General features: G+C 37.5%; 7 protein-coding genes across 18 annotated transcripts; 4 read left to right on the plus strand and 3 right to left on the minus strand.

The window, feature by feature from the left end:
* Positions 1 to 458: 458 nt before the first annotated feature.
* On the plus strand, positions 459 to 11,753 carry DNAAF4 (dynein axonemal assembly factor 4). Of its 2 annotated transcripts, none has more exons than XM_075100318.1 (9): positions 459 to 733; positions 1,307 to 1,454; positions 1,864 to 1,997; positions 3,019 to 3,256; positions 4,011 to 4,156; positions 5,397 to 5,506; positions 6,212 to 6,365; positions 7,932 to 8,037; positions 8,900 to 9,316. In XM_075100318.1, exons 1-9 carry the CDS (start codon positions 506 to 508, stop codon positions 9,178 to 9,180), a joined length of 1,545 nt encoding a protein of 514 aa, XP_074956419.1. In that variant the 5' UTR covers positions 459 to 505; the 3' UTR covers positions 9,181 to 9,316. The 2 variants fall into 2 exon arrangements, with proteins under 2 accessions (XP_074956419.1, XP_074956420.1); XM_075100319.1 differs by lacking the exon at positions 8,900 to 9,316 and adding an exon at positions 9,400 to 11,753 and having other exon boundaries at positions 473 to 733.
* A 47-nt stretch (positions 11,754 to 11,800) lies between these two features.
* Positions 11,801 to 12,150, minus strand: PIERCE2 (piercer of microtubule wall 2). The gene is given in 2 exon segments (XM_075100953.1): positions 11,801 to 11,889; positions 11,892 to 12,150. Coding segments are annotated over 2 exon segments (348 nt in total).
* A 1,424-nt stretch (positions 12,151 to 13,574) lies between these two features.
* Positions 13,575 to 39,396, plus strand: CCPG1 (cell cycle progression 1). Of its 5 annotated transcripts, none has more exons than XM_075100317.1 (11): positions 13,575 to 13,794; positions 18,307 to 18,378; positions 24,547 to 24,661; positions 25,711 to 25,790; positions 25,980 to 26,187; positions 27,091 to 27,246; positions 30,293 to 30,547; positions 31,436 to 31,447; positions 34,112 to 34,233; positions 35,298 to 36,697; positions 38,646 to 39,396. In XM_075100317.1, the coding sequence occupies exons 2-11, from the start codon at positions 18,319 to 18,321 to the stop codon at positions 38,824 to 38,826; spliced, it is 2,589 nt and encodes an 862-aa protein (XP_074956418.1). In that variant the 5' UTR covers positions 13,575 to 13,794; positions 18,307 to 18,318; the 3' UTR covers positions 38,827 to 39,396. The 5 variants fall into 5 exon arrangements, with proteins under 5 accessions (XP_074956418.1, XP_074956417.1, XP_074956416.1 ...); XM_075100312.1 differs by lacking the exon at positions 13,575 to 13,794 and adding an exon at positions 16,293 to 16,384; XM_075100315.1 differs by lacking the exon at positions 27,091 to 27,246 and having other exon boundaries at positions 13,595 to 13,794.
* PIGB (phosphatidylinositol glycan anchor biosynthesis class B) lies at positions 38,412 to 48,166 on the minus strand. The gene is made up of 11 exons (XM_075100954.1): positions 48,025 to 48,166; positions 47,763 to 47,896; positions 47,029 to 47,133; positions 46,724 to 46,854; positions 46,270 to 46,410; positions 45,827 to 45,878; positions 45,169 to 45,380; positions 43,868 to 43,932; positions 41,394 to 41,604; positions 40,465 to 40,645; positions 38,412 to 39,879 (listed from the first exon to the last, which is right to left on the minus strand). The coding sequence occupies exons 1-11, from the start codon at positions 48,164 to 48,166 to the stop codon at positions 39,748 to 39,750; spliced, it is 1,506 nt and encodes a 501-aa protein (XP_074957055.1). The 3' UTR covers positions 38,412 to 39,747.
* A 2,200-nt stretch (positions 48,167 to 50,366) lies between these two features.
* Positions 50,367 to 84,408, plus strand: RAB27A (RAB27A, member RAS oncogene family). 5 transcript variants are annotated; one of them, XM_075100324.1, is made up of 11 exons: positions 50,810 to 50,919; positions 51,598 to 51,729; positions 62,630 to 62,756; positions 72,783 to 72,848; positions 73,315 to 73,351; positions 75,289 to 75,461; positions 77,200 to 77,285; positions 78,053 to 78,156; positions 78,913 to 79,036; positions 82,692 to 82,873; positions 84,111 to 84,408. In XM_075100324.1, the coding sequence occupies exons 6-11, from the start codon at positions 75,309 to 75,311 to the stop codon at positions 84,113 to 84,115; spliced, it is 654 nt and encodes a 217-aa protein (XP_074956425.1). In that variant the 5' UTR covers positions 50,810 to 50,919; positions 51,598 to 51,729; positions 62,630 to 62,756; positions 72,783 to 72,848; positions 73,315 to 73,351; positions 75,289 to 75,308; the 3' UTR covers positions 84,116 to 84,408. The 5 variants fall into 5 exon arrangements, with proteins under 5 accessions (XP_074956426.1, XP_074956422.1, XP_074956425.1 ...); XM_075100325.1 differs by lacking the exon at positions 72,783 to 72,848 and having other exon boundaries at positions 50,367 to 50,919; XM_075100321.1 differs by lacking the exons at positions 72,783 to 72,848; positions 84,111 to 84,408 and having other exon boundaries at positions 50,598 to 50,919; positions 82,692 to 84,024.
* Positions 84,409 to 96,154: 11,746 nt separating this feature from the next.
* RSL24D1 (ribosomal L24 domain containing 1) lies at positions 96,155 to 104,027 on the plus strand. The gene is made up of 6 exons (XM_075100327.1): positions 96,155 to 96,336; positions 98,495 to 98,608; positions 100,619 to 100,691; positions 101,426 to 101,489; positions 101,963 to 102,048; positions 103,616 to 104,027. The coding sequence occupies exons 1-6, from the start codon at positions 96,256 to 96,258 to the stop codon at positions 103,687 to 103,689; spliced, it is 492 nt and encodes a 163-aa protein (XP_074956428.1). The 5' UTR covers positions 96,155 to 96,255; the 3' UTR covers positions 103,690 to 104,027.
* A 124,727-nt stretch (positions 104,028 to 228,754) lies between these two features.
* Positions 228,755 to 472,886, minus strand: UNC13C (unc-13 homolog C). Of its 3 annotated transcripts, none has more exons than XM_075100328.1 (36): positions 472,721 to 472,886; positions 469,304 to 469,403; positions 465,786 to 465,880; positions 465,509 to 465,531; positions 463,394 to 463,517; positions 459,369 to 459,504; positions 428,943 to 429,009; positions 386,008 to 386,072; positions 367,152 to 367,230; positions 358,532 to 358,603; positions 353,197 to 353,416; positions 347,663 to 347,890; positions 342,579 to 342,720; positions 335,663 to 335,832; positions 333,452 to 333,567; positions 331,801 to 331,964; positions 323,261 to 323,411; positions 319,784 to 319,852; positions 318,314 to 318,403; positions 317,228 to 317,356; positions 306,238 to 306,371; positions 297,457 to 297,542; positions 283,105 to 283,231; positions 282,025 to 282,121; positions 281,428 to 281,571; positions 280,352 to 280,429; positions 274,634 to 274,711; positions 266,757 to 266,845; positions 264,373 to 264,522; positions 257,850 to 257,973; positions 254,367 to 254,423; positions 253,175 to 253,255; positions 244,587 to 244,734; positions 231,977 to 232,069; positions 231,125 to 231,284; positions 228,755 to 230,146 (listed from the first exon to the last, which is right to left on the minus strand). In XM_075100328.1, exons 1-36 carry the CDS (start codon positions 472,740 to 472,742, stop codon positions 229,861 to 229,863), a joined length of 4,194 nt encoding a protein of 1,397 aa, XP_074956429.1. In that variant the 5' UTR covers positions 472,743 to 472,886; the 3' UTR covers positions 228,755 to 229,860. The 3 variants fall into 3 exon arrangements, with proteins under 3 accessions (XP_074956429.1, XP_074956430.1, XP_074956431.1); XM_075100329.1 differs by lacking the exon at positions 472,721 to 472,886 and adding an exon at positions 471,727 to 471,763; XM_075100330.1 differs by lacking the exons at positions 428,943 to 429,009; positions 459,369 to 459,504; positions 463,394 to 463,517; ... (2 more) ...; positions 469,304 to 469,403; positions 472,721 to 472,886 and adding exons at positions 386,603 to 386,625; positions 402,622 to 405,944.
* Between the last annotated feature and the right edge of the window lie 19,161 nt (positions 472,887 to 492,047).

Here is a 492,047-nt window from a genome sequence, read left to right on the forward strand (position 1 = left end):
AGCAATTTGTCTCTTCATGGAAATGTATTTGGATAATCACAGCTGCATTCCTTCCTACTCTGCTTCGGTGTGAGTGACAAAAACCAGGACAGAGCCTTGTGTTGGCTGCCCCTCGGTCAGTCAGTGGGCCGGTATCTCCAGTGGGGTTTTGTCAGCTGAGCTCGCCAAGCTTTAGGAAGTCGGAGGCACTCGACGTTTGCTTGACTTCTGCGGTGTTTCCGTGAGCCCCAGGGACGGTTTTTGTGTTTTAAGCTGCGTGCAGGGCTTGCAGAAAGAGTGCTTCGCGTGGGCGGCCTGCCCTGCTCCACCGCCCCGCGTTCCTCGGCAGGAGCGCGGAAGGGAAGCCGCAGAGGCCCCGGGGACGCCCCTCCGGGGCGGTGGTGTCGGGGGAGGACTCGCGGTAGGCTAGGCCCGGCCCGCGGTAGGCTAGGCCCGGCCCGCGGTAGGCCCGGCCGCCCCTGGGGACCACAACTCCCAGCGTGCCCCGCGCGGGGCGCCATTGGCGATGGCCGGGGGTTGGGTCTGCCACTGCCTTCCGGGGGCAGCGCGGAGGGGACCGGAAGTGTTGGAGAGCACCGGAAGCCCTTCGGCCCCTAGCAACGAGCGCGCCATGCCGGTGTGGCTGCGGGAGTACATCTGGCGGCAGTCAGCCGCCGCTGTCTACCTCTCCTTGCCGTTGAGCGGCGTTCGGGCCACCGCCGCCAACATCTTCTGCACTGACCAGTACTTGAAGGTGGGCCGGTCGCGCCCTCGCTTGTCTGACAGTCGTGCAGCGTCGCCGCCTTGAAATGCACTGCACTCCCACTGCCTAGGGCCTGGCCTTACTTTGTAGCGCTGTTAAAAAGCACACGCTTGATGTACCACCGCAGCGCTGTCAAGTTTACAATCTTTTATTGTATTTAACCTGTAATCCCCCTTTGTATGCTGCAGGCTGTTAAATACCAGTTCCCCCTAGAGATAATGGCTTTGCCACTTTTCATTCTTCTCTGATCTTGCTACTCAGTAGGTGCCAGCTGCCTTTTCTCTCACAAATGGCCTGAATTATGCAAAACTGCTTATACCGGGAGTAATAATAATTCTAAATTTGAGGTCCACGGCTTCTGTTGCAGTGCTGAAGAACCAACTTTTTCAACCTCTTTTATCTGATCTAATAAAACATTTAACCTCCATACTGGATACCAGGCAAATTAGTTTTGTCAATAACGTGTTTCTTGAGGTTTACTGTATGCTTCTACTGAGTATGTTGAATATGTGAGATTTAATTAAAAATTGTAAATATTAGTAGATATGAATTATATTTTTATAGGTTAGCATCCCTCCCTTCTTATTTGAAGCCATTTTGTATGCTCCTATTGATGACACAAATAGCACAGCAAAGATTGGAAATGGAATAATTTTCTTCACTTTGTATAAAAAAGAGGTGGCCATGTGGGATTCCCTAACTCTAGAAAATGGTAAGTTATTTTCTGTGAAAAGTGGATAGCATGTAAGAAAACCAAACTATGCCAGAATTTTAGAGACTATAATAAGCAATGTGAAACTTCTGCTGCTAGATATCAACTAAGTTAAACCTTGTTGTTCATTGTTAAAAATACAAAGTATAGGAAAACGGACAAAGGACATCATCTGGCTCTAGTGCATGCAAGACAAAACAATGTTTCATGTAAAACATATTTTGTGTGTAAGCAAATCTTAGTTTTTCATTTTTAGAGCTGGGCTTGATAGAGACTGCTTTGTGGAATATGAACCATGTTGTGTCTTCCCAGACCAAGTAGCAAAAGGAATCCTGGTTTTATAAATATGGTACATAACAGTAAAACTTCAGGCCTAAATTACTAAAATAGTTTTTATTTGTTTTTTAAGCTAGCAAGGAGAAACTGCAATACCTAAGAGAGAATGCTGTTTTAAAAGCCCATGAAAATGCAAAAGAGGAGACAGACGCAAAAAAAGTTACAAAACAGAAACACAAAAAACATGCTTTGGAGGCCACAATGAAGGTAAGCTTAAAAGGAACTCTACAAGACACACATGTAAACAGTTACCAACTAATCTGGCAGTTGTTTGGTTAAATAAACATTAAAATGTATGAAAAGGTCTCATTTTTATTATAGTGATGGTGAACCTTGTTATTTCTTTGTACTTAAAAATACAACTATTATCAAATATTAAAATGATACAGAAAAAAAACTTAGAAGTTGCCATTTTCCATTTGTAATGCAAATGAAAAAAATTGGTGAGGTGCTCAGGTTTTTGTCAATTGAAAGGAGACTACAGTAATGTGGCAAAACTGTAATCTTTTGTGGCCTCTGCATCAGCACAAGTGTTTAGTCATTTAGCACTGTCAAAAATACTGATTTAAAAAAAATCTCATTTATTCATTGTTACTTTTTTATATCAGACTTGCTGTTCATTGCATTTTGTGTGTGTGCATCTGTCGTTCTGTGTTTTATGTGTATTTTAAGCTGTGTTCTTCAACATTTTTATGTATATAAAAAGTCTGGTCACCTCATTTGTTTTTAAAAGGATTTTTTTAAAGTATACAACAAAATTTTAAGATAGTGTATGCAATTTGGACCAACATGAACTGAAGTTAGTGACTTTCTCAGTAGCAATGTTGTACCTATTCTGCCTATGTAATGATCTCAAAAAGAAGAGGAGAAATAAGAAATAATGTATTAAAATGAAGCCATATACTTTACACTTCTGTATAATCCAGAGACTTATGTTGGAATATGGCTAGGATTTTCATTGTTTAAAAGTAAAACTTACTTCTGGATGTTTCTGATCATACCTTAGTATTGGTAGTAAAATAGTTAAAATATATTACTTTTAAAAGCTAATCAGAAATCTTTACTCTCCCAGTAATTTTTAAGCATCTTTCATAACTCTGCTTGTACTATCAGAGATAATGATGACACTATGCTTGGGATATGAAACTGGGAAAATAATGGTAACTTTTAATAAATCATCTTACTATTATCAGATGTTACATATCTCATAAGTTTATCATTCAAACAGCTAGAAGAAGCAGAAAGAAGAAGAATTGAAGATCTGAAACAAAAGGAGCGGCGGAAGGTCACTGAGGAGTTGCAGTTATGGAAAAAGCAGCAAAAAGATGCTGAGAAACAAAACAGAGTACAAAAAGAAGGGGAACTACATCAAGTAGAGCAATTAAAGGAGGAGGAAAAGGGAAAAATGGACAAAACTAGGATTCCTAATGAAGGAACTTCTAAGACCAGACTCAAACCTACTAAAGGTTGTATTATTTGAAGTGCATTTTATCATTCTTTACAGTGTGGGTATAACTTTACTCCTAGATATTTCTAATTCATCATTTATCTCTGTCTCTACCATACTGAACTAATTCTTTCAGTTTGCAGCTATTTCAGTGTCTCTATGTTCAGGCTATTTTTTGAGCTAAAGCATATGAGTTCTTAGCTCTTGTTTAAGTCTTTGGAAATACAAAGGCAGGTTTTGTTCTAAGCTTTAAAAAAGTAAAACAGAAAGCTTTTCTGACAGTGTAATGCAGACTTTCTGAGGGTGGAGTTCATGTAACCTTAAGTTACCTAACTGCTGGTTTTCATAGAAATAGGCAGTCTCCTTTCACTCTCTCTATCCCATGTCTTGGCCTCACAGACAGCCAATGCAGGTAACTAAACCAACAGAAAATATTTCATTTTTGTTTTGTTTGTGTGTTTGTTTTGGTAAGGTTAGTTTTAGCTCTTGCAATTGCCCTGTCAGAGAAGTATATAAGGGACAGAGATAGTGGTGTAAGAGGAGTTTAAGTTCATTTGTGACAGATAATGGAGCTAGATGGCAAGATACATGAAGAACAAACATTTATGAACCTTCCCTTCAAAAGAACAAGTCTAAACCTTTCTTAAGCTATTAGAGGTTTAGTTCTAATGTGCAGAATTTTTAAATTAGGTGTACTTTGGACTTTGGTAGAAGACCAGAAAAGGTCCCGTTTGCTTAATTTTTCATTTCCAGTGCTCCAATTCTCTTCATAGGTCATGGTTCCTGTAGTATGTTTTCAGAAAACCTAAAGGAAGAACAGTTACCAGCTCCTCGATCTGCTGCTACAATTAAAATCAACTTTACATCACGAGTTTTTCCCACAGCTCTGCGAGAATCTCATGTCGCAGAAGAGGAGGAGGTAAGGATTGCTCTCCGTTTTAGTATGGTGCTTCTCCTGTCTTCCAAGGTGTTCAATTATTTACCATTTATTCAGGAAGTTGACAAAAATGTTACCTGTTCCAAGGAATGTTACCTGTGCAATATTCTTATCTTCCAAGGAAGGCAGTCTTACTGTTGTGGTTTAGCCCAGTCAGCAACTAAACACCACACAGCCACTCGCTCACTCCCCTCACCCCTGTTAAATAGGACAGAGAATTGGAAGGGCTGAAGTAAGAAAACTCATGGGTTGAGATAAGAACAGTTTAATAATTAAAGTAAAAAAGTAATAACAACAATAGTAATATAATGAAAAAGAAAATGATGAGAGAGATATATATGAAACATCGGGAGGAAGGAAAAAACCCAAACAACAAATGATGCAACCACTCACCACCTGCCGACTGATGCCACCAGTCCCTGAGTCGTGATAACTGCCCCCCCTGCCAGCTCTCCCCAGTTAACACACTGGGCATGACATCATATGATATGGAATATCCCTTTGGCCAGTTTGAATCGCTCTCTTAGCTGTGCCACCTCCCCTCCCAGCTTCTTGTGCACCCGGCAGAGCATGGGAAGCTGGGAAAGTCCTTGACTAGCATAAGTACTACCAGCAACAATGAAAACATCGGTGTGTTATCAACATTGTTTTCATACTAAGTCCAAAGCACAGCACTATGCCAGCTACAGTGAAGAAAATTAATTATATCCCAGCTAAAACCATGACACTTAGATTTAAAGAAACACTTTAATATAAAAATTATTTTCACCAAACATGATTGTGCAGATTAATAAATAGCATGTTCCTTCTTTTGGGAGGAAAAAGGCAGCAATATTAATTGAATTCCTTGAAATACAAAATCTGAAATGTCTTTACTCTTATATTTAAGATTCTTTAAGTTCTGCCTTCCTAAAAAGAAGGTCACAGTTAGCCCTTTTGAGCTCTATTGAATGAACACAAAGAGTCATTTTGGAAGTTCCAAAACAAACAAGCAAACAAAAATGTATTAGTGATGCAGTAACCTTACTTCTCACATAGTAATAAAATATTTAGGGAAACTTGGAAGTGTTTCATACCTGACATTACTAAGTATTTCTCTCTGTCCAAAATATGTGGCAAATAGAATTCTTTTGATAGCATTGAGTGAATAGATGAAAGCAAAATCCTTTTTTGGATTAGAATTTGCCTTCAGAAATAATACTTGCACATTGTATATTTACAGTGGCTACGTAAACAAGCAGAAGCTCGAAGAACAGTAAGTGCTGATTTGTCTGAGCTGGACGATTTAAAAGAAGAGGAGAAGAATGCAGACTGGTTAAAGGACAAAGGAAAGTAAGTTAGATTCCATTTGAACATGTATTTAAAGTGAAATATTAGTTATATAGTGTGTGTCTATTGTTTAGTTTTGATATTTTCTATTTATCCTAGGCACAGATGGTGAATGTCTACATAGTAGCGAATTTATTGACAGCTTATGGGGTTTGAATCTGATAAAGTAACAAGATGCAATTCCTGAAGCTCATGATGATCAAAATCATTGTGGACACATAATGTGTATTTTTCTGTGAGGACAGTGAAGTCAGTGCAATATTATACCTTGGTGGATTTCCTTTCATTTGTACTTTTTATTGAGAGGTTAAACATCTGTCTAAAACAAACTCCTGGAATTAGATAAAAATATTGGAATGTTTTATAGCTCTGTGTTATGCAGAACTGTTTGATTAGGCAATCATAATCAGATACATAGCATTCAGAATTAATCCTGTGTCTGCATAGATGTGTCCACCTCTTGCTGTTCGTCATTGCTTTTAAGCAGTGACTAATTTTGTTATGTGTCTATATGCTATATTGTCAGCATCAAGTTTGACTGAACTTCACCTATGTTGTTCTCAGGAAAGGCTGTAAATGGCCATTTCCAAGGAAAAGCTGCTAAAACTTCAGATTTTTGAAAGCAGATTGTTAACAATAAGTAGGTATTTATTTTGTGATGTATCACCTTGTTTAAAGTGCATGTTTCACCTTTTGTTTTATACTTAGCAAAATGTTTGCAACGGGAAACTATCTTGCAGCTGTAAATGCATATAACTTCGCAGTGCGACTAAATAATAAGCTTCCCCTACTGTACCTGAATCGTGCTGCTTGCCACCTGAAACTGAGTAATTTACATAAAGCTATTGAAGATTCCTCTAAGGTATAAATATATAGGTTCTCAGACTGCCATCTTATACATGACTGTGATCTATTACTGTGATGCTTCTTTTTCAAGTAGACCTGTAAATACTTATTAGTGTGATTCAAAATGGATATAATGAAGCCATGGTGAAATATTACAATTTGATAGTGGTTGATTAATGAACTTTCAGAAATTTAAAACAAAGCAACAACAAAGAAAAATCCTGAAACCGTACTTCCACATGTTTGGGCTGAATGGCCATGTGTTGACTCAGTACATGTTTATTTACAGGTAAAATATTGTAGCAACATATACACTTGAAAAAAGGGACAACTTTGAGCAGAAAAAAGAAGATACCTGTCATGGTTTTAGCTGGGATAGTGTTAATTTTCTTCACTGCAGCTGGCATAGTGCTGTGCTTTGGACTTAGTATGAAAACAATGTTGATAACACACCGATATTTTCATTGTTGCTGGTGGTGCTTGTACTAGTCAAGGACTTTTCCAGCTTCCCATGCTCTGCTGGGTCCACAAGAAGCCGGGAGAGGAGGTGGCACAGCTAAGAGAGCGATTCAAACTAGCCAAAGGGATATTCCATATCATATAACGTCATGCCCAGTATGTTAACTGGGGAGAGCTGGCAGGGGGAGGGAGGCGGCAATCGCAGCTTCAGGACGGGCAGCAGTGGTCGGCAGGTGGTGAGCAGTTGTATCGTTTGTGTTTCTGTTTTTTTCCCTTTTTCCCTTTTCCTTTTTATTATATTATAATTATTATTATTATTATTATCATAATAATTATTACTATAGTTATTATTTTATTGTAATTATTAAACTGTTCTTCTCTCAACCCACAAGTTTGGTTTTTTTGGTGCTTTTGCTCTTCCGATTCTCTCCCCCGTCCCACAGGGGTGGGGGGAGTAAGCGAGCGGCTGCGTGGTGTTTAGTTGCCGACTGAGGCTGAACCACGACAATACCTTTGGTATTATGTTGTGGTTTTCTTCTTTTGGCGGGAAGAAAAAAAAAGGTGGTGGTGATGAGGAGGATACATCAAAAAAACCCGCAACAAACAAGACATTTTTAAAGAAGGGCTGTATCATCTCGATGTTTTAGCAGCCATTATTTGCGCAATGGAAGAGGAGTGATATCAAATGACACCTGAATAATTTGAAGACAGTTGTCCCAGAGTTGTTATTTTTTGAACTAATAATTACTTGAGGCTTGAAACTTCTTTTTTCTGCTTTAACACATGTGCTTTTTTTTTAATAGTATGGTATGTAATATTATGTATGAAAATAGAAGACATTATTTAAATGTAATAAACATTTAACACGCTATTTGTCAGTTTTTAGCCATGGCAATGAAACTGTATTTAGCAAACTGTAGGGTGACAGATACAAATCTTAATGACTAGATTCACAAGTAATATAGTTAAATTTGAATAGTTATTTTCTATTTCTATTTGAATAGTTATTTTGTTACCACATAATAATAGTAATTAGGTGGGAGAAGTGTGTTGAAGTGAGGAAAAAAATCCCCAAATGATGGAAAATCTACTTATAAATATTTTCCGTGTTTTAATTTTAAAGGCACTAGAACTGCTGACACCACCTGTTCCTGATAACGAGAATGCTCGAGTAAAAGCATATGTGAGACGTGGCACAGCGTTTTGTCAGCTGGAATTATATACTGAAGGTGAGACCTTGATTTTGTGAAAACATGCACATGGATTTATAGTGACATGCAAGTACTTCTGTTTAGCTCAGTGAGGCTGCCCACACCTATATTTTTTCAGGAGGGACTTTAAAGGAGGCCTATACAATCTATGTCGCTTTTTGTTATGAACCTTTATACCACATTCCTTACATTTGGTATATTTTTTTTTTAATTTACTGGATAATTGCAATTGCACTTGAAAAATCTTTATGAGTTTTAAGCAAATTGATTGTACTCCTAATTTAAGGAGTACAAATCAGTTTCTCCTTTGAGGAAAAGGCTTTAGTGAGTTGTGTATCCTCTGTTTGGTCTATTGGGTAATGTGTCTTTCTGTGCGTAATGACCATAGCAGCTTGGTGGCCATGGAAGGTATTAGCGAGTAACAAATGAGATGTCAGAGATGAGGTATTTGCATTGGGAAGCATTCAAATGTAGGATGCAAATTGACATGAAACTAGGTTGCACTAGTTTTGCTGTTCATGAAGCAGATGTTTTATTGGTTTTGAGATTATAGTTACAGTATTTTCAACTATAGGACAAATGAACTTAAAATAACCTGAAATAGTTCTAAAATATTTGCTTGAGAAGCGCTTAGTAACATATCTTTGTACAATGCTGTAGGAAACCCATATTGATAAGCAAAATGTTTCATCAAGTACGTGTGATTTTTGTGAAAATATCTGAATTAAGTGTCCCTATGGAGTTGTCTAAGAGAATCAGTTTAGCTTTGTAAGGCAAATTTACAAGTGGAAGTCGATAATAGAAAGTCAAGAATATTCAAAATGTTGATACTAATTTTTTCACATTGGTTACCTTTTTCTACCTTGTCATTTCCTTACAGCTTCATTTGCATGTGGAAACCTTACAAAAAAGAGAATTAAACAAGATTTTATTTTACTTGCTGACTCATGGTTTGCTTTTTTGTCCCCAAGCTCCAGTATTCACAGTTCATGTCTCTCTTCATTTGTTTGTTTTTGTTTTCATGCTCTTTCATTCAATTTTCCTCTCTTCAGCAGAACACTTTTGAACACTCCCCTCATGCACATGCGCAAGTATGTGTATTTATGTGAACAAAGAGGCTCTGTTTTCATGTTTCAATACCTAAAAATGTTTATGTGGTAGAGTGTTTCCACTAAAATGTTTTGTAAAATAATATAAACAAAATATAAATTTATTTACTGACAAAAGTTAAATATAATGTTCTGATTCCGTCTTGCTCAATAGCAAAACTCAAGATGAATACTTTATGCATATGACTAGGGAGCTGTTATTTCCAGTGAGTTGCTAAAGAGGATGCTCTTGCATTACTAATTGACATTCTTATTAATGTATCTATATTAGGTCTCCAGGATTATGAAGCAGCTCTCAAGATTGATCCTAAAAATAAAACTATAGAAAAAGATGCTGAGAAGATTCGACACCTGGTGCAAGGAACAATGCAAGATTCTTAACAAAAAAAAAAAGGAACTTTTTCAGAACTTCTTCAGAGGGATGTGTTTTGAGGGCATCAGCAGGAATCTTAGTTCTCTTCAATATATTATTAACCAGACATTTTTCTGTTTCACTCAGAACATCTATGGAATTGCTAAAAGATTGGATATATGAATTATTATTTTTTGATAGTATTACAACAAATATGATTAGATATATTTTTATATCATTTTGATACAAGTTGTGATTTTTGCTTTCTGTGAAATATTGGTGGCCTGAATGTTAAAACATGCTTTTGGTACTTGATTTAAAGTTACTCCTAACTAAATGAAATATTTGTCTGGAAGTATCTACTGAATCTAGAAGATGGGTTTTTAAACAACTTCAGTAGCTCCATATGGTCAACATCTGTTAACTTCTTATCTTTCTGTTCTCCATCAAAGCTGAAATGGTTGTGTTACATGGTTATGGTTATGTGCTTTCCTCTTTTCTTATTCTTCATAGTGTTTGGCACATCTGAAACTAAGACAGTGAATTTAGATACTCTGTCAGGCATCTTTTTTGGAAAACCTCCACCTGGATGCACAGAGGCAGATTTTATGTCATGTAGAACACTCTTTTTACGCTCTTTTTACACTCTTTTTAACATTACATGTGTACATTGAATATTTTCAGACTATTTTGAAATATTTGTTTGGGCTGAACAAACAAGGTAATTGGAAAAATTATAAACCTGTAGTGTGGTATTGTAGTGTAGTGGTAAATTAATCCTGTGATAAATCGTCCTATCAATGAATATGACTTACTTCCTCCATCCTACTACAATTAGTAACTTACAGTGTAGCTGTAAAACATATTCTAAATCAGAAACATTGTTATTTATGTGAGAATACGTGTATTTCTTGAGCTGGTATTTTAATTTGTACTCTGTTGACATTGGCCAGTGTCTCAGGAATATTGGTGTGATTAAAGATTCTCAAAAAAGGGACCATCCTGGTGAGGTTACAAGTGTTGTAAAATTACATGAAGCGTGACGCTGTGCTTTGAAGTCCTGCACCTGTTGTTTTAGGTAGTGGAAGAATGTAATATAGAATTGTATTGTGTTTATATATATTTATGTTAGCATTTGTATTACTGTGGCAACCTGAAACACTGGACTTGAAGTGGTTCTGTTCTGTTAGGCATTCTACCCAAATTGTGACCATTCAGTAGCAGTTTTAGCAGACTTCTGTATTTTCCACATCAGTCAGTTTCCTGAATACCATTTATGACTGATTTCTGCCTTTAGAACAAAATATTTATTATGCAGATATATGTTACTCTGTGTGAATTTTATACTCTTGGAACAGGGAGAAGGTGGCAGATGTTGCTTCCAGTTGCTTTACTTAGAGCCTTGAGAGCAGTGCTGAGGCAAGTCAGAAATGTCCAGGGTAGCTGCTGTTCCTTCTTTCCTACAGAAGGAAGGGGGTGAGAACACTTTACTTATAGCAGTTGGAAGGAGGGCAGTGGAGGAGTTTTAGTGCCTCAGTTGAGTGTAATGGCCAAAATATGGCTGTGTTCTGAGGGAAGTGGGGGCTAAGGAAGAGAGACACTGGCAGTGGGAAAAAAAAATGCCAAGGAGCAGACACTGGTTCAAAGTTCTTCATTTTCTTTTTAGTTACAGAGCCTATCAGAACAACCAGTATACACCTGTACAGGCTATTTGTATTGCAGTGATCTGTTACAGCTGCTCAAGGCTATTTTTGATGTAGACAGGCACCTTTTTCTACTGCTATGAAATAGAAATAGTGCCCTCTTTAAAAGTTAGGGAAGCAAATGTGCTTGGTGGCATAAACAATATCTGCCTGTTTCATCTGATTGTATTGGGAGCCAAATGGACATTAAACTTCTGACTTCAATACCTGAGCTGACGGTGTATACACCAGGTCAAAATCACATGCATTACATTGGTATTAGTGTCCTGAGATGTAGGAACATTGAAACTGACTTTCAAGTTTTAAAAACAGAAAATGCTTTCATTAAAGCAAATAAACCTTCAGGTCATCGTCTCTTGCACTTAACACTTTCTGTAAAATTAGCGTTCCACATTTACGATACCAGTTTAGAAAGTTTTATTTTTATGGGTTTAGGTCTGATTGAGAGAAGTGTATCATCAAATGGGCTATGTCCTTTTTGATACATCTTACCCAACCCAGCAAAACCAAAATAAGATATTGACAGTTATTCCCAGCATGACTGAAATAAATCAGATTTGTTTTCTTAAAGCTAAATGTCTAGTCTAAGTCTATGACAAAAAGATGGAGATGCATTTTTACAGAGTATGCTGTAAATTGGGATAGTCATCCACTCTACTTCTGTCAGTGGTGCTGTTTATATAACTATCTTGAAATGACCCACAAGTAAGTGTTTTGGAAAGGTTTGATCCACTGGATGATAACTACAGGGTACCAGCTGTGAGACAGGTGGTATAGCACTGTGTTCACCTGAAGTTGTTTTTAACAGCAGAACCTGAGGCTTTGCCAAAGAACTATTGGTCATGAGTATTTTGGGATCTGGCATACAGCAGAACACCAGATTGCCAGGATTTGCACAGAGAGACAGATGAGGAGATTGTTTTTGCTTGATGTTCAGACTTGATGGCAGTTTCTTGGCAGAATTCATCTTTCCTTACTAAGGAGACAGGTTTTAATTCAGTCTTTCAAATAACAGGGCAAAGTATTTCAAATTTGTTAAATGTTTGTGGTCAAAGCAAATGTTGCTCAAGATGTGTATTGAAATATGTGCATGGTGGAGAGTGAGGAACTTAACACTGCTGACTTTTGACCTTATTTAGTAAACTGTGGACAGTGATAAATGGACTCATGCTGACTCTGAAGTGTAGTAAAAAATGGAATTTGTGTCAATTTCTGCATGAGGGATCTTGAGCATAGAAAATAGTATGTGTCACAGAAATAATTAGTATGGACAATAAAAATATGAATGAGAATAAGAATATAGTGAAGCTTTATGGATAGTTTGTTTTGGTTTTGACTTTTCCTTTTCTGTAGAAATATGTATGCTAAAATAGAGCCCTAATCAAACCTGTAAATGACTGTACTTCCTCACTCATGTTCACATACATGCATTTTTTTTCTCTGCAGGGAGCAAATTAACAGATACTTCTTAGTATGTTAATGGAAAGCACTCTATGAACATAGATGTTGATGAGCATGCAGTTAAACTGCACTGAAGAAGGTACCTCCCGTAGTTCTGCTGAGCAAGCCACTCAAAAACATGCTGTTCTTCAGAGGTGCAATGAAATATTTTTTTCTTTGTTTCTCAATCATGTAAGTGAGGAAAGAAACATTTACGTTGCTAGCTTAGGTAAAACTCAGGTAAGAAACTCTGACTTTTCCTTTACTTTGTGTATCAGTGAGGCCTGGTTTTGTCTCCTGTTTATTCTTTGCACCAGTGTTAGAGCACTGCTGAGGCCTAAATCTCTGGGCTTTAAGATCTACTCTGCTTGTGCTGTGCACATTGATGAGATGTGGTCCAGGTGTGTGGTGGGTGTAGGATCTGCCATACCCCTGTCACGAGTGGCTCTCAGAGAAGGACAGCTTTTCCTGAAGCAGCATGGCTGCAGAAGCCTGGTTCCAAGTCTGTGCTCCTGCGAGATGTTCCAGATGGGTTAATTCACAGTCAACACAGTTTTTCCATCTGTCCAAGACTAGGACTAGAAACACTTGATCCTTCATTTACTGCACTTTTGATTTGATTGGGGGTGGGTGTGCTCTTTGGTGTTTTTTTTTTTCTGCTTTTTTTCGTTCCCTTAGTACAATCGTTATTCGCATGTAATGGAGCGCGTCCCTTCAGAGCCGCTTGTCCCTTTGCCTGGTTATCCTGCCATGACACCTGAGGAACAGCTCCCCCACCAGGGACAAGCGCCGTTCCCGGGCAGTCCGCAGGCCCTCCCGAGCCTCCTCGGCATGGAGTTCCCGCCCGGCTCTGCCAGGCCCCGGCCCTGCCCGCCGCCGCTGTCCGGCAGCTCCGCGGCGCGGCGTTGCCATAGCAGCGGCACCGCGCCGGGCGGGGCGGGGCAGTGGCCCGCGCGGTGCACGCTGGGCGCCGCTGTTCGTGCGGAGCGCAGGCCGAGGGGCTGCGGCGGGGCGCGGACTACACTCGCCAGGGTGCCGCGGGGCGCCGCCGCCCTGCGCAGGCGCGGCCCGGCCCGGCCTGGCCCGGCCCGCGCGGTCGGTGTTTTTGACGGCGTCACTGGCGGTGGCGGCCCCTCGTCCCTGCCGGGCCCCTGCGCGGGGTCGCTCTCAGGTAGGCGGCGGGACCTGCTGGGGGCTGGGCTGCCCCCTCCCGGCCCGGCTGCGGGGCGCAGCCTGCTGGGGAGCGCGGCGGCCGGCCGGCGGCGCGGAGGGGCTGCCCGGAGCGGGGCGAAGCCCGCGGGCGCTGGGGCGGCCGCAGTCGGTCGCAGGGGGCGAGTACCCGCGGCGATGCGGGGCGGCCGAGCGGGCCCCGTGGGCGGCGGCCCCGGCCGCCGGCGTTTGCTAACTTCCTTCTCTTTCATCATCTGCCTGTGTCTCTCCGGCTGATGCAAGGTGTCCTGTTTATAAACCGTGTTATTGTTGCCGTAACCGTTCAGGCACGGTGCCGCATCCTGTTGCAGGTGTGATGCAGCACCTGTGGGAGGGCAGCAGCGGGTGCAGAGCAGGGAGCGCCCGACCCTGGCGGGGCTGGCTTGTAGAAGCCCCGTTTTTCTTGCGGGAAATCTTAGCAAGGAAGTAGCCTTTATGGACTGTCAGATACACTCGCAAAGAACGTTACTTTGGGGAAGAAGTTTCACCACTTGATGGAAATAATAAACTTGCATGAAAACCCTGCAGTATAATACCACTGTAACATGTTTTTATTTCTGCTGTGCAGCAAAGAAGCTACTGTAGAAGAGAACCACAAGTTTTTACTTGGAATGTCAGCACAGCAAACTCTAAAGAACAGCGATTCCTATCAATGCCTTATTATTAATCTTTGTCAACCCTTATTGAGGTTTTTTTCAGTCTAGGAAATCCTCTTTTAAGATGGAAGAAGACCAGGGGTTTGTTTAGACTGGAATGGTTATTCTTTCTAAGACTGGTATTTGTTTTGCTTTACAGTGGATAAGCAGGGTGTGGTATCTCTTATTTTTATAGAGATACATGGGATAACTTGGTATTACATTAGCAACAATACATATGGCTGTGAACTTTTACACCTTATGCTTCCTGTTTGCATTTTGCTAAGGTTAAGGAAGTGGTTCACGCTTTGGATTTCCCACCCCTTTTCCCCTTTCCCTCCCCTTTCCCCCAACAAAAATACATAGAGGTTGAACTCTGAATATAACGGATATTTATTTTGTCTAGATAGAAGTTTTAAGAGCAATGTCACTGAGAGCATAGGACACCTGTAGCCTAGAATCAGCTTTGCAGTTTAAACTGGAGTATAGAAGAACTTGAACTATAACTGTCTTTTGAAGAATAGTAGCAATGAAGGTACTTAATGAGAAGCCAAACCAGGGAAGCTGTGTGTGGGCAGTGAGTTTTTCAGTCTTTCCTTCTGGCTTGGCCTGACATACAGGAGATGTGGAATACTCTACTGTATCCTCCAGTTACCTCTGCTGTTATTGGCATCATCTTGGTTTGTTAGGAAGTTTGCAGGCTTTGTGTCTGTTTAATTCCTCCCCAAAGCTACTTCTATTATTATTATTTTTTTTAATAGCTTGCATTTAGGAAGAAAGTGCTAACCATATCCAGCACCTTTCGGTGGGTAGGTAGGGCCTCCTGGTTCATAGTGGGTCTTTGTCATTTGGTGGTGGAGAATACAAGCTGGTGACGATTTTATGAGTAGGTCAGTTTAGCCATTGGGATCAGATTAGTCTTCTGGCATTCAGTTTCCGTAAGGGACTGGATTTGACCTCAGATTTAGTTATGACTCTGTGTTTTTTTTTAATCTTTTATGGAAGTAAGCTGTTTACTCTAGCTGTTGATTGAAGTTTAGGAACACTGTACTTGGGTACATTTTTATTAAAGCTTTTTAGGCTGTTTTGCTCTTTTAGAGCTAACTAATTTTAATTAGTAAAATTATTTACTTTTGATAACTGTTTTAGTCATGTATGTTTGCTGAATGTGCTTATAGGACTATAGCAACTCTGGAGGTGCCCTTCAGTCTGATGTCATGCTATCTATCTATCTGTCACCATTTTGATAAATTTAGTAGTTCTACCTATAAACCTCAAAGATATAGTAATTATTCTTTTCTGTTCCATTCTTTTACTTGATTCCAAAAACTTTTTTTGTTTTACAGATTGATCACCTGTATGCAATTAAATATGCAGTATTAGTAACATATTCTGGTTGAATACAAGATAAATAACTAGTAGCTCAAGGCCAGCAAGTAATAGAAAATGATGATTGTTTGTCTGCTTGTTCCTCTCTTTGTTTTTGATTATGCCAATACCCACATAGTTAGGTCCTGAAGCCTTTGTTTGGGAAGGGAAGGCAGATGTTTAATGCTCTGTGGAGCCTGAGGCAATGGTTGTGTATTCAGTAGAACTGGTTTTATGTAGTGCTCAATTACCTGTCCATGTGTGATCTGGAAGGAAAAGGGAACAGGATAGCATTTATGTTGAGTTAGCCAGAGCCCATGATAACATGCTGAGTTAGCTAGAGGAAGACAGACATTACAATGCCCAGCACAGTCTGCTGTTAAAACTTGCTCTTTGAAAATTTGTAAATGCACTTGTATCAGCAGATCTTTTTTTTTTTTTTAATCTATTTGCATTATGTGACTTCATTGTTTTTCATCTGTCACCGAGATGCACTGAAACGAATTGCCGTGTTATGAAAACACAGCCTGAATTTCTTCTGCAGTGGAGGTCAGATCACTAGTGAGGACTGGGTAGCTGCCTGAACTATATTTGCCCTGATCAGTGTTTTTTGTGGTTACGTAAAAGGCTTGGTTTTTGGTGACAGTAAATTTGGTACTCTTATGATCGTGCTATTCACTGAACTGTAGAATAATTAAATGGGAATGTTTTTGTACTGAGGAGAATTCTTAAAATATAATTTCAGATCATCAGTAGAGTTTTTGCATCATAGCCACCAGTGTTTCTGATGGGTGGCAAGTTCTGGTGCTGGTAGTTACCTTCCTCTGAAAGGAATGCTGCTACTGAATGCTTGGTCAAATTCGAAATAATTTAATGACAGCAAACAGATGTTATTGTTTCATGAGAACTCAGGAACGCAGTCTTTGCCATTTGGGCATTTGTTATTTTGACGATTTAAGTAGTATGACTTTAAAAAAAGAAAAGACAACTAAAATGTTGTTGATTGAATACAGTATGATTTAAAAAACAACAACAAAGTTTGATACCCAAGTTGATTGTTGGTGAATATTTTTGCTTTATAAACTGTAATTGCAATTGTTACCATTGCCTTTTTTACAGAGAAACCTCAAATATATTAGTTGAAGTTCATGAGGAAAAAGTGTTATAGTAAAAAAAGTATGATAACTACTGTATTGCAGTGATATGAGACAAATGTTTGCTGTGTTTTGTAAGAAACCTAAATGGAATTGGAAGTTTCTTATTTTATTGTGCAAATTTCTAGCCACACTGGCATATTTAGATATTCTAATTCAAGGTTTGTGTATCTTTTCTGTGTTAACAAACTGGGAGGAAAGACAGGATTGATAATAAAGTACAGAGAAAATAAATATAAACGAATAGGTGCTTTTCTTTGTTTTCTTACTAGAATAAATAGGTGTGGGAAATTAAGCAAATCTCAAGTTCTCAGAACTCTCTGCTTTGTCAATATAATCGTCACTTTATAGAAGCTTTATTGAACCAAGATTTCTTTTGCTGTTTTATTACATTGGATGCCTAACATTATATGCAGTTGATTGGAAATTGTTTTGGTTTTGGGAAGTTTGGGTTTTTCTCCCCCAAGATAAATCTGTAGTAAATTTTATTTAACAGCTTGATATATTTTTAAGGAACAAGAAATGCATTAAATTTCCTTTTAAAGTCTTTCTGTAAAGAACTTTAAAAAAAACTCTGAATATGTAACAATAATGAATACTATGTGTTCCTGGTACAGGAGAGAAAATAAACAGGCAGCTGCAGCCAGACAGCTCTCTTCTGAAAATAAATACCACAGTTATCTGGTGATATTGTAACAAATAAAATTTGTACTTGAGGTTTTTTGTTCTGTTTTTGTACTCTCCAGGAACTCTCTCAACTTTCCTCAGAATCAGGATATTTGAGGGTACTTGAAAGGAGTGAAAGAAACATGAAACATTGTTTTGCCCAGTAGTTGAAGAGCATTGGTTCCAAAAGATTTTAATTTGAGTCTTCTCAAAACCCCCATGTTTTTTCTTGAATAAACTATAGTTACTGTCCATTTAACAATTCAAAAATTACTTCACCTTAAGTGAAACATGCCTTAAACAATGATTTTACAGACAAATTTTAAATTTGATCATTGATTTATTGGCTAGCCTTATATGAGTTTTTAGCTAGTCTAAGAGCTTTTTGGATGGCTAAAGTAGGTATGTACCTAGGAAAGTCATATTTTCTCCAAGTATAAAAAAGATAGTAGGAAATATGTACAAAAGACTATATTTTCTTTCTAAACTTTTATTCTATTTTCTTTTCAATTCTGGAATAACAATTTTTGAGTTAGTGTACTGTTATGTAACATCATGATTTGGATTCTTCTGTTGTCTGTCTTTTTTTTTTTTAAGAGAGCAGTGAAATTATGTGTCTTGCGTGTTAAAAGAATCTACTTTTACTTGCAGTGTGCTTTGAAAATGTCTGAAAATTCCAGTGACAGTGATTCATCTTGTGGCTGGACTGTCATCAATCATGAGGTACCCAATGTCAAATTAATGAAGTTCTGTCAGTTTAAGACTAGCTATATGCAGTAAAATATTATTTCAACTTTGTAGGTTTTGTTTTGCATGGATCTTGCATATCAACAGAGAACATAGGAGAGAGACTTATGAGTTAGGAAACACAACTACTGTTTAAAATGTGTATACTTTTACTGCCGCTCTAGAGCTGATGTAAATTTTGATATTTGAAATAATAATTTTTTTTCTGCCAAAGTTTTGCTATGAAGAATTGCTAGAATTTTAGTGAGGTGCTCTCCTCTGTTCTATCTTTCCTGAAAACATTGTAATTCTCTGTAACTTGTCTGATGTTACTAACATACTTCTTTTCCTTCCAAATCTGCTCTCTGTGTGCTGTTCCCTCTGACTCCCCCACCCCCCCCACCCCCCCCCAAAAAAAAAAAAAAAAGGTGGGGAGGGAAATAATGGGCTGGAAAAATCTCATGCTGAAGGGAATGATTCCATGATTTCTCCAAGTCTTTTCTACCACTAAGGTATCTGATCCTAGCTTCAACATTTGCTGTTTAGGAACAGCCCTCTGTCCTAACATACTGTCTTTCCTATTATGGAAAAACAGGATAGAAACAAGCTTATGCTCAATGACTAGAATTTTAGAAGAAGGCATTTTCAAGGCTCATGTGAATGTTAAAGTTTTTTGCATCACTCACTGCTTTTGTTCCTGAGTGAAACAGTCTCTCTCTTTGACTTGCGCCTCTGAGCTCAGGAAGTCGAGGACTGTCATAAAGACTTCTGTGAGACGTGCTGCCTCTAATCTTTTGTATTGCCTCACTCTGCTTACAGAATGCATAGGCAGTTTGGAGAAAGATGCGCATAGGCCTGTTGGATCTTATTTGCACAATTTTAAGCAGTTTCACGTGTGTGGAATGCTGTTCTGCATTGAGAAGGAAAGGTGTCGGGAGTTTGGAGGGTCTGGGGTCTCGAAATCAACAATGTTGCAAAGGCTGGTTGGAAATCCCTTGGAGAGGGTTACGTTACAGGGAGTATGTAATTATTTATTCCATACCAAAGATGGTGAAATTTTCACAGGCTTTCTTGCCGCAAGTGGAACCTAGGGGAGGCTACAGTGAATGCTAACATTTTATTACGTTTATTGGGAAATAAAGGTGATGGGAGGGCAGGGCAGCTGTCCTTACATCTGTACTTTAAGGTCAAAAATGAGAAGTATAGCCTTCTCAGAGCCTCATATGATGACTACTGAGGGTGTGCCATACCTACTCTTGGAGTGTTTTGAAAACTTGTAACAGCCTGCAAGGCTTGGAGATAGTAAGAAATTCTGTGAGGAGGATTGAGTTGCGAAGTAGCTTTCCTTTGTGTTTTCCAGGGACTCACAGCAGCTTTTAGCACAAGTTCTTTGCAATTCATGTTGGAATTCTGGCTTTCCTTGGCCCTGTAATTCAGGCAGGAGAGTGCAAGGCATAAAATACGTAGAAATTATGTTGGCACCTTGTGGAGGAGGACTTCATATAGCAGCGCAGGACTGAGCTAGTGACAGCAGCTATAAGAATGGTGTTGGGCGGTTTTTTTCTTTTTCTTTCTTCTTTCCCCCCCCCCCATTAGGCAAACTGTCACTGAAGAGGTATCTTCCATGAGGAAATTCCCAAAAGCAATCTAATTATTGTGTAAGGAAGTTGCGATGGTAGATCGTGTGGCAGCAGGTGGAAAGAGCTAACAGACTGCGCAAGGCAAAGAACTGTTCTTGGTTCAAAATACTTGTTGTCTTTTAAGACCTATTCAGTTGATGTGTGGAGCTCTGTCAAATTTGTATGGCTTCAGCTGTCCATCCTTTGATATCTGCTATATCTTAATTTATTAGGAATACTTTTATTTGGGATTAAATCTAGAATTCCCTCATTCTTTGATCAAGTCTTGGGGTATAGCTATTTGTAAAATTGCTAGTATATCTGTGTAGCCCTGGTTTAATTTGTGTGTGTTTCCTATGTCCTGATGTTTGACTAGTTGTATAAAGTATATAGTATACAGTGTATAGTATAAATTGTAAAATACACAGTGGCTTTATTAAAACAAAAGTAATTTTTAATTCCTGGTGGAATAAAGCTTGAGACAAAAAAGTGAAGCAATTAAAGGTCTGTTGGGATGGGATTCACTGTTGCCCGTGTGTCTACAGGGTAGGCATCTCAATCTGATGTTGGTGTTTTAGTTTGCCTTGTATAGATTAAATCCATACAATCAGTGGAGTTTAGAGAGTGGTAAGTCTTATGCTAAGGTCAACAGTTATATTTGATCAAATGACTTGCTACCTTGACTCCACTGGCTGTATTGATTGTCAAGGTGCCTTCAACAGTTTGCTCACATGTAGACAATTGAAGTTAGGTAAGATTAATGTTTTATCTTACTTTCTCCTAGCAGTGAACAAGGCAGGCCTAACTTGCTCAGAAACTTTGAGAGGCCCTACCTCTGATATGTGGACCTCCAAGATACTTCTCTCATTTAGTCCTGAGATCTCTTCAGATCTTGGCTGGTGTGTGGGTGTAGTAGAGGGTTTTGGTTTTGTTTTTTTTCAGTACTTAGTATTGTCTTCTATAACCTGCTCAGTTTAGAGCCAAAATCCTCATAGCAAATGGGTTAACTGTTTTCCTGGAATGACACTTATATATTGTCTGTCTGTATCTTCTTTTGCCTGCCTCCAAACATTTTCAAGGAACAGTACTTGAGATATTTCATTCATAGGACGAAAATAAGAAACAATGGGAATAGATCATGGGTGATGATCAGCTGTTTCTCCTTTACTTCAAACTCCCCTATTTGCAGATTATAATGAAAATCTGGGTAGTACGAAAGGCAAGCCACTACAAGCTTGTGACTGTACTCAAGTTTTAAAAACTTAGTTCAGTTTCAAAAGCAAGTTTTTGTGGTTTTTTTTTTTTGTGGTTTTGAGGTTTGTGGCTTATAAATGTTGGGCCATGGTTTCATTTCTGTTGGCAGCAAGGTGCTATTTAAGAGATGGTTGAAACATCTTTTCCTTGTTTTGGGTTGGATGACAAGTTGGGAAGCCTCTCACCAAAAGAGAAACGGAAAACTCATTCACTCCAGTTCTCAAGACCATGTGGCATGCAGGAGTGCATCGGCTGCTGGACTTTACAGACTACTAATGAAAGTGGAAGGATTTAGGAGTTGGCTACAACAGTTGGGTTACTCAGCTGTGAATTACAGGCTGTATTTTCATACTTGGAATGGTTATTTTACCCTGTAACTGAAAACTAATTATGCAGTCTGAATAAATTAACATAATACAAGATTATAGGAAGGCAGGGATTTGTCTAGCCAAAGCAGAACAGATTTCTGTGATGTAGAAATTTTGTGTTCCTGGTTATTTTTCCCTGATTAAAAGGCATAAAATCATTCTGTTCAGGGTGGGAAAACACTCATGTTTAAGAGCTCCCTTATTGGCATTCTCCCAGCAAGACAGCTTTGAATCTGAGCATGAAGAAAGTAGAATGAATGGGGTGGCTAGATACCCTTTACACACTAGTTACCAGGGAAGGGGTGGGATGTGGACTACTGTATACTTTGGAGAAATTATTTGGTTATTTCGGAAAGGGTTAGAGCAAAGGATTAGACAATTTTGGAATACTACAGTATTGCTTCCTCATGTATTATTGTTACTTGTATTGATGATGACACAACAGAATCAGTTTCTGGATTTGTTTTGCCATTTACAAAGACACCAAGGTAAAAGGGGCAAGAAATGGCAAATGGCTAGATTGTGTTGCAGAGAGCTGACAGCAGTGTATGCTGAATTTAATATCTGCTTTGAGCAGAGAAGTGATGATGTTTATCGTCGGACTACTCTTAAGAAAGGACTTGCTGATTTTGTGTAGGAGTGTGGGAAAAGGACTGTAGTGAGGAGACATCCCTTCTTAGCCTCTTTGCTGTTACAGTGGAATGGTGATGGTGGCCTAGCAACAGATTAAGTGAATTGGAGGGTTCAGACATCCACACCAGACCGCACATGTTTAAAAAAGGATGGCTTACCTTGTACTCAGCTAGCCCAGTTTCTTGGTATTTAAGCTAAAATTTTAATCTGTTTTACGCAGTCTTCCTGATGTTTGCCTTGTTGTGGAGCCTGGGCAAGCTACATTTTTTGTTACTCTTTTTCTTCTTCACAACTTGGGAAATGAAAGTAATGGTTTTATTACACCAGAGAACAATTTTCACATAATAAATCTATATACTTACCTATAAAACCCAAACAAGCAAAAAGCCCCAAATAACTTAGCATTTTCTTTCCTGATATTTCACTCAGATTTTATTAAGTTACTTAGAATTGAGTGGTGAATTTCTGCAAAACATTTGAGATTAAAATTCTGATAATTTTGTAGGCAAAAGAGAAAAATACAAAGTATTTGTCGAATTACTGAAGCAGTTAATTTTTGAAGTCTTTTAGAGAGCAAGATAACTTTGTAATGTGATTGTAGAATGTATCTTATGCAACTCTTTTTAAGGTATCTAATCTTGAAGTACAGCCTCCTTTTAAAAACAAAAATATATATGTTTGAGTCCTGAAACGAGGCATCTAGGGAAACTGATCTCCAAGTACTACTACTACTGTAATTTCACACCTGCTGTTGCAAAAATAACTGTCTCTGTTTACAAAAACAGCTCAGGTTATTTATGCATCAGAGTGACTTAGTATTTTTCAGTTATGTTTTGCATGTTTATAGTTTTCTAACAACCTGCTATGGTTTAACTCCAGCTGGCAAGGAAGCCCCAAACAGATGTTCACTCACCCTTCCCCCCTGGTGGGATGGAGGAGAGAATCAGAAGAGTAAAAGTGAGAAAACTCGTGGGTTGAGATAAAGACAGTTTAATAAGTAAAGCAAAAGCTGCACGTGCAAGCAGAGCAAAACAAGGAATTCATTCACCACTTCCCATCTGCAGAGAGGTGTTCAGCTGTCTTTAGGAAAGCAGGGCTCCATCACATGTAACGGTTACTTGGGAAGACAAACGCCATCACTCCCCCGCCCTCGCTTCTTCCCCCAGCGTTATATGCTGAGCATGACATCATACAGTGTGGGACATACCTTTGGTCAGTTGGGGTTAGCTGTCCCATCTGTGTGTTCCCCCCCAGCTCCTTGTGCACCCCTGGCCCGCTTGCTGGTGGGATGGGGTGAGGAGCAGAAAAGGCCTTGACTCTGTGTAAGCCCTGCTCAGCAGTAACTAAAACATCCCTGTATGATCACACTGTTTCTAGTACAAATCTGAAACACAGCCCCATACAGGTTACTAGGAAGAACATTAACTCTATCCCATCTGAAACCAGCACATAACCTTACTGTGTTTCGTCGGTTCTTTTAAACAAAAATTATGATATGAAGATTAAATATTTAGAGTTGCCATTCATATTCCTTGCCTTTAATGCCCTGCAGTCTCTGGGCATTGTTTAACTTCAGTTACTGTTTTGCTCTGAGGTTGTTGCTGACTGGCAGCTGACTAATAACTAGGGCGCCTTTCTGGCTTAAAGAGAGAAATCTAATTTAGAGATCGTATAAATACTTGTTTTCCTGGTAGCAGGGATGTACTATTAAAACACACATTCAAATTTGCTGACATGAATTGAGATGGAGTAGAGGTAAACATATTTTTCTCCTGGTAATAGTACTTATTAGAGTTCATGGTGGTACACTTGAAGTTCCATTTTGCGGAGGGTGCGGGTATTTACATAAAACACATGGATATGTGTGCAAAAATTAGATCCCATATTCAGAAATTGTTTTACAACCTCCTGTGTTTCTCTAAATTCTATTGAATAAATAGGTCTAATAAAGCTAATAAAAATAGTTATTTAAAATAATTAGCATGGTTGTTAATTGATTCCTAAATTGATGCTTACACGCACCTCCCCCCCCCCCCCCCCCCCCCCCCCATTGTCCTCTCTGCCTTTTTTCAGTCAAGGTAGTAAGTATTACACACTAGCAGTTGTTTCCCTCTAGTTACTTGGTATTTCTCTTGCTTTTCTTTGCTTAAAATATTCTTCAATTTTAAAGGTTGTTATTCTTCTCTTCTGTTTTTATTATTAATGTTCTGGTTTTTTTGTAACCCTTTCCTTCTGCTTTACTGATGGAAACCCCCATAATGGTAAGCTCATTTAAAACTTTTCACCTCTAGGGTTCTGACATAGAGACAGTGACTTCAGAAAATGGAAGTACAACTGATAACCATGAGCTTGTTTCAGAAGAATACGTTTCTTTGCAAGAAGAGGAGCAACCAATTGATTTGCAAGGTAAGATATTAAGAGGAGCAGTTCCATAAAATAGGTGTCTGTTGTAGCTTTGGTACAAAATTAGTATTTTTAATAGAGTTTGTATGCTTTGTGGGCCTCTGTCAAAGTAGTTGTTTCATCAGTGTTATGGAAAATATTCAGTCTGAAATCGTATAATATCTTTCATTTCGTCAATACTTAGATGTGTTATAGAATAGTACGCACTTGTATTGCTGCATAATAGTTTATAGAAGTGCTATTGATAAAATAAAATTACTACATTAAATATTCCTTAGTAATGTTATAGATTTGGTAGGAACCATCAATTCTTTTACACCTGAAAATTAACATTATGGCACTGTGCTAGCACTTCTTGAGCGGGAAATGTAAGTCTGGTGCACATTAATGAAAATCTTTCCACTTATTTTAATTACTGAATTTAATACTCAATTTGTTTAATGTTCGTATGAGAACACAAATGTGACAGGTTCAGTGTGCAGTGGACTAAATTTGAGCTTGACCATGTTTCCAGATTCATAACTTCTCCATGTAGAAACAGGACTCACACGTCAATGACTATCTAGAAAATATTTTCATTATCCTAGTGTGCAAATGTACTGTGGTATCAACTTACAGTATAGCGTTGGTTTTATCTAACTGTGCTTTTCATTTATAGGTTACCTGCATTAAGATCAGTATGATCATTTGAATTCAAGTATCCTCCAAAACATTGTATTATAGAATCATTAAGGTTGGAAGACCTCTAGGACCATCAAGTCCAACCATCAGCCCAACCCTACCATGCCTCCTTACTCACGCCCTGAAAGTGCTGCGTCTACATGTTTTTGGAACACGAACGTTGCATCATGACAAATTGGATTCTGATGTTTGTTAGAGAGATAGTAAAAATGAGACTTAACTGTATTTTTAGAAAACCTTCCCTGAAATGAGTAGATAATAGAAATCTGTCACAATTATAAGTATTTTAGTATTATATGGGAGTGTGCATGATTTGTGGAGTTACTGGTTTTAATCCCATGTTTGTTTGTTTTTTCCTCTTATTTATATAGCTCAGTGCAACAGCGATAGAGAGATACCAGTGGTAGATAATACTCTCCCTGCTTTTGAGGAAACTCAGATGGTTCCAGAGGTAAATTATGTTATGCTATTCAGAAGGTTCTGTAAGCCCCATCTAACAATGCCAAGCAATGTTTTGAAGACATTAAAATAAAGATACTGAATTTTCCTTTCTTAAAGCATTAAGAATTCTTGATATTTTTAAAAAATTACTGTATATTGTATGAATCTGAATAATTTTTACATTGTCCCATTTCCCTAGGGAAAGAAAGAAAAAATCCCTGATGATGGGTCCTGCTTTGGAGCTATTAGTGATGATTCTGACATTGTTACACTTGAAGCTCCAAAACCAGATGAAACTCAAAGTCAGGAGGAAGCTCCAGCTGATGGTGAAGAAGGTCAAAGTTCAGAGGATTTTAACATGGGTTCCTCCTCTAGTAGTCAATATGCATTTTCCCCTCTAGAAACTGGTAAGAGCAACAAGTTACTAAGCAACTGTGTGCAAAAATGTCATGGGCGGGGGGGGGGGAAGAAAAACATCTTTGCTTAGGAAACTTTCTTTGTGTGGAGAGGAAAAAAAGTTGCTCTTGATGAGTACATATCCAAGTATTTGCAGTCTCTAGGATAACTCTAGTTGCCCTAATTCTAAAACTTTGTCCAAATGTGCGTCTGCATTTTTTTTAGTTGAAAGTGTTCTCTCCCATTGTGTTCACTATATTAAATAGAAAGTAAATTTCTAGCATATATTGGAGAATTAAAATTACTTTTAGTTCATAGAATTGTAGGTTTTCTCTTGGTAATTTTTTTGGCTTTTATAGAGTTGGCAGAAATAACTAGCAACTGGGAGAGAATTGATTTTTGGGGCCATGAGGACTAATAGCAGCATGACTACAAAAACTTTTTGCTTACCTTCATAGCTACATAGAATATGTATATTCTTTAAAGATACTCCCAGTACTTGTCAGAAATGCAGCGCATGATATTCAGGAGGAACAAAACCCAACAAACCCAAACATAAAAACTTACTGTTGTGTTACTCTTCTCTAGTTTTCTAGTCTTCCTTTTTAATTCTGTTTGGTTTCTTATTTGTAACTGATTCTGCTCTCTTTATTCTCTGTAACGTTTTTGTGTTATTGAGTTTTACCTTTCAAAGTAAGTTTATTACAAGAGCAGTTTTTTTCTTAAAATACTGCTTTATCTTAGAAGTAGAGTAAAGCATTGTTAAAGGTTCATGTATTTGTATAGTATTCTTTGGAATCAGAAAATCTCATTATGACCAGTGATGATTCATAACAAAGCTGTCGCCTTATTTAAGTCTTCTGGATGACTTAATTTTAAATTTAAAATTTAGTTGACTTTCTTTTTTCTTTTAGGGCTGAGTTCTAAAATTGTCCCCCGTCCCCCCTCCCCTCCCATGTTTTTGAACACAAAAGTCAGTTGGCTGGAGAAGCTGAGGAAGATTCCTTATTATGTAAGGGGAGGGGGAAATGAGGTGAAAGAGCATGCCTCTTGCAGTCTTCCTTTCCAAGGTGGTGTGATTAAATTTGATCCACTTGTATAAAGCTGATTGCTTATGGCTTGCATGAAGCGTTCTTAAAATTATCAGTAGCGATCTGACTTGATCTTATAGTAGTGATATTCCAATCAGATGCTGAAAGCCAGTCCTCACTGAAGAATTTGGCGAAGCTGTCACTGGTTTATTTCCTTTTTTTAAAAAAATGTTAAACTTACATGTAGATTTGGAATGGGCATCAGTCAGCTTTGTAATACATTTTAATATGTATGCTTGACCATTTAAATGAATGGTTCTTGCTGGATTCCAAATCTGTGTGTGACTGGCAAAAAGAATTTCTTCCTTCTAACTTAAGCTGATTTCAGCATGGTGTTTAGTGCTGTGCATTTGATTGACCAAGTATTATAGAAAATATCTGGAGTACTTTAGCATTTATTTTAAATGCCAAAGTTTTAGCAGTCAAAATTTTCATGACACTTTTTGGCAATGGAAATCTTTGCTGTCCACTTCTTGCTGAGTTTTCTACTGTGCTGGAAAAGGATGAGCTTCAGAATTTCCTAATGTAGATTCTAAAACGTTCTACAATGATTTTCTGCCACTTTTATGTGCAAACCAATTCCTGTTTAGGCTGTCTCCACCATGCAAACAGAAATGTTTTAGTATTGCTTCATGAATGAAGTTAACTAGCAGAAGTGCTCATATATTGAAATGAACTGCATCTAGGCTTGAGACGAGTCTGTGCAGAAATGGCAAAGAAAATCATGTTGACTGACATTGTTACTTCATCTGGTTTCTAGTGTAGATCTGACACTTCAAAATCATAGCAGAAGCTAGAATTTTTGACTGCTACTGTGGTCACACTTTGTTTCGCTTCTACTCCTTTTCATCCTGTGAGTGTTAGAGTACAGCTTTGTACTGAATTCTTAGTGCAGCTGTAAGGCAACATCATTCGTGCCTGAAAGTGTAATGCTGTTGACAACTAGCCAGTAAGTGCTTATGAATGGTTCTTAAGTGTCTTACAGCTTTTTCTCTTTGCTTTCTGATTTTCCTTTTTTTCTATTTTCTTTCCTGTAGTTTGCTGTCCAGTGTATATCAAAGAATTTCCCATTTGGCTAGAAGCAGCTTTTGTATTTGGCTAGAAGCACTTTTATATTCCATATGTGTAAACTTCTTTGCTTATTTGTTTTTTGGGTTTTTTTCAATAACCAGCAACACCTGCCTTACTAAATATATCCTGTATAATCCTTTATAATGTCTGACCTCTGTATTCTAGGAAGAATACCTCTCTCCTGACTAATTTCTGAATGCTTCTCTTTATTGTCCAGGATTAGGGAAGTATGCATCTACTTAAACGACTGATTCTAAAATAGAGTCCTCTTCTGCCAAGCTATATAAAGTAATTTAAGAATCTGCATGTTAAGTAGTTGTTTAATTGATAGGTCTTTATTGCAATGTCTGTTTGGTCAGTCTGGTTTGACTAATTGACTAAAATGGATTTTTTTAGTAAGAGGGGAAGTTATCTTTCATTATCTGACCGTGAGTCAGAAATTAGACATGTATTCCAGATACTAGTTGGTAATCTTTTCTGAGGTTGATGCAATCACTTCTGTGACGTTGGAATTTATTTTCAGTGAAGAATCTTAACTGGTAATGCTTTTTATAGGTAATGGCTAACACTGCTTGGCATTCTTTTCTGTTCAGTGATTTGTGCATGGCTTTGCTCAGACAATGATTTTCAGTTGTGAAATGTTCAAGGACAGTAACTCTGTATTTATATTTTCACATTTGAGTGATGATTTCTGTTACAAGTATGAACAACCATCTTTCCAGAAGGGGTATTAGCATTAGAACTGTCTGAGCAGGAGCACTTTGTCATGTGCTGGAGGCTTCACTGATCACATTGAATCTATTTCAGGCATGTGAATTAGGTACATGAACATAGATATTTCAGGCATGTGAATTAGGTACATGAACATAGATATTTGAAAGCTTCTTTTTCACCCTTCTACTGCTTCCCCTTGGTATTTGTCTTACACTTGAAAAATGATACTTTCAAAGGAGGGAGATTAAATAACCATTACTTATATACTGGATTATATAAATTTCTTTACAGTACATGCAGCAAGCATTTGTACCACTAATAGCAACAAGCAATTACAACTCTGTTTTTTATTTCCCCATTTAGCATATATGGGTTTTGGGCCATAGGAACATGGACATACAAATGCTATCATAAATACTGTTTTACAAAAATGTTACGGTTAGAATTTGTTCTTCAAATCTTGGCTGATTCAGTCTTCCAAAACTTCAGTCAGGTAATGGAAGTGTTTTAGATTCAGAGTGTTAGGGAGGGACAAACACAGAAGACTTGAGTGGTTCTTTTCCTGTGCAGTAGTGGCTGAAAATTACCTTTTTGAAAGGTAGGTGAAGATGTTGGTAGGTAGTGTATGGTAGATATTAAAAGTAAACAAAATTACATATTTAAATTTGTAATGCAAAGCTTTGCTTGGATAATACCTACATTAATGAAACTTTAACAGAATTTTGTCCACAGCTGCATGTAGGTCAGAATTAAGTTTTTTTCAGAGAATATAGTAAAACTATGTCTGTCTTTTAGAAGGCTTTCTTCTTAAATAGTTCAATCTCAAGATCTGTAAGAAGAGGAGAACTGAAATCATAATCTTTCTGCTTCACAAGAATTTGCAGAGGCAGTACATGTAGGTGCTTTAAGAGGCAGGACTGTCTGAAAGAAACACTTTCTAATGAATGAGTGATAAGTATGGGGAAGTGCCATAAAGTGTTTTGGTGATGATTTCTTGATTCTCTATCTTTTCCTCCTAAAAAACGAATTTTTAACTTTGGAGGTCAAGCATTCCCTGCATGATATCCAGCATAAACTATCCCATGGAGAATTTTTGTTTTATTAATGTTCTCCAAGATAAATGCCAAATACATTTTGCATAAATATGATGGATTTTGATACTCAGATTGTGGGTACTAACAAAAACAAAAACAAAAACAAAATTAATGTGTTTTAAAGACTGTTCTGTGTGTGTTTTCAGTTTTTTCGTCTCAGGCTAGCGATGATGAATCAAGTAGTGATGAAACTAGCAATCAGTCCAGTCCCACAGTACGAAAACGTCGGGCTAAGAAGAGGCTGACCTCTAGCTCTGAGGCTGAGGGTGGGTCACGTGCTGAACTGGAGTCTGAACCTCCCAGAGAACAACAGCACAAACACCAGTTCAGCAGTGGCCTTAACAAATGCATCATACTAGCTTTGGTGATTGCAATCAGCATGGGCTTTGGACACTTCTATGGTGAGTTTATAGAAAACAAAATACATAGAATCCACATCTTATATAACAAATAGCATTTATTGTGACTCTGATTTTTTTTTTTGTCTTGTTCTCTGCTAACAATCTAAACCTAAGAATGAGAAAAAGCAACTGCTAATGTATGTATAATATAGGGAGGCCCTTCAGCAGTGCAATTGTGTTTAATATACACTACTTTAAAACTAAAGTAGATAAAAAGAAATTGATTTTTGGTTGCCCTTCCAGACAGAAATTTCTTGTTCTTCTCATAATTCTTTATGTACCCTTCATGTTTCACATCTTTTCTTTAGCAATAAATTTGTGGTAGTGCTTATCATTCCTAACAGCATCCACAGAGTTATTTCAGGCTTTTGTCCCATATGTGCTCATCTGGTAAATGTAAGAGCAAGGTGTGTTTTTTACAGGAGTTCATAGTATCAATATTTTTCTTTCTCCAGTGGAGAGAAAAAAAATAAATGACTGTGGTTGTCCTTGCAATTCCAGAGTGGTTTAGGGAATCCAGGGCAGCAGCAATTTCTCTGTGTTCAGTGCATTGCCCAAAGTTAAGCATTACAGAGATTGTTACTACATTTAATAAAACAGCATAACTCATTACAGATCTAAATCTACATAGTGCAATCCGGATCTTCTAAGATACATGTGCTGTGATAAAAATAATAAAGGGCATTTATTTTTAATAGTAATTTTTCCTGAGTAGTTCTAGTTTTATATGAAAACGTGCCTTCATAAGAAGACTTGTGATTCAATTTGAGACTGGGAATATGATTCTAACTGGATTTGATTTTGACTGATTGTTAGAGGTCTAAATTTTGACATTTATTTTGAGATTTATACTTATTTTCACTTGACCCTGATTTTTTTTGTTCTTAGGTAATCCTGAAGGTAAGAGTCATGAGTGATGTGTTGTGGATGCTTGCATGCAGATTTCCTTTTTAAATTGTGCCTATGTGTACACACACATCCATATACGTATGCATACTTATATTAAAAAAAAATCAGGTCTTAAGAATTACTAGTGTATGCAGGATTATAGAAATAACTAATCCAGTTGTGTAAACTATTCTTTATTTAGCAGTTGCAGCTAGCAGTAGCTGGTGTAAAAACTGATGTATATTGGCATGCTGGAAGCAGAGAGGAGCTCAATGGCTAGACCAATCTTTGGTAGTGCTTTGTGGTGGTAACTTGAGGTTTCACTTCTGTAAATCATTTTACTGTGTTTAAATGGGGGTTAATGATAAATACTATCCTTTTAAAGAACTTTGAGATATAGAAGTATGAGGATTTGGAAATGTACTCAGGGTCATATCTTTAAGGGATTCACTTTGACTTGTTCATTCATTGAATCTGTACTTCTGAATAAAAATCGTCACCGATGACAGTGCTGACAGCACTCTCAGCAGAAAGAAGGCAACGCTGTGTGTGGCTTTAGTTTTTGCTTCTTCAAGTGAAAATTCTTCACAGTTATGTGATAACTAATCTTTCTACCACTACAAAGGAAATCAAACCCTGCTTTCCATCTTCCTTTTTTTTTGTGGTGGTGGTTTTTTTTTTGTTCGGGTTTTTTTGAACACAAACTTGCAAAGAAAAGTCCGTCTCCCTGGAGGACTACTTTGCATTTTTGTGATTCAGCTTGGAATGCATGTTTTCGACAGCAGTCTTGTAATGCTAATCTAATTTGTGTAAGAGGATTGAAAAGGGTTACTTTTTATGAAATGACTTTTTTTTTTTTGCGCGGGGGGGGGGCGATGGGATGGGATGTCAGTATCACGATAGCATTTTCCCTTTAGCTAGAGCTCCAGGGCTCCTTTAAGACTTTCAAAGATGTAGAAAGCAACTTGGATTAGGTATTAATCGGTAACTGTATCCTAATCAGTATTAAACTGAGTTAGCTGGCTTTATGATGCTCTGTGAAGGAGATCTGGAAGAGGGCAAGCTTTCCAGGAAAATAGGTAACTGTAAAAGCTAAAGTCAGGAAGCCCTTGCCAGAGGCGTGTCTCCTTATGGACATTCAGATTTTTCTTTTTTTTTTTCTTTAACCAGAATCTGCAAAAGGGAATATTGCTGTAATTCTAGTGATGTGGACAGATTAAGTAATCTGAAGGATACTGTGATTTAGAGTACCAGCTGGAAACACAAACCAATTACTGATGAATGTTACCTCATTATGTGCATTTTCAGCATCTTTGCTGCCCTTTCTGGTTGCTAAATGTCAGTCTTGCTTACTGTATCTAAATTATGATTCTTGGTAAGGAGAGAAACAGTTTAAGTGTTGTTCTGTAATTCAGCTTCCTCTTAACGTGAACCCTTTAAATTAAATGATTTTTCAGAGGCAGTCCTCAGATTCTTAGGAATGGACTTCTTCAAAAGTATCTATAAAACATAACTAAGAAAAACAAATCTGTCTGTTAAGTATACTGTCAGTATACTTAAAATTCCCTTATACAGGGAACTATGCTCCCACTAAGTGTTTATTGGGACTCTGCAAACTTAAAACCATTGCTGTAAAGACATTGCTTTACTTCAGCTGAATCGATCTACTGAGTTCAACTTGGTTTAATAGAACATTGTCTGTTTTTAAGTTCATACTTGACAATGTTAAATAGAAATTGAGAGCACAAAAGATTTCTCAGTATAATAGTATTTATAGAATTTCTTCTGTTTAATAATACACACACCCCCCTTTAAATATAGAAATAGAACTCTGCATATGCTGCATTGGTTTTGAAAGAAGTACCTAAAACTTGCTGTTGCCATCTGCTGTAGAGTCAATTCAAGAGAATCTCAAAAGCAAAGAAATAAAAACTACATGAGTGTTAGGACTTACAGAATGTGTATGTAAGTAGGGAAGTACCAGTAAAGAAGCTTTACTTGACAGAAAAAATTGCTGGCTAGTACATTAAAAATGTTTTTCAGAAAAGTAGTGTGTCTCAGCCTTTATCTGAAAATTGAAAGACAGGGTATTTGCTTACTCTTCAGCCTTCACTCGTGGACAAGGCAGTGCCTGCACCTACCTGCTGCTTCATGAGCAGTGTATAATAACTGTGTTTGGGCATGAAAATTTAAATACTGTGTTAAGAACCTCTTACTTGTGTAACTACTTAACAGTAAAAGTTGTAGTTCTGAAATGGATAATACCATAGGCTAATGGTCTCCCTTCTATCCTGATTGGCTTCCATGTTACTAAAAAAAAGACCGAAAACCCACACATATCCTTTCCTGCATAACTTCTGTTGGTTTGTATCTAACTTATTTCTGTGTAGTGTTCCAAAATTCCTTCATTTGTTATCATCAAATAAAAGACAGCATATTTTTGAATCTGTTTGAGAAATTGCTTATCATTGGAAGAAACAGAATCAGTATGTAACAGTCTGTTTTTATAATCTATATTTTGTTACAGCTAAACAGTTACTAGTAAGTACTGGGCAGAAAATGCAAGGTAAGAATGCTTTTGAATTTGCAGAGAAAATGAAGATGATGTTTAGGCTCATCTGTTCCTCTGACTACTTAATGTAAGTCAGACTATCAAAAAAAAGTTTATCTTTGTAGGTACAATACAGATCCAGAAACGTCAGCAGCTGATGACAAAGACACGTGAATTAAAGGATATGAAAGATGACCTTTACCAGTGCCAACAAGAGCAAGGAGATAAAGTGCATCATAAAGTGGGGGTTGGTATGAGTTTAGCTGGAAGTCATTAGGTTATTCTGTCTTTGTGTGTAACTTTCACAAAGTGAAATTATCACACAAATCCATTACATTTTTTTCTTTAAGTTTTTTATGAGAATGTAATTTTCTCTTTCCCCTGAATTCTTGACAAAGACTTTGTATTTTGATCAAACTTGCTATTGGAACATGTTTAAACATACTGGTTTTCATGTATATAGTTTAGGAGTTATCTGGACACAGACTGTCTCTTGCCTTATGACATAATGCCAGGCTGTCATTAATGAAGACAGCTGAAGTAGAACATGCTGGTAAAAACCTATTACAGGTTGAACCTACAGGTTTTGTGAATTTGCTTTCTAAATTGGCAATGGTTATTAATTTTTTAAAATACTTAACCTGTACTTTTAGGTTTTTACTGTTAGACCATTCAGAGAGAAGATTAGGGAATGCTTTGTGTATCCGTGTATTTTTTTTTCCTAAGTTTTCTTTTATGTTGCTGATAACGGCATTTATACATAATTCAATATGTTTAGTTACAGAGTTTGTCAAGGATGCCAAGAGGCTGGGGAAATCCATTTGTGCTAGGATATAGTTACATGAACACGTATTTTCAGTAGCAAATTTGGTTCAAAATCTGCTCCTGAATTTCTGCCCCAGCTGTTGAATGCCCTTGCTTCTGCTTACATATTTGGTTTCATAATCTGTAAACCCAGTTTGCTGAACATAAATCAACAGCAAACACACAGGTTTTAATTTCCTTTTAAGATGGATCAACTCACGTACCCAGTTTGCTATCCTTCAGCTAGTTAAACCAATACAAGTGAGGGGTGATGACTGCTGGTTGGAAGGGGGAGCTGCTTGCATGGTCTTTGTTGCCAAGAAGGTGTTTGTGTGTATATCTGAGATAAACAAACTAGCTCTATTTTTGCATCTTGCTGCAACATGTGTTACTGCATCCAAAATAAGTAAACTCTGTCTGGGCTACCTTGGTCTTCCATCTTTCTAGCTGAAATTGTAACAATTCTAACTGTAATATTTTTGCTTGTTTTCTTTTTATTTGCGTTAGTCACCCAAGGGAGATCTTGTCGCATGTTTGACCTCTACTGAGGTGGAGAAGAAATCCTTTGAATCTCAAAAAAAAAGTCTTGCTGCAGAAAATCAGCACTTAAGACAATCTCTAGAGAAGGAAGAAAAAGCTTTGGCCTCACTTCAGGAAGAATTAAGGAAGCTAAGACAACAAATTCGAAACTTAGAAGATAAAGGTACTAGCACTGAGTCTATTGTAATGGAAAATCAGAAACTAAGGGAACATCTGGAAGAGGAAAAGCAAAGAAACCACAATTTTCTTAGGCAAAAGGAAACACTCTTTGCAGAGGCACAGATGTTAAGGAGAGAACTGGACAAAGAACGTCATGTTACAGAAGCTTTTAAAAAAGAACTGGAACAGTTAAGTTCTCATCAAGCACCTGACAATGCTGATGATGATACATTAAGAGAAAATCAAGAAATAGAAATTCTGCGAGGAAGACTAGCAGAACTAGAAAAAAAGCTAAACTTTGAGCAACAGCGCTCTGACTTATGGGAGAAGCTGTATGTTGAAGCAAAAGACCAAACTGAAAAACAAGAAATGATTGAAAAGGGACAACAGAAGAAAGGTGCTAAAGGCCAAATTAAGGCTAAAAAGAAATCAAAGGAATCATTTTTTGGTTCGGTTAAAGAAACTTTTGATGCAATGAAAAATTCCACAAAAGAGTTTGTAAGACACCATAAAGAAAAGATTAAGCAGGCTAAAGAAGCAGTGAAAGAAAACCTGAAAAAATTCTCTGATTCTGTAAAGTCTACATTCAGACACTTCAAAGATAGCACAAAAAACATCTTTGAAAAGAAGTCAAATGATGATAAAAGACGTGAGGCAAACAAGAAAGCTCGCTCATTTTACCGAGAACATAACTCTTACGAGAATCTGAAGCACATGCATTACAGGGGACCTAACATGCCAAAAGAATTCAAAGATGGAAGAAAACATCAGTTTACAACATTTGAAAAAGATACAGATTCACAGAAATGTCCCAATGATCCTTTGTGTAATAGAAAACATCACTTTGTCCTAAAGGGCTGCTCTGGTATTTTTGAATGTGCTCATCAAGAATTCATTAGTCTCTTTAACAGAGTATCAGATCCTATCAGGGTGGATGAATTTAATCGGCTAATGAAAAAGTATTTGCAACAAGTTGTATGTAACTTTCATCACTGGAGAGAACTAGAAAATTTCATCAATAAGTTTTTTCATAATGGGCTATTTATACATGACCAGATGTTGTTCACTGATTTTGTTAATGATGTCAAGGATTACCTGGAAGATATGAAGGAATACCAAAATAATAATGAAAAGGTTTTTGAGGATTTGGACAAATACATCTACAGATACTACTTTCATTATGATAATTTACCCCAGTATGGACCCAGGTTTGTTTCCATGTTTCCTGAACTTGTTAATGCAATGAAGTAGTCTTTGTAAGGCAGCTGCTGTCCTTGTTACAGTAGGTGGTCTTCTAGTGTGTATATATACATGTATCCACGCTAGAAGACTTTCTGAAGGACTCAATGGACATACTAGATTGTGTTACATGAAGTAGATCTGTAGTACCTTATACATAAATTTTGTGTGTGTGTGATGTTAGTTTGCAAGGCACTACAGATCCACTGTACGTAGCACAATCTAGTATTTCTACTGAGTTCTTTAGAAAACTCTGTAACTGCAAGTAGGATTACTTTAGACTGAATGGCTAAGATTGCCTGTCAGATGGAATTAATAATTAGCTCAGAAGCATTAACTAGGACTTCCTTGTTCTTTCTCCAGACGAGAAGGTTTTTGGATATATTTGAGCAATCTCAAGGTCCTGTTCTGGCAGGTATATTCCCTGCTGGCTTTTCAGGAATTTCACTACTCTCTTGTAGCTTAGTATAGTACTGAGTTAGTCTGTATGCCCAGACTACTGTATGCCCAGAGCAGAGCTACTCAAATTGCAGGCTTTAGTTCAGATCCTGACCCTGACTACATTTTGTTCAGACTTGTTTACAAAGGTCCTTGGTGTGAATTGTTCCCTGTATCTAATGGTATTCTCAGGGCTTCTACAGAGCGGTTGCGGTATGCTGCCTGGCTGGCCCAATGGAGCTAGATATGGTGGACTGTTGCTATCACATAGACCTTGGTGAAAGAAAATTAAGAAAGCAGCCTTAATATATTGTGGGGAACTTGCTCTTTCTGGAATGCTTATGTATATATTTTATGTGGCTTTTAATACATTGCTATTTGGCTGTATAGTCTCTTTTACTAATTACAAGGTAAGGAAAAAATATAATACACAAGAAGTCCTTGTAGATATAACAGAACTTCTTCCTGTGCTGCTATTCAGTGCAATGCATATTTAGTATTTAGACCAATGTGCAGTTCTTTAGTCAGGTTTTTCTTTTGGACTGGTATTGTTTATTTCGTGTGTTTTATTGCAGCAGGAAGCCTGAATACTTAACTACTTCAGGGTTATTAAATATTATGTGAGGTACTATCTCTTATTAAAAGCTGAGCCATGAGGATGATACTTCTATTATCAGCTACCGAGTAGCCTTTTAATGTGTAGTTTTGGCAAACGCATGACATAAGTTTTATGTTTGTTTTTATAGTCCAAGTACTATTACTAATTTATTACTAAAATTATCTTTAATTTTTAAATGGTTTAAATAGTTGTTTTTCTGCAAAATGAATTGAAGTACTTAAAAAATAACTTCAAATTCATGTCCTGATGGTATTACACAGACGTTTGTATGATACTGAGGATGAAAACAGCCTTAGCAGAAGGCTAGAGAGGCTAGTCATGTAATACCATGTAGTATAATGGGGATGTTTGTATCACTGTGAGCGAGTGTGTTTTGTCAGTGCCCCCTCTCTGTATTAATGCACTTACTGTATATGAAAACCTCTGAAGTGTCTATGTTTCCACAAAGCATACCTTCCTAAAGGACTGTAAGGTTTTCACTATTTTTATAGAGCAGAATGTAATAGAATAACTGAAAAATAATCTATTTTTGAGCCCTCACTCAAGCATCACAGTAGGGATAATCAAACAGCTGTTTACATGGCTTCAGTCTATAAAAGAATTCTGGGCAACCAGCTGCAGAGCACTTTTATTTTTAGAAAGGATTTATTTCAAATACACAAACTTACTGGTGATTTAAACAAACAAGTAAATGCCACCCCCCACTTTGATTACAAGAGAAAGGACTACCTCTTAATACTAATTTTGGTTTCCATCAACCTTGGCATGTTAAAAGCTGTTATTGACGATGTAATTGTGTTTCAGAGTGTTTTTAAATACTTTCATAAAAGTAGTAATAAGCTTTTGTTTACTCCTTGCAGTCGACCTAAAAGGCCTTCTTTTACACAAACTGAAAATTCTAGACATGAAAAACAAGCTCAGAAGCACCACCACCGTAATAAACGAGAAGGTAAATGGCATAAACATGGTCGCACTAATGGAAGACACATGGCAAATCTTGAAATAGAATTGGGGCAATTACCCTTTGATCCAAAATATTGAGTAATTTATGGTAAAAATAACATTAGAATTAATAATTCTCATCCTCTGGAAACTAATGTTTTTTCAAAAAGCAGCAAGATGAAAGATTTTTCTGTGAATAATTTGATTTTTACACATTTTTATTAGAAGACAGAAGTCAAGCTTTCTAATTTGCATATTTGGCTTTAACTGTTCTTTGGAAGGGATGATAGTTTGGGTGCCAGCAGAGTTGTTGCAGAAACCAGGCATGCAATGACTTGTGTATGAAAAATATGCTTAATTGGCATTCCAGTAGTGTAGTTCAAGCTTGAGTCACGCATAATGAATCAATAATTAACTCCAATGTTTGCTGTACTAACTTCATCTCATCCTTAAAAAAAATAGGTCTACATTATGTATTTGCTAGTGTTTTGTAATCTTACACTTGCTTCTTGTCTTTGGGGGTGGTGGTGGGTGGTGGTGTTCAAGAGCCTGTTCAATTGTGAGGAATTTGCTGTGCTGCATTCTAATCAGCTTGCTGATTTAAGTACTTGAAATGTCTTGCCTATCTGCATATTGTAGAAGAAAAATAAAGAGACACTGTGGGTAAAAGTCTGTCTTTATAAAATAAGTCTAGCATAGCTGTATATTTCTATAAAAATGGTCCAGTCTTATCTAATTTCTTATTGTTTAAGTAGTAATATGGCAAGTTTGGTCTTCCTGATGTTTTCTAGTATTGTAAGATATGTCAACACCCCCACCCTGCCATACTGCTACTGGGGTTGCCTTCAGGAAGAGGTTTAGGTGTTTCCAGACAGCAAATGGCTGCCTAATCAGACTTCCCCATTTGACTTACCCAGTTTCAGACTCACTACTCTCTCCTTTCTGTAGTACAAGATCTTCTAAGCATAGTACTGCTATGCAAAAGTGATCTCCTTAGGTCTTAAGTCTAGAAAGTGATCTTCAGGTATAATTAATTTCAGTTTTTTTCCTGTAGACATAGATGTGGCTTCCAACTCGTCCTTGAGGTACATGAGTATGAAAGACAGTAGCCATTTTCTCATAGCCCCTTAAAGCTAGAAATGGTGATATTTCCTGTAAACGAACATATGTTAGTTTCCACAGCCAGAAAATGTAGTTGGGAGTATTAGAACAGTGTTCCAAAGCCTTCTGAAAACCATCAATTCAACTGTCCCCTGGAAGTTTTATCCTTTATTTTAGGAAAGACTGCTAGAAAAAGCGGTACCTATCCTGCTTGATCCTGTCCAGAGTGGATATTCACCAGACACTCTTTTAAGTACATTGGCTTCATAAAAGAATGGAGGGGGAAAAGGTACTATGACTGCAGGCAGTTTTGCTTGTCATTGTTGCTTACTTAAAAGTATGTTGTTCTGGGAACATTTGTTTTAATATGGCTTGAGGGGGGATTCCATATAACATTACTTTATGGCATATATAATTTGCAGAGGAGAGGGCGTATGTGAATGTTAAGTATGTATCACTGGAATAGTATTTGTACTATATTATGGACTACAGAGTTCAAAGAGTTGAATTTCAATTGAAGCTGTGTTCTAAAAAGTTGAGAACAACAATTTTCAAAAATCTTAACTATAACTCTCCACTAATTTATTTTTTAACTTGATCTCAAAACTAGTTTGTTTCGTCTTGCACTTACCATACCTGTTCTAGCACACTGAAGAAGATCAAGTGACTGGGTAATAATGTATCATTGTAAAACTCCTTATTAAGCCAGGCAAGTGGATTAGAGTAAAATACATCTGCTTCATCAATATAGCTCTCATTTCCAGTTAGGTCTGGGGGACACTGAAGGAATCTCATTTTTAGAGGACAGTGAACATGACTAGGGAGAAAAACAAAACAAACACTTCAGGATAAACTGACCAATATAAGATTTGAAATGGCTCATAACTTAATTTTGGTTTTGACTGAGTTATTTTTAAATAATTAGGTTTTTCCCCCCGAGGCATATTTCCTTCCCTTCTGTACTTCATACGAAAGCAAAAGTAGTACAAGTGGATTCAGCTCCAAACTGCTGTGACTGATGTTAGCCGTTTACAGAAGGCAGATTTATCTTAGTAAAAATACCATCTGCCTAACATCAGTTTCTTTAAAAGATACTTTTCCATATCGGCTTCACTGTTTAGATCAACATTTTGTTTACTTGCCAGGATCTATTGCAACCTTTTTGGAATAGTGACCTCAGTCAATGTATTTACATTTCTTTACTCTTCAGCAGAAATATAAGTAAAATTAATACAGTTTGACTGTAACAATTAGTCTTTAGTTTTGGTACAGAAGTTACCATAATGAAGCAGTAAAACTTACTTTCAGAAGTCATAAGACTTAGTGCATATCCTCATACAAAGCTATTACAAAAACTGAATAAATCTTAGATGCTGAATTTTATCTGTGGTATAAGCATTTGGCTTATTTCCCCTATTCATACTGTACTGACTGTATGAAAAACCAAAACTCTTCCTGTAAATGTTCATCCATCTTAATTTATTAAGTTTAGGGCAAAACCCCAAAATCTTAATTTCTGCTTAAGTGTATAGATTTTAATGTAGCACACTTAACTATTTTAATACCTGTAAAATGGAGTAGAGTGGCATGGCATCATGATGAAGACATAAGCTTGTGACTGGTAAGAGCTATTGCAGAGCTGCTGTATGTGACTCATAACATCAAGAGAGCCTCGCTGGTGAATCAAGCCTGTATACAGGGCTGGGAATAAGTTTGATAGAAGAAGGAAACTTGCTGCAGATTTCTTCCATGCTTTCAGGTGTTTCAAAGATTGTCCTAAAGAAACATCTGAGTAAGTTTTAGAGATACACAAACACTAACAGTTCCACACAGTATTTTTGAAAGTACTGTAGCTTACTGGAAATCTATTATTCAGCTGATAACACCACCTTGCTTTGAGGTATTTTGATACGGTGTTCTTCCAGTCTTTACTCTTTGAATGGTAATTCAAAGGTTAGACGTTATTGCCCTTACTATAAACTCTTGGATTTAACAGTGTAAATGCTAAGCCCATACCTGACTTTTCAAGTACAGAAGTACTATTTCAAAGCCAGTGCTTTATCTCTTTAGAGCTTAATTTTAATTTCTTGTGGGGGAAAATACTCCATTTGGTAGTTTGGATGAATGGTATTTTGCAACTTACTGATGTGTTCTGATTCACGCATGTCCAAGTAGAGCCAGAATAAACAGTAACTACATGTATTTGGGTACAGCTGTAGTATTCTTTTTCTCCAACATGCTGAAAGCTACAGCATTCTGTTATTCATTTTGAGCTACTATCCTTGGAAAAGCTCACTCTTCCATCTTTCCCATCTCCCATCCCTGCTTTCCTTGAAGAAGCTAATAATAGGAAAAGACACTTCTCCTGGTGGGAGATAGCTGTATAAACCTATTTCTCACAACCACAACTTAAATGAACCTGGCACAGAAGACAGCTTCATGTTGCAGCCAGTCTGGAAACCCTTACTAAGTCATGTACTTGCCAGTATTAGGAGATAAAAATATTTTAGGCAGCCTAGCTCTGTGACCACCTTTACTGAATCACAAGAAACAAGTTGGACAGGCCTGTTTCAGAAGTTAGTAACAAGTAAGTTATATTAGTCTTCAGTTGGTCTGTTCTGACAAATTGCAGATCATTATCTCAGAGGAAAACAAAGTGCACTAATTAGTCTCTGGTTTAAACATGGGTGGAAAACATTCTATTATAGGCATTTTTTTTACAGCTTTTGTGAATTGCTCTTTAAGTAGTAATTTCCAAGCATGATATTTATGTGGGGGTTTTTCTGCTTTTATTTATATTGTTTTGCGCAATTTAAGGACCTCTTTGTAATCACTGAGTTATCAGAAATAACTTTTGTAATTTTTTTCTTTACTGAAGTATCCACACAGATGATAAATCTCTCTTGATAAATTGTGTAATGATCCCATGCCTTTAGACATGATTGTTAAGAGGGATATTAACAAAAAAGTGATCTGATTGGAATTTATCTGCATCATCTGAAATATCTGGGTCATCCGAAATATGCTATTGAACAAAGCCAATACCTATGATGTATCTGATCTCAGCTGAGAGCAAAATTATTGAAATAAGATGTATTCTTGTTTAGACTAGCAAAACAGGTTGAAGAAAATGACAATGTTCATTGATTCATCTGTTTTGAACTTGTATTTAAACTAAAGAACTATTCATCTTCCTTTTATAACTTTTCAGCATACTAGACTTTACACCATTATTTTTATCTTCTACAGATTCACTACTGTAGTTCATACCTAGTTTTTGTAAAATATAAAACACTTCCTTATAAGGGTCTCTTCTGTGTTTTAAAAAAAACCAAAACAAAACACACAAAACAGGAAAAAAAAACTAACAGTAACTTATAAAGTATCCATTTAAGTATCAGCAAAATCTTCATAGCAAAAGCAATATGCTTTCAGTGTGAATTGTGGACAGATTCTTTTTAATTAATTTTTAGGTTAACCACATTAGTTTAGGGACCCTATTCCTGTTTTAACAAATTGACCTTGCTAGGCCTGAAGGAAAAACCTATCACATTAACTGCTCTAGAACTTCCGTGGGAAGTAGCCTCCAGCTGGTATTTAGTCAAGAGCAGACAGAAAACTAGCATCATCTACTAACACACCTGAATCTAGAAAAGGAAAATTTTAGGTTTTGATTACTTCAGCTTTTTGTTGCATACTCAAAGGCATTTGTCAGGGTATATTTGAGAGAACAGGTGGAAAAGTACTAGAAAGGAACCAAGGAGCAAAGTTCACTGTAAGGGTGACATTGCTAAAAAGTTAGGAGTTGCTGAGGCAATTTTCATATTTTTTCAAATTTTTTATCCATGCTAAGGATTCTCCATCTGTGTTTCAGTCACTTGCTGTGTTCCTCATTGTTTTTTCTTTTCCTAGCTGTAAGAAAAGGTTAGGCTAGTTCTAAGAATCCTTTGTCAAATACCTAAGTTGACTATTAACAGTCTCTCTTTAGGCAAAAATTATGTACAGCATAGGTTGCAAGACATTTGAAACCAATGCTTACCGCAAAAGACCATGCAAAATGGCAGTACTGGATAGATGAATCTGAATTCTTTATGGCTCAGCATGCTGTAATAAAACAGATATAATACTACAGCGAGAAAATTAAATACATTGGTTCTTTTGACAAAATGTGTTTTAGAGCATGGGGGACTGGAAGAAAAGCACTTGCATATACTAAAAAGCTTTTGGCATTGAAGCAGTTTAAAGTAAAAATCCAAATTGTTACTTCTTAAGAACATAACTAGTACATTCAAATTAAGATTATTTGGTCAGTTTAAACCAAGCACTAATAGAAGTACCTGGCTACTACACTACCAATTAAGCAGTCTCATTCTATGATTACTAGATATAACTTAGCTAGTACTTCACCAATTCACTTTCTGTAATAAAACACAATAAAAAGTGTTGATGAGAAGCTAATATTCGAGTACACATTTGTATCTAACAAAGTAACATTCACCTCTGCTAATACAATTTCCCATGGCAACTTTGGGGCTTTTTTGGGGACTACTGCAAGACTAGTGTCATGGGAACCAAACAGGTTCTTGCAAGACTAAGGGAGATAAGAAAGGCCTAAAACCACTAGAGCTACATCCAGTTTCAAGCTGGACTGAAAGAAGAGATGGCACGTGCAGCCTGACTGCTGTTTTGCTGTATTCTGTTACTACTGTTGTCTAATACCATTTATTACTTAGTATTTATTAATTTGCTGTATCTTTTCTTGTCTGAAAATGTGTCTCTCGTTTATATTTAATTCTGATGCTTTAGAAACAGCTTACCTTTTCTTCTACTTTTCAATTTAAAATGAGACATACAGTCCTATGATAAATGTTAAGAGCTGTGTGTAGAGTTGTGAATGGACTAAGTTTTATAGGCTGAGAACATCTCATCTCACTGGAGATGTATTAAAGAACCAAATGAAATTGTATTTTTGTTAACAGGCTTCTAGTAAACAGTTTTCCAACTAGTTCTGTTGTTGCCTAAACGCTGTTAGGTGATAGAGCATTGGGGTGGTGTGTTTTCTTTTTTCCCCATTTTCCATTGAATTTCATGCTGAATTATTTTATTCTTTAAGGGTCTAAGCAATTCTAAAAATACGTGTTCAGTAACGATACAAGAAGTAGTATTACATAAAATTCTAGAAACTATTGTATAATTGATGGCATTTCTTGGAATGTTTGAATAGTTCAAAGCTTCCTATCACTTAACCTGATTACTGTGCTTTTTTTGTTCTAGAGAGGACGTGAGCTTTGAAAAGAACACAACCAGTGAAAGTTAGTAGTTACACTTAGGAGAAATTACCTGTATACCAACACTGTCCAAATCACTGCCATTAGAAGGATGCGATACCGTTGTGGTGCCAGCACACAGCCATGAATAAAGAAAGGCAGATGGGTACCCAAGATGACTGGTAGTCCCTGAGTGAAGTACCAGTGCCAAGGTTGAGATCCGTAAAATGTTCCCAAATTCTGTAGCACGTTGAATTTCAGGAAGTTCAGCTGAACCAGTACCCACTGGGAGATTTGGGGCAGCATGAAGAGTTAGATACAAATCCAAAGTGAAAACCAACATCTAAATTGAATTACAGTCATCACTGGCCTTAAATGATACAGCGTTTTCATTTTTACTTTCGGGGTTTTTTCCTATTAAGACTTGTCACAGTCTTCCTCTCTTAAGCAGTTAAGTTACACACTTCTGTGTAAGTTATACTTACAAATAGTTCTAAGTTTTGTAGTTTTTTGGTAACTATTGATTTATTGAGGGCTGATCATACTGATTTTAAGTAACAGTCTGTCATTTAAAATAACTGAGAAGTCAGTGTTCAAGGGTTTACAGTTTAGGATATATTTAGAGATCATAGGCTAGACACAGAAATAACAGAAGCTAGGGGAGTCTGAAACAGCCATCCGCATTAAAATGCTAAACCCCAATCTTATAAGTCAAGTTTAAAACAACTTACCTCACCAAAAAACACACGGTCAATTATTAAAGAGGTTCCTATTGTGACCAATCTGCAAAAATGGAAAGTTGGTTGCACTGACACTGCCTGAATTGCTTTTGTATCAGATTCTACTGTTCTCCAAATAGCTGTGAAAGCTCCCTGGTTCCTTATCTTTTTTGAGATGGTCCATACTCGTGGCCAGTTGCTGTCACCTGGTATCCTTGGCACAATCCCAGATTAAGCTGGAATGCTGTTTGTGTCTCATACTCATGAAATCTCTCCTAGTGCTTCCTTGCAGTATATACATTAATTTAAAGGAAGATTGCCCCTTCTTTACACTTTTTCAAAAGGACTTCCCCCCCCCCCCGCAATCCACTTTTTTGGTTGTGTGCCTTTGCAGTGGTAAAATCAATCAAGATATAGCTGTGCACAGTCATAGTTTAAATTCAGAAAGAACTTACCCAACTGGAATGCAGTTGTGCAGGATAAAGTCTGCTTTCCTCTGTTCTTGCAAAAAATGACTGAAGACCAAAGGTATCCATGGGATAATAGCAGTGGGACGAATAACAACTGCAAATGCTATCAAAGCTAAATATTTGCAACTAGAATGAGGGAACATAAGAAAAAAGTTTATCAAATTCCAGTCTTTTAAAGTTTAAATGAAAATTTCCCATAAAGTGATACTTTGCATACAGACACTGGAGAATTTTACATACCAGCTATATCACCGCTTAAAAAAATTTTAGAGGAAATACTGCAATTGCTGTTCCTTCTGTGATCTAGAGCTCCTGCTACATGAATCAGGTGGTTTTGGTTGCCTTATATTTTAAGATAAGCATTATCATTTTATACAGCATCAGTAGATTGTTATCCCAAGCCAAAAATTATGAGTACTCTTAGTAGAAGGTTTCTCACCTGCTCCCTGTCTTGGAACCTTTGATCGGATAGTAGGAAAGAGCAAACATGGTAAGAAGAGTTTCCATGGTATTTGTTAGGGTTCTGGTACAGGAATACCATGTAAACCAGGAACACAGCTGGCAGAAGCACTGAAAATAATTAGGAACAACAGGATGCACAGAGAGAAATGTTAAAACAGTTTCTGTAGTTTTAAATGAAGGTGATAATAGTTCAAGGTATGACTTATCATTTTGCTGTCATTTACACTGTGACAAATGGTCGTTATTAACATGCATAAAATGGTTTTAAAGGCTGAGACTTACCACGCACTTTGCTGTTTCTGCATTTTCAAGGTGTCGCACTAATGAGTAAAGCTTCACATCAGCAAAAGCAGCCAGGACTGCCTGTACAACTCTAGGGACCCATATCTGTGTAAGCAGAGAGAAAATTTTACTTATAACAAACCTGTTAAATTCCAAGTTCGAAGAGATTACTACTGAATTAGTGAATGACTGTTCAGGTGTGAAAATAGTGAATTAGTGTTATATTCTCTACAGCTTTTAATGTGTTTTTTTTTTTAAAGAGAAAGTAAGGTCCTTTGTTAAGACTAGTATTTCTGCTAAAACACAGTCTAAAGTCCAACTGTGAGTATTCAGAAATTGAAAGTAGAATTCTTTGCCATTCATCTCCAATATAAGTCAAAAGGGGCTGTTGTTACTGAGTTTAGTACAAATATATATATTATTAAACACTTTGGAAAACTGAGCAAATATGCTGTAGTGGCATACGGTTTCGTATCAGTATGAAACTCAAGGAGAGTGATGGAGGCCAAGAATAATACTCTGCAGTTACAGGCATCAGTACTGTGACTGGAGATCTATGAACAAGTTATGCACCCACGTGAAACACTTCAGTGAGATGTCTGTGCTCATACATCTCTAATTGCCAGATTCAAGGCTTTGTATTTCTCCTAGACAGTGATAAAAACACACTGAATATGAATACAATACTTTTAAATTGAATTTTAGTAGCGGATGTGTGTTTTGACAATACTCACCAGCAGTTGGACATCATCCTTGGCCAGTAGCTGCAACGCTTTGTAGATGATCGCAAAGATCAGTGGGTAGGAATAGCCTCTTAAGCCGTTGGCCCACTCCCAAGTCAGGTAGCCATAATTATTAATATTAAGGATAGATCATGATCAACTGAAACAAGGCGCTTCATTCGAGCTGTGTTACTCCCCGACGTGCCCGGGCCGAGACAATACCCTCGTGGCCAAAAGCAGCGGGGTTCTGTGACCGGTCAGGCTAGCGCCTTACTGCCACAGAAGTCTCTCTCCCGAGCGCCGCTGCCCCTTGGGGCGCTCGGCCGTAGCCCCCGGTCGGGCAGGGGCGGTGGGGCGCCCGGGGAGCTGGGCCGTGCCCCGCGAGGCCGGTACCGCCAAGGATATTTGAAGACCATCCGATGCGCTACTTCCAGCGACTGCCAGTACTCGTCCGGGACGAAGCTGGTCCGCACCAGGAAGCAGTTCAGTATCCGCAGCGCCACCGTCAGCGCCAGCAGCGGCGGCGGGGCCGGACCGCTGGCAGGGCCTGTGGGAGGCAAGGTGGCCGTCAGCGGGACGCCGCACCCCGTCCCTGCTTACCGGTGCCTCGCTGCTCGCCGGGGACGCCGTACGTCATACAGCACCGACCGCCGCTGGCGAAGCCACCCCGCCCGGCTTACCGGTGCCTCGCTGCCCGCCGGGAGCGCCGTACAGCACCGACCGCCGCTGGCGGAGCCGCACCGCCTCAGTCCGCCGCGCCCGAGCTCGCGCCAACAGCCCACCTGCCGCCTCCATCCGCGGGGGCGGGCCTCCACCGGCGGCGGCGCATGCGTCAGCTCACGACACGCCGGTACACCCTTCCGGTCACTCTAGCGAAGGGAGGCCTTCCGCTCCGTGGTTTCCCCGTCCTTCAGGTGAGGGGTACCGGGTCCGGCAGGCGCCGCTCGAGGCTGTGGGGCGAGGCAGTCCCGAGGCGGGGAGCGCCGAGCGTCCTGCCGCCCTCACCTTTTCTCTCCCCTCCGGGGGCCGAAGGTGCTGCCGAAGAGCGCGGAGAGGCCGAGGCGCCTCCCGCGCGTGTCTGGGTGTGTGGGCGCGGGTGTTGCAACGCCCCCTGCCGGCATGTGGGGGCGGCTCCCGCTGCCCCAGGTGGCGCTGGCCGTGGCGCTCGGCGTGGCCAGCGGGCTCTACATCTACTGGCCCCTCTTCCAGCCCCCCGTGCCCCGGCAGCCCCCTGAGGGCACGGCGGAGCCGCTGTCGGACGCCCCACTGGAGAAGAGGCCCTGAAGAAGTGCGAGCCGCGCCGCCACCCTGGCGCCCTTCCCCGGCGCCGTCCGGCAGCCTCCCGTCCGAGGAAATGGCGCCCAAGCCCCTCACCCAGCCGGAGCAGTTCGTCGCCTGCTGGGGAACGTCCCTCCTGCGCCCCGCGCCAGCCGTGGCGGTGCCGAGCGGCCTCCTCTGCAGCCTGGCCGTGCTCTGAGGCAGTCCGCCACCAGAAGATGTCGCCGCATACGTGTCTGTTCGGTACCGGCCTGTAGGGACGTGCATGTGGACATCTGTGTAAAATTCTGAATGTTTAAAGCTGTGCCTTCATGTCTGAGTTTAAATAACTACCAGAGAACTGGAAAAAGAAAGACACTGTTGTACGGTTACACTTAATGGTTTTTTTTTGGCTTGGCTCTGATCTGATCCTCCAAGCGATAAATACTATTTTAATATACTTGTCATGGTTTCAGTTCTCAATGCTTCAGTTCTGTTGGGAATGGGGTTGTACTGAGGGCTGAGAAGGGACCTGCGCCCGACGTCGGTGTCCTGGCTTATATTCACACCTGTATATCTCTACATACACACATGTACTACACGTGTATATACGTATCTTTCATTCCTGAAGGAATGAGGCTAGAGTGGCTATTTGACAGATAAGGTTGCACTTGGAGAAGTACTTCAGCATGTAGCTCAGTGGGACAGCATTAATCTTGCAATAGGTGTGGCTCAGTCTGGCGAAGGGAACAGAATCTGAGACTCAAGAAAACGAGGTCACTAGATATTTCAAGACTTCAGTAAATCTAAAAAGAAACCAAAATCTGCAGATCTTGGGAGGAACTTTCAGATTTTTGTTTTAACACAGATTCCTGTTTGGACAGCATGAGGGAAGGAATCTTTTCCCTGGATATGCTTTTATTTAAAGCCAGGAATGATGTGACAGCTGGAGGCAGCGGATGGCCTTTACAGAAGCTAGGATGAGAGGGCGGCAGTAGAAGGTGGGCTGGGAGGCACAGTTGAGTGTGCAATAAATCTAGTTTGGACGTGAGGAAATGCCACAAGTCTGTGATGAGTGTAAACATGGAGAACTGCTGTGGTAACTCCAGCAGCTTCCTTTGTATACAAGACTGTTATATGTTGAAAGGCTTTTTAAAAAAAAAGCATAACTGAAGTCGAGTAGGCACTTTCTTTGTAAGCAAGGAAGTTTGCCCATAAAGATGGCAGTTAGTTTTAAAAAGTCTCCAGAAAGAGGACGTCTGAACTGATGGAAACAGAGAGTCTTATTGGTGCAACCGAGCTTCAGGCTGTGCTTGCTGAATTCTGGAGGCCGCTGGATTTAAAGTGGGTGTATCGAGCAGCTGTCGAGAGAGCAACGAGGAAGGACGTTCCTCTTGCCAGCAGGCGGTAGGAACAACTCAGTAAATCCACAGCGGTGGACATTACCTGGCTCCACGTATTTTCTCTTCGAAACCTTTTTTTGCCTCTCATGTATTTTTATTAAACGCCGTGCGATCTTTCAGGAAGGTGAGGAGGCGTGCGACAGAAGAGCCAGCCTGTTTGGTTAGCGATGGCCTCGGCAATCGAAGCAGAGCGAGGGGCGGGCGGCAGCGCCGGAGCCATCGCATCCCTGCCGGGCGGTGCTGCTCTCGGCCGGGCCCTGCGCGCCGGGCGCTTCCCTGGAGCGGCCGCCCGTTTCGGTGCGTGCCGGGGGCGGGGGTCCGAGCCGATCAACGCCGGGGCTGCCCTGCCCTGCCCGCGGCTGCCTCGCGGCCGGGAGGGGCCGTTCCCGCCCCTACGTCGGGCCTTACGGGAAGTGATGTTGCCTTGACGGAAAACGCACGCTTGCAGCCCAAAAAAGGGCAGGTGTGGAGGGACGCGGCGCTGCGGGAGCCCCGGTGGCGGCGAGCAGGTAGGGGGGCGGCGGGGCTGGGCTGGGGGGCGCGGGGCTTTCGCCGGCCGGTCACCGTCCGACGGTGTCGCTGCAGCGTCAGGAAACGCGGGGGGGGGCTTCAGAGAAACGTCTCCGCTGCAAAAGGAGTTAATAAATAATCTCAGGGCACGTGATTTTGGGCAGGGAACTCGAAATACTGGAGGGAAAACAGTGATCTCCCGCTGCTGCAGAGCCTGGGGAGCGGACCTAGAAAACATACCCGTCTAGCTATGCATCTTCGACCGGTGAGGCTGGCCGCTTCTCGAAACTAGCTGCGTGGGATTTTAACAAGGGGCCCTCATTCGTTAGATGAAAGGAAGAACTCTGAAGCCTCGGCCTTTCGACTGCCCGTGTGTGTGCTTAACTTTACAACTGCTGCCGTGCACACAACTGCACAAATAATTCTCTCAGGCCTTCACATGTAGCAGCTCTAGGACCTGCAAGTTTTCCCACTGATCAAGACGTGCGTTTCCTTTGTAAAAAATTGAAGTGGATTGCATGTCTGATTAAAAGAAAAAAAAAAAAGCCTTTAAAAATGGTAAATTGTTGAGGAAGCAATATAAGTGTGTTTTATTTGTTTAGTCAGAACTTAAATGTTGTATTTGAGCATCAACAGATCTGCTGCTTCTTTCTGAACACTGCATGTTTGCCTGACAGAGTCTGCTTGCTGAGAGGGTTCAGGAGGTCTCTTCAACCTGATTTGCAATGCTTGGGCTAAACTAACGCTTTGATCATCTTGGATCTAAAGAAAGCTAAATCCATCAGAAAAACATCTTGGTTTTTCTCTCTGTAAGTAACCAGATTATATTAATATATAAGTAGTATTTTTTTATGGTGGTAACAGACTATAAACTACAAAAACACCCAACTTTAATTTTTACCTCTCCTTAGAGATGCATCAGATGTAATTTGCACTTTCTGATCATGTGACTCCTCACTTTCCCTAATGATTAGTGCTTATGAGTTTTTCATCAGGAAAACACATGTGTGCTTGGAATTAGGAGTTTTGCTAGGTGTTATTGGCAAGGTGATGTTTCTCTATACTTACAGTTTTTATTGAAACTCTACAAAATGTTTATTGATTTCCATACATAAAATGCATTAGCAGGACTAATCAGTCTCCGAAATGTATTCTGCCTGCTGTTTCTTGGAAATTTATTCTTATGTAGACTTGTCTTCTCAGCCCTTGTTTCTTTTCATAGGCTTGTACTACTTTTGTGACTGTTCCAAGTATTTTTCAGCCAGGGAAATGCATATAATAAAATATGCATTTCAAATGTTCATACGTAGTTGTAGGCATAGTATTTGTGATACTAAATGGATGTCTCAAAAACATTGTTAAAAAGATGGGAAAAAACCCATCATGTTCCTGTGTTTCTAGTTTAGGGTTCTAATTTTACATCTACTTAATCTCTTGCGCAAAGGAGTTCTGGGTGGGGGAAGTGTGCTGCAACTTACACTGCTTTAGTTTTACACTTACTTAATAAAAATCCTCATCTGCAACCAGATATCTAAAACCAGCCTGTAAGTTTGTTTTCATCACTATCATTAAACATGGGAACACATTATTTTATCACTTGACTACACATTTCCTTTTCTTTCAAAGAGAAGATTGGTGAGATAAAAGAATTTTTAAGTAGCTTTTGGCATTTACAGAAACAAGTATTATGAGCAGTAATCCTTGTATGTCTTCTTTGGATTCCTAGTTGTTCTGTTGCTGCCAGGTGTCTGCTGTGCTGGCATAATGACCACTCATTAGTCTGTCAGTTTTCAGCATAACCCTGGACTTGTAGACCAAAGCCATTACTAAGAGCAGTCTGTCATAGTCAACAGAGGACTAGTAAGAATTTAGTGTAGGAAGAGGCAAAATTAGCACTAGAGATGGAAATCAGGAATGACAATTCTTTTCTCTCCTGTTAATGTCTCAGCAAATAATTATAACAAGGTACGTATTTTGAATGTACTAACCTTATGATTTAAATAGTTAATCATCAAATAATCTTTTCTGTATTAAAGTTATGTTACTGTCTCCACTGCACATGTGATCTGATCTTAGCCATATTTATGGCTAAGCATTTGCTGGGCTGGGTGTGTCAAGTGCTCAAGGACTTGCTTTTGCTCCTATTGTCTTGCAAATACCACTTATGCTGAAGATACAATCATGTTTACAGAACTGACTTCAAACATGGCTGAAAAGTTGTTTAAGTACAGCATGGTTTAAGAAATACTTACCTAAAAGGCAGCTTTTTTAGAGCAGAAACACTTTTTTTTTGTAGTTATATACATATATTTCCAACCAGTCTTCCTCTGGGAATAGCACTTGTTATGAGATTTCTTTTCCTCATTTCTTTTTTGGTTGTCTTAGTCTGAAAACTGCACCCCTATCCGGAGGCAAGGCTAACTTGAACCACATTAAATCGAGTGAGATCATACCCTTTTATCTCCAGTGGAGGTACAACCATAGTGAGTGATAAGTCCTAGCCCCTAATTTGTTTCCTGGAACATCCTTGTATTGTTTTGTTTCCATACATAATACAACAGAATTTACTTTTGATTATTGTAGTAAGTACTCTCAAAATCTGTGGTTTATTTTCCAATCTAATAAACTCCAAAGATTAAGTTATGGCATATAGATTAAAATATGACGTAATCAGAATAATTTTTCCTGTGATGTTGCTGTGGCTTCAAGGGCTTGAAAATACTCTGGTATATGTATAACTGTTTTGCATAGTACCAGGCATTGGAATCCTTTTCACGTACTGGCCAGCACTTTGGAGCTGACCTGACAAGTTCTTCAGTATTTTCAACTACTGCAGGGGTGGAAAGGAAGTGTCCTTGCTTTTACAGCTGTGAAGATAATATCAAAGTATAAACCAATGCAGTGCTGTTTTCCTGGGTTTGCAAACCCATTTCCCATAGCTGTTTTCTTTCTATATCTGATACTTTTGCTGATGAGAAATGGGTAAGACTAAACCATATTAGATAAAGGTGCTTCTGGAAGACAATGTGAAGATTGGTACTAAGGTAGGAAAGGGACAGGAAGCAGCAATGAAGATACAGGCTTAATAGGAGGAATACAGCTTTTCTACAAATTTGTGGTTTGCAGTGGAAAAAAGGAGTTGGTAGATATATGAACAGTGTTTTTATATTAAAAGTTAAGTTGTGGGCACTTGTAAATAGTATTTTGAAAATCACTCTATGCTTCTGCAGTGATTCTTTGTGCAAAAGTTATGTGAATGAAAGGACTGTAAGGAGTATACCTAGCTGAAATATTTTATGTGCAAATAAAACACTGGGTGGATATAAGGACAACTGCTACACAAATCAAGCAGCTGATTCTAGATTAATTTTGGAGTTTGCGATTGCAGATTTGCAGCTGGACATCTTACTGCTTGAGTATACAGCTATTAGTTGAAAAGGTGATAAAAGGATAAAGGAATAAATAGCAAAAGAGTTAAGTATTACTCAAGATTCAGATTTTGCCTTTCAGGTAAGGTGAGCTCCATGGGTAGAAGTAATGCCTTTTATTAAACCAACTTATGGCGTTGGAAGGGTCTAGGTGAGTTTTGAGGTATATAAGCCTCTTTCAGGTTTGAATTAGAAACAGCAGAATACAAAACAAAATTGAGAACAATTGATACACTATTTTTATAGTACTTCTGTTAAGCATATTAACCCATGGGGCAGCATATGTCATTAGGTGGTGATGAATGTTCTCTTACAGCAGTACTACAGCTTTAAAAGCATCCTCTCATTTCTAATTAAACACTTGAAAATGGCAGTGCTGTCACAGTAGCTGCATGAAAGTGAACAGCATGTGCTCTCCAAAGTCAACCAAGTATCACTTTGAGGGCCTATCTCATTATTTTCATAACGGTTGGATATTTCATTTGGTTCTGTTAGCTGCTCAAAGAGCTATAAGGAAACAGGTTGCTCTATGAACTGAAAAGGAAGAAAACAATTCTTTTCAATAACATCCTTGGGGGATAGGAATATTTGGACTAGGCTGAAGGCTGCTATCAGTGATAAGGACTAATAAAGCATATATGTTGGGTAGGAGGAAAAGAAACGTTCATTCATTTTATGATAAAAATGCGAGTTTTCTGGTTTCCTTGTGTGTCTCTGCCAGTGTAATGTTTCATACTAGTAGCTGCTGAGGGAAATTACATTCCTCCTCCAAATCCCTGCTGATAATTGCATGACTAATGTGGAGTTTAATGCATTTTGAGAACTTCAGGATATCATTCAAAGCTAGCAGTTGTGGGAGTTGCTTGTACTGTGAAACTGTTTTATGCAAGGTTTACACAAGAGATGAATTGCTGTTACAGTTAGTGCCAATGGGTAGTGCTTTCCAAGTCTACTTAGAAGCCTAGCTGACATTCAGAATGTGGATGATAGCAGAAAGTGTGATAGTTGTGGTTGGTTTTTTTTGTTTGTTTGTTTTTTAAATTGCAAATGTTAATCATAATTCCTCTCCCCCTATTTGTTTGGTTCGAGACCAGACTTTATGCATGACTGAATGTGACCCAAACTACAAGTATCCGGTTAGGTTCCAGCCCTGCTGGTGTCATCCATTTGCAACAGATTGTTTCTCATCAGCACTTTTAAGATCTGTGCATGTAACAGCACATGGTTCACTGACTTTCTCCTCTAACAATGATTCGCCTTGACAGGTCTTTTCTGCTGGGGCATGAACTGTCTGGCTGTACTTAATTTTTCCATATTCTTTCTTGCATCAGAATAGTGTCAGGATAGACATCTCTGTACAGAGATGGTGTCCTCCAAATTTGAAGAGAGTGCTGTCTGATTGTACTTCTTCTGAATTTGATAGTAAAACTCTCATAATTTTAGTTTGGATAAATGTAGCCCTAAGCTGGAGTAGTTAAAGTAGTAGTTTTTTTAATGTTCTTTACCTATGAAGTAGAAGAGGTCACTATAAATCTTTATTTGATAGTTTTCTGGAGTTGTCAGTTTGAATATAGCACCCAATGCACAGGACGGGGCCTGAGATTCTGCTGTGTGTGGTAGAAGCAGGCATTGAAGACCTATGAAAAGACCGTGCTGCAAAAGTAGAATCATGCCTTCTAGTAGGTTTAAAAACAAAATAAAACACAAAAGATCCAAAAAATGTGAATTGCTAATACAGTGAAACTTAACTAGTTTTATTCTATTAACTTTTTATTAACAGAAGTGCTTAAATTTAGTTTGCTTTTAAATAGAAAATGTCTTTTAATCCACATTGAAAGTAAATATAAAATTGAATGATTGTGGCAGTATGTGCTGCGGCTAGTCTGAAGCAACGCGGGCATAACTTGGCCAGCTAGTGGGTGCCCCTTTTAGAACTGAAAAACTGTAATGCCAGCTTTCAGTGGAGGCATGCATCTGACTCTTCCCTTTGTCCAGCTGCTAATTTTCCATAGAGTGTACAGGAATTTCTTATTTTTGTGCCTTCTTCCCCTCTGTGAAGGAGTGTTAAAACTGATCAACAGATTCAAGTGTTGGGGGAGAAGGCAGAAATGAGAGAAATTCAATGTCTCTGCCCCTTTCTCTAATAAGCTTTGTCTCCTTAGGGAACCAGGCTGAGCCATGTCCTCACTGCAGCTTTGTTTTTCATGTTGCAAGTGTGGAGCTTTGTTCCAAGAAGTCCTTATTGCATTCACAGTCTCCACTGTGGTGTTTTGAGCCTTAGGGAATTTATCTTCAGCCTACTATCCTGAGGGGATCACAAGGAATGGGAGCACTAACATTCTTCTTAATTGGGAGTCGCACAGTGGGTGGAATAGGGCCAGTGGAACTGAAAGACCTACTTTGCTAATGTAATCCAGAAGCATCACCTTTACAAGCCCACCCATTCCTCTTGCAGTCTCTGAAGGAAATAAGATCAACCAGTCAGGTTAGTCGTACTTAACTGAGAGAGTCACTGGACGGATGTGGAAATGAAGGAGCTCTAACGTTAATGACATTCATGGTTTAAGGAAGGGTAGAGAAGAAAAGTAGGCATCACAGGTGTTTAGTTAGGTTTCATGTGCTTCATTGCATGGAAGATCAAACAATAATATAGGATAAAAGTAATACTTTTCTGTAGCTCAGAAGAGGCATGCTTTATATCTGTCAAACAGTGCAAATAACTACACTTTGAAATTTTCTTCCTGTGAGCAAATTTAAAGTAGAAAAGACACTGTTGTCAGCTTATGGGAAGAATGAAGGGCCACTTGTCCTACTAAGTGGATTTGCAAAAGATGTGAACAGAGTCGTCTTGTGCTGGAAAGAAAGCCCAGCTGTGTCCAAACTGGAACTCTGCTGAGATCAGTTTTAAAAAGCAGTGTTTTTAACTTGTTAATGACATACTGGATGATGTAGCGCAAGAACAAATGCATATTGATTGAGGTTAAGCATGAGAAAAAAAATATCAAAGCAACTTTCAGAACTGCATTAATATTATAGGATTGTAAAACACTGAAAATCATTTCTAAGGAAGCTGTAGTGCACTTGTTTCTTTACGTTGGAACATCATCTTCCTGTAACGCTACTGTGTTTTTCTAATTAAAAAAATACACTTAGTCATCAACCCTTTTAATATGTAGATAAAGATAATTGATCTAAAATGAGATTTGTAACGCTTCAGTCTGAAGGTAGAGACATCAGATTATTAGCCTGCTTTTATAGCTTCTTACCAAAATGCAGGGACGCTTCTGTCTGTCTGCATTACTGTATTAGGTGCCCTCTTCATGCGATCAGGCACTCACCTCCTAAGTCCTACAAAATGTGGAACCAATGTAAGTCTCACAGAAGTGCTGTAGCATGTTGAGTAACTAATCCATTGTTAGGTTAAGTATTCTTCTTTTGAGTACAGATGATGCAATTTGAATAGCGTGAATGTTGCCAAAATATCGTTTCCTACATGCAAAAGGATCAAATTTGTTCATTTCAGTCAAAATGAATAATCATGTTCATTCTTAATACATTTTATTTTAAATATGGAACTTTTTATTCACCATTTTATGGTGTCTTACCACCTTGTACATGGACACTGTACTGTTTTCTATTATTTTCTTTATAATATTTCAGAACTCTAATAGGAAAGAGAGAACCTGATCCAGGAATTAAAAATCTTTTTTTTTCTTTCCCTTGTCTTTCAGGTCTGGAGCAAGCACCTACACTCTTCGCTTTGCCTCATGATAAGCTGTGCCTACACTGACATTAATAGAAAGTGATGTGGAGGCAGTAAACTTGTAGTTCACAGAATTGACAAATAAATTAGATCTGCTTGTTTGGGATAATTTTACTAGTCTTTTCTGAGATACTAACGGGTTCTTCAAATATAAGCAAATTTTATTTTGGGAAGCAATCTTTTGATGTTTTTCCTGTGAAAAAGATGACAGAGTTTGGTCTAAAGTTTTCCGAAGTGCTGATGTTGCGTGCCCAATTGCTGGGAAGGATTCTTATCTTTAGGCAGTATTAAGTTCCTTGAAAACAAAACTGGTGCTTTTAATTTGTCAATTATTTTAGTCTTAAGTTTTTTTTTATTCTTGAAGAGACCCTGGTAACTCTGGGAGTTAGTCATCTAGAGCCTCTCTTGGAGGGGACTATTTTTAAGAAGCTTTTTTCTGTGTAAAATGCTACTGACCTTAAATATACCAATACTTTTTCTCTTGCAATGCTAAAAGAAAGCTCCATCACCATTACTAGAAACTGCCTAGATTTGCCTATAGGTGAAAGAACAAAACATTGAAGTTTTAATCTCTAGTATTACTAAATATTTAGCAGATGTGCCTTCTGGATAGCAGGAAGGCCTGCCTGACCTGCTTTCATTTTAATCACTGAAGGGGTATTTCATGATTTGATGCTAGCAAAGGTCAGCTATTACATTTCTGGTGTGAAAGCTGATCTTCTGAGTGTGGGTTGCCTTTCTTTTTTTCTTGGAGGGATATTGGTGGGAGGAAAGCAGAAAAAATTCAATATAAAGGATTTTGTGTCCTCCTTTCAGGTCTTTTTCGTTCTGTCTTGAGGTATTGGCATGTTATTGCATTTATGGGCTGCTGTGGCAATAACTAGCAAGCTCGTTCACGTGACGGCTGGTCTGTTTTCCTTTGCAGTGCATCCCATCAGCCCCTCTAATTTGTTGCAGAGTGTCTTTTCATGAGAAGCTGACTTTCTTCCAAGGAAACAACTATAATTCTGTTTTACAGTTGTAGGAATCTGCCTGTACCAATTAATATGTTTGTATTTTGCCTATTTACTTTTTTCTCATATCTTCTTTTTGTGTTTTGTGGGGTGTTTCTCTCCTGTGAAGTAATTGATGTATAGCCTGTGCTCTGGCTCTTCCTTAAGTTTGCCAGCATATATATGAATCAGTTCATAGGCAGTGTGTCCCAGTGGCTACTTTTACCCACTCGCACTTTTTAAGTTTCTTCTCTGATTGCCAGTAGAGGTTTTGTGGCACAGGTAAGATTTGTGGATGCTAACAAATAATGTTACCCTTGGCTGCCTGCTGGTTGGTTTTCATTCCATAGTCTTGCAGATCTTCTGTTGAATGCATGTGTAAAAACTATGGCTGTTGGTAAGAGCATGGTGAATTTTTAGTGCGTGTTGGAAAAAGCCATTAACTCATCAGAGTGCTGAAGAGGAGACTGCCAAGAGAATTGGTTAACTGGGGGGTGGTGAGAGTGGAGGTGGTTGACGCTGATGTTAGGCAAGTTCACAGCTTTTGATTTTGAAAACAGAGATGAGTTATTCTGGACCATTATCTGAAATGGACTGTTGCTAGATCATCTTCTTCCCCTATTTCTGTCTCCAGTGGCAGTTGTTTTAATTCCTGCATGAACCATGGTCAGACAGGTAGCAATACAGCATTTTCTTCCAGAAGAAACACGTGCTGCAGGACAGTTCAGACACTTGCAGCTTGTCTTAAGAGCATGGAATGTATGAAGGCAGATATTCTGATGCTTCTCTTGAAGAGTACTCCAAACTGTCCACTGTGTTTGACTCCCAAATTTCTTCCTAAATTCCTAGGCCTGTATAGCATAGATCATTTTTAAAAGAAGGCCATAAATGCCATGCGTTCAGGTCATCTTGTTCATACAACCCATTCATAAAACTTCTTCATAAAAACGGTGGGAATATTTAATAACTAGATAGTTGTCCTTTTCTTTGTAAAGCTGTAGCTTTAAACTACCTTTCACAGTTTCAGGACATTGCTGGTATAATTTTGATCCCCTACATAAACTTAGAAAAGGTTCAAGCTCTTATAACCCCCTAAGATTTGTGTAGGAGTGAGAGGCAGCTTACCGTGGGCTGGCTGCAGTGGTTCCTGTTCCAGCTGCTGCTGTACCATTTGCGTGCACTTCCTGCCACCACAGTAGAGTTGGCTCAGCTGTTTGTGCAGTATTTTGCTGCAAATGTATTTGTTTAAAACCATACTTTAAATAACCAAACATTGATGTCCTCCCAGCTCGTAAACTGGGGCCCTATTTTGGTACCAACTCTGCAGTTTGAAATCAATGTTACTTCACCCTCAGAAAATAAGCTTTATTTCAGCTGTACCTTCCTAGCAAATCTTACTGGTTTGGTTTTATCCCTTTCCTGGAAGAGGGAAGTGGAAATTGGTTGGTATTCCTCACACCAGGTTGGTAAGAGGAAAGTTAAGAAGCCTCGTTTTGTCCTGGAACCAAAAGTTGAAGTCTGGAAATTATTTATGAATTGCTTTCCCCTCAAAGGTGGCAAAAATCTTACTGTGTTGAAGAGCTTGAACTCTGTTTACATTGCTGGTTGAGACTTCCAGACAGCAGTTTGTGTTCAGCATGTGTCACCACCGGCCAGGGCTGTTTGCAACATGGCAAAAAAGTTGTTGCTTTGTCTGTCAACACTCCTTATCCTGTTCCTCCTTTTGTGGTATACAGCAGTTACCAGAAATTCTCGGTGCTTGTGGTCTGAATATTTCTTCACAGTAAGCAAATGTGCTGGTATTGATCAGGGAAGCAGTTAAAGATTAAAAATGTTCTTGTTACTGAAAAGTGAACCAAACTTTTTTATTGCATGTGGGAGCAAAAAAGGGACTTCTGTATTCTTCTGAAACTGTGGTGAAATTTATAGAATATTGGAATGAGCCAAGAATGGGTAGAGTTTTATAAAGTATAACCTGTAACAAAATGTCAGATAAATGGGCTTTCCATAAATCTGGAAGAACGGTAAGGCACGGCATGAAAAAGTGTTCCACCACAGATAGTTGGATGGCAGTTCTGTGTAACAGAACTTAGGTGTTCACCGGGGAAAGGGAAATAAAAGTTGTCTTGATTTAGAATCACAAAATTGTTTAGTTTGGAAAAGACATTTAAGATCATCAAGTCCAGCTGTTAACCTGGCACTGCCAAGTCCACCATTAAACCATGATTTGCAGGAGCAAAGGCGGGATAGTTGAGACAAATGAATTAAGGAGCTTGTGGATCTATTTTTGTTACTGGGAGGCAAATGCATTAAGGATACATTAAATGTTGTAGCAGGCTGTCTACAACACTTCTTAAATTATAACACTGGAGAGTAGTCTTAGAAACCTTAATTTGCTTTCTTATTCCTCTGCTTTTGAAACACTGTGAGGAAAGAAACTGAGACAAGAAAGGGTTGTGCAAGGTGACCCATCTTCTGTAAAAGCTCACATCTGCTGAATCTTACATGGTGAGTGCAAAACTCACTTTGTCCACACCTTTCAGTCCTCTTCTGTTAGCACCTGTAATGCCAAGAGTGTTTGTGAGAGGGGATGAGGCCTTGTGGTGACCGCAGGTGGCTGTGTAGTTTCTCTCTTATCCCTTGGACCCAGTACAGGGACCTCTGTCTAGTGAGTGCCTTGGTGCAGACACCAGTGCCATAATGTGGCCAGATGGATTAATCTTGCTTGTTGGGCGTCTGTGTTAACAGGCCCTGATGAATGGACTCATTGTTGAGGAAGAGTTGGCTTACATGTTAAATCAGTAACTTTATTTCCTTGAAATTATTTAGATGTGTAAGATGTCCTCATATGTCTCTTAGGATTGAGGGAGGGCTTGCAGATTTAGCTGCAGTGATTCAGAAAGTTTCTGGCAACATTTTAACTCTGGTCTTTTGTTGGAGCTTGTTGCTGTCAGAAGTGGTTCAGCAGAAGGGGCTGGATGTGGATGCCCACAAAGCCATGGGTACTGCTGCCGCTGCCCACCTGAATCCTTCCAACACCTTCTCACGTGGTCTCACTAAGTGTCTTGGTCAGTTTTGTTATCCATAACTTTTTTCTGCCATCTGTAAAGGCATAAAATTAAAGCAGGCTCAAAACTGAAATTTTCCGTTAAATGAGCATTTGGTGCTCACTGCGTTTCATTATAGTAGGCTACCGTGTTTGCTGTATTTTATTCTATTTATTTTTTTAATGAAAAGTAGTGCAACTTCCCCTACCTATGACAAGGAGGGGGAGGGTCAGTAGTTCAAGCAAAGGCCCAATGTTTGTTACTTGGTTTAGGGAGATTTGGGTAACTATCTTGCTTAGTTTTAAAAGGAGGAAAAGGGATCGCTTGATCCGTCAGCAAGACCACATGACAAGCAGCTGAATGTAATTAGGTGGGTGGGGTGGTTGTGTGGGGCTGGCAGCTTTGCATGTCAGTGTGTATTTTAGAGCTGCTATTCTTAACTACGCTATTTTGGTTTTATTTTCTTTCTCTGCTGATAGCACCTGTAGATGAGAAATGGCTCTTTTTGCGTGACTGTTGTATTCAAGAGATCTGAACTGTGTCAGGAAACTCGTTGCTGAAGTACATTTGGAAAACTACAAATCCGTTTGCAGCTGTTAAGGCTCGGTATGTAAACACTTTCTCTTTTTTTATTTGTTTTAATTAGATTTATTATATTGTTTTCCTTGAGCTGACAGTTGTTGCATGCCAACTGTTCCTCTGTTAAGAGCTTTGAAACAATGTTGCTGTACTTTTGACAAACACTCTGAAATATTTTGATTTTGAGAGGCAGTTCAACGTTGCTGCATCCTTATGTTCTTAGAGAGAAACGTAATCTTAAAACTGGGAAGTATACTGGCTTATGTAAAACATAGGCTTTGGGTTTAAATGACAAAACTTCAGCTGTTTGGTACTTCTTTGGTAATTACTTTTTGCAAAGAAATCAGTCAGATTTAAAGACAAACATGGGTGAGTTTATCAGTAAGATTAAAATAAATGACTGTACTGACCAGTGTCTGGATTCAGTAACCATAAAATGCCCTTTTTATTCCCAAGTCATCAGCCTACATTTCCTTCTGCATTAAGTCAAACTTGTTCTACAGCTAGAAGGTGGAATTAGACCTTTGATAGTAAAGTGTACTGCGCAAATAACCTTACATAATACAGAACAAAATAACTCAGTATTGTTACATGATGCGCTGCTTGAACTTTTTCCTTCTCTATTTATTCCTGTGTTCTCCCTAACACATAAAGATAAATTATACTTAATAAAACAGTCCTTTAGAATGGTGTTTTTTTAACTGGGTCGCACACCAACATGTTTGACCTTGTGTATACTAAATGTATTGATGAGAAAAGGTATAAAAATGGTGTGTTGCACAGTCTGTTATTTTTAATTAGAAGGAACCATGAGAGCTCATTTAGTTCACATTCCTTGTTCAATCCTATAGTAATGGTTTCAACCTTAAAATTAATTATGGTAAAGGCAGTGTGGGAGTGGGATGTTATTACTGTGTTTTGTTTCTTCTCTGGAAGAAGCTCAGAATGTATGTGCCCATCTTACTAGGTCATTACTTGCCACCCCAAACATGAATTTGTAATCAGGCATCTTTTCTAGCCAATGTGTTTGCCAGCGTTTTTCTAATCATGGACCAAACCTCCAGTTTTTGCAGACTGTAAGTAACTGAGGAGGAGTTGTTGAGGGAATAGAAAACAGTATTCTCCTCCAGTTGTGTGGGAAGGTCACAAGTCTTTCCCAGGGTTTTAATTGATTTCTAGCATAGGGTATCTTAAGATGATTTTTCTAGTCCTGATTATCACCCCTTGACTTGTGTTTATGAGAAAGGAGTGACAAATTCATAAATGTAGTTAAATAAATATGTTTACGTGCTGTTTCCTTATAGACATCCTCAGTGTATGAAAAAGCTTATATAAAATAACTGGGAGAAGGGATTTTTGTAAACATTAATACTTGACCTAGTGGTATTTTCCTGTGCTGTGCTGGATGGATTGGTTGTTGTAGTTGCTTTGTTGTAATTTATTGTTACATAATACTTTTCACATACTGAATTTGTTTTTACTGGAATCTCATTACTAGATTTTTATTTTCTTCTATGGGAAATCATATGCACTGGTTTAAAATCAAACCAAACACTGCAAGCCAAAATCAGTCTTTTAATAGAAGGTGAAACAGCAGCGCCTACTTTAGTGAGTCTTTTCAAACAGAAACTCCTGTTGGACTGTACCACTGCATGCTCCCAGTTTCTTGTGACTTCTGCACAGAAGTGTGTAGCTGAATAGATTCTTTCATATCTACTTACCCTTTATATCCTGTTTTTCATTTCAGAGACTTGATGCCGTTCTCAGTCACAGTGTAGAATGTGAAAAATTGCAAATTGTTACATGAAGTTGGTTTGTCAGTTTGCATGAGATTTTTGGATTCTTCATAAGTATGCAAAGTTTTATACTTAGTGTTAAGTTAAGAGAGCAGTTGGAATCCACTGTGGTATGAAAACTACATATGCATTTTCTTGGTGCAGTTTTCTAGAGGGAACTTGCACTGCTTGGATCAATTAGAGAAGTTTGACTGGCAATTTATTTTCTTAGAATAACTTTATATATTCTGGAACTTGGGTTATAGAGGTGATTGTTCTGTAAGCTCGCTGCTGCTAAGCCATTTCTTAGCTATAGCAGAAACATTCTGAATAATAATCTTAATTGAAGACTTCTGAGGGAAGAGGTAGGAAATTGCCTGTTATTGTAGGTTGGTTAAAGTGAAACTTGAGTACACTGTATGTCTGTCTGAAATGTTAAAGAATTCTGCAGGAAGGCATCTACAGCATGAAAAGCTGACAACAGCTGCCAGTTTTCAGCCAGGGGTGATACTCTACAGCCATCTGGGGGCCCTCCCTCAATCTACAAATAAATAAAATTAACAGTGTGGGCAAACTGTGGCATTAGACTTGTAATTTTTTTGCTTTCCTTGCAGGGCTCATGCATACCTCCATGACAAGAATTAGCGTAAGAAATTCTAGTTTGCTGTGCCATTTATCTGAGTGGTCTTTGCTGTATATCAAGATTTAACTATCATTCATGCCATAATACAGAATTCTCATCAGAGTAGCAAGATATAAATAGTGTTGGCAACCTAGGTTGAAAAACAGTAGGCTTTTTGAATGGAAACTGTGTTGTGCAGTTCAGCCCACTTAATCAGCACTTCTTTTGAATTATCCCTTCCCTGAGGCTCTAGAAAAGAAGCTATGCTAGGATATGAATTGAAGCAAACATTTTGCCAAAGCACTGTCTGAAGTTTTGGCAGACTGCAGAGCCCCAATAGAAAGCTTGAACAGTGTTAATACATGCTGCAGTTCTGGAGCTGTTCAAGTGGAAGATTCAGTGACTTGTTGAAAGTATGAGCTTATTTTTCAATTCTTGTGGGACAAAAAAACTCAAACAAAACCCAACAAACAAACCTGTAGTTTTAGCTTTGCTTTTTTAGAAGAGTTTAAGAGTGATACTTCTGAGCCACAAGCATGCTCCAAAATGGCTGCCTTGCTGTCACAGATAGAGATTTCTGCTTTGCTGTTGCACTTTAGTAACTTCCTGAAAAGAACAGGTTGTGGCCCACTGAATGCTGCCTGGCTCTGTTTCGGGCAGAAGTGGTGTTTTGTTATGTAATGGACAAGTTAAATTATGCCCAGAGTATCCTCAGCAAGTTATTTCTAACCTTTTCATAGCATTTATGAAACATGGAAGCATCATTTCCAGACATGTTTACTAAAAATTCTGCCCAAGACTAGCTGAAAATATCTCTTTCAGACTGTAGCTATTACAGATGCTGAAATCAAAGGCTCAGTTTCTTTTTGAGATCTCTTAAGAGCAGATTATTCACGACTGACCCATCTCTCCATTTCTTTGAAGTGTCATGCTGCCAGCCTGCAGTGCTCTGACTGTCTCCACATTGCAGTGGTTGCCAACATGATCTGGAGAAGACCCAGTGAGCTTGGCACCTGGAGGGATGCTTCTGTCAAGATTTTATGATTTTAAAAGTTTGGGAGAAGTGAATGCTAGCTGTGAGCCTCAGTTTTATCAATCTAGATACGTCTTTCCATCTCTGTCCACGTGCACCGCTTCCCTGCTTAGCATCTCTGACTGTCCCATGTGTTTCAAGTCCAACTGCATTGGATTTGAGATGAAGGAATAGAAGGAATAACCTTTTCTAGTTACTAGACAGGGTTTTTCTCCACTGCCAGTTTCCCTTTTCCATGACATCTAAGTAATCATTAAACTTTTAACTTCCCGAGGAATAGCCAGAACAAAATTTAGGAAGTGTTAGATACTGTGCCCCCCGTTATTTATTGCTGAAGTAAATCAAGTAACTTGCACCAAAAATAAGAACAGATCACAATATTGTAGAAAAGCAATAATGCTAAAGAATGGTAGCAGCTGCAAAAAAGAGTAACTTTTGTTGCATCTTCCAATAAAAAAACAGAGTTAGCAAGGAACAGAGTTTACCTCCTATGAAAAACAAGAGAAGCAGATTTATGTTAGATGAATGATGCAGTTTTATTTTATAGTCCCATTTGTATCATATTTGTGTGGGTTTCACTGTTATCTAAGAGTGACTAGGAGGTATCTTCAGGTTGTCTGTTGCCTGACCTTCCTCATAGACTTTTAAATGACCTAATCATGATAATTTATTTTTGCCAGATTATTTTCCTCTACTGCAGCGTGTGTCTTGTGTCCTTCATGAGCTTGGTGGTGTGACTTTTGCAGAAGCATTATCTGTATTCCAGCTATCTGTCCTACAAAACAAGGTGGAAGGCAGCTGAGAACTTTCCTGCTCTGGAAGAGGAAAAAAAAAAATGTATCTCTTTAAAAAAGCTGCAAGTATTTTCCTCTGGCTGTTTACTGTATGTGCTTTAACAGGCTTAAACGAAGAACCTGGCCTGACTGTTATGTATTGCAGCCTACTGAATCACCCGCATAGACAGAGGATAAAAGATAGTACTTCCTTTAGCATGAGCATTTGCACATGTTTTCCCTGAGATGCTGCTTCATTCATATTCTAATTGCACAGAGGAAATTGCTTCCTTTTTCAGCTTTTGGATTTTTTTACCCTTTCTTTTGCCTTTTATTCTGCTTTTTCATTTGTCTGCTTATTCTAGCTGGCTGCTGGAGATTTTTGTTGTCTCCAGGAAAACCCAACCACTCCTTAAAGAAATGCTTAATTCTTATGGTCCTGTGTGATTCATATTGTATTCCCCTTTATCTTTCAGTGGCTGTTTCTGAGGGCAGAATTAAAGTGTTGTCTTTTTCCTTGCCCTTCTGGAGTTGGAATTGTTGCTGAATGGCTGGGTGGGCAAAATTCTGGATACTTCTCTCCTTCTGTGAATATGACTACCTTTGTGGGTGATATCATGGTGGTTCCTGTGTTGACTGAAAGAGTTCGAAACTGTATAAATTTATGTAAGACTGTCATTCATAATTCCTTGATACTGTCAAGAGCAGGTACAGTGTAGTGATGCATTACAAATGTTAAGGTTAGGCTGTGGGTAAGCTATGAGCTGGGTCCCAAAGAGGTCAGAATTGTCACATCAAGGAAGGATGCTGGGCATCACTCTGAATTTCCTGTTTGTAAGTTAGTGAAAAAGAGTGGGATGTTAACTTGTAAGGCATTGTGGCTTAATGTATTTATTAGAGGAACGGCTGAATGGTTGAGGAAGGAGCAAGTAGTATGGAGCTGTTTTAAACAAAAAAAATTATTTGCTTTATTTTTCTCAGTCTAGTCTGGGGTTTATTCACATGGTACAGCTGTTTGCTTCATTGCTACAACTTGAAAGCAACTTCTGATGAGAGTTCAAAGATAGAACTTGGGAGGGAACAGCTCTTGTTCCCAGGAGAGGGACAGGTCCTCTCAGGGAGTTCAACTGTCTTCATCAGATACTCTTGCAAATCTTTATTTATCTATAGTATTTTCTCACCATGAAGCATAAAAATTTAGAAACTGATTAGGGAAGAGAGATGGTGCTGTACTTTTTGCAGAGAAGTTGAAACTGGACAGACATCCTTCTGTGTGGGTGATATTGGAGTTATCACCTGTAACATTCCTGGTTTTATTTTCCATTGTTTCCAGTTCCATGCTGCCTTTCATTCCTTTATGTAACTGAGCCATTCTTTGAAATTCAGCCACCTTTTCGTTGGTTTGGTTATGCTGAAATGCAGATGTAGTTGCAAAACTAACTGTTGTTTCCTTTCCTGGCTTCTCTATTCCCAGTTTCCCTTGGCTGCCTGGAAATGAAATCCAGAACCTGCTGTTTCTTTGCACAGCCTGTTGTGCAAGGTTCTCACCACATCTGCAGACCTGTTATTTCACTTACCCCTTTTGTGCCCCCTTTCTGGGTAGGATCATGATTTTATGCTTGGCATCTCTTATAGCTCATTCTCAGAGTGTTTTGTGTGCCTCTCAGTTCTTCTTGCTCTGCAGAATTCAGCAGTTATAGCAATGCTGATAGCTGACCAAGTGTCCTAGAGCATCTTCAGCTGAGACAGAAGTGACAACAGCATTTGGGAGCTAAAGCCTCGTAGCCTATTTGTTTGCATGTATTTTTGCAGACTTCTATGTGTAACCTAAGCACCCTTAAAATTACTTAGATTCTTCAAAAAAAAGAGACAATTCCTAGACATTGATCCTACAATTCCTTAGAATTGCTCTATAGTTGAAACTAAAAAGGTCATAACAGTGAAATGTCAAGTAAAGCAATTGAGAGTAACTGAAAGATAAATGCTCAGAGCAACTGATTCTCTTCCCTTCATTTGTGAGAAGGGGTGTTTTCCTTTTTCGTATTTATTTTACAGAAAAGTCCCAGAAGTCACAGAAATTGTCATTTTGGTCAAAATTAAAGCTAGCCAGTCATATGCTTTCCTAAGAAAAAAAAAGCTCAGAATATTTCAGTAAAGTGTTTAACAACTCTCTTCCCCCAGCTCAGCAGTTATAAATAATTGTTGTCGTAATTTGTTTATATTACATTTGAACTTATCTGGCAGCTTTTAGCCAAAGGCACTTCTAATAGTGTTGATTAAGTAGGAACATTGTTTGACACTCTGTCCCTTGTTTCGACAGAGCTGCCAAGTGTCTGATGGTGACGAGTTTTGCAAGCATTAAGGTGTTACTGAAGCCTTATAGCAGGGTGAGGCTGTTGGCTATGCTTCACCCACACTAGGCGAGAATTTGGTTATTGCTTTGCTGTAGTGTGATGGAAGTGCTGGTATGACAGGATTAACGAATGTATTCCTTTGAGGTCCAGATCACTTTCTCATTGCTTCTGCTGTAACAGATCAGGTGATGCATAAAACAGCTATTGAAGTTTAACTCTGTGTAGTGCCTGGGTGAGAAGCTTTTCCAGTATGAATTTACTCGTACTCGCAGAATTATCAAACCTGTAGAAATGCATTATTACCATGTATTTTATTTCCACATTGTCCATTGAGACACCTGCAGTGTTTTCCTGTCTCTGTGGGATTTGGACTTCTCTTCCCCCAATGCCCATGTCAACTCTAATCATAAGCAAGCAGCCTCAACTGCTTTTTAAGAATAAAGCTGTATTTGGGGAAAGCTTCATTTGCAAAGCATTTTTGAACTCTAAGTAGTGTTGACTTTTTCATGGTATATTTACAAATATTGCTCGATTATATATGAATACAGTGGAACCTTCTTCAGCAGACTCCAACTTTCTTGCCTATAGCACAGTGCTCTTGCTGTGATAGATGCCAAGGGATATAAACCTTTGCTGTGCTCCCTCTGTCCATCAAGGGCTGGATCTCCATTGCAGGGGGAATATGCAGACTTCACTGCAGTTTGGCTTCTACCTCTAGGACGCAGCCTAGTGAATGTCCCACTGTTCCAGTGGGGTCTGGTTCTCCCAAACAAAGAAGGCAAGGCCAAGACACAACTTGCCTGTCTTTGTCTGTAAGATCGACCAGAAAGCTGAGTGGTGCTTGCAGAAGGTGACACTGTTAAAAGTTAACTGTACCTCTTGAGTGTCTGCTGTCCATCCCCAAATGGATAATGTGATGTGTGTTATCTTAAAATATGAATTAATTATTGGTCTAATAGCTGTGTTTTGGCAAATTTGAAATAGTTTGTCTCTGTATAGTTGTGTGGTATATCCTACCATGTTAGTGTCTGGCTGCACTGCAGATCTGGGCTGCTGGGGTGATGTGTGAGCCTGTGTACAGAGAGTCGTTTCTCTTAGTATTATGGGGAAGAGTGGGTTGACTCAAACAAATGGTTTTATTTGAATAGTTTCATACAGAACGGTGGCATTTTTGCTCTTGGGAGGGCTGGCTAGGTGGTATAGTGTGGGGAGGACCTTTCCCCCAACGCCAAACAGCTTCCTCTGGTAAATACGTATTGCTTCTCCGTGAAACGGGGTGGTGCTTCAGTTGTGGTCTGAAGTCATGTCAGATGTAATACCTTATGTTCTAGTCTTTACCAAAGAAAATTTTTTCTCTTCATTGGTAAAGATGGCTTTCACCTTGGTATCCATGGGGTAGCACAGTGTCCTCGAGTCTGTACAAGAGCAAGAAAGAAAACAGCAGGTTGCATTAGAGACTACTGTATCCTCCTCGCACCTGAGAGAGAAGGAGGTAAAGCTGTGAATGGAACTGAACAGCTGTGATCTATATACTCCATTGTTACTTCCTTTTTCCATGTAAAGACTCGTTAGGAGCAATGTAATTGTATTAAGGTGTGTAGGTGATTTAGCAGGTACTTTACATCTGCTTCTAGGTAGGTCATGGCCAAACTCTTCTGAAATGCTGTTTGCCTCTAGGAATAAGTAGGACATGGGAACTGTGTAATTGCTTCCCAGCCATGCTGTCAAGCAGCACCTTCCTTAGACAGGGAGACATGAGGCACACCTCTTTATCTCTGAGCACTCATCAATGTGAATGCAAACAGGTGACGTAAGCCTCTTGGCTGTGTGCTAAAGAGGTGGTGCTAGAAAAATACTTCTACTGGAAGTACTATCTCCAGTGTGCCCTAACTGTTGCTTTACCAGAGTTTGGGGTAAGTGGTATACTTTACTTTAAATTGATGTGCTTGAGGACTGTCTAATTAAGAGCATGTTCAGATTTCCCAAATTTTACACTGTGTGTATGTGTATACACATTTTTGTTTGCAGCTCAGTGTTTATTTATTCATCTCTTTGTGCCTTTTTGCAGTATTCCTTCTTCCCTCCATCAGCTCTGTAGCAGCAGGGGAGTTGCATGTTTTGTGCAAGGCCAGTTTGTTCAGAAAGCATATTCCCTGTCACCATACTTCACAGGGGGAATCCTGCATGCCAAGCAAATTTCCTTAATTTGTTCAGGAACAACACTGCCATAGCCTTGGATGTTTTATCACACAATAGCGTTGTGATATTCGTGTCCTGGAGGCAAAAGTACGAGCCTGTTAACAGCAATGCCTGTTAATATGAAACTACCTTGGACTAGGAAATCCACTGAACAAAAGCAGTACTTGCTTTGCAGAGCATGCCTTCTTGGCAAGTCACGATCTGGATGTGCGTGTAGGCTTCAGAGTGGCAGCTGTATGTATGGGCACAGCTAAAGGGATGGCTGTGGGGGTCCTCTCAGCAATGGAAAAGGCCAGTGGAGTTTTCGCAGCATTTGTTCATAGCCCCTACCCATCTGCATGCTAGGCAAAGTGCAAAGCCAGAGCTGAATGGGATGCAAGGAGGGGTTTACAAAACGCAAAAATCCTGGAGAGCTTGATGTGGAGTCTAAAACTGTGTCCATCAGTGAGTTTTTTTCAGCCAAGGAGTTCTTACTCTTAGAAGCGAGATTTGGAATGGATCATTCTAAAATGAATTAAGTTGGGTTGGTTTTTTTGTTCAGTTTTTTTTTTGGTGACCCGATATAACTGTATTATCATTTTTTTCTGATTCTTCCTTTTCTACCTCCCACTGTCTCGATATACAAAGTATGGAAATGTGGAAGAAAGGACTGGAAGGTGTGAAGCTATAAAGCCTAATTTAAAAAAGAAAAGCAAAACTGGAAGGAAAATATGGGATGGGTTTATAGTAACAGGGCCATGACTTTTAAAAACTCCACAGCAGTTTTTGCTATGAATATATTTTGCTGTGAAAATATTCTTATTTCTGTTGTGAGGAGCTGGTTGTGTCTGGGCCCTGAGACTGCAGGTCTCAGAAGTAGAGGGTGGAGATCACTTTTTAAATATTTGTACAGGGAGGAGGACAAGGCTTGAAACTTTTATGAAAATAGCTCTTTGCACGTCTCCAGGGATAGGTTAACTGTGCAGGGTTTCACAAGAACCACTCCTTGGAGATACTTGAATAATAGAGTGACATTATGGGGTGCAGTGAAAGGTGTGTGCATTTCAAAAGACTAAGGAGAAAATTTCCTTCTCAAGCAAATCCATTTTTATGCCCTTCCTCTGAAGAGCTTCTAGTCCTCTATCAGTCATTCACAAATTGTATTTGTTACCAGCCGTATGGAGAATTGAGGTTTAAATGGTCCAAACGGTGTGGTGTGTTTGTCCGAACAGATACTCTACAAATCAGATGTGACACTAGGAATACCTTTAGGTTTTACTTCCCCAAGGTCTAACCTTGACCTTTCTGTTTTAACCAGAGCTTTCACCCGGCTCTGTCCAGTGGAAGGGTGCAGCTGAACCATAACAGTTTCATACAGCTCCAGGTAAGAGCTGTAGCTCCCTTTCTTCCTCTGAAAGGCCTTGTGCAGGGCGCAAGCTAAATTAGCTTTCTTACAACATAAATTAGCAGTGATTAGGTGATACAACCATTTGTATCTTTTATTAAAAGCATGTTCTGTATCCCGATAGCTAGCTATCAAAATACCAAGAAGTCAAGGCAAATACTGTACAAGTGGGATAGCATAGTAAAAGACATGAAGCTAGCTTGTCTTCGTATAACACGCTGGTCCAAAGCTTTGCATTCAGGCCATTTTAAGTAACAATTAATTTAGGGATATTGAAGCTGAAAGAACATACACTTGCATAGAGGGGGAGCTTACACAGCCCTTTGCCCTTGGAAGACATTTGAGGGCAAAAGAAACACCATGTAAGAGATGGAAGTCTAAATGAAATCCAGTCTTTAGTAAACCTTCTTGTCTGCTTTTTAAAATACTCTTCCCTTTCTTCTAGAGCATTTGAATGAAAAGACCCTTTGCAGAGCTACAAGGTAGGTGATCTGACTTTACACTTTTTTTCCTTCCCCAACAAGGGCCAGGATTTAAAAATCAAAACCAAACCCAAAACCCCCTTTTGCTGGTGTGTGTGAGTGTGTCTAATGGATCGTGGCTTTTAAATTCTTCTCAAAATGTTCTTATGTTGCTGTGTAGCTGCATGTTCCACTTGCTCACTTGAACATGCCACTCCTTCAGACCTGTGTGGTGGATGCAGGCCTCCAGTTGCGGTGTATTTACGTAAAAAGTTCACTGATAACTATTACTGTGGGTTTTTTTTTTTCGTAAACTCTATTGCAAAACTTTGTGTTAAAACACAGCAGTGGAAAGTGAATTAGCTGGCTGTGGTGTGGTAGTGAGTGTGAACTCTGTCCCTTAATATCCCTTTCCTGCAAGGTTTTACTGTCATTGAGGGCATAATGTAAAATATGCCTTGGCTGGGGGAAGGGAGACTTCAAAACTGGAAACAGCAAAAAGGTGTCAGATGCTTTCCACTGACTCTTCAGTTGGAGAGTATCTGCGTGTGAATCTGACTGTTGTCTCTGCATTTGATCATGGTAAGTCCAGTCATGGCAAAGTCGACTAATTCTAGTTCTGTCTTGTAACCAAGAGCAGTACTAACACAAAGTTGAAGCTTTAAAGATAGTTGTGGTTTTAGCTCAATGATGGCAATTGATGCCCACATACTTGAGACACGGAGTTTGTTCCAAACCTCAAGCTGTGAGCTGCTATTCAAGAAATGAATTGGTGTTTTGCCATTGATGCAAACTACTGCAGTGTTTGACTTGAAAGTAATAATTTTATCTAGTTCAAGCTACAGATAGTTCCAAAAATACTTATTTACAGTTGAAACAGATTTTTTTGTTTGTTTTGTATTTTATTTCATCATCTCTCTTATTATTTTTATTTTGGTATCTATTTCCCTCCTTGATAAGAGGCAATTTAATGCCAGTTTTATGTTGCTTTTAGAATAGTTATTTTGGGCTTATCATTTCATGTTCATTTCTCTGAAAACAACATAAGGCAGCTCTCTGCTGTTTGTTTTGGGGGAAGAGAGGCTCAGTAGCTACTCAACAGGAAAGTACTAGTGTGCTGACATCGGTCTTTCTAGATATATGAAATTTGCCAGTGATTTTTGTTGTATGTTCTAGCTGTTGCTGCACTTTGATCAGACTATATCTAATATGGTTATTTTTTCAAAGGCACAAAAATGATAGAGAGAAATTTCTTACAAGTGTATGGGCCATGAGAAAGTATGTGTGATGTTTAATGGCAATTCAGTATCAAGATTTAGTTTAAATGATTAACTATCATCATGATAAAAACTTTAAAACCTTTGAAAATTGGTCCTCTAAACAAAACAAAAAACCCCAAAAACCAAACAACAACAAAATATTGCTTCGTTATTTTTCCTCCTGGTATGAAAATACTTTTCAAGACTGAAAAGTAACTATTAATAGAAAATGATTGACAGTTTTACTTATAGTGGGTGGTCCGGATTTTTTTTTTTGCATACGTTTATAATGTCACAGTGAACGTGAGGTCAGAATTGCATTGCTGGCATGCTTAAGTAGCTTTTGCTAGCTTCCATTACAGATCAAAAACAGTTCTGCAGTTCATGTTCCAGATATATTGAATTCGTTGACCTTGATTCTTCAGTCTTTCCTCAAGAAGTTAAAATTGTGTTGCCTTATCTTTGTAATAAGAGGAATGCAATAAAATTAACTATGCATTTTTTTCAGTCTCAGCTGAATTTGATATTGAAAATTGGCATAACTCAGGGTTTAAAGTGAAACCAGTGTAAAAGAATACAGAACTGGTCTCACTGCTGGATGCTTTGTAGTTCAAATAATGATTTGTATTTTAAACATTTGTCAAAAGAAGCCTTAGCAGAGTTGTTTACTAACTAATCCTTTTTGCTTTGTTTTTTAAGGTGCCTCCTGAATTCTCACTATGTCTGATGGGGACTATGATTACCTCATAAAATTTCTAGCACTTGGTGATTCTGGAGTAGGAAAGACCAGCCTTCTTTACCAATATACAGATGGCAAATTTAATTCCAAATTTATCACAACAGTGGGCATTGACTTTCGGGAAAAGAGAGTGGTGAGTTTTCACAAACCACGTGCTACTTTAAAATGGTATCTGTCTTGGTGATGGCTAGAATCTATTTTATAAAAATCTAACCTACCGATCCGTATGCGTAGGCATGCAATCAACAGTTACTGTGTACTTAATCTTGTGACAAGGAATGATCTCATTTTACCTGGTTATTTTTGTCATTGTTGGGTTATTTTGTCATTTTCCTTAAAGTAAGAAGAGCTGATTCCAAGCAACCCCTTCTTACTGCTCAGCAAGTGTTGATGAGTGTATTTACTCCGTGAGTTGTGCACGTAGTACCTGGAGTAGCACTTTTACTGTTGAACTCACTTCATGAGGAAGGATCGGGCTGTAGTAAAAATGTTTTTGCTGTTTGTGAACTGAAATGGCTACTGAATAATGACTGCAATGATGCTTTTTAAACTGCTTTAAAGCGTGTGAATGGAATGACATAACATGATAATGGAGCTGATCTGGCTTCCTAAGCAGTTACTGCTACCAGAGAATTGTGAAAAATACGTTAGGTTTTTTGCTGTTTTGTTTTGGTTGGTTGGTTTGGGGTTTTTTTTTTTTACCCCCTGAATTGTTATTAAATTAGGCAAACATACTTTTGACGTGAAGCCGAGTGCTGCATTATGATGACCATTTGGATGCTAGTCTTTACTGCACTGAGAAATTGAGTTGGCACAAGTTTTTTTCCTCCTTATTGTAGAAGTATTAAATGCCTTTCAGTGGAGTCTGATGATTTCCCAAGTGTCCAGAAATCTGGATGTTTTAATGGGCATTGTGCAGACCGGCTTTTGATGGATGATACGCACCATGGTAGCAGAAGGAGTAAATATCTTGGTGAAATGCAAAACTGGTCTCTTGCATAAATTAGTATTCCTTTTGTGGGATAGTAAACATGGTATGTTTAATTGATCACCATATTTGATAACTCAGGATAAGATTTAGGTTTTGCAACCTGAGTCATATAATCCACAAATTCAGCAAGTTTATGTGTCTCTAAAGGTAATGTTTGTAACTCTGGTGATCTTAGGTATGATGACAGTTGAAGGTAAAGAAGATGACCTAACATGAAGTGTTCTAAACAAGAAATGAATCTATTCTTATCTGATCCTTCCAAAGCTAACAGGTGCCCTTATTTATACTTCCATGCTGAGTAAACTCTCAGCTTTTATTATTATAATCCAATTTCTTTTAAGCTGTGATATGGTAAGGTCTACCTTCAGGTCTTTTTCAGCAATCTTTTGGCAGCTAGGAAAAGATGTGTTTATGAGTATATTCTGTTTGCTAGTGAGGTTCTGTTAGCGGTAGAAATTTATTGCCAGCTTACATGATCTTGCTTTTTTGGTCTTACATGATTACTTGCTTTCTTAAAATTACATTTTAATTTGAACATGATGCAAGATAATAGCAAAAACCAGAAAATCAAAATGCTAAATTAAGCTTGCCTAATGAAACTTAATGGCTGTTCTAAATAGCTTTTGGAGTCCATAGTTTATTGGATACTGTTTTTTCAGTTTCACTTTTTACCCTTATTTTTAAATATTCAATTGGATGCAAAATTAAAATGCAACCCATGTTAGTTTTACCTTATAATGCAGAGGAATTGAGTTGTAGTTGGGATCTTTGTATCAGCAGTGCTAGTTTTGCTGCATTTAATGACTTTAAATGTCAGTTATTTTGTGTTCTGTAGAGGCTGGGCCACTAACACTCAGTCTTGCAAATCTACCTTCTACAGGTGTATAGACCCAATGGGCCAGATGGCGTTGGTGGCAGAGGACAGAGGATACATCTTCAGCTCTGGGATACTGCAGGGCAGGAAAGGTTTGTACTGTTCCCCCACCTAGCAAGTAAGGCAACTGTCATCAAGCTAGATGCAAATGGAACTGAGTACATGAATTCTCTTTATTGATTGTTACATTTTAGTTGTATGACTCAAGATGGGAAAGTGTACTTACTTTAATTTTAACAGTGATGGAAAGTTTCCTATGAATACTCATTAAATTGCAACGTAACTTACAACTGTAGAACATTAAAACTGTAATTGTTGCTTCTTGTCTTTTGGAAACATTCTGTTTATTTTTTCATATCCAATGCATATAGATATTTTTAAGGCTTTTATTTTTTCAGTTTTCCTTAAATTTCTGTAAATATGTTGAGGTCTTGGGAAAGTCAGGTGAAATCACCTCAAAAGATTATTTTCTATTTGTCTTTCAATAGACTAGCATCCTAGTGGTTGATAGTCTTAAAATCAAGATCTGGTGTGTATAGGAGACAAATTCCTGTCCAGAGTTTGAATTTCATTCTTATTTTAATTTCTGAATCTGGATCAATTGTGCTTTATAGTAGAAGACACTATCTAAAGTTCTCATGCTTGAGTGAAATGTCTCCTTGACTTCCTTAGGCCTTGATTAAGCTGTAGTAATGTTAGTAATTCTTGTTATCCCGTCTCTACATCAGCAAAACAATTATGATTAATACTTCATCCTAGTTAATTCAGTCTTAAGTTACCTCAGTTTTATGACTGTATGCAGTTATATTTTCAAAGTAACTTGTCAGATGAGCCAACTAATTTCACTTTGCTGGTCTAGGTTTCGTAGCTTGACAACGGCTTTCTTCAGAGATGCCATGGGGTTTCTTCTACTCTTTGATATGACAAATGAGCAAAGCTTTCTCAATGTCAGGAACTGGATAAGTATGGCTTTTCTTTATTCCTTCTTTTTTTCTTTGCACAGGTGGGGAGGGAGATATCTTTGTGAATATGGAGTCTCACGGAGAAATAGAGCTGAAAAATACTATCAAAAACCTGGTTTTTATAGCAGTCTCAGTAAGGGAAAGTAAATGTTGCATTCATAACTGTAATAGCTGCTAGTGGTGGCTTCTAGCGCTTACCTGAAATTCAGCTTTACCTACTGAACTTGAATCTTAAACCTGTATAAAAGCAAGCTGAGAGAATGTCGTATCCCTGACTCTGGTGTATAGGTAGAAAGCCTATGCAAAACTCTTTCTGACTCACCTGAAGCTTTGTCAGTAAAACTTAATGGAAGACAAATTACTAGGCTGGTGTATGTAGGTGAAGGAGCTCCCAAACTGTGTCATCCATCAGGAGAGGGAAGTATATCATCTCCTGGCAGCTCACTGAAGATGCTTGGTGAGCATAACTCCCTAAGCTACGAATACGCAACCTCCATGCTAACTTTGTCAGGCTTCTGCTCCCCTGGCTTGTTCCCTGGCTTTTTCACTGAGTACATTACAGTGGATATCCACCTGTTCTCCAGCTCCTCAGTGCAATAGCAGAAGTCCTGTGAGATAACAGAGAACATACTTGTTTTCTGTCTTTCAGAGTAATGTTCCTGAAGGACTTTTTGTCCTTGTTGAAATGTAGTAGTGTTCTTAGTGAGCTTTATGTGTGACGGTAAGTTGTGACCCCTATTCGTGTTGTTGCTGTTAGGTCAGCTACAAATGCATGCATATTGTGAAAACCCTGACATTGTATTATGTGGAAACAAGAGCGATCTGGAAGACCAGAGAATGGTGAAAGAAGAGGAGGCTAAGGAACTTGCAGAAAAATATGAGTAAGTAACTTCCTTCCAGTTATTGCCGTGTTTAAAGCAGAATCAAATGTTTTCTGTAATGCCTTTTCTGTATACTGAAAGGTTACTGAGAGAATAAGCATTTTGGAATATGTTTTTTTTTTCTGTCAGAGATTAATGATTTCTGCGTTGCCTACTTAGTATTGCAAAAATCTTGCATTGGAGATTAGTTAATCTTATTTCCTTGGCAGTAAACAAAGTAAATTTTCACCAACGTTCTGGAAAAGAGATAGAATTTAGCTGGCGAGGCAGGTAAACGATGGGGGTCTAATTCTTTGCTCTTGCCTGTGCTGAGGCTTTCTATTGGGCACAGAAAACTGAGGTCTCTTACAAAGTGAAATCTGAAAGAGCATTTGGTGAGGTGATGAGAGTCACGTCAGATGTTAAGGAAAACAAAAATAATACCTAGCCATGGTATCCTAATTTACAAGCTGATTTGTTTTACAGAAGTTTGTTGTAGGTTAGCCATTGTCTCTGACATGGCCACGGAAACAAGCAGCCTCAGTTTCTCTGAGAGCCTCAGGACCCGCTCATTGGCATTTGGACAGTCTGCTTACAGAGGGGTACCCACAGAAGAGTAGTTCTGGTCCAGACCATGGTTCTGTACTCTATCTCCTCCCCATTCAATATTCCAACTGTTCAAGCAATTTTGTTAGGACTGTACCTTGGTTGAATCCTTGGTCACTTAGCCTCAAAGGGGACAGCAGTGTCTTTTTGCAGGCATCTGCACTCTGAGACTCCCAAAGAGTCTAAAAATCAAGTCAGACCAGCAGGAAGACAGGGTAGCATTGCTCTTCCCCTTCCCTACAGGTACAGGTCATGTGTTCCTAAAGGAACTATGTGAAATCTTTGTTCCTATTGGATACTAATTAATCCCATAGCACTCTTATACTCCCTTAACTCTTCCATGGGTCTCATCTCTGGATTACATTTGCATTTCAGTGTGGATCAGAAGTGCACTTCTGCAGCAAATCTTCTGGTCCTTTTATTGTGGTTTGAGTCACACAGTGGAGCAGCTTTCTAGCATGTGAACTGGATTTCTTCTCAGTTGAAAACTTAACTAGATGATGTGCTCCAACCAGTAATCTGTGTTCAGTCTGAGGGACTAGATTAGAGCTGGTCCAAAGCAAAGCCTGCAAAACATGCATAGTGTGAATGCTAGGTCCTCAGTGCTACCTGCCTTGTTCTGCAGGTCCAGTCCTGTTGTGTTTCCTATCACATAGTCACAAATTAGCTTTCCTTGGCCTTGAAGAGTCATTGGAGGCAAATCAGAAGAAACTGTCTATTAGAGACAAATGGGTTTAGTGCAATATTACTTTCTTAGTTTTTTCTTCTGTGAAAATGCTTGGTTGAAGTCCATGTCACATGCAACAGCAAGTGCATTTGGTACTTTAACCAGCTGCTTATGAAGGAGCAAGAACTTTTTAACAGCAGCAGGTGGCATGTAGCCATTCCTTAAAGATTTGAAAGAGATCTCTTTGGATGAGACTTCACCTTCTGGAAATAATTTATGAAATGTTTATCTTTGTGGCTGAAAATGTCAACTTAATTTAGGAATAGGGAACTAAGTCAAAGTTGTAGATCATGTCCAATCTGTAGATAGTTACAAAGTTCTCTGTCCTGTAGAAGTGAGACAGGATAGCTGCTAGGAGTCAGTTTCCCAAATGCTCCTGCGGGGAAGCAAGATAAATCCTGCTGCACCAGTCTTCTGGTAACAAAAATGTGAGATAGTGAATATCCTCTTTCTGTGGGAAGTTCATGTACTTCTAAGTGATGTATTTTGAAAACAACTGCAGGAGGCCTACATGCTGAGACAGTAATTTATTGTTTTTGACCACTCATGGAATCTTGCAAGTTAAGAAAGACTTAAAATTACAAAGTGATTGTTTCAGTCATTATTGGGGAGTATGCTAATGTAGCCACCCAGCACCACCCTGTAGGGAGCACTGAGTACAGAAAGTCAAAAGCCTACAGACCTGCCATTGAAACATCCTGGCCCACAATGATAATGAACTAAAATGCCCAGAAACCCTTTTTAACAAATCACAGAATCACAGGTTGGAAGGGACCTCAGAGATCATCTAGTCCAACCTTTCTGGGAAGAGCAGAGTCTAGACAAGATGGCCCAGCACCCTCTCCAGGCAACTCTTGAAGGTGTCCAACATGGCAAGTCAACCACTTCCCTGGGGAGACTATTCCAATGGTTGACTGTCCTCACTGTGAAAAATTTCCCTCTGGTGTCCAATTGGAATCTCCCCAAGAGCAACTTGTGTCCATTCCCCCTTGTCCTCTCCATGTGACTCCTTGTAAAAAGGGAGTCTCCATCTTCTTTGTAGGTACCCCTTAAGTACTGGTACATGGTGATGAGATCCCCTCTAAGCCTCCTTTTCTCAAGGGTGAACAAACCCAGTTCTCCCAGCCTATCCTCATATGGCAGGCTGCCCAATCCTTTGATCATCTTGGTGGCCATTCTCTGGACCCCTTCCAGCCTGTCCACATCCTTTTTGTATAGTGGGGACCAGAACTGTACACAGTACTCCAGGTGTGGCCTGACAAGCGCTGAGTAGAGCGGTATAATGACTTCTTTCTCTCTGCTGGCGATGCCCTTTTTGATGCAACCCAGCATCCTGTTGGCCTTCTTGGCCGCAGCAGCACACTGTTCGCTCATGTTGAGCTTCCTGTCCACCAGGACCCCCAGGTCCCTTTCCACAGAGCCGCTCTCCAGCCAGGTGGATCCCACTCTGTGCTGCACTCCCAGATTATGTTTTCCCAGGTGCATGACCTTACACTTCTCCTTGTTGAACTTCATAAGCTTCTTGTTGGCCTACTCTTCCAGCCTATCCAGATCTTCCTGCAGAGCAGCTCTCCCTTCTGGAGTGTCTACTTCCCCACTCAACTTGGTGCCATCAGCAAACTTCATCAGGCTACAGTTGATGCCGTTATCCAGATCACTTCTAAAGATACTGAATAACATTGGGCCCAATATTGATCCCTGGGGGACTCCACTTATGACAGGTTGCCACTTTGAAAAGGAGCTATTTATCACCACTCTTTGGGTGCAGCCTGTCAGCCAGTTCCCCACCCACAAAGTCACAGGTGGTCCGAGCAGAGGGATTTTATGGGTTTGGGTTTTTTTTTTTGTCTGTAAGAGAGACGTCAACAGAACAAACGACTTGTAGTGATTAGAGTACCACATTAGGAGTCTTTACTGCCTTGCCTGCAGGGGAATGCCTGTACTAGCTTTCCCTCTTGAAATGACACCCTAGCTGACGTAGATGGAAATCAGTAAGGAGACCACTTATGCACACGAGGCCATACAAAGCAATTGCATCTTTTGTGGGGAACAGAACTGAAAAAAACAGACCTTGGGAGCATAACTTTGGGAACTCATACTGACCAGTGCCTCTGTAAATTGTGGACTCCATGATGTAGAGTAAAGCTTATTCTTCTGCCCTACTTACAGTTGCAGCCATTTCATTAATTTTGTATTTCAGACCACTGTCTACTTAGTGTCTTTCTGCTATGGAGTAGCAGTAACAGTGTGTGATTTCTAAGTATGTGGCAGTAGTCATGTATTGCTTTTGCTCCTATGAATATAAACTGTGTGATGTAAGTTTGTGGGTTTTGTCTTCTGCAGAATACCGTATTTTGAAACCAGTGCAGCTAATGGGAATAATGTAAGCAAAGCCATTGAAACTCTGCTCGACCTCATTATGAAGCGCATGGAACGGTGTGTGGATAAATCCTGGATCCCAGAAGGGGTAGTGCGCTCCAATGGGCACAGCTCTACAGAACACCTGAATGAGGAGCAAGAAAAAGGCAAATGTGGCTGTTAACCTAGTTACAATTAAGTTTAATGTATATGCTAGAATATAGTACAGTTGCAGCTTAACTGTTTAACTTATGGAAAAATCACATTATGTAGTTATTTAATGAGCTATATTAATTCTTGATACTAAGTTTTGTCTTTGTCCTCTCAAACAACATTGACCTTTACTTGCAAGGTATGCAGTTTATTAGTGATGGGACAGAGGTTTAAATTTGGTGTAGCACTGGATATTATTCTCTCTGTTTTGGAGGGAAGGAGTGGAATTTTCATTACCAAATTCAGAAACATCTCTCTGTGTGGGCAATGAGAAAGAGTAGGCTTCTGAATTGAAAGAGTTTCAATTACCCTTTGAAGGCTCCATGAACTACATAGACTAGGCATTTACATTAGATATTGTGACAGCTCTTTGTCTGTACTAACAGCAAGCTTACCAACATGGTTCTTGGTTTTGAACAGAAACATGTAATCACTTTATCAATCAATAGCAATCTTAAAGAGCATATCCTGTGTTTTCCACAAAAGCCTGTGAGTAGCCTCTCCTTGCTCTCTCAAACCAAAAGTTTTTAGTCAAGAAAACCAAAAGAAAGCTATTCTATAGAGAATAAAAAACTGCAGAGGAACACAGGGCTGCATACGTAGAGCACTTTGCGTATGCCATGAACATAGAATCTACAACTGTACTATATAAAATATATCCAACACAGCCTATGAGGCCTCCTGACATAATTTGAATTTCTAGAACATGCATATACATATATTTATATGTAAATGACATAACTGTACATCTATTGTTATGTTTCGTTTATGTTACCACTCATGTTTTAATAGGAATGTAGGGCAACCTAGATGTCAGCAAAATTTCATCAGAGCTAGTGCTTTGCACTGAATTTGTTTTACCAACCACAGATTCTGAATGTTTCTTCAAATTTGAATTGAAAAATGCAAGATGATTTTTTCTGTCTAGATCAGTATTTCTATAAATTTATAATGCTCATTTTATTCTGCCAACCTTTGTATCTTGTACATCTTAGTTATCATATATTCATTTATGGCTTGTTAATTTCCTTTAGGTTTTATTTAAAAAAGAGTAGAGTTGCTTTTCTCTTCCCCCCCCATGAATCACATGAATATCAGTTTTGGTTTCAGTGAATCATGTTACTTTTTGATAATTTTTATTTATTAATACAACCTAAGGAATAATCAGTATTTTTTGGGTCTTTTTTCCAGGCTGATTTATAAGATGTGCCTACCAAACTGTTTTCTACCCTGGCAGAGGTTGTATAACTCTCTGAAGTTATTGCTAATTAAAGTCATAACATGCCAAATTGAGTCTCTTTACAGACTTTCCACAGCAGTTTATTTACAAAACTCCAAAACTATTGCTTGTTTAGGAATTATGTATTTATTTATTTAAGTGTTCTAACTACTGCAATTTCAGGTGAACATTGCTGCAATTCATGTTCACAACTGGCATCATAACAAATTTTTTGAAGGACCAAAAATGTTTCTAGAACAGGACCTAATTAAAAAAAAAAAAAAAATATATATATATTTGGTGTAGCCTCTGGTTATATTAATAATGCAAGAATAAGTGCTAAAACGTGGTTCTTAAAATATTTTACAAAGTAATGCATTGTTCTTTAACACACACAATGTGTAAATATTAGATTTTTATCACAGCCTACACAGAATATTTTAAAAGTGCAATAAAATTTGACTGCTCTGGGGCTAGGACAGAGATTAAAGCAATTTATATTGAATAAATATAGGGTTTTTTTCTACTATACAATACCAAGATTCTGAAATGCTTGTGGACCAGAGTTACTATAGTTTAAGTCAGAGTGCCTTTTGAAGTTACCATCATGTTTCTGACTAGTAGAGTATCAAACTCTACTGTAGGACACAATACATTTCAATGCACTTCAGTGTCTGAATTTCTTTACATGTAATTCTCTGCTTTTCAGAGGGTTGCAGTAGAACTTTGTCATGCATTAACTTTAATGGGGGGTTTTTGTGCTTATAGCTCCATCCAGTTTGTGAAAACTTGAAGGATTATTGCAGCCAACTACTGAGCTAAGTGACTACTGAAATGGCGTAAAAATACTTTATTTTGAATGCTTATGTTTAGATTGGAGATTGAATATTAAATACTGAAACTGTCATATTCTTGTCATGCATATTATATGTAACTATTTACTGTGTAAAGAGAGCCTACATAAAATTGTTTTGATGTCAGCCTTTGAAATGTGCCATAAGATTTATCTGTTTGAATTATTCTGTGACAAAACTTTTGTCCCCTTTTTAGCTCTCATAAGAAATCATGGTAAATGTTTCTTGACAGTGAATTACACTATTCTTACTTATCAGTCTAGTATTGGTTTTTAAAAAAAACCCAACCAAACAAAGAAGAATTCTGATGTGTTTAGAAACTGTTATTTCAAGAAAAGTTGTTTCCATCCAGTGTCAGGCAAAAATGTTGATCTGTAATGGAACAAAGTTCTGGAAAGGATTTCCACTGTGATGCTTTGTCTTGGGATTTTCTTATTAATATAAAATAGTTGAACATTCCTGATTTGAACCTTGTCAGCATTTGTTGAGCTGAATTGTAACATTTCCTGTTATCTCAGTTCAATATCAGCCTGTGTCCTTCCGCATTAGGGACCATGCAGAAGGACGTTGCATTACGTTTGGTTTTGGGTTTTTTTTAGTTCAAATGCATCTAAGTTCTCTTCTGTGGCCTAGGTACTTCTTGATGTTACCCTCTGGCACTGACTGAACCAGTTGGATTGGGGGCTGATGCATCCTGGGTGATGCCAGAAGGAGCTCAAACCCATAGAAGAAAATAGAGGCAACACTTCTATATTCATAAGACATTCAGAAAGCTGCTAATGTGAGCATGTAGCATGTTGAGAGCACAGGGAATCAAGCCATACATTTTGTAAAATCTACTGCTTCTACAAAGGTAAGGAGCTTGATATTTCAGAATAGCTGCTTCCATCAACAGCAGTGTAGATTACCAGGTTGGTTATGATAGCTGGGAGGGTATAGCTGCTATTCAGAGCTTCTTTGACAGGCAAGAGAAATGAGCTGAACTAAGCCTCATTAAGTTTAACAAGGGCAAGTGTGACTGGGTATTCCATCTGGGTTGGAATAACCCCGTGCAGTAGTACTGGCTGAAAAAACATTCTGTAGAAAAGGTGATGGGCGTTCTGTTAAAAAGCAGGTTGACCAGGAGCCACAAGTGTGCCCTTGTGACAAAGGCAACCAACTGCACCTGGGCCTGCATTAGTAAAATGAAGCCAGCCGGCTGAGGAAGTAACAGTTCCCTTATAGTCAGTAATTATAAGACTGCATTTGGAGTTCTGTGTCCTGTATTGGACACCCCAGTAGAAGAAAGACACTGACACATTGGGGTGAGTCCCAGCAGATACCACCAGTATTGGGTGCTGGAGCACATGGGGTAGGAAGAGAGAGAACTGGGTTTGCTTAGTGTTAAGAAGAGAAAGCTAAGGCAGACCTTTCTACTGTCTTGAACTATCTAATGGGAAGGTATACAGAAGATGGAGCCAGACCCTTCTCAGAGGGCACAGGGACAGGAAAGAGGCAATAGAGAAAAGTTGGTATATAGAAAATTCTCATTAGACATTAGGAAAAAATTGTCGCCATACAAGTAGTCAGAAATTGGAACAGGAGCCGAGGGATGTTACAGAATCTCCATCCTTGAAGATACTAAAAGCTCAACTGGATGTGGCCCTGGTGTAATTTTTCCTGCTTTGAGTAGGACTTTGGCCTAGATGAGCTCCAAAAGTGTCTTCCAGCTGACGTGTTTATATGCTCTGTGAACCTCACTCTACAAGTAGATGTGCCTGACAGTTGTTAGTTCTTTTATATGACTGTATATGACAGTTCTTTTACTTGTATTAGGAAACTTGGACAAGTATGTAAATATTTGCAGACCAGAGCTTTGATATGAGTTTAAGGTATTGAGATGTTTAGTGAAAAAAGCCTTGTTCTGGTAATCTGTGTCAAAAATCAAACAAATGAGCCACTCAGTTTGCTGCAAAACCTCTTCCAGTGAGGCTCTTTTTCAGCTGGATCTCTAATTCTGTCTGTGCGTAACTCTTAATGGAGTAGAAGTATGCATTTTATATTTTTTTAATAATTAATCTGAATTCTTGCTTCAGCAACCTCCAATCTTTATATCAGGAGTAAGCACTTCCAATCCACAACATAGTTACTTGTACTTGAAGAGAAGATCAGTGCCTTGATATGAAAAAAGGAGGGGGGAAAAATTCAATTGTAAATCATTGTATTATCACTGTGCTGTCACATCCCATCTGTCTGCTGGAGGTGTTGGTGACTGTCTGTAATCCACAGTGTTTAAATTGTAGAAGCCACCAAAGACTTCACAATAGAGTACTCTGCCTGGAAAAAGCTGTCTTCAGTGAAATAAATACAGCCATGGGGAAAAAAAAAGTCACATGGGCAGGAGACTCAAAGTAATCAAACTGAAAAAGAAGGATTGCAATTGCATATGCGAAAGCACAGCAGCCTTAGACGTGAGCAAACTTGATTACTATTTGGTTTTGCCTTTACATGTAAACTTGGTGTCTTCATAGTTTCCCTCATAAAATTGCTTTGTGTATGTGTCTCTACTACTTCCTCTTATCAGCCATCTTCTGTCACAGCCACAGAGCCTTCCCTCTGGCGTGCAGCATGCGACTAATATCCTGTACAGTCCTATCTTGCTCTCTGTGAGTCAGTTCAGAGCTATTGTTCCTTAAGATTGAGGGTGTGTACTAGTCACCAGTCATATGCTCTAGCCTGTGTCTCCTGCAATAGGATGTGGCTGAAGTCTGGTTTTGAAAAAGATTGGAGACAAGCTCTGTGCTGATAAGGTTAGTGACTGTACTGTGCTAAAGCATTTTTTTTTTCTTCCTTCCATCTTTCTTAATATAGCCTCAGGCTGACTGCCTTTTTTTGTTGTCCTAGAAACCAGAAAGCAACAAATGCCCTAAAGGTACGTGCAATTCAACACGTGGATTTATCATTAACATACTCTGATAGTTAATTTCTTTTAAATGGAGGAGCAGGATTGTGGTGGTAGTGTGTTACACAGTGAGGAAGATTTCAGACTCTGAGCTGGGATGTCATCCTAAGATTGAAGAACAGAGATCATCTCCAATTCCAAACAATTTAGGAAGGTACAGGGCCTAACATTTAGGTCCTTTCACAATAAACAGGCAACTCTGAAGGAGGGGGAAGAGGAGGAGTAATAGGTTCCTTAGAGCAATGCATGCATAGCCATTGATTTTAGACAGTACTTCAAATTTTGCTTTAAAAATTAATTCCCCTGTAGAAGACTTGGATCTTACAAATATTGAAATGGAGCAGAAAGTGATTTGCCTGAATTCTAGAGTAAATCAACTGTAGATGTTAAAATTTATGTCTGATTCCCTTTACTTTCCTTGGGTTACTGTCTCTATCCTTATGTTAATACTGAGCAATTTCAGCTTCATTCATTTTTCACACTTAGAACAAAATTTCACATTTATAGTGAGAAGCCAGAGGGCCTCAACCACAAGCTGGTCACTAAATCTTTTAATTTGTATTTAATTTCCATGCTAAGATATGAATATATGTTTCAGGGAAGTAGAGTTGCAGGGATGAATGTCTCAGACTCCTGACAGATGGTCCACAGAAGACCTTTATTGCCAGCTTTTCACTGCTTATATATTTTCTTGACACATTCTCCACGCGGTCACGCGCAGAGTTTGTTATTCGTCAGCTAGCTCTAAGCATGCGCCTTATGCTACATTCTAATAGGCTGTTCTATTCGCGTTACTTCATTTGTTTTAGCTTACTTAATTCTTTCTTGACATTCCCACACTCCTGTCTCTGTTTTTTACTGCTGCGCTGCTTCAGCCCAAGGACATGTCAAACAGTGCTAAGTTACTTGCAAATTCATCTCCTACATCTCCCCAGTTTTTATTTTGTATTAGCTAGGCATTTTTTACTGTTCTCTCTATTAATCGCTGCAAGCACTGACAAAAGAATGGCAAAATTAAAAGTAAGATTAGGAATATTAGGAATACTATAGCCGTTTTTGCTATTTCCTTGAACCATCCTGTGATTCCCCATCCAGTCAACCATGAGTCCCCACAAGACATGTTGTAAAGGGATTATCCGTGCTGGCTGGGGACAGGCGTGTCGACTCCTGTCCCGATAAGCTTACGAGGGTAGCCCTCACATTTCTTCATGGTTGGATGGAGACCCACGAATGGCAGAGGTTGACGATGGCGAGGAAGGTGATGAAGGCACAAGCCATGGTTTCACTCCTTTTGCCGGAATCCGTTTGGGACCACAACCTGCGGAGACACAAGCATACCCTCTCCCCCAAGTTATTAACGGATGAGGGCCTTCCCACAGGCCCGTGTTTAGATCTTTTATCATTACTAAGGGCTGTTCTGAATGTTCAATAGACGTTAGGGCTTTGCTTATGGATTTATAATGTTTTACTATAGGTGGGGTATCATCGTTTTGAAATGGTAATGACAAGTGGTTCATCATGTATAATATTTTTGCAGGGTTTCTTGGCTATCTCCCCCTTTTTGTTTTTGGAGCAGTTGTTTGACTGTGTGGTGGGTTCATTCTACTATAGCTTGACTGGTAGGGGAGTGGGGAATGACAATAACATGGCAAATACCCCATTTGTGAAAAAAGGTTTTAAGTGAGCTACTGCTATAGGCTGGGCCATTGTCGGTTTTAACTTCACTTGGGATTCCGAGTGCAGCAAAAGCAACTCAGAAATGGGCCTGTACATGTCTGCTAGTTTCACCAGTGGTGGCCATTGCCCATATTGCATGAGAGAATGTATCAACGGATACGTGAACATATTTAAGTAGTCCAAACTCAGGAATGTGAGTGACATCTGTTTGCCACAGGTGGAGGGAATGTAAACCTCGAGGTTCACCACTAAGGCAGGGTAGATACACAGGCCTGACAGTCTGGGCAAGTTTGCACGATTAACTTGGCGTCAGCAATGGTGATACAGAATTGTTTCGCTAAAGCCTTTGCTGATTGGTGGAAAAAAACGTGAGAGTGTCATGCTTGCTCCAATACATTTGGTATGGGAGCAGCAAGGGTTACATTAGTTAAAATGTCAGCACGGGCATTACCGTGTGTAAGAAAACCCAGTAATTGTGTGTGACTCTGAATATGAATTAAACAATAGGGGTGTTTCCGCTGTTCAATTAAAAAAAGTAGTTCTTTAAATTTTAAAAACAGGGTTTGCTTTATGTTATGTTTAAGAGCAGCTCTTTCTAGTCGTTGAACCACGCCTACTACGTATTGGGAGTCAGAAATTATATAAAGAGGGGCAGTACGCCAGAATCAAAAGGCCATTATGACTGCGTGCAACTCCACTATTTGTGGTGAGCCGTGGAGAATCTCGACTTCATGCTTTCAGACTCCGTTCTCTTCCCATGTTACCGCTGCTTTGCCTGACTTCCCTGATCCATCAGTAAATACCGTACGGCCATCGACCGGCTGTCTTTGAAACAATGGTCGATTTTCTATTTTAACATTATAATAAAAGGTAAACATCTTGTGTGGGGGAAGATGGGTATCTAGCTTTCCACTAAAACCCACTAAGGCTAACTGTAGTTCAAGGCTATTTTAAATACTCCAATTCAGATGAGTTTTTATGATAGGTAACACAATAAGTGTTGGTTCTTCCCCTGCAAGCTCTACTATTCTCTCCTGTCCCTTTTTAATAAGGTCGGCAAACATTTCTATTTGTGTGGCAATGGTCTTGGTAGGTTAGTGGGGTAAAAAGACCCATTCTAGAATAACAAAAGGGTCATTACGTTGTGGATCCCGCTGTCCAATTATAGCAAGAGGCTGCTCTTCTTGGTTACAAACAAACAGTGTGAGTGGGATGTCTTCACTGTGACGATGGCATTGTTGATTCGACAGTTTGTGGTTGATTATCTGTAGTGCTTGTTGTGCCTCTGGTGTCCAACTTTGTGGTGCGTTTATATTGGTGTCTCCTTTTAACAGGTCAAACGGGAGTAAGAGTGGCATTGTCAATACCACATTGGGTTTGAATCCAATTAATATTACCTAATAGTTTCTGTACATCATTTAAGGTCCAAATATTGGTGGTTATTCCCACGTTTTGAGGCTGGATGGTTTGTTCCAAAATTTTCCATCCTACATACCTCCGTGGAGGTTCTGTCTGTATCTTTTCAGGGGCTATCTGAAGTCCTGCATCCTGCAGTGCTTGCTTTAAGGCCTGAAGGGCCTCTTTGAGCACAGTACAAGTTGGCCCCGCTAACAATAGATCATCCATGTAATCGTAAATGTAAACTTTTGGATAACGTTGTCTAATTGGTGAATTGCCTTTGCAACATATGACTGACACATTGTTGGGGAGTTTTTAATTCCCTGAGGGAGTACAGTCCAGTGATATCAATCCATTGGCTCCCCCTTATTAAGATTTGGCCCTGAAAAAGCAAATTTTGGATCATCGTCTGGGTGCAACAGGATGGTAAAAAAGCAGTCTTTCAGATTGACAATGATTATATTCCAATTGGATGGAATCATTGTAGGTGATGGTAGGCCGGGTTGTAACGAGCCCATATCCTCTATGACTGCATTTATTTGCCGTAAATCATGCAACAATCTCCTTTTTCCACTTTTCTTTTTGATTACAAATACTGGGGAATTCCATGGACTGTTGGTTGGTACTATATGTCCTTGCGCAAGCTGGTCCTGGACCAGCTCCTGTAGGGCTGCGACCTTTTCCTGGGTGAGTGGCCATTGATCCACCCATACGGGGGTCTCTCTTGTCCATTTGAGGTGGAGTGGTGGTCACGCCTCAATGGCTGCTACCGAAAACGTTCAGGGGTGGAGATGGTAAATCTGCACTGTCCCATCACATCACGTCCCAGCAGGCTAATGGGAATCGGTGTGATGTAAGGGCGAACAGAACGTGTCGTTCCCTCTTGGGTCTTTATCGTGAGGATTGTAGGACTTTGAAATGTGCTGGACAGGCCTCCGACTCCTACTAATCTGCTAGCTGGGGATGTTGTAGGCCATGTGGAAGGCCAATCTTTGGCCGTGATAACTGTAACATCTGCGCCTGTATCTACTAGCATCGTGCATTGGCTCGTCTGTGTCTGCTTGGTAGGATTCCACAGGGTTACATGTATGGTTGGACGATGTTGCGTGATATCTGATGTCCAAAAAACAGGTGGTTGCCTTGTCAATCCAAACCCAGCAGAGCCGCGGCTTGTTTCACTGGCTGTCAGTACTATTGCTCAAAAAAGTATTAATTGCACAATCTGGGTTCCTTTTGCAACTGACAGCAGTGGGGCCAGTGTCCAGACCATAGCTTGTATTTGGCCACTATAATCAGCATCAATTACTCTGGGGAGGACAAACAGGCCTGTCATGGTGGTACTGGAACGACCTAGCAACAGTGCACTGCAGCCTCCCCCAACTGGGCCCTTCACATTCAATGGAATGCGATGTATATGTGTGCCCCAGAGAGTTGAGTCTTCTACTGTGGCGACATCCAGGCTGGCACTCCCTCAGGTGCTGGCAGAGAGGGTGCCCAAGGTGGTAAGCGGGGTGCTTGTATTCCAGGTGGAGTTGGAGATTGTGCAACCATCACATGTGACACTGTTCCCATCGGGGGGCCCTGCTTTGGTTCTTGTGATGAGGGAGCTTGTGTCATTGCGCGACCTCACCCTGTGCTCCGCCTCCCATTTCCCTGCTGGTAGGGGCTGTCCATCTGCATCATATTTGGATCTGCACTGGCTCACCCAATAGTGTCCTTTGGCAAAGCGTGGACGGTATGGCGGGTGTGCTAATGGGCTCCTCCTCGTCTTTGTTGAGGGCGCTCAATAACTAAATGGTCTGGGCTTCCACAGTGGTAGCACCGCTTCTTTGTGTCCCTATTCATTGTTAAAGCTGCTGCAAAGGCTGATGCTAAGGACTCCATTTGAGCAATAGAGCCTACACGGTTGCAAGCCTCTATCATTTGCACTAGGTTAGCATTGATTGGCAGCATTTGTAATATCTTTTTACGATTGATATTTGCATTTTTTACCGCTAATTTCAACAGCAATGCTTCTTTTGCTTCTCTGTTGTCTACCTGCTTGTCTAATGCATCCTGCAAGTGATCCACAAACTGCATATAGGGTTCGGTTGGCTGCTGTTGGACTCGAGTAAATGATAGAGACGGCTTTCTGGCTTCCGGAATTTTTAACATAGCTTGAAAAGCGAGAGTGGTAGACTGTCGGAGTATATTGTCATCCAACTGCGCCTGTAGGCACGGGTCCGCTATGGGATCCGTGCCCATTAACTGTGATATGCCTGCCCCTAAAAGAGGGTCTCCTTGCCGTCGTTCTAAATTTTGAAGGGCAGCTTGTTCACAAAGCTCCCTCCATTTTTGCTCCCGCAACAACTTCTGCGTTGGGGTTAATATCGTAGCCGCTATTGTGCATAAATCATAAGGACACAATAACTGCCCTGTCATCACATTTTCAAGCAAAGATTGGGAAAATGGAGCTGCAAGCCCCTATGTAGTTACTGTTTTTTCTTAATTCTTTTATTAGATCCCATTGAAAAGGGCCCCAGTCATCGGGTCCTCCATCTCTGATCAATACTGGAAAGACTAGTCCTGCTGCCCCTTCCTCCTTTATTGCATCTCGTTGCAGTTGTTTCCATTGGTCCCAAGGATCAAAGGACGCTGGCAGCTGTAAAACAGCTGTCACGGGCGGTATGGACGGCAGCGCCGTCAGCTTTAACAGGGGCGACGGCAACAGCTGGATGTCTGCGTCTAAATCTACTACATCATTTTCTGGCAGGGACTCCCTACAGGGAGTCTCACCACCCCTGTCCATGCCTCCGGTCACTGTCTGTGCAGCTATGATTTCTACCCTTTTCTCTGCTTGCCAGGACTTTAATGTTTCCAACACCAGCCACCAGGTGGTCATCACCTCCTTGGCAGTCTCATCCCCCGGGAGGCGGCCTCCCATACTATTGTCCCTGCTTCTTCCCAGGTTTTAACATCGAACACTGCTGAGACTGTTGATGGAGCCCCATGCTGTTGCAGAAATTTCAGTAATAACTTTACTTTAAAAGTATCATATTTAATGCCTCGTTTGCTCAATAACTGAATCAGTAATTTAACAATCGCCTCTTCTTTGGCAGAGAGATTAGCTCCCATGGTTACTGCCCCAGCTGCTCACCTGTAATATTAAGGTGATGTCCCGGGATTAAAGCTGTGGTCCCACCGTCAGCTTGATTTGTCCGGCTGGGGTCCCTGTGGACACTGCTCCTCAGCATTGCTCTCCCACATCAAGGGTCACCATTTGCAGGGATGAATGTCACGGACTCCTGACAGATGGTCCACAGAAGACCTTTATTGCCAGCTTTTCACTGCTTATATATTTTCTTGACACATTCTCCATGCGATCACGCGCACAGTTTGTTATTCGTCAGCTAGCTCTAAGCATGCGCCTTATGCTATATTCTAATAGGCTGTTCTATTATCTCTAGCTCTAAGCATGCGCCTTATGCTACATTCTAATAGGCTGTTCTATTCGCGTTACTTCATTTGTTTTAGCTTACTTAATTCTTTCTTGACATTCCCACACTCCTGTCTCTGTTTTTTACTGCTGCGCTGCTTCAGCCCAAGGACATGTCAAACAATGCTAAGTTACTTGCAAATTCATCTCCTACAGAGTCACTGGGAAAGAGAAAAGTTAGCTTGCTTTTCAAGATGCAGTATTGTTTCATAGTTAATCCCAACTTTGTTTCTGTGTATGAGGGGTGTTTTGTTTGGTTGGTTTTTTAATACTTAGTACAAGTATCTCTCAGCTTTCAACAGGATTCTCCCTGGTGAAATCAAAGGACAGACCACACTGTTGATGTAATGGATTGTGGTTGGCATGCATGTGGCTGATGTGTATATCTGGTGAGTGAATATTGCTGCTTTGGTAGATACTCTTCTCACCCTTTTCCCCCCAGTAACCTTAGTGTAATGGTTTAGAAATTGGCTTTAGAAGTGGATTTAGAATTGGCTCCAATCAGCCAATGAATGGAGCTTTCAAAGAAAGCACAGTAATGAGAACTTCCACACAAACTATCACAGAATCACAGAATGATAGGGGTTGGAAGGGACCTCTGGAGATCAGCATAGTCTCAGCGTTGTTCGTGTGGTGGCCTTGTGGCCATTTCTCATCTTTGGAGCAATAATCTCTTCCACATTTTATATATGACTGATCTGTTTTATTAAGAGATCTTGCTAAGACATATAAGTCTCACGGTCCTCCTTGTATTTCATATTCTGGTGGCTCTGTGGTGGGTTGTGCCTGTGCCTGCTGAGGACACAGTTTGCAGTTGTCACTGCCCGCATCATGGCCGGCTGTCGCTCTGTCACCCCCAGTAACTCCTGTCGGCTGGCTTGGCTGGAAACCCAGAGTGAGCACTTGCTTGTTCCCAGCCAGGTGCCTGTGTTGGTGGACCTGTAATTTAAAATAACTCCTGAACCAAAGGAAGTATGTTTAGAGAGGAGACATTGTTTTATTCTGCGCAGGGTGCAAAGTGGAATATTTCTACAAATGAAGCACACCCACCAGAGTTTGTTTTGACGTTTATGCATGACAGTTACCACACCACACCTATCTAATACATAATCATTGACCTGACTAAGCATCCTCATCTTCCATTGGTATCTTTTCCACTTAATTTTTAAGCTACGCTCTGATTTTAATTCACTGTGCATGCTCAAGAGGAGTGTGTGGGAGTGCTTCAGCAATTGTCCGATCCTTATCTCCACAGCAGGTTGTCTCCCGTCAGTCCTTGAAGTTCTACTGATTTGTATTCTTTTGAGGAGGTAGCCTTTTGTGAGGCATGCATTGCTAATACCCTCTTATTTGGCCTAAGCATTATTTACTACCTTATTAAATTTTTCAGGTGGTAGTTTCTACTCCTGTGACCCTTTCTTAACTCCTATGCTATTTCCATTTCATCCAAGAATAATACATATATATACACACACACGTTTGAGGTACCATCGGGGCTGTTAAAGCTCCTGACGAGCAGCAGCTGCGTGGTTTAACGGTAAAACACCGCGGACCAAGCGCCGTTCCCGCACTCCGGGGCTTGTGCGGGGCGGGCAGCGTCTGCGCATGCGCGTGCTCCCGCAGGGGGCGCTGTGACGGCCCGCGGCCGTCAGGGGACGCTGTGTCCGCTCTCGGGGGTGGCGCCCCGCCGCCTCCGGTCAGCTGCGTGCGCCCTTCCGGCGGGGCCTGCGCGCGGAGCGGAGCGGTGCGGTAGGGCCCGGCCCGGCCCGGCGATGCGGATCGAGAAGTGCTACTTCTGCTCGGGGCCCATCTACCCGGGCCACGGCGTCATGTTCGTGCGCAACGACTGCAAGGTACCGCCCGCCGCGGGGAGGGCGCGCCTGCTGCCTGTCAGCGGTGTCTCCCGGGGCAGGGCCCCCTCCGCCTCGCAGGCTGCCCGGCGGGGCCTGGGCCGGGGGTGGGGGCCTCCCCTGGGGCAGGCGGGGGCGGGTAGCCCTTCCCCCCTACCCCCCCTCCCCGCCGTGTCCGCTCCAGGCGCTCCGGGTGCCCCTCTCCTGGCGCGGGGTACGGCTGCTTGCGCCTCTGCCGAGCCTCACCTGCCATGCGGAGAGTCCCGGGGACGGCAGGCAGCGTTTCCCTCGCCGTGCCGGAGCCCCACCCACTCTCTGCCCACGGCAGCACGCTCCGTGCTGGCGATGGTTCGGTGGTGCTAGGTGGCATCACCCGCCGCCCGGGTTCACGTGCGATTCGTGAGCCGTCACGTGGAGCGGTGCTGCAATTCGGCAGCTTTTGTGGTTGTCAGAAGAGTGGGGGCTGAATTACTTGTTTTCAGTTTTTACTAAGAAGTTATGTACTTTGCAGAGCAATACAAAAAAATCTTTATCCGTTTATTTTCTGATTTTGGAGAAGTGGAGGCTTCAGATTAATAGCCGGTGGTTCTGAAGCTTTGGACAATCCAGATGACAGAGAACGTGCACTAAAGCTAGTGGTTTATGTCTCTCTTATGGCACTCGAAGTTGTAACTCACTCGATATCTGATGTGACTTACGCAGTTGAGGCTGTCATAACAGGATGTGCATAGCACTTTGGGCTTTACTTTATGGTGAGAATTCTGTATATAAAACACCATGTATAGTTTCATGGCCTCTGCTCTGCTCCTTATTGCTCCTATAGGGCGTTGGAGACCCCAGTGTAAAATGAAGCTTACGAAAATAACTTTTTTCTCATGCTCAGATGTCCAGACAGATACTGGCTCAACTGTATTGCTCATCTGAGTCACAGCTTTTGGGAATTTAGAGGTAGATGTGGATTGACACAGTCCCATTTAGTAGAAAATAGCCACAAGGTGTGTGTTTGGTTTTTTTTTTTTTTTAATACTTTCTATTTCTATTCATATTTTCTATTAGTTTGCTTTAGAAGTGGCTATTAGATGGGAAGAAGAGCACGGCTGAAGAAAAACAGGGTTTTCAAAAACTCATTAATAAAACATGTAATTTTGAGTATTCCTAAGTAAAATTTCAGCTCTGCTCTGGATGCTAGACAGCATCAAAGTGAAGTACATAGAGTAGATGGCTCAAAGTGAAGTACAATTTTTACAATTTTAGGGGAGATTAAGAACTGTAAATATGGATATGATTATGTGGTTCATATCTTCCCCCCCCCAATCTTACATCCATCTTGCTGTGTACTCTTTTTGACTGGAAAATGTCTGTTGGATTTGGTACAGTTTAAGATAGAGGATTGTTTTTCATCTTGGGCATTACCTACATAGTTTCAATAGTAATAAAAGGGAAATTTCAGGTATGGATAGTGAAGTTTATTCTATGCATCTTTAATGGGCCTGAAAACATCACCTGAATGACTATAAGGTGCTTCTGTGGTTAGCGCCTAAAATGAGTGTAGCATTCTGTAGAAAAAACGGAGCGGGGAGGAGGGGAAGGTCAGTAAGAATGTTTTGGCATATACTTTAACAGCTTTCAGTAAATTCAGTCCAGGACTTAACTAGAACTCCTACTGCAGGGTGATCTTTAAGGCTTAAAGCTACATTCCAGAAGGCAGACTTTTTTTTTTATATGTGTGTATGTGTATTGCATTCAAAAGTGTGAGGTGTGAGGATTTTCTGTTGTTGTCAGCATGGGACTGTATCTGAAAAGTGCTGACAGGTAAAGAAAATCGTTTATTCATAGTACAGGTTTGTTTTTATAGTTGTTTTTGCAGATGATAATTCCCACAACTCCAGTATATTTTATTTAGAGTCAGCTTAATTGTAAGTATTTGTGCATGTCCCTGACAGCTGTGAAAATGACTATAATGAAAAAACAAGAATAGTGCTTGAACTTCTTTTTGTTAATAGCTATATTTGAACTAAAAATATTGAAATTTGAAAGATAAATGTAATTTCCAATGAGCGGTATTGTTAGAGAAACTTCAATGTTTGATATCAGACTTGCAGTGTGGCGTGAATAATGTGATTTGACTGTAAGCTTCCCCATCTTTCCTTTCTTCTTTAAGATATTTAGATTCTGCAAATCAAAATGCCACAGAAACTTTAAAAAGAAGCGAAATCCCAGAAAGATGAGATGGACCAAAGCATTCCGGAAAGCAGCTGGCAAAGAATTGACAGTGGTAAGAAGCTGAACTGGTTCACACTTTACGTTAGCTCACTAAAAGGGCAGAAATCTGGCTTCTTCCAGCTGCAAACAGGTTAGCTTAGCTAGCTTAATGCATTATCATTTAATGAGATGAACAAAAGGAGTGGAGCATGTGGAGAAAAGAGGGTTTGTGGGAGAGGATGTGAGAGTTTTCTTGAGAGTGAACTATTCATTTAGCTTGAGTAGAGCTTGGAACTTCCTGTTTCAGTGTCAGTGTGGAAGCTAGCATGTATGGTGTCTGTGTCAGTAACACATTGTGGTTCTCAAGCCCAGGGCATTTTGGTTCCATCTTTAAATCTCCTACTCTCTGTACATATACATTTGGTAGTTGTGTTTCTGTACAATCAAGTGATCTGGGTTACTGGGTACCGCAGGAAGTCTGTCTGTGTAGACAGATAAGATTACCTTTTGAAGTCCCCTTAAAGCATACAATACATAAGTTTTTGCATAGATAGGAATGTTTCAAAAACAGCATATGAAATCTTAAAAATCATTTCAAAACAAAGTTACTTCAGTGGTAAAAATAATAAACACTCATATTTGGTGGGAGAGTCCTTAAATAAGTCAAGATTTACTGTGACTTAATTACCTGTTTTTTGACAGAATACTTTATTAAGTATTTTGACATAGTGATTTGCTGCCTTCTGTGGACCTTCCAAGGGGAAGAGCGTGATTTTTTATTTTTTTTTTTAATGTGACTCTGAGAAGCCATGATTAATTAGCATCCTCTTTAATTGTATTTCTTGCTTTCAGGTTTTTTCTGGCTAAGTTGAATTACCTTTTGAAAAGAATTTAAAATTGCTTTTTAGGAATGCTCTTTTTGCTGTAGTTGACCTCTGCGCATGTACGTTAGAAGACCATGGCCCTTTGAATATCTGTACTCTTATAAGACTTCTTTTGACTTTGTGGTGCGTTCTCATGATACAAAGCGATGTATATTATAAATATGTAAAAGCTGACACAATTTAGGATAAACTGCAGTGAATTGACATGGTACTGTGTCACGCTTGTCTAAAAACGAATTTTAGGTAATTTAAAAAAAACCCTTTTTTTGAGAATAAGAATGGCCTGTAGATGTTAGCGTGTGGTGTGCTCTACAGCTTGTATTTTGGATATTTTACATGATGCTATTCCATGGTGAAAACTAACATTCGTCTGCCAGTGGAGTGTGGCTTGTGAGTGTGCGTATGTGCCATTTGTTGCTATTCTGTGTAGTTTTTCTCTCATTGGCGCTGTCTTTAGCTCAAGGCAAGATTAGCAGCTGGTCTAATAACTCTGCTTTACCACTACAAAAAAGAACCTTTGGGCAAGGAAAAGCTAAGTATGCCTGGCAAAAAAAAAAAAAAAAGGAAGCTGTTTTTCCATCTTAAACTCTTGGAGGGGGAAAAAAAAACCCCAAACAAAACAGCAAAAAGAAACCCCACAGCTGCCCCAAACACCACAATGTCATCAATTGAAATATTTCACAATTTCAAATTATTTTATATTGCTTTAGTATTCTTAAAATGAAATAGTGTGTGGTTTTTTGTTTGTTTGTTTGTTTGGGGTGTAGTTGGGGGGTTTGTTGTGTGTGTTTGTTTGCCTTTTTTGTAGTAACCTTTCCAAAATTACAGGCTATTGAGTAGAATTTATTTGACCTGCATGAAATGCTTTTGACTCCCCATGTTTTCTATTTTGCCTTCCACCTGTCTAGGCTAGTCTATTTCCTACTCCACAGTGGTGTTCTCTGTTACTTTTTGTCTTGCTAAAATAAAATGGCTGAGGGAGATGTTTTGGTAAATAGTTCTCTTCAGACAAACCACTGTGGCTTCTGACACTTTGAGGTTAAACACTCCACTCTATTTTCTAAAGGGTAGGATCTGAGATTCTGAAAGGGAAAAAAATACCACATACAATATTGTTGTATGAGTGAATGCTATAGTTAGAATATATTGATCTAAATATGCTTTTGTATATAATCTCTGTTTACTTTTTCTTAATATAGGATAATTCATTTGAGTTTGAAAAACGTAGAAATGAACCAGTGAAATACCAGAGAGAGTTGTGGAACAAGACTGGTGAGTCATTTTAGAAAAAAACAAAATATGAACTATGGGGATTGAACTTTTACTCTACATGAACATATTTTCAGAAGACTTCATAAACTATTGACACTTTGTAGTGATTGTGTTTGAAATTACTGGAATCGTGACCAAATTCTTAGGTGTGGAGGAAGTTTGAGTTGTGAAGAGGTGTGGCATTTCACTTGATTTGATTTTTTTTCAGAAACTGATTAGAAAATGAGGTGCAGTTTCCTCTATTTTGTATTATTATCTTCAAAAAACCATAGTGGTTCTCCAGCTTTTTAAGAGACTCCCAGTCTAAGCCTTTTATACTGATGCAGTTGTTTCTTTGTTCCCTCATTCTGCTTCAGTTTGTTCAATAAATCAATTGCTATAAAATGGAAGAGTGAGTTATGCAATGAATGAACGCCACAAAAGAGAAGGAGGTAACTTACATCTGATTTCAAGTAGAGTAAGAGTCTTTTGTAGTGGTGGGTAGTTGTAGAAGGTGTGTGTAGGCACAAAAGTGGAAGAATAAATAAGTTTTAAAATACAGTTCATCATAGTTAGTACAGAGAATATTCCCCTATCCTGCTCTTTGAAGAATGCATAACTTCTTCTATATAGTATAAGAGTTGCCTATGATACAGGGGTATTACGGAACACTGGTAGTGCTGCTCTGCAAAATAGCATGTGTTTTCAACTGTAGGTATGTTAGCCCATATAAAATAACTTTTGCTTTGTTTCAGTTGATGCAATGAAGAGAGTGGAGGAAATAAAGCAAAAACGCCAAGCTAGATTTATTATAAACAGGTGAGAAGTATTTGTATTATGGTAGCTCTTGTAAATCTGTATTAGACAGTCAGTCTTTCCAGAGAAATGATGATCAAAAGTTTTAAATGGTTATTTGCTTTGTACGTACTCAGTCATCCAAGTGATGGGGTAAAATAGTTCAATTGGGCGCTACTGCACTACCAAACACTTTACTGGCTGTCCAGTGAAATGTAACTTTTGGACACTTGGTGATAATAGTTGTATTTCCTGGTTTGTAATATGGAGTCTTACATTTAAACAAATTTCTTAGAAGAGTTGATACAGTGCTGGCTTTTTTATTCTGGTTTTGTATCCAGTATATGCTTGAATTGGTTTTCAAATACTTTTTACCTGTATTTCTGCATAAGCATAGTTATTTACAGTTTACATATATGTAGCTAAAGATGTGTCATGTGTTAAAACAAAAAAAAAGTCTCCTCTTTGAAAGCAAATGTAATTTTCCCCCTCCTCAGATTAAAGAAGAGCAAAGAGTTGCAGAAGGCGGAAGACGTCAAAGAAGTCAAACAGAATATCCACCTTCTTCGTGCTCCACATGCAGGTGAGAACTTGCTTTACCTTGCTTGCTTAGGTTAACTTGTATACACAATTTTGCGATGAGTATTGTGGGTTTTTTTGGTATGACTAATTCTACAGATCAATAATCCTGTGCATTTTTCTTACAATTAATTTGACTGTTGAATATGGAGAATAGCTCTTGCCACCAAATACAAATAGTATCTTTGTTCTGAATCAAACATACCTTTTTACTTATCTAGTCCTGCATTCATTCATTCTTTCTTTTCCTTATTTGAGTATTTTAAACTGTACTCAATACCTGGTGCTCTATGAACTGCATGTTTGTTAACTAATACATTTATCTAAGTCTTCCCTTTGAATTGATTATTTGAACTCCACAGACTGTACCACTGATTGATATAAAATAAAGTCGTTAAACTCTGCTTTTTGAAATTGTTAGCTAATTGCGAGAGTAGGTTTTTTTGTAGTTCACCGCATATAAAAAAAAACTTACATGAAAATACTGTTCCTTCAGTGTAAGCCTAACATTTTTTTAAAATATCATGGTAATTTTACAAATTTTCACTAAAATCTATGCCTAGTTCAGATATAATGATGTATATTCTTAGTTAGTGAAGTGAGTTTTTCAGTTGGAGAAACCTCCTAAACAATTTTCTGGTTCTAAACTATTGCAAGTACTAGCTGGTGTTAGATGTTTATAAATAATTTTTACAATCCACTTCTATTTTTTAAAATACAGTTAATAGATTAGGGTAATGGAGAGTAGTTAAAAGCATTTCCATTAGTTATTGTTTTACAAAAATTACCAGTGATTTTGTCTCCATGGATGTAGGTGTGACATATTAGATGTTAAGTAGAAGTTTGTTCTGTGTTTTTTTTCTTCCAGTTCGCACTAACTATAGTCTAGTCAGGATATATTTAAACTTCAGTTTAATCTGTCCCTTGTTTTTTGAGGGAAGAAAAAGATCTGAATTCAGAAGAATAAACCTGAGTGTTTATTTCTTTTGTTTGGCTTTGCTTATGTTAAATGAATGATGCACAATAGGGTGTAGTATATCTGTTTGTCAAACAGCCGCAGTGTTTTGCAGTTACTGCTGGGCCTTAAAGAGAGCAGAATCAAATGACAGCCTTGTGGTTTTTTTCTGTTTTTTGTAGTATTATTGAGAGTTAACACTGTTCCCATCTAACACAGTATTCAGGAGGGCTTAAATCTGTATAAAAACTAATGTGTGAAGGCCATCGTTCTGTTAAAGTAGTGCATTTTTATAGTCCTTTGCAACGTTCTGCTAGGTATTGCCAGCTATATCAAAGTTTGTCATACTAGATGAACACACATATTTGACTGCATTGTGGAGTTTGAATAAAAACAGCATCAGCTTTTTTCTGTTAGAACAGCTCTTCAGTAGTTTTAGGTGGTGATGGAGGTTAGCAAGAAATACTTGTAAACTTGGTGGGTTTACTCCTAAACAACTTTTTAAGCAGTATATTTATGCTGTTTAACAAAGAATGAGCACATATATTATTCAACGAAGAACAGTTATTTGGTTTTAGAGACATACCTTGCGTTTAATTTCTTCTTTGCTTTGAAGGCACACCGAAACAGCTGGAGGACAAAATGGCGCAGAGGCTACAAGAGGATGTGGCTATGGAAGAAGACTCTTAAGATGCTTTTATTTTCTATTTATATCTCTTGAGCAGTTAACAGTTCCTTATTGCCTCACCTGATATAATTCAGAACTGTGCTTACAGTTGAAGAAAAATACATTTTAATGAGTCAGTTATGGTTTGAATGATTTTTTATATATATATAAAAAATAAGATGGATATGGGTTTGGGCAGTACTTACAATTGTGTAGTTTGAGAAAACCTTGTCAGCAGGATGGAGAATAAGGCATATTGTTTGAGGATACAATGTGCTCTTTAGAAAGTTACACTTTCTTTCTGGATAACTTTTCCCTAATAATTCAAGGAATAAATGATGTTGGCTCTGGGCTTTCCTTATTTTGTTTGTTATTCTTTAAGTGATAAAAGGAGGTAAAGATCTATCTTAACGGTTACAAGGTGACGCAGGATGTATTATCTTTTCATCAGTCCATTGCAGTCCAGACTTGCTTTCAGTCTTGTCATTGGGAAAATTTTTCAGTTTATTATGAATGCATATAGTGTTTGTTTTATCTCCTTTTTAAGTCACCTTCCCCAGGATTACATTGCAGTTGACACCTAAGCCTGGTAAAGCTAACACTGATGTAGGACTTGCCGCTGTTTGGAAAATAGTAGTGGTGATAGCATCCAGTCTGAAGTTGGACCTGCCATCCTCCTGACCTACTGAAATTCAAATCTGACATGTAATCAGGCTGATTGAGATGCTCAAGAAATCACACTTTTGACTGTTTTTACCTAAAACTCAGGATTGTTGTGATAGAAGATATTGTTGAAGTGTAGGTATTTTGCATATCGTGGTGGTATTTACTCAGTGTGTAATCAGTACAGAGATAAATACTCTGTTTTTTAAACTGTCAGCAGTTTATCTACAATGATGTGATCAGAGAAGCCTTTTAAAGGCGTTTAAAATAGTATTTACTTTCTTGTCAGTGCTAGTTATCCTGAAAAATAGTAATTTGTAGTTCTATTCCAGACTTGAATATGTGCTATATCAAGCACTGGAAAACTTCTTCAGCCTTACCACCTACATGTGTATTGTGTAGTTCAGAAAAGAATCTTATCTGAAAATATGAAAAGGGGCAATGGGGAGTGTGTGAAATAAACAGGCATCGTACATAGGTTTTTTTATCTCTTGATTTATGTTTAGATATTTAGAAAACTGGTGTATTTTAGTGAGATAAAAATAACTGAACTCTAGAAATAAGAACATGTAATTCCTTCATATTTTCATGGAATTAAAATTTTGTTATAAATCAAAATTTGCTGATAAGGTAATAGATGGTAAGTGTTTTAGATGTACAATATTAGTATTTCCCCTGTAAATTGTAATATAACATCTGAAAAGCATATGGTAAGTTGGCTGGAAAACGTGTCGATGGGGTGAAATCACTAAGACGCTACAGTGTAATCCTTGGACATAGTGAAGGGAGACCTTCACAGAATGTTAATTAGTATGTTTATGTGTGACTATACAAGTTAATATTTCAGCTTGGGAAATGTGTTTTTTGCATGGCCTGTTTTAGTGTAGTGTTTGATGTCCTTAATCCTTGAAGTGGGATACTTCATTTAAAAATCTTATTGCAGATTTTTTTTTACTGAGTTTTAAAGGTATGAGGTTCAGTGAGTGTCAAGTTTTAATATTCTCCAAAAATAGTAAATCTGTGCAAAGCAGAGAAAGGCGATGAATCACATTGAATGTTATGTAGTATTTATATGTAATCTTTTACTTAATATGAGGTTTTTTTAGCATTAAATTATTTATATTACATAATCTCTAGTTTTTCTGCCCACATATCTTTAAATGAACTGCAATACTTATTCTTGTGTACTCTATAAAAGTGTCTCTGTGGGGTTGTTAACCCTTTCCTATGAAGACCTGTAAGTGAAGTAATCGTGCAGCAGCTGAGAAGAGCAGTTTGGGGAGTACACTACAACCATAAATCCTAAAAATCCTGCCAGTTGTATGAGTTGCTTTGCCTGTGTACCTCATTACAGCCTGTATAATAGTATAACTGCAAGGAAGGGCTTTGAAAGTTAATACTTAAGTTGTCCATCATTGTGCAGGTGTGCTGTTTCCCTGAGAAGCAGGGACTTGTAGCCTGATGTGTATAGCGTGTGAGTACATAGGAGGTAGTTGAGTTTAAAAATCTGTCATGAGTTATACCCATTCTGAAAGTGTACCTGTGATTTTTTTTTTTCATTTTTTTTCTTTTTATTTAATTGCTATGGTGTCCTGTTCTCTTGTCTGGGTCAATTGGAGCAGGATGCTGCTGAGACAGCACATAGTGAGGGGGGAACAACTGTAGCTGAAGAACATGGGGCTATTGATTCTCCATCCTGCACATCTCTGCATAACTGCATGCAGAGACCTTCCTGAGGAGCTGCTGAGCTGCAGAGGAGTGGTGGGTTTTCTTTTTCTTTCTTTTAGGGGGCTGGCTGTCAAACCACGTTTCTAATAGGAATTTTTCTTATTCAAAGACATTTTGGTGAAGAGCTGTTATTTTCTTTGCTTGCTTAGGATGAAAGTTTTCAACTAAGCCAAAGCTGACTGAAAATTCCTTTAGCTTTTGGATGTTGTTTACAAGACTTGGAGAGAAAATGTCAAACTGAGCACTGTTCTGGTCATCATGGAGAAATATTGCATTCCTCTTTCCACTTGAACAGCTCTTGATCAGATGCTGGCTTGCAAAGGAGTGCGGTGATGTACAAGTGGGGAGTCCTTGTCTGCCTCCTGCCTGTGGGGCTGAGCAGTGCCCAATCCTTTGGGGAGGCAGAACCTGCCATCAGTAGCAAGTCAGAGAGATGGTATTTTATGAGCACACATCGTTATTCATTAGAGATATCTGTTTTAGTGTAGTGTCCAAATCGCTGATCCTGCCTGTGTTGAGATCTAGTAGGAGCGGAGCACAAGGTGCTGTGAGTGCAGTCTATTAAAGACAGGTGATGATGATGTGCCCATTTGATTCAATATTTAATCAGAGGAATAATTTATGAATAATTGGTAGTGCTTAATTCCAGTGTACATTCTGTCTTGCTTGGCATTTACTAGATCCACCAAACTCTTGCTGGCTTTTGTTTGTACTTTATGCCATTGGGAGCCTTTCTGCAAAGTATGATGGGCTCGATCAGAACAAATGTGATACTCTATTTTTAAGAAATGCTTTTTAGTTTCAGTTGCCGTCATCTTAGAAAACAAAAGTAGATGTATGTTTGTTTTTACAGATTTGACCGTGCAAAACGTGGAAATGTGGATTTTAATAGTGATTTATGAAGTGACTTTTTCCTCATATTTCCCCTTTTCCTTCTTTAATCCATCACTTTAATGATTTCAAGTTAAACACTGGCTTTGTTTTCCAGAGAAGGCTAACCTCGTGCTAACACATTTTGGCTACTGCCTCACTTCCTTGTGCTGCAGAGCATTGAGCAGGCCTGGGGCCCCTGTGGGGTTTACAGCACTGCCCTGAGACCCCAGAGATGCCTTTTAGAATCTTGTATCAAGTTTCATTCTTTTTCAGTATGTGATTTTTGTCATAACTATCGGAAACCTGCACAGTTCAGGAGTGCTGTGTGGGGAACCATTTCTGTCATGCCTGAGAAGCTTGCAGCCCATGCTCAATGACGCCATCTTAGAAATAACATTTGCTTTAGGTTTTGTGGGATGCTAAGTTAGTAAGAGAGAGAAAGAAATATTTATTTCTGTGTATTGAGCTGTGAATCAAATGTCCATCAACTGCCAAAGGTAGAGGAGCAGTGGTGTGGTGACAGTACCAAGCAAGCTGCTGGGCAGGCAGCGGGTGGGGCAGGCGTATTCCTGAGGTAAAAAAGCCTCTGAGGCTTCCCCAAAACAGCTGCGGTGCCCCACAGATTGCTCAGGTGTCATCTGTGGGCCTGTGCGTTTGCTGAGGCCACTTCCATGTTTTCATACGAAGTAAGACCTGGAGATAATTATTTTTGCCTTTGGTTGTGGGTTGGTTTTGCAATCTATCACTTGTTGCTTTGGTTGTCTGTGGAGTTTCTTGTTCTTTTGTGAAATTTTGATCCTGGGAGAACAACTAGAAAAACGATGTGGTGGGTTGATGGTGGGTTTTTTGTTTTGCTTGTTTGTTTTGTTTTGTTTTTTAAGAAAAAAAGCAAAAACATTCTCAGGTTTCCCTTTTAGTCTTTCTGTTGTAAGGGCTGACAGAATACAGTGCCTTCTGTATAATCAAATTGTGCTGAATTGGTGCAGATTTTCTTCATAAGAAATTGGGCTTTCCCATCTTTTTCAAAGATCTGACTTGTTAGTACTTGGCAAGGGAAAGATCTTTTGACATTCTGTGGATAACGGTAATCTTGCAAACTAGCTGAGAAACAAAAGGTGTTAGATACAGTAAACACATTTTGGAAATAAGAAATTTTTTTTCCCTGTAGCTATACTGTGAAAGCACACAGCTTAAAAACTTTGACCTTTTTTTCTAACCTCCTAAATACTAGATTTGGTTGGATGCCTTTTAAATATTGAAAAACAGTTCCTGAGAGAAACTTGGTGGTGACTGGAAACTTACTTTGCAGGAAAACGTTGGCATGTGTTGTAATTTATGTAGCTAACTGACTTGAGATGTTCCTACTCGTAGAGTAACAGCATGATGGAGCCCAGAACGTGTGCAAGATCTGTCCTTTTGCGACACAAAGAAACATAAATTGGTTCAATACGTTGATATGGTCATATGTGTCAATGGCTGGAAAAGCAAAATAGACAGCTGTGAATAGGTCCAGAGGCTCATGTCCCAGGAGACGATATTTCAACCTGCAGGCTGTTCAATTCCTCAATTACTGTTCTGGTCTCAAAAATTCAATCTACTTCACCAGCCTAACTTATTTATGGGTTGCACTGAACCGCAGCCAGGGAGAGCAGAAAGCCAAAATAAATCAACTACTGATAAAATTAAGTCTGCTTGTCATCTGCCTATTTTTAGATCTCAATTTTAAAAGGCCTTATGCAGAGAAATGCGTAGGATAACTTTCTTATTGGCATCAATAATAGTTAGTCTTCGTTGTTTGATAAATACAAAGAAGTTTTTTTCCTAATTATGATCTAATTTACCTGATTATACCATAGTGTTTTGAAAAAGCAGCGTTACTTAAGACCAGGTAGGAATAGAGGGAGAAATAAGGAGTTGTGGAGACAGCTGAGTTGGAAGACATACTTTGCTGGTTTTGGTTGTTTGGGTTTGGGGTTTTCTTTGGGTTCTACCCCCATACCCCCAGGTTTTTCATATTATATTTACCTTGGTAAAGTCACTGTTGTTTCTTAAACTGCTGTTGCTTTACCTTTTAAAAAGTACTTAGAGAACATTTTATCTTAGACACATACATATGGCAGTAAAGGTATGTACTGAGAAAAGGGGGTTATCAGCTCTGGCTCTACAAGCAGTGTGATTTATTAGTGACATTGTTCCAGTACAGGGTACTGACTCCTGAATGGATATAGATGTGTTATTTATAAGGCAATAATACTGTGCATCTGTAATTTATCACCTGGAATCAAGGCAGGGGTCTCTGCATAACTGAAAAGAAATTCTTATTTACAGTTATATAAGCTGTTTTCTGTAAAGCTCCACTGTACACTAAACTTGCTGATTAAGAGAATTGCTTTGGTAATCCACTTTGACTGAAGTGATTCCTGAGTGGAGAAATTGAGAGATTTCTTAGTACTCAACAAAATAAAAAGCTGTCAGAAATTCTCTCTTGTGTTGAAGGTAACATTGGTTACAGTATCTCTGTTTATGCAAGATGTTGCCAAAAGAAATGTTTTCATTCTTCTAGCCTCACTGCAGACATGGACTCTAAATAGCAGTACTGGGTAAGGTGAGTAGTGGAAAAACCAAATGGTTTTCTCTCATAAAACAACCATTGCTTGCCATTCCCACTGAGCGCTGAGCAAATTCAGAATGCGCTTCAAATCTTCATGTATTCAGGCTTAACATACTACTCCATGACTCAAAACTCGGGGACGGAGTAGTGCAGGCTGTACACGTTTAGCTTGATTTATAAGTGTGACGGACCTGAACCCAGCAGTCTTCAGACGCAGCTGTGAAGACAGCTTTTTCTTCTAACAAGCCTAACAAATTGATGATGGGTTTGGAAGTCAGAAAGAACCAGCCAGGCTGGTCCCCTGGCCTGCTCCCAGCTTCTCTGTTTGGTTTGTTGTGCCTGGGTACAGATGGAAAGTCGTTCAAGGTTAATTTGATTAGCTCTACCCAGCTTGTGAATAATCTCTGGGGAGAATCTATCTTTTGAAATAAAAGATACAGATATCATAATGTGATCTGAAGTCATGTGTGATATTTAGAAAGAAATAGTGTTTATCCCTGAGCTAGGAATAAATTTAGAACAATCTATGCACAAAGCATGCTCTAATCCAGGTTTCTTCAGGGTATGGCCTTGCTACTGCTTGGGATGCGTCATACAGAGGATCCCCAGGATATCTGGGGAATACTGTGATGCTGCTTTTAAAGAACTTGTGCTTTTTCTCCATAGATGTCTACCTCCATGTCTGGGGTTGACCTGGGAGGAGATTGTGTGTCAGATTTTGTCACTGGCACTGTCAGAAAGCTGTAATAAAAAAGTGACAGGAAGCATTCTTCACTTTTCACAGCTGATGTAGATTCATTTGTTTCAAAAGGGAAGGAGATGGCTCTCTGAAAATTGCTTTTACTGGCTGTTGAAGGCTTTCTACAGCAGATATATACATTTCAGGTTCTGCCTAAAAACATGCAGCTGTGAACACAGCAGGCATTCTTAGGTCAAACTAAAGGTGCTTGAGCAGTGTAAAAACCTGTAGGCCTCTAATAACAAATCTATTCACTTCCTCTGTTGATAGTAAAATAGTGTCTGCACACAGCAGTATTGCAAGCCTTTCCAGTGATCATCATGATCTGCACTTCACTCTGTTCTATTTGTTTTCTTATTGTATCATATGTAATGATCTACAGGAACCCGGTCATATGAGGAACATCTAGACTGTACTGTCCCTATTTTCTAAGGCTTTGCCAACTGTTGCTGAACAACTACTTCTACACTGTGTAGTTTTTTGGCAGTCATTTAAATCTGCTTTAATTACATGGGTTTCATGTGTTTGTCCAAAATTCGTTAATAGTTTTTGCACTTTTCATGACAATCATGTTGAGTCCAATCGTGGAAATCTTTAAAGCCTTTAGACTGAAAATAGAGGAAATTTTGTGCTGGTTCATATCCAAAGTCCATTTAACCTGGTACTATCAATGGTGACCAGTATGGCAGATCCTTTCAGAGAAGTATAAAAAAGCATGCATCTGAGTGACCTTTTCCATCGTTTATCTTCCCAAGGTCAAACAGTCAGTAATTTAGGGATTTCTTTGGAAATTGCTGGTGAACCAGTCTTCTACAACTGCATGTAACCTAATTTTGAACCCCTCTATACTTTCTTTAATGTGGTGATGAATACTCCCGTTTAATTGCTTATTGTGAGGAAGAACTTATTTGTGATTTGGGTTTGATACCACTGGGTTTTCTGTAGTTCTGGTATTGCAAGAAGCTGAATAATCATTCTCTTGTCACCCTCTCTGCAGCATTTCCAGAGTTGTGGATCTCCAGTTATCTATTTTCTAAACAAAAGGTCCTAATGTGTTATCCTGTTCTGTAGGAAGGCATCTTTGTTGCTCTTTCTTACATCTACTCTCCTTGTCTGGTTTGTAGGATGGAATGATGAGAAATTCTCACAACATTCAAGATAGGGATGTGCCCTGGACTTCTATACTGTTTCCCCTTTGTGCTTTGTTTCTTTTGTAATTATCTTTTCAACCAATACCCCAAGCTTTTTCCTGCAGGTTTTGCAGAAAGAAACTAACTTTGTTAATATTTAATTTGATTTAGAATTCTCCAGGTCATTCACTATGTTTTCTGTTCCTAAATCTTTAGTGAACAGACAAGTCCATGACTACCTGAATGCGTCAGACATCATGGTTAGGATTTTGCTTTTCAGAGAAGTGAGAGAGACAACATGATAAAAAAAATAGAGACACACAAAAAAGAACTGCAAAGGGATTAAAATCTGTCAAAACATAACATATGGGAATCTGCTGCTTTTAACAGGCCAAGAATATCACCAGGAATGTTATTTGTTCATGAGAACTGTGACTTGGAAGTGAGTGGTACTCTTGGCTTAAATGCTTGAGCATAGTTGATCATAGAGGCAGGGAGTTGTTCACTGGTGTGGAGTTTTTTGAATCATTTACCTCTTTAGATGTAAATTCTGACATCCTAAATACAGTATGCCATCTCCCCATGCATTACATGCAATAGCTGAGTGGTGAGTAGACGGATACAAGTCAGCAGATCTGAATTTTATTCATGGCTTTGCTTTCCTCGATTCAAGTTGCTCAGCTTTTCTGAGTCTTGTCTAAAATGGTCTACCTGAAGCCAAGGAGTACATTCCCTCTTTTCCAACTTTTCCATGCATTGTAAGGGACTGAAGTGGGTCTTACCCCAGCAATTAATCTTAATTTTATTTTAGAAGCCTACAGACTTTTTTTAAAATGTCATTTCAGTGTTACTTTCCCAGCTCTGAAACAGAGTTCCTTTCATTAATCCTTTCCATCTTTTCTTTTGATAGCTTTGTGTCACCAACTGGGGCCTCTAGGGTCAGGTTCAGCCATGAGACAGTTTTACTGGTTGTAGTGGAGGTCAGATGGGACTGTTAATGTACATGCCTGATACAAATCAGCATAACAGAAATCAGACATGGTGCCGTTCAGTAATGACTCTGTAGAACTGACCTCCAACACCCGACTGGGAATAAAGAAGCTCCCATGCAAACAAGAAGTTTACTGTTGTTTTACTGGATGAATGCCTAGGGTGTGGGACATCTTAGTTATTTCTGCTTCTTCTGCTGAAATTAAATAATTGGAAATTCTAGTAGATCTTATATCTAGCAACACTTTGTATTCTATATGATTTTTCCCTTAAACCATGTTTCAGAAACTCTGCTTATACGATTTGGAAATCCTAATAGACCAGCACTGGTCTAGTAAGCAACCAAATTTAGTACTGAAATCTCTACATTTATTACCACTAGGGAGACTGGACAAAAGAGCTGAAATGTTCCTAAACTATTCACCTAGGATATAGTCACATGTATTTAGTGATTCCAAGGTTGCAGATTTTATGATTTATAGCATGAAATGTAATCCAGTATTTTAAAATGTAATTTAAAACTTTTTTTCCTTGGCCCTCAAGCTTATGAAGAATGTATCTCAGCCAAGTATGAATGCCTTAAAGAAGTGATGTCTTAGTCTGCAGGCAAGCAAAACAGATAAAAGTTGAGGCAGATTTCCACTATTCTAAATCCAGTTTTAATTCTGAAACTTGGGTTGATCAAAATCAAAACTGGCAACTTCTCAGCTTGTTGATCACAGGAGCATTTGGTTTCATCTTGCTGTCCAAAAATCACTCTTACTACCTGACAATGCTGAAGGTTTTTAAGCTGAAATTGTTGGTGATGATCAAATTCTTTCTGGCATGTTGAAAATTCAGAGAAAGGCAAATTCAGTATTCAAATACAGAATACATGGGTTGCTATTCTAACTATATAATGTATTTTCGTAGATAATTCTTAAAATTCCTCATTTTCCCTTTAAGACAAAGCAAAGAAGGCCCCGTTAATTGGTGTCAGAAAACAGTGGAAAATTATGAGGGAGAATAAAGACCTTGGCTGAAATTATATTTGTATGGCCTGTGTTTTAGAAACTTGATCTGCTTGAACCATTGCAGCCTAAAGGAAATAAGTATCTTTCTTGAAAACTTGATGATGGCATCCCAGATAATCAGTAACCTAGGGCGTACTTCTAAGGATGCAGAAAATGCAGTCAGAAAACCTTTCCTTTCTTGGATGATAAAAACTTGAAGTAAGTCTCAACATCCAGTCATTAGCATTCAAAGCCCTAACCTGTCACAGAAATGTCTTTGTTCTGTGCTCAGCATTATTTTTATTAGCTGGTAAGAATTTGATACAGAAGATAGAACCTGAAGGTGTTCAGTGTATTGTGATTTGGCTGCCTGGCAAAAAATCTTGCTTTGGCAGTCCGCAGCTGATCTTGTGAAGTATTCCTGAGGGAAGGAGATTTTGTTCCAGAACTGTCCTCCTTTGGTGTGACCATCTGTCTCTATACAGTCATTTGGGCAAAAATATAAATTACAAGCAGGAAATTGCCCCGTTGCCAGATTAGCTGCAGAATATGCACTCTTGCTTTACTCATGGGGATTTAGCGCCAGGGTTCTTTGCTAGGGATAAAACACTATATCATATTTTCTGTTCCTGTCGTTGTTGGATTATAAACTAAATCCTGCTCATTTTACTTTCAGAAGTAGTCCCACAGGATTTTGGTGGGATTAATTGCATATGAAAAGCAAGTAGGATTTAGCATTCTGTGTGCTTTGAAAATGAAATAGAGGTAAACATTATCCAAAGCTTGAATTTACTGATGCTATTTCAGGTTATCTTGTGATCTGAATCTTTTCTGCTGAATACTTATTTAAAGATGCTCATGTAACTTCAGAAAAATCTCTTAAAGTCCTAGACAGCTAAATCTGTATGTAGGATCTCAATTCAGCAAAGGCTTGGAATAGCTACTCACATCCCTCTTCCTCCCTGAAGTTAGACACACATTTAGGTGCTTTGTTGAATTTGGGAGTTAACAAAGAACTCTACTCCTTTTTTTCATCAGAGTCACATTTATTTTTTGCTGTTGTTTTTCCTCTGTAATATTCTACAGCTTCTGCTGGGGAGAGGATGCGAAACACCTCTATGATACATTGGGGATAATGCCCTGAAAAAGCTTTTGTTCTATGGATTTAGAGCTTACAGAAAAAAATTTAATTCTGGAGATAGTGTGGGTGGATGTAGGGATGAAGAACTCCAAAAAGTAAATCGTACCTGGTAAACTTGAGACAGTTATAGCACCAATTGTCCTATATTTTATGTGATGGGGGAGTGGAAGAGGTTCTGTTGAAAGAGAACTAAACCATCTTTTTTTTACCCTTCAAATTTGTAATCCATTTTTATGGCTTTTTGGTGAGGCTATTTTACCTACCTCAGTCTGACCTTTTTGAGCTTGCCAATTTGTAATTAAGGATTGATTTATTTTTTTTTTTATTAATGCTGTGCAGAATCTGTTTCAATTACTTGTTCTCCTGCAGTTTAACTGAGTTTACAGTACTCTAGAAGGATCCTTTGGGGACGGTTGGCTTTCCTGGGGAGGGAATGGAAGGAATCTGGACGGGGGGGTCAGGGGAGGTATAATGTAATTTACCCAAATCCTTCAGAGTGCATGGACCTAAGGAGAAAGCCAGAGTAGCCTGGTTAATCCCACTACCTCAGGGGCACCATCAGTTTTCAGAAACTAATTTCAAGATCCTGAAGACCAGTAGTAATCTTGGGTGGAATCAGTGGGCTTGTGTGGATGCTGAGCCGTGGAGAGGGGAGGAAACACTGTTTGATACCCTGAGCACTAGAGCTGCAGAGTTTCTGTGCAACGGGGCTTCCTTGCTGCTGTTGTTTTTCTATCTGTAAAATTAAAGCTAAATATTTGCAAAGGTAACACCCAGTCTGTCTTGGATGTTTTGTGCCTTGGGCTAGAAAGAAGTAAACTGGATCTGGGGGCATCCCTAATTCAAGTTAGACTGACCCTAATTCAACTTAGACTGGCTTTTGTGCAGGCTGCGTAACAGCTAGAGAAAGAGCTTTCAATAAATAAGAAGTTTCCCTTGTTCTTTCTTGCTGCCCTGCAGCTGTTTTACCCCACAGGAGCTCCTTCCACACCTGTCCTCTGTCTCCTTCATGGTGGTGTCTCATCCTTTCTTAGTCCATATGTGCTGTTATGATAAACATGTCTTGGGAAATAGTAACACAGGATACTTCAGCTGCATTTTGAAAGCTCCATATAAAGAGTGCTCAAGTGAAACCCAAGTCCATGAATCCTGACTTGAATTTTTTGTTCCAAGGAAACATACTAACTTCCTGAATGAGCTAAAATGACATAAAGTGGCAGGGTGTGGCTTTCCCTGGGGGCAAGGACACAGTGCTCTACTTGTCTGTATCTCTATGTTTGCCATCTTACTTGGTTACCTCACATAGCGGCATCCCAGAAGTCTTTATGGGGGCATAGGTAATAAATCCTACATGATAACTTTCTTACTGTTGTTGCATGATCTGGGTGTTTTAATGCCACTCTCAGATGGTGACAGACAGCAGCATCAAACACTACACCCCAGGAGTTAGATGTGAAATAATTGCTATGGTGCTCTTTGCCAATAATTCCAGACAGAGGGGAGACCTGCTGCATGGTTTAAGCGTTGAAGTATGTAATGCATTTTTAGTGTTTTTATGGGAAACTTTCACATTGTGTTTAGGTACTCATCTGTCATGGTATACTGGTTGTTTATCAAGAAGTTCAAGAACCAAAGGCATAATTTCATGTAGGCTGATATGAAGGAAGCAGAGTGTTTGAAAGATGCTGGTATTTAAAACATTTTTGCCTTAATGTTGACAAGCTGATAAATAAGAAATTCTTGACATTGTTTTTCACATCCATTTTGAGCATGTCTTTTGAGTTATACTGATTTGATCTTAGATGTTTCCCAGTCTCTTTGTTTCAGCCTGTCTTCTCTGAATATTGATAGTGACAGATGAAAACAGAAGATCCAATTACTTAGTCTTTTTACACACACTTTCACTTTTAGCAAAGAAGCAAGGTGCAAGTTGGACCATCTTTTAAGATGGTTTCAGTCCTCATTTTTAGTTGCGGTACATACTACCTCTGTAAGAAGGAGCTGATGGTATGTACAGCATAACTACCTGAATGAAATCTATGTACTACATCTTTTAATTCCCCATACCTGCATGCTTAGTATGAAGAGCTTTTATTGGTTAATATTACTTTTGAGCATTATTAGTAGGGAAATGGGGAACATATGAAGAGGTTCTATAGGCACTGCAATATATCAGAGAAGCAAGCTTGTTTCTTCTATCCTTCAACAAATTACACTGTGTAAGAAAATTTTTTCATCTATGCTTTATTGATCCCACAGTTACTGCATTTTTCATTTTGTTTGCTATCAAATCTGCACCAGTCTGATCTTGTGGCATTGTGTTTAGATTTTGAACCACATCCTTGTCTTGTCTGTTAAATACCCTATGTCTGCTGAGTACTGTTGTGAGGCAGCTGCCAACTGCTAGCCAAGTCAGAGAAGGTAAGAGACTTTTTTTAATTACGCAGATAGGATGGGAGTGGTAGGGGACAGAACAGTGAGCGATTATTGCTCGGACGGTGGATGTGTCTCTTAGCCTGCAAACAGCATGCAGTCTACCAGAAGTGGCTAATGTGCATGCATAACTGCTCTTTGGAGATAAACTGAGGGAACTTAATTTGGGGGGGCGGCCTGTGATGGATGGGTGCCCAGCTGTGTGAGAAAAGTGGGCACAGAATTAATTTAATCACAAGTGTGGTAGCTGGAAGAAGCTGAAAACTCCCTGTAGTCTGCCTTCTGACCTAATGCATGCTGAACCTGTAGCTTCTTGCTTTGAAAAATGAGAAGGTCCATATAAATAATTGCTTCCTCTATTTTCCATTGATTAGTATTCAGGATAGGCCACTTTGGAACTGAAAATGAAGAGATTAGGTGTACATAACCTCTGCCTGTTAAATGCATACAATCTTCAGACCATTTTGCATCAACAGGTTGCTAGGTGCTTGCTCAGACAGTTTCCACAAGCAGATCTCCATTTCATCAAAGGAGACAGGAGGGAAGAGCCCTCAGCAGCTAAAAGCAGGTCTGGTATCTGGCTGGGACAAAAATCTCTTAAGCTTTAATGGGAACTTGTTCTGCTTTATGCTTCTTTCTGTACCTTTATGAGTGTACTTGGAAAGTAAATGGAATTAAGAACATCTATGGCAGCACTAAACTGAAGATCAAAGAGCAGAGCCTGTTTGCAGGGGTTGTGACTGCATAAAGGCTAATCTGGAGGTGGACTATGGGGGACTTACTGTTCTCTTAGAATTACTATGGGCAAACTGGGCATAGAGTAAATTTATTTAGGATATGGGAAGGAGGGGAAACCACCTCTAGGCAACAAGGCTACCTGCAGCAGTCACGCTGGGTCTGGGTCCTCTGAGAGCGCTGCTAACTGCCTGTTGTCAGGACCCTAGGACAGGGATGGGACTGGGATCCTTAAATTGTAGGAAGGTGATACATACACTGGGGTTGGGGAAGAGGGATTGCTCTGCTTCTGGCTTTTGAAGCATGATTATTACTCAGTTGGGGCTAACATTACAGCAAGAGATTAAATTTATGGGCTGGAGCTTTTCACAAGTCCTAAACTGTTCTGGCTAGGGTTTTTCACTCCAGCCCTGGCTCCACTAATTGGAGTGGTTTTAGTCAGGGGTTTCTTTTCCTAAAGAACTTGCACTTGTATGCTGACATCATAGAAATAAATTTAAAGACTGGCAAGAAAGTCTAGGTTTGTGTTTCCCTTTCACCTCAGTTCTGCCTTTCTGCCACCTCTGGTACTGAATGGAGCTGTAAATTAATGTTCTATGCTGCCTGGGCTGTGGGATGGCTGCAGGTGCTCTCTGCATGCCTGGTGGGGGAGGCCCAGGGCAGGCAGCACCCAAAGGGGAGGAGGAAGCCTAGTTTCTCACACACTGAGACAGTTGCTGGAGGTGTGGGGAGAGGTCCTTCATTTGTCAGTGCAACCTGGAAAGGGCTTGTATGCTGCCTACATTTTGGCTTCTGCATTGTGGGGTTTCCTGCTCAGTGGCAGTTCCTGTGTGTGCAAAACACTTAAACGCTTCATCCTGGAGATTTTTTCCAAGAATGTTGTTGACTTGCTGTTTAATCGAATGACTGGTTAAAATAAGGGAAATAGAAAGTATGCTATTGACTTGATTTCCTCTCTGCTGTGTGCTTCATTAGACTACACTAATCCGTACCATGACTTCTGAGAATTTTCTCTTATGTTGATGTAAATATAGTCAATGAAATAAAAACCTTACAGCAATTTAAATTGCTGAGTCATCTGATCTCTAATCTTGCTTGATTACAGCTGTGTTGTCAGAGCCAGGCTTCATGTGCTTCAAATTCCCAGATGGTTACTGAATTGTTTAGTGTGTAGCTGCATGCATATTTGCAATGTTACTGAGATAGGAAGTTACTTGCTAATTCTCAGTGAAAGCATTATTCTTGGCTGATCCAAAGGTAGCTTGTTAGAGAAATATCAATAAAATCTGGGGGCTTGATTATTTTGGGCTTTTTTTGATTTATTTTTTTTTAATGCAGGACACATATTTTCAGCATGGTAGCAGTTGGAAAGGCATTGTAAATGCAAGCTTCTGAGTCAGCAAAGAGCCATCCAGGTTAGAAATTTGAATGAATGGTAAAAATTGTTTTTGACAAAAACAAATGAATCTATAAATATACCTGTTTAAGCTAATAAATATTTTCATGGGTATTCATGCCATGTCCTGGTGTGATGCTAGCAAATACCTTTGTTGTTGAAGGAAAAATAGAGAATTTGTGTAGCTACTGGTGGTGCACAGTATAAATAATTTAGGTTAAATGAGGGTTGGGAGGGAGAATTTAAATGTGTCCTGAAATAATTTGTAATTCTGATTAATTGTGACTTGTAGCCAGAATAAGTGGTGCTCTTCTAGAATGGAGATGAACAAATTTCATGGGATAATATGCCAGGTATCATGTACAGTCTTGTATGTATGTTCATCTGTGTTGCTAATGTGAATAGGTTTCAAATGAGTTGTCTTCAAGAGATTTCACTCTGCTGTACAGTGGCTTGTACAAGACGATACTAGGGCTTAGACATTTGCATCTTTATCACTACTTAGAACCTTCTCAGTGTGGGCTCTGGTGGACAATAAATTAAATTATCTTTTAGTTCCCCAGGCCAATATTGAGGGAAGGCTGTGTGCAAAGCAGAAAATGGTGCTTGCTAGTATTTGCTGGCTAAAACCTGTAACAAATGTAATGTTGTTATTTTAATGTATTACTGTTATGTTCCCCTGTATATGGAAGGCCAGCATATGACAAATGCTTCCCCCCCTCCACCCCCGGAATATCTGGTTTAAAAATTGAAGTCTCCTCCCTAGATATTTCCAGTATTCATATGACTGGCACAGCCTACTCATTCAAGCTATGAACATATTGACGATATGCTTCTATATATCACTGAAACGTGCCTATATTTGTGAGTATGCTCCCTATGAACCTCACTAATTCTTGCTATGTGATCGTGAGCTTTGTATCCCAAGCTTCAAGAACGCACACAGAATTACAGCTTTCAGCTTGTATTGACACATTGTTAAATCACAACTGGTAGTTCATTGCTACAAAAGCAGATCATCCACTTACATAAAGTGGTTTTTCCCTGGATGATCAGATGCCCCTGTTCATGGGGTATGTGTGTGTATAGCTACCAGGCTGGCCTCCCAGGGCTGTCCCATTGCAAGGGCCAGCCCCAGCAGGGTGCCCTGGGGGCTTGGTTTTACCTGCCCTCCTGCCATGGTGCCTGGTAGGTTTGCCCAGTACCAAGATCTTCAGAGCCCCTTTCAGATGTTAAAATGCTGAAGTGCAAAGTTTACCCAATGGATAGGCAAACAAAGCAAGCATGGCAGAAAGGGCATTGATGGATGGTGCTGGTGGATGGGGAGAAATGATGCGTTTCTTTTGGCTGACACAGCAGGGGCAACTTGGATGGAAGTCATGGACACTGAAAGTAATGAGGTGATTTTTTTTTTTGTTTGGGATTCTCTACATCCCCATGACAGTGACAGAAGATCAGGAAATCTTTATAAGAGAAGCTTGTAGGAGAAGAAAAATACAGTTTGTATAGAATTTTAATTATAATTAGACAAGGGGAATAACAACCTTTAAGAAAAAAGCTTAAGATGTGAACACATTTCTAGAGCTAAGCCAGGATTAATTTATTTTTTTTTAAACAACATCTTTTTGATTTGTGGAACAGCCAAAAGATATTTTGGAGCAAATCCAAGGAAAGAAACCTTGTACAGTAAATAAGGTAGAGGTTATAAAACATCAACATTCTAGTGACTGCAAAAATATCATTAGCACTGTATCATTTGACAGTGTAATGAAGAAGGTCTTTTTTTAAAATAGTTTTTTAACCATACGCTCTCTCACTGCTTACAATCTGAATTTTAAAGTTGAAATATTTAATACACTATTGTAGAGATAATGACTATGCTTGTCCTCATTAAGGTCCTTATTTGGAAGAATAAGAGTGGATAATAAGTGTAGGTATCTAGACGGCAGGGTCAGTAATAAGAGTAACAATAGCCATCTGGTAATGACTGGGAGCTATACTTGCAGAAGGAGAAAGCAAACAGAGAAGCAATGGCGTCTAATTACACAGCTAAAAACAAACCCTGGCTCGTTGTTTGCAATCACTGCTGAAAGTATAATGCAGCTAGGGCATGAGAAGAGATAACCAGTAGGTCTGGTAAATGGGAACTGGGAATGTGCAATAAAGAAATACCACTCTGATATTTTGTTTTTAGTGATGCCTGGTTCCATACGCTCTGTAAAAATCTTCTGTTGACCCTGGGAATTCTGCCCACATAAGGATGCTGTCACCTGCCAAGGAGGCAAGTAGCTAGAGAAAAAACCAATTTCTTCTGTGTCTTGAGAGAAAATATTGATGTAACTTGATGGTAAATATGGAAAATGTGAGTGAATAATCTTTGGGAACTTGATCCTGCTGGCCAAAACTATCCAGTGTTACCCCCTCATGACTATATTGGTGGGTGATTTGCCTACTTAAAAGTGAGGCTTAGCAAATCTCCTTTAGTTTTATTATTGCTGCAGCTGCAAATCAGGCCTAAAAATCTTGACACCATATTTCTGAGTTTTAAGAGGGGAAAAATAATGTTTTTTAGCTTTTAGCATTACATTTCTAAGGACTAGGGAGTAGACAATGTGATTAATATTCAGAAAAGGTACTGACTTGTGTCAATTTATCAGTTACAAGCATATCAGCCAAAATCAGCTGTGGGGAAAATCTCAATAAAAATAATAGAGGTTTATCAAAGAAAAGTGCAATTTCATTAGAAACATACATTGGTTGACTGGTGATTTTGATTAAAAAGATAGTGTGATTGCTGGTGGACCTTCTCTAGGACAGAGCAATCCTTCTCATTTATCTTGCCTTAGAAAAAGATGTCAATAATCTTGTCGAAGAGTGAAATTACAAGCACAACCAGAAGTTGTAAAGGGAGAGTATGGAGAGGGGTTTGAAAGTGATGGGAGCTGCAGTTCTGTGTGCAGTTTTACGTGCAAACTGTCTTATTTTCATGTATAGCTGAAACACAGTTTTAAAGCGAGTTTGATTGCAGGGCAGAACTTAATATTGTGATATATTTAGGAAGATGTTTTCATCTTTTTTGCAGTGATGCCGTTCTGTTGAAGCAAATATATAGTTGATCACATGCTTTTGTTTTGCTTTACCCCAGGTTAAAGTTAAGATACTTTTTAGTAGAATCCCTTTACTGACTTGCAAATCTCATTGTAGCAAGAGGTTAAATGCCAGCAGTAGGAAAAATGGGAAGATTGGCCTTGATGCCAAGAGACAGCCTCTTGTCTGCACTCAACTTGTTTGTGAGAGAAGTAGTCAGGTGAAATCTCCAGTGAGGCACCTACACTTCACAAATCAGTTCCTGGATATCCCCCTGAGGATTTATACTCTAGCCCTGCACAGACATCCCAACAGAAGTGAAAAAATGCACTAGACTTAATTCCACCATCTCCAGACTATGCCTATAGACTCATACCATCCCACATTTCTCATGTAGACTGCTACAAGATTGATGTTCCCCATGTTTCCCTGTTTTTCAGGTTCTCAGCAGTTATTAGAAGTGGCTCTCATTGATTAGTATGCCTATCATCAGTCCTTTGATGGATCACATGCCTGGTGTTAGTGTTTGCACAACATGTTTGGTGGTGTCACTTGCAAGAGTTAACTGCTGTATACTGGATTTGAAACAAAGGGAACTGTAGTGATCAACACCAGAAAGGATATGTCCCATTATCTCTAGACTTGTAATGATTCTGTTGTAGTTTCTCAGCTGATGTAAACTAATTTACAGAATCCTTTATTTTTCTTAATTGGCTCATATTCTATGCTATTAGCAGCTGGTGATTTGGAGGGAAAAAAAAAAGCTTGCTTTTCTTGTGAGTGAAAATAGCAGCCTCTGTTTTGAAAGTGACTTTTACTGTTTCCCATGTTATCCACTACCCTAGCAACCATTCTGTTATTGTACCTTGTTATATCTTAATCCAACTCACTGTTTCACCTTCATGTCTGTTATCTCAGCTGACACTAGCAAATTCTTCTCAGCCAGTGCTGCAATAAGAGAGCTGGGGCTCCTGATCTGGAAAAAACTTGCTCTTAAATCTGTGCTTTTGCAGGGCATGCAGCTCCTATTCCTCTGTAGTGTAGGCCCTGCCTTGGTTGAATACTCAGCACTTCTGGTGTGTTCAGTCTTCTTTCTTCTCTTTCCTCCCTTTCCTCAATACACCCTCTGTTTCCTGTTCCAACAAAATAAAAAATCTCTCTGGTCTGTGTGCTTAGCTGTTGTATTTTTTCATTCCTAGATTTTTTCTGTTTGAAATCTTGGTGTGCTTGTTTCTGGCTGTCATGGTAGAGTGTGAATGTCTCAAAGAATCTTGAATGGGTTCTTGCAAAGCTTGCAGTGTGCAGATGACGAACTGAGGCACAGAGGAGAGTGACAAGGTCACAGAGGATTCATTGACAGAACTAGGAACTGAGCAGTGTTTTAGCCATGTGGCCATTTTGCTCACTGCATCAGGGAATAAATTCTTAATTTTCGTAGTAATATTTTTTAAATTTTCTTGAATGATTTGGGAGTTTGAACTGAATTCAGAGATATGTGTCCATTTCTTTTGACAGCAGTGATGATTTTGAAAGCAGGTTTGTTCTCTGGGCCTGTTTCACCGCAGGGTTTCCACTGACCACTGTCCCAAAAGACCAGAAGAGGGAGCCTGGGACAGGGGTGGGCAGCAGCCAGAATGAAAATGATGGTAGGGGCTGCTTATGCTAGAGCTGCCACTGGAAGAAATGAAATGCTCAGCACCTACACAGTGACAGGCCCTCCTTCCCTTTTGTTCTTTTAAAAATGATAACCAGTCTCCTAAAGTCTCTGCTAAACAAACTTTCATTTTCTGAATTTTGAGACCTCTTAAAATACAACTTTCTCCCTGCAAAAAGAATTTGCCTTGTTCTCCAGCCATTGCAAAGGATCTCTTCCCCACTGCTTACAGGAACGAGGGAAATCAGAGCGTGTGTAGCTCTGTGGGATGAAGGAGACTCAGCTCTCCTTTTGCAATTCTCCCTCAGCTTGTTTCAATAGCATACAAAGTTTCCTTGTCTTTTTGCCCCCTGTGAGGCCTGCAATCCCAAACTACGCAGCTGCCAAAACCATTTCAGCTTTGAAAGCAATTATTCTGCAAATGAACTGGCTGCAAATGAAATCAGGAATCTTTTCTGATTCATCCTCTTTGTTTATAAAGTCACTTTTCTTTCTTTTCAAGTCCCCATCCATGTCTTCCATGTTATTTTCTTTGCTGCTCTTTTATTGCTTTCCTCCCCCTCATTTTTTCCCTATTGTTGTTTTTACGAGTCCCAGTTCTCCTGTTTCCTTTCTGCATGCTTCCCCTATTTATTCTCTTCTCCTCACCATCACTGGAGTGCTATCTCCTTCCCTTATCCAGGATACCTTCTACTGATCTGTTCCTACAGAGTGGCAGACTCTATTCATGACTTTTGTTAAGGCCAGGAACTACATGTGGCATATAGCTAGTCTCAGTGTCTTCCTTTCTGTCTCTCCTTTTGCCTCTGATGGTTCAGTTCCTGCAGCATAGTTTTTGTTTTGTTTTTCACACAATGTGGCTGAGAGGATGGCTTTTCTCCTAGACTGAAATATGTAGCAAGTAAGTGTCACACCAGATGGGTGTTGCCAGAAGGACATACCACTGTTTCAACACCCTGATGCATTATGACATTAGAGTCAAGTGGAACAGCTGCTAAAGGATTTCAAAAAATGGCATGCAGACTGCAACTTGTATAATGTATCATCTGGATTTGTGAAAGTGCAAATGGCAGACAGTGATGGATACAGCATAAGAACATAACTGAAATAACTGTATTAGACTTTTGGGGTCTAGCAGAATTGGATTGCAGTGAGAAGGTCTCCTTCCAGCTGAACTGTGTTGCTCTTGTATTTCCAGTGTTAGGGGAACATGGAAGATGTGCCTGCTGGCACCCACCTTGAACCTTTCTGGCTACTGCCCTGTAGGCCTGGCTACTGTCCAGAAACAACCATCTTGAAAAATCAACAGTTGATTAAAAAGGAATTTATTATTGTAACCCTCGCCATTTTTTTTCTGTGATAAACCAACAAAGAAATGAACCAATGGCCAAGTCTTACAGGAAATACAGAATATGACTGGTTTTGATTTCTGCACTGTAGCAGCCCAGGGTGCGTATGAGACATCAGTGTGATGGAGTCATAAATGTATACAGAGAGGTTTCTGGAGGGGCATACAGCTGACTGTCTGTCATTCATGGGTGAATAACCTCAGGTGCAGGTGGACGGGTGACATTGTCAGAGATACCTGGTTTAGCACTACATGGATCTAGCTTGGCTCTGGCAGGATCTGTCAGCTGTGGCCCTGCATTGCCAGGATTTGGCTGTGCAGCTCCTGTGGCAAGCCTGAGTTAAGTGAACCGGTCAGCTGCAAGTGATTTAGTTTTATGCCTGGTGTCAGCCCTGCTGGATGCAGGCTGGCTCAGTGCCCAGCTGGTGCTGGATGGATGTATTAGTATGGGTGAGATGCTCTAACAGCACCGACCCTACTGATGTCAGTGCTGGAGCTGTGCTGTGGTAGGTCTGCAGAGCTAGTGGGGCCCCAGGTGTGGGACACTTGCCTGCTTCTCTTGTGCTGCCCAGGCATCCTGCAGGCTGGCATTATGCTACTGCTGCTACTTCTCCTCTCACCTGGGGTGAGGGCAAGTGACTGAGGGCCATTGCTCAAGTCCCGGGTAAGCCCTTAACAGTGCAAGTACATATAGCCCTTTTGGTGCAGGTTGGAGCCGGTGTGGAAGGTATTGTGAAGCTCATCAGGAAACACAGAATATATATTGTAAGGAAGCTTTGGTTGGCTCAGTAAAGCAAAGCCAGAGAATGGATGTGTTACGGTATAAATATGCCTAAAGAACAAAGCTCCAGGGAAAGAGTTTTGTAAGATAAACTTTGGCACAAGTAATAGGTGTAAACTGTGAGTCAATAAATTTGGATTGGAAGTGAAGTACCTAACTGTCAGAAAAATAAAACTCTTAGACAATGTATCTATAGCAGAAGCAAAAGGGGAGTTCAAGAGCAACTGTTTTTAGTTTAAGAAATGATTATCTGAAATGGCATGGTAGCAAGTTTTTGGAGTTGATACCAGGAAGCGCCTTAGTCCTGGGCACTTCATTTGTGAAGTATTAAGGGTCATTTTGTGAGCTCAGACTGGATAAGTATAATATTTGAGAGAGAAGGAAGCAACAAATAACCATGAAATGACAATTGTTACTGTTAGTGTAATGCTCTTCCTTTGTGTTGTAGTGAATATAGAAAAAAATCCAGGGAGAATAATTAAACACCTTCCTAAAGATGAAGTTCAAAATTAGAATCATTAGAGAATATAGAAACACTTCCAATTTTCTGTTCTGAATTTGTGACGGTTAATTTGAATTATCTAATGATTGTGCAGAATGCATTGGAAAATGCAGGTGATCTGGCTGAACAGCTTAAAAATAACATAACACGGACGGCTGAGAAAAAGTTAATATTCAGATGGTGTTTGGTTACTCTGCAAACCATGATGGGCTAAAGCCTTTTCCAACCAAGGGGCACCTGTACTCCTATGATCCCTGGGGATGTGTCACTGTTATGACCATTCTCAGTGGCAACATTAAAATGCTGTTGTCACAGCAGCTAAAATTGCTCAGGCAAGGAGAGAAGTTGTTTTGCTGTCACCAGCCTACTGGTGACATTCTTGGAGTTAGTGGTAGAAAAAGATACTCTATAAGTTGTCGGTGGGAAAGTCTCTTGTTTTCTCATGACTAAACAATAGAATCGAGCATGTGAGGCTACTGCAGACCGTTGCCATGGTACTAACACCTGACTCTTCTCACTTGTGTCACTCCTGGTTTTAGTCATTTGAGGAAGTCTCTATCAAACTTGTGAATTTTAATTTTCTCACTGTTTCGTCTCAAATCAAATTTATTTTCCTCCCACAAAATTCTTGTCGATGTTTATAAATGGTCAATGGATACCAGAGATCAAGCTACCTACCTTTAACCTGCTATTCAGAAATTCAAGCTTCCTTTAATTTCTGATATATTTTAGTATCTTGTGAAAATGACTACATACGGAACTGCTAAAACGACAGGAATAACACAGGAACTCAAGCCATTTTTGACTGAATAAAACATGCAAGAGTCCCATCAGATTCTTACTGTTGTCACCAAAAGAGACAACATTATGATGCAAGTCTTAGGCTCTTCAAGATTTAAGATCTCTGATTTTGTGAAATGTAAACTTTGAAGTTATTATTGTTGTATGGATTAGCAATTAATGCATGTCTATCCCTTGTTGCTAGTTAGTACACCAGAAATCTGCAGAGGGAATTATTTGCCTGATTTTTTTTTTGGGGGGAGAGAAATGTGCAATTGTTATTACCCCTTTTTCACTGACCGGTGAGATACCTACTTTTTAATCTGTTGAAAATCCTTGAAGATTAGCTGTGGCATTTAAAATTATATGGAAAAATTAAATGTTTTTATTTAGATGGAAAATCTTGATGTAGACCTAGGTGTTTTCATCTGAGAAGTATTCAAATCTGGATTTTGTGGCTGTCTTCTCATTCAAAGAGCTCCATACTGTCTGAGCTCTGTTTTTGTTGCTTTTTAATTTGATGTTGAAGCAGAGTTTTGTCCATGAAAACACCCTAAAGACTGATTTCTTGAAATTCTAAATGCTGTTCTCATTAAGTCAGAAGACTATGTTAATTGGTACACATTAGACCAAAAACGGAGGGTTTATGAAACAACTTTTCACAAGCAAAGTATAAATTGTGTTCAGCTGCCTGGGGAAGACAGGCTAGTGGCTCTTCTGTGTGCTAGTGATCTTAGCCTTAAAAGTAGATTTGCCTTTTCTTACAACTTGGGTTTAATTTGTAATTAAAACTGCAGAAAGACATCTGATTTTTTAGATTAAATGAAGCTTTGTATGTAAAAAAATATTTTGAGTTACTGAAAATAGATATTTAAAGAAGCTTCTCATGAGTCACTCTGCTGACACTCAGGCCTCAGGTACGATAAATAACACTTGAATATAAACCATTCATGATTCTCTAAAGCATCTCTATAGTTAGTGTGAAATTGCTACATTTACTGAAATAATTGGAGTAAATCATTACCCTCAGTATGGCCTTTACAGGCTTACCTATATATAAACTTGCTTTGATTTATTTAATTTGGTTGGAACTCCTTTGTTTGATACTCTCATTTTCAGTTTAGTATCAGCATATTCCTAACTGACTTCTAAAATCAAATTGCATCTGAATTAAGTTCAAGTCTTTTAACCTTCTATACTGAAATAATTAACTTGGTTAAAAAATAATTACACTTACTTTAGTATAGTGTGACTTATTTTGTGGACAAGCCGTTAACCTGAATAATCAGTCATATTTAGGCTCAGAGATGGTTACTAGTGAACAGTATATGCAAAATACTACTTTGTGCCAGGGCAAAATAGGTTTTCATCAATAACTACAAAATTTGTGCTTCTCAAGAGGGCACTTGGATGTGCTTTTCTGTCAGTGGATGCCATCAGCATCCAACTGGAAAGTCAGGCTTCAAAATGTGGTGTTCAGTGTACCCAAAGGAAAGCATAAACGTAGAGTCTGAAGAAGAGTCCACTGGTTTTGGCTGGAAACTAGCAGTTGTTTTATGCTGGCATTTGTGAATTCCTGTATTTCAAGTACAGAGAGCTAAGAGACATTGAGCTCTTGGGTCCCTGAATCACAGAAGTGTTATGAATAATTGTGGTATATGACAGCCCAGAATGGCAGGACAGGATTCTGGGAGTGAGTTATCTATTTTCTGTCTCATTAAAGCTGTAGACACAAGAAAACTGTCTTTCATTTCGTCTCACTTTTCTGGGTTACTGTGATTTGCTTTTTGTATTTGCATGCCAGCTGCTCTCTGGCTGCCTGTTGCATTCTGACACAGAGGAAAAACTATGATTCAACTTACCAAAAGTGTAATTTCAGAGATCAGCTTTTCTATAGAGATCAGCTTGTCCATATCCACATCCAGATTCAGCAGGCACATGTGAGGCAGGACATCTCCATATTGACAAAAAAATTTTCAAAAGTTCCAGACTTCAGCCTGGATTTTCCTTCACTTGGGGGACTGCAGAAGTAAGATCCAGCTCTGCCTTAGAGTAGTTTAGATTTTAGGATCATTATTCCTGTAAATTTGAGCTTAACTAATATTCCATAATTGATTTGCGGTCATTAGTTGGCTGGATTTTAATAACCATGGTGTAGTTTATCTGTCCCTACTGTACTCCTTGGAGAGGCTGCTCATGAAAGCTCACTGGACTCAAGCATATTGCAAGAAGTTTCTCCCTCTCCCTACCTACATTTCTACAGTCTCCAGATCAAAGTCTTCATACTCCTCTTTCCCCCAATACAATAATTTCCTTTGCTTTCCTTGATTTAATCTCCTTTTAATACCTTTTAATACCTCTTCCCTTCCTATTCTAGGAATCCCCCTCACTCTATTCAGTCAATCTTTCCATATTTGCTCCTTTCCAGCATGATACCAATTTCACTTATTAACTGGCTTACTACAAAATTCCTCTCTTGTCTTTTTAGTGTACACTATGCTGGTGAATTTAGGTGCATAATTTGGAGAGGGCTGGGATGACAGAGGAAAGCAAGCATTTAAGTAGGTGGGATTGTCATAATATGAGTATTGCTTAGACAAGAATAATACCTTGGATAAACTCTGATTTGTAATTACGTCAGTTACATTTTCTGTATCTCAGTACCAAGTATAAAAAAAAAAAAATGTTTGAAATTAGCTTTTTGCCCAAGTAAAAATATGCTTGTAGCTGTGAAGGCTGCAGACTATCCATTGAAACAGCCTTGCTGTTATGATTAGGTAAGGTTTAAAACCTAGTGGCTTCTTTCTTTTGGGGGCCATTTGGGCAAACATCTGAACTCTAGTGGAGTCCTGATGACCTCACTGAGACCTCATGTGAGTTCAGAGAACAGCTAATGGAGCAGGAAATGCATAGTTTTAAATCAGTTACAAATTTCTGTGTAGTGCTGGCTTTTATTTCTATGTACTTTCCATATTTTCTGTTTTTGTGACTGTTTCATATGATAATATTCTTTTTACTTAGGCAGCTGTTTGTTGTGATGGGGGAAAGGATCTCTGAAAATAAGTAAATATGTCATGTAAAGGATAAAATGAGCTTTATAGAAAAAACTTCTGATTGCACAAAACTCAAAGGTGAAAACAAGGAGAAACATTTTTTTCTTTCAATCTTTCAGTTGCTGAGTTACAGCAACACTGGAGTAAAAGAACCTTGGATATGAGTTATATATATGGGTATCATTAGCATCAAGAATAAGTGGTTGGCTTCTCAAGTCCTATATAACATGTTAATTGAACCTGTTATTTAGCACATGGTAACAACAAATTTTGCATGATGCACAGCTGTATTCTGTCTGTGTCCCTGTAAAGCCAAAGAACAGTGTCCTAAACGAAACACTTTGAGCAACTGGCTGCTATGTAATTGAGTTATGAAACCCGTAAGGAGAATACAAGCAACTGTAACTGAAACCTTTTGTAATGTGTACTTTTTTTGATTAAAAAAAAAAAAAAAATGTAATGGGGTATATCTACACACAACAAAGGATCAGCTAATTATATTACCTTCGAAAGCTGGTATTAAATTTATGATCACATTCTCAACATGGCTTATCATATACCTAATGCTGGTGGGCGCTGCAGAAGTCATGTCAACAGGCTATATGGCTTTTCTAATGAGCATTTTCTTCATTGTAAATTCTGGAGGAAAACCATGTAACCTGTGTGCTTAAATTCGGTGTGAATTTGGCTAAGAGTCACGGGGGCTGGGGGGAAGGTAAGTAGAAGGGAGAAAACTTAAAAACCAACCAAACAAAAGAAACAAATAGAGTCCTAGGGAGGCTTTGAACAGAGTTGTGGTGGTGTATGTGATGCCCAGACTGAATTACGGACAGAACATCTGTCACTGTGCCCATGAGGATTTCAGCAACTGTAGAGCAGTCTTGAGAACCCTTCTTGGCATGCAGCTCTGTGCTGGGTGCATAGTGCTGGTGGAAAATAATTTTCTCTTTCCCTGTTGGTAGAATGGGAATGGTAATACTCGTCTTGCTCTCAAGGAGACAAAAGTGGGGTTTTTTGTATGTCAGGATGCCTCAGTGAAAACTGCGCTTACTATGATAGAAGTTTCTGTTAAATGCATGACACTGGTATGTGAATGCTGGCTGTTGCGTCCCTCTGTCAGGTCCTGCTTGTTTTGAGAAAGCGTTCAGGTCTTTTCTATTGTGAGGAGGAAAAAGAAGGAGGGCAATACTGAGAGAGGCCCTCAAAGTCAGTGCTGTGACAAACAGACCAAGGGGCTCACCTGGCTTCATCCAGGGTTAATGTACAGAATGTAGGCCATTGGAAACATTAACATCTCTGTTGTATCTGCAGCAGCTGTGTTGAGGCTGTGCATCTCTGTGCTCAAGTAACAATGCAGAGATCATCAAAGATGCATCTAAAAAAAAATCCAAACCTGCAGTTCTGCCAGAATGCTGGATATTTCACTGATTACCAGGAATGAAAGTATGCATTTAATTTCCAAATAGATCTGGGTCTTTTTTCTAATGCATGGCTAATTCCTGATGAGCTTCTCTACTTGGAAGCCAACTAATTGTAATTTTTTGACTGCTGCCTGATCACCCACTTTGGAATTTCTCCTGTGACCAGGGACTTGGCTGGGAATGTTAGTCGGCTGCGAGGGAGAAATCAGCTTTGAGTGGTTCACTTGGTAAATTATGGGCTGTGCTACTAATTATAGGCACACACTTGTGGGAACATAATCATACAATTCCCTGAGATATATCTGGATTGCTGTGTCCAGATTTTGAAAGCTAGAGGGTAAGATATTGGGTTTTCTTTAACATTAAATTATGAAGTGAAAACCAGAGACCTGAGGCCACATGGCTCAATACATGCTGTGCTAACAAAATAATGAAAGCCTGCTTTGAAGTAAAGTAGGAAAATCTGCCTTCCCTATAAACATCAACCTGAGCATCAGAGCTGTTGTTTAATTTTTGAATCTTATTCCTTGTCACAGGGCAAGAAACCCTGGAGCATATCACCCCTGCAGTAAACTGTAATCACAGAAGATAGCTACTACCCTGAAATAACCTGGTGAAGGCTCCCATTGCCAGGAAGCATCAATGACAACACAGAGGGAAGACTGAGCTGTGTCAGTGTTTCATTTATGTAATGGATAACCTCCTGCTTAATGAATATCTGAAATCAAAACACGCCATTTTATACCAGTAGGTTTTGGGTGAAGCATCACTCGCTCTTCTACTGTAATGCAGTGTGTAAGTCTGCTTCTCATCAGCAGCACTGCAGACAAGTTGCTCTGTGTAACCTGTGTTTATTTTGCTGTTGGAGCTGAATCCTCTTAGAGCTGCAGTCAAGGAGCCAGTCTGTGCTGCAGCCCCTTCTCAAGGGGACACACCACATAACCAGTGTATCCTCTCACATGAGCTAGCAATTTGCTTCTCATGCCTTGCTTCCTGACATATTATCTAGTGGGACAATGAGGCCGATTCTGCTTTTTTCCCCAAAAAAAATTTTTTTCCCTGGCTTTGTGCAGCAGAGTGCTATTCCCCTCTGATTTAGTCTTAGGGGAGGTGGCATTCACAGACATGACTTATCCTTCTTGTGCCGACACTGGCTGTGTGAGAACAGCTGTCAGAAAAGTGTTACAGTTCTCATAACCCACTCTTGCATGGTTGTCCGTCCTCTCAAAAGACAATAAATAGATTGCAGCTTCCCTACTAGTGATCAATGATAACCTTCTGGTGTGTCTTGGAGTCTTGGGGCATTGACATATTTTAGACTTTTATGCTCAGAGCAGTTTGCAGCACCCAGCTGGTGATGAGATCTGCTGGGATAACAACATATATCCAGTTTCTTGTCTTAAAGATTTCTTGCTTGTTCTTCCCATCACGTTAGCAAAAGCAAGGGAGAGAAACCATGGATTGCTAGAGAGCATTGCTGGAGGCATTAAGCCTTTTGTGAAAAGGTAGAAGAATTAGTTGTTTTCTCTTAGGAGAAAATGCTATTGCATATTTGGAAAAGATCTAGATGGCTAAAATATTAGTGGAATGTTGCTTCTATTAGTGTTGAAACTGCGGAAAGGCTACAGATTAATAAGGACAGTATTTCCTTTAATCTTGTCTGCAAAGCCAGAGTCTGCTGGTATTCTTGGGAGGTTATAAACAGGTTCACCAGGTTTGCTTTTGGAGCACTGCCACTTGAGTTAACTCCATTTTGCTCTGTGGCTTGCCAGGGTGCCTTTGTTTTGTCTGTGGTTACATCTGATGAGCTAGCAGATGTCTGCTGTGCTCTTCTTGAGTTGTGAAATTCTAGTGAAATAGTTTGGGTGTATATTTAGAATGTTCCTCTTCAGTAGCTTAAAAAGAATTGCTACACAAAGCAAACTGACCATCATGTTTATTACACGTGCACTCACACATGTTTCTAAAATCCATATATCTATTTGCCATGCTTCTGATGCAGGGCATAGCTATCTCAACAAAAAATACTTTTTGCAGTTTTGAAACTAACTTTTATTGCGATGACATTTCCTCTTGCTCAGTGATATAATTAAAAGGGGTTTTCATGCCACTGAATAGACTGTATACAAAGGAAGGAAAATGACAACTTAATTTTGTTCCTTGCTTCTTCAGATAAAACCCTCTGTTTTTCTTTCTGGGTTTTACACATTCAGAAAGAAAGAAACTCCTGTCATTGTCATCAGTCTGTTTGCTGACAAAATTTACTGTGATATATTGCTGCAACATGGCTCAATTCAATATAAGTACTGAAGTTCAGTAAGTTTTACCTTTGCACTGAGTAGAATTTGATGTACTTTTGTAAATCCCTTAAAAGGATGCTAAACTCTCATGAATACTTTTTTTTTTTGGTAATGCAGCTAATGAAAAATAAATCATATCTGTTTCTTCTCTATTATTTGAAAAAACTAGGCCAAGGAACAAGTTTTGTCATGCTATATCTGAACTGCTTCATGCGTTACCACCTCTGAGTTTGTGGCTGTGTGCTTAAGTGTTATGGCCAAAGTGGTTATGGCTTTAAGTGTTTATCTTGTATGCATCCAGGTGCTAGGGAAGGAAAAGCTTTGTACAAACTGGAATGATGGGATTTAATCTCCTTTCTGACTTTCTTAGTGCTAATCGAGTTTACAATAATACTTGCTCCTGCTAGAAGTAATAACAATTAAACCAAGTAGAATTTCTGTAAAAATTATTAGCAGACTTTTCTTGCAAATACATGCTTGTGTAGCAGTTACATATTTACTATGCTTTCATTCAGTTCTATCACCTAGGCAGCAAATAATTTAAAACCGCATACTATCATCTGTTATAATTCCAAGATTTTTAGATAAATTAACAGCATTATTATTATTTTTAAAAGAGACTATTTCTGTTTAGTTTGTCTTCCTTTCATCTTACAATGCTTAGTGTTGCTTCAAAGATTAGCAGACAGAATTTTACAATAAAAATTCAGTTTATATTTCCATTATGGAGATACTCCAAGACATCTACTTCCTGGAGTTGTAATATAAGAGGAAAACCTGCAGAGGGCACTGTATTGTCTTAGATGAATTTGAAAGACTTCAGACTCAAAGAGGATGTAGCATTTTCTAGGTTTCCCTATTTTGGTAAAATTACAATCAGAAAATATTTTTTTTCATATAAGTTACAGATAAGTGATAAGTGGAGTTACAGATTGGATATAAGGATGACAATCTCTGTTTCTTACATCTTTGAGATGGAAGGGTATAAACCAGAAATATCATGCCAGGTTTTCAACGTAATTCTTGCCCTCACCTTCCTTTCTTCTCCAATGATTGGCTGAACATTTCAGCTGTGCAAGTTCTTGGGAAATTAATGTTGTATTTTAATAGGGTAAATCTGCCATGTGTCAGAACAGGAGACCTGAAAAACACTAATGCAAAGTGTGCAAAATTCACTTCCACCCATCTAAAGTAGGGCTCAGATTTCGGATATGAGCTCTCCCTCCCCATCAGGGGGATAGTACAATACAGCTTTTCTGTAGAAAACGATTCATGAATGGAAATCTCTGCTGACTGTGGTATTCCGCAGATTAAAAATTGCTCAGCTCCATTTATACAGACAAAGCATTTTTGATGATTATAGAAAAGTGATTAAAATGGTGTATTGACCTGTCAAGATATGTCAACTCTGTGTGCTTGCAAAGTGGATTTAAATTTCAGTGATTTTTAAAATGCAGACCACAGTTACTGCGTATCTCTTTGGGTGTTCTTGACATCATTGTTTAGATTAAGGGTTTCTCTGCGAGCCAGCTGGTGCCCCAGCATTACAACAGTCTGCTTTGTTTTTCTTCTGCAGATAATTATTTAGATTTGTGTCTGAAATACAGTCATGTCTTTTTAGGTATTATTGCATGCTCAGACTGGTTTTATACCCTTCACATGGACCATTAACAAAAGGGCTTGTTGCTTTAAAATTATCTCTTTTTTGTTTTGAGAGCTGAACTACAAAACAGACCTCAAGATTGGCCCTCATTACAAAATGATGCTTTACAGAGAACAGTGAACAATGACAAAGACTTCCACAGCTTGTGAAATGCTCAGATAAAAAAAGTACAGATTATAATCTGCCTTGACTTTTATCTTGGGTCTTCTAGGTTTTCATATTTTGAACCATCTATCTTCTAGTTCTGTAATTGGAGGATATTGTGTGATAATGCAAGATAGGTAATCCAGAAGCTCTATATCAGGCCACTTAGTATTTCCACTGCAGTTTAGCAGTTTTTTCTGCCTGTAAAATCAGGCAAAGGTGGTGTCCTACAGAGAAAAGGGGTTACAAATGATTTTTACCTTTCAGGCTTGTGGCGAAACATTCATCCTTTGATTCTTAGCCCAAATCTGACAATGCTTCCTAGCGTGCAGGAGAAAAGCTGATACTTGCCATGTGATCAGACTTTCCTGCAACTCAGCGTTTTAAAAAATGCTACTGTCCTAATGCATTTCTGTCAGTGGGACTCAAGGCAAGTGAACAGATTCTTCTTCCCTGATAAATTAGAATTATTCAGCTGTCAAGGGAATTTGGCAGAGGAGAGTTCCTGTTCAAGTTTTCTAAGGTTCATTGGGCTTGCACTTCCTGGTGAAGGGAAGTTTGTTTTTCTGACTGGACCTGCAGGTTGGCACCCAAAAATTGATTTAGAAAACATGTTGATCATTGTATTGCAGAGATGTGGGAGCAGCCTGTATGTGAAAGCCTTTACTGAGCAACAAGGAGACTTGATACCAAGTCTGTAGTTTGGTTCTCTGCTTCCATGCCCATGGGGACCTGTATTGGGACTTTAGTGGTTTCCTTAGTGCTGCATAGCTAGACCTCTCAGAACAGGGGTAATTGTCACAAAAATAAAAATTGAAAAACTGAAAAACCGATTTTTGCCTGTGATGCAAAATGATGGTGTCTATCTGTTTGCCTTGATCTGTAGAATTAAGTTAGAGCAGGGTAAGCTGTAAAGTCACAGAAAAGGCTAAAAGTACTGGCAGTACACAAATGTCCTTTTGGCATTATAGAAGTAGTAGGTATGACAGCAAAGAAAAATGCAAAAGATCCTGTATTTGTTCCTGCCTGTGGAACCTGTTTCCTTGATGCCTGCCTCATGTCTCCAAGTTCCTGCTAGGTACTGTGAGAGGGAAAGGTATTAGCAGCTCTGCAGAATGGTGACTAAGGACTCTGCACAGCTTTGTATTTTCCCTGCAAAAGAGCACATTTAATTCACATCCTGTAGAAGGCAAGGCAATACTAAAGCACTTGGAGAAGCTAGATTTATTCAGATCAATTGGAAGATGACTCAGAGCTTTCAATAGCCCTTTCTTGAAAGCCCCTGTGGACTATTGCCTGAAAGTAATTATTCTCTGAGAGCTGAATGACAATAATGTGTATTTGGCTTTACCTTGTACTAAGTCTGCAGACCATGTCACCCTGATACCAGGGTGAGTTGGGAGTTGAAAAAAAAAAGTAAATCTATCAGATAGTTGCTGTGGTTTGCTGTTCTGGCTGGCAAAGACAGTACAGATATTAAAGATTAAATTAATTGGACAGTCTGTACTGCCCTCTCAAGTCAAGGTTCAGGTGTGCTCCTATTTTTGAACATTCTTTCCCTTGAACTGGGAGTTCTGGATACACATTGTGGTTAAAGTGGAGATACAACAAGTATCAAGGGCAAGTTTTAAGAGATCAGATTCACTTGAAAAGAAAGTACTTGCATTTCTTCTAAAACTGCTCTTGCAAACTTGCTAATTAAGCTTTCCTACAGCAGAGAAACAGGGATATAGGTAGCCTATGCCAGTGCCTGAGATCTAGCAGCAGTGGTGCTAAGGTTTACAGGAGCCCTCAAGTCTCTGCCTGCCCACCTTGTCCCCAAAGTCATACTCCAGGTGAATGGCTGAGTGAATACCTCAGCCGTGAGGTATGGGCAGTCTCTGTATGCAGTGTTCTTATCTGAATGTACAAACAGGAAAGGACAGATCCATTTGCCTTAGGTCTTTCTAAAACTAATGACATATAAAATAATTTACCTTGCTAATGAGCAGCTGTCTCCAGGGTACACCACAGTGGCTTATTAATAAAGTCCACAATACTATAGATTAGATTACAGCAAGGATGAGCGCTCTGGCCAAATGAAACTGTCCAGAAAGGTTGTATGAGCAGGATATAATCTTTTTGGTCAGATCTAAGGCATGTCAAAGTCGTGACCACCTCTTAACCATAATAAAACATACCACAGAGTCTGTAATGGTCACAATACTCTGGATTTTTGATCTTGTCTGAGTCTGTAAAGTCAGAACACTCAGAGCTGTTCCTATGCTGTTTCTGTTTAACATCTGGTATGGGGATTATGAAGCAATATTACTTCCCCTTCCTTTTTTTTTTTAGCCTCTAAAAACCTAATCTGAAATTTTTTATGCTTTTATGCCATGTTGCATGCAGCCTGAAGACAACTTCTGTCATGTAGTTATAAACCTCTGTAGATAGGTTTCTCTACTGAGTTAGCTGACAGATTCATAACTGTAGTACTGCAAACAGTGCTCCTAATAAGTAGGAACAGAGATCCTGTGCATCCATCATTATGTATATGTTAAAATAAAAAACAGTTATTGTCTGGGTGTACTGATTTATGCAGCTAACTACATGGTATTTTAAAGCAGATTAGAGGAATGTGAACATGTTTATCTCTGTGCTGATTCATATGGGACACTGTCTTAGCACACAGCAATTATTATTTCACTGAAAAGGCTTTTAATATAGTAGATTTCACATAGTGACAATATAATGTGACTTTCTGAAATGGCAAACTGTATAGAAACCTGCTGGGAATATCGATAGCATAGCACTATCTACTGCATAATTAGAGGTGTATGCAGTAGTCTGTCAACTACTTTTCTGCTAACTGGCATATAAAGAAATGCAGAGCAAACAACTTCTTTAAGACTAGTTTTCTGTGTTCCGTTTGCATCTTCTGCAGGTTGCCCTTTGTGGTGGTTTAGCCCCAGTCAGCAACCAAGCACCACACAGCCGCTCTATCCCAGCTGAAACTGGGACACCCTAAACGAGCTAAGTGTGTGACCAGGGATTATATTTTCTTCCAGGAACAGAAAAAAACATTGAGTTTGTTAGAATGTTGCTTTAAATATTATTTTATCTCAGTTTGGTTTGGCTCATTTAGTCTTGTCTGAGGCCGCAATTACAAATGAGAGATTTTTATCTTTAAAGGCACACTTCTGACTCCCTCCTAGTGTGTTTGCTTGTTCTGTCACTCCAAATACTTTGACTGACAATTGTGTCTGGAGAGCACAGAAAGAAACTATATTTATCCAGTATTTCCATATAGTTCAGTTAAGACTGATTCAACAAAAATATTCACAATTTATTTTACTGAATAGTTTCAAGTTGATATGATGACAGCTTCCCTTCCAGTCCTTCCATGGATTATGTGATTTGGAATGTTCTTTATAAAATATTGTGTGTAGGCTAATGCTGGCATGGCTGGTGCTGGTATAACCATTAAGACAAAGCTAGGCGGAACTGGAACTTCATGTTCAACTAGACAAATAGAACCAAGAACAACCTCATTTTCCGGAAGTTTTAGTCACTGTTGTAAAACAAGGAATTTATTAACGATTTTTGTTCTAGTTATGTGTCTTGAAATCAAGCTACTTGAACAAATTTCCCTATAACTGCAAAAATTGACATTTCAGTTACTCCCCATTTTTTGAGGAAAGTGCCTCAGTTTGAAGATTGCAGATCATCTCCAATAGTAAAACTATTTTAAGCCATTTACAGTCTAGAGACTGAACTGAGACACAGTCTGATATATGATACGTAACTATCTTGGACTATATATATACAAATGAAACACTCAAGGAGTGATACTTGAACATTACCAATGTGTTGTAAATGGGGGTTGAAGGAAGAAAATACTCTAGTTTTAAGTGGCTTAGTCATTTGCATTTGTTGACAAAGAGTACCGGAGAATGGCTATTTAAACGGTTCTGTTGTAATGGCATGTATCTTTGATCTGTTTTTTTCTCACGTTTATTTATTTCTTTTGAAGTTGATGTAAGATAAGCTTTAAGGCTGTGGAGGCTTGTTGATTCTTCTCTTGGGGAAAGGGCGGCTTTAGAGACTGCAGAGCAGGTGAAGCGTGGTGAGGAGCTGGGTGTCTGCATCTTGGGCAAAGAAATTGCAAGGAGGAGCAGGGAGCACAAGGACAGACAGAACTGCCTGGGGACCAAAGGGAACTGGGCAGAGTTTGCTGCAGCTCAGAAACTAGTGAAGTGACAAGCCTGAAAACAAAGACCACTTGTCTGCAAATCTTGCCTCTGTCTTCTCTTCAGAGCTGAGTTCCATTTGTTAGTATAAGGGTCTTCTGGGTTTTTGCTTTTCTTTTTTGATTTTTGTTGAAGGTATAACCAGATCCAGCAGAAAGGTCTGGCCAACTTGAACTCTTCTCAGACTTCTATTTCCAGATGCTGAGCACAGATTGTTACTCCTGTATTTATAAAACATGTTTTACTCTGGAGAAGTTTCTACATTCTATTTTCTAGTGTATGACATCCTTGAGATTTTATATCCATAAAATGTAGAAAAGAAAAACCTCTGTCCTGGAGTCTTATAGCTGTGGTGGTTTGTTTACATTTTTTTAGAAATCCTTAGGAGATTAAAAGCAGCAGCTACTTTTGCATATAATTTTCCATCTTCTCTCAACACAAGGTCCAAATTTCTTCTTGTGCCAGTCTTAATGTTGTTATACTGAAGTTTCTTTCAGTGTTCTGTAGTGTTCAATGTCCTTTATTCTGAAGGATATTGAATTTTAAGTCCAATCAACTGGACAGTGTCAGAGTCTTTGACAGATTCAGTTGTCTAACATAATTTAATCCATGGTGGCATATGTAACACTTAGCTTTCACTGTTCCTTGGGCAAAACATTTTCTATCAGGGTAAACAGAATCTGTGTGTTGTTTATCATGAACATTATTACATTTCATGATGCTTATAAGTCTCTTCATTGGAGAGAAAATAATTTTGTCTTACATTGAAATTCATGTTGAAGAAAGAATTTACAATGGTGATCTTGGGAGCTGCATCAAGAGTAGCCTTACAAACAGGTATTTGAGAATGGAAACAACAGTAAGAAATGATCTACTGAGAACAGGCTTTACTGATACCTGCTGTCCCAAATCCTATGCTAGGGAGATGCCAGCTTTTTGGATAAGACAAAATGGCTGGCACTTTGCTCATAACACCTATCTTAATAGCTAGCTAATTAGTAATTTGCTCTATACTATAATATAAAGGAATGCATTTAGGGCTGCAGTTTGCTTTTGGGCTTCTGTTGTGCATTAAACAAATGAAAATTAACCGAAGCTTTTTTGACTCCTATGTGGTGCAGGCTAGCTCATATTATTAAGAAGAAATCTTTTCAGTGTAGACTGTGACTTGGTAAGATGTAGAAAAAGACTTCTACTCACTCGTATAAAAACTCTCAAAAACTACAGGAAATGTTAGGCTGTTTGCTTACCTTCCTTCTTTCCTTCCTTTCTGTGGCTGCATTTTAAAAAATTCACTGTGTTTCTGAGGTCTATGTATTCATCACCTGGGTTTCCACACTAAACCCAAAATTATTCAAGACTGACAGCATTCATATGCATCTCCAGTAATCTTTCCACCTCCAAGAAAGATTGAAGAATACAATAGAGCTTCAGGTTCAGGAGGAAAGCTTTTCTCAAACCGTGTAGGTATGATCTGAGGAGAATGAAGCTTGTATCACTGTTTTATTTAAAAAAGAAAATATCATGGGGAATGACTATGGTAAATATTGCACCCCAGAATTTTATGGACAGTAAGATCTGCCTAAAAACCTTCTGAGATTTTTTTTCAGTGTTTCTATTATGATATTAAAAGCAAGTTCAGAGACTGTGCTGCACATTCGTAGAAGTTCCTGATATTTTCTGAGGTGTACTGCATAGAAAAGTCATTAAATACTTTACTCAATATCTGCTTTTTAGTTCAGTTTATAATCAGAATAGAGAAGCTAACACCATATAATCTATAATTTCTCAGTAGATGCCCACAAGTTCTCTATAGTCTGGCATTTCTCTCTAACCCAGTGCTTGGGAAACTCTTCTTCACCTTGTTCAGAGTGTGCATTTGAGAAAAATTTCATATGAAACGTAATATAAGCATAGAAAGTCATCATGCCAAACACATAAATAAATTGGGGTTTTTGTTTGGTTTTTTTTTCCTTTTTGTTCACTTCCCAGTAAACTACAGCTGGTCTATGTGTAACAAGTTTTAGGGACAATGTTCAGCTTGGCTGAAGTTTTCTTGCAATTTTGTGCCATACTCCTACTTATAACCTTTGGTAACCTCTAAACAGTCTTCACTCTTACTGTAATGGATTGAAGTAATGAGTCATGGCAGAAGAGAGCCCAAACTGGTACAGGAATTCATTTGGCCCGTAAAAATGAGGATTTGGCCAGTGGTGCAGTAATTATAACACCATCATGAGTTTCTGAATAGCTGAGGACAGATATGTTTTATACTGCCTAGAAGGCAGGCAATCAGTGAATCAGTCTTTTCTGATGGAGCATTGGAACTAAGTATTGACTAATACTTCATTTTTCTTAGGTGTTTTTTCTCCAGCTGGGCATTATATGCATAAAAGTGAGATCAGTCTGGTTGGATAAACATCCTCAGTGCTGAAGAATTTTGCACTTAGTTTATGTTAGTAACAGTGTATTATAGTCTGCTTCTATATAAATGGCTATGGCAGTCCAGTAGTCTAACTAAAGAGAGGGGACAGAGACACTCAAAGCAGTTCATAAAATTTTTCCTTTGGTCTTTCTATAATTTCAACATGTTGTGACGTGTTTGTTCACATTTTGTTAAATGCTGAAGTCTTAAACCTTTCTATATCTCTCCTTCTCCATCCTTCCCTGCTTTGCAAAAGATAGGAAACTTTATGCTACAAAGGCAAGGAAGGTCTATATTTTCTCTTGAAAAGAGAGGGTTTTTTAGTGAGGTGTCCTTTATTCCGTAATGTTCTGAGCTGCAATGAAAATAAATTTTCTTCTCCAGAAAATGTATTTTATCACAAATGTTCTTTACTTAGTTTGCACTCCAGGGAGTTCCTGATGGTCAGTCTCAATACAAATTGCACCTATTAGTTTGCAATTTTGCCAAATTACTTCAGTTACAAATAATCCGACTTTAAGCAAGCTTGTGGGACTCCATAACCCAAACAAGTAGAACCAGTTAGGAATTTAGAATTACTTTTCTGGTGAAGCAGAAGGTAAAAGTAAATGGAATCAAAGATTATATGTGTGTTTTGGTTTTGAATTAACTGAATGACAGACAAGAGAGAGCTTTTTTCCCCCACCCCAAAAACTTTAAATTCTGAAACAATGCTCTACAGTATTTTTCAAGCTTATGACACTCTCTAGTAGGGCTAAAATGTGGCTAGTGACAGTTATAAATAATGCAAGCTGTATTAATGCTGCATACAGTGGTATAATTTGCGCTTTAAGGAAGACAAAACTCAGCTTTGGCAGGGGGGTGATTTTGAATGAAAGGTTCCAGAAAGCCATAATTTTAAAAAATATTAAATATCTGACATTATTCTTGTCTAAACATAAATATTCAGCACTGACAATTGTAAGCTGCTATAAAAACTCATTCAGGGAAAAATCAGTGTTTGTGACAGATCCCTGGTCAATAATTTAGTGTCACTTTCCGAATGCTCAGAACAGCTGCTCTGATTGCAGTTCACACAGCCCTGGTTGTCTATGCCCAAACAGCAGCAATAGGAGAAAGGGTGGGTGCTCACAGCAAGTAACAATTAGCAGAGTGGCTCTGGCCCAGGCTAACAAACAAATCCAATACTTTTCTGTGACCTACTGCAGTACTGAGTTATGCTTCAGTAATTTTCCTTGCTTTCTGACTTCCCTTAATACCGCCTCACAACAGCAAGGCCAATTCCTTTATGTGTACCCTGTTGGTCTGTCACCTTCCATCTAACTGCCTGTGTGCAAACTATTCTCACCAGTTTGTAACTGCCACACTAAAAGGACTATATTTTGGGAGAGAGAGGGTCAAGAGGAAAGGACTTTGTGAGGAACAAATAACAATTAAAATTTGACATATTGACAAAATTGACATTCCTTGCTTATATCTACTAACAGATAACATTAAAATTTTAAAAAAGAAAATTTTTTATTTAATTTTTGGTGTGATGGGGCTCCAAGACAGACAGAACTGTGAAATGGACCTGCCTAGACAGTATCCTGAGGTGCCCAGAACACCCAAAATGCTTTAAACCATGCTGTTCTAAAACATTTTATTAGAATTAAATTCAAAGCTTTAATGTTTAAAACAAAAACATCCAAAAAATCCCAGAGAAGGTAGAGCAGGAGTTAGAGCTTATACATGGTTCTCCAGCCCACTGTCCTTGCAGGTGTCTATGTGGTAAAGCTTTGTATTGTCTTACTCAACAAATTTTGGTGCCAGCAAACTCTGCTCAGTTCCTGTTAGTCCCTGGGAAGTTCTGCCCTGAGTAGCTCTTTCTTCCCTGTTTCTTTCTATATTTCTGCTTGGCTCTCTGACCCATTCCCCTGCCCCATGCATCACTCTGCTTTTCCCCAGGTCCTGTCTGCTTTTTCCACCGGGTTCTGCACCTTCCCAGGGACCGTGCATCTCAGTGAGACCACATGAATACAATGTTGGTTTTTTTTTGTGTGTGTTGTGTTTTTTTTCTTTTTTCTTTTTAAAGTTTACTGTGGCGAGGAGACACACATTTGTCTAAAAAGCCTGTTATGGTCTTCTGCATTTCCAGTTAGGGGGAAAAAACCCTTTTACTTTTTAAGAGGGTACAGATGAAATTCAGATGGTAAAATCCAGAGAGGACTGCATGCCTTTGTCTCTTGTGGAACTTACTGTTTTGAGTCTTTTTTTCAGTTTTATGTATGTATATACATATCTCCTGATGAACAAAATCTAATTGTTCCTGTCTGTGCAGCATACACTAGCTATTCAACTTCCACAGAAGCTTCTTTGTTGTACTTCTGAAATTACGTAACTGCAAAGAACTGTGACTGAACAAAGTTTAAAATGTGTTGGAATGTTTATGGAGTTTTCCTCCATTTCTGCTAGGGATTGAATTAAATATTTGCACAGAATATTTTATATTTAGCTGTTTCATTTTACCATAAATTCTTGGTTGTTTCTTATCTGAGAGAAGATGAAAAATAAAGCTCTGCAATCTGGATAACATGAAGATGAAGAACTTAAATTCAGATTCAGTTATAAAGTACAGAAAAATGCAGTAAATTTTATTTTCCTTATTTGTTATAATTTAATAGCTATGAAAAAGCAGAAGCCTAATAATAAAATAGGAGAAAAGCTTTCTTTTATGCTGAAGCAAGAGTGCTTGCAAATAAACTGGTGTTTGATCAAGTGATCTGTGTTAGACCTCAGTCTTTTCTGTTGCTACTTTTGCTACTTCTGACATTTTTGATAAATGCATAGTGCGTGTTTCTGAGATGATAATCAACTTCTAGAAGCATTGGGAAAATACTAAGCTTTGTAAACTGATTTCTCATCATCAGATGAAAAACCAGCTAAGTGAAAATTTATGCCATAAAGCTTCAAGTGCCTGGGTTCAGAGAATGTTGAACATGTATTTGCAATTAAACTAGGAGTTATTTTCATGAAACTGCTATTGGGTAAATGATGGCTCTTTCATAAGAGGTAAGATGACAGCATAGGTGCTCTATAAATCACTAAAATTAATGTTTGTCTTGCACTATTATAATAGCACTGTTCTTGATTAAATTGTCTGGGTTCTGCTCTCGCTCCTAGAAAAATCTTTGTGCTGATGGTGAGGTTGTCAGCATCTCATTCATAGAACAAACCACCTGGCTACTCTCAAAGGGTTTGCAGTTCTTACAACGAAAATAGCCCTTTCAACATAAATCAATACCCCAAAGTCATGGAAAGTTTGTAGGAAGGCAAATAAATAGTTGCACTAGAATATCCTTAGGTCCTCTTTATTCATTTTGGGCAATCACTGAAGCGCTATAAACATTAGCAGCTTCAGAAATAAATGAGAGAGTAAGTCGTTCAGTTAATGTAGTTATCTAATTAGGATTGGTATAAAAGCATGCTTTAGTCTCCCTAATTACCTACCTACTGGAGGAAGAAGAGTTAATAAAATTGTGTGAGTTATTTTCAGGAGGAATACCAATGCAAGACCCTCCTTTTCTGGAAAAATCCTTCTTGGGAGAGCAACTACTCAGAGCTGTGTGGATGGGGAACAAACTTAGTATTCAAAGGGCAAGTTATACAAACTGGGATAATTTAATCTGCATGAAAGTATGGTTGTTCATGCTGGAATAGCTGATCTTTAAATATGTTTTTTGTGACACCCCCCAACTCCCCTAAACTCTGACAATTTTAGGGACTCTATCCTTGTTATATGTGCCAATGTGAAGTAATAGAAGTTAGTATCTCAGGAAAAACCCAAAAGTGTCAATGTTAGTCCTTCTTTAAGCAAGAAAGTGAACTTAGACCTATAGAGCTTCCTTCTAAAATATATTTCTCTATAACAAAAAAAATGATATCTTCCCAAAGGTTTTTTCTGATGGAATTTAACAGGAACTGAATATTATTAGGGCTTACATTTTGCAGGTAGGTATTAAAATATTCTTCAGTTTTGATTTTTTTTTTGCAGGATATACAGGAAGCCAGAATATCAGCTGTCAGTGTATCTCATGAGTGCATAAAGGCATATATTGAGCGCAAAGAACTGGGTGAAACCAAATATCTGTGCTTGTGATGAACTGAGTAACAACAAAAAATGAGCAAAGCAGGGGCTCACTGTCAAGCCAGCACCTATTCTAATAGTAAATTCATTTAGAAATCTTTTTTGTACACATTTAAAATACTCTTCTTTTAATCAGAGAATCACCCTGAAAACAATTTAGGAGTTTTATAAGGTGCTGCAGCCACCCTGAATACTCTCTTCTGGTTGCATTACATCCTGATTCCCTGCTTTTATAGGAGGCACAGTGAAATCCTTGATTTCCTATAGCTAGTCAAAATCTTACTTAAAATAGACTGAAGTTAACATATACATTGTATGTGCAGTAAACCATGCCCTAAGCCTTGTGACAATAATAAAACACGTTCGTTTAGGGGGGAAAAAACTCTAATGTATTTCTCTGAATTAAATAATGTCTTCTCCCTTTCTCTTCTCTCAGTTGTGTTTCTCTCTCTCATCTTACTGGAAGAGTCTCTTCCATGAAAGAAAGTGTTTAGAAATCACTATACAAAACATCAATACTTCTAATTTTCTCTGTTTGCTTTTCACAGTTGTTAATGAAGTCCTGGCAGTAGCTACTTAGGCTGTAAACACATCTTCTAATCCTAAACATGTGTCTAATGAGGAAATGAATGATATCCTTAAGAGGAGCCCTTCCCTTCACTGCATATAAGCGCTCTGGGCTTTAATGTAATGGGAGATAGAAGCATTACTGAAGACATCTGGATACTCAGCAAGCTCTTGATTGTCTCTTCCAAATGTATGTTTCTATTAAAATAATACAACAAGAACAATAAAAATAGATGGAGACCCCTGATGCCTGACCTCCATGCAGCCTTGCAGGGATGACACCCTGGGAACCTCAGCTCAGGATGGCACTTCTAGACTGCCAGTTTTATTGCAGGAAACTGGGAAATGCTATGAAGACAGACGGGATGGCAAGGAGGCAGGCGAGTGGGCTGGAAGCCAGAAAGCTTCAGTCATTAGAGTTGACTAAACTGACTTGTCCTTGCAGAATTTTGCTGGATTGGCATTTTTCTGGTATAAAATTTTTGTCTATGTCTGTTGAGGAACAGTACTTCTTTTAAACGAAGACCACCTTCCCTGCCAGGCTGGATTTGTCACCTCACTTTCCATGCTCCTTGGAGTAGGGTTGCAGAGCCAAGGCAGGTTGCTGCAGTGAGGCAGCACAGTGGTCTCTGACATGGACTTGTCAGCAAAGGGAACCTGGTACCCTCCACTGAGACCCTGGGAGTCTATGCCAGGAAACCAGGGTACTCACAGTATTTCCTGCCTATGAAATCTAGAATTACTCTCACTCAGTTCTTAGCTAGACTAGACTAGAGTCTAGTCTATTGGTCCATTTTGTTGAGCTCATATTTTCTGATTTCAGACTGAAAATGCCTGAATTAAGTGAACAGATTTTAATGAATTAAAAATGTTTTTACTGCAATTTAACAGTACCCTGTGAGATTTATGCAGTGTGTGCATTGAAATGTCCCTAAAAATGCCCATCTTATTTTTGTTTTGCAAGTACCCACTAGGAATGGTATTTACTGTTACTCTCCATGACATTGTTGCCACCATTAATGAAGCCATCTCTTGGCCTGTGGGGACTTTAATCCTGTTCCTCAGAAAAGTTGCTTCTATTTATCTATTTTTAGCAGATCTAGTTATAGCAGCTGCCTTGCTTCCTTTGCTTTTCCTTTTAAGTATCGAATTTCAATTACATCCTTGTCACCTCTGAAGTATGAAAAGCCATTTACTGTATTGTTGACATGCCAGTTATAATACCTTCTCTTCTGCTCTTCAGAGGGACTATCAAGGGGGATTATATTTGAGGGAGGTCAAGTTTTTTTGATGATCACTTTTAATATAGGCAGATGAACAGAATTTTAAAATCAATTTTACTGTTTGACCCAAGGGGAAAAAAGTACAATATATACCATGATGGTTGAATATAACTACTCCTTACATACTTTTTTGTTGAGTTTGCCTCTCCTTCCTTAATATGAGGAAACTTACAGACAGTATATTGGTTTCTGCAAATTTTCCAGTGCAAATTATTTTTTTGTGTCATGGTTTACCTCAGACAATTTTCCAAGTTTTCTAATTGGAATTTGGGCTACTAACTAGATGAAAATATTCTTCTGTGTTTTCTAACTTAATGGACAGTGCTTCCTAACTGGCAATAGCAAACTAACAGGTAGAAAAGTAAGACTTGAAAACCTTGCTTGGACAAAGCAGGAGAAGGCTAGGATGTTAGGAGAGTGTCCTTTGCTCATTTCTCAACTATTTGTGCTCCAAACACTGCAATAGCCGAAGTGGACTGCTCATCCATATGGGCCTAGTTAGCAAATGCAGTATGTATCAGAAACATTGGATTTACTGCCCATGCACAGATCACCTGTGCCACATATTCACAGCAGGTTCCTGGGTGAGATTCCGTTCTGGGGGATATGCAAATGGCTGAGTTTGGACATGCTGTGCAACTCTGAAGTTGATATTTTTTAAAGACTTTTATCTATTAAAGATTTTCTGTTCCAGTCCATCTGTGGTTTGATTTATGACTTAGTCATGTATTAATCACTGGACAGAAAATCTGTAATATTTGCTTTCACATATGGTGCAACCACTGCAGAGCCTGAACTAACAGAAAAGGAAATCTTCTACCTTAAGTAGTAAAACGGAAAACCTTGGAGAGTATTGGGTGTTAATACAAGTAGTGTTACAGCAGAATGAGACATTTGCTGCCTTCCAAATAACAAGAAAAACGCAAATGAACAGTGATTGTCAGCAGACAATTCTCTGCTTGTTCTTCTTCAAAGATTGATTTTCTTCTGACAGATCAAAGAAAAAATACAATATCTTCACACTAACAGCTAATAGGAAAAAAAGGAAGCAACAGAAAATAAAGTTGCCAAACTTTATATACCTTTGGGATCAATGATCATTGGGTGATGCAAAGAGACATTGAAGCAACAGAATGTAGAAGTTCTCCAGAAAAAAATAAAATCACAGAGATTTATTTTTCTCCCATTCACAAGGTCAATACACACACTCTCCTCTACTGCTGCAGTGTAATTGCTGCCTGAGAACTGCTTGGTCAGGCTCAGTGAAACAAAGCAGCATTAGCTACAGTGTTATGAAAATATTTTTGCTTATGGAAGCATGCATTTGTCATGAGTAAATGTAATGTAAGTAGGCATAGTAGAATGATGTTTGTTGTAACCGAGACTGGGGACTGTACTGTTTTCCATGCAATAATGCCTTTTATATGGCTTGTGCTAATTCCTCTGTGAACATGTGGCCTGTACAGAAATGGGTGTTGCATTCTTTCTATTTCACTGTGGCATGTTTTCATGTGGCCATGCAAGTCTGATCTCTTCCCTGGGCTACAGCTGTGAGAGGTGCAGAGAGTAAGTTCAGCATTCCTACTGGCATCTTAGCATGGAGAGAGGGCTCCTTCACTGGATGATTTGGGAATTTGCTGCTTCACAGAGGTCTATAGAGCCAGAAATAATCTTTTTGTAGGTGTGAGGGATGTCAGAACTGCATTTATGGTGTGGAACCTTGTTCTGCTCAGGCAGCTTCAGCTGGGTGGTACCGGGAAGGCAACCTGTCCACCCCGTTGTGGCCCCATGCTGAAGGGTGAGTAGGGCTGTGGGGAGAGGAGACTATGCAGGGCAGGCAGGCAAGCAGCCCTGGAGAGAGGCACAGCCCATTGGAAAACTGCAGCAGGAGAGCAGTCCAAAGCCAGTCCTATGACTGAGAGACATAACACCTGCACAAGAGTTGTTTATGGGCCTGAGGAGCTAGTTGTAAATCAGGAAGCACTGAAAATTGCTGTATTAGAAAGCAAAGAGCAGTGGAAAGCAGCACTGTGCAAGGACACAGTAGGAAGGGAAAAAGAGGTTTGTTCTCAGGTCATTTAATTTTAATCTGTCCATCCCAGCAGGTCTATGTTGTCTTGCTTTAAGAGATTACCTTGGTCTAGTTTTTCATGTGTTTCATTTTAGTGAAACCTGACTTTGCAGATTGGAAGCCTTTGGTGCCTTCTGTCTTTGAAGTGGTGAAGCAGTTCTGCCCTGAGGTACTGGCCAGTTCAGGTCCTGTAATATATGGCAGTCAGAGGAGAAGAATATATATCCCAATATGTCCAGCAATTTAGAAATTCACTTCTGAAAAAGGAATGATAAAGAAGAAAAGCAGCCTCTGGTAAAAAGCTCCAAATAGCCAAAATATCTAACACCTTTCTAATTTTGTTCTGGCATATGATGGTGGGAGGTTCTAAGAGGTCTTATTGCTTCAGTTCAGAAAAAGAAGTAGCACAATGCAAGAGATCACAGAGGGGAAAAACCATAGCAACAGAGCTTTGGCATATGTAATTTTCTGTTTTGAAAGTTAAATATGACTAAACACTAGAACTGGGATACTCAGTGAACACAGACTGTCAGATTAGAGGAATGTTTCCCTGTAATCCTCCTATCCCAGGTAAAATAAGCAGACTTAGCATCCAGTTTAAATGTTTCCCTCCTACAAAGGAGATTCCTCACTTCCTTCTTGGGCTTCATAAATATGCAAGGGTATGTATTGAAACAGAAAAGCACCGTCTTTGCAGAAAATATATTATTTTTTTCAAGCTGTGACTGATCAATGGCATTGTCAATGTCATGGGATTTTGGTTTGTGCTGAGATTACCTGGCTGTTTTGTTTTCATGTTCTCATTCCATTTCATAAGAATTTCAAATGTCTTTCAAAATATTTGTCTTCACAGCTGTGTGTTTTTAAATTGGAACTGATAAGCAAAGTAACTGTTGGGGATAATGCTCGCATCAGATTTACCAGATACTTTAATTTTAACTCCATGCACCCACATTTTAAACCTACAACCTTCCCTCCTGGATAATACACATTAACTTCCATGTCCTTCTGGTTAAGACCAAAGAGAAATTTATCTCCTTCATATCAGAACTGTTTTGACTAATTATGTTACCCATGGACATATATTTAACCTCTTAGTATGGCATGAAAAGGCATGCCAATGACTTTTTCTAAATACCTACTTTATTTTGCTTGAATGTGTGTTAGAGTCTTTTGCTTTGCTTTGCATTCAAATAAATGTTATAAAAATGGGAAGAATGTTGATGGCATCGAACGTTTTAGCTCCAGGGTTTGACACTCTAAATCTGGCTAAAATCTAAACTCTTTAATGCGTCTTTATCTGAACTGACACACACACACACAAAAAAAAATGTGTGGGCTGAAATTCTAAATGCTCACTGAAATGCAGCAGCACAGAGATTTGTTTGCTTTAGCTGTGATCCTTTGTGTTTCCCTGGCTGTTTAATGAAAATAATTTTTGTCTCTCCTATAGCATTTTGAGGGCTAGTAATAGAGAACCTTTTGGAGAAACTGTGTAACATAGCAGGAGGTTATTCAGATCCTATCTTTAATTTTTTAAGTCCTATGGTTACAATTAATGACAGGTTTGGGGAAGGCTGGTAGGTGCTTTGTAGTTTGTCCTTCTAGCAAAACCTGCAGCGTCAAGCACTGCATGCCAGTATCCTAATCATAGGGGTGCGCTTCTGCAGAGCTGTTCTTATCATGTTTTCCTCCTGAGCTCTCATTCCAATAAGGAAAGTGCCAAGTACCAGATTTCTCTGTTGTAAACTAATGATTTCTGATTTGACAAGCAGAGATGAAAGTCAAATATCTTTTAGACAGCAAGGGGGTTTGACACCCTGCTTGTTTGATGTTACTGAGGCATCTTGCTTGTGGTGTTTCTGCATATTAGGTAGTCTAATGTGAAGAGGGTTGGTGAAAATCTAAAGACAATTTTGTTTATTTAGAATTGGGTCTTGGGCTAGTTATGGAGTGCCTTGCGCACCTGGGAAATGGGATGATTACACTTAGCCCTAGTGAAGTGCTTTGAGCTCTTTGGGTGGAAAGTGTTGTGGTTAATACAGAGATCAGCATTAGACTCATTGGGGCAGCGCAGAAGGAATGCTCTTGCACAAAACACATTGAGACTTGATCAGCATATGTCTCTGACTGCAAAGTGAAATCTAGGTCCTGTTTTGTGGTATCAATCCTTTCTTATTATCAGTCAGTTGCATTGAATTTGCTAGGTAAAACCAGGCAGTTTTAAAGTAACAAAATGGGGTTCAGAATGCTGAAATCTACATTCTTCTTTTTTTTGCAAATTGTAGCTTTTACTGGTAATAGTCATAGTGTAACAGTATACAGATGGCCTGTGCACTACAGATTTTCATAGAATACAGCTTGGTAATAACAAACACTTTAAATACATTACCAGTATTACTGCGCAGGGTTTTTTAAAATTGAAGTTGTTGTTGTCACATGAGCCTCTGGTGTTTTGCGGCAACAAATTTAAAGAAAATTATAATAAACCGAGTCCTTACAAAAATGGAAAGTTCTAGCAGAACTTAATTACTGGCAGAGGGCAACAGGAAGGAAACTGAATGTCAGATGAATAGCTCCCCTAAAGGTTTTAATTTTTAATTATAGATGAAAGAAAGCCTTTACTGCATTCTCTAGGATCAATATGAAATACAGATCATTCATTCACACTACAGTGCACTAGTGGCATAGTTATAAATATTCAAAAAGAAAGTGAAAGTAATATAAACAGCCCTATTTTCCATGGACAATTACTTCAACTTATAATACTTTCATATGCTGTGGCATACTGTAGACTATTCAAAAACAATGGCCATGCTCTACAGGTCTAGAAATATGCAACAGAAAAAATATGTAATTAACGATTGCATATATTCATCATGACTGAATTTTCCCCAAAGGTTCCTTCTGATGGATTTTTGCCCGTCAGGTGAGCGAACTGCATTGTTATACAATGACATTTTCAGAATGCAGAGTGTCTGGTGCAGCCCTGGGACTGTAGTTCACTTCAGTGCAAGAGTGTAATACTTTTTGTCTGAACTATAGCATTTTATTGCGTTCCTTAATTTTCTCTCAGATTTAGTTGCTAAATTACTGACCTTTATCCATTCTGAGACTGTTAGTCTGAATTTATTAAACTAATAATTAATGTATTGAATTATGATGTCTAATATAGCCAAACCATGGTATTCTGGATGAAAGAATGAAACCAGATTAGATTTTAATTTAATGAACCTTTGATACTTTTTGCATTCTGAATAATACTGAAACAGGTACGTTTATTTTAGTTTCATACTTTGGTGAGAGTATTGGGTTATTTTTTTTAGATACCCTTTCTTTTGACAAGTAAGGTAGAGTTATCTCCATTGACAATTTTCTGAAATAAACCGGCTGTAATCAAGGGAGACACCCTGATGCATGCTGGCTGCATGGCTGATGTGAGCTCTGTTTACACTGCCTCTAGGAAGACTTGCTCTTAACTCCTGGTGCTGCAAGCTAGCTCACTTTGTTGTCCACAGATTCACAGAGATGCTGACATGATAACTTTTGTTTTATGAAAGCCAAAAGGATGCAATGTTACACTGATGGGAATGAGGAGCTGTTTGCTGCAGATGCCAAAGATAATAAAGGGGCTTTCATTGAGCCTGGTTGTGGAGGTATTTAATTGACTATGTAATTGATTAGTTGCAATTATGTTTATAAGTCAAATTAACAAGACTACACCAATGTTCTTTTAGTTATCCATCACTCTGTCAGTACTGCTGGTCAGTGCCGTGGAAGTATTGTCTTTTATTCTGGTTTGCATAGCAGAATGCAATGTCAGAGACAGAAACAAACTGATGACTGAGCAGACTATACCTTTTAATAGTATTTCAGTTGAAAGAAACTTGACACCTGTGTAAGGCTGCAGAAGAAAATAGCTTCTGGCAACAAAGTCCTTGAGTGAGACTGTCTTAAAATATGCAAAAAGTCTTATGCGCTGATTCATGGGAATGGGTCTGATGGTACTGTCTTCAGCTTGTGGAGTCAGCAGGGAGAACAGGACGTGAAATCACATGAGCAGCACACCTAGAACAGTTGAGGTTACTGGCAGGTAATTAATTCTCTCAGATGCTCCTTTTTGGTGACCTCCCCTCCCCCAAATCTCTAACTAAAGCAGGTGGATACTAGGAATCCAATGAAAGATAACAGCTGTACTCTTTTCTGTATGGGAGCCCATAAAGAAATGTTGAGTAATGTTCCTTGTGTTTTACTGTGTAGCAATTTTAGGTGTCAAAAATGTGAAAGCTTCTTTGCACTCAGTACCAACACAGGGAGCAGTGAAGAGGGGGATTTGCTCTGCAAAAATGGTTTAAGTCAGCTATTTTGACAGATTTCTTGGTGTTGCTCTGTAGCTGTTAATATTTTCTGACAGAGACTGTCCAGAAATTTTCATCTTTCAGCAATGGCAATAAAAAAACTTTGCACAATAATTCTGGCTTAGCAGGCACACATTGTTTGTGAGCTCTTTTCCTCTTGCCTGCAGTTAGCAGAAGCAGGTATCTGGGCTGTTAACATTTCTGCTGGCAGTGTTCTTCACCTTATGTTGCTGTTTAAGAGCACCAAAGGTGGGGGTTTGGGGGACATACTTATCTCAGGTAGAAAGTTGCAAGAAATCCCAAGATTACTTTAGCACTGGGTATCATGGAAAAACATTGCTTGAGGTTATTGATGCAGGGGAATAAGTGAAGTTAAAAGGTGAAAAGCTAAGATATAAACAGTGGATGCAGCTGGCAGAAGTGTCCTGGTCACCAGCCAAAGCATCAGACTGCAATAGATAGTCTGGCATTCCAAGGGGAGCAAGTTAGTATGTCTCTAGCATTAGATAGCCACAAAGTGTGTATTCAACAAGGAGCATAAAAAAATTATTTAAGGATTTTTCTTTATAACTCTCTGTAACTGTATACACCTGAGAAAATAATAAGTCAACGAGGACACTTTAAGAATAATGTGTGACTGTACAGACACTCCTGAGTTAAGTATTGCCAACAGTGTCTCTTAATGTGTGTGTGTTTCCCATGCTTCTGGGAGGGCTGCATGGACCCCCACCATACGCTGTGCTGTTCTCCTGGAGCTTACTTCCTTTGGTCAAATGGCCTTGCCAGAGCACTCTGGTATTAAGATAACTGACACAGAGTTACTTGTTGTTAAGCAGTGTTATTGCTTCTAACTCCAATGCCCCCATAGAATGGCATTTCTGTCTTCTTGTTATGACTCATATTTTGTATGTGTATCATTGTAGAATATACACTATCCCAAATATTTTAGAAATTAATGTACTGTATCAATATTTTAAAGAGCTCTGAAGACTTGAATGTCATAGTGAGTGGAGGCATAGTCTGAAAATTAAGGCATAGGAGGTAGGAGTTGGAAGAAGTTTGGGCTGTCTGCCCATTTTAGTCACAATGTGCTGTATGACCTTGGCCAGCTACGTAGGACTGCTTCAAGCTCAGAGTCTTTCTTGTGCTGAGAGTAGTTCTGATGACTGCAGAGGAGACTCTACATACTGCAAGATACTATGCAAAACAGTAGCATGTGATCTTTGATATTTTTACTATATTTTTGTCTGTAAAGCATTTATTTCCTTCACAGAGGTGCTATGAATTAACTAAACTTCTCATATTCATAAGTGTAAGGGCGGTTGTTATAGCAAAGTGGGTTACTGCTGTGTGGAGAGGGTGACTTCCAGATCTCAGCAGAAGTGTTTCAGGAGTAGAGTGCTTTGCATTGAATCTAAGCAACTCCAAATTCACTATCTGCAAATTAAAATCTTACAGTGAAAGCCAGCAGCACATGGGGATTATCCAGGCCCTGCCTGTGATGGGGCCAAAGGACAAAGCGGAACTTCATGGTAATGCCTGGAGTTCTCTTTCTGCTTGCAGGATTTTGCATGACAAATATGTTTTCATTAAATTTAGTATTAAAAAACAAACAAACCCACAAGTGTGATAAATATAATTATGTCCAAACCTGCATGTATATTTTTTGCAGTTATATCTGGAAGAGTTTGGAGTTTTGATGCCAAAGCTCTCCGTACCAGTAGTAAGGCCAGTCTCTGTACGTGGATTTTTAAAGCAACTGTACAAAGGAGGCTGGAAGGATGGACAGAGGAAATACAAATATCAAAACAGTGATAGGAAGGCATAAGATTTGAAGAAAAAAAGCAAGAAAAAAAATTGCGCTATAACAACTGTATTTGCAGTTCACAGCCTATAACCAGCCTGCTTAGGTTACATTAGTAAACTGTTACTTGTAATTTGAGTTCACCAATTAACATTTATTAAAAGAGTATTTTCTTCCCTACAAGCCCATTGGAAGCATCATGGACATGGACTGAACTGAAGCTCAATCCTTTTTCCCTCTGCTTTGGAGCCCAACTCCTCAAGTCCTTCTTGCTACACCTTCCTGCTCTGGGAATTAAGCTTCAAAGATTTCAGAGGCTTTGTTTTCCTTATAGCTTCTTTCATGAGCAATTTAGAGTTCTGCTTCCCTGGACTGAAATATTAGGTGTAAATTTAACCTATTGCTTTAATGGAAATCATTTGAGTGTGACTGAGAGCACCTTTTGGTTTCACTGACACTCCATGGGTCATGTTGATGCAGGTTATGCATCAACAGATATTGTGGCCTTTCCAGTAGTGAGAAGGGTACAAAGCAATAAAGCTTATTTTTGATCTGGAAGTCAAGGTTTACAAGTCTGAATCTCCACAAAAAACAGAGATATTAAGCAAATAAAAAGTGGTAGGGATTTTGTACAAAGAACAGGAAGATATTTCAAAGTCAGAGGGGAATTTAAGCTGTTGGGAGTAATTACAAAAATTGGAGCTGGGCCAGCATGCAAGGACTGGTGTCCCTGACTTTTACAAATAACTCTATGAAATCTTAATGATAAGAAAATGTCAAGGCCTTGGGCTTTATTCCTTGAGCAGAATGTCATCTCTTGCATGTGTTCCTTGAGGTCTTGCTGGACTCTTTGTTCTCTTAACAAAATGAACCATTCCTATGAATCACTAGCATAAGCCCATATAACACCTCTGGTTTTGTAGAAGGTCTCCCTTCAAATTATTTCACTACTAAAGGGCTTGAAATCAGACATTTAAAAAAAAAAAATTGTACAATAAATATATGTGAATTTAGAAGTCTTGCAAAATGGAAGAAATATAGGAGTTGCCTTCATTATAAAGTAGCCTTAAAATGGTTTTGCAGAAAGCTTAAAACCTGTGGTATTTTCTAGAGTAAGTGTGAGTCTGTAAACTGTCATCCTGCTACATTTGTTGATCAGCTGAGAAGGGAAGCCAAACCTGAATTTCCCATTGTATCTTCTACCAATAGACTTGATGTGCGGTCTTACTGTAAAAAAAGGTCATTATCCACCAGCCTGTATGGTCCTAGGGGGAAAAACTTGCTCTCTGAAGAATGCTAGAAGCAATCTTTAAAGAATTTTGGAGTGCATAGATTTTTTATTAGGTCAGGGATTTGAAGATGTAAAATTAAACTACAGAACTTCTCAAATATTTGCAGTAATTTTTGTCATGTCTAAGCTGTCAGCTACAGTTTTGTCCAGAGATTTAAAGGAAATCATATAGAAATTATTTACTTTCTGTAACATTTTTTTCCCCAGGAAGCATAGCAAGTATGGTAACTACATCATATATTCACCCTACAGAGCACATATAAATTTAAATAAAAGTAATAGAGGTTAGGATGTGGTTGATGTCGGCTAAACTACTCAGTACATATTGACAAAGAATCAGGACAATTTTATAGGCAAATTCTGATCTATCATTTCCTCACAGACTACTGTCATATTAATGGAAAAATGTAATGTTTTATCTGATGAATTGTGACCCACGTCATAAGTCTTGCCTGATACATTTGTGACTTCCAAACTTTTTCCATTTGCCAACCACTTACATTTTTAAAGTGAAAGTTTGGGTTTCTGGTATTGCAATTTTAAACCTGCGCTCAATTACATATTGCAGACATTTTATAAATACTGTAAAGCTCCTACCAGGGGTCCACAAGTCACAAGGTTAAACTCCCAGGTTTACACAAACCTCTGTTGGATGGATATGAATATTTAACAGTTGTTTGTGTGACTGTGTGCAGCATTAATTGATTCATAAAAGAATGAGGGAATCAGTAAGTAAATCCTCACTCAACTTTTTCAAGCTAAACCTGTAAGCTTCCTCACCCTCACATCAGTTCTCTCCACCCAGTATCATCTACAGTGTGTATTTCTGACTTCTGCTTCCATAGACTCTTCCAAACACATTAAGTGGTTTAGAAGTGATGCCACCTTCATGCTTCAAATGTTGAATAAGCTTTCCACTAAAAAACCAGGAATCTGTTTTGGTCTGTGCATAAACATTTGTAAATAACTTTACCCCTCTGTTTTTAAGCTCTTATTCAAGAGTATTGCATTGTTACTTTTTATTGTGCTGAAGTCAGAAATCAGATCAGGCAGCGTTTGTGGTGGAAAACACTGGTTTATTTCAAGGTTTTGTGTGTGCTGAATTTTTTAAAGTAGTACAATTCTAATTACAAGCTATGGTTTCCAGGTCTTTTTCTCACTCAATAGCCTCTTGCAAGAGCTGGAGGGACAGCAATTTTCACTATTTTCTCTATGCACTTCCGGTTCTATGCACTTGTACATTTAACTCTAGAATATTTTTTTCTTAGAAAACAAAACAGGACATTTTAGACAAATCAGCATACACTAATAATTGTTAATTAATAGAAACTTTAAAATATTACAGGAGAGTCTTGAATTTCTTTCTGGTCATACAAAACAGGGTCAGAAACATAGGAGATAAAGGGTGGAAAAGAGCAAAGATGGAGGAACTGTATGAGGCTGTGTACAGTAAGTATATATAAGCTATAATTTGGAAGCTGCATGTGGAGCACTAGTTCTTGATTAACAAAATGAAGATGCATAATTTAATTGGAAAGGTTTACTGAGATTCTTTGCATAGGCAAAAAAAGAAGAGCATAAATGAGTGGAGAGAGTACAATCCCAAAAACTACTGACAAAATTGTCATTTAGCTTCCCTGAGAGGGAACACTGGCAAGAATGAGAGACAGAAAGGTTGGAGAAAGAATAATTGGAAATGGCTATTTATAGCCACTACTGCAGACCTCCTAGGTGTTTCAGCATATGAAAATGCAGACTAAACCAGAAGAAGTTAATGCAGGTAAAAAAGGTCAGGGAGATAGTCATTACTGAATGGCCTTACCTGGATCTTTGTGGAATTGTTGGGGTGGGAAAACTATTTCTGTATGTAGAGCAAATAGCTTTAGGAAAACCAGAAAGTATTCAGATAAAGACACTATTATACTTTTAATAATATTAGTTTTGGCTCCTGCATGAAAATATTTTGGATATGTAGGAGATAAATGTTGTAGGTCCATACCCTGTTTGCAGAGCAGAATTCTATACTGCCAATGGAGGTTGTTAATGAAAATATGGAGGTGAAAATGACTCTGAGGAAATCTCAATTTTATGGTCTGGGTTAAGGGCATGAAACCTACAACAATTATAAATGAAAGATCTTCATTGAAGGTGTTACTAGAAGTTATTCATTAACGAGCAAAGCAAATCCAACTTCCAGTTGTTCTCAGAAGAAAAGAAAGTTGGTTTACAAATATCAGTAAAGCTTGGGCTAAGATGATCAGACCTGCAGAGATCTAATACAGCCCTTCTGCAGGAAAGGCTGCTGCCCTTGGCTAACTCTGGGCCGCTTGGCAGAACAATTACCTTGTCCAGGTGGATGAGCTAGAAGAGGTTCTGAACTTTGAGAGGTTGTCTAGGCATGGTTGAATCAGGTCATCTTTCTTTGTTATTGTGGTGATTCCACACTGTTTTGACCATTGCTCAGAGTCACTGAACTTTAAAATAGTATTACTTTGCTGAGCTGTCCTGACTAATGGGCTTGTCTGTCTGTAGGAGGTACCAAACTCATTTCTCTCCTTTGCAACAAAAAGCTTATTTAAACTCTCCCCTTCCTGTCTGCCCCATGACAGTACTAACTATGGTAGTCTTAAAAGCAGAATTCAAGTCCTCACAGTGAATTTTCCTGTTAGAGCTGTGAATACCATCATTCATTTTCACAAACTCTTTGAAAGGAGTAGTATTGTACCCATTTTTGTGGACTTTTGATATCCTAATTATGTGCAAGCAATTCAGATCAAAGACCTTGTGGTTGAGTTTTTTCACTTGATCTCTCAGAGTTTAAGAAGAGTAATAAGTGATGAACTGGAAAATCTCACTAAAATTTCAAAATAACTTTTGAAGGCATTTAATCTTTTCATGATGCTTAGTTAGGATTTTCATTTGTGTCCACAGTGTCTGACTGTGATCACATCACTGGCAGAGACATGAAAAAGAAGCAGAGACAAACACTTGTTCTTTAGTTATCCATTTTGTGGGTGTGAGGTTTGAAGAGTCAATAAACCAAACTGTTGAACTGAAATACCAGTTTGTATCATTGGTGATATGGCACATAAGGAGTTTTTTTAACTGATACATAGAGTCTGCAAAGTAATCTTTGAACACTCCACCATCCCCACAAATTTGCTAGAGGTAAGCATATGGAATAATTGCAGGGTGTCCTCTCTCTGCTCAGCGCCCAGAAGTCTGGGATAACTATAATTGCAGCAGATTTTACCTCTTTGAATGTGTGTGTCTTTTTCATGGTGATTTTTTTCAGGTGGATTGTTTTTTTTCCCTCTTTAATTTCTGGGAGAAGACTAGATTAGTTTATATCTTCATAATCAGGCTTTAACTGACTGAACAAAAAACATAATTTCACTAATCTATTCTCAGTTACAAAGTTTTCCAGAATCATAAGCTTATAATTGTTTTTGCTGTTTGAATTCATAGCTACGCTAAGTTTATAAAATAGATTTTATACACATAGTACTACACAGACTCAAAGTTCTTGGACTACTTGAATTAATTCAAATTACCTTCCTTGAATTTTCCTTCATTCTGTTTCATTGTTTGGAGGATGTTATGCATTTTTTAAGTGAAAGAACAGACTTGTTGGTATCACACAAATTTCTTTTCAATATATCCCAAATAACCCCAGTGTAACTTTATGGAATTTTCTCTTGAATAAGGTTTGCTTTATTAAAAATGACAAGGCTGGCTGAAGTAATAAAGCCTTGGAGCAAATTTCAGATTAGTTTAACTAATTGGCTTCAATGGAGTTAGATAGGCAGCTAATATAAGGCATTTTTAATTTCATCTATGACACTGACATTGGCTTCTAGTTCTGGAGACAGTAAGCAAACTAGAAGTCAAACTCGAAAGTATTTGTCTGGTTTATCAGGAGTTTCTAGATTCCCTTTAGTTGTCTTTCTGACTTCCTAGTTCAGGAATCTTGTGCCAATAACTATGAACCACAATTTTCCGCTGCATGAAATGTTACTAATTTGTTGATTCATCAAAAGCAATTCAGTATTATTTCTGTTTATTTTGCTGTGATTGGCAAACGTGGGCATGTATTTTAACACGCATCTTGATATCCGGCTGCTGTAATAGTTCCTGTCTGGGAAACATGAATAACAATAATGAGAACAATAGTCCACGTAAGAAAAATTCATGATTTATATGCATATGTTTTTTTGACCATTCTCTTCTATAATAAAACTCAGAAAGTCTAAGTAGTGTGACAGAATGATGTAGGAAGTATGGCAAGGGCAGGTTACGAAATGTGCTGCTTTATACATAGTTTCTTGTCAAGGGTGCAGTACTACTGAAATCGATGCTGTTTGTGTTTTATATTCAGATTTTAGATTTTTTTAGATTTTTTATTATTTATTAAATTATTTAATATTTATTATTTAGATTTTTATTTTTATTGTCAGGTTGTGTACAAAAAGGTGTTTTGCCTTTCCAAATATATTTTGCTCTTTGTACTTTGCAAATTTTTCCTTGAACTGGCTTTTCTTTCTGTGTTAGAAATGATAGAATAAAAATGTGTCCACAGAGCAGGCAGTTTCAAGAAAGATAAACTATACTAAAATTAATTTTAATTCAAGTTCCGTCTGATGAACCACTGAAAGTCTAGGACATTAGGTGATGCTGGAGTATTTAGGAGGAAAACTGCAGTCCATGTAGGAACCTTTAACACTAGCAGAGAACACTGATTTACAGAAAAGCAAATGAGAGGGATGAGAGGCTGGAGGACACACAGAATGCTGCAAAGTTTTCCTATTTATATTTTTAATTTATATGGGCTGAGATGTAAAAATCTAAGTGCCTTCTGGTGAATTTAATTAAATGTGAGAATTGTCTCAAAACTAAGTGGCAGAAATGTTGCAAGGGAAAGATCAGGTATTGAACTATGTGATCTTTCCAAAAGTATCTTGTGCAAGCTCATAAGAGCTAAAAAGGATGCAGGAAAGCATGACTGCAGACAATTGAGAAATTTGTAATCTCCATTTACTAGTGCTGTAGTAACTTTGAGTGTCTAATTCACACGAAGAAAAAGTTGAAGTATGCACTATGAACTATATAGAAGACATGCCTTCTAAATAACAAAGCTCTTTCTTTTGCAGAACTACATGGTATAATCCACTCATAAAGAAAAATGTTTTGGTGTCATGTTAGCCATGTCCAAGACAGATCCAGTTCATTGTTTTGTTTGTTTTCAGCTATGTGAAAATGTCTGTCTTTATGTTACACTTTGTGAGCCTCCAGATTTCTTCTGACTGCTGAAATCTGTCCTTACAAATGAATTTGTTGGATAAAAGAGCACCAGATGCTTTCCAGAGATGCTGGTACTTTTCTGTTGTAGTTTTATGGTTACCACTTCAGCATTGAAGAGGCAAAAAAATTAAGTCATAATCTTCCTTCTGTAGATCCAGTTTTAATCTTCCCCATGCATTTCAACTTTGTGATTTTTGTTACTTTAGTGCTTCCAATATGCTACTTGCTAACAGGTTTGGTCAGTCATTTGGTTGTCTCATAGTTTATTATGGTTATTCTGTATTACCCAATTTTCTGCCTTTCCTTTCAGGATTGATTAATGCACTAATAATGACCTTCATTCTTGATGACTTACTGAAATTAATTATAACATATAAATAATTTTGATTAATATGATTCTATCGTATAACTCTTGGTGCACTGAATAATGTTTTAAAATATTTTCTCACTCTCTATTTTTGAATAAAACTCTCATCTCTATCTGCCATTTAACATTTAATGTTCAAAGTGAGTTAATTTGATAACTAAACTCCTTTAAAGCACAGTATATTTTGAGATCGGGTGACACTGCTTATGAAAATCAAATATTAAACAGGCTCTGAAAAGCAGTAAAACAAAGGCAGGAATGGCCATAATTAATTCATCTTCAGTGACAATATTTTCAATCTTATTCTTCTAAAACATTAGAGATCTATTGAAATATCAAAATCTAGGTAACAAAACAAATGGAAAACTGTCAAATCAGTGAAAAGTATTTTCACTCTTATCCTTTGGAACATTATAACTGATGTGGTCAAATGGAGAAAATTACATTCCTACCAGTAGCTGGACATAGAGCTTTGCATTTTATTGTCCTGTTCTAGCCTCTACAAATTAAAAACTCAATGGCAGGAAAAGGTCTTTTCCTTGTAGGGGCTAAATTTAAATAAACAAAACAAATTGTCATTGAAGATGTTGTGATCATGGCACTGCTTGAGTATTTAAGGCATAGAAAGGCTAAGGCAAAGCTATAGCTTTTGTTCTGCTGGAAAATGTCACTTTAAAGGTAAAGCTGTCTGAGGAATGATTGTTGCTGTTAGAATTTTTACTTCAGGATGGACCTTCACAAGGTGAGAAAGAGGTGAACAAACCTAATAGCTGCATTAAACAAAATGGTATCTTCAAGGTGGTATTATAATAGGCAGTGTGCTGGGATATTTCTCTTTCTGCAACAAAATTTTAAAACAATTTTTTTTTCCAGTGTGAAACTAAAATTTCTATATTGCTGTATTCCTGAGACCGTCACAGTAGAAAGGTATGTTCCCTCATTTTAGCAAAATAGCCTAATTCATAAGTAATTCTCTTTAGGTTAGAATTCTGCCACTTACAGATATTAAAAACATAAATGTTTTATTTCTTTGTATATGGAAGCAATCAAATGTGCAATAGATTATGAGTCTCATAACTCCACTAAGGGCAAAGATATTAAGAAAGGGTCACCATGTATTTGAGGCAAGATAAAATTTTTAACAATTTACAATAGCAATTTGAAAACAATTTTTTCCTCTCTAAAGAAAACTGCCTAGGCAGAAATGATCTGTGCTCTATTCATGCTTTTTCCATTGCTGTATGTTTATGCAGTGTTAAAATCATGTGACTCATTTGAAGATAAGGCCTTCTGGCTGTGCATGGGACCTAGTGCTTTGCCACACCTGTGAACTTCCCAAGGGGCACTCCTGTGCTCAATGGGAAAAGCACTACTTGTTGCTCTTCTGTGAGAACACTATGTGTGGGTGTTGATGGTCCACCCAGCCCAGAGTTTGTTCTTTGTCAGTGGCAGCAGGAAATGTGCTTTAGGGAGGCATTGATGAACTTGTTAATACGGAGAGAGAACCCAACCCAACAAGGCTGAGAGAGTAATGGATATTATGAAATGTAAGTCTTGTCAAAACTTATTTAGGTGAAGTAGACAATAACTGAGATAAATGACTATGCACCTCTTCCTCCTTTCCCCCCCCACAACTATAGGGACATATGAACGTGCTTTTGCTTTTTTTGTGTTGGCTCTTTGTCAAGGTTAGCATTACTTGACTTTCTGATACTGTGTTGTAAAGCTCTAGTCAAATTCCTTTGATGTCGTGTCTGGAATACAAGACATGACTTCTAGGGTTTCTCTTAGTAACATGCACTAACTGACTGGAAGCAGTTGCATGCATTTCAAGAAGTGCAACCATCTGAGTGGTTTGGAGTTCATGTGACTGTCATGAGAAACAAATTTCTCCAGGCAGCAACCAGAGATTCTCTATAGCAAGTGGGAATGCTGGAAAACTTTGTATTGAAGAATATAATTTTTTTTTTGCAAAAGTTTTATAAGGGTTTTTTTTTTATAATCTATTTCAATGTCAGTTCATTAATGTTATGAGACTTGTCTGAGCAAAACCAGGAGATTGTAACTGCTGGCATCTGAGGAGTCATCCCTTAATGTAGTCTCCATGCTGGTTACATTGGTCACTTTGTGCCCCAGGGGGGTGAAGGCATATGGGACTGAGCTTCCCATCAATCTGATTTCCTGTAGTGGGATGCCCTTGATAGAGATGAAGTCAGTATTACAGGCAACCCTTTTCTTCCCCTGGAGTGAGAGAGGTGACTCTGAGATGGCTCTGTGAGCATGTACCTGTCCAGAATTTCTGAGCACTGGTTTGAATAGCTAAGAAACCCGAAAGTGTCTGATAGAAACACAGCTAACTTTCAAAGGAGGAACTTTTTAAAGTCATCTTCAAGAAAAATGTTGTAAGGATTTATCTACCAAAATGACCTGATTTAGAGAAAATTCAACTGACTTCTGAACAGTGCTAGATTTGGGCTCTGACTTGGCGATGCTTATATAAGTAACTTCCATAGTGGCAGTTACTGAAGCGTGTTTTAAGAACTGGAGTCATGGAAATTGAAGTCCATCACTTAAATGGAAAAATAAATACATCATAGTCTTCTAAAATAACTCAGAAAAGCAGCAGGTTAATTTTGATATGTAATACTGGCAGTGCATTGGGGGAAGCTATCTGCTACTATTTCTCAGCATCCTAAAGAAGTTGAGTCAGTACTGAAAGGAAATGCATACTTGTAGCTGGGAAATGGTCTTTGCAGCTGGGCTTCTTTGGATGTGGGGCCCTATTTACTGGTGCTTCCCTTCCCCTTTAGCTGCAGTGTAGATGTGTGATTTATTCAGTTGGTTTCTCCAGCCTGATGTGCCAGTTAGTTGTTTGCAGATGTGCCACACAGGACTGGGAAGTCTGAGGCCCTGTGGGTATCTGTGGGAAAAGGTGGAAGTGAGTTAGCTGTGTGAGCTTCACACTGCCTCTGCTGTGAAAACAGATGCCCTTTCTAAAGGGCATGTGAATTCTCTGCTAAGTGATTGAGCTCAGGGACAGAGAACCACTTTCTTCAACACAGCCAAACAGAGGGCTCTGTAGATTTTCATTGCCAAAAATGCCAAATTTTCAATGCCAAAAATTTCATATCCAAAATCTACTAATTAATTTATGTCCCCACTACACTTTGAACTTCCTAAGAACCCACTATCCCTATGCATGTTGTCTTAAACAACTCTCCATGCCTTATAAAGCCAGGCCCTAGTGCTGTCTCCATTCTTCCTCTGCCACATGGTTACCGTGCTCCTTACTCACCAAAACTTCTGCATTCCCATGTCCTGACATACGAGGTGTGCCATCATTAGGATAATCCTTTCTAGGATAATCTGCTAACTCACAGTGCTGTCAGAGGACCCAATGCTTTTGGGTTGTCTGTATGGGCTTCCCAGAATCAGCATCAACCACATCCAGCTCGAAGCTATGCAATACTGCAGATGCAATACTGCAGAAACCAGTGTAGCAAGAGCCTCATCTAAATGTATCACATGTCCTCAGCCCCTCCCCCACTTCCCTGTGAACCTTGGTGCCAGGGAGCACAATCTCTGATTGCCAGCCAGCAGTGTACACAGGATCCCCAAAATACAGCCAGAGAAAAGAGCAAAAGAAATTTTCCTGGGTGCTGCAGAAGGGGAGTGACCAAAGGTGAAGTCTGGTGGCTGCTCTGTGTCTTGTTTCTCACAGAGATGTGTCCTTCTTTGCTGACCATGCACTCGTGCTCTGTAACTCCTGACATACAGCCCAGCTTGGATCCTTCCCTTGGGCACTGGGGGCTGAGAGCAGGGGGCTGTTCAGCAGTGCTTGGCTTCTTTGGAGGCCTGTGTGGCTTGTGAGCTGTGCGTTGGCCACCGCTGCACTGCACCTTCTCCCCAGCATGTTATGCAGAGAGGGGTTTGTCCTTCAGTCCTCAAGATGATACCTGGTTTCAATCCATCCTTATTGCTAAATCACTGTGGCAGAAAACTTTATTTACATTTCATAAGTACCTCAAAGTCTCATTACAACAGACACCTGGTACTTGCAGTTACAGTTAAGGTTGCAAAACAGTTTCCATAGCAACAGCTGTCACTGCACACCATAATTTTGTACAGAGTTTCCCTATTGGCTAAAAAAAATCCACAATTGCTTTCTGTCCAAGGTTTAATTTTCCCATCAATCAATTCTGAATTAATTTGAGGTGAAAGAATATGTTACTTTCTATTAGAAAAAAATACCCCCAAATTTCTTCTGGGATAAACTATTGCAAAAATAGACAGCCTGAGGTATTGTTTGGGCTGAGAAAAAAGTTTGGTTTTAATTGAGTTTTAATGAAAGTACAATAATACCATGGGTGTATGAGGCAGTGATTTGTTTTTGACCATTTAGTTGTACTTTTGTCTGTCTGTTCTTTTACTTGACTAGCTGGCCAGTTTTAAATACTTAAACATTTTTTAAGAAGTAATAGCTATTTTCTTAAAGATTAGCTTTTTGGGCAGATATTGTACTTTGAATATTAGCTGTCCAAACAGTAAAAATGACCTGGTGTTTTCAGACTACATCCCTTTCATATTAATGTATGTGTAACTTTGTTAGAATCCATCAAAGCTAAAGCCATGCTGGGAGATTTGAAGCCTCTAGCTTTGAATTTGTCCGCTCGGTCATGAATCACACCCAGGATTTGCTGCTTTAAATATTTTTAACTTAAAACTAGCAAACTGATTTTCTTCAGACTTAGACTTGTACTGATTCCTGAAGAAAACTACAAAGCAAATCTAATTTGAAGACAAATACCATTTTAGTTCTAAAATTATTTGCATTTAACAAAATGAATTGAAAACTGATATTACCTCAGTAATGTTGTTTTAGATCTCATTCTATCCATGTTCAACTATTGTCCCTTAATTTTATAATTCTTGGATTTCTTCAGTTTCTTGAGCTTTATGAAAACTGTGTATTGCCTTTTTGGAATATTCTGCATGTTATGCTTTATTAAGTTTGGTAAATTTTAATCAATATTTTAAAGCATTTGAAGGATTTAAATTGTGGGCATTTATAAAGACCCAAATTTGGGGGATAGCAAAATGTATTAGGAATCAAGAGATATTTGTGTTCCTTTTAACAGTATATATACTATGAATATTAATCTGGAAATGCATGGTCAGCTGTCAGATTTATTAACAGTTTCTTGTGCATCACCTTTGTGTTCACAGCAGCTGCAGCAGAATTACAGGCCCCCCATTGCACTTTCTGGTGCCTAACCATTCTGTGCATAATACTTCAAATGCACAGCTTCCCCAGTGCTTAACCCCAAATGCTCTTTTATCCAACAGATTACAGCCCAGAAGTAGTCTTTGTTATTTAAAAAATGCAGTACAGGTTAACTGCACATTCACATCTTGAGAGATCAGAGGAAAATAATATTATGTTTAAGTGAGTTTTATTCTTTGTGTATATATTTTACAGTAATCTTCAATAATCTGAAGATATCAGTTTTATTGATCTCACAAAATAACTTCCTATTCAAACTAAATATATATGTACCAGTTTTTATACTACAATGATTTTTGTGTTAGGGAATGACTTGATGGAAATTATGTATGTATAATTAGAAAATTAAATGCATTGAATTACATACAAAAAGGTTGTTATTAAAAAACCAGTGCAAAAAGTCTGAATAATAAAGCTGGTAACATCAATGTGACATGACCACATTTTGTTCATTTAGCATCAAAATTTATAGCATTGCAATTCCAATGTATTCAAAATAATAGGCTGTAGAACTTGGACTGCAATTCTGAGATGGATTCAGTGTATTTGAAAGCTGTTAAAATAATGATAGAGGTTTTTGGAAGGAAATATCTTATCCAAAATACCTGTGGTCTGGGAACAAATTTTGCTCCTAGGAGCACCAAAACACACACTGACTTCTAAAAAGACAAGTGGTCCAAATCTTATTTGAACAAATAGCTCATCAATTTGCCATTATCATGTTGTAATGGAATCAATGAATGGCTTATTTTGGACAGTTGCATTACATAGGAAATACTTATTTTTCCCATTTTCATTAATGAATATATTTTATAAAGTATCAGAGATATATACTTCTACCAAAATTTAATTCTTTCCACAATTTTGAACTATACCACTTTAAATTGGTAGTTCAGCAACAGATTTGCAGGAAAAGGCACATTTACATTCACTTTTTCACCCTTCTTTACATCCTCATCTATCAAGTTTAGACCTTCTGGGGTTTTATCATGTTTTTATTGAAATGTTAATGTATAATAAGAGAGTGCAAAAAGGCTCCAAGAAAATGTGGGGGGAGAAAAATCATAGGCGTCTAAAATAGCATTTAGAGTAACTGAAAAGAGTACGTGGATCTTTTGCTGCTTATGTTCAGATGCTGGCTTTTAGAAGTTGATAATATTCCTAAACATCTGCTGAATGTGTCTATTTCTTGAGCCTGGTGGGTTATTATTTTTCCATTATAACTGAGTTCCTGGACTATAACAGTAACATAGTTTTTGCAGTCTGGCACAGCAAATTATGTGACAATATTAAACTATCTTTACTCTTGGTATTTGAATAACACAGGTCAATAAATAGATGAAAGTTGAGGTTTACAAAGACAGGTCTAGCTAGAAAGGCAAAATGGTCTGTTTCATATTCAACAGCAGGCAGAGTATTCCTGTGAATATGGATATCCAGGTATGCCTTTGTTAATGAGAGAGGACATTAAATTAAACAGCAAAACAACACATTTTTCCTGCAAAAGAAGTAATTTTCCTGGGTGTGTAGGCAGCTTCTTCAATTCCCTTTAGTGCTTTATCATTACTACATTTTTGTGTAGTGTATTTCCAAACACTTTTTATAAGATGATTTCTCTTGGAGTGACTATCCATTAATGTTTGGTGCTTGACGTTAGTGTTTGATGTTTGATGTAGTGGGACCATCTTCTAACAAAGACTTTTGAGGAAGGAGAATCACTTCTATAGTACTTTTTTAAAAAAATAGCATTTCCCATATAGTCAGAAAAAAACCACATTCTTTTGATTTTAAAGCCAGACAACATGCTGACCTGAGTATACCCTTCTGGATGATTATTTGCTATCTATATATAGGTCACTTCCAGTATTTTGGACAAACTCTCAACTCTTGATCCAGCCCTTGTGTGTGCTAAAGAGAAGGGTAACTGGAAATAAGCAGAAAGAGTCTCTCCCGTTTGGGAGGAATCTGTGGCAGGGGCATAACTAGTACAACGAGCTCAATGCCACCTTCTTTGTTGTTCTTGATAAACTGGGTTTTGTTCTGGTTTTGAGTATCCACTACGGTGTGGGAAGAGGAGATGTTGTGAAGTTTATTCATCTTATGTTTTGTTGGCAAAAGCCATTCAAAGAGTGATGTGAAGCTAGTGCAGATCTGAAACAGCCTTGGAATTGCTTTGATGTACACTTAGAGCAGGAACAAACCAAACTGGCTTTCTCCAGGAATGAGACAAATGAAAACAGCTGTAATATAATTCCCGACTCCCTTAGATATTCTGATGATAATTTGAGGAGTTTGCCTCAGGCTGCTGAAGTTAGAGATCAGATTACATTCTGTTGCGTTTGTTGTTAAGTGTGATTTATATCCACAGGAGAAAAAAAAACCAAACTGGAAAAAAGTTTTCAGTCAGGGGACTGTAATTTTTGCTTCACTAAATAAGTGATGAGTTGACATACAAAGCATTTTTGCAATGGAAATGACTATAGCAATTGAAAAAGTCTTATTTTCATTTCACATTGTCCTGTAGGAAGCTTTGGGTCATTTCTTGTATCTCTGCTGAAAACACTGTCAAATTTTTGGCAGTGACTGGAAACATGTCCCTGTATAGAGGCTGTCTGAAGAAAGGAGGCAGGTCACCTGCTCCATCGCTGCAGGATTTACAGCTGGGTTTTATGCTAGTGAGACATGATGTGAGCTATACTGGTGGTCTGCCTTTACCTATGCACTGGGAGATCTCTTAAGCAAATTTTAAAAATATGAAAAAGATTCTTTTCAATTCTCCACATGCAAGCTTTTAATTTTAAGTCAAGTACCTCGGAGAAGCCAACATTGACTGCACTGACACAGCTGTATTTATCAAACTGCTATGCACCTTTCTAAAAAGAGAACAGATTGTTTTCACAGGACCAACTTGCTAGGAAAACACCAATTATTATATTTTAACTCTTGACTGGCATTGATGATATTTGAATCTGTGTTGCCAGTTATAAGTTAACTGTTCATAAGGCTGACCAATTTCTAGTTCCCCAGCCACCACTTTTACTGCTTGCAACACTGCAGTAATGCTGGGAACTTGTACTTGAGGATTTCCTTAGATTTTTAGGTTTGTTAAAAAATTGTTAGTAGTTCAGAGAACTTCTCAGCTAATTATCTGGGCCTGTTGATTTGAAACTGTTAAATTTTTCCAGATGCTGCCTTGTATCTTCTTTTATTACATGTCATGAAATTCTGTTTTGTTCAGCCAGGTAGGATGAATATATCTTTTAGTGCTCTGTTTTAAACATAGCATAAAAAATTAAGAAGGTGGTCTTCCTTTTATGAATTTATATTTGGTTGTACTACCTGTATAAAGCACTGAGTATATGCTTTGCTTACAAGTTCTTTTTTTTCAGAATTCGTTTTTAGGAGCATGTTCTTGATGTTTGTGACTCCACTGGCTATTTGATTGATTCCTTCAGTGTCTATTATCAGACATTTACATTATAAATCTTGTAACATGGACATTAACCTTTTGCTTATTACCTTTTTTTTTTTATGCTAGTATATTTTATTGATGGTTAAATTGCAATTCTGTTTTGTTTTCCTTGTTTTTAAGTCTGCTGTATTTTAGGATGTGAAAGAAGAAAAAGGTTTCATGAGATGGATACTTTATAATTCTTGGGGTTTTTTTTATCTTTTTCTAAAGAAATAAGTTACAGAGTACAATGATACTGCATTAAATAAAAATAAAACAAAGATATACAAAACGAAAAAGAAACAACTTTCATATAAAATAAATCTCTGGAAAATGGGCTGACTATACAAGAGAGGTTTTATTCAGGAGGAAAAGAGTGAAGTCAAGATTTTTTTTAAAGTTTTTATTTTAAGTTTCAACTTTCTAGCTAAGCACAGTCATGTAAATGAAGGAAAGGTGAAGCAAGTTAATCCTTTGAAAGTGAAACAATATGTCTCATCTTAGAATCGGAAGGGAATTCAAACAACTATTAGTATAGACTCTCAAGTTTATTAAATAGGGTTTTTCAATTTTTGAACTTGCACTGGAAAAAGTTCTAGCTGGTGTTAAAACTATTTGCTCTATTTATGACATTGTGGTTCAGCTTAGAGACAGTAAAGGCAATGTCACCTGATTGAGAGCTCACTAGAGTGGTTTTATTACATGGATTGCTATCTTGTGTTTTGAGATCTGTGGAGAGCAGGACCTGCTAATTATGCATATTGACTTAGATTGGAAAGAAATATTGGTAACACTTTTACCAGAAATACCAGCTGAAGTGTTACAAAAAGCAGATTTAGTTTGAATCTTAAGATATTATGTGCTATCAGCAAGCTTTCATTGCATATGTGTGGCCCAGATAGCAATGCAAGGAATTTATCAATATAAGACAGGAGCACATGTAATGTATTAGTCAGACTGAAAGCTCAGTTTGTTGTTCCCAACATTAACCCACTGTGGTTAGGCTTCTGGAAAACAATTTGGTCTTCCTAAGCTGACAGTTGTATATGAACTAGTGTGTGTAATAGCAATTAGCAGACCCATTTCTTATATAATTATATAATTTGGTCTTATTTCTCTAGAATGTACCTGCCTGGCCATGTTTAAACTGGCTACAGTTTAACTGTGCATGGTGTAAAAAATGGTCCTTGCCTTTTGGCTTGCATTGGCAAGTCATTCCCTGTAAACCTTCTCAGTGCTATGTGGTTTTCATAGAATCATAGAATCATTAAGGTTGGAAAAGACCCTTAAGATCATTCAGTGCAACCGCTAACCTATCACTGCCAAGTCCACCACTAAACCATATCCTCAAGAACCACATCTACCCTTCTTTTAAATGCCTCCAGGGATGGAGACTCCACCACCTCCCTGGGCAGCCTGTTCCAATGCCTGACAACCCTTCTGGTGAAGAAGTTTTTCCTAATATCCAATTTTCTCTGCACCAGAATGGCTGTCCTTATGTTCTACCCCATACCTCACTCCTGTCATCTCTTTCTAGAACTGAAATTGTGTCCTGTGGATTTTAACACTGGTCGTTCTCATCTCTGCTGTTCTGAAAGGAAGACAGATTAAAATCCTCATGGTAAGTTGCTCAACAAATTTGTATTTGCATTTTTTTTATCTTTTAGAGGAAAATTTTCTGATCCTAGTGATTTCCCCCTCCTTTTTATAATTTGTTTACTTCTCTGTGCATTAATTCTAACATAATTTCTCATGTTCTTCCTTTTCAAAGAATTGAACTGTTACAGGAACCCTCCAGATGTTCACTTCAGTGAACAACCACACAGATAATTCATTTAGTTTCTCTGCTAACTGAGTCCATCTAGCTTGCTGGTTTTGCCTCTGATCAGACACTTCCCTGTCCTTGTAAGAAGGGATGAGACTATGCATCCCACTATACACAGAGCTGCAAATCACTGCTGCAATGTCACAGGTGTTTTGAAACTGACAGAGATATCTTGCCGCTGAAAAGACAGAACCCATAAGTTAACGTGAAATTACGCAACTGAATTTTGAGGAGTTTATATACTTGAATACACAGCATTACAGCAGTGCTCCAATCTAGAAGCAGAAATATTGCATTTCTTCTGAAACTCAGGGAGGTAAACACTTGTTCTCATAAATATGTTCAGAGAAAAAAATTACCCCATTTGGTATTATGTGGCTTACATGATTAAGGACTTTGAAACTTACTGTGAAAAGGAGTGGAGGCTTGTGGCTCACTCCTGCCCTTCTCCGGACTAGCCCAATGTGAATCCAGCCTGGTTTAGAAGCAAGCTGGCCTTGTTAGAGTAAACTAATAAGTTTTAGTAAGTTCCTAAGCTAATACAAGGCACTGTAGATTATCTCAATGTCCTGCTAATGCAACCGCATAGCTACATTGCATTGTGAGTGAACTAAAGCCACCTCCCATCCGCTTGACTTGGAGCATAAGCAAAGAAGTGTCTACATGGTTTAGGGTAGACACAGTATGAAGCATAAATAAAAAAGGTCTGAATGTTTCTGGAAATGTAGGCTTCTCAAGCCACTTAAGCTTTGTGTATTGGAGCTACATCTATATAGTTTTAAAAGTCTCAGTCTAAATTCATATGATGCAAATGAAATACCTAATTGGAAAATACATCATTGCGCAGTCTTCTGATCATGAATTATACTCTAGGAGAAACTCTGAATAGTCCTGGGAATAGAAAAATGGAAATGTTTGTGGCTAAATTACCTTCTAACTTCACTCTTAAATTGTGTAAAGCTGAATACTTGGTTCTTCTGTTCTTTTTTTTTTCTTTTTGGCTGATTTTGGAAACAAATCACATGCAAACCATCTCCAATTAGTAAGTAGTGTAAAGTTTTACAGTGTGACAGAAAAACTGTTTATTCTGCTATTGCGAATAGCAGTTTCTGTGTTTCATTGGTGGGAGATGACGTTTCAAAACATGCTTACAAAGACTCAAAGGAAAATAATTCCATTTGCTAAAAATTTTCCAAATGTAATATTCTTCAATAACTTCATGCAATTCAGTAATAGAATGGCATGTTTGCAATGGGCTTAGGAAAGGAAATTTTTTTTGGAAAGCTATTATGGGATAGCTGAAAGAAGGAGAGCTTGAGCCGGTTGTTTGGAGTAGATATTATCTCTGAGAAATAAAAGCATAAGGAATGCCATCTGGCCCATGAAAATATGCCATTGAAATGATTATGGTATTAAAGAAAACAGTCTACTAACATTTAGCAGTCTAATGAATATCATTGCTATAACTTTAAATAGGATGGCAAAACTGAGGATTTGGTAGAGCAAGAAAATTCTCCATTGTGAGAGGAACGAAATTCTTCTATGTCATTTATGGCCCCTGGTCACCAGTTTAGATAAACTCCTCAGCTGATGCAAGACTGTTAGCAATGCAAAGCTGGCGCTGAATTCACATTCCAGCTTCACTTGTGATGGAAATGTGTGTCTGCAGCTGCAAATGTAAAACCTCCTATAGATTTTCAGTGTTCTGTTCCTTAGATAGCTAATGTTTCTCTTGGCACTTAAAGAACCCTGTATTAATCTCTGGAGATATCAAAATATTGATTGTGACAGCAAGGCATATATCACAAGCTGTACAAAATGAATTTGTGTCACGTCACCTGTAGAGCCTGATAACCATACTGATCGTTTCCAACTGAAACGATCAGAGCTTTTGTGCTCTGATGTGAACAAGGAATGCCTGGATGGTTTGGAAGTGATTAGAAAATGGTTATCTTTTTACAGTGCAAGGCTGGTAGCTTTAAATTAGCCTGCTGAATGTGTGTTTGCCTCTTTCAGAAACAGGCGATGAACTTTAACCAAAAAGAACATGCCAATTACTTACACTAGTCCTACCTGGATGATGCATTTTTGGCCAGGAAAGCATGTAACTGAATCATTCTCTGCCATTTACAAAGTCATTTCAGCTGTACATACAGAAAATATGGGAAATAAACAAAATTGTTCTCACTTATTGATTTCATACCGGACTCTGGACAAAAGAGTGGAGTTCCTGTTTACTAATGTGACCATCATTTTTAGGTCCTCCACACTTAAGTTATCTAATGCTAGCTGCTTGCTTTTTCTGAACTCAAGAATTGAACACCTGCTTCTTCTATTAACTGCGACTTAAAGTACACTCTAGATTTGTAGAAAAAATGTCAAGTAATGAAATCTGAGACGTTTTTGAAATATGATTTTTAATTTCCTGCAATTCAATATCCCCATCTGTACAATGGCCATCCCATGTGGATGTTGAGGAGGCTTGCCAGTTTACCAGTAAGCTGGAAGGAAGTCATGAGTACTGTTCTTAGATTGCACTATAAAAACTCAAGAGAGGAAAAGTCCATGGCAATCCTTTTCCCCTCATGGAACTTTTTCCTTGCTGCTCTGTCAGGGGAAAGACTGAGTTTCTGTTGCCCTTCAGTGGGCTTCCCTCTAAATCTCACAGATATTGTGCCCTCTGCAGAAACTCTGAATCTCCACAGCAGTTATGTGCCACCAATGGCTGTGTAAATCTTGTCAGCACAACCGTAAGGGCCCTCTACTGTCCACTAAGTGATCCAGTGGAAACGATGAATATTTGCTCACACTGTACTTCCCCAGCCTTTTATGCCCATCCACAGCATGTCTGCAGAAAGTAGGGAATACGTTTTATTAGAGTGGCCTCTACTCAAATAGACACAGCTGGGGCTCTCTGTGGGGAGCTTTTGTTGGCCCATATCTATCCCCTACAAAATGGTTGTGATGTTGGCCACTCAATGTCTACTGTATATACAAAGAAGTCCCACTGTAAACTTGCTAGGCTGGCTGTTAAATACATTAAACTCTTCTAGTTGGAATGTTTGCATTGAATAATAAATTCCTGGGTCTATATTTACCTTTGCAGTGTCTAATTAACTCCCTGTGAGAACTGGTCATTCAGGCCTCAGGTTTCTAGGTGCTGTGAACCAATCCCTAATTCTCTGTTAAATGCAGGGCGTTCTCATTTTAAAAGTTGTCTTTTCTGTGTTGAAATTTAAATAATGTGGCAACCAAATAGGCATTGAATTTTACATAATGTACTCCCTGAGCTCTTATAAAGCAGTGAGCCTGCACAAAAGGTAAAATTGTCTAGCTGACCAGCCTGAGCAAGCCTGATTTTGAATAAAATTTTCTCTTTGCTCACCAGTTAAAACTTTGTGGAGGTTTTGATGATACATGTGAAAGGCACCTTGTCTGCACTCCAGAGCAGCTCACAATCATTTGCTGGAAACTGCAGACTGAGGCAGATTGTTGTGCAATACTGGACAGCTTCCAACACATGTCCTTCTGTGCACCTGTGCTGCAGGTAGCAGTGACCCATTCTTTGCCAACTTTTATTTAGAGTTATTTTAATTTATAGGAAACTCCATTTATGAAGGTTTTCAGACCCTTGACTAATCAGTCTCAGATCTCTCAGAAGTATTACGTTCTTGGTGACATATCTGCTCAAAGTCTCACAATAATAATTATAGATTTTTCTATCATTAATAGCTTCTGATTGACAGCTTTGAATTTTTGGTGGCTAAAATAGCCTAAATTTTAAATTTCTGAAATTTTCAAGCTATGCTAGGGAACTGCATGGGGAAAATTTTCCACTTCTAAGATAGGATTAATATAGAAAAGGTAAACCAAACCTAAAAACGATTTGATCTTTTTTGTTTCTAAGTAAGGTTCTGACTAATTTACTTAAAAGAAGAGTATAATACTTGATAAATAGAAAAAAATTTGAATAGTAGAAGTAGTTGTCTTCTTTTATATTACCCGTTTGACTTTATTGCCTGGAAAATCATAGCAATAAGAGAGCAATACCAAGGGCGGTTTTACACACATTTACTCTCCTATGTACAGTATCAAGTACACTTATGTTTAGTGTAGCTATTCTTTGCCCTTACACAAGGCAACCCCCACCCCCCCTCCATTTGCAGGTGACTGTGATAGTTCTTCCTTGCTTAGTCACTATCAATGGGGTTGTTCATTAATTTCCTACTAAATTTCATGAACTAAACACTGATAAGAATAAATGTGCTGCAACTGGGATGTAAAAGGAAACATTATATGCTTGATCCTGCTTATGCACTTTGGGGTAAATGAGCTCCAGTGGGGTGGTGGAGCTGTACCCACCAACTCTGACTATAACTGGAGATACAAAACAGATAATTAGTGTCATGATAATTAGAGATGTAAAAACCCCTCCAACTGAGGGACATAATTAAGTGATTGTGTCTTTGGCCTCTCAGTAAGGAAACTGTACTCGTTGAAAGAGGACTGTATTTTAATTACATCCAATTTCTTAAAACCAGAAAAAGCTATTTGTCCACCATGGAATAGAATGCTGTAATTTCTGTTCTGGGGAAAACAATGCTGCATTTCATATATATATTTGGATCAAAATCTAGCACCATTTCCACCTCAAAACTTAGTTAGGTGCATACCCAGAGTAGCAGCAACGAATCTACTGATATAAAGAGTTACTATTTTTTATGTTTCCATGATATTAGAGTTATTTCAGGGACAATATAATGTGGAAACAGAGACACTGTAAGTGGCTGAGAGTCATAATGGAGGTACCAGTTAGAAAAAACAGACAGGATTTTAAATATTGCATTATATAGGACATTAAAGATGCTCCCTAACAGCTTCACTCATGAATACGACTCTCTTTTTTAATAACCTGTGGGCCTCTGAAAAGCAATGACAACAGTGTGATTGTTCTGCAAGTATATTTCTAGGGCAAAGTATAATGACATAATCATATAGCATTTTCGTAACACAGAAACAGCAAGACTATGTTCTGACCTACTTGTGGAGCTGTTCTTCCCCCAGATAAGATATGAATGAATGAAACAATAACACCACTATTTTTTAAAGGTTACTTCTGGTTTGTATAAGCCAAAAAAAGGTCTTTTATTTTTTTTTTAATTTTTAGGACTAGTTCAAAGGCAGTGACTATTGCAAAAAAAGTTATGATGGGTCAGTGTCCCGTTTATTCCATCTGTGATTATCAGGGTATAGAAAGGTCATTCTGAGTTTAGGCAGGAAAAATTTGTATCCAGTGAAATCTGCATGGAGATTTGCATTTTATAAGTAGAAAAAACTAAAACAAAATCAAATATAGACTAAGAGCATTCTTATACAAGAAATCTGTTCCAAGGACATCTCTCTGTTGCCAAGTAAGGTAGCAAAAGGACACCACCAGTTGCAGCTCAAGTACTTATTCAGGAAACATTACAAATGGCAGAACCTATTGAACATGACCTTCTGCTTAGACTGCCAGTCAAGCTTGTCTAAGGGTAGTAAAAATGGGAGAAACAAGGCCTGAATTAAAGGGATGGCTTTATTGAGCAGTTGCAGTAGTTGGTTATCTTATACGAAACAGGTACTGTAGGTGGATAAAGACCTACAAAAGAGTGAATATTTGCAGGCTATTTTGATGCTTTAGGGATGCCTTTTCTTTTTCTTAGTTTACACATCTTTCTCATCCCAAATGTTAGTCACAGAAGTAATTTTCTAGATGTTTTTCTTCATTCCTGCCTTGGATGAATCTCTAAATATTTACATGGAAGATACATTGCATGTAACTATTTAGATGTTAGAGGAAAGCTTGTCTGAAACATCTTTACAGAGAGATTCCTTTGCAGTAGTAAGATAAACCTTGTCTCTAGTTTGCAGAAAAAAATTAATGGAACTTGTTTGCCTAGAAGATTCAGATCTGGAAAAAACTCAAAGATTTTTCTGTGTAAATAGTGCGCTGACTGTGGTGTATACATTAGTGTAGATCTGGAGACCTGCTGTATGTTTTTATGTCTTTCAGGCAAATGTATTCATTTTACAAATAGACAAATCAGTCAGTTAAAAATTTGTTTTACTTTCTGGCTTAAATCACTCTGAATGGTGATTAAGTCTAAGTTATGGCCCTTGACTCCACTGTCTTGATGCAAAGTTTGTGCTTCACCTGTGCAGCTTCATTGCCTTGAGATTTTGCCTGGCATGGAAAGGTGCTGGAGACCAAACCTGGTTACTGATTGTATGTGATAAGCAGGGTAGAAATGGGCTTTCACTCTGTGTGGCACTTGGTCTGTAAGCCAGTGAGAATAAAAATTAACAACATATTTTGAGCCACTCTTCTCTTCAGCAGTACCCTGGAGATCACTGAATATCTAAAAGCAATTATACTGAATTATAGTCTTAGACTCCAAGACTTTCTTTTAAGTACTTTTTAAGGGAAATGTTGCTATTGGAACACAAAATAATTCACATTTCCAAATGGGAACAGTTTACATAAGAAGGTCCTTCAGACCAGGACACTGTCTTGCATGTCTGCAAACCATTGTGCAGGCAAAGGTTTCCCTCTTAATGACCACTCAAGGGAACTCTCATGGGTTAGTTCAGTCCTGGAGCAGCATAGTACTTACAAATGAGGGTAATTCAAAGTTGCATTGCCTGTCTTATTGCACTCATAGTTATTGGGAAACTGATGTTTTGCATATTACTAAAGCAAAAAACACCTGGTTGTGGTGTAAGGAAGGCAGATCACTGGCCAACCCAAACACATTTTTTGCTCTGAAACAGCATGGAGTCACTGGGATCTAAGATGCAACACTTAAACTTGTTGCGGTTCATTGCGGGATGACAGTGCAGAGGGCTGTGTTGATTTATATGGCATCGTTCCTAGAAAGGCAATCTTTTGAAGTAACTACTTTTTTTCCAGAATATTTAATTCACTAAGTAAGTATCAAATGGCATCATTCATTGTAGGAAGGACAGTTAAGGGAGTGGATCCTCATTCACACAACTTTGATTTTTATATCAGTATATATAAAGATCATGAATCTTTACCAAACTGCTTCATTCACTGAAATACATAACTGGTTTTTTTCACCATGAGACTTGTGCTGAAAAATCAATTTTTAGCATCTGAAAGCAGAAATCATAAATCACCTATTTTACTATAAACTCTTGGGATTTTAGTAACACATTTTTAAAGCCTGTTGGACTAATTTTACATGAGGGGCATATCTACTTATTCTGCTGCAAATGTTCTTCTCTAGTAAAACCTATGTGTGCAACTAGGAGAGGTTTTACTTCTTTTGTTATTTTGTTTTGGCTCAAGACATTTACTGGCTTTTATTAAAATGCAAAACACTGGAAAAAATACATTAAGTGTACTATTTTATTTGGATTTTTTTGTTTATTTTTATGTAGTGTTCTGTAAAGTCCTTAATGAAATTCAGCATTTACCTTGTGTTTGTTTAATCAGTTACTTAATTTGCATTCCATTCACTTTTAAATACCTTGCTTGGAGTCAAATCTCTACTATATTAGATGCTATGAAAATATAAAGAAAATGTGGTTTTACCATCTGCTACTTGGTCTTGTGCATATGCACTTACATGGCTCATTTTATGCAGCATATACAATTCCTGTTTTATTAAAAGTAATGTTTGCCATGTATTAACTAAACACATGTCCTTGCCTGAAGTTTCAGGGCTACAAGTGCTGGTTGAATAGTTCTTGTAAGAAGTTGTTCTCAATATAAGGTTCTGTGTGTTTTTTTCTGTCTGTAAGAAAGAGCTGAAGGTTAAAACACATTTTGGGTAGGAGCAAAAGAAAATGACAGTTACAGTGCCTATGAATGTAAGCTAGCTTCATGTACAGCTGGTTAGTTTGTTTCTCTTCTAACTCATGAACTATAAAGAACAGATTGTATAAGATCTACCTACTGCAGAATTACCTACTCCATATTAGCTGGCTTCCCATGGGTGTTGTGGTATAAGGTCTGTCCATACAGTTCTGCCACTGACTCAAGCATTCATTAGCATGCTTGCAGTGGTTTCAAGGTTTCAGTGCTGCACACCTTTGCTTTTTTTGTTGCCTAAATTGGGATGGTGGTATCTTAATTTGGTGTATCATCTGTTAGTGAAAATGAGCAGATTTATAGGATTTTGCATAATAGCAAAAGATGCAAGTTGCCCATGCTCCGGAATGGGAAAAGAGAGGTTTCCTTGTCTTCTGGTTCAGCTTGTGTGTCCACAAATTAGAGATTACGCTTAACCTTGCTTTGTGCAAGACTTGTAACTCCTCAGATGATGCAATTCCCTAGGATTATCTGCTTCTTTAATTTTATAGGTTATTATTTTATTTTACCCATGCTTCTAACAAAACAAAGTTTTACTTTCCAATAGAGTTCAAGTTACACAGCAAATCCTTAAACAATATGGATATCAAAAGTTAGTTATGCAAATAATTCAAGTACTCCACTGAGACCTTAGGAAACTCAGACTCAATTAATGAGTAATAATTGAAAGCTTTTAGTGCTTATTGTGTCTGTTTTTTGTTTGGGAAAATAATTTTTGAATGAAAATGGCAATTATTTAATATTTTGTTTCTAATTCCCCTACAAGCATAATGTACCTAGCTAGGAACTGGCAGGCTGTGAATAAGCAAAACCAACTATGAACTTCACTAGTCTTAAAACTGAATGGCTTACATATTCATGAAGCTTTATGACAGTCACTGATGGATAACACTGCCATTTTATATATTTCCCACCTCTCTCTATGAGTCTCCAAAGTCAAATCTCTTGTGATTTGCTCTATGGGATACAGAGAATGCTTGTCAGGTGCAATGAAGAACAAAGACTAATAACTAGCCCTTTATTTATTTGTCCCATTGCAATGTCTTTCAAGCAGGCTCATAAATGTCGGTGATTTACCAGCTACATAACACATTTGTTTTCTGAGGATTAAGCTTAATAGTGGGAAAATGTGTTTTCTGATTAGTTTACAATCTGCAACCTATAATTTCAGGCGCTACACTCATTATAAAGAATAATAATCTTAAAGCCCTTGAATAGACAGCATCAGCTAAAAAAGTAGTGTTTTTCTGAAGTCAGTATTAAGCATCATTGTTATTTAATGCAAACCATGTATGCTCCAGAAAAGGGTTAATGAATGAAGCTGACTACAGCCACCACTAGCTACAGTGGGCTAGGGGTCACATTTGAAAGTGGAAGAGAGATTATTTGTAGCTGAATAGAAGGGAAAGCAACATGTCAGCAATTTTGCATGTGTCATGATGGCAGTGGGAGGAGAGGGAGGCCTGGGGATTTAGGAATGTTTGTCAGGTTGTGAGGAAGACTGGCTGGTCCCTAAGGTCAGGGAGCTATTCCACAGCTGGCAGGGCAGAGATCTCTCCAGCTTTTTTTGGACTATACAACTGACGAAAAAAAATAATCTCTATCATGAGTAGGGGTTATTCTTCAGCTTTCTCCCCCTACAGCTCTGACATTTTACAGGTGAGGATAACAGGAAAACCTTCAAACTAATTGCAGTTCTGGACGCCACATATCTTACCACTGTCATCATGTCAATCCTAATCGCTCCTGCTGCGAGTTCAGGAAGTCAGTGGGATATTTTCATGACAGGGGCCCACTGTTTCTATACAAGTGGAAGATTCCTAGTGTACATTTTATTTGCATTAATTTAGGCTTATTTTTGGTAACACTGAGCTTTGCAGTAATCCACAATGTTCATGATATTCAAAGTAGGTGCTTGTTCTTCAAATGATTCAGAAAGCCAGAACAACACATGCAAATTCACGTTCATTGTTCAATAGAGAATGCAGGAGAAGGTCTGAAATCAGACTTTATACTTTACAGAAAGTAACAGCATATTTATTGAAACCAAGAAGCTAGAAATTACTCCTTTCAGGCTGGTGAGTCTCTGACCTGATACTGTATGACAGCATGCAGGGTGGAGCCACTTCTACCAGATGAGTTGCCTTCTCTCCAGTCTACCAGGCAGTCTGGAAGAGCTCTTCCTTGGGGCTGGGAGTCCTAGGCTCCAAAATCCTCACACAAAGGAAGGAACTGAAGTGTACAAGTACCCTACCCACTGAATTACTTTTTATTTCTTGAGAGGGAAGGATCCTAACAATGGTACCGGCCCATTACTTTTCTGACTAAATTTTCTAATTATCAGTCCTGAAATAACCAGCCCCTCTGGATTGCCTCTGGGTTGACACAATAAGAGAGACACAATTCCACCACCTCATAGAATGGCTGAGATTGATTCATGTAAAGGAATGCACCACTCTGCCCAGATTGGAAATGTTCTGCAGGATTGTGGCATGTACAGAAATTCCACATTGAAAAGTTAGCCACGTATGAACTTCAGGTACCCCATGGAGGTACCTGAAAGCTTAGTAGTAGTTTTGAGTATTTCAGTATTTACTTCTGTTGCCTAGATCCCTTTGGAAGTATATTCACACTGTATCCTTTAAAGCCTCTTTATTGTATATGTATTTGTCTCTTTTCTATTCCTCTATATGCAGCATTGGTGCTTTTTAATAAACAAGATGTGAATTAAGTTAATTTTATGTCTTTGTGACTCTTGTATTACAAAATGTCTTCACTGTCTGTATGAATAGCTTTAGTAAAAATATTTTGAGGTGGCTTGTAACTTGTATTTCAAGTTGATATTTGAGAAGTGCTAAATGTTTATTTAGAACAACAAACAAATTGAAGAATCACCAACTGGCAAAACAAGCAGTATTAGTTTGGTCTTCGTGATACCAAAAAGACCCCACCCAGAAGTGTTGTTTCCATCATCCGTCAAGATGAGAAATGAAATTGAAACTTATCTGGAAATGACAAAGATGATCTTGGAGATGAAATCTAATGAAAATCCATCAGTGTGGCACAGGAAGATTGTATTTCAGGGCAGTTGACCTGTCTGAGCTCATCTATAATGTGGCTGCTTCCAGAAATCTCTTGAAGTTTGGGTATCTTGCAATCAGTGGACTTTTCTTTCACATAGCAGTAGTTAATTGTGATCAACTGTTATCTATAACTTCAAACTGAATGTGTGTAGTTTCTTTTACACACAGGTATGTTCTAGTGTGAATGGAAGGTTAATCATAGAGTCATATTCAGTATGATAGCAACACTGCTACTAAGGATGACAGAATCTACACCATTCCCAAAGGCTAATTCTTTTCTACATCTCATTCAGAAAAAGCTCATGGAGCCAGCATGTGGGAAGAAAGTTTGAAATTTTGGAGGGGTATGCTAAACCGAACACCATTCTTTTAAATGAGCAGACGCTGATCAAAGTAATTGAGTATGTATTGGTTATCTTTATCATTGGAGGTTCATGGCAAGGCCCTTTTCATCTCACTGCCTCTTCCACATTTTTGTACAGCTACCCTATGCTACTTAACGCATCTGCAGTTGTTGCTCATAGTGAAAGGTAATATTAAAAAAGATGCTCATGTACCATATTTGCTCAGAGATTGCATGGTCAGACCAGAGAGGCTGGAACCATGCTCAGCTGGGTATCTACACAGAGCAAGAGTAAGTAAGCTGGGTAAGGAAATAAATTATTTATACATATTGGGATTTCATAGGAGTATGACATGTGTATGTACCTGAAGCCAGAGCGAACAACATACAATGGCAGTTGGTATAAAATTATATTGACAGACCCTGATAAAGGATATTTGCTCAGAGGGATAATTCTAAAATTCCGTATGTTAACAGGAATAGAATGCAGTTTTAACACTGTCCTTATGCAAAATTCAAAATCTGTATTTCTCATTGAGTAATTTTCCATTGCATTTCCTGCTGTTTGCCATTTAAGAGCCACCACCCTGCCCCAGCATCTTCAGGTTAAGTAATAATGTGGCAATTAAAATTCAGGATGCAACAAAGCTGGAGGTGTGTGCTCCTGCCCTGTATAGTGACAGTGATTCAGATTCTTCTGTTAAGTCAGGGTGGCCAGGTTTTCTCTCTTTCACTTTTTAAAAAAGATGTTAAAGCTAACAATAGGTCTCACCTGTGTCTCTCATACAGGGTGGAAAGAACATTGAAGCAGAGGTGAAAACAGTCTAAGTAATGTTTAAAGCTCTAATAGTGTGAACTTTTCAGCATAGACCCTGTGAAAAGCTGTAAATGTATTAGCATGCACTTAAAGTTTGGAACAGTGCCTTGCTTTGTTAGGCACACAAATGAATATGCATGTATACTATCATAAATAGATCCAGGTGAATGAGGTAAGAATGCCACATCTGAAAGAACCTGCACAAACTGTAATTTTGATGTCACTTTTCTTCAACCTTGCTAATGTTTCTTTTGTGCTCACTCTGCAGGTGTATGTATGCTCAAATTCGGTAGCACAATACTAAATTTCATAAAAAATAATAATTATAATATTTGATACTTAAATAGATGGATATCTGGACAAATGATTTTTTTAAACATATGAATGTCATCAACGGATATACTTAAATGTTTGTGTGATGGCACACCTTGATAATCATACTTTTTCCTGCCCAGGAACAACAGATCATATTCAAAATATTCGCAGTCAATTCTTGGAAAAATGTATTTTAATATTTTAAGACAATATGTATTGAGTAATTTGTTATCTGCTTGCAGAGAGAATCTTAATTAGTTGAAAAAGTGTATTAATTACTCATTCAGCTCTAAAGTAAACACGCTTTTACAATATAGGGATTTATACTGATTATAATGGAAATTGTGATGGCATTGAAGCCATGCTCAGATTTAAAAGCTAATGTGATGGACATGTAAGGTTTAATCTTAAAAATCTTACTTCTTAATATTTTCATATTTAGTAATTTCATATTTAGTAACTACGCTTATTCCACTGGATATCTTTTATTGTAGTTTTAGGATTTCTGCAGGGGTTGTGAGCTGAAAGTATAATTTGGCCTTTAAGTATAATATTCTTGATTTCTTTTGCTTGGAAAAACAACTATTCAAAAAAAAAAAGAAAAAGAAAAGTAAGGCGTGTCCTGAGGTTCTTTTTCATATTGAGGATTGTGATAAGACATCCCTAGATATATAAAGTTTGTTTTGTATAGAGTAGCTTTTTCCTGTATAAGTAGCATTAGATGAGACATGCTATCTTGGATTTACAGCACACATGTATTTAAAACTCTCCTTGATTCAAACTTCACACATGGTATCTACAAATAATGTCACATTTAAATCAATTTATTTCCTTTCTTGTTTTGTACCCATGCTTTCAGAGACTTGTCCTTTCAGAAAAAGAGTAAAACATTCTGTTGGGGCCAAATTCTGCACTCGTGTTAATTGAACAATATAGTACAGGGCAGTTATGTGACTTTAACCAAGGACACAATTTGATGTCATTTTCTGAGGATAGCTGCATATCAAGATAACAGTAGAGTTACTGACACCTGTATGTTTTAAAATCATTGTTACTTTATTACTCTGTTCTATTTATTTAACTTTAAGACTTCCTAGCAGTTAGACACTTGAAACACCATGTGTCCCAATAGCCTTTGTGTATACAAGTGATCAAGTAGAAATGGTAATTTTATCTAATAAATAAAGACTGGATACAAATCAATCTAGACAACAAGTTTTAGTGGCAGATATAGCATCAAGGCTATAGCTGTTTGGATGTGGAAGTTGACTGAGAAAACAGAAGTTGTTCAAAATTCTCCCAATTTTACCTGAACGTTCTTTGGCTTTTACTTGATTTTAAAATCAATCCTATTTCTTTCCTCCATTTCCATGCTTTTTTCAATCTCTCAGCAAAATGTCTAAGACTTCTCTCTGCACGCCTCCAAATCGTCTGATATGCTTTAGATTGATATCTGTATTACAGGTGCATTTACAAACTTTGTCAGCATTTTCAAAAGTGGGTACCCAAGAGGTGAGCAATTCTCTTGGATGCACCCTGGTAGAACTAGCCTGAGTTTCAGATTAGCTGAATTTCCTGGAATGACTCCAGCCATTTTCAAATGAATGTACTTTTATCTTAAGGATTATATTGAAGACTTGGGTTTCTTTTACTGTATAACTGAAAATGAATCTTAAGGGTTAAATTCTAGAAGCTTTGGGCAACAAATGCTGGCTGAAATGTCTACCTGGCTACTATTTTGACAGCTTAGATGCATTCCACGCTTCTCACAAGGAACTAACACATTAATTTCAGTTAACTTATAGGTTTCTTTAATTTTAGGTTATAATATGTCTTATTTAGATCCAGTATTGAAATTCAGTTAGTATCAGCTTTTAAAATATCTCTCCTCCAAACACTCTGCAAGTAGCTACCAAAAAATATAGAATTTGAAACATGAACTTAAAAGCAAAGCAAGGGAAAAGTTACAAAGTCCCACTTGGTGAGTGAATGCTGTAAGAATTAATTTCATAACTATGTCACCTGGAACTGAACTATGATTAACACTGACTGAGCTCCATGCCTGAGATTCAGTAATGTCTCTGTTTTTTCATTTCCTGATGCCATCCCACAAGATAGAAAGTGCTCTGGTTTTATTCCCATTTTAGCTTTAACCCTTTACATCTCATGAGATGCTTGTATCTAAAATTCTCCTTCCTCACTAGTTCACAGTTTCTGAATGTGAGCAAAAGTATTTTGTGATTAATTTGATTAACTACTGACCAGCCTTCTGTCACACTGACATTTCTGCATTCAAATCACATAAAATTGCTGCTGTTTAATTAAACAAAAGATGTGTAAGCACATGCAAGTGCAAACACATAAATTACCCAATAATGAAAGCTGCATTATGTTATGAGACGTGTTAATTTCATGTTATAAAATAACCAAACACATTTTATTTACTAAATGAAAATGAAGGGTAAATTGAAAAAACCTGTAAAGATGATGAAAACTATTTTTGATTTAGAATCATGTCTGACACCTCCCATTGTAACATGGTGACAGTAGCATTTCCCAGTAGCTATGTTAACATATAAAATCTAAATGGCTGTGTAATAATGTATGAAATCAGTAAGTATTATGATGACAATCTCCCATCAGTTCTATCTTTAAAACCTAATGCATTTAATGTGAAGTTTCTAGATTCAGATGTAGTAACACAGATTTTTTAAAAGTCATTATTATTTGATTTCTAGAGTACAAAAACTCTAGACCTAGGTCTGCAAAAGGCTGATGGGTGCGTTGTAATTTTGGCTTCATTGTAATTAGTTAGTTGAATCCCTGTATCTCTGCAAAAATCCTGGCCATGACAGATAAAAGTTGAAAAACTTTGTATTTGCACTATTGATAATGAAGTAAAACAAGTAGAAGACTTGAAGCATGTAGAATGAGCTTTTTGCATCAACTATCCATCATACTTTGCTTTGTAATTATTTTTCCCTACTAATTTTTACTATAGACAATGTAATATAAGTTTTTAGTGCATAATGCCATTGATATCCATTACCTTCTAAAGTGCATGTAACATATGGAAGTCCTTTAAAGCTGTAAAATAACATTTGTGTCCATATACTGTTTTGGGTATGTTTGATGGCACAGCAGAGCCTTTTTTTTTGCTTTCATTATTTCCCCCCAAAAGCTAAATTCCCTCTCCTTATTCTTTAATATTCCAGATAGTGGCTATATATCTAATAGAGTCTATAGCAGTAACTAGAATAGTACTCTCTGGTTGTAGTTTTCTCTCTTGTGTATCTCCCTCAGCTCAGTGTGTGGGCTTGATAATGGTGTTTAGGCTTGTACTTGTGGGACGCTCAGTGCCTTCCTCCAGGTTGGGTGTTCAATACGTGTAGGATCAAGGCCAGGATAAATACAAGAACTGCGTTCTTCCTTAAAATAAATCATAATGAATTCTTGGGGGAACTGATGATTCACTAGTGTGAGAACACTAGCCTAGAGAGTTGTGGATCTGTAGTAAACACAGAACCCAGAACTCTAAAAATGTTATTGATTTCCTTAAGTGAGAAGGATTCTATACATTAACAGTTCCCACAAGAATTTTAGGGCAAGGCTGTCCAATCTTAGAAATTTCTATTCTGGATTCATGGTCAGACACTGTATCAGACTACGAGTACCACAAGTGCTCTTTTCATTAGCATGGTGGTTGGATATCTGAAGGTGAAAGGAGACAGCATGTCAAACTGTTGTTTGGAGTGGAAGATTCTCATCTGCTTTAGGTATGGAGAAGGGAAGATTTTCTGTTAAAAATGTAAATGTTGAGGAAAAAGGTGAATTGGGGAGCTCATTTTCTAACCCAAGCATTGTTTTAATGTTACAAAAGCAATAAAAAGGTGATGTTAACAATGATTAATACTGTAGCCATTGATCATGATAACATATTGCTTTGATCACAGACAGCTCTGCACATCCAAACATGCAGTATTGATTTTCTTTGTATTTTTAAAAAGTTGTTATAATACTCTTTAAACTGAACATTTTAAAAAAGAAATATCTTTTTCTTCCTAAATCTTAACCTCATTATTATATGTGAAAAAATATAAAGAATCAAATATGTTTAAAACACTTTTTAAAGTCTCTTTTTAAATAATTCAAACAATTTTACAGTGTCAGTGTCTGACAATCATAATAATAAACAGTTTCCTGCTGGAAATAATTCATTTAAGAATATGCCAGCTACAGTCTAATAATTTTAGAATCTGTTCTGCAATATATAGGATATTGAGAGTTAATATAACCTAATTTAGGACACTGAGATTTAATAAAATCTAACTTATTGAATGTTTCATCTTTTGGAAAGCATTTTCAGACTTTTCTGGGACTTGCTTGAAATATTTAGTAGTTCCTCAGACATAATTTTGTACTTTTGATCAACAGCATGACATGTGAAAATACATCTTTTCTGTATATGTAGGAACGATATGCTTTTATTCAAAGTAAATTACAGTGTCTGTAAACAAAAGGGAATTGTATTTATAGTTCTACAATGAGTGTCATGGAATACTACAAGACTAGTTTACGTCCACTTCATATATCAGAAAATACACAGTAATTTTATGATACAATATAAAATTGAAGGACATGGAGCCCTTATTAATATCATGGTTGTGAAAGATCTATAACTTTCTTCATCAGTCAAGGGGGATTAAGTGTATTCCTAATTGTGCTATGCCACAATATATTTCAAAGAAATTCCCTAATTTAAAGAAACTAATGTATGTAAAGGAAGAAATATAACCTTACAGCTGAAAATTGCCTTCAAATGCTTATAAGACTTCCATCATACTTAATAAAGGTCTGACTGATGGCCTAACCAATTTGAAAAGAAAGTTGGGATAAAAACATTTACTGAAATTGAAAGGGATTGCAGGAATGTTTAGTGAAAAGCAGCTTTTGTGACATATTGTTCTTCTGATAGAGATAATTGTGTTTTATTCTGGAATATACATTATACAGGGATTGATAATAAAGTGCGGTATTGTAAAATGACCATCTTACAACTTTTTAAGTAGAACTGTTGGCTCCTTGGCTCTGATTTGTCAACCCATCTCAGTAGGATAGGTACACTGGTATCAGGTTTAATTAAGAAAATTGTGTTTAGAATTATGCAAATGTGTATAACTGCTGTATTGAAGACCCAAACTGAGAAATTATATTTAAAATTTGAAAAGTACTGGACCCATGTCTACTGGTTTAATCCTCTGTAATCCTGCCTTGGTAGGGTACATACAGAGCTCAGTATTTCATAAAGCAAGAAAAGTATTTTCCCAGCTGAGCCACCTAAATTATTTAGATATAGATAATGTAAAAGGAATTCGGTGCAATTCTATTCTTCAGCATTAAACCAAGCACATGCCCATTATTTTTAAAGTGCAGATTCAATCTGGAAAGTTGTCCTCTCTCATCTGCTTCTGGCACAAAGTTGTTTCTAATCAGACATTTTAAATGCATTTGTAGTGAGAAGTAGTCAATGTGAGCATTCAAAAAGGAGTAATGGTGATATGACCACATTGTCTAAGAAGCTTTAGTATACAAAAAATCTCAAAAAATTCTTCTGCCCTTTCACCTGAATATTTTCTTATCTAAATCCTTTTGTGTATGTCTCAGTTTAACTTCCTGAGAATATTTAAAATTCCAGTCCTCTACCTTACTATGTATCTGAATCATAAGTGTGGATGATCCATATATTTTTGGTGAAAGTATATAGAATATTTATTGATTTCAATTTTCCATGACCATCAACATTAGTCTATTTAGGCTCTGAAAGCATTATATTGGAACATACATTGCAAACAAAATGTAGAATAAAATGAATGTGTGTTTGTATGTGTTGCATACAGCAAAAATAATGACATTAATCTGCAGTATCTGTGAAGGGTTGACTATGCAGACCATTTTTATGATGCAGATGTAAAACTTGCTGCCGATGGTTGTTAATGATGTAGATAAGGCCCAAAACCAATGAACTGATTATTTGCTGCAGACATAACACTGGATTTCATGGTTAAGTATGCATACAAAGAAGGTAAAATGAAGGGAATATATAGGGAAACTTCCTATTAATTTCTTTTTTCTTTTCAATTTTTTTTAGTGTATAAACATGATGGTGTCCAGATATAAGGGCGTGTTTTTTACATAAGTATTCTGTTTATCTTATACAAAGGACGTCTTCCATCTATAGTTACAGTCAATTGTTAGAAATACTTTCTTATTGTTGCTTCTTCATTATTTTGTAAATATCTGACAAAAAATACATCTCCTGAAGCTCTGTGTGTTCCAGAGTAGTAATCATACCACTCGCTGTCTCTTGGGTCAATGCTCAGGCCTTTGAAACTTGACCTGTGGAAGACACACTGAACTTGTTTCTAAGAAAATAATTTGAGGGAAAACTCCTTTTTCATTTTGACTGAAGTGGACTCATTAGAAACCTTCACAGACCAGAGAATTAAAAAAATTCCAGCCTGTTTTCATAGGACAGGTTAACAGAAACACTTAAAATGATTACATGTCTTTCAGTTTAAGATAAATACATAATTTTGATGTACCTTTAAGTAAAAATACATTAGAAGCTTTTATTTTTAGGTAATCCCTTGTACAATCTGTCTTTCATAGATTTATGTGCGCAATGTAAATTGATCCCTACTGAAATGAGAGGATAGGAAGAGAAAACATGTTTATTCTGACAGTTCAGTGTAATGGCCAAGAGAATGACTGTTTAGTGGGCCCAGTAATTATTCCAGGTGACACTCCAATTGACATCCTCTGTTGAGTTTTCAGACCCCAAGAAGCAGATTAAGGCCAAGTGAAAGATCTTTGTAGACTATTCCTAATTAATTTAAAATATTTGAAGACTCGCTTTAGAAATAGGTGATTAAGTTCAACTTGTTTTCCACTGAGCAGAGAAAGCAAAAAAAATTCAAATTATTTTTTGATTTCCATGAACTTTTACATGCCAACAAAGTAGTGGTGTTTGGGTTTTGGTGGTTGTTTTTTTTGTCTTGTTTGTTTGTTTTTTTTCCCTTACCTTCTTTTCCCTGTTTCTATAACTAAAGCCTTTTAGATGTAGAAGTATGTATGTCACCCCATAGAAATGTAAAAGACAAATTCCCAAATGAAGTGGTATACCAAAACATAGTCATAGGTGGCAGATTAGATGGTCTATTTAATTTAAAATAGTAACATAATACAGAGAAGCAACAGTAGGAAATTGTTATTGATTTCCATGCACGATGCACCACAGGATTGTGACAAAAAACTGATTACAGATATCCTCTGCTGAAGAAAACATTCAAATGTTCTGCCTGGGGCAGCCTCATAGATGGTGGTCAACTGTGTCACAGCCTTTGTGTGAGTACCCAGACAGAGCTAATGAGTGGTGCATGTGCTGCCACAGCTTGGACAGACTATACATTAACTAGAAGTGTTGCAGCTGCCTCCAGTCACAGAGTTGTTTTTCTTTGAATTGCTTGGGATGAAATTGGCCACAAGAGCTGGTAGGAAATTTTCTGATAAAATAAAATATCCAGCAGATATTGAAAGTTAGTTATTTCCTTTGCTGGATGAGACCAGTGGGTCAGTCCCATTCATGGGCAATAGAAATTCTGGGTCACAGCCTGTAGGGGTTTTGCATGACAAGTTTGCTCCAGAGATATGGGCCCTGAGTATGTTGAATTCAGTCCTCAAGGAATGAAGTGACCAAGGCCACTCTGTCCTGAATCCTGCTGTACTTCAGAGCGAAATTGTGTTAAGGTTAGGGATGCAAGGTTCCTTGCTCCTTGTAGTCCTGGGGTTCAGCTTGTGTGAAGCATGGTTGATCTGCTCAGGGAGCAGTATTGGGGGAGCCCTACCCTGCTGTCATGGTCTTCTGTGCTTTGCTGGTCCTATGAGCAAATTGTCACGTTAATTTGACATGACCCCAGGACCTTTTGTTTCAGGAATACTTCACTTCAGTGGTTTTAGGGCAAAATTTTCTCAGAATTTCTGGTTCACTGAAAATTAAAAGAGACACTGATGCCAAACCAGAATTAAGTTGATGTTTTTATGAAACACCTATCCAGCCTTTAAAGCCAGGTTTACTAACCAGAGGGAAGATTCAGCTCCTAGAATTCTGTAATTCAGTTGGAAGACAGTTATAATATTTGTAGTGTGAAGTATAGTTGAAAGGAGGTCAAAAAGAAAAACTGATTTTTCATTGTATATATTCCTTACTAGATAGGTTTTCTTCTAATTGATTGAGGTGTCACCAGGTGAGCTATTTTGGTGGTTTTCTCTATCCTTATTTACTAGTATTTAGATAACTATATATGCAAGCAAATACCAATGTCAATTCTCAGAATGCAGTAGAGTAATCCCATTTTTACTCTGAAAGTCAATTAGCTGAAGATGTAGCAGGAAGACAGCAATGTATAGTGTGAAAGAGAAGTGGAAAGTACTTATAAAATCACTGCCAAAGGGGAAACCCATTTATGGTTGTGTTTTTTCAAAAAACTTGTAACTTATTTTTGCTCAGATATATAGTTGAAGATGTGAAACACATTTAATATCCTTCTGAATCTGAAACACTTTAGTAGCTCTAGTAGCTAAGATTGAGCTGCTTTTGGCAGTCACAGATATGGCTGGTTGGGATGTTTTGTCAACCCAGACCATTCATCAGGCTTAGTCTTGGGAATAAAAAAAAATGTCAAAGTTATTTGAGAAAGTTCAGGAGGAGAGTGGAGGGTCCAGGAATTGCCATTAAAATATTATGGATGTGGTTCCAAATGACAAGGGGACAACCTTGCACGAAGAAGTCCAGACAGAACAGGAGAACCTTTCCAAAAAGACTGTAATTATTTTGACATATGATATTATATGCCAAATTGAAAAAAAAAAAAAAGACCAACTCTCAAATTGTCATAACTAGTGTCAGGAGAGATTTTACAGTTTGTGGTTGGTGGCATTTCTCACGGTAGGGGCGACGGAAGTGGTAAATCTCTCTGAGACAGAGAACAGAATACAGTAGATGAGAAAACTTTCTGGTAACTTGCTTCATACTTGTAGTTTGATCCAAAAGGATTTCAGTACATTGCTGAACATGTTCAACATTTTGTAAAGCAGTAGCAGAAATAACAAAAAGTCAAGTGAGTCAAATTCTGTAGCTTTACACATTTACATTTATTCCAGTGTATGTAGTCACTTATTTTACTTTGAGGGTGTTGCAAAAAACATTTTAATTTTATCTTAGTTTTTCCTCCTAGGAAGGAGGAGATAGTAAAGAGACGTTTTCTCTAAAAGATAATACTTGAAATACCTTTTCTTTAAAATACCACTACTAGCACTTCAAAATGAAACAATTGTTTATTCTTCTGAGGCACTCTTCTAGCAATGAAGAAGATGCATCTTTTCTGTGATAAGCACAATTTTTTAGGCTACCTACGAAGAACTTCAGTGTAGGTATGTGTGCTTGAATTATGCAATACTCTGAAGTCAAAGCAGTTTATTCTGAATTTGTGAGAATAAATGAAAATTCCCAAGGTGATAATGTACACTTTGTAGAGAGTTTCTTAGATTTTATCTTGTTCTGTTTCTGTCTGTTATGGACAGTATTTGATTCCTTTTATGTTTTTTCTGCTTGTAATAACATCAAGTTTCTCTAAGAAGATTGGGTGGAACTGAGCCTGCCTGGAGAGGCGGTTATGAAAACTGCACTGGCAGCAAGTGAGAAGGCCTGAATTGGGAGCAGCCAGCCTGGCATTAAAGGGGATGGAAGGAACTTCCTAAGGACGACATGAGACTAGGTAGAGTTTTCTGCAACTCAGAAAATTAATGAGCTGGTTAAAATCAACTCTAGGAACAAAGAAGTGCCTGCATGGACAGTAGGTTGGGGAGAATTGTGTAAACAGTATTTTTTATTGTATTCTGCTTTCACTTCCCTTTTGTGTCTTCTGTTTCAGAAGGCAACTCTTCTAGTTTAATTCCAATGAAACTTGTCTCTTGGGAGTTTAAAAGCCTTTCAGTATTCTTTTGGGAGCTTGCTAGAATGAAGGTCTCTGCAGATGCACTGCAAAGCCCTGGCTGCCTCAGGGCCACTGTTTCTGTTAAATTCTGAAATAATTGTGCTTGACCTTGAATCCTGCATATTCTTTTCTTCTCTATGGCTTTTTCAGACTGCATGAACAGAAAAGGCATTGTAGCTGACTCTACAGTGTTTTTATTGCTCATCTAGAGAAGCTTTAAACACTGTAGCTGTGTTCCAAAGAACCTTTGGTATGTATATATTTGTATTATGTTGTAAAATATAAGCTTCATAATCAGTTGTCAAGTGTTAAATTGGTGTAACCCTATGAAACTTCAATAAGGATGATGTGATTGTAGATTACAACAATATTTGAATTAAATTGTTTTGCTTACAGTTAATGTTGTGAACATTAACCAGTACTAGATTTTCCTGTGTCTCTAAACATTAACTCCCAAATATATAGACTCATCCTGGGAGACCATGTTCATTCTGTCTGTAAGATGTTAAGCCAGTGTTTTCCAAGAAATGTATTCTTTGTAAAAGCATGAACATAATAATTGTAAACAGGATGGGCTATGCAGGTATTCAGTCATGAGCCCATTTTGGAAAACATAGTCGTTTTTGCCCTGAGGGCATAATTTCTTTGCAATGTGGTAAAACATCCCTGGGTTAGTTCAGTAGAAGTTACTTTGAAACTGAAGCTCTGCTCAAGGGAGTTAATTCAGGTTGTCCAGTTAACCTGGTTCCACTGTTTGCTGAACTTGCATTTGTGTCTCTGTGATCCTGTGTGGTCTCTTCCACATCTGTCTTCAAGTCTTGTTCATTTCTGCTAGGACTTGCCATACTTGGAGAAAAGAGGGACCATCAGATAGGCTTGGATTCAGTTTGATCCCAGGGCTTACGTGTTTCTGTTCCTCAGGAAGAGGAAAATGTTTGGTGATGCTTTTAATTGTACAAACAAAATACTTGGTCATAATGATGCTTGCCAAGGCGTGAAAGTTCTTCAGCCTGCAGTGGTAATGTCATAATTTTCTTTGCCGTTTGACTTGTTTCAAGATTCAAGTTTTCTCCAGGCAAACTCAAAATGATTGGGGGATAGATGCTGAGTAATGGCTAAATAGCTGTAAGCTGCAAATCAGCATAACTCTTGAGTAGTAGTGCTAATGCTGGTGTCATCAAAGATGATTCTTTTGTTAATCTACATATTACCCATATTAAACAGAAAGGTGTTTTTTCTACTAAGAAAATAGTAATTGCTGGCAGAAATAGCTGTATTATCTGGAATGCTGTTCTTATTACTTCTAGGAGTAACAAGAGCAATAGATGCATATTTGGACAAAATCAGCAAACTTCCAAGGGGTTCCCTGAGCAGGAAAATTAACGCAGTCTTTTAAAATTATTTGTTATTTGTGTTGATTTCTTTTCCACCAACATAACATAAAGCTTCTAGTACATTATCAGCACACGATATAGCTCCCCAGTACAACAGTTAGAGGACCTTCTCATTACCATAGAGCTTTATGCATCTGCTTAATATGTCCCTGGTATCCTTTGTTTTTCCTTTAGCTCCCTCCTATGTCACTTACACATCTGACTGGTCAAGAGACAGAATATTTGCTGTGGCAGATTTAGAGCTGTGCACATGCTGTTTGGCCGGCTGGCTGCCCTTTCTTCACACAATACTGACCTCTACTTCTTTCCTTTCCTGCAACGGCAACTGGCTCTTCATTGGTCACTGCTTCTCAAAAAAACCTCTAAAAGCTGTTTTTGAAATATTCACTGAACTGTTAGATTTGCTTGGAATTGGCCAAAAGTGGAAAGAAAAAAAAAATGCTGGCAGAAGTTCACAGGTTAATGGAGTTTAATGACTTAAGGTGCCTTTTTGGTTTTGGTTTTTTTTTTAGGGTGATTGCTGTCCATAGCAAGTGAAAGAACACCTTGTTTTTACTGTAATGATTAGTAGAATTAGAGCTCATAATGAATAAACTAGATCCTTCTCATTTCTCTTAATCTCTAGCTGGTGTATTTGAAGCTGCATAAAGAGAAACTGTAGAGTTGTTATGAGTTTAAAGTAATGGATTAGTAATTAATGTCCTAGAGTTCCTTGACTGGAAGGAAGAAAAATACAAACTTTATTATTTATTTCAGCATATTTTGATAATAGTCTGCAAGTAAGAGCTATAAAAAAAGATTACAGAGGAACACAGAAGTTTCAAATAACAATAATTAATAAAGTGATTATATAGAACAGTACTTGAAACCTTTCCAAAATTGCAAAGACATTTTTTGTTTCAAAGCATGAATTCTTACTTTATTTTAACTATTCATCCATTTTTAGAGAAGAATGATTTCAACCTAGAGTCCTGATAAAATATTCTAATCATGCATATACTCATTCTTTCCCTGAGGAATGATTTAGCTTATGGAAATTTGGGTGTGTATATAATGTTCTGATATTCTGGATATACTTTTTCCAAGTTCTTTGATGAGAGGTAACACATTAGTAGGAAAAACATAAACTCTGGAAATAATGTCTCTGGACTATGAGAAGAGATATCACTGTGTTTGGAGTTTAGCAAACACTATATTATAAATAAGGTTTCCTGAGTGGTTTTAATAACCACTTGTATGAATTCACTATACAAAAATATGGTAATAGTAATACATTATATTAAGTATATTACTACATATTTACCAATTACATAATAATAATAGAATGATGCACATTTTGTTATGTATTATATTACACATAATTATGTATTATATTTATTGACAATTATTGTTACAGTAACCTAGTAATTATCATAAACACAATATCTGCAGAAAAGCAGATGATACTGTTATTAGAACTGTGGTATTAGTAACCTTTCCAGTTTTTAGTAAGATCATACGAGTACTAATAGTAAAAAAAGTCCTCAAATGTGCAGGGCAATTTGTTTCAGAAGCTGTGAAAAGCTATTGGAGCAGCCATTTTAGATTAGCTTCTAATTAAGAGGGGGAAACTAAGAACCTAAGTAGAAAGCGCAAGGTAAAAAAGCTTCATAAAAGACAGAACTGAAATTCCTATCCAATTTTATCAAAAGACACACAAGAAAACAGGTAACAGGGCTAGAACTAAAAAGAAACAGAAATATATTTCCACTACTTAACAGAAGAAGCATAAATTCCCTGATTCAGAGGAGGTTAAATTGTCCAATAACTTTTCTGCAAAAATGCTTAGTGTCTCAGTATTTACAAAGATTCATGTTAACAAGGAAATGGAAATTTAGGTCATTTAGGTCAATTTACCTAAGGCAAATGTTTTGGAATACTTCAGGGATAAATGTTCAAGTTGGCAGGATCTGACTGAATTCTCTTTCCAATACTTTGCAAAAGGGAGCTGAAGTCTCTTTTTGAACTCTTTATGATTACCTTTTTGAAAGAATGCAGCCTGCTGCTCTGCAGGAGTGTCAGTATAACTACACTCGTTGATCTGGCCGATTCATACTAGGGAGCAATCATCTTCCCTAGCTCCGAGGGAAGTCCTAATTTAATGATCTTTCATATCAAAGGTTTTGATTCAGTCTACACAGACAGAAGTAAAATACACAGTTCCAGTCTTTGTTTGGACTTCCCCCTAGATTAAAGGTGGTTCAGGGAGTTTTGATTAAGTCCTAAATCTGCTTATGAGGGACAGCTGGTTGATATGCAGCAAAGAATGGACTGCACTTGCCTCCCTTAAGCTTTCTAGCTAATGTTGTTTGTTGTGCTACCTTGCTACTTTCTGGAAAGGCACTTTGATTTTTTGTTAGTACAGCTATTAACTAACTCTCTCTCTCTCTGTTTTTTAAGACATGGAAATATTTATTCTAGCAATGAGCAATATTACAAGTGTGTTAAGACATTTTTCATTGAAATGAACAGGGGAAGAAGTAAAATGAAGTCTCCAAGTTTTTAATAATGATGGATGTAGGAATCTTTGGTCACTCCTGAACATGAGCAAATTCACTGGTCCCTAAAACAATAAATAAAAGTACCAACTAGAGCAGAATCTTGTTTTCATGTAAAAGGGTCATTTTACACAGGAAAGGTGAAGACAAGTTGGACATTAAATATAAAGCTTAAGAGTGAGTTGGAAAGCAGCACGTAGTTCAGCACGTTTTTAAGGTATATATTTGTGATTAGAAACAAAGGAGGAGGATCCGATGACCAAGGATAGGGACAGAGGAGTCAGCAGGAGTTGGAGTGGTGGTACAACTAAGTGTGTACCTAGTTCCTGCTGATGCCTATTGCTGTAAGTTGAATGCACCATGAGATTCTAACTGTATTGCAACAGAACCTCATCTTGATCTTAGCGCAACTGAAGGACTGTATGTTAAGTAAAACTTAAGAGAAGGAATTGAGCTAAAAAGGGTTGAGACAAGACTGTACTTTGCAGCTTATAGAGAACCTGATCTACAATGAGCTATTACCTCTTGGTAATTCTTTAGCACTAATTTCCAACCTTTTACGTGTATTTGTCATGTGTATTATTTCTCTTTCACATAAATGTTAACTGACATACAGTGTACTAAGCTGTAGAAATGGTAGGACCAAAGCACTGGGCTTTTTTTTTCTTTTGTATTGAGTGTTAACTCTCTTTAAATTACTTTAAAGCAATTGAATAACTCACTTGAAGTTGTTCTTCCAACTGATTGATTTATTTTTAAGGCAAGGCTAAGGATAAAGGAGGAACATGTCACTGTCCACTTTTTCTAATATAATCTTACTGTATAGCTGACATATAAAGTTTCTCCCTGGACTAAAACATAAACACATAGTGATTTTTTGTTTTCATTTTGTTGCCATGAATATGCATGCTTCTCAGGACAGAAAGTCATATAAGGCATGAAAGCAGAGAAGGATATAAATAGCCAGGAAAATACTGATATACTTCTGTTGACAGAATGAGGTTATTAGAACTTGACTGGATAGTTCTGCATGCCATTTTACTATTACTAGCATACCATAAGTGTCTAAGTATGCTGTTATTTATCTCTGTAGCATAGTAGCAGGCTAGACTGAGAAAAAACTACCAAAGCTATGTTAGGGCATTTTCAGAGAGTAATACATAAAACTTACAAAAGGCATAGCTGTTTCTACTGATAACTGGTGAAAACAAAAAAAGGCTAAGAAACAAGTTCTGAATGTATCTCTTAAAGACTTTCATTGAATCTCTGTGGAAAAGCAGAAACAAGCTATGCACACACATTTGGAGAGCACATGAAGCACAGCAAACTGTTTTCAACACCTTCATTGTGCTGCCACGAGAAAATCTTTGGAGAGCCCTATCTGTTAAATCTACTCAGGAACAACAGATTAATTTTTAAACAGATCTTAAAGCATGTAAAAGCTCCACTACTTGGCACATCCCACTTCCTCGCAATTTATATTTTAATTATTTGGGTCTTACATATTACTAATAAAAAAACAAGAGATGAGGAAATACTGAAAAATATTATTATTTTCCATTTCATTTTGTGGTGTTTCTGAAATCTGTGTGCGTTATTTAGATCAAAGGACACCAACAAAGGACATATACTAGGTTTCTTATCATGCTTGTATTCTGCTTTTGCCTAGAATTGAAGCTGCCAAAGAGTCAGAAACTTTGTCTGCCATTATAACTAATTGTATTTAGATTTAGAAATAGTGATTAAGGGCAGTGTCAGACAGTGCTGAGTCTTCAGAAGTGTGCTAAATGTGCCTGAATTCAGCTTAGTGGGATGGTCTCCGACAAAAATATGAGTTGTGTTGTTACATTGCATCTTATAAGGCCATACTCTTTCCTGTAGATTAGCATATAGGTGATTGAATGAGAAGAGCACTATGTCACTGATCTGAATATCTCACTTCATTGCTTAAAAAGCCCTCCCTGTTGCATGATGATTGACCTTATTGTATTGTTCACAGTAGTTATACTAAAATGCAGCTTGTGCTTTCAAAGTGCAGTTTAAATTCCCACTTTATTGAACAATAAATAGTCTTGCATATTGTGAATAGAGCAGGAAAAAAAGGACTGTGTCCTGATATTGCCCACATGCACACTGGAGAGATGGTAAGAAGATGGTAAGAAACGCTGCTGGAAATTTTTCTGGTTTCCTATTAAAATAAATGATTTTGACATATCTGCTGAAACATCTGCAGGTACAATCCAGTCAACACTGAGACTTGTATGTCCTTCCTGTCTATTTCAGAAAAAACCCTTTCCTTCTGACTTCTTTGTGCTCTGTACTCCTCACCATCATTGATAAGAAAATGAATATGAGGTGAACTCTTTTGTTTATACACGTTTTAGTGAAAAGTTTTAGCTTTGGGCTAATCTTTTCCACTTGGCGGGCCAGCCAGCTTTTCTTCTGGGACCTCTCTGGCAGTTGCTGTAGTATTTGCCATCTTCTGGCTCTGTAAGGTGTAATGGCTAGCTTTGGATTTTCTGTTTTCTTCTGACAATGTAACATATGGTGGTAGAAGTGTTATATATTAGCCTTTTCTTCTTTTGAGGGGCAGTGATGGTGACAGATTAACACTAATCACATACATTTGTAAACATTTCTACTAGAAGTAACCTGAAAAGCAAAGCAATTATTTCTACTAAATTTCTCCATCTATTCTTTGACATTATAACGAAGTCAGCATGAAAATATTTTCATTCTTCATTTGAGCAAAAAGTGATGCAGTTCTGTGTTAGGTATCTCGTCATGACCTATTTCCCTTGCAGTCAGTTCACCTGTTTTCTTTTTCATTTATTTCTTGGTGTGCTACATAAAATATGAATGTTCTTTCAATGCTGCACATAGCGTGAAACATGCTTTTTTGTACAATATGTCAAGATTTTCTGCCCTGCATTTGCACGTATTAAAGTGAATTTGAGTTGTAAAATTCTGAAGTCGTTATCTTTGTATTTCACATAATGTATGTGGAATTTTCCCGTAACAGAGTGACTGTTATGAACTGGGCTCTTTGGCAAGTATTTTCATGCTGAGGAACCAGATGGACAGGCACTTGAGTAGAATACCTCCTTATTTAAAATTACATCAATGGGAGACCATTTTGTGTTAACTGAATTAGTGAGGTCAGTGAGATCTTGCTATTAATTTTGGCCTTTGCATAATCTTGCATTCTTATAACCACTTACTCTGAATTTAAGAGCAATGTAATTGTCCCTTGCTAAGAACTTCAGAAATTTAAATGTTGAAAAGAGCATTTGTGATGATACAGCAAGTCTTTCTGGAATTCACAGTTTTTGCAAAAACTCCGATCATTATTTTAGATGCACAGGCCAGCTTAGTATTTCCTGGAATTCAGCTTTGTGTTTCTCAGGTATTATTTAATACAAAATAAACAAGTACCCCAACTCCTCTCCTCAGACCAAACCTCAATTCCTCTCTCCCCCCATTCTGACATCCCCCAAAAGCTAGTATGGTACTACTTAGAAGTTTGGTTCATAATATTCCCATGAATGGGAATTTGGAAAAAATGCATGGGGTGAAAACAGTTGCTTTTTTTCTCTTTGCATCTTGTGCCGTATGTTGTTTTATTCTCCTCTCAGACCTAACTTTATTTTATGAGCTTACCTTGTATCTTGCTCTTGGTGAGGATTTTAGCATTATAAGTGTTTAAATAATGGCATTTGCCCAAAAAAGATGATTGTTTTCAGGACAGACCAAAAAAGCAAAACAAAACTAAACCGAAAATATCTTTAATGAAACAACTTTTGAGGTAGAGGATAAGTTATGGTGAGAACTTGGAAATGTTACTTGATGTTGAGAGAACCTGATCAGAAGTTAACATACAATAGCTTTTTAACTATTTTCCATTGAGGTAGCTTATGCAGTGGAGAATTACGGAGTAATGCAGTGCACCTATAAGAATAGTTCCTGTTTTTAAGGGTGCTGTTACAAGCAGAGCACTTATTATTCCTCTGAGAAATCACTGTAATTATTTAATGAATTTGACAGAGGTTTTCCACACAAGCTACATTTCTGCTATATTTCTAAAATGTACCTGTGAGAATTAAGTGCTGTTCATCTGTTGCCATTGAGCCTTAGGGTCACCTTCAGGCAGTGCATGTGTAAGGCTAGAAAGAAACCCTACAATTCAGAAAGAAAAACAAAGCCCTTTATAATTATATGCTTTAAATTGTCCAGACTTCACAGGAAAACTCACAGGATGTCTGTAAGAAGGTCACCTAGTGGGATTTCAATACAAATTATTTCTCAGAGGAATTTGCTCCAATCTTCCAGTGTGAAAAAGAATTTGTACATCCAGGCTCTAGAGTAATTACTGTTCTTTCATAGCACAATTCACATGGAAAGATAGTTTTGCAGAGTGAGTGGGAAACCACATTATTACAGAATACCACGCAAAAAGCTTGGCAGTGGTTTCAGACAACCTTAATTATATTTCCAATCAACAGCAGCAATTTTAACATTATTTGACATGCTGCACATATATTACCTAAGCAGCAGCCCATGCAGACATCTTACTGTGAATTTTGACTTTTTTTTTATTTTTTATGTTGATTGAGTTTTATTCTTTCCTTGGTTATTTATGAATTCCTTAGAGCTAGAAGTAACATGAGAATTGGTGTTTCTTGGCATGTCAAACCCCTTGTGTCAGACCAAACCCAAAGTATAAATTAAAAAGAGATATTTGCATGGACATTCATACCCTTTGATTCCTAAGGCAAGCTGCTAAGGGTGAAGGCATCAGCAATGAGAAGGTAATTTTAGATTAAAACAGTTTGTTCTGTTTCTGCCAACACTAGGAGTTGTTTTTTATAGCTGCTGAAAATCAAGAATCCTTGTGAAGCGGTTTACTTTGGGAATTCTATTGAAATCAAACCTGCAGGGGAAATTGTAAGGGTTGTAAGCTGATAATAAGTGAGTGTAATCATCTCCTGCACATCTAGGTGCAGCAGAGAATGCATTTGCCTTACTTTAAATGAGTGGCATGTTGCAAGTTTTCCCCATGGGTGGTGAGAATGGCTCAAAACGAACCTAAATCCAGTTGCACATCAGTAAATTCTGGCAATGTAATTTGCATTTTGCATGTAGTCTATAAATTTCCTCAATCTAGAGCCTGTTGCTCCCTCAACACTGCTGGCCCTTTGATTATTAAAGGATTTTTTGCTGGTGGAAAAGAACAAAGTGACAGGCTGTTACTTATGGTGACTATCATGTAGGTGCCTGAATGATGCCTAGGGTTTTCAAAACTTATAAGTTCCTAGGTGCCAAAAAATCTCTTGTTTTTAAAAGCTGAGCTTTCTAATTCTGGAATATAAAAAATATAATCTTGCAATTTACATCACAAGATCAGCATTATTTGATAATATGCATATATATTCTTCATATAAATCTTTCTGCATTATCTGAGATTTTTGTTTTCAGTGTATGCTGCTTGTCTTCATATACTGAGCTTTTACAATTGCATTGTATTATTTTTCTTTGCTCTCATTTTCAGACTTAAAAAAAAGGCAAAAAACCCCCCAACTGATGTTGCTAACTAGAAATTATTGTTTTCATGTGATGGGGGAAAATATGAATCAGAACAAAAAGACATAGTTTATATTGGCGAAAAGATATTTTAGGTTAAAGAAATACAAGTGATTAATTGTATTTGTGATGTTCATGCAGCACAACTACACCACAGCAAAGCAGTAAAGTGCTAAAATTCTGAGTATAAAACCCCAAAAACTATAATTCCCTGCCCCAAACCAAATATGTCTCTTCCTTCAGCTCTGAAGTTTTGATGAGTATGTGCAGCTCAGACAGGGAGGGTGGATGGTCTAATTACTGTTCACAGCTTGGCTAAAATGAGTTAAAAATAGGGAACACCTGTGCCCTTGAGGCTGTGGAGAGGCAGTGAGGTGAGTCCTGTGTTACTAGTCAGAGGCTGCAGTTGCTGTGGGGAGCCTTACTGAGGGGTAGGAAGGTGAGGGGAGCCCTGCCTGGGGGGTGTTGGGGTGGGGGGACCCCTGCCAAGAGGTGGCAGGTGAGAACAGGTGGAGGGCTGAGGGGAGCTTCCCTAGGCAGGAGAAGAGAGGAGAAGGTTCTGGAGCCAGTAGGGTGCAGTTCGGGAGTGGTGGCGGTTGCAGTGGCAGCTGGATTTTCAGGGCTGCAGGTCAGTTCCTGGGCTAAAACTTCTGAGTCCTGTCCCTAGGCCCTCTGTGTCTTCTCCACTTAAAATGTGAAATCTTTTCTGTCTTGTTAGGGACTTGGTGCAGGAAAAGGTGTCAGCAGGCCACCAACCATACTCTGTCTGGCTTGGGGCTTCCCATAAAACAGGAATGTGTCCACTAGGATTGGGATGGGTCCTGAGAGAGAGGGAAGAGGGTGCCAGGGGAAGAACTGCCAGCAGGAAGATGGTGAGCAGCTGAGGAAGATAGTGGCAGAGAGGAAGAGGCAGCTGTCCACTCTCTATCTTTTGGACTCTGGTAAGCCAAAGATTTCCTTATTTCTATTCTCCATGCAGGAGAGGAGGGTTCTAGGAAATAAAGGAAACAGGACCTATTTTCATGGTGTGAGTTGTTCTTTGCTGGGTTAACCTGATGGGAGCAAGCTCCTTTGTCTTCAGGGAGAGAGGGTGGCATGAAACAAAAATGAATCCCATAACCACCAAAAGGTTTGTGTTACCGTGCAAGTTAAACCTCTTGATGGATTTGTTTGCGGTTCAGTAGCTTACTGATGGAATTATTTATTTAGAGCGCTACATTTTCTAGCTTGAGTCCCTGCTCGTGACACAAAATACCTTGAGTGCTTGTGAACTTGGGGATAGTGAGGAGCAGGGGAAGTCTCACCAGACTCGTCAAAGTAACTTTTTTAGTTCTAAGTTCTGATATAGAAATAAATGTGGCAAAGATAGTGGTAAATCTTTAAGTTCATTATAATGTCTAACCATTGCAATTAGTGTGGGAAAAGCATTTCTGAAATATTTTTCTGTTATCAAAAGTAGACACTTGGTTTGAATCAATTATTTCCCTGAAATTTCTTGGAAATATTTGAAAATGTGGAATTGTTTAACCTAAACAAGATGAGATGTAATTTTGTAAGCAGAAGTAGCTAATGGTAGAAAAATGTAAATGCTGGATCAATTTTTCAGATAGTGTTAATTTATGCATTTCAAAGGAAAACTAAAGCTACCAATTCTCACTCTGATGTCTCTGTTCAGCCACAAACATACAGTATATTAAGAATATAATCTGGAAGTATCACTACTTTCCATCTCTCTCTCCCCAAAATAAGTAAAACTTTGCTTCTGCCCTCTCACCCTTTCTCATCAGAATTCTTTTAGTGATGATCTTAATTGGATTTCTTTATCATAATTTGTGCTGGATTCATGCCTGCTTGATGTGCTGCATCCTAGCCATATTTTCCATTAGCCAAGGAAAGAAATGTAAGGATAATGAATGAAGGTTGTTATGGTCTACTGGGAGAGTATCAACCTTAGACACTTGTGATTAGAATCATCACCCCTTAGCTTTTAGCTGATCTTAACTTTCATTTCTAGAAAGTTAATTTTCTTTTTTTCCCTGGAAATTTGAAGTGGTTTCTGGGGTCAAACTATTATTATCTTCTGCTCCTAAGATGCTCTCCTTTATTGATATCACTCTGATGAGTAACTGAAATATTAAGTATGTAATACCTATTTAGGTTCCAGTTGACTGGCTGTGCTGTATGGTTAATAGTAACAAAAGAGTGTCAAGATGAGAGAATAATCTGAAGCAGTATTTGATTAAAAAAACCCAACCCCTAAAACAATAATGATGGGAATTTTGCTGCTTTTTCTGTGAAATCTGTTCTCCGATTTGGTTGCTTTTTTGGTTCCGTAAGAGACAATTCCAAAAAGTCTATTTGCATCCATATCTAACTGACAGTTTTAAAAGTTAGTTATTTGTTGTTGTCTGTCAGTACAGTCAGGCAGACATTGTGGAATCTATGTAGAGTGTATTTACAAATGCATACAATTTAAATCAGTAGTTAGGCTGTCAAGTGTCTGGAAAGGTACAGATATGTTATCTTGCAGGCATTAAATCATATGAATGATGGGTTGTAATATACCGTCAACCTTAAAGGAATTTGTGCTTCTCAAATTAAGGAAAGGTGGGCGGCCTCAGGAAGCCTCCTGTGTTGAAAGATGAAGAATGTGAGGTACTGATTCTTTCTTTTGTCCAGGGCAGCCTACTTTAAAAAAAAATAAAAATTGTGCAAGACCAGACACACAGTTTTCACTTTTGAGGTGTATAATATGCTTCTTAAAGTGAGGTTGTATTTTTACTTCTCAGGAATCTCTTGCTTCCATGTCTCTTGATTTTTTGACAAGATTGCTTTTAGGAGTAGAAATGATGAACTTGTCTGGTAGGTTTCAAATATATTTGAATATAAAATAAATGAATATGAGCAATATTCTTAAAAGTGCAGAAGATGTTTATATATTAGTCACAACATTTTACATCCTTTCTATTGCTGTAATTTTATTATAGATATATATTATACCAATTCAGTGTGGTTTTCATTTTATAAGTAATTTTATTTGCTAATTGCTAATAAATTGTAATATTATGTCTACTAAATTTATCTATTTTCAGAACTGATTCCTCCTCTCTCTGATGTGAGGTTTAACTAAATGACCTATCATTCCCCACTTGCCAAAATATTAGCTGCTGATCAATCATAGCTTATAATGCTTAGAATGAAATAAATTCTGTTGCAGAAATGTGATTACAGAATGTTTTAAAGCCATAAAATGTGTATAGACCTCGACATTGCTTATCAGAAAAATGGTCTGTTTAGCTGTGAAAATAAGTGTGCAGGTTTCAGCAGAATAATTGATCAAGTTTTCAGCTTTTCACTTAGTTAATGAATATTTCTGAATTTTCATTGGCTATTTTTCGTGGTCCATTGAGCCCAAATTGTACATGACATAACTCCATTTAGTGTCACGGAAAACTAGTTACTGTTTTCATAATATAAATCAAGAAATAACATCACATTTTATTTAAAAATAACATCTGACCTTTAAAGACTTCTTAGACTAATATTTTTATAAAGGATGAAGTCAAAGCTTAATTCTTACCACTTATATTGGTGTTTCAGTTCTCGGGGGAAAAAAACCCACAACTTAAATTTTGAAAAAAGCCAGAAGTTAATTTTGTAACACTGCCCAACAAAATTCCCCACTAAATGGGATCACTCGCCTCCTCAGTTTGGTGGCATATAGCCGAACAGTTAGATGCAGGAACTGATTCCTGTAACAAAGGTATGAGCAAGTGGTAGTGCTTTATTCTCTTAGAGGAAAATAAATTTTTGATGTTGATGTGTACCATACATTTATAGCACACATCATCATGAACCTGAATAGTATTTCTTTAATTTTAAATTTAATCTATTAAATCTATAGATTGCAACTGTTTGCTTAAACTTAATCTTGTTTCAAGGTTCTAGTATTTTGCATTTTTTAGTTAAAGCCAAAAGATTTTTTTTCTTCTTAAAACAATGATACTGTATAACCTGAAGACTTCTTAAGTACTTAGAATGAATGTTAATGACAATCCCTTGAAATTAATGCTTCATTATAGACAGAGTATTAAGCATTCATATTTATATAACTACAGTATTGTCTTTCATGAAAAAAGAAGTTTAATATTACAAATTTTGCCTGGAAAGAACCATTATTAGTATTAACCTTATTTGAGCTGCACTCACTTCTGTTAATTCTTTTTCCTTCATCATGATTTCTGAGAGAACTTCTGCATACCGTTTCCCAGTAAATACCTGGGGCATGGTTAGTAATATGACACAGGAAAAAATTACACTAAAATCTACAACCGGTGCAACTTAAACAGTTGTTTTGTAGCTGAGCTAAACTCATTTACTACTTTAATTCACCTTGTGGGATCACATGATCTCTTAATTTACTGTAGTAAATCTTTGTTTATGTAACTTGAGAATGGCCATCCAATTATTTGGCCAGTACTGTTGACATTCCTTCATTTGAAAGCAATTAGGTTAGAGAATAGCTAGGAATCTATTGCTAATTCATCTGACATTGGTTTAGATTAAGCTACTGTACCCAATTGTTACTGAAACCGATCTCTTGGAAGTGAGGAATGAGGGCATTTTGGAAATCAAAGCTCTTACGTGTTTCAAGTATAGCATGCTAGCATGATTTTGTAAATAGGAATTGTCACTTCTGCCAACAACAGTGATAGCATTTTGGTATCTTATTTCATTGTTTACTCAAAATCAGAGTAGTGTAAAATATCTTGAATATATAATTTACATTCTCCTCCATCTGTGAGTGCACAGAAACAGTCTTGTTCTCCATCTGTCCCTTGTTTCTATCATATAGTTTATTCAGTAAAACCTATGGGTGTTTTTGGAAGAGTCTCAAACAGAAACTGAACACAACTAATTAGAATTTTTAAGCATATTGCTATGATTTTAATAAATTGTATTCCTAATTTTAGTACTAGTGATTTAGATTTTAATAGTTCTGAGTCAAATCCTGAATATAAATTGAGGGGTGTGTGTGGGTTTGTGTTTTTTTGTTTTGTTTTTTTTTTTTCCTTTCTTTCTAGGGCTTTTAAATTTTTTTTGTTTAATACCTTATAAAAAGACATTGGGTCATGATTTATTAATATGTCTGAGTGCTTTGAGTCTAAAGTAGCTGCACAGGTACTGGGGATTCAGTTAATTTTTTAGCAATAGTGGAAATGTGTTCTATAACACAGAAAAGAGAAAAAAGCTCAGTTTAAGATTTAATCATTATTTTCTTAATTTAACATATTTTGCCTGTAGACAACTGATTTTTGTTCACGAAGGGAACTTGCTTTAATACAGTTGTGTCTAGAAAAAGTTGCAAACCTTGGGGTCACTTATTCACGAGGAATTCTGCATGTGATTCTAGCCTATCTCTGTCCTGGTTATTTGTGTGTGTATTTCCACTAACGCGTGGGATGACTGATAACTCTGGAGGCTCATGTAACATGCAAGTTAACACCAAATGTTTACGTAAGTCCCATGAATGAAATTAGAGAATAGGATTCTTTTTTTTTTGGCTACGTATCTGGCATTACTGGTTTTACTGCAGACAGTTCTAATTATCAGTGGAATGACTAGGAAGACAATTTTTCCCACATCCTTCCTCTTTGTAAAGTTTTCACATGTAACTTTTTTAAAAATGGTACTTTCAAAGGCAGGTCTTAATAGGATGCTAACCTATACATCTTTAATTCCCTATTATTCCTTTTAGTGTATTCTTATTTCTCTACTAGTTTCATCATAATACAAGATGTTAAACATTGTTTAACGCCTGAGGAAATAAGGTTGTAATATGCTGGAAAATGTGGAAGGTAAAACATAAATATATTCACTGATCACTTTTCGTGGACCACATTTAGTCTACAGAATATTTTTGGGTACTAAACATAATTGCATTTAAAATTTGGAATAAAATTCATGAAGATATCAAAAGATGGAAATGTCTTCTTGGTCTACAATTATTTCATTACAATTGGCATAATTTTTGCACTGAGATGTCTTAATGAATAATCAGCTTTGTCCTTTTTAAAGTTTTGAAAAGACCATATTATAATATCCTGTTTCATGTAATCAGATTTGGAAAGTCCAGTAGCTGTGTTTATTTTAACTTTTTTTTTCACACAGACTCAAATCAGTCTTTGCTTAATTGTTTCATGATAGGAACTGCTCTTGTTAGCATAAGGTTCCTGTCTGATGCTTGTGTTTTGCAGAGAAAAAGCAGTTTTTCCAAGAATGGTGTTGGCTTATGTGGCAGGTACTTGGTGTGACATGCCCTGGTATAAACTAGTTCTAAGTAAATTTTTTTGTATAATGAGCTTCAAAGTGGAATTCTTGTTCCAGAGGGCAAACAAAAAAATATAGGGAGTTTAAATGAGTTTTATATGGCCTGTTTTCATTATAATTATAACACACATTTACAAAAGCTGTTAATTTTGATGAAGTTGCTATGGGTTGAAGCACTGATCCGTACTGGAGAGCACCGAGTGATTCATTATGTGACAGATAATTGTGACTTCAGCTAGCATGATGGGCAATGCTCATAAAGAATGTGCTGGGAACTGGAGGTGAGAAGGAAGATGACATGAAGTTCTTTGTTCCACTGCTATCTCAAGCACTAATCTCTGTCATAAACTTTTGCTCTACTCTGAATGTTGTTAATTTTGTTTGGGTGTGTTGTTTTTTGTTTGTTTGTTTTCCTTAAGCGTATTGATTCCTAAGTTTTTCCAAAACCTCACTGTTACAGTGGTTTGAAATCTTAGAATTTCCTGCTGAATTGTTTGTGTACATTTGTATACAAATGCTGGTATTGGCATGTAGTTTGAAGGAATCCTTTCTCCCTTTGAGTATGGACACAGAAGGTTGTTTACCCTTTAGCCACAGTTTTGCTGGATGAAAAGGTTTTTAGTCTTTCCTTCTTTGATTGTGTCTCTAGTCCACCTCTGCATTTTACCCACTATGAATTGGGAACACTGTCTTTATTGAACATGTTATCAGAATTATATAAGATGTGCCAAAAACTTTGTTATTACCTTGTACATTTTCATTAATACATCAGTATGTCTCCTAGAGATGTCTGACCTCACCTTTTCTAATCTTCCTGCTGTGCATATGACATTCTGTCTTCTCTTTTATCTTATCACCTTTCAAGTGTCCTCTTAGAATGGGTTTAGGCTTTACAAAACTAAATTTTGCTGTCTCAGAGTTACGGTGCTGGACCATTCTTGGCATAGAAAGGAAAAGAGTTGAACTGGGAAGGAATGTGGGGGAAGCAGCTAGAGAGTCAGATGGGACAGCAAGTGCTGTGTTGGTGAGGGAGGAGAAGGGAGAAAAAAAAACAACCCAACAACAAATTTCACAGAGGAATGTCCTGATTCAGAAGAGACTACGAGGATCAAAAAATCCGACTCCTGATTCCACACAGGACAACCTAAAAGTTAAACCACATATTGTCCCTTCATTAGCAGTTGCTCCCAATATTCCAACCCCTACTGTGTCACCAGTAGAGCCTGTTTCAGTAGGTAGTGCATTTAGTCACCTGCCTGGGCAGGCGTCTGTATTGCTGTCTCTGACTTCACAGTCCTTTTGTGACTACTACTCCTTCTATGCTGCTTTGCCAGTCACTTTTTATCCTGCCTCTTCTTTGGTTTTCTAGTGTTGTTGGAATTGTTCCTCAACTGTATTTCTTCCTCTGTGGTTGCTTCTTTTCCCTGTGGTCTGTCCTGTTGACATAGCTCAGTGGATCACTGTCATCTTCAGTGGATGCCTGCCAAGGTTTCAGCTCAGCTACTGGCCGGTAATCTTAGCTATAAATATAACCCCCCTCTTTTGACAAGCTCATAATAATGACAGAAATTATTATTTCACACGAATCTGGAATTTTAACCTGGATGTTGTACATTAGGTGTTTAGAAGCATAAAATCCCACGTTGGAAAATACCTCTGAAGAGCTGCTCCATGAAAAACTTGTAAAAGTGCCCTTATTTTGCCTGTCATTGGTAAGTAATTGGTAAGTAATTGCTGATGCTTGTGTTGTATAAAAATATTTAGAGAGGCTGACCGTTGTGCTTGTTGTATTTGCTGGAAGTTTAGCATAGCAAAGCCTCAAACTTGTTGACCTGTACATGTTATTTCTGTAAATGGTAAATAACAGGGCTATGGTAGGTGTCAACAGATGGTACATGCAGTCTTTCAAGAAGTTTTTTTCCTTAGCCTATGAGCATATGTTCAGTCTCGGGAAGACATGCTGTGTTGCTGTTAGCTTTGGCTATGCAAGTCTTGGTAGAGTGACAGGACTTTTGGAGAGGGCGTATGAGAGCAGAGGGAGAATTTGCTCTCTCCCAGGTTTCTGATTAATTCAAATTCTTGAGGCAGAGCTCCTCTTTGAGAACTGCCCACTGCTGTTGGGTTTATTATTGAAGGAAGAGATTGCCTAGAGGCAATTTGATAATTTCTAATGCAAGCCTTGAACAGAGGTCCTGCATAAATGGAACAAGTTTCACTTAAATTATAAACAGATTTGATGTTACCAGTTTCTTTTCCATTAGGAAGCTGACCTGCAAGGACCCAGACATCTGTCATCATTTGGAAGAGCAGTGTCAGAATAAATGCTGCTGTGATTAGAAAGGGAAACAAGGAAAAAATATTTGACAATATTATATACATTGTCTATGGTATTTAATTCAAATTACCTGTTTGACAAATTCCATGGACTCTACTTCTATTGAGGGAGAAAGCAAAGAAAAAATAAGCAACTGAATATATGTGTGTTCTGGCAAGCAAATTGAATTTCATCATTAGCCTTTGGTATAGAATGGCTTGGCAATACAGATAAGTAGGTTCTTTGGATAAGAGGCATAGATATTATTGAAGGAAGAAAACATGCCTTGATGTTTAAAGTGCATGGAAATCATGCTCCATGTTCACCTGTACTTGTGCAGCCTAACAACAGTCCTTTTGTTAGTCATGTCTGTTGTTCTGTCATGCCTGCTGTTCTGGTATTGTTAGAAAGTAAAGGTGAAAATTAAAATTTTGGTAAGAAATACAATTATTCCACAGGTTTTATTTGGGGAAAGTCGTGGGGTGTTGGGTTTGTTTTGGATTTTTTTCATTTCTCATTTTCAGTTGGAAAATGCACAGTGAAACTTCTTGCATAACTCTCCATTTTCCTTGACATCTACAAACATTGTAAAGAGAAATCTCAAAAGACACAAGAGGGCTGATCTTGCTGTGTTCCTGACCTACCATTTAAACAAGGAACATTACAAATCTCAGAAGACTCACAGGTGTCTTTTCTCAGGAGATTTTCAGATTGATGCAGCTCAGAACTCCTGAAAACAAATGTTCTCTTATCACAGCACATTGGGTCTGTGGAGGATAAGGATTGCTTATTGTCACAGCAGTAAGCAACAAATTGTTTGTACTGTCTGTACAGTAAATGGCTGGAGCTGGTTTTTTAAGGGCATGAAATAGAGTTCTGTATCAGAAAGCAGGGGGAAACTGAGTCAGATTATGTGAGCATGTCTTCCATTCATCCTCAGACTTTCTGCAAACATCAGGTCAACTATATACCAATGAATGGCAATGAAAGCAGAATGCGTTATTGTGCAGCATCATAAAAACCCAAACCCAGGCGCCTGATGTGACTGTTTTTCATTTATGTCAGAAGATAGCTTGCTTTTTACAGGGATTTTGTGTTACAACACAAAGCATTATTTTCTGGATATTACTTTTGTCACTAGCACTGCAGCTAATCTCATCAATGATGTCCAGTTCCATCACCTCTGTGTTGCTACCTTGTGTATAACTACACAGTATTTCTACTGTGCTGCAGGAGAAATGTGACCTAATTTTCCAGAAATCAGGGCTGGTTGAGGATAGGAAGCTAAGGTAATGACTGCGCATTCACTTTAAGGTGGTTGATTGAACCTAGAAGGACTGTGCAACATTTCAGGGCTGCCCTATAGTGATACACCTGCTCTAAACTTGGAAATGCAAAATATACACATGGATACCAAAGTCAGCAGAGGTGAAATTGTCAGCAGTAGTGAGATAATTATGAATATGTTTCCTGGTATAGACGAATCTTGGGTAGCACTGCTAAGCACCATAGATTCCAACTGTTAACAGAGGGACGGCATGCATAATTACTGATGAGACTGACAGTCTGTGTTGACTAATTTATATCTTTTAAGTGTAGGTAAAGTGCTTTTGTGCAGCTGAGCCAGAATCTAAAGCCCTTGTGAAAACATGGGAATGCTTTGTTGTTGTGATTAAAGGAAACTGATGCATGACCTAACGGCACCTTAGCTAACAAGACATGATGAACCATTTCTTGTACTAAGCTAAAATCCAACAAAAGGATAACTTCATGGCTAAAGGCTGTAGTGGTTGATGTGTGGTTTAGGTATTTTCTAAACAATCAGGAAGTAAGTATGTGTATTGCTGAATATTTTGAAAGGGTCAGGGAAATTAAAATGTCACCGAAATGGGAATAAACCTCATAACACCAATGTAGTGTTAAACACTACATAAACACTCTCACCTCTATGGCTTTTGATTCTGATATTAGTAATTTAATCTCTCCATCTTTAAAAGTTATTTGTGCATCTGATTTACTTAATAGATCTCATCATAACAGAGGTAGTGGGCATTCAGGCATATACAGAAACTGGTGAGTTACCCATTGTTTCCCCAATTTAAACTTTAATGGCTCTAAGAAAGGCCAATTTTCTTTCTGCCCTGTTGCACCAGCAACATCTACTGATTTATGACTAAATTTCCCTTTACATGTATTCAATACTGAATAAGTGCCCCCTGTACCTACCAAAAATTCTATTTCTTCATTCTCTAGCTTCAGTATAACCAGAGGTTCAGCTAGGGTTGATTCCTCTGGTCTCCTTCATGCCAAGTTACTTCAAGCATTTTACCCAACTCTCTAGGGCAGGTCCTTCCAATTTCTGAAGTTTCTTTCTAATGTCTGAGGACGATTGACCCATGAATATAGAGGCCAATTGAATTGCTGCTTCTGGTTTTTATGAGTCCAGATTAGTATATTTTCTGACAGTCACCTTCAGTCTTTCCATAAAGGCTAAAGGGGACCCATTTAATTCTTGTCTCACTTCATAAATTTTTGATCAATTTATTGTTTTTGGCATTGCATGTCATAAAATCCACCTCTGATACCTAGTCAACATTCCCCTGGGTCCCAGTTGATTAGGGTCCCACTTGGGATATGTAGTTGGAAGATTCTGGTCCACTGTTCCCTGTAAATCCCCATTAGCGTGTGCCTTCTGGATGTATTCAATACCATTTTCTTGTCAGTTTCATCAAGCAAAGTATCCAATATCACAAGTAGAACAACACATTTTCAAGTTCTCACCACATTTTTTTTCCTTTCAAAACCATTGCCATATAATTTTGTGGACATATCCCACACTGTTTCTGCTGCTTTGGATGATTCCACAGTGTAAAGAATAAATCAACATATGCCACTTCCTCCCATTTACCTTCCCTTTTTACAAAACAACAATTGCAAGATGGTATTATATTACAATGTCTCATTTTCTGGCCATTTCTCCCCACTTCCCAATAGATATATTGGCCACCAATGATTGCAATAGTCAATTAATTGTTTATGTGTTAAAGGATCACCCCCCAGATCTTTCCAATGTCTTAAGATACAACCCAAAGGTGTCTTTTGTGGGATGGGTTTCTTGCTTGGAAAAGTTCCCATCTTCCCAAGAGACTAGTGGTTGTGATCATGCACTATCACAGGCACTAGTCAGAGGGACCCCAACGCCTCTTGAAGCTCCCTCTGGGATTCCAGCCTCGGGGCCTCAGCCTTTTGCCACAAATTCCCCCCTAACTGCCCGGGACTCTAGCCCAACCCTGTGAGGCTTTCTGCCATGTTTTATAGGCAGGTGTTACCTGTGGGGCCTCCTACCCCATAGAGGTACCTCTCAACCCTACTCTGCGTAGCATTCACCATGTCTTATAAGCAGGCTGGTGGGCCTTGCCCACATTACTCCCTTAAAAGAATGCCTAATTACCTTTCCAGGAGACTTGCTCAGAATTGTTCGGTCCGGGGATCAGAGGTTCTCCCTGAGGATTACTCAGTGCTGGCTGGAGGTCTCATGATCCCATGGATCTGCTGAGATTCAAAAGTTCGGTCCCATCTGGGTTGCCAAAAGTGTCACTGAAATCAGGAATAAACCTCGTAACACCGATGTAGTGTTAAAAAGCAGGCATTCTTTATTCACGGTGCCGGATGCACATGATCTACTAAAGAGGCAGATAACTCTTCCCTACTTTTTCCTAGAGGAAAGTATTTTACATTGTTGTCTGTAACTTAACTTAATATTGGTATAATCATAGGTCAGACAGCATGCTAGTCTGATTTTTAAAACCTTGATAGCTTTGAATTTTAAATTTGGATCTCAATTTGCCCTTGTAACTTAATGAATTTAAATAGTTCCTTAAATATGAAGAGTACTCAGCCTTTTGGGATATTTGAATTTTTGCTTGAACTTGCCTTTTGGATATCTAATGATAGCAAGTATAGAAGTATTAGAATTTTGCCAAATGAAGTAATATCTGAAAATTACCTAAAGCCTTGTATGTTTTGTGGTTTTTTTAAATTTGTGAACGATTTTGCTTCTGGGAAAAACTCCCGGTTCCTTTGATGTAATGAGATTTCATTTTCACACAGGACTGTTTCAGCTAGGCACCTTTAAAATAGCTGGGGTAACTGTTGTAGACCTATGTGACTCTCTAACTTCTAGATGAAGCACGGAGCAAAAGCTTAAAAATACTATGGCATGTGTGTAGATTTACTATATTTTTTTAATGGGGAATTTTAAAAATGTATTAGTGAGGTAGTGAAATAATTAAATACTTGTGTAATCTTGTTATTTGTGGTTTAACAAAAAAATTGTTAATTGTCTTGCAGGAATTAATGACAGCTGTGGTGCATGCAACACCTTTTAGTTCCTAGCAGTAGTACTTGCATTTTTAGCTGGGAAAGGGCATAAAACTGCTGAATAACCTCTTTCAATAAAAGAAGTTATCTCCCCTTGAGTTGTGTGAGAGAAATTTAAATATTTGCAGATGATGTGATGTATTTTTTCATAATAAATAATTTATTTAATTAAATTTAATTATATATAGAATATATATAAAATTATATTTAATTAATTAAACAATAAAAATTTAGTATTTCAGAAAACATAAAGGATGTCTGCTTTTAATGGTGAAAACTCAAGTATAAGTCCCATTAATTACCTTACTGATGAGTGGTGAAAACAAACATGAACTGGTCATGTATGAATTGTACCAAGAGAAAAATTAGTAAAAAGGATAATTAATTTACCTGGGTTTAAACAGCACTAATGCCTGATTCCAAATGTCATTTCTTAGTGTCAACCCTTGTATTACGGTCAAATTGCAGGCAGCTCTACCAGATTACAGAAGAGGAAATTTTATTAATGATAATTGTCTGTGGGTATATGGTATCTTAGCTTCATTATTTAATAGAAACCTACTAGCTTTCTCTTGCTAAAAGACTGAGTATAAGTGGTAGTTGTAGAAGGTTCTGAACTGAGACAGATTCAGATTTTACTTTTCTAATTCATCTGCCTGTTCAGTTGTGTGGCTTCCCCAGATCTTTTTTTTCATTAAGGACTGCCTGTGCCTTGGTTGAGCTGTATATTTATGTTCACCTCCAATAGTTTGTGTAAAGAGTATTCTCAAGTGCCTCATGCTTTTGCTCTCACTGTAATCAGGATCCTAGAAGTTATATTTATTATGTTAACCATTTGTCCATAGTACACAGACAGGGTTAACAGGAGTTTGACTTAAGGTATGTGTTAGTTGCACAGTATAGCTGTAGCTGATTGAGATCTCTTTAGGTCTTCAAAAATTGGGTTTTTGTTTTTGTTTTTTTTAAGCAAATATTCGATATATAGGTAAAGAAGCATTATGAAATATTTGCCAATGATAACTTTTAAATTGTGAATTAATGGTTTGCCTCTGAATATTGATACACTCACTACAGTGAAAATAGATTTATTTTTCATATTGATATCTCCCTCTAGAAATTTCAAGGAGTTGGATTATTCATGGGCTTAGTTTTTTCACTTGTTACTTACAATTACCAGAGGGCAGGTTTGCTTGATAAGTCAGTTGAAGTCTTCCTACTTGGTCTAATAAAATCATTGAAGCACATCAAACAGTAAACACCTGTAATTATAGGCAGAAATAATGACATACCCCATATTGTGCCTCAGGAAAAATACAAGGTACAGTGGTTAAAGAGTAAATTTGGAAGCTAAGGTTGCCTTAATTTCAATTCTGATTGTGTCACTGGCTCTCCATAGTTTAAACAAATCCTTTAATCCTACTCCCTCAGTTTCTCTGTGTGTGAATAATAATGATGGGACATTGCTTCCCTCAGAAGAATATCATCATGTATAGGTTAGCAGCACAGGATGAGTGCTGAGAGGTACTTACTGTTCTTGAAATCCTGACTTGTGACCTTTGGCTCACTGATGGCCTAATCAGAAATCTGTTCTTATAATATCTCCAAGAAATATGAATTAAAAAATAAGGCTGCATTTTTAGAGTAATGTACACATCTGTAGTGAAGACTTTAAGTCAGTCTATCTATGGGCCTATGTATTATCTTGTTCTCTGGACGCATCTGCTTTTATACAAACATGCTTGCACATCATGCTTGGCACATCTGTTAGGGAGAAGTGGGAAGTACACTGAATTCAACAGGAAAAAAATGTTGTTTTCAGTGGGATATGAATCAGGCATTTGTGAATGCAATTGTACTGGTGACAAACACCGTATTAATAGTTTATTTCATCAACCTTCCCCCCCTTTGTTTTAATGATCTTGATTTTTGCAAAATGTGAATCTGCTCTTTCTAGACTGTTCTGCAAAATAGGTCTTCAGAGGCAGGCTTTGGTACAAGGTCAATATTGCTACTATTGACATATGCCTTTTTTGATGGTTCTTTAAATAATACAGAATCATGTATAGGGTTACTTTCAACTGTAATGATAAAAAATGGGCAAACGTCCTTACTAGAGATGTAATCTTGAACAACTTCCCCAGATTTCTTTTAAATGTTGTACTATTGAGATTATCTTTCTGAGTGTGAGCTTATGCATTAATTTATACATTCCTTTGGAATACAAGTTTTGGTTCAGGTAGTTTTTGTTCACAGTGCTTATGGAACTGCTTACCTGATTATGATTGCTCCGTGGGTACTACTGATGTAGTATGGATATTACCATAAACTGTTGAAATTCTAACACTGGAGAAAAATTGCCCTCTCCCAACTTGCCTTTTCTAATGTAAATGGTGGGCTAAATACAAAGAGTTAATTTTAGGTTTGAGACAAAGAATCCACCAGTAAGCTCTTTGACTGCCATGCTACACTGGTTACTGCTCAAATCTTTGGGCCACTGCAAAGCTCTGCTGTGCAGTGAATTGTTGTTAGCCTCAACAGCTATTGCATTTTCTGTGCATTAATACTGGGGGACAAATAAAATAAATTAAGAACCCTTCTTCAAGCAGGCCCAGAAGCAAGGGCACAAACGTTTGGATTCCCAGGTTGAAAAGTCACATAAACCCAAAACTTTAAGCAGTGACCCAGTTCCTGCAGTCTTTAACAGGTCTCCTTGCTCACGTGGTACACCTTTAGCTCTGACTGGACAGAGTCCAACTTGTAGTAATGGTTTTGTGTGGTATTCCCTTCTCTGGTGTCTCCCGCCCCCCCATTTTAGGTTATTTTTTCTGATATTATGGCATTGTCTGACTATAATTTTGCATTGTAAAAGGTGCTGTGCCATGCTGTGTTTGTTTCTACTGAGTTCAATAGCCTTTAAAAATTTCTATTCAAATAGTGCTCTGACAATAAATCATTCATGAGCATAGGGTGTGGGCAGAAAGAATGGGAGAAGCCTCTTGTACCACTTCCCTATCATATATTAACCAAAGAAATACTGAAAGTATATTTGGTACTTGATAGAAGTCTAATAAATTTTGTTCTTATCATGAAATCTCAAAATGTATCTAGAACTATTCATCCTGTTAGACCTCCCTTACAATATGGTCTGAAGAGATTTTTTTTTTTCTTTCTTTCTTATGGTTACTCACAGTCACCTTGCTAATTATCCTCTGTCAGTCAGTTGTCTAAATAACAGTGTAAAAGTCTCAAAGGACTTTCCAGCTGACAGGTCTGATTTAGAATTGCACCATCTTTGTCATGCAAAAAGACCCTTTTCTTTCAATGTTGCCCTTTGTTTTATTGCAATGTAACTTGTTTTTAGTATCTTTTTTTCAGTGATATTTTATTTGATACTGTCATCCAGATGCAAACTGCTACTGTAAATAATGATGTTCTTCCAAGATTTCTCTTCTGTTTGGCAAGTTATGGTTTCTAACGTCCTCATTTCGCTCTCTGCATAAAGGCAGATGTTATTCTCTAAGTATTCTAGCTAATTGTGGTTGCCAATAGAAACAATGTATGAAGCCCTGGATTTTAACACAGTTCTGTGTTTCAGTAACATGATTCTAGCCGTTGCATTCAGCCAGATAGGACTCTCTTAGCTGGTGTTAACTTCAATAGCTGACTCACAGCATTCAACAATGATTTAACCCCTTCTCACAGATTATTTGTCCACCCAATCTAAATAATAGCATTTGTCAAAATTGCAAGCTGTTTATGAGCACTTTGTAAAGAGAACAGAGATTCAATTCATGCCATAAATTTTGCATATAAGCTTTTCTTACTTTCTGTGTGACAGTGAAGAATATATATTCCGTTATACTCTTAATTTTTTCCATCCAATAAAAATGCCGTAAGCAAATGTTAAATGTAAACAGTATTCCTGGTTTCTATTTTTTTTTCTGCTGTGGAATTTCTCCCCCATCAGGAATGAAATTCTCTGCAGTAGAGAGGTGATGTGCTGCAATTATATGGTCTATTGAACATTATAGAGCTTATTTGATAGGAGTTAAGTTCACTGCTGCTACTCGTTCCAGCTCACCTCGGTGGCTCCTGCAGTGTTTTGCCTCTAATGTCAAGCTGAGTAGGGGAGAATGAGGGACTTGGCCTAATTTTATAGTGGTCATTGTGTTGAGGAGGCTCAGTCTGGCACATGAATTACTCACAAATTACACAGGAAAAGAGGATAGCATTTTTAAGGGCATATTGATTTAATATTGTCACCTAGGTGCATGTTGATACATTGATGCATGCAGGTTGCCATTGTTTCTCAAGCTCCTCAAGAGAATATTCCACCTAGTTAATACTGTTGGGTATATTATTCAGGGGAACAATCTCTGTAGACTTTTTATCTCAAACTTGTTTGTGGTGGCCTCTAGTCTGGGAATATATTTGTCTTTTTGTAACAGAGGGTAGAAATGCAGAACTCATGTATTCAGACGCCACTTAGTACAAAAGGAGTGGGGAGACCCCCTCAGGGATAGAATTCTCTCTTGTACCTCCACTGAAATTGCAATCAACAGCAGTAATTCCTGGACTAGACTAGAACATGACAAAAATACAGAGACAGATCTACCTTTCTGTGTCTGTTATATTGAAGTCACACTTAGTGTCTTCTGGTTCTGCTATGAGTTAAGGAATGCAATCTGAGGCCGGACTGCCTGTCAGCCCCCTTCCACATGCATCCCTCTCTTTTCTTCCTTTCCATCTTTTCCTCATAATGTCTCCCCATACCATTGGAAAAACACAGTGAAATTGACTATGTAAAAAGATACTTCACTGGCTGATTATGTTATTTCTTAATAATCATCTTTGATTGTATTTCCCTCCCTTATGTCTGTAAAATATCTCAATACTCATGCCATTTTTACCCTTCACCTGTAATGCGATTCTCTCTTCCTGGCACCCCTGCTGAGACTCCTCTCTCTTTCTTAGCAACTACCTCCTTGTCTTCAGGGTCTTTCCTTCTGCCTCAAGAGCAACTATCACAGCTATTCATTCAAAGGACCCATACTGTGTCACTTCAATTGTAAAGCAAGGCAAGGTCGTGGTTTGCATTTCCATTTCTATTTTTATATATCTCTCAAACGTTAAAATATTGGTCACTAAGAATTTTAAAATATAACAGTGCAGCTATTCTCTGTATCCAGTTTACTTGTATGTAGTGCTTTTTATGTCTGACTGCTGTGTAATGCATATAAACTCTGTGTGGTTTTTATGGACAAAGCCCTCCCTTGTGCTGAAAACTAATATCAAGCTAAAATCAAGTAGGCACTGTGTATGTATAGTGTCTTCTCTGCTTAAAGAAATCTGGAAGACTGTTATCTAGAGGAGGGAAATGTATTCACTACACTGTAGTTTTCCATTAGCATTCTACTGTTCAGTGCATGTTTTGGCAATTCCTTTTCATTTTTTGGTTCTGCTACTCAGTCATTGATGCTTGTTTTCTTAATGTCATGACCTCAGGCCTGGAGGCTTTACTCACATTGCAGTCAACTGCCATCACTCAGCAACAAAAAACTTCCTCCTTAAATGTGTAAACATTATTGAACAAAATGTGTGGGGCCTCTTAGACTTCAAAGGAATGAAAGTTTAGAGCTGCCTCAGTAACTATCAGAGGACCTGCAGTGAGCCAAGAGCAGTAGTTGTCAGCAAGCTCTTGTACATTTAATCTGTGCATTTAATCACAGGGGGCGAAAGGATGAAAGGTCTCTACAAGCAAATTCTGTGCAATCTCTTTCTTACCATAAAATAGTAAGTGTTAGAAAGTCGATGTACCATTTACAGCTGCCTTTGGAGAGCTGTGAATTTATGGAGAAATTAAAACCAAAATAATAATTATATTCTTGATTAACATTAACTGTAACGATTAAATCCATAAACTCAGCCATGTTCTAATTTTGTTACATCTTGTTTTCATAATGAAAGATCTTTATACAGACACCCTGTACGGATTTTGTAATTATCACTATTAAAAGTCAATGACGCTAATTTTGTTAGAGGCCCACCAATGTCATTAGCCATAGAGCCATGGAAGCTACTGTTTACATGCACTGTTTGCCACATGGCAGAGCTATGATTGAGCTAGTTGTTAGACTTTTCTTAGTCTAATTGCCTCTATCTCAAGGTGTGAAACCTGAAGTTACATCTGGTTTTGCAGGTCTCCATCTAACAGCCTGGTTTTGCTGGTCCAGGTTTGAGGTGGACCAGATGCTCGCCAGAGGTCCCTTCCAACCCAAGTTATTCTGTGATTCTAGGGTAGGCATTTGGCACCTTAATCCCTTCTCTTGTGTAAACCTGTACTGGTGACACAGTCTTGACAAGACGTGTTTATCAAAACACATCCAGCACTCAGAGGAGCAGTTTAACTTCCCTCTGGCATGTATGTCTATGTAAGCCCATCTTAACTCTCAAGGAGTTCCAAAATTTAATTCACCTATGAACTGGAAAACCATATTCTGAATGGTTACAGTAACTCAAGCTAAATTGCCCAGTTTGAATGAAATGACCAAAGACAACCATTGGACAAAGCTCCCATTACTTCACTGAGCACAGATTCCTGTCTACTGGTGTGTCCTTTTCTGGAAATAACAATGATGATAAAGTAAAGCAAGTCACCTTCTCCTTTAAACATGAGATTTATAGAGGCTAACAATTCCTATTAACAACTAATGTGAATAAGTTGTGTAAACCATTTTACTTCATAGGGGAAACAAATATAATAACTTATAAAGCTTCTTGGAATTAACTCTCCTTTTAAGTGTGGAATACTTGTATTAAGTAAGCTTGTGTAAATGATCTCTTTTTAAATGAAAATGCCTGTGGAGAAGCTGCACAAAGAAAATAGTAGTTATGAATATGCTAAAATATGTGTATGGGGAATATACCTAGAGTGATAACTAAGCCAAATGGTAGTATTTGCACATGCATTTCTTGAATTCTTCATAAAGGATCTCGTAATTCTTTCAGGGTACAGAAAAACTTTTTACAGTTATTTACAATCCGGTAAAACATATCTTAGGGGGATTTTCAGTGATGGAACATATGCAACATAAAAGGAGATTGAGATCTTACTGAAGTCTAGATGTACTTGCATAGAAAAGATTATAGGTAACAGCCAATAGTGAGGAAATAATTTGAAAAATATTTTCATAGTTTGTTGCTGGGACTTATTGAGTCTTTTGGTGATGGCCCAAGACTTACGTATTTATTACTTTGATGCAAACTTAACTGCCCAAGAGACATAAATAGTATGAAGACCCATGCAGATCCAGTTCCATCTGATAGGTGTTTCCATTGTATTTTAGCAGTTTCCTGGATTCAGAGTCCCATATGAAAAGGCTAAAGGCCAGTTCAAGTCCTGCGTTCTTAAGGCAGGCATCATGTAAATGGCATTAGGCAAAATACAATTATTTTAGATAAGTTGTTTTAGATTTCAGAATGCCTGCTAGTATTAGCTTCATCTTATATTTATGTATTTAATTCACACATTATTACTGCCTTTTTTTGTCAGGTGTTAGCTATGAAGCACATTGAGGAAAATGTAATTCAGTTTCCTATATTTGGGTATTACATTTGCACCCTAGAAAACAAAATAAAAAGGACAAAAATCTCGCTCTCAACCTTTAGTGAACAAAGTTATATAAAATTGTTAGTTCCAAGGATACTGGTTAATTTGAAAAGCTGTCGTATGCCAAGCTTCTCTAAACGTATGTGTCTTTTCCAGGTGCACAGCAAATGGTTTCCATGTAGTAACTGTTCTTGGAACACGGAAAACTTGTTCTCAAATTAATGTTGCTGTTCTCCCGTCTTTTTTTTCTCCTTTATTTCCCTACAAGTATGTATTTATATTTGCTATCTTAACAAACCAATAATGGAATTCCAACTAGTTTTGGTTACATCAGTTGTTACTGAGGAGTGAAACTGCAGAAACAGCTGTCATTTCAATGAGGTTAGTCCACAGCTGAATTAAGATGATGTTCTCGTAAATTGACATTCAGTGATCTTTTTTTAGTGGAATATTTACCTCCTTACAAGAGAATCATGGAATTATTGAAGTTAGAAAAGACCTCTAGGATCATCAAGTCCAACCATTAACCCAACACTACCATGTCTCCTAAACTATGCCCTGATGTGCCATGTCTACACACCTTTTGAACACCTCCAGGGATGGTGACTCCACCACCTCTCTGGGCAGCCTGTTCCAATGCCCAACCACTCCTTCAGTGAAGAAATTTTTCCTAATATCCAATCTAAACCTCCCCTGATGCAACCTAAGGCCATTTCCTCTCGTCCGATCACTAGTATATATAGAATAGAATATAGAATATAGGTATATAGAATATAACAGCTTTTAAAATAGCAGAGAAACCATTTCCATATCAATAATGTTTACTACATGAAATGTTTGAGTTGGACCTGCTTGTGCTACACCATAGCATATTTTGATTCATAACATTGTTTAAAACAGCCCTGTGATATAGAGTTAAAGTACTTCTTCTCATCTTCCACATGAGAAACTTTGGTGCAGAAATTGAATATTTCTCTGTAAAAACAGTGAAAAATTTAAGTGTACTATTTAAAGCTGTAGATTATGAGGGGTTGCTTTACCAGGTTGCCTGATTACTTCTAGTGTGGGCAACTGAGGGAGACCACTAAGAGCAGTAAAGCAGTAACTGACTTCCTTGACAAGTTCAGCTTTTATTCCTGTTATTAGGTGAATCTCGGGGATAAATAGTTAAGTGGGTGGTGAATACGTTATGCACCAAAATGCATGCCATTTTACATGGAGGAATGGCTTTCTGAAGTGATCAGTTCAAAAATGTACCCATCAAAATCTCCCTCTGCCATAATGTATTCTGCACTGCATAATTATCAGCAGGATATACACTAATAAGATAACTTGGGTCCTCCACCTCCCTGATCTTAATGAAGAATTGTTAACTTTTTAAAGGTTGTGCAGCTTTTCTCTAAATGTCTAAATATACTTATGGCGAATCTGCTTTTTAGTGTTCAAGCAAGAGGCTTGAGGGTGTTGAAAGACATCCTTAAAATCTTATCTAAATTACTCACAAAAGGATATTCTGGAAAGAGTCCGGTTCACTTACATGGAGTCGTGTACTACATTTTAAAAGACTGGCATCAACATATTGGTTGTACGTCCTCCCTCCCTATTTTTATCCTAAGCAAAGCTGAAAACCCGTCTTATTAGAAACCCTTTTAATGAAAAAACAATGACAAATACGTGTATTACTATAGAACATTATACTGTGTGGATATATATGCCTACCTCATTTATTATAGTTTTTTAGGGCAGTGACATAAATTAAATCTTACACTAATAAAAGAGCAAAATGCGAGACACTGGAAATCTTAGTTCGATACATTATAAAGCTGTATTGTATGCCCACTGATAGGGCTTCACATGTACATAAAACCTATAGGTACATAAATAATATCAAATGACAAAACTAGAAAGCAGTTTATTCATACTTTATTTTACAACTTCTCACTAAATATATATTACAGGACATGGAGTTTGCTTTAGTGCAATACATAGTAATGTTGCATAAGTACAAACTGTTGAACTTTTCTAAAGAAAATAAAGAAATAAAGCACTTAGCTGATGTTACAGCTAAGTATGTAAAGCAACGTTAATAACTGAGTGAAAATGCTAACAGCATCTTTTCTTTTCATAAACAATTTCTAGAAACAAACCACAAACCAGCATTACATATTCCAAACTACTAACCCTTGTACAGTACTCTATCATTTAAAAAAAAATGATTTTTTTTAAAAGCACATATACTGTACTGTATGGCAGTCGTCTTCTACAGATACTAACTCTTTTAATACAAATATGATCTCACCTTGGCAGTTTTGAAGAACAGTTATCTCAAGATATCAAACATCAGTAACAAACTCTGATAAGCACAGCTTCTTGAGAACTTGCTTTAACAGTATTTCTTCACAGTGATATTTATGAAAGGTTGGAAAAAGATTAGCATAAAATATTTCCACCCTTTTTCAGTTTTTATGCAAAAATCATTATATTGGTAATTATAAAATTACAAACACTTTCTATAAGTAACTGCATCTGTAGTAATGATAGAAAAAGTTATCGGTAAGATACCTAAAATGAGGCTTGCATAAAATGATAGTTTGAAGAAAACTAGGTATATCTTTTTTAAAATAATAGTAAGGGAGGTAACTTAATTTAGAATAAGCAACACGGTAGTTTAACAGAGACAGCCTATTAATTAATTAAAAAGGCTAATTATTAGTAAGTGTTAAAAAACAAGGGTATTGTGATGAGATGAAATCAACATTTAAAAAGATATGATGAAACATTTATTCTTAATCTTAGTTTTGGCACTTCATTGGAACAATTACTTTACCAAAGACCAAAATATGTATAAAAGATATACAGCTCCTTGACATACCTTGCAAATATAGTACAGAAGTATTGGCAAACACTGAAAACAGAGTTAGTTAAACATTCCCACAGATTTTCACATGCATGCACTATTTGGACAACAGCATTGTATCTATGTTCTTGGTGCTGACAATCTTGCATTACTTGGGTATTTTAGGCCATTTCTTCAGCAGATCTTGTTTCTGATTTAAGTCTTACAAATTCTTTAGCAACTTCGTCATTGGTCCTCTGAGAAAGTATTCTAAGAATTGTTAACCCAGTTTCATCTACAGAGATGTTTCTCAGCAAGGGGTACCAAGATGCACAGCTACCTTTCTCTGTTATGTTTTGCAGCTGAATAACTGTCATTCCTATAACACGATCTTCCCTAGCAAAGCAGTAATCTTTCACTGAAAGGTGAAGCTCATAGGCTCCTGGCTTGTCTTCATTACTCAAAATGCTGCAGAGATTAAAAATATGAATTTGAAACAAGGAGTTCAGCTTAATTCCCCTAAGGAGTGAACGTACTATAGAAATCTTGTAAAAATTAAAGTGATAGTGGTAGTTTAATTTTTGTAGTTCCATTTTGTTGCAATAAAATACCATTTAGTTTTTAAACCTCCTACCCAGGGAACCTTTCAGATGCTACTGATGATGTAGCCTCTGTTCCCACTGACCTGAACCGAAACAGAGAATTTTTCATATCCTCAATATCTGAAACAAACATTGTTACCTTTCCCTAGAAAGCACCTAAAATGTTGAGCTAGTTCCACAACTATCATAACCACATCTTTAAATCAACTGCAAAAAGTAAATCACTGGCAGCAAGACTCAAAAGGAGCTTTGTGGTCAAACACTGAGAAAATGAACTCTGTCCTAGTCAGGGTTGGGGTGTAAGGGGAGGAAAATGAATTGGTCTTAGTTATGAAAGGGAAGGAGGAGTAAAGAAGTGAGAGGTGCTGTGAGAAGTACTACATTTAAAACTCCGGGTTAGGTGAAAGTTTCTTATTGCTTTAAGGATTAGATGAGACAGGTAAATAATACCATTAACACATGCACAAACCTTTACAAATTCAGATATCTCAGCAGTCATAAAGGCCTAGATATCTAGCAGTAATAATTAATGCTTCAGTTCAGATAACTACTCAGGCAAATGGTTTCCTAGGTATATAAATGGTTATTCTTGTGTACATGAATTGGACATTTTTACCAGCTTTTGTAAGACTGAAAGCTTAGTGGTTGTCATTCATCCTCACATAAAACAAAGGTACAAGTTACTAAATAATTTTGAAGTGGTGCATCTATGCACCACACACGTGTGGACTTTGATGTATATAGCAGTGTTAGGATGCTTTTTTATGTTATTACTGGTTTAACTATAAGGAATTCTAACAAAAAGTGCACAAAATATGCAAATAGCAGACAAAAAAAGACTTACAATTGGAAAGTTTCGTTGTATTTTGGTGACCAGGTGTTGCTCTTTGTCTTGGTTCCATGTTTTCTTTTCTTGTCACTTAGATTAGGACCTAACACGCAGACTTCCACAAATGGCCGGAACATAGCTGTTGTTTGCCAGTTTAGATTATTAATTGCTACAACTATAAAGAAACAAAAGAAATGAAGTAAAATAAAATTCAATTGGAAGAGCTACAATTAATTATCCAGTATGACTTTGTATAGCCAAAAGAGGTGACCTGAGAGCTTCCCTATAGGATACCCATACCTAGCAAGCCTAGGAAGACCTTTGCCAAGTAAGACATCTGACTACTTTCAGTTACAACAGTAGCAAATATATATTTTATAAACGCTTTACATTAACAGCTCTTTTGTCTGTTACCTTCACCATAACTAAAATGTCAGCTTATATTAATCTAAATGACACTGGGTTTCCCCTGGAATTTAGGTTGTGCAGAACAAAGGCATTTTGTTAAAAAGGAATGATTTAAGTCTTAGTGCGGTCATTCAACACCCGGCTTCGCTACAGCTTTTGGAAAATTAAATTATATACAAGCAATTCAGAAACCTAATTTGGCACATTTGAATTTATAACTCCATAACTTTGTATAATAAATTATAAATGTCTACTCAGAGAAGCATAGACAGTACTTACCTGCATAATCTTAACTTCTGCTGATGTTGAGCAAGGAAAAAGTATGATCCTAATCAACTGAAGCATACTCATAGCTTTACAAGTACTGTGATACTTAGCATACGTTTTACTTAGGATGTAGCGCTTGTGGGTTTTGGACTTTGTTGTTTTCTTTTTTAAAATTAGCTATTTGAGACTTACCTTTTACAGTGACTTTATGCTCACCAGTTCCAGGATGTGTAGAGACATCCACCTGTATAGATATCTCACCGACTGAATTATTAGTGATTTGACCTGAAATAACAATTAGTAGGTTAGCACACTTGGCTTCTCAGTACAACAAGAGAAATAGGCAGTGAAAGAAGTTGAGCAACATCTTCTGTCAGAAACACTTAGAAGTTTCTGACATATATTTCACATTTAAGTGGGAATTGGTTACAGATTCATAAGTGATTTTGCCAGAAAAGTACCTAGCAATTGCAAATGCCTGTGTAAGATGCCTCAGTAAAATAAAAAAGTCCTTTCATCTGAAACCTTCCATCCTGGTTGTCATTAGGTGTGCTTGCATCTTGAAATGCAAAAGTTGGTGGTTTCATCAAACTTTGCATGTGCAATCCAAGGATCTTATTGCAAGTATGCATTTGGAAAGTTATTTCTGTTATTGATGAATACTTTGCTGGGGGTCATGTCTAAAAACACTACTGAAGTTCTGTACTAGCACAGACACAGGGACTTAAAGAAAAAAGGGAAGGTTGTAAGGACATCAGAGGAGCCAGGAACTTAATTTTGAAAGTTTTCACTTTTGAGTACCAGCGCAGGTTCTAGGTCAATTTGCACATAGTGATTCCTTAAAAGGACTCTCAGCACAGCATGTATTAAAAGGTCCTTTAATATATCAGGCTATAACAGTGCAATACAAACAATATAGGATATGTTCACTTGTCCTTTAATTGGATGACTCTGAATGTTCGGACTCTGAATGTTTAACTCTGAAGGTTTGGACCACTACTGACATGTATATAGGCAATTTGTTAGACAGCAGCTTTTTAATGATGAGAATTTTAGTTTCAATGGCAGCCATTAAACTTCTTGTTGGATTTGGATTATTACATAAAGCTGCACTATACAAGATCTCTGAGTTGCTGGATCATTCTACACCTTGTTCACAATAAATAATACGTTTTTTTTTTTTTAAGGTGTATAAAGAGAGAGAAATAAAATGGACTAGAAAACTAAATAAAATCAGTAAAGCAGCTTTATTTAGAAGACTGAAACTATGTATTATCTGACTGTACAGTACAATTAGCTTTTATTTAGGAAGAGAAAGGAAACTCTCATTTGCTCAAGGTCATAAAGTTAAAGCTGATTTTCTTTTGCAAACAGTATATTTAGAATGTGTAACAGTGAGTAGCATAATATTGACACTGAATTTCTGCTGCTTGAAATAATATTTATGAATTTTAAAAAATAATTTATTGGAATGCAGTGTGCTATGTAAAATGGTTCTGTCCAGAAAAACAAGATTTTTAAAAAGACCTAATTTTTATTATACAAAATGTGGTGTTTTTAATGGCGTTACATTTAACCCAGTGTGCTGACTTGAGTGAAAACACCTTCCCTTATATTTATGCGAATTACTTAACATGAATTAAATGAAGACAACAAATTTTTTTAAACACCTAAAATTCAGAAGGCAGCTTATCTGGGTTAGTACTCCAATACCAGATATATAATATGTGCATACATAGGTTATTGTTATTGACTTTCTGATGTTGTAAAGTAAATCAAGGAGAGTAGAGACTGGAACTTCTAGAGCATTAATCCACCTTGTTCTTTCATATAATGAAATTCCATCTTTTCAAATTGTTACATACTGCATGGAATTCAACCTTAACAGGTTCTTTTTGTGGTGGTAGACCTTTTTATGAATGATGCTTTTGATTCCACATACAGCCATCTTTGGTTATGAAGTTTGAGTTGAACATACTGTAACTCTAAGTCATTAATTTTGATTTTGATTAAAAAGTTTTCATTGCCAAGCTGGAGAGGAGAAGAAAACCAGGAATTTACAATATCTAAAACATAAGAACGCTGAATGGATAGGATAAACTGAATGTACTGAGAGGGAGTAAGAGAGGTTCTTAAACTCTCTCCCAGTCAAAATTAATAATAATTTACCACAGACTGCAGTGGAAGGTGGTGAGTCAGGCTGACCCTGAATATCACTGAAAATATCAGCCAGTGCCAATTGCTTGTTTTAGCCTTTAGCTTAAAAAAAAAACCCAACCCCAAACCCCAACCAAAACCCCTTTAGGAGAAATCAGGAATGTTTGAAAAGAAAACAGTTAGCATTTTTGTTAGCTAGCTTATGCAGCAACCTGTGTGTGATGGTAATAATGGAGCGTGCTGTGTTAACATGCAATAATGACACATTAGATCTTATTGAGACAAAATCTGTGGATCTACAAGATAAGTCTTGTTCTGTTTCTCCAACTCTTTTACTAACTACGCAAAGTATATCCTTGCAAAGGTGTCCTAACTGATCTTTTTCTTTCCTTTTCCTAGTAGTCCATAATTCATAACAGTGCTCTAAGTATTGCCACAAATATATCTAGTAGGATTAGCCCTGTATGTATAGTATTATTTGAAACAGTTATAAAGAAATCTGTGTAAAACATCACACAGTTTTATATTGAAAACAGCTGACATAAAAATGACCCTACATTTCACTGTTACAGAGAAAACTTCCTGCAGCAGAACATCTCAGCCAGCAGAGGCAATTTTGAGTGGATTCTAGAATATAAGCTTTGGTTCTTTCTGTTACCACCCCATCCATCTTGCATTTGTGCCCCCCCCCCCGAACAAACTAGAGATATCATTCTAGCACATTCAGTATTTGCTTATAGCAGCTTTTGTTGATGTTCACAAACTATGGCACTTCATTTTAAAGTCTCTGATTTGTATATTTCTTCTATTTTGTTTCCTTTCTTGCTACCAGTTCTTGTAAAGTCACACCAGGCATTAGTGATCCTGATTGCACTATAGAAAGGTCTATTTATCTTACCACATTCAACAAGTAAGTTTAACTGACAACAAATATCTAGCCCTGCACTGCAGAGGGTGATTGCACTTCTTCTTTAGTATTGTAATATAACTCATTAGAAGCTTAACACACTTACAAATAATTCTCCTTTATGTTAAAAAACCTTATGGTTGCTTATTACTGCTTCCACTCTAAACTCTGCTTTAGATTTTATTTGTTAGGTTTTTATATGAATCAAAATACTGCATCCTCTCATAGGTGAGTTTTAAAGTGATCACCTGCATTTAAACTGCAGTCACTCTATTCTGGCAAAAAACCTATAAGGGATAAAAAATTCCTCTGGCCAAAGATGTTTGCTCCTCAGTGGACAAAAAGTCCAGAACAGTCAGGCTTTGATTCCCTCCTTATTTAGCACCTGGAATATCATCAATCTGATAGTTGTTATAGCCCTAATGATCTCGACAGAAGACAGCCATTTTGGACTAAGGACCCTGTCAAATGTTTCTTAGTCATATTGGCTACATATGCACACAGAAACGAATTCTCTCTTTTCTATACTTTAGCAGAAGGTCACCTTTGGAGAAGTGTGAACTTGTGGACTCTAGTAGCGAAAACAGCAGAAAATATAAGTGGAAAAACGAGTCATGTGTATTTTGTAAAAATAAAACAGAAACTCCTTATATTCTTTAGAATAATATTCCTGCTACAGGTAAGAGACTCCTACGGAATCAGTCTGTGATTGTGCATGAAAGTACATTTCTGTGAAAGGTTTCCTTTGTCCTGCTTGAATCCTTCAGCAGCAAAAAGTTTTTTAAAAAAGCTTTCCTAGCAGGAGGCCTTTGGAAACTAACTTTGCATGAAAAAAGAGCGCAGCAGAAATAAATGGGATTCGCAGAAAATGAGCTAGCATAAAATTTAAGAATGGGATTTAAGACCTTGAAAAATCCAAAGCAGTATCTCTGATGGAGTGTACTTTCCAGGTGCTCTGGAAGTTGGGGCATGGAAACTGTGAGGTTTTCATAATTTATTGAAAAAAAAAAAAAAAAGGAAAATATTAAGGGAAGTTTGTTTTGGGGGTTACTAGGAGCATTAGTGTGCAGCATGGACCTCAACAAGAGTTGAAAAACACATCTGAGAAGCTGAGTTAATCATCAGACTGTTCCTAGGTCTCAGCTCTGGCTCTCCAGCTACCACAGTTGTTATGCTGCTGTGATTATTTAAGATAGCAGAGTTTGTGTACATAATTACTAAAACCAGCATTGTAGCTATGCCCAAATATATTATAAACATTCGAAAGTTTACATAATGATGCAAATTCTCATACAGAAGTATTTATGGAAAATAAAATTGCTCTGTCTGAAAAGGTATTGCCTGGGATATCTGTTAACAAAATTTTTATCCGGTATTGTATTTAGACAAATGCTATCATCAGTCTTGCCATTGCTTCTATTTACAATTCAGTATGGCAAAATATGGTGGCTATAAGAAAGTGAAACAGAGCAGTCTTGAAAACTGAGCAGTGAAAAAATACTCAGACAGAAATACATACTACAGAGCCCTAAGAGAAAACTCTGTCCCTGCACTCAGCCATGCAAGCCTTTTCTTTCATCAGCTCTGTGCCTGTAATACAGAGTTTGAAAATGGTTGTATAATCCTAGGTTAATATATCATTTCATGATGTGGAATATCAACTATATTATGTTCTATCTTATGATAGCAATTCTAGCTTTTGAAACTGCTTTAAGATCTTTTGGTATTCATCATATCTTCCTGCTGGTGGTTTCATGTAAAATCTTCAAATCTGGAGGAGGCTTTATTTGAGGGTCTCTCACAACATGAAGAAGAAAAGACAGTAGCAAATTGTGTGTCAGAGAGGGAGAGGGATATTAGGGGCATGCTTGCAAAACAATAATTCCTTTTATGCTGCAAAGTCATCTAGTAGCAAAAAAGAATAATAATGGAATGGTTTTAGTTTGTTCTTCAGTTTCATCCAATAGCAGCTACAGCTTTCAATAACAGCTTTAATTCTTTTTTTCTTGTCTTTTAATTTTTATTTTGTTTTAACTGTTGGACTCCAGAAGCATTAATTGTTAAGGTGTTTGTGGTCTGTGCAGTGTCCATTCTTGTTTAGTGGTGCTTGCAGGGACATTCTAACTATACAGTCATATTGTAAAAGTAAGACTCGCTTTTTTGCAAAATATTTATGAGGACAATATGCAGATGTTCTTACGCCTTCCATTGTTTCTGTGAGCCTTTCCCCAAACTTGCATTGCATTTGCAAAGTTCATAGGACTTGTTTGGAAAACTGTGTTTTTATTATTGAAAAGTATCTGCTTTTTTTTTTTAAATCTCAGCAATGAACAGGGTGGATTTTTTTTCCCCATCTGCTGCCCAGTTTATAGATCTGTTGAGCCTGAAGTGTACCGTTAAATTGTCAGAGTGTCTGCATAAGAGAGGGAGTTGAGACATAAGACAAATAGGCACAGTCAAAACAGGAGCTTTTTGAAAATTCAGGCAAAATCCAGTAGAAAAATACAGGTTGGATTTCGTCACCAAACTAGCAGTTGAGTGTCCAAAACCTGATGTGGATCTAGATTAATTTTTGTTTTCAGCTCAGGTACCAGAGAACTCAGAAATGTGCTATGTCCCTCTGCTAATTCAAGAAGTTACATATCTGAGGAGAGAACTGGTTCAGTTTCTGGATGCTGGAATCTATTAAGCTGTCTCCAAAAGAGATCAGTGTCTGTTCTCAGGTGTTTGAAAACAGAGGCACTATTTGTATTTGAAAGGCTTTTATACTATCTGTAGCTATTAAAATGTAATAATCTATTATTTGCTTTGAAAGTAAAGCACCAAATGTCAGACTTTATTGAATATATAAAATATATTGTCAGAATTCCCTTACTTGAATTTCCTATATGTTTTTCTTCTCAAAATTATATTCCCCTTTTCCATATATTCATATTTTCTTACATTTATTGAAGGGCTGAAATGACCCCTAGGTTGAGAAGGTAAACATGAATTAAGTATTTTACTTTATGCAAAGGGAGTGCTTCATTAAACAGAAAAGGAATCTGATATTTACCAAACACCTGTCTGACTTTAAATACTAATGTGTTTTGTACTGAACCAATCAGTGCTTACATAATAATAATAAAAAGGTGAGATGAGATTTGACAAAATTTTTTTTTTGTTCATCTTGGAATGTCATAATTTTCTCATTTCTCAGATTCATAGTACGATGTTGGTATCTGGTATTTCTATTCTTCCAGTCAGCATGGATCTATAATCAACTTCAGATTATTCACATTGTGCCTTTCTGCCCTACTTGAGCTCTTTGATTTCCCCAACTTCCATACCAGATGGGAGTGATTCTCTCCTACTGAGTTTTTTTCCACCTTTCCCTTTACTTTATACTTATTTGATCAAGTCTATATTAGTATGTCTACACTGCCTCCTTCTAACATCCAGGGTTCTTATATTTTTATAGTTCTGGGGTTAGATGCTTTTTTAAAGACTCTTTTCTTCCTGGACTGTTGTAGCTCCTTGACTTTGTCCTCTTCTCATCCAGGCACTCATAAAATTGTTCCAAGTTTGCCATATTTTTGCCCCAAAGTAGTCAAAGATAAGCTAAGCTCTGAAACAATATCTATAGCTGTATTAAAAGTTCCTAAATCTATGGAGATTTACATTTCTCTCTTTTTTTTTTTTTTTCATATTTTACTCTGGCTTTTAGGATTCAGGAGTTCAAGACCTTCTTTACCTCCCTGAGAATTAGAAATCTAGTTTAAAAGTAAAACAACTACCTGCAAGCAAATCATCATGCATGACATGGTTTTAGTACCTGAGACTTAGAAAAGCTCACTAAGTACTGTGTGCCAGGCAACAAAACCAGCTGAACTGGCAGCATTGCCCTGGTGGTAACCCTATCTTATCCCATTTGCTACCTAGCTTCTTCACCATAAATCTGACCATTTATTGAAATATGGGACCTGTATTTGGACCATATATATATAGGACACAAGAATGAAAAAGTTGAGCCAATATTCGAGCTTTCACAGAGCTCCAGGAATTACACAAGCTATAAAATCAACATTTTACTTCAAACATTTTTCATCTTCTGATTAATGATGCCAATAAAATACATATATTTGTCTTGGGTTCATCTTCTAATTCATTAGAAGACAAAAGATCAGTGTGACTAATCCAGTTATTTTTCACAGGATCCTGAGGCTCTGTAATTTAGAGGAAAATCTTGAGTGCATGTTTTAACATTTTTGTTTAATACAAACAGTAAGTTAAAGCTGAAGTGTTAAGAGCTGGATGTTGTAAGCTAAACGATCTCTTCTGTATGTACGTGTCTTAGAGAAAAGGAAGGCATGCAGGAAAACCTGCTTTTTAGTAATGATAACCATACCAACTGCAACACATGCTTTGCTTTAAGAAGTGTAAGCTATGCTTCATATGATGAGGACTGGCAATTGCACAACCCCATTGTGACCCTCCGTTCTCTGTAGCCACTTGTATGGCTGTATGGTAAGAAACCAGGGATGAACCAGCTTTGATCTGGGAGTTGAGTATCCAACTAACATCATCCATCCATTCATGTGAGTTACGTGTGTGTATGTATAGATATACTGTCCAGCATTTTAACCAGGCAACATACAGGCAAGTATAGCCTCCCAAGTTAAGAGGTTTAAATATGTAGAGAATGCTTCACTGATACCATTAAGAAGTTATTTTTTTATAACTGATGGATACCAGTAGCTTGTGTTCATTTTCTTGAAGACTTAAGAGAAACTGTAATATACAACTTATTTCTAATTTAGGTGCTTTACTATGTCAGTTAAGGACTAACCAAGAAATTTTCTATTGTGATAGCCTCTTAAGTGAATGTTCTGTAAAACCCTTATGCTTCACCAGCAGCCTGTTTTTTTTTTACTATGTGAACTTTAAAAATATTTCTTTTCTGCCACTATTCTGAAAGCATTTATTTTGATATTAGCATATGCTAGAGTATTCTGTTAGTCATAATTCTGCAAGTTTCTTAATTGTTCTTATGTTTTCTGTTGTTTGTTACTATACAGTCCTTGCAATTGTATGCCGATATCTGCAGCTTATAATGCAGGTCTTTCATGAAATAAGGTTGTGTAACACATGATTGTGACCTCAATTTGAAACTACAGTGGATGAAGCAGGGATTATTTCTTGGGTTAAATTCTGTCTGAAGTACAGGTTATGAGAGAACTGAAAATGCTCTGTAGGACTTAAAATTCATGAGAGAATAGAGGTATAGCTTTCAAAATACGGCCATTAATAATCAACAGTTTTGACATGCAAAAGAGCAGAAAAAAATCTTTCCTTTTTCACTTATAAGAGCTGCTAAGTGATTTTTATTTTTTATAGTCTGATGTCATCTCTCTGCTTGTCTAAAGTGTAGTATGTCTGCTGTTTTCTAAGTTAACTGTCAGTTTAGTATTTGAATCTGCTGCCATACATTTAAGAAGATAGAAGATAGTGAGGTTCTGCTTTGCCTTGTACTGTTAACAGGTTGCAAAGGAACACAGAACTGAATTTTGGCTTGGCAGTTGAAAAGAATTTCACTTCAGTTTTGATCACATTATTTCCTTCCCTATGTTGGTAGCTTCACAAGATTAGTATGGAGTTACTGTTATAGTTACTCATTCTTATTAGGTACATACTTTCAATTCTGCTTATTATCTTTTCATGTTTTCAGATGCTTCCCCTTTTAGCTTTCAGGTGCCCAGCATAAGAATAAAGAAATCCAATATAAATCAGCTGATGTGAAAGAAATCCTTTTCTGCAGCCATTTGAATGCACAAGAAGGGATTGTAGTATGAGCTCCATGTTACTAGATGAGTATTGATTTTTCTACTGAAGTAATACGAACTCTTTAATGTCAAGCTAAAAAATATACTGCAGTCCTGCAACTATGGATTTCTATGTTGTATACCTTACAATACCAGTGGCGTTCTCTAATGAAGTTTATAAACCTAAGCTGCTGTAAATTCATAAGAAAAAATATTTCTCTCAATATTTCCAACAAGTAACCATTTTAGATGCAATGGTGGCATTTACTTTGGAGAAATAAACAGTAATAAATGAGAGCAAATTCAGCAAATGAAGCTGCTGTCTTTTTATATAGTTTGATAAAACCGAAACCATATTTGTCCAAATGTTATTAGAGTTGATGCCGATCAAATGTAAACATTCACAACACAGGTTACAGTTCGTGAAACTACTGAGGATTTAAGACAGTTGCTAAACTAAATCACAGCCATAAATTTCCTTTTAATTTTGATACCCTTTAAGTTGTCTAAGAAGTGAAGGTATAATTCAGTTCAATAAAAAGGTGACTATCAGAATGAAAATTCTCTCCTCCTTTTAGGACAGAATTTTGAGAAGCATCACCAGGACTGGTCTGAGCTTTGAGTAAGAGTAAGTCAAATATAGCATAGAGTAGGAAAGTTTGTACAATAGGTCAATAGATACGGATGTAATTTTACTTCAGTGTTCTGAGGCTATTCCTTCTCTTCTGAAATACAGAAGTACATTAAGAGTTTGTCCTTTGGCTTTTATAGTTTGTCTTGATTGCAAAAATGTAGTTGAATTTACCTCAAGTTTAGTTAAAATTAGCTTGTCCTGCCTGAACTGAAATCTGACATTTTGTCTAGAGCTGATGTAGGCTGACAACCTCTATAAACATATCAATGTACAAATACATGTTTTTTTTTTAGAAACCTCTGAGCTTTCCTTTATGATATTCTGTGCTGGCTTGCAGGCTGCCATCCAGCTGTTAGCCAGCCATGGTGTGTTTAGCCATACAGCACTGAACCTCCAAGTCCCTGCAACTGAGCAGGGTTTTATAGGCAAGGCTTGGCCATGAGCTGCTATTTTACAACTGATTCATGGTTGGCACAAGTGTAGTGTGCATAGACAATTGTTTGGCCACAAAAGATTTTGAAAACAATCCATATTGTAGACTGAATTTATGCAAAAATGTTATCCTGTAGCTGAATTTAGAGGAGAAAAGAATAATTTTTACAGTACGAGCTAATGTGTATTATTATCAGTGCCCAAACTACAAGTGGCAATTCACAGCTGACAAAAAGTCCAAAGGAAACAGTCAAGGATCTGAACCCCAGGGGATCTGCTTGGTAATGGTGTACTGATGCTATGAGATTCTCACCATATGAAAAGCTTTTAAAATTATGACTTAATCTCAGGGGTTCAGAGTTAGGAATGCTTCTATTAATATTGCCTATGCAAATTGCTTAGTTTCCAGGAAGCTTTTCAGGAATGTTAAGGCACAAAGGCTGGGAATCAAAACTCTGGGTCAAGCAGTCATCCTTGTTTAGAAATGGTGCAAAAGCATATTCTTGGATGATTTGATTATTCCTACAGAACTTGACCCTGCATTTACATGAGTACAGGAAGTATCAAGGACCATAACATATACTCTTACATAGCTATTATGCTCTTGGTGGGGGTGGGAAGTAACTCCCCCTCCTCACACCAATCAAACAGATTTTTGCCCTTCAGTTTCTTAAAACACTGCAGTTGAATCATGGTAAATGAAAAAGTATCTTCACCTTTGCTTAAAAGTAAGCCTGATTATTTTCTGATTCTAGTAGTCATTACAGGAAAACTGAGCATCCTCTTATATCTACAGTCATAGTTAATATTCAATATACTATTTATTTTAGATTTGAAGTCTTTTTTCTGTTGTTTTGAGTTTAATTATACCCAACTATCTATTGATTATGGATTGGTTACCTGAACAAATATGAGGGCAGATATAAATCTAATTATACTTCAGAGAAAGTGTCTGATTTGCAGACAGGGTCATTTTAACTAAATGCTAATGATACAGCTACAGTTGTGAGGCTGGAAGTTGTAATAGATGATTTTTTTTAGTTTGTTTAAATGAGACATTAAAGGATGATTAAAAGCTATAAGTCACTTTTCCTTTCCTCTCATTCCCAGTGGCTACACTTCTGATAATACTGGTGTGCAAATATAGGCATGTTAATGTGTGCACAGACCTCAGGCTGAAATAATGATGAAAGTCAGAAAATTTAAGCTTGTGGTTCAGGACTTATAGAAATACCTCTGCTCATGGCCACAACCTGGATACCATTTTTTTCCCTGAAGTTATAATGAAAGTATGCATAAGGAAAAGCAAGATATACTAGTTAATTAATAATTTTCTGCCTAAATCCATATTGTTAATCTTTTTTGAGAGGGAGGAAAAAAGAGTCTATTCCTTATATGTTACAGTTTTATAGCAATGTACTCACTTGTAATATATGAATTATTAACAGAAATCCCCAGTCTAATGTGGAAGCTGCCTAGGAAATAATCCCTTGGAATTAATCTTGGGGCAAGCTGCAAAACTAATGTTTCATGCTTTTTATACTGTAAGCAACATACTGTGCTGCAGAGGTAAAAGCAATTGATTTCGAGCTTAGTTGTCCAATTAAAACTTCTGATTCTCATGAGTGGGAACAGGGTAATTATTTATAGATCAGCAAATTGTATTCCTTCCCAAAGATATTAAGTGATGGACAGGCCATTTTCACAAATGCCTGTTAGAGTCAAAAGAAATCTAGGAAAGATGACTATACCACAAAAATTTACAATTTCTCGAATGAAGAAGCCATTTGGCTTGGAACATAATGCACATTATTGATATAAAAGCAGTTCCTGTATGTACTGTAGAAGTATGAAAACACTATCCTAGATCAATAAGAAAAATGTTACGAAATAGCTTGTTTTTGAAAATAGAAGGAATCTTTGCCTAAAAGTATAACCACGAATTCTTGCCCTCGTATTGAAACCACAGAAAGTCCTCTTCTGAAATACACCATTCATGAATGGTATATTTATTTTAAATGAAGAAGACTGTGTTTCACTTTTTTTTGGTCCACCATGCCAAAATTCTAGAACAGGAAAGAGTGGCTTCAGTGTTGCTGATATCCAGATTCAAAGTACACCTAATATCATATTCTTGCATGTTCTCTGCCTTGGCTTGCTTTTGGGAAAGTATCAAAATTTTCAATTTTGATAAGTGGGCATAAAAAATGATGTGACTTTTTTAGCAGGACAGTTTTGAATCTAAATTCTGAAATGCACAAGGGAAAAAAAATTCTAGACAGGGAAAATAACACTTTATTTTAGCCTACAGAAACCTTCTGTTCCTTTTGAATTCACAGATGACCTGCTAGAAGAAGCGTGGGTTCTATAATGTGGAATCAGTGTGCTACGTTAAGGACACATTGCTCACAATTTATTGTTCTTAATCCCAAAAGGAAATCTTAAGGGACATGTCATGCTTTTTGCAGTTATTTGTGATTAGTAATTAACATCCTCCAGCTCTGAAAGTGTCTAGAACTGCCAATGTACTCTATGAATTTACTCTGTTTCTGCAATAATATGCACTCTGGTATGGCCTCTGCAACCCTGTTTGTGTGTGGAATTATCCTACAAATAATCCTGATATTCAGTGTTCATATAGAGCTATGGGACCTATTCTTCACGTAAAGTGACAAGCTGATAAATGCATTGCCCTCAGATAAGCTCCATTGATTGACAACAGCAGTTGATACCAGATAACATCACATGGGTAAATTTGTGACAATAAACTCTAAAACACCATAGTGTTTGGAGAATGGGATTGGCAACCAATGATGTAAAACATTCAAAATATAATTTGACATACTTCTATCTCTCTAACAGGTCACTCACTTTGAGACGTCTGAGTGTCTATGAACTTCTTTATCAAGGCGTCAGTAGTTTGTGTGTAAAGGCTAAGAGCATGCCTCAGGGACTGCAGGTCTGGGCTCTTTTCCAGGAAATTCTTTTTCAGCCCACTTCCTCCAGCATGGAAGTATTGCTAAAATGAAAAACAAATATGGTCATTCAGAGAAGCAAATTATCTGAGAGGTGCCTCAGTTACAGACATACAATTTTAAGTAATATTCTTACACAAACTCTTAAAAATAACACCTGGTATGTGTAGCTAGATTTACAATTATAGTAGTTGAGATAACTGTTGCCATCTCTACTACAGAACTTCTTTCCAAAGGTAAAAACTTAAGCCTTGTGCAAGGGAAAAAATATACAAAATTTTTATTTTGGTCTTCATGATCTCAAATATTTATATGTCAAAACTGGATATATATACATATTTGTAGCGTTCTTTTAGGTTGTGGAGAGTGGAATAATTTTTAATTCTTTATCTAAAGATAATTTATTAAATTGAGGCACAGTTTACAGCATAAATAAAGAATATATTTGTTTTCTGATGGAAGAGGGAATGGTTTTAAAATTTTTAAAAAAGAGAAGATCCTAGAATATGAAGCTTTGGATTAGCACTGCATTGTAATTGTGCCTGAAATTATGGTTATGATTTGGGAAATTATTAGAAATTCTGTGGAAGTTTCCATGGTTATTATCTTTTCTGATTCCAATTTTGACCTGTTTTGTTTTGGATATGCAGAAAATGTGTGTCTCGTCCTTGAGTGACCGCGTTAGGGTTTCCTGGAGTGTGACAGGAAGAGGATGAAAAAGAAAAGGAGCTCATTGGTTGGTGCTGCCCTTGAAGACAGGCGTACATTTCATCCTTCAAAAGAGGATTTCCTTTGGGGCAGAACAGCTGTGCCCACAGTTCTCTTGATGCACTCCTATGAATGATGCAGCAGTAAACCACACCAGTAGTGCTTCCTGCAAACTTAAGAGGGGTGCAAATCTTCACTCTGGAAGCAGTTGCATCAGTGCAGAGATTACTGCCAACTGTTCATCAAGGCCTGCTTATAAGCCAACATCCCTCTTTTTGCTGTCCCACTTACACTGATAATTTGAGTGCTCCCTTCCTTCTTCCATTGAAAAAATAAGCTAAATTAGCACAAATACTTGAAACAAGAGATGACTCCTGACCTCCTGGCATGGCTAGATTTAGAACAAAATATATGTTTACCACTTTGATGCCATGCTGACTACGTAAAATATTGCAAGTATTATGTTTCTAATCCTAAAGCTGAGTTCCAAAAAATTAGGACAGATTCTTCCCTTCTTCCTCCCAAAATGAAGAATTTCCCCTAATGTTTTATACAAGACAGTGGTTGAAGAGCTAATACACTTAAGCTACAAAGAAAAGATACATTGGCTACACAAGTTTAAAAACCAGTTTTGTTCAAACAATTTGCAAAGCATTTTGCAAACTACATTACAGTTCTAGGTCTCAAGATTGATATTAAAGTTCCAGTTAATGGATAATTACTAAAAGCAAGCACTGTTTTTCAGGAAAACACTGTGACTACTTGATGACATGCAGTATTGGTCCACTCAATACAGGGAGTGTTGGGAACTTGTAGTAGAATCTATTCTCCCTGTGTTTTTGGAGTGTTGCCAAAGGAATATAGTCAATATTTATATTTCCATTCAAATGCATGCATACATACTAAATACTTTAAGCTAAGCATGTCTGTGACAGAGTAGGCCTACAGCGCATACATGCCCACTGCATGTTAGTCTACACAGTTCACCTTGTGATTCTCAAGATTTTTGCAGGAGATGAAACATAAACGTACTTTTGGGGAAGAGTGGCTGGAAAGCTGCCCTGTGGAGAAGGACCAGCTCGTTGACAGCCGGCTGAATATGAGCCAGCAGTGTGCCAAGGTGGCCAACAGCATCCTGGCTTGTATCAGGAATAGTGTGGCCAGCAGGAGCAGGGCAGTGATCGTGTCCCCGTACTGGGCACTGGTTGAGGCCACACCGTGACTACTGTGTTCAGTTTTGGGCCCCTCAGTACAAGGAGGACATTGAGTTGCTGGAGCATGTCCAGAGAAGGGCAACGAAGCTGGTGAAGGGTCTGGAGAGCAGGTCTTAAGAGGAGAGGTTGAGGGAACGGGGGTTGTTTAGCCTGGAGAAGAGGAGGCTGAGCAGAGACCGTATTGCTCTCTACAACTACTTGAGAGAAGAGTGTAGTGAGGTGGGTGTGTTGGTCTCTTCTCCCAAGTTACTAGAGATAGAATGAGAGGAAATGTCTTCAAGCTGCATCGGGGGGTTTAGATTGGATATTAGGAAAAATTTCTTCACTGAAAGAGTGGTTGGGCATTGGAACAGGCTGCCCAGAGAGGTGGTAGAGTCTCTATCTCTGGAAATATTTAAAAGACATGTAGACATGGCATGTCAGGGCATGGTTTAGGAGACATGGTAGTGTTGGACTGACAGATGGACTTGATGATCCTCGAGGTCTTTTCCAAACTTAATGATGCTATGATTTTTCACAACAGAGCCATTATTTACATTTTTGTGTTGACGGCTACTGATTGTTACAGGGAAAAAGATCTGTAGAAGCAAAACAAAGGATTGCATCAGGCCGAAAAGTTTTATACTACTTTAAGCCTATGTGGGCAGTTGGTGTCAATTTAAGAGGTTCTGACTAAATCATCTTTATATCTTCTCATCATTGCATATTTATATGAAATTTGTGTCTTTCCAAGTGAAGTATTTCATACTATATGTTCCAAAGAAATCTCTATTGTCTTAATTGTGTAAAAGTGTATTTATGATTTCACTGAAGACCTTAACCAATTTATAAGCAAGTGCTAAAATCTGTTAAAATTTCCTGCTGTTGTGACAATTAGCATGATTTCTTTTTTTTAGTTGTGTTGCCCAGTAAAGAAACAGGGACACCTGACCCTAATCTTCTTCAGTTTTTACATCTTTTTGCTTTTATCCATAAATGGTAAGTTTTGCATGCAAACCCACTAATATGACCATATCATTACTGCATGGAATAAAATATAGAAAAATAATGATTAAACAGTGTTTTGCAGATTCAGTTGGCCATCTACTACCCTGTTCTTTAGCGCTGTAAACCTTAAAATAGTTCACCTGCTACTCATGCTCCAGTCTGGAGGGTTTCAAGGTTTATAGGTGACAAATAAGTCTTGAAAAATCATACTGACAAATGAAAGGTGTAGCCACAAGTGCATAATGTCAAGCATCATAAAATTATAGAATGTCCTGCGTTGGAAGGGACCTACAAGGATCATCAAGTCCAACTTCTGTCCCTGCACAGGACAACCCTAAAATTCACACCATAGCTCTCAGGGTGTTGTCCAAGTGCTTCCTGAATAGTGCCAGGCTTGGTTCTGTGACTGCCTCCCTGGGGCATCTGTTCCAGTGTTCCACCACCCTCTGGGTAAAGAGTCTTTTCCTAATATCCAACCTAAACCTCCCCTGGCACATATTCCTGCCATTCCCTCGGGTCCTGTCATTGGTTGCCAGAGAGACGAGATCAGTGCCTGCCTCTCCTCTTCCCTTTGTGGGGAAGCTGTAGGATGTGATCAGGTCTCCCCTCAGTCTCCTCTTCTCTAGGCTGAACAAACAAAGTGATTTTAGCCACTCCTCATATGGTTTCTCCTCTAAATTTCATGGCCCTTCCCTGGACACTCTCTAGTAGCTTTATGTCCTTAATGTACTGTGGTGTCCCAGACTGCACACAGTGCTTGAGGTGAGACTGCACCAGCACAGAGCAGAGTGGGACACTCAACCCCCTCGCCTGGCTGTAATGCAGTGCTTGATGCACCCCCAGGACACGGTTGCCCCTTTTTGTTGCCAGGGCACACTGCTAGCTCATGTCCAGCTTGCCATTGACCAGAACCCCCAGTTCCCTCTCTGCAGAGCTGCTCTCCAGCCTCTCAATCCCCAGCCTGTATGCATATCAAGGGTGGTTGTGCCCCAGGTGTAAAATCCAGCACCTGCCCTTGTTAAACTTCATACAGTTGGTGATAGTCCAGATCACGCTGCAGGGCCTCTCTGCCCTCGAGAGTGTCAAAAGTTCCTCCCAGTTTTGTGTCATTGGCAAACTTTTAGTAGTCTTTGAAGTCCTGCATCCAAGTCATTAACAAAGAGATTAAATAGTACTGGCCCCAAGATGGATCCCTGCGGAACCCCACCAGTGGCTGGCCGCCAGCCCAATGTAACCCCATTTATTATGACCCTTTGAGCCCGACCTATTGGCCAACTGCTCACCCACTGCATTATGTATTTATTCAGCTGTATGCTGGACATTTTGTCCAGGAGGATACTGTGAGAGACTGTGTTGAAAGCTTTACTGAAAGCCAAAAAGCACATGTTGACTGGCTTTCCTTGGTCAACTGGATGGGTGACCTTGTCATAGAAGGAAATCAAATTTGTTAGGCAGGACTTTCCCCTTGTCAACCAATGCTGGCTGGGACCAGTGACTGCATTGTCTTTCAGGTATTTGTCAATAACTTCCAGAATAATCGTCACCATAATTTTACCAGGCACAGAAGTGAGACTGCCAAGACTGTAGTTACCGGGGTCATCCCTGTTGCCCTTCTTGAAGAGTGGGACAACATTTGCCAGCTTCCAGGCAACTGGGACCTGTCCAGATTCCCAAAAGCATTGAAACATCATTGAGCGAGTTCTTGCTATGACTTCAGCCAGCTCTTAAAGTACCCTCGCTGAATCCTGTCAGGGCCCATCATCAACTTGTAGTGCGCCAGCTGGAGCAGCAAGTCCTGCACAAGTTCAGGGTTTATTAGGCCTTTATCACTTCCACAGTCATGTTGCTCTAGCCCAGGGCTCTGGGCTTCCCTGAGCCCACCATCGGTGTTGAAGACCGAGGCGAAGAAAGCATTAAACGTCTCTGCCTTATCTATGTCCCTGCTTGTGAGGTGACCATTCTCATCAAGAAACGGGCCAGTGTTAGTTTTAGCCTGCCTTTTGCCATTAATGTATTTTAAAAAGCCCTTCTTATTGGGCTTCACAGTACTGGCCAGCTTCAATTCTAATAATTGAGCTTTGGCTGCACGTATTTCCTCTCTGGAGTGGTGAATAGCATCGCTATAGTCCTCCCATGTCACCTGACCTTGCTTCCACTGGCTGTATACTTTCTTTTTTCTCCTTATTTCAAGAATATCATCCCTGGTCAGCCAAGCTAGCCTTTTGCCTCGCCTGCTTGACTTCCTACACTTTGGGATTGCCTGCTGCTGTGCTTTTAGGAGGTGGTACTTAAAAAGTGATCAGCACTGATGGAACCCAACACCTTCAAAAGCTTTTTCCAATGGGACCTTACTAAGTAGTTCCCTGAGCAACCTGGAATCTGCTCTCCTCATGTCCAGAGCTGAGGTCTTGCTGGCAGCTTTCCTACTGTCACTACAGATTTTAAAGTTGAATGCTTCATGGTCACTGTGGTCAAGGTGGCCCTGATCTCCACTACACCCACGAGGCCCTCTCTTAGTAAGCAGCAAGTCAAGGAAGGCACCTTTCCTGGTCAATTCCCTTAGTACCTGTACAAAGAAGTTGTCATCCAGATGGTTTAGGAACCTTATGGACCTGTTTGTCACAGCTGTGCAGTATTCCCAGTTGACACCTGGCAAGTTGAAGTCCCCCATGAGGACAAGGGCAGATGACTTAGCGGCATCCCTTAATTCCATAAAGAATAAGTCATTGATGTCATCCTCCAGGCTGGGTGGCCTATAGTAGACTCCCACAACAACATCTGCTTTATTTGTCTGTCCCTTAATCCTTACCCGCAGGCTCTCAACTGTGCCATCACCAACCGCAAGCTCCGTGCATTCCAGCTCCTTTGCTACATAAAAATGCCACCCACCCCACCCCCCACCCCCCCGCTCCACCTCACCTGCCTGGCCTATCTCTCCTAAAGAGGTTGTAACCATCAATCATGGCACACCAGTCACAGGACTCATCCTACCAGGTTTCACTTATGCCAATGATGTCATGTCTCTGGGACTGGGCCAAGGCTTCCAGCTCCTCTTGCTTGTTCCTCATGCTGCGCACATTTGTGTAAAAACACTTCAAGTGTGGCTCCTTGTGCCCATTGCCACGTGTAGCAAGCTGAGGCATCTCACTAGGAGGTAGCTCCTCCAACTTTGGCACATCTACCCGTTGCTTATTACTGACTAGCTTGGTACTGCCCCCCCTCCCACTGCCAATAAATTGCAAATTAAGCTTTTAAAAAAATTTGCTAAGGTTCTTTTTACAACATACAAAGACTGATGATAGGCTGTATATATTTAAGAGGAACAATTATTACTTTATTTTATGCTCTTCAAAGCATTAATAACACCATCATCTATTAAATTATAATTGTAAGTTGATCAGCAAATTAATTTTTGATACTAAAAATCAGACTAATGAAAGGAAAAATAGACTGCAAGCACAGCAATACTCCTCCCCACAAAGCCCTTCCTTAAAATAATAAGTTACTTAATTTTTGAAGCCAGTTTTTACCACTCTTCTATTCTTATTTAGGCAGCCTTTTTTTTTGCTTTTAAATAAACCATATTTATTTAACGTTGCTAAAAAATTGTATATTTTGATCATTAAGCTCATGAACTGCATTCTTACACCGACAAAATAATCTTTTTTCTTGACTTAACTCACAAGGTTTGCCATTGTTCACTTTCTAATAATGTAAGACCAACTTCTGCAAGATCAAGAGCATTCACTTAGTATTTCAGAAAAAAAAGATTTTGCCATTTCATGTGCCAAGTACAGTAAGCAGGTTATAATGCCGTGTCATTGCCTTACAATTTGAAAACAGGTTTTTTGCTCATTTGCTTATTTTGCTCAATTTATGAAGGTAGCACACAGAGATAAGAATACTGAATGAATAGATGATTTTCCCTATTTCTGTTTCCCTCTTATTCTAGACTTTTGTTTAGTAAAATGATTAATATCTATCGATGACTCTTAAGAGTTTAAGCACCAAAAGTTCAGGCAAGGTTAGAACTTATATTTTTCCCAACTTTTATTTATTTATAACAAATGCTTTGAAAGGAAAAGAATTAAATTTACATACTGAACTGAGGACTCCACAGGGCTTAATTTGGGAGTACACAGTACTTTAGCATTTTATTCAATTTCTGTTTCCACAATATCAGTAATCCCCAAATATTATTTTTAATTCTGAAAGAAATGCCAATTTCACTGCAAATACAAAAGATGACAATTAGGAGTCCTCTTGCATACTTCTTGCTTGTCTTTTGAGACATAATTTTGTAGAGCAAAACTTGATCATGAATGTCTTCTCTTATTTATGTCTTCAACTTTATACCTAAGTAGCTGCCTCCTTACCTTCCTGATGTGCCGTCTATTCAGCAGCAGAAACGAAAATATGCTGTTATTCTATAAATGGATTTCTTTCAAGTTATTTACCCCCAAATGAAGATCCAGGCCAATGTGAAAAAGACTAATAAGTACATTAAATAATATTCCTTAATGGTTTCTTTTGACTTCAAAAACCTGATCTGTGAAGACTGTATAACAATCTCCAGTTTTTTATTAAAAAAACCCAAAAACGACTTCTGTTAATCTCTTTACTTTGACATTTAGGCGCATAATGCAATAACCATAAAATGCGTGAAAGTGAAAACATCCTTTCATCCTTCCAGAGAGGTCAAATCCTAGCGTTACTTTATCAATTGTCAATAAATTAATGTGTATTCCTAGTAATAAAATTAGCACCAGGTAAGGTTGGATGGATTGTCTGTAATATGGCCCCTTAAAAAATCTAATATAAAACATTTACTGCAATGCTAAGATTTTTCTAAAGTCGTTTTATGCATTACCAACACCTGCATCAACAAGATGTTGGTAATGCATGAAAATTAATTTATTCAGAAGTGTTTTTTAACAGGAGTGTGATGAATATCTGTTTTTTTTCTTCACTGAAAAGGTACCAACATGGAGAATAATTAAATAGCATCTTTAAATTTAAATAAAATTTAGGAGTGACAGTAAATTAGGTGGTGAATGCCAGGCGGCACAAAGTTGATAAATTCAGCTGGACATTGAATTTAAAATAATGCACAGTAATGCATGGTATTAAGAGCTTTGTTTTCTGGTGTGCTATAAAAAACATGTGCCATACATGTTTGCAGGAGAGTGCAGCTAGGAAGAACCTCACTTTTCAGGCTCAGTGTCTCCTTTGTGGGAGAAAAAGATGCAACATAATTAAAATTTAGCCCAGCTTCTTCAGCTGCACTAACTCTAAACTGGAAAGGAACAGAAGAATTAGATAAGCTTTGGCCACCATTTCTTTTAACAGAACATGTTCTGTCTGCAACTGGTAGAATAATTTTTCTAACTTTTCTGCAAGCAGATTATTAGACGTTTGCTTTCAAGTCAATATAAGGAGCTTAGGACCAAATTGTTCTTGACATATTAAAGGGATCTTTATGATTCTAAGGGACCATTCTATATTAGAATCTGTTGTTTATGTCAATCATGTTCTTGGTCATTCCAGCACAGAACAGAAAAACACAAAGTTGTACCTTTATAGTAGCTAGTGCTACTTCCATTATTGCACACTGCCTCAGGTTCAGGCTTCTGGCTTCCTCTCGAATCACATGGTCCTGCAAAGCAAGTTAAGACTGCAGTTGACTTTGAAAGAGAACCACTATTGTGGCCTGTCTATTCTTGGAAAAACAAGCAAACAAAGCCACCAAATGTGCCCCAAACAGCTGTGATTGAGGGATTAATTCAACTTCAGACTTTTATAACAAATTATAACCTAAAGCAATCACGTTGTTTATTGAAAACATAGGATTGTAGGGAAAAAGAATAAATGTTTAATACTGAACATCTTTGTAGCCATATTTCTTTTCCTAGAATGTATTATTTCTCTGTTCTGGGAGGTGGGAAAAAAGTTAGATTTGAACTTTAAATAATTGTATTGGATGATACTGAAAGAATGAATTTTACTACGGAACCTGACAGTTTAACTAATGTTTGTTAATGACCCATGTAGAAAAAAAGAAAAAAAAGGAGTTTCATATAAGAACATAAGTTAGAGTCAGAAAGCGGCTATATTCCTGTGAAATCTTTGTCTAAAATAAGCACCCTGTGATTTTCTTAGGCAACATTTTAACTCCTCTAGCAAACTGAGCAAGTATTCACAGAAGCACTAACTATCACACTTCTGCCCAAATCTCAAATCCTAATGGCAAACAACTGATATCAGTAGCAAACGTCTAAGCTCTTCAGCAGGTGTATTACAGACCTCAATAATGTAGTGCTGATGAGTTTATTGTCAAGGAATGTGTTATGTTTCAATACATACCATAAATAATAGGCAGAAAAAAATTACTAGTATTCCCACCTTAGAGGTTTTTCAGAACTGGTTCCAGAAGGGAACACAAAGAACTAATTTTTTGGTGTTGGGTTTTTTTATTTTTATTTTTTTATTTTTAATGCTTATAAGGCCTAGTTATGCAATATGGGAATGACATCTTCTTGACCCATCTAGTGATCACTTTACCATATAAGCATAGTCTTTTATTCTTAATTTGGTTTTGATGAGATACTGAAGTCATTACTCACCTATGAACAGTTACTGCCATATTAAATCTTATTACAGTAAATAAGCACAAGAACGAGCCATGGGGCTTGACCTCACAGTGACTAATATTTCATCTATTTCTTTCATTAAAGCAAGCCATTCACTGCTTCATTTGGCTCCATTACCTTGAGTTTTGACAGTTGTCCAAGATCTTTGGCTGCACTGAATATCATCTGAGGCCCCTGTAATCACATTGAAAATTCAGGAAACAGACTCACTACAGTGTGTTTGCTTTTTATGTCAACATGATCTTGTTTTCTGCTAGAACATTCGCCAAATTCACTGTTTTGCAAAACTAAATGAAAATTTAAATTACACATGAGACATATTTTCATTCAGTTGATACAGCCAAGTAGTTGAATGCCTGCAGCATGACGCCTTCTGGTATCCTATGCTTGATACAAATACTGGGTATTCTGTTGATAGGGGTTTTGTGTGCTCCTGTCTGCTACCTCATTTTATATTTAATATTTTTAAGCTAAGGCTGGGATTGTTCTTATACAGTGTATCAATGACATATTTGTCCATAATCCTAGCTCTCAGGAGCTGTGCTAATATAAAGAAAGAATCATAATGTTCCCAACTATCTACAGTGAAATCCTCAGCTGAGTAACACAAAGCATAATGTTATAGTGTTAAGGCAAAGCCTTTTTTTTTTTTTTTAAGAAAAGATACCAAAGAGTTATGAAGTTAAACCAATATTTTACAATAGCCAAACCCTGGCATGGTACCAAAGGCTAATGCCCACATGTTTGTCTTAAACAAGTAGAATCTCAGTATAATTCCATGCTCACCTTTTTAATCACAATTACTCCAAGAAATAGAATTGCTAGTGTAGTTACTTGGCAGTTCAGCAAAACACAGTTCCAAATGCCTGGTTTTTCAAGGTGGGGCAAAAAAAGTCAGTCCAACTTACATAGCACAATACAGAAAAATTTTTCAGTATTTTTTTTGTTCCAAAAGGTTTCAGTTTCCAGAAATAACTTTGCTTCTGTATGGTTCAATTGCAAAAGATGTAATACAGAACCACCATTTAGAGTTTCATTATTTATTAGCAGTGAGAATGGTAAGATAAATATGAAAATTAAAAAATAAACCCTGCTTCCAAATGTCTGTGCCTCTCACCCTTCGAGAGAAAGTAATCAAGGCTGCAAAAGGGAAACATCTCTCTTACAGTATCCTACTTTTCATTTATTTTGTTTAATTAAGTGTTCAAAAGTAAACAGAAGTAGCAAAATAAATGCAACTAGCTATACACCTTTCACCATACCTGCCAACTGTGACACTTTATAGAGGCTACCACTACTAAAACCCAACAACTGATGAAGTGTAGCATACATGTGTGATACTGCAAGCAGTCTGAAACCTGATCCAGTAATCTTTGTACCTATTTTTTTCACATTCCTTCATCATTACAGACTATATATTTAAGGTATTTTTATCTTCTGCTAAACAAATGCTGAGCAAAATTTGGAAAAAAATATGCTGCAGGCAAGTTCTAGTCAGGGGTTCATGGTTAAGTGTGTGTACAGAAGCAAGGGTTGTTTCAGTTTTATGAAGAATGGAGGCAAAGCACTTGTGGAACTCCCAGCTTCCACCATTTAAAATTATCTTAAATAGTCTTGAATGATAGGTGCAGTCTCTGCCTTTAATCAGTAACTGGCTGATAAACTGAAGTTTTCTTACCTTTGGCCACTAACTAATCTAAAGTCCATCCAGAAGACACTTCATTCTGGGGGAGGAGGGCTCCTTGTCTCTGCTTCTTCACCACCCTTTCTGTGTTCTGCCTGAAATGTGGAAGTTCTGCACTCCAGATGTACACCCATAGCTTAATGAAGTATCAGCTTGCTAAACTAATGATCAGAACAAGCTTTTTTGAAATGGACTATAACATCAGTGTCACAGCTTATTGCTTAGTGTGATTTCTGAGCATCAGTACGGACAAAAGAGATGCTTGCAGATTCAGGCAGATGAACTGAAATCTGTGTTCAGTTGACAGTGAAAGGTTATTTTTACTATGGTTGAATGACTAAAAGATTTTTATTATTTTTTAAATAAAGGGCTACATTCAAACTCTTGGGGGAAAATATTTCAACAAATATTTTACTATCATAACTAACTGAAACATATTGTGCTATTGTCCAAGTGGGCTTTCTGAGTCTTTTGATAAGTAATTCTGTATTCCTGGCAACCAATCAAAAAAACCAACAGAATAACCCTGTAACTCTGAACTGTGCTGTTCTATGATTCAGAGTGTAACAACTGATCCTGCATAAAGCTAATAAATGCTGCTAACGCCTGATGGGAAATGCAGTTACCCAATTTAAATGCTACTTATGTATTTGCAGATAAAATTTGCACCAAAAGGTTTGAAAAGCAAATTGAAAATTTGAGAAATATAAATTTGACAGAGTCACTCAATGAAAGAGAGGTTGTTTCTAATTATGCATAGTAAACAAGAGCATTGTAGTAAGTATGAACAAATTCAGTGAATGGAGTCCTGGCTACCATCTTGTGATTAGCTCTAGTCTAGAATTTTTAATAGCTCATCTTATTTCATTATACCTTAATACTATTTATGCATGTTCTATTAGATTTCCTTTTGCCCCTCCAGCAATATTCTTCCACGTATCTTTAATATATTATAATAAGGTTTAATGATTTGTCTTTAGCATATGGATACCGACCAACAGATTTTTAGCAGCTTAACTGATATCATAGGATGTATACAGTAAAATTGCCCAAAGGCACAATAGGGCAATGTCATGATTAACTTGTCATAAAGATAGTGAATTTATTCTAGACAAGATTGAAAATTAGAAGAATTAACTGTTGTGTTATCCTAGTCCCTCAAAAAAGCAAAAAGCAATTTTAAAAAGGCACTCCAAGCCAGGCTCTTTTTCTTTCATCCTTAAACAGAATAAAATTTTTACCAGTGCCCTCAGCTCTGGCACCATTTGGGGTTCATGTCAGCCCATCACCCACACTAGTCTGTGTGTAGCAGCACTACTTTCCATATTAACTTAGAGTTTCTTTCTCTCTGCTTGTCAGGCTGTAAAGCAGTCCTTTTTAAAAGAGACCTCCTATCACATCTGCTCTTAAAATACCCTAAAATTGGCTTAAGCTTCCTGATGTTAAGTAAGTGTTGCCTCAAGTGAGGAATGGCACAGCAGGCAGGACTGCAGAATGGGCTGGAGCAATTCCTGCCTTTCTGGCAGCTGCAAAAATGGAAGTGATTGAATTCCTGGTGCAACTGGGAAGGGGAACGAACGCTCATGGTGTTACTGTGCATGATGAAGTCAAGAGAAATTAAACTTTAAAGCCCTTATATGAAAGCACACTACAAAGTCAGTGATTTGCCTTCTTTTGTACTACTTTCATAAAAACTACTCTGAGTTGAGGCAGGCTGTATATTCCTCACTGGCTACAGGGGAGAAATCTAGCTACACTACTTTGAAATGCTAGAGAGCAACACACTGCATATAGTCAATATATTATTCCTTCTGGTCAAGGTACAGAAAAAGGTAGTATCAGACTCCTTGGCAAACACCTGGTTAAGCACATTATTACAATCCTTTATGTGTGTGAACTACTGCTGGGACACTTACGGTTTGGTCCGTCAGTGGTGGGAGCACAATTTGTTTTTCTATTTTGTTCAAGACTAACTTCCATAGCTCTTTTAAAACCCGTTTCAGAACTGTCTTCTCACAGATTTTCGCAGAGACACTTAAACTGCAATAAAACAAAACACAAACCGGTCTCCAAAACTAGCATTAAGACTTCAGAGGTGCTGTATCACTGTATGCTCAGATTAGTGGCCATTATGGCTTAGATTTCTCTACCAATAAGGATTTCTCAATGGCTTAGTTATTTTGCAATATTATCAGTAAAGATTTTTGGTTAAAAAAAAAAAAGACTTGCAGATTACAAAATCATGCAATCGCTACCCAATTTATGGGTTGATAGACTACTGATACGTATTTGTCAAAAATGCAAAATGATGATGAGTTATAAAGTTTTATGTATGATACAATTTAGCACTCTCAAGCTCCTAAATTGAAGCTTTGGTATTTGATTTGTTTCTGTCAAAAATATAAAACAAATATCTTCCTTACTGTCTTATATTTCTACTGTGATGCAGACGTAGGTGTTGGCAACTCATGCAAATTCAGGGCTACCACTTGAAAGCATTTATTTGTATATACTGGCATATCTGTGAAATCATACTATCTATTACTGACAGTAAAATTAAATTTTTGGAGGATCTATATACTTAGATTTGTTTTCTTTACTTAAGAGTATATTCATAAACCATCTTGTGTGTATTGTCAGGAATAAGCAGCATCAGGAATAAAGTGCTGCATTTTTCAGGCACAGGAAAAAATATTTCAAAATAATATCACACAAATGCACATGTGGGGAATTTTACAGAATTATGTAAAATCTATTAACATAAAACAAGATTAGTGTAAAGACGTTATACAGGTCACATCATAAATATGGCAATTCAAATTTCTAGCATCTCTTACTACTCTTAGTAAGCATATAAATAAAAGCATAATTAAGAAATAACTAAAACCCAAACCATATTAATATGACCCGTTTATAATCCTATTATAAATATATATTTGCAAGAAAGGTGACATTTTCTAGCAGTGCGTTTTGGATTTTTTTTTTTTTTTTAATTTCACATCTTTATTCTCTGTGCATGGGTTTAGCATTTGCTAAAATTCCATTTAACACTTCTGTGGTGAGGAATATTTTCTATTCAGACAGAAATTTAAAATCCATTTTTGTTTCCATGATGTCATTATTCAATTAAATCTCAAAGAGGCTATGAAGATGGTTTTGAGAAATGGCAATTTCTGATTGAAACTGACAGACAAAAGTCAGCTTACCCAGTTTTTTAAATGACGAGCTTAGGACAGCATTTGTAAGTGTATAAACACTTTTGTCTTTTCTTCAAGACTTGTGCTAGGAGTAAGGGTCTTGACCCAAATATAATTAAAATTTAAAAGCATACCACTTGAAAGCAACACATAGCCCTTTGCAACTTAACACATAGGACTAGGTAGGTTGCTAAAAACAAAAGGCTGGCACATAGATAAAGCACTTAAATTTTTTTCCAGGCTAGGATTCCAGGAACTGCACTTGATAGTTCTGCAAAAATGGCCAAATCATAGAATCATAGAATCATTAAGTTTGGAAAAGACCTCGAGGATCATCAAGTCCATCTGTCAGTCCAACACTACCACGTCTCCTAAACCATGCCCTGACGTGCCAAGTCTACGTGTCTTTTAAATATTTCCAGAGATGGAGACTCTACCACCTCTCTGGGCAGCCTGTTCCAATGCCCAACCACTCTTTCAGTGAAGAAATTTTTCCTAATATCCAATCTAAACCCCCCCGATGCAGCTTGAAGACATTTCCTCTCATTCTATCTCTAGTAACTTGGGAGAAGAGACCAACACACCCACCTCACTACACTCTTCTCTCAAGTAGTTGTAGAGAGCAATACGGTCTCTGCTCAGCCTCCTCTTCTCCAGGCTAAACAACCCCCGTTCCCTCAACCTCTCCTCTTAAGACCTGCTCTCCAGACCCTTCACCAGCTTCGTTGCCCTTCTCTGGACATGCTCCAGCAACTCAATGTCCTCCTTGTACTGAGGGGCCCAAAACTGAACACAGTAGTCACGGTGTGGCCTCAACCAGTGCCCAGTACGGGGACACGATCACTGCCCTGCTCCTGCTGGCCACACTAGTCCTGATACAAGCCAGGATGCTGTTGGCCACCTTGGCACACTGCTGGCTCATATTCAGCTGGCTGTCAAACAGCACCTCCAGGTCCTTCTCCACCAGGCAGCTTTCCAGCCAGTCTTCCCCAAGCCTGTTGCATTGGGTGGGGTTGTTGTGATCAAAGTGCAGGACCTGGCACTTTGCCTTGTTAAACCTCATAAAATTGACCTCAGCCCATCAATCCAGTCTGTCCAGGTCCCTCTGTAGAGCCTTCCTACCCTCGAGCAGATCAACACTCCCACTCACCTTGGTGTCACCTGCAAACTTGCTGAGGGTGCGCTTGAACCCCTCATCCAGCTCATTGATAAAGATATTAAACAAGACTGGCCTCAAAACTGAGCCCTGGGGAACAACACTCGTGACTGGCCGCCAGATGGATTTAGCTCCATCCACCACAACTCTCTGGGCTCGGCCATCCATCCAGTTTTTTACCCAGCAAAGAGTACACCTGTCCAAGCCATGAGCTGCCAGCTTCTCTAGGAGGATGCTGTGGGAGACAGCGTCAAAGGCTTTGCTAAAGTCCAGGTAGACAACAACCACAGCCTTTCCCTCATCCACTGGGTGCGTCACCTGGTCATAGAAGTAGATCCAGTTGGTCAGGCAGGACCTGCCTTTCATGAAACCCTTGTTGACTGGGCCTGATCCCCTGGTTGTCCTGCATTTGCCTGTTGAGCTCACTCAAGATGTACCGCTCCATAACCTTCCCCGGTACCGAGGTCAAGCTAAGCCCTGTAGTTGCTGGGTCCTCCTTCTTGTAGATGGGTGTCACATCGGCAAGCCTCCATTGTCTGGGACCTCCCCTGTTAAACCACAACTGCCAATAAATAATGGAGAGTGGCTTAGCAAGCTCTTCCACCAGCTCCCTCAGTACTCACAGGTGGATACATTCCAGCCCCACAGGCTTTTGAGTGTCCAGGTGGAGCAGCAGATCATAAACTGCTTCCTCCTGTATTATGCAGGGTTTATTCCACTCCTCATCCCTGCCTTCCAGCTCAGAGGGCTGAATACCCTGGCGATAACTGATCTGAGTGTTAAAGATGGAGGCAAAGAAGGCACTTAGTACCTCAGCTTTTTTCTCATCCTCAGTGACAATGTTGCCCTCCACATCCAATAAAGAATGGAGATTCTTTTTGGTTCTCTTTTCGTAAAAACATTTTTTGTTATCCCTTACAGTAGTGGCCAGGTTGAGTTCTAGCTGGGCTTATGCTTGCCTAATTGTCTCTCTGCAAAACCTAAGGAGGTCCCTGCACTCTTCTTGAGTTGCCTGCCCCTTCTTCCAGAAGCGGTAGACTCTCTTTTTTTTCCTGAGTGTCAGCAGAAGTTCCCTGTTCAGCTAGGCCAGTCGTCTTCCCTGCTGATTCATTTTGCAGCACTTGGGGACAGCCTGCTCCTGCACCTGCAAGGCTTCCTTCTTGAAGAAAGCCCAGCCTTCCTGGGACTCCTTTGCCCTTCAGGACTGCCTTGCAAGGCACTCTCCCAACCAGTGCCTTGAACAGGCCAAAGTCTGCCCCCCGGAAGTCCATGGTAGCGGTTCTGCTGATCCACCTTCTTACTTTACCAAGAATTGAGAACTCAATCATATCATGGTTGCCAAGCCCAAGACGGCCTCCAACCAGCACACCTCTCACCAGTCCTTCTCTGTTTGTGAACAGCAGGTCAAGCGAGGCACCTCCCCTGGTAGGCTCACTTACCAGCTGCGTGAGGAAGTTATCTTCCACACACCACAGGAACGTCCTAGACTGTTTCTTCTCTGCTGTGTTGTATTTCCAGCAGACATCTGGTAAATTGGAGTCCCCCACTAGAACAAGGGCAACTGATTGTGATACTTCCTCCAGCTGCCTGTAGAACACTTCATCTACCTCTTCATCCTGGTTGGGTGGTCTTTAACAGACTCCCAGCAGGATATCTGCCTTGTTGGCCTTCCCCCTCATCCTTACCCATAAGCACACAACCTTATCCTCAAAATCGCTAAGCTCTATGCAATCAAAGCCCTCCCTAACATTTAGAGCTACTGCACCACCTCTCCTTCCTTGCCTATCCCTTCTGAAGAGCTTATAGCCATCCATTGCAGCACTTCAGTCATAAGAGTCATCCCACCATGTCCCTGTGACGGCAACTAAGTCATAGCTATCCCACTGCACAATGGCTTCCAGCTCCTCCTGTTTGTTGTCCATGCTGCGTGCATTGGTGTAGATGCACCTGAGCTGGGCTATGGGTTTCACTCACAACCCTGGCATGCCATCCCTAGGCTCCTCTCTATTGGGCCTGGCTATACCCCCTTCCCCTTTCGAAGCTAGTTTAAAGCCCTCTCGATGAGTCCTGCCAACTCATGTGCAAGAATCCTTTTCCGCCTTTGTGATAGGTGAACCCCATCTGCCACCAGCAGGCCTTGTGCCGTGTAAACCTCCCCATGATCAAAAAACCCAAAATTCCCCGATGGCACTAGCCTCTGAGCCACATGTTAATCAGATGAGTTTTCCTTTTCCTTTCAGTATTATTCTTCTCTGCCACTGATGGAATTGAGGAAAACACTACCCGTGCTCCTGATCCTTTGACCAGTCAAAGGATCTTATCAAGTACATTAAATAAGCATTTGCCCATTGCAAGCTGTCATTGAAATTCATGTAACTGCTAAAGCCCTCAAAAAATGAAGCCTAGAAAAATTAAACCCTCAAAGAAAAAATAAAATCTCCTTCAATTCCCTCCCCCGCCCTTATGCCAATGACTTTTAGACTTTGGTTATGCATATGTAACCGTTGGGAGCTGCGATCCTAGTCGTGTTTCTAAGATAGCAAGCCCATCAGTCCCATTTTTAGAAACAATAAGAATGTGAAGTAACGCCCTGCAGAAAGATAAGGCAGTAATAAATAAATTCTTTAAATCAGCCTTTGACTTGGTCTTCCTAGTCCCAACATCAGAAGCCCGGAGAAGTGTTCTGCACCTCCAGTCACTAACTTCAAAATAGAGTCTTACTGATCATAGATGCACAGCATAAAACCAAACCTTCACGGGGATCCATGACTCTGAAGAAGTTTCAGTTGGGACTGCAGGCCACCACCAGTAACACCAGATAATCTTACAGTGCAGTGTGGAGTAACATGATTTGTACAACTTTGCAATGCAAAAGACGAAGAAAGGCTCCTCATCTCACCCTCCCCCTTGAGTATGTTCTGTTTAATGGGGGCAGAACCTGTGGGGGTTTGTCAGGGCTAGAAATGTTTGTCCAGAGATGAGTAAATGGCCAGAGCTGGGAGGAAACAGATCCCAGAGGATGCCAGGAAAACTGAGCCTATTCTACTACCTCTTAAACACTCCAGACAGGCATCTTGCAAGACAGGCATCCTGCAAACATGGGCTCTGCATTGACATAATGGCTTCTGGAAGCCTGTGGCTTCCCTGAGCCTGCTTTCTGCCTGGCTCAGTCCCTTCCTCATATCTTCTCAGCACAACCACAGCCTTAAACCCAGTCCTGCCCAGCCACTTCCTCCTGGCTATGCTTTTTGTTCTGCTTCAAGCAAGATTCTCCCTCAGCATATCTTTTCCACCTTCGCTTTGAAAATATCTGGCTAGGATAAATATGCATAGGTACCAAAAGGTTAAAGGTTATGTAACTCATGCATGTATGACCGGAGACCTGAGCTGTGGGATCAGTGTCATGCTCTTTGTTTTCACAGTCACTTTCAGTAAAAGGCCCCTGCTGTTTCACAAGTACCAGTAATGACAGGACCAAGGACAGTGAGGTGCTTATAGACGTGCCTGTGCTGCACATGGGCTTTCAGAACAGCTGATCCTGCCACTGCTGGATGATGATAAGACAAGATACCCTTACTTTCAGGGCCCAGAGTGAGTTTGAAGGACTATTTAAAAATTTAGCTTTTTACTGACTGAAAAAAATCAAGCTACTCTGTAAATCTTCAAATGGTGACCAGGTTTTTTGTGACACAGAAGTGCATATTTATAAGTAGAGGGCACTGGGGGCCAGCCTAGAACAAGTGCCAGACAATTTCAGTATAGGGAACTGACTTTTGTTCTTTTGTTCAGTGCAATCTTCTTTACACCACAGCTTGTGGAGGACAGACTGTACACTAGCTCCTTTGTAATGACTCAAAACATGCCAAGAAGTAGCAAGGCAAATATGTAGCTTATGTAGAAATTGCTTAGTAATTAAGTAGTGTAAACAGGTTAAGCATAGTATTCAGCACACATGAGAATACTACAAATATTAAAAATACTACGGAGTGTTTCTAGGTACTAATGATGCTTCAGGGTAAAATTAAGTATGCTTGACTGTAGCATCCAGTTCCTAATCTGCCACACAAACCAGTCTGCCACACTTACGTTTTGTCCAGGAGATCCATGAGAGGCCGAAGCACAATCTCAGCATCAACAGCTGCACTGTTCTTATTGGCTGCTGCACTCCCATTTCCTCTCATTTGATTCAGTTCATTGCTCATTTGTCTTACACAGTCTTCAATAACAAATTGGAAACTACAGGATAGGGAAAAAAAAAAAAAAGAGAATGAAAGAATTCTGAGATAGAAAACACCATTTATCATTCTGCATCAGGGTTTTCATAAAGATTTAAACCTATTCTTCAATGAATAGTTTACAAACAAAAGATACTGCAGGTGTTACAGACTGAAAATAACTCTTCCTAAGGATTATTGCTCATATATCTAATTAATGGACTGTTTTTATTATTTTCCACTTGTTTCCGTTCTGTCATTATGCTTCTCATGCCCTTGTAGTGGTGTTAACTAATTATTTTCTGAAAGCAATACATGTACCAGAATCTGTAGTTAGGGTATGACTGACTATCAGCTAACAGCAGCTTCTCAAGATTTTGTTTTTGGTGTGAAAGGACAATAGGAACAGGTGACTATAAATTATTTTTCTCCTGATGGTTAATATGAACCAAGCTTTCTTTGATATTCTTATTCAGGACAAATAGAAAACTTCTACTGTTTTTGCCCTGCTTGGCTCAATTTTACTTTTCCCCAGGTTTCACACAGAGCCAGTGCCATCAGAGGCTTTGCTTAGTTCTTTGCAACTAGACCGAGCTGAAACATTTGGACTCTCTAAAATATTCTTTTGCAAAAAAAACCCCACTAAGAAATAGACTTTTCCTCCTGGAAGGAATCTTTTCCACTTCAAGGTGAGTGTAAATAAAGTCTTGCTCCTCAAGTTGTATCTGTTCAGCTTTTCTGAAGACTGCTCTTTCCTAACTGATTTGGTTAAGCAACCTCTCTGAGAGTCCTGTAGTGTCATTGATGTGATACAGTCTTCAGTCAATATATTTAAACAATGCAGAACAGCAATTAAATCAGGGTCATCAGTTCAGAGGCAGAATAAGGCTCTGCACACATGGTAATTTGGTTTATGAATTGATTTATGATTAATTGAATTGGTTTAGAATTAGTTTATGAATAGAAATGCAAAACAGAAGCCATAAATATACCAAGGCCTATTAATGTGAAAAGATAAATGGCAAAAATAAACTCAGGAAAGTGAAAGAGAATTTACTATGAGAGAGAAGGAACATTATAATTAGGCAGTAAGCTTTTCCAGCTACATGGCTAATCATAAAAAGAGAATGCAAATCTCCATGTAAAAACACTGGAAAAATTAGGAACTTTTCCAAGTACACATACCTACACTCTTCAAAGCCCTAGAAAAAATCTACATGAAGCTGCTATTGAACCTGCTCATGTAAATCCTCTAGACCTGTCCCTCCAATAAAAGCCAAAACAATGTGTTGGCTTTTCTTGACATTAGGCATCTTGCTAACATTGTTAACTTCACAAACCCCAGCAATGAACTGACCTATGAGAAATGTTCTATCTATCTGGAGCATACCCTAGACTGAGCTATTCCTGGGTTTTCTTTTGCAGAAACCTAGTTGGCTCATTCAGAGAGAAGCCCTGGAAAGAAATAATACTCAGGTACTGTCAATGATCAGAGAACCAGGGCCTGGGAGCAAAAATAAAACAAGACAGTATGACAAACTAAGCACACTGAAAAGTGAACACTGTTCACCCAGACAGTTCATTGATGGATTAAATAAGCAACTACAGACTTTGCTTAATGAATACCACTACAGCACTAATCCCTCTTTCTTAGAATCTAGTCTAATTTGAAGCAAAAATAAGTTGCAGCTTCTCATAGCACAGGCACTGCTGGCACAGCATCATACTCATTCAAGGCTGCAGTGTGCACTCTGATTAATTAAAGATTTTGAGAGTAAGGCTCAGTAGACAATTTTTGCAGAGCCACAGGCAAGCAAATGACCCATGAAGGCCATTCACAGTGACCATCTGAAGCAGGATAAATATAGGCAGACATTCCTGGTTGGAGCCGACCACTTGGAAAAAGCTGTCAGTCTCAGGAAGTAACATAAACATGGTCAGAGAGAAAAGTTTAACACAGCATCAGGCAAGAACAAACCAGCAATTTTTGCTTTCCAAAAAGCAGAACAAAAGTCACCAGCCTCACCTCTGCAACTTGCATGCCCACACCATTTTCAGTTTTCTTCACAGTGAGGTTATTGCTACATATTTCAGAGCCTAAACACATACATACACACACACAAATGCACACCACTTCATCAGGGCAGAAGCCAGCTGTGCCTCAGGACATGCAAGCAACTGCCCAGACTTAATCAACCAGATAGATTTTTGAACAGGAATATTTTTCTAAGGTTTGCATTTAAATAGCTTTGTTACCTTGTAACGTATGTTGCGCTGAGTTCATCCAATACATCGCTAAGTTTCACCTGAAGTTCTTTTAGAACAATGCTCGCTTCAGGATCCAACTGCAAAGAGATAAACAATGTTATATTTTACTTATTCACCATGTTTTTGGGTCTTCTGTTACAATTAATGAATTATGAATTATATGCAATAATACACTGCACTATGGAAAACCAAATGTGGAAACACCTGTTACAACACAGGATTGCTTTATTAGGCCTAAAAATCCAATTACTATTTGAAGGAAAGTATTTGACCATAATAGTGAAGAATTATATTGTTAGAAATCAGAACTGTGCCATTAAACAATGGCTATCTATAGGATGGTGCAAATTGTGTTGGCAGCCACAAGAACAGAGTTATCATTATCAGGCAAATGGTATTCACAAGGCATACCAAGAGAAGGATGCACGAGAATGTGGTGTTTTTGTTAACAATACTGCAGATGTTTTAATCTTTTAAACTTTTATATACATTTCACTGCCATTGGTAATTTTTTTTGTTTGTGTAGGAGATGTTTCTGTATTCCCATTAACGCAGCATAAAAGTAGAACAGTCAGCACTGGAAAAGATGGCTTGAAGGCTATCTGTGCTGCTTCTACTTGATACAGTATGAGGGAAGGAAATCTACTGAATTTCAGTACTTCTGTTTCTAAAAGCCATTAAGACATACATAATTCAAGCACAGTGCAGCACATTCTGATGCACAGGGAAAACAGCTCCTGTTCCTCCAATACAGGCTTTCTAAATACAGGAAAAAAGAGAACGCAGGGGAGAAATACAACTTTACATTTACAGGGATGGGAATCCATGCATAGATATTTAATCAAAAAGGTACAGTGTTAATATTGACCAGCAGCTTGTTTATTTGCGATGTATTCTTTTTCAAATTAAACAAAAATGACTTTTTCTCTCCTTAAGATTTTAGCATTTAGGAAAAATAGTTACAGTCCATTGTGGGATATGATTGATGATCATCAAGATCAACAGCTGAATGTGAATTAATAGCTGATGTTCCAGATGTTTCAGCTATCTGCATCGCAATATAGGGGATGATTTTAAATGATAATCCTCAAATTCTGGGCTCTGTTCTGCAGTAAGGTCAGATACAGATCTTCTGGCAATTTAAAAGGAAACTGTGCATTTAGAATACATAATCAGGTCTGTCTCTATTTGCGTTTTCATATCTTTCAACTGCATGAGTAGTGTTTAGTGCTTATTCTTTATCTGATGTTTTAGAGTACTATGGTGCAGTAGGTCACCTTTTAATCGCACTTCAGAGACAAGGGGAAGCTGTGTCCCAGCACACTGGATAACTTACATGAGACTACACAGGAATTCTAAGGTGAAATAAAGAAAAAACAAACTCTGAAACACCCTTGAAGTTCTACTGTGTTCTAATCTTAGACCATCCTTTCTCTCCTTAGAAGTTATATGTGGTTTAAAGGCATAGAAAATTTAAGATTTTCTTTACAGTTTTTGAGAAAAAATCTGAAATATCTGACAAGGGGAATTGCTGTACATTCCTTAGAAGATATTCAGTGATGTGTAGCACTTTTCTAACCTGAGAAGCTCATATTTTAACACTGTAACTACTTACTGATTTAGTTTTTAATGACTTTGCATTGACAGAAGTCCTGTTGCTTCTCCCCTTCATGTCTTAGTAGTTTCCCTGGCAGATACACTCTGACATTTCATACACTTAACATGATTCTTTTCCTTCATATGAAAAGCAGGGATAAAAAAAGCTAATTTTGCTGAAATGTCTATATTTGTTAAGAAAGAGTTTACTAAAAAAGGCAATGATTTTTCCAGGAAATACATTTCACTAGGGAGTTATACTGCCTTCTTTTGTGGGATACATATAGAACACAAATTTAAGACCACTAGAATATTAATATTTAACAAATACTAAACACACAAGCATTCACACTGAATGTGGTACACATCAGAGAAAGCACAAAATACCAGGCAGGCACAAGACTCAAGATTTCTTACCAGACCATGCACAAGCTAAAGAATCACCTTGTTACTGGGACTACAAAGGCCAATGTAGATACTTCCTATCAGAGGTTGTTGTGATAACCAGAAAACACAACATGTTTGCTAAATTCACCTGGAATTGCACTTAGTTTGGCCAAAATTGTATTAAATACTAGTATAAGATTGTGGACAGAACACGCATTATAGAAAGGTGCATGCAAGCGCTAGACATTTTAAGAGAGCTTTGTGCTCACAAATTGCATGAACATGTTTGTGTGTGCACAGCTGGAGGCACCTGGCAGGACACCCAGCCTTGTGTGTACACATGCTCATGCTTATTGATGCAGTGTCATAGGGAGGAGTGGAGTATAAAGAGGTATGCAGACTGACCATCCAGGTACTAGACACCTGGTGATGTGATGACTAAGAATATGTTAACAAGATTTTTAAATGCTCTTGGTTTTTTTGTTTAACTACTGGACAATATGGCAATTTGAGTGTCTCACCAGGACTAAAATGTGCACTTTTCATTTATTTTACCATGTGCCCTCTATGTGCTAGTGAGCGTCCAGGGCAAATCAGAAGGACCTCAGCATTCAGCCCTTCACTGGCATCTTCCAGACATAACACAGACATGACCCACTTTTTTTTTCTGATATGGTACAACTAAGATGGGAACTATTATGCTGGTTCTATACTATGAGATTCTGGGGGGACAATTGGTAAAGATGGTTTTAGGAGGCCTTGAGCAACAGAGATAAGGTAAGTCAGATTTTGGTACCTCTGCACATCACACACAGTAACTATTGTCGGTAATCTTCTGTATATCTTATCTTTTATGTATAAATTAATCCACTGATCTTTTAATATGAAAAATATGTTCAGCTATGATGCTTTATTTAAAAAAGAAAATATTTGGAAAAAAAATATTTCAGTGGAAGTAGTAAGAGTTACTGTCCCCCTCTTAAATATTCTAAAAGACTGTAGTTTACAACATTACTACACTTGCAAAAGCATCACAGTTTTGCAACAAAAAGCTCAAAAAGGAATTTTATTTGTGCTTTAGAAGGATCTATTATTTCATGAATGGTCTGAACAACTCTTGCTAACACATACCAGGTTTGCTTATTCTCAGGAAAGTATTGTGTGGTAAATGCACTATAGCACTGTGCAAATGGTTTGGCTTAATGAGGTTGACAAGCTGCAAGATTTATGCAGGTGGACATCACAACACTTACTACTTAGGACAGTAACACATGGTTCTCTAAACCACTATGTTAAGGAGGTAAGTGTCCCAGTGAGGCAAATCGGTGATGGAGAGATTAATCCATTTATCTAAGGCTTTCCAGTGACCAAGAGGAGGAGTCCTCAGCATTCTTGACTTGGCTGAAATTACTTACTAGCAAGGGAGCAATGATTAAAAAAAAAAAAAATCTCTGTTTCATGAGCCAATCTGTTTCTGGACAGTGCAGAGTTGTTATGGGAAGGTAAGTGCATAAAAACTCAGGGAAATGCAATCTGTAATTCTTCATACTAGTTGTACTGGTAGCAGTTTAAGTAGATACAAACATGCTCAGTTGCAGAAATCTCAGCCACCCAGATGTGGCTAAATGATGAATTACAGGACTAACCTAGCCCTAATCTGGCTGCTGATTACAAAGTAGGGGAACAAAAGGATGAAAGTGAGGCAAAGGCAATGCTGATCAACATCTGAGAAGATGTCATATAGGGATATGCAGATAAGAAAATGAAGCAGCTACAGTATTGGGGACTTTTCATTTTTGCCTCGAGTCTCAGCTGCTCCATAGATTTTGATGAAAAAGGAAAAAAACCCCATAGCTGAACAATTTTTCAGGAAAATAAAAGAAAAAAAAGCCCTGAGCAGTTTATTGTCGGGGGGGAGAAGATGAGTATCATGTGCCATAACTAATTTAAGAATTAAAGGAGAAAAAAGACCATTTACCCCTTAACTTCTTGGGTTCCATTTACAGTTCACAGCATGTGTGGGCTAGTCTTAAAATATATCAGTAGGCTGCTCAGGTGTCAAAATCTGGATTTTTTTTAAGGAGCAAATTTATTTTCGTAACCTGGTTTTAACCTGTTAATGTGTAAATCATACATTTCTACCAATTCTTATGTTCATAGGTATTTCTGTTATTTTACCATCTTCTTAAATAATAGAGTTAAGTTCTACCCATAACAGAACATATAAATTTATTGGCACACTTCATCAGATCTGTTAATTATGGATTATTAAATAGATAATTAGAAATTCAACTTTTTCTGAATGCTAACCAAAAGCAGAGAATACTTTTGCTCAACAGCTGAAAAAATAAGAATTATCTGAACATCATTGTTTCCAAATGTTACTTGTCTAAAACTGTGAAATTTTTTATGTATACAAGCATCAGAAAAGAGTTAAAGATCTAATGAATTTGGCTCCTTTTGACATAATCTGTCAGATTGAGCTATTCCATGCTGTAATTTAATGTGTCCTAACATGGAATAATCTTGTTAACTGCAAATTTGGTAATGTTTCTATAGGAAACCACAAAGATGCACATTACTTTTGCATGAGTTAAATGGAACCTCTTTAACTGGAATTCCATTTCTCTGCAATTTCACAGGTCTAATTGCTTACAGTTTCCTAATGGGACGACTGGGTTACTTCTGTTCAGAAAATAGTTTTACATACTGTATGTACATCTAGGGAAGATAGAGGTATTTATCAGATCTGTCCCTTTAGTGATTCTTTTTGTCTCTGACAGACATCATCCTTCCTCCACCCCCTCACCAGATTATCTAGGTACAGTGAATCCCATTTTGAGGTATTTGGCTGCCACTGCTCTAAATACTTAGGCCCCTGATTTAACAGATTTAAAGATGGATGTTTCAGAAGTATTCTGCTTAATCTTGGGCCTCTGCCACCCCATCAAAGCCTAAGATGGCATACAGATTCCTATAGGAATTCCTAAGCATTACATGTAAAGTTGGAACTCAATTTACTGGAGTGGAAATGTGATTTACCTACAGTCAATATAACACTATTGTACATAAACAGCCTGTTTTTCCTTTCCACCTTTTCTGTAATCCTAATTGCTGTAAATAATTTCTGCCATGTTCTGCCATCTGGTGAAAAGCAACACAAGCGTTAACCTTCTTTCTTTCCCTTTTATCAGGTTCCAACTTGTCAGACATGAAAAAAAATATTTAGTGTGAAAGTATGCACTCCTTTTGGGTGAAACAAAAAGGAGCTAAACCAAAATTCTACATTATGATAATCTATTCCCATGATGTTGTACTTGATTTTTTTTTAAAAAAGACAGTGGGTTGGATCCCACTTTACTACTCTTACTTTATTATGGCAGACTGATCTCATTTATATAGTTTTTTAAGTACTCTTCCTGCTTGGCTACAGCAGAAGACAGTTAATAAAGAAATCATATTGTTCAGACTATTTTATTTCAATGGCAGGAGAGCCAAAAGCCCAGTTTTTTCTCTCTTTATAGAGCTCCCTGTCCTGCAGTATGCAATAGGCCTACTCTGAATACAGGACTGCGGCTTGATTGCGGCATTTTTGACATCATAGTTTGAAAGCCATACTGCTCACAATGTGACGCTGATGAGATTAACAGCATTTAATTTTTCTTAGAATTAGTTTTGCTTCAACTGAAAGAGGTCTCATTATTCAGCTGAATATTAAACTGTTTTCTCCCTGAGAGGAAACTGCTTACAGATTTTATTGCTGGCTTTGTTTCTTATAAGTACGAGTTCAGTACGGCAAAATGGCCATTAGTGCTTATATTCTTGGAACAGCTAGGGGAATAAGTGTTGCAGTTTGAGGACAAACATTTAAGGCCACTTTGATATGGGTGGCAAAAAATTGAATGTATTTTTCTTCAAGAAATTCCTCTAATGAGAAACAGACAAAAGTTTGAATGTATTTTTAGATCTTTTTTCTTGGACCATGAATCAGACATGCACTTAAGGTACCTAACAAATGGATTTTAGAAAAATGTCTCCGAATTCTTTCCAAGGGTTGCATGTTGCACCACGTTTGTAGGAAATGTTGCTTTGATACTGCAATCCCCTTAATAATTCATCTTGATTAACATCAAAAGGGAAAGCAAAAAGAATGAGAAGTGATAATGGGAGCTTTTGAAAGAGAACTGCTATGAAAAACCCTAATTATTTTTTTTAATTTTTTAAAAATTATATAAGCTATTGGGAGCAAAAGGGAAACTAATATTTTCTTGAGGAAAATGGGACATTTAGGAGATTAAAGAAATTATTCTGATCTGAAAATAATTTGATAGATATAGACATAAAGTGCTACTCAGTTTTCCTCTGCCCTTGTCTTCATCAGGATTTGTGGACACTTAGCTTTTTTTATGATTGATGACATTCAACATGTAGGATTGGATCCAATACCTTAATACAAAAGTACTTTGCACAGAACATAAGAGCATTGAAGACAAGATTATTTGTAATATTCAGAAAGGGGCTTAACAGTAACCACAAAAACCATAGCCATGTCTGGATGATAAATATATATATATATATTTTTAAAGTTTGAAATTTTCAGTGGCGGCAATGCTCCAGAGATTTATTTCACATTCTCTGGAGCAAGAATTATTTTTGCCATGGCAGCTTCAAGAAGCTATTACTAACTTAACAAAACCTCCTCACCATGGAGTTAATATGTAAGTTCATTTGGAAGGTGTTATTCATTGCGTGACATGGGACTATCCCACCTCTGCAGTGTCCCACGGTGGATGGGGAAATATGAAATATGTATTTTCCAATTCACCCTATAGTGTGGTAACATTAGCTCAAAGTTTTGTGAAATTACAGTCTCAACAAGAAAAAGCTGATGTATATGTAACTACTTTTTTAAAGCCAGCTACTGATAATAAGGATAATATATTCATGATCCAAACATTACTTTTTAACAAGAAGACAGGATTCTGTAGCTTGAAAAGATGTTAATTTCTTCATTAGCTTTCAGAACAGTCAAAGACTACCATTAACAATGTATTGAAACACATGTTGATATCCTTTTACTGTTGACAGGACTTCAGGCACTTCTAAGTCTTCTGAAATATAAAAGAAGATAAAGCTAAGCATGTTCTGGACTGTTGAGTAGTATCTTTGGTGAAATGGTGCAAAATCTTGAATACAAGCAGGTCCTTAGATACTGAAAAGTGCACTTAAAAATGTTTTATAGATTTTTTTAGAAATTCTGAAAGACTTTATGCTATCTGCCTAGTAAAACTTTTCAATTTAGAGTGTCGACTGAATGCCCAAGCATAGCTCTTTTTGATCTTAGATCTTATGGAATTACACAAATGCATGAATGGATATTTGTAGGAAATATAACTGTTCTTAACCTTAGAAAATATGGTCAGGAATAATAAAAGATGCTTACTATTACAAACCTCATAAAAGAATCTCTCTCCTTCTTTCTTCTGCTCAGTGGATTGCAAGTCAAAGGCATTAGACAAAGACATGACACATTATAGACAAAACACAAAGCACATATTCTACAAAATTTTCAGATACAGGCAAAACATACCAATACATAAAAAGCGCAAAGTATAGCCCAATACAAACATTAAAATAAAGCTGGCACTACAGATTACACCACAAAACACCCAGTGTTGGTTGAACTTTACAGATCATTAGCATGTTTCTGTAAAATAGTGTTAGGTCTTTCTAGTATTGTCAGGGCATTAAATAGTTCTTGTAGACTTTAACACATTTTGATTTTCTTTGCAAGCAGAAGTAAAGGATGTGACTAGGATGAAAACATGATGCTAATGATCTCTAAGGAACTTTGAACAAACCAGGAAACAAATATGACTCACCTCCTTTCCTCCCATGGACTCAAACATTTTCTCAAGCTGGACTCTTAATTGTTGAATGTTGTTCATCAGGATACAGGGCTACAAAGAGAGCACCAAATATGAGAATGTGCATGTTATGTTCCTTTTATGTACGAATATATGTATTCACAGCCTCTGGGCTGAAGACCAGTTCTCCAGCAGCCCCTACATTCATGCAATTTCATTTTTAGAGAAGGATATCAGGTTCCTGACCACTGCTGCCTCCCCTTCCTTCTTTAATTCACACACCTCTGCCCAGACAGCAAACCCGCTCAGCCTGTGACCATGTGTTATGCCCTTAAGATGGTGTTGCCCCACAGGAAACCGAACATCATCTAACCAGCTGGTCAGTTTTCAGATCCCAGTACTTCATATCCTGAACCTTATATCCCATGTAGTTGCTAGTCAACTTAATATAACTACATCTGGTGGATTAACACAGGTATTACATTATTGTCTCTCTGAGAGTAGACACAATAATGATCAAAGTACTTTGGGAGTGAAAACAGACTGGGAAACAGAGAATGCCAGATTGCTTTCTAGACCCAGCCTTTGCAGAAAACTGTGACAGCACTGTAACCCAGATAATGGCTGGTGCTTAAGTATTTTAATAAATCAACAGGCAGTTCTGTTAATAGCAGAGTAATATTTCAGAAATGTATATTTTGCATTTCTTGAAAAGTTGGTGAATAAGGCATAGAATTTTGTAAACATATTATTTTAGTCTAAAAATATTGTTGTTTAATCTCATTTCTTTAAGGCAGAACACAGAGCCTCAGTGTAAAATACAGCAATTGCTGGATAAATATAAACATCTTATTACAAAATTATGGAAGAAAGGTTCTTTTACTAGAATTTTGTGTACTCAGATGACATTATATGCTAGTTCGGCATTGTGCAGGGGAAGCAATAAGATAATACTTGCTAAAAGAGTTCTGCCTTGTCAAGGTCAGTGTGTTTTAGTGTATGATTAGATTAATTTAGACACTGAAGTAATGCATTGCAATAAAACACATATACTTTTTTTCAGACAACAAGAAGGTGATGGAATGATTACAGTGATTGATACTCATTTGTACCTTTCTAGTTAGTAGCATATTCCAATGTAGTGCTGAAACATAGTGGGATTAGATTTTGGTATTCAAAAATCAATAACATAATTTAGCTTTAATTAGTTCTACATTACTGTCAAAGAAATTTGGTGTCAGAGTCCTCCTCAACTGAAGGGAAAAAAGAAAATTCATCTAATTTCTTAATACTTACATTACTGCTTCCTAGTAAAGCACGCTCTCTGGCCTCATGCGAAAGGCATCTGGCCTGGTGTAATGGTTGAAAAGTCACCTCTCTTCCTGTCTCTTGAAAAATCCACAAACCCTACTTCTTCTATTTGTTCATTTACCTTCTATTAATTTGTGATAACTAAGTCTGTGCCCTCCTCTCCTGTGCTATCTCCTCTCCTCTGACATATTCATTATTCTGGAAATTATCTGCAATATCACAAATCAGTGATTAAGTTTTCTGATGGGGGAACAACTACCTGAATATAACATCTTCATTCTTTTGTTCAAAACAAGTGCAAATGCCTTTGGCAATATACTGAAGCTATGAGATAAATAGTTCATACTGAGGCAGTTTTCAAAGTTTCCTTCGAGACTAGCTAAGGTTGCTCTTTCAGAGCCTAAGCCTACCTTGGCTCAATGGAAAAACTTCTGTTGCTGTCAGTAAACAGCAGAACCAGATCTTAAAAACATCATCTTATTATTTCATTGTCATCTCGTCCTTCAGAATACTCTTTGCAGCAATTTACAGGAATCAGCCAGCCAGATGCAATAACACATGAAAGTGAGTGGCAAGTACAATACATAAACCCAGGTTTGTTTGTAAACTCTGACAGGAAGCAGAAGATAAGAGGATGTTTTTACATTAGAGTCATGTCTTTATGAAAAGCACCTTTGATATGCTTTTATTTGAACAGTTTATGGGCACATTTTATAGTGTTTAATAAAAAGAGTAGAAGGATTGACTTGAAAAAGAATGCCAAAATCTAACTTCAATTGTAAAAAGTATTTGTTTTAATCTCTTCTAATCTCTAATGTAGGAGATAGAATTTTATTATAATTGAGATCATCAGATCAAATGGTCTTTATTAATCTAAAAGTATATATTCCATAAAGGTAGCTTCTGTTAAAAATAAGTTATGTCCCCCAAAGGTATTTGATATAATACTTTATATCCTAATGAGATTAATTCAATCTAAAGCTTTAGTAAAGGCTGGCATACCAGGGTGACTTCAGAAATCAATCACTCCAACAATTAGAAAAAATCCCATTCAACCAACCAAAAGACTATACAAACAGTTTCACTCGATGTCTCAACAGTATCTATTAAAAGTAATTTCTTCTAGAAAGCAGTAAGGTTTATTTAACATTAGCACTGGGTTGAAAGAAATGGAAAACAGCTACAAAATTTATTTCTTTTTTATATTAAATTTTGAGAATACTTATTACTTATAAATAGTCAAATAAAGAGACAGATTATTTTAGATGAAGCTTGGTTTGGACTGATTAACATTAAAGTAGAAGGCATGTAATGCGTTCACTCCTCTGTACTGGGGAGAGAAAGCGTGGTGTTCTTTTCAGCTCTGTATTTGCCCTAGAGGGGAAAGAGGTGAGAAATATGTATGTAAAAGGAGTACCTGTGAAGTTAAAAATGCATGAAGATTTACATCCTGATAGATTATGGGGGAAAAGCCTGGCAATATGGTGTACTGGTCTATCATATACCAGCTGGCATCCAGTGGCAGGAGACACAGGAATGGATCAAAGCTGCATCAGGGGAGGCTTAGACCAGATGTTAGGAAGCATTTATTTACTGAGAGGGTGGTCAAACACTGGAAGAGGCTTCCTACAGAGGTGGTCGATGCCCCAAGCCTGTCAGTGTTTATGAGGCATTTGGACAATGCCCTTAACCACATGCTTTAACTTTTCATCAACCCTGAAGCGGTCAGGCAGTTGGATTAGATGATTGTGTAGGTCCCTTCCAAATGAAATATTCTATTCTATTCTATTCTATTCTATTCTATTCTATTCTATTCTATTCTATTCTATTCTATTCTATTCTATTCTATTCGCATGCTTTCTAGTGTTTCTACAGCTATAAGACTGATTCTCCATACACAATGATTGCCAAACTTGGCCTGGTGCTGAAAAGATGTGTGGATATCTAGTAAAGTGAGTCCTTCCAATGTGTTTGCTGCAAAGGGCTTCAAAGTTGAAATATCTGAAGTGGGAAGTAAAATCTGAGACATGACACATCTATATAAATGAAAGTCGCTCCTCTGTAAAAGCTGTATATAAAACTTCTACTTTACAATAAAGTTTTGAGTTTGCTATTTCTATTTATTAATTCTGTTTTAGACAAAATTATATAGAGGAACAGGATGGTATAAGTCTCTCCTAGCAAATGTATCTGTGCCCTGAATAATTAATAATTCTAGTCTTTTGCAATGTTGCTCGTAAGAACTACCAATAATTGATATTTAGATGCAACAGATGCAAAATAGATGTCTTTTGGAAGTCTATTATTGTGTATGATGCTGACCTCTAGATTATGTCACTGTCTCATGCTACAGGGAGCACTGCAGGAATGAGCGTGTCCTCAAGCCATGCACAGGGATGTGACAAATACAACTGAGATCTGTATATGAGCTAAATAAGGGCCGTATTTTTAAAGATTAATAGTATGAGGATGGTGTTGCAATTATTTATTTAATTGTAGACTGATACATCTGTACAACATACTACTAAATAGTGCTAAATGTTGCCTGCCTTGGGAGTAGTAACTTTGATTATCAATGATACTGAAAAGTCAGTTTACAAAAATCGTTTTCCTTGGTCATGTTAACCTATTGATAATGTCTTCATTTGCTTAACCACACCTTTAGTGTCCATATATCAGGTATTTCTGAGTCCATGGCAACCTGGTCCTTCATTAGGGAGTTTCTTGTAAGCAGTGAGGCAACAAAATAGCATGATTTTCTTTTCACTGCTGCATGGATAAAGCACAGAGAGTGAATGGTAGTAGCAGAAAAGTCTGCACACACTCCCTGCACAGGGAAAAATTATCTTATAAACTCTCTAATGAATAAATAGACAAAGAGAAGCAAGCCGTGCAAAATGAAATCTCAGACAAATTTTTTTTTTTTTGAAAAAAAGATGAAGATATATTCACCATATTCACCATTGTGTAAGGCTGTTACCCAGGGAGTGTTTTCTGGCCATCTTGTAAATTTTTGTCTACCTTAACACTGAAATTATCACACAGCAATGTAAGCAGCTATGAAAACATGCTGCCTGACCAACTGGATCTACTTCTATGACCAGGTGACGCACCCAGTGGATGAGGGAAAGGCTGTGGTTGTTGTCTACCTGGACTTTAGCAAAGCCTTTGACACTGTCTCCCACAGCATCCTCCTAGAGAAGCTGGCAGCTCATGGCTTGGACAGGTGTACTCTTTGCTGGGTAAAAAACTGGATGGATGGCCGAGCCCAGAGAGTTGTGGTGGATGGAGCTAAATCCATCTGGCGGCCAGTCACGAGTGTTGTTCCCCAGGGCTCAGTTTTGAGGCCAGTCTTGTTTAATATCTTTATCAATGAGCTGGATGAGGGGTTCAAGCGCACCCTCAGCAAGTTTGCAGGTGACACCAAGGTGAGTGGGAGTGTTGATCTGCTCGAGGGTAGGAAGGCTCTACAGAGGGACCTGGACAGACTGGATTGATGGGCTGAGGTCAATTTTATGAGGTTTAACAAGGCAAAGTGCCAGGTCCTGCACTTTGATCACAACAACCCCACCCAATGCAACAGGCTTGGGGAAGACTGGCTGGAAAGCTGCCTGGTGGAGAAGGACCTGGAGGTGCTGTTTGACAGCCAGCTGAATATGAGCCAGCAGTGTGCCAAGGTGGCCAACAGCATCCTGGCTTGTATCAGGACTAGTGTGGCCAGCAGGAGCAGGGCAGTGATCGTGTCCCCGTACTGGGCACTGGTTGAGGCCACACCGTGACTACTGTGTTCAGTTTTGGGCCCCTCAGTACAAGGAGGACATTGAGTTGCTGGAGCATGTCCAGAGAAGGGCAACGAAGCTGGTGAAGGGTCTGGAGAGCAGGTCTTAAGAGGAGAGGTTGAGGGAACGGGGGTTGTTTAGTCTGGAGAAGAGGAGGCTGAGCAGAGACCGTATTGCTCTCTACAACTACTTGAGAGAAGAGTGTAGTGAGGTGGGTGTGTTGGTCTCTTCTCCCAAGTTACTAGAGATAGAATGAGAGGAAATGTCTTCAAGCTGCATCGGGGGGGTTTAGATTGGATATTAGGAAAAATTTCTTCACTGAAAGAGTGGTTGGGCATTGGAACAGGCTGCCCAGAGAGGTGGTAGAGTCTCCATCTCTGGAAATATTTAAAAGACACGTAGACTTGGCACGTCAGGGCATGGTTTAGGAGACGTGGTAGTGTTGGACTGACAGATGGACTTGATGATCCTCGAGGTCTTTTCCAAACTTAATGATTCTATGATTCCAAATAAAGCAAAGCAAAAATCCCTTCCTCCGTTCATGCTTCTTCTCATTCACAAAAGTGATTACAATTTGCAAAAGTACAATAAGTCATTGAAAGGTAATTTCTGAGGCAGAAGCAAAATTCAGCTTTTTACTCACCACATTTTCTTTATTACAACATGAGCTGAAGTAAATTGAAATAATTGCAGCATACTGAAGAAGCACTTTGTTGATAGTCTAGGAGAGGAGAAAAATCTTTTAAATAGTAAATTTCATAATGTAAAATAAAAATAATAAAAAAACTCAAAAAAGGAGATTTATATTGATGATAGATTTTTACAGGTGCTTACACATTTAGTGTATAGGGTTTTTTAGACATTACATAAACAATCCTATGATCATATTTTCAAATTCCTGCACAACAGATAGTTGTGGATGTTCTGAATGCAAAGTAATTTTAAATAGCAGAGATAGTTTAATTTTAGTCATACTGTTTTTGAGAAGCATTGAGAGCTCTATTCCTTGCAATGTGCTATATACTTAATGGAACAGTAGCCAGTTCAAAAAATTCTCTAGGATGACAATGCATAGATTAAAAATATAATGGAAAAATAAGACGAAGGGAGCACTGTCCAAAGCCTGGCAATATCAGCTTACCTTACAATAATCATGTAAATAAGAACTTTGTTTAGAACTGGAAAACTTGCAATTGAAGAACAGAAGTAAATGTAAATGCAAACTTTTTAAAAGCCATCAGGAGTGTAATGGAAATCTAAAGCCTGTGAGGAAATGTTACAATCCAAATAGAAAGCTGGCCTAACAAAGTTGAGTTTATCAAACAACAAGTGAATAAGAACTACAACTTTAGGGCTTCAACTGACAATTCTTTATTGCAATACCTTGAATTTTTCCTTCCCTTGCACTGACTGATTAAATAATTACATTTCACTAAATTGCTCCATTCATGGAACTGTAATCAGTGTTTAGAAAGAATAACGATTGTATAAAAAACATAAATAAGAAATCTCAGAGGGAATAGTACTTCTCAAAGTGGTAAATAATTTTGACAAAGTAGATGAAAAACAGTCATAAGGCACAGACAGCATGTCTTTCTAAGGATCCCAGTGAGAGATAGAAGAGTGATTCTAAACAACATTGGAATTAGCTTTTAAGTACATGGCAACACAATGGCACTTCCTCTGAAGCTTAGGTGAGATGCACTGATTTTAATTTACCTTTGCAAATCTTCTCATTAAATGAGACAGTGCTTCTGGATTAGGACACTCCAGTTTCCTAATAATCTCAAAGCTTTGATTGAGCTGTGTGAAGACATCAACCACAGAACAAGAGAAGAGGGCATGATCTGATGTTTGCTGAAACTGGAGAGAAACATTTAAATAATTTCATGCTTGTTAGAGATCAAACCTATATTTACTGATTTACTTACCCTTGAAATTCTTCCTAAAAGAAGTCATAGAAGAGTCACAAAAATAAATAAAAAATGAATTAAAAAGAGGTCTCACTGATAATACTGAGAAATGTGACTTCTCACATTGTACTACTTTCAAACCTCTTAAAAATAAAACCAAAATTCTTTTTCATGACATCAGTATCACATCAGAGTTTAGAGAAAGCGTAGACTGAAGTCTATGAGGAATTTAGGCAGATGGAATTAGGGCAGGAACTTGTCCATACGGTTATCTTCCAAGGACTGTTATATCTTGTGAGGTCTAACAAGGATAATGTGAGACCAAACATACTTCTGGTTTTGCAGTGCTAAATAACTGTCTTAATACCTTCTTTATTCTTTTCTTTAAAAGGTAAAGGCTCACCCCATCTTTTTTGTCTCTTTCTAGTGCTCCATGAAGAAATTCCATTGAGACATCCTCATTTTCATCCAGCCACTGCATGACAAATGGCTCAAACCACCTGAAAATTAAAAACAATTTTGTAAAGAAAAGTAAGTACATTTCATAAAGATCCTGGGAGGACAGATGTCATACTACCCAGCAATTTGGTACCCTGTGTCTTCACATCTGTTCTAGTTGATAAAAAGTCTCTCATCCTGGGAAATTTTTGTCACCAAAGACACTGTGACTACCAAAATGTTGTTCAGGCCTCAGTTTCACAATACTCTAACTGGTCTACCCCATTGACGCAAAATTAGCAGTAGCCATCAGAGAAATGCATCCATGTTTTGCAGGGGATTATATTCTGCACATTTTTTCTATTTTAAAATGTGTCTTTATCAATATTGGTTCTTTACTAACATTCATTTTTTTATTTGTATGTGAAATAACTTGGAGAAAACTTTGCTTTAATAATACATCATCTGTGCTTTATTTTTCTTTAGTTTATTTAAAAAAAAATTAAAGCAATATTAGGCCCCAAACCATCTCACAAATCAGGAGACTTACAGAAGATTAAGGAATGAGATGAAGGATAGCTCATATAAAAGGACAGGATTGAATGTATCAATTGCAGGAGAAAAGGTGAAAATGAAAACAGCAGCTGAATATTAACCCAGCTCAGTAAGAATGTTTTCAACAGTATACCCATTAGCATTGTAGCTTTATCCAAATTCGGGTATGAACCAAATGCAGGGGCCTGTAACTAATACTGCTGCTGTTCCCACATTTCATACATTCCTCAGGCATTTTCTGACAAAAATATTTTGTCATCTATTAAGAGCTGCATTTACAACAGTTGGTTGAAGAGTCCTATGAAATAGCTAACAACACTTTTAATACCTGCATTTGCTAGAATGAAGAATTAAAGAGGAGGAACAGCAAAAAGTAAAGAGTTGTCAGTGCTACGCTCCTTGAGATCTTGCACAAACTTGAGCGTAAATATTTGACCAAAATAAACCTTGCACCAAGCCCAAACTATAGACTTCCCTTTACACGACTTACAGAGAGTATTCAGGGACTGCATCCTTGAAAGCAGAGAGTTCTCGCACATATTCATTATAAAACCATTTCACTTTGAAGTGCAAATTCATATAATCTGTGCTTTTGCATAACCGCTGCTTTTCATGTTCTGTAATAGAATGATTTGAAATAAAAGCATTTAATAGCATTCTAACAATAAATAACATTCCTGTACCTCAATGCACTAGTGATGTAATAATACAGTACTTGCATTTCAAAGCACAATTGGTTTGATTTTTTTAGAGGTAGCAGTACCCACAGTTTCAATCTTCAGGTTCTGAGTACCCTTAGGAAAACTAAAACAAAGACCAGACCACAAGTTAGGCTTTTCAACTCTCTTCACTGCAGTGAGAAAACCCACAAACTTGCTGACTTCCTGTTCTTTAGATTTTTCTTTGGTTGTTACAAAATGGTTAAGAAGCTGTGTCAGATGTCAAGTTAGAAAAGACAACTATAGCTGTGTAGTAGCCAAATGAAGTAACAACTATAAATGCCAGTCCTATATGAAGCTGTGAAACCTACATTGGTAAATGGGCTGCATTTATCACATATAGTTAAGAAAAAGAAAGAAACAACAACTCTGCAGCTCTACAGCCATTGGATTTACACATGGCACAAGTAGAAAAGCTGGTTTAATAAGGTATTTCTGACGTTTTTCAAATGGGTTTCTCCACCTTCTCAGTGTCCTCCTGTTTTCAACATAATGGATATGCAGATGGCCATGGATGGCAGGAGTCACGGAGCCACCTGTAACCATGAAAACATGGTTCCTTAAGCAAAAGACTAATCTTTTTTCCCAGCTCCCTTAACAAGTGACCAAATACAGATGCTTAGCAGGAATGACATTCTTGTGTAAGTAGTATGTATTAAGAACTCACCTCTTTAAAACGTCCTTGTTACTCCTTCCTTCTGCTTCATCATAACATAGCATTACACAAATTTTTCATAGTATTTGCATGTGAACCTCATTATATATATAATTTTTATATGATATATGTAACAGTGGGAGCATCCCATCCTCTGTCATGCGCACACATGAATATACCACTCAGTTCTCCATCAGTGCAAATGCAGTATGAAATACACATTCTGTGTTTCTCAGATCTGACCCGGTACACTAACAGGAAATTTTTACTTTTATTATTATATCAAATCGGCACTCTAGAAATATCACCATGCTGTATAAGAAATAAATGTTTCAGAAGCAGATTATGCAGTGAATTACTAAGTTCTGTGGGAATCAGCTTATGAAGTGTCCCTGTGGGCTTTTATTGCCTTTTTAGCATTGTGTTAGCATTTTCACCTTCAGCACCTTTTCATCACACTCCAGAAAAATCAGTAAATCAGTTTCTGTCCAAATGTTGCATTTGTTCATGCCCAATTACTACTTCAGAGTACTACAAATTGTTCCTAACTAGTATAATTGGTTACTAGCCTTAAATAGAACTACAGAGAAACATGTATGCTTACTCTCATGGGTCTTACTTTCTAGAGAACTGAGGAATCTTTTTTTTTTTTTAATTCTGGTAGGAACTTTTCCACAATCTATTATTGTAAATAGCTAGAAGACCAGATATTTGCTCAGTAAGAGGTAGTTCTTAAAAGTGATACCAGTCTTTGACTGAGAACAATTATCTTGTTGCTGTCAGACTCAGTGCACATCTACTGCTTAAGTCATTATTAAAGAAAATCTGTCTTATATAGCATCCCAATAGAGTGGAAATTCTGAAATGAATAGCATTTTTTCATTCAAGTGTTGCATGAATGGGTTATTAGGTTATACTATGCAACTTCAGAATATTTGTTATGGTATCACAAACCAAGCAAATGCTTATTTCAATTTTAGAAATGAGCTGCTGCCAATGACAGGCAAACTTGTCCAGGAGGGTACAACTTACACAATACCATTCATTTATATTTTCACTTTTAAGTTAAGATCTAAATAATGACACATTAGAAATGAGCACAAAAGTAATTAATGAATAACTGAGTTTTTTTTCTCCAGGCTATTATGCTTTAGAAAACGTATTTCAGGAGTCTCCTAGGGTATTACTTGTAGCTAGGTATAAGTGAAAAATGCATCCTCAATTCCTAATATTAACCTATGAGAACATCAGAAAATACTTCACATGACCTATAAAGTAATTTTCTATCCATGCACATTACCTCTTCAGTTTATATAAACCAAAGAATGGAGAAAACAGGTGTTCATATGAATCAACCCATGACAATTTTAACTGGGTGATATTAAATGGGTTTATCCACAGTAACCATGGATTTCTGTAAGAAAGCATAAGAATACCACTGTAGGCACACTAAATTTAGATTAAGACACATGGATTGCTTTCTTAATTTCTGAAAATCTTGCACAACTTAATGCAAATGTGAGACAACACAGGATACATGATGCAGTCTGGTGATCTGTGTCTTTGTTTTCTGGAAGGAATGTTGGCACTGTATTTTCCTATACAGATATATCCATTTTAGACTTTCTGGAAGACAGATGTAGTAGCTGCACAATACAACTCCTTCTAAAAAAGTTCACCCTTCCTTTGCAAAATTATTATAATACAGAGTCAGCCTCAAAGTAAACCTGCCAATTGTATGCTATGCAAATGTGCCCAGAAGAGATTATGATGGAAATACTAGACCTTTCTCATAATTGATTCTAGATAAAGAGAATCTCCAGTACACTAAACGTAATATTATAAGTCTTTTTTTTGTGCTGCTACTTTTATGAAACTTTCTTTGTAGTGGGGGCAAATTTTTATAAGCAGCAATTAATCTCCTGAGTTTCGTAACATGGACATTTGCAGTTCCCATTAGTGATAATGGCACATTAGTCTATATTACCCTATCATGAATCAATGAAGAAATCATGATAAGTTTTCTGTAACTTGTAAAATCTGTAAACTGTAATCTGTTTGTATGGGGAACTTTAGCTGCTTTTATCTATTTCAGTTTCAGTAAGAACATCATTTTTTACATATTGATTACACTGTGGGGTTTCTTTAATGTCTCCGATGGGGTAGTGCTCTAATGCACATATAGTTTCCATTGGTAGGTATTGTAACTACAAACACAATGAAAACTGTATGAAAAGTCATCCCATCTCAGTGGTACAAATTACAGTTAGAGTGACACCTTTAAGAAGAGTTCCAGTAAGCAGAAGCACTGAGGGGAAAAAAAAAGTCTTCTGTTCTGGTGCTGTTTGTGTAACCAAGAAAGAAGAGATTTTTTTAAAAAAAGTCTATTATGTGGAATGCATTAATATATGCAAAAGTGTTTGGTGTGTGATGAAATCAGCCACTGACCTGGTGACACTCTCTAGCAAATAATCTAATTGCAGACAATTGTTCTTTACAGAATAATGTGTAAAAAGACACTGTAGGAAGGACTATAATCCCAGGTACTTTCCTTACAGGCCTGTGACCAAAGAGCAATACTTTGGAATCCTGTTTGATTTCTTGCTCATTTCCCAGCAATTGTTAAAGAAAGCTGAGAAGATTTTATTAAGGCTGCAAGTGAAAAGAAACTGCAATACAACTATTACATTTTAGTCTGATGCTTGTAGTGTCATAGTACCTTATCAATAAAGTAATAATGATGACTTATTAAACAAAACCTTCTACATTACACTAAAGACATAATGCCATTTAACAAACTAGAATAGAATTCAGTTCACTACAGAACACTTTTTCCTTTAACCTTGAGATCATAACATCACTCTGAGTATCTATGTCATTTTTGATAATTATTAGTTGCTGAAAAAGGAAAAAGGGTAATCTAACAACCTTCACAAAAGGTCTATCATAAAAGATAAACATTTTAAATATTCAGATAATCAATCTGATATTTTGTTCAACTGTAATTTTCCCTTATTTGGGTACAAAAGCTGAAAGCAAATTTTCTTTTCTGCAGCAGTTTCCTGGCCACTGTTTTTTTTTAACATACAGTTAAACTGCTTGAGGTGGTTTTAAAAAATATTTAAAATCCTTATGAAGAAGAACTGCAAGAAGGAAAGTTGTCTGTAAAAATGAACAAATTGATAAGATATATGTAAATATATATTAATATCTAACAAAAAAAAAAAAAGCTTGTCCAATTTCCAGGCTTTAAAGATAATATTTCAGAGATAGATAACTACTACAAAGAATATTTATGTTAGCAAATTATATCACAATCAGTTGGTTTGACTGTTGCATACATGCTATTCCATTACATTTAATTAAAATGGAAATGATTGAGACTAAGTATAAGGCAATTGTGTTTGGATTAACTGCAAAATTCTCATCAAAACTCAGATGCTATTTTCAAACATTGTGACATAATTCCATATTATTTGCAATAATTACTTACTAGACATTCTAAAGACTACCAGCTGCATATTTTGTCTATTTCTTTCAGAAGTGCTGTTTCAGAAAACCTGCTATTTCCAAACTTTCAGTCCTGTAAATAGGAAGTATATGCATGGCACAGACTAAGTATGGCTAGTAGCAGAAGAACTCTTCAGGAAGTCCTATGAGGAAGTCTATTGACAGAGTATAAATTGGTTTTCCTTCCTCTGAGTCACTGTGGAAACATTAAACCAGTATGATGGACCTATGTTTTGGTTACTTGATCCCAGTGCAATTTCCTTACAGGACAGGAGTTGGTTGCTATGCCATTGCCTCTTTTAATGTGGGTATTATGCTTATAGTGCTCTAGACTTAATCCCTGTACTGCTGAAATGAACTGGAAGACTCTAATTGAATGTAACATATTGGATCAGGCCACAAATGAAGAAAAATGTGAACTCAAAGTTCATAACCAATTTAGAAGGAAACATTACATTCTACTAGACATCTCATTGCAGGGTTCTTGTACTTTGCTAAAGGCAATGGAAGTCACTGGTTATTAACTGAAATACACAGCAGGGCACAACTAATTGATAATTATGTGTAATTCACATTGATTTTGAGAATGTGAAATACTACTGGTCTTTCTGAAAGGGCTTTTATTACTGTATGTAAAGGTACATATAATAAACTGAAAACTGAAAAAATTCTGTCATTACTTCCTCTTTTGCGTTGCACTTACATGTAAAAAACCCTCTAATTGTCCTTTTAAAAAGTGTTTTTAAATCTTTTGTCTACATTTGCTTGGAAATTTTCATCAAAATATCTTTGAGCAGTTTGCAAACATAATGGATTATACCTTGAACATCTCTGATTATTATTTTACAAATGGGAAACCAAGGTATGAAGAGATCAAGTGAATTTACTAAGGGAACATACATGAATTATGAAAGGCAGTGTAGATCTTGTTCAAAGATTTCTTAACCAGAAAGTCATATTTCCTCACTGAACAGACACCAGGGAAGGAAGGCAGACTGTCTCATTCAGAATTGTAAGAAAAAGATGGACTTACTATTCTTTTTTGTCTTGCCTGCATTGGAAGTGGGCTAATCATTCTTTGACTTAATACATTACACTTTAAAAGCTGATATGACATTGCCCTTTATATTCAAGGAAGAGCTCTCAAAGTGAGAGGCCATTTGCTCAGAGTGCTCTGCTTGGTTCAGGTTTCTCAGCAGGTACAAGCGAGTTCAAGGCCACCTGCTTAGCATCTGAAAAGGCAGAGCTGTACCTTACTTTCTGGGAGAGGTAAACTGCTTATGGGAACTTCAAGGGCATGAAATACCAGTGCATCTAAGAGATGCAACATATAATATCATAAGGGATGTGCAAATCTGCTGCAAACAACACTATTTTTGACTACAAAACTTTGCATTTGCCATTTTTTACCTACTGTGTTATATTATATTGCCTAAACATTTCAAATTACTTTAGGCAAATTAACTTTGATATCTTTTAACATTACTGAGTTACTTTTTTGACTCCTTATTGAAAATTTAGCATATTATTCTCATCCATTACTACTTCACAGCCAAATACTTCCAGAAAAGTTCCAGAAAAGTGGATAGGTATATCACTGACAGAACAACTTCAGATGCAAGACATGCAGCTGGATTAAGCATAAACTTGCTTTGTCCTGCTTGCAACTAAGACAAAGAAAAATGTCAGTACAGAAAATAATTTAATAAGATCAACCTCAGTATGGCTTTTATCCTTTAATATAACAGCAGAGTGAGATTTAGGTACCATGAGAGCTAAACAGATCAATAATATTCAAAGAACAAATGCTCCGAGACAAAATTCTGTGTTTGGATATACATGGCTACTATTGATTACAGAAGGAAATAAGCACTTGCTTCCAAGGACTGAAATAATCTGAATTGTGCTTTTTTACTGTTAGTGGAATTCTTGCTTTGTACCTGAATTGACCATGGAGAGCCTAAGGAAATTCAGGCTATGAATGGAGCAGAAGAAATGGTCCATCCTATCTGATATGAGATCTGTGATAATGACTAGATCCCATCATATTCTGAAGAATACGATGGAAGTTTCAAATACTTCCTACTGAAGTTTCAATGTTTATTCGAAGTAATCACATTATCAGAAAGTAATAAAAGAGGAAAAGTAATGTTGGTATATAAATCAAGTTTACATTGACTTTGGCTTTCATAGATCTCTAATATGTATAAAAATAGCAAAATAAAGAAAGAATATACAGGCTTCTTGGAAACCACTACTTCTTGGAAATGTGTTATCACATAATTAAATGCTATATTGTAATGCTTGAATCTGGGAGGGAAAAGAGAATAAAGGCAGCCTTCATTGTATTGGCTCTTAACTGCTGAATACTCAGCTTTGCATCTTCAGGGTTATTTTTATGACAGGTTACTTTCATTTACTTATTGCTTAATTTTTTAAGAACGTTTCTTTCCATGAAGGAAACATTTAGACTTGATTCTCTGCTCTTTGTCACAAGAGTGCCAAGTGAGCGTAAAATATTACCAAATAGGCATTTTATAAACAATTAATAGAATGAAGTACAAAACAGGAATAATCAGGCAGCAAGATAAATGTGAGGCTGTGCTTTAATAATTACCTGTGTTGTATCTGGATCTGCCTGTAAAGCAGGAAGAAAGGCAAAAACACAGAGGTGTTCTCTAATTTTTACCCAGCAAACTGCACTTAAGACTTACTAAAAGATCATGTGGAAACAAGCAGTTTTAATGGATTTATCCTATTCTCCTGGGGCTGCTGGGACCAGTGTCAAATGTTTAGTTTAGAACTAATGCCCCTGCCTGTAAGGTGAAATTTACCTGTGTACCTATAGGAGAAAAGAAGACACTAGTGAAATTCCATATGTGAAAAAGTCCTGAAAGTAAAAGACTGAGTCTTGAACTTAACAAAACACAAGTTGGGAGAAGAACAGTTGTTTGCTGTATGAGGAAAGCTTTTACAAAGTACCTTAGCATGAAGTTTAAGAACAGGCAGGATTAAAATAGCATGCAGGTTGCTTGTTATTTTAAATTTTCTTTTATTCAAATGCTTTATTCTAGTTGATAAAAGTATTTTGTTTTAAGAAATCTGTCATTGGTTACTGTCTCTAAAAGGAAAGAAATCCAAAATATAAGTGGATTTACAGGGTGATTATCTCACAGGATTCATGAAGTGAAGCAGCGGCTCAGTTCCACTCCTACATTGTGAGCGTTATGCAGCTGCACTCTAACAGAGATAAGGAGAATAAAACCCTCAAGAAATAGGACAGGAAAACACAAGCCTTAGCTGCTGGACTACATGGGTGTGTTAGGGGAATATCCTGTAGGAGAAAAAGGATGAACCTTTTCTCCAACCAGCAGGTGCAGAACTGCACTAAACAATGCAGGTGGTTTAAGTGACTTTCTGTGGGGACAAGGTCACAATTTTGATTGATGTCCTTTTTTTTTTCCCCCAGCCATAAAATTATTTCAGAAAGAAGACATAACTCAAATTTTTGTAAAAAAAAAAAGTGAGTTGCAATGAAGTTGTATCATCTTACTGGTGAAGAACAGTAATCAAGGACAAGAATAAAGAAGCAGCAAATTATTCTTCTAGGCTGAGCTACCTAATAAACTACAGAAGTCTTGATTGCCCCTTGGTATAAGAGAGAGCTCTCTTCCTGCTCCTGTACGTGATATATAGCCCCTTTAGCTGAACAGAACACTTCTCCCTTACTTGGTTTGTGGAAAGGACAGGGCCATGTATGCTATAAATAACCCCTAATTATTAATCAATGTAGGGCTCATTTACATCTAATAGTCTATCTACCATGGTAGTACTAGTATAAGTTGACTAGCAAAATTGTGCTCACAGTTAGGGAACGCTAGAAGAGTTTATATACAAATGTTTTACAATCAGTGACTGACTGGCTAAGAGCTAATAACAATGTTTCAGAACAAGATTAATATTCAGTCATTAAAAGAATATTAAATAAGGCCAGAACTTTCATTATTAAATATATAGGGCACTATACACTGCTATTATTGAGTGACAGCTTTAAGACTAAATAATGAAGTCAGATATTCACTGGTGTGCTACAATTTTTGTAGTAACATCTGGCACCACAAATACACCTACAATCAGAAGGAAGCTCTAATTCAGGTTTCTGTAGAATTGCACTGCAGTATAAACACTCCGTAGTACTTATTGTTCTGATTATGGTTCAGTATGTAAAATCAAAGAAAATGGGTTAGGGAATGACCAAAAGATATAGTGGGCATGCCCCGTGGTATAAGGTCATGCCGTACTAGAGATCTCTGACATAGTTCTAAGTGAGATGACACACCGATATAGCACAATATGATGCTGTGAAGAAATATTAACTTAGCTCCTGGGAACAGTTCCGTCCACTTTAACTGCCTTCATTAGTGGGTCTAATTAACTTCAAAAAAATAGTGCCATTTGGTATGGCTACAGTACTTTTTAGGCAAGCCTGGGGATCTCTGCCTTACATGTGGTAGGTACTCAGCTGGATTCTCATACTCAAAAAGCTCAGCCATCCAGTACATTACTGCATGTAACTGCTGTTATTAACATCACTGTTTGTTAGGCTGACCAAAGAACATTTCTAACTCCCCTCTTCCTCCAATCATGTCACATTTAATCTTATTGATTATCTACCAAAGGAAAGTTTATTATTAACCCCAACCATAGTCTCCTTGTCTTTGCCTTTACAGTCTCTCTGAATCCCCCATGAGACTACATATGTCTATTCCTCAGGTCTCTGGAAAAATGAGGACGGAATACATTTGCTGAAATGTGTGAATGAAGAACAAGATCCACTAAAATAGAAAGGTTACATATTTTCATACCCTGATGAAACCTTGCGTTCTGGTGGATGCTGCCCTGATCTCCCATCCGTAACCTTAGCCCCACCTCCCCAGGTCTGCTCTGTGGTCTCCCCCTAAGCCAAGGCTATGTTCTGTCTTAAGGGGAACTTTGTAGATTGTAGAGTTGTAGTGAAAATAGACTTGAAATCTGCCACCAAATGGCATGACCTTTCTCTGGGCAGCATTAGCTTTTTTGGGTTTTTTTTCTATGCTGTCTCTGTGCTCACCATCAACTCACAGACTTGCCTCTTCTTTTTCAAATCACTTTATCAGTTCCTGTTGTGAAAGAGGAATCTGTCAGAAAAACAGTAAGATGATGTCTGCTTATGCATTGAGGACAACAGCAAACTTAAAAAGAAAACCTGCATTAAATGCATAAAATGGTGCAATGACTTTCTTGTTCTTCTATTTTTATAAGGCCTGACACTTCAGAATCTTGGCTGTGCAGGATCGAGACTGTTTATTGCTGTGTTTGCACAGCAGCTAATTCATTTCTGATGAATTCTGATCCTGGCCTTGATTTCTGGCCACTACCAGAATTAATTATGATAATAACAGCAATTAGAATGTTCTCTTTCTAACAGACTGGATAGCTTTGGACATTTGATCTGACATATTCAAAAGTTAGAGATATGAAAGATCGGAAAAAGATATTTCCGAGGACATAGAGTAAAAGATACTCTTGTAATTGTCTAATTTCAGCGCATTACTCTCTCATAATTTTTTAACTACCACATCATTATGCTTGGAAAGGAAAAGGCTTCTTACTAAATGAAGTCAGTAACAAATCACTTGCACTGCTGGTGGAATTCTCTCTCTGTTCTCATTTGTTTGTACCATAAATACAGAATAAATTGAGGACCACACAGTACAAAAATATTACCACCCTATAAGCTTGGATATGTTTGTGTCAACTAAATGCCAAACAGTAGTGTATAATCTATTATGCAAATCATTGTTGCTTCATGAACAACCTGCAAAGAAAAAAAAAAAAAAACGGACCAAATCTAATAAAGTGAGTTCTCAAAGAGAAACATGTGATACTTCCATGCAAAATCTATACATGAAAATAATCCCAAGCTCCTTAGATCAGAAAAAAATTAGAACTGGTGTGAACTTAATTTGTTAAAGCTTACATAAAACTTTTAATACTATGCAAAGGCTAAGCATTACTATTAATTTAAAATGGAAGAAAATCTAGAATGAAATGAGGAACTCAATACCAGATTTTAGTACAGTTTTGTTTGAAGGCACGTCAGCTTGGCACAGTGTAGCCCTGATCTCAGCAGCTGTGGAGACTTGAAATGGGCTTTGGGATGTCCTTTCCTCCCTCACCCACAAAGTGAACTGTTTCCCCCAACAACAGCCATCTACCCTGTCATATGCAAATACGCTGCCTTGGTATTCACAGTGACATGCAGCCAATATACTCTTCTGTAGCAAAAGGCCACTGCTATGGAAGCTGCTGTTCTCTCTATCTTCTCCATGTCACAACAGCAACCTCCTAGCTAGACTATCCTGGGCAAAAACCAAGGGAGAAGAGAAGGCAGAGGGATGTAATGGCTGCTGGTGCCTGGCTTACAGGGGCTATTGGCTCCTATTGCAAAGGAGGTAGGCAGCACTCCTGAAGAGCAGCAAATCTCCCCAGCAGCAGCAGCAGCTCCATACATCCCCTGAGCAGACACAGGAGGCATTCAGCTGTACAGTGAGAGGATGTGGCCTGAACAGCCATTCTGAACTGCTCTCAGGAATAAGGAGTGTAAACTGGATGTTCCAATATTGGCCTTCTGTTAGAGAATGGAGTTGTGACATTCATTTCCTGAATGTAAGCTGATGAGAGTGGCTGGGTATTTCTGGGAATACACATAAGGTGGGAAAAACCAGAAACAGGATCTTGGATGACCTAATTTAATCTTTTTATCACATCAGCAATCCTTTTGCAAACGATGTTGAACTATTTCATTGCTTCTTGATTGGATGCTGAAAGGAATCAACTTTATAACACAAAAGATGCTGCTTCAGGAGATTAATACTAAGTTGAACCAGGAAAAGATTGCAATCACAGCCCTGGACACTACATATGAACAGATGGTAGCCTATGTTAATAACTTGGAAGGCAAGACTGGCTTGGCAGAATGCAATGCATTTTAATGAACTCCATTAAAACCATGAGTATTGAGTGTGACCATATTTATGGGCTTGGTCCTAATCTTGTAGAATTCGAAGTAAAAAATTTTATTGCAAGTAACAACTGGAGAATCAAACTCAGTTTGTAGAATATCCATGGAAGGAATTAGAATTTATAAAATAGCAAAGCTGGAGAGAGAAATAGCATGCTGATCTATACTTTGTGACTAGATTTATTGAAGTTCCTGTTTAGGAATGAAACCATAGAAGGCAAAATTATGTATATTTCTAATTTATGAGTAATTCCAATCTCCTTTAATTATTATTTGCACACAGGAACTGTTTCACTACTGATTCTGGGAATGACTGAATTTCTAATGACAAAAATGGCATTTACTTTCCTCAGAAAGACAGTATCCACAGCAACACAGAGGTGACACCATACGCAGGGTCTGGTTTGGAATAGGCAGAGAAAGACAAGTGCCTCCTAATGAGTCCACTTATCTCTCTCTGCAGAATTAGGATATTAACATTAATATTTGCTTTAAAGTCCTGATCCAGCCCAGCCATCCACAATTTGTACATTGTAAAATTAACTCTTCCTCAAGGGCTTCTGTTCTATTCTTTATAACCAAGAAACAAACCACTGCTTGATCTGAAGCTGCCTGTTGAGTGATCAGTACACTTTACTTAGCAAATAGAATGAATTATCTTTTGCAAGTTATCTTGTTGCAGTAAAAAATGTTTATAGTTCCATGGCTAAAACACTACAAGCACTGCGGTGCTCAGGGATGTGTGTGTGCAGAGCATAACTGTACATTCAAAATTATGAAAGCATGACAATATAATGGCCATTAGAAATTCTTATTAGTCTGTGTTAGCTATCTATAAGTGCAATCACAACACTGAATTGCAGAACAGCCATCTTCCAATACTTGTTTCTGATTTACAGCCTCTCCACATACAAGGTTGTTCTCATGGACGTAATCAGGAATACGTTCTAATCCAAAATAGTGGCTTTGATTTGGTCTTCATGCTTCTAAGCTCTTGGTATCTTTTGGCTTCATTAGTCACTCTCAGAGGATGATCTCCTGACATAGGCTTTCTCAAACCTGTATTTCTGATTCACTCTGACATGAGTATAGAACATCACCTTCAAATAGTAGTTTAAACATCTCTTCCGCCCACATCTTAGATTTGATTTCTTCTGTTGTCATTCTACATATTATAATCACTGCCCCTGTAATTCATTCCTTCCTTTCTTCCTATTTTTTAAACCTGCTGTGCTTAGTGTGCAAATTCCACATTCAAATGATATAATTAAAAAAATAAAGTAGCACAACAGCAGGTGAACAATTCTTCCATTAATAGCCATTCCAGTCACTCACCTTTTTTCTTTATCATCACAAAATTCTACAGTATCATCAATGTACCACCACACAGATATTATCACATTAGACATTCAGGAGCAAATAATACAGAAATTACTCTTCAAATAGTCATTTTTTAAAATCCTTTATGCCTGTCAAGTTGCATTGTTGTTGAAATCCAACCTCATTCTTACTTTCACCACTGGCAGACTGGCTCTGTAGTTAGTAGCAGGGCTGATCAAAGACAATGTGAGTTCTGCTTACCTAAAAATCACAATTAGCTGTTTCTGCTAATGTGGAAGTAAAAAACAATTGGTTAGCACTACAAACCCTTTGTTTCCCTGAATAACAATTTTTTATAAAAGGATGAGAAAATGTTATTTTGTTTTTAAAAAACAGTCCTCTATATTATAATTTCTTTCACATCCTATTGGGTTGACCATGAGATTATAAACTGCACCGACTGCTTTATATTATAAACTGGTTTCTGATATACCTTTTCTTTACTTTTTTTTTTTACCTATTTTTTTTCCTTTATGGAGAGAAATTCTGTAAAGGTTGTATATGTACAAGACCAACAGAATGCATTTTATTACTTATCCTGCCATGCAAAAAACTAGTTTACTGATCAAATTCAGGTTTGATACATTTAGTTTCCAATTCATCTTAGCTATGCTCTTGATGTCAGATGGAAACTAAGATACCCTTGCATTTCTCTCACATTTAAACCTGAAATCTATTTAATAGGTAAAGAAAATCAGTGAATATCAGCTAATATCACCATTTTTTGTTCTGCAGAAATAAATACAAGTTAGGGAGAGTTTGCGGAACTTATTTTCAAGAGTAATGACTTTAATAATGATCTAAAAATTCATGTGAATACATGTATATGGGCTGGCAATATTTCTATCATTAATTAAGACTATTTCCTTTATTCCTTCTCTTCAGTATTTTTAAAAAATGTTTCGTGCAGGTATTTTTACTTGGTTTTGTGCAATAACCGTAGTTTAATCAGTGGGTGTGAAACCATTAGTTGGAGATTATCTGCTACAGAGAAAAAAAATTATATTTTACCTATGGTTAACCACAGTACTATCTTAAAGAATAAAAGGAAACTGCATTTGACTCTGTTGGAATTAGAATGACTACAGCCTGCCTTTTGAACACAAAAAGGTTTAATTATCTGTGTGTGTTTTCTCCATAACTTCATTCTGTAAATGTTTCTTACGGGCAAGGTAGCAATATTCAGCTAGTAAGAAAAAAAGGAACGCCTACGGTGTTCTCTAGCAAGCATGTTTGTGGTTCTTTGGACGTTGCCGATTTTGTCAGATTTAGGTAATATAAAGTTGTGTTTCAAGTTACAGTTCTTTTGTCTCCTTCTTCCACAGAACTTCATACAGTCGCAGTGAAAAGATTTTTTTCCTTTACAGTGCTTTTTTCTCACTAACCTATGAAACACCTTAAACAAGTATGTCAGAAAACTCTTACCACCCACGAAAATCTGATGCCAGGTGTGATTTGCAGTGGCAACCAGTCTTGGTGAACTCTCTAGCATAATTGATAGTTTGTTCTAATTACCTTCCAGAGCATATTTCATGTCCTGGGCAAATAGAGTCCACATGATTTCGGCACTGATTTTTCCCATGTTCAGCTCTTGAGGGAATCTGCAATCAACCACATTACATCAGTTCACCCACCAGTAGAAATTATGCTCACAGCTGCACAGTAGAAAGGTAAATGTTTCCACAAAATAATTCCCCCAGTATGCACTGACTGTATTTTGTATTTTGTACAATTATATGAACTATCCAATCTTCAGATAAAAATGTCCCTTAGCCTAATGTCAGGGGCCTAACTAAGCAATTAGTTGAATGTTGCACCAATTCCCTCACATGACTTTTTAAATCAAGAAACACCCATCTATCTTGCAGATAACTCCTCAACTTCAGACAAATCAGATGACTTATGAAAAACCTGAAACTGTTGGCCCAGATGTTTAGCAGCTACAGGGTTTCCTTAGTTCCCTTATTACATTGGAAAGCCATGAAATTGTCTGTGAAGCTATATTGGTTTATACTAGTTGAATCCAATCCACTGTTTGAAGACATCTTGAAGTATGGATAAAACAGGTAGAAAAATGCTTACTTTTGATTAAAACTTTTGTTTTTGGTCTTATGCTTCATGTCATCTTTGAAAAACAGTCCTTTTTAGATATTTTTTTGCTATTATACAGTAAGTACTTTTCCACAACTTTTTCATAGATATCAGCTGCTTCTTATTCTATGTAAAAGAAAAGCTTTAATCTTTCAGTTACCATCTTCACTGTTAAGTACTAGCAAAACCTGACTTTTTTGTGACAGATACTGTATATTTCACATCATATTTCAAGAGAGCTGTTTGTCTGTCCTTTTTTTTTTTTAAAAAAAAAAGTCTGTCCTTACTGCACGTGTGGGACCGACATTAATATGAGCAGTTCTCAAGGCACAGAAGTAGACCAAAGCAGGTCATGCAGCTAAAGAGCAGGAGTGCTGCACAAAACCTCTGAAGGGTAAAACAGTTGTTTATACTACAGCAGTGCATTGAGAGTCATAGGAATACGCTGCAGTTCACCACAAATACATAAAATCATCAAAGGCCATATTAATGAGGAAACACACAGAGCTGTGTGGCTTTTGTTTTGAGTTTATTACACTACGTTACACAAGCAGAGAACTTGATCCAAAGTATTTTGACCTTTTATTGAAGCACTAATCAAATTCAGAGAATATTCTGTAATAATTTTTGTAAAAATATAAGAATCTTTGAAGTTCTTATTGCCAAAAAAAGAATGAGAATGATGTGCAACTTTAAGGTGATAGCAATATAACCTAAGTAATATATTCTTTCCAGGGACATATTTGACCTTGATCATACCTGCAAAAAGAAAGTACTTAAACAGCTCATTAGCTCTTGTCACTTTAATATTAAACAATTGCTAGCTCAGATCACTAATATGCCTTCATTATGTTAATGCAGCTCAATTAAAGAACTTGGTATTAAGTCTGTTAACATAAAATTAATTGTTGTTCAAAAGCTCAAATGTATTCTAACTGTCTCAATTTCTTCACCTCCAGCCCAGTCTGAGTGCTCTCTTAGCACCACACTTGAACTATGAACCATGAACCATGTTGCTCTGATGAAATATTTAAAAGTTGATTTAATATTGATACTGTCTTTTGTCCATCATGCAAAGCTGGCCAGAATGCAAGGCTGAGCCTGATAAAAATACATTTGTTTGATTAGTGGTATATGTATATGTATACATTTCAACTTGTGAAAAAAACATGCACACACAAACTGCAATTATCTTTTCACCATGTTGCTTAAATTACTGTAGTTCTACACAGTATCCTCAATTCATGCCACCTGATTTCAGTTAGGTACCTGGAGTTGACACCCAGAGATATCCGCTTCTGTGTCCCTGAGGAATATAAACTTGATGAATAACCATCAACTGGACATACTAATGAAACCCTTCCACCAAGTAGCTACAGTATGGATATTTGCAATTTTATCATTACATGGATACATTTTTGTATACGGCCCTGCAGGATTGACTGCCATTCTCATACACCCTGTGTACATTTTATCCGACACAGTGACCTCTTAGCAGGAGATTACTGTGACAAAAACAATCATACAACAGAAAGCCCACTGCATTTTATTATAAGATTTTTACTTTTCACATATAATGAATTTGCTTCATGACAACTGTGATACCTCTAGGTGTATTCATCAGAGACTGAAAGAATAGATAAGTTGTCCAAAGTAGGTTAGTAATGTAATGTGGACAGTTAATCTAATCGACATTTTCAGCCAGTGAAATATATTTAATGGGCTAATGAACTAGGTACCTGATATACCTGTAGATCTCATTGTCTTGCAAAAAGTACACTTCTCCAAGCATTAACACGCTTGGAAATGACATCACATAGCTTGCCAGGGTTCAGCTAGACTTTATTTCATGAAAGTTTCCTACAGTTTAATAGTTTGACTTCCAGATAATTTAATCCTAATTTAGAAAGTAAAACTACTTGCTTATTACATTATAATTACAGAGCTCTGTCTTCAGCACTATTCGAGCCCTTCCTCTGTGCAATGATACAATTGCTTTTCCAGTTTTTGCATTTATGAACGATACTCATACCAGAGCTGGTGGTAAGTGGAATCCCATAAGCAAAGTAAATTTCTAGTTTTCAACACTGCAGGTCCACCCAGCTCAGACAGGTATGCACAATGGAAGCCGTGGCAAACATTGTTTTGCCACATCAGAAATAACCACTTCAAGTCTGATTCCTGGCTTTCTTTTATCCTGTCATTCATATGAAACGTGTTGATACAAGAAAAGAAGCTTTATTCCATTAGTCTGCATTCCTTATCCTGTTCACTGATGTACAGCAATTTGAGACAATACAACATCTTGTATCACAAAACTAATTAGCCACAAGCTGCTTATTAAAAAATTACTAGTTATAAACATATTTCAGAAATAAATAGCTGTTACCTACTATTGTTAAAATTCCTTTCATTTAGGTACTAAACATACATTATGGTTGAAAACTGAATTACATGGAGACATTAAAGCTGTACGGTGTAGACAATTTGATTTTAAATTTTTGAAGTATTATTAGTTTACAGAGTATGGGACAAAGATTATCAGAGTGCAATTGATATAACATTTCTGCATTAATGACATTTTCTTAAATGGAATATAAAATCTAAATAATTTTAAATTTTTCATCCAATTTCTGCATTTGCTAACATCAAAATCCTGGGATTAGCTTTTCCCCCTTGGTATATATTTACATTTAACTAAGTAATACTTGTGAGTATTTTCAGTTAGCTATTCTTTTAGTGACTATTGTACAAAGTGTACAGGATTGACAGACTACATCATGCATTCAAAAGATTTGCTGCAAACAAGTATCACAGAATTGTGATGGAGTAAAATTTTGTCCTTAATTAGACAGGCTATAATATTGTGGCTACTATTTCAACCATTATCTGGCCAGGAGAGCAATGATGACTGCGATACACTTTCTCTAGGCATCCAGTATTGACCACATGAACAGCAGACTGGATGTTGTTTTGAGCTAATGCAGCTATTTTTACAGAATTTTTGAACAAATTAAGCTGTAATGGACATCTGAAATTCATCTAGCTCAAAGCAGAGAGAAATTCAAAGTTACATCAGGTTTCTCAGGGCCTGTACACCAGAATTCTGACTACTTCCAAAGATTAAAATGACACAACCTTTCTGGGCAACCCCTCTCACTGTGGAATGTGGATTTGCTCCTGTATAGCTAATATGAGTTTCTCTACCTGATAATTGTGCTCATGCCTTTTACTGTGCACTTCTGCAAGTGGCTTGGCTCTGTCTTTTCCTTATAACATCTCATTAGGAAGTTGAAGAATGCAATCAGCACTGCTCTTAGCTGTGTCTTCCTCAGGCTGTACAAACTGCTCTCTCAGCTTCTCCTCACACACTGTTTTCCATCCCATTTCTTGATTGTCCTCCACTGTAGTTCTCCAGTTAGACAACATCTGTCTTGTAGTGGGGAATCAAACTGGAAACGACCATCCAAATGCAGTGTCACAGGTTCCGACTGGAAGGAAGCAATCACTTCCTTCAGCCTGTGGGCTGTGGTCCTCCTAATGCAGCCGAATATGTTATTATGCAAAATATAACTCACTGCACTAACAGCTTTACTCATGAAGGTAGCAGGATTTGGTCTTTTCTCAAGGTCCTTAAATTGCTAAAATGGTAGCTGAGCTTTTCATAGTACTGTGTTTTGATTAACATTCCTCTGTTGCATAAAATTTGTTTTAGTAACAAATGTCATGGTTTATAAGAGCTCCTTCATCAAAGCCTGAAAAGATGCGATTAAAAACAACCTTGGAATTAAAAAAATAAAATAAAATATTTGAGATCTCCATAGATTAAAATAAAAAATTGAAATCCAAATGACCTCCTAATTCCTTATTCAAATCAATAAATCACTTATGTATTTTAAATATAAACCCAAGATACTATAAACCCATCCATTGAAATAGGCATTTTAAAACATGTCAGATTATCCACAAAAGTCTCAATTATCCACTTCATTTCCATTTGATAGAGTTCTTACGCAAGTGTGGGCACACTCAAATAGATCTCAAGAAAGCCTTACAGAACTTCAAATAGGCAAAATTTTTATGTACTTTGTTAAATGTAGAGCATCAGGAACAGAAGCTCCCTTCCACATTTCTCCCAAATGTGCCAGAAGTGAGGTTCTTCATTCAGTTAAACCCACAGTATCTATCAGTGAGGCTGCTGCAGTTTCACCAATTGTAGCAGAGGTGGCAACTTTCAAAAAATGTTTTAGATATCTTATACCACATCCCATACCTTGTGTTGATGGGCATAGAACAAAAGTCTATTGATCTCTGTGCTGCTGACAATGCAAGATATCTTCCTCTTTCAGCTACATGACTGTTAGGACTATTTTCTTTAACACTGATGTATATTTCATAACTTACTGACTCATAGGTTATGGTTATGCTGTTTCTTCAGTATAAGTTACTATCCTTGACTTCACGGATTCATTAAATGTTCTAGCTCCTGAAGCATGAGGAAATCTGCTCATGCAGATTTCACGTGCCAGTTCTTCCCACAGTATGGAGTGGGGAGGGAGTGCATGAAACCTCTTGGAGGCTTGCTTTTACAGCAGCTCTGATCCTTTCCATTTCCAGACACTCAGTGTCAGTAGCCATTCTGTGTTGGCATCAACATTTTCAGTTAGGTTCCTTGCCCTGTGTTATCCTCCTTTAATTTCTGAATGCCCAGATCATAATTCAACTAAATACCGTGTTCACTGCAAAGGGAATTCAGTCTCATTGTATTCAATTTTCCTTTTGTCTCTTTCTTTTGCAATGTTTAATCTAACTTGACTTTTAAAATTTTAAGCTAATGCTTTCTGACTTCCAAAATTTAACTTTGTTACTCATATAACTTTTTCTTCCATCTCTTGTAAGCTCTGGTTTTTACCCTACCACTGTTTTTTTGAGTTGGTTATTGCCTATGTCTTCTCCAAGAACCTAGTGCTAACATTGCTCCAAGTTCTTATATCTACCTGCAAATACAAGTTCCTAACAGATTTTGCAATACTATTTCATGTTTGAATACTTTTGCTAAGTATCTTTGATCAGTTCTTCTAAAACACCATTTATGCTTTCTTTACCCAAATAATAAATGGTATCACTTCTTGGTTCTTCAGTGAATAAGACAATTTTCTGGGTATCCAACCCTGGTAATCTCAGACAACATTAATAGTGTTTGTTCTTTAATAGTAACTATGATTTTTATTTTCCTTTCAAAATGTGATTTTTAGCTACCAGATACAGACTGATAATTTCAATCGATAGCTAAGCCAGTATTTCAATATGCTCTGCAGAAGTCACTGAAACACAGTACTAAAAAGTACTAAAGTAGTACTAAACTGCTAAATAAAAGTATGAAACACACGGTGTTCACAGAGGAAAAGAAACAGATCCTTACATTGCAAAGATGCAACAATTAGTAAATAACAAATTTTAAAGCCCCACCAGAGCTGTCTTTTTTCTTAAATTTGCATTACAACACACAACTGCTCTGAGTATATGTGCTATACAGTTGAATGGAAAGCTTTTTGCTAACGATGTGCAAAGTCACAAAGTTTAGATCTTGATTTCCAAATGCACACGCATATTTCAGTTGAAGAGTTTGTTCTTGATTTTTTTCCTTTTAACTGAACAGATATTTTATTTTTATAAATTTTTATATTTATTTATAAATATATAAATATATTTATAAATATTTTATATTTATAAATTTTTGCTGTCTTGCAGTGCATACAATGCATATTCAACAAGTTCCGGGAAGTCCTAGATTTGCTTATGAATCAGCTTCCAATCACATTTTACATTCTTTTATCTAGTAGAATGAGAATTTTACAACTTAAATACCAGACTTTATGTTTTTCCCTCAAGCTTGTCAAGTTTCTTATGCCATAAGATCTGCAGGTTGCCCCCACAACTCCCACTGAATAGTCTGGTATTGTCTTTCAGTTGCTGCAATGCTTGCTGAGGCAATCATGTCATGTTTCATCTGGATTCATCATCTGATGCAGTTCAAACTGCTCTATCACAGCATCTTTTTTGCCTCCAAGGTAGATATGAAACTAAGGTTTCCAAAACTGGTTGAGGAAAAAAATTCTGAGCAATATTATACCGTTGTGAAAACTCCAATCAGAATGCTTGGAGCTCTCCTAGGGATCTTCAGTAACCTAATTTCTAGAACAGGATTCAAATGGATGTAGGCCTGAATATTCCACTGAGACAATGCATGGCCATATATTTCTGGTAAGGAGTAATATTTTTGCAATATTCTTATGCATTCAACTTATATTTTCCTTTCATCCATTTTTCTTTTCTGGGGTAATCAAGGGGGAGAGTTTGCCTGTCATTTTTCTCAAGAGTTTTTATATGCTGCTTTTGTGTTAGGAGAAGCTTTTCTTTTTTAAAAAAGGTATCCAAAGCAACTCAGAACAGTTTTTCAAGTTTTTCCACCCACAGCCTCTTCATCTCTTGCTCCTGATGTCTCCTATTTCTCAAAGACACTATTCCCTGTGTTCACCCTCCCAGTTCCAAAACAACAGTGAAAATGGGAGTGAAGTCACACACACAAACTCTCTCCCTTAATCTGTCCCAACTCAGTCCACGCCTGGTTCTTTTTTCACATTTTACACAATCACTCACTGTTCTTTAGGGAATCTCCTAATCCCCTCAGATGAACTCTGTGCTTTATTCCTTTCCTTTCTCCCTCATGTTTGCATAATAATATAGCTAGAACAATTTTTAGAATAACTAACCCCCAATTGCTCTTGTTTAATTTCAGTGAAAAGACTGAAATGAAACACATGTATGCATTTGTTCCAGTTAGATGTTTTATAATAGGTGTATTTGTTATACAGACAGTCAGACAAAAAATTGAGCTTTCCTTAATAGAGGAACTTCACACCAAGTTGTATAAATGGAGTAAAGAGGGAAAGAGTTTTGTTTCCTCTGTAGGGTAAGAACTCATTCCTTAATAAGATCAGTGCAGGAAACAATTGAACAGAGATGTTTATTATCCAGGACTGAAACAATCCTTCATTTATTTAAAGGAAAGGAAGGAATCAGAAGACAATGAAATACCTTCCAACTTCTGGTTATCACCAGGAGGTTTCTTTGGTACTTATACTCTGGGTCCATAAAAAGTATGGTACCTTTTATCAACAGGCAAGCACATGTCCATGTACAGAGTGCCTCTCAGTATCTACCCTATTTTGGCTGAAAGAAATAGACTTGCTGTTGCTCCCCTTCAGACCATTCCTTTAAATGGCACTGCAGATACCTCTATTAATTGTTTAGCCATAATTTGGGTATGTTTCAATTTTAACCTTTACATAAGTCATCACAGCTAGACTATGCCCAGATTTTCTAGAATCTCTCTGTAAAATACCTCCAAAGAGCTAAAAGAGCGAAAACTTTTCCCTAGGCCCTCATCATCTCACATTTCAGTTAGTGCGACATATGTTTCTCCAGCCTTAGTAAGTGAAATATGTTCCTTTGCACTCCTGTATATTTAATTTTCAAACCCCAGTGCTCTATCTCTTCCTTCTGTGTTTTTATATTGGCTCTCTCTTCTTTACTAGTGCATCAACCTTAAGTTATCCAACTTCTCTTTGTTATTGATTGTACCTCCCTCATCTGTTACATCTTCAATTTTGAGAAGTCAACCTCCACCTCTGGTAAGCCCAGGATATTGGTCTCCACTTTATAAATTTTCAAGTCAGCGTGGCTAGGCTTTCTCTCTAGCCAATCATAAACTGGGAGAGGGTATTTCTGTGAAGTTCATTGTTCTTTTACAAATACATCCCTAAAACTCTATTATAATGCCTAAAAAAGTCTCAGCCTGATTTGAATACCTTGTGTGCCAAGACACTATCATAATATTAATACCATCACACTATTTCACTAATCTTTCTCTTCTATCTGTTTAGTTCTCTTGCATAATATTTTGCTACTTAACTTCTGGGCATGGTTCATATACCACGTGTCTTTAGTGTTCCTAAAACAAAAGGTTCTCTTTCCATGATCACAGCACTAAGTCTTTTATCAAACTATGTCGATTTTATATTTTGTATTTTTAAAAATCTCCAGCTAGGTTATATTTAAACAACTACTGATTCAGGTGTATTTCTTGTCCTTATTCTAATAAATCCATGATTCTTAGCTTTTATGGGGAAAGTAATTACTTACTGGTTCAAGACAGGTGTATATGCTGTTTTATCTTCATCTATGATGGTGACCATCAGAGTAATAAGCTGTGCCCAGAAATCCAAATTCTTTGTTGTTGGTCCCTGTTCTTCTTTAGGAACTTCTTGTTTCTTACCCTGTTAAAACAAGATTGGATCTATTTGATATCAGAGAAATTAGAGAAATTATTATGGGATTTCCACCTACAGACTACAGAGTGACTGACGTATTAAGAATCTTCAGAAATTTTGGACAGACTGTCTATCCAAATTAGAGTAGATTGTGTGACAGACTGTACCTGGCTATGCCCATATATCAAAAACCATACATAGTGCAAAGACAGCCAGGTCAAAAAAGATCAACAGAGAGTAGATTTTTAGTGCACACCCACACTTCAGTTAAATACATTCTTAAATTTTCTGTTGTGCTGAAACTGAGTGCAGGTAAAATTGTCTGCTGAGGCAGAACTTCTATACTCTACACAATAAATACTGAACAAATCAATGATAAGGAACAATTCTTGTTTCGTTTTGGATTATACGCTGAAGTTATTGGGCCTAACTGCTATGCTGTTCACTCTAAATGAAACAGCGCTTAAATATCCCTTTATGTTTTAATAGCCAAAATAAAAAAAAAAGCTATTGCCCGAAGTATTCTGCACATTTTCCAGGAACTCATAAATTGACTGGTAGAACCACAAAGCGTGCATTTAAAAGAGGCAGGGGAAAACACCACAAAGTAGGAAGGGAAGAAAAAGAATCCCTGGACACACAAAAATACTAGGAAAACATACGTAGAAATGTCCAAAAGAGAGATTTCTGAAGGTATTACCTTATCAAGGATTTTAAAGCTGTAAGCAAAACCACTTTGTTGTGTGATTACTTTTTTTATCCAGGGAAACGGGATTTTTGTACACTCCTTGTAAATTAAGAGGACTGCAACCAGTTTCACATCCAAAGCAGAGAACCTGAGATGTCCTCTTACATTTTCGTAATAATAATGAGGAAGGGGAGGAAACACTGATACATCAGATGGATTACCCGCATGACTCTCCAGTTATTAATTAAAAGTTTGTAAATAAAGCAGTGTTCTTTTTCTCTTCTCCACTGAAGCCTGCCTTTTGCACCTTTTTATATAGTTATAAGTATGTATAGTCACATATATATAGTGTGTGTATATATATACTATACTATATAGTATAGTATAGTATAGTATATAATAGTCACAACTTACAAATTTTTCTTGAGAATTTTATACTTTTTAATCTCACTAAAATGTGCATTTACAGCTAGGTTTTGTCTCTACAGTTTCTATTTATGAATTCTTAGCCTACAGTTTCCTAGACAATAGTATTTTTCAGTTCTTCACTTGACAGAAGGATCAGATTCCTTATTAGTGTCCAATAAATTACTTAATTGCAGAGAACCAAATAGGAAAAGAAATATTCTTACCTCTGTATGGACACACACATACATACACACATAACTTCTGCCACACAGAGGTACGTCTGCACATCCTAGGTCTCTTCTACACAGCCATCAGAGATAAAAAGAGGTCTTTTCACTCAACTAATATATCAGATAAAATAAGCAAGCCTATTATCTTGCAAGTTTAAACATATATTCCCTGTACTTCTCATTTGTAGTCCAAATATGACCACTTCAGTGGACCCCCTACCTCTTTGAATAGATATGACACTGTATTAGTGACATAGTGAATGAATTAAATGTTATCTTAACCTCAATTAACTTTTATCTATTAGCAGCATTTAGAATGGCAGAAAGGGAATTTCAACAACACTTAATTGAAATTGTTTTCATAGTCACTGTGGAATATTTTAGAAAAGTATCATTAATCACGCTGTTACATACACAGCTGATTTACAAATGCTACCCCGTCAGTGTCTAAAGCAACTGAAATAAAGGTAAGGCTGCAAAGCAGTTACAGTGGATGCTGTGACTAGTATCACTGGCAATTTACAACCACACATGCAAACAAGAGTGCTTTTCAAAACAGAAATGAATATTGGAGAGTTAATATCACTCACAAGGGCTTTCCCTGGCATGCGTTATACATTTACTAAAAGACCTTGTTTCTATATCAAAGATTTATTTCTAATATACCATTTTTTTTCACAGAAGCTAGTGCCTGTTTAAGCCAAACCAACTGAAAGGCAGTTGTAGAAGGCAAAGCCAGTTCACTTTTAGTCCAACATCTTATCCAAGAGCTGTGTTTCACGGAAAGAACCTGCAATACCATGTAGCTGAGACAGCTAGTCATGATTGTGAATTGCAGAATATGAAATTCTGCTCTTTAATATAGATAGCAAAAAGTAATTAATTTACAAACTAATAGTTGCACAAGGAGGTGCTTTCCACAAAAATTCTCTGGCAAAGAAGTCTTTTAAAAATCAAGATGATCTTTTCAAAATCCCCAGAGAAGGTTTTTTTTTTAAACGGTCTCATTAACAGATGTAGTTTTATGCTCTGAAATGAAAGTGCATACTCTGCCCATGCCCAGTTGTAATTTCTATTTTTTATCCTAAAATCTAACTGATGGGTTAGAAATGCTCAGAATCATTCAAGTTGTTTTTACATTAATTGTTATTATTGCTGGCATTATTATTTGTTCTATGCGGTTTCTGGCAACAGATGCCTTCAAAGAAGCATTGTAACAAGGTAAAACAATGTCAGAAGTTTGATTACATTGATTAGTTGCAAACCTGCAAAACTGACAGAAGAAAATTCCATCTTGGAATAAAAATTAACCTGAAACAGAGCTATTTTCATATAAAAAAATTTCAGTGATACAATTTACTCGGTTTCAAAATGTTCTTATTAGCATAACTGAGAGGCATAGTAAACTGCATAACAGTGTAGAAAAAGTGAGTGGGAGGACAGCATCATAACATTATATTTTAAAATTTTCTTAATGAAATGAAACACTCTTTTAGAGGCACTGAAGCTTAATTTCTATACTGCTTTGTTGGAGCCTGCTTTGGTGACATGGGTTTACCATTAGCACGTTGTGAACAGTCAGTAAGAATGCCCTCTTAGTAAATGAAAAAACAAGTTAAGTTTTTCCTTCTCTGTGGTCTCAAAATAAATTTATCTGCTTTAATTTTGTAACTGTGATGATAAGAGCTCATGTCTCAGTCTTGTGGTTTAGTCCCATATCCAACCAATTCTCAGTATCCTTTCGCTTCAGGAAACAACACCATACGCACTTACATGGCATAGTGTATTTACAGTCTATGCAGAAGTTGTGGAAAGGCCTTTTAAAATGCCAAGATTAGATTAGTTTGTTACATAAGCAAAGTATATGCTTACAACAATTTACACACACAAAATTTCTGGAGTATAAATGTGGTTAACTATATGGTCTATTAAGTGGAAAAAGCTTATCTTGATAATAGTAACTTTCTTTTTTCACTCAACTTATATCCATTAGAAAAAAACTGCCAGTATAAAAACATGAACTAAATACCCGATATACCCAATTGGAGTCAGATTGGCACAACTATAGTGACAAGATATATGAGACACTGAATACTGCTTATCATTATAGAGGATGATACCGATAATGAGATTTTAAAAAAACACACCTGAAAAGTTCAAGAGTGACATAAATTCTCAATATATCAAGATGACAAAAATCACTAGATAACAGATACTGTTCATGATTCACGACTTTTTAAAAGAATGATTTTCTGAAGTTGCCTTTCATTTTTGGTGCATACACAATTCACCGGACAAGCTAAAAATCACAGAATGCTCCTATAGCAAAACCAAGAGACCCTTCAGGAAGTATTGATACGAATGAGTTAACCAGTTAGCAGAATCACTTTCTTTTTCACTAGCCTTTTCATTTAGGAAAGACTACTTAAAATATCTTGACCCCCTGTAAAGACACTTGGGATTGTAATGGTGTCCGCATGCACAGAACCATGAAATATCATAAGAAGGTACTGTAGTAGATCCTATACTTAAAAGCTCAATAACTAACTGGCCAAAGGCAGAATAGTGATATTCCTAAAAGGCATCTGCCAGCAGATCAAATAATAATACCAGATGATGTCTCACCATCAAGGCATGAGAATAAGTTTGTATTAGACAAAACAGGTTTCTTATATGCTCACATTAATTGACTTGGCTACTTCTTGCCCTTAGGATGACTCCAATGTTGTAGCATACCATACATCCTTTACCATACAAAAATGTCAAGCAACAACATAGAACTGGCAAACTTAAATAATGAAATATTTTAGAAAATGGACTACGTGAAACCAGCATGAGGAGTAAATGTGATTGCTTGGGTACTAATGAATATAGCTGTTTGCCTGATGCTGCTTTTAAAGATTATATGTTCTCATCACAGCTCAGGACTGCCAGAATGGGAAATTTTTGGTTGTTATACTGAAGTTCACTACTAATCATTTCCTGTCCCTTAGAAAAGTTTTCAAAGCAATCTGTTGTAATTAGATTTAGATTAGGAATGTATTGCTAAGGATCCTAGATTCCAGATGTTCCTTAAATTAAAATCTCTCTGGTTATATAAAATCTCTTTGGGTTTGATCTCAGCCAATGCTCCTGAATTATACAGAAGCTATATCCAGTGAATTTCTCAGTGGATCATAAATCTGATTGCCAGGCATTAGATTTTATGATGCATTCTTAAATGGTGTGTCTTTTATTAACTCTTTGTCACAGGGAATGCTGTCTTTTCTGCTAATAGACAGTTCTAATTCCTACAACAGTACATTAACACTAAAGACATGTGAAAACTTGGTTGGAACACATGAAACAGGGTAAAATCCAAACAGCAGCCAATGGCAAGAATGACAGTGCCTTCAGTGGTGGTCCTACATCCGTTGGAAAAGAAATCCCCAAGAACATCATAGGACTAATGTAAAACACGATTAATTCCTACTTTGTATCAAGTGTACTAAGGTGTTTTGGGAAAAATTTCAGACAGTTTCAGGGAAAAGAAGTTCCAACTATTTTGCAAAGCTACAGTAAGTTAGATCACAGAATCACAGGTTGGAAGGGACCTCAGGGATCATCTAGTCCAACCTTTCTAAGAAGAGCAAAGGCTAGACAAGATGGCCCAGCACACTGTCCAGATGACTCTTGAAAGTGTCCAACATGGCTGAGTCAACCACTTCCCTGGGGAGATTATTCCAATGATTGACTGCCCTCACTGTGAAAAATTTCCCTCTCACGCCCAATCGGAATCTCCCCAAGAGCAACTTGTGTCCATTCTTCCTTGTCCTCTCCATGTGACTGCTTGTAAAAAGGGAGTCTCCATCTTCTTTGTAGGTACCCCTTAAGTACTGGTACATGGTGATGAGATCCTCTCCAAGCCTCCTTTTCTCAAGGCTGAACAAACCCAGTTCTCCCAGCCTATCCTCGTATGGCAGGCTTCCCAGCCCTCTGATCATCTTGGTGGCCACAGGGCTTTCAACTTCTCTCATCATTAATTTTACCAGTTTGTAGGACAAATGTATGGCTTTATTTTGCTTTATTTTTATTTTGTTATGTTCTCTGTAATCAATACACAATATCTGTATGGGTGCGACTTTGATAAATCCAATCTTATGACTTCAGAAACTAATCTGTACGAAGACTGTGTCTGATGTGAGCCTCAAGCTAAGTTTCAGAATATCATGTTTTCTAGATAAATAATGGTAGAATGGATGCTGAATGGAAACTAAGGCAGTAGCTCTGATTTGTGTGAAGCTACAGAGTGCAATTTTATAGACCAGACTTAGATGATGAAATATTACTTTTAATGGTACTTCTGTGTTTTTAAACTGCTCAGTTAATATTCTTTAATTTGGGAGAGCTTAAGAATCATCAGGGAATATACAACATGCACTATATATATAACATACACATATATAGACATTTATATGTATTACACACACCTATTTTTAGAATTTTATATAAATTTTTATACTTTAAAAAATTTTTATGTATGTAAAGAATGAAAAATTAGCTTTACAGCATTACTTGGAGAGGCTAAAGGAAGAAACTGCAGACACTAAAAATGCATTCAAAACATATGACAGATTTCACTGAACAGTGCTACTGCATAGTAACTCCTAAACTGTTTTCATATTTGAAAGAGAAATTATACTCCATTTATCCTTCCCCATTACCAACTGAAATGGAATGGACTCCTTTTGGGTAAATTCTAATTAAGATTCTTCATGCCTTTTCTTTGAGGACTGGCACATGAAAGGAGCCATTCTAATTTTTCTACCCATTCAGGGCAGCATATCATGCATAGCTCCTCTGGAGTGGCAAGCCAAGTGCTACTCTGGTTTTATTTGCCCCACCTTCCCAAAAACACTATGCTTATGCAGGGAATAAGTAGAGAGAGACTCAGGTGAGCCCCTCACTTACTGAAAGCTCTTTGCAGCAATCAGCATAACCTTCATACTGCCCTGAAATATCTACATTGCAATCTTTTTAAGAGTGTGGAAGTCTAATTGTAATAATACCCTACTCTCTTCAACATAACTACATTAAAGGACAACTGTGGTAAAGAAGGAACGATTTGCAATAACATCATGCATCTTTTAAAATATATTATATATTATATATTATATACTATATATCACATATTTTAATATATGGTTTGTTATGTAATACATATCACAAATTGAAAGGATAGAAATGTTGCTCTGGAAGACTGTAAAACCCAGCTTTTACATTTTTAAGAAAATCTATCAACCATTGTAGGCCCTTTGCTTTTTAACTGCATAATGTGCATGGGGTTTGAAATATCACAGCAAAAATGCATCCTTCTGCTGTTCTAAAGTACTTTATCAAAGGTTTTTCCATTACTGTGGCTAACATGCTGCCCTTTAAATACAATGCTATAACATAAGAGGAGGTCTCTAAGTACCTTCTGCATGCCAGATTTGAAGAAGTTAGAACGTTTTCAGTGCATCTGAAGCAGTACATAAATGTAACAAAGTGCCTCGCAATGAGCATTACTTGGCACTGAAATTTGCATGCCTGAAAAATAGGACTCCCTGGGGTAAACAGCTTTCACTACTGCACAACTTTATTTCCTGCTTCATATGTTTGAATGTGTTTGCAGATCACAGATTGCATGCTTCATGATTCAATCCTTACAGTGTTTCTATAAGAAATCAATAATCTACTAGTTTTTTGTCATTTCTACTAAAGAAAAAGAGGTACACCTTCAAAAGCAACTAAGTGGATTGGGTTCCCAAATCCCAACTGGAAAAGTGACCAGGGACTCACAGGTGAGTACAGCAAAACTGAGCCATTTCTCAAACCATAGATCCATCCACATGCTAGTCTACAGCATCTTGCTAATACAGAAACTCTGATTCCCAAAATCTAGGATATTATTAGTACATTATCAACCTGACCTAAGGTGTTATACTTCTAAGATGAGATAAATCGCAAGGGACGAGCACAGTGCTGCTATAGCTGTGTAACACCTGGCTCCAGAACTAGTTAATTTGTTGCTAGCTCCTAGCCTTCTGCACCATGCTTCACCATGACAACACATAGAGCAGAGTAACAGGCAAAGAAAAGTACTCCAAAATCAGGTAGAATTTCAATATTCTTCTGCTAAGCCAGTGTCAAATAGGGAGTATCCTGGTGCTATCAATCATCAAATGATTTTACTGATCAAGAGCTCTTCAGAGAACAGGAAGAGTTTGATCTGCATTTTATTGGTTTCAGTCAGTGGAGAAGACTGCAAACAGAATTATTGAAGGGATTTCAGTCATTGCAGGTGTCAGCAAGATTTCAAAATGTTGTTGTTTTCTTAAGAAAACAGAATCAGTGACAGATTTGTAAATTGAGTCAGAAAGTTATCAAAGTGCTTCCTAAATTACCTTTTCAAGGCATTTTTTTTTTTCAGCATAAGGCAGCTAGCTCTTCACTCAGATCAACGTTAATTAAAAAGAGAAAATACTACATCTGCTGCATAAGGAATTAGGTAGTTCTTCATCAGAGTGCTTTGTCTTAAATAATGAGGACAGTAATATCCGTGTCGGTAAGACTGTCAAGATGTTATGCTTTAATACCTGTAGTACTCATTTGTTTTTTGTCATCAGCTGTTCTTTGCATTCTGATATGAAACTGTATTATGACATTTTTGCACACTGTTAGCATTTATCATGCTTCACCCCATGAAATATTGCTGCTCCCCGGGGGTGATATTTTGCTGCAAGGTATTTGCTTTATAACAGTGACTGTGCCTCTGACATGAAGGTAGAGAGTAATAAAATGAGAAAGCAGGAATTGCTGAGCATATTTTGTGATTTACTTGTTACTCTGCTTATAGCAATAAATTTCCCCAAACTCGAGCACCCTCAATTTAATCTTTCATTGTTCTGTTTTCACCCCAAAATCAGACAACTACACACATTCAGACATTAAATATGTTTTTTCTAGAAATATTGTGGCAGGCATCTTTAGGAATTTTAGGTTGTAGACAAAAGCACCTACCACTTTTGGCCAGATGGAATAAGTAGGCTGCTTATGCTCCACTTTTTCATAACATCATCCACAGTATGATTCAGACAAGAAATGAACCATGGTAAAACCCTGGTCCTGCAATGGGCCTTGATAGGACAACAGCTGCCAGTCTGTCCCCTGAGTGAGAGCAGGTGGTGACCTACATATGAACCGTTTCTTGTTGCTTTGGGGTTCATCAATTTCAGTTCTCACTACTCACAGATCAAATCTCAGCTGGGCAGCTAAAATATGAACCTCCTGTGCTGCACCACCATGCTAGGATGAACTCCTTTCCTTCCTCTGAGAGGAGGCAGCCTGATCTGATGGGGAGGCAAGCAGAATGGTTAATGAAGAAGGCCCGAGGGTGGAATCTGGTGTAATTGGACTAAGGGGTTTGGACACAAAGTTAGTGAAATGTTAATTAAAGTATTGGTTACTGTTTCATTATTATAACAGTGATATCACAAGCTGGTCTGCAGTGCACCTGGATTCTCTAGAAAACCTCCAGAGCTATAGGTTCCAACAAACTTTATACTTAGCTGTTCCTAAAATTAAATGCACAAGCAGATATATTGGTGGCAAATTTAAGAGGATAATGCAGAAGGTAGTTTCCTTGTACAATGCTAGAGTTGGTATAAAAGTTAGGTAGTAATTAAAATTATTTTACTGATCTCTATTAAAGCAAGATCAGTTAGATTATATTTTTCAGAATTGCCTCCCACCTGCTGTGAAACAGAAAGTTTTAGTATCTGTTATTAAGATTATATGTGTTTGTTGTTTGATTACTGTTAGTGATGAGTTATTTTGAATGTTTGAATAAAGATTATTTATCTTAATTTTAAATTTTTCTTTTTGCACATTTTCTTTACATTTTCTTGTACTTGCTATAGACCATATCTCTATAGACATGTCTCTGCTTTAAGTTTCTACGTACAAACTCACCTGCTGGAAATCTTGCTGAAAAAGAAGAGGCATACAAATACAATGAAATGCAGTTAATTCAGTTTTCCACCTCAGTAAACATTTGTGGATTTATTTTTTTTTTAATTTCAGGACTTCGTATTGCTCTATCATTAAGTGGAATTGTGTAAGAGAAAAATAATATAATGGTATTGCCCTTCCTTCTGCTCAAAAGAATTTGGAGACAGGCATCACTTTAAACTTGCTTTACCTTCTCTACTGAACAGAAAGGATATTATATACCTGCATTTTATCTACTAAGATAGACAGGTTAAAATATTTTATGAATAAAGTAGTGAACCATTTTAAATGCAGATAAGCTTTTGCAGGTATGATGCTTTGCAGAAGTAAGGTTACTTCACTTCTAGCTGTTTACTAAAATGACCAGCATCTGCTCATAAACTCTGTAGACTTATGCAATATCCAGTCTAGCAACAGCTCATATTATATATAACAGACAAGATCAAATTGCTGCAGAGTAAATGTTAGCAAGAAAACAGTACAGTTTATGAGGCAAATAGATGTGATGTCTGAAGCTGCTCCTTCTGCTCATTTATACTGCTACTCAGCTTGTAATATAATCTCTTGGAGCACAGATACATACATATGCTTTCAGAGTGTGGAGTGCCTATGGGTGCTGGTGAGAAATTCTTATGTTCACAACTTGGGAGCTAGATATAAGTTTTCTCACATAACAGTAATGCAACATTAGAAAACAAATTCTCATTTCAGAAAAGCTGAATACATAGCATGTACTGCCTCTCCTGAAATACAGGAATTCATATTTTGGATTCAAGTGAAATGTGTTTTCAGGTAAAATTTGATGTCTTATATCATGTGATATGACTGTTCTTATCTATTATATACTACACAGCAAATGTGCATTCACCAAACAACTTAATTCATCCTTTTCAAGGCAGGAATAGTCACTGAAATACCATTTTTCCAGTGTACCACCCAGAAGGCAAAAGTAAGGAACAAGAGGTAATGTGATAAAGCAGTGATGTTCTGTTAAGACAGTTGTGTAATTTTAACATTACTTATCAAATAAACTCTGGCCACATTATAGGGGGGGAAAAAACAACCCCAAAACATTCTCAAGGCTTTTGCATGGCATTTGGGATATGACAAATGCTATGCTTATTTTGCATTGACAGTTCAGCCTGACAGACTAATATTAAGAAATGTTATATCCTCTGGTTTCTTGAAGCAGAGATCTAAGCTTTAGTATCATAGGTGTTAAAATATAAGACTGGGCAGAGAGTATGTATTTTTCAGCAATTTATAATGTTTCTTTTCTAAAGCTACTGAAGTGAAATATTAAATTTTTAAAAATTATTTTCCAATTATGGATCTTAAGTGAACAGTAATCAATCTAATGCCTCCCTAAAGCCCCTGGACAATTTTTACAGTGATGTCCCATGTGATGACTAAGTTATAAGTTAACATGTTAATTTTGAAGCTCATCTTGTTAAATATCTTAGAATTCATAGAGTTCATGAGAAACAAGCTCATGTTGGCCTTACCTGATCCACTAACTGGGAGTAGAGATCATAGCAATTGTCAAAAATGTATTTATAAGTTGAGTCCAGACAGGCTCTTACACAGTCTTTCACCACAGTACTAGCTCGAGGTGGACTCTGCAATTCAAGGACCTAATAAAATATTTCATAAATGGTAGAATGTCACAATTAGACTGAACACAAAAAAATTCAAGTTTTGCAATGAACAGGTCAAAAAGTGTTGAAATATAATAATCATTAAAAAATTTAAAATTGTGTTGACTTAAAGTAATCTTAAAGATGCATTAAAATACACACTTAAGCAAGCAAGTAGACTGTATCACTAAGAAAGAGGTATACATGCCCAAGGGTTTATATCTAAAGTTTTTCCATTATTTAGGAAATAATTAAACCATATAATTATGTGCTTTCCTCTGAACGAGAATATCAGCCAAACAGCTCTTCATTTTTTTAAAGCAAAGGCTTCAGCTTTCTACTCTATTTTAGGATACATTAATTGGGACTTCAACTTAACGGATTATTTTAATTCTTTTTATGTAGTACCTAACAGAGTAAAATCACATACTATTGAGACAAACGCCATTTTGTGTTTCTGTATTTTCATCCAGTAATATCAAGGTGTACCCTTCCATTCTAAAAATATTTCAGAACTTGACCACCTAGATATCAACATCTGGAGTGACTAAAGCAAGTAGAGATATCAGACCTATTTTGCTGTTTGACATGTGATATTATGATACTACTAGGAAAACATTACTTTATACGACAGATGTTCCTAAGGAGTTAAACTTAGTTTGCTTTACATGACTTGACTCTAAACCAATTAAAAAGGTAAAATTTTTGTTTTCTTCAGGAGGTGTTAAAATAAAGGAAAAGATAGTTGATTATTTTTCAAAGATAATGGCTTTTACCGCATTGTTAATACAAATTATGTATACGATGACTTTAATGATCTTCAGTAAGTTTAGATATTTAATATAAAACTGAAGGAGATTAATTGATTGAGTACTAAATAGAGTATGATTTTCCAGGAAAATAAAAGAAAATAGCATATTTTTTAAGAGTCATTGTGCAAATAAAGGACAATACCTTCATTCGAAAAAAAGTAATGCTGGTAAGCAGGTCCACAGTTGATTTCAGATCCTGGAGTCTTTCAGAATTGCTGGCAGGAAAATTATCCTGGTGAATCAGGAAGAGAGGAATCATGTGAGACTGGAATTACAAGTAAGATCCTTGGACAGCTAGGAAAAACATCCTCTAGGAAAACAAAGATGCTTCTTGGAAGGATTAGAAATGTTCATGTGTTACCCAAATTCTGCATGTGAGGATGTCAGTGATGAGTATCCCTTTGACATGAATAGGAACACTTCTGATAATACCTCTGTATTTGCAATATGGATGATTTAAAATACTGTGATATTTTCAAAACATTAATGGAGTAAAAAATACTACAAAAAGACTGGAAATGTTACTAATGAAAATAATTTCTGGGTTCTCCATGGTACATAAATGACGTGTAGGCATAAATGCAGTAGTAATCTTAATGGAGAGATTGTATATGAAATATTTGCTCTGATCTCTAAGTTAACAGGAAGACTGATGGGAAGTAGTGTTATTTAAATATCTTCATACTAAGGAAACATCAGCCAAATATCCTTATGCTCCAATATTATCTGGATAACATTCTTTAAAATTAAAAGATCCTAGGATGAACATTGCTGCATGAAGGATATGGTCTTAACAACTGAGTATATACAACTTGTGCTACCTCTGATGCCTTGGGGTTCTTTTAAATATTCCTGTTTTCCTTCAGTTTTAGGAAGCAGGCCAGATGGACAGAGAAATTCCTGAGTTGGAGGCTGCTATTCCTCGAAGCTGAAAGCAGAGCTATAGCTGATGGAGCCCTAATTGCTTATATATCATCCAAAAGTTCATGAGCCAATAGAATGGAAAAGGAGAGCAAGTTCAGAATGATATGATAACTGGCAGGTATTCTATGCAGGCTTTTTTCCTGAAAGGCTTGGTTTAGAGCATACCTCAGTGGAAGGAGCTTCCATGAGGCAGAAAAGAAACTGGAATTCCTATCACGTAGAAAAATGAGGAGTCAAGTCTCTTTCAACATTCCTAGGATCTTAGCATGGAAGTTGTAGCAAAGACATAAGCCTCTCAGAATAAATACAGCAGTAACAGCAATTTTTACTACATGAGCCAGTGAAGGTAATTCCCAGATGAATTAACTTAATCAAGTCATGGATTAATTTAACCAAAGCTGTTGAATCCTACTCTTTCTTGAATGTCTGCTCATCCTTTGACCCATTCGTAGCTTTTGGAAAGAAAAGAATAACTTTTTTCAAATTGGAAAAATATTGTTAAACTGCTTAAATTCTATAAGTTTTTGTTCCAAATAATTTGGGGTCTTATGTCAGCACCCAATATTTTCAGCTTCTGTGCCACAAGAGGGATTAATTTCTAAAACTTCTTTAAACAGATAAAGCACACAGGAATATTTACACGAAAAAACATTTGAGATTTCCTCTAGATAGAATACATTGCACATACCCTGTATTTAGACAAATCAATCCTCAGAGAATTGTGCAATTGATCCAGCAGTTTTATGAACTTTTCCCTCTGTAAAAAGAAAACAAGAATATTTTGCATAAGAATTTGCAGGTTCCTGTAATTGGTGGGTTTCAGAAAGTTGCTTTCCATTCTTAACTTCTTTGAAAAATAGATTGCTTTCCTTTATTTCATGTAAAAGTTCTAATCTGAGATATCTGTGTTTCAAGGCCAGGCAATGTATCTTTTATCACTTTATTTTCCATTTCTATCCTATATTGTGATTTACCTGGTATGCACTCAATACTGTGCAGCTGTGCAATACATGAGTGAGGTGACATACTTTCCTTTCTTAATGACTGATGCTTTGTTAAATAATCTCAAACTCAAAAACTTGAAAAACCTAGAAGTTCAGAAGCGTTGCTGATGTCGCTGACTAAAAAGACAATAACAACATCAATTCAGTATGAAGTCCAAAGTTTTAATTTATGTTAACAAGGCTTATTAAAACAGATAAGCTTTTTGAATTTTTATATTTGCCTTGTAATTGCTTACACTCTTCAAGAAAGCACCTTCTCTCTCCCTTTCATGTGTAGGAAATGATGCTCATTTACAGCAGAATTTGATGTAAAAGGATGATTGGAAATTATACTTCAGAAATAGTGGCTTTTATAAGAATAAGTTAAGTAATACTATGCAGTTTTAGTTTTCCCTTTCAAATGTGGAGATTAACTTGTTTTCCTGACAGACAAAGGTGCAGTGAAAACATTTTGCTGTGAGATACCCAGCTGAGCTGTGCCATTCTCAAGTAATACTAGTGAGAGCTTCTAATTAGCAATCTTCATGTTAGAATATATGCCACAGACCACTGCACAAAATTGTGCAGAAATCCTTGCCAGCCTATGTGAAGGCAGCAGGCTTGCGGAAGTTGCAAGATCTGAGAGCTCTCAGAATGCATGACTGTATCCACACCAACCCTGAAATATGATTGGCACTAATACAAAAACAGAGTCCTTTGTGCACCGTCTCTCATCAGTGGAGCACTAACCTACACCAAAAGCCACTAATTTGGCACAGTTCCCTTAAGGGATCAATCAAAATGAAACTTTTTTTTGTCATGTTATAAATCTGTCCTGAAATATTCAGTCAGCCAAATCCTTCCCAGCTGTAGCCTGAGGACTTGAATTTGAGATGTTCTTTTTGGTGAATGATGTGCAGCTATACACTAACAAATGCCTTTCGACCCAGGAGAGAAAAATAATCTCATATTTTGCCTATAAGACAATTGTTTTAAAAAAGAGCTGCAAATCTCTTTTAGTGATGCTTACTACTATCTTTCCATCCATCTGTTGAACCATGAATTGGACTGGAATTTACGTCAAAGGTAAACTGGCATTAACATCAGAGAGAGGACTTAATCTCTGTCCAATCTGAGGGTAAAAGTAGTCCTGATCATTAGAAAAATGGAAAAGGAAAAAAACAAAAAAGGAAAATCCAGCAAAAATATTCTGAATTTCAAAAGCTGGATCAAACTCAAAAGTCCAACAGAGCTTGAACATTGAAAGAGTAACCTTTTTTCAACAAAGATACACAGTCATCCCATAATAAACCATCAGTTAGCTTATAAAAGAAGAGCTCAGTAAGAACAGAGCAATATTATGCTATCATGGTAATACAATACTTGGATCATAAATATTCTGATAGTGCTTTTCATCAACAAAACGTTTTTACTTTATAGTAATGAAGCAATGTCAATATTCCCCTTTCAATGCAAACCACTAGCAGCAGGAGATAAAGTTCCAGTTCAAGAACATGCTGTCTCCAAACTAAACACCCAGCCCTAGGTACGTTTATGTGTGAGTACTTCAACCAGACTTAATGTTTAAAAGAAAAAATAAATTGATATTTAGAGCAAATATTTCTCTGAAAAAAATTACTGAATGCACCTGAAGATGACTACTTCATGGATTATTTTTTTTTTAACAGACATGACATCCCTTAAATTTGAAAATATATTAAAGTTAGTACTACTTTAGGAGTATTTAGAACTAACTGTTGACTATGGCTGTAAGCAGTAACATCAGATCCTAAGAACATTCAGGATTCAGCAATAATAAGAAAAATCAATCTTTGGTATTATTACTGCTACACAAAGTGAATTTTACAGATATAAGTTCTATCTCAAAGCTACTTGTGCATGAAATGCAAACTAATATTTAGTTTCAACTGTTTGAGGCCCTGTATGAGCACTGTTTGCTACAAATCAAAATTTGTTTTAGCATCTAGAGCATATTTTCTTTACAAAACTAAACATTTAACACTTTTTTCTAGGAATTGATTGAATTACTTTACTGAGCATAGTCTGATAACTGTGTTTCTAACTTCTGATAGGAAGATAAAAGCAAGACCGGAATTAAGTCTTTCCTGGTTTACTAGTCCAGACGTATAATTTCATAATGTTGTCTTGAAAATCCTGAAATTCATAATGTTTCTATTATTCTTAATACTGGAGAAGAGCATTAGTACTACTAATGCTACTTCAAACAACTACAATTTGTATTTAATAAATTGTAATTATGTTTGATATTTTATTTCATGTCAATAAATGGTATTTTAGAAAACATTATAATGTTTTCATAGGTATTGTTAAACGAAAAATGGCTTTGATATCAGCCATACGAATAACAGCCATACAAAAATAGAGGAAGGAATGCATTTTTCAGCATTAGGTTGTGTTCATCTCTGACTATATCATGTGTAATAGTAGAGATATGAAAGCAACCTCTTTGAATTATTGTTCTGTCTTCCTGCTCTCATCTCAGGGTAGGTGAACAAACTAGAGTACAAAGTGAATGTATCTTAATTTTTTAGCATGTTCAAAGACTAGGAAGTCCACACTGAGAGATACTTATCCACAGATGGAAAATTAGCAACAACAACAAAAGTACTACCACATCCTGAGATGTTGATGTTCCTCCTAAATTTTCTGATACCTTAATCCAGGACTTGGACAATGCACTGTTATTTCAGCAAAAATAACAGTCCAACGTTATAGGTTCTTGTGAGAAGAAGTAGTATTTATGGCTAGATCCGTTAAGTTAATATGAGTTCACTGATGGCACACAGCTCAAGAAAGGAATTGCAATCAATACTTAGTCTAGTGCAGTTAGTAGTTTGCAAGCCCACTGCAATAAAAACAAAAACTAATTGTTGAAGATTTTAGTACTATGCATGTGTGCCAGTACCTTCTACCCTATATGCCCTATATATCACTATATAAGGAACTGAATAGTATCTTCTCTAGCTTTTATAGTGATTGATTGTAAAGACTCAGGGCAAAATTTTAAAGTTAATAGCAACTCTTATTCTTTAAAATGACTAACTTTTAAAAACTCTTCGAATTTAAAAGTTAATATGGTACCATATATTAGAAAAAAAATATGAAGACTAGTATTCTATCAAAATAGAAAGTCTACTTACCCCAAAGTTAGTAGCTGCAAACCGATCAGAGGCAGATACATTAGTTGCTGCTGTAGTATGAGCATAGAAAGCATTTATATTGGCCAACAATGTACTCATAACTGCTGGAACACCAGGGCACATGTATTTAGAAGACAGACAGGAAAAGTGCCTACAGTTCGAACAAACTGACAGTTATTAAAGATGCAAAGATTCTGTTCTTTCTCTCATCTCAATTTCTTTTCAGCTCCCATGACACAACTTTCAAGCTACCTCATGGACAGGTACATGATAGCATGTATAGATACGTGGCAGATACACATAAGGATAATGCAGTTTAATTGCCACTTGTTGCACACTGATATTTTCAAACCGAACACATCAGATTCACATTTCCTTCTTACGCTGTTAATCCTAAATATAAAAACATGATTTAACTATCTTAATTGCTATTTAGCAAAACATTTGTTATTAAACACAAACTTATTATCATAAAAGGCTACAAGAAATCTACACTCTGGTAGAGAAGATTTAATCAGAAGACAGCATCAAGCAACTTCTAGGTTCACTTTAATTTGATTTAGGCCATAACTGAAACTATTCCACCTTGATTCAGGCCAGTAAAGTTTAGGTAATCAGTCTGTCAAAGCTGAACTATCTTCATATTGGGAAAAAAGCATTTAAGAAAAGAGAAAGTCTGTCACTGAGCCCATTTGGGGCTTCAGAAGAGAAAAGGGTTTATCCCCCATTTCCTGCAGAGTCTGAGGAGATTTACATTCTCTCACAAGCCTTAACTACCATCCAGCTCCCTGATCTGGACTGTATTGATCACAGAAAGAAGCTACAGCACTGCCAGTCCTGTGGCATGGTGCTTGGACTAACAAGGGAGATTAAAGCCATAGCATATCTTTGTGCTGCATTCACACACCATAGAAATATGGGTACTTATACAGTGAGGTATACTACTGGAATAGGGCAGAAGCTGAGTGTGATGAACTCAGTTGGCTATTGAAGGGTGAAGCTGGCAGTAGAGTTAGGAGAAGGAAAAAAGGTTGGGTGACCCTTGTGCTCCCATTAGGAGCAATTCAAATAGAGCTGTTTTAAGGCACTTTTGAGATCTGGCGCTGAGCAGTTTCCTTCTGCGGTATGTAATGCTGCAAAGGTCAGAGTACAAATAGGAGTGCTTACACTCACATAATGTTGAATCCCTCAGTAAGAAAAGGAAGAGGGGAAAGGAAGAAACTGCCATGCAAGGTTGCATGGCACAATGCAAGCACAACTAGTCTCCAGCCTGAACATCATCTCCCTCAGGATGCCAGCATTTAGCCATTCCAAACTTTAGAGCTTCTACCTGGAAGCATTTTTTTGAATGGAGTTCCGGCTTGTATTCAACAGAATCTTGAAAGTAAGAATCTGGGCTGAGTGCTGATCACAGACAAAATAACAGCATCAAGTGGTTTTCTATTAGGTTTTGAATACTTTTAACTCCCTGACTTGCTAGTAACCTTTCTGTTTCACTTTTCTTAAAGAAACCAGAGACCATTACTGCTCACAGCTCCTCGGGTAAGCAAATGTAAGAAAAAACCAACACTGAGTTCCACCCAGGTCTGAGTGTATTAAATCAGCTCTGATTTTTAAGCAGTCTGATTCATGGGCAACTAGAGTTTATTAGGTGAAATTTTAACACTGCTGAATCAAGTGAGCATATAAAGTCAGGTCATTAAAAAAACCATAAACCTGTTGTCAATATACAGTATTTGAAGTGGGAAGACATGTACAAGCAATTTTTTTTTTAAAGTCAGAAATATTTTATTTATTCTTTTTGGTTTTTTAGAGTACTAAAAATGCAACGACAATAACTCATTTAGAGTAGGTCATATGTTTTATTATTTTACTAGTTCTTAAAGCTCAGAATCAGCAAAGCTTTTAGAATTATAACTTTAATCAGATTCAGATTCTTAAATTGAAATGAAAATTGATGACATAGAAATTAAAAGCCTAAAAAACTTGCTGTGCTGCACCAGCCAAACCCAGAGTTGCAAAGTAGCAGCACAGTTTACTTGTTTAAAACAACAGGAGACACCTGGTTATAATGTACAAAGAGCTTATAACGTATAAAAACATGAGAAATACAAGATGGATGAAAGATCTAACATAAGGAGAGTGAACACTGCAAAACATAAAATTCTAATTTCAAGATTTATAGTTAGGCAGGACTGGGAGGAAGATAAAGGGATAAAGAATAAATGTATAGAGATAGGAAAGAGAAAAGGGGATTAGGCAGAGATGATGATGGTGAAAATGTAGAGTAGCTCTCTGTATGTCTGAAGGTCCTGATTGGGCAGCATGGTCTCTTAGCTGGAGTCTCAGGCTCCTCTCTACTGATTCTCCTTAGGAGCATAAGGCAGAGCAGCATGCTGGTTCTGAACCACCTGAGTCCTAGTGCCCATCCAAGAAAAAAAATTAACAAAAGGTCAAACTGAACACAGTTCTGCTGAACTTTAGCCAAGTACCCTTAACTGCTGTCACTGCCCAAATAATCTTCCAACCATGTCATTCAAGATTATTTACATCTTGTATTTGGATTCCTGTGCCTAACAATATAAAAAATGAGCGCTCTGTACTTTCTTGCAAGTCTGCACACAAAGTCACTTTAACTACATTATGCTTTCTGATACCCTTTCATTGACTCAGTGGTCCTCTAAATTCCTTCACCCTGATACCTGCCTCATGCTCTTGTGACTGACCTTGTTCATCATATTCCTGCTTTCTGATGTTCCAGGGCTGCAGAAACTTGCTTCTGCTGAAGAGACAACAGTATCTTTTCTAAGGTCTCCCACACTGACTTAGTATATTTGCAGATAACTTAGTATACTTGTAGATGCCTTTTCATAACCCTTTGGAGTAATCTGCAATTTCACATCTGCCAAACAACTCTTACTTCTTCTGTTAGCCTATATTTTTTAAAAGGGAAATTGAGGGAATGGAGTGAGTCAGCAGAAGGCAGCACATAAAATCTCTCTTGCTTCTGTTCTTCCAGTACTCCCCTCTCAGTGCACAGACTCTTACTACAGATGCTCATCTACAGGCTCAGAAATGGGCCTAAAAAAATGCTCTGGGCTGTAAGTACCTCACATCACTCCAAACCACGCCCTCTCCAGCACTTCCATTTACTTTGCAAATGAGACATCTAAGTGGTAATGTTTACTTCTGAAATCTGTGTCAGGTCACAGATATGTTAAAAAAAGAAGAAAATTCCAAAACTCCCAAGTGTCCAGGCTTAGGAATCAGTCTTCATTAATATACCTGGTATCACTTCAGTACCTAGATATCAGAAATGAACGCCATAAAATTATTTCTCAAACTGCTTTCCTCAACAGCCTTAGTCAATGAAACAGTCTACAGAACCTGGTAAGATATTTAAAATAGAATCAGCTACTTGCAGTAAGGTAAATGTGATGCTAAACACATCCACCTATCACTACAGTCACATGATCACTATGGTCAACACAGGACAAAAGTTTTGGAATCATCTTAGATGTAAAGTGTGTTTTAATTACTAGTGAGTGCTCAAAACATGTGATCTATACATTACTGTATTTACAGTACACTGTTCCACCTGTAATTTGGTTAGTAAAATCCACGATAAAGCATCTGTGTCAAGTGACAGGTTATGTGATTCTTTGCTTCTCTCCTTCATTTAATTAAAACCTGTAAAGTTCATAGAACCTATGAATTTTATCACATGCAATATGGGCCATGACTCTGAGAGTGCTGATAACCCAGGTAAGAAAACTGCAAGCCACCTGGCTTCCTTTTGCTTGCTAAAATAAATGAATCAGAGGAAACTCTCTTCCTTGTTTTTGTAGGTCTCTGAGAACAGCAGCCAATAGCATGAGTTATTAAAAACTTCTAATGGACACATGATGTGACAGCAACCATTGCCAAGTCTCACATATTTTACATTAATATTGCACTGTTTAAGCTCCAGTCACATGCCTAAAACCAGGCCTGCTTGCTTCAACTTTCTTACTATGTAATTTCCTGACCAAAATGCAGTGCTTGTGACTCTTCCAGTCTTTCTGCTAGTGCAAATTGGCAAAGAAAGAAGGCTAATTAACGTGCTGCACTCAGTAAGCAAATGCTATCAATGAAAATTACTTTAATGGGTGATTTGTGCACTTTTTGCAATGCAGCCACATTAATTGAAGCCTAGCAGGAGAAGAAGATGGCCTAGTTAATGCCCATTAACCTGCTGGAATGAGAACTATGTCGCTGATTTAGAAGCATTAGGTTCTACCTATGGTGACCCTTGCCAGTAAGAAGCGAAGGTCTTAACAGAGCTTTTATTGCACTTGGCTCCACTACACAGTAAATCCACGATGCTGACGTTATGTATAATTTCAGTGTCTAGTCAAAAATTGTTTCAATACGTGCTCTGCTTTTTGCCTTCTAAAGAGATATAAATTATGTTGAATGATCAATGAGAGGAAGAAAATGATTTTTTTCTTAGTGGTGGAGAGTTGGCTTAATATATGTAGGTAAATTAACTTCCAGTACAATTCCTTCAAGACATTGAATTTACAGCATAAATCACTATCCATCACTGCAGTCACCAAAATAAAGGCTAGCTGGATCACTGAGCTGTTTTTCTGCTTTTGTTAATCTGTTTTCTGTCATATCTATATTCTTTCCTATTCTCTCCTACATACGTGCTTTCGTGTAGCTAACAGCTACCTAAGCTGCTACCCACCAAAAAAAACGACCAAAACCAAAACCCTCTTCTGACCCATATAAAAATGGCTCTAATTGTCTTTCATTTCTTTTCCCAATACAGACTCCATGAGGAGTGGAGGAATGTAATAATTATAAGAAAGAAGAGTGGATTATGGAATCTATACAGTCAAGACTTTCCAAAGAGCTGCAGTTACTGCAACACAAGCAGACTTTTTGTTGTATTTTGGTTTTGGGACAATGGTTGATTTTCTATTCACATGAATTCCACATCTGGTAACGTACAAGCAGATTTTCTTGCTTAGGGACTGGGCAGTTGGAATCTGTATCCTGAGAGTAAGACACCACTTCTAAGTGGGCACCCTTTAGGGAAGAACTGTCTATACTTAGTCTTGTAAAAATGTGGATATGTCTGTCTCCAACAAGAGGTGCAATGACACTTGAATTCATTCTCTTTAAAAGTTTAATGAAAAAGGTCCCATTAGGGACAATGTGATATCTTTTGGTTTGATATCCACGTTCTAATACGTCTTCAGTGGTGCACAGGTAATCTCCTTCTGATCTAGAATCAAATACTGACTCACACATTACGTATTTTAAATCACAGAAAATGCAGAATTTCTTTGATGATGCTGGTTGAGAGAGGAAAAGAGCTTGAGCTTTATGTTTTCAGGACTTTTAGTCGGTCACCTACTGGCTGATTTTCCACAAAACAGTCAGGCACTGAAACAATAAACTGACCTAAATTTTTGTTTATCTTTGCTGAGTTGCCACAGTTGTGGTTGATGAGTATACTCTGTGTATTTGGAAAGTCAAGAGTATTCTTTTGAATTATTATTTCTGTTCTTTAAAGGAATGAATATAAATAAATATTAATTTGAGAGCCAGAAACAAATCATCAGGGTCTACTAAGAGGATCATAGATGACAAAGCCACTGGCATGAAACTGAAATGATAGACAAATGGGGTGGTTTATTACTGTAGCAGAACAGGATAAATTGTTCTAGGAAGTGGTACTTTAGGGAGGCTATTAGATTTATGCTGTGTTCAGAAATGCGTGTGCTCCAGCATATGCTGTCTACCCATACCTAAAAGGGTCAAGACTGCCTAACATTAAGTGGCACTGAAACTTTAAATAACAGGTAATTTTAAAACTGTGAACAGTATAAATTTTTAAAATTACATTCAGACAAAAAGAGCACCTCATTAGCAACACCCTAAAACTCACTTGAGTCTAATATATAGCACATAAGAAGCATGTGGATGCTCTCTGGGGCCTGGATCATGGGCTATGAAACCACAGTCGGTTTTACATTGACAAATGCAAACATTTTAATTTACAGTATTATCTGAGACACGCAATAGAAATATTCTGCAACTAGATTCTTGAGCATAAAATGCTTACACAATATTCATTTGGGCCAAGTGATTACATTCAAATTCTCTCTCTGTTGTATGGTAGAACATCACTTTTCTTTTAGTAGGAACGCATCATTACCAAATGGAATCTGACCATTATATTTTCCAAATCGAGATGATGCAAATTTTCTCCCAGCCATTAAAGTTGTTCCAGGAGAAAAGGTGATCTCATAAACACAAATAAAAACAACAGATAATAGTACAAAAGAAAATTCCCCATGACAGATCTAGTGTCTTCACTACTCTTCTCCTGAAAGTCTGAATGCTCTGAGAGACATTTCTGCAGATGAATCAGCAAAATAATGTATATGAATATATATTCTCCACGTACTATTTGAGATTACATTCATTACTGATTTTACTCCTAACTTAAACAGGATGTGTTAAACAGGATGTGGCCTGCCCCTCAAACAGGGATTGCTCATTATTAACATGCAACATTTTAAAATGTAAATGGACAAGTGTGTGGGGGTAATGAAATCTTAGATTTTATTTCCCATGTAAATTACCTGACTACCAATATCAAATTCACTTTCTTATTACACCTGCCTTCAAATGCTTGGTTTGCAGTCATCAACAGCAAGGAAATTGGGTGGGAAAGGTACAGAAAAAACCAAGTATAAAATGAGGACAAGCTGAAGTAACTAACTTAACCTAAGATGGCTTGCTTAGAATTTTTGAGTAAGGATTCCTGAAAAATATGCTGCAGTACCTCCCAGCTCCATGTTAGATGTTCAGACTAAATTGACTTCCTTTTCATGAATATGTGTGTGTTATGTTATTTACGGATATAAAAATAAAGCATCTTCTTTATATGAAAATATAACCTGTCCATTTCTAACACTATTAAATGAAAAAAAATTTTAAATACTCATATGTCAATTATATTGCTATTTTTGCAATTCTGATTTTTGTTACATTTGAATTTCTAAAATCAGTTTCAAACTTTCTCTGGAAAATTTCAGAGTACTGGCATTCATCAAGAGATGAAGGACAAAAACCTCAAAATAATTTTTCAGCTGAGGTTGTCCATCAAAAATACAGCCATGTTGTACTGAGATAACCAACCACTGGGGCTATAGTTAAGAGAAACACTAATGCTAAATCAGTCCTGCTTTATTCCCCAAGGAAACCAATAATAATAGCCCTCCCTTGGCATTAATAGCTCTTGAGAATTAATCTCGTATACATACATGATAGATACAGCAGGAACAACTATCATTTTAGATATTAATCTTTTGGTAAAAATGACATATCGATTTAAATCAAGTTATAAAACTGTAATACTATGCTAGTTAATAAGTAACATAACTTAATCAAGTTACTTGGTTAAAGAGAAGCTAAACATGAAAACCCAAATATTCATGAAACTCAATGCATGAGTTCCTCCATATGTAGTATAGATATACAATACCACAGGGGAACTGTCAAGCTTCATTAATTCTTCTGTGCAGTGTTTAAGGTCCTTGGAGCAACAGCATTAAAAATGTACATATTACAAATACATCCTTCACCTTTCTATTAGATGTACAGCACAATAATTCACAATAAGCTACATAAAATGAACATTTGCATACATTGCAGTAGCAGATGGTGTCATCATATCCTGCAATAAAAAGAAAACTTCTCATGTTTATGTGCCTTCATATTGGAAGATAATTTTTTAGGAGGTACTGTAAAGAGATGGAGGAAATTAGATATATGTTCTGATTAAAAATTCCATAATATCAGCTTTCTATATGAAAAATATTCTAGGTTTCTTTTTAGAGGACTTATTTGGAGTCGTCTGCTTTCCTATGGCTGCAGTAGGAGCAGAATATAGTCCTTTACACTGGCAAAGTTTTCACTGGACAAATTAAGAATACATGGTGGAGCTCTTGTATCCCAAGGCTTCTAAGCTCAGTGGTGCTGTGTTCTAAAGTGATCAGACAGCTACTTTAGTACAGACGATGTAGTAACAGGTTCTAATACAGTTAAAAATGGTTTGCAAGAATTATTTACATATACTATGGAAGTCTACTGTAGCCATTGCTGGTGTTCTATGATGATTTCTGTACTCCTTTTCAGGAGTACAGGGCTTGTGAAACCCTGTTCTACCATCCCAAAATCCCATCTGGAACAGTGGAAGTCTTTCTGATCTTGGCATGTATCAGTATCATAAGGATTAAGAAATGCATTAGTAGTAATACAAGTAACAGTTTATAATATAAAATGCATATTAAATATCTTAATTCCACTGTAGATGAGAAGCACTTCAATAAGAATCAGATGGACAAAAATGATACCAAGTATTTTAAATCAGGAATGGGACTGAAATGGAGAATGAAAGCGTGAAGGCTTGGAACTCCTCACATCCTTCAAACACTTTCTTGACAGTAGAGTAGAAAACCAGACATAATAATACTTACGTCATAGCTTGATAAATATATTCAATTCCATAGCGCATTGCAAATTCATCTACAATTTCTTGTGCGGTGTCATCAAAGTACACCTTCCAGGCTTCATCACCTCTCACTTCAGGGATTTTTACAACACCATTAGATTTAACTTCCATCAAGTAATGGAATAGGTTCTAAACGTAAAAAAAAGTTTCAAATAGGAATTTTTGGCTTTTAAGTGGCATTCTGAAAGTATATCCTATATAATAGTTATCAATATGTTCACTGTTATTTTGGTTGGTCTTTTTTTTTTTAATTTTTTGAAGACTGGCACTAACTAGTGCAGTCATCATTTGGTAAACAAAAAACCTGCAAGACTCTAAACACATTTTTTTGCAATGGAACTCTGTTAGTGCTAGGCTTGTGATTCAGTGCATTGATCTATCTCCTTGATATAGGGTCATGTTAGTTAACTGGCAGCAAGACTGCAACATAAAATTGTGCAGAAACTTTCTCTTCTCTATTATACGCCTTTGCTAATGAATGAAATAATGATTTTATAATGCTCACTACCATAGTTCTTCAACTTTAATTGGATCTGTGACCATTACATTTCAAATTCATTATTTAAGAATTGTAAGTTACAGGAAACCCATCAGAAATATTACAGAAGCCTCTCAAGTAGGGAAAGACATGCAATAAAGTTTAGGTTTAGCAACCTTAGGACCAAAAATACTACTTAATCTGATGTTAATGTCACAGAATACTTCTCAGATTACCTAGCTCCATATGTATCCACAAACTCAGCAGCAGATTAGATTTCCTATTTTCAGTGACCAAAAAAACCCAAAACTTTGAAATAATTTCAGTTTTGCTAATTAGCCCATAACTGTATTGTGCATGATCTTAAAGTAACAGAATTTTGCCATTTACTTCCCAGGACAAAACATTTGCAATATCAGGTCAAAATCTATGAGCACAAATGCCCTGCACATTCAGTTTTACAAATGGTGAATAATGGGATTTTGTGGCTACATACTAGAGCTGAAATTTCTACCGTATAATATGTATCAGCTTTCAGAAAGTACCTATATTTTTAGACTAGAACTTCAGTGTGTGTCACTGAGGGAAGGGGAATCAAGTACAAAGAAAAACTTTTGAAAGGCACACTGGTTTATCAGTGATGATTTTTTTCAACGCTGACAAAAGCAATTTGGATGATAGGAGAACCAAATTCATGTTGTCTGTGCTCTCCCGCTTTTTCTCACTCTCTCCAAAATATGAATTAATGTAGCAGGAAAGAAATCCTTTGCAATTAATAGCTGTATTTCTGTAATATACAGAAATTGTTGTATCTTCTTGATGTTAGCAAACATATATGGAGCATCAAAATACTAAAACAAAATACGGTATGGGGAGGACTTAGCTGACTCCACATCATCTTTTTTCTAACTCCTACCAGCAGGCATGATCTGTTGGTGTTACATTGTTCTGCCTTTGACTCTGAACCTGATATGCCATCAGCAATACAAAGTGGGAAATCTAAAATAAACTTGTCCTGAGTTCTAGCAGCAGTTATTTCTTTCAGTGTTCTAATATTCTGTGGCCTTTTCTCCTTATCCATGCAACAAATGAATAGTAATTTCTGTATAATATGCTTTCTGTAACTTCTCCAACATACCTCATGCAGACAGGTGTACTGCACATGGTAGGGAGCAACTTTCTCCTCTCCTTTTATTTCAACATTGATTTTCAATCTAATGGCACCAGAGACAGCCGATTTATCTGTTCGCTTTTCTGAAGAGTAGAAAAATAATATATTACTATCAAGAACACATATATGTCATATGAAAAGCTTTCATAAATCATTCTAATTAATAAGAATGTTTTTTAAAGCCAGAAAGTCCTGCTGTTGAGAACAAGAGGATTTTTTTAATACCTCACCTATGGTTCAGGCCATGAAGCAGAATATCAAAACTATGAAGTAAAGAATCTTTCTTATTTTATCTACCAAATTCAAAGCAGGCTGCACAGCATTTCATTTAACGCTTTTCCCTTTTCAATAGAAATTATTTCCTTTTTCTATCTGGTATCTGTACTAATTATTTATTTTCCCTCGATTATGAATGAAGACTTTAGCAACAACCTGAACTACTTACTATGTCTGAGAGAAACTCAAAATGTTCTTAGCAGAACTCAGTTACAGAGCTAAGCTGAATCTTACAGAAGAAATTATATGAAGAACTGTTTACACTATCTGTACTAGTCTGTTTAGTTGCTGTCACTCATTGTGGAGGTTACTGATCTTCTTCGACTCCAATTTTCACTTTTCTAATCCACTCTAGCAGTATAACTGAGTCAATAGGTATTACAATTTTGATGATTCTTTCACGGTGTTATGACGTGAATGGTGATGAACAGTATAATTAATAAGAATTATTAAGTATTAAGAATTATACGAAGTATTCCACAAATCCAATCTGTATGATGTGACATACTGCAGTTGTGTCAATGTGTGTATGTATCAGAATAAAATACAACATTCTTTTTAGAATACTAGAATTATCATGAGCTGTTGACCAATATTTCTTTTCAGATGCTGAATGAAAGGTTTTCATTCTAGATTCTTCCTTTTGCAGAACACATAGATTTTCAATGTTATTATTAAACTGCTTCCGGTCAAATCAGTTCAGCAAGACTTGTTTTAAAAATCCATTTAATAATAATTTATATCAGTATTTATATCAGTTTAAGGCACTGATATTTTTTTAGGAATAAAATTCAGAATTCATAACAATCCAATTATCTTACCTTTAAAAAAATCTCATTATAAATAGGAAACAAAGCAAGGCTTTATTTTCTTTGTCAACAAAATATCAAATAGTTCCCTGACACATCCATATATGTCACTGAGAAACAAAACACTAGACAGGGAAACAAGGACTGTTGATTAGGAAGCAAAAGCTCTACAACTTCAGGAATTATGTCACATAATTCACCCGAAGTTTTCACAGAGCAGGCAACCTAAATAAAAATGTTACTATCACATTTTTCTTACCAAATATAGGAGATTAACTTTTAAAAGGCTACTCCAAAACACTTAGTGCACCCAAAGATATTTTTACAATTAAAGAACAACTGTATGCTTAGATTTAGATAAAGGAAATATTTCAGAGACACACATTCGTTGACTTATTTCTGGTTTAAAGAATTATACTTCTTAAGACCTGTCCAGACAAGAAAGTGCAGTCATTAAGGACAAGAGAGAGCATTTTGAGCTTCACCAGGCTGTCGTCAGTTAATGACTCTGCATGTAAACACATTTGACATTTACAGAACAGAAAACTCAAGCAAGCCAGTTTAATGAAAAACCACAGTGAAGAACAAAGATCACAGAATCACAGAATCCCAGGTTAGAAGGGACCTCAGGGATCATCTAGTCCAACCTTTCTAGGAAAAGCGCAGACTAGACAAGATGGCCCAGCACCCTGATTATGCCCAGAATGCTGCATAAATAATTTTTTAATATATGTGATAAAATGAATGTGGACAACAAGCAAAATATTTGCTAGATTATTCTATGTATCTTTGTAGATGTATTTCCCACTGAATGCTATGGTGAATGGACTAGTCTGAGATGTTGGGGTTTCTTACACATTTGTAATTCTACATTAAAAGGAAATATTTTTCTTTGATCTTGTTATTCATAGTCTGCATACTGTAATTGTCATAATTCTGGGCCAAAACCAGGAATGTGTCTTACATTTTCAAATCAACCTGTAATATTTTAAAGTATTATATTGGTACCAAAACTATGTATTTCAAAGTCCCAAAGCTACAGATGCTGAGATTCTGCCTAAATTTGTTTTTAAAAAATCAGTAAGAATCATACCTAAATTATACCATACATCCATTTCTCCACTCAGTGTTCTTACTTCAATGATTGTTTGCCCAAGGAAATCATCTGATTCCTTTTTGAAATGTTGTTTTACCCTAGATTTGATGTCATCATCTTCATCCCATACTCTCACTTTTATTCTGTCTGTAGAGTTATGGCATTCACTGCAAAAATAATAATAAAATTAAAAATGTGAGTGATACATAAGCTACATAAATTTGTATTGCTGTCTATATTCAATGTTCTTGATTTCCATACACTTGCTTAACTGCATAAAGTGACAGAATACAAACTATCTGCAGCATTCAGGAGGCTGTACCACATTGCCAGGGACAAAACTACAATTACTATATATAAGAGGAATTAGAGAGATTGACTTGACTGAATTATATATATAGATTGCATTTAGGAATGTAATGAACTCGTCATTAAAATTATTAATTAATTTACAATGTGTACATCTCAGTATTATTTTACAAGTATCATAGGAAAGGTACATTTAGATCAGGTTTATTCATTTAGGAACACTATGTAGTATGTACAGTAGACGACAAAAAGAGTAGCCTAGAATGTTATAACACAAAAAGTGACAAAATCTTAAAATAGTATTTCTAGTACACAGCAGGAGGTTTTGGGGAAAAAAACAACCAACCAAAAAAAAACCAACAACCCGAAAAACAGCCCAACAAGTATGCACAAATGTCACAGCAAGACAAGACAGGCAACTGGAAAAACCTAGGGAAGTAAGTAGCTGCTTTCTTTAAAAGATACATTACTTTTCTCCAAGACCTCCATTCCCTGGTGAGGAAGAGTAGGGCCAGACTGCTATATACTAAAAAATTCCTTGCAAATTTAAGTGGCTTACTAACCACTCATGAGTTGAGTGGATTAGAGAAACTACTGGATGTATGAGAGAGTGAGGTGGCTTCACTTGGAATATGCAGATTTCCCAGTGGATAACATTTTTTACTCCCAGCTCCACCCTACATATATTTGTACAGAAATGGAAAAGAATCTCTACTGCTGCTTATTCTTGTAAGCCACAATGAGGTCTGTTAACTATTGGTCAGTGTTGGCTTTTGATGACTTGATTGGAATATCCTAACATTGACTGCAGAAGTCTGTGGTAGTGAAAAACATTCTGATGACATTTAATGGTTAGTACAGACCTGGCAGCCGTCATAAGCCATGTCATACTCATACTCATGCATCCGTGCTAACCAGGTTTTTTATATTCTTTCAGTAATACTACAAAAATATTTTAAACATTATGTATCTTTCGTTATCTTTAAATACTGCTTTAAAGTGTAACAGCAAATTTTCATCTTCAGCAAGGTCTTAGTTTGACAATACGTTAGGAGTTCTTACTTGAATTCCATGTACTATCACTGCTCAGAGATTTCCAGCATTGTGCCTCAGTGTCTCAGCATTTCCAGCATTAAAACAGTAAATACTATAACTCATCTCCCAACTGACACCCCTCAGGGGTGTTCTAAGAATAAATTAGTTGTGGTAATGGGCTTTAGAAGTATAAAGTGCTTTAAACGGTATTATTAACATCAAGGCCAATCAGTCACTAAAAATGGCATGCACAGATTTTATTCTGCCTCACTGTGACACCATTCAGTATCACAGAAATGCCTGTGTCTGTCAGTATGCCAAATTTTAACACTGCAGATATTACTGGTAATTAAAAACCACATCGTTCCGTGATTAGCAAAACTAATGAAGCCTAGCTTCCTTTTGTCTTATGACTGGCTTCCCTGATATTTAACAAAGTGCAATCACCTACTGAATCTTCTCCTGTAATTCGGATTTTCATAAGCTATCCCTTCATATGCACTCCCTGGTGTCTATTATGGGGTGAGCTCATAGTGAGGACACTGTTAGTATCTCATGTCTGTCTGACCACCTACTTTCACAGAACATGACGGACATAGTATTAGGCACTCTGTGAAATTACGCTGACCACAAAATTCAAAAGCTATTGGCAAGGACATCTAAAATATAGGAAGACATAGGTGGATCAAATAAACATATTTGCCTTAAGAAACTAGGCTAAACCCAGCCACCACATAGTTTTCCTGAAATGTAGCCCTGAATTTTTGCTTAACATTGCTGGAGTCTTGAACTGCATTTAGCTGTGCACCCAACAGAAGTATTAAACAGGGGATTTCTACAGTGACATAGGGAGATCCATCATTGGTGAGGCATTCATGTGACCCTCATCACCATATCTGTGTTATTAGCAGAAACCTTGTTCCTGCTTTGCTTCTCAGGGAGATGCTGCATATAATAAGTCATTAAATGGTACTTCAGTACAAATACCGTATTTTTGTTCACTTGAGACAAGACCAGTTTCCTTCTGATGTATAATTAGCTGATTAAGAAATGTTTATTCAGATGGTCAGGATGACTGCACTTTTCCCTGATGTCTTCATTTGTCCCTCCCACATCTTGTTCTCCTTTAACCTTAGGTCAGTGAAACATGGCAAAACCTATCACAAACAATGGGTTTACTCACATGTTCATCTTCATGTCTAAATCTTTAGCTTTGCTAACTGTCTGTAAAGTTCCTGTGCAAGACTCCAAAACTAGTAAAGATTTGTGATACAAGAATGGAAGTGGATGAACATGTATTTCCACTGACCTGCCCTGTGGCAGTGAGAGTTCAGGGAGATTTAGTCTTAAGGTTACAGAGCTGTCTCTGCATCATTCTACTTATCTGCCCAGCCTCTGAGAAACAACACTATATAATGAGATGCATATTCTGCTTTAGTCACTGGTAACATCTGTGCAGAAGCTCTGTGGCTTTGCAAAAAACATTGGATAGAATTCCTGCTTCTGCTTACTCTGCCCAGCAAAACCAGCCCAGGGAATTCAAGGCAAAAACAACCTATGCTGTTTTCAGTGTTTCTCTTCCAGCCACTCTGCTTTGTATGTTCAGTAAAAGTGTTCACTAAGGCGTGACATAGGAAGGTGAGAAGTGAATTGTTCTTTAGCACACAGAGAATGAAGATACTGATGCTTTTGAAAGCTGGAAAAGCCGTGGTATATTCAGAGATGCTAGATACAAGAGATAGTTTTAATATCAACAATCTGGTGATGCTGCATTACTTCCGCATTTACAGAATGCCGCACAGACATGAAATAATCCTCACTGCATTCCTGCTTATCCTAATGTCTAGAGTAATAAAAAAATGTAATAATAAAATATCTTTACTATAGTAGCCCCATCTAAATTTAATATTAGGTGCACTGGCATGACATGATTGTACACCTCATCCAAGAGATCTGCACCCAGTGTTAAAATAACAGCTAACTGATACTATGTTACTTTCAGTAAAGAAATAAATGCAGATTAGTAAAGAAACTGCTAAAGAATGTACGGAGACTAATTTCCCACCCTGTCAAAATTAAATACATTCATCATAACAGCGTTCTTTCCTTGTACTCTTCAGTAAAACCTTTTACTTCCACTAACAAATTTGCTATTTATCAGAGCCATATGGTGGCCTAGTGACAGCCAAAATAAAAATAATAAGTAATGTAAAATAATAATCCAGTTATATGAAATACTTCTGTATTATACAACTGCATCTGAGGTGTTAATGAGTAGTCAGAGGAAACATGATACCTGCAAAGTTTGCAAGGCAACTCAGAGATGTGTGCTTGCTAGACCACACTGCCAGTAAAAAAGCAATTTCTGTATTTCAGCAATCAACTGTTGAAAATGGTCAAGAAAGAATAAGAGTGGAGATGAGTTTTATTGTAGTGTATAGATCTAAAAGTTTGTACAAAGCTGAAAACTACACAGCCTAAATACCTCTTCCTTGTAACTAAAAAATAAAAATGCAGCCCCTTTCCCATATCAGATGTCACACTCAACCAGAAGAGTGAAGGTGACAGATAGCTGCAAGACTCTTCTTTTCCTCTGGCACTGAAAATACTTTATCACTGTTGTTTTATAGAAAATATAAAAACACCTCTGTAATCTCCTTTCTAATAATGCCAATAGAAAGGATCAAAGTCCTCACCACCTATATAACATTTATTAAAGGAACATTTGCTGTCCGCTTTACTTCTCTATTTTGTGTACAAAACATTTAAGGAAAGATGTATTCTTCCTCTGATAGTCTTGGCTTTTTACTGAGATGTGTGCAGCCGTACGTAAGTGCTACTTTACTTATGTTTATGAGTTTCCATGTTAAAATCTATGCCAGTATCCCATGGTCATTTAGCAAGGGCTACATTATGTTTTGTTAGAAACATTGACTCTCTGCTTACCATACAATCCTATTAGGTTTGTGTGTGAGCCTGCAAACTCTATCTGCTATGACAGAGCAAACACACAGTGGGGAGCCAATGTTTTTTTCCAAGTCCTTGTTTTGGAACAGATGGAGAGATTTAAATGAATGTTGTGGTATTGTGAGTAAATGTATGATTGTAAGATTTTGAGATATGTTTTATTTCTGCAATTTATCATTTAAGAGTTATAATGATGCTTAGTATTTGATTTTAAATAGGACTATCAAATATCACTAGTAGAGCCTAATTTAAACAAAACTTCCTGAGTCAATGAAATAGATATATTGAACTATAGATTTAATCTTGTGGTTAAACATTTTTAATTTGCTTAATACACTTCAGAAATTCTCATATACTTTCAATTGAAATCCAATGCATTAAATAAGTCAGGGAGATAACTTTATTTTAGAAAGTACAAGCGCTATAAAAATGATTGAAAAAGTATTCAGTTCAAAGTAGTTAGGAGATTTATGCTATAGTCGGGTTTGGGATTTTTTAATTAATGTTATTACTAGAGCAGCAGATGATACAAAAACTTAGTGCTGGGTGAAAGTAATTATCTTCTATCTTTGGTTAATCACAGTCATTCAATGAGGTATGACACTTCAACTCTTACTGGAGTAACACTACTCAAAAAGAAAATATGTTCTGTATATGGGAAGCCTGTAAAAAGTTTCTGAGTGTGTGTTTTCTCTGAATTAACTATTTCTAGTACTGGCCTTTGAATCTGTGAAAGGAATGGGCATACATTGTTTAATATAGTTGGATTAACTAGCACCTTTTCCAGACAAATAGAAGCGACATCTTGGGTCATACCTTTTTCCAGCTCACCGGTGAAATGATAACCTCCTCAACAATAAGGTAGCAGATTTTAGTCAAAAAACAGGGAAGAGAATATAGCTGTTGTGCTACATGATAAGAAGGTAACCTTCTCGTGTTATGACGCTGCACCTTCTTGAAGAAAACAGAGCTCTATTTCAAATGCCTGAACCCTAACAGAATTTTTTTCCATGGTTTATGTAGACAGAAATAATTACAACTGATGTCTTCCTTATTGGAGGAAAGGAATACAAGAAGAAACTGAACAATGTTATAGCCTGAAGACAATTATTTTACACTGTGGTCAGCGGTTATTTTGAAATTGTTGCACATGGTGACTAACTAGAGATCCTGAATCTTGACTGGGCAGTCTGCAGAATCCTGAGCTGCTCTGCTGCTGCTTCATAAATTCAGGGTTGCTTATAAAAATGACACATCATTTTTATCATCACTGGTACAGGGTTTCATCAAGTTGTATCAAATTAACATCCAAATTTGAGTAGCACTATTAGGCATAAACATACTGGACTTTTAAAATGTAGTACAAAAAGATTAGACTATTATAACATGTGAACACTGTGCATATATTCTCAGTAAAAATGCAAATGAAACTGATGTATTTAACAAAGACTGAAATTGTATATTCTTTTTTATTATTATAATTTATCCTTTTCATAATTTACTATACTAGTGTTCTCACACAGCTTCCGTAAAATACCTACTAACTTCATATGATAATACTCTGGTAGGTGCTTTCAGGGCAGACTGTAACTTTTATGAACAATTTAAAAAATCTGCCCAAATAAACAGTTCTCTTTCACTTAAAATTCTCCAAAAGAACTCTAGGATTTATATTAGCCTTTCAGAATCTTTAATTGACTTTAACACTAGTAGTTAAGTGCACATCAGATACTGTGGCATGTAGCAATCAAGCTGAGAAAACAATAAATGCTGAAATACTTTTGCTACATGTAGAGGAATAACACTGAGCAAATTGATACTTTTATCAGATTGGTCACATTCTCAGTCAGGATCGTGTTGTATCCTAATGCAATATTTTGAGGAAAAGAATGGCATAGTACCTGTGAATTGGAATTTCCTGTACTGCAATATGTCTTTCTGAAAGAAGTTCTAGGAACATTGCCAGAACTAGAACTGCCATGAAATTATATTCAAACCTTAGTCAACATATTACAAACTGAAACATCTACTTTGCAGTCAGGGTTGAACACTGACAACAAACTGTACCATATTCAGTTCAAAGGCTGTGGCCAAAGAAAGGAGACAGGAGGATTGCACCATACTCTCCAGATCAGACTTCTGGACAACACTTAGTCTTGGAAAGGATAGACATTACAAACAGCCCAGCCCAGAGCCTGAAGCATACTAGTTACTACCAAATTCCCCCGTTTCACCTAGGAGAATTGTAAGGTTGAATAAATGCATTTAACTTGCATGGTCAGTATTTGAGACATAGGAAGGCATTTATAACAGCATGTAAGGTCAGAGTCTGAAAACTGTCACTTAAGTTCCCTAACAAATTAGAACAAATAGACCACCAAAAGACATAATTATGAGCTGTATGACTACTACATGATATACATGATACACAATACACTACTATGCTCTCTCCATTCACAACTTGCTAATTTATTAATGCTATGAATGTGCATAATACAGACAAAAAATAGTTTAAAATTAAGTAATTATTTCACTTGGTAGCATTATATTACCTAAATGTAAATTTAAAAAAGCAAGAAACAATAGTATCTTCTATACTTACAAATAGAATTTTTCATCCCATACAGGATTCAAATTTCCAAAAATAGTCTTTGTTCTCCGCTTGGTTTTGCCAACTTGTACAGTAACATATGGGTCACTTGAGCCAGTTTTGTCCTTAGCCTGTAAGCCCTGAGCACAAAGAACTGCAACAAAGGGAGAAAAATGTGCTTTAGCCCTCATAGCCTTCATTGCCAAGAAATAAATGAGACAGTGACAACAGCAACAGGAAACAAAGCCCTCAAACCGAGGGCTCCTGAAACAAAGCTTTCTGGATGAATTTTCCCAGTGTCTGTTACTCTGGAGATAGACAAGGCTTGTCTAACTATCCTTCTGGACTGTATAAAATTTACGAATATGTTTAATAGAGTAATAAATTTAAAGATTCACTATGGAGCAGAAAATATATACTTCTCTTGCCGTACATAAATCAGGTACTCTCGAACTTTGGTTTAATCAGCATGGCAGGTAATACAGTGTTGTTGTATAACTTGGCTTAAGCGTAATTCCCTGAAATTTCCATTCCCACCCCAAATAAAAGAATAAATAATGATTTCCAAAGTTTTTCCAAAGATCCAAACTAAATTTTCCAAAATAAAACCTCCAATTTTCAAAAATCTGCACTGTGGATTGTAAAAATAAACACGAGGGGCATGGTTATGACTTTGTCATTTGTCTTCCTCATGTGCGAGATGAACCATGAGGTTTTTCAGAATACTTCCTCTATTCTACCACAGACAGGGTGACAGTTCAGATCAAGTATCATTAACTGTTTATGTGTTTGTCAGCCTTTCTGACAGTTAAGGTGGGTGAATAGTTAATGTATATGCATTTTGTAGCAAATATAAATACACACAATTTGATTTTCCATCATAATTCATAAAACTAGAAATCTCTGAAGACAGAACTGCCAAATAGCAGCCTATCAAACCCAGACAGCTGCAGCTAAAACATTTGCCATGGCTCCTAGCATGAGCAGAACTTGGTTTTATTATTTTGCACATATTATTTAAACCATCTCAATTATAACATTTAGTTAACATTCTCTAATGTCAATAATTTTGGATAATGAAGTTCCCTCAGTGTGCTCAGAAAATTGATTACATAAAAATGTCACCTTCTTACTCAGCAGATCAGCTCCTGGTATGGGTTAGTCATATCTGTTGACTTCAGCGAAAAAAATGTAGGTTTCTGTCACTTTTTTACACATCTCATTCCTGAAAAGACTAATGCTTAGGAATGAACTAGACAGTCCCCAAATTCAACAACTATTCCTTTGAGCTTCATGCACTGTCCCATGACCTTCAGAATGGCCCCCTTTTTTCTTAATCCATCTGACTCACTGTCTCAGATTTTCCCTAGATTCCTTCTGGCACACATCTGCTATTATTCAGCTCAATGTACAGTCTGCCCCAGATGTGATTAGGCTTTAGTTTGGACTACAGAGCTACATGTAGCTAAAGACATGCCTACCAACTCTCACAAAGGAACTCATTCATGGTCCACTTGACAAATGCTTTTCTCCTTCCCCTCCTGAACGCTAGCTTTACATTTCAGCAATGGAAATGCCAGTTCCATTGCTCAGTGGCCTTTCCCCGAGATATAAAAAAATTGCTATGGAATCTAAGAGTACTATAGTAAAATTTTTTGAGCATGCAACCCAAATACATTCATTTATTTATTTACAAATTATATACAAGTACCACCACTGTACTAACACATTATGTACTTTATATAACATATAAATGCAGAAATTAAAAAACAAGATGAGATAAAGATGAAATAATTAATATTTTAAAATATTTTAAAAATGTTATTATTATGATTGAATATGCATTATTTTTAAAAATATTGTTTTAACACTCTGTGATACAGTGATTTTAAGGTCTGGGTCAAAGTCCAATTATAATGGCTGTCATAGCTGAAAAACATACCTCACAAAGACACGTAGATTTAAATGGAAGAAGTCTATGATTGGCTGCACTTACTAAATCACTACCCTAATTTTTTGATTCCATTTACCAATTACGCAAATTTTTTTTCGAAATTCAGCTGGTAAATTTCAGTGCCTGATGTCAACCAGTTGTTCTTGCAAACTAATTGGAAACTGTTGTATTTTTATATTTTTAACAAATGTGTTCAAAACCCACTAGTACTCCTCATCTGGAAGATTTTTAAACGAGGTAGAAAATTCCATTTCCAAGTTTATTTAAGTGTACAGATTTCTGTAGGTAACAGACATTGTTTTTGGCAGAAAAATCACATAATGATAGATACACTTCCAAACATCTGTTTTCAAAATGTTGTCACCATAGCAAAAGCCTTTTAAGAAAAGCAGTTACTTTCTCTCTCGTTGTTAAAATGACACCTTTACCTTGAGAGAACAGTTTAAATGTGTCTATTTTTTCAAAAATACCTGCTAGGTAGCATACTACTGACAGCCACTTGTCATTACAGAAAAAGTCCAGAAATTGAAAACACTTGTCTTTTTGTAAGAGAAAAATCAGTTGCTCACCTTTAAGTTCAACAACTCTTTTAACACTTTGCCACAAGAAAACCAGCAAACCTCTGTGCAGCACAGAGGATTTTCATGGTCACTCCCCATCTTATTACTCAGTATTGTAAGGACTATAAAGAAGAAACACTTCACAGTACCCATCAAGTTTGACTGCAGCAAACACCTTGCAAAGGAAATCTGGAGTAAATGCAGAGCAAAACTCTGATTATTTTTTTTTAATTTTTTTTTTTTAAATCATGGATAGAACATGATGTCCATCAGGGAAGGAATTAGCAGTCTTTTACAGCTTGGGACCCAACATATACTAAGCTATTGATGAGGAAGCACCCATCTCTAAAACACTAGCAGGGAAAGACTACTACTATTCCCTATTAAAATTTTGCTCCTCAGGAAGTCTGGATTCTCTTTCCATCTTTCTCTAAGACCCACCAATTAGCTTAGGTTTGTCTCTAACTTTACTTGGTGTGGGAAATTATCTCATAGAGTCTTGCATTCTGTCTTCAAGGTATACTGAAGGAAGTGTTTATTTGCATCAGTTTGATGCCTGTGAGGCCATACCCAGATGAAAGATTGTTTCTGCTCTTGGAAGCTCCCCAGTAAGAGAGACTGACAAACTGGAGAAAGTCAGTGGAAGGTTGCCAATTTCGCTAGGGGATTGGGGCACATGACATGAGAAAGGTCTAAAGGTGTTGGGTTTTCTTACCTGGAGAAGAGGAAGGCTAAGAGGAGATCAGGCTGCAGTCCTCAACTATCCAAAGAGCATGACACAGAGATGATGAGCACCCGGACAAGCCCATCTAGTTGAGGATGTCCCTGCTCATTGCAGGGGGGTTGGACTAGATAGCCTTTAAAGGTCCCTTCCAACTCAAACTATTCTATGATTCTATGAAGCCAGACTCTTCTCAAAGGCACACAGTGAAATAATAAGATGTAACAGCTGCAAGCTGCAGCAAGAGAAAGCGCAGCTGGACGTAAGAACAGTTTTACAATGTGAGTGGGTTAATAACTGAAACAGCTTGTCCAGCAAGCAGGACATGTTTCCCAGAGAGAACAGGGAATCTCTATCATTGGAGGATTTCAAATCTAGTCTGGGCAAAGCCCTGAGCAAGCTAATCTAACTTTGAAGTTAGCCTTATTTTTAGCAGAAGGTTTGAATATACCTGTAGAAATCCCTTCCAACATCACTTCCTAAATTATTCTGTGATTTACTAGGTCATAATTCTGCAGAGCTCGAGTTAATATGAGTTTTACTTCTAAAAAAGAAGAACAAAGCCATTCAGTAATACAAGTGTTTTGTACCAACACTAGTAAAGTGATGTTTACCCAGCAGAGAGTCTGAAAATGTTTGCACATTTACTGAGTAACTTGCTAAAATAATGCCATCTATCTGCTCAGGGTATCCTAGTCACTTGTTTCATAAAGAAAAGAGTAGTAAAGGACATTCTGTACTTTTTTAACAGTGTGCATGTGTTTGAGCTTACAGGGGATATATGGAAAATATCCTGTGAAATTCATAAGGAAAACTACCATATGTACAGGTGTGAAACATCAGGCACCAAGATCTGACTTAAACATACCTTTTATGCAAGTTGCTGTTAAGTAGTGAGGAAAATGTGTGTGTTACTTAAGTACAGACTATGGTTTATTTCAAAAATATAGCTTTTGTTTCACTTATTTTTATCAAAACTGACTTGTAAAAGCTAAAAATAAGTTCCTAAGGTTTATCTCCTTATCCCCTGTAACAGGAATAATGAAAATCCTGGAGAAAGAGAAAATATTTAATTTACTTTTAATATCAGAAGAGGGCTTATGATCTTTCATAACATTAAAACGAAATTGAGGCTAATTTAGATGTGAAATCTAACCAGAGTTCCTTAATGTTTCACATTGCTGCCTTTCAATTCTTTGGTCTTTTAGCTTAATCTTTGTCTCTAATCCAATAGCACATAAAGTCAGGTTGACCTGTGTAGTCAGCTGAGCTTTTATTTAGATTTTCTATGCTGAGGTTTTAATACAGAAACTGAAATGTCAATTTCAGAGGACCAGGAAATCTTTATGAGCAACCAGCCTAATGCAGTTGGAAGCAATCTCAAGTATGTTCTGGGTGCACAGGTTTTCGTGGCTCAGCAGCCCTAAACTGCAACACACCCTTAGTCAAACAAAAAGATTGGATGATGATTTTCAAACCAATGGGGTCTCGAATGGCAAACTGCAGTGTTCTTAGCATTGCAGCCATTAAAACCCATAAACACAACTGAGAACTTTAATTCTTGCAATAGGTGGCAAAAAGTTTAGCACTAGCACAGGAAATACTGGTTGGAAGTAGAGGAGATGTGACAAGACTGTTTGCTTATCTTCCTTCCTAGATCAGTGGAATATAAAGTAGCTTTGCCAACAGCTGTAACTTAAAACTCTTCCAGTTAACATGCTATAAATTCAACCATTTATAGATGCACCAATTATGCAGTTGAACACACAGTTCCAGGTCTAATTATAATAAATCTTATTCCTGAACCAGAGGACTAGGAAAGAAAGAGCTGTTAGAGCAAACAGTTCAGAGGAAAATTTACCTGTGATGGTTATTTTCGCCAACCATTTGGATGTTCCATCCAAAACACTCTGCTTTGCTGCTTTTTTATATTGCACAAAATCTTCTTTGGAAATATTAAACATTTCCTGGATCACCTCAAACACCTCTGGTCTATTTTTCTCTCTAATCTTCATTCTTTCCTTCATTGCACTAATAATATTCTGTGTTTTATCTTCGGCACCATGTTTGGAACTTTTCTCAGCAGCTCCTGAAATGAGAGAAAAGGTCAATAGTTTTTAATAAACGTTTTTATTTTAGTGCTTTGTCTCTAGAGTCTCCAGCCAAGTTTGGTACTGCAGTACTCAAAAGAGATATGTATTTCATATGGGTAATATCAAGCCTTTTATTCTTTGTGATACCTAAAATTATCAACTGATTAGTGTAACATGATAGGTTAATATTCAACTTCGATCAGGTATATGTTATACCTAGAAATATATATTGAATTCAGAACTGATTAGTACTGTGAAAACATCCAAATGTGAGTAAATTTTCTTACATAATTAGGCATACTGATTCTTCCAGAAAGGTGTGTAGAAGTGTTCAGTATCTGGGTCTGTCTGCTCTGCCCTTTGCCCCTGTTACTAGTTAAACTTTAATAGTGCATTTATGAATAATTCTTCAAATGATTTCTTTTCTTTTCTTTTTTATAAGTTAGCATGATATAACATGATATAACTCCTTTTGGAGTAGGACGGTACAAACCCCCATACTTGGTTCATTAGGACACACACACACACACACCCCCCCCCCCAATTAATAGAAACAGTATTTAAACCAGGTAATGTTTCCACCTCATTTTTCAGAGGAGTTTTATTTTGACAGTAAGGAGATTAATCTAGACTCCTGCTATTGTTTCCCACAGTGGAAATCTAATGAACAGTAGAAAGAAATAGGCATAGCAGCTTCAGATGCTTTCTTTACTTCTTCCGGATACATTTCAATATTTGCTGATGCTACCTGTATTCATTGAAAGTTTTTCATTCCTTCCTGGAAGAGTGTTCGTTAAAAAAAAATGCTAAGTAATAATAAATTCATTTAATGAATCATTCAAAATCTACTGAACTTAACCATTCACTGGATTTAAACATTTAGATTAGTTTGGGATTACCCTAACTGTTAAACAGTTGTGTAATGCTGACTTGACATCCTCACTCTGGCTCAGTAGTGCACTGTATCCCTTCTTTAAACATTATGCATGAACAAAGGAGCCCTTCATGAAGCTCGATGTTAACAGTGGAATCTTCTAATAGCTATTTAAGCCACTCTTCTATGCCCCGTCTCCCAAAGAGTAGACATGACATTATACGCAGGTTGCAGCTGAACATATTAAAGGGAATGTTTTTCCAAGAACTCTAACACTGGAATCACCCAGAGAATTTCTGCAAGGAATGCTGTGTCTAGTAGACACAAAGAAGGAAGAGAATGAACTCTATCTCAGCTGATAGAATTACCAGCTTAGTAAAGTAGGAAAGCATAATGTCAAGATTGGAAAAGTGTGGGTTGAGATACCAGATAGCAGTGATTCTGGACCATCAAAAGGCTGAATTATATGGCTTCTTCAAGGTGTTTTCCACGGCTATTAAATCTTGAGAAATCCTGAAAAATCTCTTGGCCTGAGTACCTAATTTTTTTGAATGCAGAAGACCAAAGTTCTGGTGATTATGGATTTTCCACACAGAAAAAATCAGGAAATAGTAGAAAAATAATTAAATCCTACCATGAAAACAGATACCAGTTAAAGAATTCTCCAGTGATTTTATCACAAAACATGATTGCTGAACTGTGTGGAAAGCGTGACGGGTGGTTCTTGCAAGATGAAGGAAAGCAACATTTTTAATTTTACCTTATTTTCTGTGCTTCCCTAAAAAGTACACATAAAACATCATAATGATATACCATGGACACAATCCAGATGGCAATAACATCGCTGTTGAAAACCCTGCTGATTTTTTTGAGATACTACAGATAAAATTGGAATATGCATTAAAATACAACTTCCCTCAAGTTCTACTGAAAAATCAGCATATTGCCTTCCATTTATACTAAATTATTTATTGCAACTATTTTTACATCCTCTATTGCTGACAGTATATCAACAGCTCTTTTCATGCAGTATTGATCAGACTAATTAAGACAATATTGTAAACTACATTGCATAGGAAGTTAACAAGCCTTTTCTACCCTACGGACTGATACAAACTCAACATGACTGAAATAAATTCTGATCTAATGTTGCACCTACTAGATAGTGCTATCTTGTTGAAGATGAGAAGTCTAATGAATGGACTATGGATTTTTTTAAAACCTAATTTAGAACAAGCTCAGATATTGACCTTAAAGAGCTTGAGATGTTAATTAATTTCTACGGTCTACATTAGCAATCATTACATTAAAAAAATTTTTTTAAAATCACAGAAGCTTGAAGACTATATGTCCTAGTGATTATGAAATGGTCAAAAGGATGCCTGTGATAAAAATAACCACAGTGAACCTCAGACATTTCATCTTATGACATTGTTGGCATCAGCTTTCTTAGAAACAGAGATTTAACCAGCTGCACTGGTCAATTCATTTTTTCAATGGAACTCTAAATATTTTTAAGGTAAATGAAACAAAGTACATGAACCTCATTTTCAACGTAGTATAATATTCAAACTCACTGAATAATTAATCTGCTGCAAAAAAATATGACAGGATGCTTAAAATCATTTGTGTACTAATAGGAAGATCAGGACCCCTTAGCAGTGTCAAGTATTTTTTATCTGCAGTTTGCCTCTAGAGGTTACTCTTTCAAGACTCCGTTCAATGTCTCCAAACTGTTTACACCACAGATGACTGTCAATCCTATTTATTTTTTGCAGACTCTCTCTCAACTTCATCATCAATCTATTTGTAAAAATTCTTCAAAGGCAATATGGTGCTTGAACCATTTGTTATATTTTTCTGGGGGGCTGGTGATATGGGCCAGGGAACCTCTGGGCCAAGTTTTTCTTCAGAGAAGTGAAAAGGAAGATAAACAGGATACTTTTACTCTGTGTGCCTTTTGTAGCTTTTCAGTTTTATCCAAGATTCAACTATTACAGGAATGGATACATCTGTCATACCACCTGCATGGTTGTGGCACCCTGAAAAGCAGCTCAGCTCTTAGAAGGTTAGAAGCAGCTTATTTCCTTGACAGTGGGAAGGGTAGAACAGAAGTGTGGTCAGCATATAAATATGTGAAGCTGTTTCACCACACAGGGAACTGATTACTGATTTTGAGTGGCACTAACAGCTCAGCCCCTCCACAGAGACATGACAACAAAAACACTTGCAACCAGTTCCTGTAGTCTTGCTCAGAAAGAAATGAATTATGACCAAATTGGAGGTCATGCGAACAGAAGTAAAAAGGTATTACACTCAGGCCTAGCTGGCTTGAATGTTGTTTTCCATTGTGTATAGTGACAAGAGATTTCATCGCATCTAAGAAGCCTTAGAAAGAACAATCTCTCTAACCATCCTCTATTGTGAGAAATCATGGACTAGTTGAGGATTGCAAGAAACTCATAACCTTGATATTGTCAGGGACATGACCTTGGATCTTGCTTTCTCACAATGCTTTTATAACTGAGCTATAACTAAAGCTTTAGTAACAATTCCTGTTTGGACTGTGACTCTCTCAAATAGCAGAATCAGATTAAAATGCTATACTTTATATATACTAGCTTCCACAGGCATCTGGGAAGTTTTCATTTTTCACTCTGCAAACTTCTGCATTAATGAGAACACAAAGATTTAACTGCTATTTTTTCTGATAAAAATAAATCCAAATCCTAAAGTTTAGATCTAAAAACTCTTAAAATTAGGGGGGATTGGATGTGAGATAGAATGTGCCATTTATCTGTGTTGTACTGTACTTGGAGTGCACTACAGGACAGAAATAAATGCCATTACCATATCAAACTTCCAATACAAAAAACCTCCCAAATCCCACTAACATAATTCAAAAAGGAACCAAATGGCATGCGGTAACTAGGTTGGGAACCCTGGTGGAATAGACGAGGGTTTTCACAGATGTTTGGTGAGACAAGAACCATGCAACTAACAGCAACAGAAAGGCTCCTTCAAACAGAAAGGCATGGTTACCATGCTCATAACCACTTGATCGTTGCAATACTTCATTGCACTACTGTTAAATCAAGATGTCTTGTCTGTGTTTCACCGACAGAGTCAATCAATCTTGATTTTCTTAAATTCAAAATATTTTGGAACAATGTGTTAGAAAATCCCTTTCTGATAGAGAAAGTTTCATCTATGCCTTTCTTCTAGACTGTTATGTATGTAATTATCATAGGGGAATTCCCTCAACACAGTATAGAACATGTGATAGTTATCTCTTTGCCACAGAATACAATCAGCATTTTCAGGGAGCAGAAGATGAGAGTCCTAGCAAAGTAGCTCCAAATGCACTAGTAGCCCAATTCCTTGAAGAACGTGCAGAGAGTGAGCTTCAATTAGATCCACTGTGATCCATACAGATTTGTTCTGAGGCCCTCCCAAAAAATTAATTCCACATTCCATTTTGAGAATATCAGAATTCAGTGCCCCTCCTCCACGTTCTCTTCCTCCTATACATAAATAGTGCTAAACAAGATGTGCATAAAGGGAGAGATTAAATTTAGAGATTAAATTTAGAGATTAAACTTAATAAGCAGATAGTTGGCAAGTGACTTGCAGATATCCTGTTGCCAGCTCATTCTTTTAACTCATTTTCATGCCTCTTAGTCCAGGTAATATAAGCCAAGTGATTCCCAGCAGAACTAGGCTGTCAAATGACTACCTAAAACAGAGATCAATGGGCAGATATGGAATTAATTATTTTTAGCTAGTCTTAAAATGTACCTAGAATGAAATGGAACAATTAGTCAACAAGAGTGAACAGGAATCACATTATGAAAGCATCCCTTCTTTTGTTACTGTCCAGTTAACAGAAGTTATTTGCACTTATTGAAGAAGCTACTAATGAGTATTTTCTTTACTTTATACACTCTTGAAAACTCACCACCAACAATCATATTAATGCTGCACAATATACTTTTATAATATTTGATTTTCAAAGCAAACATTCTTTTCTCGCTTGTGAAACTATGTCAAAGGCTTAGCTGTCAAACACAGCCCAGTTTCAACCATAGTGCAGAATCACAATTAAGCAGTTTGATTTAGAAATTTGTCATTGACTCCACGGGGTCAGTTGCTCAGGAAAATTGTGATTAGCTCCTGAACAATATGAACCTTGGGAATCCACCCCTTATGACAGCTCCTCACACAGAGAACACAGTGGGAAGAAAGAAGACCTGACTAGAATATCTGTTTACTTTACCTACATGTAGAAGCTAGGTAAACCCTCAGGAACCTATCAATAGTGAATAATATGGAATAACTCTAGAGTTGTAAAAGCCCCTTCCATTACAAAATCAGAATAACAAAAGGTGTGAAGTACTGCAAAGCTTTAGCTGTCAGGAAAATACTTACTCTGCAAACAGTCAGCATTCAGGAGGTCTTGGCACTTCTCATGGCATTTGACACCACATTCGGTGCATCTCATGCCTTGTCTGGCTATGCCCCAAAGTAGGCCTTCACATTCATAACAATATGTGGGAGTTGTAGCTGTCCAAACTTCAAAGTTATGAGGTGTAGTTGACGATATTGGATAGATCAAAGCCTGCAATGTCTTCTTGAAAACATGCATTTTCTGTTGCATAAGAAAAAAAAAGAATCAAGGCTTCAGCTGAAGTATTGTTTAATAAAAGTGAACTGGAGCCAAAGTACACATCATTACACTTACAATGTTAGAAAATATCAGAATATACGTAGAAGTATTAATTAATTGGCACAACAGTTTTGCAGATTTACTGATTTTACCTTGCACTTTAAAGGCAAAAGAACACTGTCTGACTGTTTTGACTGATAACAGAAACAAGAGAGTTAAGTTGGAATCAAGTCAGTCAATTAACAGAGTCCTATATATATTTTTATATTTTGAGGCAGAAATTTAAAAATTCATTAGCTACATTAGATACATTTTAAGTAACTACCTAAAACTTTACCTCTGAATATTTAAATACTTCCTACAGGAACTTAGACATACTCAGAGAATGTACTTTGATTTTATGCCGTGCTATCCTTTAATACTTAGTGTCTATATAACCTCCTCATCAAATCAAAGTGGACTAACTTTATAGTTTCATTTTGTCTGTATTCCTGTAATAGCATACTTGCTACTTCTTTTTAAACACCAAGATGCTTCTTACCTATAAACAAGAATGATCCATACTTTCAAGAATCCACACCCATTTCTTGGACTGTTTTGCCCTAAGACCCATCACCTAGCATGGGACCCATTCTTTAGCAGGAGAACAGTGATCAGCTTTTCAGTAATTAGTACTGCAAACAACCTGAATCTCTGCTCCTTAGTTTGTAATAAGGGGAAAACAAAGTAGTCCCTGAAGTGTTCTACATAAAACATAGGCTTATAGGGCCACAATGATCTAGTTGGTTTAGTCAAGCTTTGTTTTCAGGCACCCAGATAGAAATTCTAAGTCCAGTTGATTTATTTGGAATAAGAAAAACTCAGCAGCCTGTAGGCAGCACTCAGCACCACACAAAAATTTGACCTTGGATGTGGGTTTGTTTTTTTTTTCCCCACTAAATACACACATGGCTGCCATGAATGTATTCGAAGTTCTAGGCTTTTTCCTCTACTAATGAATAAATTGTTTCTTTTAGAATGAAGAAACCATATTAAAAGAGATAGCACAGGGGGAAGCGGGATATTTATGAAAGTCTGTCCTGCCATCTCTTCATCTTGTGTGCATATAATGAAAGGTAGCTGTAATGCTGGTTGTGTAGCTGTAGCAAACTACGGGACAATATTTTGTAATTTGTGTGGTTTGTCCATATGAGCTTTAACATCACTGCCACAGTTCGGATAGTATAGAAAGCAAGGCTAACTTAATTCAGTTAATTATTTGTTACCATTCCCATAAATTTAATATTCAGCTGTGGTAAACGGCATCAGTTAAGTATATGTCAAATACGTGATATTAGCCTCTCTAACAGCGCACTGACATGCTCTTGGTTTTATGGATCTGCATCTCAGCTCCAACATGTAAGATATTCTGCTAATATTAAATTGTCTGATAAAAATAATTTTTTGTGTGTGTGCATATCTGCATAATGTTGCACAATCAGAGCCATCAACCAAAGGACTTCTGCTACCACAAGAAAACTATTAGCATGTAGCCATAAATCTACTGATTCGTAGGTTCAACGACTACAAATAACAAAAATGTTAAGTAGCTTAGGCTGCAACAGCTTTTATTGAAGTTCATAGTTACATGCTAAAAACATCTACCCTGTGAAGCCTGGCCAAACAAATGTGGTCAGACATTTCATGGATGTTTGATCCAAACACCTCTGAGAACACTGTAGAACTGAACTAAGAAAAGAAGCTAATACAGCAGGAATGACTAAAACAAATACTGAATTGCTCTCCAGGGTGCTTTCTTAGCCTATCCTCCACAATTAGTCACCTAGTAATTCCCCTGAAAGCAAGCAAAGGTCTGCACCAGTTTGATTTGGCAGACCCTAAGAGGGACTGGACTAGTCATGGCCACCTAACTTGCCAAACTTCATCTTTGTGCACTTCTCCACCCTCTGCCTCCCATGTCACAGCTTACCAGCTACAGGGATCAGAAAGAAAACTTCAAAAAGAATCCCATCAATGCAGATTGTTGAGGAGTCATGGTTCTCAGAGAACACCAGGACTTTGAAGAGTCCTTTGCAGATTATACTTTCACACTCCTGAATCCTAGGAGGATCAGTACCAATCTTGCCCTCTCACCGTGTTCAGCTTCACTGTTTTTTCACAGTATAGATAATTTTAGAATTTTGCCAGTAACTTTTATCTATTTCTGAAATGGCGTTACATAATGAAATGGCACAGCTCAACAGGCCTGAAAATAAACATCTTAGGGTAAATGAAGTTTTCATCTGAAAGACACAATTTGTAGATTGGTTTCGCTGCTGAACATAATCTTTCCCCTGTTGTTAATAAAGCAAATTACAATTGTAATGAAGAATTTTATTTATCTTTCTGTCTAGAAGGTTTCATTCCTAATACCCTCCTCTGTTTAAGTGTATCTATTATATGCATTCATTGAGATCTGGGCACAGCAAAATTTACCACTGTTAATACATAGCAGGATTATTTAGTTATCTGCTTATTCCCCAAAGTGAACTTTCTTTCTGTCATATACTACTTGAGATATTTTCTCAATGTCATGGATGTATTATTTTCACAAACTTGCAGATTTGTCTCTTTGTTCAGCAAAGCAATTAAATGAAGGCCCAAGTGAAAGCATATGTTTAAGCGTCACTGAAGTTAATACTTTGACACTGCTTGAAATGTCTTCGGATTAGTGCCTGGGAACATACAAACTCACTGTGCCATGAATGTCTTATACCAGAAGGATAGCAACGTTGGGTGGCAAAGCTCAAAGCATTAATTTTTGGAGTAAGTAGCATTTGATTTTTATTAAAAAAGCATTATTTCAAATAATTTTCATACTGAATCTAATCAGCCAAATAACCTGCTGCCATCAGAGTCACTAATATTCCCTCCAGAAAAAGTTGAGGGAGAGTAAAAGACAGGAAAGCCTTAATCACAGGAATAACTTGCCCAAAGGGATTTTCTTCCTTAACTCTCATCGGTGACTGCACTACTTCATCTAGTTCTGTGGAGAGTATCCTTTTATGCCTGAAAATGTCTGCTCTTTTTGTTTTCAAATCTTGCTCTACTCAGTTTTGATGATGTCTTAGGGCATTAAGTTCTGCTGGCTACTTACTGACCAAGTAGAAAAGTGTTACCTTTCACTTCCTTTAGATATCTTGCAAGGGCTTTTACTGGCTGCACCATCACATTTATCCTCAAAAGAGTACCCACTTCCCTTTAGTATGTTTGTGAGGGCTGGCATAAGACAGGCTTCTCTTATTTGCCTCTCCTCTGATTTAGCTTTTTACATTTTCTCATCAAATGTACTTTTATGTATCTAAATTATATTTGTTGTCTGCCTTTGGACTTATGCTTTTAATTAAGGTTTTCTTAAGAAAGATCTATTTCTGGTACACAATTTTTCATATGGCTTGGTTCAAACTGAAGCCAAAGAGTTAATGGCATAAAAATACATTCAACTTATTTTTTCCTTTGCATTTCTCCCAAACCATAGTTGGTTAGCTTCTCCTGACTGACAGGGATCATTGGAGGAATGTTTGCATTGAGCTATCTGTTGGGATTTGCTGCCTTCATTTTCCTGAACGGTACCACTTAAGTCAGAATCTATAAGTGCAGTCTAAATTATTCTTTCTTGTCCTGCATCTGTTGGCAATTAATATTATTGACAAAACTTGCACCTTTAGCCCTCCAAAGTCACAGCCTGGTAGTTGTTGCATGAGGGGAAGCATGTAAACGATAGTTGAACCTGAATTTATTGTCATAAATGGTACTAATAATTATAAATGCTTTCATTTGTTTGTTTAGTAGGCATCTTTTAGTAAAGCATAGGGAGTATCTTAGGGTCTTTTCTGAACTTAGACATTTTTCTAGCAGCTATAACACAGATGTAAAGAAGTCTTTAATTTGCACCAATTGCACGGCGTCTGTTCTCTATAATTTTCCCTCAGCCTTTAACTTCTTTTTAAGATTCCATAGTTCTCCTTCATTCTAACCAACCTTTGTTGCTATTTGGAGATAGCAGAACAAAATAACTACTGCTCCTACTGAAAGATCATTTCAAACACCAGTCATTACCTACCTCATCAATCCATCCCTGAGCACTACCAAATTGTTCCTCTATGATTACTATATAGGCATAGAAAGTTCAAATGAATCAGAGAAGAGTGATAGATGTGTGTGTACTTGTGCTATAGGTTTCAGTTCCCAGAATATATGTCAACATATTCTGCTCTTCCATTCTTCTACTATAGAGCTTAACAACAGTGTAAGAAAAATTCAATATTTAATTTTTATCAATGTAGGATATATCCTAGAAGGCTATGTTTCCACTAACAATTTAAGGAACAAAAAAGGGACCTTTATTCCTTCAGATTAGTCCTTTTGCTTAGTTCAGCCGTGTAAATCTGCTTGCATCACGCTAAGTATTGCTGAAGAAAATGGCACCTGTTGTGTTTTTGTTTAAAATAAATGTCTTTTGCAAAATGTAAGTGAAGTCAATAATGGAAAACCAAAACACACAGGTTCTACTAGCTATGAGAATATGATTTTTGAAAATAATTTCCTGGTTGCTCGTTGTACAAATTAAATATTTCTTCATCTATAATCACGTGTTGTTAGCAGGAGTTACATTTACAAAATCAAATAACATCCCAGCCACCTATAAGGGCTGGGAAAAGAAGTAATAATATCACAGAAACCTTCTTGTGGAGTCCTGTAATTCTAACTGTACTCATGGTGTGATGAAGAGAGAAAGATGAGGAAAGACTGCAGGTAAAGCACGGAGCAGCTGGACAATTTAAAATAAAAGGTTTCACCAAGTAACTATTTTGTAAAACAAAGGTTTCTTGCTTAGTCTTTTCTGACTGTCAGCAGAAACAAACCTGGTCTTGTCACTGTGGATCAGGCAGCAAATCCTGCTCAAGATCCCCTAAAGTTCCTACACAATGAACAGAATGCTTATATGCTCGGTTTTATCCAGTTCGGAGGTCTAAGGCTGAAATAATTTCTAAACAGCTTTGAACAAAGATTTCCCTATTATTTAAATGTCTTAAAACTGTCATTGAACACACTTACCATTTCATCATTGTTTATGGAGGTCCGGATGAGCATGGCCATGGAAATACCAGATTTTCGAGCTGCAAGTGTCTGTTTAAAGCAAACGCAAAACTTTAAAATTATACTAGTAACTCCAATTGTTGAATCTAATGGAAGGCAAGTATTACTTGATTATGCTACTGGATTTAAGCAAAAACTGTAGGGGTTACAAAAACTTTTGGTTAATCTTTGCAGCACACAACTTTTAAGGTTTCAGTACATAATGGAAGCACAGTTCCCATCCTCATTACTGTTTCTTTTAACACTGCCTAGCTGAGCTGCCATTTCTAATATAAAACCTGTTATTCAGAGGTTTATGACTCATTTGTTTAAACCACAGGCTGTCACTGTTTTTCTGCTTTGCCAACCAAATTAATGAGGTACAAGGATAGGCATCCTGCCCTAATTTGGAAGCTCTCTGTGCCTGCAGCAACATGGGAGATCATTTTGCAATAGTCTTATAGTTCAAATTGACAGTCTGGATAATTTTTTGTAAGTCACTGAGCATTGTTAAACTGTAAGTATGTATGTATGTATATAAAATGCTACTTGTCTCAAATAAAATGTCTTTGGGAAAACTTTAAGTAATTTTTTCATTAAGGACAGTATTCATTCAATACTATGCATAGCTTTTTGGAGAAATATTCTGGTTCTTGGAAGGAGAAAAAAGGCTGGAACCGTGTCTCAATCTGTCCTCTTTTGCCCATGTGGTGTTAAGGGTATATGAACACCTCCCAGTTCTGAAGGTTACATCTTTGGTTGTAGAGACAGTTTCATACAAAGGTGCTCAAAGCATTTTTAATATACAGTAAACAAGGAAATTTTATCTTCCTTAGTGCAGGATCACTGTAATTTAAACGGTTCTTTGAGAATTAATTAGAGAGTATAATGAACAGAAGGAAAAAGACCCTAGGTAAAAAAGTCCTGTGTGTTTTCCAAATAATATTTCAACTCTGAATATTGCTTCTGCTACCAGTAGTCCTTTTGGCCTGACAGAAACAGATAAGATTTATTCCACTGTACAAGATATTAACCAAAACAGTGCTATAATACTGTATTTTACCTGCAAAATTGGGCTCATGCACCCTTCGCCCATTCTAAATCATTCCAAGTGCACCTGTATACTTGTTCTTTTTCTCTGCTCTTCCATAATCCAGTGTCTGCTTTGTCGTATATTGCTGCCCTCATAGACTAGCAGTGTGAGGATGATCAATTATACCACCCGCTAACCATAAGTCTGTTGTTGCCTTTGTTGTGAAGACACAGATTTTCACCTTACTGTGAACTGGGTCTTCTGTACTCCACCATTACAGAGCTATTACAGCAAAAGTTTCAATGATAATTTTGCACATGTCATTCTTATCTTTGTGAAATACATGTTAGGTCAGAAGCAATTCAGGCTTACATCAGCAGAGGAACTGCATCATTAACCCTTGGATGGAGAGACAATTCCAATTTCTTCCCATTTTATAATTTTAAACACTGCCATAACTTAAAAGGATTTTTTTAATGTAGGGATATTAAGAGTGTTAATTCTAATTTTAAATGTTTGCTTTCCCCTGAGAACATACCCCTTCAATTTTCAATAATTTTCCCTTGATAATAATTAAACTGGCAGAGAGACATAAAATTATTAATCTTGTGAAACTAATTATAGTGTAAGAAGTCAACCTTGGCACAGAAATATTTGATTTGATTCATCACTGTCCTATTACAGTTAATATGGGATGCAAAGAACGTCCCTCTTTTTTTTTCCTTTTAAACTCTCAGCAGTTTACCTAGCCTATGCCATTAATTTGCTATCAGCTTTCCCACTTTGTTATTAATAAGTAAATAATTCTGTTTGCTTCTTTGTGACGATCTTTTCCTTCTATTTCTGTGAATATGGGAAATTCCATCAGTGTGTGCCAGTGAGACTGACAAACTGACAGGAAAGATTAAACAGAGCTCAGGCTTTATTTTTTCAAACTTTTTGTGACAAACCCTGATGCTACAAAGTGAGAAATGGCAAGCAAAAGTGTGTTGGGAACATTAAGAAGAAAAGAAACAATTTTCATAATCAGTAGAGTTTTAGGTTTTAGAAAAATTAATTTCAAATGCACCCATCTTCTGTTCCCTCTTGAAGCATAGGTTTCTTCTCAGTCTTGGAAAGTAGCCATTTACATTTACTTCCTTGTAGTATGTTAGTTTTATGGTTTTGACCTCTAATGTTCATGTCCCTTATACTTAGAAAGTAATTTGATCCTTTTAGGTCTAACATGCACAGTCCTAGCCATTCCAGGCTATAGAGCAAGGCGGACTACTTGTCAGGTCAGGAAAACAAAGGGCCTAATGACACAAACCTTGAATATAGGGTAGTGAATAATACTGTGTTCTGTCCTCCAGCAATATATCAGTCAAAGTAGATAAGCCAGCAGGAGAACTGCAGTTTCTTTCTATCAGTATAAGAGTCTGTATAAACAGACACTATTTCCTGTGAGAAAAAGGAAAGTAGGGAAGCAATTTTGATACTGTCACGTGTCCTTGATGCCAAATTCTCCCAAGGACTATGCCTGGAATCCTGTAGCTTAACCATTTTGTTCCTTAATCAGAAATGGGTTTAAAATCACAGTATAGTGTCCTATATAAAATAACAAAGCCTAATAGGAAACATAATTAGGCTGTTCTTCATAAAGTGTTTGTCATGTTGGAAGGATAATAGAAGAATGTGATAAACCAGTAAAGTTAACAGTCATTATGGATTAAATTTACAGGGATTTTAGTGAAAAAACTCAGAACTATTATTTCCATTTATGTATCACTTTCAGAATAAACTGCATCTTCAAGAGAAAGCCCATAAATAAAATGCTTCTGTTCTGAAATACTGAGGTTGGTGATAATTCAACAGCTTGAAGCACTGAACAAACACAGAACAGTGTCTGCTCTTAAGGATGGAATGAATCAAGGAGGTGTTAGTATTTTGGGAAGAGGAAGGGAAAAATGTTGCCAGACTCATGGGAAACAAGGTGACAGGTTATGAACGCAGCAAGAGAACTTCCCCCTACTGCCCTTCTGTTTTTAAATAGTAGCAAGGAAGAAAGGTAAGTGCAGTTAATCATCTGGAACCTCTAGGAAGGAAGCCCAAATTGCCAGAGCATCAAAAGAACACAGTGAGCAACAGGAACCTGAAGCCCTTCCCTACTCTCCTTTAACAGGACACAAGACTTGTGCAGCAGTTTGCACTTGCTTACCCTCTCAAACTGACATTCAGATACTACCTCATGTCTTTCCTTACACAAGAATTTGACCTGCAGAGTGTAAAGATCTCAATGTAGGTACTACTACATCACGAACATGCAGACAAATTTATTTAAAAACCAGTGATGATGATAAAGCCGGACATAATCTATTTATTTTTAAAATGTTTTTCCAAATCCCTGATACAGGACTTAAAAGTCCTTTTAGAACAGTTTATAACTTACATCTACACTATCTTATGTATTTGCTTTAGCAGCTTAAATAAATAAATTAATATAATTAGAAGTCATTCTAGCAAAAGCATTGAAAAGTGGTAACCATAAGTAAAAGAGAATTAGACTCAAGCTAAAATTAAATGCTAAATGAAAAATTGTGTGGGTGAAAAAAGAGCTACCTGCCAAGATAAAATAAAAGAAAGCTGTGTTTTGAGCAGCTAAAGTAGCAGGGAGCAGTCAAGCTAATATTTTGCAACTGTTCATGAATGCTGGCTGTGCCGCAATATTCATTCCTCTGTTTTTGCAGAGGGTTTCTGTTTTCCTGGTCATCTTTTCCTTCACAATCTTTTTCATTAAAAGAATCTATGACTGGTGATAATCAGGAAAAAAATAAGTTGAAGATAAAGTATTTGTTATTGCTTTATAAATATTATTATATTTTTAATGCAATGTAAAAGTTACCCAGTAGAGGTGAATCTGTAAAAAAATACTGTTTTCAGTGTTTAAAAGCTGCATGATTTCAGAACTGGTTTTTTTTGAGCAACTACATGTAATTTATCACTCTAAGGATCTCAACTTCATTATTCTGGAAGACAGATTTGTATTCTGTTGCTTGGGGGTGAGGGAGGCAGGAAGGAGGAAGAAATTACTCAAAAGGAGACAAGATATTGTCTGAAAATACTTAACCCCTTCCCATAATTTTTCTTTTTAAAAAGTTGATGCACGCTCCTGAAATGTTCAACAGAACTGCAGTATTAATCCCAGAAGACAATTTTAGAAAGGAAATGGCAGCTCAGCCCAACTGCATAATCATTACTGGACACCACTGTAATACCATTTACTTTTTATTCATATTTGTTTTCATAGCACAGACACAAGAACATGCCCCACCTAGCCTCTAAGATCATTCTGAATATTGAGGTTAGTCAGAAATGGCATAGAAAACAACAAAACCAAACAAGTTCATCAATAATTTCTTAATTTCCCAACAACTAATCCTTAATTCCTGGAAAACACATGTGAAATAAGGAATAGAATCATATTATTATGATTTCCATTTATTGGAATTTTAAAAATCCAACAAATATACAAATACTGTTTGATTATTTCTATGGTTTATCTCTTTAATGTATGAATATTAAAATATTTAATCCAATTTGTCTATTAATGATTAAAGGAGTTGAGAAAAGGGACTTCAAATAGCAGATTTAATGTAAAATAGTCCTGACAGTAATCATTAGATAAAAGCTAAACCTGACAATGTACAAAAACTGAGAATATGGCAGCTACAATTTATATGAATGTCTTCAATCTTAAGAGTTTAAACTACCATAACCGAGTTCTAGAATCTATAAATGTTTTTGTTGCGGAGACACTTACATAAGAAGAAGTATCAGCGGATTACAGTTTTAGCTGAAATGGGCAGTTACTTCACCTGGTGTGTTCGCTTTAACAGTATAAACCAGTCTGTTTACAGCAGCAGAAAGGGTTCACAAATTATTCTTGTGTTCTTATAATCAAATTATAAAGCTAAGTAATAATACATTTTTGAATGATCAAAAGAAGAAATATGTCTGATTGCAGTGATTGTACAGTATAAAGTCATCTTTCAATCAAATGAAACTGGGAATTTTCTATAGTTTTCATAACATCTGAAATGATGACATACATTAACAGAAACAAAGACTAAAACATAGTGAGATAGAAAAACAGAGCTAACTGCCTTTGCCTATGACTGGGCAGATAATGACACCTATTTGGCCATCGTGAGTTACATACTTCTAACCTCCACTGTAACCATTGCTAATTCTCTCCCTGGTTGTAGTCCCACCTCAGATAGACACTCTAACTGGCATAAAACACGTTTGTTTAAAAGTAGAAGTTACAGCAACTACATCAACAAGTGCACTGACTTTTTTCTGGCTCCACATTAAACAGAGGTCTGTTCAAGCTCTTCGTATTGTTATTCGAACAGCCCTCTATATTATTACTCCACTTAAATGATCACTTCTTTCACTGTCTTTCCCTCCTGTACAGATACATTCCGCTAGAGCTATAATAATGACCCACAGACCCACAGTGAAACTCATGACTGCAGCAGAGAACTGTTCCTGTGGATGGATTTTGACTGCTTGTTCCTTTTTAATGACTCAATCCAAAACAAGCAGGGAAAGCAGAGTCCCAGTGCATTAGTAAAAAAACTTGTCTTAGAGATGTGGGAGAAAGAGAACTAGTAAGGCTGCTTTTGAAAACTCGATTTTTCAAACTGTGAATTTATGGAAACAAATAGGATTCAAAGATATCACCTTAAGATGATGTACATAATTCTGATAAACCTTATATTGAGATACCATACTGAAAGCAGGAAAACTAATGCAGAGAAATTGGAAGTGCAAAGGGACTAGGAAAACAAGGAGGGAACTTTACAAGTGCCAAAGTTGGTGCAAAAAGAAAATATTTCCATGAGTTGTTAATTTAGTTATTGGAAAAAATTACACCATAGTACCTTAGAGTCTTTATTTGCTTTGGGAAATTCACCTTTTACAAGAGAGATCAAAGAATCTAGTTGATTGATACAAGATGATTTAAAAAGTAGGGAACACTTTTAACTTCTCTTTACCTAGGTATCTAAGGCTGTTCAGTTCCACAGGGGAAGCATCACGATTGGGTCCTAAACAATCTCCTTGTATCATTAGAAAAGATATTTGGAAAACACACATAACTCTTTAACGTAAACTTTTTCTAATAAATTTGGCATATATGATGCAGAGGACAAGACATTCACATAAGGCACAATAGAATCATAGAATCATTAAGGTTGGAAAAGACTTCTAGGAACATCAAGTCCAACCGTTAACCCAACGCTAACATGCTTCCTAAACCATGCCATGAAGTGCCATGTCTACACGTCTTTTAAATACCTCCAGGGCTGGTACCTCTGGGCAGCGTAACCCAATACCTGGCCACTCTTTCAGTAAAGAATTTTTTCCTAATATCCAATCTAAACCTCCCCTGACACAGCTTGAAGACATTTCCTCTCATTCTATCGCTAGTAACTTGGGAGAAGAGACCAACGCCCACCTCGCTACAACCTCCTTCCAGGTAGTTGTAGAGTATGATACAGTGTCCCCTCAGCCTCCTCTTCTCCAGGTGAAACAACTTCATTTAGGATTAAATTCTTGGCCATAAAATAGTTTTTCTATTTTCCAATAAAAGATCACCATAAAATATGACATTCATGAAATCCCTAAGAGTTATTATGAACATTTTAGAACATTTATCAGTATAAAAGCACTTACCATAGCCTGAAATATCCAGCCGAGATAGGAAAGAAATTAAAAGAATATGAATAATTTGTTGCATTTATTACAACAACAAAAATATATCAAATTATATCTATTTCATTCAGTGTCAAAAGAGTATAGCACTCAATTCTAGCAGTATTATTTCTATATTTCTGAAACCTTCATATAAGTAAACACAAAAAAGAAAATTTACAATGTATCAAATCTTACAAGGACTTGAGAATTAAGTTACTGATTTAAATGAGGTATTTTGGAATTCCTTGTAATAGGAATCAATGTACTACAAGCTCAGAGCTCACAGAAGATTGCTTAAAAATGCACATACCTTCAAATACAAATAATCCTTCAAAGATGAAGATGATCTACACTAAGTCTGAAATAAGTTCCTCTTAAGTTGATAAAATTGTTTTAGGTTTACAGCTGCAAAACTGAATTACAATACAATTTACTATTTTAAGGAAGTATATAGTTAAAGAACATAGAGCTAAGAGCTATACTGTAAGTTCATAATGATTAAATTGCAGAATAAATTTCAGTTTTAAAACTCTGCAACTTGCACTTATTAAAGGTAGAATTTCTTCAAAAGGAGTATCCTCTAATGATTGGACAGTGAAACAGTAATCAGCACATAGTAATTATTGACATATTACATTAAATAAAATTAAAGTTATTCCACCATTCAAAAATGTGAATATTCTTTTTAGTTCCACTTTGATAATTATTATGGTTTTCAAAGTGAATAGTTAAGATTCTAATGTCTGAACTCATTCAGAGCAATACCTGTCTGTAAACAGCTCCAACAATCAAAAATAAGGCAAAAAATAAGGCAAAGTGTTGTTTAATATGCATAAAATGGTGATAATGTGGCTGTAAATTATGCTTATGTGTAATACAACTTACAGTGCAGTGGCTACTACCAAAAAGATAGTTTCAATGAATGCAGGCTCTCCTATGTCAAAAGCTGCAACTTTTCATTGATTTCAGAAGAAATTCTACTGTGAAACAGTTGCTGTGCTTCCTCTTTGTGACCCTTCAGGTAGCGTGCTAACCCAACAGGGTAGCTGAGAATACATTAAGTGATAATTTGCCAAAGATTGATCTTTTGAAGACAACTATAGTAATTATTTACTTCAGCTGACTCCCTTTCTTTACAATGTGAAACTCATTTGGGGGCTCACTGCCACCAGAGACTAAATCTGTATTTTATTGAACTATGAATTCTACACTTCAGGAAAAGAAAGAGAGAAATGTGAATGGGACTTAAAAGTCTTCAGAGCAGAGAGATTCTACTTAGTCTTGTTTAGGCTGGAAGTCAGAATAAATCTCAAAGGAACTACCATTCTTTTCACCTTTCTGAGATTTATTTGCCTAGATTATTGTTGTCTGCAATGACTGCTAAAATAACATACCTCATCTTATACAAAAGTATGCAGAAATCTTTAAAACATTCATACTGAAACAGGGTTGCTTTTTGAAAGGAACTTTCTTCCTCTTTCCTATACTTCTATCATAATAAGTCAAGCAGCATCCCAAGCACTCAATAACAGCTGTCTTCGTAAGCTAATTCAACATTAAAATGAGTAGTTTATTATTGCATGAAATGAACATTATTTGATTCCACAAGTAATACCTAAATATTTGATGGGGTATTCAGACTTATCTAGTACATTATAACAACTGCATCATCAACTTTTACTGGCCTCAATTCATTCTCTCAAGATACCTTTTTTCCATAAAACAATTGTTGACAAACTATCATTCACATGCACAATAGTAATTACAAGAAAGATCTAGACAACTGACAAATGACTCAACAGTTTCATGGCATCAGGAGTTACTTACCACATCTCGAACAATGGGAAAAGATTTTTTTCTACGCAAGTCTGGCATGCTATCAATTCCATACAGCCCACGGCCAGCACTGTAGGAGATGAAAAGGCAAAGAAGAAAATAAAAACCTGGAGGTTAAAAGTTTGCATCCTTAAGAACTGCTTATAATATCTGTATTCACACTTAAAATCAAAATTAGGAGTTATCAGCTAAAGAAGGCAATGAAAAATTAACGAGAGTGTTCTTGGTGCGGCTGACTTTTTCTCCTGGCATTCACCCAAAGCAAAGAGTAGCTGAAAGGTTGCTTATTACCTCCTAAAACTTTTAACCATGGATTTAGAAGTTAATACAGTAGCTTTACATCAAAAGGACTCGTATATCTGGTAGTTGAGATGGAACCCAACATTGTACAGGATATCATTGTTGTCATAAATTTAATACAAATCATGAAATATCTAACTAAATACGTATTAACATCTTCTCATATATGTGAAGGTGGAAAACAGAACTTGTCACATTTTAAGATAATTCCATGGTGACCATTATTATTTTCTCTTGCCTGGTTTAAGCTTTTTCATCAAGCACACATTTAAACCCATATTAAATCTTACATACCACTTCGAAACAACAGCAAAGAACAACTTGGAGCCTCTTCAAAGAATAAAAGGCTGACACACCAATGGGACTTAAAAGAATACATACTGATCTGGTAACCATATGCCTTATTCTCCCTGACTTCAGAATAGGTAATACAGCTATTATCCTCCTGCATTTTTAACACAGTCAGCATTGGAAGACTGCTGCGTGCCTTGTCAGATCTAATTCAGAGATACTTTGAGATTCTCACAGAAACTGGGATACCATATTTTTCAAGACCCAACATTTTCCCCTCCATGCTCCTTCTGTTTGGCACTGTCTCACATACCATTTTCAGTAGTTCTTATATTTCTATGTCTCTATCTGTAAAAAAAGTACGTGCCACAGCAGCTTCTCATCTGAAAGCCCTCATTTTATTTATACACCTCACAATTACTGGGTGAAAAGAGACTGAAATTAGTGACAGAATCTTCACTTCCTTCCAAAGGGTCAGTACTTTGTCCCAAATACTCCTCTGCTGACCTGAGAATAACAAGCCCTTGCCACTAGTAGAGATGGCAAATTCCATGTTTATTTAAGCCGAGACTCTGGCTGATGAATCCAGTTGGATATAGATGTTACAGTTCCACAGCTGCAGCTAAATCCAGATAGAATTATGAATCAGGGACTTCAGCTGCCACAATTTACAGCCTGGCATATTGATATAAACTGAAATCAATGCTGGATTATGCTAATATTCCAGACTGTTCAGGAACAGACATATCCCTCTACTCTGATACCTCTACTACTATCATCTTCAATATGAATCAACTCAAGCCAACAGAACTCATAAATCAGAACTACAAATGATTTAAGAGAAGTGAAATACATTAATGGGTGTTACAAAAAGGACACCAATTTTGGTTTAGGCAATCTCTGAATTACAAACTATTAGAAGAAAGGAAAGCTAGGAGAGTATCCTAAGGAAATATCATCTTATGCTATGCTTACTCTTTTCTGACAATATCCTAGGTATCTGCTTTTGGCCACTGTCAGAAGCAGCAGGATGCTGGGCTAGAGAGACCTTTGACCAGGCTCTGTATCACTAGGGAGTTTATTTGTTTGGTTAGTTGGTTGGTTTGTTGTTGTTGGGGTTTTTTGTTTGTTTTGTTTTTAAGCCAAAACCTACAATCATTTTTATCTCTCACTTGGAATAATATGTGGTTCTATTTGGTCCCCTTATTATGCCACAGGCTTCTGGAAGAAATGGACACAGCCATGGACTGGCAGTATTTACTTCCATGCTTTCCTTTCAACAGATGTGCAGCAACAAGTTTACTTTCTTAAAGTGTGCTTCATCTTGGGTGAAGCTTAACTGAACTAAAATCAGAGGAGAGGAAGGTAAAATTGCATAACAACATTTATATTTTCAGAGGTATTTGTTCACCCTCTGTTCAATAATTCCCATACTTTGAAGTTCTGGTGAAACTATCTTTGGCAGTATCAGTATTATGGACAGGTTCAGCTTCTGATCTGCAGAGGAATGGGGTTTTTTTCTTGTCCAAAGACCTGTCTCTAAGATATGTGAGACACAAGTGACATTACACAATAAAAGTGATTAAATTAATTGAGAAAGTCTGGGCTAATAGATTATGTAGTGGGCAGCTCTCCAAGTGGAATAAATTGCAAAAACAATGTGAGAAGGTATCCTTAAGGTCAAAGAGTACTTTTACATAGCAGGGGACAAATCCCTAAGATGGAATAAAAAATAAACTTACGAAACCATGAAGTGGAAACAAACATTTGGGGCAAAACTAATAGGTATTGTGGCATGGATAACACTGAAATCTGTGCAAGAGATCAATCAGCATCAAGGAACTGTTGACTTTTAAAGCTAATGCTAGAAACAATGAGTCAGAAAATACTGCTGCACACTCCAGTCCCGCAGACTGTGTTACGGTGATGAAGCACTCATCACAGCTGCCAAATATTAAAACTCAAAAGTTAGATGTTATACACTGCGAGCTGTTGATACAGATAAATCCCATAAAGGGAACAAAGCCTGTTTCTCATCTCCTGTAATAAACAAAGACACTCTGAACACTGTTTCTCATATGGATTTTAAAAGATTAAATATAATGTTTAGGATCATTTACACATTCGTTTAATCTTGTAGTTCAACATACCTGCAAAGACCTAGATAAAGATCTTCTAATATTTACACTGATATACACAAGAATAAACTCCCTAAATCAATGGGCTTAACTTTAAAAAACCCTATGGGGTCAAGAACCTTTCTCCACAAATTCAAATAGGACAGACTAAATTCTAAAAGCCCCATGCCCAGCTCTCCCAACACCATCAATCATTTTGACTTCAAAGATCTTTCCTCTGTTATAACAACTTAGTATTATTTTTCATATGGTGCCAAAGTTAGATGATTAAAATTAAATGCCTTTTTTTTTTAAATTCATTTTAATTGTTAAAGTTTTTCCAATTATTAAAGTATCCATTTTCCCATTAGTTAAAAAAAAAAATCACATTTCACTATCATATCACAAAGCAACAACTAGTTTCACATAGCTGGTAGGAAAGTAAATTATATTTCCTAGTCAGAGAACTTCTGAGCTCCTCAAGCATTAATGTTCTGCAAGGAAATCCTGTTTGACAATGAATTTTCACCCTTTCTCTTGAAAAAAAAAGAATAGATATTTTCTCTATCCCCCCAGGGATGGTGACTCCACCACCTCTCTGGGCAGCCTGTTCCAATGCCTGACCACACTTTCAGTAAAGAATTTTTTTCTTAATATCCAATCTAAACCTCCCCTGATGCAACTTGAGGACATTTTGTCTCATGCTATCACTAGTTACTCGGGAAGACAGACTGACACCCAGCTCACTACAACCTCCTTTCAGGTAGTTGTAGAGAGCAATAAGGTCTCCCCTCAGCCTCCTCTTCTCCAGACTAAACAACCCCAGTTCCCTCAGCTACTCCTCATAAGACCTGCTCTCCAGACTCTTCACCAGCTTCGTTGCCCTTCTCTGGGCACGCTCCAGCAACTCAATGTCCCTCTTGTACTGAGGGGCCCAAAACTCAACACAGTGTTCAAGATGCGGCCTCACCAGTGCCCAGTACAGGGGCACAATCACTGCCCTGCTCCTGCTGGCCACAATATTCCTGATACAAGCCAGGATGCTGTTGGCCACCTTGGCACACTGCTGGCTCATGTCCAGCCAGCTGTCAACGAGCACCACCAGGTCCTTCTCTGCCAGGCAGTTGTACATCATTAATTGGCATTTTACTTATGGGGCGTATTGTGGATAATACTCTGAATACAGAAAAGAATTTCCTATTACAGAGGCTTAATTAAAGTTGTTTTAAGGGGTGCAAGTTGCTATTAAGGTACTAGTTTCCAAAGCAAAAGCTTGGAATAAACATGACCTTCTTATACTCTCCAGAATGTATATCACATTTAGCTACAGGACAAGGCCTAAGTTCTATTTTATTGTATGATCATCTGTTGTTTTACAGACAAATTATTATTCTGCAAAAGTTGAAAGTAATTTTTGAGACTGAAGAAAATTTTGCAGATTCATTTTGATCCATATTGCAAAACCTAATTAAAGATATAAAAGCACTATAGGGGAAGAATGCATTCCTTGTTCTAGGTTCTGAAAAAAAACCCCTTTGTACAAAGGGGATTATTTAAAAAAATTTGAAAAACTAAATCTTAACCTGCAGTCTCTAAGAGAGAAAGATCAATAAATTCCTCAATCCTAACAACTATGTGACAACAGTATTAGGTATTTGTCTTGTTGAAAATCCTTTAACTAGAAAAGAATCCAGAATGTTCTTTCATAATGATCCTGCTCTAAATTGTTAATATTATTGCTAGTACTTCTGTACAGGAACATAGTTTTGACATTAAATTAGTCACGGTCATTAAAAAAAAAATGTAAGCAGTTGTCTAACAAAGAAGCTAAGTTTGAAATTATTTTTAAAATAATCTTTCAGTGATAGAAGGTCACAGTATTTTTTACCAGTGCAGTAAGGAATGGAAGACTACAAGCTGCCTTCATATCAATGGCCTTAGAGTGGATTCATAATTTCTGAGCTATTCACTGCATTGAATAAAAGATATGTTAACAGCTGTCACTGACCTAGTAAAGGTTTCCTGTACAGCATGGAGCCCTGTTCATCCAAGGGAAGGACAAAATAATGTATAAGAGATATAAACTTGTCACATAAAAATTGTTAATTTTTCTAATTACTGCAAAGAATTTAAAAGGAACAGTACAAATATTCCTACACTTTCTGGAACCTTCCAGTTTTGGTGAAACAACATTGCTTACCTTTAGCCCATTAGGACATTTTTCTCTATACTCAAGTGAGAGCTCAGAGCATGCATGATACACTATGCCTGAAATACTCTAACTGCTTGCAGTGTGAACAAGCTAGCCAAGACAGCAGCAAGAAGTTTTTCCCTGCAGTTGATAGCTTCTGCTTCACAGTCTTGAGTGGGGCTTGTATGGACCCATTTTCCTTTACTTTCTTTAGATATAGTACAGAATACAGTTATATGTTAGGTTCACACACAAATACTTAACCAGATAAGCTGTCACCATACACTATCAATTGGCTTCACTCCATCTCTGCCAGTGACTAGACAACAGACAGCTAATTATTCTAGAGTTCTGCCAAGTCAGGACTCACCTCCTAGGGAATGGATTTTTTTTATTTATTTGTAACTAAACTGAGAGCTGGTAAATGCATTAGTTCAAAATGTCAGCCAAAACCCAACAAGATATGGAGGGGAGAAAAGCATAAATACATTTTCAGTGCAAGGAGAATGTAGTTCTGGTGTAATTTTCCAGACAACTGGATCTGCCTTATCCTAAATTTTGGTGTCACATGACATTTTAAGATAATTTGGGTTACACTTGTCTGTACTTTAGTTATAAAGAAAAGTTTTTTGTAGAGATTCCCAAATATTTGGGCTGTTAAATTCTGAAGAAAGTTAAAATAAGTCACATGAACAGCTTTAAAACATTACAATAAATAACTTCCACTTAGTCACAGCAGCAACAATAATACCCTATTTAGGCTGATCCTGCTAGCATTCATCAGGCCCGCATTGTTCATTCAAGTTAAATTATTCTTTCTTCTTTACTGGAGACAATCATAAGAGGTGTAAGCTATAGTCAAAACACTCAAAATGAACTCTGATGAAAAGAATCACTTCCAATAAAATCTGGGTTTTTTTCTAGACTGCCAGTTTAGCATAGCAAATCAGATACAATTCTCAATAGTATAACATGTAATAATTTCTGTTCTGTAACTGGTAGGTAGTCTGTATGGTGAAGAACATGACAGATGATCTATATGTATGCATATATGTATGTTCACATACCATGTTTGTGCAGATGAGGACTTCACAGAATCACAGGTTGGAAGGGACCTCAGGGATCATCTAGTCCAACCTTTCTGGGAAGACCACAGTCTAGACAAGATGGCCTAGCACCCTGTCCAGATGACTCTTGAAAGGGTCCTATGTGGCCGAGTCAACCACTTCCCTGGGGAGATTATTCCAACGGTTGACTGTCCTCAATGTGAAAAATTTCCCTCTCATGCCCAATTGGAATGTCCCCAAGAGCAACTTGTGTCCATTCCCCCTTGTCCTCTCCATGGGACTCCTTGTGAAAAAGGAGTCTCTATCTTCTTTGTAGGTACCCCTGAAGTACTGGTACATGGTGATGAGATTCCCCTCTAAGCCTTCTTTTCTCAAGGCTGAACAAACCCAGCTCTCCCAGCCTATCCTCATATGGCAGGCTGCCTGGTCCTCTGATCATCTTGGTGGCCCTTCTCTGGACCTCTTCCAACCTGTCCGCATCCTTTTTTTATAGCGGGGACCAGAACTGTACACAGTACTCCAAGTGTGGCCTGACAAGCGCTGAGTAGAGTGGGATAATGACTTCTTTACCTCTGCTGGCGATGCCCTTTTTAATGCAACCCAGCATCCTGTTGGCCTTCTTGGCCGCAGCAGCACACTGTTTGCTCATGTTGAGCTTCCTGTCCACCAGGACCCCCAGGTCCCGTTCAACAGAGCTGCTCTCCAGCCAGGTGGATCCCAGTCTGTGCCACACTCCCAGATTATGTTTTCCCAGGTACAAGACCTTACACTTGTCCTTGTTGAACTTCAAAAGGTTCTTGTTGGCCCACTCTTCCAGCCTATCCAGATCTTCCTGCAGAGCAGCTCTCCCTTCTGGAGTGTCTACTTCCCCACTCAATTTGGTGTCACCTGCAAACTTCATCAGGCTACAGTTGATGCCGTTATCCAGATCACTTATAAAGAAGTTGAATAACATTGGGCCCAGTATCGATCCCTGGGGGACTCCACTTGTGACAGGTTGCCACTTTGAAAAAGTGCTATTTACCACCACCCTTTGGGTGCGACCTGTCAGCCAGTTGCCCACCCACTGCACAGACCACTTGTCTAGGCCATAACGCATTAATTTCTCTAGGAGGAGACTTGAGCAACTGTGTTTTCCTTTCAGCCCATATAAGCAGACAGTTCTTCTGCTAAACTATTCAAAACTCTATTTGGAAATAGTGATTCTGAGTGTGGTACTCTTTGCTGTATACTTGATATATTTAACTGACCAAAAACTTGCAACATTTCCCCCCCTCCACATTTTTTCCCCCCAATTCAGTCCTTCGTTTTAGAGGACTAAATTACCAGGTGAGAGTTGTGGCACTGTATATATTCACTAGTGGTTCTTAAAAAATTACAGTTTACATTATAGTAACATTACAAATATTTAACAATGGTAATTTTATGAAAGGCATCAATCTTATGACACAATACCTGTATTTGAACAAAATAAATAACTGCAAAAATGTTGGTATTTTTGTCATTAAAAATTGAAACATCTCACTATAATAAAAAGCGATTTTTACTTTTTCTTCTTTTTTTCATTCCTAGGGATAAAAAATTTGGAAAGAATCACAGCCGCTCTCTAAGGTCTGTGTAAGTGAGTTTATTTCCAGTTGAAAATAGTGACAAAAATGGAGAGGTGACCTTTCACTGTTTTGCTTTTTAAGATCACTCAGTATTGAGCATATATTTAAGTTTACTGGGATACTTCATTTTCTTGAAGTTCTTAGGTTTATAAAATATTTCAGATTAGATGAGTCTATTTTATAGTGCAATTAAATTTAGGGTAGTTAAATGTGATAAATAAAACACCTAGGCAGCTTAAAAAAATTAAAATGCTGGTCTGATCTTATGAAGATTGAACTAGGGGTTGAGGGAAAGAAAGAAATGTATAATTGCTGCATATTATAATCACAAAATATAGTCAGTGGCTTTAGCAAAAACATAAAAAATGGAACCATGCAAGTTAATGAAAATAATTATGAGACAGCCAACACTGTCTGGAGAACAAATCCACGCTTGGGTAGCAATATATAATTTTTGCTGGAGTTGAATACTGAGATTGGAGATTGTATATGAATACCAGCAGAAAATTCCAGCATTATGAAAGTAATCATAGGACTGGATTTACAGCTTTTCCTGGTCCTCGGTACATTAAAATGCCACCAAAGAAATACCTAGCACTTTCTCTGAAAATGAAAGTTGTATTAAAACAATATTAATATGAGCTAAAAGTATTATATTAAGAAATGAAAGAAAAATGAGCCAAAACCCTCCATAGAAGAAAATCTGTTACCCTAGCCAATTCAAGGAGCTGCCAGAAAATTTGGGGGTAGACTATGCTATACTAAAGGACTATATCCACTCAAATTTTGACAGACTCTTTGCTCTAATGAGTATGCATATTAATGTCATGAAAATTTTGAAATTTAGAAATATATTTGTTAATCTTATTTCTATAGTAAAGATATTAATCCCATATTAGAATTTATTGACAGATGCTCAGATTCTGGCTGAGGCAGCAAAACAGACTTTGTGACTACAGCTTTGAGCTTCCCCCTGCCACCTTCTGATCAGAAATATGTTGAATGCTTCATCCCCAGGTATAAGCCAAAGCAGAACAGCAGATACTCTAAATTATGCTAACATGCCTCTGAGGCCATCTCAGCTTTTGGGAAAAATAAAATTGCTTGCAAAGAAGTTGTGACCTCATTTCTCTTTCCTGTCATGCTTCCTGTCACATTACAGGGAGATGACGCTAGCCAACTAAAGAGACTCTATGCTAGCTCTGGGCGATGTGGCCTCAAAGCACCACCCTTTCAACTTGTAAACTTTTTTCCTTTGTTTTTTTCAATATTTTGAAAAAACTCCCAAAACACCCTCCCCCCAAAAAACCCACTTAAATTATTTCCTAAGGCCCAAACTAAAAAAAGCTATTAAAAACCAAGCATCAGCAAAACAGCATTAAAACTACATTTGCTGATATTCTTGACCTTACACCAGAACAGATCAGTAGTAACACTAATGACAGAGCATTCGCTGTGCTGCAAAGATTGTCTAGAAGGAAAATCTGGTCTCAACATTTACAGGGAAGAGAAAAATCTGAACATCCTTCTCAAAATTAACACTCCCTTAGCAGAACTGTTGCAATAATGTAAAACCAAGGACTCATGAATTCCCTCTACTCTCCTTGAAGCCTATGTAAATTATTTCCTTTGTATCAACATGACCAAAACAAAAAAAGACCAACCTGGGAAGAAAGAAAACAGTTTGCATAAAGCTTGTGAGAATGTATATAAGGTGGAGGTAGGAAGTTCTACAAGACAAATTCATGTGCAAAACCAGAATGGAGACCTTCCTAGAACCAGATGAGGTAATAACATGCTGCAGTTAGTTTACCTTTGACAATAAGCATTTCTGTGGTTGTCATTGTCATAGGATCATAGAATCTATTCAAAATAAGCATATAAACCTCCTGGGGCAGAAAGAGATAAAACAGATTTAAAACAATACTGAAACATCAGTGACACCCTAATGAAGGTGGTGAGACTGTATCTTACCCCTCCCCGTGCCCCCCCCCCCCAAAAAAAAACCACCAAAAATACCCCAAACCAAAACAACCCCCCAAAACCTTAATTTCTCTTTTAAATGAAGATATTTATGTAGCTGTGAACTTTCAGCATTCTGTATCATCATGGGATCATGGCCAAACATCTTTATTGCATTTCCACCTCTGTTAATTAATAATTTCTGCAAAAGTGATATCACATGGATTTAGAAATACATCCACAGGAATATATAAGTAACTGTTCCCAGCCTATACACTTTTGAGTCTGGGTAGAATCCAAATTAAAACTTCTTTAATGACAGTCAAGAAAATTGATTTCTGCACCACATGCTGGATCAGAAAGTCTTTCATAAGGTAGTTAAACATAAGGTAAGGAGAATTAAGTCAATATGAAAAGTGCAGAAAAGAATTGGAATCTGGGAGGCTGTGAGTTCCTTATGGGTGTGGATGACAACTAGAGCACACTTCATCTGAGAGTTAAAAGGAAGGATATTAAGTGGAAGAAGTGGAGAAATCAGCAAAAGAGACAGATCTGAAACATGGGAAACAAGAACAAAACCTTGAAAATGCAGATGACGAGTAGTAGCTACTAAGCAGCTGAAAAGAGTCTTGAACCTCTCAGAGTAAATCTAGACACATCATTCTTGACTTGTACAATTTCAAACAGGGATTCTTGAAAAGCTGAGCAAGGAGTAAGCAGTTCTACTAACTTCAAGCTACTGCTGAAGTTTAACAGGTACACAATGATAGATAAGAGTCTAGTTCAAATCCATTTGTGTAATTTGGACACTTACCCTAACTCTTATCCTATAAATTTAGGAGATAATCTATTTCTCCCATACCTCCTTCTGATGCACCTGCACCATTCTTTAAGAAAGAATAAGGGATTCATAGGCTATTTATGCATTTCCTTTATGTTTTTACATAAACACACTTTGGTGAAGGGTTTTGATGTCAGAATTTTCTTTTCAGGAACAAAAATATTAAGGTAGACCCAAATTGCAACTTGCAGGCACATCTACAAATCCCAGCAAAAGTGTGATAGAGATAAAATAACATTTCTGAGGTTGTAAAAAGCAAATGTACAGACACTAAGAGATAAACTCAGAAACTCTGATTCTCAGGGCTCTTTTTTACTCAGGAGCAGTTCCATCAGCAGTGAGTAAAACTCATCACGTGTATAAGGCATTCTTATGCCACAAGGAGCTACTTCTGACAAGCATTGTCTGTAAAATCACTTCCCTCTATTATTCTGCTCTATAACACAAAGTATGATTAAAATTGAGGCTCTTACTGAACTCCTTTTACTGATAACTAAGGACTAGCATATAGAAAGGGAAAAAAATTCAAATTCAAGAATGACTAATAGTCTTATCCTGGGAGAAAAAAAATTATGTCTGAATTAAAAATGATGATGACGATGTTACCAAAGAGAGAAAAGGACAACATGGCTTTTGAGGGAACAGGAAGAATGACAGAATCAAGACAGATGACTATATATATTACAAAGATATTTTATTATGACATTAGCGGTGTAATTTATGCTCAGTCAGTAATTCGCAATAACTCACACCTCTGCCTCTTTAAATAGCTTAGTTTTCTGTTCAATCTGTACTTCCCCCTGCAAACTTTTCACTATGATTTCAAGCTCAAGTTCAGCTTAAGAAAGTGTCTAGGTTTGATTTTTTCACCTGTGTTTCCGTACAAACCACAAATATTTGCTTAAAATTTATCTATGGTCAAAAAGTCCCCATTTTGTTATTTAAAAAAAAGTATTACTAGAATTCATTCCTATTATCATCGGCAAAATATTAAGGACATTAAATATTTTGGTTTTAAATGAGCTTCACCATCTCTTCTGACAATACTAGAGCAGTGCTGTAGCTACTGTCAAGAAGTTTATGTATTCTATCAGCTGGTTCTGCAACTTGTCTGCAACGTTTTTCATTGCTGAAGGATGGCAATATCAGAGAGTTCTTACACATACTTATTTGCCTGAATACTTTTAAGAGATTAAAGAAACTAGCCAGACATCAGGGCAGAACTGCTATTTTGACACTGCAGCTTAAAAGAAACTATCTCCTTTCTTTTGTGCAATGAATCAATGACCAGATGAACTCATGGAAGACCATAATACATCCGCCTCTTCTTCATTCAGCATTCAGTCAGTGAATAGTAAAGATCATTAAAAAATTTGAGACTCTAAGGCCTTCTTATGCCTTTACTGGTTTCAGTTCCTACCACAGAAAAGATGATTGTTTGCTTTATATCTGTTACTTTTTACAGTGTATTTTAAACTTATTATACTGGGAGTTTATACTAATTCCACCTCAGTATCTTGTTGGTCTTTAGTTGCCATATCTGGGACAAAATGTCAATGTAAATGAAGTCTAAGTTTTACCTACTTTATGTATTTAAGGCAGCTCTATTGCATACTGAAGAAAAGTAGGTGACTTTTACCTCAAACACACAGTTAACCAGGGCTAGTCCTTCACTGGATCATTCCAGAATCTATTTCTTTATTATTATCATCACCAAATGTAAGTATACCTTTTTCTTATTATCATGATTCATTTTAATGAAAATGTCTAGAAATCTCAGCATACAAAGTGCTGTAAAGTGGGATGTGATTTCACCAACCATATCTTGTCAGACAGAGTACAAAATGCTTGATCAGTGAATGGAAAAGCAGCCATGTAATCTACCAGCACACTGAGCTGAAAAAAATAATTTTGCTGTTTGAAAAAATTCAATTCCAGCTGAACTAGACAAGAACTCTTACCTGGACCCAAAAAATGGGAGGAAAACTGAACATTAATACCATACAGTGGTATACTGACTATTATCTGTAGAAGCATTATCAAAAAGAAACAAACAAACCCCAACCTTGCTACTCCTAGTCTTTAACTATCTTGAAATACAAATAACACATTAAAATCTTTGCTCAAACAAGAGAGGTTCCAGCCATCAGAGATATGTCAACCAGGGGAAGTTTGAAGCCAGGCTAATACTAGTTATTGGCTAATATTTTCATTGCAAAACACTAGGAATAAATTAGGATCTGAATGCACTCTCTTACTTCGTTAATACTGATAGAATACATACCCTGAGGAGAAATAAGACAACTGTGGAAAAACTGCTAGATGTGGTCTGGTATCTAGTGTGTTTCTGACAGCTATATTCTAAAAATCTCTTTATGTTTTTTGCACCTGGCATCCACAGGTTTAACAGTCATTCTAGGTTAGTATGTTCAAAGCTCACTTCCAATTGCCTTTTGATTACCAGTAGATATTTTAACAGATCATCTTATAAGTGATAAAGGAAGAAACCACAAGGAAAGATGTTTCCAGTTGCTTTCATCATAAAGGGGTACCCATCTCTGTAAGAATCTAGTGAAATGATAATAAATCCTGTTTTCTTCATGAGAAATTAACATGTTCCTTATGGCAATAGTCACCTAGAATCCAAGGAATTATCTGAAGCAGTTGCTTTACCTGAAGGACACTGAAGCTTGTATTGTTTAGTAGTCAGTGTTCTGTATTTTGACATATCTGAACATGTTCTCGAATTATCTTTCTGGAAGAAAAACTATACCCTTGTCTCCTACTTGTCTACTAACTCATGTGGACCCTGGAGCATCATTAATTGCTCTCCTTGTATTCCTGATGTGATTAAGCATAGTTAGAGGCAAAACAGTTCTAACAAGAAAGAAAAAGAAATAATCAACCAGCAAAACATCCAACAAGACCAAGGATCCAACCCCCCACTAAAACCTCACATCCAGCAGTGCTTTAATTTTTCAGAGTTGTTCTCAAGTTATATTCCACTAAGGCTATATGAATTCTCACTTTATGAGGGAGTTATGAAGCTTTTATCAAGCTTCGAATTCATCTGGGTCCAACAGCTGCCTCTCTGCATAATTTGGGATAAACAGTGACTCCTCTTCTTTTTTTTTTTTTTTTTTTTTTGACTGGAGCAGGTAGCAGTGGCCTTGCAGACGTTTGAGATGTCAGGATTGTTTGAGGCGTGGGGTTCAAAGGAAAAGAACAATAACAAAGACCATATTTTTAAACTTAACCTAATAGTATGAAAGGCTGGAACAAAGGAGCCTGGAGCAGATATGAGCCTGTGTATCTACATTTTGGTGAGAAGGAAGGTGAGAGGGAAAGTGCATAAACATAGTAGTATCCTAAAGAAAGGCTACGTCAGAAGTTCTGATCACTGTCATTTAGGCTGAAGACTGGTAGCCTGTGGATACAGGCACATATAGAAGGATAAAGGCAGTAGCCACTGGGCTCCTGCATATATTGAGCGGTGGGGGGAAGCAATTGGGGGATCTGCAGGCAAGTTATTTGCATGTTACTCCTGGTAGTAGAGCAGCTATAGCATTTTATATACTTTTTTAAACATTTTTAAATGCTGTTAATTAGCTTTTTCCCCAATATAAATATTTAGTTAGAAGCACTATATAAAGGAAAGAAATTACAGAACTAATTAAAACAAAAAAGTCATTTCAAGGACACAGAGAAAACTAAAAGGTAACAGCACAAAAGGGGATTGGTGCACAATATCTGGTAGAGACATGGGAAGGCTGACCCACTAAGCTCTTATATCTTACAGATAGATAAACAGTAAATGTACACTTGCCTCGTGTTTTTAAGTAGAGAGTAGGACAATCCACTGGGAGATCCAGTGGGATAATACAGTTCCACTAATATGTATATGCACTGAAAACACACAATCTGACTCTTGGATATTTACCACATATTTAGTACTTATTCTTGCATCTTTACTGAAACAGCCCCGACTTTGAAGGTACGAACTAGAAATTCTCCTATGCACAAATTCTCTGTACAAGAAAAAATTCAACCCTTCTAATAACACTTAAGAGGACCATAAGTATGCAAAATTGTTGGCTATCAGCTTGAGGTAAAGATTAATACGCTGACCTGGATTGTGAGATAAAATTTGGTTGACAAACAGGAGAATAGCTACATTATCAGAACTAACAAACTGGGCAATGCTGTATTGACAGTGAAATATTAGTCTTTGTGCATAGTCTTTGGAACATTAAACACTACAGCCATAGACAAACTAACCGTTCATGTTAGGTAGGTTATAAATTGTCCAATCCCCTCCCCATCTCTGATAACAACAACCCAGCAACATCCTGACATAGAAGATGATGAAGTTGAAGGCACACAAATTATCGTTCAAGGCAAGAAAAAAAAAAAACTGTAATGTTGACTATTTTTTGTGTGCTTCTGAAGATATGGTGCATAATGATCATCTATTTGGATTTATCAGACAATTCAAGAAAAATAAATTTGTTTTACCATTGAGAACACACCACTGAAGGAAAGGAGTAATCATCTGCATGCAGCACAGTCTGTGTACCATTAGCAAATTTCAGAATGAGTTAGGCCATGTGGTAAAACTATCAGTCTCTGACATCACTGCCATCAGGCAAGCAGTGAATTAATACAGAACAAGTCTTCAGAAAAAGTAAAACAGTACTACCCTAGATTCATATACATGATGAAAAACCCAGCTGACCTCCATGTACTTTTCAAAAACACTGAAAGGATGAATTCTGAAGTGTCTCATCTTCATGATAAATGAATAAGATGAAGAAGAAAAATAAAATGAAGATGACATTATTCGATCCTGGCGTGGAAAGAATAGGAAAAATTGAGTTTTGCCTTTTAATAGAGAAGTAGCATGAGAAGCCCCAGGAAAACTGTGTTTGGTCTTTGCCTTTCCTTTCTCATCTTGGCTTTGGAGATCATTGTAGAGAATGAAGAGTTGCAGTCTGTGCCATGGACTTGGGCTGTGCTGGTGCATGCAAGGTGGGTTCACAGCATTGTGCTATGAGAGAGAGGGAAAAGTAAGGGAGGAAAGAGGCAATTGAGATATTTCTAAATGGATAAAGCAAGGTATGAAGGGTTGTGAGGGATAGAATCTTCCCCTCACTTCAAAAAGCAACTCCTTTTGGGAAGAGTAAGAGGGAAAAGGGGTCAGCTAAGGTTGCAGCCAGTTATGCTGGCAGTGAAGAGGCTAAGGGTTTCTAGAATTTAGGCGTAGTTTTCGCATGCAGGAGCAGAGTGGAAAGTGGGATTAAAACAGAGCCACAACAGTCTTTGAGATGTCAGGGTTCTTCAGCTGAATGAGAAGTTAAATGAAAATTGTTTTCAGGGAGGCCTAGTGAAGCTTGCACAAAGATACTGCAGATGGCACAGGGAGTAGAGGCGTAGTATAAACTTTGTCAGCAAAAGAAGTAAGGTTTAATCTAAAAACATAAGCTAGCTTTGAGCTACTGTCAGTCATTTGAAGTACTCCTATGCAGTGGTTACAGGACATCTATACAAGGGGTCAACACACCTTTTTCTCAGAGCATTCAATATTTAAATTTATTCACCTGTGAATGGAAGAGAGGACCTAAACAGAGCAACTTCTGACTTATAGTCCTTTTCAGTGACAAAAGCTCTCCTTACTTCTGTGAGATTGTTTTTTGTGTGCAACCCACAAAAATTAAGAATTCTATATGCTCTTGTCCAAGTCCTACACCTATTAGGAAACTGTAATTAAGTAATCGGCTATTGAAAGTAGGTAGTGCATACAGCAAAACTGTATGACCACATGCAACTTTCCTGCATGCATAGATATCAATACTTGATTGTCAATACCTACACTCACAGAGTCTGCTTACAAAATGCTATTCCTAAACTACACATTAACCAGATGTTAAACTGTTTCTTTTCTGGGTTTGCAGATTGCAAGCAATATGACAGAATGAGCTCTCTCTCTTTAAGCTTACTCATGGTGGGGGTGGGGAAAGCAATAAAAGGTAACAGAGCAACTTAGATTACTTAAAGAAGGGGAAATCAGGAGAAAAAGAAAAATCACATGAAACTGAAAATTTTCCTTAAGATTTTCATTACATTAAGAAACAATACTCTAGCTTAAGCAATGAAAGCCGAGCCACATGCAGTGATCAAAACTGGGTCATTAAAAACCCTAGATGATAAATCCAGGACAGTTTTGGACTAGCTTTATTTTCAGTCTAAGATTTCTGATTTTTCTAGAGAAAAAGAAAGCATTTCTTCTTATTCTAAGAATACAGCATTGAGTGTAATAGACAACTCTGCACTGAACAGCACCCATAAAAGTAGCTGAGAATGTCAATTTCTGCACTGTATTTCAAGAATTTGAATTCATTTTGATGTTAAATATTGTTCTCTTACTAGTTCTGAAAACTATGCAGTGACTTATACATGAAACTTCTCAAAAATAGTTGGTGAAAGGTATGTGAAAGGTATGAACAGCTTTTTTTTTTCTTTAATTAAAATACACAAGCCCCAGAGTTTTGTGCCAGGCTTACATACTGAGAAGCACACAGCTTACTGTGTAGTTTTTAAGATGTCAAATTCTTGCTTCTCAGTGGTGAGGTACGTTACTATTTGTGGTGCCTCAAATCATAAATTACTCAAATCTGAGGACAAAGTCTATGAGTAAAAATGTATTGACATTTCATAGCACAGAAGAGAAAAGAAGGATATACCTTCTTTGTGGATATGACAAAGAGAAATTGAGGCACATATCAGAAGCTGCCTTTGTGGTGCCTTCTGGTTCTGATACGCATTCATTTTTTCAATGAAGAATTCAACATATATAAATTGTCATACATCAGATCAAAAGGTTATTGTCATATTGTATTGGCACATCTGCAATGTTCTGGTGAAAGCCTTCCAGGATTCCTTTAGAAGAATAATGTGAACACCATCAGAGAGGTTTAGTAAATGTTTTTGTGGTTAATAGATTGCTGAAAAAGTATTCAAATCAGTAATCTAATCAAGAGAAACTAAGTTGCTTCAGATGTGCTAGTTTCATGTTGAAAAACAATATAATTCAAACAGAAATACTAATGTCTTGCATTTGGAAGACAGGAAAGAAAATCCACAGCACTTATATTGTTCTAGTTTTAAAACGCAGAGAGATACAGTACTTAGAAAAACCCATTCAAAGGAGAGTATTTGTTTTGGTAGAGTAAGAAAGAGTGCCGATCAATATAAAAGGCAAATAAGTTTTTATTCTTTTAGTAATGAGATACTTTCAACCTTTTCAACTTTATGAGAAAACTGCAACCGATCAAAGTGAAAGCAATGCATTGTTTGAGAGCAAGAGAAGTATACACAAGTTTATTCTAATGCTAAAGAGCAAGTCAATAGAAAACCCACATGAATGATCTCTCATAATATTTAAAACTTTTCACGTTGCATTCAGCAACTAACTGTGCACAATGTCACATATGGCCTTACACTTTTACAGCAACTCTGAAATTTCTGTGAGCTGGAAAAGGAAGAAATACAACACACTGAGGTATGACAAACTATACAGAAACTGTAGAGAGGGAGAGTGCTCTTAAATTGGTTTATGGTTTAGCAATAAGTACAAATGATACCCTAACTATACCCTTCACAGCAGCATGTGAATTACATTAAGCAACTTAATACCATTAGTACCTTTTAGGGAAAACACCCCAAAACATAGGAATCTAAATGGAAAAACTGCAGGGTCTATATTCTGTTGTATAGAGTTTAATATGTACAAATGAGATGATGGACAATAAATAAGATAATTTGATCTCATCACCTTGTCTTTGTAACAAACCATAATTATAGCAAACAGTACTTATATAGTGCACCACCAAGAGGAAAATATCCCTTTTCAATAGCTAACTAATATAACTGATAAATTTTACCAATTACTTTTACTTTTTTTTCCTTTCCCAAGTGAATATTAGAAAGGTGTTCGAAATAGGAAGCAGAGGTTTTCCTCAAAGGAAGGAATCTCTTGAACCAGATGTAAGATAACTCTGTCTGGAGACAACCAAACAAAATGTGCATGTTTCTGCCACATTAACTCTCAGCAGCTGGAAGGCTTTCTTCCCTTGACTTTTTAGATTTCAAATATTAGACTGATATTATTATATGACTACATATTTACTCAAATGAAGACATAAAATCAAGCTAGAGCTTCAAAGGGCATTTATTTTGTATGCAAAGAGGTAAAAAATTTTGTCATCCAGTTGACCAGTGCAACTGAATTGTTGTATTAATTTCTTCAAAATTAGGGACTTAAAAAATTAAATGGAGGAGACATATATAACGAGACTATCTTTCTTTTAAAACAGTTTCTTATAAGAACAAAACTTAGAAAAAATACTATAACATTAGGAGACTAATTTGCAGATATAAATAACAAAGTTCACAGTCATATTTGTACTTACCTATTAAATGCCTGGACTGCATAAAGCTTGGAAATATCCAAGGAACTTCCACTTACCATCCGAGCCTTTATAAAGACCAAAAAAAGTACAGTTACTCAGTTGCTCTTAGTAAGTCTTGGATAAAATTTAACTGCATCAAACATATAACACCTAATATGGAAATGCTTAGCAGGGTCAGCTCCAGGCCAAAGCTAGAGTAACTATTGCTTTGGAGTAGATTTTGGTAGCATTCAGCATCTAGTGAAACACACCGGATGAACCCGTGGGAAGATAAGATATTGCTTCCCAAATATTGTTGTCCTTTAAGTCCTGTAGCGTATGCAGTGCAGATGATAATTAGAGGCAAAAATCCCAGATATCATGTTTGACAGTAGCAGACCCCTGTGTTGACAATTACAATAAGCACAGCAGTGAGGGTTGTCCTGTTTATAAATGCAACACATTTGCAATACTCTCAAAGGAGAACATAATAGAGGAAAGCTGGGAAAAACATGCAAATTTCACAACTAAAATGAAGGAACAAAACAGGTCAAATAAGTCACAAACAAACATCAAGAAAATACATGATCCCTATAGTAAATACATGATTTTAAACCTTTTCATCCACAGAACCGCTATCTGAAAGAGAATTGGGAAGAAGGGGAATACAGGTTAGACAAAACAGTCTATGAGAAAATATCTTATGTTATAAAACACTGTCACTGTTTTAACCTCCTAATGCAGAGCAGATCCAAGTAACACCTGTACTTAGCTATATCATTGCAGCAAGACCACTGTCGCTACATTTTGAACAAGCAAAAAATACATTTTCAGTAAATAAGAACCCCTGCCACTTATGCAGAACTGTGTGGATACCATAATTTATATACTGTATCCCATCTCCACATGATTTTTAGGCACTTCGTTTAGTTCTTAAATATATTTTAATATTAATGAATATATATGTAATATAGTTGCAATGTTCAAAAAAAAAAAATGCTCTATTTTCAAGGAAAACAAGTGTTTCCACTAAGGATACATACTTGAAAAAAAAATAATCTCCTGAACTATTAGTATTCTATCACAGCTATTCATATAATGTCAGAAGTTAGCCCCCAAATGCCAATAGAACTAAAATTGTGAAAGTATATAAGATATATATATATGTATCTCATATATTGATTAATGCAAAAATGTAATGCAGTCACATTTACTATCAGACAGAAGATATTTGCTGACAGGAAAGGCTATCCTTATTTTATTGCCTTGTCAATTTTAAAATACAATTAGATTAAAAATTTGTTTTACACACTCTTCCACCAATAAGTGTCTTTTATTTTTTTGACACTTTATAGTACAGTGCATACATGAAACTGCATTGTTTTAATTGTCAACTTGCTGATCTTTCAATTTTTCCTCCCCAGATGGAGCACACATTCTACAGGCCCTTTAGGTATTCAGGTACCTAAATTCAGGTATTTGTAAGATGTTTGGAGATATCCCACATTTCCTATGCTACAAAATTATCATTTATACCTTAAACATGTTTCATATTTTATTTTTAAACCAGTTTGCCTACAAGAATATATCACATTAAAACATATATATGAAAAATATATTGGCAAATATAAAGGTGTATACAGTGCAGTATCAACAATCTAGGGATCCAAAGGGCTCTTTTGTGCCACTAATCTTAGAGGCTACTTATGTGATCAAAGCAAAGCACATGCACAAGAACAGGTGGAATAGAAACTGGAGATAAGTTGTCCAAAACTTGTTTTACCCATCAGATTATATCTGATTTTGTATTATTTAAAAAGGTTAAGGAGGACTGAGCTACCTGGTATTAGAAACATCACAAGACCAAATTTGATTCCACAGAAAATCCGACCATGCAATTTTTTGAGACCACAAAATTTGCCATTTCCTTATTCTTGACCATAGATCTTAGTTTTTCTTTCACAGCTATTGTGAACAAACCTTTTAGAGAGAGTATGCCGAAAAGAATGAACTATAGTTTATTGTCCCAAGGAAAACTTATGGTTTGAGTTATACAGAATATTAAAGCTATTACTAATAGTAAATTCCACAATTTAGAAAAAAAAGAGTAAGCACGTCTCTGTGCACCAAGAGTATCTGCTTGCAGTGAATTGATTCTTTTCATAGTTCTTCTCCTGAATATATATAAATGGATGTGGCATAAATTTTTATTTTTATGTCTTAGAAAAAATCTATTAAGGTATTTTTTCTGCTGGGACATGAACTATTCTGAGGTTCAGAAATACGAACATTTTTATTTTGCTTCAAAAGTTAGTTCTTGACTAAATTAAGCTATAGTGTTTTAGTTGTCAAATTACCCTAATTTGACCGAGTAGATTTATAGGAATGAATTTAGTCTGTACATTTGCTTTTTACTTATTTATTTGTGAAATGTATTTGATGACATCAGATACAATTGGCTACTCTTTCTCCACAAGCATATAAAGAAAATTTGGATGACCATATGATCCTACTTTCCCACTCCAAAATTATTGCGGCATTTTCATAAGCAGGGTAAGAGCAGAGTCAGGAGTAACTAGATGACTGTAAAGCTGGGCTGGCTGTGGAAACAAAATGGAATATGCTTTTATGAGGGCTAAAGGAAATAAGAGGAATACTTAAAACCAAAGTGCTGGAGCAGCATCTGGACAGGTGAATGAGAGGAAAGGCAAGAGAAGATATATCAACAGGACTCTAGGTAGGAGAGACTGAATTAATTCTCAAACTTGTAAAAAAGGCAGAGAGCAAAAGGTAAAGAGAAATGTGGGGACCGAGGGAAATTCTAGGCAGGGCATTGCTTTTAAGGTAAGAAGCCTCATCATAATCTGTTCATGCAACCTACACATCCTTTCTGGAATATCTAATCATAACAATATTTGTAATATTGCCATTTAAAGATGCTTAATAAGTCTCAGTATTATTTATGTGAAATACAATTTTTAAATAGTTTGCAGGTACTTTTCTACCAGCTGCCTAAAGAACCACACAAAATATATATTTAATTCTGTTGTTTAGAAAGTTAGATTAAAAAATATGAAATTGTTGAAACTTACCTTCCACCTTAAATGGAATTTTATATTTCAGAGCATGAGAGATGGACATACTAAATTTTCTTTACCTCTCTTGGGTTTCAGCCAGCTTAATCTAATTTCACTACACTTCCTTTACTGGAACCTAATTTTGCCTAAATTTAGGAAGGAGAGCAACAATCAAAAATTAGGAAGGGAAAAAAGTTATTACATGTTTGATTTCACTGGTTTTTCTTTGCAGTTGCTAGTTTAAAAAAAAAAAAAAGCATCAGTCTAATGGCCTCTTTTCTCAATAGAAATTGCATAAAGCAGACAACTGAGGTAAATTTCCCAAATTGAGATTTTTGAGAGCTTCTATTTTTTGTAAGGAGTGATTGCATCATCAGAGACAAAATCAGTTTGAAAACTTAATTGTTTATTGCTGCTTCTGAACTCACCATGTGTGAAATAATCTGAACCATGGAAGTGGTCTCTGTTTGTGTAAGAGCACCAAATCAGGGAGTGTACAGTCACCAAGCAATTCACTTTGGTAGTCATTAGGCTACCAGAATAGACAGCAACATTCCTTGATGTAGATCAGAAATGAGCTGTGCTCCAGGTAAAAGACCACTGAATATATTTTCAAATCAGGGATATAAGGCTAGACACCTCAGATTATACTGCTGAATGACAATGATTCACTGAAAAGAGCTTATCTTCATATAACTCCTTCCTGTGGCAAACAACTAACCTAAAGAAGTTATGAATGTACTAAGAACAGTGTAAATGCTGGTTCATTTAGTTAACCCTATGGGATGCTTCCTATTTTGTTTCAATTAGTCTGTTTTTCCTTACATCTTTAGTCTATGTGAAAATTCAGTACTTTACAAAATACCAGTATAGCCTTCATGTTATGCCTCTATACCATATACCATTTTAGAGGGTGTTTTACTGGGATTATAGGAAAAATCCATGGAGTAATATTGCTCTGTAATTGTAACTATTTCAGCTCAGTGCATTCCATATACATACCTGTGTAGCAGGATGATGAAGAGGAGGATGGTCATCGAGCTACTTACTAGTGAAAATTATATTTACAAATGTCAAATATTATTTTATATTTTAGGCAGTCTGATAGTTCCCATCTCAATTATATTTAAAGAGATAACTGGTAAAAAGAGGGAAAAAATGTTTTAACTTAGGTAAGGATACTATAGTGGTACAAGGTTTCTGTTGTTCATTTAAATTTATATAACAATACAAAGAAGAGGAAAAGGTAGCATATCATTAATGGGGGTGGGGGAATGGAGTGAGGGAGGCTTATTTGGCATTCTTTCAGCCCCCTCAAATAAGCCTCCAAGTTATTTTCTGTCCACGTATCAGTTTAAAGGTTTTGAGAAAGCAAAGTAAAATTTTCAAGTGTTTATTAATGCTGCATAATTACTATTCAAACTCAGACTGAAAACTAATTGATCTTATAAAAGTTGAATTTTACAGTGTTGTCAATGGTTTTCAAATTAACACATAGCTTGATTTATACATTTTTAATAGCAATATTGCCACCTGTAAATTACCACACAACACAGGAATTCATCACATAAGGTTTCTACACCCAAACTTCCTAGGAAAAAAAAAAATTCTAAGGATGCTGAAATGGCAGATTCTTCAAGCACGAAAGATGAACTAACAAGGAAGATACAGAAATGAAGACAGACCTTTGCTTTTGTAGCTTATGATACCATCAGAAATACAACTGGACAATAGTCACATCAGTCAGCTGAGATATTTATATCAAAGAGCTTCAGAAGATTCCCCCCCATCAGAAGCATCCTTCAAGCCTTGAGTCTGTTTAATATTTGTATTTTTCTGAGCAGAGTATCATCCTTATACACTTATCTTTCTTTAATGATTGCAAAAATTTAGTTCACCACCCCCCCACCATGGCACAAGAACCACAATAAGGTTGTAAAAATCTAAACTGTTAGGAAACCCTAGGGTTAAAATGGTATTATGTATACTATCTTGATTTTCCACTCTTATAAGTGTACCTAATAGTATAACACCAAATTGGGAAAAGATTTAAAGTTCATTATTCTCTCAAAGTATCACTTTAATCTTTAATTCTGCAAAGCGGTTGCAAGAATGTCAAACTGACTGATAATTACGTCATTCCTGGAAGAAAACCCTTTAGACATAATACTTCCTGGAATTAGACAACACTATAGCTGCCCCATGAAAATAACGTGTGTAAAGTATCCATAGTCAGAAGTATTTTGAGGTTTGAGCTGGACAATTCTAATTAGTATAGATTGCTAAGAAAGGGAAATAAATCATGAGAACCAGGGTCAAAAAAAGCACAACATATTAAAGTAGTAGATTGTCTGTCCAAAACAATTACACAAATTAAGCTATGCTAAAATAATAAATGCTGTACCCAGAAGCTAATATTATCACTACAGAACAAAATATTACAGTATGTAAGCCTAGAGGATGTTGTGTTGCTGAGCATATTCTAGGAAGGTATACTGTAAAACACTTGAAAGATAATTTTAAAGCTAGCACATCATAAGACATGAGTGATGACTGTCTGACAAAGAGAAGGTCAAACTTAAATAAAGTTTGGTTGACAGGAGAAATAGAATTGCTGCTAGCACTTGACTAGCAGTGATATAGAAAAATTACTAGCAGGCACATCAAGAGCCAAAACAGGTCAGCTTGGTGAAGATAAGAACTGCATTTGTCTTTATTAGTAAACTGGTTTGCAAATCTGAAACAAGAGAACATGCTTTAAAAACATCTCTGGTGTTTAGAAATTATTCCATTAGAGTTCTAATAGGTCTTGTTTTCTATTGTCTTTCAACAGCTATTAGATACTTCTATCGACTTCTGAAACTTACTTCTAAAAGAATAAATCATTGACTGTCAGGAGATCTATTTGATTATGGAATATGGTAAGATACTAGTGCTTCTTAATTTTTGGTGGTCTCAAAAAACTACAGTCCTCTTGAAGGCTGGGCTTTCTTGACAGTCTCCGGCTTGTCAAAGTGATGGTAGGGAGTAAAATGCAATGTGCATTTTAAGCACTGTATTTCAACCCCAGAACACATCAGAATGGAAAAGCATTTACCTCTCCTGGGTTTCAGCCAGCTTAATCTAATTTCACTACACTTCCTCTACTGGTACCTAATTTTGCCTAAATTTAAATTTATCCCTAAAGGATAAAGATGTATAATTTAGCTCTTTTGGTACAAATGATAATAGTAAATGGAACCCAGTAATTAATTATAGCTAAGAAACCAAAGAGATGATTATTGCAAGTCTTTCCATATCACACAGCCAACATCACCACAGAATATTTGACTTGGACTACTATGTCATGGTCTTACTTGCAATCTGAAGTCCCATTGTGTTTTTTCCAAAGAAACTGAAGGGAACACCCACTTGATTTGACATCAACTGTGAGAGTAGTCCCTCAGAACTCAAACAGAAGCATGTTCCTTGGTGCTTCTTACACCAAACATGACAATTTCACAGAGACATGGAAGCTAGTTTGTGCTAACAGCATAGACAAGAGTGACAACAGATCAAGAATGTTAAATGGCTGCCTGGCACACAGGAGTGAGCTGCTCACCATCTCGGCCAACAAAGAGTACGCGTGCAATAGCAACTAGTTTAGTCCCATAAAAGCAGATCAGAAGGTCAAAGCAGTTGGTGCTGAAGACCCAAGTGTCCACATCACAAATGTTTTGGTAGCATTTGCTTCATACCACTTCTATTTCTGGCCCTGGGGACTGAAAGCCCATTAGATGTTGAGCACATAGGGTGTGAACCTGAAGAGCAAAATCTGCCTTGGTTGCATCAGTAAAATACCTAGAACACACCCAGACATCCAGTGGTCAAACCAAATGTGGTGAATCTGGAAGACTCAGAGGTTTGCTTTAAAATTGTACCCCTGTTGTAAAATAAAATGCTAATGGTGGCAAACCTGTAAGTCATGTAAGTATTCTCCTGTTGAAGACCAAGAACGATATATACACCTAAGATCAAAAACAAAGGAGCAGAACATAATGTCTGGGAGGCAGTCACATATTTCACAGGCTGTGAGGTTCATAGCTGCTGGTGGCATGAAGTTGTCTCTTCTCCTGTGGAGTTGTACTCAATTCCTAGCTAAGATTTAAGTAACTACCTAAAATAGTCTCGTTAAAAGTTCTTACAACTTTAAAAATTATCTTCAAAAAACCCAAACTAGGAGGCTAAAAAATTTAGATAAGTCAGACTAGTTTCAAGATTTACAGTGGTGGAAGAAAAAAAAAGAGTCAATGTATAATTGCATATAGAATAAAAAGATTACATCAGCTAATGTTGCTTACTGAGATAAGACAAAGAACTCGGATTTTCTTCTGTTGATAAGCCAACTGGTGTAACTGATATGAGAGAAGGAAAAGACTTAGAGTACCAGAATGTTAATCTGATTTTTGAAAATTGTTTTTCATTACATTCCCTATGTAAACAAAATGAATACAGTAAAGGTGAAATTGGTAGAAAATAGGGTACAATTGTATTGGGATATTTGGGAGTAATACTTTTGGCAGAAGGAACATGTGGGGTAGCAACCAATATCATACAGGTTGATTTCAGCAAATGTTCTCAGCAAGCTGGATGAACAGAATTTCATGGACTCTGTAGAATCCATTCCAATCTGGAATGGATTGCAAGTATTTGAAAGGGTGGAGTTAGAATTCAAAACGTTCTTCCCATATTCCTGAATTCACTTCACTGCCTTGACACTATTCATGTGAAAACTAGTTCTACATTTGGAAGAAAAAATAAAAAATGGCGAAAAAGTTATTAGATAGCAATACAAGGCATATCGCATATTTGAAACTGAAAACATTGTTGATGTAACGTTAGTGCAAAAAAGGCTACTGTAATTCTGGAAAGTATTAGTATTTGTCATATGTGAGACATCACTCAGCTCTGAGTCATTACTCAGCTCTGTAGGCACCCATCGACTTCAGCTGAAGTTGCCTTTCCAGTTTTTGGAATCACACTAAAAGTAAACAAATTTAATAGAAAGAGGATGACAAAAGTCAGAACAAGCAGAGATTCATGAAACAATATGTGAAATAGACTGAAAGGATTTGGTCTCTTTTGTCTTACTGGGAGATAAAACTAAGGAGGGAGGTGGTGACAGTACTTCAAATGCATTAGAGAGTAGTAATTCTTTTTTTGTCCTCCATGGCTAACGATGTTAGTTACATATTAGATGCCCAAAAAAGGCAAGAATGTGTGCATACTCACAATTACAAAAGATGCTGATAACATTCAAGTAGCAAATACTACAAAGCTCAGCATACTTTGTTCTGTAATGTAATTACATTTTTTTAACTGAAGCAACTCAAAAAAGTCTCAAGATAATTCTCATGAAAGTTAAATGACTGGCCTTCTTAACAAAACACACGCACACAAAAAGGTTGTTTTCCCCACTGTTCGCTTTTATGGTATAGGTAGAAACCAAATCATATTACACGCTGTTTGTTTCAGCCCTGCTTGAAGGTAAGTTAGAATAATTATGCATAAACACCAAAGAGATGCACAGATGATAAGAGCCATAGACTAGTACACTGGAATTCAAAACAAGACCTTTTGTTCTATTTTACTTTCTACCTGACAGGACATGCATAAATCCTTCTGAATTCCACAATCTTTTTTTATAGTTAATAGGAAAATGTATGTCTTCTTGTCCTCTGCTTTTACTTTTTAAAAAAGAACATTTCAACCATCATACCTTTTAAAGTTCCCAAACAAAATTCCACTGCTTCATGCTTGTAGTATCTTCCCTGCCTTATGGATGCAGAGAAGCATCAGCTCTATCCTGTTTGTGCTAAATGGAACGGTAAGAACTACAGGTTAAATTAAAAATTGCTTTAGTTCTTACTCACCCCTTTTACACATATTATTCTCTCCTGGTTTATTTTACATTTGATAAGAAGTTCATCATGTCTCTTTCTCTCTGTTCCATCTTGTTATATATGCAGCTAATGGACAAGAATTCCTTTGGTGAGGCTGCAATTACACTGGTGATACCTAGAGCTATACAGAGTTTATGAATCTGCGATAGCATTTGCAAAGCACTTGCTGCTGTTTGGCCTCTGATCAAGAAACCTCATTTCTCAAAGAGAAAAATCAGAGTCAAAAAGATGTTTTGCCACATCAGATCTCTGAGATTCCAGTGTAACATAAACAGTTTCAACCAGTTTCAGTAGTGAGCTCCAGAGAAGCTACTACCATATCAGTCAGCATCTTGCTCTTTACCACTATTTGCTTAATGAAAACAGATCCCAGTCTTCTGTGTTCAACAGGATTTTAATTTCGTTCTAGTTATTTGTATCTTCTTATACACCATATTCTTTATCACAGGAAAAGGTTTCATCAGTTTCAACAATAATTTTGCATCAGCGGGAATTGGAGAGCTTTTGGATATTTTCTATTTAGAGTCCCAGGAAGACAAAACCAAGTAGGTGCTCTAGTGATCACCAGGAAAATGTGCATAAAGAAAAAGTCTGGCACCTGTCCCATGAAAGTAGTCAGAATTTTGCTTTGACAGCAAAGAAGAGCATCGCTTTAGTTTCACACTTTATTGTAATGTTCTACTTCTATCAGAGGAAGATTTGAGCACGTTTATGAACTTATGCTTTCCAAATCATTAAATTTTTTAAATGCACATCTAGATATTTTTTCAGCCAGTTGCTTTAACAAGATTCCTTTTATCCTGAAACTGCATTATAAAATGATGCAGTTATTTCTGCTTCTAAAATACAATGATCTAAAGAAAAGGCTTAAATGTTTTAGAAGTGAAAATAGAAAATATTTCTTAATCTTGGTCACAAAATACTGATTTGTGTTCAATTCCAAGTATAAATAAATCCTTGGAACTGACATTCACACTCAGGTTTTCTCTTAGCTCTAGCAAACTTATTTTAAATCTGTTTAATCATATACAAATAGAATCATCCATAAAACCACTATTATATTTTCTGAAAGACATAGTAAACTGTTTTTTAAAGAACTTTTTCACTTGAGGTTTCTAAAACTTGGAATTTTTTTTAACAGATGTGGGGAAAAAAAGTAACTTCTTGCTAATACATGCTTGCTTTTATTTGAATGGTAAAAGTCTCTAAGATGAAGATCACTACCCTCAGTATAATTTTCTTTAATCCTTCTTTTGACGGACTGAACATGTAGTGGCAGCAGGCAACTGATGCAGATCATGCTTCCATGAAGTCCTAACTTTAGAGTAGGTGGCAAATGTAACCACTTGCTCTTTCTTCACAGGCAAAAGATGGATGTATCATCTTTATCATTAACTGATTAGGTTTCCTCACATAATTTTTCTAAAGCAACATTTCTACAATTCTACAAGGTGAACGAACTGCCATTTACTGTCTTAAATCTCTGATATCCCTTTTCCCCATGAAAGGACAGAAGAGAAGCAGGAAGGGAAGGGTATAAATACTTATGCCTGACTCCAGAGTGAAACCAGTGGCAAGAAAAAAATGCATGGACTCTTACTTGCATGAAACAAGCATATGCAAGGAAGATTCAGTCAAATCAATATATATTTCATCTGCAATATATATATATATATTTCATCTGCATATATATAGTTCACCTGCAATTTCTTAATTGAATTTGTGGACTTGTTAATAATTCTTTAGAATGCTGGTTTACTTCCTGTAGTATTACTGGAAGATTTGCAGAGTGCACATATATGTATAAAAAAATAGATAAAAATATATATGAAAAAAGATTTTCTAGAATTTTAGCTACGCAGTGCAGTGCAGGAATATATTGTATTTATCAATTCCTACTCACATAATCTGAAAATGTATTTAGTTTCCTCCCACTTCAGCTTCTTATCCCCCCTCCCAAAAAAAAAGAAAAAACAAAAAGAAAGAAAAAAAAAAAGAGTTAAAGGTATCCATTTTTGGTTTACCTGACTGAAAGGCAGGCACAAAAGGGAAAAAAAAGAGACAGTGTGAAAAACTGGATTATTAAATTCTGTAGTTCATTGTCATCCCCAACACAGCACCAAAAAAGATTCCTTAACTTGTAATAAATCTTGTTTCCTCAGTACCATACATCTTTCCAAGTGTACAGCAAGGGTATCCATTTCGTCCCCAGCCTGTTAACACATCTTCTTCTGAAGTGAATATGGAAGGGAATTTACACTGATGAAAAGCTTCTGTAATCTACCTGTCTACATTATTTACATATGAAGAGAGGAATCAAGTTTTGTTGAAAAGTGTTGTGTCCCCAAATCCAGCTCTTTATACCTCATAGATTAGGTGAATGTATATTTATTTATTTTAGACATTGCATATCAACCACATCAGCCACACAGCATAAGGCGACTTAGTCACTCCAGGTTAAAAAAAAAAATCTATTAGGGATATGGTAGAATACAAACAAAACCTTGTATCACTGAATAGTGTGGTTTCAATATTTTGAAACAGAACAGAAAATTTTGGGACTTGGTATTACTCTTCATTTTTACTAACTAAAAGTGTTCCTGCCTGGGTTATTCTTTCACAATGATGCAAAGACTAATTGCAGTATACTAACTCTTAACTTATTTTTCCCATTAGACTATGCCTGCAATTAGAAAGATGAGAAATGCCATTAGTGAAGAAAAAAAAGAAAAAAACATCTCGAAGATCACATAAAAAACAAAGGTTCATTATTTTGTACAAGGTGATGCTAAACTCAAACAAAACTTAAAGTGTAGCCCCAACTCTGCTTCAAGCCTTCCAGTAGGAGGTTTCTGGTAAGTGTTTACAGTGAAGTACACCTAAAGCCATAAAAGGTGTGTCAAGACCATGTCAACTTAAAGCTGCATTAGCTGAAGACAGCTTGTTTAGATTTAATTAGACCCGAGCCTTCAGTAGTGCCACTACATCATTATTCACTAAAGGATAGGTAAATTAAGTTTGTATTTAGATTTTTAACAACAAAATACTTGAAGAAATGAGGTGGTAACGACAACAGAGGGGTCTTACAGATTTCAAAGAATTCCTGCAAGACAACAAACGGTTACCTTCTGTAATGACAATGGCGGACTGATTAAAAAGGAGAAAAGATGACCATTATCAACAACCTCTTTTACACTGTGGTATAAACAAGACTGACTGGCATTAGCTGTTACTACTGGTCAATGAAGGAATTAGCAGCTTAGTTTGTCATAATATATACACCTACACAAGTGTATTAAAAACAAACATGATGGAGGTAAGACATAAAGGAAACAAAAGCCTGAGTACCACAAGACAAGATTAGATTAACTTCTAAAGCCTATATTAAGGAAATTACAGCTGATGCAGGCAGTTCCAGCAAATAGTTATTACAAAAAGGCTAGAAAAGCTGTCAAAATAAGCAAATATATACTTGTTTCAAAAGAGTGAAGTTTGAATAGATTGAGTTTGAAATATGCATTAGTAATATACTTATTTTGATGACAGCTTTTCTCAATGGAGAACCAAATGACCACACTCCAAGGGAAGTGCAGTAATACATTACTGATTCCTTCGCTTTCAAACGTTAGCATCACATTTCCTCCTTCAGGCATTACAAAATAAGGCTGTATGGATACTGATCTCTAAGTCCTGTTCTTCAGTCAGACACCATTAAATGTAATGCAAATCCTTCCTATAAACCAATAGAAAACCCACTTTCATCCACATGTTAGAGGCAACTCCCATCCCCAGCCCCTGTAATCTGACTTGCCATTGTATGAACGTATAGAGTAAGATGAGTTCACCCATCTTGACAGCATAAACCTTCTACAGACTATTTTCTACAATTTTCTGTGACAAAATTGAGACCAAAGGCTTTTTAAAATCTGACCAGTCACCAAATTATCAGTAAGATCTTAATCAACTAGATCAAGAAGCTATTGCTCATAAACTACCATTCATAGAAATAGTCTACGATATCATTAAAAGCAAGTCAGAAGAGTGCATGCAACACTGGAAAATGATCCAGAGTGAGAGTTTCATTCAGAGACAGAATGATGCTTATTCTAAGGCACTTGTAAAAGATAAAAGGTAGGGATGGAGTGAAAGAAGCCACTAAGGAAAAAGAAAGCTAGAAAATAACAAGTGAGGACTGGAACAAGAGATAAAAGGTTAAGTGTTATACTCAATTACAGCATAGAAAAAAAAGAATCCACTTGTTAACTTTTCTCCAATATTTTTCTAAAAAGCCATCAATCCTTCTATTAATATACATGCATCATCACATTGCCTCTATGTCCTTACAGAACTTTAAATCCGAGGATTACTCATGTACTGCTCATGTCTCCTCTCATCCATATACGCTATTACTTTCACGCCAGTATGTCTCCAAAAACATGTTGTAATAAATAATACATAAGCAATCAGCCCTAGTGTATTTTTTCTCCTTAGCTAGAGACAGAGACTAGGACTACCTGATGGGGCTCTTGTGCACTAATAGATTATTTATGTACCAAGGCTTCAATGTCCTTACTTCATGTGTTACTAGAATGAAAATAATAGCATTCTAAACCTTTCTCTTGTAATAAATTAGAGAAATAACATTACTGTATTATCTACCTATATCTCTGGTTGGTCAGATTGCAGTCTACCTGCTCCTGCCTACCTAGAGAGATGAATAATTCATTAAACAACAGATCATGCTTTGGTTATATAACAAAGATTAATTCAAGGAACTTGATCTACAGCTACTACATTTCCATCTGCAAATAAGAAGTCAGAAGTTGACTGTGATCAGTTATAGGGTAAGAGTGTAAAAAAGTATTCATAACAGTAATGTAAACCTTAGATCAGCTATTAGTCACTTTTCTTTAAAGCTATTACTGCTCCTGCAAATGTTAAAGGGAAGAAATAATATCCCAAACTACTATTTGCTTAAGTGATAAATTATGTATTCTCTGGACATGCATGAATCCACATGTAAAGAAGAGGGGGAGGCTGAGAAAACAGAGAGGCTACTAACTGTACATTTTTTATGCTTTGTATAACTCCTTTAAGAACTGATTTACAAAATTTTGTTTCGTATACTAAATAAAAATTGCTGTGCAATTCAAGCAATAAACAGAAGTTAATAATGTTTTGTCTTAGAGGACAAACTGACATTAATACATATTTCTTTAAATGTTGCATACAAAGTACTAAAGAAATGTATTTCCTTATCACAGAACAGTTAAGGCTGGAAGGGACCTCTCTAGGCCTTCTCATATAACAGCCCTTCTCAAGCAGGGTCACCTAGAGCAGATTGCCCAGGACCATGTGCAGATGGGTTTTGAATATCTCCAAGGATGGAGATGCTGTCTGTGGATTCCACTATCTGTGAATAGACTGTCTATAATATCAGTCATCCTGCTCACTGAAAGTAGAATCAAGAAAGATTTGACTGCAATACTACTTCATGTCCCTCAGAAGTAGTAGTTTTTCAGGTAGTGTATTCTTTTAGTAGAGCACTCCAACTAGGAAATATATTCTGAAAGTTTTAAATTCTGAAGGATTGTTAGGTGTTCTGCAGATATTAAAAGGTAAAATATGATATTCATCCATTAGGTATAAAACATGAAAGACTGGTTAATAGGTATTGCCAGGTATGCTACAGGGCCTGAAGGTACATTTGTAACAAACCAGTTAGTGACTGCTGAGGCAGAATCCCTGACGTGTCCTCCCTGCCTGTGTGGAAAACAAAGTGTAAAGAGAAAACAGAACTGCTACTCTGTAGTCACTACATACTGTTTTGAGAACAGTCTGAGAGGTAGTGTTGTAGCAGTTCATCTCTAAATTCCCTTTAACATCTTGCCCTTCTTCAGAGGAAATAAAAATAGAGGTCCTACTATGACATCTTATAACCGTGCAGACACTTTATGCCCCATAGATTACACCCAATACACATTTTCATAAACTGGCCTTTGAGTAAGTTGGCTTCTCTGTAAATATAGTATAAGAAATGCTTCAGTACTTCAGAAGAAAAAAATGTCTATAGACTAAAAGATTGAAAGAGGTCTTTCAACCTCTTTAAGGGTTAAAGGAAGAACAAATACATTTAATTTATGGAACTGATTGCATGAGATGTAACACCAAAGTTAGTTCTCATTTTCTAACAGCCTATGTTATCTAATAACATACACAAATGTACAGACTTTAAATAGTGGAACCAATTTGGGTTTCACTGTTTTGGATCTTCCCTGTATGCTTTCTTTAATTAGGTCCTCAGACCTTTATATTCCTATCGTGCAACACTTACTAGGTAAAATAACTGTGGTCCCCCCTCCCCAGACCTCATAAAATCATTAAAAAGTCATGACAACTACCTGTTGCTAGCTGTTTCTTCATACACCCTCTAGTGTCTAACACAGTACTGTAGAAAAATATCTGCAAAGTGTAGCTCTACAATCTAGAGTCATTATTTGAATGTAAAAATAGAGTTTATTTTAAACTTTCATATTGGCAATATTTAATTGCTTGTGTAACATACTTTCAACTTGACTATACATTTATTTTAAGAGTAGTTGTCCATGTACAAAAGAAACTTTACAGTAGCTCAAGCTTTGCATACTCATTACTACTAAATACAATCTTTGGCTAAAGGCACAAGTCTGCATCTTCAAAATGAATGTATCAGATTATTATTTTTTGAAGGCAGATAAAGAAAGCAAAGATTCTGTCAAGGTGACAGTTACCATCTGGCTAGCTATGGTAATTATGTGCTCCTAATTAAATGCACAAGCAATATTATAATGCTAGAATTACAGTGTCTGTTAATACTGAAAATCACTGTATTTGTGTATTACTAAAGTTACGTATATGATTTTCCACTTTGAAGTCTGTTAACACAGAAGATAACGATCATTTATTAAAATCTGTGTCAACACCCTCTGTGAGTTAAGTTCCTTTCTACCACATTTTCATACATGGATGCTACCATTTACACTTCTCTTTCATCCACACCCTCCTCTTCCCTTTTTTTGGGACTGACTGCTTGTTTGAGGGCTTACTGGGAGTACAACTAAGGACAGAAATAAAATCAGTTTAGACTTGCACTCTCACAAGTACGTAACAAGTTATAGGATGCATACAGGATGCAGAACACTGCTCATCAGGATGAATATAGAACCAAACGTGCCTTCAAAACTGTTAAAGGAAGCACTGTAATATCAGAACACTCAGGATTACTCCTGTGAATACATTTATAAAGCTTTACAAAAACTAAGAAGAGTGTACTGTTTAGTTCTTTTTATAGGATTTAAAGCTTGTGAAATTTAATTTTCAAGTTACTGAAATTCAAAGCAATACAATTGCTTATAAACATGTTTGACAGATATATTCAGAAAATTCCTTCAAAACAAATTTGTAAAATTTTAGCCTTTTGACTTCCGTGGGACAATTTCACCCTATGTACAGAACCAGGCATAAGCAGAATTTTTGTCACCAAATTCCATGGAAAGAGGATCAGGTACCGTACAGAAATTAATGTCTAACTCTAAGAACAATGTTTCACTTAAAAGACAGAGTTAAAATACTATTACCTCCAGCAAGGATCTTCTCTTCCAAATCATTCATTCGTTTCTTGTATGCTTTTAAAGCAGCTTCTTTAAATGATGGTCGTATTCTTTTTTTCTTTGGAGTTTCAGCAAGAATCTCTGGGACATTCTGATTTTCATCTTCCTTTACATTTACGACAGCAGCCATGCCACTTTTGACTTCCAATAACTCTTCACTGACCACACTGTCAAACTGTGTGTCATATTGCTCCTCTGGTAGTATTGCATATGGAGTTTCATATGGAGGATGCCCCAGTTCATATTCTTGGACCTGCTCACTAGTTTCACTACTATTAGTTCTATTTTCTAGTTTAGCAAGGACTTGCTCCATTACTTCTACATAGTCTGTTTCATTCTCACCAGGTGGTTCAATTAAGTCGTCTTCATACTCTACTTTGTAGCAATAAGGCTCAGCATAAACATCAGAATCAAGTGTTGTACTTGATTCATTTGCAGTAGACTGAGATAAAGTTCTAAACCTTCCCATGAAAGATGATCCACTGTCTTCATACCCGCTTAAACTCTGTGTACTTTTATTCCAGACTACTTCTAAAGCTGACTTGGCACGTTGAAGTGTAGATTCAAATTTAGGAAAGCTGAAAGTCTTATCAGAAAGGTCTATGCTTAATCGGCTATGCCATGATTTAGGGGCTGTTTCTTCCGAGTCATCACTTGGTAGTTCACTCTGACTTCGGTACATCATAGGCGATCTGTTTTGATTCTGATATGGGTAAACAGAATTCGTTTCCTGATAATCATCATATTGCCCAGTCCACTGACTTTGCGTTTCACTATCAAGGCCTGGACACGATGGAGAAGTACCATCAAGGGTAAAATCATAGCTTTCGGCATCATACTGGAGGTCAGAACTTAGGCACTTTCTAAAATCTGTCTGTTGATCTGACGGGCTGCTCATATCATACATGAAAACTTCCTGTGCAGATGAGTCTAGGCCCAAATCCGCGCCTTGTTCCAACTGATTCCAGTCTTTCCATGGGGAAAGATCATCATGTAAAGAAAGCTGGGAATCACTGTAGTGGCTTCTGTCTCCAGATGCACGTATTATTCCATTGCTTACTCCACTGTCAACAGTTTCTGTGTTCTCTACTTCATTTTGCTCTGGATACTGTGGCATATCTTGGACAAAAGTTTGTTCCTGGGAACCGCCATACCAGTTTGTATAATCATCTTGCCTTCGCTGCCAAAGTTCTCGATCAGAGGAAGACAATAGTGAACTGCCGTTTGTTCTGCTAAAATACTGATTTTCTGAAAAATCGTCAGAGTAAGATGGACACAATTTTGAGAAATCTGACTCTGAATGGCTAAGTTTTGGTGTTGCAAAGTCATTCTGTAAATGCCATAGAGAAGTCACGTCTGAATAATAGGTCTTCGATTGTTTTTTCATATTATCAAATTCTGGTGACTGATTGTCATAATTTCTTCTGTTTGAAAAGGTGCTATTGTCAGCAGATGTATTAAGGTCTTTAGTATTTGGGGATTCAACACTCCCTTTTGTAGTGCATGTTTTTATTTGAAGTGCTGATTTAGACATCTTTGCATAACTGTTCTTATTTATATCTGATTCCAAGTCTTTACCACTGTCAGGTGACTCCCAGTCATGCATTTTAGATTTTGTCTCCACAGTTAAAAGCTTCATATTCATACTCTCATATGTCTGAGAGGAAGGTAGTCCTCTGTCTTTTATGTCATTGGAAAATATATCTGTAGAAATTCCAATGCCAGTTCCCTTAAGTTTATAAGACTTCTTTAAAATCAAATCTCTCTGTTGTGATGACTCAAAGCAAACAAGAATGGGTCTTGGCTTTGCATTTGGACAGTCTCTTTGCTGCCCCAGCCTTTGGGCAAACTCAATTTTAATTGCACTTTGTGCCTCTGAAAACCCCATTCCATCTATTAATATTTTGTAAACTATGCTTTCAGTCTTTTCAAGCCTCTCTTCAGGCACATTTAGAAACCTAAGACTTGCTTTGTTTCCTGGACGGCCTATCTGCTTAATGTAGTCATGTATGTCCCGAGTTTCTCTTCTGGACTGTACAAATCCAGTTCGCAATTGCTCAATTTCATTTTGTACAATTTCTACACTACTAGAAATTTCATCAATTGATTGTTTAAGAGCATTAACATGCCCTCTTAATTCAGAGAGTTCTGTTTCAATTTGACTTATTCCCTGAAGCTCTTTAAAGATCATTTCCATAACATCATGGGTTTGACTAATACAACCTGTTGAACTAAAGCCAGGTTCAAGAGTACTTGATTTATGGTGACGGCCAGTTCTGTCTAGAGATTTACTTCTTAAGCCCCATGTTTTCTTCCATGTACTTAGTTCTGAGTCTGATGAAACACATTCTTGGCTCTTCTTCCATTTCCTTAGTTTTCGCAAAGCTCCCAGCTTCAGTGTGTGTAAAGTGCGTTCTCCATCAGAACTTCCATCAGAGGGTGCAAGGCTGCTTAAGCTTTTTCTGTTGCGTCTCACAGGCATTGTGTGTGATAAGTATTTGTTTTTCTTGCTATTACCTTTTACTTCACTTAAGGACTCAGAATATGAACTATCATTTGAAGACAGATCTTGAATTATATCTTCATTATTATTGTTTGTTACAAAAATATGCTTTTGCAGTCCATTGGCAATAGCAACTCTGTAACTGAATGTTGGAGAAAGTGAAAATTCTCTGTTACTTTCCTCTTCTTCAGCTGATAAGTTGCGAGCAGATGGACACTTGGCAATCTTTTTAACAGTGCTTTTCAAAGTATTCGAAAACTTTGGATTCTTTGTTTGTCCAATCTGAGTTAAGTCTTGTTCCTTTTTGCTCTGACAACTCTCTCTCCTTTTTGTACTATTTCCCGATTTCTTTGTAAACATTCCTTTGCAAATCTTATATATGTAAGATGAGATCAGGCTCTTTAGGAACGCAGAGACCATGGAGTGTAATTTATATTAAGCTGTTTCCACAAAACACAATTTTTGATTCAAACAAATATTTATATTTCCAACAGGATCATCAGCAAACATTTAAGCAACAGAGACTATAGACATATGAACTACTCATGTTCTGCTATCATTTGACAGAAGGGGAAAAAAAAAAAATCACACATCTTGTTCAAAACCAAATCCTGAAGGGGTTTTGTAAGTCTTGCAAAGTCTCACTCTGTGGCTCGTGGCTTCTTGAAGTGTCTAAAAGGGAGGGAATAACATTACAACAGCTGCCAAAAACTTATAATTCAATAATTCTGATGATGTTTTAACTGGATTACAATGGAAACACAGAGCAGTTAAGTACTTATTTATACTTTCCCCAATTGTCTGAATAGAATTGTTCATGAAGAATTGAAGCTGAAAGCAGTTCTAGGCAAATATTTTTAACATAAGTTAATAAGCTATACTTATTTACAGGCTTCTTTGCCCAGTTTAATTCTCTGACTTTAACTGAGATATTTGGTATTAATGCTATCTGCTTTCATTCAGAGTAATGACATTTCAATTTAGATCCATATGATATACAGCGGTTAAAAAACTAACAGGGGAACAAGTTAGTAACTAGTGAAATAGAAGTAGAAAGGTCTCTCTTAGTTCATCTTTGGAGCAAGGTATGATTCTGTGCAATGAATCAGTATTGTGTCCATGAAGCGCTGTTCTATGTTGAGATTGAATTATGCATGTGACTATGGTTTGAGAAATAGATGCTTTCTTTTTATACCAGACTTTAACACATGTTATGGTAAGCCAGGACTTATAGCAGACATACCTCTGGGCTTTCTCTTCTTTAGGAAGAAAAAGAAAACTATAGAAAATAACAGAAAATCATAATGACAACCAATGGAACATTCTCACCCAGGTTACCATTTTACATTGTGCTGGTCACCAGAAAAAAAACCCAAAACCCCTACACAAAACAAGAGGAAGAGGGAGAAACAAATATGATTTACAAGTCTCAGGACAAAAGCAGATGCCATTAAAACAGGAGAGCAATTTGATCTAAAATATGGAAGAGTAAGAAAAGATTTCATGAGCTACCTGGAAGCTTCTGTTCCAGAAAATAAAAGCCTGTATTCCATAGAAACATAGTCAATGCATTTTAAACATATAAATGTACTTTTTTATATCAGCTGTGGAATAAAAACAAGATGAATAGCTCCGAAAAATCCAACAAAGAAGTAGTTCTTAAAATGGCCATTTCCATTTCTAAACCAGCCAAAAATTCTTTGGCAGAATAAGAAGTTTATTTAGATACAGGGTGTATGAAGGGTTAAAACTTACCCTGTGGTGTCTTAAGAGGAGTAAAGGATATGAATGGTACTCCTTGTCTGCAAACAGCATGGCACTGTATGAAACGTTATAGTCCCCTAATACACCTGAAGATCTGGTCTTTTCATTACAGAGTTTGTCTTCACAGCCCTTACTATTATACTCATGTTATGTTGAAGAATAAACACTAACTACTGATTCATACTGCAGCAGCAAAATACACCATGTTGAACAGAGCCCAACAAAGCTGGTAAATGCCTGGTTGGCTTCTGCAGTCCTGGGACAGAGGATGTAAACAGACTTATTTCTTTTCCAGTTTTAACAAAATTAGGTTACAGCACAAGAGCGAGCAGAACAAGAATAGACAACATTCTTCATCCTTCCCAAAGTTGATGCCTCTTATTTTATAAAAGGTGAAATTTTGTGGAATATGTATCACATTTTTAACATATATGCATCAGCATAGCTCCTGTGACTTCTTTTTCGTCCAGGCTTATGCCTGAAGTCAGAGTATTAGGAGTGGATTAAAAGCAAGCAATGTTTGGAAGCAAAAGAATGCTCAGAAAGACTGCATGCAAATTTCAAGGCATACAAATGGCATCTCTCAGAATATTACAAAGCTCTCACTAGAGCCAAGGCTGCCTTGTTTTCACCTATTATTACTAGAGGAAGGAACCATCCTGGGACATTTTTCAATATCAAAGGCATGTTTCGACATGTAGAAACACTTGTTAACCATTCAGCTCTTACACTGAATGTTTGTAACCATTTGTTGAACAAGATTTGAAGTGTGACTGCCTGCCTGCTCTGCCCACACAACCATAGCTTAAGTGCTGCCTTATACAAATTTCACTTAGATGACTTGGGCATTCTTCTAATTGAAAAGACTTTAAACCAACAATGTATAAACGATCTAGAAGGCTTGTTTACTGGCCCAGCCTATAAAACGTCAAGAAATAATGAAGTTATCACAGAAACCTGGAACATTTCCATTCATTTTAAATAAGGCTTAATTCTCCTCTGTAGAAGAATCCTGATTTCATAGTCAGACATATGTATGTTTTATCCAATGCCTAGCCTATGCTTTTTTTTAGTGTTATAAATAGCTGCAAATTCAGTACTCAATTTATTTAAACCCAGTTTTTGGCAATACCATGGTAAATTAAAAGTTGTACTGTTACAAACACACACACATCTGCTAAATGGAGCAGATTTATGTTCTTTCATGCGAGTTCCATTCCATCTCTGCTGTACTAGTCATATGATCCGTTCATCAGTTCGCAGCCTACTATTGCTCTGTCAAATACTCATTTTCTAAAATTGTATATTTAAACATGGAATCAAATTCGAGTCATTATAGGTCTCATCATCTCTTTTTGTAAAGATTTGCATTAGGTTGTTCTTACCATTTTAAATCAGTGTAGGTTAAAACTCTAGGAAATAAGGAACAGTCTTTTGAGAAGCACATAGGACTAAGTTATTTGAATGAGCTGCAAGTTGTTGTTCAGTGATATTCTGGATTTATCCAGGTCTCCCAGTAAACTATCGTGACACAATTTTTTAATTTTTACTTTGCTTGTTTATTGACTTAAATCAATTTATATATAAAATTGAACACAGATGGGTTAACCCATTCTAAACAGAAGGAATTAAGTTGAAATGTTACAGCAGTAAAGTACAAACTTTATGCTAGATGGTTATAGAGCAGGAAACTGGAAAGTGTTATGGATTGTGAGATTAGAAATAAAATAAATTGTTAACGGATTCCTTCTGTAAAGAAAGGACACAATGACATTCCCTTCAATGTTTTACCCATAGCAAGTCTGAATACAGACTTTTGTCAATCAACTTGATGGTGAACAGGTAATTTGGATTTATTTCAAGGATACTGTTGATAACAAAGCATTGTCAAAATAGTATTTGTCAGCTGGAACCATCAGATATAAACGATCTTATTCCTAAGTCTAAAATTAACGAGTCAGGTAGGAGGGGGATGGAACAGGCTGGGTTAAGAATGATAGCTTTTAAAATAACGCAAGAAGAGTATTTTAGTTACATGTCTGAACACTGATCCTCACAGATTCCTTTTTTTTTTTAATTATTGTTTTATCAAATCCAGCCCGCTATTTTTACAAAGAAAGAAATTTGAATCTTCTAAAAAATTACAATTCAATATTTAAAAAGAATGGCTAGATCACTGCTGACTTTCTGTTCAGATCCCAGTAAATGAAGCTGTAAGAGCAGCATCCCTCTCCATTCAGAGGTAACTTTGTGGATGCAGACTACCCCACCAAAAAAGCAAGAAACAGGCTGGCAGAACCATAGCCCTGCTTAACCTTTACAGTGTCCGTTAACTACAAGGGGCCTGTGTGTATTGGAAGGGGACAGGGAAGATGATGAGACTAAAGTGCAGTCTCCCTCTGTAAAAAGGCATACGCAGTTCACATTCACAACACCAAGACAGTAGGGGAAAACAAAGCAAAACCAAAAAGTCCTTTTCTTAAGCAATACCACTCTGCAGTATTGCCACAGTAGTCACTACTGCCTATAGGCAGCAACACCTATTTGTGATTTGCAAAATGCTTCACAGAAATTAATCACACATGACAAACAAAAACAGTAAATCCACTTTGCAGCTGCAGAAACTGAGGCTAAGAGAGGTTCTTTTACTATCAGGAACATAACAGAATAACTAGAATTCAGATCTACAGATTTCTCAAGTATGGTCTTTGACTAGTCTTATGGTCACCTGGGGATGTTAGCCTGACATAATTGTACCTATCAGCAGTGTACATCTGTTGCGCGAAACATACACTACCTTTCTTTAGACAAGCATAACAGTGTATACTCCAGATTGCTTCATTAGTTTACTGTAACAGTAGCATTATACTGACAATCATCTCAAATGACCTGATTCAGAAGAACTTAATTTGAAATAATTATCTGTTCCTTTATATTCTTCTTAAATTCTCCATATATTCTTAAATACTGACATTTTTGATCTGTGTTATTATTGCGTCTTTCGAGGTAAAGTGATACTCATCCTAATACTGCACATGCTACACAGATGACCTGCTGCAGACCTGGCAAAGACAAGGACAACAGCATGAAGGTAGTTCTGCTTTCTCTTTTGTATAATTATTCCTTGATCCAGGAATTCCTCAGGTTTTCACCAGCAGAGTTTTGCCCTACCCTACCATACCCTCCAACATTCACATAAGAGCATTGAGTGCTGTCAGCACTCTCTCCTTTTGGCTATAAAGTTATTCCTATTGTCTGTAAATATAATTTGGAAAGTTCACTATGTCTGCTTATTTATCTGGTGACATTTCTTTATGGACCCTGCTATTAATAGATCTAACCACCATTAAACATGTTGCCTTTCTATTTATGGGGAATGTTACCAACACAACTAACCACAAAACTGCTGTTTCAAACCCCAGACTAAAGAGACTGCAATCTGCTTATTTTTTAACCCACTAGGCCTGCTGCTGTCCAGAAGAGCTTGCACATGTACTCATCAAGTACACTGTGGAATCCAATCTAAATATTTAGTCATCATACTGCAAGACTAGTCAATCATAGGTGGTACTTGACTTATCTGTTCTTTCAGCATACAACCTAATCAAGTTTAAGGATAACAACAGATGCAAGCATCACACGCTTAAAACTGACTTTGGCTCATTGTAATTTACAACTGCATCTGAAACAGAAACCATATATAGAACTTCGTACATTAGTGAATTAACTCAGTGGTTTAACAGTTATTTGCAACTAAACTACTTTATAATATACAGAAGCATATTCCTTTCAGGACAGCTTAGAGGAAAATGTTAATTCCCAGCTAGCTAGGATAAGTAATTATTCTAGAGAGAAAAGTCATCTTCACTGCTCCCCTACAGCTATGACAATTATGGGAAAAGAGAGGAGTTTTTTGCAGAGTCAAAGATCCTTTTTCCTCAATTATTGTTGAAGACAGACCTGAGTAGAAAAACCCAAACTCTTATTTTGCAATAATTTTCTTACTTTTTTAGTTAAACTGTTCTCCACACCTTTGTGTGTATTCATAATATTTGCATTTCTCTGAGAAATCTTGTTACAGCATCTGTGAGGCTAAAGTTGCCAGTCTATTATTTATGAACTACTAATAAAATTGTTGAAGACATTTAGATGACTCTTTATTTCTTTAGAAACAATTCTGTAGTATGGTATTACAAATATGAAAATTATATTTGAAGCAATTGTCCTTAAAGGTCTTTAGCCTTGACTAGTACTAAAAACAAAAGGAAGAGATTTGCCAAATACAGTAGATTAATACTTCAATGTAATGAGCTATTGAACAGATTCTGAAACTTAAAATGTGCTCCATTTGGAGAGCAGCAGGTAGCTTACTACAATGTAGTTGAATATATTAATGCACGCAGGGTTAAGAGACTGCAGATTATTTGGAACACAGCTTCAATATTATTTGGCAAAATGTACTAACCTTTTTTTCTTTAATGTTTCTAGTTGTTTCCTAAACTTTTTTAAATGAGAAGAAAAAAAAAAAAAGAAAAAGAGACTGTAGTGTATAACGAATGTGGCAATAGTGAACCTGAGAGTCCTTTTACAGCTGTATTTATGACATACGCTGTCCTACAGAAACTTATTTTTATTCAATACTCTCACATTAAGAGCTGCTAAGATTTAGAGACAATTCCACTTAATAGGCCATTCCTATTTAAATGCAGGCTACAAAAGGAATGGAAAACCTGGAGAGGGAATAGTTATTTGCTGACAATATGGCGATAATTGTATTACTAAGTCAGCACCAAGCATATTAACTTCTGAGTTAGACTACTACACGCATGTTATTATGTCAGATTACCACAAATATACAAAAGATTTAGTGTATGCAGAATAACAAGAACCTATTTAATGCCTTTAAAAAAAAGGAAGCATTGACATATATTTGACCAAATCTCAGCTCTGTCCTTAATCTTGTCTGTGTTTTTAATTAGGAGTTTTCTTTAGACCATTTTAGACTGAGAGCCCAAGTGATTTAATTTACATTGAAGCACAAAACATATGCAGAGGGTTTATTTACAGTATACTGAGTGTACTTTCAAAGTCTCATTAATACTGCCATTTTAAACTTTTTAGCAACTTTAAACAATCTCTATAATCATTTGGTCAGAAAATATTTTAGAAAACCCTCCATTTTCTTCCAGGTATAGAATGTTAATCCTCTAATTGTACTGGTCTGAGCCTTGGGATTGGCAGTTCTCTGCCCTGAATTAGCTCTCTTCTGGACAGAGACCACCATAGAGTCTGTGACCATGTGTACACTACATCACTTTATATAACACAGATTATCTGAGAGCGCTGTGATTGTTTTTGTTTATTTTTGGGGAGGGGGTATTTTTTTCTTTTTAAACTACTTACAGAAATTCTCTGTTACATGTTTAGATGAAAGAAACAACTTTAAATGAGCAAAATGCCACTTGTAAGACCTCTGGATTCCATCCTTCCCCCACAAAAAGGGTTTTAAATATTTTCTAAAATGTAGCTAACTAGTAATTCCATTAAATTTTTAGAAAACAAAAGTATGAAAGGGACAGTTTTTGAGAAAGAGGTCTTTCATTCAATAAATGACAGCAGTCATCTGTGACATTTACGTTTGAAATATGCCACAAGCACAAAACACCACAAATACTGTTGACAGCAACGTATACTAGGATAAGTAAGCACACATAGATAGGAGACACGCTTGCTAAACACCTGAAATGACATTAATTAATAAGAATGGTAGATATTAAACATAATCTAAAATTTGCGCAAAAATTTTATATGAAAAAAATCTCTTTCTTTGCTTCAGTATACTGATAGCTGTGGAGTGATACTTAGATTTCCATCTGAAAGTAAGAAACTCTGCTTTAGAGCTGTCAACCTAATTGAATGACACAGATAAGATGAGAAAAACGAAACCTGTACAAGAACCTTCTTAGGTGCCAAAGAATTTTTATGCTTCAGATCTTCTGTTTTACTGTAACAGTCTCACAAGACAGACTAATATACTACTTCACTCTTCCTAGATTTTCACAACACTACAGTTAAAAGAAAATTTGGAATTTTCAGTCGCCCTTGATACTTTAATGAATTGGGAGATATTCTGAGCTATCAGTCTGCTCCTTGATAATGCTCTGGAATCCCAGTACTTCATCTGTGATTCCCTAAGCATTTCCACAGCCATATAAGTCATTATGGTAATGTTGTGCTGACATCACTGCGGGATCAAGCAAATGGTATAGTGACAGAAAGCCTTTATACAACTCTCCTCAGGTTGTGTAAATTCCACTGAATAAAAACCCTCATTTATCTTGCATTATGCCTTCTTTCTATAGAAAGGTCTTTGACATGACAGTTAACCCTAATTTCTATCATAATGTCCTTTACAGAAGTAATTTATGATGAACAAAAGATGTTTTAACCTTAAATACTACTTTTAACTCTTAATGTTTTTAGACTCAACAACATTCTCTCAACACTTTTCTCAGTATGTTGATTTATAAGGTAAGAATTGGCACTGATTTTTAGAGCACTCAAATGTGTCAAGTAACCTTACCTTTTCAATTGTCAAATCATAGTTATGTATTACACTAAATAAAGGCATCTATTTTATATAATCACCAATGCTTCATTCAGGAAACAAGTATTGTATCACCTCCTCTGTGAAAAATCACTACAACTTTGTGAACAGAGTTCATTTTCACATCAGAAAAGAATTAAATAATGTTAAACCAATTAATGCTTTTAAGGCACAAGAATTCCTGTCAGCCAAGGGTTAACGTCAGTATTAAGATCATTTTTGTATCAGCATGTTATTAAAAAATCTTACTCAAAACTGGATTGCATTCAAATTAGAAATGCAACAGAATGCTTTAAGAGATTTCAGGACTACTAAAATGTTTGGGGGTTGGGTTTTTTTATGTTTTTAACATGCTTTTCCTAGACATGCCCATTATAAGACAACTATTAGTGTCCTTATTTTAAGGGCACATAGCTTTATGTTCTATTTCACTTATTACATACAATCAGTAGTCTGCTGAAGGAAAATATTATTAATAAGACAAAATAATGCAATATGAACCAGGTGACTGAAGCAAGTTGGGGGTTAACGAATACATTCAGATTTTTATATCTGCGTAATTCTTCCTCTTAAAGGAAAATGAACCATTAATCTCATAGTAAGAAATTAGTTTCAGCTACTATTACTTGGCCTCTGGAATTGCAGAAGGCAAAACACTACTTTTGTCTTCTTGAACCTAGAAGGATGGACAAAAAGGTATTAAATAGCTACAGGGTTTGTTTAGGTTGAGGATTGGGGAAGGTACATGTCAGAGGGTATTCTAACACATGGGTTTAGCTGTGGAACAGAACCAAGCATGTATTCTAAGCAAGCTGCCTCTTCAAAAGAAAGCTGCAGGGTGTTCATCTTGAGGATTAATCAAGACCCAGAAATATATAAGCATCTGTAAAGCTCAGTTTATTACTAATCCTATCATGAAATTGGAAAAAAAACACTGGCAGACATAAGTGAAACACTATATTTTCACCATGTGTTCATATATCTAAATTATTTATCTTTTCATACCAATTAAAAGGTTCTAACTCATTGTGAAATCAAATATCATAGTCTTACTCATTGTGTAAGTTCGCTTATATTGTAAACTTACCAACATTACAAAATAAATCCCCCACTTTTTAATGAAGTGTTGATTCTGAAGTCTACAAGCCCAGACAGTTTTGTCAACATTGTAGCATTAGAAAGCAAATCAGTTACAAATCAATGCATTCATTAGCTAGAACAGTGGGAGGTACATTCAGAATGAAAATAAGGAAAGGAAACAAAGGAAACAGCAAAATGTATGTAGACTAGATACAAAATACAAAAAGGCTACATACCTGGATTAAATTCTTCTTAAAAATAAAACACAAATTACATACCACCATCTCTATATTATTTTCCATTTATGCAGAAATACTGTACACAACTCCATTACTATTTTGCCGTTCTTCCTTCAGCCTTAAAAATGATACAATGCAACATGAGGCTGCTTCGCAGGGATTCAACTCAAGTGCAATCAGGCATGCTGTTAGTCCGCAACAGTATCTGTTTTAAATTCCACTGTATTCCCTAGGTAACATAAATGGGTTTTTTTTCACTCCCTCTCGGTTTTCTTTTTTTCTCCCTCCTACAACTGGTGCTAACAGCTAAGAGTAATCACTGTGTTAGCTACTAATTCATTCTGCAGCTCCCTTTATTTCTCCTTTATAATAGCAAAACAGGAGTCAGTGTCCTACTCCTGCTCAAATACAACATCAACATGAGAGAACAGTATTTATCCTGATGGTTTATGTGCTGGTAACTTCACCCGTTGCTGTTTTCTCCTGCCACTGCTTCTGAATGCAGTATTCGCTGCAATAGCCACAGCCCTCCTGCGTGGAAGGCAGCCCCTCTGCTTCACAGATAAAGTAAAATAGGCTTATTGAGAACCTTGCTCACAGAAACAACACAGGCAGTGCATTGTAAGAGCTAGCAGGTTCATCAGTGGCAATGAGAATAACAGTGTGAGATAGTATCACTTGCTTGGTAGGGCCATGTTTAACTAACCTTTTAGTTATCAGTCTGACATGACCCAGGGAATCAATTGTACAGCTATTTCTTTCAGCAGTGCTTTCACCAACAGCTGACATTTTTGGTAATGAATCAGCTAAATAGATTAATAACTGTTATCATTCCATTATTATTTAAGGATGCTCCAGATAATAGGAAGCGTATCGCTCTGTTTTCCATGAAAAGCATTTTGTATGTCCCCAATTAATACACCTAGACAGTAGGACTCAGTCATTTGTTTACTGGGATTCAAATAGCAGAATGGGTTATTACTGTGCATGCAGTGTATAAACAGTCCTGTACAGAATACAGTGGGTGCTTTTTCAAATGTTAAACTGATTTAACAGTGTGCGTAAGGTCACATTCAGCCTTACATATATTGAAGGTATATTTAAAACTGTCACATGAAGAGCTACAGATATACATCCAGAATTATCCTGTATTAAAATCATTCTATGTACAACGTATACACATAATCAAAGTGTAGAAGTGTCACAGAACGTGTACATACATAAAAGCACAGTTATACTATTATCCCCTTTAATTTTGGGAGATAGCAGCACTGAAATGGCATATAAAGTACTAAGTTTTCAGCTAGTAAATTATGTATGATTCCTGTATAAAAAGAAACAGAACTTTGGACTTTCTGGTAATAGCTGACACATTTGTAACAGAGAAGCTTGTAATTCCATTATTTCCTTCAAAAACTTATTAAGGATACCTTGAATAAAAGGTAGCACTTAAAAGTACTTCACAATTTCTAATAATGCTTATTTAAAGCTTATTGGTTGTAGATTTCACTTTCTGCAATCCTTATATTATTGTTAGTAATGAGATCTTGGAATATACTACTTCTTAAGTACAATTTATAAATGGAACAGTTCTAGAATACAACCTCTTACATACAGTGGTAAAATAAATATTTTAGATTTTTTGTATATCATCATAAAAATAATCATGGACCATTATATTTATTATGTCCTGCTGAAATGAATGCAAACTACAAATACTCCATTAATTAGATTTATAGTTAAGAATCAGATGAATGAATGCTTTATTATTCAAATCTTATTGTAGTTATTAGCCCGTGGCAATTACTTAATATTCTGTCTGAACTTAAACTGATGCTTCAAATCTGCCATGTTGCATGCCAACAAAGAATACAATAAGACTTTTATATATAAGTGCACAATAGGAAATATTCTGCTGATATCAATACTCAGTGATATAGTCCTAATGACATGAGATGTAACAACACCTCTCAAAGGCAACACGACTGCTCATGTAAGGATTAAGAAAAACAGAAAAATCAGGCAGCCTAATCAAGCACGGCCACCCACAGTAGATACACACTTACAACAGAAACAAATTGGTTTTTTATCAAGATTAAGAAAATGGTCTTCAGACTAGAGACAGTAAAATCAGTAAATATTGGGAATGTCTGGCAAAAATGTAAGGTTTTCTCATTTAATAAAAAATGGTTTGCAAATAATGTTAACCCATAACACTTAGATTAACATTGTCATCTTCAAGCAAGTTCCTAAGTACTGACCCTGTTTATACTAAGTGGTTGCATTACCAGATGGTGAATGTTTCAGTTTGAAGCCACATATTTGATAGCCCAGCATAAACAGGGAATTTTGCTCTGCCAAATGTATCATTCAATTGATATATAAGAAGGAAAAATAAAACCAAAAGAAAACAGAAAACAATCCAAAAACCTTCAGAACTCATTATGATTCATCTTCCCTCAAATTAAAATTCCACTTAGAACTTGCCCAAGCCAGCAAAATGCTGACTTTGCTTGTAATGATTCTGACCAATCAAGAACCTAGTTTCATGTATAAATACACACTAATTACTTGCAGCTGGAGTTACCTAAATTCCTCCTCACAACAAAGTTATGTTAAACCTCTGTTCACGTGACCCTCACATAGATATGATGTTAAGAACTTTATATAGTAAATGTATGAGCAGAGGTTTTAACTCTGTACGGTAGCTAAAATTCTCAAGTTCTGGTAGCCCAGATACTTGTAATCCAATGAGTGGAACGAACCTACTGTGCCTCTTGAAAAGGCATCCCTGTCAGCCTTCAAAAAACTAACACAAAGGAGCAGTTTGCACACGTGGGCTATTGGTGTTTTTGTGGTTACTTGCCAGTAACCTCACGTGCTGATGAATCTGGTTGTAAAGAACCATATCTTTAAGGGTTCACACCAACTGCACTTCACAAACACAGCGTTAAAGATGTGGCTCCCACATGTAGACAGAGCAGGAGAAATAGTGACTATGTACAGAGAGATGTTGCAGTTTGTTACACAATTCTAGTGAATCCTTGTAGTGGAGAAAAACAACAAAAACCCACCACACCCAAACACCAGCACCACAACCCCCAGAAAACCCAAACCGCACCCCAGACAAAAAAATCCAAACCCTAATGGGCATCTATAAGCCTTTGTGAAGAGAACAACTATTCTGCATGCCTATTTCCAGGATTATGTGACCACGGCTTTCAAAGTTGATTCTTGGAATTCTTAGGAATAAAAGTCTGTCCAGTTAAAATATTTCAATAATTTCTATCAGTACTTTTAAGTAATAAAACTAGTGTTACATAACATATAATTATTATAGATATTATTTTACTATTTCTATTGTTTAATACTTCTATTGAAATGGTGACAATTATAAACTGATGGAACAACTTTGAAGTAATATATATTTCATGATGGATTTCAGCCTGAAAGTTGGAAAAGCTGTCGCAGAATTAAGCTATCTTTCTCTCACCCTCCACCTCCCCAGTCCGCTTACGGGATGGATATTTCTTCCCTTTCATTAAAGAAAGTCAATAACTGTATCAATTATTAAACCTAACCAATCAGTTCTCAGATCACAATATTCTGACCTAAGCAGAAATGTCCCCACCGGGGGGATGTGGGGGCCTGGAAATGGGAAAGGTACAACGGAAGTTTCTCTGGTGAAGACCTCTGTGAAACCACGCCAGCCGCTTTTAGCGGCGGCGATGGACCGTAACACCCCGCTCCCCCCGAGGACCCCCTTCCCAGGGGTCGGCACGTACGCGCGGGGGGGAGGGGAGGAGTGCGGCCGCGCCGCTCCCAGCGCGCCCCCTGCCGGCGGCTTGGCGGCACCGCCCGGCCACCGCCCCCGCCCGGAGCCCCGCCCGCGCCGGTACCTCAAATGAGGCAGCGACGTCATCCACGACAGCGACACTGAATTAAAGGTGGTGATCGCATCGCTTTTACTGAATTTTGTTTTAACCTATGGAAAGCTCTCACGCCTACATCTCTTCGTAGAATTTGCAGCCTATTAAAAATACGAAGAAATGTATAGAATCCAACATCCCCGCCCCCTTTTATTGGAAGCACAGAGCTTTCAAGATATTCTCCTCCATGCACTGTATCTTTTTCTATACAATGATTATTTTCCTTACTGTAAAGCTCAGTGTTTTCTTCTAAATGGAAGACTTCATAATAAGAGGAGGGAAAGAGGAAATAACTAATCACGAGGTACAAATCTTGACATTTCATAAGTGCATGGAATCTACCTGCGAGCTGTTTCAGCTTTTACTTCAGATGACTAAGTGTTTTGGAGTTTCTGAAGTTATGAAGGCTAAGGCCATTTCTTATTCCACACTAAACCTTTTCCAAACACTGTTTCCTTAAACCAGTTGCTAGGTTTATAAGATTATGCAGTTTGAATGCCTCAAAGTGAAGTAAAATAACTTTTAAGATTTTTTTTTTAATAGCAATTTAAAAACATGATACAGCTTCTTGCCAGCTGCAATTTAAACAACAGTTAGCCCTGATTTCAGAAGGAACCACAAGATGAGATCACAGTGAAAAACAAATATGAGCAGGGTGGTAACCCAACAACAACTAAAAGAAAAAAAAATTAAGAAATGCCAATAATTAAGCATATTTCAGGAAGGAAAAGGGAGCTTTTGCCCCATCTGGATATATCAAGCACCCAAAGTCATAATGTTATGCATTTGAAGCGGTAACTTAACAACATTTTATATTACTCTTGAAACAGAATTCTCCCATTGTGTTCTTTCCTTATGACTCTTTTGTTCATCGTTGCCCTCTAGGAATGTGTTCATTCTAGAGGCTATTTGATTTTCTTGTCTAGGAAAGTAGAATGCTTGCTAAAGAACCTTTTTCAAATCAAGAATCTGACTCAGCTGCCATTATTTCATGTAAGGAACTGGTTTTGCTTTGATGCTTTGCTTTCTGTTATTGTGTCCCTTTATATTTTGCCATAATTATAATATTTTCTGCAGTAACTGATCTCCTACAGATACTGCTATTAAAGCAATAAACCCTTCATTTATCATGGAAAATACAGTATTTCTCATTCTAAATATTAAAGCAGACTATTGTTCTACTAAACTGCTTCTGATTCTGGAAGCAAACACCGAAAGTTTCAGGAGAATATGAATCTTCATCGCTTTTCTACAACTGCAATATACCTAATTGTGCAGCTTTGTAATTTATGCAGAAGAATATGCTGATCTTTACAGAGATTAATGTGAAATGGTTGAGGACTCACACGATCATTATATTTCAGGAATATTTTTTTTTTTTCCTTTTATCCTAAAATTGCCATTTATCAGCTGTAGTATATGCAAATACTTATTTTCACTCTCTTAATTATACATAAACTTATTACTGCTGCTATTGACAGGAAAGCGTAATGAACTCAGAGTAACATAATTTGCCTGCTTTTTGACATTTGCCCCATTATACAAGTCAATTTTTATTATTCCCTCTTAAAAGTAATTTATTTCTGTTGATTTACACCTTGGTTCTAGATAAAACAGCCCTTACAACATGCAAGTGCTGCCTCAGACCTAACTATATGCATTAGACCTTCCCAGGCCTTTCCTGTCTCAGGTCTAACAGTTCATGCATTCTAGTCCCAGCTGAGGAACTGATTGTTACCTTCAGCCTGGGGGTTCAAGTTTCTTTGATCCAAGGTCTCCTCAAATACAATACAGGTTTATGACCTTGGCTGAGCTGTACTGAGAAAGCTGTAATTATGATGTGAGCAAGACAAGAAGGGCAGGGATACCCAATAAAACAAAAAACAAAAAAAAGGGAAAAAAGTTAACTCAAGGATTTCAGAGGTAACATACTGATATGAAAAGCTATAAAAGGGGAGGGGGGCAGCAAAGAGAATCTGAGGATGGCAATTCAGTATTAGCAAGGATCAGCCCATTTCAAGGAGTGGCAGAGGGAGCCCTTCCCTGCTTTCCCAGCCCAGTGGAACATGAAAATAGAATGGAAACACTCAGTCTTATCAGGGTGATGCACACGTGAATGATTAGCCTAGTAAATTCCTAATCCTAGCTCTCTGCTGTTAAGAACAAAATAGTTGCGCTGGACTCTTAATTTATCCTGCTTGCAGATTCTCTTTGCATATGGTAAAGCTCACTGGAACAAAGGGGACCTAGAGTGGGAGAGTTACAGCATCTCCATTCCACACAACCCTCAGTCATATACTTAAATTCTAACATATACTTAACAGTACTACTAACAGCACTCATTAAAAGTCATCCTGAGATTTGCCATGAGTGGCAGAAGCATGGAATAAAGCAATACAGAATTCAGCAATAAAGAGAACACCCCCAAACTGGAAAACAAAAACTTCTTTGGTAGTGAATTAGAAAAACCAACCCCACTAATATGAAAATGGGTAAAGAGGGTAGATCACAAGAGTGAACCATAATGCTGAAGTAGAAACTCTACAGCAGATGTGGCAAGGACTCTAGAAGCTGAATGCTTGCAACAAGCCTGCTCACAGTGCTAGGATTGCTAGAGGAAAGGGTTACATTATTTATCATAAACCCAGAAGCAAGATAATTTGCTCTTCTGGGTCTCTTTTTTCCCTGAGCCCTCCCTCTCTCTAGCTTAGACTCCATCAATATCATTGATTAGCTTTTCAGTGCGTGACCTGTCATTCTCTTCACCAGGATTCTGAGTTCATCAGTGCTCCATTCCTGGCTGCTCTCACCTGTCTTTCCTGTCCTAGATCTCTCACTGATATGATTGCTGGTCATCCCAGCACTACTCTTTCCTCACCCTGGGGCTTCTTTCCCTTTCTTGCCATCAAGAGAGGTACTCTGCCAATCCATATAATTAACAAACCCAAGTCTCTCGAACTTAATGCATTCTTGCCTTCACAATCCTAACTGTTCATCTTCACTGTGTTCCAAAAGCCAGCTTTTGCCTCCACAGCGTGGTGCCCTTAAAGGACGGCCCAGGTGATTCATACAAACTGGCTTATTTTTCCTGTTTTACGTGAAGCACATGTTCTCCCTTGTAAACTTTCTCTGATAAGAACCCTGTTGAGTTTCACAGTCTTCCAAGCATTGCCTCAAATGTGCACAACAACACTCTATAATTCACTTACAAATATGCTCCAGGAGCTGTATAATTCTATAGCACATTGACTTAGCTACAGGCTACCAATAAAACCAGTAATAAATCATTTACTGTGAGTACAAAGACAACCTGCAAAACACTGTAACATGATTACTTGAAACAGATATTGAAGCAGGAGGAAGGGAAAAAATGTTACAATGGTCCCTTTTTTGGAACTCTGAAACAAAGGAGAGAACTGAAGTTTAATTGTGGAAGAGAGTATGTTACATTCCTGTTTGTTGATTTTCTCTGATGACAGTCAAGACAGAAAGCTTAGGTTTCTTATCCTTTACTGTGAATCATGATATCTCACTTTTTGAAGAGAAAAGCAAAGTGATAATTCTTTTTCTGACCTTGCCTAACAGAATCCTCAAATAATATTGCAGCAGCTCATAAAGGTTTATCCCAGGGTCTTATCATTCTTAATAAATTTAACTGAAGAAAGCCGTTTTTAACTTTCACATAGATTTAAAGGAGGGGGAATAAATAATGAAATACCTAAATTCAAAATACCATAGGAAGTCTTAAGTTAAAATAAGCCTTCAAATAATTTAGCTGTATCTTTATTCACATATATTAAAAAAAAAAAAAGACATCTCCATTTCCTTTTCTTCAAAATTCTATTGACTTTTTGATATGTTTTCTCCCCAAGAAACTTTCAGAGGAAGCCATTCCTGAAAAACAAACAACCAACCAACAAGGAAAAAAAGAGCCAAACTAAATATGCTAGTGAATTTACTTAAAAAGATAGGAAATAAAAGAATCAAAAGTAATTCTTTGGTCAAAGTTGAGGTAAGTGTGATTTTATCTTTTTACATAGTATACATCCTGCACAAAAGCCATAGAAGACAAGGTGGTGGAATAAATTTTATCTTAAAATATAATCCAATTATAATTAATCTGTGCTAGATAATTTACCAACAGGGCAGCATAAAAGTCGCAATTTCTTCCACACAACTAGCAGCTATATTTATTGCTTTTTATGACCTTCCTTCATTCCTCTGATATGAGAGTGGTTATCCTGACTTACTAGCTGAATTTCTAATCCACTATCTCTGCTTAGAACCATGTAGTCCAGGCTGCAATAAGGATGAAGTCATGCATGATTTTTGAAGTCTGAATGAAGATGAATCAATCTCACATAGCCTCTTTGATTAAATAATCGATGCTATTTGCAAGCATTATACTGCTTGTGGTGTGTTCAGTTGCCACAACCATCGTGAGATATGTTCTTGAACTTCTGCCTTTATCAGTGATCTTAGAACTGTTAGTCCAGTCTCCCCACATTGACCTTTTTAGCTTCTTCATGTAAACTCAAACAGTTCAGACACAACGTAGTCAAGATCATTTGTACCACAGAAGTAGAACTGCTTTTTATAACCAGTCAATAGCTTTCTTCACATAGTTAATAACAACAACAACAACAAAGTGATTCATAAAGAAGAGACATTGTGGAAAGTCCTTTAACTCCTCAGATATTTTGAGGTTCCTCATAATGTCAGTTAACATTCTAAACCATTGACAAAATGTCTTAAAGCTGACAAACTGGTACTGATACTAAAATCACTCAACTGAAAAGGAAGTGCACTTCAACATTTCTTTGTTTTCAAACTGTCAGTTTGTCACTCTTAGTTTAAGTATTTTGTCTTTGAAATAAATTCACAAATCTTTAAGAAATGCAGCTTGTTTGCTGACAGTCATTTAGCCCAATCAATATGCTGATTGTCACTTAAATCTATGATTACTCTTGAATTGCATCAGGATACAAAAGACCTATTATTAACATTTCATGAAAATGAAATATCTGTTTATTCCCACTTCAAGACACACTTGCATACAAAATATTACTTGGAATGCAGGGTTAAAATCTGTTCAACTAAAAAAGAGATTTTAAAAAATTCACAATTTATTTGAGCCTATACAAATCTTTTAATGGGAAACTTTGCATTAATCTCATAACCCCATGGCTCCTAAACAAAGAATGATTTCTGCTTACCCAGTCCTAAATTCCCATTGCTGTCACTGTGTAGTATCTGCTTTCGTATTAGGTTATCAAATTTTGTTTCTGAAAAAGACAGTAAATCAACAGTGCTGATAGAACTAAGCTACTGATAACTTCTGCTAGTGAGTATTTTCATACTAAGCATCACCACTGCATCCATCATATAGTTAACCACGAATCACAAAGAACAGCATAAGAGCAATACACAGTGAATATTTATTTCTATATCTTTTTTTCCCCCAATGATTGGAATACACACCAATAGTTTTTGATTTAATGGCATAAACTGTGACATACAGATGTGCTACATTCATTTGCAAACCAAGAAATAAAGCACGTAGGGAAGATTTGCCTAGATAAATCTGCGTCACTATCATTGTTGATCTCCAGGCTATAAGACCAGTCAATATAGTGCCACTATTTTGCCATCTTTTGTTTCCAACACTCGCTATTATCACTAAACACAGTTGTGGAATGATACAAGGTGTAACTCATATGAGTAGTCTCCTGCTTAATGTTACTTTTACTAATTACTAAGTCTGTATTTTGTAAAAAGCACATCCATCTCCAAGAGGTGACAATTATTTAAGTGATTATATCTCAGCAGCAAAACAGTCTCTACTACACATAGCATTAGTAGCTAAAGAGATAAAGTGACATACACAACTGGGGTGGGAGGGAGGAAAGGGGGAAATTCATTTGATTGTACTCAAGACTCACGCTGAGTTAAAATCAAAAAACCCTCTAAATGCTTCTTTTCATAATTATTGCCAGTACTTCATAGCCCTCATTTCAAATCTGTTAGAGAGCTAAGGCAAACAAATAAAATCCTGCCTATTCACTGTTCCTAGCAGTACAGTGACCATGAAACTGAAAAACAGATACTAGGATTAGATTATTATAAAATAATTCAGGTTTGGATTTTTGTTTTTAATCAATAAGCAGAGAAGCAATTAAGGGACCCTATACAGTCCTGCACTGTATTTTTAAAAGCTATTAGTTCCTCATACGCATTTTTTCCTCAAATGCTTAACTCCTCTCCCCTCCCAGATACGGAATTTCCCCCATACTTTTATCTTAGCTTTGCTCTATCCTGTCTGATTGCAAGAAGGCCTAACTATTGTGGAAGTATAAATACTTTCATATATAGATTACTTTCTGTGGAAAATTACTTATTTTGCTTTATCTGTTTGCTTGCCTCTGTTGCAAGGCTCTGAATATTCTACCTTGTGTGAAACATATCGGGATTTTTTTGTTTTCTAATCTTCTTGTGCTGCATGTTCTTTTTGTTGATGGCCCTTTTTTAGCCACAAGAATACTTGCAAGTGTAAAGCTTATTTTGATTAGGCATTGGCAGATTCATCCTTCATGCCTCTCAGATTTTCTAAGCAAAGCATGGCACTTAACATCACACCAATTGTACTAAACTAATGATGGGATGATACCAGTGTACTGTTTCTGAAAACCAGTTTATCTTCAGAAAGAAAAGACAAAGCCAAAAGACCAAGGCAACCCACAACCTAAGCCACTGAACCATGAAGGACTACAGCTGTGTTTTTCAGCCAAAATAACTTAATCAGGAGATTAATCTTATTCAGAATAATATGTAGGTAAAAAAGAAGGAAAATAAATTCTTTCTTTACATTTAATCAAACTACAAATCTGATGTAACAAATGATCAGGCCATACATTTCATTTTGCTTTGTGCAAGATCTCTTAATATGTGCATAGGCCCAGGAAAACCAAAAGCTTAGTTGAATAAAATGCTAGCATGTAACTTTGCATTATATACACGCCTACTTTTCACTAAAAAAGGCCATTAAGAACAGGTTTAGAACTGAGTTCTGACTGATCTTCAGCATTAGGCACATGCTTGGTGCAGGCATCCTGGTAAGAGCACAAGCTACACAACTGAGAACACAAAAGGTGTCCATTTCCCCTTAGCACCATTTCCATTACCATAGAAAAATCTTAATATAATGTTCAGTTCTATAGCATTAGAATGATTTAAATACTTCTTAGATTAAGGTTTCCTCTCCTTTGATATCTACATCTCTCTCTGTGAGACAATTCAGCCCTTCAAGAGCTGTTTTTTCAGTCTCCAATGTCCCAGATTTCTTCTAAATGTAGAATTAGAAGCATCTGACGACCAAAGTTTAACAAGCAGCTTACAATGAAACAGTAACTTGAGATTTAAATGACCATTTAAATAGTTGTAGAGATTTTCCACTTCTTTTCAAAAACAGTTCCACATGAGGTGTCTGCTTACATCCCCCATCCACCTGCTCTTCAAATTCTCTAAAGACTTACAACAACTTTGTCACCCTCCTTCAGCCCAGCCTGATCCTAGATGAACCACTGAGCAATTTGTCCATATTTTGGTGTGGTGAAATATTTTGACTTTGCTACAGAAAACAATTCAATGGCACAGTGACAACCCAAGATTCCAGCTCATGCATATTTACTTGTTTACTTAACCATCTTCTAACAGCTGACCTCAAAACTACTTTGAAGAATGGTAGTGGGAAGAAGCACAATATTAACATTCCTTTATTCAAACACTTCTCGTCACATCTGAACAAAATGCAGCCGATTCATCAAATCATAAAGTTACTGGCTACATGACATTAGTTATTTGCTTTTAAACTTGGAAATAAATTTATCCCACTGACTAGGCAATTAGACAAACACTGAGAGGTGACTGGTCACAGAAGAAATTCTGGAAAAGCATCTTAATACTATTGTAATCTTGTCTACAAGACAAAACTGTATTCTTTGGCATATTAGTGTTGTGTTTAATGCCAGTTAGACCATGACTTGTCCTGCCTGCCTCCCCTAGTGAGCTAACATTTGGCATAAAAAAAATATCAAACCAGTGACAGAGTAGGATGCTCATGGGAACTAACAAAGCACTCTTCCCATGAGACTGCAGTATAGGCAGGGTTTTTCCCCCCACTATTTTCACACACAGTCTACAAATTATCACAAAGCCAAGAAAATTCAGTAAAAAAGAAATAGGAATTGGTGCCCAAAAGAGCAGGAAAAAAAACAGCTCAAAAAGAAATTGATGAAGGCACATCTTGGATGGGCTTCGACTAGTATTTACCACTAAACAGGTTTGGCTTTGTCACAAAAGCATAGAAGCAGCATTGTACAGCAGACTACCCAAGAATAAGCAGTATTTCCAGAAGGCCTACACACAAATGAAACAGGAAGACAATTCCATGACTTTTCAGGTTTTTGGTAAGTCACTGAACACATTGAAGGAAAAAATTCTGTGTTTCTCAGAAGTTATCAGCAGTAGTTTTGCAGTACAGTCAGGGCTGGAAGGCAACTGATGGCATTCTTTTTCTGGTTTTTTTTGTTTTTTTTTTTTTTTTAAATCAAGACACAACTCTTTATAAGCTAGTTTTCTCCTGTGTAACACACTGTGTGAGTGGTGAACAGAAGCAGGTTTTAATGCACAAAGTATTTACTAAACCTTGGGGAACTGAGATCCAGTCTCGCACAGCTTATCTCAGGCTTCTTTCAAAACACAAACCTGAAAATGCTGTGTGAAATAATTTCCATTCAAACATTGTATAGCGGAGTCATCTGCATTGTTTCAAAAGGGCTTGGTTGCTTTCAAAGAACTGAAGCATTTAAAAGGAATTACAGAAAAGCAAAAAAAAGAAACCCAAAAAACCCCAAGAAAACACACAGAGGCCCATACAGTCAATGACAAAAGATAATGATACATGTTGCTTTTAACACTTTCCCCCCCACCAGACACAGAGAAATTTTTTTTATTTACTCATTTTTTAAATACAAGCATTGCCTTATGAAGAGCTCTGGGGGTGCTTCTTCAGTGTACATTCTCTTGGATGACCGGTTACCTCAGCTTACATGACTTCTTCCTGCTCTGACCAGTAATACTCACTGCTCTATTTTCCTTTCCATGGGAAAGGTAAAACATGTACTTAAGGTGGTGATGCCAAACTTACAGCAACTGGATTCAGTTCCTACTAAATGTACAACCTCCCAGTCACATGCAGCACTTTCTGAGAGACTGAGCATACTGAGAGGGTGGAGAGAACGACTTTGTTCAATGGAGAGTTACACCTGTACTGCCAGAAAGCCACATGGAAGAACTGCACAGCTGTGCTCCCCTGCGCACACCAAACATTACCAGATAAAGTTGAACAGTTTAATGCAAAAAATGGGATTTTAAGAGCTGAATTATTAATTCCTTTCCTTTATCCAGAAGTGGCACGTAGCTGACATGACAGTACTATTGTGCAACAACTGATGAATCTGAATTCCCAACTGTTTATGTGAAGCAATGGCTTGTACAGTTTAGGAGCAACAGTGAGAAAGAAAATACTTGGTACTATTATTGACCACATAAACAGAGCAAGTGATAATAATAATTTTCCTTAATTATCACATCTAATAAGAAAATACCTGTTTAGGCAGTATCACCAGTAGAACTTATAATTTTTCAAGGAAAAAAATATTAAAACTGTGTTCTTAAAACCATTTTTATTAAACATTATTGAAGTACTAAGGTTCCTCAATATCAAAAATTATTCAAAAATAGATGTCTGAAGCTATCATTTCTGGATTCATATGCAACACAGACAAGATGGCCAAACTACAATATTTCTCATGCATATGAAGAAAGTTTCAGAATCATATCCTCTTTCTGTTTCAGAAGAAAAAAATCCTGAGGTAAGGGAACCACACAGATTTAAGAACCAATCGAAGGAATTGTCCCTACTATCAGAAACTTAGCAGTCACATCCTCAGATCCTGCAGTAACTGAAGAGCAGTTTACATGAACTAGAAACCTAATAATACTAAATTACTAAATTACTAAATACTAATAATACTAAATTATCCCTCCATCCAAGAAAATTCTTTAAATTACATTAATGCATCAGTAGTTTTAAAAGCAGATCATACCTTCTGAATAGCCCTGGCCCATCTTGCTTTTGCAAAATTACTTCCATCAGCTTGATCTTTAGTTCTCCTGGAGAAGGGACAGGGAGTGGGGGGAAGGTTGAGAAGAAAAAAGTACTCAGAACAGCAAAGTATGAAAAAAAAAATTAAATTAAAAGAGTTTTGGTAGGTCTATGGACAAGCAGACAAGCTGATCAAAGTCAGCTAGGGCCATCATCCATTTCCTCTGCATATAGTAGCCTCTATATACCAGAAAATACTAGCTCTATGGAAATTATTCTTAATATAAAGTTATAAAAACTTATCCTGGTAATTAACATAAGGGTAACTTTACGCTTAGCAGGAAAAGAGCTGATCTGAAGTCACACACACTCATCCTCCCACTCAATATAACAACCTACTCAGTAAGTACCGTTCCAGTAACTGGATTCACAAGTGGCTTTGTTCTGTCAATATTAAGTCCAAACATTTGCATTCCATTAATTCTAAGAGCATACTGGCTTGAAAGGACATGATCCCTGCCCCTTACATTATTAATAAGATATAAACAGCATTGGTAAAGGAATATATTTCCCAATTATAGTGGGTCACAAGTCAGGATTACAAGGTCTTCGACATCAAATGGCAGAAGGAAGGAAAGAAGAAAACAACAACAAAAACCAAACCACCAAGAGAGGGGAAAACAAAAAAGGAAACCTTTGAATTTCCTCAGTAAAGGCATATTCTTGTGAAACACAGGGCTAGCACCCTCACCGAGCTTTTGCAAACTGCACTAAAGGAGTTACTGAGAGACATTCTGGAAGAATTTATACCTCTTAAGGCTTGGAATAAAGCTCTACAAGGGAAGGGGAAAAAAAAAACCAACCACAAACCCCACACCAAACCACCAAACTCCAAACAACACCCACCACAACACATACTTACATTTCATCAGATAAGCACCATTAACAGAGCTCTAACAAATCTTTGAAGTAAGAACCTGTTATGCAATTGGTTGCCCCCACACAGAAGTTGTACAGTTACAGGCCAATAATAATGAGGTTTCATTATTCATCTATTTCACCACACCTGTGAAGAATGTAGGTTCGAGCTGAAAAATGCTAATTCAGTTCATGGCTGTTCAGCACAGGTTAAAATAAATAGTAGAGACTCTACCACTCTTACAACAATCTGAGTAATTCAAAAGATACTGTGCTGAACAATAAATAGTCAAGTAGCAAAATAAAAGTACACAGTGAAGTTCTATAGCTACAATCTACAAAGGACAATTGCAGCCTGTCTACTAAGTAAAGTTGCAGCATGCTTATATTTCAGTGATATCCCAGGTTCACACGTTGATACTTAATTATCTTGGACTTCTGGAATAGTGCTTTTTTGTTTGAGAAAAAAAAATATTCTCTCTGATATGCACAGCTGAGTGCACATGATGTAAACAAAGTACGAAGAGGCTCGTTTTCCTCTGCCTTCATGTCTGAGGCTGCATGTTTGCAGGTTCAGCCTTTTTCCTTTTCATGTCTATTAACTTTTTTTTTTAATTGTAAGGTAAATCAGCCAAGTGATACTAGTAATTAGTCCACCCCATCCTGCAGCTGTTGACTAGACTGGAAATACTAGGTAATAATTCTCAGGAATTTTTAGGGTAATTAACCAACTCTCCATCTGACCTTGAGGTTGTCAATATTGATTCAGAAGGAACAGAGAAAAACAGCTTTCTCTGCCTTAACTGAAAGTAAGTAGGATCAGGAGTATTCTTAAGTGTTGAGGCATAATGTCCACAGGCAGACAAAAAATATTTAACTGGTTTGGAACACTTTTAGAAAGTCGTTGGTCTGTAATGAGACTTCTGAGCAGTGCAGACAACTAAGGCAGTTCAATACACTTCTTACTAGGATACACTTCTCATGCCACATAAAACTCAGCATAGATAGACACAGTGGGAGCAGCTTTTTACCTGTCCACTTCCTGCTGACACAATGATTGCTCCAGTTCAGACAACAAATGATTGTTAAATTTCTATTCAAACCTATTAAAACTAATTAGTTACCTGGCAGAAAACAGGTACTCAATACTGAACAAAGCCTTACAGGAGTTCTGAGTAGCAAAGATCACCAGATACTGCTGAGAATGATCTGTACTGCTAACTGCTCTGTGTACAAGGACCATATTTTGTTCCAGGTAAACACACTGCTATAATTTTTTTCAACCAAACATGAGCAATCACAGCAGATTAGGACAACTTCACACACGAATTAAGTCAGAAAATAAGGGAATCATAGCTGATAATTAGAAGAGCATTCATTACCCATGGCAGAACAACCAAAAAGCCTGAAACAAACAAAACGAATGCTTTAAGAGCATCCAAAAATCATACTGATTTGCTGTTCCTACAACACAGTGCCCAACTGTGGTCTCTGAACCAGTGCAGTTGACAAGAACCAGAAGGGGAAAACCAGAAAATAACCCTCATAATGAGAAGTCCAGTGATATTCAGATATGAAGAGTTCAGCAAGCAGCCCAAGACAAAGTTTTGAGGCCCTGTGCATCAAAGTTAGCTGGCCTCCACACCTCCGAACCATAGGGATCAAAATAACCAGTCTTGTTGCAGTCACTACCAACAGAAGACAGTTATGTGCAAAGGAATATGCCAGCTAGATAAACATGAGGGCTATTCGGTCTGGTTTACCAAAAACTAAGGATTTCTAATAGAAATTTCTAATAGAACATAGTTACACTGTCACTTTTATTTAATAGATGCTTTCCCTCTCAACCTTGTTGCCCAAAGACATTAAAACTGGCCTAGTATTTCAATGAATATTTGCATTTTCATGGCACTTCTTATAAAAATCAAATCTCACTACAGACTTCGCTGTAAAGCAGTTAATTATATAGCAGTTGCAATGTGGCCACATACAGACAAATAATTACATCCCCTGAGTGCTTATTTGTTTGCAATTGGCAGTCCTGAACATCTGCATTGATCTCTAACTATTAATCATTAATGTCAACTTTGTCAGCTTTAAATATAACTGGAAATAAACTATGGGAGAAAACCTGAAATAATTACTCTATTATGACCCATTATAATGTTTTTTAATCAGCAACTTCCACTCCCCATTAACAGCAGTCATGCTGGAAATAACATCTTGTGCTTAAATCAGTCTCTAAGGGACAGATCAAGCAGAGTTGTACTTGGGTAGTACACTACCACAAAACTGTGATTTGTTTTTTTTTTTTGTTTGGCTTCCCTTAACTTCCTGAAAAGCACCTGATAATGATTATTCTTGTAAGAATATGGGATAAGGACGCTGATGGTAATTTCTAGTTTTATTTTGCATTATTCAGGAGGATAGGAAAGAATAAGTAAACATGAAGAACTGCTTCTGTGTTCTTTAGAATACCAAAAAGAGTACTTTCCAGTACTATTCTTCTAATGCTGTGACTTCTGAAACATGTACAATTTAATGTGTGTTGGAAGTATATGAGAAGTTCATAAGATAATTGAAACTTTTGGGGGAGGATTTACATACCTGTTACTCATTTAGACTGCAGCAGCACAAGTTCTTCAGTGAAGCACTAGATGCAGAAGTTGCTACCACAGCCTTGCACATCAGGCCAAACTGACATTACACCTGAGCTACAATAAACTCGTCCTTGTTATAGCACCTACCAGGAGATTATCCATAGGTGACTGCACTGAAATAGTTTCCAGCTGAAAACAAGGTGCTTTGCATCACTAGCTTTCAAGTCAACTCATGCACTTAGTAAAAGGGAAGACTATTCTTATTGGAAAGTATATCTGGGATGTGGAACTATAAAAATGGTATCCCATTAAGGATTATTGTAGTCTAAAGCTGTAATTTAATCTTACCTCATTTCATAGGCCTCAATTGTACAGTACAGATAAAAGAATCAGCATAACATTAAAAAGCTGTCCAATAAGTTAGTTTAGTAAAACATGAGGAAGTACTGTAGGCAGTGTGTGTTCACCTTAGCTACAATCATGTTAACGCGAAGTGAATGACTTGATAAAATTGCAAAGGAGAATTAAGTGAGCTAGGCTTTCCACAGTTAGATATATCACAGTAAGACTTACTTTTTTAAGCCTTGCATAGATTCCTATAATTTAGCTTTACCCAGCTACCTCATATAGCTATTTTTGTGTCTCAGTGACAACAGAAAGCAGACTTTGCTGATACTCTTTTGTAATATTAAATCTATACTGCTACACAGGTTCCCATTTACAGATGCTCAAGTTGCACTTAAAAATTTAGTTTCCAAACACTAGAGCAACCAGTCAGCAATGAGTTACTCATCTCCACAGTAAAATTTTAGTTTTAAATTTGACTGTATTTTTTTCTTTTGCATTTGCTTTCTTACTGCCTACAATAGTATGTTTCAGTATCTATTATAATCTTCAATCATGTATTTACATCAGTTACGTTACTGCTGTTTTTCACTTTGAATAGTTTCCAGTTCTGAGTTCTTGGCAGTTTTTGTATGTTTTAAAACTAAAATTGTGAGGCCTTAGTTTCTTCACGACAAGGTACTACGTTTTATCTCATCAGTTTGTATTTTAGGAGCAACATTATCTACAATAATGAAATAATATTTTCTGATTTCTTCTAGACCACTGTGTACCTGCCTAAAACACATCGTACAGCGATAAAATCCATCTTCTAGCCATTCAGATCCAAATCTTTAGTAACACATGAACAGAAACTAAAATATGCTTACATACATGCTTTAGTTAAGTTCTCAGAGTTTTTCTTCCCCCGCTCTTTTTGAAGTTACTTACCTAATCGTCAAGAACTTACATCTTCTATAGAAGACCTACAGCTTTTGACTCACCTCTACAGAAAATTAATGACATTTCAAGGTATGCATTTATCCCCATAGCAGACCTCATATTTTTTCAAGTTTCAATATTTCCTCTACTTTTTCCCCCAAGATTTTCATAGGCATAATTCACATTGATGTTGATCTTCATATTTTCCTGAATGAAGATGCCTATTCCTGCTCACTTTTAGAAATACTGCTGAGCCAATCCATTATCTGCACAGCTGCTAAAGATAATCCTGTCAATAATTGCAGCCTGATACTCCTCCTCTTCCTGGGCATAATTAACTATTTGTTGCAAGGGAACAAGGATTTGTTGCAAGGATACTTTCCTCTATCTAGTGCGTTTTCACCCTTCAGACTATACATATATGGGTTGTTGCTGTCATCGTTAAAGCTGATTCAGGAAGTCACAGTTTACTTTAACCATTATTTTCCAACTACATTATTTGCATGCTCTGACTTACAGAATGAGCCAACAAACTTTTGTATCACAGACAGACAGTAAAATATTCCATGTAGCTGAGAATGGGTACTGGGAAAGGACACAATAACTACTTAAACTTATGTATTTGACAAAGTCACTAATTTGATACACTATTAATTTAGTGCATAATTTGCACTAAATTAGTACATAATTATACATTTTGTTTATTAGGAAATGGCAATTTAGAAGGATTAAATTGGAATTAATAGAGGAATCAGGAAGAACAGATTTTGAAAAATGTTCTAGAACCAAGGGATCCTGGGTAATCAAGTCTGTTTTGTCATCTTTGGGTGCCTTTTTTTTTTTTCCTAGTGCAAAAATAAGCAAAGAAGCATAAAACAAGTTGTTATTCAAGCCCTACACTAGATCCTCTGTGAAATAGGCTTCATTTATACTACCATTGACATGTTGTGACAAACTAAACACTCTCTGGGGCACAACTCTAGAGTATGCTAGAGGAATTCTATTCCACTCTGACAGCAAAATAATGAAAGACCTTTTTGTGACTCTTCAATAATTAGAATTCCATCAGTGCAGAAGCTAACATACACACATACACAAAAAAGCAAGATGTTTTGTATAGGTGAGATGTTTTATATATAACTTAAATTCATACTGAGAACAAATACTTGGACAAGGTTTACAGTGACAGCCAAAGGAATGCGACATTTTATTATACTTCTGAGATAATCACAATATTATTTAGGAATAGTCTTGTCAAGTACACAGATTCTTACTTCTTTGAGGTCACTTAAATGTTTAGACTTCAAAAGACAGATACATTTTGGATTCAACATTGTGAGATTTTCTTATTTGATGAACTACTTTTCTCAAATATTAACGTGCACCTTTCTCAAAAGCTTTAGTTTGCAAGACTGGGTGGTATCTCATTTTTCATTATGCTGGAGGAACTTTCTCAATTATATTAAACTGTATTCTGAAGAACCATTGCAACTGAAGACCTGGTGCTAAAGTGTGTGAAAACAGGTGTACAGTAGTCTGTGTTTAAAATACTTAAATTCCAGTTCTTACCACTCAAAGCTGTGAACTGGACCAAAGGCTGTCATGCAGGTCAGTCAAAACCAAAGCTTGTGATTTTGATCTTAGTATACTTAGTATCATGCCGATAAGTAATAGCTCATGTTTTTCCCAAATTGCTATAGAACAGTGGCTTTGAAGACAGGTTATATTTTTTTAAAGTGTGCCAAGACAGTAGATCAACATCTTAGAAAGCAGCCTCCAAGCTTTTCTGATGGATACAAGAATACCACAAGGCGGTCTTGCTATCTGAGAAATCCTCTCAAGATACATTATCTCTTCAATGCTGCTACAGCCACATTGTTTCCCAAGTGCAAGGGAACAAAAGAACATACAATTAGGACAGAAACTGATTGACAAGACCAAAAGCTATCACAGAAAACAAATGACACAAAGAAACACATGTTGGTGTGAATAAGACACTAGCAAGACACTGTTCTGCTGTCCAGTGAAGTGTGAGCTTCTAATCAATCTTGAATCTGTCAGTGTCACCTTGGAGAGTTCCCAGAAAGAAAACCATGTCTAACTGACACTTATAGAAATTTTATTAATTACTCCATATTTTGCCTGGGTTTTCTACTATGTAGCTATTTGTTAGTCACCTGTTTCTCACCTATTTCAATGCTGTATTATTAAAACTATTGTTTTCTTCTCATGTGGCCAACTCAAAAAATAATGTCAGTAGTTTTTTCCAAAGTATACCGGAAAGATATTTTTCTTTATTGAACTAAATCTTTCTTGTACATTATCAAGCCTCTGTATTCATAACCAATGCCTAACCTTTCAAATTTTATTTTAAATTCAAAATCAGTATCATAAAAGTCTTTGGTTGTATATACATGCCCTAAACAAGCAAAATAAATATGTGATCTATAGAATTAGGATGGGTCCATAGTGTGTTACATGACACTTCCTCATCTAGATGTCTCCCTCCATTTCTAAATAAATCTTAGAAAAAATATCCAACAATCTTACTTTCATGTCAAAGACTATGTGAAACTATCACTATTTGTAAGAGGAGTTTCACAGAGGTTGTACTGTGACTATTGCCTGAACTTGGCCTCAGACATGAAACTGTATCTGAGCGTTATAAACTTAACTTATACCTCAAATAGATCCTCACATGGATTCAATCTGTCTCTACTTCTAAACTAAGGGAGGCACAGAAATCCGTAACTACTGAGCATTCCATCATGTTGAACAGTTGTAAGATTTTTTGGCTTATGGTTTTAGCTAATGAAAAGATATAATAATAGTAGGATATAATAACAACTATGTAATAGTTGTTCTTTTTCTTAACAATTTTTGGAGAAATCTGTTCTTTGGGAACTCTCAAATAGTTTAAGAACATGGAACATCCTTGCCCTCTTCCTGTAGCAGTATGTTGAATACTTATCTAGTGTCTTACTATAATCCTTACCTGCTGTAGTAAAAACAGAACAGGATTTGCTTTAGGAATGTAATGCTGTTCTTATTTTCTCCTTCTATGCAGCTTGATTTGCCACAAGTAAGGAACAGGAATAACAGAGGAAGCTGTAGTGCTCTACATATATTTCTTTAGCTTAAAGCACTGGAAAATTTCATATGAAAGCATGTATACTTTTCTGCTGTAATTTAGATCCAATCTGCCCATATTTAAGTCATCTCTAAACAGACTCCTGGCACTGCAAAAACTGGTTAGGTTTTAGCCCAAACTTAATTTATGTATGTAACCAGTGTTTTCCCTGACCTTCAGCAATTGCTGCACCATGAAGCAAAAAAAAAAAAAAACAAACACAAAACTGCCTGTGATCTCTCCACATCATAGGCTTATATGGCTTTTCTAACCTTGAATCTCAATATCCACATCAGAAAGGTGTTTCCAAGGGAGATGATTTTACTGTCTGGGACTACATTTAAGTCCACTGCATAGTAACTTATAGTAACTGAGAGTTCAGGAGGACAACTTGTCCAGTGAATTTGTTTAGTCATATATCAATGATTGCTAGTCCATGGACAGTACACTAGAGAAGTCTGCACTGATAATCCACATCAATACTTGAAATTCCATTTCAAAATCCAAACTAATAGGTAGTCAATTAAGGAAAAGAGGAAAAAGGAATAATATGAATTTATAATAAGTAGCTTACTGCTTTCACTGTAAACCAATCAAAATTCAAGCTACGAGTTTGTAACCAAGAAATTTTTATGCAAATATAGTAAATGCTCTAACTGCCAGCTCTAACTGTGAACTTTGTCTATACTTTTTTCCTGCTGTGGAGAGCTACTACAACGTGCTTAAAAAAATGCTTCTGAAGAATTTGAAATTAGATTTTGAAAGAACTGCTTTTACTCCAGTCAAGAGCAATAGTTCTAGGGCACAGAAGATCTAAAGGAAAAACACATTCGAGAAAAGCAAGAGGGTAGAACTGAACTCAGAAAGGGCAGCAGAGCAGGAAGGATCACCCATGAGCATGTTAGCTTGAGTGACAGATGAGAATTAAGCCTGGGGAACAATGGAACAAACTCTCAGCACTACCCTGCTATTCAAAAGGGCTTAATTGCACATAAGATAGTACGCCACTGTTACAACAATTTTCTTTTATTGAAAAGATCTGCCTTTAATAAAATAAATTAACAACAGGCAGTTTTAAATGGCTGATATATAAAACTAAACCGATCACCTAAAGCAGAATACCTTCCTACCCAGGATGCTTTCTATAAACCAAGTAGAAAACAGCTGCCCAAGCAGCCAAAAAGCTTAGAGGAATGCTCTTTAATATGTGGAAATGGTTCATATTCAGGGAAATCACTCGGTGGGTGTTTGACGTAAACAGCCGTTCCACCTTGCCTTTGGAACACCGAAATATTATATAAGTTAAACAGTTATCTAGACAAAAAATAAAATAGCTCTTTTCAAACAGTAAATCAAAGAAGAAATTGCAGCAGCCACTGATCAAAAGAAGAGAATGTCAATCTTGAGCTGCTCTGGACATCAGATGTTTCTTCTTATGTTTCCTTACTCCGAGGGTACTTTCATGTAGATGGTGCTTTCAGAAAATGCATCTATAAGTGTCTAATACTACAATACCAGCTTAGAGGAAGAATGTAAGTTTAAAGTAGATGAGTTTCAGTTGAGACGTACTACAGCTTTTGCTAATACTAGGTTTCAACATGGCCATTTAGTTAAAAAATTCAACTTATTGTCCTTTATATACTACCTTTCCATTAAAACAAAAAAATAAATAATGCTTACCCAACACTTATCTGCATTAAAACCAAAGACTGGAAACCAGAAATTTGTGCTGTAGGAAATAACATATATTGTAAAAGCATTACTCATATTAAGCAGTACGCAGATCCCAGATAGAGATTCTATCACACTAGATGCTAGAGAAATGAGAAAAAATAACGTTGTTTCCATCTTAAAGACCTGTATATTGTGCTATTTATGCAAACTAGAGGATAAAATGAGAACATGAGTTTCCCATGTTACGTACTGTGACGAGTCACATATATCAGCTATAAATTCTGCATCCAGGCTCAGTCATTACCTCAATTACTTATGGTTGTTTTATGTCAACTAGTGTTCCTCGTTAATTGAGGGTTTGACGAGGAGGAAACTAATTGTTTTATTTTATTTTTAAACTGGTAGTTCTATCCTGAAGAAATTACAGGGAAATTTCAAGTGGCACAGGACACCTATGTTTAGCCAAACTGAATTCTACCCAAGACCCTGCCTGAAAAGTATTCCTTGGACAGACACGCAAAACACCCCCCCCCCACCCCCCGTACTCCACCACCCCCAAAAAGAAAGAAAACTAAAACACCACAGACCCCAGTAAGTACAAGATGTCTGAAAGAGCAGTACTGTGTTGACTGGAGCAGCCTAAACAATTAGAAAGAATAAGCACTTGTATGAAACCTCATATGATGAGATGTGTTTCATAGCTTTCCAGAACAAATGAAGCTGCTGTCCTGGGAAGCAGCAGTTCCCTTCTTCAAATGTGTGGGAAAAAAAATAGTATTAGTTATGAGAAAGTAAACCACAGTGATACAACCGGAGCTCTCAAACAATGGTACAGGGATGGCAATCATGTAACATATAGCTTCATTGTAGAGAACAGCCTCAGAATAATAATTACATGCAAACCCCCACTAATTACAATGTCAATTGCTTTTCATATTTTAAGAGTAATACACCACTTCTGAAAGGCTGGGAACCAGTAGACGGTGATAGCCAAAAGGCTTATGCATGACCTACATGTTTTGTTAGTCTGCTTCTTCTTTTCTTTCTTTTGGACCTTGTTTCACTTTGGCAGTACACATGAAACAATAACACATCATGGAAGACTGGTTATGCTTAGCTATGCTGTGATATAACTTTGAGGAACAATTTATCATTGAACAAACACAAAAACAAACCAAACCTATATAGACAAACATTATCTGCATAAACAGGTATGGCTACATATTGGAAATAAGGTTTTAGTTTCCAGAGTTCCTGACCTGTAGCCAAGAGGTCGAGGTGGAAATTTTCACGGTTTAGAAATAATTTTATGCCTGCCTATAATTTTTTCTGTTTCCTGAGCATGAAAAATTAAACAGATCACTGGAAAAATAGCTGTAAAGTGATCACTTCAAATAAATTTAGATCTTAGCAAATGTTTGCTTCCCTGTGTTTGAAAACAGGGAAGATTAATTACATTTTTAAGAGGCCATTTAACTCTCAGGATGTTTCAAGCATTAAGAAATCTAAGACTATCCCATTTAAGCTTTCTTTTCAGTTTTTATGTTTGAAAAAAATCTGTATGTTGCTGTCATACCACATTCATTTACCAGTTTAGTAACTATTACATTAAAATCAACATTGCTAGCAGTTGCAGATCATGAAGTCCAATTTCAGTAATACATCTCCTTTTAACACTCCGAATTACCATCACCCAGAACATTAGATTGAAGGAAGCACTGTCAAAGCCAAACACTTTAGAACCAAATACTCAAAACCAACTTTGTCCATAAAATCTATACAGGTCTAGCATGGTTTTGTGAGAAGCATCTCTCTCCTTCATTTCCTGTGTGAATACAAGGATGTATGATGATATCTACTTATATGGACTATGTAGGTAGACATACATAAACCTGAAGAATGGAATATTTTTCTTTTTTTAAGTAACCAAGTCTTTTTTGCTTCTTGTCCAATGATTAATTTATAGCTCTGCAGAGAAGACAAGTATCACAGGACATATCAATAGTCTTTTTAAAAAAGTTCCTTATCTGTGTTACCATACTTGCTCATGTTGGGCTTTCTGGGGGAGTTGGTTGGTTGTTTAAAAGAAATCTTTTACTTAATTTAGCTTGTTCTGGAAATGCCCCTAATTAATTTTAGGCCATTCAGTTTGGTTTCTGATTGATGGGTGCTTGCACAGTACTTTGTTTAGGCGATGAACTGTGGACTGCAGCATTCATATTTTCTAATTATTGTCATTAATATTGTCAACGTATGTGATTGCTGTTTTTAAAATACAGCAAATATTTTTAATACAAGACTGAGGGTAACATTTTCAAAAACTGAGTGACTAAATTCCTTTGAAAATGGGATATAAGAGTTTACCTTTTAGTGTACTTTTTCAGCATAATCATCCATTTGTTTCAAATGGTAGTTGTTCAAAATAATAATTTTACAAAACTTATTTATTCTGGTTGTTTTGAGATCTAGATTAACGGATTGATTTCAATCGTGAAGATTATTTTCCATTTTAATTTTCCAGTTAAGTGAAATGTCTCCAGAAGAAACACTACAAACTTATTAGAATACAAGCATTGATGGTACTATTTTAGCATTCATGTGTCTCAAGTTGCAAGTTGTCATGGTTTCAGCTGGGATAGAGTTAATTTTCTTCACTCTAGCTGGTATAGTGCTGTGCTTTGAAATTAGCAGGGAAAAAAAAAATCCTGTTGAGATAACACACAGATGTTTAGGCTGTTGCTGGGTAGCGCTTATACTAGTCAAGGACATGTCCAGCCTCCCATGCTCTGCTGGGTGCACAAGAAGCTGGGAGGGGAGGGGGCACAGCTAAGAGAGCGGATTCAAACTGACCAAAGGGATATTCCATATCATGTAACGTCATGCCCAGTATGCTACCTGGGAGGGGCTGGCCGGGGGAGGGAGGGGGCAATCGCGGCTCGGGGACGGGCAGCGTCGGTCGGCGGGTGGTGAGCGGCTGTATCGTTCGTGTTTCTGCGTTTTTTTTCCCTGTTTTCCCTTTCCTTCCTTTTCCCTTTTATTATATTAACATTATTGTCATTATTATCATAATCATTTATCATCATCATTTTATTGTAATCACTAAACTGTGCTTATCTCAACCCACAAGCTCTTTTGCTCGTCCGATTCTCTTCCCCATCCCACAGGGGTGGGGGGGGGGATGTGAGCGAGCGGCTGCGTGGTGTTCAGTTGCCAGCTGAGGCTGAACCACGACACAAGTATATGAATTGCACATATTAATTCATTTTTATGCTAATGTAGCTTGTCTCTCAATAGAACAGTTTTCACTTAAAGCTTTTTATCAACTTTACATTACATTTTCATTTCATGTAATATACTATGTACTTTATTGACTCCTCCGCAGTTCCAATTCAAATTATTGTAGCTGAAGACAATTATGTCTTATCATACTGCTAATATGATAGATGTATGTTGCTTCCTGAGTATGATGACACACAAGAAGTACACATGAAAGGTGTGATTTTACTGAATAGTAGAATTCAACTACTTAGATGCATTTTTCCTGAAGAAGCAAAATATAACTGAATGAATACTTGATGTATTGTGCGATTCTCCATCATTTATATCTTTTAAATTATAAGGCACTTTGTTTTCAGTCATTCTGGGTAAAATCTGTAAATTTCTGGTTATTCTGGGTAGACAGCAACATATTTGTACCTGAATGGTAACAAACAGATTAACCATGAAATCCTTATTCTTGCAAGTAGTAGCATTCAGCACAGGATACTAATAATGCATGCAGAATGAACCAATTGCTTTATCATATGGTTACTATACACAGCTGGAATTAAGTATATACTAAAATATTTTATGAATTAATGTATTTTTTAAAATTCACTGAAGCAAACCTTGGATTTTTTTTAAAAAAAGCAGTATTCCCCCCTTCTCTTTCTCTCTCTCTCTTTTTTTTTTTTTTTAAACACTGGGATAATATATTGCTTTAATAATAAGTCACTTAATCATTTACCACATCCTTCAAATTCTGATTTAGTTAATTTATGATTTATGGACAAAGTTAATCAGTCACACTTAATTAGCTATCAGCCTAATGTCTAGAGTCAACTGCCATAAACACTGTTTATGTATATAACCAAAGAACTGACAAGTAAATATCAGTGTAAAGAACAGATTACTGAAGAAATTTTGTACTCATCAATACTTAAATATTTACAGGATAGTTAAATTTGATGTTTAATACAGCCATTCAAAACACATAGTCTAATCTGCTTCCCTAACTTCACAGATTTTTATGTATTTTTATGGTACAAATGCAATTATTTTGAATAAATATACATTGCTGTCTCTAAGATTTAAAGTGATCATCATCTTTCTGCTCATCATCTTTGGAAATACCTATTACTGAATGAAAAAACATAATTTCATATTTTCATAATACAATTTAATATTACCTTGTAATTCTGTGGTGACCCTGAATTTAGTAATACAGAAGTTCATTTAAATTCAATAAAATTATCTGGGACAAAGAGGCAAAGGAAAGAATTCCAGTCAGGTTAGATTAATTTCTTTTGGTTTGGTTTAATCTCCTCAGAGACTCAGATCTCTGTTGAAAAAGACATGTCATCCCAGAGGGTATGCTAATGACTGGACATGTCCTTAGAAAAAAAAATAGAGAAATAGCTCTTGAACACTGCCATTACTGACAGCTCTCACCCTAAGGAAACACTTGTACTTCTCTGTAAATACCCTGCAAGAACTTGCTAGTAAATGTAAACACACCAAGGATCGCAACAACCAAAAAGATGCTGTAGCACCTTGTATATATACTGTCTACTGGTTAACTGCATCGATGAGCTTGATGATCTTTTTGAGGACTCATTTATTTCCTAGTAATTTTGTGTTGAAGCTACATGCACTAGGACTCTGCTTTTTTACTGTACATGAAAAGGTCATTTAAGTGCATACACAACATGTTATCCCCTCAGAGAATATGATGTAATAGCTTTTATCACCTTTTCTCTTGTGTTTGAGCTATTTTTCTGGTGCCTGACATTCCACATATTCTTGCTGCATTTCCCAAGAGCCTGTTCTATCCCTCTGTGGAATAATCGCTGAAGGTGACTTAGAAGTTAAGCTTACAGTCTTAGAAAAGGTACAGCACTGAAGAAGCTTTCACGGTGAAGTGCAGCTGATATGTGATGAATCCATTCCATGGAAGTTCCCTAGTAACCTTAGATGTTGGCAATGCCAGTAGAACCTGGCTTACTGACTCTAAGAGGAGTTGTCTGGAGGGTGGAGCAGTGTGGAGGCATCGCAGCCAGGCTTTGTGATAAATGGGAACTCGAGGTACCATGGAGCTGGTACGCTGCATATTTACCATGCTGAGGCAACAGTCTGTCAATACTATTGACAAAATGCTGTCCTTCTGGTGAACTTTGTTCATTATAGAATCATAGAATTGTTAAGGTTGGAAAAGACTCTTAAGAGCGAGTCCAACCACTAACCTATCACTGCCAAGTCCACCACTGAACCATATCCTCAAGCACCACGTCTACCCTTCCTTTAAATACCTTCAGGGATGGACACTCCACCACCTCCCTGGGCAGCCTGTTCCAAAGCCTGACAACCCTTTCGGTGAAGAAGTTTTTCCTAATATCCAACCTAAACTTCCCCTGGCGCAGCTTGAGGCCATTTCCTCTCATCCTATCACTTGTTACTAGGGAGAAAAGACCAGCCCCCACCTTGCTACAACCTCCTTTCAGGTAGCTGTAGAGAGCAATAAGGTCTCTGCTCAGCCTCCTCTCCTCCAACGAAACAACCCCAATTCCCTCAGCTGCTCCTCATAAGACTTGTTCTCTAGATCCTTCCCCAGCTTCATTGTCCTTCTCTGGGCATGCTCCAGCACCTCAATGTCCTTCTTGTAGTGAGGGGCCCAAAACTGAACACAGTATTTGAGGAGCGGCCTCACCAGTGCTCAGTACAGGGGCACAATCACTGCCCTGCTCCTGCTGGCCACACTATTCCTGATACAGCAAGGATCCCATTGGCCTTCTTGGCTGCCTGAGCACACTGCCAGCTCATGTTCAGTCAAGCTGTCAACCAACACCCCCAGATCCTTTTCCTCCAGGCAGCTCTCCAGCCACTCCTCCCCAAGCCTGTAGCATTGCATGGGGTTGTTGTGACCCAAGCGCAGGACCCAGCACTTAGCCTTGTCGAATCTCATACCATTGGCGCCGGCCCAACAATCCAGCCTGTCCAGGTCCCTCTGTAGGGCCTTCCTGCCCTCCAGCAGATTGACACTTCCACACAGCTTGGTGTCATCTGCAAACTGACTGAGGGTGCACTCAATCCCCTCATCCAGATCATCAGTGAAGGTATTGAACAAGACCGGCCCCAACACTGAGCCCTGGGGAACACCACTCATGACTGGCTGCCAACTGGATTTGACTCCATTCACTACTACTCTCTGGGCTCGGCCGTTCAGCCAGGTTTTAACCCAGCACAGAGTGCACTTTTCCAAGCCATGATCAGCCAGCTTCTCCAGGAAAATGCTGTGGGACAGTGTCAAAGGCCTTACTAAAGGCCAAGTAGACAATGTCCACAGCCTTCCCCTCATCCACTAAGCAGCTCACCTTATCATAGAAGGAGACCAGGTTAGTGAGGCATAAACCCATGCTGGCTGAACCCAATGCCCCGGGTGTCCCACATGTGCTGCGTAATGGTATTCAAGATAATCTGCTCCATGACCTTTCCCGGCACCAAGGTCGGGCTGACAGGCCTGTAGTTCCCTGGATCCTCCTTCCAACCCTTCTTGTAGGGGGGCATCGCATTCGCTAGTTTCTAGTCATCTGGGACCTCCCCGGTTGACCAGGACTGCTGATAAATGATGGACAGTGGCTTGGCGAGCTCCTCTGCCAGATCCCTCAGTACTCTCAGGTGGATACCATCCAGCCCCATGGACTTGTGAACATCCAGGTGAAGGAGCAGGTCGGTGACTGCCACCTCTTCAACAACTGGGACTTCATTCTGCATACTCTCTCCATCTCCCAGCACAGGGGCCTGACAACACTGAGGATTACCAGTCTGACTATTAAAGACAGGCAAAGAAAGCATTAAGTACCTCAGCCTTTTCCTCATCTTTCCTGGGAAGGTTACGTTCCGCATCCAACAAAGGAGGGAGATTCTCCCTGCCCCTCCTTTTGTCACTGATGTATTTATAAAAACATTTTTTGTTATCTTTAACGGTGGCGGCCAGTTTAAGTTCCAGCTGGGCCTTCACCTTCCTAATCTTTTCCCTGTATAACCTCACAATATCCTTGTAGTCCTCCTGAGTCACCTGCCCCTTCTTCCAAAGGTGGTAAGCTCTCCTTTTTTTCTTGAGTTCCAGCCAAAGCTCCCTATTCAGCCAAGCCAGTCTTGTCCCCCGCCTGCTCAACTTACGGCACATGGGGACAGCCTGCTCCTGCGCCTTTGAGACTTCCTTCTTTAATAACATCCAGCCTTCCTGGACTCCTTTGCCCTTCAGGACTGCCTCCCAAGGGACTCCGTTAACCAGACTCCTTAGCAATCCAAAGTCTGCCCTTCTGAAGTCCAGGGTAGTGGTTTTGCTGACCCTCTTCCTTACTTCTCCAAGAATTGAAAACTGTATCATGTCATGGTTGCTGAGCCCAAGACAGCCTCCGACCACCACATCACCCACCAGGCCTTCTCTGTTCATAAACAGCAGGTCCAGCAGGGCATATCCCCTGGTTGGCTCACTTACCAGTTGCATCAGGAAGTTATCTGCCACACACTCCAGGAACCTCCAAGACTGCCTTCTCTCTGCTGTGTTGTATTTCCAGCAGATATCTGGTAAGTTGAAGTCTCCCACAGGAACTAGGGCTAGAGATTGTGAGACTTCAGCCAACTGCTTGTACAGTACTTCATCTGTCTCCTCATCCTGGTTGGGTGGTCTATAACAGACTCCCACCAGGATGTCTCCCTTATTGGCCTTCCCCTTGACCCTTACCCATAAGCACTCAACCTTATCATTACCGTCATTGAGTTCGACAGTCAAAACACTCTCTAACATACAAGGCTACCCCTCCACCTCTCCTTCCTTGCCTGTCCCTTTTAAAGAGCTTGTAGCCATCCATTGCAGTGCTCCAGTTGTGCGAGTCATCCCACTATGTTTCCATAATGGCGACCACATCATAGCTTCCCTGATGCGCGATGGCTTCCAGCTCCTCCTGTTTATTGCCCATGCTGCGTGCATTGGTATAAATGCACTTCAATTGATCTATTGATCTCTTTTCCAACACAGGTATGCTACCCCCAGGCTCATTCCTAGCAAGCCTGGTTTTATCCCCTTCCCCTTCATATCTAGTTTAAAGCCCTCTCAACAAGGCCTGCTAAACCCTGAGCCAGAATCCTTTTCCCCCTTTGCAACAGATGAACCCCATCTGTCTCCAGCAGGCCTGGGGCCATGTAAACTGCCCCATGATCAAAAAAACCAAAATTCCACCGCTGGCACAAGCCTCTGAGCCATGTGTTAATGAGATGGGACTTCCTGTTCCTTTCCATACGTCTCCTGGCTACCGATGGGACAGAGGAAAACATTACCTGTGCTCCTGATCCTTCAAGCAATCACCCCAGTTCTCTAAAGTCCCTTTTGATTGTTTTGCACCTCTCTCAGCTACCTCATCACTGCAGACCTGAACAACCACTAGCAGATAATAATCGGGTTCTTTTACTAGCCTAGGGAGCTTCCTGGTAATGTCTCTTACCCTTGCCCCAGGGAGGCAGCAGACTTCCCTATGGGATGGGTCCAGCCGGCATATCGGGCTCTCTGTTCCCCTCAGAAGGGAGTACCCTACAACAACTACCCTTCTTTTTTTCTTACCAGTGGCCATTGTAATGCATGGGGCTGACTGGTTCCGTCTAGCCAACCCCTTGGGTGGATCACTCTCTGTATCTTCGTCCTCCTCGCCCTTGGGTTCCAGAGCCCTATACCTATTGTGTAAGGGCACCTGGGGGGGGCAAGGTCAGCCGGGAGAGGATTCACCTACTGCGCCGAGCAGGGATCTGCATCCATCTTCCGTCTCTTGGGTCCCCTTCCTCTGCCTGGTGGCACAAGGGCAGGGGGGCCACTCCTTCTCTTGATGCTTTCATCTGGTGCGCTTGTCTCAGGCATGGTAGGGAGTGGCTCCGCCAGTCTATCTCCCTCTCACATTCCTTGATTATAATATCATTATAATACTAACACACACCTCCATCCCAAGTTACCCGCCTCTAAGGTGCAACCACTCCTCACTGGGCATGTGCATTAAATTTTTCTAGTCTACACCTTTAAGAGTAAAGTGGGGAAATTTTATACCAATCATAATAAAGGTATGTATAACTAGAGTCACTCAAGCTCCACCTGAAAGATAAAAAAATAGTATAAAAATGTGTGAAGAGAAAGAGGGTGTTAGGGAAGACACCATCACGTACCACCCTGACTCTGGGACCAGTCGATGGGCTGAGCAACTACTTTCCCCCCATTGGGACACCTTTGGGTAAGATTGGAAACCTCTATAGAGTCACTTTAAATCTGTGATGTATTAGAGTTGCTTTGCTTCATATTAAAGTTGCTTCATATTTGTTTTGCATAAATCTCTAAGGCATTGAGTCGCCATGTAAATCTCCATCGTATAGAGTGGCCTAGTATTCGTTTAGCATACTCTTAGCCTAGCAGCGTACTCATATCTTTGGTATTTGTGTGTCTTGTAACCAGCAATCTTATCACCAGTAATCCAAAGAACCTGTGTATCTGTTGCTTTAATAAATTGCACTATTCATTAATCTAGCTGTGATCATTCTCATTGAACACGACCAGCCTGGGCACCTGCCAAATTAGTTACTAACAACTGATGAGTGGTTACTTCTACAACCCTTAGAAAATAAACAGTTGACCAAGTCTGAGGCTAAGTCTGGACTTAGCTGCACCTAGACTCCTCTCTGAGGAGTTTAGAAAGCAAGGGGGGCCTGTCTGAACCTTGTGACTCAATGGTAAGATCTCCACCTAGCCACTCCTACTCAGAGTCCTACTATTAACACAACACCCTCATCAGGGCAACACACCTTTTTGAGTGCCAGCTGCTCACAGACTGCGTCTTTCCTGAGTTACTATAGATAGAGGGCACCATGTATGAAAAGTAGTACAGTCTGTGACAGCTGATATGAAAGCCAGAATTAACAGTAAAGAGAGACAGCTTCCCCACCCCTCATTTTCCCTTTGCAAGCAGGAGGGAAGAGAAATGATTATACCAACACATAGAAAGCGCTCTCTGCTCAGTGACCACTACTGAGTGATGTTCTTAGAGGCTGACTAGACTCCCTCCTGAGCATTCAACTCCACTCAACAGAAAGCGATGGCAGGGAAGTAATACAATTGTTGCCACTTCACTCCTTGTTCCTTCCACCCATTATGCATCATCTTCCACACTCAGGGAAGCAGAAAGACAGCAATTATCTTTCCCTTGTATTTTTTTTTCCCCACAGTATTGTTGCTTGTTCAAAGTAAATAGATAAAAAAAAATTAATTCCCTTCTGGAAAACTTCCAGGAAGTGTGGTAGCCTGCATAGGTAAACACATTAGCTTCCTCCTCCCCAGATGTAATTGATTAGTTACAACACCTAAATCATGTCAGGACTTGCTTCCCTTCCTTTCCTAAGCTTTCAGAAAGTCACTATCCAATAGGTGAACCTTAAGTAGACACATGACCAAGGGTGAGAACAGGACAGACACACAAAGTCTTCCTTACAGGTCAACACTGTCAATAGGTCCCATTTAATTTTAAAAAAGCGTTATATATTGAATTGTGAAACACACTACCTTTAACCACCTGTTGTTAGTCACAAAACCCCATATCACCCAAGACCTGTTGGACAGCAGCTTTTAAGCTCACCACCACCACCCCACCACCCCGAAGAGGACATTTACTTCATTGTACGCTACCTTTTCGTTCAGACATTCTTTTGATCTTCTTGCCCTAACCAATAGGCGATGTTCCTCTAGTCCAGCTTTCTTGGCACAGTCGTGCTAAGAATTGGCAGAGATTAAGCCAATCATCTCACCAAAGCCTTAGGTTTGGTTAATAAAACTGGTCATTAAGAGTAGCGGCTACACTGAGCACTGCTCTCTGGAGTCTGTCTCATTCTCCCCTCCCATACAGAGGAAGCAGAAGTAGCTAACCCCGTGGGGCAAAAACGTTCATCTCTGTGAGCATTTATGAATCTACTGTTTTTCATGGCAGGCTATCAGAGATAACAAATACTGAACAACCAGAGAGTGCTCTAACTGAATATGATAGTCTGCTGGCTGTCATCTTTCACTCATCAGTATCTCTAGTTCCACAGTGTTTAGCTATTGCTTCTTTGAGGTAGAGAGTAAACATTTCATTGTGCCGGTGCTTTAGAAAAACAACAAACAATTATTGTGGTTATCTTCTAAATATGGGTGATCTCAGTAATTCCACTTAGAGGAGAGGCAAAAACTCACCTTACAAACACTCTGCTGTATCCTCTAAATCTCCAGTTCCACAATACAAAGCTGTTAGCAACAATTCTAACCTTTTCTTTCTATCACCTGCTCCTTGTATCTGTATCTATCCGATGGCATACTAGAACAACTATTTGCACTAGCCACTGCCAAACCAGTAAAATGATTCAGGTAAAAGATTTGCCTTTAAAATAACCAACCTTACATAATTTTTCCTTTTTTTTTTTTTTTTTTTTAAAAGGATGAGGAGAAATATTTGTACCACCGTACTCAAGAGGACAGTAAGCTGAGATCTGGGTCAAACAATAGAACTTAAGCCAATTCTGCTTTTGAACTCACTACATTGTAAAATCATGGCCTAAGAACACACAGGGAAGAGAGGATACAGGGAAACCTGTCTCCACAGAAGCAACTACCCACTGCTGTAGGATCCATTCAGAAACCAAAAATCACTCATGGAACTTGCAGCATTCCAAGGAGTTCAAGGAACCAAGTATAACAGTTCAATTCCATTATCCCATCACTTCCCTCCTTATATACCTATTCACATATCTGAACCAGGAAGGTGTTTTAGTGTCAACACAAGTGAGGCACACAGAAAAGCCTCATGATATTTAAATAGCAATACATACAGCAAAGGTATCTGAAGCTTCAGGGTTTGTAAAAAGTAGCAGGAAAATAATGGATATTATCTAAACAATAACATAAATACAAGTCTGCATCAAGCATCATTTCATTATGCAAATCACAAGATCAATTGTAGTCTGAAGAAACAGGTTAGAACAAATCTGTGTGCTTCTGCTCTTTTTTGCTACTATTAAATCAAGCAGGAGTCTTAATTTCTGAAAATATATAGGAATATAAATCCATCACTGTTCCATTTGTGCTTTTCAATTTTATGCTACTCTGGGTATTATAATTTAGTGCCATTAGTACTCCTAATATAAACTGCTGTCATACACAATACAGTGTTCAGCAAACACATAGCTATGCAACGAACATTTTTCACATCTCACTGCTCCTATCAAGAATTTTCCTTTGATGGGTTGGCATACAGTTTTCAGGTTGTGGCAGGGTCCTTGAAATCTTTGCCTTATTTTCAAGTTGTAAGCAGTTCTTCACATTTTGTATAGCCTTTATTTTAACTTTGGATGAACTGGGATTTGTTGCATCCATGACACATGATGTAGGCAGGGAAGAAGGAGCCTTCTTGCTCCACCTTGACAGACATAGTTGAGGGCTGATGATCAGGGAAAAGCAGGGCTTCCAATGAGCTGCTGAGGTGACTCTTATGTGTCTTAGCTACGTAGATTTTCCAGACATAATTGTTTAAAAAGTAAAACAATCTGGACCCCTACAGTTACAGTTGCATAGTGAACACTGCAATTCTTTGTTCTCAATGCTTACCCACTGAATGTATTTTCAGAATGACAGTAATGAGGAATCTTACAGACCACTTATCTGTCAATTTTGCTGATCCACTGAGCACTCTAAGAAATGTTATTTATTTTTCCTATGGGTCTGTCGTGGTTTAGCCAGCAGCTCAGCCCCACACAGTCGCTCTCTCGCTCCCCCACCGGTAGATGGGGGAGAGAATCAGAAGGGTAACGCTCGTGGGTTGGGATAAGAACAGTTTAATAATTAAAATTAAAAGAAACAACAGTAGAAATGCAATGTAAAGGAGAACAGCGAGAGGCGCAAAGCCCCGGGGGGAGGAGGGAAGGGAGGGCAGAGGGGGAACGAACCGCTGAAACGAACCGCACGCGCCGCAGCCGCTCGCCGACCCGACGCCGCGCCGCCCCCGCGCTGCCACTGCCCCCCCTCAATATACTGGTCATGGTGTCACATGGTATGGAATGAACCTGCCATTGGCCAGTCGGGGTCAGCCGTCCCCACCATGGTCCTGCCCCTCCCAGCACCCCCTGCCACGCGGCAGAGCGCGGGAAGCTGGAAAGGTAGCCGACCCCCACAGTGAGGAGAATTAACCCCTTCTCAGCCAAAACCAGCACATTCTCCACCCCTTATTCCATACCATTTACACCATGTCCAGGTCCCATATGATGCAACACAACCTTACCAACCACCACCCCTCCCCTTCCCATCCTTTAACATAATACACAGACATCATTCCCTTAGTTCATGGACCTTCCCTGTAAAATGTCCATTAAAATGTCCATTGAGTTCACCCAGTCCATGACTCTGGGCTCCATCTGTTGTATCAGTCTTTCAGGGTGGGAGAGATGGTGCGTGGCGTTGGGTTGATGCATACCGAGTCAGTCATCGTTCCATCACTGCTGCACAGCTTGTTTCATAGTTGATCTTCCATGGGTTGGGAGGCTCGTACTCTGATATTATTGATACAACACAGAGGTGACACACAATATTATATAGCAGTTCACATTGTGCCATTCAGTTCATTGACTGTTTTCGCCCAAAATCAAATCTCCTTGAGGCACACATTGGATTTCTCCATCCTCCCGCATCACCCACCAAGTGCACCCAGGTCCTCGAGCAAAAGCAATCCCACGAATGGGTTTGCCTTTGCCGGAGGCAGGAAGAACCCAGACTGTTTTGCCCAGCATACTTTGCGTGCACTACAGGGACTCTATCCCCTTCCACAGTATGTAGTATTTCTGACAGGGCAGGGCCAGCTTGACTGGCAGATCCCCTCGTGTTGACTAACCACGTGGCTTTTGCTAGATGTGTATCCCAGTGCTTGAATGTTCCACCCCCCATTGCTCTCAGTGTCATCTTTAATAGTCCATTGTATCTTTCGATTTTCCCAGAGGCTGGTGCGTGATAGGGGATGTGATACACCCACTCAATGCCGTGCTCTTTGGCCCAGGTGTCTATGAGGTTATTTTGGAAATGAGTCCCATTGTCTGACTCAATTCTCTCTGGGGTGCCATGTCGCCACAGCACTTGTTTTTCGAGACCCAGGATAGTGTTCCGGGCAGTGGCATGGGGGACAGGATATGTTTCCAGCCAGCCAGTGGTTGCTTCTACCATGGTGAGAACATGGCGCTTGCCTTGGCGGGTCTGTGGGAGTGTGATATAGTCAATTTGCCAGGCCTCCCCATATTTATATTTCAGCCATCGTCCCCCATACCACAGAGGCTTTACCCGCTTCGCTTGCTTGATTGCAGCGCATGTGTCACATTCGTGGATAACCTGTGCAATAACATCCATGGTCAAGTCCACGCCTCGATCACGAGCCCACCTGTATGTTGCATCTCTCCCTCGATGGCCTGAGGTGTCATGGGCCCATCGAGCTAGAGATAGTTCACCCTTATGCTGCCTGTCCAGATCTACCTCAGCCACTTCAATCTTGGCAGCCTGATCTACCTGCTGGTTGTTTCGATGTTCTTCAGTGGCTCAACTCTTGGGGACGTGAGCATCCACATGCCATACCTTTACAACCAGTTTCTCTACCCGGGCAGCAATATCTTGCCACAATGTGGCAGCCAGATGGGTTTGCCTCTATGCTGCCAGTTGCTTTGCTTCCACTGCTGCAGCCAGCCCCACAAGGCATTTGCCACCATCCAGGAGTCAGTATCGAGCTAGAGCACTGGCCACTTTTCCCGTTCAGCGATGTCTAAGGTCAGCTGGATGGCCTTTACCTCTGCAAACTGGCTCGATTCACCTTCTCCTTCAGCAGTTTCTGCTACTTGTCGTGTAGGACTCCATACAGCAGCCTTCCATCTCCGGTGCTTTCCCACAAGGCAACAGGACCCATCAGTGAACAGGGCATATTGCTTCTCATCTTCTGGCAGTTTGTTATACAGTGGGGCTTCTTCAGCACGTGTCACCTCCTCCTCTGGTGATAATCCAAAATCTTTGCCTTCTGGCCAGTCCATAATCAATTCCAAGATTCCTGGGCGACTGGGGTTTCCTACTCGAGCCCGCTGGGTGATCAGTGCAACCCATTTACTCCACGTAGCATCAGTTGCATGGTGTGTAGAAGGGACGTTTCCTTTGAACATCCAGCCCAGCACTGGCAGTCGGGGTGCCAGGAGAAACTGTGCCTCAGTACCAACCACTTCTGAAGCAGCTCAGACCCCTTTATATGTTGCCAATATCTCTTTTTCAGTTGGAGTATAGCGGGCTTTGGACCCTCTGTATCCCCGACTCCAAAACCCTAGGGGTCAACCCCGGGTCTCCCCATGCGCTTTCTGCCAGAGGCTCCAGGTAGGGCCATTCTCCCCGGCTGCACTGTAGAGCACATTTTTTACATCTTGTCCTGCCCGGACTGGCCCAAGGCCTACTGCATGAACTATTTCTCATTTAATCTGTTCAAAGGCTTGTCGTTGCTCAGGGCCCCATTTGAAATCATTCTTTTTCCGGGTCACTTGATAGAGAGGGCTTACGATCAGACTGTAATTTGGAATATGCATTCTCCAAAAAACCCACAACGTCCAAGAAAGCTTGTGTTTCCTTTTTGCTAGTTGGTGGAGACATGGCTGCTATTTTGTTGATCACATCCATTGGAATCTGATGACGACCATCTTGCCATTTGATTCCTAAGAACTGGATTTCTCGTGCAGGTCCCTTCACCTTACTTTGTTTTATGGCGAAACCAGCTTTCAGAAGGATTTGGACTATTTTCTCTCCTTTCTCAAAAACTTCTTCCACTGTGTTGCCCCACACGATGATGTCATCAATGTATTGAAGGTGTTCTGGAGCTTCTCCCTGTTCCAGTACAGTCTGAATCAGTCCATGGCAAATGGTAGGGCTGTGTTTCCACCCCTGGGGCAGTCGATTCCAGGTGTACTGGACACCCCTCCATGTGAAAGCAAACTGTGGCCTGCATTCTGCTGCCAGAGGGATTGGGAAGAATGCATTAGCAATATCAATTGTGGCATACCACTTGGCCACCTTTGACTCCAGTTCATATTGAAGTTCTAGCATGTCTGGCACAGCAGCACTCAACGGTGGAGTGACTTCGTTCAGGCCACGATAGTCTACTGTTAGTCTCCACTCCCCATTAGACTTCCACACTGGCCATATGGGACTGTTAAAGGGTGAGTGGGTCTTACTGATGACTCCTTGGCTCCTCAGTTGGTGAATGAGTTTATGGATGGGGATCAGAGAGTCTCTGTTGGTGCGATATTGCCGCCGATGCACTGTTGTGGTGGCGATTGGCACCTGTTGTTCTTCGACCTTCAGCAACCCCACCACAGAAGGGTCCTTCAAGAGACCGGGCAAGGTAGACAGCTGTTCAGTTTCCTCCGTCTCCAAGGCAGCTACACCAAAAGCCCACCTGTAACCTTTTGGGTCCTTGAAATACCCTCTCCTGAGGTAGTCTATACCAAGGATGCATGGAGCCTCTGGGCCAGTCACAATGGGGTGCTTCTGCCACTCATTCCCAGCTAGGCTCACTTCGGCCTCCAATACAGTTAGCTCTTGGGATCCCCCTGTCACTCCAGCAATGCTGATGGGTTCTGCCCCTATATAGTTTGATGGCATTGAGGTGCACTGTGCACCAGTGTCCACTAAAGCTTTATACTCCTGTGGGTCAGATGTGCCAGGCCATCGGATCCACACAGTCCAGTAAGCCTGGTTATCCCTTTCGTCCACCCGGCTGGAGGCAGGGCCCCTCTAGTCCTGATCATGGCGGTCACAACTCACTTCCTGTAAATGTGAATCAGGAGTCCCTCTATTACATTTAGAAATAAGATCAGCACTTCTACTCCTCTGTCTGGGGACTTGCTCGCTGGAAATTGGAGCAGCAGCTTTCCTGGAAGAGCCTCCCTGAGTGACTGTTCTTCCTTGCAGTTCATGTACTCGTGCCTGTAGGGTCGAAGTAGGCTTGCCATCCCACCTCATCATGTCCTCTCCGTGGTCACGCAGGTAGAACCATAGGGTGGCCCGTGTATCCTTTCTCTTTGAGCCAAAGGACGCTTATTCCTAACAGCTGAGACACTACTCTGTAGAGGTGGGGAGTAGGACAGATCTTCTTTGAGTTGCTGGACCTCTTGGGATAGTTTCTCCACAGCAGAGACGAGCGAGGAAGAGATATTTGTGTCGTAATCCCAGAGTCTATCAATCACCTCTGCCACCGTTGGTGTCTCGTCATCTTTCCAGGACATTACAGCCAATGAGTTTGCATGTGAAGATGGTGCGCTCCATACAAACTTCCGCCACGTGGGTCGTGTGCACTCGGCTTCATCTGGATCTTTGGATGACCGTTGATCGTCCAGGTCACCATAAATCACCTCAAACACAGCTAATTCCCTTACATACTGGATGCCTTTCTCCATAGTTGTCCATTTTCCTGGGCAATATGTAACATCGTCTTTAAAGGGATACCTTTCCTTCACTCCAGACAGGAGTCGCTTCCAGAGGCTGAGGGCTTGTGTTTTTTTTCCAATTGCTTTGTCAATGCCCCCTTCCCCAGAAAGGGATCCCAATTGTTTGGCTTCTTTTCCCTCTAGTTCCAGGCTACTGGCCCCATTATTCCAGCATCGGAGCAGCCAGGTGGCAATGTGCTCACCTGAACGACGGCTATAATCTTTTCGCATATCTCGCAACTTGCTTAAGGACAGGGATCGGGTGGTCTCTATTTCATTTATTACTTCTCCCTCCTCTCCCCGCGATGGCCCTGGTTCTTCATCATCCCGTTCTAAACGAGTTGATGTCCGCTTCCAATATTTCCTCTTGTGTATGGGGGCAACTGATACTGGTACGGGTTTATTTTCTGAGCTAGCTCCGGTACTTGTTGTGGGGGTTTGAGTGGCTGCAGTGCCTGTCGTCAGGGCTGGATTGTCTACAGTGCCAGTCACTTTGCATTTCAATCCAGAGACATTCTCTTCCCCCTGGGGGCACTGAATACTGTTGAGCAGGGCTCGGTATGCATGGGCCAGACCCCAGCATGTTGCAGTTATCTGTGTCTCTCTGGAGTTCCCAGCATAACAACATACTTTCTCCAAATATTCTACTAGTTTTTTAGGATTCTGCACTTGTTCGGGGGTGAAACTCCAAAATACTGGGGGTGCCCACTCCCCTAGGTATTTGCCCATGCTATCCCACATGCCCTGCCACTCTAACTATCAAGCCTCAGGGCAGATTTCTGGGTGATATTCTGAAGTTGCTTACTCAAAACCAAAACAACATGCCCAAAAACTAACAATAAGTGCACCTTAACCACCCAAAGATGTTCAAGATACAAAAAGGTTGTTGTAACAAAGGCACAGACATCATAGAACAAAGTTGCAAAGGTACTATTCTGTATTTCCTCCATATAAAATCTCTCAGAGAAGGAGGTATAATTGCTAATTGCCTCAACAAGGTGGTATCCCAAGTACAGTAACGGTTTCAGCAAAAACCCCAAATACCAGATAAAGCAGAAAATGAGTGTTTGTATAACAAATCTTGTAGGCAAAACATTACTAACCACAGCAGAACACAGCAGACTCAACAAACCAACACCAACTGCAAAAAGGACAACATGGTGCTGTGACCAGCAGCTGTTGTTATCTCCAACCCTTGAGCCCCACGTTGGGCGCCAAAAAGACTGTTGTGGTTTAGCCGGCAGCTCAGCCCCACACAGTCGCTCGCTCCCCCACCGGTAGATGGGGGAGAGAATCAGAAGGGTAACGCTCGTGGGTTGGGATAAGAAGAGTTTAATAATTAAAATTAAAAGAAACAACAGTAGAAATGCAATGTAAAGGAGAACAACGAGAGGCGCAAAGCCCCGGGGGAGGGGGAAAGGAGGGGAGAGGGGGAACGAACCGCTGAAACGAACCGCACGCGCCGCAGCCGCTCGCCGACCCGACGCCGCGCCGCCCCCGCGCTGCCACTGCCCCCCCTCAATATACTGGTCATGGTGTCACATGGTATGGAATGAACCTGCCATTGGCCAGTCGGGGTCAGCCGCCCCCACCATGGCCCTGCCCCTCCCAGCACCCCCTGCCACGCGGCAGAGCGCGGGAAGCTGGAAAGGTAGCCGACCCCCACAGTGAGGAGAATTAACCCCTTCTCAGCCAAAACCAGCACAGGGTCTCAGTTCTAATTTCTGTAATGCCTTGTGGACATCAAAGCACGCTGCTTGTGAACCACAACCTGGAGAGTCATCGTTAAGGGTAATGCAAAGAGCAGTAACATCAGACTTCCCAATGCCTCCTGTTGCAAGATGGAGTTCAGTTGTTTGGAGCTCTGTCAAAAACTTTACCGTTCCATGCTTCTGTATGTGTCTCATTATTTAGCCTGTTGGTCCACTAACACTTTAAACTGGAATAAGGAAGAAACACCCCTGCTCATTTCTGCTCTTCCTTCACGCTGACACAAAATGTTTGAGTGTCTGCTAAGTTAAATGGACCACAAAGCTGAGCTAACCTGGCAAAATGTTTCCGTTTTTAATCCAGATCAGTTCCCAGTCTGGTTCATTGAATGGCAAGGAAAACTGTTGTGATGACCCAGGGAGGTGGACAACACAGGGAAAGTAGTGATCAGCTGACAGCAGGAGGAGCAATGCTTCATTCAGCATTCTCCATTCATCCCTGAACCTATTCAATTAACTAAGCATGCAGAACACTAATCAAGCCAAAGAATGGGGCTTCTTGTTTTGCAATTCAACACAGGGTTCAAGACAGCCTGTTTCGAAGTACAGTTCCGGAAGACATGGGAAAGAGGAGACAAGAGCAGCCCCATAGCTCCAACAAGGGGCTAGAGATGAAGGAGTAAGAAGGGTTAGAGACAAGGATGGATGTAAAGAGTGACTTTCAGTTCTGGCGAGATGTCCCTTTTATTTGAAGGAAACTTGTTTTACCATGTGTCTGCCATTAAAGACCATTGAAAAGCTAGTAAATGTCAGCATTGCCTTTAAAATATTGCCCTTTAAAACACCATGTCAAATGAAGACCAATCAATCAACATGTTTGTACTTCTGAAGCCATCTACATATGCATAATAATCTACTGCAAAAGATTCTAGAATGTTATTTACCGCTTTTGCATTATTAATAGATTCTTTTTTGTAGGAATTTGCCAAAGATATTTCTGGTTGCCTTTAATATCTACAGTTTTTGGAGGCTAAAATCCGCTTTTCTGACCACCAATCATTCATTGAGAAGGCACAAATATTTGCAAACTGGTTTGGCAGGATAGAGTACTTTTCAGTTTTTTCTTTCAATATAATAAGATTTATCATGCTCTGTCTCACCATGGTAATGGAAACATATACCTTATGGTTTTATGTTTATAAAAATTCCAGTTACATTCTCACTTAAAATAATTGTATTTGTATCACAATGTCATTCAGAAGTTAAAAAAACAACAAACAATAATTGTTATGATACATGTATGATATGAGAAAGTAAAATACCTTCGTTTACTTTCTTGTATGCTGAGACCACTTTCCATGGACGATAGGCTGTCATATGTATCTTGACGTGAATATCTTGTACCTTGGAGGGGTGTCCCACTGTGCCAGCCTCTATGATCTACATCTTTGTGGGTGTCTGCAGAGAAAGCAAAAGCTGCTAGAAATCTTTCAGTCCATTTTTACAGAAGGAACTTCTAAAAGTAGTACACATTAAATTAATGAAATTAATTCATTAAAATCAGAGTAATAAGGAATTAATGAAATCAATTACAAAACATTATTATAATTAAATCACTTTTTACAAGAACAGCAGAAACAGAGTTCCAAGATCACTTTCTGATCGTTGCTCTGAAAACTTCAAGCAGCCTTAACAGTTACCTTTTTGTTACAAAAACTTGTTACAAAAACAGTTTATTCATCATAACATTTGATGGACATGGAAACAGTCTTCAAAAAAAGAGCTAACACTGGATTGAGAAGAAAATGGATCTCTTAATTTTCCAGTCCAACTTCAGTTCTTAACTGGCCATGTATTTCTCATGCGTCCATGCACTGCATTCCAAGATGCAGGGTTTGTTTTTTGGTTGTTGTTTTGTTGTTGTTGTTGTTGTTTTTGTTTTGTGTTTTAAGTAAGGAATCAGGTTTTACTTTAATTCCATGCTCTATTAGCCTATAACTGACCTTTTTTTCAAGTTCTTATCTCTTTGGGGAAACCTGGCAAGTCTCATTTGCAATTGGAGGCACAAACTGATTTCCTGCAGAACATATTACTGTATAAATCGTCCTATTAGCTTTAGTGAGAGGAAAGGGTTCAGATCTGGGCCTGAGTGTGAGGATATTTTCTTCCATACTGATTAGAAGAATTTCTGTGCCCAATTCTTTTCTGCCATTTTTGATGTTTTGATTACATATTAGGAACTACATTTTGATTTATTTCCTCTCACTCTGTTTACTCACACCTGGTCAGCTGCCAAAAAGGTAAATGTCATATCTTTCACTTAAAATAAAAGCAACACTGTAGTGAAACAAAGGGAGGATAAAGATAATACTTTGGAAAACAATAGGATCTTGTGGTTTTCCAACTACAAAGTTAATGCCAAACTTTAGGTTGTAGGTATATGTGAATTATTACAGTAAGGTGCTCTGTACTTCGAATTTTATACTGTGATGCATGAGTTTTCCTGATCACTCTGCTATGATTTTTCAGAAACTTGTTTTAGACTGATTAAAACTGTATCAGAACAATTCATTTTCTCATTTGCCAATCATTTGGTCTATCATTGAATTAGTATGGTGACTGGCATGAAAACCAGGATTAATCTCATGATTGTTACTTCATTCTTGTTACCTTATATCCTCATTTGCTAATTTAAGTAGATGGCAGAAAGTGATAATGAGTTGAATTTCCACCAAGCTAGAGAGGTGAATACCTGCATAGCATTTTCCAAAATTACTCATGAGGTTGAAGTCCTGTTAACTTTCAGTAGGCTGCTTGGCAAAATGAGGTCTTAGTTCCCAAGTCACATGATTGAAAATTATAGCTGTTACCAAATGCATTCCACTTAATTAAATTATCTTCAGTTTCTTTAGCTTATAGTCTCTATGTAAGGTATAACTGAATCTTAAGGAGCATGGTATGTGTCTGTAATGCTGGATTTAAGAAAAATAAATGATGTCCTTTAAGTTTTCATCTGGCTTCTCTTACAAGAATAACCTAAAACATTTGAAAAAATTATTTAATTTCATAATAGAACCTGATTATCCTTAAAACAACCTTGACTTTTAGAAACATTAAAAATATTTGCAATTCAGCTGCAGTATTTATCTAGAGTCGTATTTTATTACTGTGAATTTGCTTGCAGACTTTCAAATATGTGAGATCTTCATTTTACTTAGCAGCCTTTAAATGGAGCTCAGTCTATTGTGAATTGACAATTTTGTTGCTACTGCAACTAATATTAGATGACACTTCTAGGAAAAAAAGCACTCATGAATGAACTATTGATTTTAAAATGCTTCCCTGTTACTACATGCAGTGCTTCAGGTCCAAATGAAGCCATACTGTTAAAGCAGTATGGAAGGCTCTTATACTTCTACCAAGTATCTGGCAGATGGACATCTGAGAAAATGTGAAAAATAACTAGTGTCTTCTACCTTTCCAATGGAATTTGTCGTAACAAAGAGGCTGTACAGATTCCAAAAGTCAGAGTCTCAGCTGGTCACAGATAAACTGAGAATCATTCAACAGAGTAAGCAAAATGTAACGCCTTAGTCAAACTCCAGGCAGAGGGTAAAGATAAACTTGTGGCTTTCTCAATACTCGACAACTAGTGTTGAATTCTTCCCTCTGCACAGAAAATTATAGTGCAAGAGTGACCTCTACAGGATTTTCACGGTGCTCCATGACTACAGTCCCAGGGACTATCTTTAAAACACTCTTTCAAATATATTTATTTGGAAACAGAGTACAGGCATCAACCTACAAATGGACACTCCCTCCAAGTAGCAGCCTGACATCAGTAATAACCTGAACTTACACCTTATAGAAACTCTAATTGTGTGCTTGCAACAGACTCGCACCAGGTTTCTAGATATGGAAACTTCGTAAGGACACACTTAAAACATTCTGCTGATTCAAAGGAGGTTTCAAGAAGAATTTACGGCACATGGAATACATACAGTTTGTACCAATTTTTCACCTCTTATAATGGGTATTCTGCTGTTACTGCACAAACTGTAGTCTTTTTCTGCCATCGTTATAAACCGCTCCTTCTTTGTACTAGTATCCTCTTTTTATAGTTAAGGACACTGTCGGTTCAACATATGTACACTTTCCATCATGCTTAAAGGAAATAAAATTATCTCACAAGTGAGAATAATCCTGATGGAGACACATGTGAATAGCAAGAAAAAAAAAGTTCTTCCATATGAATTTTACTCAGACAACTGAAAATTGCTTGTGGCTGCTGGGGAAAAAATACCAAACAAAACCCAGAAAATGACTAGGCTTAGGTTATCTTTTAAAATGTTTTATCAGCTAAGAAGTACTAAATAAAGAGTAGTTTTTGTTAAAAAATAAAGTAGTAGGCCCTGTTGTGACTCATAAGAATATACAACAGTCCAGACTTAATAGAACGTATTCATTTTCACAGAGTAACACGTGTGTTAACAGGAACGTAATCATGCAGACTACACCCAGAAACATCAGAAATAACAGTCTGCTCTAATCAGCATTAGATGTGTTGCCAAGTTCAGTTTTGGACAATGCCTTTCAAAAAGAATATTAAACAGCTGAAGAACATATTTTCGATATGACTTCTATTCCTACCTTTCAAAAAGAGAAATATTTCTTATTCACATTTCTCCAAGGTTTTTTACTTTTAATCTCGTATAAATTTTAGGATTAGTCCTTTTAGCCATAGTTCATTACTGAAGAGTAAAATATACAGCTAATTTATCTTTATGATCTTATTTGGCATATTGGACCATGTCATATAGATGGATTTATAATTTTGGTAATGTCAATCTATTATATCTGGAAATAATGTGAAGCAATACATTATTTGATGTTCAGTTTCCATTTCTAGCTTCATATACATTGTTTTCATACACACACATGCAGTTTCCATCTTCATATGTGCTATTCATAAAAGCAGACAACCTTTCCTAACAAGATAAAAATGCTGTGAAGCCCTAGATTTTAGTAAAACTTACATTGTGCAAACAGCTGGCCAAAGCTGACATGATACAGAACTATAACACAGAGGGTCTAGAAGATTGAGCCTTAAGGAAGTACAGTCCACATGTGGATGAACATTAACCAGTGAAATAGTTCATCCAGCTCCTCATGGGATGTGGCTCTCAGTGATTCTATTACTTATCAGTATCAATTATACAAATGCTTAAACACTTATTCATCACTAGAGATTCTTCAGGAAAAAATACTATTTGTCACTGTATTTCAGGAACTTAAAGTGGAATAGAATGTTTGGAAAACTGGAGCCAGACCTCAATCTGTAACTCACCAAATGGTACTGCAAAGTAGACATCCAGTAAGATCTCATGTGAAGTCGGTGTTTTTGTGCCTTGAACGTCACTCCCATTTTTTATTACTTCAGAATGCAGCGTCCACCAGGAACCTGGACCTTCCTAGGAAAAAAACGTTCTGAGAGTTACCTGGGTAGGATTTATAGCATTATCCACCTTTTCCTGAATGAAGGCTCCCCTAGGTCAACAGGATTTTCTTTATGACACCAATAGGCTTCGCATCCATTCTAGACTCTTCCAACTTTTTATTAATTAAGTAGTAATTACAACTTCATCAAGTTCTCTCACAAGCATGGAATTCCAAAGAATAAAGCATTTGCTCTACAGTATAGATAAATACACATTAAGATGGCTAGATGATTAAGATGCAAGAAACATGAATATTGAAAATTACTCTTATGAACTGAGATTTTCCAGTTCCTCTTTGAACTGGTGCCAAACAAGTACATTCTAGCAAAACTGAAGCATCTATATATATAATAACCAAGGCAAAAAAGAGCTTCTGAAGTAACACTTCCTTATAGGTTATTACTGAGTTATAAAGCCCAGAGCAGAGCTGCAGGTTTAAGAGGAGCAGGATAAATAACTAGGAAAGTTCCACAGTGGCCCAAGTATAAGTGAAGGCTTAGAGGGTCTGAAAAGATTAAGAAAAAGTCTCTTCTTTTGCATCTTCCCAAGTAACTAGTGATAGGACAAGAGGGAATGGCCTCAAGTTGCATCAGGGGAGGTTTAGATTGGATATTGGGAAAAATTTCTTTACTGAAGGAGTGGTCAGACATTGGAACAGGCTGCCTAGCGAGGTGGTGGAGTCACCATTCCTGGAGGTGTTCAAAAAAATATGTAAACATGGCACTCGGGGACATGGTTTAGGAGGCATGGTGGTGTTGGGTTGGTGGTTGGACTTGATGATCCTAGAGGTCTTTTCCAACCTTAACAAATCTATGATTCTATAATCTCTGTTTAGAATTTCAGTATTTACTGTGAAGCCACAACCACTGTGTCAGCAAATTGTGACTCAACAACAGCTAGGGTTGCAGAGAAAAACAACTTGCCTCGGGGCCTGAAATGGCCCTTGGCACAGCAGCTTCTAATTTAAGCAGGAATTACTTTCTTCCTCTGCTTCCATTCTCTGAGTAGAATCATTGAAATGCCGATTCAATATATATGAGTATTTATTAATTCCTGTAAAGAAATGGCTATAGAGAATGATGGGAGATGCTGTATAAAGAAGTGTTTGATTCTTTCTCCTTTACATCATCAACAATTACCCTTTTTATATTTTAGAAAATTTAAGGAAGGAAAAACTTTTTTCCAAATATTAATCTTCTCTAATTCAGAGTTATTTTATTAAAAATAGACTCCATAGACTATGTCTAGGAAAGCATATTTATGAATGGAAGAATTATGAAGCATTAGAATAAGGTTCCAACTTCAGACAATTTGCAGTACTTGCAGACTGCCTCAGTATTTCCACACTCCCAGAAACCTGCTTCCTTTATTTTCTAGCCTACTGAGAACAAGATTGCTGGTGGTTAACTATGACTATGCTGGATACATGATAACTCCTGGGATTGACTCACTTTCTCCACTCATCCTTCTCTATGCTGTCATTGTACTATTAATTTCTTCCACAGTACCACAGGGCAAATTTCCATTCTCCTTTTTGAGACAACAGCCAATTTCCTTGATATACAGAACAACAGTATTTTGCCCATTTTAACAGCGATTTACCCAAAGTCACACACTGAAGACCCAGGTCAGGAACATCCCTTTGAAATTCCCTCACTCTAATTGCATAAAATCAAACTGTCCCTGCCTCCCTAATAATTTGTGAGTGCAGATGAACTCTAACCCAGTTACTGAATTATATCTGACTCAGTATGTGAGCCATTTCTCCAGGCTAAATGGCTAACGCCTATCAGTTGTCACTTTGAGAGTCACGTGTGCTTTATGCCTCAATATTACATACCAAAGCAAATGAGATAGAAATATACATTGATCATAAATGTCATTACAGTATTTGGGGAGGCTAAGAATGAGAAATTAGTTGGATTTTACCCAGTGTTTTATATTTCCACAGAAAGCCAACTTACATCTGTTGCATGTTCCACAGTTGCAAGGGTATAGGGGAATAGACAGGGATCGGCGACCGGAAGATCACGGGATATGACGGAAAGATAGACTCCTCCCCATAGGAGTGGCAGGAACAGGAAGCGCAAGAGCTATATAAGCGTGTGACGCAGCTAAATAAATGGACATTTTGTATCCATCATATTGATGTCTGTGCATCACTGTCCCCAGGGTGGGTAGAGCCCTGTGTCCCGGAGATGCGGCCCAAGATAAGTTCTCCCATAGAAGCGTACAGCAACACAAGGGAAATCCATAAAACTCCTAAAATGCTATCCCAGAGCAAGCCTTTCTTCCACAGCTCTATAATGAAGCCCTTCCCACCAGCACAGATTTCACTAAAAACAATGAATACACAAACCATTAAACTGAAAACACGGTCTCAACTGCTCAGTAATCTGTCATAACAACTTGAGTTAGTGACTTACAGCAGATACAGAGGTGTTTTCAGTATACTTGTAAAATGCAAGATAGCAGGCACAATACAAAGGTTAGACTGGACAAGACAAGTCTCAATTCTTACTGTTCAGGATTGTCCTTACAAACCAATAAGAACAATTCTGCTGGAAACAGTGCACAGAAGTCCCAGTTACCAGTAGCTTTATTTTACTACAAGATGTAGCCTTATTGGATATAACCCAAGAAGAAACCAGGACCAGGAAATGCCTTTAGTTCAGCTTTAGCTTCTTCTGAGCAGCTTCTGCGTACAGAATTCCTCAGTTGCCTCCTCGGGACACTGGTCTCCTCAGGACAGCCCTGAAGAACCTGCAATCTCAGGTTCCATTGTAGCTAACTTGTTAGTTGCAGGAGTAGTATAATATAACTATCCTTTTGTCAGGCAAGTTCTTTTATGTAAAACTGGGATCAACATAAACAATCAGTCTTTTAAACATAAAACTCAGAGGACCATTTTCAATTAAACTAATATCAGGCAATGTCAGCTATGATGGCACATGCTGTCAATCAACATGGACCAACAGCTAAGAATGACTTATAATGGTACGGGAAATATTCCATCTTCCTTCACAAAAATCTAGATGGAAGTGCCAGACCGTTTCCTGTTTTCATTGTAAAGGAGACCAGGTGTAAAAAATGTTTAGAGCTTGTTTCCTTCATTAGAATGGAGACCTTGCACTACACAACAAATACACAACGGAAAAACAGCTCTCAAACTTCAAGATCTGCAGATCCAGGCTCTATTTTAGCTCTGCTTATAGGACGTATGCATTTTATTACCAGCTGGTTTTGACCAAAAGAGTACCAACACTTTATTTTGCAAGAATTTAAAATAAAATTTTGCCAGGCCATATGACTTACCCATGACATTGAACTAAAATGAAGAGAAGTAATTTCCTCATGGAATGTCTGGCATTCCTTCATATATTACTATAAGCAGTTACAGACCAGTTCTGTAGGTATGAACAATATAATAAAGTAGGTATTAGTGTCTCTGCTGTGACTGATTGTATGTCATTTCCATTTTGCCAAATTAGTTTTAAGTACTAAAACTAATCTTCAACCGATTTGTATGGTGTACCACAGTGAATTACTGTGTACTTAAAGTTACCAGGAAAAGAACAAGTGAAAACTGAAAAGGGCGAAGGGTGCCACCCCAGAAGTGGGTATTGACCTCACCACATTGCTCTTAAAAAACATTGTGTTGATTGCCTAAACATCTAATTTTTCACTGTACTCCTACAGTTGAATAGATACAACAAATTTTTGTTTTGTTCAGCTTCTCCCTTTATGAATATGTTATAGAAAGCAGAAGGTAAATTCTTATCTTCTGGTATTTTTGGACCTCAACTTTAAAACTGTTGCACTGATAACTTAACAGTGAAACTGCATATTGAGTGCTTAAACGATATGTAATTTTTAAAAATGCAAGCTGGTAATGCCTGTAACAGAATATGATTTTTACAGGCAGAGATGGAGAGACAGCCCTTGGGAAAATGAACTACAGTATGACTTTACAAAGTCTGTATAAATGTATTTGTAGATGCTTAGTTACAATGCCCTTTAAAAGTCTGCTGTGTTGTATAGTTGAGTAGTCAGTAGATGAAGCTACAGCGACCTCATATTTGCTAGAGTAGTGGTTCAGGGTTCTCTGGTAACAATTAAATTGCAAGCTAAGAAAATAATCCCAATAAATTGCTCATTCTCATTGATGAGATATAACACTTACATAAAGTATGATTAAAAGCAAAGCATTTATAGAACAGAAAAGCAAATGCATTTTAACACATTCCTCAGGAAAAATTAGAAGATAGGTTACATGCACCCACTTTAAAATATACTTTAATTGCCTCCTGCACTAAAGGTAACAGGGCAAATGCTGAGATCTAATTGATCTACTTCCCAACATACTATGACCTAGTCATCCAATTCATGTCCAATGTTTTAAAGAACTAGTATGTCTGGATCAGTAAGTGCCAAAAAAACCATGTTAACACAGTATTATCATACAGAAATGATTCCTCTACACTAAAACATGACAATCTTTTCTACAAGTCGAAGCTGCAGTATAAGAATGATATTATAAAGGCTAGGTATTGGTATTAATTTTCCTTAGCATTTTCAAAGACAGATCCTGTTTGGATGATTTAGGCTGTGGCTCTGAACAGTGTGCTAGAGAAGCATGATGACAGGGAGTGGGGGACGAATTAGCCCCAGATTAGGATTATTTTTATATGGTCAGAAGTCAGAATTTTTGACAATGACTTTGATATGTTATTACATCTAGACATAAAATGACATGTAAAGAAGGTATGTATGTTCGCTTAACACAACGGGCTCCTCAGTCACTCAGTCAGTTAAGCAAGCTAGTAGTCTGCTACAGTTGTCTAAGAAATGAGTTGTACGTCACCCAAAAAACAAAAAATCCAAATTCAATTAATAATTGTAGGAAAAATTTGTGATGAAGATGGAGCCCTTAAGTGAGGTTAAGAGTACTGTGAAATAAAATTAATGTCAAATATCTGTGAAGAAAAAAATGAAGATGATTTTAGAAATGCTGATTTTCATCTAGAATAAAATCAAATTTGGGGGGCTTATTTCAACCAATATGTCAGTTTCAGCATATGTAGAGCCTGTCAAAAGATACTTATAGGTTTTGATAAGCAGAAAGTATGGAAAAGTTATTCAAAACAACTCGTTCTTCTGACAAAATATTAAAATACTTGGATTTAGAAAAAAACAACATAAAAAGGACATTTTTCATAAAAATAAAATAACTAAAGCCTCAGGAATATAAGTATTTGGACCCTTCTGACCAGTGAGGCTCTAGAGAAAAGAGAAGAACAAAAACCGAATAACAAGATGGAGAGTTTAGTGAAACAAACAAAGCTCTGCAGAGATAAGTGAGAAATTGGTACAGGTCAATAATAAAGAAACTACCTAAATTGGGAGTTAACTAAATAAATAAATGTATAAAACATGAGTCATACAGAAAGGAAATGGAGTAAAACAAAAAAATCAAGTGCATGAGGATCAATTTGAGTTCTCTTCCTTCTCATTCCTGTATTCCTAAAACATTACACATAATTAAAGATACTGGAAACAAATTTTCTTCCCCTTGTTGACTGATGACCTCGATCAGCAATGTGGCTTGCAAAATTAACTTTTTTTCTGTTCCCTAGAACTAGCATCTTTTCTCTGAGCTGGATACTTTTTCATTGCTTTTGCAGACTGCACATGGCCTCAGATGTTATTAATTGCTCCAAACTATCCAACAAAACCAATTGGTAAGAATTACCCGTTACAACATGAAGTCTTGTTCCCAGCAAGGTTCACTTCCCCTCCTGTCTATTGTAGTGCTTTTTAAATTTTGGACTTTCAAAACAACATAGGTTTTGAATGCATCTGAAAAAGAAATAACCAGTACATTAAACCCCACTTTATTTCTTCCTAGAAGCTGGAAACATCCAACCCAATGGTAGTAGGTGGTTAACTCTTACTCCATCCAAAACATTCAGAGATGTGGTTCAAATATGTGGGTTTGAACAAGGAAATTCATATTCATTCTACCAGGATTATGACAGGAAAATCCCTGCCCATCAGAGGCAGGAGAGATCATAATCCTGAATGCAAGCGAGTATTTTAAGGATCAGCTTCCATGCATGGCTTCTCAGATTATTTATCAATCTGCCTGACAGACCTTGCATGAAACTAGTGCACACTCCATTTCTGCAAATTAGCATTTTCTTTGTCTTTCGGTTGGTATAATACTGGTGGCTGGCTAATGGGCCTTTATGTGCAATTAAAGCAAGGCCACAGACTTATAACATGTAATTCAGTCTTGTCTTCGTGTGTTAATCCAATTCCGCAGCAGCAAAATGGGTTTCAGATGCAATCCCAAATGAACCCGAATATTTTTTTCAATGTCTTTGTAAACATACAGTATGAATAATCATAAACTTGGACCTAATCAGCAAAAAGAAAATATTTTTGAAAATTCAAAGTGCTTGAAAATACCACTGTGAAGAAAGCAAAAGAACTCTACCCTTTAGGGCCTCACACAAGAATCTAAGTCAGCAAAAGGCATATTACATCATCTCGATGAACATGTTGTTCATATGATGATGTTCAGAAAAGCTTCTCAGCTTGCCTGCATGTAACACATCCTTCATTAGTCTCCAGCATCCTAGATAAGGATCAACATTGATATATGGTTAAAAAGACGACTTTTTTTAAATTGAACGACTGCCAAAATAAACATATGAGATGTAGCCAAGAACAGAAGCCATTTTTGAGCTCTCTGTATTACCACAGGTCAGTCAACTAGTCTGAGTTGGAAGGAAGCTGTCACTGTCTACAACAGGTTACTGTATACCAAACTACACTGTAGGTAACAAAAATTGCAAAGGCAAAGAGTTAGCACTGTACACCCTGTGTGTAGATCTTATCTATCAGGACTGATGATAATGTTTGACAACAGGACTAAAGGATGTTATGTAATGGGAGCTATGTTTTTCAATAAACAAAATCAGTGATCAATGTTATCTATTTATTTCTATAATTCAGTGCACTAATCTTCTCAAACATGTCTTTGTTTTTACAATGAAAAAACTTTACAAAGTCAATATAGATTTAGAAGTCTAGTGACTTATTTGTGAGAATAAATTAAATCACTTGGCTGAAAAATAGCCGTCTACAATGTTTAACTCCAGCCATTTTGAGCCTCCACATCTATGTCAACTTAAATCAAAAATACAACCACCGACCTCCCCTGAAACTAAAACTTACCTCGTTTAATACGAATACAGGATTTGCTGAGCCCTGCAGAACATTCTTCTAATTACATTAGGATTTCAGTGAAAGATAGATGATTCTTCAGTCTATACTTCATACACATACATGACAGCCTACTGTGAAGAATGGCTACTTCACAGACAGAAGAATCATGTTCCCAGAAAGCAGCTTAACCTGTGCTAGTTCAGGTTACCTTTCTCTAATCCAGATAGCTTTAAATGATTTGCAGAGGTTGCCCAAATGTATTAGCCAGATATCTACCAGCAAATTTTGCTGCATTGATTCGGCTGTATAGCAGCTTCTCCCGAGAACTAGTAATTACAAAGATCTTGAAGGCCTTACATTTAGAGTCTACCTATGTGTGAGAAATCTCTGGTTGAATTTGGACTTCCTTTTCCACTCTGGCTAAACCCTGGTCCTGGAGGCAGACGTAGAGTCCCAGGGAGCCTGATTTTGCTCATGTTTATTGCCTAAGGCCTATACCTGACCTCTGTAACTGTCCGTCAATATCTCCCATCTGTATTTCCTCACTGGGAAAATTCAGACACCATCTCTTCCCTGCTCTGGTGAAGATAAAATCCTGCACACTCTGTGTATAAAAATAATAGTTTATCTTGACTGATGATCCATTTAGGTAATCAAATTATGTAAAAATTCTTTTTAGTGGAAATATCCTTTAAATACCACTACTTTGAGAGATATTAACAATTAATAACTGAAAATCACAGACTGTCTGAGGTGACAATCGTGTTTGTTAATTTGATCTTTAACTGTATGTATATTTTGAAATTCTTTTCTCATTTGTTTTGTATGGAATTGTTGATAAAATACATGCAAGTAACCCCAGGCTTAAATGATTCTTTAGTGTGATACACACATGCATGCCCAAGAAATAAAACTGTAAAGCAGAAATCAAAAGGGAAATCAGACTTACCAGCTGCTTTATCCAACCTTCCTTTTTTCACTTTTAAAAAAAAAATTATATTCAGATAATACTTTAACAATGTTTGTCATTAAATTTCATGAAAAAAATCTAAGTGATTTCTGTGGTATAAAAGCCCTCAATCAAAAATGAAAACAAGTACCCTTAAAAAATGTAAGCATTGTAGTAAGGTAATATGATTACTCAAATTTCTTTGGGAAAGAAAACACGTGGAAAGTCTTTGAAGCTTACAGAAACTTTGTAAATACATGGATAAAACACAAAGGTCAGAATGGAGACCAGGTGACCAGGGAGAGTAGTATACTAACCATCACCTCATAATGCTAGTTCAAAATTCATCTCAACAATGGTCATAGAAGGCTCACAGAATTCATATAAAGTATCTTCTATCATCTTACAAAGAATCCTTTATTATATTGTATTTACTCTGCCTATTACAAGAGACATACTGCAATGAACACCTTACCTATTAAAAAGTGAACATTTCAAATCCTGACTTTGTTCACCAGCCTTAAGTTCCACACTATGCTATCACTTCAGTTAATGAAAAATGCCCTGAAGCCAATAGGATTTTGATTCAGATGGTCATCAGAATTATGAAAATCTAACCTGTTCATCATTTTGTGTTAATTGTCTGAGTACTGAATTTCATTGAATTAGACTTTTAAAAAATATGATTAAATATTCTTTAGGTTTTCCTGACATATCAATGCATGTAAGACAGTTCAGTTCAATCTGAATGAAACATCACTGCAGTCCTACAAAAATTTAACCTGCTCTAAAGAATGTACTTACGTATATCATATATTTCACTGCTATACTTAGGACCCAGTAACTGCCAATAAAACAAAACATTGTGTCCACAACTTTACACCACAGAGGTTCCCAAAAGCTTATAATTGTTTTCCAGTTCCCTTCCCACTTGTCTAGCTTCACCTACTAAATGCGTCACATTGGTGAAGGAGCTTGTATAAGTAAAACCTACCTTTTACAGAGAGAAGTTCCATTCTAGTAGAAAAATATTTTAAAGAACATAAATTGAAAGTAAGCTTTTTTCCACAAATGGGAAAAAATTAGTTTGACTATAAGACTAAATTACTCTTTTCCTCCTGTTTCCCCAGCACAAGTGTGTTTCACTTTTCCTGTATGCTCCTCCCATGTTTCACATGGAAGAATGCCAACCAACCGACGGCACAGTGAAACACCAATGACAAATTCTTTCTCCCTCTACACACACTTCAAGGTGGAAGAGGAAAGGAGAAATATTACAAGTGTTTCCTCACCCTCATTTCCTCAACTTTCTGTGAGGGTAGTTTAACACTGAAATAGGTTGTCCAGAGAGGATATAGAGTCTTTGTCAGTTTTGGAGTATCTCCAAGGACTAGACACAATCCTAGGCAACGTGCTCTTTCTGATCCTATTTTTAAGCAGGGATATTGGACAAGATGGTTTTGAATGGTTCCTTCGTTATGATTCTGTGATAGCCCACAAGGTTAAAAAAAAAAATAATCTAAGTGTGACACTGAAGAAAATCCAGTGCAGGAGTTCATGAAAGTCTAGTCACTGTAACAACACTAATATTAGATTCTCTCCCTCCCCCCCATAGAAGCATCTAATACTTATGTTGGTTTAGGATCATGCTACTATGTCATAATATGAAGTTAACATATTACTTTTTGGTCTTGTATTTTAGATTAATATATTTGCGTCTCTCTTCTGAATTCTAGGTATTCTGATCAAGTTTCCCACAGCAGTCTGATAGTCTTTGAGCCCAGTTTCCACCTTATGCAAGCAATGGAGTTCCACTGAAGTCAATAGAGCTGGTCTGATACACACCATCTAAGAATCTGATCCTAAGTGTGCATTTGGGTCAAATGAAAAAATATTTACTTGGAACAAAAATGTAATCACTGCTGACTTAAGGTTGAGTAAATAGAGTCCACAGTAAACCTTAGCATAAGCCAAAGTTACACAGCTGCAACTCTGTATCCTTCTGAAACTGTGCAAACTTGCCTCTTCCATTTTTTCCACTCACCTGCTCAGATATCAGGGCCCTTCATGTGAAACACTGATTTTCTCCTTGAATCTTTGAGTTTCAGCAGCAACAGCAATCATTGTGGTTCATTTACACAGGAACATCACGCCTGATGTCATGACTTTCTTACATATGCGACCAGGAAAAATGTTGTGACTTTGTGGTAGGAAATACGCAAAGGATACTTGAACATAGGCAGAAGGCCACTGTGGACTGAGAACCAGGCATGTGCAAATGCTCTCTCAATTGGTAAAATAATTTATATGTTTAACAAAAGAATAATGAAAAGCACTGGAGCTGGAACAAGGTGTCAAAACAGTGTTTAGCTAAAGGGCATAAGAGTAGAAGCTGAAGTACAACATGCATATTTCACAAACTGAGAGTTTCAGTACCTCAAGTAACTACCCTATTGCTTAGCTGTGCCTTCCCTAATGCCCTCTTTTGCATATTTCTTACTTAATACCTGACATTACTTTTCAGTCCTATAGGTTGACTTCAGTTAGGAGGTCCCAACATTGCAGATCTATAGGCAGAATCAAGAATTTAGAAAGACATTGAAAAAAGAAACAAAAGGAATTGTTTACATTGCATTTTTATCTAAGCTGTATCAAAACCATCTATACTTTCACTCTGCTCTATTCAACAGACCAGAGTACCTCTGCACAATGCTATTATGAAGGATGTGTCACCTGATACCTGACACTGTTGAGTGATCTGCTTCCAAAAGATATATGCAATTATTTTTCAATTCAAAATCTCAACTGATAAGGAGGATATTATTCTTTTCATTTGTGAGCTTAACTTTTTTTTAAAGTGAGAATCTGCCTTTTTTTAACTTACCTTTTTTTATATGAATTTATATAGCACATATTAGCAAATTGAAGTCTGCCAGCATCTTTCAGTTAATTCATCAAAAACAAGGAAATTTCAGTCTGATGATTTACATACCTGGTATTAAAACTACATATTTTTCTTCTCAGGAAGTTCTTCCTCTACAGGATACTTGCAATGCAACAACCATGGTCATGAACTCAGATTTTAATATAGTATGTTGTGTAAGGAAAACGAAGAACAGAGCACATTCAAATACTGATTCCAAGAACGTGGAAGATAACCTCTCACCTTTCACAGGAAAATGAAACCACAGCCTATTGCTTTTTAAAAATATCTTTGCTATAGAAGGGAATATTAAAAAATAATTTGTCTTATTCCCCCCCCACCAAGTTTTCAACTGTTACTGCAAATATACCTTGGAACCCCAACGTTCTAACTGTATTTCTTCTGAAATTCTCCCTTTGAGAGGAGAGGTAATTTGCTCCTTGGCAAATTAATATAGGGAGTGAAATTTTCAGCTGCTCAGCATTCATTAGTATCTCCTTACACTAGCACATGAAGAAATATGCCAGCCACCTCAGAAGACTAGGAGATAAAATAGTTTTTCTGTCTTTCCCTTGAAGTCAATCATTGGCTTAAAATGAGAGCTAGTGGGAAGAGAAGATTTTTGTCTATTATGGAAAAAAATTTACACACTCTTCAGATCAAATTCAAAGATAAACAGCTGTATTATCGTTATCGTGATCACAACACAGAAAACTGAAATGAATGAGAAGGAATTTAACCAGGAAAGCAAGCAAAAAACCCTGCCAGTTTTTCAGCCAGTTCATTTCTACCTTTCAGAAATACAGATTCTGCATCCCCATGTGTACACTATAACTTTCAGTAGACTCCGTAAGTGATAAAAGATAGAACTAATCAACTAACAAAATATGCTATCAAGAGATACATCAAAGTGACCAGATAAGCGAAAGTCAAACAGCTGATTTCTAACCCTGAGAAACTATGAGCAATATTGAAGCAATATTGAATTAGATCAGTTTTGTCCTTGCTTCCAAAAGATAGCCACAACTATGGCTAGGGATAATGGGTGGCGTGTCCTGGACTTCACAAGAATCACCTTGATAAATGAGTTCAATGTACTCCATTTACCTGTTTCCAACAGGAAAAAGAAAGGACGGACTTTCCTTCAAAAAAGTATTGTGTGTTATTAACCACCAAATGTATAGATCCAAATTTTAATGAAATATCTGCTCCCTACAGTTTTGGAGATTAATAACAAAAAGTCAAGCCACAGCAATAAAGAAATCCTGAAGTTTAATCACAAAGAAAAATGCAACAACTTGTCATAGATTCATGTTCCACCTGTCATATTTGTGATAATCACAGAACCTAATAGGTTACTATACTAAAAATAGACTTATTCTATTACTGGAAAGTGGTATTTAAACTACAAGTAAGTGCCACAAATTTTTAAGTTTTGACTAACTGAATGCCTGGAGTCAATGAGTATCATGGTTTTAGCTGGGATAGAGTTGATTTTCTTCACTGTACCAACTACAGTGAAGAAAATCAACTCTATCCCAGCTAAAACCATAACAATGAGAAAACTATCTTTTGTTTTATTTGGTCCTAAGCTTTAGAAAAAATAGATTATTCAATCCAGATTAACCTTAAGGTTTTTGTGTACAAATTTTGCATATCACTTCACATCTCTTCTTCCTTGACTCCAACTTCGTAAAGATTGAAAAAAACTATCCCTTACCTTTCTCATGAAAATAGTGTTGGGATTAACATCTGCACAGTGCCTTGGGATTTCTCATTAAGCATGCTATAAAAAAAAGAGAAATATTTTTACTATTTTACATAAATAGAAAATGAATATGTACAAACCAGTCACTGTACCACTACACTGGGACAAGGATCACATACTTCTGATTATGGTCCTTAAGTCTGGGTCCAATTCTGCCCTTACTGTGACCTCAGCCTCTTCAGTGGTGGAGTCATTTGGACCACTGAAGTCACACGCCCCAGAAAGCATGCCACCTTGGTATAGCAAGACCGATCAGGAAAAGCTACCTTAAACAACACAAAGTAATACAGATCTCTAAGAAAAATGTGTTTTCTTTTTAGAATCTATTTTAAGTTAACCAAGATTTTCTACACTTTTTATTCCATTGTTAGTAGCTCTGCTCATTGATACGATTTCTTTAGAATTGCTTGCTGCCACACAAAAATTAAACTGCACTCATTATAATTGAAGAGAAATAAGTTTCAAAAGAAACTTAGCTCATCAGAGGCTAAATCATACATTTCCACTCAGAAACTGATTGTTAAAAAGGCAGGTTTGCTCCCTATGAAAGGACACGTTTTCCAGTCTCTTGCACCTCTGCTCAATGTGTTCTTATGTAGCCTTAGCTGCCTTCTTGACTACTTTTATTTTGCATTTAGAGACACCTAGTGGCTCGAGACTGATTTACTCTGGAAAACAGTAATGCTGTCTCACTGCCAAATGAAATTCAGATATTTTCAGATCTTATTTATCTCTTAAAATACAGCACAGTAAGCATTTGACTTTACAAAAAAACCACCCTAAAATACAGAATTGGATTTCGTAGTACACATGAAAACTTTGACACCACACAAAATATTTTGTCCTCTTTTTGATTTACATACACACCTGAAGAGTAAACGTATCTAGTACTTTTAAAAAAAAAAAAAATTGCCATAAAACTGTACCTTGGTTTTTCCTTCAGAACATTGAATTTTATTCATCTTATGCACCAGATCTGTTACTTTGGCCTGTTTATCTTCCTAACCACAAATCTCAAACAGATGTAATTTTTCATTATTTCATGTATGTTTGTACACATACCTCTGAATTTGTGATTTAGTGGAGTGCTTAGACATAGCTGGCTTTCTTGGTGCATGTAGAGCAATTCCACTGACAAAAAAGGTGGTAGAATAACACCCCAATCAAGAAAGTAGATAAGGCTCAGTAATTCTTTCATCTCCGCTCTTAAATTAAAAATATGTTTCTAAGCAAACAGACTACCAGTCTTAGTTTGACTACTCTGTTTTAGCATAATGTTTTCTAACCCATTCAGCCCTGGTAATCTTATGAGTCTACAATTAGTTACATATGCTACAAATTTATTGTGTCTTTTCTTAATGCTTTCCAAAATTCTCCATTCCTGGGACACTCAATGATTGCATGTAATCTGTGTGAGCTCTGTAGCCACATTTTAAAAGTTGTAATCCTCTATTCAGCTAACTGTAAAATATTTATATTCAAGAAAATCCATGGAACCATAGTGGAAATCCAGAAAAATGAGATATCTTTATTTCCTGTATTTCTGTTTAATGAACACGCAGGAAACACTTAGATATTTTAGAAATATTCATTTAATAGTTCAGAACTTTCAGCCTTTTTTTTTTTTAAAAAAAAATCACTTTATACCCTAATGCCACATCAAATGCATTATATACCAGACACCCAAATATTTCCTTATCCTGCTTCTATAGAAAGACAAAATAGGTAATTTCTTTCTCCTGGCTTCTCATGTCCCACAGAAGTAAGAAGTGAGGAACTCCTACAAACAAATATAGCTGCCATAATTGCCTACATTATATGGTCTTACAGGTGCAAGAATACTGGTAAAGGTGTGGTGATGATGTTTATTATAAGGGATTTTAAAACTGGGGAAAAATGTTACAAAAATCACTATCTTTTTCCACTTAAAAATATCATTTAGCATTCCACACTTTTCCTCAGAAAAACACAACAAAAATGAAACCCATTTTATGCAGATAATCTTACAAGGCAAAAGTGTGAAGTGAGTAATTATAGCATGCAAAAAGCCTTTAAATATATTTACGAGAAGGAAAAACCAAGAAGGTTACTTCTAGAAGCTTCAAACGTAGTTAAACTGCAATTCAGCAATAACAAACCATGTTTTCGCATTCTGAGCAAAACGAAGCAGTTAATAGGGTTTAAGTTTCCTTCTTGTTTTCACTTTGCTCCCTCTAGCGTCTCAAAGGGTATATTACATCACTTTATCATTACAATAAATAAACCAAAACGTACTCGTTACTTATATTTTAAAACTAATAATATTGTCAAACTACCCTGCTGGTGGGCCTAGCGGCTACAGCATTATTATTTTCTGGAAAAAAAAACCAGTAAGGTACAGTTTGTAAATCCAGTAAGAAAGACATTAAGAGATTAAAGTAAGGCAGTGTGTGTTAGAATTCAATTCCAGAACGTAGCAAGTATAGACTTAACTCGCCCTTTTATCCGACAGCAATTTGTGAAATTGCATTTATTCTCATAAAAGCACTGATTTAATCAACAGCATTCTTAAGGCTCCAGAAGTTTTTTCAATGTTGAACATACCCATAGCTTATCTTTGCCCCATTGACATGAAATGTGACATTTTTTCAGCATTATTTCACCACACTATACTTAAGATCATACAATAAATTCTCAGTGCTTGACAACTGTCCCCTAACATAATCTATGCTAATGCTGTTTTATATTTCAGTATGTGATATCTGTCAACGATCTTGTTAACCACTAATTGCTCTTATTCATCTCAAAAACATGCCTTGATTGCTAGCTGAGGCCAGAGAAGTATATTAGTTTATTGAAGTTACTTTACTGCCAGTTCATATGGAGACAAACTACTTAAAAGGCGCAGAAGAGAAGAAAGCTGGGGAAATTAGTTACTGGATGGCAATAATCACAACAGAGACTGAAATCATTATATGGTCTGAATAATTAATAAATTAGTAAGCCAACATTGTTTTTCATGAGAAATAGGAATGTACAGATACCTACATAACCCCAGACCACAAGAAACAGGCCCAAATTTTTACATTTATAAATGTTTTTTCAAAGTACTTTTTGAAGTGCTTTTCATTATGAAAAGCCTTGAAATCTATTAATGTAAGTAAATTTCATCATTATTACAGATGATGAAAATAAAACACTAACAGGGGAAATTAGCCACCCAATATCTCCAAGTAGGCCAGCACCCACATCTGCAGTACAACATGGCATTTCTGAATCTAGCACTGCTCACCAAGCCAAAATAAAGCCTCTTGAAGAAAAGAATCTGAAAAATACTTCAAAAAACCTCATTTTACCCCTTCTGTTACAATTATATGTAAAAAAATTACAAACAAGCCACTACTGTAAAAGTGCTATTTTAATGATTTACCTATTTTAGCTCTGTAGCAGTTAACTCACCCTTTCCAAAACTAATTATTAAAATGAAAACTTTACACAAAGACTGCACAAGGTATGGGATGTTTTATTTTTAGGTAGGACCAGTGCTTTTAAAAAAAAAAAAATATTTGGGATGTTACTACATCCACCTTGTATTAAAACTTTTATCATTTACAACAGATGAAAAGCTATGTATATTTAAACACAATGCTTCATATTGTAGAGACTAGGAATGAAATAAAACCACTTGGTTTTAGGGGATAGTTCTTAATAACTGGAAGCGTAAGTAGTATATATGATACATATAGCTTTCACAACCAGTATTTTTATTGTGCATCTGTAAATACATTTCAATGGTATGGTATTAATATGCATAACTACTTTCATGGAATGATTTATTTTACTAAGGTAACAAATACGGTGTTGAAAGACAAAATAGAAATCACAGTTTTATGACTGTCTCTAAGCATAGGGTACAATTAGGGTCTTTGGAGTAACCTTCCCTTTGTGTCAAGCTAAAATGTATGTGAAGGTTTTTCTTAGGGAAACCTTCATCTATCAATGATTAAGGAGAGGCTGCCAACGTTATTTATTTAGGGTCACAGGCAGAATTCACAATTCACACGTAGTGCCAAAAAACACAAGCAATATCTAGTTTATCCGTTATGTTACTTGGTCTCATATAATTCTTTCACTTTCTTGATAAGCATCTTTTGATTACAAAAGCTTTAGCTGAGGCTCCAGTTATGACTATAGATTTTAAAGGGCCAGTGTTCATGTTTTCCAAGAAAATTAATATTTTGGTTCTTAAAGCAAGTCAGCTTGTATCATCTCATTTTACTTTCATTATGATTACTACTAAAGTCCCCAGAAGCAAGCCCAGAAAAGAGGTATCTTTGTAAGGTTTCACTTAAGATACCATATTTCAGTGTTCTTCACTTAGCCTAGTGCAGTCTAACCAAACACAACCATTTCCATTAAAGTTTTATTTCCAGGGTTTATAGCTTGCCTACATAAAATAATTCATAAGACAAATTGTTTCAAGAAATCTCACCTTTAAAGATGAGTATTTATTTGAGTAATATTGAGTAATGCAATAAAAATCTCATTAAGTCTGAACTACAGAACTGCTAGAACAAATAAAAATGAAGGTTCAGGAGAAAGAGGTTTGAAAATATTATAGACTTTACTTGCTTTTTTAAAAAAATTGCATTCACTTAGCTTTAAAATGTAGCCTGTGTTACATTAACACATTTTAGAATATTACTCTTTATCTCAAGGCTGACAGATACCTCTGCGAAATAGTCTTAGGTTAAATATGAACTCAATAATACTAAAATAAAAACACCCCATACTTTAGCTACTATACTTAAAATATGAAAATACAAGACCTATAGGCACTAAAACCACACTTAAGTCTCTTCACATCTTTCCAACTCCTGTATTTCAACATCATTTTAAAAAAGTTATCAGGCAAACAAATTTAGGAAATAACTATTTTAAAGACAAAAACCTCTTTTCTAACAATGAGTCCCACAGCTTTGTTTACAGCCCTATAGACGTGGCTCCAATTATTTTAACAGTTAAGATGAACTCACATGTATACCATAGAACCACTTTGGCTTGGCTCCGCACAAGGATCTTCCATGGACCACAGCTTCCCTACAAATGACCTTTGAACAAAACAGAGACAAATTAACGAACAAGTAGACATCACATTCCTTTTTCGTACTCTAGGTATTCACTGTATTTACTACTGTCAAACAGAAATACTTGCAGTTAAAACACATCTTCAACAACACATACTTCTCTCACTATGAAATGCCCAGCTTAATTGTTTACTACCTTTAAACACTAACACCGCAGCTGCTGCTGATTCCCACACCTGTGAGAAATCAAGTTCCGCCTTCGGAGCACGTGGCTGGAGGCTTGCAAACACCGGTGTGCACCTGGTCACTCTCTCGTTAGGAGAAACGACACCACCTGCAGTTGCGCCTCCGCCCGGATCCCGCAAGCGGAAATATTCTTTTCACCATACTTCAAATAGGACGAGCATTTGAAAAGTTTCTTGTGCCTCTTACGCTGAATAAGGGGTCATCTCCGAGGGGCAGCCTAGGCCCTCACCTGTCCGACACACCTTGGGGGGGTCGGTGGATACGGCCGCGCCCGGCTCCGCAGAGCCCGTGTTTTCCCTCAATAATTCATCCCGAGCTGTCGGGACAGAAAACTATTGCGTAAGCTTTTTCCTTCGTCGGGCGCTGCTGAGCGCTGACAGAGCTGCGGGGGGCGCGAGCTGCGGGCGGCGCTGCGGAGCGCGAGCTGGTGCCGGCCCGCGCCGCCCGGGGCCGAGGAGCAGCTGCCCGCCCGCGGCGGGAGCGGGATCAGGATCAGGGCTGCGTGTAGCCGCTCCCGCGGGGTATAAAACCCGTCCCAGCTCGCTCCCTCTCCCTTCAGTGCTCTCGCCGCTACCGGCCGGTCCTCCCGCGCTCGCGGTGCCTGGGAGCTGCTGGAGGTAAGGGGCTGTGCCGCCGCGTCGCCTGCGCCGCTCGCTCCAGGCACGGCTCCTCTCGGGTACCTGCTCCCCCCAGTCCTCCTCCCCGCAGGCTTCCAGCCTGGTGCTGACCTCCCCGTCCCGCCAGCAGGGCCGGGCTGGTCGGGGGCGGTGGTGGCCGGTACCGGCGGCTCCGGTACCGCGCTGGTGCCCCGGAGGTGGGAGCTGAGCTGGCGCCGCGGCACGAGAAACCTGGGGAACCTCGGTGGGAAAGCTGGGGCCGTTTGCTGGGACTGTCCTTGTGCGTCCTTGGGGGCAGCGGGTCTGCCGCCGTCAGCCTCTGCTTCCTCGTGTGCCTCAGGAAGGCCACTGAGGGTGGCTTTGGGTCTCGCCGTGGCCAAAAAGAGCGATAATGTTGGGTACCAGAGCTCTTCTGATGGTGCTGAGCCTTTTTGACTGCTGTAGTGTTTTTTCTTTCTTACTGGGGCAAATTTCATCCAAGTTTCTGGGAATTTTGTTTGGGCCCCTGTATGTTTAGCGTCAACTATGTAACTTTGTTGTATTTCAGTTTTGGTATCTGACATTGGAAGTCTGAAACTTCTGATTCTGAGATAATCTAGTGAATCTTATATATTCCATCAATTGTTTTAGAGTATACTTATTCACTGGACCTCCTGAAGAAAGAGAGTAATGTGAGGACACAACAAAGTTCAAAATATTAGCTCCTTGAAATAGGGGAGCGCTTTTGTGTTATTTTAGTGATGCCTTACTGAGTAAATGCAAAACCTTAGAGTAGAAATACTTATATATGCTTTACAGCAGTTCTGTTTTCTCTTGAAAATAGTTGTGGTCAGAGGTTTTTTGTGACTTTCTCAATTATGAAGTTAATCAGGATGGCTCACTTACAGCCTTGTGGTGTTTCTGTTATGATTACTTTTCTAGTTCCTGCTAGGAAGAGTAGTAGTGTTTTCTGAAAATATTGTGAAATTTTAGCATATCGGTAATGCCACTAGAACAGAACTATGATCTTTCAGGCATACTCATTGCAAAAGTAGCTGTTGTGGTGAGCTAGTTCTGCTCAAAAGGTTTGTGTCAGTTAGTAGGATAGATTCTGTGACCAGAGCAGGTTTTTTGTCATTAAAATTTTTCAGTGTTAAAATTGAAAACTGTAATCCATGCATTGCAATGCATTAAATCAGTTTTGGACTTTGAATCTGCTTCATAATAAACAGTGTCTTTTTATTTAAATAGATTTGACTGTGTGTATATAATAAATCATTCTGAGCTGTTTACACTAAACAGTTGTGTGCCCCATAGCAAAGAACACTGCATAGAGGCCTGTTTGGTAATTAAGATAATTCAAAGAGCAAAACAGGAAAATAAGGAGTTCTTGTTGTCAGAGTTTGGAAATCCTCATTATGATGCAATTGATTACACCACGGATTAGTGATTATTACATCACTATGTAAAAACTAAAGGCTGATGAAGTGTTTTAGTTGTCTTATTTCCACCATCTGACTCCAAAGTTGTTTGTTATTTAAACTTTCCAGAGTACTGTGTAGCTGAACCAAAAACACCACCTCTCTGATCAACGGGTTTTTAAATCGTAAATGAGTTCAAGGTCACTTACAGCCTTGGTGCATACTCACTGCTTCTCAGCTTGAGATTTTTGTAAGGTTTTTTTTTAGGTTTCATGTGTCTTGACCTTACCAGATCTTTTGTGTTAAAGCAGTGTAAATAAGAATTAATTCTCTAGGCATAATTACAGAATCTGATATTTCATAAAAATGAAAGTTGATCAAAGTTCTTGTAAATGATATGTGACTTTCGTGTACGTCTATGGGAATTCTTGACACAGACTTGAAGTTATTACTCTCTACACTTTCCAAGTTATGTAGGCCGTAAACTTGGAGTTGACACCACCTTAAGCTTTCTGATTAATGTGGGATTATGTTGGGATCATTGACTTTTTAAAGGACATAAATGTCTCTCTGCTTATATGACAATTTATAATTAAGAAAATGTAAGGACCTGTCTCTCTACTAGCGTAAGGAAGCAGTACTTTCTCACACGGAAAGCTGTTAGTTTCAGTAGAAGTAGGAATGACTCAATGTGTATAAAACTGAAGTTAAAACCTCTCTTTAAGTCAGTAAGATGCAATTTTGTAGAAATGAAATCTTACATTCTGCAGAAACTAATGGCTCTTCTTGTCAATCTGTGCTTTCCTGTAAGAACTGATGAGTCAATGTCCTAAGACATTAAAGCTCTGCTTCAGCAAATCATTTCACCATTTGAATATGCGTAATACCACTGAAGATGACTTAAGTGATACTATTTGTATGTTTCAGGCTTTGGAAGTAGTAAATAATTCACGTATATGTAGCTCTGTCTAGTGCTTAAGCAATATTTCAGTTCTTGTGGATAACTAATCTGGTAGTTGATAGGACATTAAGACACTGTATTTCAGACAGTAAAAACAAACATGGTTGCCTTTTCTTTAAAGACATCTTTTATAGCTCCCAATGCAATTGTATAATATATTTCTTTTTCAAATAAACTTTGTATATATACAGGATCCTTGATGTATATGATTTAAAGCCAAGTTAGCTAGCCCACATGCATTAATTGTTGTCTATAAGTTAAATGTTGTTGTCGAAGCCTTTAGTGTCAGTGAAAGAAAGTTGGAATTTATATTTTTGTGGCTCTTTAAATATTTCTACTTAGCAAAAGAGCATCTCAGGACTTTTCTGTCAAGCTTAAAATAATGTAACAGTTTGTGGGGTAAAACAGTAACTTCAAGGAGGTGAAGATTAGTCTAGTGTACTTTGTGACAGTGTGTAAAGCACAAGTGTTCTGAGTTGTTGATGTTTTCACAGCCTCATTTTCCAGCTTAGGTGCAACATAAGCTATTTTAATTAATATTGTGTCACCAAAGTTTCTGAGATGGCCAACTGAATTCTGCCAAGATAGGGTATTTTGATGAAAACATATCTTTATTGATTGTAGAAGAAGAAAATCATTCTTAAAATGAAATCCAGAGAAAAATCATATCCCTCAGAGAAAATTTCTGAGTGGCAGGCTGAGATTAACATCATAAAATTGAATTTGTGCTGCAAACCTTTGATGTAATCAGCAGCTGGGAGATGGTGTTGCCCTTACTGTGCTCCTTCTGATTGTGGTGAATTATTGTGTGGAATGAAATAAGTGTTTCTTGTGTCACTTGTTCAAGAAATACAAACAAGGTATTACTAGGTGGTTCTTGCTTGTTAAAATGGGTTGTATTGATTCCTGGTCCCACTGGTCTCTTGCTCCCTTGCACTGCAAAAGCAGTATGTTCACACCCCAGGGGAGATCTGGGTGTCACTGAATAGTGACTCCTCTGGCCGATTAGGGTGTAGCCCTGACAGGTCTTGAGGGATGTGCCATTAAATCTTAAACCGGAATTGCAAAGGGTCTCCAGGATGGAGCAGCAAAAAGCAAAGTAGAGGAAAAGGTGTGGAATACTGAGGGTTCTGAAAGAAGATATTAAAACATGAGCAAGTGGGATATAGGATAGAAATGTGGATTACTGGAGCATTTTACTTGTTGCCCGCTATCTGGTTAGATACATTAACTAAAATGTTTGGAATATAGAGATATTTTTGCTGCTATACCCACAGAGAGCGGACTCTGTATCTTAAAGGAGCCAGTTATTTGTTCTATTTTATCATGTGCTAAATACAAACTAGTTTTTAATTATCTCTTTAAATCTCTTGATAAATCTTTTATTTTACTTTTTGCTATTAATTACTTCAAATATTTTTTTGTTACCTTTGTCTTGTCTGGCTGTGTTTAGTGTCATTTCTTTGGTTGTCATTCCCTTTTCACTTACCTAGGCTCATATATCTTACTTTTCCTACATTAAACGCCGTGCCTTCTGCCCTGTAGCCTCTATATCCCCATTGTATTTCCATTTCTCTGTTAAGCATAATTCTCAGCATTGTATTTATCTTTCCTAATTTATTCCATTGCTCACACATATACAAATGCACACATACCCCGCTGCTTCACAAATTACAAAGTATTATTGACCTGTATTTTCAGATTCATGGTCACAATAGGCTTCTGAATAGCAACTTACATAAATAGCAAATCTGTGAGCAGCATCATGAGCATCAATGTGGTATGTCTGCAGGCTTACAAAGACCTCACTGTATGTCACTCCTGTATCTTTAGATTTTGTACTTTAGATGCTTTAATTGAGTCATTTGTAAATGAAATATATTTTATTATTTATGCCTTTTAGATGGACTTGCTATATATTGTGGACAGTTGGTGAATATAACTTTTTAGTCCAGGAAAGGCTATGTCTTTGATTACTAGAGATAGTATACAACATCCTTAAGGAGAGTGCAACATTTACATCATAAAGTAAATTGTGAAAGTTGTGACAGCAATATAAATGGATCAGTAGACTGCAAGTCAAAGCTATTTTTAAGGAAAATAACTTGTCTTTTCCTAACAGTACAAAAATATTGATAGAACTTTTCTTATCTGGACAGTATGAGAGAATATATCTGACGAATAGACAGGAATAGGAGAATGAGATAGGATAGGAACACACAAACCTTAGGAATATCTCACGAGAACCTACCAGGCTGTGCCTAAAACTCTCTTATCAGTTTACTGCAATGATGAGTTAAAGAGCTCTGTGTGTGGAATTTATATTATTTTGCTTGACTATCAAGAATATTGAAGCCTGGGCAAATAAAATTTTGCTAGACTGAGAAGACAAAAGCTGTTCTTATAAAATTGTCTATAACTGTTTTTAATCATTTTGGCCCATCTATCCTGTTCTGGTCATGTCCCAGCCCCAAATGTTTGTATTTTTAGTCCAGTACAGTTCTATGCTGCTGCCAATCTCTTAATATTTTTCAGGACTGTAAGCCAATTTCTGCATCTTTTTCGTGCCTGCACTGATTGCCACATGTTTAACTGGACTTTGAAGAAACCGGTCTTGTATTGATAGTTTAGGATGTGTAGGAAACATGAAGAAAATATGAATATAAATTTAGAAGAGATTTTTTGAAGGTTGACTGTTACCTGTATAGCAATCTTTTGTTCCACAAAGTCTTTTCTCCTTATAAATAAGTTATAAAATCCTATTTGATAGCTTTTGTTATAGTCTGTAGCTATGGGAAGGAGGCTTCTGTCAAAGCCAGTGTTTTATTATGTGAACTGTTTAATATTAGACCTCTGGCAAGTTCAGTTCCTAGTTTAAGGACCTTGTTGTATGTGAGAACTGATGAATTCTGAATTAATTTAAAAATCAGGGTAAGTATTTTCTTCACCAAGAAATGTGATTCTTCTAAGTTAATAGCTTAAAATTGTTCTGGATGTTTCATACTGGAAAGCTTCTTTTATGCTTTTGAGCAAACTCTGTGTGTAAATGCAAGGACCTATAGGGAATGTGAGCGGCAGACCTCAATGGGGGCAAAACAGAACTCACATTTTTTGCTTAAAATCACTGTGAACACATCTGCATGCATGCTTTGAAGCCCTAAGCAACTCTTCCGTTCTAACCTATATGTTCCCAAACTACTCACCTTAGAATTATACTTTTTGTCTTGAGAAAATGCAGCACAGGGATGTGTGCCTGGGGTTAGGCAGTAATTATGTGGCAGTCATTGGAAGGTCTGAGATGCACCTAATAGAGAAGCTAACAAATACACTTCTTTTTTTTAGGGTCGGTAGAGGAGACAGAGTCAATATATGCTTACTGTATTGGAATTAGGGGGTCTATGGGCAAAGCATATATTGAGTTGTTATGGCACGGTTTTTTTTATGGTATAATCTGACCTTTTTCATTCTAATCAGCTCATGATGAGTCCCAGTTAAAAAAGCTGAGTGATGAGGAAAAGCCCTTGCATTAATATGTGCTTGGAAAGGCATTCAAGGTCAGACCTTCTGCTCTCTTACACCCCTTAAAGCTTTTGACTAGACTTCAATACCTGACAGCTTCAGTAGAATAAAGGTGGCATACTCAGCTTTTCAAATGAAACTTCAATACTGTGCAAATGGTCCTAAGTTGCTGCAGTAGTACAGCAAGAGTTCCTGAAGCTGTGAAAATGGGGAAAATCTTCCAAGTTAGCAGAGGATTGTGGTCCAGTTTCAGTGTGAAAAGTTTTCCTGGAACTAGAGGCAGGATGGTAGAGATATGACAAGTTAGTGGTGGAATGAGCAGGTATGGTTTTAAATAAGAACAGGGGATCTTTTTTAGTCGGGAGGGAGTTTTTTGACTGTGATTGTAAGGGCAGGACAAGCAAAGAAGATTATTGGGTTGTAAGAAGGAGAAATGGGGAGTAGGACTGAGGAACTTGATTTAAGGTTGAATTATGGGTAAACAGGGGATATCAGACATGCTTGGGTGGGCAGAGCTGGAGGAATTTGACATGTGCTGATAAGCTACATGCAGCTCAGATATGCCTTGGGCAATATTTGACTTTGTGAAAACAGTTTTTTACCTTTTTTTAAAGGAACAGTCTGATAAATATCTGATTTTATTAAAGTTTGCTCTAGGTGCTATCAGCATCACTAAATAGCTTTGATAAAAGTACACATTGTCAGACAAAATGTGGATATGTGCATGTGTGCATGAGTATGCAATAGTTCTAGGGAAGTCATGGTGTTCTTAGAAGCAAAGCTTTCCTGCAAAATGCTTACTTTGTGTGTCAAAATATATTAATCCAAAAGAGAAGTTAACCAAGAAGCAAGAGAATAAAAGTTAAGGACTGTTTTATTAACATGGAAGTTCATATACCTTCTATATCTCTTATGCTGCAGTTGTAATAAAGGAAAGAATACAGAATGTTCTTGTAACATTTCAGGCTAAATTAATCCTTGTGTATAACCAATGTTTTGTCTATAGTAGTAGCTCTTAATTCATGACACTCATGGACATCTACAACAAATGTTGCATGCAAATAGATCACTTACATATTATCGAATTCCAGCAATTTGTGTAGTTTTTAACTTCTCTTGATCCTTTTTCCGAGTTCTTTGTTATTCATCACTTGCTCAGCAGTAGGTCTTCTGCTAAGAATATTGATCTTGTAAAAGAAGCATAGAATCAAGGAAACGTAATTTATTACTTCATATTCAATGCAGTACAAACCTGAATTCTGCTGCCATATGGTGTTTTATACTAGTTGAACACTCCCATGGCACCAGTATGATATTGAAGAACATGCATTTTAAAGACTCAAGATGTGTCAAACTGTTAAATGTGTCAAACTCAAACTGTTAACTTGGCAGCCACCATTTTATAAGCCCAATGAAAATGGTGAATTTTCTTTGCAAGGCTGACACCTAAAAACATATCATTAGAGTTTGGCTGGAACAACTTTCATTTCAGGGCATAAACTGGAAGAGAAAAGGACTTCAATGTTCACCACTAAGCATAAGACTTCATATGACTAGAGATTTAAAAAATAAGTTTTAGAAAAGTCAAATTCTAAAGTTGAGATCAATAACTTCTCTCAGTATTTTGTGATATGCCCACAAAGAGCTTTAAAATGAAACTAAATGTGACTTAGCCTAATAGACTCTTGACCTCAGTTAATTTTCTCTTGGAATCCTCTTCCTCTGCCTTTGATGTCCTGGCTGAGGTTGTATTGCAGGACCTTGATAGTCTGACATACCAGTCTTTTCAGCCCTTCTTCTCGGTAACTGGCCCCTTCATCTTATGGTCATGTCAGGACGCAAGACCATTCCTCTAGTTCTGTGTCACTTAAGGCTTTTATTAGTATTAACAAAAATACCTCTCATCTGTGTCCCTGCTTTCAGCTCCTACTGTGCTGGATTTGGTGGTAACTTGTATTATAGTTTCTGTAAACACAGCTTAAAAGGCTGCTCTTGTCCTCTGTTTCTGTCCTGTGGTATTTTCTGAATTATCATAGGAACTGCTTTTTGTGTCACTTTGTGGCTGTTATCTGCTGCCATGCATTTTTTTCTACCCAGTTCCTGTTTGTTCTCACAAGATTTCAGCTTTAATGTCATGTCCTTTGGCTGACCTCTCCCAGGTGCACTGTTCTAACACCTTGCACCTGTTTAATTTTAAATATCTTTGCTAAGGATGTGCTGTGGGCTCTCTCTCTCCTTTCTCCAGGACAAATAGGAGCAAACCTCTGAGAGGTGAATTTGGCATAGTGGCTGCAAAGTGCCTGCTCTGAATGATCTCTTCAATGCTGTTTGGATAAAAAGTAGGTGACACACAATATTTTGAAAAGAATAACTAAAATATTTAAGTGACCCTAGACAATGGTGCACCTGAAGAGCTTAAATTCTGTTTCTTCTTGTTCACTCATGCTTGGGAATAACATCTGGATGTACAAACATTTTTCTACGTTGCTCAATATCAGTCAGCTGTCTGTCCATTGTCTGCATGCTAGTGGTAGTCAAAACTACTCTCAGTAAAGTTGAAGAGGATTTCAGTTTTCAGAGGACTCACTTCACAGGCACAAGTCAACTTCATACCCTTCTCCATCCCTGACAATATTTAGAAGGTAAAAGGGAAGGGAGGTAAAGAGAGTTGCTTCAGAAGAATCTGTACAGGCTTTCTGGAAAAAAGGAGAGAAGAACCATCATAGGATACAAGGAAGTAGTGCTGGAGGCTGTTGTATACTGAAGTTAATAATTTGGGAGTTTTGATACAACTGACCCTTATATATGGGAATTGTTTGTGCTTGGCTATGGTAGATGCTGGCAGCTTAGTGTAGGACTCTTTCATGTGAAGAGACTGATGCTAAAGATGTTACTCATCTGTGTCTGTTTTTAGCAATCAACGGCTTCATATAAGTTGACCCAAAGGAGCCATACTTGTTGGATGTGTTACTAGGCCCCCTGAAAAGTCTTAACAACAGGACATACATGAATTTTTTAGGTGAGTTGACTAGTTAAGTGCCAAATTATTTATAGTCAGATACTTTCTGTTATTTCATTTTGAAGGTATTGTTGGGGATATTCTAGAAATACGTTAGATGCTTATGACATGGGAATCTGCAATGGACAAAGCTTTTGTTTGAAGCAAAACAAGTACAGAATTCAGCTAGCAAGCAGAGGTGGTTTTAAAAGGAACAGGCATCAAACTTAAACAAGCAAATAAGAACTTTTTTAATAAGGAGGATTTTAGGATATTTTGTAAGTAGTGGTGTTTGAACAGGCACTGAAATATTTTCCTGGAAATGCAGTTCGTAAGAATCTATGTTGAATTATCTAATGACCAGTAGTCAATTCAGACAATTCCTTTAAATCAAATTTTCACAGTAGTGACTAATCTATTATATAACTTTTTTTTTGGCAAGGGATTCATGAGCAGCAGAAAGACCCAGTTTGTTCTCCCTATTTCCCAGCTTGAAACTCTGCCTCCACCTTTCTTTTGGGTATTATATCTAGGAGATGCCACTGAATGGTTGAGGGTATAGTGCTTTGTGGTCCTGGGCCTCGTTTTTCTCTTCATCCCTGACCCATCACCTGTTCTCTCCTTTCAGCCTTATTATCTCTCTCTTGCCTATCCTCCTAGGAACCACAGACTCTTTATTGACATCCTGCTCCCATGCCATCTTCGTGCTCCAGCAGTTAGCTGCTGAGAAAGAGGAGAACTGCTGGTTGGAGGGAATGGGGAGGCATGGTATACTCCACCAACCAAAATTAGGAAGAAGACAGAGTGACATGGGCCCATCAGA

This window comes from Phalacrocorax aristotelis, chromosome 7 (genome assembly GCF_949628215.1).
Source record: "Phalacrocorax aristotelis chromosome 7, bGulAri2.1, whole genome shotgun sequence".
NCBI classification, from domain to species: domain Eukaryota; kingdom Metazoa; phylum Chordata; class Aves; order Suliformes; family Phalacrocoracidae; genus Phalacrocorax; species Phalacrocorax aristotelis.

Coding starts and splice junctions, on each gene's coding strand:
- DNAAF4 (XM_075100318.1), top strand. CDS start 506: ATGGCCGGGGGTTGGGTCTGCCACTGCCTTCCGGGGGCAGCGCGGAGG. Junction 1,455..1,863: donor TTCCCTAACTCTAGAAAATG/GTAAGTTATTTT, acceptor TTGTTTTTTAAG/CTAGCAAGGAGAAACTGCAA. Junction 1,998..3,018: donor CTTTGGAGGCCACAATGAAG/GTAAGCTTAAAA, acceptor TCATTCAAACAG/CTAGAAGAAGCAGAAAGAAG.
- CCPG1 (XM_075100317.1), top strand. CDS start 18,319: ATGTCTGAAAATTCCAGTGACAGTGATTCATCTTGTGGCTGGACTGTC. Junction 27,247..30,292: donor TTGCAGTCTTCCTTTCCAAG/GTGGTGTGATTA, acceptor GTGTGTTTTCAG/TTTTTTCGTCTCAGGCTAGC. Junction 34,234..35,297: donor AAGTGCATCATAAAGTGGGG/GTTGGTATGAGT, acceptor TATTTGCGTTAG/TCACCCAAGGGAGATCTTGT.
- PIGB (XM_075100954.1), bottom strand. CDS start 48,166: ATGGTCTTCAAATATCCTTGGCGGTACCGGCCTCGCGGGGCACGGCCC. Junction 46,411..46,723: donor GGTTCCAAGACAGGGAGCAG/GTGAGAAACCTT, acceptor CCCTCATTCTAG/TTGCAAATATTTAGCTTTGA. Junction 41,605..43,867: donor ATTTTGCATGGTCTTTTGCG/GTAAGCATTGGT, acceptor ATGTTTCTTTAG/GACAATCTTTGAAACACCTG.
- RAB27A (XM_075100321.1), top strand. CDS start 75,309: ATGTCTGATGGGGACTATGATTACCTCATAAAATTTCTAGCACTTGGT. Junction 75,462..77,199: donor ACTTTCGGGAAAAGAGAGTG/GTGAGTTTTCAC, acceptor TACCTTCTACAG/GTGTATAGACCCAATGGGCC. Junction 78,157..78,912: donor CAATGTCAGGAACTGGATAA/GTATGGCTTTTC, acceptor TGTTGCTGTTAG/GTCAGCTACAAATGCATGCA.
- RSL24D1 (XM_075100327.1), top strand. CDS start 96,256: ATGCGGATCGAGAAGTGCTACTTCTGCTCGGGGCCCATCTACCCGGGC. Junction 101,490..101,962: donor GCTAGATTTATTATAAACAG/GTGAGAAGTATT, acceptor CCCCCTCCTCAG/ATTAAAGAAGAGCAAAGAGT. Junction 102,049..103,615: donor TCTTCGTGCTCCACATGCAG/GTGAGAACTTGC, acceptor TTTGCTTTGAAG/GCACACCGAAACAGCTGGAG.
- UNC13C (XM_075100330.1), bottom strand. CDS start 405,577: ATGGTCTCTGCGTTCCTAAAGAGCCTGATCTCATCTTACATATATAAG. Junction 347,891..353,196: donor GAATGCTGACTGTTTGCAGA/GTAAGTATTTTC, acceptor CTCTCATTTCAG/GAGCTGCTGAGAAAAGTTCC. Junction 264,523..266,756: donor AGCGCAACATACGTTACAAG/GTAACAAAGCTA, acceptor CCTATCCTGTAG/TTTCCAATTTGTTATTGAAG.